The following is a 576716-nucleotide window of genomic DNA, read 5'->3' as shown; positions in this document are numbered from 1 at the left end:
AAAAAAATGGTGGGAAATTAAGTGTCACACTTGTAAATGTTGTGACTGAGTTTTTTATTACGTGTTCCATGTGGATTAAAATATTCAATGCTTTCTGTTTCAATGTTTATGACAAATGAAATATTTTAAGTGATTTTCGTACTAGGTGATGGCTTGCAGTCGAAGAAGTAGTACTAATAAAATCCAGTTAATCGAGTTCAGTAATTTCTTTTCGGTATTCTCACTTTAATACTTTCAAATAAATACGCATTTTGTGCTTCATAATCACCTAAGGCCATAATGCAGCAAATATTTCTGATTCTTACACATTTCTACACTGTTGACATCTAGTTTTACAGTGACGTGGTTGACCTAAGTAAGGTGTGTTCTTTGTGTACGTTTTATTCTTGTCACTAGCGTAACGATATCCCTTATTTCGACTCACCTCTCTATTTTGTCTCATGGTCTTGGAAGAAGGTTTCTATTTCCCCTTACTTGGTGATATTTCTGCTTTTCGAGAAACAGAGGATTCAACCTGAAAACATAATAACGATTTTTCTTTTAATTCAGTATATATGGAAGGATAGAAAATTTTATGTTTGAAGGCCGTACAGTCCAGAATTATTACGCCAATCAGGCAAATCCGCCGTCATCATTGAGATACTCATCTCACCGCCGCAACAGGTTAAAGATACCAGTTTGTTAAAACACTGTGTCCTGCTGCTTCAAGTCCGTAACTACCTGCTGCACATTCTCGTCGGACAGGAATCGTTGGCCCCCCAATGCCTTTTTTAAGGGACCGAAGGCGTGGTAATTGCGTGGGGAGAGATCAGGAACATGGGACGGGTGTTCGAGTGTCTCCCACTTGATATTCCGTAGCTTCTGCCTTTCGACATTTGCGATATGGGGAAGTGTGTTATCATGAAGCAGCAGCACCCCTTGTCACGCCATTTAGATACGGTAGTTTTCGACAGACATGCTTCCCCATACACATTCTTCATTCTCCGACGGGTGTGTACTGGTCTTTGTGCTACGGCAGCCAAGAAAAGAGTAACATGGTCCTTCTTGGATGCATTTGGTAATAACGTCGCCATAATTCACGTTTCCACATTTACAGCACCCACGTCGGAAAGATACGAATGCCACACTAATCCCTTGTCGGTGCTTATATACTCGCATCGGAGTCGCGCTACGTTGTACGTACGTTGCAGTAACGCCCTCAAACGGGAACTTTCTGATCGCCCCTTATGGCGACCATGGTTTGGATATTCAGTATTTGCTAATCAAATGAATGTTTTGACATAACTTTCAGTAACAATATATGAAGCTATAGCAACCTACAGAAGACCGAACAACAATTTGCACAGAAAATTTACTATGTCGCTATTTATAATGAGCTTAAAATATTTACCAAACCATTATATCACAGTCTGTTAAATCCTCGTCATGTGAAAGCACATATTCTGAACCAGAATTCTCATATGATTTTTCACTGAAATCATCAACGTCAAAATTTCATTTTCTTTGAGCGCTAAAATTTACATGTGCGTATACAGTCTAGGCCATCTTTGAATAACTTTGCCATAGTAGTTTCATATTGAAATGTTTCCTTTAACACACAGTAATTAAGAAAATTCATTTGTGGATTACACTAACGTCCCGCGGTATATCTTTAAAATAAACGCACAAAAGCAGGAGACATCTAAATGACGCTGAAATAAATTAATATTTCGATTTTATCAAAAATGTGGCATAGCATGCTTTTGTCCCGAGGTCTCCATTAACATAGTAACGGTCCCGTAATGCTCTCTTGGAGCACTCCCAAAATCACCTTTACATCTGATAGTTTTATCCCCTTAAGAACTAAATGCTGAGTACTATATGCAAATAAGTCCTGGATCCAGTCAAAAATCTGGTCCGTTACTCAGTACGCCCGTATGTTATTCGGTAAATGGTCGTACAGAAATGTATCGAATGCCTTCCGAAAACAAACGAACACGGCAACAACCTGGGAGCTCTTGTCTCCGTCGCTTTGGATCTCACCGAAAAACAAAATGAGGCGAGTTTCACAAGACTTCTATTTGCAGAATCAATGTTGATTATTATATCTGTACTGATTTTTAAATATGAGATTTCCTGTTTAAAAAGAAACTTCATAATGTGTGAGCATAAAGCATGTTTCATAATTCTACAACAAACTGCCAGCGATGCGGGCCTGTCCACGACCCTTCTTGATAATGGCAATGAGCTAAGCGTTTTTCTAATTGCTCTGTCGTTGGTATCTCTTGTTGCTCCGGCGATGAACCATTAGTAGAAGGTGAGCAAATTCTTAAGCACAATCTATGTAGAATCTCACCTGTATCTCATCTGGTGGCGACGTCTATCCACTTTGATTGATTTCAGTTGATTTTCTATTCTGCGATCACTTATCTCAATCTCTGCCATTTCAGCGTTCGTGTGATGATTGATAGGGGGAACCCTATCACTATCATTCGCTGTTAAACAATTGCAACATACTGAATTCAATATTTTGGCCTCATCGCAGTCACCTTCAGTTTCTGTGTCAGTACAGTCACTGAGCGACTGAACACTTAATTTAGATCCGTTTACTGATTCTGTGTAATAATAAAACGTCTTGGCATTTTTATTCAGATCGATCGGCAAAATGTTACTTTCGACTTCACATTGCTCTCTTCACGCTCATTTTGGCTTTGTTCAGCTGCTGTTTATTAACTAGACATAAATCTTATCTCATTCTGGATCTGAAGAAAGAAAAGAGAAACAATAAACTTACGAAAAATTCTCAAATGTTTTCTATTCATGAAAAACTGAATCGAGTAAAAGAGGTATACAAAAAATTAATGAGCTACCGTTACTGTTGGAGAAGTGAAGCGATGAGCCTATTGTCTACAGATGTCGCTATAATGTTTAATGTATACTTATTTTCTTCAGTAATACCGACACAGTAGTCGTCGTCGTGTGAGCAGCTGCAAAATGTTTACCGATTTTCTTACATGGAATCTCCCAACATTCCAGCACTGATATTAACTGCGTAACTACAGCTGGCTCTCCTATTTGCGTGTAATTGTCTTTCTGTTGTCGAATGCATACTTATTTACTTCACGTAGATAGATGCTCTGGTTCTCTATGTGTGAGATGCTATTAAATATTTTCAAAGTTACTGTTTAATTAATCAGAGAAGGCAGCTAAAGATAATAGCGATGTGGCATACGCTACTATACCATCAAACAAATGTTTTACCCGTGTGTATTTTACAGGAGTACAAGCTAAACATTCTAGTAGTCACAGAACACGGGTTTAAAGAAAACCAGATGGCTGCGTAATACTTCAAAAATTGTGCCGATGTAGCTAGGTTTTGTAGAACATTAAAGTAGTGGAGCTCCCATTTTCTGTAGCTACGAAACAACTAAAGCCATCCAATACCGGTATGCTACAAAATATGCTGGAGAAGTGAACTTTGAAGCTACAGCAATGTTAATAAAAACTGCAGGGAAGACGCGCTACTGTGTATTAGAGCCGTATTGATCACCACATGGAGAAATAAAAACGTTTTTTGCATGTCTAGAAGGTACAATACAATAGCTTTCAAAATAAATAAACCCACAAGAGTAACTGAGAAAATGCAACTGCTATAATAACAATGCTACTGCGACACTCAGGTAATGAACTCTACACTAGAGATCATATTCCAATCATGATAGACATTAACATAGTCTGATTGAACTGAGCAAAAAATATTAGAGCAGAAAAGGAAGGTTAACTCACAAAATACAATTCTGTTAAAAGATATCTCAATGGCAGAAAAGTTGGAGGTGCAGACAGTGATGCGAGTACCAAATGGGACCATTTTTTCTTTATTTAATTATTGTAATGCTATATGTCCTGCAAACAAAAAGCTGGTAAACACGTACAAAAAATGAAAAACTGGTTGACTGAAGAGGTAAGCCGTCTAATAAATAAACTGAAAGTGTATTATGATCTTTCTAAGTATAAAAAAGTTTCATCAGATGCATTATTCATTACGACAGCTACAGATAAAGGAGAGCATTATTCAAAAGATTTACAGTCATTCATAAAAGAAGTGAGAGGAAAAATGGCAAAAAAGACAGAGGACATCTGCCCACTAAAGATGGTGAAGGTAATTTAGATCTTCTAACAATAGCAAAAATCTTCTACAGATATTTTGTAACTGTAGCACATGAATTGAAAAGCCAAAATCAAACAGATGAAGTAAGTACAATGCCAAAAACCCAAAACACAAATCATATAATTGCATTCATCTCAGCAGTTGAGACAGAAGTTTCAAATTTAGTGAAGCAACTGCAAGTCAAACATTCATCTGGCTTAGGTCACACTTCACAATGGAATTCACAGCAAATCTGCTAAGACCCTTATCATGTACATTGAATGCTGAAATAGGGGAAGTACTTTTCCAGGTTCTCTAAAATCAGATAGAGTATCTACTGTTTGATGGACGTTATTTTAGTCGTTGAATGTAGAGATTGTTTATTTCACAGCTGCAGTTTTGGCCTTAAGGCCATTATCAAATGGTACTGCAAACTTTAAGAATTACAAAACACAAAGCACAGAGTGTATATATGAAATTGCACAAGCATACCATGTACATAGTACTACAGTCCAAGAAGGCCAAAAAGAAGTACATCACTTACATGCTGCTTCAGCACGTGTCAAACTTTAAAATACTCCGACATGTATACATGTGTCCGCTATAACTGAGCTTTTTGACTTTAAATATGCAGCAACACTGAACGAGCACCAAGCTCCATATATCGTGAAATGATGTAAATTACATGAACTATTGCCAATCTTATCATTCTTAACACAAAACAACGTAAAATAATGTTTTTACACACTGCTTACATGTGAATAGAGTTGGTTGGCGCGAAAATACGTTCAAGTAGTCGTTTTCACTTCTCTCATGTCAGAGATAATAATTCCAGCAATAACAACTGTGAGCTTAATATTATAACATCATTTTAAATTCGTTGACAAAATACAGCTTTCTATGTGATGATATAGTCATAAAGTACAAAGGGACAAGGCAGGAAAATTTATTTATAACAGAGCAGCATAAAAATACATATGTTATTTGTGCTAAAGAACTTACAGTGACATGGGTGCTCATACAAAAACGGCAATAGTAATCTTACATATCACTTCATATGCATATACACTGCACATTCCGAATCTTCGACGACTCAAGCCCTACCTTCAAAGTCCGCTACTTCGCGGAATCCTCGTTTACCTTCTCAACAATGGAGACCTGATCTGCAAACATAAACACGCCTTTGAACCTTCTAAATCCCAACCTCAAATCTACTGCTGCGAAAGATGCCTCATGTATAACAACCACCTGACCTCTGACTGCAAAACACCTCCCACTCATTGAGGACCACTGTAAATCCAACAATTTGCTGAAGCAGTGTCCAAATCTCATCTGTCCTCTCACCTGTAACGCCTGTAACCTATCCTACCCAACCTATTCTTCAAATTGCAAAGCCCAACCAATACCTTCGAAACCAGAGCTGACAGTTCCCATAAAATCCGTTGACAATCGCCTCCGCCCCAACAACTCCCTCCATCTACCTCCCACAGCTGAAGACTTAATCTGTTTCGTGATCATAGTCCTTCAGAACATCCATCTTTTCCAAAGGCCTCACGGCCTACAACAAATTTCCGCTGCTGTTCATTCTGTCTTCCACCAGTTCCAACACAGTAGTTTAAACCCAACCCAGTCGTTCATCCACACTACTCCTTCTCTCCTCTAATCATCGTGTGACAGAAGTAGAATATGCTATTCCACAATAACCATCCCTCGTCAGCCAACAAAGCCCTCTTCATACACACCCTATCCTAACACCGAGCTGGCCCGTGTGGCACCAGCGGTTCTAGGCGGTTCCATCTGGAACCGCGCGATCGCTACAGTCGCAGGTTCGAATCCTGCCTCGGGCATGACTTTGTGTGATGTCTTTAGGTTGGTTAGGTTTCAGTAGTTCTACGTTCTAGGGGACTGATGACCTCAGATGTTAAGTCCCATAGTGCTCAGAGCCATTTGAACCATTTTATCCCAACACCACATCGATACTGTCATCCTATATGAGAGACCTTCCTCCAATCTCATCACGCTATTGGCTACCGCAAGAAAATCACTGTTTGGTCACAACCCCTCTACAATACTCCTGCCAGACTTCTCATCCACGCTCTCTTCACAAAATCATAACTCTTACCTGTGCCACTATCTGTATCCAAACACACAATCCCATCCCATATGACTTCTTCACCCACGTAAACGATACCTTCTGGATCTATATTATCATCACAGATCTTAACATCTTAACATCTATAGGCACTCCAGTGGTGGCATCTGTTTATTGTCTCTCCTCATGGTGATATCGCCATTCTCCCACAGCATATTCGCCCTCAAAGAAATTCTCTCTGGATATTATCGTCACACCTCCTAACCTGCTTGGGAGCATTATTGCAGAAGTCCTTGGCACAGTTGGAAGTGACCATATCATTATCAAACTCACAATCATCCCCTACACAACACATCTTACCAGTGCATCAAAACCTCCTGCCTTTCCCAAACATATCCACACCATCATGTACCAACTGCGATTCACACAGAGAATCAATTGCTACCAAATCAGAAGCCATCACTTACGCTTCCAACAATGCATCCATAAACATCTACACCAACACCTTCCCATTCCTGTCCATCAATATGTCTTCATTCCTAACCACTCTTCTGATGGCCAGGCCCTGTACCTTACTCATCTCCTGTCCTGCCAAATCTACAAACACAGATACATCATTTGAGTCTCCCTTGATCTCGAAAAAGCCAATAACCACATATGCCATTCTGTCGTCCTTTTTAAGTTCCAGATGTGTGCACTCCCAATAAATTACGTATCTCTTATCACATCCTAACTCTCCAACCTCTCATCTTTCTTATATTACCAGCTACAACACTAACTCACACATCTTCCATCCCACTACAGGTGACCTTTTACCCTCCACTCCTCTATGTCCTACATACCGCCAATATGCCAAAGTCGCTCCTCCTGCAAATCTACTCCAACGTGCTGATGACACCTCTTTCCTTGCCCTTTACCCTGTCTACTATAAATCACAACAATCCCTCCAGCTCCATCTCACTCAGTTCACGTACTGCTGCAACCAGTGACTTGCCAAAAACAGCCCAACCAAAACCCAGGCAATAATTATAGGCCAAACCAACCGCAGGTTCCACCTCCACAACTTTTACTTTACCATCTATGATCGTTTTACCCAATTTAGTAACACACTAAAAATACGTCGAACTAACACTTGATTGCCAACTAACATGGTAGTCTCATCCACTAACCATCTAACAGAAAGCCCACAGTAGACTAAAATTATTAAAACTGCTAATTGGCCAAGCATGGAAATAGAGGGTCAGTGAGAGAACGGCATCAAAAGTTGCGTTCCTGGTATTCTGACATGGCCATGACCTCACCATTTCCAGAATTCTGACATTATTTCATCTGGCTAGATGCACCAAGGCCCTGACATCATCACTCCTTGAATTATGTCATCATCACATTACTGCCTGTGAAGGCCAATCCCACCCCCTGCCTCAGCACCATCGTCCAAGCACCCATCGTGCCCTGTGCCCCACTCATCGCTAAATTAATTTGCATATGGTACTATTTTGCTGCATTGTAGAGAAGCTTTACGTTGGCGAAACCTCTGATTGTGACATTACACCTATTTTGCTTTAATATGTGTGGTATTTGAAAAACGCATAACACTGGAAGGAACACTGCCATTTCTTCACTGCTTGTACGCATATCTAGGTCTCATGTGTTCATATAGGTACGAAATGAGTGTTACTGTACATTCAGCTACCTAGTTTCGACTACTTTTCAAGGTCACCCAGCTACTCTCTTCCTATGCACTTACACTGAAGAGCCAAAGAAACTGGTACATCTGCCTAATATCGCGTAGAGCCCCTGCTAGCGCGCAGAAGTGCCGCAACACGAAGTGGCATGGACTCTACTAATGTCTGAAGTAGCGCTGGAGGGAACTGACACCATGAATCCTGCAGGGCTGTCCATAAATCCGTAAGAGTACGAGGGGGTGAAAATCTCTTTTGAACAGCACGTTGCAAGGCATCCTATATATGCTCAATAATGTTCGTGTATGGGGAGATTGGCGGCCAGTGGAAGTGTTTAAACTCAGAAACGTGCTTCTGAAGCCACTCTGTAACAATTCTGGACATGTGGAATATCGCATTGTCCTGCTGAAGTTGCACAAGTCCGTCGGAATGCACAATGGACATGAATGGATGCAGGTAATCAGACAGAATGCTCATGTGCGTGTCACTTGTCACAATCGTATCTAGACGTATCAGGGATCCCGTATCACTTCAACCGCATACTCCTCACACCATTACAGAGCCTCCACCAGCTTGAACGGTCCCGTGCTGACATGCAGGGTTCATGGATTCAGGAGGTTGTCTCCACACTCGTACACGTCCATGCGCTCGATACAATTTGAAGCGAGACTCGCCCGACCAGGCAACATGTTTCCAGTCATCAACAGTCCAACGTCGCTGTTGACGGGACCAGACGAGCCATAAAGCTTTGTGTCGTGCAGTCATCAAGGGTATACTAGTGGGCCTTTGGCTCCGAAAGCCCATATCGATGACGTTTCGTTGAATGGTACGCCCGCTGACAATCTTTGACAGCCCAGCATTGAAATCTGCAGTAGTTTGGGTAAGGGTTGCATTTTTGTCACGTTGAACGAGTCTCTTCAGTCGTCGTTGGTCCCATTCTTGCAGGATTTTTTTCCAGCCTCGGCGATGTCGGAGATGTGAAATTTACCTGAATGCTAATATTCATGGTACATTTTGTGAAGTGGTCAGATGGGAAAATCCCCACTTCGCCGTTACTTAGAGATGCTATGTCCCATTGCTTGTGAGCCGACTATAACATCACGTTCAGACTCACTTAAATCTTGCTAACCTGCTGTTGTAGCAGCAGTAACCCATCTAATAACTGCGACAGATACTTGTTGTCTTACACAGGCGTTGCCGACCGCAGCGCCGTATTCTGCCTGGTTACATATCTCTGTATTTGAATACATATGCCTATACCACTTCTTCAGTGTAGATCATTGTAAATAAGAACTTTTTTAGGGTGTTTGACAGGGTATAGGACATGAAAACTAATATTCTTGAAGAAAATCTGTATTAAATTCTATGTACACATTCACACATATAAAATAAAAATTTCCTTAATTTTACTTGGTATGGTTTTAGTAACTTTCAGCTTAATTTTTAACTTGTACACGCGTTATAACATCGAAGCAGCAATGCTGAATTGCTATGTGGTATTAACTAAGCAAGCAACCACACCACCAACGAATACAGGCAGACGAGTCGCGCCGCCTCGCTCTTCTAGCCTCAGTTAGGTGCCGCCACAGTATTCAGAGTCCAAATAAAGAATATCTTGCAAATCAGGCGACGCTAGTAATAAGACAACGCAAGGTAAGTGGACAAAGCGCATGTCTAAGAGATTTTTTTCTTCCTACATTCCTATGTATGGAAGTAACAGTTCAGCAAGGGAATGGGTGTCTAACAGTTTACGCCACAAAAGAATCTTACTGCAGGAAACAGAATTGATTATGTGTTTTGACCCTGTGCAAGACTGTTTACGTGTATTAGACACCAAATATTATGAAGTACTTCACTGTACTCTGTGCCATTCACTTCCATGTCGTATCAATTAATTGATAATGTACGGAACAGCTATTATATGGTGCTATCTCGACAAAGTGCTGCCAGCTTGTTTCCTTAGAGTACAAAAGGAGGCTTCACAGCCGCAACTGATCAGTGTTCTGTGGTAATGGAGTGTGTCATCACGGATTCTCCCAAACTGCTAAATATCCCTCAGCCTTTAGGGAGGAGACGAGGCCAAGTGACGAACGCTTTGGTTTGTGGTTATCACTGGAAACCCCCCAAAATGTTGTTACTAACATTGGCAACATAAATTACACCGAAAATCGTACAGTCCTTAGCAAGAAGAATTAAAATGTTGTTACACTCATTAGAAAACCATTTTGAGATAACATTACACTAGTTAAAATCTGTAATCAAGCAGACTGTCAGGAGCAATTAGAAAATGGAGGGTCTGTAACGTTAAAGAAGGAGGTGTGTGGTTCATTGAACCTGTATAGTAAATCTCCAAGTTCGTCACTGTGAGACACGGTGTCGAGGCAAAGAGGCCGTTTCTTCTACATGGGAATCACAGTGTGATGGACATAGGAATGTTGACAAAAATCGACATGAAGACAATGAAAATAATTATGGAGGAATATGGAAATCATCTGGAATACCATTTCAAGTGGAATTATACGACATTAAAATGGATGTTCTAATTGGAACTGATTCTTGTAGATGACTATTACCTAATGGATTCTGACGTAGCACAAGATTGTGATGGGATTTTTAATGTAATGGAAATGTGTAACTATCTAGTATCAAACCACGCCCTCTGCATGGAAGAAAATTGCCAGAGAAACAGCAATATGGTTGTGGAGAATGATAAGACTGTAAGTTTGGAGTGACTGTTTAACGTAGTTGATCTCCAGCTGTAGGGTAAAGATGTATAACAAATTTATATGTCATATCACAAACGCTAGAGTGAACAAAGTTATTGGTAATCACCTTATAGATTTTATAAAGTGCCATAACATGCGACAATGAGAAGCTGTTACGTCCTCTTGTCTAAGGAACATGGTATTACCAGCCTGAGGCTACACAATTCAGCAGTAGAATGGATCGTGTGTTTGACCCTGTCCAAGACTGTTTAAGTGTATTAAACACCAACAAACAGTATTTACAACATGCTCCACTCTACTCTTTGCTAATTGGTTCCACGTAGCTTCCGTTAACGGATAAGCTGCTGTGTTGTGTTTAACAACGTTCTGCAATTTGTCAGCTAGAGTAATAAGAATACACAAAGATTGGCTGATATTCTAGCAAGTCTTCCAAACACTCAAGAGTGATAAAAAGCTTAATAACAATCCTCTGTCTGCATATAGCTCTTAATTATCTGCCTGTAAAGTACGTGGAGCTTCTTAACACAGACACCAAGAAAGATGGTACCGGTATAAGTGTTACACAGAAATGCTGTATTAAGGCAGTAGGAACACATTTATCTCAGTCTGGGACATTGTTTTCCACAAGACCATCAAATATAAATATCCCCAAACTACGACTCGTTTTTACCAGCAATCCTATTTAACAAGTCTGTTTCTCACTTTGTGGGGGGAGGGGGGGGGGGGGAGGGGTGAAGTGCATATTAGTGTTTTCCTTTGTCTGGTAGTTCTGCTCTTTCTGTTTTTTCTGTGGGCTGGCAGTCGTATTCAAATGCCATAGGCTCCAATTTTAATTCATCGAGCTTTTATTTTAAAATAAAATTTTTAAACTTAAAGTTCTATATGATAATTGCACACAAATGTGCAGCAGAAGATTTGGTAGCACACACCCTGGAATATGTGGGTATTATAACAATAGTGTAATGCAGGAAATAAGGGGTAAAACTGAACTCACTGAATGTTCTCAGCGAGAAGATTTACAGGAAGAAACGAAACTAATTGTTAAAGCCATAAAACAGATATTTTACAAGAAAAAATATATTGATATTGGATTTCAAGAACATATCTCCTCTGTGCTTGCCAAATTACTAGCTGGAGAAATAACTGGAAGATTCCAAAGTAGATTTAAATTACAACTTAAAAATTAAATTGGATGTTATGAAAACTACGCCAAGCAAAAGTAAAGGAATGGATGTTTTCCACATTTAACTCTATATGTAGAATTTAATAAAGATTTTGTACAATAATATTTGTGTTTGTCTTCTCTACCCTGACAAAAATCCTAAAAATAGTCTACTATTTACGATGATCTACATGCATGGGAAGGAAGAAACTATTGCAAATTTACACGCAATGTTTACATATTCCTTTAAGCACAGGGAGATAGCATTTTACTGTAAACAGCAATGGCGAGTTGGCATACGTTGCGTATGTTTATAAAGTTCCACTCACATTTTTACCTGCTTAGGTTTCGTGCATCCAACAACACAAAAACGGTTTGCAGAGCTGAGAACCGATGGAATAATCGCTGTTAACGCTATTTCATTTGCAAAAGAAAAATGTTAATTTAAATGCTGTGTGGTTCATGGTGTGGGTTCCTGTAGTCATGTCCTAGTTCATGAACCACGGCCAACGCATGAGTGGCCAAGTAAATGGTCCCGACAGTCGGGATACCAGTTACTTTGGAATAAGGCTGGGCATCTCGGACATATTCTGAGTCGTGGTCACCTTTGTGCTCATACGGCAAAGACTACCAAATCCGCCGGTTAGTCCGTCAGCCGTTAGGGGTAAAACCCAATGGGACTCGGGGCAAGTAAGGCTAGCAACCTGCTTCCCTGGTACTTTAAATATGATGCTGGCAACAATCAGAGCAAAATGCCTCGGACCTTTGGAGGTGACGGAGTCCCACCTCTAACTGACAAACCACGGACTCCTAAGATACGGCTTGGCAAACAGATGGTAATGAGATGGGGAGCTATTAATATCAATGGGGGCTACTCGGGGAAGAAGGTAGAGCTGGCAGAGGCTGCAAGTAAGATGGGGCTGGACGTTTTAGCTGTTAGTGACATTCGGGTAAGGGGTGAGAAAGAAGGGGTGTAGGGCTTTGCATCAGGAAAGAAATGGAACCCAGCGTAGTTGCCATAAGGTATGTAAACGAACGACTGATGTGGATAGATCTGACAGTGTCTAGCAAGAAAATAGGATTGTGTCAGTATATTCGCATTGTGAAGGGACAGATCAAGATAAGGTGGATAGTTTTTATGAGGCACTCAGTGATGTAGTTGTTAGAATAAAGGACAAGGACAGTGTTCTGCTCATGGGTGATTTTAACGCCAGGATTGGAAATCGAACAGAAGGGTATGAAAAGGTTATGGGTAAATTTGGAGAGGATATGGAGGCCAACAGGAACGGGAAACAACTCTTGGATTTCTGTGCTAGTATGGGCTTAGTAATCACAAACTCCTTTTTTAAACATAAGAACATTCACCGGTATACTTGAGAAGGCAGGGGAACCAGATCTGTCATTGACTATATAATAACAGATCAGGAATTCAGGAAGGCTGTGAGGGACACACGTGTATTCAGGGGATTCTTTGATGACACTGATCATTATTTAATCTGCAGTGAAATTGGGATTGTGAGGCCGAAAGTGCAGGAGGTCAGGTCCATATGTAGGAGGATAAGAGTGGAGAAACTTCAGGATAAGGAAATCAGGCACAAGTACATAACAGCGATCTCAGAAAGGTACCAGTTAGTTGAATGTAGTCAATTACAGTCATTGGAAAAGGAATGGACAAGGTACAGGGACGCAGTACTAGAAGTGGCTAAAGAATGTCTTGGAACAGTAGTGTGTAAAAGTAGGATGAAGCAAACAGCTTGGTGGAATGACACAGTCAAGGCAGCCTGTAAAAGGAAAAAGAAGGCGTATCAAAAATGACTACATACTAGGACTCAGGTAGACAGAGAAAGTTATGTTGAAGAAAGAAACAAAGCTAAACAGATAATTGCAGCATCCAAGAAGAAATCTTGGGAAGACTTTGGAAACAGGTTGGAGACTATGGGTCAAGCTGCTGGAAAACCACTCTGGAGTGTAATTAGCAGTCTTCGAAAGGGAAGTAAGAAGGAAATGACAAGTATTTTGGACAGGTCAGGGAAACTGCTGGTGAATCCTGTGGATGCCTTGGGCAGATGGAGGGAATATTTTGAAGAGTTGCTCAATGTAGGTGAAAATACGATCAGCAATGTTTAAGATTTCGAGGTAGAATGGGATAGGAATGATGATGGAAATAGGATCACATTTGAGGAAGTGGAGAAAATGGTCAATAGATTGCAGTACAATAAAGCAGCTGGGGTGGATGATATTAAGTCGGAACTCATCAAATACAGTGGAATGTCAGGTCTTAAATGGCTACACAGGATAATTGAATTGGCCTGGGAGTCGGGACAGGTTCCATCAGACTGGACAAAAGCAGTAATCACACCAATCTTTAAACATGGTAACAGTAAAGATTGTAACAACTACAGAGGTATCTCTTTAATCAGTGTTGTGGGTAAAATCTTCTCAGGTATCGTTGAACGGAAAGTGCGGGTATTAGTTGAGGACCAATTGGATGAAAATCAGTGTGGGTTTAGGCCCCTTAGAGGTTGTCAGGACCAGATCTTTAGCTTACGGCAAATAATGGAGAAGTGTTATGAGTGGAACAGGGAATTGTATCTATGCTTTATAGATTTAGAACAGACAATAACTTCCTAGGAGGAAGTTATTGTCTGTTCTACGAGATTATGGAATAGAAGGCAAACTTTTGCAAGCAATTAAAGGTCTTTACATGGATAGTCAGGCAGCAGTTAGAGTTGATGGTAAATTGAGTTCATGGTTCAGAGTAGTTTCAGGGGTAATACAAGGCTGCAACCTGTCTCCACTGTTGTTCATATTATTTATGGATTATATGTTGAAAACAATAGACTGGCTGGGTGAGATTAAGATATGTGAACACAAAATAAGCAGTCTTGCATATGCAGATGACTTAGTTGTGATTGAAAGTTTGCAAAGTAATATTTCAGAGCTAGATCAGAAATGTAGGGACTATGGTATGAAGATTAGCATCTCCAAAACGAAAGTAATGTCGGTGGGAAAGAAATATAAACGGATTGAGTGCCAAATAGGAGGAACAAAGTTAGAACAGGTGGACGGTTTCAAGTACTTAGGATGCATATTCTCACAGGATGGCAACATAGTGAAAGAACTGGAAGCGAGATGTAGCAAAGCTAATGCCGTGAGCGCTCAGCTACGATCTACTCTCTTCTGCAAGAAGGAAGTCAGTACCAAGACTAAGTTATCTGTGCACCGTTCAATCTTTCGACCAACTTTGTTGTATGGGAGCGAAAGCTGGGTGGGCTCAGGTTACCTTATCAACAAGGTTGAGGTTACGGATATGAAAGTAGCTAGGATGATTGCAGGTACTAGTAGATGGGAACAATGACAGGAGGGTGTCCACAATGAGGAAATCAGAGAAAAACTGGGAATGAACTCTATAGATGTAGCAGTCAGGGCGAACAGGCTTAGATGGTGGGGTCATGTTACACGCATGGAAGAAGCAAGGTTACCCAAGAGGCTCATGGGTTCAACAGTAGTGGGTAGGAGGAGTCGGGGCAGATCAAGGAGAAGGTACCTGGATTCGGTTAAGAATGATTTTGAAATAATAGGTTTAACATCAGAAGAGGCACCAATGTTAGCACTGAATAGGGGATCATGGAGGAATTTTATAAGGGGGGCTATGCTCCAGACTGAACGCTGAAAGGCATAATCAGTCTTAAATGATTATGATGATGATGATGATAAATGCTGTGTGATGGAAGCAGAAGTCCTCCACAACAGCCTGTTGTCATATTCCAATGGGGAGCCTCTCTGCATACAGTAAAAATATCAATCTGTGGGCCTTGATTAACAGTGTTCTGCAGTTTGTCTGCTAGGCTAATAAGTCCACACTATCAAAGAAAACCGCTGGGTAGGTTGTATTTTTACCAGCCACAGTAGCAGCAAATACTCACACATTGGAGTACTCAGTGACTCCTTTAAGTATTTATATCTTCGTCAGCATGACAGTCAGGTCTCTTCTAGAGATGTACAGCTATTCTTTGTATTCATCTTCAAAGATTTTTTCCTTATTCTTAACACAAGCAAAAAAAAAAAAAAAAAAACCGCTGTCAAGATGGCGCTTTTGCCAGCCATGGTAAGCACAAAGAGACATTGGAGTACTTGTAGAAAATGTTGGAATGCAAACCGTTTACTGCATTAAAGGACACACGAAAAAGTGTCTGCGTTGAAAAGCTCCATTCACATTTGGATCTCCTTAAAAAAAGCACAGTTACATTGCGTGTAAATGTTGTGGGCTAGTTGTTTTCGTACGTCTAATTCTATACATAGCAAAGGAATAGATGCCTACCAGTTTACTTCTAAATAGAATCTTATAATTAGGAACAGAATGGATCGTGGGTTTGACCCTGTGCAAAGACCAAGAAACAGTATTTACAACTGTACTCTGTGCCCACTGAAAAGTCAGAATCGAGACCGCTAAATGCGTTAAGGGGGGTAGCACGTCAAACGGGCTGACTTGGAGCAGGAGAGGCACCACACGACATTACGACATTTTAATTTCCACTGTCTATACTTTTACAAATAAATTCATAAGACTTTGTCAACATGGCCAGGAGGGATTCGGAATTCACACTCTTAGCAATGTAAGTTCAAAAACATAACAAAATAAATTTTTTTACATGTGAAATTTCATCATTTTTTCACTTACTATTGGCTGCATTTGTTACTATACGTACACTTTTCTTCATAAGTAAGAGAGATTCTTCGATGAATTTTGCACAGCATACAAACCATATTTACACGCGTATGAAACTCTAGAATTTATTGAATTGATGAAAATATGAATGAGCTGTTACATTTAAACTTCATGTTTAGAAAAAACTCAAATTTTATGGTTAATTATCTCAATTTTTACCACAGTTTTTAATAGATTAGGAAAATTCTACTGAACGATCTCGATTTTGGCGTTTTCGAACAGATCTGCTACGAAGAATTTCTATGCATTACAGACTTAAATTCTCCAGCCAGTAACTTGGCACATAGAAAGAAGATATGTTATTTTATGTATTATCTCCTGTATGAGGCTGTTGTTAGAGAAACTCCACATCCAATTGGGTGTACGCCAACCACCTCTCTCAGTCTACATTCTTGTGGAATTTCCATATAGAACTTTAAGTTAACAATTTCTGCAAACGAATTACTGTTAAAATCTTTTATTCCGTCGGTTTAAAACTCTGCAAAAATGGTTGTTATGTTGCAATCGTGTGTATAGGGCAAAATACTGTAGTTATAAATCGAAGCTTGACACACAAAATTAATCAACCATCTGCTGCAAGACGTGATAAAACAGTGTCTCGATTTCCTCGTTAAATAATTAAAACTATAGACAGGTAGATAATAGCTTGCGTTTGGTACACTGTTTCCTTTTTTTTCTTAAGGCGTATAAAATAACATTGCTTGAGAGTAATGAGGCGAAAATTATGTTTCTCGAACCGCTGTAATATAACACTTGCTTAGTGGCATAGGCATTGGTTGACAATGAAATTTGATTCGAGTAGATGGAATGTTCGTCCTCAAAGTCTGGGGCTTGAGGAAGTACCTAGCCAATGTTGTTCGCGCAAACAAGGTTGACACTCGGCGCCGTGGCTGATGGGATCGACTGTAAATGGGAAATGCCTTAACGGTCGCTCCCATCAGCCTCAGCGCCGAGTGTCAACTTTGTTTGCGCGTGTAATACTTACGTAGCAGTTGCCGAATCGGTAGAAATGCATGAGTTTTTAGGATCAACAGAAATACGAACTGCCTAATAAAGATTTATTACTTTGAACTCCAAGGTACACGATTGCTATTGTATATTGATAGCACTCGAATATTTAACGTAAACCCGTTACACAGTCTCGATATTTGTCGAATGCGTACAGAAAATCTACAGTACATTGTTGCTAGATACAAAAGGCATTAATTATGCTAATATTGACTAGCACTTTTAAGATTAATCGCAGACATAAATCGCCTAGAGGAATAACATTTCTTGTAGATCTCACACACACTATAATGTCTAAGTCTCTTACATTAACACTTACCCACTGTCCCAGTAGTTTCTTCTTCTTTTTGTCCTATTGTTAAGAATAAGCACAAAATCTAGCAAGGTGATTGTAAAGAACATAGAGCACTCGTGTGTATGGCTATTTGCTGTTATTATGGCTGGTGATAGCACCATCTCCCGAGGAGTTTTCTGTGTTAGTGTGGGCTTCTTACCCCAGCAGAACGGATGGAGAACAGTATTAAACACCATACATACAGTGGTATTTTTAATGTACACAGGGAGGGTCCCCACTGGAATGTGACAGCAGGCTCCTGTGGAGCTCTTCCGATTCCAACGTCGCATAGTATTTAATTAACAACTCATTTTGCAAACTAATTATCTTTAAAAGCTGTTATTCTGTTGGTTTTAAACACTACAAACGGTTGTTACATTGTTAGATGTACAACATCTAAGCAGGTCCAGATGTGGGTGGAACATTATAAAGAGATCTTTTCGTGCATCCTTTAATACCATAAACGGTGTCAATTCCAACATTACCCACCAGAACTCCAATGTATGCCTACTCACCATTGATATTTGCAGTAAAATGCTTTTATCTTCCTGTATTTAAAGTAATATGTAAGCCTTGCTCGCGCATTTGCAATAGCTTATTCGCTTATTCCTTCCCATACACGTGGATCATAATAAATAGAAGACATTTCTTAGTATTTTTGGAGGGATAAAAGACGAAAGCAAATATTCTTGCACAATATCTTTATTAAATTCTACTATAGATTTACACACGGAAAACAGCTATTTCTTTATTTTTGCTCCGTGTGGTATTAGTAATATCGAGCTTAATTTTTGACTTATAATTTAAATCCGTATTCGAATCACCTAGTTATTTCTCTGGCCATTAATCTGACTAGTACAAAGACGGTATGTTCTCGAATTGTAATACATATCTAATTTTTTCCTTTGAAACATCTGTTTTGGGGTAAGGTAGGTACTGCCTAAAGGAAAATTAAAAAGACCTTTGGAGAAAAGAGAACCACTTACATGAATATCAAGAGCTCAGATAGAAACCCAGTTCTAAGCAAAAAAGGGAAAGCAGAAAGGTGGAAGGAGTATATAGAGGGTCTATACAAGGGTGATGTACTTGAGGACAATATTATGTAAATGGAAGAGGATGTAGATGAAGATGAAATGGGAGATACGATATTGCGTGAAGAGTTTGACAGAGCACTGAAAGACTTGAGTCGAAACAAGGCGCTGGGAGTAGACAACATTCCATTAGAACTACTGACGGCCTTGGGAGAGCCATTTATAACAAAACTCTACCATCTGGTGAGCAAGATGTATGAGACAGGCGTAATACCCTCAGACTTCAAGAAGAATATAATAATTCCAGTCCCAAAGAAAGCAGGTGTTGACAGATGTGAAAATTACCGAACTATCAGTTTAATAAGTCACAGCTGCAAAATCTCCCATCACACTCCCCTCAGATTTAGTTATAAGTTGGCACCGCGGATAGGCCTTGAAAACTGAACTCAGATCAATCAAGAGAACAGGAAGAATTTGTGTGGAACTATGAAAAAAAAATAAGCAAAATATACAAACTGAGTAGTCCATGCGCATGATAGGCAACATCAAGGATAATGTGAGCTCCGGAGCGCCGTGGTCCCGTGGTTAGCGTGAGCAGCTGCGGAATGAGAGGTCCCTGATTCAAGTCTTCCCTCGAATGAAAAGTTTAATTTTTTATTTTCAGACAGTTATTATCTGTCCGTCCGTCCGTCCGTCCGTCCGATGCGATCACTTTTTTGGGAGTGACGATCACATCCACAAGAAAACCTAAATCGGGCAAGGTAGGAGAATCTTTTTACCCATTCGCCAAGTGTACAAGTTAGGTGGGTCGACAACATATTCCTGTCATATAACGCACATGCCGTCACCAGTGTCGTATAGAATATATCAGACGTGTTTTCCTGTAGAGGAATCGGTTGACCTATGACCTTGCGATCATATGTTTTCGGTTCCCATTGGAGAGGCACGTCCTTTCGGCTACTAATCGCACGGTTTTGCGGTGCGCTCGCAAAACACAGACACTAAACTTATTACAGTGAACAGAGACGTCAATGGAAAAAAGGACAGATCATAACTTAGCGAAAATAAAGTAAGTAAACTTTTCACTCGAGGGAAGAGTTGAACCAAGGACCTCTCACTCCACAGCTGCTCACGCTAACCACGGGACCACGGCGATGCTGAGCTCATCCTGTCCATGATGTTGTGTATCTTGCACATGGACTACTCAGTTTATATATTTTGCTTATTTTTCCATAGTTCCACACAACTTCTTCCTGTTTTCTCGATTGATCTGTGTTCGGTTTTTCAAGGCCTATCCACTGTGCCAATTTATAACTAAATCTGAGGGGGGTGCGATGGGGAGGTTCCCTTGTTAGAAGATAGATTAAGGAAAGGCAAACCTACGTTTCTAGCATTTGTAGAGTTAGAGAAAGCTTTTTACAATGTTGACTGGAATACTCTCTTTCAAATTCTAAAGGTGGCAGGGGTAAAATACAGGGATCGAAAGGCTATTTAGAATTTGTACAGAAACCAGATGGCAGTTACAAGAGTCGAGGGGCATGAAAGGGAAGCAGTGGCTGGGAAGGGAGTGAGACAGGGTTATAGTCTCTCCCCGATGTTATTCAATCTGTATATTGAGCAAGCAGTAAAGGAAACAAAAGAAAAATTCGGAGTAGGTATTAAAATCCATGGAGAAGAAATAAAAACTTTGAGGTTCGCCGATGAGATTGTAGTTCTGTCAGAGACAGCAAAGAACTTGGAGGAGCAGTTGAACGGAATGGACAGTGTCTTGAAAGGAGGATATAAGATGAACATCAACAAAAGCAAAACGAGGATAATGGAATGTAGTCGAATTAAGTCGGGTGACGTTGAGGGTATTAGATTAGGAAATGAGACACTTAAAGTAGTAAAGGAGTTTTGCTATTTGGGGAGCAAAATAACTGATGATGGTCGAAGTAGAGAGGATATAAAATGTCGACTGGTAATGGCAAGGAAAGCGTTTCTGAAGAAGAGAAATTTGTTAACATAGAGTATAGATTTAAGTGTCAGGAAGTCGTTTCTGAAAGTATTTGTATGGAGTGTAGCCATGTATGGAAGTGAAACATGGACGATAAGCAGTTTGGACAAGAAGGGAATAGAAGCTTTCGAAATGTGGTGCTACAGAAGAATGCTGAAGATTAGATGGGTAGTTCACATGACTAATGAGGAGGCATTGAATAGAATTGGGGAGTAGAGGAGTTTGTGGCACAATTTGACAGGAAGAAGGGACCGGTTGGTAGGACATGTTCTGAGGCATCAAGGAATCAAAAATTTAGCATTGGAGAGCAGCGTGGAGGGTAAAAATCGTAGAGGGAGACCAACAGATGAATACACTAAGCAGATTCAGAAGGATGTAGGTTGCAGTAAGTACTGGGAGATGAAGCAGCTTGCACAGGATAGAGTAGCATGGAGAGCTGCATCAAACCAGTCTCAGGACTGAAGACCACGATGATGATGATCTGTTTTGCGACTTTAACAACTAGTTTCATTCCTTCCTGCAAGCAGGGAGCATTTGGAGAGTTTAAGTTTACCACTTACTTCCACCATAGAACTAGTGTCACAATATTCGACATCTTCTGTAGCACATTCATGTGGAATTTTCATACACAGGATTTTTAAGTTTACAGGTTTTGTAAACGAAATATCTTTGAAGGTAGTTTTATTGCTAAGTGCGAAACAACCAGTCCACTGTATGTAGACATAATGTAACGATCGTTTTTAACCAGTTTCACGTCGGAATGGAGTATTGCAAACAGATTTTTCGTACCTCCTTTAACGTATTAAATCTGCTGTAATCTGTCTTTTTTCGCCAAGGCTCCAGCACATGGTCACTTACTTGTGCTGCTTACAGTAAATGTTTGTATTTTGTAATCCCCAGTTGTAGCCAGATTTCTCCATAAGCTATGGTCAAAGCCACATGTAAATCTTGCTTGCACACTTCGATAGTGGCTCCTTTTTACAACTGCAATTTATATTCTTCCTTTATGGCAGTTGTTGCAGATGTATACTCCAGTTTTTGTTTTTTGAGTTCAATCGCTTCCATTTTTACTTTTCTTTTTCATGAGTGTAGCACATTATCTACACTGAAAGGTGTAACTTCTTTAATGGAGAACGGTTTAAGTCTGTGTGGTACATTTACTCTTTTTCTTAGGTATTCCGAAATAACATTGTTGGTAGCAACCAGTCCTAATCTGACAGTGTCCATATTTGATGATATTCTGAGGAAAATGTCCAAGATTGAAAACAGTATGTTTCCCTGCTTCAGTATAGCACTTCTGTGTAACACTAATATTACACAGGCCAACAATTGAAAAACTTTTTTGCTGGAAATACCTTTTCCTTATGTTTTTTAGGGTGGTAAATCCAAATATGATACTTAAAAAACTGTATCACCCACCATTTCATCACATTTTACAGTTAAATTTATTAAATTAAGTGATATTGTAAAGAATTTAACAGTTTTTATATAGTTAAAATAATTCAAAAGGGAGGTGTAATGAATGTAGATGATGTTGGTAGCACTGCTGAAAAACATTTGCTGGCAAAAATGGTCAGATCTACTTTTGTGTTAACAGATAGTGTTTTGTTTACTGTCAGCCTAACCTCACTTTCCCATTTCCTGTACATGTACTCAGTGCAATGTCTAATCGTGGTTGTAAGAACTCTGCTGACAGTTTTTGTTATGTTTGTGGTGAAATTGTGATTAAAAACACCAAAGAAACATTACAAACTTTGTGAAAAAAGTTTATCTGTCATGCTTTTGATCTAAACTTGGTGATCAAGATAAATTTTGGACACCGCATAAGTTATGTTATGCGGGTGTTGAAGATCTGAGAAAAAGATCCAAAAAGGAGAAAAAAGCCTCTAGATTTGTTGTTCCTATGATATGGAGGGATCCAAGAAATCATTCCAATGATTGCTACTTTTGCAGTGTTGATATTACTGGCCATAATTCGAAAAACAAGGTAATAAGCTGCCCTAACTTTCCGTCCGCCATCGGACCAGTAGGGCATGGTGTAGATTTGCCAGTTCCTGAGCCACCAGATGATATAAATTCTATTTTAACAGAAGTATTTTCTGATGTACAATGTGATTTAGATGAACCAGATGATGGTGAATTCCATCATTGTATTACAGAAAGTCTAGAGCCAAATTGTTTACTCAGACTGAGCTTAATGATTTGGTTAGGGATCTGGGCTTAACAAAAGAAAAAGCTGAATATCTTGGCTCTAGATTAAAAAAAAAAAGAAGTTATTGGTAGTTGGGACCAGCATATACACGTATAGAAAGAGATAGCAGCAATTTTCCAAGCTTTTTTTTTAACAAGAAGGTGATTTAGTGTACTGCTCAGACATTCCCAGTCTGATGAATGAGTTTGGTATTGAATACAAAAAGAAAAACTGGAGGCTGTTTATTGATTCATCCAAAACTATTTTAAAGGCTGTTTTATTACACAATGGTAACATGTATGCATCTATACCTGTTGGACATAGGGTACATATGAAAGACAGCGATGAAAACCTAGAAATAGTGCTAAAGAAAATAGGCTATTCTGCTCATTTCTGAATGATATGTGCCAATCAAAATACAACACGCATGCTCCTTTGTCAGCAAGGTGGCTTTACCAAATTTCCATGTTTCTTGTGTGAATGGGAGATTAGGGCTAGGGATCAACACTGGTGCAGAAAGAACTGGCCTGTGAGGGAGTCTTTAAAACCTGGTGAGAAGAACATTCTACGCAAAAACCTTGTAGATCCGAAAAACGTACTCCTACCACCTCTACATATAAAGTTAAGCCTAATTAAACAGTTTGTAAGGCTTTGCTTAAAGATGGACCATGTTTTAAGTATCTCTGCCAAAAGTTTCCACACCTTTCAGAAGCTAAACTAAAGTTAGGCGTCTTTGTCGGACCTGACATTAGAAAATTGATGTTTGATGTTAACTTTGAATTCTCAATTACCTTAAATGAGAAAGAAGCATGGGTATCATTCAAGCGAGTCGTTACAAAGTTCTTAGGACATGAAAAAGACCCAGAATATGTTTCTATTATAGCTACAATGTTAAAGAAGTTTAAAACTGTAGGATGTTTAATGAGCCTGATAGTTCACTTTTTGAACAGTCACCTAGATTACTTCCTGGGGAATATAGGAGATGTTAGTGAGCAGCAAGGAGAGCGTTTTCACCAGGACATTAAAGTTAAGGAAAAACGCTACCAAGGCCGCTGGAACACCAACATGATGGGGGACTGCTGTTGGTCACTTCACCGAGAAGTTCAGCAAGTGACTCATCGTAGAAAAAGTTACACAAGAAGCTTCAAAGAAAAAGAGAAAGAAAATGCAAACCAATTCCAGCTGACAAGTGAAACCTCTATTAACAAATATCATTGTTTTAAGTAGCTTACTGTAAATACGAACCATGCGTATGTTATAACAAAGTGTTTCATTAATTTCCCTATTTACCATATAGCATAGGATTTTTATACTATATAATAAAAAGCATATTACTCGAAAACTATGAGTGATACAAAAAAACTTAGGCTAGATTTCAATTCATCTTATAAAAATCTATAAAGATCTATAAAGATTTTCTCAAAAAAAAATTTCGTTTGCCTGTGTTAGCTTTGTTGCAGTCGATTTACAGGCATATAATTTAAATTGTATGCAGACAGAACATCGTTTATAAGCTTTTCTCGGTCTTTAGTGTCTGGAGACTTACTTGTACACCAGCCAATCTTCGTGTATTTCTAGGACCTGAGGAGACAAACTGTAGAATATTATTAAACACCACATAGCAGCTCTTCTGCAAGTTATTCGTTAACGGACGCCACATGGTTAGCACAGAGTAGAGTGGAACATATTGTAAATACTGTTTGTTGGTGTTTAATACACTTAAACAGTCTTGAACAGGGTGAAGCACATGGTCCATTCTATTGCTGTATTCTGTAGCCTCCAGCCTGGTTATAATGGTTCCTTAGACAAAAAAAACGTAAATGATTCTCATCGTCACATGTCTGGACACTTTGTAAAGTCTGTAAGGGTTACCAATAACTTTGTTCACTCTGGCGTTTGTGATTTGACATATAAATTCGCTATACATCTTTATTCTACAGCTGGACTTCAACTACATTAAACAGTCACTCCAATTTACAGTCTTATCATTGTCCACAATCATATTGCTGTTTCCCTGGCAATCTTTTTCCGTGCAGAGGGCGTGGTCTGATATTAAGTAGTTACACATCTCCATTACATTAAAAATCCCATCAAAATCTTGTGTTACGTCTGAATCCAGTAGGTAAGAGTCATATACAAAAATCAGCTCCAATATTGCTGGCAGATATTCCATTAGAACGTCCATTTAAATGTCGGATAATTCCACTTTAAATGGTATTGCCAGAGGATTTCCATATTCCTCCAAAATTATTTCCATTGCTTTCATGTCGATTTTTGTCAATATTCCTCTCTCCATCACATTGTAATTGAACTCATGAAACATAAGTCCCAATACTGGTATGAATTATCATGTTTGCCGTAGCAATAAGTATGGAACGACATTTCTCTTGCACCATACCATTTGCTTCTTCTTGCAGCATATGTTCGTCTAAAACAAGTTGCTGCATGTGTTTAGATTCAGCGACCGGATATCAATTTTTTGTTTCTCAGAATACAGTGTTGAGAAAGTATATTTGAACTCGTGCATGAAAGGAATTGGATGCAGACCTTGAGTCTGGTTGAACTCATGAAACTTGTGTGTACCAATACTGGTATCAAAAATCGAGTTTGACGTAGCATTTTGCATACCGCGACATTTCCCTTGTTACTTATTACTGATTTTTTACTATGAGCTCCTTATTGATTCTCAGATCTGCACATGATTAATATCGTCTCTGTACAAGATTATGTGACTTTAATGCTTCGCTATATTATCTGTGAGTTTTGACATACACACTATAATCCAATTTCCTGGACGCATGATAACTGACACAGGTTCAGATGAGGCAAACGATACAAGTGAACTTAAAGGTGCAGTCGATTTTCGATATGTCGATTCAGTAGTTAAAATATGAAACGGTTCACTAGGGGATAACAATAGGTCAGTCACACCACAGAAGTGGCATACCACAGTGCATTCGCACACATCAACACCAGAATCAATCACAGAGAGAAATAATCAGATGGACACCACACTAGAATTCTTAAAATAGGCACAAGAGAGAAGAAAGACAGAAACTAAGGCCTTAGAAGAGAGAAGGCGGAAGGAAACTAAGGAGTCAGAAAAGAGAAGGCAGAATGAAACTTAGGACTTAGAAAAGATGTTGAAATGATACCTGAACGAAATAAAAAAATAAATGATGAACGTTAGGATGAAGTCAACTAAGTCGAAACAAGTAGCGACTGAAGCTAAGAAGGATGTGCGAGAAGCTAGGATAGAGGCAACTGGAACCAATAAAGTAGTGCTAGCAACCAAGAAACATGAAAATGTAGCAAAGAATATAGCGAAGCGAAATAAGAAATTTCTAGGCACATTGCAGGCACAGGGTCAAAAGATAGAGGAAGAAATATCGGAGAATACGAATAGAATAGACAAGATACATACACAGCAAGGAGAAATATTCAACAACATGAAAGAAACGAGGATCGAGTAGAGTAGATGCAAGTTCAAGTTGGGAAAAAACAACCGCATAAAACATGTAAAACAGGGAACAAGAAAGGGAGGATAGGGACCTGACATGACAGAACCAGTGTGTACGATAGAGTCCCCGATAGGTCGATCTGTACATATGTGCCCCGCAGAAGTCAGAGTGCCACAAGCCATGAGTTGCGACATGGAGAGTGACCTATCACAGAATTATGTCCCACTTAGGAGATGTGATATGTAGTTTGGCTATGAAAACAATGCAGTGCAAAGTAATAGCAGCTTGCGTCATGAGGTTACACACCAAATGGACGGAATGAGAGTAGCTTAAATAGGAATAAGAACGAGCAGAAGAGAGGACATGACATTTGACTACAAACACTTCATGTCGATGCAGTACTTCCAAAATTATCGATATAGTGGGTATACACTACATCCCCAGACATGATTTGCTCAGTTGCATAGGTCAGTACCACCATCCAGGCCATTCAAATATAAATTAGTGTTTATTTGCCGACACATGGAGGGGTAGGTAGCCGAGAAAATCCGAGGTATTGCGGCCAGCTGCACATTATACAAGGGGTTCAGAGGAGCTTACCTCGGCATTTATTGGTTACGTGAGATGCAGGACCAGATTAAGCAGGAGATAGTGATGTGTAAAGATTTGGAATAATCAGAGTTCAGAAGCCCAGTTAAACTTTTTGAGTCAATAGTTCAGAAAAATTGGTTACTGGATGCGCCATGTAGTGCAAGCGAAACAATCAGGTTCTGCTACATGAAGCTACCCATTAACTATCAGCAGGTACTTGCAGGCCAATGTAGAGATAACGTGGAAGTTTCCAGAGTGTTCTCAACGAGCTATGATTCGCGTATCAGATTCATAACGCATGATGAGAATAGGAAAATTTATAAAGGAACTATCATGGGTCAACACACAGAAATAATGGGAGGAGGAATTATTGGGATAACAGAGTCATGACCGACCACAACCGAAGCTAAAAGGCAATTGTAACAACTTTACTAGAGGAAAGAACAGTCATTCGTCGATTTGAGCGTAACTGGCATGAACCTAAGAAGTATCATCAGCTAGTAGAAATTGTGGAGATTTGACCACCACATCCGACAAACAAGCACCATAACAGTAGTCCTTCCTGCAATTGACACAACATAGATGTGAGAAAGGCTTGTGATAACTAGCACAGCAGTAATCAGAATGAGCGGAATCGATATGCTGGACTATGAAGATAAAGCAGCTGTGCTACTAGAAGAGAAAGACGAAGTTATGTAGCAGGACCTGAAACCTGTCACATTAATCGCAGTAGGAAATGTCCAACTAAAAGGAATTTTGGACAACAGCGGCCACAATACCACCATATCAGAAATGGCATACCAAATGTGTACTGAAAAACGTTGTTGGCTGATTCTGTCTCTTAGCCGAGAATGAAGAGGCGTTTGTAGGCAAATATACAGAGGTAAACTTCCGGATTAGGTTAGAATTGGAAGCAAACTTTCGGGACGCACTGTTAATATGATGATTGGTATGGGCTTTCTGAATAAACAACAAGCAATACTTGACCTTGGGAGAGGCGAAGTCATATTACAGAAGGACACAGTCGTTCATATACACTTTGAAGAGCACACTACCCGAGTGCAGAGTCCACAGAGCTGTTTAAAGCTCTGTTGACAGTCGAGAGGAGGGCAAAGGCAGGTACTGATAGTGCAACCAGGAAACATGCAAACAAGACGGGACGCAAATGTGGAAATAAATAAATGATGTGATCAAAGAGGAGGTACATACCCTGCCGAATTTCGCCCAAACCTGGCACCATAAAGAACGTCCAGTACGAATTCAGAGTGCAGGAACACAAGAAATTCTTTGTATCATTGTACCCCAATCGACTCACATACAGGTTAAGGTGTTCCTCAGAATTCGTGGGATGTTAGACGACAGCGTAATTGGACCTACCAGTTCGACGTATATTAGCCCACTCAGAATGGTTGCAAAGAAGGATGGTTCCATTCATGTCGTCCTAGACTTATGGCAAATAATGCAGTGACAGATTTGGAAACAGCTACACCTCAGAAACTTGAGGAACGTTCATAAAATTTTCACGGGGTGACTACCTTTTCATCCATCGACTTACACTCCAGTCTCTGGCATACAGAACTGTGCACAGAATGCAGAAATGACACGACATTCATAGTGATGATTTGGTGGTAGAACCTCCACGATCTCTGCTGGTTGGTAGTTCTTCTCAGGTTCGGGCCAAAGATCGACGAATGTTGTTCGCCCATTAAAATTGTTCCATTTACTTCTGCACTCTGGTTGCGGTCGGTCACGACTGTGTCTTCCCAATGGCCAGTTTCTATGATTCCTCCACTCATTATCTCTGTGTGGCAGCTGACAATTGTCTCCTTCGTAATTTCTCCTCTTCTCTCTTACATTATACAGCTCATACACGAACTTTAACTCATGGAGAACGCTCTTGAAAGCTCCCGTATAATCCCCACATCACCCAGCAGGTTCTGCTGATAGTTAATAGGTAGCTTCATATCGCTACACAGTGCACCGAGGAATTGATTTTTTTAAACTTACGTGTCAAAGAGTTTCACTTTGCTTCAAAACCTGATAATTCCAAATCTTAATAATCATTATCTCTTGTTTGATTCGGTCCTGCGTCTCTCGTGACCAATAGTTGGCAGGGAATGCATCTTTGAACTTCATGTATGATGTGCAGGTGGCCACAATTCCCCATACTTTCTTCGCTACCAACCCTTCCATGCGTCCACAAAAAAAAAAAAAAAAAAAAAAAAAACTCTAATTGATATTGCAGTGGTCAGGCTGGTGGTATTGACCTATCAAACTGAGTAATCCAAGGCTTTGGCTGTATTTTATTTCCATTATCCCGATAGTTTTGGAAGTTATACACTAACATAAAGTGTTTGACGTCGAATGATATGTCTTTCCTTCTGCCTATTCATGTCTCTGTACTAGTCTTATTTCCCCCATATGGTGTGTAACCTCGTTATGTAAGTGGTTGCTAGTTTGTCCTGCGTTACTTTCGTAGTTAATGTGTGTATCGCCGGCCTCTGTGACCGAGCGGTTCTAGGCTCTTCAGTCCGGAACCACGCTGCTGCTACAGTCGCAGGTTCGAATCCTGCCTCGGGCATGGACGTGTGTGATGTCCTTAGGTTAGTTAGGATTAAGTAGTTCTAAGTCTAGGGGACTCATGACCTCAGATGTTAAGCCCCGTAGTGCTTCGAGCCATCTGAACCATTTGAATGTGTGTATCGAATGTCCTGAGGAGGGCACAACTGTCTGACAGGTAGCTATCTGTGTCGCAGCTTGTGGAGTGGTGACTTGTGTGTGACATGCATATACAGATTGGCCTCCTGGGGACTCTATCATACACAGCAGTTCTGTTATATCGGATTGCCACCCTCCCTTTTGTCATTTCCCGCTCGAATCGTATCAGACAGTTGCTGTTCTCTTTGAACGTTTTGCCAACTAGACTTTCCACCCGTTTTGCTCGGTCCCCCGTTTCTTTAATGTCGTCATGTACTTCTGTTTGCTCTGTATCTGTCCCATCTATTCTCTTTGTATTCCTTGATATTTTTTCCCTAATTTTCTCCACTATGTTTTGACCGTGAGCTTGCAGTGTAGCTAGAAATTTCACATTTGGACTCGCTACGTTCCCAGTCAGAGCTTCCTGCTTCTTGTCTACTAATACGGCTTTCATGGCTCTGATTGCACCCACCCTGGCTACTCGTGCATCGTTCGTAGTTTCTATCGCTACTTGTTTCGACTCAGCTGACCTCTCCCTAATGTCCGTCACCTCGTCTTTGATATCGTTCAGGTATCCTGTCAACCCATTTTCGAAGTCCTCAGTTTCTTTCTCCCTCCTCTAGTCGTATTCCTTAGCTTACTTCTGTCTCCTCCCTTCTAAGTCTTCATTTTCTTTCTGCCACCTCTTTCCTGTCTATTTTAGGAATTCTAGGAAGGTGTCCATCTGAGTATTTTCTGCTGTTGTAGTTTCTGGTGTCGAGGCTCGTGAATGCCCCGTGGAATGGCACTTTGTCGTCGTGACCAGCCTATCGTAATTCTCTACTGGAATTTTTCGTATTTTTACTACAACGCCAACACATCGAAAATCGACTGTATGTCCATCTCTACTTAATCGTTTGCTTCATATAATTCACTGTAATCAGATGCTCCTCTCTCCATATCGTGTATGCTCGTCTCCCTTCTGAGTGTGCTCCACGTCGTTAAAATGTTCACTCTTATCCTCCCATGGTACTTACCTCCATTTGCTTTAAGTTTTCGTTCCTGCAGCTATCTAACATATCAACACTTAAATAAAATCAGTTCCGAAACTTTGCCTAACACAACATATACATACATAATCAGCTTTACGTTTTCCGTGATTTCCCTAATTCGCTTCAGTCAAATGCCAGGATGGTTCCCTTGAAAGGGCACGGCCGACTTCCTTCCCTAATCCGATGGAACTGATTACCTCGCTGATGACCTGCTCAGTAAGCACATGAAGATGACGAGCAGCTATCTCGTGGAAATTATTGTGCAGCTTCCAGAACATTATCCGACGCGACGCCCGTGAACCACTGAAGCAGTTACTACATCCGGAAAGTCTTAAATGGCACAACAATCAAGTAGAAGTTATAAGACACCAGCAATCGTACTACAACTCTCGTAAATGTAAACGAAAATTGGAAAAAGTGCCAAAAGTTTTATCTGATTGCAAATCAGTCTGATATATTCCGATTACTGAACTATTTTTGTTTTGCTTCTCCTGACTTATACAAGACTATGCATCAGAATCTTTCTACAAAATCCAAATCTAAGGCAATTATGGCAATTTCTACAAGATTACAATTTATTTGATAATGTCGGAACTACTTTTGATTAATTTCTGCCTTGGAATGATTCTCAACACAGACCCACTCTCAAGAAACACTACTGACATCTATCCACAATGGACTATCTGAATGCTTATTAACGTTTTCTAGCGGTAGTAGTGAAACCTAATTTGGTAATTTGTGATAAAACAATAACTAACATGTAATGTCCCACAAGAAGAAATCAAAATTATTAAAAGATAAGGGCACATTCCCTCACGAAACAAGAAAGTTCAAAGTAAATAATACAGAAAGTAACCCCTACAAAATATTTGTAGATTTCAATTACCACAACAGTAACGCTTGGTTGACAAAGTTGCATGAAAGGATGGGATTCTCTATGCGACGCCTCCCTCCTTGTGTGACAATGATAATGTTGTGCGAGTGACTCTGTCTAGCATAACAGTGACTGTGAACCACAAAAGTGAAAACTGTACATCATGCATTAATTGATTAACTGCTGCTGTAAGTTCCCGCCACTGAGAGTGTAAAATAATATGGAAAATTCCCTACGTGGTGAAGCCACAAAGATGCTCAATGTAGACAGCTGCCTGTAATGGATGAATCCTGTGCTCAGCACTACAAAGAATCTGCAGAGCTCAGGCTCGAATGTTGGACTTCGCCTAGATACCACCAGTAGACCCCTGCCTGCGATGTGTACACAACACAATTTCTGAACGAACTTCTCTTCTCAGAGTTCTGGAACGAATCATCATGCTTAGCCCGAATCATCCTTAAATGAACTCTCCTCCTCCTGTGTTCTGAAAAAAAACCTCTCCCGATCTCCCTTTAAAAATTCCGACATCCAAAAATTTGTTACTCCACATGGAGCGCCTGTGAATCTGATCCTACCAGTAGCATGTGGCAAGATACCTCTACGCCAATTGCATTATCAAAAATAGCTGCGGTGCATCCCTCCAGGAGACGTGCAAGACACTCCCCCAATAGAAAGGCTTGCCGCCAAAAACGACTGACGCCACAGGTATATCCTTTATGTCACCACGTGATTCTCAATCATTGTATTTGTTTTTTAGTGCGCATGAGTAATCACTTAGCGTGATATCCCAATTTTCCAAAAATTACACAGGCTGCATCAGTGACGGACTTTTGGATTGGAGTGGGACCAACCCAGATTCACAGGAGAACGTTTTATCGTGTTAGCGGATATGCTTCTAGCAAAGAACAGATCCTCTACCATGTGACCTACAGATACCTGCAGATTCCAAAACAATTATTCTTCCGCCTGGGAACAATTTCGGTGGTGCTGGCCCAACATGGCAGAGGGCCTGAAAGTAAAAAAATCACTCCAGTGAGAACTGGGGACAGTACGCTGGGCTATGTTAGCAGCAGGCCACTGCTGGTCACTTGGTAACCCCCTGTGGTGTCTCCCCCAGCCCTTGCACAGACTCCCGCAACATGAAAACAGCCACAAACCTCCACATGTTCGCCACCATTCTATCTGTGGCTTTCCCGAATTCGATTTATTAAGGTGGCCCTCGGATAGGGCTCCAAGCGTCAAGTTTCTCTACATGTAACGGCTTAGTCAACACAAGGCTAGACCTAACACTTCTAATTACCCAGTGCAACTAGATGCCGAGACACGCAGTACGCAGTTACTGTTATTGTATCTCATTAAACGTCACAACAGTAACAAAAATGAAAAGGAGGCAAGCCCTCAGGATTTTCTGTCTTTGAAAAGAGTGCAAATGTTGTGATACTGACAAAATATTTGTTCCGGTTGTCTAAATTTGTGTCTGAGATGGTTCCAGAGACCAGGAGATCCTGTATTAAATGATAGCAGCATCCAGCATGGCCTTAAACCTTGTGTCCAACAGCAATGTGATTGTGTGAAAGACTGTGTAGGTATCCCTGAGAATCTTTGTGTGTTGGATGCTGATATACGATATCTTTCACATGTTGAAATTGGCGAAGATGGCCTCCAATTTTGACTGTTATCTAGAACAAAATGGGTATAAGATTTGTATTGCATTATTTATATAATTTTTGCTTGATCATACTATACAATTTAAGTGTGACATTCCCTACACAAAAATTTACTGTGAGTGAGGGGTAATGAAAGACAGCAAGTCTTGAGGGTTTGCATCATTTTCATTTTTATTTCCGTTATGACATTTAATGAGATGGGTTAAATGTGATCGCATACTGCATACCTTAGCCTCTAGTTGCACTGGGTAACTAAAGGTGATACATGATCTAGCTGTGCTGCCGTTACGTGACGAGAGTCACTCTGCTAAGAGTGGTACTGGAGTGCCAGCTTAATGAGCCAAATTCTTGGAAGGCGGAAGTGCCCGGTCTCAGTAGAATGGCAGACAGTACATGGGGGCCGGTGGCCACTTTCACGTCACGGAAGAAGTCTGAAGATGGACCGTGACGATGCCACGCCAAGCGAGCTGCAGTGTCCTGCTGCTAAGACAGTGTGGCATGTTGTCCCCAGTGCTACGTGGAATGCGTTTAACGATTTTCAGGCCCTCTTGTACGACGCGCCAGCACTCTCGAAATTGTTCCCTGTTGGGAGAAGAACGTTTTTGGAATCTGCAGGCCACATGGTTGAGGACTCTTCTTTCAGAGAACTGTACCTGCTAGCATTGTAAAACATGTCTTCTGTGAATCTGAGACAGTCCCACGCTGCTGGATGCCCGACATTTTGTTGCTGGTGCAGAGAGCGTATTTTTTTGGAAATTTGGCTTCCCATCCAAGTGACTTCCCAAACAAGCCAAAAAAAAAGCGTCACGATTGGGAATCAAACAGTGAAATCAGAGCTGTATCAGTGGCGTCAGTAACTTCTGGTGGCAAGTCATTCTATTGGGGATGTGACTTTTGACCATCTCCTGGAGGGAGACTGTGTGCTGATATTTGATTATGCATTTGTCGCGGAGGAATCTTGCCATGTGCAATATGTATTTTGAACTTAAGAATTTTTCCACGTGGAGTATTGCTTGGAAGATTTTTAGGGAGTTTGTATTGGGACTATGTGATATACCTATTGGAGAGTTGATCTGGAGACACAGAGTGAGGGTGGGAGGGGGGGGGGAAATTGTTCAGTGACGCTGAGCAAGGGAGATCGTCCATTGCCGGTAATCAAGGGGAAGTCCAGTGTGCAAGCCAGAGCACGGGCGCCCTGCTCGCGAATTTGAGATTTCTTGCAGTGCTGAGCATGGGTTTCATCTACGATGAGCAACCATCTATGCTGAGCATCTTTGCAGTGTCGGCATATAAGAAATTTTCCTTCTTGCTTTATAACCTCAGCAGCATGTCCTTTCGACTTGCAGCAACAGTTGTTTAATTAACACATGTTGCGCATCCCGTCAGGTTATTGGTTCACAGCCACTGCCAAATTAAGATAAAGTCAATCAGATAGCGTTATCGTTGACACACAAAAAGGGAGGCATTGTGCGGAGAAATCCATCCCTTCAAGAAAATTTGCCAACCGAGCGTTACTTTTGACATGATCGTGGTTTATACATGTTTTGTTATACCTGTTTTTCTATTTTCTTTAAGTAGCGTGTCATACTCAATGTATGTTTCTCATGCAGTAAAACAATCGTTTCAGTTAACAGCCTTTCTTATTTCAAGAGAGAATATATCTATTTCATTGATTAATTTTGGTTTTTTGTGAGATGTTTCACGTTAGTTATCGTTTTGTCACAAGTTGCCAACTTAGGGTCTACTACAAAAACCAGATAACGTCAATAAACGTTCATATAGTCTGTTGTGTACAGATTTCAGTAGTCTATCTTAAGGGTGGATCTGTGGTGGTCATTTTTGTGCAGAAATCAATCACAACTAATTCTCATTTACTATACAAACGTGGAATCTTGAAATATGTCTTGTCACATTGTAATGGAATCTGAAATACGTTGACCTTCCACAAACCGGATCATCTTTCACACTCCCCAATAATGCCCGTGTTTTATTGGGCAGGCAAAAGACAGTTTTTATTCTGTACTTTTCGGTATGCATCCGATTTTTCCCAACAGTACGCTGGTGTATGGTAAAGAGGCAGTGGATAACTCTTCCGCCCGATTTCTTTCGTGTCCACTGATTGCACTGTAGTGGTGAACCTAATCTGCCAGTCTTCAGAATACAGTTCTGAGATTTTCGAGTTCCTGGTACAACCCTACCGGCTACTACTAAATTAGCAATACTCCGATAATGTTACTGCTGTGAAAGGATACTTATTTGACCATGAACAAACATAATGGAAATGGATGAAACTAATTTTGCTTCTATAAAGATTTCTATAAAAAGGCAGCGGTAGAAGAACAAATGGAAATCGGACTAAAGTTGTATTAGTAATCAAATTAGCAGTAATTACATGAAGGACAATTAGACAAAGTTGTACCAAGTGGTTCATAAGGAAAGTTAACCATTGAGAGTGACTTGACATGATACTGAAATTCTGTTTTGCTGATACGACACAAGACAGTAGCGCAGTTTTGCAATTAATGTATCACTATTTGATATGAATTACTCAGGATGAGTATTAATACGTTTAGGCAACAACTGGCTCTCAATAACACTTGCTACCTTTACATCACAGTAGGAAGCTAGTGATCATTTTAGGTAAATGATTACTAATGGTGAATCACTACTGACTTGGACAAGGGTTTCTCCTGTCAGTTTAATTACAGGAAGTTGCTACCACTGAAACAGTTATAAAGTAATTTATCTTTTATACAGATTGTTTTTTTGTATTCTTAAGGAACATTTACTTCCTTCTACTATTTAGCTCAGACAGAACATGTGATACCTTAATCTAGTATAGTTTGAATAGTTGTAGCTATTTGCTTACTATAGTACACACAAGTTATAAGAATTAAAGTAGTACTTCTTGGGTACTGTTACTGTAATGTGAAATTTAAATCTGGCTCAACTATTAGCATGGGGACCCAGACACTAGTCTATCATTAATTTCAGATATAGGCTGGACATTTCAGTCACAACACAATATTAGAAATAGCAGAAACTATGTAGCGCATGAAATAATAAACGATGTTATTCCAATAAGTGTATCTTTATACTGAACACTTTAAACCTTATCTTAATATTTGTACTTCGATGAAACGTTAAGTATCCTTTTAATAAAATTACGTGGAGAATTTGAAAACTAATGTTCACTAAATAATTACGTTCTTTACAACTCCACAAAGTTTATTAACAATTGTTAAGGTAGATAACTGCTTTTCAGTTCAGTAAAATGGAATACTCAGAATTATCATGGCACTTAGGATATGACCCTGTCTGGGTAAATGGCTAAGTATAAAATATGATTGCTCAATACAAAGTTCACGGAATACGAACTTATTATTGAAAAGGAAACCATGTAACTGGCCCACTGAATTATGCAGTACTTAACTGAGAATTTGAGATGAAGGTGGTGACAAAGTCGATCTCCTGTGTTATTCAAGAAGGCAGAAAAAGTATCTATGGCTCTTCATGTGTAACAGGAACTAAAAATTCTCTTATTAGCGTCGGATTTTTGCAGTATGGTGCTAACCAAAGAATGCCATGAATATTAAGCCAAACAATATTCGCATATGAGCAATATTATACATCCTGGCAGTTCTTCTTGCTTCATTCAGTTCACAACATCCACACATTATACCTGCGAGCCACAAACTGACTCATGCCACCCAGGGCCGTCTCACACCATACAGCGGCCTCGCAATTCGATCTCCAGATCCATTTTTTCCATTGTGGAGATAGTTCCCTGCAAGTTTTAAATAATTACATACAAACCTACTTTCCCTATGCATGAACCAGCATTACAAGTAATGTTTTGACATTTTCAGTCTTTTAAAATATACTGCTTTTGAAATTACATCCATAGATTAATTACAATCACATAAATGATCATAAGTAAAGTTTAATACAAATACATGGATGTTACATCAAAGAGCATGGTTATACAGAAGTGATATTAAGCAAAAAACAGACAAAGAAGTTAGTAATATCGATAATAGCGTTATAAATGCCCCATGTTTCATTGATGTTTCCTTTAAGGAATACATCACTCAAAAATTGGTAACACCTCAAAGATTGTTGGGAAAATGAAAAAAATTTTTACAAACAGAAAATAACAGTATTCAATTTACATAATTAGCAATACAAAGAAAAAGAATATCACTTCACATTATCCACATAAGAACAATATTAGTTACATTTTACATAGTGTTTCATCATGGGGAAGAAATTCTGTGTTACATAAAACATTAGCTAGCAATGGATACACCAACATGAGAATGATATGAATATAAGACAGCACATAATACACAAACAACACATGAAAAATGGTACCAGCTTTTACATTAATATTATTTAAAATTTATTTGGGGTTCACTGTTGTTTATTAGAAACTTTATGCAGTTCATTTATTTTGCCTGAAAACAGATATTCACTTTTACATTTTTATCATTTCCAAAATATTGATGACGATTTTAATTTCAGTTCATGTACAAGAAAAACAAAAGAATAGTAGTAGATTAAATTTTCGGCTCCTAGCGAATTTTAATCAAAAGCATAATTTTTAAATTTTCGATACGAAACACTACTTTTAAAATTTCAGTCCTAATGCTGTAATACCAATGTGTTTAAATTAAGGGATAACAAACATTTAAAATTAATCAATTAAAAATTAATAAAACATATATATTACAGAACTAAAAATTAAAAAGAAAGATATGAAACAAAATTGTGAATGGTAAAAGATTAAATTAATTTTTTTATATTTTGATATATCCTATTCTTATATAAACTTCATGAAATTTTTAAAAAATCCAAACAATCTTTTAACTATTTAAAATTAATAAACTTTTTCTTTACAAACATAAAATCAAAATGACTTCTTCAGAAGATTTGCATAATTATTGTAAAGTAAATAAACTTAAAGATTAATCAAAATTAAGAAAAGTAGAGCTTATTTTATGTATTAATTATTAGAAAATGAAAGATTTCAAACATTTGACTACAAACAAACTTCGAAAAACTTGTAAATCAAAAACTTTAAAAACTATTGTAAGCTTTATAAAAGACAATTTATTTCTTTTATTGAAAATACATGTAATAAGGATAATAGTAGTAATATGGATAATGGATTGAAGAATGAAACTTTAAAATAACTTCAAAATATTAATAAATTAATAACATTAAAAACTATTCTAAACTTAATAAATGACAGTTAATCAGTTTTCCTGAAAATAATGATGCAAATAATAATAATAAAAATAATGTATTCGAGAATAAGACTTTAAAATATCTTGAAAAAAATTGTAGAAGAAGGGATTTAAGAGTATATTCTAAACTTAATAAAACAGTTAATTAATCTTATTTAAAATAATATTTTCAATAAATTACAACGAAATGTCTGATAATTATTTCAAAAGCTTCTAGTAGATAACTATAATGAAATTGAACAAAAGGCCTATCAGAAGAATTTTCAGTCCATAACTTTCTAAATTTCGACAATAACGATCCTGATGATTTCAAAGCAACTAGATGCATTACTAGAAAAGATACAGCTTTTAAAAATGGAATAACATCTTATAATACTTAATATGCAGACAATATTGTAGAACCACCAAATTTTTTAACTAAAAAAGAGTAATTACTAAATTGAAAAATAATTTTGATACAAACAAGAAAATTTATAGTTAACATTAAATTTCATTGTATTTTAAAGGCACATGAAAAAAATAAGACCTTAGTTTTAAAACAAACAACAAAGTTTTATTAAGAACAACAGACTTAAATGTTTATTTCCAATGACCAATGAATAAATTATTAACCAAAATGAAAGAAATGCAAAGACGCAAACCAAATTGAGCTTTATATTCTATAAATAATTTAAAATTATGTGTTAATGGACTCAATTCAAATTTGGTTCATCATATATCGATTTATTAAAATAAATTAACGTTAAAAACCCATAATTAATTTTAAAGTAACGACCAAAAATGTTTTTACACGCATTAAAATAAGTTTTGCAACACTCCAGTTGCCAGAACTCCTGAAGATAGATGTTGACTGTGGATATTGTATCACAGACACAGTCCCTTTGACTGTTCAGAGAGGTCACTAAACCTGACAAAGATGTAAACAACCATGCATGAGCAGCGCCTATTAGACAGTGGAGCTCCAACAGCAAACGAGTTCCAATCATTCCGCCAGCAAGGAGGTACACGGTTCGTGTTTTCTGTAGTTCAACCATGCCTAGAAGGTCAATACCGCGGTTCGATCGTGTTCGCATTGTTACTTTGTGCCAGGAAGGGCTCTCAACAAGGGAAGTGTCCAGGTGTGTCAGACTGAACTAAAGCGATGTTGTTTGGACATGGAGGAGATACAGAAAGACAGGAACTGTCGATGACATGCCTCGCTCAGGCCACCCAAGCGCTATTACTGCAGTGGGTAACCGCTACCTGCGGATTGTGGCTCGAAGGAACCCTGACAGCAAGGCCAACATGTTGAATAATGCTTTTCATGCAGCTACAGGATGTTGTGCTACGACTAAAAACTGTGCGCAATAGGTCGCATGATGCTCAAATTCACTCCTGACGTCTATGGCGAGGTCCATATTTGGAAGCACGACACCATACAGTGAGAGGTGCTCGTGGCTAGATGCTGATGCTGCCATCAGCTAAATATGAAATATATGCGAACTGCAGTCGACTCACGTTCCCACGAAAGTGCGAAAGCAGCGCTGCACTTTGTGCATCATTGGCTGCAGAGCGAAAATATTTGGGGTGAGGAGAGCTTCATGCAAACTCCAGGAGCACAATGACGAAAATGTCTACATTTTTAAATACTATAGTAGTTTGATTATTAAAACCAGTGTAAGAAAGCGAAAATAATCTGTCAGAAAACTCAATGTGTTTCCTAGTTTAAAGCACAGACCCATGCTTCTAAACCATGGAAAATTCAGGAAACCTATTACTTTACAAGAGTACCATCCAAAGATTCACCTCGCGTAGTTTTCTTTTACTGAGTAACGTGGACAAAACCTTGACGGGTAAATTGCTAGCATATTGTAAACCTTAATGAAGGGAAGAATGAATGAAAATTAATACGTGTAGAGCATAGTGTGCTATACGCTGTATATTTAGATTAGTTTTAAAAACAGTTGATAATTTCCGATAAACTAGTTGTTCTACTATGTTGTAATGGTAAAATTGAGTAAATTGGAATACATTTTGTAATAAACATTCCTTACCATCATCCATTTGCCTTTTTAAAAAAAGACAATATTAATAAATTGCCTTGAACTTTCTTCGCAGCAATTCTTTGGGCACATGCATTGACTACAGCTTTATTATCATACCAACATGGACGGTAAGTGATCATCACATGATGTTCGATTGTTTGCTGCCTGCCTCCTGGCCACCTCTTGTACAAAGTTACAGTAAAACCAAGCATATTCGATCTTTTCTAACCTGCACCTTCATCACTCATAGTCGTACGAACACAAGTCATTAAAACATGAAATATTGCCTTTTTAGTGAATAGTATAAATGGATGAGACTTACTGGCACATAATAAACCCTGCAAACCGTAAAATCTTACTGCGCAAGAGATTTTAATATGTGTAATTAGTGAAATTTGGATACTGAAATGAGTTAGGCTGTAGCCAGTCTCCTGTTTCACTCTCCTTTTACTCAACAACTTAATCCATCGATAAGGCAGGTCTAATTAATCAATAAATTCCGATATATATGCAAAACAGCGGTATTATTTGTGGGAGTGGGTGATGATTGTAGAGGACTTCCATTAACGTCTCTTAATTCTAAAGTGCATAGTTAATTCATTCTGGTAGTTAGCGGGGAATGAAACTGTGGCCCTAACTGTTTCCACTCGGATTGGCCTTTCTTCACCGGATGAGACGGCCGACTGGAAATGTGCTGAATGGTAGCGCCGGCCACCTACTATCGCTTTCCCCACGACAGAGGCCAGCGTGCGTCTTTGACAAAATTAGCCACGTTCGGAGGAAAGACTGTACTTGCGTGCTGAGCTTAGCGAACTCGCTCCTTTCTCGCCAGTTGCGAATATTAATAGAGGTTTCTCTGAATGGAAGACCACCCATGCAAATTACATGTCGGGTGCGATAACATCGCAATGTTGTGCAGTTGCCACGGGGAGCCTCAACAGGCAAGTCGTTTGCGTAGCGACAACAAGCTATTGATGCCTAGAGTGTAAACATTGGGAAGACAAAGTTACGGAAAGTTTTTCGTGGGATTCTGTTTGATAGATTGGAATGCAGAATCTCTGGGAACCTCCAAGTTTATGGATAGAGGAGTCAGGATAGGTCAGCTTTCGGAATCTTCCAAAGAATAGACGCTGAACCTCCCAGAAGAAAATTATTAGGATGTTTCTGATTATTGAAATAAAGTATGCGGTTTCAGATTGGACAAAATGGGAGTTTTGGTGGGCTCACACAGCGAAGGAATGGGAGAGAAAGGTATCAGAAACTTCTTCGCCAGGAGCCACAGAAAATGCTTCTTGGTCGAGATCCATAGTAGACACTTGATCGGCGAGAAGCAGAGGACACATGGTCACTGAAAGGTTAGGGAACAGAACTCTTCACCGCGACAGAAACATTCGATTTACAGAGCCGACGGACCACGCCACGCCAACATCCGTCCCTACCTGCAACCTCACTGCACCTCGTCTCTCGTAATTGATGTAAGTGTGTGTAAAAACGATGTATGAGATTCTGCGACGTAACGCGGTCTTTCGCAGTTCGACAGCTGCTCTGCAACATAAATTGTCCACCGACCTCGATACCGCTGCACACGTAACTCCTGACTGGAGCTACTTAAGAGATATCAGAAAAGAAGTGTTGAAGAAACTGAGATTTCATAACTATACGTTGCAGGCCGCTATAAGTACAAAAAGCTGAAAATAGCTTTGTGAACTCTAAAGAATAAATCGGAAATGGGTTGCTGTTCAAATTTCTAGGTTCAAAGATCCTTTTGAACTTGCATTAGGATTTTTTTATTGCTATTGAACAAGATCATCAACCCACATGTGTTCAAATCATTAAAGATCCTGTTCACAGTCCTCGTCACACTCAAACAGCCAGAACTTTTCCTATCCAATTCCGAAATCATTTACGAGAGTAACACAGTCTATAAACTGCTATTTACTTTTGCACTCGGCGTTCGGTGGTTGTCTTTAAATAAAGTTTTTTGCTCGCCATAAATACTCAGTAAAAAAAATTTACTTAGTACCGCCACGCTTTCAGTTCAAAGTTTACACATGCGATTTTCTGCAGAACAAAATATCTCTCGACTCTTAAAATTTCACAAATAGTTAATGGTAAATATCACTTCATTTTACACATAATGCCTTCGGACACTTTCAGCATGACCAGCTCCTTCGAAAGCTAGTCCACCACGCCTTCTTCTCTCTTTGCCTCGACAAGCACCTCTATCTCCTCCGTTAGGTGGCAAACCGTCTCACTTCTTACTGGCTGTACAGAATTATTGTCAACCAGAACTGACTTTCAGGGCGCGGCTCACGCCAAAATCTAGCAAGAACCAACCACTGCTCTCAGCTCATTGACGTCATTAAAATAAGCAACTCAAAACTCTCTTGTTAAACAAATAAAATGAAATAAACTTTAAGCTGTACTTTACGTTTGGAATTTAACTATATAGTCGCGAACGTTCTGGCTGTCTCTTACATATTCAAACATGCTTGGACATCCGTCATCCACTAGTAGGGGAACCACTGGTGGATTCATTTCCTCGATACAAAGCTGGAACACTTGCAAGTTCCTATAGAGAATTACAAACTGAAAATTTAATATTGGCGAATTTCCCACATACACTCACACACGTACTCTCTTTCACACTCACCCTAACACAAAACATAAATATCTAATTGAAATTCTTAAAGTTATTACTACAGCAAAATTACGAAAGGTGTACTAAAATGAGAACTTTCTAGATTTGAATCTAAACACCGAAGGTGTTATCATATCTTTTCAAATAGTCACAGTTGGTGAACTACTAACATATATATATATATATATATATATATATATATATATATATATATATATATATATAGTTTCTTAAGTGTCGGATAATTACGTTTTTTTACTGACTTTTTTTTTTTTGTAACTTCCAAATTATGACAGTTCTTGACTTCAGATTTTGACAGAATGTTCCTTTACACAACAGAAGGTTATTTACCTAATATGAAGTTCCTCAGGCTATTTCTAGATGAGTTATTAATTTTTATATTTCGAGAATGTAACTACTCTGTAAGCGCCTCTCCGTTACTTTCATACGCTGCAGTCACGCCATTTGGTCATGACGCACGTCTGCAGGACACAGCTCGCCCGTTGCAGATCGTATAAGATTCTGACTGCTTACACTGGAGCCCACATACATTCATACAAGAAAGCTTTAACAGACAAATTTTCGATCGCGGCCTCGCTGCGACGCCTCAATTAGTATGGGATGATAGGCGGGTCGGTTCAAATCAGTCTGCCAGTCACTGTATGGTGGCCTATCTCATGATTTTACTCTTTGGGATTCTGCTACTCTTTATCCACTACCTTCTGATGCAGTTATCACCAACACTTCATTTTCGCCATTAGTTAGCACGTTTTATTGTTTGTGAAACCTGGTAGTCAAGGAAGGCAGGATTCAGTTACGATTGTTGAGGGGGCGTAATCAGTTACTATTGGTTCCCTGTTACAATTACACACATTTATTTTAACACGGTAATTCCAGACTCAGCAATAAATCAAGATATCACACGTTATTAATGAAGGAGTGAACAACTGTATAATTCCAGGCTGTGGCTAAGCCATGTCTTCGCAATATCCTTTCTTCCAGGAGTGTTAATTCTGCAAGATTCGCAGGAGAGCTTCTATGAAGTTTGGAAGGTAGGAGACGAGGTACTGGCGGAATTAAAGCTGTGAAGGCGGAGCGTGAGTCGTGCTTGGGTAGCTCAGTTGGTAGAGCACTTGTCCGCGAAAAGCAAAGTTCCCGAGTTCGAGTCTCGGTCCGGCACACAGTTTTAATCTGCCAGGAAGTTTCTACGGTATAATTAATACTGCTTTCAGTGCCTTACAATACACCAAATGAGCATACAATACAGAAACAACAAATAATGTTTTAAAAACAAGCCAATACAATCCCAGTTAGAATTTTAAGGCAAGTAACCACAGTCTCGGCTGAAGGCCTATAACGCCAAGAACGGCAACTATAAAAAATATAACAAACATGCTCTAAAACAAAGACAGGCAACTGATCACCAGACTGGTGAGACAAAATAATGGTAACATGGTAGCATAATCATTTAAACCTGCTGTAACGGCAAGAATGGCAATTACATAAAACAATTTAGAAACATACAATAAAACAGCAAATACAATAATAAAATGCAAAGGCCAGTCACAGACGGTGCACCAGGAATTGGCCTCTGAATAGGTCCAGCAAAAAACACTTTGCGAGCGATGAGATAGGCAGCCAAGAGTTGCATTCACTTCACAAGATGGTAACTCAGACAAGTGGAAGTCTACCGAATGAGTAATGGTAATCTTGCTGAGGCTACCTCACGTCCAATAAACCTAATGCAAAGATGTAAAAATACGCCAAAGCCGGAACCGGTGGTTTGGACTCCGCCCACAGAATACTGTGCTTAGAGCGCCCGGAACGAGAAAGGAATCACTACCACCAGAGTAGAAGAATCGCCAACCAACCTACAATCAAGAAAGCTGTCAAACTACACTCCTCACCAGACTGCAGAGGCAAGGCGAGGAAATATACACTGCCGTTACATACACTAACCCCCAGGGCAGGTAACTGGGGCATTAGCGGCCACGATGCAGGAAAAATATCGCTGGTTGAGCTTAACAAATAGCAACAAACTGAACGCAATAAACAGTAATGAGAAGTCAAGGAAAGCTAATCAGGTCCCTCTTACCCAAGCACTCCACTCGCTGATCTTCACCTCGGCAACACTACGAGCAGCAATACAAACCCAGGTCACTGGAAAATCGCAAGATCTCGCAATGGTGGAGGTTTCTCTACTTGAACCCAAATGCACTCACCTTAAAGCTTGCAGGATCCGGTTTACAACGAGGTCGTGCACCCTCGTGTCCACAGGCCTTCGATCTGGCACTCCATGCGTGCCGCCAGTGGTCCCGGCATGATCTTGCACTGCACGGACCTGGCTCCTTCTAAGTCCCCAACTGAACTGCACACTGACACGACCTGGAAGAAGAAACGTCGCCCCAAAGATAGGGCCACACTTACTACATATCCATAACCACCGCTGCTGCCACTACCGGACAGGCAACGCTTGCGAAACCAATTGACGCCAGTCAACACGAGAAGAAGACAAACAACCGCAACCATGTCAGCTAAACGATATTGTCTGGCCTCCAACAGAGGACGGAAACCTACAAACAGCACCAACGCGAGCTGCAGCACGGCTCAGTTTGTTAGGTCTATTGTATGACAGATTTTCCAGTCCTTTCCCTCCAGTATATGCACTAGTAGTAGATCAATGGGGTACGAGCACATTTTGTTAGTGAGGGCTGCAGACATTTGGACAAACTTGGCTCATTTATGTCCCCGTCTGCTTGATCTATTTTTCTGCTAATTGATTTATGACCCCTTCGGATTGGTTTATGACCCTCTTTGGTAATCTATCCTTTTGAAAAATCCCCCATTCATCCTTCCCACTCCTCATCTCCCACCCATCTGGAAATCTCCAACCCCCAACCTTGCCGATACAAGCACATTTTCAGGCCTGAATCATTCGAATAGCCCCTTACCATCCTATCAGTCTGATTGACTAATTAATTAAATCAATAAATTAATTAATCCCTCCCCCTTTAATAAATCCCCCAGCCCTCTCCTACCCTCCTCCACCTGGAAATTGGCAGGTGTGTGCTGGAGAGGAAAAATGTCATGACAGAAAATTCAGTTACTCAGCGGAAGATACTCTGTTTACTTTCAAAAGTCATTGCGAAGATGCAGGTCTTGTAAAATACATCGAAAAGAAGTAATTAAATAGACCGCTTTTATTATTATGATTGCACAAGAGATAGTGTCAACATAACTCACGCCACATAATTACATTGTTAAAAATCTTTCGAGTGAGCAGCACACTCTGTCTGCCGTCTGCTGGGGTGCATCAAGCGCCAGCCACCTTGCGTGTTCCCACATGTGCAGGCCCAGCGACTGCTGTCAGCTGCCATACAACCAGCCAACTTTTGCAGTGCACAACAGGGAGTCACACTAATCCCCCGAACAAAAGCTTCTGGTAATATTTGATATCTGAGAAATTACTGTTGAAACACATGCTCTCCCCCCCCCCCCCTCTCTCTCTCTCTCTCTCTCTCTCTCTCTCAAGTGGCCACATCCTGTCATGTGTCACAGCTGTACCCACACATGCCGTCAGTTGCAGCCACACCAAACCACAAACAAAGCATTGTTTTCCTGGGAAACCCCCAAGCCTTCCCTTGTGGGATACTGTTGCACATGAGAACTCCTTCCAAGTGCCTGACTGGCACTCGATTCAGAAATATTGCTGAAGTTTATAAACGGACTAATTAATAATTTCCAGTCATGTGATAGTGATGTAGGGGATATAAGGTGGGCATGATAGCTCATCAGTCCCACCTGCAGTCAGTCTCTGGCTGAAGAAGAACCATGACTTGGATGCCACCAGGCACCGTACTCAGGAACCATCTGACAGAAAACAGCATCAGGGAGGTGCTGGAATTTCCACCCGGCAAACATTACTGCTGTAGAGAGATAATTACCATCGCTGTAGGGCAGTAGTGGGATAATGGCAGCATGAGAACACTTTTGATATCAAATTGATATGCAAATTAATCAAACTGACCAATTAATTACCCCACCCCTGGATGATAACATGTGTTTTTCCTAGCCAGCACATGGGTCCCTCCCTCCCAGTCTTCACCCCTCCCACTCTCACTCCCCCACCTACCCTATTGGTGGGTATTTCGATTTTTGGCGGGAGTTTCGAATTTTGGAGGGAATTTCTTCGTCCCAGGGCTGTTCTAACGTCCCACTCCACACCCTACCTGGGAACTGGCGGGAAATAAAATGATGGTGCCCTTTCTGGGACTCAAAGCCCCAGTCCTTCTGGATGGAGACCCCAAGTAAAAACCCCTAACACATAGAAACTCTGCAGATGCAGGAGAGGAAGATTACATGTCGTACTTCATTTATTTTTGCTTTGTTTGTTGGGAAACAGAGGTAAAGATCGGTTCTAATTACATAATTAATCATAAAAATCGGCTCTAATTACACGACTATCTGAACAGCGCTACGCAAGGAGCGCCTAAAATTGGAATACAGCTCAAAAATTGACGCCATACAACTGTTGTTGTCTTGCTGGGAAAAAATTTCACGGTACCACTCGAAACTAGTGACAGGTGTAATCAAACTTTACCCTCTACCTAAAAGCTGACAGAAAAACGCTAGCAGCCGGCCGAAGTGGCCGTGCGGTTAAAGGCGCTGCAGTCTGGAACCGCAAGACCGCTACGGTCGCAGGTTCGAATCCTGCCTCGGGCATGGATGTTTGTGATGTCCTTAGGTTAGTTAGGTTTAAGTAGTTCTAAGTTCTAGGGGACTAATGACCTCAGCAGTTGAGTCCCATAGTGCTCAGAGCCAAAAACGCTGGAGTGTAAGATACTACCTTTATTTTTGGCAGGAAATATGTTCAACTGACGAGATGCTGATGTCGGATAGAGAGGAGTTAAAGAAAAGTGTATAATTTGTAAGCATACAGATGAGTACTGCATCTATCGTTATTTTACATCACAGTTCGCTACAGGTGCCTCCCGCTGCATTGCTCATTGCTCGCCAATCACCCTGCAGCCTAGGTAATCGAAATTCAGGAAAGCCAATACATGCTACCTCAACTGATGGAAAATGCTTCACTGTTCTAATTACACATCTAAATTATTGTAAAAACACCAGCACTTGTAATCAACGGGTCATAATCCAATGCAGCCCTACAAGATTTCTCCAATGCATCGAAAACAAATACCATCCACGCGCTTACATCTGATATTTTTATTACATAACTTCCCTATGCCGACTTGCGTGTAATGTTTCTGTCATCCAGCAGACAATCATTCACTACAGCAGCAGGTTCCAGCAATGCAGTTTCATAAAAAATTTGATCATCACAGAACAGCCTGTTTCACACAGCATACTCATATGTTGGGAAAAATACTATCATTTCTAGATTCCACAACGAGCTATAATTCAAGTAGTGTCTTTTTTTAATTAGAGCTAATGAAGTATGAGATAACACTGGACTTGTGGTAACACCTGTTTTTAAATAAGCGATCGTGACAATAATAATGAAAACAGTTATGATTCCACAAGAATAGATACAGTCGATTTCTATTAGTTTTATAAGTAAAATCGGTGCACTTTTGGAGTATTCCACATGTTCAAATCCCAAATTGCCATACATTCATTTCAGACATACATAATACTTATACAGATCAGCATCTATACAGTCACTTAGTACGTTCAAGAGCACTCCTCATCTCTATTTTGTAACATCCAGAGTAGTTAAAAAAACTGTAAACTATCTGCATCTAAAGTTTAACCAGTTATACCACTCCTTCTAATAGAACCTCCTATAAGATTTTACCACATTCCTCTGTTCCGATATATCGAAAAACAAATACCGTCTGCATGTTGACATCAAGCATATTATTATGCGGACAGTATATGGCAGTTGGCCATGACTATAAACAAACTAGAACTTCAACTGCCCAATAGGCCATGAGTGGTGCAGGGGAAGAGACCTCTCCTCCTTCTCGAAGGGCTGTCATCCAACATCCACATTCTGTGCTTTGACGAAAGCAGATCTGACGTAATGGTCATAGGAATTGCTGATACCTTTTGTTGTGGTGAGAGACGTATTCGACTCCTTGTAAGTACCAGGATTAGTCTCACCACTCATTTCAAAATAAGAAGAAAAAGAAAACAAGCAATACACAAGACAAAGTAAATTGAAGTACACAAAGAATTTGATAGTGGCTACAGCGCAGTTGTTCACTGTGGTTAGCAATTGTTGTCCAGGCCCGACCTCCACCGGTACCTTATGCAAACATAGTTCAAAATTCCAGGCAGGGTCAGGGATTTTCACCTGCCTTGAGATGACTGTGTGCTTGTGTTGTCCTCATTATTTCATCATCATTCATGAAAGTGACGAGATTGGACTGAGCAAAGATTGGGAATTTGTACGGGCACTGATAGCCGCGCAGTTGAGCGCCCCACAAACCAAACATCATCATCATCATCATCATAGTTCAAAACACTCCCCACCTAAAACTGTGGTCGATGTTGCTTGCACAGACCTGTGTAAAGCTTTGTCACCTGTAATAAAGGAAGACTATATCCAACAGACTGTCAGTCACAAGAGAGGGCTCCTGTGTTGTTCTTTCACAAAAAGTTTAATACATTGTTTTTCAGCTGTAAAACATCCAAACAGTGTATGATTACAGCTTCGTACATAGCCATATACTTCGTTTATCTACCATGACTTCGAGGTCTGTGTCAGGTACTAAACAAACTTTAACATGTTTCAATCCATTGGCTCTCACAGAAAGCTGAACATCGCATAGTGTAAACTATGCTGTTCCCACAACAGTCAGAATGGTAGAAATAAAACACAGAGGCAATGTTTCTCATTGACAAAAATGTTGAAGGCATCACAACATACAGAAAATGGAAGAGTTTGTGACATTATAGAGTGTTTCCAAACAGCTATCCGAACGCGATGACCTGTACTGTTAATCTTCCACAGAGATGGGGTAACAATTGTCTCAGTATTCCATTTCAAAGAGCATAGTGTCCTCATTTTGAAGTCACATACACGATCACTGTTCCTTCGTTCACCATCGCCGGAAGGTGCTGTTCACAATATAGGTGGGGTAATAAGAATAAAAAGAGGAGCTGTTATCTTATTGGTAAAAAAAAAATGTGGAGGGAATCACAGCATATACAAATGGGACGAGTCTGCAACACAGAGGAACACCTCCAAACATCTGTCTGAAGATGCTGACCCCTACATGCTGCACAGTAGCAAATAGCAGATGTCCACTCTTCTGCCAAGGCTCTCTCCATCTCAAACAAGTGGTGTCAGTCAATCATTATGTGGGAATCAACAGCATAGCATTGGATGGATGGGATGGGAAAGACATCGTGGATATGGGGCGATGTGCTGTAATAAGCACCTCAGTTGATAGCGTGGTCAACTTTAGCAATTTTACCAGTTGTTCCATTCGCCACCCCACTACTTTACAAGTACCATATACAAGATTACGAAAGTAGATAGATGGCTGTGCAGTAAGTTTATTCGGTCATATACATCAAAGTACACTAGACAGCGGCCTATACCAATGCAGTTAGGTTATCTACATGTTTCTAGCACATCGATCATAGTGCAAAATTTACGATTATGACTGGCCATCTTTACCTGTATCAGTGGGAGTCACAGAGTATTCTAGCATTTGTACGATAAATTCGGAGACTGACAGATCCCCCGGCATTGTCCTTCGATCAGTTCTCCCTGCAACACTGTCAGGAATTTAATCTGCAACTGACCAGAAGTATGAAGCACTATACCCACTACATTCCGTGTCTCATGAAGGAACAGAGCGGGAGATCTTGTGCACTTTGATAGGTGCCACAGGTAAGATTGGTGCAGAACAGTGTTCACTGAACAGCAGTTATGAATACAGCTCATTCTGTTCCTTCATGAGACGTGGAATATAGTGGGTATAGTACCCTCATACTTCTGATCAGTTGCATATTAAATTGTGGACCGTGTTGCAGGGAGGATTGGTCGAGGACAATGCGGGGGAATCTGTCAATCCCCGAATTTATCCTATGAATGTGAGAAGACTCTGTGGCTGCCATCCACACAGGGAAAGATAGCCAGTCGTAATCGTAAAATCTGCACTATGATCGATGTGCTAGAAATGTGTAGATAACCTAACTGCATAGGTATAGGAAGCTCTCTAGTATAGTTTGGTGTATATGAGCGAATGGATGTACTGCACAGTCATCTGTCTGCATTCGCAGCCTAGTGTATGGTAGTGCAAAGTAGTGCGAAAACATTCTGTGGGCACCCACCTATATAGTGAGAAATGATCATTACGCTAAAATAAGAGAAATTAGGGCTCGCACAGAAAAATTTAGTGCTTTTTTTTCCGCGCGCCGTTCGAGAGTGGAACGGTAGAGACAGCTGGAAGGTGGTTCGTTGAACCCTCTGCCAGGCACTTTATTGTGAATAGCGGAGTAATCACGTAGATGTAGATGTAATCCATTAGACAGAATTTTAGGCTGATAAAGAGCACTCGGCATGTGTGAATTTCTCTATTAAAATCGTTGCTATTTCTCGTTTTGTAGTTGTGGACTTGAATGTTTAACACAGAATGTTCCAGGTGCCTTCAGAAAAAATTTACTTTCATAAATATACATACATGGTAGGGTCATGATTTTTCGCTCCCTGACAAATTTTTACATGATCTCTATGTGTCATCCCTTTTATTATTCTCATTGCTCTCTTTTGGAGCATAAATGTGTGTTTCGCCATACTCCTAAAATTTAGTAGGGCTTTCTCTGTCTTGCACTGCTCAAGTTCTACATCTACATCTACATGGTTACTCTGGAATTCACACTTAAGTGCCTGGCAGAGGGTTCATCGAACCATTTTCATACTACTTCTCCACCATTCCACTCTCGAATGGCGTGTGGGAAAAAGGAACACCTAAATCCTTCCGTTCGAGCTCTGATTTCTCTTATTTTATTATGATGATCATTTCTCCCTACGTAGGGGGGTGTCAACAAAACATTTACGCATTCGGAAGAGAAAGTTGGTGATTGAAATTTCGTAAATAGATCTCGCCGCAAGTTCTTATGTGTTCTTATGTGTGTGAAATCTTATGGGACTTAACTGCGAAGGTCATCAGTCCCTAAGCTTACACACTACTTAACCTAAATTATCCTAAGGACAAACACACACACCCATGCTCGAGGGAGGATTCGAACCTCCACCGGGACCAGCCGAACAGTCCATGACTGCTTCGCCACAAAGAAAACCGCCTTTGTTTCAGTGACTGCCACCCCAACTCGCGTATCATATCAGTGACACTCTCACCCCTATTGCTCGATCACACGAAACGGGCTGCCCTTCTTTGCACTTTTTCGATGTCCTCCGTCAATCCTATCTGGTAAGGATCCCATACCGCGCAGCAATATTCCAGCAGAGGACGGACAAGTGTAATGTAGGCTGTCTCTTTAGTAGGTTTGTCTCATCTTCTAAGTGTTCTGTCAACAAATCGCAGTCTTTGTTTCGTGTTCCCCACTGTTAGGTTAGTTGATAGTTTGTTTGTTATTGTCTGAAGTTTACCGAAACTTTTTTTTGTCATTCACAAACAATTTGTTATCCCTAAACCATATATTTGCTCCTTCTGGAGCTAATGTGAAACAGACTAGTGTTATCGGCAAACAATACTGTATTTGCTACTAATATATGACTTGGCATGTCATTTGTAAATATTAAGAACTGCAATGGTCCCAATACAGAGCTCTGTGGCACCGTATACCTGACTCTTTGATATGCTGATGAGTAAACTTTACCTGAATGTTGTATCTCTACCATTTGATACCTCTTAGAAAGATTGGATTTGAACCAGTCATATGCTACTCCACAAAAGCTACAGCAATATAGTTTCCTGAGCAATAAATTATGGTCATTGGCATCAAATGCCTTAGACAGATCCAAAAACCGGTAGCAGTTTAATTCATTTTTGTCTATGGAATCTATGATCAGTTTTAAAAAGTTAAAAATTGCTGTTCAATTGACCTGTTCTTCCTAAAACCGTTTTGTCCGTTAACTAATATTTCATTTTTATTAAGAGAAGGAGATAGTCTTTCATGCATTATTCTTTCAATTACTTTTGAAAATCCAGATAACAGTGATATGGGTTGGTAATTGATAACATCAGACTCGTCATCTTTCTTATAAACTGGCTTGACAACAGAATGTTTTAGTTTTTCTGGGAAGATTCGTGTGCTGAATAGTACACTAATTACGTCAACAAGTTGGGAATCTATGTATCTTCCATTGTACTTTATTACTTTGTCTGGAATTCCATCATTGTCACATGACTTTTTATTTTTTTAAATATTTACGGCATTTCGTACCTCTAAGGCAGTAACATGCTATAGAAACATGGTTTCATTATTAATGGGGACTTGCACTTTCGAGCTGAAATTATATTTACTCAGAATTAGTTTTGCTGCTATATTTGTGTAATGTTTGTGGAATATGTTGGTTATCTGCAGTAGGTCCTCAACATGCTTCCCTTAACTTTTAATTATAAAATTGTTGGTTTTTTTGTTTAGCTATATTTCTATTTATTACCTCCCAGGTTGCTTTTGCTTTGTCTTACCTTTACTGATATGTGAGTCATTATTAAGTTCCTCAGATGCTCAGATGCTATTGCAATGCTCTTATATAATTTCCTGTACATTTTCACACGTAGCTTTAATGCGGTAGTATTTCTGGTAGATTTGTTTAACTGCTGGTTTTTTCATTCCCTGGGTTACCTATGTCTTTGGTTTAGTTATAATTCTGACTCGCTTGATAGGAAATGAGACATCGTAATAACGCCTATAACTTGCAAGAAATGAGTCACACTTCTTATATACATCATAGGTTGATTCCACGTCCCAACTTACATTTTTTAACATGTGATTTAAAAGCCTTATGCTGTCTTCATTAATAAATCTCTTCTCTCTGTATTTATTGCAGACCACTGGATCCTTATTACATATATTATTTAAGGTCGACATGGGTGCCTTGTGATCCGTTAACCCAGTACCTATTACTTCAGTTGATATGCTCGCACTTGTTCTTATTGACAAATTCGTGATCAATTATTTTTTCATATCCATTCATGCATATAGTGTCTTCAAATACTGTTGCTGTCACATTATACGATAAGAACAAAATTAATATTAAAATCTCCAAGACAATTTCACTTTTTCGCTGATGTTTTAGTTCATTTGCCAGCCTTTCAAGAGTTTGCTGCATAAACGTCAAAGTCCTTTTCCATTCGTTTTACATTATTATATTTAATTTCCTTTGAATCTAGCCCTGTCCTAACATATATGCATGTACCGTCCGCCTCCGTAGCGTAGTGGTAGCGTTACTGCCTACCCGGGTTCGATTCCCGGCAGTGGACTGTGTGTTGTGTGTCCTTCATCATCATTAACTCGCAAGTCGCCGATGTGGCGTCAACTAAAGAGGACTTGCAATACGGCGGCCGAACTCCCCCGCTTGGGGCCTCCCGGCCAACAGTGCCATACGATCATTTCATTACGTGCGTGTACCGTCTCCTTTACTGTAAATTCTACAAAACTTCCTTATCATTTCAAACTCATGAACAACAGTAGTACATGTATGAATCTATTTTAGCCAATGTTCATTTATACATAAGACTGCAGTTTCTTTTAAATATTAATTCAAGAGGACTTTCGTTTCACCTAGGTTGCTGCCTAAACCCTGTGCATTTAGATAGAAAACAGTTAACATATTTTTGTTTACTGATTTTGGTGCACCATTTACCTTATTATCTGCGTGACACTGCCTACCAACAAAAATTTTTTGAAATGTATTGGTAGAGCTGTTTTTCTTCTGTGTCTATTTCTAACACTGCCTTCTGCCGTTGCTTCTACTGGTGGTGATGGTACGAATGCTGCTTTGTTTTCCTCCTGTGGTGGTTTTTGTCCTGCTGTTGCTGTTGTGGGAGAGGTATCCTTTTCTGTGAACTTTTCTGACATTAATGAAGGATCTGCAACAACATTAAGTAAGTCATCTTGGCTGTAGTACATAATTAAGACGATAATTTGTTTCCATGGTCCATTATCTTTTTGAGGAAGTTAATCTAGAAGAAGGTATTAGCGACCATAATGTTGTTGTGGCTTCTATGTCAGTGGAAGTTGCAAAAAAACCAAAGCAAGAGGGTAGAGTTTTCTTGTTTGTGAAAGCAAATAAAAGTGCGATTAATGAATATCTTCATAGTCAGCTCCAAGCATTCACTGCGGGACACAAAGATATTGAGCATCGGAATTTAAAGGTATTGCCCACCACGTGCTAGAGAAGTATGTGCCTAGCAAAAACATAGGGGAGCGAAAGGATCCACCTTGATACAACAAACATACTAGGAAGTTGCTGAGAAAGCATACAATTTTGCACAGTCGTTTTAAGCGTAGTCACTGCCCCGTTGACAAACAGAAATTATGCGAAATGAAAGCAGCTGTCAAAAGGTCAATGAGAGATTCTTTTAACGAATTTGAAAGCAATATTTTATCTGCAGATCCTAAAAATAACACCAAAAAATTTTGGTCGTACGTAAAATCTATGAACGCTACAAATAATTCAATTCCTTCTCTTGCTGACAGTACGGGTAATGTGACGGATGATGATAAACAGAAGGCCGAAATTCTAAACCTAGCTTTCATAAACTCGTTTACGGCAGAGGACTGCAGCACCATTCCCCCTTTCAATTATCGAACAAACTCAAGGATGGCTGACATAGTGGTTAGTGTATCTGGGATTGTAAAACAGTTAAGATCCTTAGATGCCAGGAAGGCATCTGACCCAGACGGTATCCCTGTAAGATTATATGTTGCCTATGCTACAAATATAGCACCATTCTCATCCATCATCTATCAGAGATCGTTCCACGGAACTGGAAGAAGGCCCAGGTCATAGCGATCTATAAAAAGGGCAGAAAATCGGATGGACATAATTACCGACAAATTTCACTGACGTCGATTTGTTGTAGAATCATGGAACATATTTTCTAGACTCTGAGAAGCTCATCTGCAGAAACCAGCACGGTTTTAAGAAACAGCGGTCATGCGAGACACAGCTGGCCCTCTTTGAGCATGATATACAACAGGCTCTAGATACCGGCTCCCAGGTTGACGCCATATTTCTCGACTTTCGAAAGGCGTTCGACTCAGTTCCGCACTGTCGCTTGCTCCAAAAAGTGAGCGCTTACGGTCTATCCGATGACATATGGGGTTGGATAGAAAGTTTTCTAACAGACAGAGAGCAGTATGTCGTCCTGAATGGGGTGACTTCAACAGACAAGCGTAACTTCAGGTGTGCCCCAGGACAGCGTAATAGGTCCGCTGCTCTTTACGATTTACATAAACGATCTGGTTGATGGTATTGACAGCGGCATTAGACTGTTTGCTGATGGTGCTGTAGTCTACAGGAAAGTAGTATCACACGAAAGTTGTGAACAAATCAATGAGGATTTGCAGAAAATAAATGCGTGGTGTAATGACTGGCAGTTATCTCTCAATATTAGTAAGTGTAACCCTACTGCGTAAAACAAGGAGAAAATCTCCATTGATGTGCGAGTACAAAATAAATGCCCAGTCTTTGGAAGCAGTATCATCCGTCAAGTATCTGGGTGTGACTATTTGAAATGATCTGAAATGGAATGATCAGATTACACAAGTAACGGGCAAGGCGAACTCTAGATTGCGATTTATTGGTAGAATCCTGAAGCGACGCAGTCCTTCAGCAAAGGAAATTGCTTACAGTACGTTAGTTCGTCCAGCCGTAAAGTATTGTTCGTCTGTATGGGACCCTTACCAGTTGGGTCTGATTCAAGAGATTGAGAAGGTCCAAAGAAGAGCGGCAAGATTCGCGGCTCGTACATTTAGCCATCGCGAGAGCGTTAAAAATCTCATTGAAAGTTTGAAGTGGGACACACTTGCAGATAGATGAAGCGCTAAACGGAAGGGGCTGCTCACTAAATTCCGAAATCGGATCTTCGCCGAGGACATTGAAGGGCTCTGAGCACTATGGGACTCAAATGCTGTGGTCATCAGTCCCCTAGAACTTAGAACTACTTAAACCTAACTAACCTAAGGACATCACACACACCCATGCCCGAGGCAGGATTCGAACCTGCGACCGTAGCAGCAGCGCGGCTCCGGACTGGAGCGCCTAGAAACGCACGGCCACTGCGGCCGGCCCCGAGGACGTTGAGTATATATTATTACCACCAATTTCCAAATCGCGCAATTATCACCATTCAAAGATAAGGGAAATTAGAGCTCGTACTGAGGCGTTCAGACAGTCGTTTCTCCCTCGCGCGATCCGCGAGTGGAACAGGGGGGGGAAGGGGGGGGGGGAGGAATATGACTTTGGCGCGAATTGTGCCCTCCGCCACACACCGCTTGGTGGCTAGCGGAGTATATATGGAGATGTAGATGTAAATGTCTACATTCTGCATATACCTCTTCCTAAGTGACTTGCCAATATCGTTATACAAAATGATCAATGATCAAGTTATGAATAAGATCATTATTAAAAACAAGAAGACAGAAAACACAATCAACAAAACCAGAATTAGCAGCAAATGCCTTCAGGGAAAAAGCTGCACTCTTCCTCCTACAAAGAGAAGAACATGGATTGGCACAAGAAAAGATTATGACAACAGACGTTCGACAGACTTCAAAAGTCGTACTAATGGTAGTCATGGATGACCATTAGGACCTGGCATTGCTAATACAGTAAACAGTTGGAGAAGACTTATAAAACGAAGACATTAAGTCCAAAAATTAAATCTGCTAACATGTTTGGCATTTCCTTCACAAATTTCCGTCTCGATTATATCTCTTCTCTTCATATACACACTGAAGTCGCCTTCTCTAACCATCTGTATGTGCATTCTAATCTCAGGAATTGCTGTAGGGATTTTGATGTGGTTTCGGCTAATAGATGCACTGATTAAGGAGCAAGGTTTTTGTATGTAATTTATAAATATCTCATAAAACTTGTCTGAATGATGATGAATTAAAAATAACTTATGAAAACGACGCCCTTGCCACCTAGCGAAATGTCGCCATACTTCGACAGAACAGCAGAGACGCGACTGTGCATCTGGTGTGGTGGTCTAGATGCAGTCAGCCTTTGGCTGTGGTGAGGTCTTCCTGTTTGCGTCCCGCCTGTTGTGCTGCTTGCGAGCGAGCGGGCGTTTGCTTACTTCCGCGTAGCGGCTTGTCTCGACCGCATGGTTGTTGATCATGGAGCTGTACCCACCTCTGCCTTTGTGCCATCTTGCCACATGTCGGACGATAGCCGCCCGCTATCTGACACGGAACAGAATGATAGGAAGCAACGGTCGCCAAGGAAATGGAAGAGACCATGCCATACTCCTTCTGATGACTGTATCCATCAGATGTGTGCATAGGATGATGACTCTGCTACTGATGGTGCACTGTCCTCCGATGCCCTGACACCTGACAATGTGATGTCCTTCCCTGCCTCCTTCTCCAGTTAGCATCCACCTCTGGACACCAACCTCCCCTGCCTCTGTCTGATGCGGTTGCCGACCTTTCTGTGCCTGACGCTACATGTGGGCGCGCACCTCTGATATTGTTCCACTGAACTGGCCCAGTGACACATCTGTGTTCCGAGTGGACGACGTCGATGCTGAGGATGGGCATTCTGGAGGTGTACTGAACGATGGACCCTCCTTGGTGGGGTTGGTTCCCTCCCCATCACAGTGATGTGCCCTTCTGCGGGGGTATAAGAGTGAGTTCCCAGTGCTTCTCCCATGTTTGAATCACCTGTCCTCCTGGCAATGGCAGCTTTCCAGACTTACAGCATAGCCACAGTCAATGTCAACAATATTCGCATACGCCACAAACTGGTCTTACTCCATGACGTGCTGTATGCCGCGGACATTGACGTAGCTTTCCTTCAGGTGGTGCATGTGCTCCCCATGGTTATACACCACATTCTGTCATGCTTCCCCTATTGGGGTGGCGATCCTCTTATGTGATGGTATCCTCGCTGATGCAGTTGCCTATCTCCCTGATGCCAGAGGTATGACTGTCACGTTTAGTGGCGTCAGGATCATCAATGTCTATGTGCCATCTGGTTTGGGTCATGGCCATGAACGTTCCACCTTCTTCTCAGAGACAGATACGCCTCTCTTCTTGGATCAGCGGGATGCATTGATCATGGGAGGTGATTTCAACTGCACCCAGGCACCCACAGACCATCTACCAGGTCACTCTCCATGCACAGTGCTAGTGGCAATTCTCCAGCACCTCAGCCTAGTGGATTCTTGGCAGCATGTTCATGGCGATTATCCAGGGTTTACACATCCACCTTACTTCACCCGACTGCCAGCAGTTTGTGAAGACCACGTGGGCAGCTTCTCATCATTGCCGTGATGCCTGTCAGTCTGCCCTGTCGTGGTGGATGGGTGGGTGCTGTGTGGAAAGTCCGCTCTCTACAAGGCCTTAATTGGTTACGGAAGGGAGGCTGCAGAGTTGCAGTGATGGACTCAGGAATTCTATTTCACCATTCTCTGGGAATGTACTATGATGCCGTATTCGCCAGAGTGCCAGGCTATGGCAGATCGTGAAAAGGCACAGCTCGCGTCCCTCTCTCGCCGCCACCTTGAAGCAGCTATGGTCAGGGCATGCACACACAATGGTTTAATGCAAGAGCATCCATCTATGCCTCATGTCATAGTGGAACGCCGCCACCGTTGGAGGAATTTGGTTAATGTTCTTACGACTGATGATGGGCTGCGTATTGATACCCAATGGGATATCGGGTCTGCCCTCCATGCACATTATGTCATGCTGTACTCTGAACAACATCACTGCCCTGAAAACATTGCAGCGGTCTCCAGACTCTCCTTTGGCTCAGTTCCCATAGATGCGATGATGGATATGATTGCTAATGTCATGGAGGATGAGGTCCATGATGCTATCCAAGCAGGTTCTGTGAACAGGTCGCCTGGCCCTGATGGCCTCCCACTGGAGTTTTATCGGACATTTTGCCTCCTTCTGGCGTCAGTGTGGACGGAAATTTGTCAGGACCTTATGTCTCCTTTCATTCCAAATCCTGACGGATTCCTCAATGGTTTCCTCATTCCCACCCACAAGCCTCAGGATACCTCACGTATATGCGATTACTGCCCCTTGACATTACTCAACAGCGATACAAAGATCTTTACCCAGCTGATAGCTGCATGGCTTAAACAGACAGCTCGGTATTTGGTTTCCCCCGATGAAACTTCTTTGGCAGGCATCAATAACATCCGCGCTGCCCTGTGCCACTATCAGGACATAATCACTCTTGCTCACACTTGTCATATGCCCAGACATTTACCAGCTCTTGACTTCAGCCAGGCGTTCAATTGCATTGATCATGACTTCCTGGAAGGGGTGCTGCACAATATGGGCTACCCTGATACTACCGTCGACGTCGTAATGCGTCTCCTTCGTGGAGCTACATCTCATGTACTCTATAATGGCCATCTTACTCCTCCCATCTCTATCCGTCGATCAGTGCGCCAAGGCTGCCTGTTCTCTGCAGTGTTGTATGCATTCGCCACAGAACCGCCGCTATGTGGCTTCCATCAATGCCTCTCTGGGATGTCTCTCAGTGACCATATATGCAGCTGCACTGCATATGCAGACGATCTCGTCATCGTTCTTCACAGCAGTGCGGAGGTCAGGGAGTCACTGGCATGGGTTACCACCTATGGCAAAGCTTCTGGTAGCTGCCTTAACGTCCGCAAATCGAGCGCTTTGGCTATAGGTGCGGGACTTCCTGCGGACAGTGCTGCTCCTTTGAGTGTAGCTGATACTCTCCGATGTTTAGGACTCGATTTGCGGCGGACAATTGCCTTAACTGCCAACGTATACTTTCCCCACTACGAGCTGGGGTCTTAGATGACCGTTTACGACCACTCTATCTTCTGCAACGTACACAATACGTAAATGTATATTTGGTGTCTCATATCCCCCATGTGGCACAGACACTTCCTATTCCGCCATCCATGGCCCGCCCCATGTTAGCAGCATTGGGTTCGTTTGTTTGCCACGGCTTGCTATTCAGGATAAGGTATGAAACCCTCACCTTCCCACAGTGCAGGGGCAGCTTAGGTCTGTATCATGTGCCTGATAGAGCCGTAGCCCTTTTCATTGGCTCTCACATGCCTTACCAGCTTATTGTTGGAAGCCCTTGCAGCACACTCTCTCTCAGCACCTGTCCAACTTTCGGCAATCCTGCCACCTTTTTTTTTTTACTCTCACCACTTTTTCCTTGAACTGAGCTACGTCGATACTGTGATACTGCCGGTGCAATTGACATCCACGAAGGCGATCTGTGGTTTCCTTCAGCAGCACAGGTCACCGAATGTGCTTGAGGGGAAGCTTCCCCATGTCGATTGGTGTGCCGTTTGGCGATAGGTGTGCCCTCCTTATCTTGACACTGATGTCCAGTCTGCATGGTACCTTACTGTCGATGGGAAGCAAGTATTCTGGTCACGCCTTCACAGGATACACCTCATAGTCACCCTGTTGTGTGTCCACTGTGATGCCATGGACTGTGTCGACTGTGATTTCATGGACACAGACGAGTATCACTTGGCGTGCAGATCGCCGAGAAGTGTCTCGTTCTTTGTGCGACAGATGTTGTCCCTAATTATCTGTAACACTCCTCATCAGATATCCACTCAACTGCTCCTCTTTCCGGACAGGGGATACTTCCCCCAAGCAAAGATGTACTCTCTGATGTGGATTTGTAGACACGCAACACATTACTTGTTTGCTGATGGCGAGAAAAGTATCCTTGACTTTTGCAGTTCCTTAATGAACGCCATTGTGCAGTTGTCTGTAATCCAAAATACAGACAATTTTTCTCCAATTTCCTCGCAGTATATTCCTTAACCCACCCAAAGCTGGGGTGTTCTTGTTGTGAAGAGTTGATCCCTGCCTCTTCCACACTTAGAACCGATATACACTCCTGGAAATTGAAATAAGAACACCGTGAATTCATTGTCCCAGGAAGGGGAAACTTTATTGACACATTCCTGGGGTCAGATACATCACATGATCACACTGACAGAACCACAGGCACATAGACACAGGCAACAGAGTATGCACAATGTCGGCACTAGTACAGTGTATATCCACCTTTCGCAGCAATGCAGGCTGCTATTCTCCCATGGAGACGATCGTAGAGATGCTGCATGTAGTCCTGTGGAACGGCTTGCCATGCCATTTCCACCTGGCGCTTCAGTTGGACCAGCGTTCGTGTTGGACGTGCAGACCGCGTGAGACGACGCTTCATCCAGTCCCAAACATGCTCAATGGGGGACAGATCCGGAGATCTTGCTGGCCAGGGTAGTTGACTTACACCTTCTAGAGCACGTTGGGTGGCACGGGATACATGCGGACGTGCATTGTCCTGTTGGAACAGCAAGTTCCCTTGCCGGTCTAGGAATGGTAGAACGATGGGTTCGATGACGGTTTGGATGTACCGTGCACTATTCAGTGTCCCCTCGACGATCACCAGTGGTGTACGGCCAGTGTAGGAGATCGCTCCCCACACCATGATGCCGGGTGTTGGCCCTGTGTGCCTCGGTCGTATGCAGTCCTGATTGTGGCGCTCACCTGCACGGCGCCAAACACGCATACGACCATCATTGGCAACAAGGCAGAAGCGACTCTCATCGCTGAAGACGACACGTCTCCATTCGTCCCTCCATTCACGCCTGTCGCGACACCACTGGAGGCGGGCTGCACGATGTTGGGGCGTGAGCGGAAGACAGCCTAACGGTGTGCGGCACCGTAGCCCAGCTTCATGGAGACGGTTGCGAATGGTCCTCGCCGATACCGCACGAGCAACAGTGTCCCTAATTTGCTGGGAAGTGGCGGTGCGGTCCCCTACGGCACTGTGTAGGATCCTACGGTCTTGACGTGCATCCGTGCTTCGCTGCGGTCCGGTCCCAGGTCGACGGGCACGTGCACCTTCCGCCGACCACTGGCGACAACATCGATGTACTGTGGAGACCTCACGCCCCACGTGTTGAGCAATTCGGCGGTACGTCCACCCGGCCTCCCGCATGCCCACTATACGCCCTCGCTCAAAGTCCGTCAACTGCACATACGGTTCACGTCCACGCTGTCGCGGCATGCTACCAGTGTTAAAGACTGCGATGGAGCTCCGTATGCCACGGCAAACTGGCTGACACTGACGGCGGCGGTGCACAAATGCTGCGCAGCTAGCGCCATTCGACGGCCAACACCGCGGTTCCTGGTGTGTCCGCTGTGCCGTACGTGTGATCATTGCTTGTACAGCCCTCTCGCAGTGTCCGGAGCAAGTATGGTGGGTCTGACACACCGGTGTCAATGTGTTCTTTTTTCCATTTCCAGGAGTGTATTCAGTGGTAATTATAACGTTCTTCTTAGTCTGACGTAATGCTGCATACTTCTCCTCGCGTGACGCCGGTTTCCTGGTAGTCTCAGTGGTGTTAATGACCAAAAAATAAAAATAAAATTAAAAAAATAAAAACGAAGAGAAAAATAAATAAGTAAATGAAGTTCATTGTAGCCCTACTCCACATTCCCTACGCTTTCCTTGGTTCCTGGAAGGTGATAACGGGACTTGGTGGCCAGGCCTCGGGTTGCGACCCCTGTTCACTTTGCCCCCACACCTCCCTTTGGGCGTCAAGCGGTAAAGCGATTAGCTAGGAAGCGAAAGATTGAGTCTTGGCTGATACGCGTATGCACGTATCAGTGACATGGAGATTCGCCAGAAACAGAACATGGCTCGGACTCCACGTTACCAGTACACTGTAACTGTCCATTTTCTGGATGGATAACTGGTCAGAAAGGTGCAAGTCGCCTAAGTGACATCCAATTGATTGCAGTCCAGTCGTTTCAGAACAACTGTGATTCCAAAACTTGTGCATCTTCATGGATATCGAGTGGCAAGTCATTAATATACAGGGTGATTCAAAAAGATACCACAACTTTAGGAATTTAAAACTCTGCAACGACAAAAGGCAGAGCTAAGCACTATCTGTCGGCGAATTAAGGGAGCTATAAAGTTTCATTTAGTTATACATTTGTTTGCCATTTCAGCCAATAAAGTTTTTGTTCCCTTTTTCTTCGAAGGTGCTACTGTAACTGCACTACAGTATCTGGAGATGTTAGAGAATTGGCTGTTCCCTCAGCTCGAACAAGAAGCACAACAATTCATATTTCAGCAGGATGGAGCGCCTCCACATTGGCACTTATCTGTCCGTAACTACCTGAACGTCAACTACCCGAGGCGATGGATCGGCCGCCAGGCAGCCCGTGACAGAGCACGTCATCACTGGCCTCCAAGAAGCCCTGATCTTACCCCCTGCGATTTTTTCTTATGGGGGTATGTTAAGGATATGGTGTTTCGGCCACCTCTCCCAGCCACCATTGATGATTTGAAACGAGAAATAACAGCAGCTATCCAAACTGTTACGCCTGATATGCTACAGAGAGTGTGGAACGAGTTGGAATATCGGGTTGATATTGCTCGTGTGTCTGGAGGGGGCCATATTGAACATTTCTGAACTTGGTTTTGAGTGAAAAAAAACCTTTTTAAATACTCTTTGTAATGATGTATAACAGAAGGTTATATTATGTTTCTTTCATTAAATACACATTTTTAAAGTTGTGGTATTCTTTTTGAATCACCCTGTATATTAAGAACAATCAGGGACCCAAGACTGAACCCTGTGGGACATCATTCTTGACACCTCCCCAGTTAGCGGATTCTGCTGATTTTCGCAGACTGTCTGTACTGTTAATTTAAACCGTCTGCATTATTCCTGTTAATTATGAACTACGCCATTTGTGCACTGTCCCACTCATGCCACAATACTTCAGCTTATCTAGAAGAATTTCATGATCCACACTGCCAAAAGCCTTTGATAGATTACAAAATATCCCAATGGGTGATGTTCAGTTATCCAATGCATTTAATATTTCATCAGTGAAAGCATATAAAGCATTTTCTGTTGAAAAGCCTTTCTGAAAACCAAACTAACATTTTGTTAGTACTTTATTTTTACAAATCTGTGATGCTACTCTTGAGTACATTACTTTTTCAAGAATTTTGGATCAAGCTGTCAGAAGTGAGATTGGGCGGTAGTTGTTAGCATCAGACCTATCCCATTTTTATGCAATGGTTTAACAATAGCATATTTCAGTCTATCTGGAAAAATGCCCTGTTTCAGTGAGCTACTGCATATGTGGCTTGGAATCCTACTTATCTGTTGGGAACAAGCTTTTAGTTTGGTATTCTGTTGTAAATGCCATCAATTCCATGTGAGCTTTTACTTTTGAGTGAATTTATTATTTTCCTAATTTCAGTAGGAGAGATGGGTTGAATTTCAATTTTATGAAACTGCATAGGTATTGCTTCTTCCATATACTGTCTTGCATTTTCTAATGAATAGCTGGATCCTATTTTCTCTACAACACTTAAAAATGATTACTAAATATGTTTTCTACTTCTGAATTCTTGTTAACAAACTTCTAATTGAGTTTGATGGAAATACAGTCTTCCTGTGCTACCTGTTCCCCCGTTTCCCCTTTTAATAATACTCCAAATTGTTTTCATTTTACTTTCAGATGCGCTAATCTCAGATGTAATGCACATCCTTCTGGACTATTTAATAACTTTTCTTAATACAGTACAGTAGTTTTTATAATGTTTCACTGTTTCTGTATCATTACTACTCCTAGCTATGAGATACATTTCCCTTTTCTGGTTACAAGATATTTTTATCCCTTTAGTAACCCACGGCTTTTTGGATGGTTTCTTACAATTATATTTCACTGCTTTCTTAGATATCATGAAATAGGTTAAATTTTAAATTAGCATCAGGTTTCCTGTTCACTTCATTCCAATCTAAGTGTTTCAAGCTTTCCCTAAAATTTTCAGTTGTTAAATCGTTAACTGAATGCATCGTTTTGGAGAACTGTTTTGCATTACTGAATGGGGCTATGTCATGTACTGTAACTAGCTATGCATCATGATCAGACAGGTAATTCTTAATAGGAAAAGTTTTTATTTGATTAAATTTATCTTGGTCTATAAAAACATTATCTATCAGTGTGCTGGTTTCTTTTACCACCCTAAGAGGAAAATCAATAACTGGTGTCAAATTGAAAGAACCACGTAATACTTCAAGGTCAAGCTACATATTGGACTCTTTTTCAGAAAATATACATTGAAATCCCCACAAACAATAATTTGCTGTGTCTGTCTGACAGATAGCACAACAAAGAATCCAAGTTTTTCAAAAATAGCTGAACATTTTCCAATGGGGACCTATACATGGCTGCAATTATAAAAGTACCATTATTTAGTTTAAGCTGATACACACATGCTTCTATATGTTACTCTACACCAAAATTTTAGTTTTAAAATTTTTCACATTATGACAGATTTTAATGTATATGGCAACTCCTCTTCTCTCCATAGAGGCTCTATTTACATGAGGTGAAAGCTTATATCCCCTACATTTACTATTTCCATACCTGTGGCTAGATGATGTTCAGACAGGCATAGTACATCTTATTCTAAATCTTCCAAACAAATATGAAGCTCATCTACTTTGTTTTTTATTCCTCTGATGTTCCGATGCAATATACTGTGATTTTATGAGAATTTTGTGATATTTTACCATATCTAGTACCTGCCTGTCTGAGCTTCTCATTATACTTAATTTCAATGAATGCCATCAACAGGAACCGATCCTATGCTTGACAAAGTAGTTGCCTGAAGCAGCTGATCCAGCTGCATATCGACCCTATATCATGACTGCAATATTTCTCTAGCCTTGCTGCACATATGTTGTGTTTTTTTCTGCAAATGTGGTGTCAGGCAACAGCTCTTTGAGATGTCACTGGTGTGCAATTTTGTGAAGACATTGAGATGATATCCATGGCATCATTGTTTTAGCAAGCAAGGTATTGCCTGGCATCACTTTTGCTCTCCATTCAGGCCTGTGATTGGCAGTGAGATGTAAGCTGGGAACCCCACATGCTTCCATGCAGTGTTTGCTCTGTATTAAAATTAAAATAAAAACAAATAAAAGAAAAAACAATGCTGTTATTATCACAATAACAAAACTGGTAACATATCTGTAGAATGACAGCTGAGCAGATTTTTATTTTCTCACAGTGATGTGTCTGGACTGGAAGCATATCACCTGCTGTCCACGTGATTGTGATTGAAACATTTCTCCAGCACAAGGATACTGTAATGACCTTTGTGTATACACGTCACAATTTTTTTCTGTGGACATAATATCAGGTGGCACCTCTTCTCAACTCGAGAGAGAGACGCCACTGGCACATGCCATGTCACTTGAATGCTCAATGGAGTGACATCTGACAGCAATGCTTATTCCTCTTCATGCTGTGTGTAGAAGCATTATCAATAGTTTGCCTCCATAAAAAGGTATAAAGGATCAAAAATTTATAGGAGAGCCTTGCATTCTGCCCTCCTGTCTTGGCATTCCCAATGTGTATACTCAAACACCACACACAATGGTGATGTGTAAGATACACAACCAAAAATTCAGGACCACTGTGAATCTTTGAATATTCTATACTACAGCATAGCAATATAAATTCACCATGAGAGTCATTCCAAAAGTAAATGCCTCCTATTTTTATTTATGGGAACTACAGGAGATACATAAATCACAACAGCACAGATTAATAGAGCAATATTTTAGCTGCAGAATGTTGTTTTCCCACATAATAACCACCACTATTGCCAATGATGAACCAGAGCCTGCATGCTGTGACTGTGAAAATCAGAACCAACTGAGACAAATCACTTCCTTACAGCTTTTGCAATGAGTTGCATAGTTACAGAACTGGTAAGGGGCCTGGTGTTATCATGTTGTAGGTGAAAGGTAGACTTCTTCTCTGGCCTTAACTTGGAAATTCGGGCTTTCAGCTTAGTCAGTCTCATCTTGTAGCATGCTGAATTGATAGCTTCTTCAAGCTCCATGACATCCAAAAGACCCACACCCTGGCTGTCTCAGAAGACTGTGCACACCACTTTGTCTGCAGATGGCTGTGTCTTGAACTTCTTCTTTCACAGAAAATTCACATGTTGCCATTCCATGGACTGTCTTTTGCATTCCGTCTCATAGCAGTGACACCATGTCTCATCTCCAGTGATGATGCTATTCAGAAAATTGTCATCTTCAGCTTCATATTGGTCCAGCAGGTCCTGGTGAATTTCCATTCAATGAGTTTTTTGTTCTTCTGTAAGCATCTGTGGGACCCATCTCACACAGACTTTGCAATATCAAAATGTTCCAACAATGTTTCCAAAGCAATACAACTAACATTCAGGTTTGCACATAATTCTGTGGGCATTATCTGCCGGATGAATTGATCAAGACACTCTTCATTATGAGGGATGACAGCTGTGCAGGGTCGACTGGGCCATGGCTTGTCATGGACACCCATTTCCCCACCTTGAAAATGCTGTACCCATTGCATCACATTGCTCATGTCTATTGTATTATCTCTATACACCTTTACCAAGTGTTGGTGGATTTCAGTTGGCCCAATTTCTTCAGGAGTGAGGAATTCAATCACACATCACTGTTTTATACATGTGTCCATATCAGACTCCATTTTGGAACACTCCTCTGTTAGCACCAACTACCACAGGACAACGGAACTGCCTTAAAATGAAAAAGGAAGGTTCAAGCATTAGCACTACACCAAAAACATCTGGCATGATCATCCAAAGACACCACCAAAAAATTGGTGGCATTACTTTCGGAATGACCCTCATATTAAAGTGGTGTCATTCAGGGTAATTTACAATTTGAATGGATGGCTCATCTTCTGATTGAAGGTTCAACATAGTGGTGATAACTGAGAGTGTAATGCTTTCATACAATGAATGGTGTGCAGTGTTCAATAGTCCAACACCTCCTGTCCTACTAGACTAGATGAAACAGTTAATGTAGCAACTGGGATACTGAGGAGTGCACTCACATTCAGGGATCAAACCTAGCCCAGCTACACAGAGTGCTGTGAGTGTGTGTATGGAATGTTTTTATGAAATATATGATATGCACTTACAGAACTAACTCACCACAACGTTTTTTGCAAAGCATTTTGATGTGTGTTCTGCCTATGCATTGATCCTCACTACCTGACATAGGTAAAGAGTTATAAGTACCTGAGGTAGAACACATTATGTAAATATACTGGTGGAATAATTTAATTATATTTTGACAACATAGCAGTTGTCACCCCCCATGAAGCTACTACAAACAGCATAGTGAACACATTATTGTGGCCAAGATACATATGAAGCCAATGCCTACCACAGTAGTACAAGTTTATATGCCAACTAGCTCTGCAGATGACGAAGAAATTGAAGAAATGTAGGATGAAATAAAAGAAATTATTCATATAGTGTAGGGTGACGAAAATTTAATAGTCATGGGTGACTGGAATTTGGTAGTAGGAAAAGGGAGAGAAGGAAATGTAGCAGGTGAATATGGATTGGGGCTAAGAAATGAAAGAGGAAGCCGCCTGGTAGAATTTTGCACAGAGCATAAGTTAATCATAGCTAACACTTGGTTCGAGAATCATAAAAGAAGGTTGTATACACGGAAGAATCCTGGAGATACTAAAAGGTATCAGATAGATTATATAATGGTAAGACAGAGATTTAGGAACCAGGTTTTAAATTGTAAGACATTTCCAGGAGCAGATGTGGACTCTGACCACAATCTATTGGTTATGATCTGTAGATTAAAACTGAAGAAACTGCAAAAAGGTGGGAATTTAAGGAGATGAGGCCTTAATAAACTGACTAAACCAAAGGTTGTACAGAGTTTCAGGGAGAGCATAAGGGAACAATTGACAGGAATGGGGGAAAGAAATACAGTAGAAGAAGAATGGGTAGCTCTGAGGGATGAAGTAGTGAAGGCAGCATAGGATCAAGTAAGTAAAAAGACGAGGGCTAGTAGAAATCCTTGGGTAACAGAAGATATATTGAATTTAATTGATGAAAGGAGAAAATATAAAAATGCAGTAAATGAAGCAGGCAAAAAGGAATACAAACGTCTCAAAAATGAGATCGACAAGAAGTGCAAAATTGCTAAGCAGGGATGGCTAGAGGTCAAATGTAAGGATGTAGAAGTGAGTATCACTAGGGGTAAGATACATACTGCCTACAGGAAAATTAAAGAGACCTTTGGAGATAAGAGAACCACTTGCATGAATATCAAGAGTTCAGATGGAAACCCAGTTCTAAGCAAAGAAGGGAAAGCAGAAAGATGGAAGGAGTATATAGAGGGTATATACAAGGGCGATGTATTTGAGGACAATATTATGGAAATGGAAGAGGATGTAGATGAAGATGAAATGGGAGATACGATACTGCGTGAAGAGTTTGACAGAGCACTGAAAGACCTGAGTCGAAACAAGGCCGTCAGAGTAGACAACATTACATTAGAACTACTGACAGCCTTGGGAGAGCCAGTCCTGGCAAAACTCTACCATCTGGTGAGCAAGATGTATGAAACAGGCGAAATACCCTCAGACTTCAAGAAGAATATAATAATTCCAATCTCAAAGAAAGCAGGTGTTGACAGATGTGAAAATTACTGAACTATCAGTTTAATAAGTCACAGCTGCAAAATACTAATGCGAATTCTTTACAGACAAATGGAAAAAGTAGTAGAAGCCGACCTCGGGGAAGATCAGTTTGGATTCCGTAGAAATGTTGGAACACGTGAGGCAATACTGACCCTATGACTTATCTTAGAAGCTAGATTAAGGAAGGGCAAACCTACGTTTCTAGCATTTGTAGACTTAGAGAAAGCTTTTGACAATGTTGACAGGGATACTCTCTTTCAAATTATGAAGGTGGCAGGGGTAAAATATACTGACCCTATGACTTATCTTAGAAGCTAGATTAAGGAAGGGCAAACCTACGTTTCTAGCATTTGTAGACTTAGAGAAAGCTTTTGACAGTGTTGACTGGAATACTCTCTTTCAAATTATGAAGGTGGCAGGGGTAAAATACAGGGAGCGAAAGGCTATTTACAATTTGTACAGAAACCAGATGGCAGTTATAAGGGTCGAGGGGTATGAAAAGGAAGCAGTGGTTGGGAAGGGAGTGACACAGGGTTGTAGTCTCTCCCTGATGTTATTCAATCTGTATATTGAGCAAGCAGTGAAGGAAACAAAAGAAAAATTCTGAATAGGTATTAAAATCCATGGAGAAGAAATAAAAACTTTGAGGTTCGCTGATGACATTGTAATTCTGTCAGAGACAGCAAAGGACTTGGAAGAGCAGTTGAACGGAATGGATAGTGTCTTGAAAGGAGGATATAAGATGAACATCAACAAAAGCAAAACGAGGATAATGGAATGTAGTCGAATAAAGTTGGGTGATGCTGAGGGAATTAGATTAGGAAATGAGACACTTAAAGTAGTAAAGGAGTTTTGCTATTTGGGGAGCAAAATAACTGATGATGGTAGGAGTAGAGAGGATATAAAATGTAGACTGGCAATGGCAAGGAAAGCGTTTCTGAAGGAGGGAAATTTGTTAACATCGAGTATAGATTTAGGCGTCAGGAAGTCATTTTTGAAAGTATTTGTATGGAGTGTAGTCATGTATGGAAGTGAAACATGGACGATAAATAGTTTGGACAAGAAGAGAATAGAAGCTTTTGAAATGTGGTGCTACAGAAGAATGCTGAAGATTAGATGGGTAGATCACATAACTAATGAGGAAGTATTGAATAGGATTGGGGAGAAGAGAAGTTTGTGGCACAACTTGACTAGAAGAAGGGATCGGTTGGTAGGACATGTTCTGAGGCATCAAGGGATCACCAATTTAGTATTGGAGGGCAGCGTGGAGGGTAAAAATTGTAGAGGGAGACCAAGAGATGAATACACTAAGCAGATTCAGAAAGATGTAGGTTTCTTTGCAGATATTGAATACTATAATTGCTGTTGTTGTAAAATGATGACACATGAGGGGAAGGTGCAGTGTATTTTGTGGAATCACAAGACAAAATGTAAGAGAAGAACCATTATTGTTATGTGGTTTGCATGATACATGAAGTTTAATGTTGAATTTTCTGAAAACAATGTGTCAGAGCTGTGCAACAGGCGACCTTGCAAATCTGCTTGACACACATCTCATTAATTAGGGACTCCTGTGACCATATTGCAAAGAATTCTACATATAAGTTCCAGATAATGGAACTTCTCAAGCAGCATTTTTGGCTGTGATATTGGCCCCAGCAGTGAGCATCTTTAATGATTTTTTTCTTTCTTTCAAATGAGATTACATTCCACATGTCAGGTAAAATTAAGAAGCACACTGTGAGGATATAGGGTTCAGAAAATCTATGTGTTGCCTTAGACTTTGTTCCTCCTAAAATGAATGTATGGTGCAGTTTAATGCTCAATTGAGTCATTGCTGTTGCTGGTGTTATGCAAGGAATGTGTTCAAACATATGGTGCATATGTTGAAATTTATTCTTTCATTTGTCAAAAACCAAAAATACATAAAACAAATAGGTATTGATAATTGTAGTTTATTCAGAGCAATATTTGCATCTGAATTGTGTAAATGTTAACACTTACCTAACAATCCATAATATCTTCATGTGATGTGTCTGTGGGACATCTCATCTACTGACAAAGCCACTCCACAGTCTTATAGCCTTGGTTAGGACGTCTAGTTCACGCAGTCAGTAACTGTCCCATCTTCCACCAGTGGCAGTGCAGTGAGTCAGAGAAAAAAATGTTTGAAGTAAACTGTCAAAGTACCTAAATTATTTGTTATAAATAATGCTTTGTGGTGGAGTGATTTATCTTTATTAAATAATAATATTCTCTCATAATTATTCATCATATTTACTTATGCTCCACTTGATGGGTGCGTGTCTGTGAAGCAACACATGCACACACCCTGACAGCACAATGTGACACCCAGTCCACATACTGAAGTGATAAGGCTGCTGCACTGCTCTTGTTCTACGTCATTATGCAAAAAGGAAAAAAAATTGTACCAGCAGACATCAATAAAAGAAAGCACTTATCTTCTACACAGGCTCTCCCTCTGCACTGAATAAACATATCTTTTAATATTACCTCCAGTGTCAAACAAAAGTATTTTACAAACAAGTGGCATATACAATTTTGTATATTGTAATATTAACTTAGTCAAAGCACACTGTAATACTGAGATCTATTGCTACAACTATTGTACATCACAGCACAAAACTGAATTACTGAATCTGCCACGTGCTGTTGGTGTATTTGCTCTTCACCCCTCAAGCATAGTACACTGCAGTATGGATAGGTTTCCAAAAAATCAAGTTGTTTAGCTACCTGCTACATCACAGTACTTTCACAGCAATGCATGGTTGCCTATGTGAAAACATTACCTCTCGTATCAAGCAACAGAAGCTGCAGCCAGTGGACTTCTCATGTTAAGAGATTGAGTCCTACTGCAATATGTAGAATGCCACAGTTCTTCGTCTTCTTCAGCTTTCATACTGTTTGCAACATAGGGTGCGTTCAAGAGAAAAAATAGCTACCTGTGGCAGCAAATAAACTCTATGGCATAAACTATATATGATCCGGACATTAATATGAGATCTGCCAGCAGAAAGTATTGCTTGGGCATTCAAACAGTTAATATGGTGGACGAGGACCATACATGTATAGGTAATGACCAACTATATGTATGTATCTACTCTCTCGATCATCCATGATTCTCCCAGTAATCAGATGTTACTTTTACAACATAGGTGTAAGCCACCCACCTACAATAATGAAGTTCATTCATATTCGATGGGCTTTTCTCTTGTATAAATTTCATAATGAATGAGTATATTACAGCAACCATCGCATACATATGTTTTGGTATTCCATGGAAGAAAGTCAACATAATTCCCATGACAATTCTACCATCAATGTTGTATATCTCTAAAAAAACACATCTAAGGTACAATACGCCACACACAGTGAGGTCTATGGCACTTGACACAATATTATGACAACCAATCTATGGAAGAAAGTCATACATCTAACTAAAAACCTCACTAGTTGCTCTATTACCTTTTTATATAGCTGAGGACTTATAATGAGACCAATGTCAAGGGTGGAACAGAGTGTGTGGATGCACAGGCACGCATGCCTCCCCCCCCCCCCCCCCACACACACACATGCACATATACACACATCAAAAAAGTTTTGCACCACCTCGGTTCCGAGAGTTCCGGAACTTGTACAGAAAATTGGAACAGAGATCAACATAAACATCATTTCCGCCCTTTGTATTGCTCATGAAAACCACACATTGCATGTTGTATCACCATACAGCAAGACCTTCTGAGGTGGTGGTCCAGACTGCTGTACACACAGGTACCTATAATACCCAGCGGCACGTTCTCTTGCATTGATGCATGCCTATATTCATTGTGGCATACTATCCACAAGTGCATCAAGGCACTGTTGGTCCAGATTGTCCCATTCCTCAATGGCAATTTGGCATAGATCCCTCAGAGTGGTTGGTGGGTCAAGTCATCCATAAACAGCCCTTTTCAATCTATCCCAGGCATCTCCCAATAGGGTTCATGTCTCGAGAACATGCTGGCCACTCTAGTTGAGCGATGTCATTATCCTGAAGGAATTCATTCACAAGATGTGCATGAAGGGGGCACAAATTGTCATCCATGAAGACAAATGCCTCACCAATATGCTGCTGATATGGTTGCACTGTTGGTCGGAGGATGGCATTCATGTATTGTACAGCCATTACAGCGCCTTCCATGACCACCAGCGGCATACGTCACCCCCACATAATGCCACCCCAAAACAGCAGGGAACCTTCATCTTGCTGCACTCGCTGGACAGTGTGTCCAAGGCATTCAGCCTGACTGGGTTGCCTCCAAACACGTCTCCAGTGATTGTGTGGTTGAAGGCATATGCGACACTCATCATTATGTCAATCCTGAGCAGTCCATTCGGTATATTGTTGGGCCCATCTCTACCATGCTGCATGATGTCATGGTTGCAAAGATGGACCTCGCCGTGGATGATGGGAGTGAAGTTGCACATCATGCAGCCTATTGCGCACAGTTTGAGTTGTAACATGATGTCCTGTGGCTGCCTATAAAGCATTATTCAACATGGTGGCATTGCTGTCAGGGTTCCTCCGAGCCATAATCCACAGGTAGCAATCATCAACTGCAGTAGTAGCCCTTGGACAGCCTGAGCGAGGCATATCATCGAGAGTTCCTGTCTCTCTGTATCTCCTCCATGTCTGAACAACATTACTTCGGCTCACTGCGAGACACCTGGACACTTCCCTTGTTGAGAGCCCTTCCTGGCACAAAGTAACAATGTGGATGTGATCGAACAGCGGTATTGACCATCTAGGCATGGTTGAACTACAGACAACATGAGCCGTGTACCTCCTTCCTCGTGGAATGACTGGAACTAATCAGCTGTCGGATCCCCTTCATCTAATAGATGTTGCTCATGCATGGTTGTTTACATCTTTGGGCAGGTTTAGTGACATCTCTGAACATTCAAAGGGACTGTGTCTGTGATACAGTATCCACAGTCAGCATCTATCTTCAGGAGTTCTGGGAACTGGCGTGATACAAAATTTTTTGATGTGTGTATCACTATCTCTGTACTGATGTGGAGTTATTACCCATATTACAATATTATTTTTCTATTTAGTTTCATATATAAAAAATCATTATTTTGGAGAACAACCCTAGGCTTTTTTCACATAGTAAAGTACCCTTTAGGTAAGTGTGAGAAGGTGACTGATAAACAACAGCAGCTCAGGTGGGGGTAGGGAGGGAGGGACTATATGCATACATATAAACCCACCAGTCTGCCTAGTCATTAGTGCAATGCTGCTATTCACAATAACTTTTTATTTGAGCAAGTATGGTTTGCAGAGCATCAGTGTCCACATCTCACCTGTCATTGAGTTATGGCAGGTGGTGGTTGAAATAGAGGATTTGATACATTGTAGGAGGGTTCAGCTCATGCAAATACAATAGTATAGCTTGTGTGATAGACTATTGTACACTGAGAGTCAATTAATCAACTAGATCTGGCCAGACAATGTCAACACTGCCATCAATGTTTTCACCATCAGTGACAGTATTAATGCCTCAGTGTTTAGATAATCTATTGGATTGTGTTATGACATATAGTTTATTATTAAAATTGTAAAGTGTTGCATCACATCTGGCTGTTATGTGATGCGATATGTTTCACAGCCGACAGATATATCGTTAAGTGACAATGTGAAGAAAGTGTTTGATGTCACTGTTGAGGTATTATATATTATAGCCTGTGTGCAGGCTCAAAGTTGGGTGATTTTATAGGAGCCCACAGTTGAGATTACATACATGGTGAATTTATTGTGCCTAAAATAATCATTTGGTAAATATTGTATATTGCAACTGGTTTTGATGTAGGAAAGACAAGCTGTATTTAAAAAAAGTCTACATGCATGAAAAAGTATAATAAATTAATATTGTTTGAGATGTGCAATACATGTAAAATTTCCACCACTAAAAAAAGATTATGGGTTTTAAACTCTGAGTTATAACTATGGAGTGGATTGTCCAAATTTGACTCTGAAGAGAATAGTCTAAATGTATTTGCATAGAGGATGAAGTTGTAATAAATAATTTTTTTTCTACATGCTGGAATATATGTTTATACAGATTATTATTAGTTTCCCTTGGAGTAGATGCATTTTTGTTTTCCACAATACATACAATAAACTGATGTTAATTGCTACAAGAATGGCTTACTGTAGCTGAAACAGATCTCTGGTGCACATCACACATTGAACTACACAGTGGTGCCGATTTAGGAGATGAATGTGGAGGTATTTCCATTCTGTACAGATCACATACACTTTCTCACAAGCATTTACTATGTTATTACATGCCCCGTAAGGGGCCTCCCGGCCAATGACGCCAAATGCTCATTTCCATTTCCATACACTTTAAAGATCCAAGATGATGACACATCCAGTCACATGATTATGGTGTCAAACATTCTTTTAGATGTAATCCAATTGTATTGCTCTACATTCTTAACATTTAACATACTTCACCATATCTCCAACTGATTCTCCAGTGCCTGTGACTGTGTGAGCACCGCCAGGACTTGATTAGTTGGCTGGAACAGCAGCAAACCCTGTTACTCACCTCGCTCTTCCATTGTTAGTTATTATTGGTTACTGGAGTCCTGAAGTACTTCATCCTCTATGTAGTAAAACAAGAAGATGTTTTTAATTAACTTAGGTCACAACTACACTAAACATGCAACTCTCTGTCTAGACAGTAGTGTTCTAGCTTAGCTTATTGCTACCCTAATGTACTTGTAAGTAGAAGAGAACAGTAGCTGATTATTTATCTATTTCTATTAGTGCTATTTACTTTTGTTGTAAGGAGTAGCAGATTTTTGATGGCTTCTGCTGAGTGAGTTTACTTTCTAGTGCAGTACACAGTTTGCATACATCATTTGTTTTGTTTGTATTTTTTGAGATATTATTAAGTTGTTATATGTGGATAGGGACTGTGCTTGTTGTGGGCAGACACAAGGAGCGTTGGCTGCTGCCCATAAACAGCTGAAATCTGTATTTGCCGTGGTCGGCTGTCTTCTGGTTACTACTCAGTGCTGCGGCAACATCAGGGTGCCAGTGATGAGACCTGCAGTACCTCTAGTGCCATTGGAATCCCTTGATGACATGCTTGTTGCTGCGTCTTCAGATATGCAACATCTGACTGGTCCATCTCCACTTGATAGTGAGATGCAGACAGTGGTGGGTTTGCACATAATTGGGTGGAAGGCAAAAGAGGGAATGGGCTGCACAGTTGACTCCTTATGCCTTATCACCAGGTATGGGGTGCTACCCCGTTTTGTTAATACTTCTGAGCCAGAATGGAATTGCCTTTCCTGCTGGGCCAGTGGCCAGTTTTCCTATCCAGCCAAGACAAGTGCAGAGGACAGCTATGCTAGTGATTGGGTGTTCCAACATTAGGTGGGTACTAGAGCCCCTCAGAGAACTAGCAGGCAGGATGGGAAAGAATGCCAGTGTGCACTCGGTACATTTGCTGGGGAAATCTTGTCTGAGACATGGAGGAGACCCTACTGGTGTCTATCAAGTGCACTGGGTGCAACTGGCTAGAAATAATGGCACATGTCAGCACAAATGACACCTTCTGCTTGGGATCTGAGGCCATTCCTGGCTCCTTTCAGTGGATGGCTGGTTTAGTGAAGGTAACTAGAATTGCATGCAGGCTGCAGGCTAAGCTGACTATTTGTAGCATTATATCCACAGTTGATCATGGTCCTATGGCTTGGAGTGGAGTGCAAGGTCTAAACCAGAGGCTCAGACATTTCTGCAATGGCATTGGATGCAAATTTCTTGATGTCCACTATCAGGTGGAGAATTGTAATTTTCCTCTTAACAGATCAGGAGTGCACTACATGCAGGAAGCATGTACTAGTGTAGTGGAGTACATGTGGCATGCACATGGTGGAATTTTAGGTCAAAGGAATCCTGCTCCACTTCAGATCAGAGAAGAACTGTCTGACAAAATGGAAGATATATCAGGCATAATGACCTCAGAGAATGCTCGTCCTCACAGATTGGATATAGAAAAGATTAATATGATACTGGTAAACTGTAGAAGCATCCAAGGAAAGGTCTCAGAATTAGTATCACTTATTGAAAGCCGTAATGGACAGATAGTGTTAGGAACAGCAAGTTGGGTGGAGTCTGAAATGAACAGCAAAGAAATTCTAAATTCAGGCTGAAATATTTACCGCAAGGTTAGGTTCGTCACTAGTGGTGATGATGTAGTTATTGCAATAAAGAATCCTATGATATCTAGCAAAGTCACCATCGATTCCAAATGTGCATTAATATGGGTGAAGTTAAGTGTCAAATGTGGATCAAAAATGATAATCAGATGCTTTTATGGACTGCCTGCGTCAGGAGATGTAGTGGTAGAGTGCTTCAGAGAGAACTTGCAGAGTATAGTTGATAACTTTCCTGATCTTTTTGCTGTGATAGGGGGAGACTGCAACTTGCCAAGAATATATTTGAAGGGTCATGCTATCAAAACTGATGCCAAAGATAGGGATTCATTTGACATTATTTTGAATGTCTTGTCCAAAAATTATTTCAATCAGATAATTAGCGAACCAAGTCTCGAAGGAAACTTCTTCGGTCTCCTAGCTGCAAACAGGCCTGAACTTATCAAATCAGTTAACATAGACAAAGGTATCAGTAATCATAAGGCTGCGATAGCATCTTTGACCATGGATATTAGAAGGAATGTTAAGAACGGTAGGAAAATATTTTTGCTTAGCAAAGATGTGAAGCACAAATGGAAAAAAAAATCAAAAGGATCATTCAGTATGCCTGAGCCAAGTATCTACCGAGCAAGATCCTGAAGAATGGGAAAGACCCACCATGATTTAATAATCATGTTAGAAAACTTCTGCGTAAACAAAGAGAACTTCATCACAGATTCAAGAAAACTGAAAACCTAGCTGACAAACAAAGGTTGAACAAAGTCCAAATGAGTGTAAGGAGAGCAATGAGGGAGGCATTCAACGACTTTGAAAGTAAAATTTTGTCAACCAGCCTGACTAAAAACGTCAAGAGATTTTGATTTTACATAAAATCAGTAACCAGTTCAAAATCATCTATACAGTCACTGAGTGACCATACAGTCACCTAAACGGAAAACAGAGAGAAGGCTAAAATACTGAATTCGGTCTTCCAAAAATGTTTCACCACAGAAAATGGTAATATTGTCCCTCCTTTCAATCATCATACAAATGTCAAAATGGCAGATATTGAGATAATTGATTGTGAAATACAAAATCAGCTACAATCTCTTAGTAGAGGAAAGGCATCAGAACCTTCAAGATTCTACAAAGATTGTGTGAAAGAATTTGCTCCCCTTCTGGCAGCAGTTTATCATAGTTTGCTGGAGCAACAAAAACTGCCTAGTGATTGGAAAAATGTGCATGTGATTTGCATTTTCAAGAACAGGCGTAGAACAGATGTACATAATTAAAGGCCTACATTGTCAGTGTCAATCAGTTGTAGAATTATGCAACATGTCTTATGTTCAAGAATTATGTTTTAGGAGAACAAAAATCTCTTCTATAAAAATCAACATGGATTCTTCAAACAAAGATGTTGCAAAACTCAGCTCACTCTGTTTCTCCAAGAGATCCATAATGCTGTAGACAACGGCGCTCAGGTTGATGCTGTGTTCTCTGATTTCAGGAAGCCATTTGACACCATCCCAGCAAAAAAATTATGAGCTTACCAAGTATAGACCAGATTTGTGATAAAACTCAACACATCACTCTTAATGGAACAAAATTGATGATGTAAAGGTAATTTTGGGGGTACCACAAGGAAGTTTGATAGAACCATTACTGTTTATAATGTATATAAATGATCTAGCAGATGTGTCGGAAGCTTTTTAAGGATGTTTGCAGATGATACAGTTGTCTACTACAAGGTAGCAATGCCAGAAGACAGCAATGATTGCAGAAAGACCTACAGAGGTTTGATGAATGATGCAGGGACTGGCAGATGCCCCTGAACATAAATAAATGTAGCATATTGCTCATTCATAGGAAAAAAAATCCACTACTGTACAACTACACTGTTGACCACAAATTGCTGGAAACAGTATATACCATAAAATATCTAGGAGTAACTATTCAGAGTGACCTTAAGTGGAATGATTAAATAAAACAAATCAGAGGAAAAGCAGATGCCAGACTGAGATTCATGAAAAGAATAGTAAGGAAATGTAACTCATCTACAAAAGATGTGGCTTACAAGGTGCTTTTTCTACCTATTCTTGAGTACTGTTCATCAACCTGGGACTTTTAAAAGGTAGGACTGATAGAAGGGAGAGAGAAGATCCAACAATGAGTGGTGCTTTTTGGTATGGGATTGTTTAGTTAGTGGGAGAGCGTTACAGAGGTACTCAACAAACTCCAGTGGCAAATGCTGAAAGGAGGCATTATGCATCATGGAGAGGTTTACTATTGAAATTTTGAGAGGGTACCGCCAGGGATGAGTTGGACAACATATTACTCCCTTTCACACACATCTTGTGAAATAACCATGATGAAAAATTTGAGGCATTAGAATTAATACAGAGGTTTGCTGACAATCATTCTTCCCATGCCTCACTTGTGGGTAGAGCAGGGAAGAAGCACCCTCCACCATATAACATCAGGTGGCTTTTGGAGTATTGATGTAGTCAACACAGAGCTATAAATCAGTTCTGTATGTTGAAAGAAGTATTGTAGGTGAGGCACAGTGAGTGAGAACGTATGATCTACTAGGTTGAACATGCTGTTTAAAATTGCCGTCATCACTATTAAATTGCTAACAATTCTTACAAGCAAAAACAGTTTATTCTTTTTCAATTGTTCCTTTTTTTAACATATTGTAGAAATGACTTATATCTCAATGTTTTCTAGATGGAGACTTGCATGTTTACTGCAGTTATGACCTAAGTGAATAAAAAACTTTTTTTTTTCTTTTTACTGCATGGGAGATGAAGTACCTCAGAACTCCTGTAGGCAATAATCAACTATAAATGGAACAGTGAAGTGGGTAAGAGGATTTTTGGATGTTCCAGCTGATTTACCAAGTCCTGGGGGTGCTCACATGATTACAGGTAGTGGAGAATCAGATGGCTGTATGGTGAAGTATGTTAATGGTAAAAATATATATAGCAACAGAATTGTATTATATCTGCAAAGACATCTGATGCCATAATCGTGTGACTAGATGTGTCATCATCTTGGATCTTCAAAGTATATAATAAGGTAGTGGATGCTAGTGAAAATGTATTTGTGACCAGTGCAGAATGGAAATACCTCCACATTTATCTCCTGAATCAGTGCCATAGTGTAGTTCAATGTGTGATGTGCACCAGAGATCTGTTTCAGCTGCAGTTAAGTCCATTCTTGTAGGAATTACCATGAGTTTATTTGCCATATTGTGGAAAACAAAAAATGCATCTATTCCCAGGGAAACTCATAATAATCTGTATAATGGAATTAAACTTGTATTACAACGTGCAGAAAAAATTTATTTATTACAAATTCATCTCGTATACACATACATTTAGACTACTTTCCTCAGAGTCAAACTTGGGCATTCCATCCATAGTTATAGATTACAGCTTAAAAGCCATAATCTTTTAATGACAGAAATTTTGCATGTGTTGTCAATCTTAAACGATATTAACTGATTACACTTTTTTCATGTATGTAGACTTTTTTAATACAGTTCTTCTTTCCTCCATCAAAGCTACTTTACATATGCAATCACTAAATAATTTTGTTATTCACACTAAATTCACCATGTAGGTATTCCCACCTGTGGACTCCTATGAAATCACCTGATTCAAAGCCATCACACAGCCGATGTTACATATACCTCACACAATGTCATCAAGTACATTCTTCACTTTTTCACTTAATGGCTATATCTGATTGGCAGCAAAATATATCACATTGAAATCAGCCAGATGTGATGTAACACGTTGTTGTTTTAATATACACTAATGTCGTCACACGATCCAATAGATTAAGCGCTTTGCTGCCAAAAACACTTACTATTGAGGCAATAAGATGGTCACTGCCAGTGAAAACATTGATGTTGCACAAGCAATCTCACTGTAGTTGAATGAGCTGAAACCTCCTACAACATACCACATCCTCTAATTCAACCACTTCCAGCCATAACTCAGTGTCAGGTGAGATGCGAACATTGACATACTGCAAACTGTAGTCACTCAAGTAAATTGGTTTTGTGAGCTGCAGCGAGCTGATGGCTTATATGTATGAAAGTAGCCCTCATACCCCCCCCCCCCCCCCCCCCTCCGAGCTGCCGTTATTTACCAATCACCTCCTCACACCTACCTGAAGGTTACACTACCGAAACACACATAAGGAACGGTTGTTGCAATTATTAATCTCTGATCACTTGGATAGTGCTAGCATTGTGGAATTTAAACAAGTGAAAAGCCCATCAAATGCAAACGAACTTCATTATTTTAGCTGGTTGGCTTACATCTACATTGTAAGACTAACATCTGATTGCTGGGAGTATCATGGATGATTGAGAGACAACATACATACATATAGGTGATCATTATTTATACATGTATGGTCCTCTTGTGCCATATTAAATGTTTGAATGCCCAAGCAACACTTTCTGTAGACAGATCTCATATCAATATCCAGATTATTATAGTTTATGCCCTAGGCTTCACATTCTCCCGTAGATAGCTATTCATTCTCTTGAACACATCCTATGTTGCAAATAGAGTGAAAGCAGAAGAAGATGAAGAACTGCAGCATTCTGCACACTGCAGTAGGAATCAATCTCTCAACATGAGAAGACTGCTGGGTGCAGTTTCTGTTGCTTGATATTAGAGGTAATATTTTCTCATAGGCAACTATGTGTCAGCATGAAAGTACGCTGATGTGGGGGACAGCTACACAACTTGAGTTTTGAAACCTATCCATACTGCTGTGCATCATGTTTGAGGAGTGAAGACTGTATTTCCCCCATTCAGTAATTCAGGTGTGCGCTGTGGTGTACAGTAGTTGTAGCAATAGTTCTAAATACAGCAGTGTGCTTTGACTGAGTTAACACCACTGCATTTGTTTGTAAAAAAAGAATTATTCAATGCTGGAGGCAATATTAAAAGATATGTTTAATCAGCAAGGAGGGAGAGCCTGTGTAGAAGACAAAAAAAAACCTTATTTTTATTAATGTCTGCCGGTACAATTTTTCCCAGTGTGCTGTATGACATGGAACAAGAGCAGAGCAGTGGCCTTATCACCCCAATGTGTGGGTTGGTTATCAGATTGTGGTTCCATGTGCCGTGCATGTGTCACCTCAGCAAGCTTGTGCAGAGCTTATATAAATATGATGAGCAATTGTGATAGCATATTGTTATTTACAAAAAATATCATGATGTAGCCCTTCCACTGTATGATATTTGAAACAAGTAACTCAGATGCTTTGAAAGTTATTTAGAATGATTCCCCCATGCCCCCATCACAAACACAAAATTTGTATGATGATATTATGGAGGTTTTAACAATTATATACACTCCTGGAAATGGAAAAAAGAACACATTGACACCGGTGTGTCAGACCCACCATACTTGCTCCGGACACTGCGAGAGGGCTGTACAAGCAATGATCACACGCACGGCACAGCGGACACACCAGGAACCGCGGTGTTGGCCGTCGAATGGCGCTAGCTGCGCAGCATTTGTGCACCGCCGCCGTCAGTGTCAGCCAGTTTGCCGTGGCATACGGAGCTCCATCGCAGTCTTTAACACTGGTAGCATGCCGCGACAGCGTGGACGTGAACCGTATGTGCAGTTGACGGACTTTAAGCGAGGGCGTATAGTGGGCATGCGGGAGGCCGGGTGGACGTACCGCCGAATTGCTCAACACGTGGGGCGTGAGGTCTCCACAGTACATCGATGTTGTCGCCAGTGGTCGGCGGAAGGTGCACGTGCCCGTCGACCTGGGACCGGACCGCAGCGAAGCACGGATGCACGCCAAGACCGTAGGATCCTACGCAGTGCCGTAGGGGACCGCACCGCCACTTCCCAGCAAATTAGGGACACTGTTGCTCCTGGGGTATCGGCGAGGACCATTCGCAACCGTCTCCATGAAGCTGGGCTACGGTCCTGCACACCGTTAGGCCGTCTTCCGCTCACGCCCCAGCATCGTGCAGCCCGCCTCCAGTGGTGTCGCGACAGGCGTGAATGGAGGGACGAATGGAGACGTGTCATCTTCAGCGATGAGAGTCGCTTCTGCCTTGGTGCCAATGATGGTCGTATGCGTGTTTGGCGCCGTGCAGGTGAGCGCCACAATCAGGACTGCATACGACCGAGGCACACAGGGTCAACACCCGGCATCATGGTGTGGGGAGCGATCTCCTACACTGGCCGTACACCACTGGTGATCGTCGAGGGGACACTGAATAGTGCACGGTACATCCAAACCGTCATCGAACCCATCGTTCTACCATTCCTAGACCGGCAAGGGAACTAGCTGTTCCAACAGGACAATGCACGTCCGCATGTATCCCGTGCCACCCAACGTGCTCTGGAAGGTGTAAGTCAACTACCCTGGCCAGCAAGATCTCCGGATCTGTCCCCCATGGAGCATGTTTGGGACTGGATGAAGCGTCGTCTCACGCGGTCTGCACGTCCAGCACGAACGCTGGTCCAACTGAGGCGCGATGTGGAAATGGCATGGCAAGCCGTTCCACAGGACTACATCCAGCATCTCTACGATCGTCTCCATGGGAGAATAGCAGCCTGCATTGCTGCGAAAGGTGGATATACACTGTACTAGTGCCGACATTGTGCATGCTCTGTTGCCTGTGTCTATGTGCCTGTGGTTCTGTCAGTGTGATCATGTGATGTATCTGACCCCAGGAATGTGTCAATAAAGTTTCCCCTTCCTGGGACAATGAATTCACGGTGTTCTTATTTCAGTTTCCAGGAGTGTAGTTCAGATGCAAATGTTGCTCCAATAAAACTAGAATTATTAGTATCTATTTTTTTTACAAACTTGTGGTTTGTGACAAATGAAAGAATAAATTTCAACATTTACACCATACACACACTTGATGACATTCCTTTTGTAACACCAGCAACAGCAATTGTGCATTAAACTGCACCATATAGTAACTTTAGGGAGGAATCCCTAATGCTGTCTAAGACAACATATGGACTTTCCAAATCCTATAGCCTCGCATTGTGGTTGTTAACTTTACCTGATATGTGGAATGTAGTCACATATGAAAGAAAGAAAGGAAAAAAGAAAATTCATTAAAATACTCATTGCTGATGCCAATATAGCAGTCAAAAAACTGCTCAAAAAGTTCCATCATTTGGATATTATATATAGAATTCTTTGCTCTGTGGTTCCAGGAAACCCTAATTAATGATTTATTAATCAAGTAGACTTCACGGAATGCATGTTGCTCAGCTCTGACACATTGTTTGCAGAAGATCCACTACACTTCTCTCCTGTTTATACTTCATGTACTAAGCAACAATACTGGTGCTTGTCTTCTGCATTGTCTCATGATACAACAGAACACATTCACCTTCTCCCCATGTCACATCATTTTGCAACAACAGTGATTGTAGTGCTCTTTACTGGCAGACAAACTTGGTGATTTATTCCAGCACTTGGGTAGCTCAGTCAGTAGAGCACTTGCTCACAAAAAGAAAAGGTCCCGAATTCGAGTCTTGGTCCAGCACACAGTTTTAATCTGCCAGTAAGTTTCATATAAGCGCACATTCCACTGCAGAGTGAAAATTTCATCCTGGAAATATCCCCCAGACTGTGGCAAAGCCGTGTCTCTCTCCCCAGAGTGCAAGTTCTGCAAATTTCACAGGAAAGCTTCTGTGAAGTTGGGAGGATACAAGATGAGGTGCTGGAGGAGCTAAAGCTGTGAGGACAGGTCGTAAGTTGTGCTTGGGTAGGTCAGTTTGCAGAACACTTGCCTGTGAAAGGCAAAGGTCCCAAGTTTGAGTCTCAGCCCGGCACACTGTTTTAATCTGCCAGTAAGTTTGGTGACTTATTCTTTCATATCACAAATTTGTAAAACAAATATTGATAATTGTACAAAGGCTTTAGGCCCAAAATTCAGTGACTTGACAACTGTTCTGTTAAGGAAATATAATTATGTTAGTTAAACAGTGTATTTGCACACTGGCTGTGTCAATGTGTTCTACTTCAAGTACATGTAATTCTCTACCTATGTCAGGTAGTGACTAGTGACTATATGCTATACATAGGCAGAAAACACATCAAAACTCTTAGCAAAAAAACGTTGTGGCAAGTGAGTTCTGTAAGTGTGTAGCATGTATTTCCTAGAAAGCCCATGCACATACTCACAGCACTCTGAATGGTTGGGCTAGGTTTGATTCCTGAATGTGAGCGCACTCCTCAGTGTCCCAGTTGCTATATATCTTAACTGTTTTTGGGTAGTCTAGTAGCAGAGGAGGTATCTGACTGTTAAACATTGCACACCATTCATTGTGTAAAAGCATTACATTCTCAGTCATCACAACTACATTGAACCCTCAATCTGAAGATGAACCTATGCATTTAGATTGTATGTTATACAGAGTAACGTCACCTTAATAGACGAAATATTTCATGGTGCTGATAACAAGAACAGTTGATGTATATCACTATGCTGCCATGTGGTTTAGTCTGAGATTCATAGTGGTGCTGCATTTTAAGTGGTGTATTTTACACATCTTTTGTTGGTGGCATCTTATCAATAATGCTTCTCATGTACAACGTGAAGAGGAATAAGCATAGCTGTCAGATGTCACTCCAGCAAGCACTTATATGACACTGTGTGCACCAATGGCATATCTCTCTCTCTCTCTCTCTCTCTCTCTCTCTCTCTCTCTCTCATGTTCAGGTGGGCTGCTGTGCGACACTATATCTGCAGAAAGAATTTGCAACATGTATACACAAAGGTCTCTGCAGTGTTCCGGTGCTGAAGAAATGTCTCAAACAATATCATGTGCACAGCAGGTAATATAAATCAAGTACAACACACTGTTATGTGAAAATAACACACTGCTTACCTTACATTCATACTGTTTCATAGTGTTTGTAAAATCACACACTGGCAGCATCTCAGAGAGCAACTGTGCAATGCTGTATTTCCTGAGAAAATTACATCTTCTCTGTGTGTTGCAAGGGCAGAAAATGTGTCATGATTCAACACAGGCCGCAGTGCTTAAAATAGGAGCAGAAAATGGGCACACAAATGTGGGGTGTGTGGAGGTCTTTCAGCACCATGATCAGCCCTGGGAAAACAGTGCTGTAAGGCATGGTAACACTGAACTGAACAGGATGCTCCAGACACCAGCAAAATCTCACGTAAGTGTTGTTCCAGATGATGCTAGTGGTAGGTGGGGATACAGTACACATGGCCTGCACCTAAATAGAAAGGGGAAAGGTAAGTTAGCTTCTCTATTAGCAGATACTGCAAGGGAAGCCACAGTCACACAAGGGATGATCCCTGTAGTTAATGTGACCAGGCAGACAGGTTCTTTAGGTTAAAGCCAAAAGTCCAGACAGACAACAATCAAGAAAAACAGAATAAAAGAAGCTTCATGTACGGTAAATAGGGATAAAGCTGGGGGTCATATCAGTTTACTTTATCAAGACATCAGAGAAATAAAAAACAAAGTAGATGAGCTGTTAGTGTGTTTAGATGATCTCAAAAACAAGAATGAGATTGATATACTGTGTCTGACTGGACACTATGTCGTTGTGGGGATGGAAAGTGTCAGTATAAATGGGTATAATTTAGCATCTTACACTTGCAGATCTAGCATGAAGAAAGGAGGAATTGCCATTTACACAAAACAAGGGTTAAATACAAAACTGTAGAAGTAAGCAGATTTTGTGTTGATCAGCACTTTGAAGTTTGGGCATGTGAACTCATCTGGATAACGTAGTGTTTATATTAGCAACAGTGTACGGGTCCCCATTAGGAGATTGGGAGCTATTCATAGAAAAGTTTGACTCCCTATTATGCTGCCTGTCAGACAAAAAGAAGAAGTTATTAATCTGTGGTGATTACAATGTAAACTTTCTAAGCAATTCTGATAGGAAAAGCAAACTCACAATCAGTAATCAATATCCCTACACATATAGCTCAAGACAGTAGCACTCTAATAGATAATGTATATTTACAGCAAGAGCCTGTAAAACTAACACATGCTTCCCCTGTGATAAATCGATTATCAGACCATGATGCACAACTGATTAACCTACAAATTAGGTGTACAGTTCAGAAACCATTAAGTAAAAGTGCAAGACTGCTCAACCTGATATCTACAGAGCAGTTCAGAGAAAGTTTAAGAAATGTTAATTGGGAAAATGTATATAATGAGCCAAATGCTAATGATAAATGCAACATATTTCTTGATAGATTTATATCCCTTTTCGAACATTGTTGCCCAAAAAATTACTAAATGTAACACCAAACCTTGGCTAACTACAGTTATTAAAGTGTCTTCAGAAAAAAAAGAAAATTGTATGAGACAGCAAGAATTAGTAAAGGCCCAGAAGTAATTTTCCACTATAAAAATTACTGTAATATACTGAGAAAAGTCGTCAGAAAATCAAGAAATATGTATATTAGTGTTGAAATTAACAACTCAGGCAGTAAAATCAAATCAATATGGAATGTGGTTAGAAGGGAGACAGGAAAAGTGACCACTGGGGTTGGTAGTATTACTATTAAAGAGAATGAGTCCATCTTAAAAAAATAGTAAACAAGTTGCTAATGTATTTAATAACAATTTCTTAAGTGTAGGTGAAAGAATTGGTGAGAATAGTTCAAAGGAAAAGCAAGCAGTACATGGAAGAGTCAGTTCTGAGAAATCTAGGTCACATTAATTTTCACCTAACATCATCTTGTGAAATAAGGAAAAATCATTAAATCTTTAAAAAATAAATGTTCTTTGGGGTAGATGACTGTTATAACCTTTAATCACTAATAAATTTCGTGGATATACAAAAGTAGAGACAATAGCGGGTTACATGCTATTAACTCCGTATCTGTCATTCGACTGCCGTGCTGTGACATGCGGCTGGCGCCGTTCATAGCCAGGTGGCGCTCCCGCGCTCGGCCGAGCTGCGGAGCGCCTCTATCGCCGTGTTTGCGTACTGACGTAGCGGCACTTTTAAATCTCGTGGCACTGTCACAACACTTTTCCCCCTTGAAAAAAAAACTCTCACTTCCTTGGAGACACAGACAGTGCGGAGACATCCATGGCCTCTTGGGAGGCCCCGAGAAGATCCCGCGGAGAAACATGAGAGTATGGTCGAAAATGTCCAGGACGGAAGCTTGGGCGTGGAACGCGCCTCCTGGTCGAGATGATGGGTGAAAACTCTGGAGCAGCATCCATAGGTGTCGTGGACCTGGCAGTGTGCCCCAGCGAGATGGGTCCCAGAGAAGGCGGCGTCGCGACTGGGGCTGGTTCCGGCGTACTCGGAAGCGGTAGCGACGTCGGCTGCAGCAACATGCCCAGAAGATCGGCAGCAGCGACAGGACTGGCTTCTCGGGCTGGTGGAGACGAAAGAAGGGGCACCGGCGTGGCCACCACTCGTGGGCGCATCTGGTCGTAATGGCGAACAACCATGCCATCGTCCGTATGTATTTCACAAAGCCGGCGGCCACGAAGAGCCTGGACCACACCTGGAATCCGTTTAGGGCGAGATCCATACCCTCGTGCCCACACGTCGGCGCCCACCAAGTATTTTCCTGGACTAGGGGACACAGTACAAGGCCTGACAGGGTGAAGCAGGTGCAGTAGAGTGCGCGGTTGGCGACCATGCAAGAGTTCAGCAGGGCTGCGATCACCCAGAGGCGTGAAGCGATAAGAACTCAGAAATTGCAACAGAGCGTCATCTGTGGAAAAATCAGTAAGGAATTTTTTCATCTGGCTTTTGAAAGTGCGGACAAGGTGCTCGACCTCCCCATTCGATTGCGGATGGAAGGGCGGTGCTGTAACATGATGAATCCCTTGTCCAGTACAAAAATCACGGAAGGCCTGCGAAGAGAACTGAGGGCCATTGTCCGTGACAATCATGGATGGAAGACCTTCTAGCGCAAAGATTTTGGACAAAGCCAGCGTCGTCGCCGCAGTGGTGGGCGACGGACATCGAACAACAAACGGAAACTTCGAGAAGGTGTCAATCAACAGTAGCCAATAAGTGCCGAGGAAGGGGCCGGCAAAGTCAGCATGCACCCGTTCCCACGGCTGCGCTGGATCAGGCCACGGAGAGGGCATAGTACGAGGTGCAGCCAGTTGTTGAGCACACTGACCACACGCAGCGACCATGTGGGCGATGTCCGAATCAATACCGCGCCAATAAACGTGCCTGCGGGCCAAGGACTTAGTCCGAGAAATCCCCCAATGGCCTTCATGCGATAGTTTGAGAACATCTTTGCGAAGAGAGGCTGGCACCACGACCCGTGGAGATGCGCCATCCACGGCCAGAAGAACAACACCCTCACGAACAGACAGACGAAGGCGCAAGGCATGGTAGTTGCGAGGGGGATCCGATGCCCGGCCCTTGGTCCTGTCCGGCCAACCCCGTTGAACAAAACCGATCACCTGACACAGGACCGGGTCCCGCGCAGTAGCCGATGCGACCTGCGAATCTGTAAGTGGAAAACCCTCGACCGCACGACGTTCTTCCTCATCAATGAGGAAACAGAGTAGTTCATCGCGATCGAAAACCGGGTCGGGGCCCATCGGCAAACGCGACAACGCATCAGCGTTGGTGTGCTGGGCCGTGGGGCGATAGTGAATCTCATAGTGAAAACGAGACAAGTATAAGGCCCAACGTTGCAGGCGGTGAGCTGCCTTATCTGGAAGCGACGCCGAGGGGCTGAACAGAGAGACCAGCGGCTTGTGGTCAGTGATGAGGTGAAACTTAGAACCATACAAAAAAACGCTGAACTTTTTTAGAGCATAAATGATAGCGAGTGCCTCCTTTTTGATTTGAGAGTAATGCCGTTGGGCATTGTTGAGGGTCTTGGAAGCGTAGGCGATGGGTCGTTCCGACCCATCCTCATACCGATGGGCGAGAACAGCCCCTAGGCCATACTGTGACGCGTCAGTCGCCAGAACCAAGTGCTGACCCAGACGGAATGTGGCAAGACAAGGCGCTGACTGCAAATGAGCCTTCGGGCGGACAAAAGCCTGCTCACACTCGTTGGATCAGCAGAAAGGAACGTTTCTGCGTAACAGCTGATGCAGAGGATGAGCCACCGCCGCTGCAGAGGGAATGAATTTGTGATAATAAACAATCTTGCCTAGAAACGCCTGAAGTTCTTTGACCGTAGACGGCCGGGGTAGAGCGGTAATGGCCGCAACGTGCTGTCGTAGAGGACGTACACCCTCACGGGGCAAGTGGAAACCAAGATAAACAATGGAGGGTTGGAAGAACTGTGACTTGTCCAGATTGCACTTCAACACAGCCGAATGCAGAACCCGAAACAGTGAACGCAAATTGCGAAGGTGCTCCTCAGCGGAGGCCCCCGTGACAACAATGTGATCCAGGTAGTTGATGCAGCTGGGAACGGAAGCCGTGAGCTGTTCCAAAAACCGCTGAAAAATGGCCGGCGCGCTAGCGACGCCAAATGGTAACCGCTGGTACTGATACAACCCAAAAAGAGTGTTGATGACGAGAAATTCCTTGGAAGACGCATCCAACGGCAACTGATGGTACGCCTCCAATAAGTCAAGTTTGGAAAAGAACTGGCCCCCAGCGAGCTTGGTAAATAACTCCTCAGATATGAGGTGCACATCATCAGCAATGGAGAACCCGAACAACTGGAAAGCATCATAACCGAACAGGTTTTCTGTGCCCGCATGATCCACCACATAAAACGTGAGGGGCCTAACAACAGACTTGTAGGCAGTGGAAGCATCAAACTGGCCAATGATAGGAATTTTCTGCTTATTATAAGTTCGCAGATTCTGCGTAACGGGAGACAAGGGAGGGGAGCCCAACTCCAAATACGTGCGAGAATCAATGAGAGTTACTGCAGAGCCAGTGTCCACTTGCATGCGAATGTCTTTATCCAGAACACGAACAGTAACAAACAACTTATTTGTTTGAGAAAGCACACAGTTAACATCCATGTCCGATGCCTCGTCCTCATCGACAGGAACTTTAGGGGACTGACACACAGAAGCAATGTGGCCTTTTTTCCTACATGAATTACACGTGGCCCAACGTTTTGGACACGCGGCCCTGTCATGCTGTACGAAACAACGTGGACAAGAAGGAAGTGCGGAACGAACCTGCTTCTGTGGTTGCTGTTTTCGCTGCAAGCGTGGTGGCCCAACGCGACGTTGTTGACGCGAGTGAACCGCCGCCACATCGTTGTTCCCCTGTGAAACAGGCAAATTGTCCGCGTCGAAAGTGGTCTGTACAGCACCCACATCACACCACGCGTCTATTTGTGCACCAGCAGCGTGAGACACTTCAAAAGATTGAGTGATGCTGAGAACTTCTGACAGCGACGGGTTTGGCAGTTGTAAGGCACGTTGCCGAACTTCCTTATCAGGAGCAAGCCGTAGAATAGCGTCCCGAACCATTGAATCAGCATAAGACTCATGATGAGTGTCCGTAACAAACTGACATTTCCTACTCAGACCGTGTAGTTCCACCGCCCAAGCCCGGTAAGATTGATGGGGCTGTTTACGACACCGGTAGAACGCCACACGGGCGGCAACGACGTGGGTGTTTTTTCGGTAATAGTTAGACAATAATTCACACATTTCTTGGAAGGACAGAGAGCCAGGTTCCCGCAGAGGGGCTAACTGAGATAGCAGCTGATAGATCCGTGGGGAAATCCAAGATAGAAATAACGACTTACACATAGGAGCGTCGACAACACCGAAAGCCAAGAAGTGTTGCCGCAAACGCTTCTCATAATCCTCCCAGTCTTCAGCGGCCTCGTCGTAAGGAGGGAACGGAGGCGGAGAAGAGGAAGACAGATGATGAGTAAGCGACGTCGACAACGCCTGAATTGCAGCCGTCAGCTGTGTTTGTTGTGCCTGAATAGCAGCCGTCAGCTGTGTTTGTTGTTCAATGAGCGCTTGCATAAGCTGTTCCATGTCTGCCCCGACACGAACACACAATTCCACAACGCAGGAAAAAAATATCCGACCTCGTCGCCAAAAAGTGTTATAACCTTTAAACACTAATAAATTTCGTGGATATACAAAAGTAGAGACAATAGCGGGTTACATGCTATTAACTCCGTATCTGTCATTCGACTGCCGTGCCGTGACATGCGGCCGGCGCCGTTCATAGCCAGGTGGCGCTCCCGTGCTCGGCCGAGCTGCGGAGCGCCTCTATCGCTGTGTTCGCGTACTGACGTAGCGGCACTTTTAAATCTCGTGGCACTGTCACAACAAGATATTAAAACAATTTGGAGCAGTTACAGCTGATGTTCTGCATCACATATTTAACGCATCACTAACACAAGGTATTTTCAAAAAAAAATGGTTCAAATGGCTCTGAGCACTATGGGACTCAACTGCTGAGGTTATTAGTCCCGTAGAACTTAGAACTAGTTAAACCTAACTAACCTAAGGACATCACAAACATCCATGCCCGAGGCAGGATTCGAACCTGCGACCGTAGCGGTCTTGCGGTTCCAGACTGCAGCGCCTTTAACCGCACGGCCACTTCGGCCGGCAAGGTATTTTCCCAGACAGGTTAAAATATGCCACTGTCAATCCTCTCTACAATCAAGGGGACACTACAGATGTCAACGATTACCGGCCAGTATCCTTGCTTATAGCATTTTCAAAAATCGCCAAGAAAGTAATGTACTCAGAAGTGGTTAGCCATCTCAACAGTAATGGGATACTTAGTAAATCATAGTTCGGATTTCAAAAATGCTGTTCCCCTGAGACAGCAACATACAGTTTCTCTGCCCACATAATAGAGCCTTTCAATAGCAAAATGTCACCAATAGGAATTTTCTGCAACTTATCCAAAGCATTTGATTGTGTGAACTATGACATTATGTCACAGAAATTATAATTCTATGGTATAAATGGAACAGCATATGAGTAGTTTAAAGTCATATCCACGGAACACAAAGCAAAAAGTTTCTTTATATGGTTTAAGTGATTTAAGGAAGTTTGTCACTTCATCTAACTGGGGTGAAATTACATTAGGTTTTCCACAGGGTTTGATCATGGGTCCCCTCCTGTTCTCGATATATGTGAATGACCTGCCTTCTATCTGAAACAGGAAGCTGAACTGACACTGTTTGTTGATGACACAAGCATCATTATTAACCCAGTAAAAGAAAATCCAATGGAAAATGATACAAATAATGTCTATGGAAAAGTTATTAATTCGTTTTCTGTGAATGGGCTTGCTCTGAGCTTTGAAAAAACACAGTACATCCAATTTTCTGCTACAAGGAGTACAGTTCCTCCAATAAATATAACACATCAACAGAAGTCAGTAGTCAGGGTAGAGAATTTTAAGTTTTTGGGTCTACATATCGATGAGAATTTTAATTGGAAAATTCATATTTTGGATCTCCTAAGCTGACTAGGTTCAGCAACATTTGTAATCAGGATAATTACCAATTTTGAGGATACAGAAATTAGTAAGCTAACATACTTTGCAGACTTTCACTCTATGATGTCATACGGAATAATATTTTGGGGTAACTCAACACAAAAAGTACTGTCTGCTCAAAAGAAAGTGGTTAGGATAATGCATGGGGCTCATAGTCACATATCTTGTAGGCATCTGTCTAAATGGTTAGGAACTTTTACAACAGCCTCACAGTACATTTATTCACTAATGAAATTTGTTCTCAACAACATGGACCAGTTTGAAAACAACAATGACATTCATGATTACAATACCAGAAGAAAGAAAGACTTACATTATCTTCTGCTAAACCTACCTTTGGCACAGGAAGGGGTAAAATATGCTGCTGTAAAACTTCTCGACAAGCTACCAGATACCAGCAGTAATACTTTCAAAAATAAATTAAAAGCATATCTCTTTGACAACTCCTTCCATACCACAGATGAATTCTTGAATATGAATGAATAAAACTATAGTTATATCATGTGCATTTTGTGCCATTTAAGGTGAAGGGGTAGGTAATAAAAATTTTAAGCTTCTTTTTTATTTTTTTAAAAAAATACCTTGATTCATGTGTGCATTTCTTATGCACTTGACATCTTCCACATCATAACAGTTCCCGTGAGATTGAGCAATGGAACACATAACTAACAATCTAACTAACTTGACACTGACATTGGTATGATGCCAGCTTTGCATAATTGGAATAATTTGTTACACCAATAAAAAATTGACCAAAGGGTCTCTTCACTGCAGAGCACAGAATTCTAATAACTCCTATTGGATGGGGAACAGAAGGAAGCTCGATTCCCATTGGAAGACCTCCCCCTCCTCTCTCCTGAGTGAACTTTCTGCATGTCAGCATCGACCTTCAATATGACATGCACAGATGTAATATGCTACCAGCCAAGAAGTGCTAACAGACGCTGTGTCAGCAATTTCAGCCAGTTCTCTCCCATTTTACCAGAATGCAGGCATAATACAGGATGTCCCACGAAAGGTGCCTATGAGGGATCCACAGGCTGTGTGGTACATTTCCCCGCTGTTGCTGCTGCATATCCCAGTTGTTGCTATGGATAGTTCTCAGACACCAGCACTTAGTGCATGCCCCCTACACTGTATGACTGAGTTTTTTTGTCGATTTTAATCACTTCTAATATTGTTGCTGGATGTCTTTATTGTAAATGCACCAAGTCTGGGGCTTTCCCTGCCCCTATGTCGATGAGCATAATCGTATGTGGAATGTCGGCTTGAATTCATATGAAAATTTCCCAGTGTGCATGTTCCCAATGATCTGACGATACACAGATTAGTGAAGAAATTTCAAGAAGCTGGAGCCATGTTACACAAACAAAAGCATAAAGAACCTAATGTTTTAACTGAAAGTAAACTAGCCAAGATAGGGTAGGCCTTGGTCAGAAGTCCAAGAAAATCTCTGTGCCATTTGGCACTTCAGACTGGTTTGTCAAGAGTATCTACGTACAGAGCTGTGCACAAACTGAAACTGAAATCATACAAAATAATGGTAGTGCATCAGCTGAGGAACACAGATACTGTTGCTCAACATCATTATTGCAACTGGATGTTACAGTCTGTGCATGGTGATGAAGTTGATCCTGAGATGCCATTCTTTTCTGATGAAGCATGCTGCATTTGTCAGGGTATGTACATTCTCAGAACATATGACACTGGAGTTTTGGAAATCCTCATGAATTCTATCAGCAAACTCTGCATGATGTGAAAGTAGGAGTGTGGTGTGCAATTAGTGCAAGACAAATTACTGGACCAGTCTTTTTCCACAAAACAACATGTTCTGACAGGTATGTGAATAATAAAACAATATAAAGCATCTAGCATCTTCCCCCTTCCCCCCCCCCCCCCCCCCGAGAACTAGCACCTAACAAAAAGATATATGGTTATTTCATGCAGGACGATACAAGACCACACATCACCAATGCTTCTATGACAGACAGAAATACAAAGTGTTTTTGATGATAGGATAGTTGACTGGTTTCCTCGTTCTCCAGATCTAAATCCATATGATTTTTATCTTTGGGGAATGTTAAAAGACATGGTGTGTGCAACCAATATGCACACATTCGAAGAGTAGGATGACAGGGCTCAACTAGTCACTTCCCAGATTTCAGCAGCTGAAATTCGTTGAGTGCTTGCTGATGTGTTCAGGATGTGTCAAGCTGCTCTTGCCACAGAGGGACATCATTTTGAGCAGCTACTATAGAAAAAGGTAAGCTTAAGTTAATCAGATGGCAATGTAGTTTATGCTTAACTTGGAGGAAGTGTGCACGAAGCCGACTACTGGCAGATTAGTGTCCGATAGTCGGTCGCGATGGCAATCAGAAGATACGGTGGTGGCTGCCGGTGGCTGTGACACGTGATCCATGGAACCCTCCCGGGAGTCTTTCATGAACCACACTGTATTTTCATTGGATGGAGTTCACAGACCGTGGGAGATTGGAGCTTCAAATTTGTGAAGCTACTTCATTAAGTTCAAGCAATGACAACTGGCCAAGGAAGAATAACAGAGAGGGTTGGCTGTACTGAATGATTTTCTGGGCAGATTTGCATCTGATGTGGAGAAAAGGCAGACCACACAACCCAGTGTGATCCTCCACTGTGGACTGCATGAAGAAGAAAGATGGCAAATGACATTTTTTCTCGGTTACTGGTGGCTGCACAAAATCTCCAAAAAAAATGAATGATAGTACCCACCAGCACAAATTGTATTCATCGTATTTCCTCAGTATGGATATTCAGAGTAGCTACTAGAAGATCTAATTTGATGAGGCTGACTGATAAATCATTGCTTTTGCAATATCTAATGGCCTTTATGAGTTTTAAGTTATGATGCTTGGTGTGTGCAGTGCTCCAGCAACCTTCAAATGCATGATGGACAACCTGATTCCACACCTTGAATGGACTAATCAATTTTGTTACCTGTATGACATTGTTGTTTTCTCAAAAACATAATGAGAGTATCTACACCACCTGACAACAATGCAGAAGGGTGTCAATGATACAAGTCTTCTCCTGAATCTGATAAGTTGCTGTTTTGTCACTTAAGGAATGGAAAAGGTTATACACTGCCAAAAGAAAAAAAAAGAAAAAGAAAAATAATACACCCTTTAGGAGATTTCAAATTCATTCAAGACTTATTACTGCAACAGTGAGCCCAGACATGTCAACACAAACTGTTGCAAACCAATTATTAGCACACACGCCTGTAGCCTGTCTTCCACTCATGCCACAGCATCAACATACATGGCTGGACTGGTGCCATCAGAGGATTGCTTGGCAAATGAAATGGCATGCCGAGGTCTTCAGTGATGAAAGCAGATTGTTTGCATGCAGAACACCATTGCACAACTGATGCAGCACACAATGGATCTTATAGCTACACATAGGCCAGACCTTATCGACGATGTTGATACAGAAATGGGGATTAGCGATCATGATGTCATTATAGCAACTATGATTGTGAAAGTTAATAAATCAGTCAAGAAGGCTAGAAGAGTGTTTCTACTAGGTACAGCAGATAAGCAGTTATAAGCATCTCACTTAGGCAGTGAACAGACATCACTTAGTTCCAGTAAGATGGATGTAGAGGCATTGTGGGCAAAGTTTAAGCAGATTGTAAACTGTGGTCTGGAAAGTTATGTGCCTTGTATGTGGATACATGAAAGAAAAGACTCATCATGGTTTAATAATGAAATATGGAGAATACTGAGGAATCAGAGGCTGTTGTACTCTCAGGTCAAAAGGAAACACACAAATGACTACAATTGAAGGTTAGCAGAGATTCATGCATCTGTGAAAAGATCTATGTGTGAAGCATACAACAGCTACCATCGTCACAGCTTAGCAAAAGATCTGGCAGAAAACTGAAGGCAGTTCTGGTCTTATATAATATTGCTACATGGGTCTAAGGCTTGCATTCAGTCCGTTCTTGACAACTATTGTGGGGCAGTTGAAGATAGCAAAATGAAAGTCAAAGTTTTAAATTTCACATTCAAGAAATTGTTCACACAGGTGAATCATACAAACATACTGTCATTTGACCATCAGACTGACTCCTGTAAGGACGACATAGTAATAAGCATCCCTGGTGTAGAGGAACAACTGAAAGATTTGAAAGCAAATAAATCACCAGGTCCGGATGGAATTCCAGATCGATTTTGTAAAGAGTACTCTACGGCATTGGCTCCTTACCTAGCTTACATTTATCATGAATCTCTCACCCAGCACAAAGTCCCAAGTAACTCCAAAAAGATGCAGGTGACTCCAATATACAAGAAAGGTAAAAGACTGGACCTGCAATATTACAGACCAAAATCTCTAACTTCTGTTTGGCGCAGAATCCTTGAACATATTCTCATTTCGAACATAATAAACTTTCTTGAGTCTAAGAAACTCATGTCCACGAATCAGCATGGTTTTAGAATGCATTGCTCATGTGAAACTCAGCTTGCCCTTTTCTCACGTAATATTCTGCAAACTACGGATGAAGGGCAACAGGCAGAGTGCCTATTCCTAGATTTCTGGAAAGCACTTGACATGGTGCCCCATTGCAGGCTGTTAACAAAGGTGGGAGCATATGGAATAAGTTCACAGATATGTGAGTGGTTCGAAGCCTTCTCAAGTAATAGAACTCAGTATGTATTCCTCGACGGCGAGTGTACATCAGAGATGAGGGTATCATTAGGAGTGCCCCAAGGAACTGTGATAAGACCGTTGTTGTTCTCTATATACACAAATTAGTTGGCCGACAGAGTGGGCAGAAATCTGCAGTTGTTTGCTGATTATGCTGTGGTGTATGGTAAGGTGTCAAAGTTGAGTGACTGTACTTAGATACAACACGACTTAGACAAAATTTCCAGTTGATGTTATGAATGGCAGCTATCCTTAAATGTGGAAAAATTTAAGTTAATGCAGATGAGTAGGAACACAGTCAAGTTGTTTAAATATGTGGGCATAATGCTGCAAAGGGCTTTGAGATGGAACAAGCATATGAGAACTGTGGTAGGGAAGGCAAATGGTTGATTTTTGTCTATTGGAAGAATTTTAGGAAAGAGTGGTACACCTGTAAAGGAGACCGCATAGAGGATGCTGGTGCAACCTACTCTTAAGTACTGCTTGAGTGTTTGGGATCCATACCAGATCATATTAAAGGAGGATGTCGAAGCAACTCTGAGGTGGGCTGCTAGATTTGTTATGGTAGGTTTGAACAACACGTAAGTGTTACAGAGATGCTTAGGGAACTCAAATGGAAATCCCTCGAGGGAAGGCAACATTCTTTTTGAGAAACACTGTTGAGAAAATTTACAGAACCAGCTTTTGAAGCTGACTGCTGAATGATTCTGCTGTTGCCAACACACATTGTGCGTAATGACCATGAAGACAAGATATGAGAAATTGGGGCCCATAAAGAGGCATATAGCTAGTCGTTTTTCTCTTGCTCTATTTGTGAGTGAAACAGGAAAGGAAATAGGTAGTTGTGGTACAGGGTACCCTCCACCACGTACCGTATGGTGGCTTGCAGAGTATCTATGTAGATGTGGCTCTTGTGTTGCAGTTCTCCAAAAGGGCCATCCCACCATTCAGAAGGCCACAGTTGGAGTCCTCTCAAACTTGCTCAGTTGGCTGTTGAAAGCATAAATGCATCTCTGTTGCATGGTTGCCGGCTTGTTTCACATCATTACCTATTAAAGGGTAGTCACAGACGGCGCTCTGGTAGCTATGCCACTATGCTACTCGTTCGTGGACGACACTGAAATCATTAACAGTACATCTACTATCCCCCAAGTGGAACATGTCATCATGGGATCAAAACTGATGTCATTTTCCAGGTGTACTATTCCCCCTCCCCTCTGGCATTGTATTTCCCAACTCCTTGGCACATTCATGATGTGATACGTTTCCTCAGAATTTGCTCCTACTACATAACCTTAATAAAGGATCACGGCATGTTTGAGAACATGTTATTTGGAATCATCCCTCTACACACACATATATCTTCTCACAAGTGATATCATTTAGCATCCCCTCCTAATCCCTCAATCATTAATACATATTTACCCTTGTTGGTTTTCACTTCTAATTATGATACAGCTTCTATAAAGATTTTGCACTTGCATGCCTCTGGTGCCCCTCTCAGCTTGGCACCCCAAGCAACCGCTTGTGTGGCTTGGGCCTTAAACTGGCCCTGCAAAGAATGTCAATTGAAAGACACTGCCACTACAAGAACTGCTGCAAGCAGATGAACAATTTCTTGGAGCGAGGAGAAAGAAGGACCTTTCTATATCTTTATGGGACACCTTTTACTGACAGTGCTACTGTTAGTCACACTGACCCAGTTTCTCAGTTCAACATCAGCATACATTACGAACATATCTGCCAATGTCTTATTCATACAGTTGTTGAGGCCAATCAACTGCAGATGTTAAACATAGTGCTCCATACTTTATGGAGCACTGGCAGTCGGTACAACACTGATGACAGTGTAGCAGGCTAAGTGGTCAGAGCACACTACTGTCCACTGGAACGCTGCCACTCCAGTTGCTCCATTTCACCTGATTAAAACTGAATTCTTGAAGAGGTTTCTGATGTGGACAAATGGGAATAGATGGATAACAGTGTGCACTGACTACTGAGACTGCTACATGGTCACCACTTCTGTACCAACTGCTAAAGCTTCACGAACCACCAGGTCTCTTGTAGAAGACATAGTTTTGAAGCATGGAGCACCACATTTAACATCTGCTGTTGAATAGCCTCAAGGTATGTGTGAATAAGACATTGGCATATTTTCTCAATGTGTGATGATGTTGAACAGAGAGACTGGGATATGATACTGCCTATTCAGACATTCGTGTACAATACAGCAAAGCAGGGCACTACTTATTTCATGCTGTTTTCCTCATCTGCACTCAAGAGGCTGAAACAACAATGGATACTTTTTTTCTGTTTCGGCTTAACAATTGTCAGGATAATTATGTCAAACATTTCATCAGCTGAACTGAAGAACCAAGACAACTGGTATGCATACGAAACTTGTGGATTAAGGATAAGTCTGCAAACACTAAACACCATCCTGTAAGTTACAATCCAGGCAACCTCGTATGTATTTTTACACCTGTGCAGAAGGAATTGCTGTAGGTAAAATTTTAGATAACATGGTTTGGAGATGACAGCAAACTATTACTAATTATCAGTTAATAAAACAGTTAAGATCACAATAATAATTTATTTAGAAATGACGACTGATTTCAGCCTTTATGCGGGGCATCTTCAGGTTTAATGCACCATATGATTGCTACTGGAGGTGCATGGAACACTTGCATGAACTCACGGGCATTGACTATGGAATTGTTCTGTGCACCACTGGATGCAGCCATATGTTTTGTTGGATCTGAAAATGGCCAGCATAAAGGCCAAAACCAGTCATCATTTTTAACCCTCTGCCAGGCATGCATTGCACGAGCAGTCGCACAGTGCATTTTGTGATCCACTTTCACTGCTCAGTTCTATAGTTATTTTCACACGCTATCACACTAGTATTGATATTAACTAGTTTATTGTTTTTAAGGGAAGATGTAGTATCACTCAAAATGATAATAATATCAAAATAACAAATTTTGTTATGCAATTAATACAAATAATTTATTATGGGCACAGTGGAAAATGCTAAGAAATAATGTTACATATCTAGCCAAGAAATGTCTATATGCCGTTGCTCACTTATAGTGGGAAAGAATTTTTCATGATTTAACATGGCTGTCAATTATGCTTTATTTAGAAAAGAAGATATACATCTAAACACATAAATGACATAATTCTAAAAAGATCTATATTTCACTATCAGCATTGAAAATTACTATATTCGTAGTGAATGCCTACAGAAACTGTATTATAGCAGATTACAGACAGGTCATGTTCATTACTTAATAATTAAGAGATGTCAAGATTCAGATCACTAGTCATCTGAGTCTGCAGGTGTAACTTGACACTTTTCACAGGTGTAACTAACACTCATATGCTTCCTGCTAACAAAACTATTACAAGAATCACACTTTATTGCTGTGTTAATATTCTTGGCCCTTCCACAAATAACACAGCATCGCCGTTTCTTAGCCAAATGCTTCTCAACTTGCTGAGATGTTTTCCGGTACCTTTGAAGGAACAGCAATAGTTCCCTGGGAATGTTCTGAATTTTGGCTCTTTCTATTAGATGCGGTTTCATGTAGTCATGAGCCAGGGTATTCAGAAATACTCTTCTCGTATCCTTTCGATTTTGTCCATTGGAGTAAAAAAGGATCTTGGCTTTGATACCTGCAATGTCTATCAGACTGAAAAACATTACCAAAGGCCACCTTCTTGTTAAGTGCGCCACACATCTTGTCGATTGTATCAATGCCACACTTAGTGGCATTGTAATGTAACACAATCTCTGGCTTTCGAGAATCTTCATCGATAATACCTGAATCGTGTATAGTTGACCATAACAAAGTCCCCTTTTTCTTCTTTGGTACATAAAAAACCAACAACAAATCGTTTTTATATCCAAAGAGGGATGAATCAGGTACTCGATTTTTCTTAGGCAGGAATTCCAAGGGAATTTCTTGTTTATTCTTTCAGAGTGTCCCAATACATGTAAGCCTTTTACCTAATAGCGACATAGCCAAGGGACAACTTGTATACCAATTGTCCATAGTTATATTCTGCTGGATCCCTCTATATGACTCACAGGTCTGTGAACTATTTCTGATGCTGAATTTGCACAATATACCTCAAGGTTGCTTGTAAAAAATGTTTTTGCATCACAAAGTGCAAATATCTCAATGCCATATTTGGCAGGTTTGTTGGGGATATATTGCACAAATCCACAATGATCATGAAAAGCTTGAAGTTTCTCATCAGTGGTTACAAACTCACCAATGCTGTATGTAGTTTTGCAATTGGTTGCAAACTCATCCAGAATCGAATGTATGGTGCCAAACTTATCAGCTCTTCTCCTCTCTTCTCTTGTGCTTTTATCGTCGAAACGAATGCAATGCTGCAAGAAGAAAAACTGCTTGTAGCTCATCACAGCTCTCCCAGTTTCAATTCCTGATCCATCAGTATTCCATAGTTCCATTGCATTTGTGTGGTTTGCTTTCTTCATTCCGAAGAAATAAAGTAACCCAAGGAGTGCCATTATTTCACTTCTCTTCATTTCTTTTTTGTCTCTTTCTCTCTGATAGTCAGACAGTTCTGGTTTGAGCTGAATATATTTGTTTGTACATTTCACAATAGTATCAATCATTTCCATGTTAATTATCTTGAGGAATCCAGAAATCTTGGTCGTTATATCCCTGGCAATAGCCTTGGGTCCAGGAAAAATATTTACAATATTTTTCCTTCTCGCTCTGCTTGTGACAGAGCTGGTACTTTTCCTCCATTTAGAAGTTTTGTCTCTTCCCACAAACCAATCATGAATAGAACCTGGTTGACAATTATTGCCTTCATTTTCATCTGACTCATACTTATATTGAACATGGGCCATTTTCATACAAGGGGCTGAAAGACATTTGATTTAGGATATCAGCACCATCATTGCATTGGTGCTAGGTCAACACTGTTTTTTTTATGTCTTTTTGCAGCACAGTATTCTTGGTACATATTAGTCTGAGCATTACGTAGTCTGCATTAAGTTGTTTTAGTCTGGTTTCTGTTGTACTCCTCCATCTCGGGGTTAGGGAACTCTTGCTATGTTAAATGTTACAGGATTCAAGTTAGCTTCTTACTTCGGTAGAGAAAATATGGAGAAAGGAGAAGTTGCCACATTTGTCTGAAACTGTTTTGATTTCAAGAGCATTGATATTAATAAATTTTGCTCAGAGCAGCACTTAGAAGCTTGTGCAACAGAAGTAGTATCTCATAACAAGTCCTTAATAATAGTAGATATATACAGATCACCTTCAGGAAATTTTAACCTCATTATAAAACATCTGGAAGCTCTGCTGTTCCATCTCTATGGTAAAAAAAAACAAGGAAATAGTGGTTGCTGGTGATTTTAATATGGATTTATTGAAAAGCTCTGTCAGTGAACAATTATTGCAGTCAGTAACACTATCATTCAATTTAGTTCCTACTGTGAACTTTGCTACTAGGATATGTAAATGCTCTGATACTGCTATTGATAATATCTTTGTTGACAAATCTAGGGAACAAAGTCATATCACAAACCCAATAGTAAATGTGCTATCTGATCATGACATGCACCATCTTGTGTTAAGTGTTGAAACTTATCAGAATAAAAAATCTATTAAATCTGAGAACAGGAGGGTAATAAACAAGTCCAAAATTGAAAAATTCAGGAAAATGCTCAAAGACATGAACTGGATAGATGTTTACAATACTTCTGACTCAAATGGAAAATACAAAGCATTCATTAATAAAGGTACCTCAACTTTTGAAAATTGTTTTCCCAGAAAGGTAACTCAAGTCACATAGAAGTCGAAAGATAAAACATGGATTACACAAGGAATAAAGACATCATGTGGGAAAAAAAGGAGACTGTATCTACTATCTAGGAACAGCTCTGATGTTAGAATCATAATGCATTACAAAGAATACAGCAAAATATTGAAGAAAGTAATCCAGAAATTGAACCAGCTTTATTGTGAGAAAAAGATAATTACATTAGGCAACAAAATAAAAACTGTATGGGATATAGTGAATACAGAAACAGGTGGGGCCAAAAAGAGAACAAGTACGTGTAGTGTTGCAAACCTCTTAAACAAGTACTTCATTTCTGTTACTGACAATTTGGAGTTATCATGTTTGGTGAACAGTGCAATGGAGCATCTGAGGTCAGTCTTTAAAAATAACTTCAGTAAAATGGAAATGACACTCACATCTCCCAAAGAAGTAGCATCCATCATAAAATCCTTAAAATCTAAGTTAATCAAAGAGTGCTCTTGCAATTCGAGTTCTATCTTAGATTATTTGTGTAATCAATCTCTTATCAGGGGAACATTTCCAGACTGGCTAAAATATGCTGAAGTTAAACCTCTTTATAAGAAGGGAGATGAAGAGATACTATCAAACTATCGACCAATTTCACTTTTGCCAGTTTTCTCAAAAATATTTGATAATGTTGTGTTCAAGCAACTCCTTAGGCATCTGACAGCAAATAATATACTGTCCAAGTCACAGTTTGGATTTCTTAAGGGTTCTGATATAGAGAAAGCTATTAACACTTACAGAGAGAATGTACTTAATTCATCAGATAATAAATTAGAGGCTACTAGCATTTTCTGTGACCTGCCCAAAGCCTTTGGCTGAGTGAACCACAGCATTCTCTTAAGTAAATTAGAATATTATGGTTTCACTGGCAATGCTGTGAAATGCAGTTCAGAACCTGTAAGAGATTACCTTCCAGCATGTGTATGAAGACATGCAGATCAAAGAGGTTGACAGTGTTACATTTCTGGGATTACAGCTCGATAATAAATTCAGTTGGGAAGGGCATACCACAAATTGCTTAAGTGCCTACACAAGTCTGTATTTCCAGTGAGAATGATGTCAGATGTAGGAGATATAAATATAAAAAAACTTGCATATTTTGGTTACTCTTGTTCTATTATGTCATATGGGATCATATTCTTGGGCGTATCATCAAACTGAACGAAAGTTTGTAGGGGGCAAAAGTGTGGGATAAGAATCATTTGTGGTGTAAATTCAAGAACATCATGTAGAAACCTGTTCAAGTAACTTTGTATTCTAACTACTGCTTCTCAGTATATTTATTCTTAAATTCTTAGTAAATTGTTGCAAGTAATACATCTCTATTTCTAACAATAGCTCAATACATAATATCAAAGACCTAAAATCACTTACCTCGGTCCAAAATTCAGGAACACACATTTTCAATAAATTTCCAACAACCAGTAAAAACTTGGTTTCAGATAAAGCACAGTTGAAACAGAGTTTGAAAGATTTTTTGATAGGCAACTTCTTCTGCTCCATAGATGAATATGTTAACAGACTGTTAAGCCAGCTTAAGTAAAAATGTGTTATATTTCATTTTTGACAGTACTTGGTCACAACAGTCAAGATTACATATTTTGTGTATGATAAATGTATTAATGTGCATAACAATGTTTCATTCTGACAGCATGTTAACTATGTAAATATTAACTGTTCCAGTTCACCACATTGTGTTCACGTATTTCGACAATCTCCTGACCAGTGAGCAGGGTAGTAAGTATTATATTCAAACATTTTATGTTTTTATGTTATACTTTCTGACATGTTCCACACCTACAAGAATCATCTAATTTTTTGGGTCTATGGAACGAGAACTGAACCTAATCTAATCTAATGAAGACTACCACTGCTTACTTTTCGGAGTGAGAGTGCCAGAGACAGTAGAAAACTTGCCATATGCTTAACAGAGGGTATTCTGCCACATGGCTACTTTTCAGCAGAAAGGTCACAAGTTCACAGCTAACTTCCATTTGCTAAACCAGAAGAGGAATCATTTCCACAGTATCACTTATTGAGTAGTAGTTTTCCACTGCTAGCAAGTGGTGAAAAAGAGGAAAAAAAGTGCAGAACCATTAGTACAAACAGCACAATAACAATAAACACGAAAGTGAAGTGTTTTGTGTAAATGTAACATACCAACGATACATTTCCAGAGCTGGGAGTAACGTACATACAATGATACATGGTAATACGACTGAAAGTACAATACAACTCAAACCATACAATTGTGTACGGCCCTAATGGTTAGACTAAAGTATACCTGGAGTACTATGTTACATAAAGACATAACAGCATTCTGCTGACTGAGTGTCAATGCAACGACTATGCTCATATCAACAACTGAATGTCTTTCAGCCTCTCATATATCAAGTACTCATCTCTCATTTTCTGCTCTGGATCTATGTTTCTGCTGGACTTGTTTTCATGAGTATCACTACCTCTCAAAATATGTGAAACTTTTTCAACTCCCTGTATATATGTCACACCATTCATCTATACAGGGTGGAGAAAAATTGTGTCACGAAATTTTAACCCTGGATAGCTGATGCCAGTAGGAACCAAAATTACTAATGTTGTGTAGATTGACAACGCACCATTTTTAAACTACAGATACTTGGCACCACACACTCCAATTGGCCGCAGGATTGCACTGTTGCCAGATGCTCTGGACAATGCATGACTGCAAATGGTTTGCCTGCCGCAGATCGTGATGTATCCAAGACGGCCCACACACTCGGTGGAAGCGCGCCAGCCTTCTGCTATGGTGGTGAACCCACCGGGGTCCCATCACATCCATTGTAGTTTCATGATAAGACGTACCAGGAACAAACATGTCAACAGCTGTTAGTTTGTGTACAGAAAATCTTTTTACAAATTGTGATGGCCCTGGAAGGTTTTTTTTTTTGTAGCTAGGGCATTGTTTACTTAAAGGAACCGCTCGAACTGACGACCCTCTGATGCGACACAAGCTTGGTAACGTTCAACGGTGTTTTGCCGAACTCTTTCTAAGATTACTGGCATTGCCCTGAAGTGATTGGTGGCATGTTGAATGTGATCCATTGATTCCTCTTGGTTTCTAGGTGGTTCATGTCTGGGTGGGTGAACTAGAACCTTGAAGAATCCCCACAGGAAAAAGTCAGGTGGCGTGAGGTCTGGTGATTGCGGGGACCATGTCCTATGAGGAACTCTGCCAATTACCCAGCCGTCGAAGAGTTCATTTAAATATCCGAGCGCAACAAGACTCTTATGTGTGGGTGCCACATCATGCTGCAACTACATGTGTAGCCTTCTGTCCAGGAGAACATCTTCCAGCAGGCTGGGTAGAGTTTCTTGCAAAAAGTGAAGGTAATTTGCCCCGGTACGTCGAGAAGGTAGATGGACCAGCCCAGTCAGATAGTCACCCACAATGCCTGCCCAAATGTTGAGCGAAAATCATTCCTGGTGTCTGTGGATGTACATGACATGAGAATTTCCCCTTGCCCAGTAATGAACGTTTTGAGTGTTGTAAAGACCATCCCGATGGAAGGTGCACTCATCGGTAAGCAACACAATGGCTGGGAAGTCAGGACCCTGTACAGCATGTCGCAGAAACCACCAGCAAAACCCTAGCCTGTGTTCATAGTCCGCCATAGGATTTAGATCTTGGACAGGGTGGAAACTAAATGGATGCTGGCTGTCATCCCTCAAAACCTCCCAGACAAACTGATTAGTGACCCCCATGTCGTGTCCAACCACTCTAGTACTTGTCATAGGTGCTTCCTTGAAGTGCTCGAGAACAGTCTCTCCAAATGCAGCATCCTGTAGTGTTTGAGGTCTTCCAGCATCGCCATGATATCCTGCTAACGAGCCTCTTTTGCCAAGTAAACATTTGTGGGTGTGAGTGGTGTCATGCTGGGTACCATTCCTCATACAACCGTCAAGGTTCACGCACATTACTGTAGGCTACTCCATAAACAAGAACCATAACTCATTCTTCTTCAAACGAATACTATGCCGCCATGCTTACTGCATAAATAAATCACAGGTGACGTATGTGTGCTCCGAAGTGAAGCTTACATGTGAACGCCTCTGACGTGAGGTACAGACAAACAGGAAGACCTATTCAACACATGTGCATATCACGTTGGGGCAGTGACAGGGTGAGGGACATTTGTATGTGTGAACCGACAACCATAGTGCTGCACGTGAACCGACAAATGGCAACAGGGTAATCCCACGGCCAATCGGAGCATGTGCGCCAAGTTTCTGTAGTTTAAAAATGGTGCATTGTCGACCTACATAACATTAGTAATTTTGGTTCCTAATGGCATCAGCTATCCAGGGTTAAAATTTCATGACACAAATTTTCTCCACCCTGTATAGTCATTTATTCCATCCCTCAGTGACCATAATTGTACCAAAAGATGACAGAGAGAAATCTGAAATACTGAATTTGGTCTTCTGAAACTGTTTGACGATGGAAGATAATAGTATGTTGTTTCATTTGAAGCACTGCATGAATGCTGAAATGGGAGATATTGAAATAAGTGATTGTGGTATAGAAAATCAACTAACACAGCTCAACAGCAGAAAACCAACTGCACTCAATGAGATAGCAGTCAGATACTACGGATTATGCGAAAGAACTTACTCACCTTCTAGTAGTAGTTTATCTTACATTCCTGGAGCAATTAAGGCTACCTAGTAATTTGGAAAAAAAAAAGTAGAAGTCATTGCCATTTTCACAAGGGTTCATTGTACAGATGCTTACATTGCTGACATCAATCTGTTGTAGAATGAAGGAACATGTTTTATGTTCAGCTGTTGTGATGTTTTTGGAGAACAAAACTCTCCTTTATAAAAATCAACATGTATTTCACAAACACATAGGTTGCAAGACTCGCATTCCTCTATTCTTTCAAGTTCCAGTAAAGAGCAGTGCATTTCATCATCAGATTGTTTACTTGGTGTGAGTGCATTTTGGAGAGGTTCAGAAAACTCCTGTGGCAGATGCCACAAGAGAGTCATGCATCACAGAGATTTAGTGTTGAAATTTCAAGTTTTAATGTAAACAAAACAGGAATGTCTCAGACAGACGACAGCCTGCTGGTATGATAAGGATGAACATCTAACCGTGCAGAAGAGCAGGAAAAAGGGAAAGTCACCATCTTTAGAACTTGCAGGTATCATCAACACATATACCTTCTACAGCATGCTGTGAATTCCAACCAACAGTTGTAGTTCACCCCAAATGGATACTAATATTGACAGTAATAATTATTACTACTGATTGTATACAGGGTGGTCCAGTGATCTTGACCAGGCCAGATATCTCTCAAAATAAGGGTCAAACAAAAAAACTACAAAGAACGAAACTTGTCTAGCTTGAAGGGGGAAACCAGATGGTGCTATGGTTGGCCTGTTAGATGGCGCTGCCATAGGTCAAACGGATATCAACAGTGCTTTTTTAAATAGGAACCCCCATTTTTTATTACATATTCGTGTAGTACGTAAAGAAATATGAATGTTTTAGTTGGACTACTTTTTTCACTTTGTGATGGATGGGACTGTAATAGTCACAAACATATGGTTCACAATTTTAGATGAACAGTTGGTAACAGGTAGGTTTTTTAAATTAAATTACAGAACGTAGGTACGTTTGAACATTTTATTTCGGTTGTTCCAATGTGATACATGTACCTTTTTGAACTTATCATTTCTGAGAACGCATGCTGTTACAACGTGATTACCTGTAAATACCACATTAATGGAACAAATGCTCAAAATGATGTCTGTCAGCCTTAATGCATTTGGTAATACGTGTAACGACATTCCTCTCAACAGCGAGTAGTTTGCCTTCCGTAATGTTCGCACATGCATTGACAATGTGCTGACACATGTTGTCAGGCACTGTCGGTGGATCACGATAGCAAATATCCTTCAACTTTCCCCACAGAAAGAAATCCGGGGGCGTCAGATCCGGTGAACGTGTGGGCCATGGTACGGTGCTTCGATGACCAATCCACCTGTCATGAAATATGCTATTCAATACCGCTTCAACCACACGCGAACTATGTGCCGGACATCCATCACGTTGGAAGTACATCGCCATTCTGTCACGCAGTGAAACATCTTGTAGTAACATCGGTAGAACATTACATAGGAAATCAGCATACATTGTTGCACCATTTATATTGCCACCGATAAAATGGGGGCCAATTATCCTTCCTCCCATAATGCCCCACCATACATTAACCCGCCAAGGTCGCTGATGTTCCATTTCTCGCAGCCATCGTGGATTTTCTGTTGCCCAATAGTGCATATTATGCCGGTTTATGTTACTGCTGTTGGTGAATGACGCTTTGTCACTAAATAGAACACGTGCAAAAAATCTGTCATCGTCCCATGATTTCTCTTGTGCCCAGTGGCAGAACTGTACACGACGTTCAAAGTCATCGCCATGCAATTCCTGGTGCAATCGATGTTGATGTAGCATTCTCAGCACCGACGTTTCTGAGATTCCTGATTCTCGCGCAATTTGTCTGCTACTGACGTGCAGATTAGCCGCGACAGCAGATAAAACACCTACTTGGGCATCATCACTTGTTGCAGGTCATGGTTGACATTTCACATGTGGCTGAACACTTCCTGTTTCCTTAAATAAAGTAACTATCCAGCGAACGGTCCGGACACCTGGATGATGTCATCCAGGATACCGAGCAGCATACGTAGCACACACCTGTTGGTCATTTTGATCACAATAGCCATACATCAACATGATATCGACCTTTTCCGCAATTGTTAAATGGTCCATTTTAACACAGGTAATTTATTATGAAGCAAATACTGTCCACACTGACGGAATGTTACGTGATACCACGTACTTATACATTTGTGACTATTACAGCGCCATCTATCACAAAGCGAAAAAAGTGGTCCAACTAAAACGTTCATATTTCTTTACGTACTACACGAATATGTAATAAAAAATGGTGATTCCTATTTAAAAAAACACAGTTGATATCCGTTTGACCTATGGCAGCACCATCTAGTGGGCCAACCATAGTGCCATCTGGTTTCCTCCTTCAAGCTATACGAGTTTCGTTCTTTGTAGTTTTTTCGTTTGATGCTTATTTCGTGAGATATTTGGCCCGGTCACTATCAATGGACCACCTTGTATAATCCAAATAAACAAAGTCATAATATTGACACCATTTATTAACTTTTAACCATAGAGTAATATTATTGTGAATATTTGCATGTATAACCACAGATAACTGCAATGCCATGGACTTTTACTTGCAAAGTAATTATTACTGTGGATAGCCAAACTTGAGCAAATCTCTGACCATCTTGGCTGCCAGAATGATCCCATGATCCCTACCCCATCCCAATCAATAACAGTTTCAGACTTACACTATTTTCACTTCTGCAGATTTTTTGGTTGTTTCAATTCTCTCAATCACCCTCTAGCTAATATGAATTCTGAATAGGGTAAGGTAGTTTGCATTCACAAAAATGATAATTTTCAACAAATACTGTTTATTAAATAACATGGTTCTTTTATTGGTCTATACAATTTTATTCTCTCCTCATTCCATTTTACCTTGCTGTATAACATGGTTAATGACAAGTCACAGTTCCTGTAGCTAACATGCATATAATGACAGCAATAATGAATGCAGGCACATACTATTAATCACAGAAAGAGAAAAGCAATATGCTGTGAGAAAATACCAGCTGAAATTTTAAAGGAAATAGAGCAATATCATGACTCACCACTCTTACCAACAGAACATATCATGAAGGCATCAAGTTCGAAAATGTATTTAAAGCTCTTCTACTCCCTTTACCAAAGAAATACAATGCCAAAGAATGCGAAGATTACAGGACAGTTAACTTCATATTGCACATTACAAAGGCTATGTGAACACATTCATTTAGAAAATCAGAAAGAAAAATTGAACAAAACATGGGAGAGGGTCAGATTGGACTTAGGAAATGAAAATTACGATGAGATACCATTGGATATGTGAGATGCCATTGGATATGATGATGATACAACAAAGAATTCTAAAAGTCAACAGGGATATGCATATCTGCTTTGTTGATTGAGAAAAGGTGTTTGAAGAGCAGACTGGGGTATCAACTTGAAGATCTTAAAAGAAACTAACATAAACTGAAAGGACAGAAGACTGACAAATAAATTCTATTCAAGACAGAGTATAGTGGCGCGGATTGGTGATAAAACAGATGAAATGATCGTCAGAGGAGGTGTAAGTCAAGGGCGTTGTTTGTTATCAACGTTTTTCAATATTTATACTGAGGAACTAATAGGCAATGGATTATAAAAGAAAAACAGAAGGAGAAGAAAGAATAAATACAATGAATATGCAGATGAGCAACACTGTTCACTGAATCAGAGAAAGATCTACAATTTCTGATTGAGAAGATAGTAAAAGTGGGAAAAAGAATATCAAATGTGGTGAATGTGGGAAAGACCAAAGTAATGAGACTCCGGAAACCTGTAGGCTCTGCCAACAGAAGACTGGTGTATATATATATATAAAAAAAAAAGGAATTTTGCTTCTGGACTATAGCAAGCTAAATCAATCCACAGCATATAATACTGTGGAAAGGGTATCAGAACATAAGACATTGAACAAACCTGAGTGAGACATATATTAAAATAGATTATACTGAATTACGGGAGGTATCAGAATTATTACAGTACCAGTTACTGAATTCTTACCAAAAATAGTGTGTACATGATCTGGAACCTTTAGGTATCCTTTTTAAAGTAAATTTGTAATATTTTCCAAAGCAGTGCCTCCTAAATGTTGTACTTTAAATAAGTTTTTATCTAAAAAGCTGGATGTAAGGGAGCCACATACACTATGTGATCAAAAGTATCTGGACACCTGGCTGAAAATGACTTACAAGTTCATGGTGCCCTCATAAAGGCTTCCACTCTTGCAGGCATACATTCAATCAGGTGCTGGAAGGTTTCTTGGGGAGTGCTGCACTGAGAGGAGGTATCGATGTCGGTCGGTGAGGCCTGGCACGAAGTCAGTGTTCCAAAACATCCCAAAGGTGTTCTGTAGGGTTAAGGTCAGGATTCTGTGCAGGCCAGTCCATGCACAGACCATGCATTATGAAAAAGTGCTTGATTGCGTTGAAAGATGCAATCGCCATTCCCGAATTGCTCTTCAATAGTGTAGACCTGTGCTGTGATAGTGCCATGCAAAACAACAAGGGGTGTGTCGTATCGGCTGCCGCACAGCAGCCATCAACTCGGCGCTGCATGCTACATCACATGCGGCACACAGCGAGTACCGCTGGCGCCGCACACGATGTCAACAACTGGTGCAAGTGAACGCGTCGTCGCAGGGTTAGCGGCATCATACACACCCCTATCAATACGGATTACCCTGGCAGCGCTGCCCTTGACACCAGAGTGAGCAACCGTATTAGGGCGCCATCTACCAACACTCTGATTGGCTGGACCTACGGATTTAAGCGAGCTCCCTGAGCCCGTTTAACCAGTTCAATCTTCGCCGATGACTGTGTTACTAACCGGCTGCTGGATTCATGACGACCGAACCGTACTGTGGCCTCCCTGGCTGGAAACTTGCGACGCATTGGTATCGACTGGTTGGCAGTGGTTTGGACTGGTATTCTCTACTAGTGACTCTGATTTCTCCTTGGCGCTACAGCCAGCGAAGTGTTGTGTAGTCAAACTTAAGTTTTGTTTTGAGTGACAGAAGGTCAAATAAATTTGGTTATCACAGAATATTTGTTGTGTTATAGTGCGGACATAACGCAACAGGGTGCAAGCCCCCTCCATGACAAACATGACCACACCATAGCACCACTGCATCTGAATTTTACTGTTGGCACTACCCATGCTGGCAGATGATGTTCACCGGGCATTCACCATACCAACACCCTGCCATCGGATCGCCACATTGTGTACCGTGATTTATCACTCCACACAACATAATTCCACTGTCATTTATGAGCAGCCGCTCGACCATAAAATCTAAGTTTTCTCAACTCCCACCTAACTGTCATAGTACTTTCAGTGGATCCTGGTGCAGTTTGGAATTCTGTGTGACGGTCTGGATAGATGTCTGCCTATTACACATTACGACCCTCTTCAACTGTCGACGGTCTCTGTCGGTACACAGACGAGGTCGGCCTGTACGCTTTTGTGCTGTACGTATCCCCTCATGTTTCCACTTCTCTATCACATTAGAAACAATGGACCTAGGGATGTTTAGGAGTGTGTAAATTTAATGTACAGACGTATGACACAAGTGACACCCACTCACCTGACCACATTCTAAGTCTGTGAGTTCTGCTGAGGGCCCCATTCTGCTCTCTCACAGTGTCTAGTGACTACTGAGGTTGCTGATATGGAGTACCTGGCAGTAGATGGCAGCACAATGTACCTAATATGAAAAACACATGGTTTTGGGGGTGATGAGATACTTTTGATCACATAGTGTATGTGCAATACTGATAGTTGTAATTAATCATACTGCAGTAGTGACTAACAAAATCATAACATCATCTCATTGAAAGGTTAAGCAGAATTATGAAGAAATGGTCTAAAGAGACTGCAGCTTCTGAAAAAGAGATGAACTTTTTTGATGTTTTCTACAGAATGTTCTGCATTTCTTTGCAGATAATCAACTGGAGGATTGGCAGAACACTTTCCCTGCTATTTAATCCAAATTTAAATTCAGTCATTTACAAGTTTCCTACATGATTTTGTGGGAAGTTAAGTTTATTTTTAGTTTATGAAACATTGCACTCCAAGCTCAGACTTTCCAGTCAGCTGAAATCTGCAATAAGAGAAATCAGTACGCTGCAAGTTTGTTAATAAGTCTCCATGGGGCTACAGTAACTGGGTCCTTGATGCAAAAATATTTTTTCACTCTCACTCAGAACACATTTCCATCATTTTTCATAAATCTTTTGATAACAAGATCCTCTTTATATGTTATTTAGCTTCACAACTGAACTGAGTGAAATTGCATAATCTTCAGCCAATGAATAAGCATTTATATGGAGAAGTGTTTAAATCCTTGCTCAACCTTCCCAGTTAATCTTATATGGTTTCCCTGTGGGATGTGAGGATTATGGTTTCAACAAAACCATGATCAGTTTGTTTCCTCATCCTTGTTCAAGTTAGATTTCTCAATGACCTTGGTCTCATAAGGCATTCAAAGGACATTATTCATGGAAACTGATACTCAAGCATAATGTATGCCTTTGTTGCAATGATTAAAAATTCAACTGTTAAAAAAGTAGTGCAAGAAAATGCATTTATTGCACAAGTTGAGTACATCACACATTGTCAGATATACGGGTCAAAAATATGTACAATACTTAGAAACACTACTATCATTCAGTGAGTACAACAACAATATGCAACAGGTACAAGGTGACACATATAGCAATGATGGAAAGTTAGCACACTTCATCATTATGTCATTTATCAACTAATATGATAGCTACATGATTGTTGTACACAATTATACATTACAATGAAATGCTGAGAGGTATATTCTGAGGAACAAGATATTTCACAGACACAAGTGTATTAATGAACTTTTCTATAAACTTTTCAGTTCGGGATGCAATTTGGAAGTTAGCAAACAGCCATTATATTAAACTAGATGATGACAAATAATATTTTATAGCACATAATTGAAATGCAATCGCTTTATAAGGTCTAAGAATTGATATATGGGCACTTTTACAAATTATGCTTTAGTCTGCAACATGAAATATATCAATATCACCAACACTTTAAAAAAAAAATCCATGGCAATAAAAATATATGTATGCATTTGTATATGTTGTATCATTCTCTTCTTGAGACTATGGCTTCTACTATGTGGTAACATATTTTCACATCATATTCCTTTCACAAATCTGCTATCACACTAATTGCATATTTTATTGAGACAGTGCCTCATTTTGTAATAAAAGGACAATGGGAGACAAAACAATAATTTCCATCAATATATTCTGGCCCCTTCACATTGTACATGAGATATTATAGTATGGAATAGCGCATATGTCAGTTTCTGAAATAGGAAAGTAAAGAGTAATGTGTGTAAAAGCAGTGTTGATAAATATTGTGTAATGAGTAACAGAATCATGGTAACATTCTTATGGAACTGTCTTACACCAATAAGCAAACTCAACCACTACTACCAACACATTTTTGTGTACGAACATTGTTTACAGTTTTAGATGGTGTAGCACAACTTGGATGCCCTTGTTTAAAAAATACATGTTATCATGGTATCACAAGAGGAACAAACAAATATGTATAATTATTACAAATAAATCTTTATATTATTGATATACATCATCTGAATTTCATTAATAAAAAAGCTGCATGAACATTATTTGTGAATTAGCTGCAATAATATTCATAATGAAAGACAATAACTAGGGCAACTATTTTTTGTTAACTCCATTGTACTTACATTCACATACATGATTTTATTATTTAAGAGGAAGTAAAAGTAATACGAATGCAAACAGTGCACAGTCGAATTTTTATATCCCACCTGACAAGAGACATTGACCCAAAGAAACTTTGCAACAAATTAAAACAGACCAGGACTCAAACTTGACACTTAACTTTTGTGGGCAATACTTTTCCTTTACTACTAAGACATTCTCAAAGTCAAATAATATGGTAGTGACTTAATCTGAATGAATAATCAGACTATGTCAATAAGTTTATTCTGTGCTAATGGAGATCATAAAACATTTTACACAACAATCCTGAAAGATACAGTTTTTCAAATAATCAGAACTACTTGCTCCACAGTTGTTCACTTAATAAATTACAGAGGAAAGAAGAATGAGATTATTGAAAGTGGCAATCCCGCCACATTTCTGCAACCCAGGACTTGTGAGATGGTTGTAATATTACTATTAAAGCAGTCTTCTGTGTTATTCATTAGTTTATGACAAAGGAAGAATAGTAATATTGAGTGCATCAGCTGATTTAACACACCAATCACAACTATTGCAAATTATACAATTTCTCAAATACTGTTGCTTTGCAGGGTATTCAGCCATTTAAAAAGGTACTGCATTTTCCATGTACACAGTATATGGTTCTCTGCAAATGGAGAACTTATCTCCACAGATAGGCAGTTCAGCACAGATTGCTGGTACTATTATGATTCTCATTGTAACTGCCTTCACTGCTCTATCAGATGAAATGGTTTAAATTTAAAATTAGCTCCAAACTACAACAATGCTGATAAAATTTATTACTACAGTTGCTTTGCTGTTTCCCAACACTTGTCAATATGTCTTGCATTTGCCTGATAAAATATTAAGACTTAAGGCAGACGTCTCAACATGTCTTGTAAATGTGGTTTTGTTTCTAGAAATTCAAATTCAGCTGTACCCTACAGCAATTATCATTTTTTTCCATTTTTTATTAGCTTCTTTCATTAACAGTCCATACATCCAAATGTGGAGTCAACTGTTGGAAATATCATGCAAAAGTAGAAACATTATGGTCAAACAGAGAGTTGCACTGGCACAGTGGCAGTTCATCAGACAGAACAAATAATTAAACATTCATACATATAAACATGTTGGGAACCACCATATCTCTGATTCACATTCCAAGGAGGATACTTTGTTTTCCCCATATGGATCCACTGACATGAATTGATGTACTCAAGGTTTCTCATTCAGCAGTGGCAGTATAAATTTTCTTCCTCACTTTCCTTACTCCACTATCCTCAAACTATATTTTTACCCAAACAATGGAAAGTCCAGGATGGAATAACAACAATATTATGAAAATGATAGATTTCTACTCATCACAGGTGTTCAGTCACAGACAGGCACAATGAAAAGACTGCTAAACATTAACATTTTCAGCCGCAAAGCCCTCTTGGACCCAATTTTTTATGCTGCCTACTGACTTAAAATGGATGGTTCTCACAAAGTACAAAACTACAGTCAGTCAAATAGTTCCTCATGTCAGGATATAATGCAAGCCTACATAAAAAGTAAACTATTTTACTTAATTTCAATTGGATATGATTCCCTGAAGAAGTTGTTAGTAGCAACTGAGAGCTGTTTTACTAACATACAATAACATATTTTTATAATTCCATCTGATATATATACATCACATATTCTTATTTTTGAAGGATTATTATAATTAAACTTTCTGTGAGATTGTACTTGCTTTGGAAGTCATAACCACAAGAAACTGCAAAAGACTTTTTGGTCTACTGTTTGACTGAAGAAGAAAGAATAGCACTGTTCCCCACAAAAATATTCATTTATGCTTACATACATGGTATTGACACGTGTCACAAGAATTGAGAACTCTATTCTCCCCCCCCCCCCCCCCTTCCCCCACACTCCAGTATACGAGAAATTTTTGTATGTATTGTGGACTAAAAAAATGGATTTGTGATAATAGCTAGCGTTCTTCTTGGTGGGTTCTTTTCCCAGTTTATTTATTTGTTGTTAGTGTTAATGATAACTAACACATGAAGCAGTGTAGGGTCTGTTTCGTGTAACACAGGGAAAGAAATAAGCTATAGCCTTGTTAAATAAATCAGACTAGCAATCACAGTATCTAGTATCCCAACTACATCACCACCTGACATGGGTCATGGTATACTGCTTTCAGTGAAAGTAAGATGGGTACTGTTCTTCAAGGCATTTCTGACTTTGATATTATAATCCTCTTCATTAACTAAGTGAAGATCTTCCAGGCAGCAAGGAACAGAACATGTTAACTCCTTATTCTGCAAATAATAATATGTTTGTATCTATGCTGTGTTTACATTGTCAATGAAAATGAAATAAAACTAAAATTGCTTGATGCCTCAGAACATGTATACTTTGTAATTTGTTGAATTCCAGAGTACACTTGCTTTGGCCCCTTAGTAGCCACATTTACTGTCACCAAGTGAGGAATGCAACAGAACTGCAGAGGAAGAATACTGGCATGGCTATCCTAACAAAGGGTTGCCTCATTTTCTGGTGAATGCCATAAAAGTTGTAACAAGGTCAGATAAATTTCTTATTAGTGTTTCCAAATTAGATACTGAGCTTGTGATTCTCTTCAACAACATTACTGACACTGGAATGACAAACACTGATGAATAAATACTTTCTATGAACATCTCTATTAGCCTGAAACCAAACTACATTAAAGGAAAACAGAATAACTATAGTTAAAAATTTTATAGTAACAGGCATCTAATAATACAATAATGACTGTTCTGTTTCAGGAGGCAGCGAGGGAAAGCCCACTTAAAATTTGCCCAAAAAATGGAAAATTTGATGGGAGGATGATAAATCACTCAGAATACTACATAAGCATGGTGGACAAGGTTAAAATCAATAATAGGAGTTTAAAAATGTATATAAAAGACAATGACAATCATTTCATTGATATATATACTGAGCCAATAATGGCTAACATAGTATTCCAATAAAGCAAATTATTTCGCAAATACAAATATTAGTAAAAAAAATCTTCTTGTGACTTTAATGTTGACACTTTCAATATAAAAACATCAATCAAAAGGAATGGAAATAGTTAACAAATACATTACTGGGACACATAAAGATGAGAATTCAATCAAATTACATAATGGTATTAATATAATAGAGGGAAACATTCCACGTGGGAAAAATATATCTAAAAACAAAGATGATGTGACTTACCAAACGAAAGCGCTGGCAGGTCGATAGACACACAAGCAAACACAAACATACACACAAAATTCAAGCTTTTGCAACAAACTGTTGCCTCATCAGGAAAGAGGGAAGGAGAGGGAAAGACGAAAGGATGTGGGTTTTAAGGGAGAGGGTAAGGAGTCATTCCAATCCCGGGAGCGGAAAGACTTACCTTAGGGGGAAAAATGGATGGGTATACACTCGCACATACACACATATCCATCCACACATATACAGACACAAGCAGACATATCTGCTTGTATCTGTATATGTGTGGATGGATATGTGTGTGTGTGTGCGTGCGAGTGTATACCCGTCCATTTTTCCCCCTAAGGTAAGTCTTTCTGCTCCCGGGATTGGAATGACTCCTTACCCTTTCCCTTAAAACCCACATCCTTTCGTCTTTCCCTCTCCTTCCCTCTTTCCTGATGAGGCAACAGTTTGTTGTGAAAGCTTGAATTTTGTGTGTATGTTTGTGTGTCTATCGACCTGCCAGCGCTTTCGTTTGGTAAGTGACATCATCTTTGTTTTTAGATATAAATTACATAATTGGTATTATGTGTGGTGGAGAACGATTAAGTAAAATGTCCAGATTTTGTTAATGTAATAAAAATGAGATTTTTTCCAATAATCATTAATTGCACCTCTCATTTCATTATAAATACAGCCTACTTTTATTTCCATTCAGGAATGATGAGGAAATAACACACTCAACAGTTTACTTAGTGTCAATTAACAGTTCAATTTTGATTTTGTAGAAGATATTGCTTCTGTGGAAGCTGAACAATCAGCTGAATAAAATATTGCATATTAATAATTATTTTCTTTTTTCATAAAAATGCACAGGCTCATAGTTCACGACAAAGACTGAAATTTTGAGGTCTTGACAATATTACCCTCTGAAACTAAATAAATACTACAAAAATACTTAACTGATTTTTTTCCCACTACAGTTCTTCACTACCCTGTCTGACTCTGGGTCTTAGAAATGGGAATGAGGATGCAATAGGCAGCAAAGTTAAATTTGAAAGTAGGCTGGGCTACTTTGACCCCACAGAAGAATTTTTATTGAAAATCATACAGTTCATACTGTGGGAAATAATTATATACTTGCTTCTGTTACATAAACTCATAAGAAATGGTTAGCATGCAGAAATGTTTAAAAATGAACTAATTTAATGGCCTGTAATCTGACTCGTTTCACATCATTAGTCTGGCCTGGTAGCACAGATTAAAAATCCAAAGGTATGGGTATGTTCAGCGGTTGGTCTTGGAATCACTTATTACCTCTTTTTTCTATGGCAATGAATTCTTAATGTGAAAAATGCCACATTGCATTATGCCTCATGGATCACACTAAACTGTAGGTCTCCCTACAACTGGCTGCACAAGTCAGTTAAGAGGTTGGAGGAAGGTAAAAGCATACCAACTATGCCTATTAAAGCATTTTTATATTCAAACTAACCTTCAGGTTGAGGACAGCTTTTTACCTTACAATATTTTAATGAAATGTAGATTATCTAAGAAACATAAGTTTTCCATACATACCCAACAACAAAGGATGACCGAGTTAAAAAATGGCAGCTAATGTGCATTATCAAAAGGATGACATTACCACCTAATAATAAAGGATGCTGGTTACAGTTTTGTATCCATTTGGGATTGGGGTCCACAGAGGTGTATTAAAAAGAAACACCCTAGTTGAAGGGGCACTGGTATGTGTCTGAAGTGATTTAGAGAACTCATGAAGAACCTGGATCTGGATGAGTGGTTGGAGATTTAAATGTCACTTCTCCAGAATGTGTCCAGCACATTACCCACTATACCCCCTACATTGGTCAAATTGCTTGGTACCATTTAATATTTTGAACTAAATGAGAAAGATGGCTGTAAAGCACTATAATTTTGAACACAAAACAACATCTGATTTCTAAAAACATAGTTCAAGCCCATTTCATCACTTCATTCCTATAAATAATAGAAAGAGATTCAGACATAGGGAAAGTTGAGGTTTGTAATTATAAGATATAAATTGCATGTGATGGGTGTAGTTCAAGGTATATTGGTCAAACCGGCAGAAATTTTGAGATACATTGTAAGGAGCACAATAAAAACCCACACTCCAAATCAGTGTAAGTATTCACCTACAGGAAATTGGGAATTCAATTACAGTTCTCTCCTCAAATCTTCAGATAATTCCTCGAGAAACAAAAGGCTATACATTTAATAGTTTGGAAGAATTGGAAATTTATTACTCCTGAAAAAAATTCCTGGTGAAATACTCAAAGCACATATGAATTTATGCCACAGAAACATTTCGGCGAGTTTTGACTGTTTAAATAAGTAGTTTATAGGTTACCAGAAGCATATTCTCTTCACATCACCTTTAGATGTCAGTATATGCATCCCCTGGCTCATTGGAGGATTAGTTTATTAAAATTATACAGCCGCTTTCCATCCTTCTCATTGGCACACACCACTCGGCCATTCTCTAACTTTGTGCATGCGCTATTTTCCGCACAGCCTCACAACAGCATTCTGCCAGTTTAGCTCAGTTTGATGCCATGCTACCTCCATAAGCAGTCCACATATAAGGTATGTGTTCAGCCTTGCTTCTTCCTTTCTGGTCCCTGTTTGAAGTTAAGCTATGTTTATTTGATTTTGTTTATTTGGATGTTCTTACGGCACCTATGGTTTTTCCAGTTTCTTTTTTTTCATATTTACTGAGATATGCGCTTCTTTTACAGGTTGCTTTTTGGGCCCAGTCATTTTAACTTCGACCACCGCTTTACAGTGAGCTACTTATTTTTATTGTTTTGATGGTGAATAATGGGACTTGCCTACATCTGTTTTTCCTGTACACTACAATGACTTAAAATAAAAGATAAGTATACTATTCATAGCAGCATTATGTGATTCTGATCACTTATTTTTATAAATTGGTTATTCTGAAAAGTAAATAGGTTATTCCCCCAATGTACAGATTACTTGAAGACGCATATTAAGAATGCAAAACTGGTCATGACCTTTCAGTAGAGGACTTTAACAGCCTGATCGTAAAACCGTTTATTCAGCATTATAATTTTCAACTGATCTGATACTGATTATTGTTAACTAGTTACTTACAAGTAAATTATTATAAATGAAAATGATGGTTTCACATTGCAGTTAATGTTTGCTGTTCTGGAACTTCCCAACAGGTAAGAATGGCTCATGAGGATTTCCGGCAAAAGATAAGGCTCCCAGCTGGAGTCCCAGTCAGCATACAGTTTTAATCCACAAGTAAATATCAAAGTGTAATGCTGATCGCTTATACAGTTTCAGAATTTTAAAAGTGCATAAACTAGAACTGAAACATACTTTTAAGAAAGTGCTTGAAGGGTAGTATGTGATGATGTATTAAATAATTGAAACAGTCTCCAATTACTTCAATAGAATGTAAAAGTTCAAAGTGATATCATTTTCACTTTCTGCTGAAATGGTGCCAATTACTATTTACAGAGCCATTTGTCGCAGTCATAAAGCAGCTGGTGGTAAGGACAGGCATTCATAATTCTACATACAGTGAAGTCATCTACCCCAAAAATGTTTTGTAAGGCACAATGGCATGTGTGGTTCATGAAGAACGTACTACATTTCACCAGAAGTAAAAATTACTGTACTGACTTTAACAACGTTCAATTTTATCACTTTCTAAGAGGTGCTATGGGAATTTTGAAGAAGCCCACAATTGAATCAACAGACTTATGGATACATAAGACTGAAGGGTGAGAAGTGTTGCAATAGCAAACACAAATAATGGAGTCACCTGCTGCATACATGTCAGTGATGATTAGTCTGTAAATGATTTCTCAGTTCTCTCATTCCCTGATGGGTATTAACTTGGGGTCATTCTCTTCTCTCCCACAAACAAAAATGGAAATTTTGTGAAAGCCAGTTTAACACACACACACTGCTGAAACATGTAGAAGCTGCTTTGTCAGAGAAATTTTCAAAATAACCTGAAAGAATATAAACTGAAAATTTCTAAACATAGAGATCCTTGAAAATATTTTTAAATTTTTGGTAAATAAAATGTCCCTAATGATGTTTGGTGACAAAAACTGTGTGTATTCTTGAATATTACTTTTTTGAGATATAATGTTGTTGCACAGAATGAAGCAGATTAAAATTAGAGCTGAAGTTTCAATCAAACTTTAAAAATCCAAGGGAGCAAATGTAGTAAATAAAATGGCTGAAAGCTGGTCAAAATATTGGTTCTTATTTAATTTCATTTCTAAACATCACACTGCACTATAGCCCATGAGGATTTCTTTTATGCTGACACTGGCTGCAGAAATGTGTTGAGTCTGATTTACAAATATTTATGCATTTCTGAATAATATTCCTAATTTAATGTTTGTGATACATAAGACTAATAACAAATGAGGCAAGCTGCCAAGGATAATTTCTGTTATCAGGAACTTCAACAACTTTTATGGAGCTATTCTTTAACAACAGTCTAGGTATTACAGGCTAACTGCTGGGTTGATCTTACAGATATGTGGAACTAACGTGTGTTGTCTACCAGCATTGAAGAATAAAACTGAATATTATAATCATAACAGTTACTGGTTTATGTCTGTATTGTTGCAACAAGCCTGTGAGTATGAAGAACAAGACATTGGTGGGCATATAGAATGAAAATCTTATTACAGTTATTTTGCATACTATAATTTTGATAACATAACATGAATTTTTGACATTTGATTGTTTAAAATTCTACCAATCTTGACTGGCTTGTACAGTGTTGTGTGTTTCAGTGACTATCTATGTCACTGTAAATATAAAATATGTTGAAACATCTATAACTGGTATTGTCAACACAACACATTATCACATACGTAATAAGATTATAACATTTTATAAACATTACAAAAGAAGAACAGCATCTGGTTATCATATATTGAAACAGTTGGTACAAGCCTGCTCCCCCCCCCCCCCCCCCCACACACACACACAGAGAGGAGAGAGATGTTAAATCTCTAGCTTTCAGAACTTTTCAAGCTGCTTGTCCATCAGTATAAAGTGACATACAGGGAACAGAAATAGGTAAAAGAGAGTTTTACAGATATCTGAAGGAAGAATATTTCACCTTTAATCCTAGAGGTGAGAGCTAAAATTTTACAGTTTCTCTTTATTTCAATTTTGTGTGTGCCTACTAATGCAGGAACTGTTCGAATAGCTTTGAAAGGTAAAGATTCAATACAAATTTCCCCATTTGTGCATGAACCAGTAGTGTTCTAATTTGAGCTGTTTCAACCACTGGTAAGTTCACACTTTTCTTCAGTCTTAAATAATGCTAACACTTACATTTAACTTTATATTTTTATATTTTTAATTTAAACACATGAAATGTTACTTTCTCACTCAATACAAAATCTTACTACTACAAAGGGTGAGTGCCAAAAGACACATATTTATGTTTTCATTCATTATTTCTGGAGTACATTATGGAGTCAGCAACTATAAATGAGACTTGTTCTTGAATCAAAACAGAAAAATCAATAATTCAGTACCACACTTACAGGTATGCTCAGGACCTTTTCCACATAGCACCTTCAACTGTCCATGAGTTCCTTCTGTTTTGTTTTCACATATATAAGCAAGCTGGGTAGTAAGCAGTAATGAAAAGTTTCTTTCGCTGGTTTCCTAGCTTAAGACTTTCACAGTAGGATGGTTGAGAGATTGAGAGAGCTCAGTATGAGCAGTAGCCTCAAGCCATTATATGGGGAACTATGAAAAGCATTCAACACACTACAGATGATTACTTCCATTCTCATTTAAATTTTCATTAGTGCTAAATGTTTTCATAATTAATTACTCATACAGTTACAATAAGAAAATTACTTTTTCATGGTTATGGTTACAAACCAATACTTTTCTGTGTATTTAGATAGAAAATGACAGCATTGCCCGCTTCTGTGGTGGAGGTCAACAAATTGTAGAGGACTCATGTAGTTCCTCTACCTTATGCTGACAGGGTGGCTCCATGGGAGAAATCATTTTCACTGGCATATTGGGTTTGCTGCACAGGAAAGGTAATGTTCCAAAGACAAATTGTTTAACTGTGTTCTAAGCCAAAGCAAAACTACCCAGCAATATCTTACCAAGTGAAGGTCAGTAGTAATTTCTTCACTCAACAGAAACATTAAATTAACCGGTGTTTTACTGATTTTAAGTTAATCCCATTTCCAACAATGCAAACACTATATTATGCTTAATGTACACACACAGCCATTGGTTTTTACAGTAACACATTAGGTACAAATAAACTTACGAACAATGCAGTTCTTCATGGCTATAGTCTTGGATAAATATTTCATGCATTTGTTGCCACTTCAATCTCTGAAACATTTACCCACACACATAAGAAGTTGTAAGCTGAGATTAAATAATGGCCTACAAGATGTCTAGTGCTACACGTGTAAGCAAACTGTGTATGTACAGCTACATGAAACGGCCTGAAAAGGGGAGCAAACATGATGATGAAGATTTCATCACTGAAATGTATGCTTTCATAATTTGAAAAACTATGCACATGAAAATAATAATTTTGTGTTATGTTATAACTCTACATATTTGCTGTTTAGTAGACACATTGTGGTAACTAATGATCAGTCAAATTCATTAACTGCTAGTGTAAGATAATCAACTGCCAATGGATCCATTAACTGTTCAATGAAGTAATACAACACAGTTAACTGTTCTGTTCCAATAACAACAATCAAATATGTCTCATTTGTATTTGCACTCCATTCCCTACGAATTAAATAATTTAATCATGGCCTAAGACTGAATTTGTCGACAGTCTGCGTATTACTGAAATTCTGTGTAGGTTGTCACCATTTGCTTGGAAATGTACTCTTACACCTATTCTTCAGAGCTACTTAGAATTATCAGTTCTTCTTTCTGTCTTCAGAATACACAAATACACTTCATGTGTGTTTTCACCACCCATACCCCTACAGTTTTTCTATTTCATGTATAACAATAAATCTAAGCAGAAGTACTAAGTAACAAACAGATTTGAATTAATTATATAATTGTACTTAAAAACTGCATCAGCATGTGTTCTATAGGTACACTAATTTAAATATAACACAAATAAGACCAGGACAGGTAATTTTTAAAAATGTCTTTGTTTTACAATCACTAGGACAGTGACAAAGGCGTACTACATTCATTAAAAAATTACTTAAGAGCTTTAAAACTTGTTTGGTGTAGTGAACATAGATGTTTCTGAAAATAAAATAACACATTTAATGCATGACAATATTTATCACAAACATGGGAGAAGTACTTTAGCCTATTATAATTTTCTATAAAGTAAGCTGTTTCACAACTGACATTTCAAATACTCTATCTTAATACTGTTGTTTTGTTTCCACTTTACCCTGTACAAGCCAAATTCTGATCACAGTTTACAGCCACATTTGCACATCCTGAAAGTAAAAACTCCAATGCGAAGAATGTGTCTGAAAAAATGTTACAAAACAGTATTGTATGTGCACATTAAAAGTACATCCATCCACACAAAACATATTAATTCTCTGTTTCACTCTTAACTTACAAAATAATTTTGTCAAGCAAATCTAGCCTCTCTCCTGTGAAGTGTGAACAGTTTAGTCACTGTAGTTTTAAGAAACACTGGACTTTGTAAGAAACAGAAGTGGGCCATCAGTCATCAGGCAGAATATTAGGTACAATGCTAGGGAAATGTTCCCCTAAGAACTTACGTAAACACGAACAAGTACACGTGGGCTCCCTCCCCCCCCTTTCTCTCCCCCCCCCCCCCCCCACACACACACACGAGAGAGAGAGAGAGAAAGAGAGAAAACAGCAAAAATTCAGTGAGATGAAACACATAAGCAAAACATTGACTGTAAGTGTACATTTTAAATGACCGAGTGTGGTAACAATGAAGAAATGCTCAAGGTTCAAGTTGCTGCCATGGCCAGGTTCTAGTAAATAGAATCTGTCACTGCTTTTTCTTTCAACTATGCTGTGTGTGTGTGTGTGTGTGTGTGTGTGTGTGTGAGCGTGCAAGTGCATACACGCACACAGGAAAGGGGAGGAGGGCACAAATGCATGCACCCCCCCTCCCCCCCCCCCCCCCCCACACACACACACACACAAGCACATTTGCTCATGATGCATGCGTATATATATCCAGGGTGTTCATAGTTAAAGTTCCAGTTACACGTTTCAGAACACTGTAGAAAAAGAACCACTGCTCAGAATGACGTCAAATTTGAACAGCATATTATTCGTGCAGAGGGAAACACCATGGAATAAAAAAGAAATTAACAAAAATTTGACTGATAGAGAGTGCTATAAGCATCAGAAGTTGTTCACCAATGGACGTCAAACACGCAGCTGTTCCTCAGTTTGCATCTGAGACGTCCAACATAACTGTCTCCATGAAGGATCGCACATTGCTGGTAAAGCCCTTTTACAAGAATGGTGACTGTGCGCCAGTAACCCTGCGGAAGTTCCAGATACTCAAGGATATGAAGAAGGTTCTGCAGAAAATGATTACAAAATTCAAAAAGACAGGTACTTTTGAAGTGCAATGTGGCAGAGGGAGGAAAGCAGTTGATCCTACATTTGTCGAAGATGTGGCCACAGCACTGCAGGAGGGGTCAGTAGTATCCAAATATGCATTGCATGGGGAACCGTTCAAACGTTGGACATGCCTGTGAGCATGTTGCATAAAATACTACAAAACATACCGAACTGTTAGCCATACAAAATCATATATGGTCAGGAATTGCTTCCTGCTGACCTGCCAGCAAGACAAATGTTCGCTCTGGAATTTCTTGCTTGCACGGAAATGGATAATCAATGGCCATGGAACATTCTGTGGACAGACACAGCCTGGTTCCACCTCCACAGACATGTCAACATGTAGAATTGCAGAATATAGTCAACAGAAAATGTGCACAGAAATCAACTGGTACCACTTCATTCTGCAAAGGTGACTGTGTCATGCAGGTTGACTGCATTATTTATCGTAGAGCTGCATTTTTTCGAGGAGATGAGTCCTGCGGATCCTGTTACTTGTACCATCACTGGTAAATGCTATGAGAATCTTGTACGCACCAACGTTATTCCATTCCTTCTGCAGCATGGATGCAAGAGTCGGATAATTTTTATGCAAAATGGCACTCCTCCACACATTGAACAACCAGTGAAGTGGCTGCTGCAGAGGCATTTTGCAAATGCTAGAATTATCAGTCACCGTTTCCTACAGCCTGGCCATCTATATCACCTGATCTTAATGCGTGTGACTTCTGGCTGTGTGGTTATCTGAAAGATGTTGTGTTCAGTGCTCCAATTATGAATGTAGCTGAAATGGAGGACCACATTTTGCACCACATTCTGAATGTAACTCCTGTCACACTCCAATCTGTTGTGGAACATGCTGTATTTCTATTTCAACTTGAGGCAGAAAAGAGTGGACAGCATATTGAACATGTCTTGTGCCAGTCTCACAACAATTATAAGTCACTGTCCTTTTACTCTTTATGTGGTTTCTGGTCCCAGGACAATTAAAAACTGATATAGTTTTGCTTTCTATGTGGTTTTTGGAATCAGGACAATAAAAAACTGATTTTTCCCATCAAATGTAGTACGACTTTGCCACGTTGGATGGGCTTACCTAACTAGCAGCGCCACAACTGTAGACTGCTGAGCTTGTACAGACATGCACACTGAACAGTACAGATGGTGTAATGTGCAACTCAAACTACAGCTGTCACTTTGCGATTCATCTGTCATTTTTACCTGACACCATTTATTGGTAAGATGGTGAAATTTTCATTAATCTCTCCGCCCGCCCCCCCCCCCCCCCCTGGTGATTCTTCCTGTGTCAATAACATGCTGTTCAAATTTAATGTCATTCTGAGCAGTGGCTCTCTTCCTATAGCACTTCGAAACAGGAAATTTAATTATTGTGAAGTTTATTAATTTGTTTGTAATGTCACACATAAATAGACAGACAGGATGATGAAATCTAAAAAGGAGAAAGAGCTTATTCCTCTTAAAAGGTACCAAAAGGATTTCTGAGTTTAAAATGCCAATTTATAGCTATCAAAAGTAACTTATAATCATCTTTTACTGAACTTTAAACATATAATTGGAGTTTAATTCAGGCCACTGGAAAAAATACAACAGTCAGCTATTATATACCAACATCTCTCTTTCTTTTACTGGACAATGTGTGCAGACATAAATTTCTTCCTGGATGAAGGGTATAGAACATAGAAAGGTGTCATCATAATTTGATGATTAAAAGTAGGTGTAGATTAGGTAAAAAAATATATTTAACAAGCAGAGTTTTTAGAGTGAAATTGTGTATGAAAAATTACTGAAAGGAGATGTTGACTGGCTATAACAATGAATTAACGGAACTAAGATGGACCACAGCTAGAATATACAAATTAAAAACTGGGAAAGAGTGAGACTTTTCACAGACTGCCAACCAAAGCCAAAGCAATTTATATTTTTATTCTTTTATATAAAGAATGCTTTCACTCCCCACTCCTCCCCCTTCCTCCCCCCCCCCCCCCACTCCAACTAATTTTCATTCTACTTAAAAAAGTTTTACATACACTAGTAACTTTGTCAAACTCCTCTTCAGTGTGTAGTAATGGGAACTTCACACAGGCATTAGTTCCTTTCCTCCTAGCTCCGCTTTGTGACAGGAGGACACACAATACAAATGTGCACAAAGGTTTATAATTACAATTATCTATTTCAACGAGTAATTATGAGCAATTCACAACAGTGTGATATAGACAACAAAACCAAGCTGCTTTTAATGAGGTGTGTGCTCTCTCTTTTAATATTAGTTCCAAATATGAAATCAGCATGTACTTCAATTTAGACCATCACTGCCAACACTTTGCTGTGGTGGAATTCCCACAAATACAAAAAGTACTAAATTTTCATTCTACTTGAAAAAGTTTTACATACACTAGTAACTTTGTCAAACTCCTCTTCAGTGTGTAGTAATGGGTACTTCACACAGGCATTAGTTCCTTTCCTCCTAGCTCCGCTTTGTGACAGGAGGACACACAATACAAATGTGCACAAAGGTTTATAATTACAATTATCTATTTCAACGAGTAATTATGAGCAATTCACAATAGTGTGATATAGACAACAAAACCAAGCTGCTTTAAATGAGGTGTGTGCTCTCTCTTTTAATATTAGTTCCAAATATGAAATCAGCATGTACTTCAATTTAGACCATCACTGCCAACGCTTTGCTGTGATGGAATTCCCACAAATACAACAAGTACTAAATTTTCATTCCACTTGAAAAAGTTTTACATACACTAGTAACTTTGTCAAACTCCTCTTCAGTATGTAGTAATGGGTACTTCACACAGGCATTAGTTCCTTTCCTCCTAGCTCCGCTTTGTGACAGGAGGACACACAATACAAATGTGCACAAAGGTTTATAATTACAATTATCTATTTCAACGAGTAATTATGAGCAATTCACAATAGTGTGATATAGACAACAAAACCAAGCTGCTTTTAATGAGGTGTGTGCTCTCTCTTTAAATATTAGTTCCAAATATGAAATCAGCATGTACTTCAATTTAGACCATCACTGCCAACACTTTGCTGTGATGGAATTCCCACAAATACAAAAAGTACTAGAGAATGGGTGATGTAGTTGTGTCACAAATAAGTACTTGCACTCACTTTTTTCAGTGCTGAAAACTCTTGAAAAAGGTGTTTACTTTATTAGTATATCATTTAAATAGATTTAGAACATCAGCAATCTTTTTTCATTTCTTGTGAGATGTTCAACATAATCTGTACTGTTATCTATCAGAAAATCTTTTATTTTGAAGATTATTTTAGATGATTGCACGAATATTACCAGTCAATAGCGATGGATTAGTTTTTTCCACAACATTCAAACAATAAAATTTACTTATGATTCTGTCACGATATAACTTTTTTAAAAAATCTACACTTTGTTTCTATGTAAAGGTTCTTCTTATTCAACTAAATACTCAATGAAATTAAGCAGAGTGCTAAACCACCATCCACTAAACCAAAAATGCAATGGTAACATACAGTTCTCCATATTGTGATAGCCGATTGATAAATGTCTGCTGTGAAAGAAAGTAATTAGAAATAAAGATGCTCTGGCCTCAATACTGTCTAGTCTCAATGCAGCACCACAAAATTATAAGAATAAGCAAATCAATAATCATAATTTAAACATGGAGTTCATGCAATCTGAAGAATTGTTTAGTATTGCTAAGTCCTGAGCAGAATGTTAAATAAATTTGAGAGTGAAGAGAACTGCTAGGCAATTTTCTATGACTGAAATCCTTATTGTTCCTAAACTAGCATGTCCAAAATAAGACAGAAAAATCTTATGAGATCTCTGTTTTAATAAGAGAACTGTGGCACTACTAGCCATGAATATTTGTTTACATCATCAATCAAGCATTATGATGAAAATAAGGACAGCTGTAAGTACAGGCTGTGATAATTAAAGCTGACGGGAACAAAACTTATTGAAATTAGCCCTCAAACACATAAAATTTGTTATTTTTGAAAATGCATGCAATATATGCATTAGGAGCACGGTAGTATAAATTCCACATAATGACGACACGAAAATGAAGTTATTCAAAATATACTAAAGATACATCTAGTCAAGAGAGGCAATTTTTTCCTAAATGGAGGCAACTGCGACCATAAATTATATATTACATTTTCTGCTCTAAGTGAGAGAGAGAAAAATGGCAAGTTTTGTCATGTTTTGTACTGAGAAAAAAGATGTGTGTTCAGATTAATTAGGATTAGTGCTCCTACAGCATATAAAAGAATACTTCAAACTGTATTCCGCAAAAACCCTTTTCTTGTGCGTACATTTATGTACACATAATTGAAGAGTGCAGTTTCATGGGAAAATGTTACATATATTTAACTACATTAACAAGCTAATGGTTTCAATTTTACATTAATTAATTATTCAGCCACCAGCTGAAATAAGACCCAGTACTTTATACACGGTGTGAAAATTGTAGTAAAATAGTGCATCGTAGATGCGAAAATGGAAAGAGAATAATTTGAAATGTACAGGAATGAAAGCACAAAAGTTAAGCTAATTCAGAATGAAGCGCACCTTTTTTTTCCTTTGCAAACATGTAAGATATGAATAGAAACACTTTCTCAAATAATTACTGGAAGAGGGACACGCCATACAAATTCTAAATCAGATCTATATTACCAGATAGAACCAGCTGAAATACAATCTAATTATTTGCCAAAGAGAGAGAGATTTAGTGATATACTTCTGACATTCAGCAATGAATCACATACAAAAATAATGTGCTGAATTGCAAACATACAATATGATAACTGCCCCTAACAGAGAGACAGATCAGTATTTAATTAATAGAAGGAGTATGAAGCTGTAAATTTACTGGATTTTGTAATGACACACATTAATGACCTTCTTAAATAGTTATCTGTCTATAACCAATTACAAGTATACATTAACTCATTGCTTTAATTAAATATTCTGGTAAATAGTATGTGAGTGGTACTTATGACATCTGCTCTAATGTACAGGCCACGAATAGTCTGCACTCCAGAACAGGTGCATACATCACCACTTGAAGAAACAATTAATCTAGCACTTTAGCTGTATGTTTCCTCAACCTCAATCGCATAAATCCACCCTAAACACAACAAATTTGTGATCTAATGAAACGGCTGCTAACTACAGTTAATTACATTCTTTATTTCAGGTAAGCATTTCTCTGTCTTGGTGTCCTGCATTTATCTGATGAATGAGGGTCCACTTCTATTTTCAAGGTTCTAAAGAACCAATTTACTTTTGAGACGATACTTGCAACACTTCCACTCTCTAGATGTTTTCACGAAGGTGTGAACTGACAATCTAAGTCAAAGGTACACTGAAATGCAACATAACAGTCATAAAAAACACAAACATTATGCATTTGTCACTTCTGCTTTCAAACTCTAGTAGTGTCCATTATTATAAATTGTTTTGACAATGAAGCTAAGATTTTAGTTTAATGGAAGATACTTCTCTGTTTTTCAACCATTACGTCATGACAGAGAAAAAAATGTAACAATGTTCAAAATTATAAAAATTACAATGAATGTACATATATATGCAACAACTGGGGAGAGACTCACAATGACAACTGGAATACCTGAAGAAAGGAAATGAAGAGGAAATAGGGTATTGTTTAATATATAAATGAAATTTAGAGCTCTGGTTTAACCAAGAACACTTGAAAAATACTGGTGATTCCACAAATGAGAAATACACATGAAGTGCCTGCAAAAAGGATTTACAGAAATGAGTTATTCAGTCAGGTACCACAGTTATCTGATCATCATCTCTTGCACTACTTAAGTTATTAGCTTTGTCAACTAGTTGAGCCTGTCTCAGATCAGGGTCAGTAGTCTCAACATTTTCAGGTGATTTTACAGGATTACACGACTCTTCGAAAGAAAATGGACTATGGCAATCACTGTCACTTTTTTCACCAGTTGTAGGAGATCCAGCTTCATTCACATGAAGTTTCATCACTGTCCGTGCATCATCAATCACACTCAAATTTCCACACTGAAAACCACAAGCACTTTGACTGAAATCTACATCAGCTGAATCCCACAATTTAATACCACTGCCACAGACTGATGTTACGGGACACCACATTCGGGTATCACAATCATCGTCATCATCATTATCACGATCATCCTCACCTGTAACAACTGGTAGGCAAGGTTTGGCTAGATTAAAATTTTCATCCTCATGATGCCTTATTCTCGGCTGGTTGCCTTTCTCATATGATACTGGTGAAATTTCCTTTTTATCATCACATTCACTAACCTTGGCTTCTCCAGTTTTATTGTTATTGATGAAATCTGGCACTGGAGATTGTGATGCTTGAACTTCGGGACCCTCTGGGATTAGCTTTCCAGATTTCTGAAGCATTGCATCTTTAACTGCATTAGCCAATGGCCCTGCAGTCAAAAGAAATGCTGCATCACTATTTGATGTAGGCTGTTGATTTATGATAGCAGCTGTTGCTTTGTACTGAGGCTGGGATTTGTTGAAGAAGCTGCCTGGTTGTTGAAACAATCCCATAAGTTTTTCTAAATTGGAAGTTGGTTTTTGGTCACTGAAATGGATGTCTGGTGGTGCAACCCATGAAATCTTTCTTTGTGGTTGAGGAACTGTGCTATGTCCAAACCTACTAACTAATTTCGAACTATTTGAATGAGTTTCATTTGTTGGATTAGAACTGACTGTAACTCCTCCATCTGAATGGGTTGTCACTTTTGGAACTGGAATTTCAAAATTTGTGCTCTGAAGAGAAGAATTACTTTGGATATCTGTTACAAGTTGATTATGCTTTTCAGTGAAACTTTCTGGATCCATAAGTCTCCTAACCTCCATGTCATCATTATCTTCAGAAGTGTCAGAAGCTAATGACAGTAAACTTGCACAACTGGACAAACTTTGCATTTGTTTTGCAATGTTCTGCGATATTTTGGATGTATCGATGAGTTGAGTCGGCATACCTGGAGAACTCTGGGTTGTATCGCCTGTAATTATTGATGACGATAATGATGAGCAAGACAATTCACTTGCTCTAAGACCAGCACTTTCATCCGTGAGGCCGCCTACAGATGGCTTTAAAGGTGTTTCTGATTTCTTAGATTCATCTGACGTTTCTAAATGGTTATTTGGAGATACATCATTGTCATTCAACTTGAAAGAAAAGCCAGGTGTGACAGTCCTCCCAATCCTTCTGTTTATATCTGGATTTAAAACACTTGGTTCAACAGAAGTCACCTGGAACCGGGATGATGATGCAGATGGTGATGCTGTTACTGGACATGATGATGGAGATGATGATACTTCGAAGAAAGTTGTCGGTGAAGACATCTCGGATACTCTTGATACCTATAGACACAGTTTATTTTATCAGAATTTAATGTAAAGTTTGTTGCATGATCACACATTTTAAAATGATTAAAAATATGTCATTTGTAAACTAACAATGGTAAATATTCCCCATCATACACTTAGTACTTGCATATTTCTCTTATGTGTATTTTATTCTCAGCCACATAATTAGTTTTGAAGATAATACAAGTATGTACAGAAAATGTTAAGCTACAGAAAAGATCTGTATTAATAATAATAATAATAATAATGCAGTAGATAGGTGGCACAATAGTACTAACATTTTAAAACTGGAAAAATGCATCATATGTACGCATCTATTAAACAGGAGCATGCATTGGAGAGATACTCATACTTATTCCACTGATAGTTCTGCTCATCAAGAAACAAAAACATCTGAACAACAAAACAGCTTTTCTAAAAAATGATAATATATTTACACTTTCAGAACATTTTTATGAAATATTTATGATGAACAATACTAATCTTTCTTTATTTTCATGACTTTAGCATTCTATTCACAGCGAAGGATTAAAACTGCTCCACAGTGTTTCATGGAATGAGAACATGTATCATTGTGGAAGGTGATTTGTTGATCAGATGGGGGTGTTACCTTCTGTGATCCCCTTGGTGCTATTCGAGAGGAGTACATTATGTGCAGGCACCCTTGGTTTCATCCTTTCTATTCCATTCCTCATCGTCAATGACGACGACAACAACAACAGATGCCAGAATGCTGGTGTCCTTATTTTGTCAACAAAATTGTGTATGGCATAATGATTTCTATTTTTATTTGCCAAATGTGTGCATACTTTGGTAGTTCATCAACAGGTGTAACACATACCTGTTAAGTGGCTGACCCCGTTTAATTTGTGCCGTTTGTGCTCAGTAACAAGTAAAGCATAAGCCTGAAAACTACATTCACAGGTGGCAGGCAAATCAGTACATTTAGTTGTTACAATACATAAGAAGGAGAACATATTTTTCAATTAAAGTAGAAAATATGCTAAACATGTGCACTGTTATTGACTGGGTGTCATGACTATCATATGAAATAAAACTTCCTGACAGATTAAAACTGTGTGTCAGATCACAAGTTGAACTTGGGGCCTTTGCCCTTTGCAGGCAAGTGCTCTACCATCGAGCTACCCAAACATGACTCATGACCCATCCTCGTAGCTTTACTTCTGCTAGTACCTCACTTCCTACCGCCTGAACTTCACAGAAGTTCTGCCTAACTTGTATGACTACCACTTCTGGAAGGAAGAATATTGCAGGGACTAGGCTTAGCCACAACCTGGGGTATTGTTTCCAGAATGAAATTTTCACTCTGCTGTGGAATGTGCGATGATGAGAAATTTCCTGATAAATTAAAACTGTGTGATGGACATGGACTCAAACTCAGGACCTTTACTTTTTACGGGCAAGTGCTCATCAATTAAGCTACCCAGGCATGACTGTCGTGCCGGTTAAGCAGGGGAACTGTGAAGTTTGGAAAGTAGGAAATGAGGTCCTGGCAGCAGTAAAGATGTGAGAATGGGTCATGAGTTATGCTTGGGTAGCTCAGTGGTAGGGCACTTGCAAGCAAAAAGCAAGGGTCCTTGGTTTGAGTCTCAGTCCAGCACCCATTTTAATCTGCCAAGAACTTTCACATCAGTACACATTCTGCTGCAGAGTGAAAATTTCATCCTGGAAACAATCCCCCAGGCTGTGGCTAAGCCATGTCTCTGTAAATCCTTTCTTGCAGAAGGCTAGTCCAGCAAGTTAGGCGGGAGAACTTCTGTTATGTTTGGAAGGTGGGAGATTAGGTACCGGCAGAAGTAAAACTTTGAGGGTGGTTCAGGAGACATGCTTGGGTAGGTCAGTGGTACAGCATTTGCCCACAAAAGGAAAAAGTCCTCAGCTTGAGTACCAGTCTGGCAACAAAGTGTTAATCCGCTAAGAAGTTTCATATCAGCACACACACACACACTGCTGCTCTGTTTAAATTTCATTCTGCAAGCACTTTAAGTGTACGAAAAATAATAAATCAGATTAAGTGGAGAAATTTTTAAATTTCTGAGACTTTGAGAACTACAGCATTTGATAGGTAATTAGCCCCTACTGGTATTACAAGCATTGATTTCTGAAAACTCACAAGTAGCCATTATCGAAGATAGTGGAACAAAATGAAAATGACTCTGCAAATGAACAAAGTTGTTCACTGATATAAAGCTCTGGTTGACAATCTTGATAACCTATTATGCTTGGAGCTGTGTCACAAATATGCCAGATAATGAAGGTTATTTATAAAAACCTGGTTTAAAAAAAGGGATATAAGTAAAACCTACAGTTTTAATGTACAAAAACAAGTGACTGTTATTTGTTTAATACAATAGGAGAGACTACAGTATAAAAAATTAAAGTATGTATTACTTTTCTATAAAAATAACACTGAATTAAAAGCCGAATACTGTAATGTTCTATTAAATCAATTTAAGGCTCGAAGTTTTAGAAAAGTTTAATATACACAATTTTTTTGTATGCCAGTTATGAAATACAATAGGCACCACTGGTTTGAAAGGATCAAGAACAAGCTAATTATAAAAACTGTTACCAAGGATTTGGTGCAGTTTAATTGGAATACTTTGGACTGATATTTAACCCCAGTGGTTAAGCTGAAAGTTTGTTCTGAGCTCTCCTGAACATTGCAGGAAATGCTAACTTGTTTCTTGGAATGAGCCCCCTTTTTTTTTTTTTTTGAAACATCATTTTGTATAATCTGCAAATTCATAACTTCAGAAGTACTGTATTGTTGGTTACTTTCAGTGACTTTCATAACAGTCCTTCTGAAGCCTAAGCCCAGGAGATATAAGTTTTAGCCATATCTTCTTTATCACTCTCAGTTTCTGACAGCTCCTGTGGGTTGAAAACTCTTTGTAACATCAGATCATCAGTCTGCTCTTCTTTGATTGCTAAATATCTATCAATGTCAATCCATTTGTCAACTTCTTTGGCTGAAAATGCACTCAGTTCATAAGTGGATGCAGAATTTATCACTTTTACAATTTCAGAGCGATCAGTTCTCGACTCCTAATTGTTTACATCACTTTCCATCTCGGATTCTTCAAGCAGTTTAGGCCATAGTTTTCTCCAGAACATGTGCAATGTTGCATTTTTCACACAGGTCCAAGCAACTGCAGCAGTTAAATAGCATCTTTGATGTTAACATTGCATTGGAACTTTTTGATGATGCAGTAGCTTAGCAGCTTGTGCACAAAAATTCCTCTGTACCAGCACCTGAAATTTTGTTTGTTCCCTCGGTCCATGGGTTGAATTAGAGCTGTAACACTGGCAGGAAGATACATGAAAAAAATTCTACACAAGACAAAGTCAGATTCTGGACGGTGACCTCAACAGGTGTCAGCATGAGAATCACCTTACAATTTGTAGATAGTCCAATTTTTTGAAAGCTTTCTTTCACAGCTGGACAAAATGGTGAAAGAATCAGTCTTTGAACAACTCGGCTTTCATCTAGGAATTAATCTGTGCACCATAAATATCTGGGACATGCGTTATATTTTTTTCAGGTTTAGGCTGTTGATGTTTCCCACTCAAAAACAAAGGAAGTTTATGATCATCTGACACATTTTCACACACTAAGACAGTTATTCTACCTTTATTCTTTTCCAAATGCTTTGCGATGGACCTCTCAGCTTCCAGTAAGGTTGAATTTGGCAAACATTGCTGTAACAGTTCAGTCTCATCAGTGTTGTAAATTTGATGTGGGAACAACTTATGCTCATCAACAAGCTTTTGAAACATTGTTTTGTACTCATCTGCAACACCCTCATTGGTTGATTTTATTTTATTATACCAGAAACATCTAGTTTACGGATGGCCTGACAGATTTTGAATTATGAAGCAACCCTTTCAATAATGGAAGAACTTCATGCGCGGGCATAACTAATTCCTTGTAAAAAAATTTGGCTTTTCAAATAACATATGCCTCATTGATGCATTTCCCTCTGCTCTCTTAGCAATGAAGTACTTATGCAAAAATTCATCTACAGTTCCTTACTTAGGTATTTTTAGAGTATGCCTCATGTCCGGGCTTTTAACCGAAGCAGATTGTGACACAAACTTCTCTAGCTGTTGTTTTTATTTTTTTAATATCATATATAGTTGTATATGTGATACTAAATTTACTCATAATATTGTCTCAGTTCTTGCCTTTTTCCAGGATTCATATGATGTCCAGTTTTTAGTGAATTGTTACATTTTTGCTCTGGAAAACGTATTCATTGTACATATTAACTTTTTACTGTGTTGTAATCTTTTGACTGAATATAGATACAGTACAATGATTTTATTAAATAACTACTACATAAAACCTCGCAGCACTGATTCAAATGTAAGTGCTGTAAATTTAGGTCTAGTGAACAAAGAATCACTGATACTAGCACAAAGCTAACAATGCAACTGGCTTATCTTGACAAGAATATAATCGCTCAGGGAGGCAGACAACTATTACGGATGAGACGCTGAACCAAACAGTTCCAATGTTTCTCAAAGGCATCCGAGTGTACTGCCAATTGAGCCAAGCTAAAAATATGAGAAAATTTCTGATGAACAAGGTGTGATCAAAAAGCAACAGGAATTATTTTATTAATTTTGCAGGCTTTCTACATTCATTTTTCAAATGTTTTAAAATCTTTTTGGTAGATGTGTTTCTGATGTATGTTTGCATTTTCAGCAGATCTGAATATTTAGTTTATTTTTGACAGTCAGAAATGTATAAGTGTTTTTGAGTACTTGGTGAATTTTTACTTTAAAAAAAGATGGATCAAATAATTTGTATTAAATTTTGCTTGAAAAATGGGATTAAGTGTAGAACCACATTCAAAATGTTGACTGTGGCTTTTGGTGAATCTGCTATGAGTAAGACCAGAACTTACAAGTGGTATAAACATTCCTAAGAGGTGTGAGAGGACGCTGAACATGACGACCATCCTGGATGCCCTAGCACATCAATTACTGACAATTGTGTGGAAGAAGTAACAAAAATGGTTCTGGAAAATCACCAGATCATCATCAGAGAGGTAGCTGATGATGTCGGCATATTCTTTGGATTATACCAAGCGATTTTTTCAGACGTTTTGGGCATGAAACATGGTGCAGCAAAGATTGTTTCGAACCTGTTGAATTTTGAGCAAAAAGGACATAATGTAGACATCACTCAGGAACTGCTGAATGAAGCTGACAGTAATTCAGAACTTCTCAGGAAAGATGGCAAAATGTGAGTATACGGATATGATGTCAAAACTGAGGCCCAATCATCCCAATCAAAGAATGAAGAGCCAAGACTGAAAAAAAATTTGACAATTTCGAACACATGCGAAGGGTGTTTCTCAATGGTTTCTTCCATTACAATGGGATAGTGCACCATGAGTTCCTGCCTTACACTTGTACGATCAGTAAGGAATACTAACTGGAAGTTATGCACTATGTGTGTGAATTAATCTGAAGAAAATGACCACAAATGTGACAAAACCACTTACGGAAATTGCATCATGATGATATCCCATTTACACCTCAATGCTTGCTCGGGGTATTTTGGCAAAAAACAAAACCATTATGTTGCCTCAGCCACCTTATTTCCAGGACATAGTCCCCTGCGACCTCTTTCTGTTTCCAAGACTGAAGTGGACCATGAAAGTATATCATTGTGCCACCCTTGATGAGATAAAAACAGAATCACTGAAGGAGCTGAACACCATAATGAAAAGTGAGTTCCAGAAGGACTTACAATATCAGAAAAAGCACTGGTGAAAGTGTATTATATCTGAGGGGGATTTCTTTGAAGGGAACAAAGTTGATGTTGACCAATAAATAAAAATTATTTAAGAAAAACAAACATTCCTGTTAGTTTTTGATCACACCTCATGTGCTGGACTATCGACACTGCCGGATTATTGAGTGCCAGATTGTCGCAGTCTTACTGTACATAAAACTGAAAACAGTGAGTTGATGTGCAGCAATGTGAGGAAAAGCGAGTAAAGACAAACATGTTAGGAAAGTTTAAAAATGCATAAATGAGAATCGAATAGTGCTCTTGAATAACTAGCACAATTTGCGAAGCAACTGAGAGTTTTATACTTCCTATATGGATTAGGAACGTCTCATCCTTAACTATTCTGGTGCAGCAGAAACATTGTTTTGTCATTCATTGTCAGACCTTAATGAAAATCAAAAATGAATTAAAAGAGCAAATGAGAATTTAAAAAAAGAGCCTGCAAAGAACTCTTTATCTTACACACATGTATCTCCATGTTAGATTATAGTCTGAATCACCGTCTGTGATGAGTAACGAGTCATTTCCGAAAAACACAAATTCATTCCCAAAATGTATTACTCTGAACAGGTATCTGTGTTGCATAAACCATAACTTATGACTTAATGTTTTTAAAAAGGAACTGTACCTGGAAGCGATTCCGAGATGGACTAGGGATAGGACTCGAGACAGGACTAGGGCTTGGAGATGGAGCAGGGCTGCGTAGACGACCACCACCTCCACGTGGTCGCGTTTCTGGCAAGAGGTGATGTGGCTGTGGCTGCTGGTGATTAGCTGTTTCCACATTCCGCATCAATGTTTCACAGGTTAACGAGATTTTTCGAGAAACAGATTTTGGAATACGTAGTCGACGCTCTGGCACTTCAGCTCCAACTGTGTCTTGATGTTCCGATGCTTGCTCTTGATTACGAGTGCAGAATCTACGCACTTCAGCCACCAGTTGTTCATATTGTTTATCGTCATCTTCCTGTACAACCATGAAGAAGTATTAAAAAATGAAACACTCTCACAAGTTCCAGCACAAAAAAACTTAACAGGTAATAGCATAAATTCATTTAGAAATTACACATTGGGGTATTTTGAAAGTCTATAGCACCGGGCATGGCCATTATAACTGCACCACATGCTGTTCTACGTACCACCCATCCACGGGTTCACAGTTCTAGCATCTGCCAGCAACTAACCACTACATTTCAATGCAGAATCCACCCACCATCCCTGCTCCCATATTGCTCCAGCCAGATATTCAGGTCTTTCCTTTCTTTTTCCTGTGTATGATTACAACTTATGCACGATCAAATGTCCTCATGCCACAAAACCATTCTATTGCTCCAACACCATTTTTTTTTTATCCTTTTCACTCCCCGAACTACCATTATATTATCTGATTCTTCTTATACCCACATAACACTTTCACTCACTCACTTCACACGTCACTGACTATCTCCTAACACCATCCCTACCCCAATGGATGCCAGCTCCATCTTTCTGCACCAGTTCAAAACAGTGTTTTTTCCCTGGCTAAAAACCAGTCCCAAATCCTGTTCCTTAAATGCTGTCTGGATCATGGTACCCCTGTCCATCAATGGCCTAACCATGGAAATCCCCTTCTCTGGATACTATCCATCCTTTCACAACAACCTTCACCTTTTCAGATTACACCAGTCTCCATCACTCACAAACCTAGTATTGTAGAAACATCTTTCCATGATACAGGCATCCCATAACCACCTCTACTCCCTCCACAAGATACTATTACTGTGCAATTCTTGGTACATAAACAAAATCTTCAAAACAGAAACCTGTGCACGTCAACACCTACAGCAGCATTCCAACCACCACCTCCATAAATTGTCAAACCTGTTGATATCATAGCACCCAGACCGTGCCTAGCTGACCTCTTCAGCTTACCACATCTTCTAAAACTCCCTCCCAACACCTAAAAAAAAAACCAGAACCTCTAATAAACCAAAGAAATTGTTTTTAACCTTTCCACCAAAAACCTCAGTCCCACAGAAGTTTCAGCCCTATGCAAAGGCCTCATTTCAGCCCTACACCCAATTTTAACCCATGTTGGGATTGTCAAAGACCTACTCTCCTTATCCCAATCCCTGCATTGGAAACACTTCTTTGCCACCAATCCCTTCAATCAAAGCCAATCTAATCCGAACACTCAACCAAGCCTCTCGCAGTTCATACCACCATCAAAATGTGACCCCCTCCAATCTTCCACCTTGTGCTCCCACTGAAAGAATTTCTGCTCTTGTTGACCAATACCTCAAGCAATTGCCAGAAACCTAGCCTCCCACATCAAAGATACCAACCACTTCCTTCACCAATTCTCCATCCTTTAACTCCTGGATCCCTTCTTGTCACTGTTGACTCAATTTCCCTGCACAACAACTAATCCCCTATGTCCATGGTCTTGCCACTATTGAAAACTCCCAACCCCCCTTCACGCTCCAAACCCACTACCTCATTCTTCATACACCTTTCTAACTTTATCTTGACATGCAACTACTTTTCCTTTGAAGTGGAGGTATAGAAATAAGTCCATGGCCCAGTCATGGCCACCTGCATAGCACCCTTCAATGCCAACCTGTGTATGAGATATCTAGAGGAATCCTTCTCAGCCTCTCAAAACTCCAACTCCTAGTCTGACTCTGGTTCACTGATGATATCTTCATGATCTGGACTCAGGACCAAGACATCCAACTCTCATTCCTTCACAACTTCAACAACTTCCTTCCCATTCACATCACTCTGTCCTCCTCAACCCAGCGTGCCAATTTCCTGGATGTTGTCCTCTTCCTCTCCGATGGCTCCATCCACACATCTGTCCACCTTAAACACCTCAACAACCACTGGTACTTGCATTTCAACAGCTGCCATTCCTCCCACACAGCATGGACACCTGGATATGGTGTATCTGCAGTGACAATAACTACCTTGTCCAGTATGCTGAAGGTCTCATAAAGGGCTTCACAAAGTCACTATTCCCCAGACGTAGTCCACAAATGGATTTCCTGTGCCATATCCCCACACAACCCCAATCCTCCCATCAGCCCCAAGAACCAGCTACAAAGGAGCAGCCCCTTTGTCACCTAGTACCATCCCAGGCTGGAACAAATGAACCACATCCTTTGTCAGGATTTTCATTATCTATCATTATGCCCTTAAATGAGGGACATCCGAGATCCTTCCCATCCCTCCTAAGTGGTGTTTCAGTGCCCACCCAACCTCCACAACATCCCAGTCCATCCCTCTGCCACTCCTAATCCCAACCCCATGCCACAGGGATCATATCCCACCTGTCCACCTGGATGAATGGCCACTGCCAAACTGTGGCTAAGAGCAAAGTGAGCCACTCTGTGGCACAACATGCAGTTGAATATACCATGCTTCATTTCGATGGCTGCTTCACAATGGCCGACTGGCTCCTCCCCTCCATCTTTTCTGAAATGTGCAGATGGAAGTTATCCCTACAACACAGTCTCCATTCACAAAATTATCCTGGCCTCAACCTATGGTAACCTACTATCCCCACACCCTCCACAACCATTTCTGCCCCGTCATATCATCTCCTCCCAATTCACATCCCGCCACCCTCATTGTGTGCCACTGTCTGCCAACACACCCTCCTGTCTTTGTCCCTTCTCTGCTCCCCATCCCCCCACCTCCACCCCAACCTTCCAACATTGCACTGCACGTGGCAGCCTTGTACTGCCACCATCTAGTCCCTGCATGCTCTGCCAGACAGTACTCTTCTCTTCCCCCACCCACAGCCTGCTATCCCTCTCCCTTTCCATCCCTAATTTGGAATACTGCTTTTGTTCAACATGACAATTGCATTCTGGCCAGAGCAACAGGAGATAGTGGTCATATGTGCATGAAGTGTATTTGCTTTTGTGAATACGTGTGTGTGTGTGTGTGTGTGTGTGTGTGTGTGTTTTGTGTGTTTTTCTGAATAAGGCTATGACTGACAGACAACAAAACGTAACTTTAAAAACAAAGTGAAATCATGTTTGTTCATATTCCCCACATACCACACAACAGTTCTAAATCATCATCAAATCGGCGATTGAGTACCCTGAAGATCATGCACCGAGCTCACAATGCTCTTCCATAGATGGCGATCTTGTGCCGTTTGGATCCAGTTGTCATGCACTCCAAGCTGGCAAAGATCTTTCTGTAGTTCATCCTCCCATCGCTTCCTGGGTCTTCCAATTGGATGGGTACCATCAGGTCTTCCCATAAGTATGGCTTTTAGCCAAGAGGTGTCTGGTCTTCTACCAATGTGGCCTGTCAAGCTTATTCTCCATGCTTTCAGTTTTTGAACGATGTTCAGTTGCCTCATCAGCTCATACAATTCTTGGTTTTTTTCTACGTCTCCACGAGCTCCCTTCCTGGACAGGTCTAAAGATTCTTCTCATACTTTTTCTTTTGAGGACCAACAAGTTTTCTTCATCCTTATTTTTGTGCTTAGGGTAGTTTTGAATGTATTGTGGTCATAAATTTGACCTGTTGCACTTCACAGCATGAGAGTAATTAATAGTATTCACCAAACATGCAAATAAATAAGGGTGGATATTAATGTTTCCTGGCTATCAGGTGTAACTAGTTAGTAATATTAACAATATAATTTTATGTTCATAGTCTCTGAATACTATTAATGTATACATTAATAAAAGTACTTACAGTAGGGTATGGCATGTTTCTTATATCCTTTCAATTTGCATCAGAGAAATTATATCACGTTATCTGTGACCATAGTGAACAAGTACCAGAAGAAGGTAGAAAGGGATATTTACACATTGCAATGACTGTCTGCTGTACTGTTTGTAGCTCTGTGTAAAATGTCTGTCAGCAGTTTCCACCTACTACTGCTACTACACTGGGGCACTTTCAACAGTTTCCTTTCTTCTCAATTATTTGAGATAGAAAGCACAATTGGTAAAAGAACCCCAATCAAATGGTAATTTCTTATGTAAAACCTACATTTAATAGACATTATGGTACCATCTGCACAGTTTCCTTACTTAACTGATATTTCATTATTTCTTTATAAACTCATAATATTCAGTATTTATGAAACCATTAACACACCTACTTTACATTTATTTATTCATGCAATACCATGCCAGATGTTCAAAAGAATGTAAGCTGTTTATCATATACAAAATTTAATTTGATGAATATTATATATAGACAAGTAACTGTAGTGATATATGAAAATAGTAGTATTTCATACCATCTTTTTCTTTGGTCTGTCATCCAGATCCACTTGCGTTACACTATGATTAACTTTCAAGGAGTGCGTAAGTGCTAAAAGGCCAGCTAGTTGGATGTTGTTATCTCTCAGATCAATCCGCTGTAAAATATTTGATAAAGAATCTCATATCACTGGATTTCAATGTAAAACTGTAGTTCTGCTACACACATTCAATAAGAAATCTATCAGGCAACCTACATATGCATTTTTTCTGTTACCAGTATTCAATTAATAAAGCTACAATTTCTTTGACTGAAACTAATGCTCTGTTTGTCACATACAAACAGAATGATAAGTGAAGCATGTACATAATGACAATTAAGGATACAACTTATTGTGCTCAGAGAGTTCTACCCATGTTACTGAATTCACATATAAGTCAAGAGGTAGTTCAGCTTTACCAATGCTGTACATATGCCACTGAATTCTATATCACTACAAGACACACTTTCTATTTACAGTACATACAATAATAGCACAGAGTACATAATTAAAAAACTGCTCTCTCTGAAAACTGTAAAAAATTGCAATATATTCACTTCTAGTCATCTAAATGCTATCCTGACAGTAAAAAAAGAATATTAAGTACCCACTAAGACAATTTATTATGTATTTTTGGACAGTATAAGTGTCACTGTTGAATTACATGTGGCACAAACAAGTAGACGTGCAACTGACAGTGCACCACATAGAAAGTAAAAACACTTTACTGAAATTTTAATACAATTTATATTACAATCAAATCTCAATATTCTTAATAATTATGTATTCCATTAATGATTCACTTACACAACAAGTGAAATATCTGGCAAGCTGTAAACCTTACCTAATGCCGTCACCAGTCTTATCATGGTACTTCATATTTAACACTTACACTAATTTACACACTACAACTGCATAAACAAAGATGTCCCTGGTGAGACATACAACTCTGTTTTCAGTTTATAGTGGTTTACATTGTTCTCCGGGAAAGAATATGCCTATGCTGCTGCACTACCAGCTGATAATCTGAGTTTAGGGTTATGATTGGACATTTATCATTTGCTTGTTGCATCAGACAAAATACTTAATACAGGTAGACATTCTAGCAGCCAACTGTCATATCTGAATGCTTCACACAAGACTGTAATCAAAATCTGTTAAGTTACAGGTGAGATAAATTTGAATATTTGTGGTTTGTATTCACTGCTGTACATGGTATGCAGAAGCTACTCTAAATCTGCCATATGTAAGGACTGCAAAATGAATTTATGTCTAGTGTAATGTTTCATTTAAAAGTGTTGACTTATCAAAACACTGTATAGATAAAATATCTGAAGACTGTGCAGGAGAGTTTCATTTCTCAAAGAAAAAACTTTTCACTACGGGCATCTGCAAATGACGCTGTTCAGACTAGAGTTCTTTTCTTCAGACCTGACCCTGCATTAGGTTTGCTTCTTAAGAAAAACATTAAGTTGATTTTGTATGAGGATTTCAATATAAACCTACAGACTGATTCTCCAGAAAAACAAATGCTGACTTACTTGAATCTTACAACTTAGTGTAGGCAGTATAGTTTCCTACTAAAATTCAGAGAAACAGTAATAAGTCACAAATCGTTCAGCACGAGAAAAATTAGTAATGGCTTGTCTGAGCCTGAAGCACAGGCAGTAATACTGACAGGAATAAAAGCAGAATCATATTTCGAAGCACTGAACAAAATATTTAGAGATACGAGTCCACTTGTAATGCAGACATTTAAAGCCAATCTCGAAGGGGAAACTTGGTAAGAAGTCTGAAATACAAACAACTTGAATGATAAATATATTTCTTAAAACTTGTATCTCATTCTTTGACAGATCTTTACTATCAAAAAATTGTAGCCAGTCACACAGTACTAATAAGTAACCGATTTGAACAAGTAATGGTATTATAATATCATGTAAGATTAAATGGGAGCTGTTTATTTATTTAGTCATATGGCTCACAAGCAGTATAAAAATACAGGTATATAACATCAGTATATGTATATAAAAAGAATACAGCAAGACAGAAACTATATGTAAAACTATCTAAAGGGCAATACATAAGTTTCTAATCCACATAAGATCTGTATCATGAGCTTTCATGAGGTCACTCCAGCTCCCTTGATAGGAACAAAAGGGGCATTCATCCCTAATAAGCTTGACTGACTGGTTCTGAGTCCCACAGTCACAAACTCGAGACTCTGTAGTGCCCCACTTGTGAAGTGAGTCTCTGCATTGACCATGGCCAGTGTGAGTTCTGTTCAATTTGACCCATAGTTTTCGGTCAAGTTCTGTGCCAGCAGTATCAAAGTTATACTTTCAGAACCACTCATGCTGTTCAGGATTTTCAATAAGTTTACAGTTCTGATTCCGCAGGACTCTCACCTTGATATTACTGTCATCTAGCTGTTCTGCTTGCCACAACAGTGGGTTTCTTGAATGAAGTCTATTTCATTGTAGACTTGGTATGTCTTCCTGTATGGGTAATTCCAGGTTCTCCTGTAGCTTGCGGTATTCCCTAAGCAAGGCCTCACTTTTATGGATTGCGGGTGGATAGATGTTGCTCAGCAGATGAAGCCAATAAATGGGAGTTGGTTGTATTGTTTATTATTAACTGCATGGTGTGGTTCAGCTAGACACTGATAAAGTTGGTGTGACAGCTGTGTAGCCACACTGAAGCATAATACTCAGCTGCTGAGAAGACCAGTGCAACGGATGATGTGAGCAAGGTATCTGCTGAAGCTCACCATGTCATTCCACACAATTTTTAAATAATATTGTTACGAGTTATCTTGAGAGCAGTATTTTCAAGATGTTTTTTATATGAAAGTGTGCGGTCAAGGGTGACACCAAGGTACTTAGAGTATTTGTTATGGCAAGAAGTGTTTTTATGACGATTCACTCTGAGCTCCTTGTTAGCTTGTTTGTTGTTCAGATGGCTGGGTTGTTTGGGGGAAGAGACCAAACAGCAAGGTCATCAGTCTCGTCGAATTAGGGAAGGATGGGGAAGGAAGTCGGCCGTGCCCTTTCAAAGGAATCATCCCGGCATTTGCCTGGAGCGATTTTAGGGAAATCATGGAAAACCTATTCAGCATGGCCCGACGCGGGATTGAACCATCGTCCTCCCGAATGTGAGTCCAGTGTGCTAACCACTGCACCACCTCGCTCGTTGTTGTTCAGATGGAATTTACATACATCAGTTTTACTTGTACTGGGTTTAAATCCCCACTTAAAACAGGATCTCATAATGGCTGGATATTCTGTGACAACTGCCTCCACTTGTACATGATCTTCGGTTTTACAAGCAATAGTGATATCATCCGTGTAGCAGAATTCTGTTGACCTGTTATTGGGGAGATTGGAGATATATAGGTTGAATAATAGGGGACTAAGACAGAGCTCCGGTAGACCATTACTTAATTTCCTCTCCTTGCTCACATTTTCTCCCAAGTAAATGTGGAAATACCTATTGTTTACCATGGTGTTGATGGAGGTTACAGTTGTTTGGTATCAGATTGTTTTTAGTAATTTGTATACCATTCCTTCTCTCCAGACTGGGTCATATTCTGTGGTTAGGTCTACAAATGTGACAAATATCTTCATGTTTTCTTGGAAACTAGTATCTATGAAAATTGTTAGGACCAATACCTGATCGCAGCAACTTCTCTGTGGCCTGAAACTTGCTTGTTTAGCGGGGATATTTTCCACAATGAATCCACTAATTCTATGAGTCTCTTGAAGAGTTTGTAAGAATAGCTAAAAAGGGAAATTGGCCTGAAACTTTGAGGTTGGTCAGCTGATTTACCTGGTTTCAAAACTGCCACTATTTTTGTTCCATTAGCTCATTGGGCAGTAGTCCATTATCTAGGATGTTGGAGAAGAAGCTGACCAGCCATTTTTTCCCACCATTACCCACGTTTATCAGAAATTCCAGGTGCACATTATCCAGACCAAGTACTTTAGCACGTTTAGTTTGTTTCAAGGCCTCATCCAATTTCATCAGTGTAAATGGTAAAGAGAAATTAGATTCTTTTGGGCACTGAGCTTTTACAGAGGTCAATTCTGATTTTATTTTAGAAGTATGTTGTTTGTCACAGGATGATCTAGATGTTTCTACTATATGGTTAGCGATTTGGTTACCTGAAATACCAGATTTCTGACTGGGTTTATTGGAGGCTCCGCCAAGCTTACACAGAAGGCACCATGCCTTTCAAGTTGAATGTTTTAAGTTTACATTTTCTACTGTCTTGCACCATCTTACTTTTCTAGCCATGTCAAGACTTCGGAGGAGGTCGTCTGCAATAACATTGTCACCAGTTTTGCTATATTCTTCATAAAATTGTTCGCAATGTTCATTCCTTGCTGGCATATATTCCTTTCTGTACCCACAGGGGATAAGTTTCTTAGCAGCAGTAAGAACAGCCCTGACAAATCGAGGGTAATGTTTGGTTGGGTTCTGGTGGAATAAAACAAATATATTTATCAATGTGGTTGGCAAAACACCGCCAATTAGCCCAGTGGAAATTCCATCTTGGTCGCGATAAAGGGACAGAGAGCCCCATATCGAGCATTACTGGCCTGTGATGGCTGTGTGGGAAATCATGTATGACTTCTCTGCATATAGGCAGTGGATGCCCTCTATAGTCCCAGTACACAAAGCAGAAATCTGGGTTGTAACCTCTTCGCCAAGCAGTCATCTGAATGTGGTCATATCGGTGGCATCATAAACCAGGTACAGATTTTCATGTTCAGCCCAATCACTGACTGTAATACCACATTCACTGTCATGTGCATAGTCTCAAATGACCATGGTGAATATTAAATTCTAGCATAAAACAGATGATGGGCAGTAATTGGTAGAACATCCAGTGGCTACAGCACATTTGGTGGCTTACAAATATTACTTATAATGATGTCCTCCATTTGTATCAAGACATACTGGATCTCATTTTCTGTGTTTGTTGAAATAAGGTGAGCATGCTCAATATTGCTCCTTGCACAGGTGGCACCACCATACACACTGTGATATGTAGCACCCACAAGATCGTAGCCATGGATTGTATCTCTTTTACGCAGGTCTTCTGAAGCTGGAGTGTGTGTTTCTGTATTAGAACTATTTAAATATCATTCTTTACAAGGAGTTTAGATAGGTACTAGCTTTTAGCTTGGCCAATGCCTTCTATGTTTAAATGGCATACTTGGATTGAAGGCCAAGTCTTTTAATCAACTGGTCCGGAGAAGGCCCATTTTTTAAAGCTTTTTGATTTTGATTTGTCTGCATGTTTGTAGCCAGGAAATCCAATATTTTTGACCTTGCTGCCGATTTGTTCAACATCATTTACTGTTACATGGGGTACACATATAGTATTCTACTATGGGTACAAAAATGGAGCTGTACTTCAAATTATGATATGGGAGCTGTATCATAATTCGAAGTACAGTCAAAGACGAATAACAAAATTTTGCTACAAACAATACTGCAAATTGTTGAGGATTACTATTAGACAGGGTAAAACAAAGAGAATGAATAGCTTTCAGTGCAAAATTGAAACTGTATGGTCAACTGTGAATGAAATATTGGGGCAGAATGTGGGTGTTCGACATATTACAACTCTCTCACATGAGAATAAACCAAAGTTGTGCTATATATTTAATAATCACCTCTAGTCAATAGTCGGAAACATACGAGGGCCGTTCAGAAAGTAACCTCCGGTTGATTTAAAAAAATACACCAAGTTAAATAAAAATATTTTAATATATACATCTTACAACTACATCTTTGCACTATTTTTCTACATAGTCTCCATAGCGATTGAGGCACTTATCGTATCTCTTCACAAGCTTTGAAATTCCTTCTGCATAAAAATCACCCGCTTGTGACTGGAGCCAGCCTGTGACCGCATCTTTGAGCTCTTCGTCGTCATCAAACCGCTGTGACCCGAGCCATTTCTTCAAATGCATGAAGAGGTGATAATCACTTGGCGCCAGGTCTGGGCTGTAAGGTGGATGGTTGATAACGTCCCACTTGAAGGACTCAAGAAGGGCCGTTGTTCTGCGAGCAGAGTGAGGACGGGCGTTATCGTGCAAAAAAACGATACCGGAAGTCAGCATACCACGGCGTTTGTTCTGTATAGCCCGTCGTAACTTTTTTATTGTTTCACAGTACACGTCTTGATTAATGGTCGTACCACGTTCCATGAATTCAACCAACAACACCCCTTTGGCATCCCAAAACACCGTTGCCATCAGTTTTCTGGCAGAAAAATCTTGCGAGGCTTTTCTTGGTTTGGTAGGCGAATTTGAATGTGCCCACATCTTTGATTGTTCTTTTGTCTCAGGGTTCACGTACTTAATCCAGGTTTTGTCACCGGTCACGATTCTCTTTAACAATGGTTCTCCTTCGTCCTCATAACGTGACAGAAAGTCTAATGCAGAGGCCTTTCTTTGAGTTTTGTGGTGGTCGGTAAGAATTTTGGGCACCCATCGTGCACAGAACTTACGGTAACCCAATCTTGCTGTCACTATCTCGTACAAGAGAGTCTTAGAAATCTGTGGGAAAACCAGTAGACAACTCCGACATTGAGAAACGTCGATTTTCACGAACTTTTGCATCAACTGTCTGAACGAGTTCGTCAGTCACCAATGATGGTCTACGACTCCTCTCTTCATCATGAACGTTTTCTCGTCCACTTTTAAATAAACGTACCCATTCACGGACAACTCCTTCACTCATAACTCTTGGTCCGTACACGGCACAAAGCTCACGATGAATAGCTGCTGCAGAATATCCTTTGGCTGTAAAAAACCTTATGACAGCACGCACTTCACATTTGGCGGGGTTTTCTATTGCAGCACACATTTCAAACTGCCACAAAAACTAAACTAGCGCAGGTACGACGTTCACTCGACCACGGCTTGATGCCGACTGACCTGTTGAGTGCGTGAACGCACAGATGGCGTCGCTACTCCCCCCACAACCCGCACTGTGACCAATCGGAGGTTACTTTCTGAACCGCCCTCGTATATTTTATTAGTAAGCCTACAATTAAATATGCAGAAATCTTAAAAAGCTGGTGTTACAACACTAATACATCACATGCATTCTACAGGAAACAAGCAAATATGAAAATGAATCAGTTATTATGCCATTAAAGAGTAAGAACTCCCATGTGTTTGATGCAATCTGAAGTGGGATTATGAATAAAAGTGCACCACACATCAGTTCTGTACTCAGTCAGCTGTTCAATGTCTTTCAGGTGTGGCCAATTTCCTCATGGACTGAAACACTCGTTAGTAAAACCACTTTATAAAAGGGTGAGTGAGAATATAAACAATCAGTGGCCAGTTTCACTGATATCAGTTTTTCCAAATTGTTGAGAAAGCAATGCATAGCAGAGTGGTAACATATCTCAGTACACATAATTTGCTGTCAGACTCACAATTTGGTTTCAGGAAGAGGTATACACAAAAACTGCAATTTATCCTTTCGTGTGTGAGGCACTGGCATGGCTAAACAACAGGTTGAGGACAGCAAGTATTTTCTCTAATTTAACAAAAGTATTTGATTGTGTGGGTCATACAATACTTCTGCATACATTAGAATGTTATGGGAATACGGAAAAAGCTCAACAACTCTTCACTTTATATCTGAAAAATAGGAACCAGAAGCAGTTTCCCAGTGTCAGTGTGATGGGGGTCATGTAAAGTGTGGGTTGTCATGGAATCTGTTCTGGGTCAATTGCTTTATCTTGAACTCTACCGACAAACTTTAGAGTTGGTAGTATAGACCAAAACAAGATAAAATGGGTAAACACGGGCTCTAAAATGCATACATTCAGAGCAATGAGCACTTGTTCAGTTGAAGAGAAGTGTTTCAGAGCAACAATGATGAGAAAGTGCTCATCGCTCGCAAGCTATGCACTTCAGACTTTTTTCTTGTTTTGGTCCACACTACCACCTTTCAAAATATAGAAAGCAAAGAGCTTTCAGTAAAGAAGATGCGTCTCACAGTAATAAAGTCAGTGGAGTTTTTGCTCATCCTGCATATCAATGACCTTCCACTAAACATGACAGATGACTCAAAAATATTTATATTTGCACATGACCCAAGTGTTATTGTCAAAGACATGGAATGTAATATAAATGATATAACTAATAGGGCAGCCAGTAACATCAGCATGTGGCTTTCAGGGAACAGATTAACTCTTAACAGCAACAAAACCAATGCATTCAGTTTCTAACACAGAACTCTTTAGCCAATTTTTATTGTCGCAAACTGGCCAAATGATCAATGAGGTCAAATACTTTAAATTATTAGGACTGAGGGTATATGGAAGGCTATCTTGGAAGTATCACGTTCAGGAGGTGCAGAAACTGAATGATTCTATCTTCACTTTAAGAATGATCTCCACTGTCACTGGCATTGAAATGCAAAGACTTGTTTACTTTGCTTACTTTCCTTCTCTTATCTTGTATTTTTGTGTATTTTGGAGCAACTCTTTGCACTCACCAAGAGTATTCGCAGTAAAAAAAAAAAAAAAAAAAAATAAAATAAAATTAAAAAAAATGGGGGGAGGGGGGGACGACAACGACAATTACACTGATCTGCAGTGTCAGTTTGTGAACTTCATGTAGGCTATTGTTTAGGTGTCTTGGAGTTCTAACTCTGTCATCCACGTACATATCCATCATGGGATTTTGCTAACTCATTCAGAAGAAACAGTAACATTCATTCAGTGACACTAGATGTAAAATGATGCGTACTAGGATAACACTTCCTTAAGCACTATGCAGAGAGGTGCGCACTATTCAGCAGGTTTCATTTTCAGTATGCTTCCAGCAGAACTGAAAAAAAAGCTAAGTGATAAACCCCAAGTATTAAAATTCACATTGAAAGGTTTGATTGTGGCATGCTGTTTCTATTCTGCACAGATATTCATAGCAGTAGTTTAGATTTTTTGTGTGTGATGTGTTATGCATTTGCATACTCTCTTGTAAGTTTTTATGTGGTTTAATATTTTGTTTACAATTTTTCTAATTAGCATTCTTTAAACTGTGTACTGATTTATTTTGCAACCAAGCAGCTGAATCTTGCATAGTGCCATGGACTCTGATAAATAAATAAAATTAAAAACTGTCTTACTAAGAAATAAAAGAATGACTGGTGGTGCTCAAAGTACTATGCAGATAGCTTTAAGAAGTTATTACCTTTGCAACTAATGTAATATCATCCTCTATTCCCCCTGGCCCATTCCAACTTTGTAATCTAAATAGTGATTATTGTGCACTACAATTCTTATGCTACCCAGACCAGGTAAATACCTAATCAGTTTAGATCAGTGTGTCTTAAAATGTCTCTCACACTGCCAAGGTTTATTCTATACATTCATTTTCTGTGCTGTTCCACTGAACATCTTTTTGTTCATTACACTATGTAACGGCTTTGAAATTTAAAAGTAATTAACTTTATATACAAGAAATATCAAACGTATTATCTGTCTTTTACCTGAATAACATTATTATCTGCGATGCATTCTGCCAAAGCTATGACACCCTCACATGAGAGGTGTGTTGACTGCATACCCAAACGTAACAAACTACGGTTCTGCTGAAGTGGCTCCTTTATAATATGCAGGCATTCACTGCTCAGTGTGTTATGGCCTACATTCAGTGTTTCCAATGTTTTACTGTGAGACTGTAAAAAAAGAACAATGTATGTAAATTCGCAACAAAGCAATTCACAACATGCTTCAAAGTGATAACAGAAATTTTGTGATAGCCATAATCTGAAGGCTGTAATTTTGTGACAGCCATAATCCTGAAGGCTGTTGATTAGTTATCATAGTGGGAAGACTTAAGTTAAATACATTACAAGGCATTCTTATTTCATCCAGTATCTTACTGTTGATACTAAAACAACGGTATACTTAATATATACTATTTTCAAAGATGAAGAGTTTTTAAAATATATAATAACAGCACTTTTAACAATTAAGCGCATATTACTGTGAAAAGGGTAAATTTGCAGAACAGAACATGGAAACTTATCATGTTAGCAGCCATCAGGTAGGCCCTCCTGTTACAGGTTACTACTTCCTCCACTCCTTCTGGAAGTACTACTGTAAAAGGGAAGCGTTAGTGTTGAGAGTTTACTGCAGCAAGTTGCAGTTTTGAACTGTGCTTTGTGTGCAGCTAAAAGATAGTCAAATAGACACCAGGAAATGTTTCTTCATTATATGTGCAGTGTTTTTCACTTCAAAAATACATTTTTTGTTGTTAAACAAACAAATATAATTTATCATTATGTGAGAAATGGACAAGCTACAAGTGCTGCACTGACCGCGGCATTTGTTCGATATAATTAACCACTCAAAGGGCAAGAACCAAGTCACCCACATGTATAGGATATGTGCACAGTAACAAACAATAAAAGTATAATATGGCACATATCAGTGCTGTGGACATAATGACAACTGACAAGCAGCACCAAATGACAATGAGGCGAAGAGTGTAGGGAATCTTTGAATAACATGATGGACAGCTCTAGCAAAAAGATGTGACTAAGGGTAGTGTCAAATCATGCATTAATGTATGACAGCACTGCACACACACACCACACACATTTGGGGAAGAAGTGGTGCTTCACACTTAACTAAACATGCAAGTGGGCTTTCAGTTGACTTTGTACACCTTCCTGGTGTAAAAAGTCTTGAAAGTCTCCTTCACTTTGCTGTGGGATCCTAACATCAACATGAATCAATATTTTGGTGATCTAACTGTCCACCATCTTCAGGAGAACACTGCTGGTCCTGAGTCCCACTGAAAACTGATGCCACGGCTGCAAATCATCATCCTACAAAGACCTACATACTGCACACAGTGCATGCTCAACCCATCACAGACATTATTGATGATAAATTGATGGGAACAGTACCTACTGTAAAATATACTCTCACATATGTCTTGCAAAATGACCCAAGACTGGGCTGGTGGCATCACCCTTAGTAGAGCACCGGCGGCAACAATACATCGCACTCAGTCAGGCTGGCCGCACCAGAGAACGTCCTTTTTTGATGTGGGATAGCACAGGATTCCATGTCCTGCCAAGTGGAAAACTGCTGTCTCTATTAATAAAACTGTCTGCCAATCTAATTTCAATTGCTTCTTTATAAACACTGTTCCAAAGACTGGAAGTGTTGCCAACCATTACAGTCTCATCAAATTTCATTCCATGTCTCTCGTTTAGGCAATGAGCTGCTACCGTCGATTTTTTGAGCTGTTGTAGCCTCGTGTGATGGCGATGTTCCACGCACCTGTCCTAAACTGTGCAAACTGAACAGCCGATGTAAGCCTTCGCACACTGACAAGGAATTTTATATATGCCAGGCTTTTTAAGCCCCAAATCATTCGTCACAGAGCCCAGTAGTGCCCTAATCATCATAGATGGGCAGAACACTCTCTTCATGTCAAAATTCCTTAAAATTATTCCAGTCTTAAATGATATGCCCTCAGCATAAGGAATAAAGGCCACAGACCTATGTTCCTTTTCATGCACCTCTGAGTATGGTCCAAACTCCACATCCAGACAAATCTGCTTCCCAGAGTATCTATATTCCTTAGAAACAGCCAGTGCAAGTTCTTGGGTTAAACTGTTTGCGTCGGAAAAGGCATATGCTCTGTGTACCAGAGTCCAAAGCATGCCTGGCATGGTGGATGGCAATTCTTAGTATGCAGATACTGTTCAGTGTGTGTTGGCTTTCAATGAATACTATGTCCCAGAGTACCATCTTGTTTTTGTAAACCATGATGTCCAAAAACAGAAGCCTCCCATCACTTTCAACCTCCATGGTAAATTTAATTAAGGGATGAAGACAGTTGAAATGATTAAAAAATCTGTTGACAGCATTACATCCATGATGCCAGATGAAACAGGTATCATGTATGTATATTTTGAAGCAGGCTGGTTACAAATCTGAAGTCTTCAGTGTCGTATCCTGACTATGGGAGTTGAACTGTAGCCACTCTGTCATTCTATTCTGCAATTCTGCCATTAGATGAAAAATACATGGACGTTGACACATGACAATAAAGCTTCTCCAAACAATTTCAAGGGCTTTCAACTGTCATGGAGGTGGGAAAGAGCAGCACCATAGTGGATGAGTGACTTGTGACAATGCATAAACAATGAGAGTGGTGCCTTACATATATGGGAGTGCAACAAACATATCAGACAAGCAGTGTGCAGGGGGCTGTAACAATAGTGGTTGTTATGCGATCTTATGTTTTCCCAGTGTCTTTCTAACTTGTAGAATTCTCTGGTGTCCGGCCAGGTCACATTGTAACTACTACACAATACTTCAGCAAACATATCTGTTGTCATCTTCAGGTGGTCCCAGACCACTTGAAGATGGTAAGTCTGTTGGAGTAATTACAATATGACCTAGCCCGGCACCTAAGAATTCTACAAAATAGTGGCTGTGTTTACAATAAGTATCGGCATGGATATTTTGGAAGCTGTTGGTGAGACTGAACAGCTGCAACCAGTAGTAGACAATCACCTGAAGATAATGTTTATGTCTGCAATCTATTCAGAAGTGGCCAAACCCCTGTAAAGATCAAAGGGAGAAGTATAGCATCTGGAAGGGATTTAAATGAAATCATTAAATGTATAGGCCGGACAAGTCTTGCTTCAATCTGTCCAACAGCAATTGCTGCCTATGTCTCAAAAACTATGATGGTGATAATAATATAGCAGCATGCATAGTTGTGCAGCACAGTAAACAGAAGCTAAGTTTGATGATCTGGAAAGCCACTGGATACAACATGTGATCTCAACTCCTATATGTTGATGGCGGCTTCATAGCCCAATGCACTGCTTCCATATCAGACAATTGCCATGCCAAACTGGTCGTGAACCTGACTTCTCTCCCAATCACCTACATCTCAGTATTTGAAAAGGTCTATTACTGCAGAAATCTTTCTTTTTCATCATTTACCAATCCAGTCTAGAACACAGTTAAGAAAAAAAGTGTTATGATTCATTATAAGCACACATAGCAACAAGAAGCAATTGGTTATAGTAATGGAGAAATTAAGCAGCAACATGTGCTCCTTACTACAGTACATGGTAGGCCACTAAAACTACAACACCATGAAGACAGCATGAAACAAATCTCAAAAGACAAGATGTGCACTACTTACTTCAACATGGAAACAATTAGCATTTTAACACAACTACACCAAGTAGGTAGGAATAATGCCATATACATTCTGCATATAAGTCAGCATCTATCAGCACGTGTTGGAATTCGACAGTGACAGAAGATCTATTGAGACTGCGGTTTTCTGTTCTGTCATACTGTTGCTTGCATTGGTCGAGAGCACACAATTGTTTGAATATGAAATTAACAGGTTCAGGAGGGCCATACTCAACACCATACAGGATCTCAATGGCCCCACATCTACATCAAAACTCTGCAAGCCACCTGACAGTGTGTGGCAGAAGGTACTTCTGGTACCATTACCTGATCCCCATTCCCTGTTCCATTCACATATGATGCATGGGAAGAATGATTGCCGGTAAGCCTCCGTATTAGCTCTAATTTATCAAATTTTCTCATTGTGGTGATTTTGCAAGACATATGTGAGGATATTTTACAGCAGATACTGTTCCCAGCAACTAGCCATTAATAATGTAGTAGTACAGTAATGGAATTTTTTCCTATGTATGCATAATAGATTATATTTATCTATGTTCAAGATCAGCTGCCAGTCCCTGTACATTCATCAATCCTCTGTAGGTCCTTTTGCAAATTGTTACTGTCTTCTGGTGCTACTGCCTTGTTATAGACAACTGCATCATCTGCAAACAGTCTTGAAGAGCTTCCGACACATGGTACTAGGCCATTTATAAACCGTGTAAACAGTAATGGTCCTATCACACTTCCTTGGGGTAACTCAGAAATTACCTTTAAATCTGTCAATTTTGTTCTGTTAAGAGCAACATGTTAAGTTCTATATGCCAGGAAGTCTTGAATTCAGTGGCAAATTTGTTGATTTTTATAGACAAGATTCTTGTTCTCCAAAAACATCATAATACATGAGCATAAAATATGTTCCATATTCTACAACAGACTGACATCATTGATATAGGCCTATAATTATGGGCATCTGTCCTACAACCCTTCTTGTAAGTGCGAATGACCTGCACTTTTTTCTGTTGCTAGGAATCCTTCCTTGTTCCAGCAACCTACAATAGTAATGTTAGAAGCGGAGCAAATACTTTCACATAATCTCTGTAGAATCTCACTGGTATCTCATCTGGTCCTGATGCCTTCCCACTACAAAGTGATTCCATTATCAGTTATCTCAATATCTGCCATTTTGATGTTCTTACAATTGTTGAAAGAGGGACCATATTGGCAGATATACTGTATGCTCAGTCATGCAGAATTGTACAGTCATGTCATATACCTAGAAGTAGGAAGTAGGCTTGTTTGCTGCATGGCACACAGTGCAACAATGGAGCACCACTGACTTTCAGCCACTATTATTACTTCACTTGTCACAGCAACAGAGAGAGACATGCTGACAGTGGTGCGACCAAAGACAACACTGTACACAGGACTGGCACTTTGTTGTCTTTTCAGGTGAGTCCCTGTTGTAACATACAGCCTTGCAACAAATATATATGTATGTCTCTGACCTCTGAGGAGAATGGTTGAAGATTGTATTTGTCACCACAATACAGGCCCAGCACCTGGTGTGATGGTTGGGAGTATTACTTGATACACAACACAACCATCTCTAGTTTGTTTAGCGGGTAATCTGGACAGCAGATGTTACATTTCTGACATGCTAGGGCTAGTGGCTATGCCCTACATTCCAAGTCTCCGTGATGTTATGAAGTTTTTAAACCTGGTCAGAAAACTGGTACCAAATGTAGACATGAAGTGGCTCAAAAAAAATCATTGCACCAGCATAAGCAAAGATCACCATCCACTAATGACACTGATGTTTTTGAAGCTTGCTTTACTGCTGATACTTCATTATCACCACCTGGAGAGCCACCACCAAAGCTTCAATGGACCAGCAAAATGGCTTCAGTGAGATACATAAACCACAAAGTTATGAAAGCCCAAGGCACCAATATTAAGGTAACTGCCACAGATGCTGTTGTGAGCCAAGTAGATATTGCTTAAATACAAATGGAAGAGTGCCAAAAATGTAAAGATATGGGCATCTTAACTTTAGATTAAGCTTCAAACTTCAAGCAATTCCGCAAGTGAAGTTCAAATTTAAGCCCTGAGCACAAACAGCTGGACTATTGGAAAAAAAACGGCTAAAGAACTCAATGTTTCAACTAAAATGGTGAAGAAGAGCTCAATGATGATGCAAAAGCTCAATGATAAAGTAAAATAAAATTTCCTCACTTTTTTTTGAAGGCAATGGGTTTTCTTGCTTATGCCCAGGGTGAAAAGATTCACTAGCAGAAATGCCTGCTCCTTTGTAACCTGAAAGAATGTTCATTCAGTATGTGTATGCGCAAGTCATCAAAATGTCAAATTAATGCTGGCTTCAGCAAACTTCCACCGAAGATGACTACAAGCATTTGATGAAAAAAACTGTATGCAGTTTGGAATCAAAATATTGTATGCTGCAATGTTGTGGGGAATGTAAAGGAAAAATACAACTAGAGGCCGTCCTCGAAGATGACCCTGAAGAGACAATGGAATACAAGTAATGGGCTCATACTGACAGACACATATTAGAGACATGTTAGAGAAGATTTCATGGAGGCACTGATTTTGGAAATTACCGGTTTAAGAAGCTGTCACTTTGTGTCAAAACACCAAAATTTTTACCTTAAGCAGCTAAAAAGAAATCTTGCAGAAAATGAATTAATTATATTCATGGATTTTGCTGAGCATTATTCATTTGTTGTTCAAGATGCTGTGCAAGGATTTCATTGGGAGAATAGTCTGGCCCCATTACATCCATTTGTTGTCTATTCTGGTGGCAACAAATGTCCGTGTATTACCATTTGTATGATCAGTGACTGTCTCTGTCATTATACCATTGGTGTCCACACCTTTCAAATAAAGTTAATAGCATATTTAAAGACAGTAATTGAAAACATTAAGAACATTTATCATCTTAGTGATGGTTCAGCTGCTCAGTATAAGAATTTAAAAAATTTCATCAATTTATGTTTGCATGAAAAGGATTCTGGCATCAATGCCGAATGGAATTTTTTTGGAACAAGCTATGGTAAATCACCTTGTGATGGTACTGGGGGAACAGCAAAAACACTAGCAGCCCATGCTAGTCTGAAAAGGCCCTTAGATGACCAAATACTGACTTCATATAATTTGTTCAAATTCTGTAATGATAGTATTCCAGACAAAGTTATTTTATGCACCAAGAGAAGAAATTGAAGAAATTCAGCCTGACCAAGAAACAAGGTGGGACATACAATGTCTGGAACAAGAGAAAATCATCAGTTTAAACTAATTAATTGTAATCAGCTCAAAGTAAGCAGAGTTTCCAATGATGCTACAGCATTCACAGATGCTGCCTTCAAAGCAGATGAATAAATTCCAGTAATCTCAATTGCAAGTTTATAACCAGGACAGTATTTGCATGTATGTATGACAGTTTTTGGCGGGTTGGAAAAGTGTGTGAAGTTTCACATGAACTACAAGGTTTCCTCCATCTTTTTTAAGCACCCACACGGTTCTGGTCTCCCTTCAACTCACCAACTCCTGAAGACACCTGATGGACTCCTAACCAACATATTTTCATGACTTCAGAAGCACCACCATCACCATCATCATCATCATCATCATCATCAAGAAGAAGACAATACAGTTATCCACAATCTGCCTTAACAAAATTGTTGAACTGTTTAACCAAAAATGGAACTGACTCTTTAGTATTTTTGTTTTGCAAACTTGCTGTGTTGTGTACTATGCTTGCTTTTATGGCCTGTGTTAAATTAATGTTTGAACAAATTTAATTATGGGAGTTAATGAGCAAAATATTTCACTTTTCAATCTCCTTGAAGTGCTAAAATAATAACTTTTGAAATGTATTTTTACTCATCAAAATGGAAGACCTAGAAATTAAACAATATAGCTTTTAAAGCTTAAAGGACGCTCTTTTCAGCTGTGGCAAGAAAAAAAGGGTTGAACAACACAAAGGTGAGATATTGCCCCCTAAAGATAACCTAAAATTTGCACACAGAAAATTTTGACCAACTTTGCAGATGCATATATTTTCATCTAGGCATCCAATGTTAATTAAATTTGTCCATATATAGACATCATAGGTAGGTATAACCCTCTAATGTCTTGTAGTTACTGGTTCAATTTTTTAGCCACTTTAGAGGCTTGTATCTACATTTACATGTGGCTTAACATCTTATTTTTCCCAGGTGTGGTTCAGTATAAAAAGTTTCCTCTGTATATTAAACAAATGACCAAATATCTGATAGAACTCTAAAAAAAGCATAGCAAATGTGGCACATTTCCACCTTCATATGTGATGCAAAGATGAGTAGCCTCTCTTTAAAAGCTCCTAAAAATTAAACCACTGAAGATATTGCACTGAAAATTGGTATATAACCATCAAAGACCACATAAAACCATCAAACCAAATTTCATTAGATTTGGAGATGGTTGAGTGGGGACCCCTGGTCCCCTTGACGTGGGGTTGGGTTGTTTGGGAGAGGAGACCAGACAGCGAGGTCATTGCTCTCATCGAATTAGGGAAGGACAGGGAAGGAAGTCGGACGTGCCCTTTCAAAGGAACCATCCTGGCATTTGACTGGAGCGATTTAGGGAAATCACGTAAAACCTTAATCAGAATGGCCAGACGCAGGGTTGAACCGTCGTCCTCCTGAATGTGAGTCCAGTGTGCTGGCCACTGCGCCACCTCACTCAGTTGACATGGAATGACCCTTTTGTAAGTTGAGGAAATCTGCTATCATGTGACACCAAAGTACAAAGACCTTCCTGATGGTAGACTCCAGTCGTAGAAGGTAGCCTGTTGTGATTTGGACCTTCAAAGTTTGCACTGAAATGGTGGAAGCAAACTTCTTGCTTCCAGACACCAACAAAGTCAGTGATCAATGGTCGATCACTCTTCTGGGAGTTCGCATGTGATCGCCATTAAAATGATTGGTCTATAGTTGTCTATATTGTGAGGTCTGTATAAGGTTTTGATATTGGTAGAATGATAATTCTTGTCCATTGGGTGGAAAAACTCCCTCTTGCCAAATCTTGTTATTAAACATCATGAGACTTTGTTTGCTATAGTCACTAAGGTGGTGAAACACCTGGTTGTGTATGGTATGTGAGCCTGGAGTGTTATCTTTTCATTGTACTAGTGCACCCTTTGAATTCCTAGCATGTACAAGGAGCATTATATGTCTCTACCTATCAGATGTTAAAAGAGAGCATGCTATATTGTGTTGAAATTCAATGTAGAGTAAAATCTGGGTGAAAATTTTTTGAAGTTGACATTTTGGCAGAATTGCCAGTAATTTGGCTATGTCAAAGTGCTTCTCAGTCTAAAATCCATGTATTTCAGCTGGAGCATACTTCACAGTTTTTCCCACACCTGGGCATGTGTTGCATGTGCAGTCACTGAAACAATGTATAGTTCGCAACAATCTCACTTCCATTGTTTTATTAAATAACGTGCTTCTGCTCTTAGCCATTAATATAAAATTAGATTATTAGTGAAGGGTTTCTCCTTAGTCACTATCAAGCTTTTTGTCCATTTGTGATGGCCTCGCCCATTTCTTGATACCAGCATGGTATAAAGATGTGTCAAGATGGTCCAGAATAATAGGTTTTGCATTATATGTTGCTAAGGTAATCACAGTCTTTGCTTCTTGCACTATCTTGTCAATGTTCCTTTCCTTGGGCTATCATGACACAGGCTTCAGACATCTAGGTATCCCAACTGGCTCTCTGTAGGGACGACCTTGGAATGACCAGAATAATAGGTTATCTATTGCATTACATGCAGTATAGGTAATCACATTTGTTGCTTCTTGCACTATCTTGTCTATGTTCTATGTGCAGAATAGTAAGTTATCACAATACTTACTGCATAGATAGTTACAATCATAGGTTCTTGTACTACCTTGTCTGTGTTCTTTTCTTGGGATATCATCATATAGGCTTCAGGGCACTAGGCAACATAACTAGCTTTCTATAGGGACCACTTTGGAACGTGGCATTGATAAAATGACGGGGCACTGATAGCTGTTGCAAAAATCACTGTGGACACACCATTCTATCATAGAGAGGACAGCAGAGTGATAAATCAATTGGGGAATAGGTGCCTAGACTGGCAGTAAAATGCATGTGGGTACCTGCATTAATTAGACAAAGATTACAATCCATGAGGAGCCATTCGATTAATTGACCTATGTTATTTGTATTCTCACTGCTAAACAGATAATTGTGGGCACCAAAATCATCCAGCTGGATAATAGGGAGGGTAACTATTGTAATAGTTCTTTCACCTCTTCATAAGATACACCCCTACTTGGCAGAATATATAAGTTGCAAATCGTTACCACAGTAGGCAGTTGGATTCTAATCACTACAGTCTCGAGTGTGGTGTTAAGAAGTACCTGTTCACTAAATGTGGATGATAGACCAATGTGCAAATGCCACCTGACGCCCTTATTATGAAACTTTGATTGTGCTCAGATAACTGAACTTGTTAAGACGACTGCTTGCAACAGGCGGGAAATCCAGGTTTGAGTCTCGGCCCAGCACAAATTTTCATGTATCTTCATACCTAATTTACCTAATGTCAGAAAGATTCCGCAACTGTGAATAAATTTTATATGTTACTAAAAACATGGTAGTTTCTGGTTAGTGAGTGGTAAACTACCAATAACTGTGATTCCTACAGTGCTACACATACAGTGGAGAAGAGGGACACTAACAGCTATTGTTCACCCATGTGACAGTAATAGCTGCAACAATTCCATTGTGTCATTGTTAAAAGAGGGGGTGTTAAGACGGCAAAAGTGAAAGGCAGTTTCTTTAAGTCGCTGTTCCTGTCTTTCTGTATGACTGGTATAATATCCATATTTACATGTAGTTCTTCTATAGGAAAGATTTAAGGCTGAGCAGTACCAACAAAGACGTTTTTTATTTACATTTTCTTTTCTTTTCTTTCTCTTTCTCTTTCTCTTTCTTACTTTCTTTACAAGATTTTAATTCTTATGACGGTATGTGGGATTGTACATCTGGTTTAATAATGAAATTCAGAAAATGCTGAAGCAAAGGCTGTTGCACTCTTGGTTCAAAAGAGGACACACAAATGATGACAGGCAAAGATTAGTAGAGATTAGTGCGTCTGTGAAAAGATCTATGCGCAAGCATACAATGCTACCACTGTTATACCTTGGCTAAAGATCTGGTGGAGAAGCTGAAAAAATTCTGGCCTTATGTAAAATCGCTAAATGGGCCTAAGGCTTCCATTCAGTCACTTGTTGACCAGCCTGGTTTGGCAGTAGAAGACAGCAAAAGGAAGGCTGAAGTTTTACATTCCTCGTCTACGAAATCATTCATGCAGGACTATCGTACAAATGTATGATTGTTCGACCATCATACAGAGACCTACATGGATGGATGGAGAAAAATGTAAGGCAATGTGGATGAGTAGGAAAAAAACCTGTAATGTTATGATACAGTATTACCAGTATCACACCTGACACAGTCACGCCATTTAAATACCTGGGCATAATGTTGCGAAGCGATATGAAATGGAACAATCATGTGAGAACTGTGGTAGGGAAGGTGAATGGTCAACTTGAGTTTCTTGGGAGCATTTTTGGAAAGAGTGGTTCACCTGTAAAGGAGACCACATATAGGTTGCTAGTGTGACCTGTTTTTGAGTACTGCTCATTTCTTTGGGATCCAAAACAGGTTGGATTGAAAGAAGACATCCAAGCAATTCAGAGGTGAACTGCTAGATTTGTAGGTTCGATCAGCATGCAAGTGTTACGGATATGCTTTGGGAGCTCAAGTGGGAGTCCCTGGAGGGAAGAAGACATTCAATTCAAAGAACACTACTGAGAAAGTTTAGAGAACCAGCAATTGAAGCTGACTGCAGAATGATCCTACAGCTGCCAACATATATTTTGCATAGGGGCCACAAAGATAAGATAGCAGAAATTAGGGCTCATATGTAGTTGTTTTTCCCTCACTCTATCTGTGAGAGGAACAGGAAAGAAAACGACTAGCTGTGGTACAGGTACTCTCTGCCATGCACCATACAGTGGCTTGTGGGGAATGTATGTGGATGCAGATGGGGAATAGGATGATGATCAGACCATTCTATGGTCTTCTTTAACCTTTCTCCCAGTGATTGTTATGTATAGGTGGGTCAGATAAAATACAGGATGAGGATGTCCCAGGGAGATGACCTTCTCTCTGGTGATGCCAAAGGAGGATGGAGAGCCTCTGGCTGCATCAGTTGAGGGGTAATGCATTGACAATGCATGGGTGGGGTTGAAGGTAGGTGATAACTTTTCCTTCAGAAGGTTTACAACTTTCTTCAGAGGAGGCGCTAGTTGTAACTTTTGCAAAATTTGTCATCATATCTACTCAATGAAGCCGTTCATATTTTTTTCATGCTTCAATGTATGACTTGTGATTGAGGTCTTAGTTTCCTCAGTTTTCTTTTACTTTCTAAAAATTGGGCAAAGTTATGACCAGAAATGGTGGTGGATCAAGCAGTTTGTGCAGAGAGGAGATGATTCACAAGGGTGACCACTGTGAGGAGTTCTACGACAATTTGCAGAGATAGGTTCTAAAGTACAGCAGGATGATATGTGATCAATACAGAAACACTAGAAGAACCTCATGAGTGGTGGGAAGTATTGTTTAACATCACATCTATATACAATTAGCTTTACTTTTACTGGTAAGATGTGTCCTTCAAATGCTAATATGACTGCACCTTTGTCAAATGGTTTTCCTTGGGCACTCTCTATACACATCATACAAAATGGATGCTGCAATGTTACACATTTTCTCTGAGTTCTTCATTAGATTAACGCATTAGACCTCTGCGAAAGATAATACTCTGAGACTTATTAAGGCTTTTGTGTGGGGTAATAGTGACAAGGATATCTCCTAGCTTGGTACAGGTTTGGAGCACTTGAGGTTCCTTCAGTCACTGCTTTAATTAATACAAATAAGAAGAAGAAAAAGAAGAAGAAGAAGAAAAGATACTGTTCACTGCCCAATAAAAGGAGTACAAAAATTTGAATCCCCTACACTAGCTATTAATTTTGTGGTTTTCAGTATTACTTATATTCTCTGTACCTTGTATAATGGCAATTTATTTCTACCATTTTATCTATGTATTATACCACAAATTTAAAAGTTGTAGATTTAATTGTTATCTAAAAAATGTACATGATACATTCTTATCATCTCTCACACCACTTTATTTATTATACAACTTGACAAGATATACATAATAGCGTGACTAAAACACAATTTTAATTTATTTATCCTCCAAATTTCCTACAATTCAAGTTATGGGTTAATTCACTACTGGATGTGAGTAAACTGAGTAAATGTGTGTGCTTCACATTCCCTAAATTTCAGGCTACGGGTCAATTCTCTAGTGCGTACTAGGAAGAGTGAGTGAGTGAGCATATGTGGTGTGTGGTGTGTGTGTGTGTGTGTGTGTGAGAGAGAGAGAGGGGGGGGTGGTTTTTTTTTTTTTTTTTTTTTTTTTTTGGGGGGGGGGGGGGGGGCGGAGCACATGCATGCGTCAGAGAGAATACAATTGCAGAGCACATACACTACCGGAAAAGTTGTTTAATTGAGAAGATCACATTCATCTTACAACACAAGAGGATCTTTATTCTGAGACTAAAAAGAAAAAAACCATGCAATTAAATTCTGGAATATTCAGTACTCTTTCATTTTTTCCCCCAATTTCTTCAAAAAGAAGAGAGTTCAAACTCCAAATAAATGAGATTTAGTGCCATGTATTCTTGTCTCTGGGATCATCCCAAACCCTTCGCCTTGTGGTGAATTGACATTAGATATGTATTTTAGTCTTTAAAATACGAGTAAAATGTAAAATGAAATTCTCATTTCAAAAGTTTGAAACACTGACTCATCAAGTTACGAAAATTCTATGCAGGTCAACATTCATGAAGTTTGGGGTATGAAATGAAATATTAAAAAAAAGAAAAAGACGCAAGATGGTGGGAACTCACTGGGAAGTGACAAGTAACAGATGTTTCCACACATCATGCAACTCCTGTAGTTTACAATGAAGTGGTTAGCGAGCTGACTGTATTAACATTCCAGAAGTGTCAAAACTGGACTGGTGTCTAGCAAAGGAACAAACAAAGTTTAGCACACTGTCAGTGATAACTTCATATGAGATTGAGGCTAATTCAAGTAAGGATTCAGGAAGGAGACAGCATAGGCTTTGCAGAAAACAACATCCTGGCGTTGAACTGAAATGTATTTAACAAAACTACGGAAAATCTAAATCAGGATATCAAGACAGATATTTGAATCCTACTCCTCCCAAACACGAATACAATGTCTCAATTACTGCATCACCTCCTTTGGTGATAGATGGTAGATTTGAGTGCTAGTGCACTGACTGGAATTCATTAACATGCTCCTTGAACCACTGTTATGCACAATTTTGGCATTGAATTATGGATGAATGACCAATTGCAATTCACTTTCTATTCACGTGTGGAGTACGAGAAGAATGATAGCTTAAATGCCACTGTGTGCATGGTAATTAATCTTGTCTTCACGGTCCCTTAGAGAGCAAAACATAAGGGGTTCTTTTATATTCCTAGATTCCTTGCTTAATACTTGTACTTCAAACTTTGTAAGTAGGTTTCCGTAGGATGGTTGCTATCTATCTTAAAAAATATGCGATTTTAGGTTTTTCAACATCTTTATGATGCTCTTCCATGGAATAAAGAAAACTATGATTATTCTTGCAGCTCTTCTTTGCATACATTCAGTATCCTCCATTAGTCCTATTTGGCACAGGCTTGAATAATAGTCTACGGTGAGTCACATGGGCATTTTGTAAGAAATCTCCTTGGTAGAGTTACTGCATTTCCCCAGTATTCTACCAAAGAATCAAAGACCACCACATGCTTTACCTATGAATGAGTCTATGTGATCATTCAATTTCATATCTCCACTAACTGCTACACTGTGGTATTTTTGTGAGTCAGCCGATTCCAATTGTAACTCAATGATGCTGCAGTCAAAGTATATAACATTTTGCATTTTGTGAGGGGCACAATTTTATAACATTTTGCATTTTGTGAAGCGCACAATTTTATGTTTCTGAACATTTACAGCAAGTTGCCACTCTTTGCATCAGTATGAAACCTTATGAGGATATGACTGAATATTTGTGGCTCTTTTTTTTTTTGCGATAGTACTTTACTGACAGCTGCATCAACTGAAAAAAGTCTGAGGTTATTATTGACACTGTCTGCCACATCATTAATATGCAACACTAAGTAGAAGGATTCCAACACAATTCCCTGGGGTACACTTGAAGTTGCTTCTACACATATCAAGGACTCTCCATCAGAGATAATATTCTGCGTCACTGCTACTGAAAACCTCAATCTAGTCACAAATTTTGTACAATACCCTATATGATTGGACTTCCTTTAATAAATGTTGGTGTAGCACTGAGTCAAATGCTTTCCAGAAACAAACAACTACTGCATTCATCTGACTGCACCAACCCATCATTTTCAGAATGTCATATGAGAAAAGCTCAAGGTAGGTCTTGCACAGTCGATGTTCCTGGAGAGTACAGAGGATACCATTCTAGTTGAGATACCTCATTATATTTAAGCTCAGAATATTTTCTAAGATTCTACAACAGATGTCTATGGTACTGGAGGATAGTTTTGAGGGTAATTTCTTCTACGTTCCTAGTGTCTGTGTGGCGTGAACTCAAGAAAATCCCTCAGAGATCTGTTCAGGGAACTAAGGATACTATTTCCCAATATATTTATTCGTTAATGAAATCTGCCATAAAATATTCCTTTTTATCAAACCAATAGCTCAATTAATGGAATCAATACTAAAAATAAGAATAATATTCATAAAGATTTGAAATCACTTATTTTATTCCACAGACTTATCATTTATTCAGGAATAGGCATTTTCAATAACTTGCCAGCAGCCATAAAAAGTTTGGTTACGAATAAAGTTCAGTTTCAGAGGAGCCTAAAAGATTTTTTGGGCACCAAATCCTTCTACTCTACTGATGAAGTTCATAGAAGAATCAGTTGATGTAAACATTATTATTGACATCAAATGTCATGACTGTTCATAAAATCAGACATCTTTACATCTTTGGTGCAATAACTTGATCAATCTAAATACGTGTTGCAAACTGAATTTTTTTTTGTTCGATGATGTGTGTCTGCAATAGCTTAAGAATCATCACATGCACCTCTGTGTATTATACCATTACATGTTCTGTGACTAGTTACCACTTAACTGAAAACATATTTAAGATTTTTTGATTTATTGCATATTCATGAGTACCATTTAACTTAGGAACTGAGGAAGGATATTGGTATCTCTCTTTTCTTGTAAATATGTATTATTATCTGTTCTTGTTTTATGACATGTTTTACATTCTTGAGGATCTCCTCACTGTGGATACATGGAACAAAAAGTTCATCTGATCTAATTTAAGTCATGAGCATCTAGGCATGAACTCCAGTGCTATGGACAGTGTTGGGTCATGTTAGATAACTCGTACAATTCTTGTGGTGAATCTTCTTGTGAGTGGGACAAATTACTACTACTACAAATAACTACTACCACAGGATTCAATTCTGGGAGCACTCTTGTTCTTGCTATATATAAATGATTTTCATATTCCATAGATAAAGCAGAAAGGGTCTCTTTGGTGATGATACACATATAGTAAATGAGCTCAACAGAGATGCAACAGAAGAAGGAATAAATGAAGATTAATTGATCCTCGATAAATGGCCTATCCATTAATGTTGAAAGTGATACGAAATGGATAAGCATGTGAGGTTGCTAGTAGGGAAGGGAAATGGTCAACTTCATTATTTTGGGAGAATTTTAGAAAAGTGTCAGTCATTTATGAAGTCAACCACATACAGAACACTAACGCAACCCACTTTGGAACACTGCTCAAGTGTTTCAAAACTGCACCACGTCAGACTACAGGAAGCCATTGAAGCAATTCAGATACATGCTGCTAGATTTGTTACTGCAATCAAAACACGGGTATTACAGAAATGTTCCATGATCTGAAATGAGAGTCCATGGAGGGAAGACATACTTTTTGTGAAACACTTTTGAGATAATTTAGAGAATAGGCAGTTGTGATTGACTGCAGAACGATTCTACAACTACCAATGTACATTTCGCATAAGGGCAGTGAGAACAAGACAAGACAAATTAAGGTTTGTATGGAGTCACACAGAGAGTTGCTTTTCCTTTGCTCCATTTATAAAGTGGAACAGGAAAGGGAATGACTAGTATTGGTGAAAAGTACCTTCCTCCATACATCATATGATGGCTTGCGGAGTATGTAAGTAGATGCAGATTTAGACTAGGAACTAATACTAACAATAACAATAATAATGTTAATCTGTACTACTATATAAAGACATAGTTTAAAACTGCTGTCAAAAATTTTGAAAGACTCTTGACTGATTTACTTCAGATTTTTACACAATACTTGGATAAAAGTTTGGACAGACATATAATACGCATTTTTTTATACATATCGTATATAAAATGTATACTACTATACAAAGGCAAATCATTGTTCACCATTGTTACCAAAAATCTCTCTACATTTTTTTAAAACAACACTGCACAGATTTCCTGTTACAACCGACTGTGAGAAAGTAAATGCTGTGCAATGCTCTGCTGATGAAGTGTGGTTTCATTTTCTTTCTTGCAGTCAGTTTTAATTACGATAGCAGCACATTTAAACATCAGACTAACTGTTTCTCCCATATATATTATTTCTCCTTTTATACATAATTTTAAACAAAATTTGTACGCACAACTATGTACTGTTTTGTTTTCTTTCTCACAATCTGTTTTAACAGAAAACAGGAAAGTTGTATTTATGGCTTATGATTATACTACTACTACTACTACTACTACTACTACTACTACTACAGAATCTGAATCCTCCTGCACTTTGTAATCCAACCTGTTTGCAAATTAAAACTGTGCAAAATACTGTCACTGAAGCCACTATCCTCACAGACCCAACAGTAGGAAAGGTCTCTCATACCCGATATACAAATGATCCCAACCAGCTCACCCATTCACTTTAAGCTACTTCAGATCCCAATCACAGTTTTGTTGGCGCGTCAAAGAGTGGGGGGGGGGAAATGGACAGAGAGAGGTTGTGGGGGGTGGGGGGAGGTGAATGGATACAGAAATAGAGGGGGGGAAGGAAGAGATGGACAGAAATAGGGTGGGGGAGGAGGAGATGGGGAGAGTTAGGGGGAGGAGGAAGAGATAGACAGAAATATGGGGGATAAGCTCCAGCTCTGGAATTTGGAAATGAGGAATGCCCAATTGGAAATCAGGGAACCTAGTTGTAAACGCAAAAATGCAGATTTCAGAAACAAGAGCATATATTGTTGTTTTAGAAAGTAGGTAATTAGCTGCCTTCAGAAGCTGGAGATGTGATTCAGTTCTCTGATAATGTGAGGGGGATACTTCCAAAGCAAGGTTCCTGCTACCAGGAAGAGTTATGGAAGCCTGCTGTGTGAAGGAGGGAGATGAGAGGATTGTGATCTGGTGGGTGTGCTGTTCCAATAACAGCGTTAAGGTCATGGAGAAATAAGAGGGACTGTATACACTGAGCAAACAGTAAAGTAGACAGACAGTATGGAAAACTGCACTTCTTCATATGTATCCAGGATAGTTGTGCATAATAAGGTGACAAAAGATCAAAATGATGAACATCACAGGTGTATTGTGTGCAGACATTTCATCACCAGCTCCAAGTCTCATCAGCTTTCCCGAGAAAAACATTGAAGCATAACACTGCAGTAAACAAGAATTCGAATCACAAACATTTGTACAAATTTCTTTTACAGGCCCAAATGGAAGAACATTTTATATTTTTGTAGGGGGTGGGAAGATACTGGTGTCTTCTTACAAGATGTTGCTCTGTGTTAAGAGCAATGTTTGTGGCATTTAGGATTCCTGAAATTTAGGGCTAACGAGCAAAGAGTAACCAACAAGGATAACTTCAGTTTTAGATGGATAGAACTTTAACCCCACTTTCTGTACTCATTTTGATGATGCATACATGTCAACAATGACATTCTCAATAAATGTTCTAAAGTTCATTGTTTTTGTACTTACATATAACTGGAGGTCATCACCATGCAAATTGTATTTACAATGGGACAGAACTGATGATATGTCATTGTTTGGATCATAAGTTATTTTTACTGCAGCAAACATTGTGTTTCAATATTTGTGGAAGCCTGATTCCTATTTTTAGTTAAGTAGTTGGTAAGCTGATTTTGTAAGGTCTTGGATAACAGCAGTAGAATACAAATAGTGCAGTAGTAATAGAGTGTTACAGCAGTGTCTTTCTTCTGTAGTGGTTTGGTAATCCTGTGTTCCAGGCCATTGTCAAAATGAAGGATGAGTGAAGATTTCTGTTATTGTGGTTAGTGGTGCGTTAATAATATGCTTCCTCATCAACCATCGTGTAAAGTAAATACTACATACACCAAGTGTGATGGATTTTTTGATATTATTATCAGTAACACAATTTTTTCTGTGTAACATCATCCACCCTCTTGAAATAATCAATAAATCCTATTTTTTATCTGCAGTTCAATAGTGGATGTCAATGAAGACAAGGCAGATTCATTCAGAGTACAGATGGCCTGTGTCTACTTGCAATTACAGTATGAGTGTGAATTATTTTGTGTTTATTATAGATCAGCTGTCTGTATGTGTCTCCCCTCTGGTTGTAAGCATAATGATTTTCTGAGGTTGAGTTTTGCTTGCACTTCCAATATGTAGCACCTGAGGCTCATAAGCTGTATTAGCTCATCTGTTGAACAAAACCCTGATTTTCTTCTCAGATTTTTTTGGATTTGGGGAAGCCTAGTTATCATACCTTAATGTCTGTTAAATCTATCAGTGAAACCACGCAGTTCATCATTTATGTCCTGGAAAGAGACAGTAATTGTTTCCCATATATATATATATATATATATATATATATATATATATATATATACATAAAACACAGATGATGTGACTTACCGAACGAAAGTGCTGGCAGGTCGATAGACACACAAACAAACACAAACATACACACGAAATTCAAGCTTTCGCAACAAACTGTTGCCTCATCAGGAAATATATATATATATATATATATATATATATATATATATATATATATATATATCCTGCTTGTAAATAAAGAAAAATTATGTCAATCCCCATTCAATGTTTTTATACTAAATGCTAATACTGAAATAAAATATTCTTCTTCATTCGTTTATTTTCTTAGTAATTATTAAATGTTCCATTTTTGTTGGGTACTGTACCTTATAACTGCAACTGCCTCCAAAAAACTCTGTTTACTAATTCTTTTACACATCTTACAATCCAAGAATCAGAATGACACAAAATAAAATGCATTTTGTTATAGCACTGTGATACATACCAGCAGCCTTGCAAGGTGCTTTGAAGCATTAGTTGTTAAATGGTTGTTCCATATCACAAGAATGCAGAGTCCCGCCCCAGATGGCTGTTCAGCTAGTCCATCAGCTATATGGCAAAGGCCGGCATCTTGAATGTTGTTGTTACTGTAGCAATGTATTCATTACAATGAATAAACAAATTTCACATCAAAAAAGACAGTCTGTATGTTCATTAATCATATCTCACCTAATGTCAAGTAGTTGAAGGGTTTCATTTGCACGAAGCAGGGCACCAATCTGTATAGCATCTGTTGGGCCAAGATTGTTGTCAGCCAAATACAATTCCTTCAGAGCACTGTTTAATTTCAGAGCAGAAGCTGAAACAGTCACAAATTTCAATAATAACATGAGCAATTTTGTATATACAAAAATAAAGCAGATTATTTCAGATGACCTTTTGATTTCTTTGGAAAGAGTTATAAAAGACAAATTTCCAGCTATACAACTAAGTTATTGACTATAGAGAAGTTACCAGTATTCTGGGTAAAAAATTACTGCTACTGACATATTATGATGTGTTTCCAGCCTGTGGAGGGCATAAAATTTGAGATGTGTCTAAACTGTGCAAGTGCCTGACTACAAATCCAGTGGCATGAAGTTTTTTTCCCAGTTGGCCTTCGATTTTTTCCTGTCCCTTCTTGCTTCTTTTACCTCTGGCAATGATTTGTTAATGTGGAAAATGCCAAGTTGCATCATGGTTGGGAGTCCAAATTAAACTGTGGGCTCCCCTTTAACTGGCTGGGTAAAGAAGGCAAGGGTATATAATCTCCAATAGAGCTACATTTAGTAAAGCTCTGTGGTGTTCAAACCAATCTCCAAGTTGAGGACAGTTATTACTTATGTCCAAAGGATGGAAAAAGAACTTTTTTTACACATTCACAGACATTCATAAAAGGTTATAAAAGTTGGAACACACATAATGAACTCTTAGAAAACAAACTGAGCACTTCTGTACTTGTCTGGTGGCTGTTATTCATCATGGAAACAGTGAAATATGGAAAATAGTACATCATAATTGTTTTGAATCTGTCAATAGGTATGGCACAGTTTTTTACGTCTTAAGGAAGCTCAAACAGTACATCATGGATACTAGAGCTGTACCCTCCCTTATCTTTATGAAATTATTATCTTTTTATACAACAATCTGACATTTTTTAATAAAATCATTCTGACTACATTTGCAACACATGAAAACAAAGAAAACTTTTTGTTTTCCACACAAAAACTAAAGTTATGAGATTAAGCACACACAAGCAATTATATGAGAGATAGCTGTGGTGTTGGAGAGAGGAGAACTAGGGTGGGAGGGGGGAAGGGGATAGGGGGGAGTGGGATGAGAGAGAGAGAGAGAGAGAGAGAGAGAGAGAGAGAGAGAGAGAGATCTTTGTGACGGTCAACTGCAGGATCCATCGTGCAGGTATGGACTTTAAATGAGTACCCATGTTAAGGGCGTAATGTGAGTATCAACAATCGGAGGAAACCATTGTTGTTAGGATCATCTGCCATGGGTCACAACGTACTGATGACATGGGCTACTAACACTTACTGCAAGAGGTGAACATGGAGTAAATCACTGTGTCAGATGACGAATGACAATGATGGTGACAACAACAATGACGACGACAACAACAACAACAACAACAACAACAACAACAACAACAACAACAATAATAATGATAATAACAACAAAAACTACCACCACCAGCAAGCAGCCATACTGTCCAAAGTGCTCATATCATTAAGGTTCAGTTGTACAATCATATTTTAAAGCATGGTTGGCAATATGTGGAACAGACTAACTACAACACAACTGTATCTATTGTACAATCTATTATATTCCCCATTTAATTATACCACAAACAGAATGCCATTCTGTTGGACTGACAATACAGATCAAGTTAATTTAATATGTTTGTGAGCTAAAGTTGTTATAGTCAATCAGTTTTGTTTTTGTATGAAGAAGTATTAAATGTAAACATAAATGAGAAGTATTTAACCCTCTCACACCCTCTGGCTTCAACTGTATACATTAACTTTCACTGTGACTTAGCTGCAACAGAAGTATTTTCCCCCAATGAAAACCTGAGGTACACAGATGTTGATGTTCGTCCTTTTCATCATGCACAAGTGCTGCCAACCATTGGGCACCACTATGAAAATATCAGTAAGTCAGTGTGCAGCAGCTTGTGACCACCAGAATACAAAGATGTGGTTGGTTCGCTATATTCCACTGTATAGTTGAATATTGTTATTTTTGATGGTAATTATTGAATGATCATTTTACTATTTATTACAATAGAAAATATTTCATAATTAGTTATCTTAATCCACAAAACGAGCCAAGTGTACAAAGTATGTTTTGAAAACAGGTACATATTTTTGTATAAATATTGCATCCAAAAATCATTAAAAAATCGCCTAAGAGCATTACCACGTAAATAGAAATGTTCTCTTCTCCAGAAAAAATTCACGTCTGAAAGAGTTAAACTGTCAGAATTACACTCTTGAGCATACACTACAACAAGTGGACACCAAAGTGTGCTCTAAGAATTTACTGGAAAAAAAAGTTACTGTATGCAGTCACAACTATTGAACAGTTAATGAAAAAGATTTTAATAGCCTTGAAAGTTACATGTCACAAAACACTGTATCTTGAAGCCAGTTAAAGGATTAGATATTAGTTGTTCAGCCATTACATGATGTGTCATGTAGTTCTAAACATCAGAATACATTTGTTTAGGTAACATACTTAAGTGATTAACATTGCAAGATCACAGGTTAACATAAGTGCAAGATAAGCCACTGCAAATGTGAAATGCTGGTTTATTAATAATCAGTGTAACTGCCAGAATGTTGAATGCAAGCATGCAAAAATGCACACATTGTGTTGTACAAGTGCTGAATGTCAGTTTGTAGGATGGAGTTCCATGCCCGTTGCATTTGGTCGGTCAATACATGGACGGTTAGTGCTGGTTGTGCATGTTGTTGGATTTGTCGTCCGATGATGTCCCACATGTGCTTGATTCGAGACAGATCTGATGTACAAGCAGGCCAAGGCAATATGCTGACACACTGTAGAGCACATTGGGTTACAACAGTGGTACATGGGCAAGCATTATTCTGTTGGAAAACACTCCCTTGAATGTTGCTCATGAATGGCAAAACAACAGGTCGAATCACCAAATTGACATACAAATTTGCAGTCAGGATGTATGGAATAGCCATGAGTGTGCCCCTGCTGTCACATGAAATTGCACCCCAAACCATAAATCCAGGTGTAGGTACAGTGTGTGTAACACACAGCAGGTTGGTTGCAAGCCTTCAACCGGCCTTCTAACCAACAAATGACCATCACTGGCATTGAGGCAGAACCATCTTCCATCAGAAAAACATAACAGATCTCCACCCTGCCCTCCAATTGGCTCTCGCTAGACACCACTGAACTCACAAATGGGCGGTGGTTTGGGGTCAGTAGAATGCATGCTACAGGATATCTGACTCGGATCTGTTCTTGAAGTAACTGATTTGTAATAGTTTGTTGTGTCACTGTAGTGCCAAATGCTGCTCAAACTGCTGCCTTGTCATCTTGCGACCATACATCTCGTGACCACCACTGCCAGCAAACATGTACAGTGGCTACATTTCTGCCAAGTCTTTCTGCAATATCACAGAAGGAATATCCAGCTTCTCACAGTCCTGATACATGACCTCATTAAAACTGACTGGGGTGCTGACAATGGCATCTTTGTCACCTCAAAGGCATTCTTGACTAACACCAATTCACCATATTTAAGACTGAAAGTAACTAATGCTCATGACTGTTGCAGCGTGTATTTAAAGCAAACCTGATTTGCACCCTCATAGTGGTGATACCAGTGCCACTGTTATGCGACTGCTGTGAAATTTTAATAGACATCATCTTTCAGATGTAGAAACACACCTACCAACTGCGATTTATGTCACACAACTTCTTCTTGGTGTTCTGATTTTTTTTTTTCTCTCAGTGTATATCATTGCTGCAATGTTGTATTTTATCTAGATTTTGGAAGAATAGTAACTGTGGCATACCTAACTTTTGCTTGTGTAATCACCTCTAACAGTTAAGGGGGCTGGCATGGGGTAGTGGGAGCATGAATATGCAAATCAACAGGTAAGAATCGCAAAAATTACTTCATAAATATTTAATAGATACTAGAAAGTCTTAAATCTGAATATTTTAAGCATTCTGGAACCTGTTCATTGTTATAGGACAACGACAGCAGATTTTCATATTATTCCTTATAATAAGAATCTCACATTGTATATGGTACTTTCTGATTAAGTGCACATATAATGAATCTACTTTATCATGTATACGGTTTTACAATTCACACAACTGTGCCAGTTCACCATCAAAATATCTGAAATTTTTTTAGCTGCATCGCATAATGAATGCAATATGTAACATAAAATGCTTTGCACTGTATGTATTGCAGATGAAAACACTGTGGCAACAAAATATTTATACAAATTACACACAGATTATTAATGGAGTCCTGATTATAGCTTCTTCGTGTTTCTTTGAGCAGTATGCATCAGATGAAACAAGAGAAATGTAAATTAACAGGTTACTATATATACTCATTTTCCCAGCACTGAAATTCTGTCTGTAATGAAATTAAAAAATGTGATTTCTTTTTAATTCATGGTCTTCATTCTGTTGAAACAGATGAATCAGTTTGTTATGCTTTAGTATGAATACTTTATTGAAAATATTATATTTATAATGGTGAGAGCACAAATAACGAGTAAACCATAGAATATATCTCAAAGTCAATGAACAAAAATGAAATCAAAGAACAAAGAGGATTCATTGGTATACAATGCAGCTCATAATGACATAGCATCTTTACCACTCTTCATCACTCTCCCCCACCCCAACCCCCAGACCTCTCTTTATTGTTTGATTTCATGACTGTTCATTGATTTTTATATTTATTCTTTGGTTTACTCGAGTCATTCATGTTATCACATGTATGTTATAAATGTTGTTGATAAAGTATTAATAGTAAACACAACATTTTTGTTGACCACTAACACTTCAAATTGTGCAGCACTGCATGCTAAATATGAGACAGTCACATGAATTGCACCATGTATTTTCCACGCACTGACTCTTAATTTAATTAGCTGACATAACCTCTGACAAGACCAAACACTGTTACATCATTGCTGCTCTTAACAAGGACACGGTCATGGAAAATCCAGGATTCTTGAACTCACCATCAAGTGCTGACAAATACACTTAAATTAAAAGTGCTCTGATCAGTCGCTTGTCTCGATTAGAAGCCAAATGACTGCAAATGTTACTCCACACAAAGGAATTGCGTGATTGCACTCCTTCTCAATTGCTGCATCATCTATGGACCATGGCAAGCAATTTTGTTAATGAAGACATTCTCAAAAGTATCTGGCTGTCACACTTACTGCCTGACACACAGGAGATACGCATTATATATACTGGCAACTTCAACCTCCTCCAAAATGGTGGACCATATTGCCAAAATGTATCTGTCCACATGTGTTGCAGCAGTATTTCCACAATCAGAGAATTGCCTGGTCTCATTACAAGCACAAATCACTTAGTTTACCAGACAGGTTGCTGCTTTTTAGACACAAGATGTCTGTCACCCATCGCAGTGCCAACGATCACCAAGCAAACACCACTGTTCGCCTTCAGCTGAAAAAGGTATGCTGGTAGCATACATGATTTGGTTCAAAAGCACAACAATGCCGTTTCCCATGCCTTTTGTAATGACAGCAACTGGCTGCCCAGATGGTAGCCACGGACTGTTTGTCACTGAGCACTATTCTAAATTACAGTAGCTAGTGGACACATGTCAGCACATATAGATGTACCTGTCATCTTGATTACATTACTGCTCTACGCAGCCAATGGTCCCACAATCAAGACATATGGTCACGTATCAGTTTCACGAGACTTCAGCCTTCATAGTGGTGGACGTAGTATACCCCATCCTTGAAGCAGATTTTTTTTATCATTTTACAGTCTGCTACTGGACTGTACCACAAGTGCCTTCTTGATACAACCACTAACTTTGACAGCCATGAGTTTTTAAGCCATGTGGACAATACTGCCATACACAAGATCACTGGTGATTCTCCAGATCCAGAACTCCTTGGACAGTTTCCACAGATCACTCAGTGGCTATCCACACTAGTTTCTGTGTAGCACCCAACAGAGCACTATATTCTAATGATGACAGGAATGTTGATTCACACTCAACATAGTCAGGTACTGCCCAAGAAATTGCAGGTAGTGAAGTGGGAATTTTCTTCTATGCTTGCCCAATGGATCTGTCATCCATCATACAACAACTGAGCCTTGCCTCCGCATGTTGCTCCAAAGAAGACTAATGGATGACATTCACATGATGATTACTGGCAATTTAATGCCAGAATGATTCCCGAGTGGTATCCTGCCTGGCACAATGAAGATTTCTCATTCAGTCTTCGCCACAAACACATAATCTCAACAACAGACTTGATATGTGTTTTTTATTAAATACCCATTGCTCCAGAAGAGACACCTGAGATCATTGTCTGTACTCCATTTGGCCCACTGGATTATGCAGTGCTATGCAAACCTTCAAGCACTTTATGAACAGAGTCACATGTGATGTCATTATCTGTCATGTCCATCCTGATGATGTTTTGGTGATGTCCAGCTTTGAAATGGAACATTTGGATCATTTACGACAAATCCTCACTTGCCTCTATTGATTCAGTTTAGTCATCAACCTATTGAAGTGTGTGCTTCGAGAAATGGAGAAACAGAAGTTTGAAGAACCAGGAATTCAGCTGCCACAGGAGAGAGTGGAAGCCATGAACAACATCCCACAGCCTGTGACTGTTGAAACTTTCTTGGTATTGCTAACTATTATTGCCACTTTGTGCACAGCCACATGCTTTTGGCCATCCACTAAACATCTTCTTACAAGGTTCGTCAAAACCACGTGACTAACTACAGTGGACTAGCAAGAGCGGAAACTATCTTCAACAATTTGAAGACTGCTACATCTGAGAACACATGTTTAGCGTACCTCATTCCACAAGCATCTCCCACCTTGATGATTGATATATCTCCAACTGCAGTAGGTGCTGCACTTTAACAACAAATAGACCAAATATTAGTAGCCATGTTCTTCAGTCATCACAACAGAGCTAGTCAACATATGACTGCAAATTACACGTAAAGAAAAAAAATTCTGCCAAATGCTTGAAGGCTGACAGTTTATGTTGGTAAAAGTTTAAATATCTTAGGAAAAGCTTTTCTAAGGGTGTTTTCATAATGACAATTCAATACGGTCAAAAGCAAATGATGCTTCCATCAAATCCTTTCAGATGTACAACACATTCAATTCATGATGTCAGTCTGATACTGTAATTTAAACAAATAAATAGCTATACAGCTATTTTCAGTTCTTATTCTGGGAAATCAATCTGATGTTTCAAACACAATGATGGTTCAAATAGCTGTGAAAGTGATAGTTCCAACTGGATTGATCACTGCCAAGACGTTTTTCTTTGACAGTTCATTCCTGATGATCATGATGCATTGTAGACACCTTGTGCACACACCTTTCTTGATTCCCTTAAATATCCCCATGTTGTGGTTGGTTCTTCTTGTTTCCAGTGATATTCCTTTGCTGCAATTCATCAATCAGATCATCATAATGAGTCACGACTTAATTTAAAAAAAAAAAAATTGTAACCACAAGAGGAAATCTTCAACTTGCAGGAAACCCTTCAGTTTCATAGCCTTGTTAACTGTCATGTAATCTTTAGTATCATTGTCAATATTTTTTGCCATGCACTCAACAATTTCCTTTTGGTACTTGTATATAGTGGTTACATTCCAAATTTGAAATTCCAACTGATGGAATGAGGACAAACAGGAACACATTTATTCTCTATCTCATCAAAAGTGGCTGTGCCTTTAGGAGACTGGGGAAAAAAGGGTATAAATTTCTGGCGAAGTTACTGAAAAAAATCTATAGCCGTTTACTGCCTGTCACACAATGTTCAACAGTTATATTTAACTGATTTGCATAGCTGTGAATAAAGTGAGTATTTTTGTACACATCTTTAATTCCAAACCTCTTTTGTGGTAACTCATAACAGTAGCACTGCTGTAACTCTGAGCTATCAGTTTTTCAGGTATTTCATTTACTTTCATTTTGTCTTGTTGATTGAGAGCAGCTACAGTTACATTATTTACAGTGTGAATTTTTGGTCGTACAAAGGAAACAAATCTTTATTTATTTCCCCCAGTAGCTCTTACTGAATTATTAAGACCAGCTGTGACAAATTTGCATACCGAATTATTACAACCAGCTGTGACAAATTTGCAGTCAGTCAGTGATTGCAGCTTCGATTACCAACAATTTTTTCTTTGACAGCTCATTCCTCATGGTATTGAGGAATACCTCATCAAGTGATTCTAGGAATTTATTTTGAAGAGTTTTGGGCATACGTAAGAAAATATGGTTTTCTGATTTCTCAATGTGCTGCTTCAATATGCATCCAAACTCTTACATTATACCAACTGAACTTTCAAAAATTCCGGGGTTCGTGCAATTTTCTGTTTCTTCATGGCCCCTTCAGGCAAGTTCGAATTTGCCACAAAATTTAACACCATCTATCAGTTTACTCAGTATACACCAATTCTTTGAACATTTCAAATGTGTCTTTATATTAAGGCAGTAAGCACTATCACAAGTTGGCACATAATGTCTGTTGTGGATTGGCAAGACAGCCAATCCACTATGAGAGGAAGCCGAAAGGCACGTGTTTTAGCTCACGCAGGCTGGCGTGAGGTCTGGAACAGGTCAAGGAAATGAGACTAACAAAAAAACGTATGTAGCTGCTGGAATACTTAACTTTAATCCATAATTGGTGAACATCGCTCTTGACGGTACATGTTTTACAGCATCAATAGTAACTGGTAATGGCGCCTTGCTAGGTCGTAGCAAATGACGTAGCTGAAGGCTATGCTAACTATCGTCTCGGCAAATGAGAGCGTATTTTGTCAGTGAACCATCGCTAGCAAAGTCGGCTGTACAACTGGAGCGAGTGCTAGGAAGTCTCTCTAGACCTGCCACGTGGCGGCGCTCGATCTGCAATCACTGATAGTGGCGACATGCGGGTCCGACGTATACTAACGGACCGCGGCTGATTTAAAGGCTACCACCTAGCAAGTGTGGTGTCTGGCGGTGACACCACAATGTCCACTTTTCTTAGCACTGAAATTTCACTAAATCATTTAATTACTTTTCATTGGAGTTATGTTTTTTCACTATTGCATGAAAATTTGTGGTACCATTCTCAGTCCATGTAACAAGACAGGTGAAACAGAAAATTCTATTTTACACATCACAACCAGTCAGCTGCATTGTAGATTGTTCTGTTGAAATTGTGTGTATAATGTTGACTGGATTTACACACTTTTTGTTCTTGATTAATGTTTACACTATGTCTGAGTAAATCAGATTCTTTCACTTTTTTTCTGAGCTCATGTTCCAAATTTTTGCCTAATAAATTGCACACTGATTTCATATTGTGCTGTTTCAGACCTGTGGTCTGCTGCAGATATTCACAATAAAATAAAACCCACTAGATCACAGGCACAATGCACTTGCACAAAGAGACTTTCTAATAATGCACTTTCTTCCACAAATGCCGTCAACTAGCTAGTACACTAAAGGTAATGGGACATATTTCATGTGCTTATTTCCTCTAATCATAAGTGAAACTCCCACTGGATGGTGACAGTTATATTACCATATTATGGTGCACTTCAATGATACGTTTGCGAACTTATTCCCATAGCAGATCAAACTGCCAATGCCAGAAACAAAAAACTATCTAAACTGTTGTTGTTGTTGTTGTTGTGGTCTTCAGTCTAAAGACTGGTTTGATGCAGCTCTCCATGCAACTCTATCCTGTGCAAGCTTCTTCATCTCCAAGTAACTACTGCAACCTACATCCTTCTGAATCTGCTTAGTGTATTTATCTCTTGGTCTCCCTCTATGATTTTTACCCTCCACACTTCCCTCCAGTATTAAATTGGTGATCCCTTCATGCTTCAGAATGTGTCCTACCAACCGATCTCTTCTTTTAGTCTAGTTGTGCCACAAATTCCTCTTCTCCCCAATTCTATTCAGTACCTCCTCATTAGTTACGTGATCTACCCATCGAATCTTCAGAATTCTTCTGTAGCACTACATTTCAAAAGCTTCTATTCTCTTCTTGTTTAAACTATTTATCATTCATGTTTCACTTCCATGGCTACACCACATAAAAATGCTTCCAGAAAAGCCTTTCTGATACTTAAGTCTATACTCGATGTTAACAAATTTCTCTTCTTCAGAAGGCCCTCTACATTTTATATCCTCTCTACTTCTACCATCATCAGTTATTTTGATCCCCAAATAGCAAAACTCATTTACTACTTTAAGTGTCTTATTTCCTAATCTAATTCCCTCCACATCATCTGATTTAATTTAACTGCATTTTATTATCCTCATTTTGCTTTTGTTAATGTTCATCTTATATCCTTCTTTCAAGACACTGTCTGTTTTGTTCAACTGCTCTTCCAGGTCCTTTGCAGTCACTGACAGAATTACAACGTCATCGGCAAAACTCAAAGTCTTTATTTCTTTTCCATGGATTTTAATTTCTTCTCTAAATTTTTCTTTTGTTTCCTTTACTGCTTGCTCAATATACAGACTGAATAACATCAGGGATAGGCTACAACCCTGTCTCACTCCATTCTCAACTACTGCTTCTTTTTCATGCCCCTCGACTCTTATAACTGACATCTGGTTTCTGCATAAATTGTACATAGCCTTTCTCTCCCTGTATTTTACCCCTGTCACTTTCAGAATTTGAATGAGAGTATTCCAGTCAACATTGTCAAAATCTTTCTCTAGGTCTACAAAAATGTAGGTTTGCCCACTATCACTATCAAAACTTTAATACTAAATATCAATCAATAGTGCATCAAAGCATATCAGGAATTTGACAGTGAAGTTTCAGCTGCTCTGATCACCCCTTTCTGATGTAAGCAGTGTAACATGAAAATAGTGTGGAGGCTGGCATGACACTTTTAGGCAGTATGATCAGAATCAAGCCATTGGGGCACCCATAAGAGCTGCACTGGGTATAAGAATCATGCCCCCAAACCTCTGCTACATAGAGCAAACTGGCCATTCACCTTGAGACCAGCTACTATCTGTTCGAAAAATGTCACTCCATATCAACAGCTCCATCTCACAGCATTTAAACTTCAAGCTGCGCCTGCACTGGGATGCTACTGGGCACCATTTCCCTGCCCACAAACCACCTGCCTGCAATTTACAGGAACTGCGTGACCTGTGAATAGACATCTAGTGCCACATACCGTTGAAAACCTATCACGGACCTGTCAAATCCACACCATGCAGAATACTGCTGTTCTGCATTCTAGATGTGACCCAACTCACTATTAGGCTGGTGGTCATAACATTTTGGTTAATCAGTATAAATATAAACTGTTAACTACTTTAAACAAAAAGTTCTTAGGTTTCCAGCTGGGTCAAGTAATTAAAATTGCACAAGCTTTCGGCCAAGTACTCCTTGGCCATTGTCAAACAGTATGACTACCTTTGGGATGCTGGTACACCCCTTATATACACTAGCTGCCTGCTGTGACGTCACTGGTGCCTGTGCCATCGCCGTATAGGGCATTTGCTGAGCTGAAGGCCACCACCTCTGTTTATGGCATTATTGGTGATTTTTATTTCAATAGCTTCTTTAATTCCACAATCTCAAACCTGTTTGTGTTTCATCAAATTTTATCCGGTGTCCATTTTCTAAAGCATGATCTGCTAAAGCAGATTCCTTGGGACGATGTAGGCAATACAGCCTCTGATGTTCCTTCCTGGATTGTTCCACAGTGCATACTCCTTGTCTGACATAAGACTGGCCACACTTGCAAGGTATCTTGTAGAACCCGGGTGTTCTGAGACCTGCTATGTCTTTCAATGGTCTCAGTAATTGACACATTTTCATCAGAGGCCTGAAGATTGATTTGATCTCATGTCATTTTGGCAGATGGCTCATCTTACCCAACCTGGAGCCAGAGCATGGCAAGATAGCAAATTTCTTTTCCTGCTCCTTGTCGGTGGTCTTGTTGCGAGTCTTAAATAAAATCATTTATTTGATGGATGTTGTAGCCATTGTTGCTGAAGACCTTGTGGGTGGCTCAGCTCATGCGGCAGGTTATCAGCATCTGATATCATTCTTGCATGATGCACCAATGTTTGTAAAACAGTGCACTTCTGTGCTGGGTGATGATGGTTGATGGCACGCAAGTACAGATCGGTGTAGGTAGTTTTTCTATAGACGCTGGGACAAAGGCATCAATTTCATTTGAGGTGGATGAGAATGTCAAGGAAGGGCAATGCGTCATATTTTTGTACCTCCATTTTAAACTGGATATTACTATTAGTGTCGTCGAGGTGTTCCATGAAATCGTCAAGTTTCTCACATCCATGAGGCCAAATGATGAATGTACCATCAATGTACTAAAAGAAACAACTAGGCTTTAAAGACGCCATGTCTAAGGCAATATCCTCAAAATTCTACATGAAGCTGGTACTAGTGCTAATGAGTTAATTGCAACACTGTCTGTCTGATTGTAATACTGGCTGTTGTACAGAAAATAGATGTCAGAGTGTGCTTAAATAGCTTGACCACTTCACTGACAAAGATAAGTCACATGCTGAAACAACACAAGATCAAATTGATGTTCAGGCCTCAAACAAAAGTCCATCACTGGGACCAGTTAAAGACACAGCAGGGCTACAAGACAGCTTCTGAGTCTGGCCAGTCTTATGTTGGACAAACAGTATACACCGTGGAAAACACAGGAAGGGGCATGATAAGTTTTATTGCCTACACCACCCTGAGAAATCTGCTTTAGCAGATCATGCTTTAGAAAACGGACATTGGATAAAATTTGATGAAACATCCATCGTGGTTTGCAGAAACAGCTTCTGGGGTTGTGTAATTAAAGAAGCCATTTAAATAAAAATCACCAATAACAGCCTGAACAGAGATGGTGGCCTGCAGCTCAGCACGGTGTGGGATCCAGTGATTGTGTGGTAAAAGCCGGCATATCAACGGTCAATAAAAAGGAATCATCTCATTAGGGAAACAATGGCAAGAGACTGCTATTTGTTGTTACTTACACTGCTGCTTTCTTTGATAATGATCAACAAGAACCAAATAATAGACTGGGTATGATAGAAGATGTTCTGAACGAGAGTTTAGCGAAAATTTTTCTCCGTTTGAAAATCGTTGCAGGTGCCTCTTTAGTACATTACATTCTACACAGAAATTAGAGTCATCTTAGATTTAAAAATCTAGGCAATTGCCGTGCTTCATTTCTGACTGTATCACTATTAGGCATAAGAATAATACGAATATAAACGTGACATGATATGTATATTCTTCCGCGTTTGCTCTTGTCTCACTCTAGTTTCGTAGTTTATTAGGCAGACAGGATTTAAATGAGATAGCAACAAACACGAACCAATACATGACAAAATGTTTACATTCATATTATTCTTATGGTTAAGAGAATACTGCAAGTGATTCACAATTCATAAAAGTTTCTTTTAGCAACAATCTCTTCTAACAGTCAGGAAAAAATTCAGAACGTAGAGTTGGCCATATTGACAAACATCCCAAACAGTCTTCCCAGTCGGATTTTCGTAGTACATTGAAATGCTGCTACATTCGAAGATGAACAATACGGAATTTGTATTTACTTCGTTGGATAATGTATGAAAATGCAGTGGTCGAAACTCGGGGCGGAGGAAGAAGCTCGTCTTCCACTTTTTTTTTTAAAATTTACTTACTGACGCAGAGGTTTTGTCGCCAGTATTTATCTTTGTGCCTGCAATGCATGCCTGTGTAGCGCTACATATATTCGACGGCAGAAGTTAATTGTGGTGGCACCTACCAACATTTTTCAGAACTTCTGTTTGCTTTGCAGTCAATTCTAAGCTGCAGGCGGTTTTTTGGATTACAAAAACCAGAAAAAAAGTGTGGCTTAGATTCGAGTAAATACGGTAAATGAGCCTACAACCTCAAATATAGAGATAAATAGCTCCCAGGGGAATACAGATAGAGACAAACTTCTTACTTTTACACAAATTAACACATGTTGAATTAGAAATAAGCTTTTGGAATTAGAATATTTGTGTAACATTCACAATGTAAATATTATATGTATATCTGAGCATTAGTTAACCCAAGCTCAAGTAAATCAAACAATGGAAAATCCAGGATGGAATGTGACAATAGAAGAAGAAGAAGAAGAAGAAGAAGAAAACTAGCATTTGCAGGAAAGTACTGAAATTAGTGTGTCATAAGCTACTTCTAATCAGTCATAAGGTACAAAATTAAATTTTGGGGGGTAGCTCGAGCCATATGACTCAAATATAAACTTCAAAAAACTATCATTAGAAATATGTGCAATATAAAGTGAAGAAATCCATGTCAACCCTCCTAAGAAATCTAAGTATATTAAGTGTTCTCTCATTTTACATCTGCGAGCTGATTATCTTCATACATAGTAACCCTGATTTATTCATAGCAAATCAATTTCAACAGGATTACAGTAACAAGAACCAAAATAATTTTATGCTACCTGTCAACTGCTTATAACTTTATGCTCAAACTCCATGGTATATGGGTATGAAAATTTACAACAAAGTAAAAGGAAAAGAATTGCTCGGTATTAATTCAGAAATGGTGAAAAAATCTTACATGACAGACTGGCACAGAAATGTTACTATTCAGATGAAGATTTTGTGGAGGACAACTTGAAAATTTGAGCAGGAGAGAACACGTACTTAGGATATTATAGTTTGTTATTTTTTGGAAAAATCATCAGTTTGTGTCAAATATGTGTTCAGTACAGTATATTAATGATATTTTAAGGAAAACTGCAAACAAATTTTTGTGCACTGACAGGTCTCATGTACATTAAGTCAATGACTTGAAACTGAATGTTATGAGACAATAAACTTCTATTCTATAAACCAAAGTCTGCCACTTGCTTTGTCCATGTCTGAGCGTATGTGATCATTCCATTTTATATCCCTTCAAAGCATTACACCCAGGTATTTGTATGAGTTGGCTGATTCTAACTGTAACTCAATGATATAATAGGACACTACAATTTTCTCATTTTGTGAAGAGCACAATTTTACATTTCTGAACATTTAAAATTATCAATCTTCGCACCACTTTGAAATCTTATCAAGATCTGACTGAATACTTATGCAGCTTCTTTCAGACAGTATTTCATTATAGATAACTGCATCATTTGTAAAATGTCTGAGGTTACTTTTAATATTGTCTGAAAGGTCATTAATACACAACATGAACAGCAATGATCCCAACACACTTCCACATCTGATGATGAATCTCCATCCAAATAACATATTGTGTCATTCCTATCAAAAATCCTCACTCCTGTCACAAATTTTGCCTTATACCTCATATGATCATACTTTTGAAAATAAGTGTAGATGTACTGAGTCAATGCTTTTCAGAAACCAAAAAATACTAAATCTACCTGACCACATTGATCCAAAGCTTTCAGTAAGTAGTCTTACATTTCTACATAGAATGGATCACTGATCTCAAACACATGACTAGGAATTGCAAATTTAAATGCTGTTGTGGAGCCTCATTTCAACATAAAATGCTTTGCGATGTCATTATTCAAAACCTTGCTAATAACAGAATATGGACTAAGTTCTAAAGCGCCACAGTCCTGGTCTAAATGACATGCTAAAAGTAACCGAAGCTCAAGAAATGCAAGACTTTGCCAAACTAAAATTTAATGTGTTTGTTGTTGCAATGCTGACTGCAGATTGCTCACAGCAGTCCCAGTTTTGCAGGGCACAGTACAATGGCCATCACAGACATAAATATAGTTTGATACACCCAGCCGCTTCCTTGGCTAATTTAAACCGTTAGAAGTCTTGTGTGGAAAGTTAAGTAACACATGACTGCTAGAACTGCCTTCTCCACTATGCGGAATGCCGTCAGTGCCACAAATCAGAACACACAGAGAAAGTGTGCATGCAAAAGAAACACTAAATAAGTTCTGTTCCACACAAATCCTGACCAGAGAAAATGGAAATAAATATTATCTCTCATTCTGAATCTGTACCCACTCATCCTGGCAATTGACACAGGAACTGTGGATGAATGCGACGAAATTACACGGCAAAACACACAGTAGAAAACTTATCACATTCTCACCAGCTCTTCTATGTTTTGTCAATAATAACTCAATAAAGACAGTCTTCCACAAGTCAGAAAAGACAGTCACATTCAGAGGACAAACCACAAAATGTTGATCTCCTGCAGATTTGCAATCAATTCAGTTAGTTACTGGTGCTTCACTTACACTGATTAATCAACATACTTATGAGCAATTGGGACACCCTCAATTACAAAAATCATGACTGTACCTTCTGGCCTATAATGGTGAAGTATCTCTGTTCTTGTAACATGTAATTTGCATGCAGAATGTAGAAATATGACATTAATGCCATTCACTGTAGTTTAGTCCCAATATTTTTGGCATTGATGCTTTTGATTTGTTTGTTTTAGATATTCAGGACAACATGCTTGCTATTGATACACAATTATCCCATGCCAGTATTCATCAGTTATGTGAAAAATATGGATATTTGTTCTATGCAACACTGAGACATGCCAAGAATTTTCACACACACATTATGCTCGAGGACAATACAAAAACTAAGTTTTACCACACTCACCTGGTACCCTACACCATTTGCGATGAAGTTGCTTCTGAACTCAACATATTAGAACAAACTGGAACTTTGAAACCAGTTTCTGCAAGTCAATGGCCACCTCCCTTTGTGATCACAAGAAACACAAGCAGGAAGGCTTGACTTTGTGCCTACTTTAAAGCTAGAGTAATACTCTCAAGTAATGAGTGAGTCCTTCCTGCTTCTACGCATTGACAAACTTATTGAGCACCTAGCAGGTCGACGATTCTTTTCAAACATTGACATTGATGGAATCACTAAAACTAAGCAGCTAGTGAACCAGCACAGGACATGACAGAGGTGTGATAAACAAATAGTAGATATGATGGCTCGCTGACACTCATGTGTGGATAATAGGCTGAGTTTTTCAATTGGCCTTTACCTAACAGTCCTTGGCAACATATTCATACTGCTTTTGCTGGTCCTTTTTGAACACGACATTTCATGATCGTCTACGCATACAGCAAATACCCTTTTGTCATTCCAATGCATCTGACTACTAGCACTATCGACACACTCACTTCTATCTTCTGCTTAGATGATTTGCCATAAACAATTGTTCTGGGTAATGGTCTGCAATTTTCTTCGTTAGAATGTCAACAATTTTGATAACAAAACTGAATTCAGCATTTTTGAATGACACCATTCTCTCCTCAATAAGTGATGAAGCTGAACATTTCATTTGCACTTTCAAGGCTCAGATATCCAAACTTCATGCTTCACACTCAAAGGAAAGTTCTTTGCTGTTCTCTCTGAGCGCCTATCGCTTTCAACCTGGCTCATGGCACTTTGCCAGTGGAAGTTTTACATGGTTGTCACCACCACACACTGCTGCATCTCTTTCACCCTTGTCACTCTTGTTTCTTCACCTAATTCTGGAGTGAAGTTCCGCACAAAAGATAAAACCTTTCTGTCATGTCTATAACAAGACTCAGAACTGGAAAAGTAGCATAGTCACTCAGACATTGGGCTGCGCTCTTTATACCATTCACATAGCATTGAGCACCCATCAACAGCACCAAAACCAAATAAGTTTCTGTGATAACTCTGGTTCCGCCGCAGATTTTCATTCTTCAGACATGTGGCCTGCAACCCAGCCTGCTGTACCCACGCAGCTCCTGCAGGTGCCTGACATCTGGCACATGGGTCTTCCAATGATTCTGCCATGGAGATAGACCCATGCCCGCCTACGAAGCAGCTGCGAACTACACAGTAACTATCACATCCTTTGCCATTCAAAGCAGTGAGGTCATTTAGCCAGAGATTGACCGTGCCAGTGCTGCATCCATCTGTGCCAGCAGATGAACATCCTATCTTCAAATTTTCTGCAGATGTTCCCAGTGGTTCATAAGACAAATATAGGGATGCACCCTCTGCCACTGCGCTACAACAAACCCCATCAGCAGCACCATTGTACAGACCTCCCCCTCGCCATGGCCTGCACCCATCCTATGTGATGATGGTGCACAATTTTGGGTAGAAGAAATGCTGTATCGACAGTGTCTTCATCGACTGCACCCAGCGCGACATGCACAGCTATGTACGAGATGGCACATTTAAACGTAGCCCTTTCACTGCTTGCTGTCTGCAATGCGTGTCGCAATACATACACCAGAGGATGCTAAATTCACATGATTTCACTACTTGCAACTCACTACCTGGGACTCTAATTAACCAGTGCAATCTTTTAAGCAGCCACACTCAGAGCTTCACCCCCAGATTCAGTGCATTTTCAGACTTGTATCAACCATAGTATGGAAGCCTGCAGTGAGAAAATACATTGGTGTAGAACAATGCTACTAAACATTACCATTAGTCAGAAACTATCTGACTGTATTAATATTCAAGACTATTTGTTTCTATCAAGAACATTACTCTCCTTGTGTAAAGCTCAGCACTGCAGGAGAACTCACAGCACTTCAAAGTTATGTGTACATATGGTAAATAAACTAATTAACATTACCTTTTGCACATTTCTGATTGTCTTTCTTGGCCACCTCAATTACCGACACATCAATGTCCTTCTTGTCATCCTATTTTGTTTTTTTTGTTGTTTGCTTTTTGTGTGTTGGATAGAGGTTCCACAACTCTAAGTAAAATGCAGAGGGTGTTACCCTTGAGGAGACATTGGGCAAGCTTTAGCAGTTCAATTAGCTCAGTTCAGAGCAGATAATGCATATACGTTTAATCAATTGAAGACTATAAAAGGGGACAGGGCTTCTTAGAATTTACCGGCTCCCACAATTACCATTGCCTAGTTAAACTTCTTGAGAATTTCATGGAGATGAGACATAAAAGAAATGAAAAGAGGTGAGTGCTGTGGCCACCCACTTCAAACATCGTAGGGCCTACCGCACTGGTATACCACTTCATGTCCAACCAACATGGGATGCCTGAATCACAGGGCGTATATTGACGAGGAAAACCTACGTCATCTGTGTTGTCAATACAAATACTTACTGGTGGCCACATCACAACACCAGGTCTCCACCAATGACTGCCAGGGAGCGCTACCTGTTCACAGAGCCTGCAGAACAGCTTCACCAGAGGTTGCAACTGTCCCAGGAACTACTCTGATATGCCAGGCATGTGATCGCAAATAGTTTCAGGAGATACACCCGCCAACGGGCTTTATAAGGCGGTACACTGCCGGCAAAAGGCAGTTTGATTCACCACTTGGAAGGATACTTTGCTGCTGCCCCAGCAGCCATAGCCAGATGCCTTTTCTAGCTGGCTGATCTCTTGTAGATGGATTTGGTATAGTCGACAAACCTCTTAACGTTCTACAATTTTTTATTGTGTTCGCTCCCCATGAAGAGCCAGGTCTTTTCTATTATTATTGTTTGTTATTTTGTATTTGTGTCAATCTGCAGTTGGGATTGAGTTGGTTGTTCTTTTGGAGATTGTATTATTGTTTCGTTTTGGCGAGTCCAATAAATTGTTTTCGGACTTGTGTTTTCCGCATTTCTATTCTGCTAGTGCAGTTACTTGTGTGAGCTAGACGCAGGGAGCATACTACTTTTTTGTTTTACTTTTGAATCGAGAAAAAGGAAAAGGACATGCTTTGGATGAATTATGTTAGGAAAGACATGATGGAGAATTAAATAAGTGCAATGCTTTTGTGGAAGTGGACAGTCAGGAAGAAGTAGTTAATATTCAGAGTTTAACTGATGCAGAAGGTGGTAAGATTGTGGAAGTTAAGGATAATAATATGAGATTATCAGTCCCAGCATCTTATGAGAATTCAGAATTTTAATCAGCTGTAGTGCCAGAAGATGTAAGTGTTTGCTGTAGAGACAAATGCATATATGAATGTTACTGATTTGGGTGCTGTGGTATCTACCACACTGGAGGCTATTGTGTCGTGCAGTGTGTCGCTGCAGCCTGTAATTTTGTTGTACATACTGCTCAGATACTGCTGTGCTCCTGGTAATTAATCTTATCTTGTCTTTGTGCTCCCTATGGAAGTGATTCGTAAGACACAGTAATATATTTCTGGTTTCTTGGCTAATACTGATTCTTGAAACTTTGTAAGTAGGTTCTCATTGGATTGTTGGTATCTGTTTCCATACATCTGCCAATTCAGGTTTGTCAGTATTTCTGTACAACTCTTTCATGGCTTAAACAAACCTGTCACCGTTTGTGGTGTCCATCTTTGTAAGTGGTCAGTATCTCCTGTTAGGCCTATTTGTTGTATGTCCCACATATTTGAGTAATATTCTAGGATGGCTCGCACAAGTGTTTTGTAAGCATTCTCCCTTGTAGACTGATGGCATTTTCCCAGATCCTACCAATGAGCAGAAGACTGTCACTTGCTTTAGCTACGATTAAGTCTGTGTGTTCATTCCATTTCACAACTCCACACATTGTTACACCCAAGTACTTAAATAAAGCTAATCGAGGAAGTAAGTATCATTTGGGAATTAAGAAAGAACAAAGATGATGTGACTTACCAAACGAAAGTGCTAGCAGGTCAATAGACACACAAACAAACACAAACATACACACAAAATTCAAGTTTTCGCAACAAACGGTTGCTTCGTCAGGAAAGAGGGAAGGAGAGGGAAAGATGAAAGGATGTGGGTTTTAAGGGAGACGGTAAGGAGTCATTCCAATCCCGGGAGCGGAAAGACTTACCTTAGGGGGAAAAAAGGACAGGTATACACTCGCACACGCACAAACACACATATCCATCCGCACATACACAGACACAAGCAGACATTTGTAAAGGCAAAGAGTTTGGGCAGAGATGTCAGTCGAGGCAGAAGTACAGAGTTAAAGATGTTGTTGAAAGACAGGTGAGGTATGAGTGGCAACAAATTGAAATTAGAAATTAGCGGAGATTGAGGCCTGGCGGATAACGAGAAGAGAGGATATACTGAAGGGCAAGTTCCCATCTCCGGAGTTCTACATCTACATCTACATCTACATTGATACTCCGCAAGCCACCCAACGGTGTGTGGCGGAGGGCACTTTATGTGCCACTGTCATTACCTCCCTTTCCTGTTCCAGTCGCGTATGGTTCGCGGGAAGAACGACTGTCTGAAAGCCTCCGTGCGTGCTCTAATCTCTCTAATTTTACATTCGTGATCTCCTCGGGAAGTATAAGTAGGGGGAAGCAATATATTCGATACCTCATCCAGAAACGCACCCTCTCGAAACCTGGCGAGCAAGCTACACCGCGATGCAGAGCGCCTCTCTTGCAGAGTCTGCCACTTGAGTTTATTAAACATCTCCGTAACGCTATCACGGTTACCAAATAACCCAGTGACGAAACGCGCCGCTCTTCTTTGGATCTTCTCTATCTCCTCCGTCAACCTGACCTGCTACGGATCCCACACTGATGAGCAATACTCAAGTATAGGTCGAACGAGTGTCTTGTAAGCCACCTCCCTTGTTGATGGACTACACTTTCTAAGCACTCTCCCAATGAATCTCAACCTGGTACCCGCCTTACCAACAATTAGTTTTATATGATCATTCCACTTCAAATCGTTCCGTACGCATACTCCCAGATATTTTACAGAAGTAACTGCTACCAGTGTTTGTTCCGCTATCATATAATCATACAATAAAGGATCCTTCTTTCTATGTATTCGCAATACATTACATTTGTCTATGTTAAGGGTCAGTTGCCACTCCCTGCACCAAGTGCCTATCCGCTGCAGATCTTCCTGTATTTCGCTACAATTTTCTAATGCAGCAACTTCTCTGTATACTACAGCATCATCCGCGAAAAGCCGCATGGAACTTCCGACACTATCTACTAAGTCATTTATATATATTGTGAAAAGCAATGGTCCCATAACACTCCCCTGTGGGACGCCAGAGGTTACTTTAACGTCTGTAGACGTCTCTCCATTGATAACAACATGCTGTGTTCTGTTTGCTAAAAACTCTTCAATCCAGCCACACAGCTGGTCTGATATTCCGTAGGCTCTTACTTTGTTTATCAGGCGACAGTGCGGAACTGTATCGAACGCCTTCCGGAAGTCAAGAAAAATAGCATCTACCTGGGAGCCTGTATCTAATATTTTCTGGGTCTCATGAACAAATAAGGCAAGTTGGGTCTCACACGATCGCTGTTTCCGGAATCCATGTTGATTCCTACATAGTAGATTCTGGGTTTCCAGAAATGACATGATACGCGAGCAAAAAACATGTTCTAAAATTCTACAAGAGATCGACGTAAGAGATATAGGTCTATAGTTTTGCGCATCTGCTCGACGACCCTTCTTGAAGACTGGGACTATCTGTGCTCTTTTCCAATCATTTGGAACCCTCCGTTCCTCTAGAGACTTGCGGTACACGGCTGTTAGAAGGGGGGCAAGTTCTTTCGCGTACTCTGTGTAGAATCGAATTGGTATCCCGTCAGGTCCAGTGGACTTTCCTCTATTGAGTGATTCCAGTTGCTTTTCTATTCCTTGGACACTTATTTCGATGTCAGCCATTTTTTCGTTTGTGCGAGGATTTAGAGAAGGAACTGCAGTGCGGTCTTCCTCTGTGAAACAGCTTTGGAAAAAGGTGTTTAGTATTTCAGCTTTACGCGTGTCATCCTCTGTTTCAATGCCATCATCATCCCGTAGTGTCTGGATATGCTGTTTCGAGCCACTTACTGATTTAACGTAAGACCAGAACTTCCTAGGATTTTCTGTCAAGTCGGTACATAGAATTTTACTTTCGAATTCAATGAACGCTTCACGCATAGCCCTCCTTACGCTAACTTTGACATCGTTTAGCTTCAGTTTGTCGGAGAGGTTTTGGCTGCGTTTAAACTTGGAGTGGAGCTCTCTTTGCTTTCGCAGTAGTTTCCTAACTTTGTTGTTGTACCACGGTGGGTTTTTCCCGTCCCTCACAGTTTTACTCGGCACGTACCTGTCTAAAACGCATTTTACGATTGCCTTGAACTTTTTCCATAAACACTCAACATTGTCAGTGTCGGAACAGAAATTTTCGTTTTGATCTGTTAGGTAGTCTGAAATCTGCCTTCTATTACTCTTGCTAAACAGATAAACCTTCCTCCCTTTTTTTATATTCCTATTAACTTCCATATTCAGGGATGCTGCAACGGCCTTATGATCACTGATTCCCTGTTCTGTACATACAGATTCGAAAAGTTCGGGTCTGTTTGTTATCAGTAGGTCCAAGATGTTATCTCCACGAGTCGGTTCTCTGTTTAATTGCTCGAGGTAATTTTCGGATAGTGCACTCAGTATAATGTCACTCGATGCTCCGTCCCTACCACCCGTCCTAAACATCTGAGTGTCCCAGTCTATATCTGGTAAATTGAAATCTCCACCTAAGACTATAACATGCTGAGAAAATTTATGTGAAATGTATTCCAAATTTTCTCTCAGTTGTTCTGCCACTAATGCTGCTGAGTCGGGAGGTCGGTAAAAGGAGCCAATTATTAACCTAGTTCGGTTGTTTAGTGTAACCTCCACCCATAATAATTCACAGGAACTATCCACTTCTACTTCACTACAGGATAAACTACTACTAACAGCGATGAACACTCCACCACCGGTTGCATGCAATCTATCCTTTCTAAACACCGTGTGTACCTTTGTAAAAATTTCGGCAGAATTTATCTCTGGCTTAAGCCAGCTTTCTGTACCTATAACGATTTCAGCTTCGGTGCTTTCTATCAGCGCTTGAAGTTCCGGTACTTTACCAACGCAGCTTCGACAGTTGACAATTACAATACCGATTGCTGCTTGGTCCCCGCATGTCCTGACTTTGCCCCGCACCCGTTGAGGCTGTTGCCCTTTCTGTACTTGCCCAAGGCCATCTAACCTAAAAAACCGCCCAGCCCACGCCACACAACCCCTGCTACCCGTGTAGCCACTTGTTGCGTGTAGTGGACTCCTGACCTATCCAGCGGAACCCGAAACCCCACCACCCTATGGCGCAAGTCAAGGAATCTGCAGCCCACACGGTCGCAGAACCGTCTCAGCCTCTGATTCAGACCCTCCACTCGGCTCTGTACCAAAGGTCCGCAGTCAGTCCTGTCGACGATGCTGCAGATGGTGAGCTCTGCTTTCATCCCGCTAGCGAGACTGGCAGTCTTCACCAAATCAGATAGCCGCCGGAAGCCAGAGAGGATTTCCTCCGATCCATAGCGACACACATCATTGGTGCCGACATGAGCGACCACCTGCAGATGGGTGCACCCTGTACCCTTCATGGCATCCGGAAGGACCCTTTCCACATCTGGAATGACTCCCCCCGGTATGCACACGGAGTGCACATTGGTTTTCTTCCCCTCTCTTGCTGCCATTTCCCTAAGGGGCCCCATTACGCGCCTGACGTTGGAGCTCCCAACTACCAGTAAGCCCACCCTCTGCGACTGCCCGGATCTTGCAGACTGAGGGGCAACCTCTGGAACAGGACAAGCAGCCATGTCAGGCCGAAGATCAGTATCAGCCTGAGACAGAGCCTGAAACCGGTTCGTCAGACAAACTGGAGAGGCTTTCCGTTCAGCCCTCCGGAATGTCTTTCGCCCCCTGCCACACCTTGAAACGACCTCCCACTCTACCACAGGTGAGGGATCAGCCTCAATGCGGGCAGTATCCCGGGCAACCACAGTCGTAGTCCGATCAGGGGATGGATGCGTGGGACGAGCTGGCCGTCCCAGACAAACCCCCATCCCGACCCCCACAGTGATGCCCATTGGCAACAGCCTCAAGCTGTGTGACCGAAGCCAACACTGCCTGAAGCTGGGAGCGAAGGGATGCCAACTCAGCCTGCATCCGAACACAGCAGTTGCAGTCCCTATCCATGCTAAAAACTGTTTTGCTAAGAACGTCTGAACTAATCTACAGAGAGCGCAAACAAATCGACAAAATTTAAACGGTTATTAAAATACAAGATTGCCTAGTAAATGCAGTAATGCTGCTACTTGCGCACTGCTGACACTGCTCGGCGGCGGAAGGAGACTAAGCGAAATTACACTATTCAGGTACTAAAACACGACGCTACACTCTCAAATACTATAATACGCCCAAAATTTATGAATTAAACAATGCAAGAACCAAAAACACGCAAAGAAATTAAGAGTTAAACTATGTAACAAATGAGTGAGCTAGGAGTATACGACTTGCTGCTCAGCTGCTTATCCAACGGCGGCAGGGAGCACACTGACTGCGACCAACCGACACTGGCCGTTCAAAACAAAACAGTAGACAAACGACTACGCGAATTTACACTATTCAGGTACTAAAACGCGATGCTACAACTCTCAAATACTATAATACGCTCGAAATTTATGAATTAAACAATGCAAGTACCAAAAACACGCAAAGAAATTAAGAATTAAACTATGTAACAAATGAGTGAGCTAGGAGTATACGACTTGCTGCTGCAGCTGCTTATCCAACGGCGGCAGGGAGCACACTAACTGCGACCAACCGACAGGTCTGACAGGTTGGTGTTAGTGGGAAGTATCCAGATAACCCGGACGGTGTAACACTGTGCCAAGATGTGCTGGCCGTGCACCAAGGCATGTTTAGCCACAGGGTGATCCTCATTACCAACAAACACTGTCTGCCTGTGTCCATTCATGCGAATGGACAGTTTGTTGCTGGTCATTCCCACATAGAAAGCTTCACAGTGTAGGCAGGTCAGTTGGTAAATCACGTGGGTGCTTTCACACGTGGCTCTGCCTTTGACCGTGTACACCTTCCGGGTTACAGGACTGGAGTAGGTGGTGGTGGGGGGGTGCATAGGACAGGTTTTACACCGGGGGCAGTTGCAAGGGTAGGAGCCAGAGGGTAGGGAAGGTGGTTTGGGGATTTCATAGGGATGAACTAAGAGGTTACGAAGGTTAGGTGGACGGCGGAAAGACACTCTTGGTGGAGTGGGGAGGATTTCATGTAGGATGGATCTCATTTCAGGGCAGGATTTGAGGAAGTCGTATCCCTGCTGGAGAGCCACATTCAGAGTCTGATCCAGTCCTGGAAAGTATCCTGTCACAAGTGGGGCACTTTTGGGGTTCTTCTGTGGGAGGTTCTGGGTTTGAGGAGATGAGGAAGTGGCTCTGGTTATTTGCTTCTGTACCAGGTCGGGAGGGTAGTTGCGGGATGCAAAAGCTGTTTTCAGGTTGTTGGTGTAATGGTTCAGGGATTCCGGACTGGAGCAGATTCGTTTGCCGCGAAGACCTAGGCTGTAGGGAAGGGACCGTTTCATGTGGAATGAGTGGCAGCTGTCATAATGGAGGTACTGTTGCTTGTTGGTGGGTTTGATGTGGATGGACGTGTGAAGCTGGCCATTGGACAGGTGGAGGTCAACGTCAAGGAAAGTGGCATGGGATTTGGAGTAGGACCAGGTGAATCTGATGGAACCAAAGGAGTTGAGGTTGGAGAGGAAATTCTGGAGTTCTTCTTCACTGTGAGTCCAGATCATGAAAATGTCATCAATAAATCTGTACCAAACTTTGGGTTGGCAGGCCTGGGTAACCAAGAAGGCTTCCTCTAAGCGACCCATGAATAGGTTGGCGTATGAGGGGGCCATCCTGGTACCCATGGCTGTTCCCTTAAATTGTTGGTATGTCTGGCCTTCGAAAGTGAAGAAGTTGTGGGTCAGGATGAAGCTGGCTAAGGTAATGAGGAAAGAGGTTTTAGGTAGGGTGGCAGGTGATCGGCGTGAAAGGAAGTGCTCCATCGCAGCGAGGCCCTGGACGTGCGGAATATTTGTGTATAAGGAAGTGGCATCAATGCTTACAAGGATGGTTTCTGGGGGTAACAGACTGGGTAAGGATTCAAGGCGTTCGAGAAAGTGGTTGGTGTCTTTGATGAAGGATGGGAGACTGCATGTAATGGGTTGAAGGTGTTGATCTACGTAGGCAGAGATACGTTCTGTGGGGGCTTGGTAACCAGCTACAATGGGACGGCCGGGATGATTGGGTTTGTGAATTTTAGGAAGAAGGTAGGGGTGCGGGGTGTTGGTGGGGTCAGGAGGTTGATGGAGTCAGGTGAAAGGTTTTGTAGGGGGCCTAAGGTTCTGAGGATTCCCTGAAGCTCCGCCTGGACATTAGGAATGGAATTACCTCGGCAAACTTTGTATGTAGTGTTGTCTGAAAGCTGACGCAGTCCCTCAGCCACATACTCCCGACGATCAAGTACCACGGTCGTGGAACCCTTGTCCGCTGGAAGAATCATTTGCGAAGTGTCAGCCAGCAAGAAATTTCTTAGAATGAGAAAAGAAACGGAAGTCAGATGGAGCTAGGTTGAGACTGTAAGGAGGGTGACAGAACTGTTCTCAGTGAAATGAATTGAGCAGCATCATTGTTCTGTGTGTGATATGTGTTATCAAACACAATACCACAACTCAAAACTTCACACCTTCTGTTCTGTATTGCACATCATAACTTCTTCAATGTCTCACAGTAAGCTATGTCACTGATTATTATGTCTTGTTCCATCCAGTCAACAAACAAAATTTCTCGACAGTCCAAAAACATGGTGCACATAATTCTTTTGAAGAAATTGGTTTTCAAGGAACCAGTATGCTCCCATTCCAGTTTTATTTCAGGTGTCTCGTAACAAATCCATCTCATTGCCTGTGGCAATCCATTTCAAAAAATCATTTCTTTCGGTTGCCTAATGCTACAAAAAGTCCAAGGCTGTTCCCATGTATTTCGGTTTTTGAATGTCAGTTGGTGTTTTCAGTACCCTTCGTGCCCACAATTTTTTGCAGTGCAAATGTTCAGACACAGTTTGTGTAATAAAGATCATGAAATGTTTTGAAAATGTATTGACAAATCAGAAATTGTTACACACCTATCGAAATGAACTTGTGTGTCAATCCAGTGCACCAATTCTTCAGTGATCAATGATGAGCATCCACTGTGCTCTTCATTGTGGATGTTTTCCCTTCCTTTGGTAAACATGCTGACCCACTTTCGCACCATACCTCCACTCATCATGTTCTCTCCATAACTTTCACTTATCTGATAATAAATAAAATAAATAATAATGTATTTCAACATGCACTCATTCTACAAAATATCCTGGCCCATCTTAATGGCATACCTAATTTCAACCATTTGGCACACAGACCACATCCCTAGTTCAAGACCTGTCCTATTCACCCACCCAGCACATCCCATTCCAATCCTGTCACAGGCATATTCTACCTTATCTGAGACAGGACCCCCTGTGAAAGCATTTACGTCATATACAAGCTCTATTGACTATGAACCAACTGTTCACCCAAATGAATGGCCTTGCTGGGAACTATCCTTACACAGTTATCCTTCCACCCCAGGTTTTGCATGGTTTCAGTGTCTCCTAGCTCCTACCACACACCCAGCTTCAGCTGTCTCATAGCCCCCACTTAACCTCCCCAATTCGCACTCAGATTTTTCTCGCTGTGGTCTCGTTCTTTCAATCCACTCCTCTGCATAATTGTGTGCCACATAAAATTCATCCTGCCTACACCCGGGTGACCTCACCGGTATCACATACCTATCTCATTCTCTTCCTGCCTCTCTCTCTCCCTCCTGCCCTCCCATATGTTGGTTGGGTATGGTGATAGTTCAGTTCCCCTCTGGAATAATTCACAATCACTGCTGCTTGGTCATGCTGTTTGTTGTTGATAGTTACGCAGTTATCAGCATTTTTGGTCTGGATGCCTTTTTGTTATTTGGATTCTCCATCAATGGCAAGGTACAGGTCGTTTCCGCCTCAGTTTCCTGCCACAAACTCGAACTTCGTAGCATTTTCGCACCTATATTTGAACCTGGCCTGGGGTGCACCACAGATTTCCAGACTTATACCTAATTGGATCCCAACACTGTGTGCCATTTCCGCCAGGTGCAACTTATTCCAGCCCCCTTACGGATGCCATTAAGCAAGAACTTGATTGCCTCCAGAAGGCTTAAATGACTGAACCTGTTAATGTCCTTAGTAGTAATCAAGAAATTCAATGGCTCCCTCCAGCTATGCGGAGACTTTAAACTGACAATCAATGCCCAGGCACAAGCGGAATTCTTGCCTATATCACATTCTGAAGGTCTTACAAAGTTTGTTGGAGGAGAATATTTTTCTAAGATAGACCTTGCTGCAGCATATTGGCAGATCTCACCATGTGAGGAGTGGCTAAGCATCACGGTTATCAACACTCCCTTCAGCTTATACAAATACAAGCACTTGCCTTTTGAGATCTCTTCAATTTCAGCAATCTTGCAGAGATATCTGGAAAATATCTGCTTGCACTATCTGTCTTGATGTCTTAACTGTCATGGGCACTATGCATCAAGACCACCTGCAAATCCTTTGCACCTTATTCACTATGTTGTGTGATGCAGGGCTAAAGTGCTGTTCAGATGAATGTTAGTTTTTTCATGAGCAAGTGGAATACCTTACCTTGGGCATTTGCTCAACAAAGAAGGACTGCAATGTCACAGCTATTGAGTCTCTAGCCCATCCCCAAAACTTACAGGAGCTGGATGCTTCTTTGAAACAGGTCAATTATTATTTTAAGTTCTGCCCACGAGTGGTCCACATCATGAATCCAGTTAACCAGTTGCAAAAGAAACTAATTTAGTGCAGATAGGTGGCTGCCTCTCACACAGCTGAAGTGCACAATGCACTCGGCATCCTGTCTTACGCACTTTTCACCATCATGTCCATGGGTTCTAGCCATGTAAGTCTCCCCATATGGCACTGGTGGAGTGCTGGTACACAAGAACGGTACTGCGCAACCGACTGCCTATGTGTCAAAGATCCTGACAAGTTCTCAAAACAACTACTAGCAGACAGAAAAAGAAGCTTTAGCAATTATTTTTGCAATTAAGGATTCCCTTGTTTACTCATTCAGGGCAAAATTTACACTCTTTGTGGACCACAAACCACTGTTAGCATTATTCAGGTCATTCTCCCATCTTCCATAATGGAGGGCACAACGGCTCCAGCAATGGGCACCATCCCTCAGCTCCTACAATTAAAGCATTGAATACAAGCTCACAGCACAACACGCAAATGCAGATGCTCTACCTTGTCTATCCACAGGACAAGACCCGACTTTTGACCAGCAGGAAATCTCATGTTTCCACAAAGACATGAAACGGTGACAAACTTTGGATGGGTTTCCATTGTGGCTGCTCAAATTGCTGCAGACATTTGTTGTGTCCTTACCTTACAGCATGTCACCCAATAAATACTCTATGGGCGGTCCACATACTATACAACGAATGCCAATCTGGAACTCCAAATTTTGGCTCACCTCTTCTGTCTTTCAGTTTCCGCTGATATTCTCCTGACTGACACTGAAGCAGATATTCACTGTTTCACCAAACTGACCTCCGTATAGTGTTGGTTTTTACAACTCCTCTATTGTGGGCACTGGGGAATGTCACGAATGGAGGCCCTCACTTGGCAACATGCCTACTGGCCAGGGCTAACCAAGAATGTGAAAGCCATGGGTGCACATCTGTTCGACTTGTTCCTGGTATCAGGCTGCTCCACCCCAATCTTTTGCCCCCTGATCCAAGCCCTGTCGCCACTGGAACCACAGTCATATGTTCTTTCCAGGCTCTGTGTGGCTCACTGTCATGGATGCTTACTTTAACTCCTCATATGTGGTTAACATGGTGTTCACAACAGACAGACACTACTATTAATGTCCTCAACTGCATTCTCATCATCATAGGGCTTCTCTGAACCGTCATACTGGACAATTGGCCCCAACTCATGGCAACCGCTTTCGAACAATTCTGCACCTCAAATGGCATCAAACACCTCTTTAATCCACTGTTTCAACCATCCTTCACTGGTGGAGCGGTGCACATTGTGTGTGCATTCAAACAGCAAATCTTAAAGGTGGCAGGGACCACCACCACCAACACCACCACAGCAATGCTACTGATGTTCCTGAGCACATACAGGACCACTCACTTTCGTCCATGACTGCAGCTTAGCGGAGCTCCTCCCTGGGACGCAACTGTGAACTCCCTCCACCTCCTAGCCCTGCAGTCCCGGACACAGCACGTCAGATGATATCCACAAGGCACAGCAGTATGAGCACGCTTGTATAGGGCGAAAGACACATGGATACCAGCTACAGTGGTTACCACCCATGGGCAGAGTCTTATGACTGTTAAAACTCCGAAAGATTGGAGTGCTGTCATATCAACGAACTTCGGCCCCACCTACTGACTGCACCGCGACCTGAGGTAAAACCTGACCTGGAAAGCCCACCTTTGTTGGTTCCACAAATGGACAGTTATAATTTGCGCTCCCAGAATATAAGCGGCAGTTTCCATGGCCACAGGCACAGAGGTGGAGGTCTTCATGCAAACTCCACAACTTTGGCCACTGTTGCCTACGCCGGTGCAACACAGTACATTGCCAGGTGCTCCCGATACCTCACATCAGCCAATGGGATAAAGTGCCAAGACACCAATCGCGCTGCTGGTTCACCTTACAAAGCATCATCCAGGATGCTTCCAGCCCTACAGCACTGTTTCAGGGGGGAGGAATCTGGCACCCCACCCTGGCAATCTAGAAAGCCGGATGGAAGGCATGGAACGCAATCTTGGCAAACAGACAGCAGTGTTATAGCTATGAGCACTTTTATCACTGCACACTGGTCTGGCCACGATGTGGTGCTAGACCAAGCCCATCTCACCAGGCAATTAATACTCATCACAGCATTATAAGTCATGCCGTGCTGCACGTCCATTTTCAGTTGTCAATCTGTGGCACTCTCCTATCATTCTCATTACACATAGTTGATTTTGGTCTTGTAGTTGCTACATCTTAGATTTTCACTCCATGGTATCTTGTTTGGACTTTTCTATTCTGCTATGCGATCTCCATCATCCATTTTCCTCTTGCTGTTTCCTTCCTGTTCACAGTCAGCGAACCACCGTTGATGAACCCTGGCCAGTCAGTCCAACCTGAGTGGGTTTCTTTGGTTGCTCCCAATTTTCTACGGAATCTTGGACACAATAATGTCTGCACTAGAAAGTCACTTTTATATCTGCCTCCTACAGGGTAACATTATCAAGTGTGGAGTGATAACTTCTGAATCCATGCTGGAAGTGACTTAGGATGACTTAAGATTTTAATGCCACTACTAGAAAATCAATGTCCACAAAACAAGTGAGGGAAAGACCTACTGTGGCTACTGAAGTCTTTCCCTAGTTTGAGGAGTGGGATTAAAATTACCTCCTTCCAAGAAATGGGAAATTGTAAGGTACACATGCTGTGCTGTGGTGTGATCGGTACAGTTGAAATTGAACACACTTCGCACACTGCGATTACAGTGCAGACACTTTTATTTTTCCAAGATGATTGGTTTCCACGCTCTTATGCTACCATCATCTCATCTAAGGAAAAAAACATAAAGGTGATAAAGAAGAGAAAGAGAGAGAGAGAGAGAGAGAGAGAGAGAGAGAGAGAGAGAGTGAGAGTGTGAGAGTGTGAGAGTGTGTGTGTGTGTGTGTGTGTGTGTGTGTGTGTGTGTGTGTGTGTGTGTGTGGAAGTGCGGAGTGAGACTAAAATTCATATCACAGATTATATAAAACATAAAAAAATCCATGTACTTGTTGTAAAAATCAGGCAGTAGCCACTGGCCGAGACAGATGCACCAAAAGGAAAGTTTTTTACACGCTCCTAACAAGGAGTGAATTGCATAACTTCATCTGTCTGCTTCGATAGTTTAGTTTCTTGAGTTTCTGCGTGTTAATTTAACATCTGATAGCCACAGTTCTCGCATTTTTGTTTGCGTCAGAAAGTAAACCAACTTTGTAAACATATTAAAAGTTCCTAATCAGGGGTGAATTATTTAGTTTCCACTGAGTGCTTCAGTAGGTAGTTTTTTGAATCTCTGCGTATTAATCTAATGTATTAGACATAGTTCCTGCATTTTCGTCAGCATCTACAGGAGAGTTCCACAGCACGTGCTGATGGTCCCTTACCTGGGTATTTTAGTTTTCCACGGTCTTTAGTGTGGATAGGGACTGTGATTGTTGTGTACAGATGTGATCCGAGTTGGTGACACTTCGCTTTCAGCTCCAGGCTGTGATGGCTTCATTTACACAGCTTGAGCTGCAGTGGATGGGCACCACTGCTGTGGGCCGGCCGTCGCGGTCCAACGGGCGTCCAGCATGTCTGAGTCCTCCGATTGGTCCTCACTGGTGGCCAGCCTAGTTACTGCTCGCACTGAGGTTGACCCATCACCTGCCGTCGAGTGGGAGGTCGGCCCGGGGCATAGCAGGCGGCAAAAGACTTCCAGGGAACTGCATGTAAGGCCTCCCCAGTTAGTCTGACAAACAGGTTCCAGGTGCTGTCTGTGGCTGACACTGTCACTCAGCCAGATGCCGTCACCTGTCCTGTTTCAGAGGAAGCCTCCCAGCCTGCAAGATCTGGGAAATCACAGAGGGTGGGATTATTGATAGTTGGGAGCTCAAACTTTAGGCGCATACCCTGTGGAGTCATTCCAGATGTGGAACGGGTCCTTCCAGATGCCATGAGGAGCACAGGGTGCAGTCAACTGCAGATGGTGACTCACATCGGTAACAATGACGTGTGACACTTTGGATTGGAAGAGGTTCTCTCTGGTTTTGAGCGGCTAACAGAAGTGGTAAAGGCTTCCAGTCTTGCTTGTAATATGAAAGCAGAGCTGACCGTTTGCAGCATAGTTGACAGGACCGATTGTGGACCTCTGGTACTGAGCTGAGTGGAGGGTCTCAATCAGAGGCTTAAACAGTTCTGCGACCATGTAGGCTGCAACTTCTTTGACTTGCGCCATAGGGTGGTTGGGTTTTGGGTTCTGCTGAAAAGGTCGGGAGTCCACTACATGCAGGAGGTGGCTACATGGGTAGCAAGGGCTGTGTGGCGTGGACTGGATGGTTTTTTAGATTAGAGGGTCTCAGGAAAACACAAAAAGGGCTTGAGTCACAAAGGGTGCAGGCCGAACACAGGAAGAACGTATATAAAATAGTTGTAAATTGTCATAGCTGTGTTCGGAAAGTACCAGAGCTTAAAGCACTAATAGAAAGCATTGATGCTCAACTTGTTATAGGCACTGAAAGATGGCTAAAGCTAGAGATAAGTTCAGCCGAAATTTTGAGAAGAACATAATGGTGTTCCAAAAGGATAGGCTACACACAGTTGGAGGTGGAATTTCTGTTGCTGTTAGTAGTAGTTTATTTTGTCGTGAAATTGAAGTAAATAGTTCCTGTAAGTTAGTATGGACAGAGGTCACCGTTGGCAATCAGATTAAAATAATAGTTAGATCCTTCTACCGCCCTCCCAGTTCAGATGATACAATTGCTGAACGATTCAAAGAAAACTTGAGTTTAATATCAAACATGTACGCGACTCATGCAAGTGTAGTTGGTGATGACTTTCATTTACCCTTGATATGTTAGCTAAAATACACGTCTAATTCCGGAGGTACGCATAAAAGCTCATCCGAAATTGTGCTAAATGCATTCTCTGAAAATGAAATTTCAAGCAGTTAGTTCATGAGTCCACACGAATAGAAAAACGGTTGTGAAAACACACTTGACCTCTTAGCAACAAATAATCCTGAGTTAAGAATGATCATCAAAACTGATACAGGGATTAGTGAACACAAAGTTGTCATAGCAATATTGAATATTGTAACCCCCAAATGCTCAAAAAATAAACAAAAAAATATACCAATTCAAATAAAGGAGATAAAAATTCAATTGATGCCTTCCTGAGAGACAATGTCAACTCCTTCCAAATTAACAATGTAAGTGCAGACCAGATGTGGCTTGAATTCAAAAAAATAATATTGGCAGCAATTGAGATATTTATACCAAATAAATTAACAAACAGCGGAGCTGGTCCTCCTTGGTACACACAACAGCTCAGAACACCGTAGCAGAAACAACGAAAAAAACATGCCAAATTTAAACAGACGCAAAATCTCCAACATTGGCAATCTTTTACAGATGTTCGAAATTTAGCACAGAATTCAGTGCGAGATGCTTATAATAGTTTCCACAACAAAACTTTTGTCTCAAAACCTGGCAGAAAATCCAAAAAAGATTCTGGTCATATGAGAAGTATGCTAGTGGCAAGACAAAAGACACAGTAATATTCCAGAATTTGAATCAAGAACAGCTGCGAACATGAGTAACATAGAGGTAGATATCCTTGGAGTAGTGAAGCAACTTAAATCACTTATAAAAGTAAGTCTTCTGGTCCAGACTGTATACCAGTTAGGTTCCTTTCTGAGTATGCTGATGCAATAGCTCCATACTTCACAATCATATACAACCGTTCGCTTGACGAAAGATCCATACCCAAAGAGTGAAGAGTTGCACAGGTCACACCAATATTCAAGACAGGTAGTAGGAGTAATCCACTAAATTACAAACCCATATCATTAATGTTGATATGCAGCAGGATTCTGGAACATATATTGTGTTCAAACATTATGAATTACCTCAAGGAAAATGGTCTATTGACACACAGTCGCCACAGATTTAGAAAACATCATTCTTGTGAAACAGAACCAGATCTTTACTCGCACAAAGTGGTGAGTGCTACCGACAAGTGATTTCAAATTGATTCCATATTTCTGGATTTCTGGAAGGCTTTTGACACTGTACCACACAAGCTGCTTGTATTGAAATTGCGTGCCTATGAAATATTGTCTCAGTTATGCGACTGGATTCGTGATTTCCTGTCAGAGAACTCACAGTTCATAGTAACTGATGGAAAGTCATTGAGTAAAGCAAGAAGTGATTTCTGGTGTTCCCCGAGGTAGTGTTATAGGCCCTTTGCTGTTCCTTATCTATATAAACGATTTGGGAGACAATCTGAGCAGCTGTCTTAGGTTGTTTGCAGATGACACTGTCGTTTATTGACACGTAAAGTCATCAGAGGATCAAAACAAATTGCAAAACAATTTAGAAAAGATATATCTATGGTGCAAAAATTGGCAATTGACTCTAAATAACAAAAGTGTGAAGTCATCCACATAAGTGCTAAAAGAAATCTGTTAAACTTTGGTTACATGATAAATCAGTCAAATCTAAAGGTCATAACTTCAACTAAATACCCAGGAATTACAATTACAAACAACTTAAATTGGAAGGAACGCATAGAAAATGTTGTGGGGAAGGCTAACCACAGACTGCGCTTTATTGGCAGGACACTTAGGTAATGTAACAGATCTGCCTACACTACACTTGACCATCCTTTTTTATAATACTACTGTGTAGTGTGGGATCCTTACAAGATAGGACTGACAGAGTTCAAAGAAGGTCAGCACGTATTGTATTATCACGAAATATGGGAGAGAGTGTCACTGAAATGATATGGGATTTGGGATTGACATCATTAAAACAAAGGCATTTTTCTTGCTGTGGAGGAGTCCACTCACGAAATTCCAATCACTAACTTTCTACTCCGAATGCAAAAATATTTTGTTGACACCGACCTAGAAAGGGAGAAACAATCACTATAATATAATAAGGCAAATCAGAGCTCATATGGAAAGATATGGGTGTGCGTTCTTTCCGTGCGCTATACGAGATTGAATTAGTAGAGAATTGTGAAGGTGGTTTGATGAACACTCTGCCAGGCACTTTAATGTGATTTGCACACTATCAATGTAGATGTAGAAAACTGCTGTGTTACATTACTTGAAGTCAAAGCATAAAAGGCACACCCCATATATACATGTCTTGATAAAAATACAATGCACACAGTTGATAAAATCCTCGTATCACCCAGGCATGTTGGTGGCGAACATGATTCTCACAAGCTTGCCACACGGCACTACGTTGCTGGAATAGTATTAAAATAGAGGTGGCAGACCTACTGCAAAGTTATCTACCTCGCTGCTGGATGGTTTGTGTAGTAAATGCTAAATGATCACATGCTGTGACTACAAGCAATGAATAGCGGTGCACCAGAAATAAAGATGGACTTTTCAAAGTGGCAGATATAACAGTTAGGAATGCCACCGGGCCACACACACAAAATTACCATGTGTTTATGCTCCATATAAAATCTGTAGTAATTATATGCTGTGTGTTTACTGACAGTGAGGAAACAACTGCAATAATAAAAAAAAATATAAAACATGTACCTTTAACTAATAAAGCAATCTGACATAAAAAGAAAACTGGACTGGTGTGAGTACAAATGCTAAACTGGCCAGACTTGGATGGGCCCTGCAAAGCATCATATAAAGGAAAAAAGGGAAGGGTGCTGAACTTACTTCAAAAGTCATCCAATCCTGATGCAGATACCAGCCTCACTAGATGTGAGGTGTCTACTACAGAATCAACTGAAATGATATATACTATAAAAAAACAATGTAGATGATTACAATAAAATTAAATATATAAATGGGTCATAAGAAGGCATATATGAATATGTTATATAGCATGTAGAGGGTGTCTGTAATCCATGCTGTGGTCAAGAACTATTGTAGATGGGGGTATATAAGCAAATAGCAATAACAAAAATCAAGTGGCTAAACTGAGTCCCAGGTACATAATGGGAAATTGTCCACTTTATATGGTATTATAAAGGTTGAGGGCTAGTAGAAATCCTTAGGTAACAGAAGAAATATTGAATTTAATTGATGAAAGGAGAAAATATAAAAATGCAGTAAAAGAAGCAGGCAAAAAGGAATACAAATGTCTCAAAAATGAGATCAACAGGAGGTGCAAAATGGCTAAGCAGGGATGGCTAGAGGTCAAATGTAAGGATGTAGAGGCTTATCTCACAAGGGTAAGATAGATACTGCTTATAGGAAAATTAAAGAGACCTTTGGAGAAAAGAGAGCCACTTGTATGAATATCAAGAGCTCAGATGGAAACCCAGTTCTAAGCAAAGAAGGGAAAGCAGAAAGGTGGAAGGAGTATATACAGGGTCTATACAAGGGCGATGTACTTGAGGACAATATTATGGAAATGGAAGAGGATGTAGATGAAGATGAAATGGGAGATACGATACTGCGTGAAGAGTTTGACAGAGCACTGAAAGACCTGAGTCGAAACAAGGCCCCGGGAGTAGACAACATTCCATTAGAACTACTGACAGCCTTGGGAGAGCCAGTCCTGACAAAACTCTACCATCTGGTGAGCAATATGTATGAGACAGGCGAAATACCCTCAGACTTCAAGAAGAATATAACAATTCCAATTCCAAAGAAAGCAGGTGTTGACAGATGTGAAAATTACCGAACTATTAGTTTAATAAGTCACAGCTGCAAAACACTAACTCGAATTCTTAACAGATGAATGGAAAAACTGGTAGAAGCCAACCTCGGGGAAGATCAGTTTAGATTCCGTAAAAATGTTGGAACACGTGAGGCAATACTGACCTTACGACTCATCTTAGAAGAAAGATTAAGGAAAGACAAACCTACGTTTCTAGCATTTGTAGACTTAGAGAAAGCTTTTGACAATGTTGACTGGAATACTCTTTTTCAAATTCTAAAGGTGGCAGGGGTAAAATACAGGGAGCGAAAGGCTATTTACAATTTGTACAGAAACCAGATGGCAGTTATAAGAGTCGAGGGGCATGAAAGGGAAGCAGTGGTTGGGGAGGGAGTGAGACAGGGTTGTAGCCTCTCCCCGAAGTTATTCAATCTGTATATTGAGCAAGCAGTCAAGGAAACAAAAGAAAAATTCAGAGTAGCTATTAAAATCCATGGAGAAGAAATAAAAACTTTGAGGTTCGCCGATGACATTGTAATTCTGTCAGAGATAGCAAAGGACTTGGAAGAGCAGTTGAACAGAATGGACAGTGTCTTGAAAGGAGGATATAAGATGAACACCAACAAAAGCAAAACGAGGATAAGGGAATGTAGTCGAATTAAGTCGGGTGATGCTGAGGGAATTAGCTTAGGAAATGAGACACATAAGTAGTAAAGGAATTTTGCTATTTGGGAAGCAAAATAACTGATGATGGATGAAGTAGAGAGGATATAAAATGTAGTTTGGTAATGGCAAGGAAAGCGTTTCTGAAGAAGAGAAGTTTGTTAATATCGAGTATAGATTTAAGTGTCAGGAAGTCGTTTCTGAAAGTATTTGTGTGGAGTGTAGCCATGTATGGAAGTGAAACATGGACGATAAATAGTTTGGACACGAAGAGAATAGTAGCTTTCGAAATGTGGTGCTACAGAAGAATGCTGAAGATGAGATGGGTAGATCACATAAATAATGAGGAGGTATTGAATAGAATTGGGAAGAAGAGGAATTTGTGGCACAACTTGACATGAAGAAGGGACTGGTTGGTAGACATGTTCTGAGGCATCAAGGGGTCACAAATTTAGCACTGGAGGGCAGCGTGGAGGGTAAAAATCGTAGAGGGAGACCAAGAGATGAATACACTAAGCACATTCAGAAGGATGTAGGTTGCAATAAGTACTGGGAGATGAAGAAGCTTGCACAGGATAAAGTAGCATGGAGAGCTGCATCAAACCAGTCTCAGGACTGAAGACCATAACAACAACATAAAGGTTGAGTTGGATTTTCTTGCCAGAACCTGTTGAGGCATGGTGTCTCATATCGCTCCTGTCTAGAGCCTGTGTATCGGGAGAATAACTCATGCATGCACAGTAACAGATGGTCTGAAGTGGGTACACTCAAGTACGTAGTTCTAATTTTCATCTGCTAGAGGACAGTAGTGCACAGTGACATTCAAGAAACAGGTCAAGATTTTTTTAAATTGTTCTGTTTATTTCTTGACAGCTTTTGTGTTTCTTTATGTTTGTACAGTTGTGTATATGCTTTAGTAGTGTGAATGATGCATGAATGTGGTCCAAAGTAAATATGTAGATCATTGTTCTACTGATGAATGCTGTATGAACTAGCGTGAGAAATTTTTAAGACAGTGTGAGTGCAGACGACGGGGAATTTTGTATCATAATATGTTAAGTAAGTTTATGGTAAAAGGAAAGCTAATTTGAGTGCAAATGAAAATAGTTAATGACAAAGTATAAACAAAATATCAGAATCTTAAATATTTATTTCGGGAAAAAGTACAGTTCAGAAGTGTGTTATTTGTTGATTGGTTTGTCATAGAAAGTCCGAACTAACGCAGGAGAGTAATATTTTTCTATTGGCCTTAAAGACAACTGATAAATCAGAATGGAGTATTCTTCGCGCGTATTTTCTCTTGGAGATAGAGAATGCTTACAGCAGCCTAAAGAAGTCGGAGCCCAGCCTTTCAATGGTACAGTCATGTGTAGTATGAGCTGTGAAGGAAGTTATAATTTGCCAATTTTAGTTGTGCTACATATTTCAAAACTGTTTTAAAGTGATGGCATATTCATTCCGGTGTGTTTTTTAGAAAGTACGTATTTTTTAAGTAATTTTGTGTATGAGAAAAGACAGTAATTCTGCATGGCATATTGAGCAGATCGGTGGCTAATAAGTTGAGTGCATTTGACATCGATAAACTTAACAGTACGGTGAGCATTTTCATTTAAGAACAATCCGTGCTTCATAGTTGTTCAGATTTTGGGAAATACATTACCATAAACTTGCGTGACTGTGTTATGATCAGCATGAGCTTGGCAGTGAACTTTTACATTATCAAGGTTCAGAATATACTGAAGTTTTCCCAGTATTTCCACCTTTCATTCAAAATTAAGACCTTTTCCCGATTCTTGGAATAGTCACGTTGTGCGAGTTGCAGTACAGTAGGTTTCTGCTTGACTTTCCTACCGGCGATCTGCTGCAATGAGTTCACAGGTAGATCCAGGTACAGGATGAAAGGAAACACGCCACCGCACTGTTAAGTGTTGTAACATGCCGTAAGTACTTTACCATAAAAAGCCTTTGCAATATTACCAGCCTGTTCCTCACTACAGAGTGACATTCCTCATTCCAACAAACTGCAGGCTATGTCTTGTGCTAATGTGAGACCCTAAGAATGGATGACATTTGAAATGTGATAAATCCATGATGCTGACTTTATTAGTGTTTAAAATCAGTCATTTCTCTGTACACTTCACAGTTTGCCATGGCAAATACCCATTTCAGCTGTGTTCTGTCTGACATGTAAACCCAAATGGAAAAGTGTTAACTCACATGGAGGTCATCCTTAACTTCCCACTGAACCATGTCTACAACAGCAGAAAAGTAGAATGAGAGCTTTTTGCTTCTGGAGAACATTGCAACAAATGTTGAAATATGACTCAGATCTTGTATTCAGATGAAATGCGTTTCCTCACCTTATAAAATTTGCTATTACTTGATTCCTTGGCCTAGTGATGGCTCATGGCCGATAATGACCAATGAAGTATTCTAGAAGGAGGAATGGATTAATTAGATGACTTTGTCTTGCATTCAACAAGTTCATTTGGCTAGAGAAACATGGAGCATACTATGACTCTCCTATGGACATTTTCTATCACAGCATTTACTTTTGTGGACAGATCAGAGCCAAAGGCAGGGGGATTGGTATGTTTTACAAATGAACATTGCTATTCTGTCTTCGTCCTTTCTCTCCCTACACATGTCCTAAAGCATGCACATTCCACAGTAGAATATGTACATTTCTATCGGTGAGGTTTCAAGTTCTCTTGTTATTCTGCATAAGTGGGTAGTCTGACATAAATATATTATGTGTTTGATGGACTAACTGACCCATTCAGATATTGTTGTCTCTATCTTTTGTGACAAAATATTCATCGCCAGGCACTACCCTGGTTCTAACTTGCAGTTTAGTGAGTGTGTTTTCAAGTCTGTTATTATTTTTCTTTGTACTTTCTTATACTTTTGGTGTCAAATTTAGATACTTCACAAAGTAGCATTTGCAAGTACATCTATCATTTAGTGCAGCAGTAAGCAGTGTCTGCATATGTACACCTGCTCTTTTACTTACGTATTCAGGGCTTAAGAAAATTATGTAAATACTTGAGCTGTAGTGATTTATACATTATCTGCACCTATACTTTGAGAAGTAATAGGCACTCCATGCTTGATACTGTGTACATTTCTAAACAGATCACAAATACTTGTGGAGCTGAGTATGCTGCACCCTTTGTTGTATTTTGCAGGGCAGTGTGGTGTGTTGACATTGTCACTTACAGTACCTCTAGGGTTTAGAATATAAAGCCACACTTTAAAAAAAGTCGAGTGTGCCCAACATTAACATATTTAAGTAGTACTGCTGAGTTGAACATTCATGTAGAAGCAGTAGTTATTTTTTGAATTTTTTGTTAACAATTTTTATTGAGTTTTGAAGATTACAGTGTCACTAATTCTTCCATTTCTCCTGAAAATCTGTTGTACTGACATTTAAGTTTTCTGCACATCACAACACCCTTGCTACAACAACTATGCAGCTCTTATGTAACGAGATACTTTCTTCCCATTAGGTTGTTTGGTTAACTGGAAACAGCAGCATCCACAAAGAATTCTCCATTGCAAAGATGCCTTCAGGATACATAGCCCTAGCTTTTAAAGTATACAGAAGGAGAGATATTCTTAAATGTGCTTTTTATCTACATACATATCTATCAGTCACAACAGAGGTATTTTTTCACAAAAGATGAGCCCTGTTAATTTTTTAACTGAAATTTAATCATCTTTCTATATAGCTTTGGTGTCAGAGCTCCGCAAATACCCACTAAAACAGCCAGTAGACTTGTTATTTTGGTTGTTAGATTCAGGTTGGTCCTATAAGACAAAAGAGTAATTGCAGTCAAGCCAAACAGAACCCAACCTACTTCGGCAAGCTTAATGCAACTGAGGTGCTCAAGATGCTCCAGTTATAAAAAAACTAATGTCCATTATAATTCAACAGCCACTCACCTCCCTTACACACAGCTCACCTCAAGGCTGAAAACTATATTACACAAAATTCAGTCTGCATCATAGCCAAGAGCCCAGTTCCCTGCAATATCTAACATTCTACCATTAGACAAAATGGAGGTCACTGGTGTATTTTCTGTCTGCCATGACTGGTGACAGTAAACAGGTTCATGAAGTATTGCAAATAAAGCATAAAAATGGAAAGACACACTGTGTTATCATTTGTGGCCTTGTTGCTGATTAACAAATAATGAAATTTGATCAACAGATGGGTGGTTAACATTATGGTAGGTGAGTAATTTTGGCACAAATGAAACATAATGTAAAATATGCACTTTGAGGAATTATCAGAAGATAGTGAGCTGTAGTTCAGCAGCCATGATATAGACTGGACGTCAAATCGCACAGCTCTTAGCCATCTGATTTTCAAACTGTTATTTTATTTGGCTACCAGTTTATCTGACTACAGTGGCAGATTTTGGTTGAAGTAATCACTGTATCAAGCAGAAACATACAGACACCAGTATTTGAATGCTGGTCCCTATTTTGACCAGAACCGAGGTTGGAATCTGCCTACAAGTTGGTCAGAGGGTCTGAAGATGGCATAGCAAATCGCCAAAACTGGTAGCCAAATAAAATAACAGTTTGGAAATTAGATGGCTGAAAGGAGTATCATTTGACATCCTTTACTGAACAGCCAAGTCCTGCAACCATCTTTGAAAAGATGGACATACAGAGGCATGATATAGATTAGTTATATGTTATACTAAATGAAAAAGCACACCTGGGAGAAAACAGTTAAAGCACAGTGCCTTAAACTGAGAAAAATTGCACATATTACACTTTGTTACTATCCGTGTTACAAGTGAAAAACAGGGTTTTAAATCAAATAAATACATTTTTCTACAAAAATATACAAAAATATTTGTCTATGGAATAGAGGAAGTTGTCCACAAAAAATGATTTCAGCTTAGATTAAAAAAATTGTTTAGACACCTTCCGACATTTTATGTTATTTGGCAAATTATCAAAGATGCCTTATCTTAAAAGTAACAACTGACAGGCTCATTTCTTCAAAGTGAATAGTGTCTTTGACCTTAAAGTATGATTGCCTTGTTGAACACACTGTGCATCCGCAACCTACCCAACACTGTACAAAAGCTTTGAAGAACAGGAGCCAGCAAGCTCCACCTGCTCGTTATCTGTAGTATAGCCAACTGACGAAACTGGAAGCCTGAGGCATTTGATCATCAACTCATTTGAGCAGAATGGATAACTTAAGTGTCTGATCTACAGTAGTAGTCACAAATCACTCAAAATCTTTAAAAACCACTAAATTTTGAAACACTCAGAATTTGTTGAGGATAGTTAAAACTGTCAAACATCATTTGAAGCTGAAGATATCTGCCTACAACCACAATCAGTCAGATGCTAGGAAGCATATTATACCATAACTGATTTTCCTAGACACACCTCCAGATGTTCATAAATTCAAATCTTACATTTGTGGAGGCAAGGGAAGGCACATTACAGTATCCTCATGCTCAACAAATCATTATTCGACATCTCCATCTTGAAAGGTGTAATACACTGCAATGAACAATGCCTCTTCAAGGGAAAGTGCACTGTCATCTAAAAAAAATTCATATACATTACAATTTACCATTCCTTGGAGTGCGATCACAGACCAGACTAAAAGTCACAACATGACTGCCCAAACTATTGTAGAACTTTCATTTTAACAGTTAAAAGAAAATAGCTTGGATTGTATACTTGCATTGTGTTTTGAACACTTAAAAATATCCTGTGGTAAGAAATAGAAAAAAAGTAGACTACTTAGATCACAGTAAATGGCTGTTAGTCATGGAACTACTCTTCTTTGCATTCATCTGGTTCACATGAGGTCTGGTGTTAATGTTTACCACAGTTTTTTTGTTTATGCACTTCCTTCATGATGTTTATTTTTCCACAGTGTTCTGCAGATACATATTCACCTGTTGAACCCATTTGTAACTGAGGTCTTAGTGACAGTAATACAGTAACAATGCCCTTTCATGCCCTCATTTCTGTGTAAGTGAATTAACTTTTCATCCACTGTTGTATGGAGCAACTGATTTTTACCCATAACTTTTTATGCTGTTATGATACTAGAGACAATAGCTCTAGATATTCCTAGTGGCTTCGGGGTTGTTTTCTCAAATGTTCATACTAAATCTGCACTAACAACTCACCACAGTTGCAAAATTGTAAGAGTAGAATACCTTACCTATCACAGACATATATGGAAACTCTCACAATGTTTCATATGATATAATGGGAAAAGTAAAAATAATGACAAATTTCTTATAGGTGAGGAGGACAAAAGAAAGAAGGGGGAAATAATGAAAATGAAGTGTTTGTTGCAAACAGTCCATATTATTTAGTCCAGTTGCCACATTTTGAACCTACTTTCAGCATTAGGCTAATTATAAATGTCATCCCATTCAACATATTGAAACCTGTTCCAAAGTCTTATATTGCCATTTCGTCAACTAGTCTCATTGTTTTTCAGTGACTGAATCTGAACTGTGAATGCAATTAAGATATTTGTTTATGAGATGTGAATGCAGTTAAGTTATGTAATGTGACTTTTTATTAAGGGTGGAGAAAAACAACCTGATAATAAGGTCAGAGCAGGGTATGAGATATCAAATTCAGCAAAATTTCATAGACAGTAGTGGTGCTACAATCATAAAAGGCAGCTAATCAGTTATGAGTACATGGAAATTTGTACAGTAAACGAACAAGTTTGAATGTGCCCAGAGGTGTGGTTTTTCAGTTGCTACTACGTTATGCTGTGGTGGTTGTCACTTGAGAGAAATGGGAATGTTTACACCCAACAAGGCTGAATAAAAGATGTCACGCAACAGTGGGCAGACTGGAATTGAACTCTTTCATTTTGCAACAATGCCTCCAACCAGTGTCACAGCAAGAGCTCACAAACTCGGTGTTAGTGATAGGTTTGTTTGGAATGTCACAAAGGAAAACAGTTTACATCTTTAGCATTCATAAAGAGCCAAGCTTTAAGAGCAGAGGATTATTATCCTATGTGAGAACTTATTTTTCTGTCTGTGCATTAAGGCAGTGCTAATATGCCTTATCCTGTTTACAGATAAGGCAATTTTCATTAGGGAAGCAGTATTTAATGTCCAGAGCTGTCACCAGTGGGCGCATTAAAATTTCTGTTACATTTATGAACAATACAATTATTCACAATTTTTGCAAGTGGAATTGCACATACTGTCAGAAGTTGTTCCACGGCAAAAATGCCTAAGGATGTTGGTCCAATTGGGTGGTGCTCTGCTGCATTCCACTATAGTACCGTATTTACTCGAATCTAAGCCGCACTCGAATCTAAGCCGCACCTGAAAAATGAGATTCGAAATAAAGGAAAATAAAAAAAAAAATAATTCCGGAATCTAAGCCGCACCTGAAATTTGAGACTCGAAATTCAAGGGGAGAGAAAAGTTTTAGGCCTCACCTCCAAATCGAAACAAAGTCGGTCCATTGTAATATGAGACACAATTTAGGTCGAATGAATGACGATACAGCTACAGTAGTTTGGTTCGAGTCGTAAGCTTAACAGTTAAGCTTTACCAGGTAGCCATTGCTATGCGTCAGGCGCTCCGTCCGTATTTATACGGGTACACTTCCTTTTCCACGTGCTTCGTCTGGTTTGAATCGATTGCTTATTTTGCTTTGATCTGATAAGTGACGTTTTCTTTGTTATACGTGTTTACGTCACTCTAAGCTGAAAATGCATTACTGTACTGTGTCATGCATTGTTTGTCGCATTCTGATAGTGCATGTTTACGGCCTGTTGCCGCTCGCGGCATGGCTTGCTTTTGTGCGCGCTACCGCCGCATACAATTAAAAAAAAAAAGAGAGAGAGGAATCGTCTCATTAGCGAAACAATGGCAAGAGACTGCTATTTGTTGTTACTTACACTGCTGCTTTCTTTGATAATGATCAACAAGAACCAAATAATAGACTGCGTATGACAGAACATGTGCTGAACGAGAGTTAGGCGAAAATTTTTCTCAGTTTGAAAATCTTTGCGGCCACTTCTTTAGTACATCAAATTCTGCACAGAAATTAGAGTCATCTTAGATTTAAAAATCTAGTCAGTTGCCGTGCTTAATTTCTGACTGTATCACTATTAGGCATAAGAATAAAATGAATATAAACATGACACGATACGTATATTCTTCCGCATTTACTGTTGTGTCACTCTAGTTTCGTAGTTTGTCAGACAGGATTTAAATGAGATAGCAGCAAACACGAAAGAATACATGGCAAAATGTTTATATTCGCATTATTCTTATGGTGAAGAGAATACTGCATGTGATTCACATTTCATCAGGTTCCTATTAGCAACCATCTCTTCTCACAGTCAGGAAAAAATTCAGAACGTAAAGTTGGCCATATTGAGAAACATCCCAAACAGTCCTGTCAGTCGGATTTTCGTAGTATATTGAAATTCTGCTACATTCGAAGATGAACAATATGGAATTCGTATTTACTTCGTTGGATAATGTATGAAAATGCAGTGGTTGAAACTCGGGGCGGAGAAAAAAAAGCTCGTCTTCCACCTTTTTTTTAAATTTATCTACTGACGCAGAGGTTTTGGCGCCAGTATTTATCTTTGTGCCTACAAAGCATGCCTGTGTAGCGGGACATATATTCAACGGCAGAAGTTAGTTGTGGCGGCACCTACCAACATTTTTCAGAACTTCCGCTTGCTTTGCACTCGATTCTAAGCCGCAGGTGGTTTTTTGGATTGCAAAAACCGGAAAAAAGTGCGGCTTAGATTCGAGTAAATACGGTAGTCAGATGACATTAAAATTAAGTGCTCAAGCACGTGCTGGCTGGGCACAGTGGTCTCTGAGAATGGCCTCCCAGATTGGCCAGTTTAACACCACTTGACTTTTTGTGTGGGATTTTATGAAAGGCAGTATCTACAAGACACCAGTCAAGAGCTGGATGCAAGAATTTTTGAGGCCACAACAATCATTCACAACATGACACAAATTTTTGAGCAGTTCCCCAATCATTTCTTCAACGATAACAATTTTGTAGCAATGTTCAAGACAGGGATCTCTAACATTTTCCAAAAAAAGTGTGATATGATAAAAAAGTCTTTAAAATTTAATTTCTGTTTTCTTTTTGCCCACTATCTCAGTTCACACTTACTTATCTGTTGAACATGATTCTAAAATTCATTCACACCCTCTGTTCATTAAAACATGTGGCCTTTAGATTTCATTCTTTAATAACACTGTGCCTTACTCTACCACATGTCGAATATCTTACTGCAATGTTCTTTCTGCAGCACAGCTTATTATCTAACAAAATTAATGTCATTATTACACTTTTAGAGCAGTTGATTTAGCAGTCAAGCCATAGCATAACAGAAAATTTGCATCTATCATAACCAGCCATGGATAGGAATTGGAAGTATGCCCAGCTTTGAGCATTCAGCTAAAACCATTATTTATCTTCAAATAATTTAAGTAATAGCTTTGCACTTCAGCATAACAGGTATTAGCTTGGGCAAGTCAGTTTAAATGCATACACTTCCACAAAGCTCATCACTGGCTGGTTGTCATTTCATGGCCATAGTTTCATAATCATGCAGTTCCAACTTATCGATATTTGGAAAATTTTGTTCAATTTACTCTTATCTTACTATAGGATTGTATTTCTCCATCCTGTATGACGTAAGCTGATTAACCATTTGCTACAGGATTGGCAAGTCTTCATTTTCCTTCAAATTTTTATATTCAAAAATTACTTATCGCAATATTATTACCTTCAGCTTTTTGATTACGGAAATTAAAGACTGTTGCTAACTCGTAAGTGTCTAAAAGCCATTTTTGGCCCCTTTTTCTGTCAAAATGTTTTTATTCTTCTGTTTCTACGAGAGAACCTGTAATTTTCAACCACTTTTCAGTATTAACTAATGAGTGTAGACAGCAGTATGTTGTCTGTAGGAATGAAAAGTCACGTGGAAACAAATTCTCTCAGGAATGCTACAGGGGTCTGTCCCGTACCCACTCTTGGTCTCCTTACATATCAACGACATGTCATTGGTTCTGTCTTTCAGAAGATATCATTTCTATGTTGATAAACTGCACCTTTACTTAAGTTTTGGATCCAATGATATCAGTACAAAACCATCATCCAAATTAATTACAATCTACCTTCTGAGTACAGATGGGTGAAAAACTGTGCCTATGCTTAGATGTGACGAAGTCTCAAGTAATTTCAGTATCTCAGAATATAATTAGTCCTGACTTATGCAATTATTGCTACCAATACTTCATGATGGCAGCCCACTATTGCATCAGAATGTGTGAAGAACATGGGTTTAGCATTAGATTAACATATCAACTACATAGAAAATACTGCCACCACACGTAGGAAGACTTCTGCTTGTCTCTATGCACTCCAGAAATTTTGGAACATACTCCAACATGATATGAAATGAAAACTTGATTATCATTCACCCCTATGTCTACCTCCCTGACACATCATTAAGCACCCCTCCCAGTACCACATCACCATCTCATCATAATTGCAATGCAAGGTCTCACATATCTAGTGTGCTAGCTGTATCTATCCATAACATTAAAACACTGTCAAATTACTTCTCAATTTAGCTATCAGCCTCTGGGACACTCAACCTTGCACTCTATGCTCAATTACAAATAATGTAGCATTTAAGATAAAGTCAGAGCACTTCCTTTTCTCATACTCCTCATTTTCTCTATTAGATTAACATTGCTCTCCATCAAACAGTAAAGCAAACACTCACTTCTTCTCCCAGTCACATTTCTTTCTCTTTTTATTTTTCAGTCAACACCTCCATTTTTCTCCTTTCTTCAGTGGTACAGTCATAGCTTGCTTTCTCTCCTCTCTTGTCCATTGCTATCATGGCCCATAGTCTAAAACTTACCTGTAAATTGATTTTATTATTCCACTCTTCACAAAAACATAAACTATGTTTTTTTTCTGCAACAGCTATTACAGTTTTTATTATTTGTTTCATAAATATTTATAAGTATTCATATTAAATCTAAGACCCTTAAAACAAGTGGCATAATGAATGTAACATAAAATAAGCAGAATTCCTACTTATATATAATGCTTTCCTAAACACATTTCTCATGCTTTTTGAGAGTTGCTTTCCGTTAGAATGTTCTAGCAATAAAAGATAGCCCGGGTGGCTGACTAGTGGGATAAGGGTATCATGTAGAACAAAGCGAGAATTATATCAAAATGATACAAGTAGTTAAAATCAAGCTACAGTAGCCCAATGCACATTCACAAATGTGAGGCAGCATGTGAAGGTTGCTGTGTGTGGACAGGTTACTCCTGTAACCGAAATTGCAGATCTGAAGATGGTTCTAGAGGAACCGAAAATAGTCATGTGAATAAACATTCTTGCAATCAAGACAGATTATGAGTAACATTATCTGGTCAGCAGCACAAGGTCGACGATATAAAGTCAGTTCATAGTAAAAATATTTCTGTTACTGATAAATCAGATATTTGTACAGTATTTAACAACCATTTTCTGAGCATTGCTGGTGACTTAAATAAAAATTTAGTTTCTACATGGAATCATATAACTCTCTTGGCAAATGCCTTTCAGAGACTGATGTCTGAAATACTTCTCTGTGATACTGACAAGGGGAAGATTGAGTCAATAACTAAATCACTGAAGACTAAGGACTCTCATGGATATGATGGAGTGCCTAGCAGAATATTAAAGTACTGTGCTGTATATGTTAGTCATATTTGTAATTTTTCCTTTAGGAACGGTCAGTTTCCTGAACGATTAAAATACTCAGTAGTAAGGCCACTTTATAAAAAGGGAGAAAAGGGTAATGTAGACGATTTTAGACCTATTTCTATGCCATCAGTGTTTGATAAAGTTATTGAAAAGGCTGTGTATGTAAGGATAATTGATCATTTTATATCACATAATTTGCTATCAAATGTACAGTTTAGCTTTAGAAGTCATTTAACAACTTTTTTCTCTGTAAGGTACTGGATGGGTTAAACAAAAGGTTTCGAACACTACCCATATATTTTGATTTAAGTAAGGTGTTTGATTGTGTTGATCACAAAATATTGCTCCAGAAGTTGGGCCATTATGGAGTATTGGGAGTAGCTCACAATTTGTTCACCTCTTATATTAACAACAGCCAGCAAAAGGTCCATTATTCGCAGTGTTGAGAATGGCTGTGATATGGGGTCTGAGTGTGATACGGTCAAATGGGGGGTGCCCCAGGGATCAGTGTTGGAGCCACTCCTCTTCTTTATTTATTTAAATGATATGCCCTCTAGTATTATGGGTAATTCTAAAATATTTCTGTTTGCTGATGACACTAGCTTGGTAGTAAAGGATGTTGTGTGTAACATTGCTTGGTTTCACATAGTACAGTTTATGACATAAGTTCATGACTTGTAGAAAATAAACTAATGCTAAATCACAATAAGACTCAGTTTCTACAGATTCTAAGACACAATTCAACAAAACCCGACGTTTTAATTTCACTGTATATGATTAATGAACTGAACAGTTCAAATTTCTACATGTTCAGATAGACAGTAAACTGTCGTGGAAAGCCCATGTTCAGGATCTTGTTTAAAGACTTAATGCTGCCATTTTTACCATTTGAACGGTATCTGAAGTAAGTGATCGTCCAACACGAAAATTAGTTTACTTTGCTTATTTTCATTCACTCATATAATATGGTATTATATTTTGGGGCAACTCTTCCCATTCTAAAAGGATATTTTTGGTTCAGAAACGGGCAGTTTGAGCAATAAGTGGTGTAAGTTCGTGAACCTCTTGTCAACCCCTGTTCACTAGACTGGGTATTTTGAGATTGGCATCTCAATATATGCATTCTTTACTGCCGTTTCTTGTTAACAATGTCAGGTTATCCCCAAGAATAAGCAGCTTTCACTCAGTGAATACTCAGCAGAAATCCAACCTGCATTAGGATCAAACTTCCTTAACTCTTGTGCAGAAAGGTGTGCAGTATACTGCTGCATCCATTTTCAATAAGCTACCACAATAATTCAAAACTCTTATCAGTAATCCATGCACTTTCAAATCGAAACTGAAGAGTTTCCTCGTGGGTCAGTCCTTCTATTCTGTTGAGGAGTTCCTTGAAAAAGTAAGCTGATTCTTATATTATATTGTTAACTGTGTTTACTGAAACTTATAGTTTGACTTTTTTGGGTTCATAAACATCTTATTTTTATCTGTTATTACTTTTATGTTGTAATTTCATGTACTGACATGTTCCATGACCTTGGAGACTTGTTCCTCAATTTGATCCTACAGAACTTTATGCGTAAATAAAATAAAATAAAAGGCCTAATGGTCATAATCTTTCCACGGTAAAAAAATTAAGATATTTGTACTGACCAACAAAGAATGGACTTATTTCTACATTTTTCAATTTATGCTCATTTCTCATGAATACAATCACATAATATTTAACCATATTTGAGCTACACTCATACAAAAATAGTTTATAACCACCAAATTCAGATTTCAATCCTAATAGTGTTCGGAGACTCAGATGACATCAATTTGCTTCCACATCTCAAGATCTTCTAAGCAATCAATCATTTCTTTGATTTTTAATATATAATGAACGTAAATGTTACTTATCTTTTAACTCTTTAAATAATGATGTATTTCAACTCACTAAGAATAACAGTGGGTCGTCCTGCAAGACCACAGTTTTCCAGCTTCAGCACCTGCAACTGAGTGCCAATTCGTAGGGCTCGGCTAAGTATAGGCATGAACTGTTCATTTAATGTTAAGTTCCTTGCCTCAAGCTGCTCTAGGCACAGGGTCTGAAAGAAAAATATGATATAAGAATATTGTTTCATTTAAAAACACTGCTTTAGTAGAATTTTGTTTTCATGTTATTTTGAGATTAAAATTCATGTAATTTTGAGCTATACCTATTTATAAAACAAAAACATGTACCAATGCTGCTTTTAAAACTGGGGAAGGAAACTATTTTTTCCTAGAGTGTGGAGTACAAACTCTGTAGTAGAAAATGTCCACAGGATGTGCTCTAAGAAATCTCACAGGTACTGATTACACAATGAAGAATCTTGAATACAATTTTATTTGCTCCTTTATGATTACATTGTGTACTGTAAATGTATATGTAATATAGAACACATCAAAAATAGAAACCATTCATTATCACTTGCTTTCTAAGAAGTGACCATTTTGATTACACTCTCTAACATCACTTATAAAGAACAATGTACAAAAATTTGATTTAATAGGTGATCTTTAACACTCTAAAATTCTTTGAGTTTCTTTGTCAAGTTACTGCCATGTATACTATCATACAGGTTTTAGGATAAGTTCTTAGTAACCTGATATCAGAGTACAGAGGTCCTTTATGAAGTAGTGTCAATTGGTTGGCTATGCTTTGTACATCATTCTTCCACAGCGCTTTGCGGGTGTGTGCACTAGCATTTCAAATTGACTTTGACCTCTCTTTCATGATGTATATTATTGTTTTATATAAGTACAAAGGTGTACAAGTTAAATGCCTAGATTTCTGAAGCAGTTTCTGCATGTTTCAGAAGTTCTTCTGAAAATGATTCTAATTGCCAGTTTGTTGTTGTTGTTGTTGTTGTTGTAATGTCAATGGTCTCTTTGTTTCCCCACACTGTCACAGTATAACCCAGGCACAGTTCAAAGAATCCATGGTACACTGTACATAGAAGCTATTTGCATACTGCAATAGCTGTTTCAACGTAAATATGATGGATCTGAGTTTCTTACAGACAAAATTAATATGCTGTTTCCATTTCAACTCCATTATCCACAGAATCTAGTGGATTCTACTTCTTCCAAGTTTCTATCACCAACCTCGAAATCCATTTGTACATAGTTCTCTTGGTTGATGAACACTGTATATATAATCTGTTTTGGGTTATATCACTGTATTTTCCATGAGCCATTGAGCTGCAGTGTTTCAGAAATATATGCTCTTCTCTCCAGAGGTTGCACATTTTGGTCACTGTTCCTTATTGTCAAGTCATATGCATACAACATTTTCTTCTCATTCTCTTCAGCACCTGTATCAGGCTGTTCCTGCTCGCTGACACACCTGCCTGCCTTCCTTCCTTCAAGCAGCAGGGCAGGCACAGGCACAAGTGAGCAGCAGAGGACAAATGGCTGACACACAGGCAGTCTCACAGCTGGGCCATAAATGTATAGAATCGTGCTACAATGGCAGAGCGCAGGCCAAGCAGGTCGCACATGTGCAGCACATATGTAATCAGGCTGTCTTGCAGGTAGCCTGCACTACTTGTGCCTGCATGTGGGCAAGCTAACGAGCGCTAGTGATGGCCCATGCCCTTTGGCCCTGCATTAGAAGAGTCTGACCTATATCATTTACAAACAGATTAAATAGTAATGGCCCCATTACTGAACCCCATGGAACTCTATACTTGGTGGCTTTGATTTTTTACTGGTAGGAGCTGTATATTGATATATACTGTTTCCTGTTGCATTGGTATGATTGCATCCATTCTTGTGCTTGCAGCCATATGGTTTATGGTTCTATAAACCAGCTTTCATTATTTGCTTTGAATGCACAAATTTTTCCAAGGGTTTTAAAGAGAATATTTATAAAATTCAGTCAATATTAAATCATATTTTTGTAAGTTACTACCAAAATATTGCAATAAGCATCATTATTATCCTCCATAAAATATTGAAAACTTAATACCTTCTATTTCTTGTAAACCCATAGCGAAAATGAAGCACTGAATCTATTTCATTTGAGCTCAAATAGAAAAGTCAGTACAAAGGTAAGCACAATCACATTTAAACAAACCAAGAGTCTCATAGTAAAAGATTCACTGCTTGGGGTGAATCCAGTTCACTAGAAAATCCATAGCCATTTGACAATCACATAACTTATGTTACCCAATCAGCACAGTGACACATTTCCATCAGATGAACATGATGCCAGCAAATAACTATCAGTGCATTCCTATCAGATGAATATGATGTCAGAAATCTCTTCATTTTAGTGCTAATGATCAAAACTGCACAAGAATGTTTTACTAATAACCACTAATGAGGCTGTAAAATGTATGCAAGAATGAGTTGTTAAATCATACAAAATATGATATTAAATTCTTGAAATACATATTTTCGGTAAGCAATTTATCTATCCATGTCATGAATGAATATCTAACACTACCATTCATGAATGTGTGTAGTTTAGTAACTGTAACAGACACTCAGTGTTCGTTGTTCACTGACTGTACCAATGAGGAGGAGAACTGTGTCATGTTAACAAGGTACTGCAGTCTGTTAACACCCTGGGCTTTCACATGTCACTGCGGCTTTACTGAATCTTGTTAGATAGTAATCACTCATCTCATCCCAGCTTGCCACTAAAATTAACGCACTGTAGAATCAGGGGTTTACAAACATAATGCTACAAAATACATCTTTTGAGATGAAGACAAAAGAAATTTTGTAATAGTAGAAACACTTATCATTGCCACCACCAAATTTACATTGCTGATAACTGTGATGCCTTATGGTTCTTAGAGTACGTTTACATTCATTCAACAATTGCCAGCTTTAACATTAAGACAGTGGAGAAGTAGATACATCAAAATGGCTACTTTTGTAGATATGTTGTTATGACTCTAAACCCTCGAAATGTTCATGTGATTAACTATGGTCATCTATTGGGATTGGGAGAAATCTGTTTTGGAAAGAAAATACCCATCAGGTGGTCAGTTACAGAACACATGGAAGTTTGTTTTGCTGGTACTGAGATTTTCTTGTGGCCTGTCATATACTCTCAGCAGTGGTGTTTTTGTTTGAGACAACAAACCTTGTTATATTCTCCACGTACTGCAGGAACTTTTGCTTTTATTCCACTATGGAGTTTAGTAAATAGTTTTCCATCAGTTATTTTACACTGTCATGATTGTATGTATAATGGTCCTAGATATTCCTAACAAATTAGAAATTGTTGTTCAAGAAGTTTGAACCACAAACACATTGACAACAATTGCTTATTACAAGACCTGAGGTTTGTTATGATTGAGGATCACCCTAGACCACAACAATCTAAGACATTCTGGTGACTAGGAACACTTTCAGAAATGTCATAACACAATTGTAAACCACATAATGTCAAAAGATTAGAGACAAATCACTTAAACAAGTTCCACAAACAACATATTTACAAAAGGTGGCCATATTATTTGGTACAACCTGTGTAGGAGTGTTTATTACTCTTGTTTCAACATGTGCAGGAACTAGAATAAAGAAAAAATATGGTTATGTATGTTCTATTGTATCTTCTTCTAGCAGTGACAAAGATGCAGTAAGTCTGATCCACCACTTGGTAAGGATGTCAATATCACTGGCACAGTGCAAACTGCTGGGAGTCATGACCTGACAGAGGTTATACATTATTCTGTAGACAGGTGTAGATGCTAAGAGCACTGGGAAATTCCGTCAACAAGCAACTTATCTAGTCTCCCACCATGTAGACCAAAGCAGATCACTTTGCTTCAAACAACTGCTCGGAACATGCCACATTAGGCCAGTTTCACCAACGACTGCAGGTGGTCCGGACAGGCAGTCTTGTAAAGTACTTTTGATTACTTTTCTGAAAGCCGTCTTCAGCAGCTAGTCTAACAGTACAGCCAAGATGCAATGGAAATATTTTAGACCTTGTAGCTTCAAATAGGCTGGACCTTATTGATGACGTCAGTATAATGACAGGGATTACTGACCATAATGTCATCAAAACGGCAATGGTAATTGAAGTTAATAAATCCATCAAGAAGGCTTGGAGATTATTTCTGATAGAAAGAGTAGATAAGCAGTTGTTAGCATCCCACTTAGAAAATGAATGGACACTGTTTAGCTCCAGTATGATGGACGTAGAGGAATTATGTGCAAAGTTTAAATGGATTGTAATTCATGCGCTGGAGACGTATAGACTAAGTGGCTAAATGATGGAAAAGACCCACTGGGGTTTAATGACAAAATTCAGAAGTTACTCAGGAAGTAGAAAATGTTGCATTCTAGGAATACAAATGACGACAGGTAACTGTTAATAGAAATTCACGTGTCTGTAAAAAGATCAGTTTGCAAAGCGTACAATAACTACCCCTGCCATACCTTAGCAAAAGATCTTGAAGAGAACCTGAGAAAATTCTGGTCTTATTTAAAATCACTAAGGGGGTTGAAGGCTTTTATCTAGTTACTCACTGATTATTCTGGTGTGGCAATAGAAGACAGCAAAAGGTAAGCTGACATTTTAAATCTCCAATTTAAGAAAGCATTCACGAATGGGGATTGTACAAACATATTATTCTTTGACCATTGTACAGCCTCCTGTATGGAGGACATAGTCACAGGGTTCCCCAGCATGCGGAAGCGATTGAAAGAGTTGAAAACAAATACGTTACCAGGTCTTGATGGAATTCCAATTTGGTTTTACAGGGAGTACCCGACAGCACTGACCCTTTACTTACATTGCATTTATTGAAAATCTTTCGTCTAGCGCAAATTCCCAAGCAATTGAAAAAAAGTGCAGTTGGATACTGTATATAAGAAGGGTAAGTAATATCACCAGTGACAGTTACATTTTCAGCAAGTACACCAAGTCCTTTCATCCATACATGTATTTTTTCATATTACTAACTTTTCTACAGGAGCATGTATACAATGTAAATGGCATATTACTATACACATAGCTAGGTCTACTCTGGGTCTTCGGGTCAATACCACAATGCCACGTCTTGTAGGCGATGACATCTCGGTCGGCGAAAGATCCAAGTCCAGGAAGGGAGGCGTTTTCACAACGAACTATGGCTAGTGTAGACCAACCACTACCAGAATTTGCAGTAGTGATGTCCAGAGTAAAATTAACCTTGCAGCCACAAAAGAATATAGGTCCATTCAATATGACAGCTTGCACAGTTCCATTTCCTCCAAGTTTATTCTTGAGGCGGTGGCAGCGTTGACGAGACAGATGTTGACGAGGCATAGTGCTTCAATGCTGTTGCAGATAGAGCTCACAGTGGAATGGTTCCGCTGGCGTGCACTGCCCGCTTATATAGGAGAAGAGTGACCTAGGTTACGTAACGCACTAATAACGGACTTAGACTCTGCAGGCACTGGCAGGGGGGCGTTATCCCGTACACATGCTGTAGTCTCTCTAGCAGCACTTGCGCCCTGGTGCGCCAGCCTGGCGCCGAGCCTAGTTGGGAGGGTTGCGTCACCAACTCACTAGGCGCTTAGCGGTCAGTGCGGCACTATGCTTTCGTATAATCACTATGTGGACAATGTGGCCTATTCTACACCTCATTTTAGATCTGTGAGACGATGCTGTGCTGATTATATTTATATGTTTTGACAATGCCATTATGGCCTTATCACTTTAGGACATTGTGTAAAAAAGATCTGAGGATGGTCATTACGCACTGAAACCGGTCATCGTCTAAAAAATTGATACTGTGATCAGAGACTGGAATAAAAAACATTTGACAGTATTGGATCATTGTTTATATACGTGATTATGTCGCAGTTGGTGAAAAAAGGGTAAAAGAATGGATCCACAAAAATATAGACCAATATTCTTAATATCTATTGGCTGCAGTATTCTTGAACATATTCTCAGTTCGAATATAATAAATGTCCTTGAGATGGAAGAGCTTCTACCCACAAATCAGCAAGGATTTAGAAACCATTGCTTGTGTGAAACTCTGGTTGCCTCTTTCTCACATGGTATCCTGTGAACCATTCGTGAAGGGCAACAGGCACATTCCATATTCCCATATTCTTGGAAAATGTTTTACACGTTGCTTCACTACAGACCATTAATGAAAGTATGAGTAAATGGGATAGGTTCCCAGATATGTGAATGGCTTGAAGGCTTCTTAATAGAATCTGGTATGTTGTCGTCAATGGCGAGTGTTCATCAAGACAAGGTTATTGTCAGGTGTGCCCAAGGGAAGAGTGATAGGGTCGCTCTTATTCTATATATACATAAATCATCTGACAGACTGGGTGAGCAGCAATCTGTGGCTGTTTGCTGATGATGTGGTGTATGGGAAGGGTTCATCATTGAGAATGTAGTAGGATTCAAAACGACTTAGAAAAAAAATTTCTGGTTGACGTGATGAATGGCAGCTTGCTTTAAATGTAGAAAAATGTAAGTAAATTCAGATGAGGAGGAAAAACAATCCTATAATGTTCAAATACAACATGAGTAATGTACTGCTTGAGACACTCACAGAAATTAAATGGAGATAAATGGAATGAGCATGTAAGGGCTGTAGTAGGGAAGGTGAATGACTGACTTAGCTTTATTGGGAGAATTTTTGGAAAGAGTGGTTCACCTGAAAAGGAGACTGCATATAGAACACTATTGTGATCCATTCTTCAGTACTGTTCGAGTGTCTGGGATTTCCATGAGGTCACATTAAAGGGAAACATCGAAACAATTTAGAGGCAGGCTGCTAGATTTGTTACTGGTACGTTTGATCAATATGAAAGTATTACGAAGTTGATTTGTGAACTCAAGTGGGAATCCCTGGAGGGAAGACAATGTTCTTTTCGTAAAACACTATTGAGAAAATTTACAGAACTGGCATTTGAAGCTGACATGTACTTTGATGCTGTAGCTAAGATGCATAACTCCCTAAATATATATCAGCTAACAAAAAAAGTTAATCATCTAGAAGGGGAAGGAGGTCACTATGAAGATAAGACACATCAGAGCTCACAGGGAAGCATAGAGACAGTCATTTTTTCCACGCTCTATTTCAGAGTGGAACAGGAAAGGAAATTACTAACAGTGGAATTACTAACAGTGGTACAAGGTACCCTCCCTCCTGCACCAAACTGTGGCTTGCGGAGTATGTATGTAAATGTAGACACAGAGTTATACTCTTGAGTAATCCTCCTCTTAGAAAGAAGGATCTAGTTTTATAGAAGAAGGAAAGACAAATGATTAACTTATAGACAAATACACTGTCTGACAAAAAATGTGAAGCACTCAGAAGACATAGTCTGATGTCAATGTAACTTTCTACAGGTACACACCACTGGCAGGTTTGAAAATGATTATGGTTGCAATTCTCTGACTAGTATGATGACCACCATAGTGCAGAAGTGTTATTCACATTTAGTATTTTTACCCAGACTGGTAAGGTATATTAAGAGCATGGAGAGTATCAGGTGCTGAGTTATCACTAAAAACGACACAGAGCTGCCACCTACTCATGTGAGACAGCATTACAAGCACCTGGCAGAGATTGAATGAGGCCTCTTTGTGGATACCCATTTGGCTGGCTGGTCAAGTTGTGCAATATCCAGATTAATGGGGCATTCGGATGTGACAGTGGCCCACTGTTGGACTTCACGAGAATGATAGGGCAGGTGTAGTCATTGTCAAGATTCCAGTCGACCATATCTGACTACCACAAGGGAGGAACACCGTATCACTCAGCCATTCGAGAACAAGTAATGAACTTCCTGAAACATTCTGTGCCATCACGCTCCAGTGGCTGGAGATTAACAGCAGCCCGACAAGGCAGTTACTGTCCGATGCATATACTGCCATTAATTGCAATAACAGAAACAGCTGCATTTGGAGTGGTAGTAAGACCGAGAAGTATGGACTGTTGATGAATGACTTCACATTGTGTTCAGTGATCAATCACAGTTCTGCACTACCCCAGATGACCATTGCCCACGAGTATGGTGGAGACATAGAAAGTGTCCCAGTCTTTCAATGTTTTGGAGTGGTATCATAGTGTGAGGAACCATCAGGTATGACTTGAGGTCACAGATGGTAGTGATTGAGGGAACTCTGACAGTACAATGATACATCACGTCCGGCGTCCTCATATGTTATCTGTCACATGAGGTATTGTGATGCCATTTTTCAATAGGACAATGCTTGTGTACACAGGATACAATTCTCTATGAAGTCTCTATGTGAGGTTTTGGAGCTCCAATGGTCAGCAAGATCTCCTGATCTGTCCCCAATAGAATGTGTGGGACCAGCCTGGATGCCAAGTCTGTCACAGTGCCAGTATCCAGGACATCAAGAACCAATTACTGAGTTGTGGGCCAGCTTGCCACAGGAGAGTATAAAATGGCTTTATGACATCCTTCCCAACTGAATCAGAGCATGCATCCAGTCTACAGGAGTGCAACATTATACTGACAAGTGGATTCATACTGCCAAATTCTTTGTAAATGTTACTCAATTTTGTCAATGTTATGAAAAGGATAGATTGCTACTCATCATATAGAGAAGACATTGAGTAGCAGACAGGCACCAGAAAAGACTGCTGAACTTAATACTGTCATTATTTCAGCCTGAATTTACTCAATTTTATAATCACTGAAATAACTAGTCTAGCATTAAGAATTTTAGGTTCCTTCCAAGGGGAGGAAAGGAGGATAGCTTGGGGAAGTTTAAAAAGGAAGGGCAGCTCACTCAGACTCCTTTTGTAAGGATAAGAGCCCATTGCAAGTAAACTATTAAAAGTTCAGAAGGAATAATGATTTACATAATTAAAATACCAGAAGTAACATTGACTTTTGTTACTGTTCATAAAAACTGACTTTAGTTTGTAAAAAGGTGAATAATGCTGCGACCAAAAACTATGACCATTTACCTAATGATATAAATCATGTGACAGATGAAAAACGCAATTTTGAAAGTAAGTTACAAGTACTCCTTCCTGGCAATTATTCCTCTTACACTGAATATTGCTGTCTAGAGACTTTTAGCATATATAAAGTAAAAAAAAAAAAAAAAAAAAAAAAAAATTATATACTTACTTCTGTTATTAAGCTGTATTTTCTCTTGTATGAAATAATTTGTAAATGGACAGGAATGAACAACATTTGCACAAAAATTACACCAATTTTTAAAGACTCGTATACTGATGGAACAAATGCTCGGACAATTGTAACCGTGACTCCTGAATTAGCTTTTTCTCCCAGAGGGGGGTTCTTATCATACTTTCTGAATCACACTCATATAAAATTCTGGTAATTTCAGCATTTTTGAGTGCAGATTAAATGTATTTCTACTCTAAAACTCCTTTTGCACTGTAGAGGCATTCTTGAATATAAATAGGCTGTCAATTAAAAACTTATAAATGCTCACCAGGTAGCCACAAAACTATTTGTGTATGTAATGTATGCAATGTTTATTCAATAGAATGGTCCCTATCATAAACTCAATCAAAAATGATCAATGGAATACATTACTAACAAGAAAGTTATGCTGTGATTTCCTTTATACCCAGAGATTCAATGACATTTTGACTTGTGGCATTAGGCAGCTGAGAATAGATTACAAACAATGCTTACCTTCTAATGTAGTGTTCAGCTCTGCAGATTAACTGAATGCAATAAGATACCAACAAACCTCAAACCAGTTGTGCAGTTGTAACTACTGAACCTTGTGTGGTGAGCCAACGTGAGCCGGTGAATCTTATTTGAATAATTTAATGAACACAGCAGTGAGAAAGATGACCCAAGAATGACTAATGAAACTTTTCTTCGACAGGGTAATTACATCATACAGTAGTATCATACATGATACACTATGTCTGGGCCATTTTGATGAAGGTTTCACATTTATTCTTTGACCCCACAGAGCAAAGGAGTCCTAAATACTGACCAAATACTATCATCACAATTACTAACAAAGTAATGGTAAGATAAACAGGTCAAGAATTATATTTGTAACCAGTCAAGATATTTCCAAACACCTTACCCCCTTATCACTCATCACTCTTACGGTGGGTAGAACTTCTTAACAGAGGAGTGTTAAAGGGTTCTCTGAGATGTGGTGCCTTCAATAATTGACGGAGGCTTTATAAGACTGTCCATTTGTCTCTGTCAGAAACCAAGACATATCACAGTGGTATCATTAAATTCTAGTTACAGTCACATAACACCAGTGTTGTCACACATAGTGGTTTGCCATTTGTTTTCTAAGTTACTTTTTCTACAGATTTACCTGCTTGTGTGAGGGCTGGTGGTGGGTGCTGTGTCTCTCCTACAAGACAGCAACCTGCAACACAACTGCATTCCATGGGTGGCCACCCTTCACGCGCTATCTCCCACAACAGTCACAAGTGCATCTTGCCAAATACTGATCTGTCCTCGCCTTGTATTTTGGTAAAGGTTCCAGACAACAAGACAATGATGTTGTTCACAAAGTCTCTGGCAGTCACCACGAGAGGCAACTGGTCTGCTGGCAGCAGAGTGCACTTCCATAACCATGGTGCTGTGACCACAGGCACTATTTTTCTACACAATGTGCCACATTCCTGCACAGCAACAGTATTTAGGCCAACGCACAACCATGAAATGTCAGTTCGCTTATAGCTATCAAACTGACTACTCCTTTGTGTTCTCTGACCTGGATGCTGACCACAGTAGTCACCCACCAATCAATGCTCTCGCTAAGGAATATCGTCAGACAGTCTTCATGGTGTGTTTAACTTTTAATCCCTATTGAGCTTAGGACAGTGACTTTACTTCCTCAGAATTTGGCCTTACGCCATCTAAGTGCACATTGTCTCCCCTTGTCAAGATGAAGATTCATTGTGTTATTAACTTCAGAACAGTCGAAGGGAATCTGGACTTAAAACATTTTTGCTATTCACTTTGGCCTTCCAACACTTAGTCTTTATTTACATTCTTTGTTGGCATTCAACTAACCAATTGCACTTTCATTTGTATGAAACATTAACTCCATGAATGAGACTTGTGTTTATGAATGTGTAATAAACTTTTCCTGCATTGTTTACCAAGGCTGTATTCTCGCTGCACCTCAACTGGCCCACAACATATGAATTGGCAATGAGAACTTTTCCTGACTCCAGTGCAACCCCCCCCCCCCTTCCTTCCTCCATGTTTTGTCCTATATCAGTTGGCAACAAGGATTTTTTTGGGCCCCAGCCCCCCCCCCCCCCCACCCCCAACCTTCCTAGCTTCGTCCTGGAACATTTGGCAACAAGGTATTTTCTTTTGGACTCGAGTTGCTCATCCATCAAAGGTCAATAGCATTTTCTTTAGGCCCCAGAGCTTCACCATTTTTGTTCCACCACTGGCGATGGCTTCTATGTTTCGTCCCACCATTTGGTGATGGTGATAAAACATTTTCGTCAGTTTCAGTGACACCGTTGTCTCCAGTGCTACCACTCAATGTTTTTGTTCCATCATCTGGCAACAAGGTGGGAAATTTTCATCAGCTCCAGTACCATCAATGGCTCCTGTGCCACCTCCCACCATTTTGTCCTATCAACTGGCAATGAGTATGTTAATTCTATCTTTCTTGCACAACTTGCAGCAGATTCACAGACATCTTTTGGAGAAATTAGCCAGCATCATTACAACATTGGAGGTACCCAGATTCAGCCCCGATGCACCTTCAGGGTGAACCACCTCCGGATAGTTCTATCACAGCTTCCTGCTTCTGACGCTGCACCAGAACCCTCAACTCAATACTTCCTCAAGCATGGACCTTATGGTGACTCCCACCAGCAAACCTTAGTGGTTGAGCCCATTCCCTTTCTCCTGGCTGAGCCCATGACTACTTCCGCACCCAATTCCTGATCCTCTTTTCTGTGCCTTATCTATGCACACGTTTTATGAATGTCCTACATGTGCATAATACAAGCACTCATTTCCCTGTTTCTCCAGTACTCCTGCATCCAACTATGCCCTCTGTGCACAATAATTTTACATCTCAAGTGCTCCTGCACTCATCCATATGCTTCAGACATGATCATTTTGCATCCCTAGTGTTTCTGCCCTATGGGCACAACAATTTACTTCCCAAGTGCTCCTGGACCCATTTATACCCTCCGGGCATTCTCAATTTTTAAAAATTGAGATTTTTGTAGTTACAAATAAACAAGCGTGTTGCCCTGCCCCCCTGTTGAAATAGTATGGTCAGAATCCCATTGCTGTTATTACAAGGTGTTGAAAACTATGAGTTTTTGCAACATTCGATATTTTTCTCAGCCAGTTAAAGTAAAAGTCAATAAATTCAACCTGCGCTTCGTTTCTGGGACACATGAAGGGAGAATAACAAGTAGGGCATCAATAACAATGTCTTTGTCAATGATAATGTGAGAGAGTTTTTTGCAAAGCAATGAACATAAACTGTAGGTTAGCAATTGTCACCAGAAGCAACAATACACATTATTAGTTTACATAACAACTTTGACTCCTGATTATCATAATTTCAAGCCAGTTTTGTCAGTGAGAAGTTTGCAGTAAAATATTTGGCTGTTGAACTATAAAACTGAGGTTAATACAAGCGATTCAGAAAACGGTATACATGTAATTGAGAGTAAAGGTGGCACGAAAACCAGGTCGAGAGTGAAAACATCCAAGAAGTACAACAAGAACAAGGAAATGCCATCTACTGTCTGTTCACATAGGCTACTGGACACACTAGTGAATCCAAAAGCGCCAAGAAGAAAAGAATGCAGAGCAGCTGAGTGCACTTATGATGATATCAAAAAAATTTTTTGTCATGTGAATAGCTTAAACAAAATGCACCTTGATAAATTTTTACAAAAATACATGAGAGTAACTGAAATGCAGGAACATAACAAAACAAGCAAAAAGGTAAAATGGTGTTTCAATACAGTACAGCTCAAGGATAAAAGATGGCCAGACAGTACCTGTATGTGAGGCAACATTTCAAGCAACATCAGGGATGTCCAAAGACAAACTCTTAGATTTGGCCAATAAAGTCCTGGTAACAGTGAAGTTACTGGCCAAAAACTGAAAGGGAGTCCACAGCACTACAAAAGATAAGGAAGTTGCACAAGCTTTATGGAATGATATCAAAACATATAGCTGCAGAGAGAGCTGCTATTCGAGGAAAAAGTCTGAAAGAGGATATTTACCATCTGAGCTGAACATAATCAAAATGTGGAAATATTCCTATAAAAAAAGGGAATCATCAGGCCTTCCTACTTGCTCTTTATCAAAGTACAAACATATTTCTATCACTACTTTAATCTTCCATTTAAAACTCCCCATAAAAATACATGCTCAACATGCAAACTTGGTTTACTGAAACTAAGAAAGGAAGAAGGTCTGGAAAAAAGAATCAATTAGCAACAAACCACAGGTTGTTCAAAAAAGTACTATGCAATAATGGAGGAGGAAAATCCAAATGTGGTTAAAGTATTTTTCATATACAACAGAATCATTCAATACCAAAGCTCTCCTTAGGTGAAGTCTTCTATTCAAGACATGCCTGACTATACACTTTCTGCATTATGATTAATTCCTGAGAACAGACAAAGAAAAGGACTATATCGACCTGCCAGCGCTTTCGTTTGGTAAGTCACATCATCTTTGTTTTAATTTTAGAAAAGTCAAGCAGACAAAAGCACTGTAAATGTTAAAGTCTCTCATTTACAAAATTAGTATTTTGGTTTAGTATTTAAAAAATACATTTCCTTAAAAACATACTTTTATGCATTTATCGACTGTTCCTCAATTTTATTTCTCAGATGCTTCTGCACCCACATACACCTTCCAGGCAACAGTCAGTTTGTATAGCAACAGACTACAGCTAAGACTTGTCATCATGTGGTCATGCAATATAAGGACTTGGTTTTGGTCCATGCATAATTTTGTGTATAGACTATGTCAAATGTCGCCATAAATAGAATAGTAATTTGATTTACATGCCATCTCAAATATGATAAACCATATGATTATCCACACGTGCCTGAAAATGACCTAAACGTCAAAATTGGGCAATCAGACAATTAGTAAAGAATATTACAGTCAACTAGAAACACGTTTTCCATTACAAAACATTATTATGCACTAGTTTTAGAAATAGGAATAAAACTGAAAAATAAACATATATGGCATATGAAAGAAAGTGGTATATAATTCTTTCCACTTCAAAGACAGTTTGGAGCAGTGCAGAAACCTTACTCTCATATCAGAACCAACAGCCCATATCACTCTCATTCTGAAAAAGAAGTAGAGTGTAATAAGCAGCTGCTTCAAATTACTTGGCGACCTACGAAATATTTTCTTTTATTTAACTTTATTCAGCTGGACATATGAAATAAGATCACAAAACAGAACTTCTCTACAGAAAGAAAACAGACTTATAAAACACTGAACACTGAATTGTCAAATGTAAAATAACAATGTCAACACCACTACTGCTGCTTGGAGGGGGGGTGGGTGGTGGTGGTGGGGGGGGGGGGGGGGGAGGCAAAAAAACACCAACAACAACCACCACTAACAACAACAAGAAAACAAAAATCATGTATTAGAGAACATTGTAAGACACAGAATTACTTAAAAGAAAACCAAATTATAAAAATGTCTGATTCTTCTTAACATGATCAGCATTTCTCAATTTTTCAATTAACTTTGCTGTTTCATAATTACAATAACATGTTCAAACACACCAAGTACTCACATTAAAGTAGCACTATCTATTCTTTGACTCATTTCAGTGAATTATACAATCATAATCCAATTAAGAAAATGTCAAGTATTCCAGTATTCCTGTGGGAAATAGGGACATGCAAAGAAAAAAAAAGTCTTCAACTTGTATTTGGAAACCTACGGCTTGTCACTAGAATTGTGACATTATCATCATTTTGCCTATTCTACACATCATATGCAGCACAATAGCCCTCCTTGTACTTTGATTTCAAAGGAAAGAGCCAGAAGTACAAATTATGTACCCACAGAAGCAGGCTCCAGTGTTGCCAGTTGTCATGAGAGAACTGCTGGAGCAGGTGGTACGGTACAGAGAAAGAGCAAACTGAAAAATACTGTGAACTAGTCCCCAAATCCATCTATGTAGAACTCAGCACATTCTATGTATAATACACCACATTCTTGTCTTCTTAAAGTATACCACCCTAACAGCCTTAACCTCTTGTTAAAGCATGCTAATACATGTTGCAGGGTACTACACACTTTTTTTAGTAATATTTAACAATGTGTTCACACATTACAAACATTATTAATCTGCCTTGTTTTCACTGAATGCCTGCTGCTGTTGCCTACATACAACATCAATTCTGTGAACCATGACTCTCATACGTGAGTAGATGTACTGTGATATTTGTAATTGCCTGACAAAAAACTAAAGCACCCAGAAAGGGAGGAGGAAATGAAATAAAACTTCATGGGTTGACAGGTTATGCAATGTTAATTCAGTGATTATAAAATCAAGTCAAATTTACAAAGAACTTCACAGTATGATCCCACTTATCAGCATGACATTGCATCTCCGTCTCCTTCACAGTGATCACTCAACATCGGTCGCTGTCCATGCCCCTTGTATATCCTGACAGGCTTGGTAAAAACACTAAACATGAAAAATACTAACACATTCTCGGGACCAATCTACCTGCCACAGAAATTTGCAACTCTAATCACTTACATATCTACCAATGGTGTGCACATGTATAAAGTTACATTGACATCTGACCATGTCATCTGGGTGCTTCATATTTTTTTGTCAGGTAATGTATAACATATTATACAAGTACATGGAATACAATTTATCAACATATAACCCCAAAATTAGAATTTAATTTTTTAACTTTGTAAAGGGACACCCTCCTCTAGCATTACTTTTCTTCAACAGGAGTTATCGATACCAAAAATGCTTTCTACCTTTTAAACAGGTTAATATTATCTCAGCTGTTTAACTAGAAAAATTTCATATGATTTTGTATATAATGTATATTTCAGGCTAAAATGCATAAAAAGAAATTATTTTTGTTGTTACAATCAATACCTCCTAACTCTGTATGTACAGTTAAAATTACTTTTCTTTTAGAAACCTCTGAAATTACGAAATATATGGTACACTTAAAATTCTTATCATTAATTACGCAATCTGGTGTTAATTATTAAATTTATTTCTGGATTCATTTACAAAATAATGGTATAAATTAATAGAAAGTCATTTTTCAAGGAAGTTTGTAAACTCTTTGGAATATTGTTAGTGCTGCAGAATGGGTGAGTAGTAGTGGGCATGCCTCTGATGTAATCAGACATGTTTTTATGTTTGGCAATAACAACATAATTATCAGTTTTGAAGTGTAAATTGTAAAGACAATACGATATAGAAAAATGTGAAAGAATAAAAATCAAAATAAAACGGGCAATTCTTCAGAAATTATTACATCAATCGGAACCATGAGAACCTAAAATGTCAAAAATTTCAGCTTCAAGAATCAATCCCTAGACATGAAGAACTGGAGCCAACTACGAGAAAAGAATATACATAAAAAAAGTTTATAGTAAATCCTACTCCTCTTGAAGCTTATTAAAAGAGTTTACTTTGAAGTCAGTGACAATCAATAAAAGATGTGAGGGAGGGGCAGATAATAACTTGCTCAAATGATCAGATAATCACTGAAAAATTCCTCAGCTGGGTAATAACATTTCTGCTTAGGAGCGCTACTTAATTTCCTTTTCATCAACTCAGTTTCAACTTTTCAAAAATTTGTGTCTTTTAGCTTCTGGTATATTTTCATTCGCATACACTGTCTGTGTGAAAAGATGAGATCTATGTACAGTAAGCACGAAACTTTCTTTGTCCCTTGTTTCATACCTGTGCTCAAAGTTATTTAGAAGGAACAGAGTCAGGATCATTATTTCATGTAAGTACAATGAGTGAACACTCAGGATCTTTAGGTCTCATAATAGTGGTCAACAAGATTCTCTTGGCCTTGCATTCACATGTTTCTGATAATTTTTTCTGCAAGCATTATATTCTTGTCATGTATTAGAGAACATTGTAACACACAGAATTACTTAAAAGAAAACCAAATTATAAAAATGGAATAATGAAATTCTATAATGAAGAGAACACTGAAAAACCATCAACAACAACACTAAACAAACATGTAGTATAAGAACATATATCATTTTACACATCTTGGTAAAGGGCATGGAAATTGGAAAATGTACTGTAGGCCATGACCTGTTACTAGGAATATTTCAGAATCCAACTGGAATGATTTTATAAAACCACAATTGATGAAATGAGGATTGCTGGATCAGGTAAAGATGTTGGTAACCCCAGTTACTAAACTTCCCAATGCATTCTAGACACAGAAATATAACAACATACCTAAGATTACTTCAAGTACTCATATATGAAAAATGTTGTTCCATTATTCCACTCATTTCACTGAATTACATACTTATCAGCCAGTTAACTGAACTCAGAACATTCCTCCACACAGTAATAGTTTACCAGGAGTAGAGCCTTTATCTTGTGTTTGTAAACCTGCAGTTTACCACTAACAGTCAGTTAGTTTGGATGTCTATTGAAAATGTCTGTTAGAGACACTGTATACTTTTTGGTCACTAGTTAAAGATGTACTTGGAACATACAGATCATTCCTCCATCTTATGTTTGTCGAGTAGACTGAGTTCCATTAAACCAACATGAAATTGTGGAAACAATAACTCTCACACGTGGAAAGGTGTACTGTGATGACATGTAAGAATTTTCCAGCTCCTTAAACACAAGCCTACATGAGCTACATGAATTAACACCATGTATGTTCTTCAAGGTCACTTTTTTTGCTAAATACATTCATTGTGCATGAACTGGTTTGTGGAAAATGTATCTTCTCAAGACATCAATGAATGAAAGTATATACAATAGACAAATTTCAGTGTATCACTTGAGCTGATTGGAGTGCATCAATCACAAAAGTAATAAAAAGTAGAATTTGTCCACTCATCCTTTGTAAGTGATTGAGAACATGAGTGTCCCATGAGAGCATCTCATTTATTCCCAGTCTCAGATCTATGAGGTCTTCCGTTACACTGATTGTGCCACCATTGTAAGAGAACTATTGCCACCATGGACAGAATAGTGTGTAATATATTTGATGTACTGTGTTTTATTGCAATTAACATTTCACTTGCTAGATGTGAAACAAGAGTTGCTTCTCTACAGAACATGATTTCATATATTGAGTAGTTCCTGACTGGATCAGTAAAATTATGTTAGTACCACTCCAGACAAAACAGCTTCAAAGCTATCTACTAAAGCTGAAGGTAAGTAATAAATGTTTGTCACAAAAAGAAACAGTTCTAGTGTGGAACCCTGTGAAACAATTCATTTTACAACATTTCCTGTAATGTAATACACTAATTTCTTTAGCAATAAATATACCATAGTTTACATTCTCAGAAGCCTGCAATAAGTCACAAATGTATCAAAGTGCTGTTATTTTTTTATCAATGCTGTTATTTTTTATCAATATTTCCGAATATTTTGTGCAATGTCAACTGAAGAGGTGGTTCGAAGATCGGGTTGCGAATCAAGTAGTACTGTATCGATAAATAATTTTTCATAGAGCAATATGAAGTTAATCAAATGGATGCTTACCCAGTTGTAAAGGAATTGTGAGATCATGATGCACAATTAGTCACGAAAAACAACATGCTTGCGTACAGATCTGAGAACAGAATATTACAGCAAAAGCTTAAAAAACTGTTGTCTGGAATCAGTTTTATAAAGAGCCAAATGCTTATTTTAAATTTAATCAATTTCTTGATACATTTGTATCCAACTTTCAAAACAATTATCTCAAAGAATTAAGTAAGAGTTATTTTTAAATTTCATTGAAGAATCCATGAACCACTGAAGGAACTGAACAGGGTAAGTCTCAGGAATATTTTCATATAATAAGTAAAAAACAGTTATATGGTTAGAAGAATCAACATGCATAGTGTCAGAAAAGACTATTTGAATATAAGATAAAAACACTATGGAATAAAATAAAATGAGAATTAACTACAGATAATTTTCCTTGATTGTGATACCATTAAAGATAATAGTAAATAAAATTTATTTTTAATAATCTTTTTATAAACGGGCATTATAAATTTAGCTCAAATAGTTTGGCAGGAAAGCAACATTGTACATCAAAGAAGCAGTGCTGAATGAATTACTCTACTGAACTTAGGATAACTAAAAACTCTCTATAAATATGAAAAGTCTAACAACACTGATAATATTCTCCACACACAATTAAAAAGTTTCTGTCCACTTGTAATCTATGTTACCATTCACACATATAACTCTCTAGATAAACTAAGTTTCTGATATAAGAGTAATAGCACAATAAGTCCACATGAAGAGTCATGGGCATTTGTAACAGCCTTGCAGTACATACAAGTTTTTGAGAAAGCAATGCACAGCAGAGTAGTGCCACATCTCAGAACAAATAATTTGCCATCAGACTCACAGTTTGGTTTTAAGAAAGGGGAATACACAGTAAACAGAATTTATTCTTTTGCGTGTGAAGCACTAGCAGGGCTAAAACAATGGGTTAAGGACAGTATGTATTTTCTCTGATTTAACAAAACCATTTGATTGGTTGGCCATACAATGCTTCTGCATAAGTTGTGACATTTTGGGTTTAGGGAAAAAGCTCAACAACAGTTCACTTCATATCTGGAAAGCGGGAAGCAGAGGGCTGTCTTCCAATGTCACCAAACATGGAAGAGGTTTGAATGTGACAGTAGTCATGTAAAGTGAGGACTGCCATGGTGCATGGTGTCAGTTCTGGGTCATTTGCTTTTTATTGCTATACTGGGTGAACCCAAACTCCATCAACAAACTTTCAGAGGTAGTAGAATGGACCAAAAATAAGAAAAAAATATGTAGTAAACATGGGCTCTAAAATGCATAGCTTGAGGGTTACGTGCACTTGTTCAACTGAAGAGAAATGTTTCACGGTAGCGAAGATGAAGTAGCACTCATAACTCTTACGGTATGCACTTTAGAGCCCATGTTTACTGGACATTTTTTCTTGTTTTCGTCCATAATACCACATCTCAAAATATGGAAAGCAGATATTTTGCAGTACAAGAGATTCGTTTCATAGTATCAAATATGAAGAAGTGCTTATAGCTCTAAATGTATGCGTTTTAGATCATTGTACTTTCAACTGTATGCATTTACACGATTAATTACAATACACCCTGAATATCTTGATGTAGTTTATAATTAATAGTTCCTTACTATCTGAAATGTACAGTAACATTCAGCAATATAATGTTAGATGGACAATGAATCACATTATTGATCAACCTGTGATTTGCTTAAATATGCAAGAATTGCACAAATTGGAGAGCTTGGGTTGAAGTCCAAGTTCAGCACACAGTTTTAATCTGTCTATAAGATTCAAGCAGGTTGTATGGAGAAGAAAAGAACATGCTTCACCTATTTTTTCTAATATTAAACTTTGAAATAAATTTGCAATTTCTGCTTGTGCCTCAGTTATTAAGGAGACACTCTCAGCCCAAACTGCAGTAAGACCCAGTTCGCAGGATGTTCTCTCTCTGTCTTGGATATGTCATGTTGACATGGACTTTTGTTTTTCTAAACATCTTAATTGTATTTTCTTTGTCTACTTCTTCGCAAATTAGTTTTTCTATTATCATAATTCACTGAATTCATTATTCTTCACTGAGGAGACATCATAAAGTCAGTATACAGTCAATGCTTCACTAATCTTTCGATTGCTCAGGAAATGTTAACAAATGCCACTGCTACTGTCCCTGCGTGCCCTCAACACGTTTACACGCACCTTTGATGCTTCCATCATGTGCTCTAGATGTGTGTGTGTGTGTGTGTGTGTGTGTGTGTGTGTGTGTGTGTGTGTGTGTGCACAGCCACTTGCCTTTGTTTTTTACTAAGAAAATGACATGCTGTTGTGGTTGTACAGAGGATGAAATCATGAAGATAGTGACAGGCAATTATACCTTGTATTTGGCATTGCAGGATAAAAAAAAACTGAAGTAGGTTTTCAGGCACCTCCAGATAAAGACCATTTCACCAGTGATGCTGGAGAGACTAGTTGGCAAGTGGATTTCACTAAATGTAGCTATAAAGTGTTTAAAGACTGTAAATACACAAAAGTCTTGATGGAAACTGAAATAATTAAAACACCTTCTGACGTAACAACAAACAGGCTTCCATTACGGTGGAGTAGCTCATATGGCATACCATAAATACTAGTGTGTGTGATGTCACATTATTCTTTTTTATGAGATATTAAATGAAGTACAGTGTTCCATCGCGGGGGCGGGGAGGGGGGGAGGGGGTACTGTAACTACTTCCATGTCTCGATCACTTAATATGCACCTCTTTGAATTCTGCCATTTGCAAGAAACCTTATTTCAATATCTTGAAACTGTTTATGAAACAGATGGTTGTTACGATTACATGATTCACGTTGTGCATGGACACATTGCGCACAACCCTCCCAAAGATATAAAAGCCAAAGTTTCAAGAACGGTAATTGATGTCAAATGGTTCAAATGGCTCTGAGCACTATGGGACTCAACTGCTGAGGTCATTAGTCCCCTAGAACTTAGAACTAGTTAAACCTAACTAACCTAAGGACATCACAAACATCCATGCCCGAGGCAGGATTCGAACCTGCGACCGCAGCGGTCTTGCGGTTCCAGACTGCAGCGCCTTTAACCGCACGGCCACTTTGGCCGGCAATTGATATCACTCTGCTCTCAGCTGTAAATACATGTTCACTATGTCAGCTATATTTCATACATAGCAATGAATGACCTAAATTAACAATACACCATATGTTTTTACCTCTGCAAAATCCTTAAAATTTGATGCAGTGATTCACTTAATTTCATGCCGCAAACTAACTACAATGAATAATGAAAATAAATTCAGTCCTCTACTGAGTGAAGATGTCTCGTAAGATGTAAAAGTATCACACTTTTTCACTACATAGCTTTTTTAAAATCGGACGATAAGTATTTCATAGTGGATGGCATGTCTCTTTAAGCACGTCGCTGATAGGTTGTCTGATGCAGTTGTGCTGCACACACGGAACAGAGTACCGTAATCACATCACACCACTTCCTGTTAATTGTTTGGCAATCTGTCCTCCTGTGACAAACTGTTCATGTCTGCTATCGTATATGAAACAGGTCATTCATGAAATTATGGAAGACGTCTCATGAAACGGGAGCAACAAACCTGGATGGCTCTAAGCACTATGGGACTTAACGTCTGTGGTCATCAGTCCCCCAACAAACCTGGAGCAAAAGAAGTTATTCCTACAGTTCCCAATGACTGCCGGTGTTTCAGACGGATATCACAGGATAGATTCACACCTTCCTTCAGTTATTACAGTTATGAATATTTGAAAGACAGCAGCTAGTATGGAAGAGTAACTATGTAAGAACACTAAGTTACTAAGGTGAATCCAAAGTGACATGTTGCTTTCTTCATTGGCTTCTAAAATCCTACTAAAAACTCCAGGAAACCTATGTGTTTGTCTATGCAGTAATTCATTTCTAGAGCAGTTTTAAAGTGAAAAACTTAAGTTGTCAGAGTAACTGCATTTATTTTGTATTGGGAATGGCAAACCCAAGGCAGCAGACGAAGTCGTCAAATCCACTGCTACAGCAATATTCAGTACAGGTGAGCCAGACCATGTGGCAAAAGAAGTACACAGGTAACGGCCTAAATACAGTGTCTCAGCATAGGTAGCAGTATAAGGCAACAACAAAAGTTTCGGCATAGGTAGCAGTATAAGACAACAACAAAGCCACACTCACCATGGAATGCAGCGAGCAAATTTGTAGCAGTCAAAGGGGTAAAGACACCTACATTAAGCGTGTTTATTACTCAGTTACTAATGTGAACTGTTTTACATTAACGTGGAGGGATGTACTATTAACAAAAGCTTGACTGAGTATGAGCACTGTATATGGCTTAGGCATGACAAAGCAAGACAGCCAAACAGAAAAACAAGCATGACAAATGAATACAATTTAGACAAGCCCACATACCTGATCAGTAGACCATCACCAAAGAGAACTATGGAATAAAGGCAAAAATTGTACTAAAAAAATTAAAAGAAAGGGCTAAAAATAAAGGGAGAGAGTTACTGTAGGGCAAGGGGCACAAAAATCAGCAAGAAAGACGAGTACCTCAATCTCAAATAGGCATTACAGTTTAATATTCCAGGCAGAAACTTAAAACAGATACTGTAACATCTGGAGATTCAACGCAGAGCACAATCATCTTCCTCATGTGAACAACATCAGCCACCACACTCCTCTCATCACCCTAGTACATTTTCCCCTCACACACTGGAACTTTAACCAATGTCTGATTTTTGCATGCATTGCTTACTTTGATAGCAAATAGACAAATCAAATGTTAACATCAATTTTGTAACTACACATGTACGAGGTACCTTAAAATACACTGCTCTGTAAAACTTATTGACGACCTAGATAAAGTAACATAAAATATTAACAACTTGGTGGAAATGAATGAAGGGGCAGAAGCATGTTGTCAGGGGTCTCCCAGTTGTGCACAGGAAGTTGCATGTCACCTAGCGTGAGGTCAGTGGGACTATAGCGCCAAATGGGATTCACCATGCAACACATGACAGTTGAAGGAATGGGAAGAGACAGTGTATATCAATCAGTAAGCAGTTTGGTGCCCTGTGGTGATGTTTTTCATTACAACATGGCCCAAAGGCAACATTTGGATGGCTTCACACAGGGAAGAATCATCAGGGAACCGGAAGAAGGATAAAGTGTGGCTAGTGAAGCACAGGAGTATGGTATTTTTCGCAGTATTGTTTCGTTAGCATGGGGAGCAATCCAAACCAAAGGTACTGCTGCTTGAAGGTGAGGGGGTGGTCAACAATGGTCAACTACAGCAGCAGATGTCGGCTACGTCGTGCAACAGGCACAAAAAGTTCCCATGTCAAACAATGGGTGCAACTGCAATCACATTTAATAGGACGGCATGGTACACAATATCATGCTGCTCAGTGACGTGGCAAATGAATGGAGGTTGTCCCTTTGCCCGATGACCAGTATGTTGTGTTCCACCTACACTCCCACATTAGTGGCACAGTTTGTGATGGTGCCAAGAGCTTATGGATTGGACCAATGAGGAGTGGGGTCACATGCTCTTCTTGAGTGAGAGCAGATTCAGTCTGGGTAGTTATTCTGGAGACACCTTCACAGGGTGGAGGTGGGAACACACAATGCACCCTGGAGCATTGTTGAACATGATCGTTTTGGTGGTCATAGTTTTGTTGTGTAGGGAGAGACAATGTCGCATGGGTGTACTGACCTTCAAATCTTTGTACACAGTACACTCACTAGTCAATGCTATTGTTACCCTGTACTCCTTCCCTGTGCTCTTTTTAAGTGCACATTTAGCTCTGATTCCAGTTTTATGGTTGACAATGCACAATGTGCGACCACACTAAACAGTGCAGGTGGAGGAGCTCTTGGAATGAGGGGGTATTCAATGAATGGACTGGCCTGCCCATTCCCCCCACTTACATTCCATCAAGCCCGTGTAGGATGTATTGCAGCACATTCACATACTCCAAACAACCAACCGGCAGTTATCAATCGTACTGGTGGAGGAATGGAATGCCCCACCACAAGATCTCCTTACCAACTTTGTGGACAGTACGGCAACATGTTGCAGAATGTGCACTGCTGTCTGTGATTATCACATGCCCAATTAAGAACCATACCCAACCTTTTGAAATGTTCAAGGAATCATAATAAACCATGGTAACTACAGTGTAATCATTGTCTCTGAATAAAAAGTGTCATTTATGTTTATCTCAGGTTTCTTTCAGTTACCTTCTGTGCCATACTTTTAACAGTTCTTTCTATGTATGGTCACATTTCATTGAGCTATGTTACTTGATAGCGACACATCATGCGGAAGTTATTTTCGTTCTTAAGTTTTGTGCACAAGTGTACATATGCAAGTTATACCACAAGACTATGAATGACAAAAAACATGTGCTTTGCTCTTTTTATGCGTGAGAACAACTTAATCATTGATTATTTTGCTAAATTTTCAATGAACTGTGACTCTGAAGTCAATGATATGTGGGAAACTAAAAACCAAAATGGAGAAGCCGTGTAGAAATTTTGAATGAATTGTCTCTGCTAGTTTTTCTTAATGATTGTAGCATACAACTAATTAAACATTATAGATATTTCCCAAGGAGTAGTTTTGACAGGTTTACAAGCTGATGTCAATGTTTTTATGTATGTTAGAATTTACTTACCTTTTAGAGAGATTACTTCCAATTCTGGGGCTCATTACAGTTTGTTACTGTGCCTCACAGTCTGCCATTCAATATGACCATTGGGGTTTACGTTTGTGGAGGCTCTCTCTCCAAAAATTGAAGAAGTAAATGGAAAAAAAGGAACTGAAAACTGAATCAATAAATAACGTCACATGTATCATGTTCCGTCATGTGACTGTTGTTCATATGCATAAACTGATTTATTTTGGTTACTGGTCATATATCAAAAAGGGAAGAACCATATGCTGAATATGTGCTCAACCTACAATATGGTCTTAGTTTAATCACTTGGTTGTGGAAGGGTGTCCACTACTGATGGAACTCTTGTGTTTTTAATGCTTGTATTATTAATAAGTTACTTTTGAGCGCACTTAATGCTTATATTAATAATAAATTACTATACAAAATTATTATCACAATGAGTAAAAGATTATAAAACCTTCTGCACAGCAACTTAAATGTATTACTAAACTTGAAAATACAGTTTATCATACAGCAAATTTCATTCCCACAAGCACATCCCACAATTTTTATCCAACAAACTTACAGTATGGTACTGAAGAAATAGGTATGGTTAAACAGTGTTCTGCAGGCGCAAATACTGCACCTGCACTCTTACCCAGCATGCCAAAGATAGAGGGGAGTTGGACAGATGGGTGTAAAGGAAAAGGAAGATTTCAGCCAAAATCTATTACACCAGCATAGTCTCCATATCAATCTGAGAAATATACCTACCTTCCTGACAGGTCACATGTCCACAATATTGCTCACAACACGAGTTGTGTTATGTAAGATTTATGATTTGCATTTGATATAATATATTGTCTATGCACTAGTCTTGAAAGTGAACACACAGAGAAGCCAAATTTTTCATTGAAAATTGGGATTTGCTTTATTTTTAGATATAATTTGAAAGATCATGCAAAATGTTTTATTATGGTGCTATTCTGTTATATGTTGGAAACAAACACTCATAGGAATTCCATTACAATACCAACTACAAGGACAACATTATGCACTTGTCTTCTGGGAGGACTGTAACATTCCTAGAGACAGTGGAAAAGAGGGCAAGTGTCTGTCAGTGGACTGCGGGCCACATTTATACATTTGGTGTCATTAATTATTTCAGTTCCTTAAATCTCTCAATGTAAGAAATGAAGCATATGGTCACTGATATGCTCGTGATTTGGGGCATTTCTCATAACTCAAGACAATCAGCTATGAAGCAACAATTCAAAACTTGAAACAAAGTATGAATAGTTTTCAAACAATTTGCAACACTTTATCCAATTCAAGACTCATTTTGTTTTATTTATCGGACCATACAGTTTTCAGCTTGAGCCAGTAAACCTATGGTGAAACACATGGCTCAAGGGCCTGTTTGCTCAATTCCACAATTTAGAAGATTTCTTGAAAATATTAGCTCCTCTTGTGTGATATGTACAATTAGATGTAGAAATGTTACAGGCAGTTTATTTCAGAGTTAATTTACTTAGGATTATTTTTTTCAGTTATTGCAAATTTTGACCAATACTGTTTCATATTTTTGAGTTCTAAAATCCCATGCACCTCATTTCTGTCAACCCAAGGAGTTCCACAGTTAAGTTGCTGGAGCAAAAAATCTGGCATAAAATTTCTGATGATATAAGGATGGGACTCTACATTATGGTTATTAATACTCTTGTCACAAGATTTCTGGAACTATATGATAATAAAAACAATATTGAAACACTGGTACACAGAATCATTAAATAAAAACCAATCTCCCCCATTACAGCTCAACTCACTCACTCATTTATACCACTCCATAATATGATCAAATTTTGTACATAGCTATGTTTGAAAATGTATTATTAAAACATAATAACAGGACACAACAGAACTAATGAATCAACAAACTGTAGCTGGCTGATCACTTTAAAAAATGACTATCTATTAACAATGAAAATCTATCAACTTTAGACGTTATTTCAGGTAAATACACAAAATTTTAAAACACTTACAATATTACTCTCCCTGTCACTTAAAATAGAAGGCAGATCATCCAGAAAACAGAAACTGGTCTGTTGTCATGACATGAAATACATTTAACTCAAAATCTGTATGCAACAAGAATTGAACAAAGGTGGCTCCAACCTCCAAAGCAGGAATCCAGGTTTCATACGGTTGTACCCTATATTGATGTACGTTCAAACTACCTTATCTTACAAGAGTAATTAGATACAGCTACAGCTGGATGGCGTATACTACCAACCACAGCTAACTGACCCTTGCTCCACCCATCCTTGCTCCCATGGAGACATGATCCTTTATCTCTAAATCAAGATACCAGCATGCAAGAGGGATCTGTATATACATTGTACCACTGTGTCACCCACAGTGGCACACTTAAAGCTATGACTGCACACATTTTCTTGATTTCTCAGTTCTTTGGTACCCAGTAGAACATCATCTCCTTCCCCAGCTGTTGCAGAGAGACAAAGAGATTTCAGTATATTTTTCACTAGTTTATCCACTGGGTACAAGCACTGCATAGCGCTCTTTATGTCACACATGAATCTACATCAAAAACTAACTTGATTTGGGAACTGAATTTTGAAGATACTTCATGGCAATTAATTAAAATATCATATGACAAATTTTTAAAAATCAAACTTTGCAATTGTTTCTAAGCTGAAATAAATCTATGTCAAGCAGAGAGAGGGGGGGGAGACAGACAGACAGACAGAGAGAGAGAGAGAGAGAGAGAGAGAGCAGATTCCACGTATAGTTGAGGACAGTGATATTGTCTGCACCAAGTGCCATCACCTGAGCAGCATTATGGAATGGTGGTAATTGCAGGACAGACAACACTCTTCATACATGACATACTGCAAGGATCTGTCACTGAGTGGCAAGTATTAGCTAACCTGGCTCAGCATAGAAGTTGAATATAGGGCTGGTTTTTGAAGCACCAATCTCCATCCTAAAATCCTCATGATGCACAGTGTTTAACATTTTGAAGCATGTAGACCTCAGTGAACCATGAAGTATGCATTCATAATGAAGCTGGGATTACTCAAAGGAGTAGTAGAATTTGATCAATGTGATCTGTCTGCTACCCCAGATCTATAACTAATGCACTTCAGGATATTCAATGGTTTAAGGTATTTGACCATTAAAATATTTATATGCTACAACTATGTCAACTTTTCCACCAAAAGTGAAGCTCAAAAACATTAATGCATTTTTTTTAAAACGAGAACAGTGTCCTCCATTTTACACATACAAAATTCTCTAAGAAAAATAAGGCTGACCGCATACTCTTTGTTCCTTGATATGCAGCTAGCAAGGGCACAAGGCAGGTGATGGATCTGAGAAGAAGAACAAAGGTAGCCTATCCCCACAAGCTGACACAGTTCCACCAGTCAAATTATATTACAGGAAGAAGGAAGGAGGGGGGTTTGATGTCCTGTTGATGATTAGGTCATTGGGCACGAAATATACGCTGGGAATGGGGGAAGGAAATCGACTGTGTCCTTTCAAAGGAACTGCCCCCTCACATTTGTCTTGAGCAGTTTAGGGAAACCACAGAGAACCTAAATCTGGATGGATGGATGAGTACATAAATGCCATTTTCCTAAGTCCAATGTGGTAATCACTGTACCACCTGACTTGGCCCAAATTTACAAAATATAGGTAAGACAAGTTTTAGTTTTGGTCTTATTTACTACCTGCCATAACATGTTACATCAAACTCAGTCACTTCCAGCAGCATTTTCATAAGCCTTAGATAACAGGGAATCCAGGTCCCAGATGAAGAGTGGACGATTACTGTCTTCACTGTTGTTGTTGGGACTATCCCTATCCTTACCCCTGTCACCTTTTTTCATTAATGTATGGTGGTGATTAAAAGCTGGAACCTGGTTTACAGTAATGGTAGCAGAGGAAACATTCCAATATTGCCTGGTCAATGTCTTTGGCTGCTGTTTGTAGACATCTTTGCTACAGAACAGCAATTAACCGTGGGCAGCCATCGTGACAGAAATCATCCTGATGGGCTCTCACCCATTTGCTGAGACAATGGTGTAATGAATCCTATCCAGTAACACACACTCTCACTCTCTCTATCAGATATTTCTTTTGATTCTTGACTCTGGTGATCTGAATGCTCCTAAGGTTAACAACAGTAATACACTGAACAATCTGCCCCAAATATGACCCTGATTGCATAGCAACACTTATTCTACAGAGGGAAAGGCTACCTTTTAAGCAGTCATGAGAACTTTGGTATAGATGTGTCAGTAGCGCGGTTAAAGACTATTTACAACACATTCGCCGGTTGAAGAGTCACATGGTTGATAATATTGGAAATGTGATCCACCCAGTTCTGAACTTTGTCTGTGTTAAAAACAGCTAACAGCTGATCATTTTGAATATTTTCTGATAAGCTTTCATTGCAGTGCCCTCTTTCCATTCGAGGATTGCTTTGTCTGAAAGGTGGTCACTTAAGTGGAAGTCATCAACTTCTTTTCATTCATCAGTATTTAAAAAGACAGGGGAGGAGAACTGAAGATCAATGACAAAGAATGACACCATCGCAGTACTGAAATACCTATTATCACCCATATTGACAAAACACAGAAGGTTAAGTTCTGCAGATACTCTTAACTTGACTCCTGCATCAGGTGCATACAGAATGCCATACCACATTGTGCTCTCTCTCTCTCTCTCTCTCTCTCTCTCTCTCTCTCTCTCTCTCTCTCTCTCTTTCTTGTGAAAGTTGTAAAATCAGATTAGTGAGAGCCCCTTGCTTGTACACTTGTCAAGTATCACACAGGTGACAAGTGATATGTATTGTTGGCATGACAGGTACTTGACCTTTGGTTCAGTTGGAAGCTGAACCCCCTTTGAATACGGGTATCAGTAGATTTATACTGTCCCCCCTGTAGATGTAAGCAGCAGGGTCTTTACTGTGTTAAAAGTTGTTCAATTGGGAAATGGGAGCCATTTTAGCTGTTAGGCTCCCTCTGTCCATTAACACTTGCTTCACTTGGTGATCTTATAATGATTGATGGCTTATACTAGGGGATTGTATATTGCCTCAGGTTGACCTCAATGTCCATATTCCATTTACCAGTTGGTCAATATTTGACACATTGGACAGGACTAATTTGGTATGGACTGACAGATTTGGCCATTTTCTTTTTTCTTTTTTTTATGAAAGATCTGTTACTTTCCCCTGAAAGTTGTTCCTCCGGGACTAGATGTGATAACTTAACAGCCTGGAAGACACTAGATACATTTTCTTTGCTTGCTTGTCGGCCCAAAACCGCTGGATTAGATATACTGTTATATCCTGTGTTTTGTGTTTTTGGCAACTTGAAAGAGAGAGCAGACTTTACGGCAACCTCATCATTAGAGGAGGAGGAGGTGGGGGGGAGTGAGTGAGTGAGTGAGTGAGTGTGTTTTGACTTTATGGGCACTCAATGATGAGATTATCGGCACTCTGACATATATTAAAAGAAACAAATGTGGACAAAATCGCTAAAATTGTTCCAAACAATGTGGATGAGACCTACAAAACGATACTCCTGCACCCATACTCACCTCGCATTGACCCACACAATCATTCAATCTCACATGCATTAAGTCAACAGAGAATTGATAAAAGGTGCTATTCCAGGGTTAAAACACAGGTGGAAAGGCAGAGGAGGTAAGACAATGGCACAGGCAAATGTGACTGGCTGACCACTTTCAAAAAATGTGGGTGAGCCCATCACCTGGTTAACACATTAAGAATCTTAGGAAACACACTGGGCGATTCACAAAACTTTAAAACTTTAACCACATTCGTTTGAAAGTCGCTTAAATAGAGGGCAGGTCTGTCGGCAAATCTGATGCCACCCTCTGATCTGAAAATAAAACACAGTCTTATAAAATATGGCATGCAGTGAACTGTACACTACAAGCACCACACACTGGAGGGTCCTCTCACCGGAGCAAGAAGCCACGCGTTATAGGGCCGTGGCCTGTATGAAGACAAGTAAGGAAGACTTTGTCCTATCTATGTGGCTGGAAGGAGGTACACCACGGCCATGTTGTGGATTTTACTAGATGGAGCTTATTATCTGTCACTTCCGGCCACTCAACCTCCTATTGACTCATGACTCTGAATCTCAACAGTGAGGAGATGACACATCGAACTAACTGATGATTCTGACATGGATCATTGGCTGCTACATCTGTGCTTTCATTCCCCATAACACCTATGTGCCCTGGCACCCAGCAGAAAGACACCTCCCTGCCCAGTCATTGTAATTGGAGGAGGGCATCCGGGATATTATGGACTACTTTATCTCCTGGGTACAAGCACTGTAGAAAGTAAAGGACACTCAGAGAATCAGAACAGACAAGGAATTTTGTACTTGAAGCACATCTCATGAGCTCCAGTGCCTGCAAGATCACATATACTTCCATGGCAAAAACAGTAAAGTCTTAGGGTAGTCGGATGCTGAGCACATGATCAGAGAAAACATCAGAGCAACCAACAGCGTCCCTGTGTTTCCATCCATCTGTAAAGAAAGCTGTAGAGTTGTGGTCCTCAGTCAAAGGATCACTAAATAATGTATTAATAACATATGTAGGAGTGCAACCTCTCCTTTACTGCACTAAATCTAAAGTTAGTCTGGGCCTCTGCGGTAACCATGTTGGCAGGCATTTAAAACACTGGATTAGAGGTTATACTTGCTCCACACCAAGTGATTACAGTACACACCTCCCACGGATCCCAGACAGCCTTGTTGCTCATGGACAATTGGAGAAAATGCATTCCAGAGGTGGAAAAGCAACAGTATGGTATACAGGTGAATCCGGAGCCATGAGGAACTTATATGCCTGATACACAACAAGGAGCTGCCACCAGAGGGAGAGTGTCGGTTCCCCCCAGCTTCAGCATAGGAACTAGGTATGGGGCGGATCCCTCAAGCACCTATGGCCAGCCTAATCCCCTCTTGGTGGGCAGCGTCAGGAAGGCCTCACTGATTTATACATTGTGCACTCGTAGTCTAGCCACGTACACACAAAATCCTATAAAACTGGAGCAGATGCACCCTGTCTGCTCACCAAGTCTTGTGACTAAGGCACTTTATGACATTCAGTGCCTGCTGGGTTCTGGCTTTCTGTCTCTTATGTGTGGCAATCATGGCAATTTAGAGTAAAAAATGAGGCCCAGAAACTTCACTGAGTCTTTTAAGTTTAGAACGGTACCCCTCATATGCAAGTTGGGTAAATTAAAAATACGACGAGAACAATTAAAGTCAACATAAACACACTTATATGCAGAAAACTGAAAAACACATCTTTGCAGCCCACTCCTCTAACCTCTGCACTGTAAATTGCAACTGACAAGTCACTGTAGCAACACTGGAGGAGGATCAGAAATCTGCAAAATCATCTGCAAATAAGGAGCATTGTAAGGCACCCCTTACTGAGGACATGATACTGTGTATGGCTATGGCAAAGAGGATAACAAATCACTGCTCTGAGGGACACCACTCTCCTGCTCAAAACAATGTGACAGTGTGTCACCAATTTGGACTTGAAAAACCATTTAGACAGGAAAGACCATATGAAGATGGGGAGGTGGTCACTAAAGCCCCACTGATTAAGTTGCTCTAGAATTCTGTGTCTCCAAGCAGTGTCAAATGCCTTACTGAAGTCAAAGTACATACCAATACAGTGATGTTTCTATAGGGAAGCCTGCTGAATAGCCACATCTAGAAGGGTCAGGTTATTGACAGTGGACTGAAATCTCCAGAGCCTACACTGAGAGTGCCTAAGGTACTGAAAACCTCTAATTTTAAGGCATGGTTTGCATGACATTCATGATTTGATGTGGAAAAAATCCATTTTTTGTGATATTTCCTTTAAGCTGTCAATTTCAAACACTATGTTACATATTTATGTGTGCCACTAAATTAACTGCCCAATTAAAACAAGAACAGAAACAGGGCATACAGTATACTTATCTTAACCTTGCTCTCATGATGCTTTGCTGGTTGTATCCATACAACTATCTTCTACAGTGACGTCAATATCTTCCTCAGCTGTCTCTGTTGATTTGTAATCTGCTGTTACAGATGCAGACAACAATGATGACGAGGTTTACATCGTCACATGTATAAACTACATTTGAATATTGACTGACACATTCCTTTGACAATACTCCTTTTCATTTAGCAAACATTTATTCAAGTGTAATTTATATGAATCAATGTTTCATCTAAATAAACCACAAGCCACCTCAATTCAAGTGTTTCATATTCTTTTAAAAGTCTAATGTCATCTCATTTGCAGATGATAGATTATGACTTGTTTGTCCTGACACCTTTTGAAACCAAAATACTACAGACAACAGTTTTTTCTTCACGAAATAAATCTCGGGTGAACAGCCTGGTGTGAGTGTGTACAAAGGACACAATATTTTGGCATTCAACCTTGTTGCCATCATCAGGTGTGCTGATGTACACCATTTTGTCATGAAATACGCTTGGAGATATTGAAGAATCACTTTTTTCTTAGTTTCCTTGCTACCCTTGAAATTCAGGTAGTGTGATAAAAGCTGTGAAGTTTATGCATACTTGATATTTCCTTGTGTCATTCATAAGCTCATGGAAATCATTGAGTAATCCCACATTCGTCCACTTGTCAATGAAATCTTAATTGTGTGCACTTTGCTTCTTTTTCTCTGGAATAGGTACTTGAGCCCCACTCCACCTGACATTGTGACCCTCCTTCCATAATTTCCACACCATCAAATTAATCAACTTTTGCTTTTGTTAAAGCATACTGTTGCCTTTTATGTAGGTTCTAGGATAGCTATTGAAGGTTTCGCTTGTTTGAGCATGTTTCGATTGAAAAGAAAGTATTTCACAAAGGCCGGTAGTCGTTAGTTTTGTTTACATTTTAGGCATAAATTTTGTGTGAGTGTAGATCTTTATTTTTGACTAGACCTAGCAGTTCAAAGTTAAATTAATTCATGCCTGTCACGTAGTGTCAATTAATACTTTCAAAAGTACGTTTAAAAGTTTGTTGACATTAGTGTTTAGTTGTGTATTAGTACAGGTTACTAAAACTTCTGTGTTCTTGTGCCAAGTAATTCTCTGCTTCTGTGTAATTTTTCCTATCAAACCATGTGCGAAAAATGTGGCAGCTGCTGTAGAAATCTGAAGGAGGGGCTGTTCTGTGAAGACTATAGGTTATGGTTTCATTGAGGCAAATGTGGCAGCGAGGAAATGGTGGTAGATAATGAGGTTCTTCCATGGCAATGTAGGTAATGTAGAAAGAACAGAAAAATTGCTCAACAGAAGGCAAAAATTTGTGCCCTTAAGGTTGAACTAGAAAATGAAAAGAAACTTCCTGGCAGATTAAAACTGTGTGCCCGACCGAGACTCGAACTCGGGACCTTTGCCTTTCGCGGGCAAGTGCTCTACCATCTGAACTACCGAAGCACGACTCACGCCCGGTACTCACAGCTTTACTTCTGCCAGTATCTCGTCTCCTACCTCCGCAGGAGAGCTTCTGTAAAGTTCGGAAGGTAGGAGATGAGGTACTGGCAGAAGTAAAGCTGTGAGTACCGGGCGTGAGTTGTGCTTCGGTAGCTCAGATGGTAGAGCACTTGCCCGCGAAAGGCAAAGGTCCCGAGTTCGAGTCTCGGTCGGGCACACAGTTTTAATCTGCCAGGAAGTTTCATATCAGTGCACACTCCGCTGCAGAGTGAAAATCTCATTCAGAAAATGAAAAGGTGGAATTATGTAGGCTAAAGGAGGAAAAAGAGATGGGGTGCTGGGAAAAAGTAACAAGCAAAAGGCAAAAAAGGGAAACTGTTGAAAAAACTTCCGAAATTCATTAGTAAATCAGTTTGGCTTGCTATCTGAAGCAGTGGAGGAAGGACCTAATCCAGATGTAGTTGAATATACACTACATGATCAAAAGTATCTGGACAACCCCAAAAACATACGTTTTTCCTATTAGGTGCATTGTGTCGCCATTTACTGCCAGGTACTCCATATCAGCAACCTCAGTAGTCATTATACATCATGAGAAAGCAGAATGGGGTGATCCGCGGAACTCACGAATTTTGAACGTGGTCAGGTGGTTGGGTGTCAGGTGTGTCATATGTCTGCACGCAACATTTCCACGCCCCTAAACATCCCTAGGTCTGCTGTTTCCAATGTGATAGTGAAGTGGAAACATGAAGCGGCACATACAGCACAAAAGCATACAGGCCACCCTCATCTGTTGACTGACAGAGACTGCCGACATTTGAAGAGGGTTGTAATGTGTAATAGGCAGACATCTATCCAGACCATCACACAGGAATTCCAAACTGGATCAGGACCCACTGCAAGTACTGTGACAGTTAGGCAGGAGGTGAGAAGACTTGGATTTCACAGTCGAGCGGCTGCTCATAAACCACACATCATGCAAGTAAATGCCAAACAACGCCTCACTTGGTGTAAGGAACATAAACATTGGATGACTCAACACTGGAAAAACGTTGTGTGGAGTTAAGAGTCACAGTAATGTGGCGATCCAATGGCAGGGTGTAGGTACGGTGAATGCCCGGTAAACATCGCCATTGTGTGTAGTGCCAGCAGTAAAATTCAGAGGCGATGGTGTTATGGTGTGGTCACGTTTTTCATGGAGGGGGTTTACACCCCTTGTTGTTTTGCATGGCACTATCACAGCACAGGTCTACGTTGATGTTCTAAGCACCTTCTTGCTTCTCACGGTTGAAGAGCAATTCGAGGATGGTGATTGCATCTTTCAACACGATCGAGCACCTGTTCATAATGCATGACAATAACATCCCTGTAATGGACTGGCCTGCACAGAGTCCTGATGTGAATCCTATAGAACACCGTTGGGATGTTTCGGAATGCCGACTATGCACCAGGCCTCACCAACCGACATCAATACCTCTCCTCAGTGCAGCACTCCATGAAGAATGGACTGCTGTTCCACAAGAAACCTTCCAGCACCTGATTAAACATATGCCTGCGAGAGTGGAAGTTGTCATCAAGGCTAAGAGTGGGCCACCACCATACTGAATTCCAGGATGACCAATGGAGTGCACCACTAACTTGAAAGTCATTTTCATCTAGGTGCCTGGATGCTTTTGATCACACAGTTTGGGTTGAAGCAGAATATTAGCTCAAAGAAAAATGACAGGTTGGGATCAAATCAGAAAAGGAAAAGAGGAATTCTGCTTATAAGTAGCACACATGGGAGGGGTGTAGGCTAGCAGATTCAGGAGAAATTAGATGCCGGGTACCAGGTCACAAGTTTTGTGAAACCAAGTGCTAGCATTAGCCAGGTGACAGAAAACCTGGGTCAGCTAAGCAGGGACTTTGAGAAGGAAAATCAGGTAATTATAGTTGGGGGAGCACGAAACAGCCTGACTATGAATCCAAGATATAGTATTAGGAGTGACCTGGATAAAATACGAGCAGAAATTCTGCACACAAATGTGGGGTTTGTGGAGGACTTTCAACACTATGACCAGCCCTGGGTAAACAGTACTGTAAGGCATGTTAACATTGAGCTGAACAGGATGCTCCAAACACCAGCAAAATCTCACATAAGTGTTGTTCCAGTTGATGCTATTGGCAGGTGGGGATACACTATACATGACCTGCAACTAAATAGGAAGGGGAAAGATAACTTAGCTTGTCTATTAGCAGATACTGTAAGGGGAACCACAGGTGCACAAGGGATGATCCATGTGGTTAATGGCACCAGGCAGGCAAGTATTTTAGTTTAAAGCCAAAGTCCAGTCAGACAACAATCAAAACAAATACACACATCAAAAAAAGTTTTGCATCACTTCGATTCCGAGTTACAGAATCTGTGCAGAAAGTTGGAACAGAGATAAACATAAACATCATTTCCGCCCTTTTTATTGCTCATGAAAACCACACACTGCATGTTGTATCACCATGCAGCGAGACCTTCAGTGGTGGTGGTCCAGACTGTTGTACACATCGGTACCTTTAATACCCACATGTTGTTGGGCCCATCTGTACCGCACTGCATGGTGTCATGGTTGCAAAGATGGACCTTGCATTGGAAGTCGGGAGTGAAGTTGCACATCATGCAGCCTATTGCGCACAGTTTGAGTCGTAACACCATGTTTTGTGGCTGCACGAAAAGCATTATTCAACATGGTGGCGTTGCTGTCAGGGTTCCTCCAAGCCATAATCCGTAGGTAGTGCTCATCCACCGCAGTAGTGGGAGGCCTGTGCAAGGAATGTCATCGACAGTTCCTGTCTCTCTGTATCTCCACTATGTCCGAACATCACTTCAGCTTACTCCAAGACACCTGGACACTTCCCTTGTTGAGAGCCCTTCCTGGCACAAAGTAACAATGCGGACGCAATCGAACTGTAGTACTGACTGTGTAGGCATGGTTGAACTACAGACAACACGAACCGTGTATGTAGCTGCTTCCTAGTGGAAAGACTGGAACTGATCGGCTGATGGACCCCCTCTGTCTAATAGGCACTGCTCATGCATGATTGTTTACATCTTTGGGTGGGTTTAGTGACATCTCTGAACAGTCAAAGGGATGGCGTCTGTGATACAATATCCACTGTCAATGTCTATCTTCAGGAGTTCTAGGAACTGGGGTGAAACAAAACTTTTTTTGGTGTGTGTAGAATAAAAGAAGCTTCATGTACAGTAAACAGGGACAAAGCTACGGGTAGTACCAATTTACTTTATCAAAATATCAGGTGAATACGAAATAACGTAGATGAGCTGTTAGTGTGTTTAGATGATCTCAAAAATAAGAATGAGACTGATATACTTTGTGTGACTGAACACCATGTAACTGTGGAGATGGAAAGTGTCAGTATAAATGGGTATAATTTAGCATCTTACACTTGCAGATCGAGCATGAACAAAGGAGGAGTTGCCATTTACACAAAACAAGGGTATAAATACAAAACTCAGAAGTAATCAAATTTTGTGTCCATCAGCAATTTGATGTTTGTGCATGTGAACTACAGTGTTTATATTGGCAGCAGTGTACAGGTCCCCATTCGGAGATTGGATGCTATTCATAAAAAAGTTTGACTCCCTATTATGCTGTCTGTCAGACAAAAAGAAGAAGTTATTAATCTGTGGTGATTACAATATAAACTATCTAAGCAATTCTAATAGGAAAAGTGAACTAGAAGTGTTATTAATGACATACAACTTACAATCAGTAATCAATTTCCCTACACGTATAGCTCAAGACAGCAGCACTCTAATAGATAATGTATGTCAAACTAACACATGCTTTCCCTATGATAAATCGATTATCAGACCATGATGCACAATTGATTAACTTACAAAACCTAGCAGGGTGTACAGTTCACAAACCATTAAGTAAAAGTGTAAGATTGCTCAACCTGATATCTACAGAACAGTTCAGAGAAAGTTTAAGAAATGTTAATTGGGAAGATGTGTATAATGAGCTAAATACTAATGATAAATGAAACATATTTCTTGATAAATTTATATCCCTTTTTGAACATTGTTACCCAAAAAATTACTAAATGTAACACCTGACAGATTCCAAAGGAACCTTAGGTTACAACAGGTTATTAAAGTGTCTTCAGCAAGAAAAAGGAAATTGTATGAGACAGCAAGAATTAGTAAGTAGTAATTTTACATTACAAAAATTGTTGTAACATACTGAGAAAAGTTGTTAGAAAATCAAGAAATATGTATGTTAGAGATTAAATTAACAACTCGAGCAATAAAATCAAATCAATATGGAATGTCAAAAGATGGGAGACGGGAAAAGTAACAACTGTGTGGTATGAAGTATAACTATTAATGAGAATGAGACCATCTTACCCAACAGTACATAAGTAGCTAACATATTTAACAACCATTTCTTAAGTGCAAGCGAAAAAACTGGTGTGAATAGTTCAAATGAAAAAACCAAGCAGTACATGGAAGAGTCAGTTTTGAAAAATCTCATTAATTTTCACCTAACAACCTCTTGTGAAATAAGGAAAATCATTAAATCTTGAAAACATAAATGTTCTGTTGGAGTAGATGACATCTCTGACAAGATATTAAAACAATGTGGAGCAGTTACAGCTGATGTTGTGTGTCACATACGTAATGCATCACTAACGCAAGGTATTTTCCCAGGCAGGTTAAAATATGCCATTGTCAAACCTCTCAACACAAAAGGGGACTCACAGACACCAACTGGCCAGTATCCCTGCTTACAGTATCTTCAAAACTCATCGAGAAAATAATATCCTCAAGAGTGGTTAGTCATCTCAACAGTAATGGGATACTTACCAAATCACAGTTCGGATTTCAAAAATTCTGTTCCACTGACAGAGCAATATACAATTTTACTGCCCACATGATAGTCGTTAAATGGTAAAATGTCACCAATAGGAATTTTTTGTGACTTATCCAAAGCATTTGATTGTGTGAACCATGACATAATGTTAAAGAAATTACAATTCAATGGTATAAATGGAACAGCATATGAGTGATTTACATCATATCTACAGAACAGGAAGCAAAAAGTTTCTTTATACAGTTTAAGTGATTTAAGGAAGTTTGTCACTTCATCAAACTGGGGTGAAATTACATTAGGTGTTCCAAAGGGTTTGATCGTGAGTCCCCTTCTGTTCTTGATATATGTAATGACCTCCCTTCTTACCTGCAACAGGAAGCTAAACTGACACTGTTTGCTGATGACACAAGCATCATTATTAATCCAATAAAAGAAACTCCAATAGAAAATGATACAAATAATGTCTTTGGAAAAGTTATAAATTCGTTTTCTGCGAATGGGCTCTCTCTGAACTTTGAAAAAACACATTACATCCAATCTGCAAAGAGTACAGTTCCTTCAATAAATATAAAACATCAACAGAAGTCAGTAGCCAGGGTAGAGCATGTTAAGTTTTTGGGTGTACTTATAGATGAGAATCTTAATTGGAAAATTTGTATTTTGTATCTCCTAAACTGACTAGGTTCAACAACTTTTGTAATCAGAATAATTGCCAATTTTGAGGATACAGAAATTATAAATTAACATACTTTCACTCTCTGATGTCATACGGAATAATATTTTGGGGTACCTCAACAATTAGGCAAAAAGTATTCACTGCTCAAAAGACAGTGGTTAGAATAATGCGTAGGGCTCACAGTCGCACATCTTGTAGGTATCTGTTTAAAAGGTTAGAAACTCCTACAACAGCCTCACAGTACATTTACTCACTAATGAAATTTGTTCTCAACAATGTGGACCAGTTTAAAAACAACATTGACATTCATGATTATAACACCAGAAGAAAGAAAGACTTACACTATCCTCTACTTAACCAAACTTGGGCACAAAATGTGGTAAAATATGCTGCTGTAAAACTTCTCTACAAATTACCAGATGAAATAAAATGTATGATAGACAGCAGTAATAGTTCCAAAAATAAATTGAAATCATATCTCCCTGACAATTTCTTCTATACTATAGATGAATTCTTGAAGAGAAACAAATGAATCTATAGGTATAATATATACATTTTGTGCCATTTAAGGGAATGGGGTGAGTAATAAGAATTTTAAACTAAAAAAAAACACACACACACACACACCTTGATTCATGTGTGCATTTCTTATGCACTTGACACTTTGCACATCATAATGGTTAACGTGAGATTGATCAAGGGAACACGTAGCTAACCAACTAAATAACTAACTAACTAACTAACTAGGCAGTATCAAACCTTTGTCCTTCTTCTGTCAATAAACTTAATGATGTTAAAAGGAAGTAGTTGTGTCTGCCAGTGAAGAAATTTTCCTGGTAACTTTCTGTTCTTCTACAGCAAGGTATCATCACATACTACTTCAAACTGAAAAATGGTTCAGCTTATTCACATGACCAATGTAGTTCCCACTACAGTCGAGTCTGCAGTTTGCTTTGGCGAGCAATACTCTATTTGCAGCAGGGCAGATTACAGAAACAATTTGACTTCATTTTTCAAACTGTCACTGAATAGTCAAAATGTTTCACATAAATCAGCTGTGTGATTAAGCAGCTTCTTGGAAATGGTAGTTAAATGGACTCACTTTTCTAAGACCTGTACTTGCAGAAAAGATACCAGTGAAAAGATTTACTGTATTGATAAACATTTTATGTAGTAATTATTTCAAAACAAATAACAGTTGCCTTGCAAACCATGCTGCAGGTAATAGGTAGTTACACTTCCCCAATGAATGCAGATTTATGTGTAATGGTGTGTCTTTTCTAGCTCTTCTTGCTTTTTAATTTTGCTTTCTATGCCGAGTGAGGTTACAGTTGTATATTTTGGCAGTATATTACATATGGCTATATCATTTAAATCTGCATCTTTTACATAGTATTGATAAGGTCAAACCTTTATGTTTTACACAGTTAAGGTAATAATGTTGAGCAGTTTTTACAGTTTTTATTCCATCTTTTTTATCTACAGTTGTGACATTATTAATGTGAAATGTATGTTATCTGATGATTTAGACATTTGTAACAAAATTTTATACTAGAAATCACATCAGCATGACCGGCTGGCATCATGGCATTGTGTCAACACATCACTAGAAGTAGTCTAAAGTCTCCAATCAGGTAGGCCTCAATGGAATATCATTGTTAAGTTGTTTCTCTAATTTAGGTGTTCCACTAACAAAGAGCCTTTTACCTTTTCATATAAAAACTTCATTCCATGACATAAGGTACAGATTTAGTGCACAACTTTTCAACGGTTATTCTTTTGATTGGGTGGGTGCTATAACTCCCAGACGACAGATCCATCCTGTGGGCAACACTATTCGGTAACTTATGGAGTATGTAGATACAGACAACTTTTAATTTGTGAGAGAGAAACCACTGCGTTCTCATGAAGAGCTAGAGAAACATGTGTCAACTCAGGCGGGACCCATATACCCAATCCATTCTCACACAACTGTTATGAAGCAGTGCCCCAGAGGTCTGCTATTGACTGTTTTACCTAAACTTGCACCCGCTACTCCACTCCATTTGTCAGAAGCTCGCCTTGAGGTTGACACTCTTCATTCCTCCACCCTTTCCCTACCCTTTCCCTCGATGTCTCTACCTTCCTTGCGATGCAGACAACTAAATAACAAAATCTCATCCCTCTGCAACACACACTCCGCAACTGTGATGAATGGTGGTTACTTAAGCATGTCCAAAGCTTACTGTAATGGTGTACAACAGTTTGAGAAATCCAGATCTCTGCTGTCTGAGCTTGGAACTGTTTCCATTTAACACCAACCAAAGAGCACATGTAACTTATGAGTGATACGGTCACAGTACGCATGACCCTCTTTTTAAAACAAATTCAAGATCTGGTCAAAGTGAATTCTTAAGACTGGCTAAATTTGCTCAGTGCGACAAATTAGAAAAATTAATGTGATAATACAATGTCTGGATGGCGAATGAAGGAAAAAAAAATTAAAAATTAAAGACAGGAAAAAGGGTACAGGAAAACAGAATTGGAAGGAGGGCACTCCAGAATGATGAAATACAAATTAAAATGTATATGAATAGTAACAGTTTCATTGTTGGTTTCTCTACCACTGTCTACACGAAGTGTGGCTATATAATAATGGGACTGATGCTGTTACAGAGTAAGTATGCATGAGCCAAAGATGAATGACCAATCCCTGTGAAGGGTGAAGTCTCCACAGCTGAATGCAGTATCTCTGGTGTCTGCAGACACATTAGTGTGGCTGTGGCCTTAATTTGTGTAATAGCGGTTTTTTGTTTTCCAGAAAAAAAGTGTAATAATAAAGCAACAAATTGTCATGAACTTTCACACGAAATTTAAAAAAAACTGCTAGTGAAAACTATATTTTGCTAAATGAAGGAAATGGCAAAGACTGCTTATCACATACAAGAGTTCTTGTGTGTTTCAATCATTTCCAAGATGGCTGAGATGACAAACTCCCTGGACATCCTTCATCAGAAAAAGATAAAAATATCAAAAAAGTAGGTAATCTGATAGTCAGCTGAGTATTTCATTGACTGCTGAAACTGCAGGATTTGACAAAGAATGCTTAAGGCAAATTTTACATAACCAATTTAACATGAGAAAAATGTGTGTGAAAATTCTCACAATTGTGGAAAGTGTGATAACATGTGACAAATCTTGGTTTTTCATTTATGATTCAGAAACTAAGAGCCAATCCCTGCACTGAGAGGGCCCAACTTCATCAAGAGTGAAAAAAAGCTCGAATGAGCACATCAAGATTCAAGATTCAAAGCTTCAGATTCTTGATCAACTCCATAGGCAGTGGGAGGGGGGGGGGGGGGGGGGGGGGTTAGCCAGAGTTCGACAACACTCAGGCTCAAACTGCATTGTCTGTTATTCACCTGACCAAGCAACATGTAACTTTTACATATTCTCCAAGGTCAAATCGGCATTTCAGTTTCTTGAAGCAGTGACAGAAATAGCACCACATGTCATCAAGGAGCTCACCGAGGAAGACTTCCAGCTCTGTTTCCACCAATGGAAAATTCACTTGGAGTGTAGTAAGGATAGAGGATGGAAATATATTGAGGGTGGAAATAACTAAATACGTATGTCTTTGAAACAAAATGCTTTACAGCAACAGTCCCGTTATTTTATAGCCACACCTCGTATATGCATACAAGTTTATCTGCATTGTTTTCTTCTTCTGCAAATGCTCACTCCCCCTTTTACTGGCTTCAGACCTCATTCCCTCCCTCATTCTTATGCACATTATGCCCACTCCTTTCTCTTTGCTCTCTGGAAAAAGAAACCTATGCTTCCAGAACTTGAGTCAGTTTTGGTGTTTGTCAACCTAACAAAGAGTTCTTGCCCTTTGGACCACTACTGTTACACCAGTCAATTTTTGTCTTGAAAATTTTCATTTTTGCTTTTTTGTTTTGACTGCTGTGATGTCTGTTCAAAAATAAACAAACTTTTTCATGCAGTAATGTGCTATTGTAAGCACTGTGTCTGTTACAGCCCCCCCCCCCAAATAATTTGATTGTTTCAACACTGAACATATTTCATTTAGAATCCAAGGTATTAATATTTGAGAGAAGGGCAGAACAGTGTTCATGGCAATTTTTACAATATCTAATTTATGTAAGAATACAGTGTGAAATTTTGCATGAATGTGGAGAAACATTTACAGAAACATACAAATTTCATAAATAAGCTTATGAAAATGATTCTCCAGGTCAAACACAGTGTTATGAATGGTTCTCCCACTCACAAATGAGCATTAACCAACTGAAGATTATACTCACCAAGGAAGGAGTCTGACATCAACTGATGGCACTCACAAGGTTCCAGTGCAGCCAATAATTTTCTAATTGTCAGAGAACTCATAGTAGAAGTTGGAATGTCATTCAGTTGTTTAGTGTCATGAGATTTTAACTGAAAAACTGAGTGTGCGTCATGCTGTAGCAAAGTTTGGTTCTTCTCAGCAAAATGACAATAATGAAACATTCATGCAGAGGAACACTATAGGAGACAAGTGGTGGGTCTACTGCTGCAACATTGACATGGGAGGTCAGTCACCACAATGGGTTTGCAAAGGCTCTAGTGGCAGGAAACGATACGAAACTCTCAATACAATGCCAAAGGGAGGTTCACAGTATTTTTCCCCTTATGTCCAGGGAATTCAGCATTTTGAATTTTTGGCTGAAGGTCAAACAATCATCACTCCCATAAAATCATTATAAAAAGAAGAATGTACAAGTCAATCTGCAAAAAGACACTACAGTTGTGGCAAAACAGCCCATGGTTCTTTCACAATGACGACAGAACTGTGCACTCATCTTTGTCAATTCAAGAGTTCTGTGCCATAGAAGGAAATGCTTGTTCTTCCAGACCTCACTACTTGTTACTCATCTTGTTTCCAGAGTTAAAAAACCAGTGTTGGAATAATGCCACTTCAACTTAACTGATGCGATAATGGAGACTTCATCATGAACACTGAAGGAGAGTCTGAAAGAAGCCTTCCCCAACTCACAGTGAAATGGGAACAGTACTAGGACAAAAGAGGTCATATTTGTGGCAAGACAGCTCATCATTTTCTAGACACGACAAAACCTAAAATATTACAATAAAACAAAAATGAAAATTCGTCACCCATTACGCCACAGAAATTTCTGATCATTACATTAGTCACATCTGTTTTTTTTTTTTTTTTTATCAATTTTTAAAAATAGTGTGAATCAAAGATTGGAAAATTTTTAGATTATTATTTTCACATAAGATGCTGAACTCTTAATATCTCATATAAATCATAGTTATTATTTCACCACAGAAGTTTAATATTTAGCACTGAGAATGATTTGGAATGATAAACTCGATAAATATTACCGGCTTCAGTGACAATTTTACTATGTATACACTAAAAATGAACTACACGGCCAATAAGGACTGAAAGCAAACAAAATGTGAACAATACTAATTAAAAAATTACAACATTCTAGATGCTAAACAAACAGTTTGTGTGAAAATGTATCAAATAGTACTGTGGAATCTATATTAATCGAGATATGGTGCTTGAAAAAAAAAAAAAAAAAAAAAAAAGGGTAAAATATGACAATCAGCAGTCAGAATGGAAATGACAGTGTGCAGTGGTAAGATGAAAACTTTCTTGCACTGTACTTACACTGACAAATTATGTAGAAATAAAAAACAAGTTAACCCCTCAACCCTTTCCCATCCCCACCCCCTGGGCTAGGATAGTACTTGTAAAAGACGTTCCTGAGACTGAAACAAATAACAAAAATCTTGTAAACTATGATGAAACATGACAAGTGTGTTACATGTTTTCAGTATACACTAGTAAGTCCATAGTTATAACCTTGTCTGAATAACTTCTTACACCAATGTTTAAAAGTTAAGCAAGTCAAAAACTGCCTGTACATTTCCTTAATAGGATTTTGGAACTGCTACAGAAAAAATTAAGGTTAATCACAAGACATTTAACACACAACAGTATCAACAATATGTAGTTAGAAAAATATTAAAACTGAAAATACACAGAAAAACGTTATGACCTCAGTAAAACTCTTCCACCAAAACTAAAACAATCAGTAGAGGATACGATTATCACATTCTGTGAGGTGATTCATGAGCTCTGCTGGCAGACAGTCTCATTGAGAGAAAACTGTGTCAGTCTGGAAATATCCTTGGTTGCTGCTGGTGGGGCGCAATTCATCTCCACAACTCATCCCAGACATACCTTATAGCATTTCTATCTGAAAACCTTGTCAGTCAGACTATGTGGTGGATATACTGACCACGGTAAAACCCATACACCACACCACATGTTTTTGCTTTGTTCATGAAGATGGATCCATTTCAAATGAACAGGTGCAACTCAAAAGTAGAAATTTTCTAGATAGTGTCAGGCCCCCACTTTCGTTAACGTAACAGAGAAATGGCTTCATCTTCCATATGACTACTGGATATGTCATTTTCCTCATCTGTTAATGCCAATTGTACTTATGTTTCTTCTTTGTTGTAATGTAAATGTATTTCTGGTGGTTATGATGCTCACAATTTTTAAGATATGTTATATGCTGACAAAAAAAGAAATAACAACACCAAAAATTAGTTAATGTAGAGTACTGAAATTTTGGGAATACATTTGTCTGAGTAAAATATATAAGTGATGAAAATTGCAAGATCACAGTTTAATGTAAGTGCGAGACAAGCCCCTGCAAAAGTGAAATGCTGGTACGTTAATAACCGATGTAACCATCAGAATGTTGAATGCAAACACACAAACATGAATACAAACACACAAACATGTATGCATTGTTTTGTACGAGTGCCAGATGTCAGGTTGTGTGATGGAGTTCCATGCCTGTTGTACTTGGTTGGTCAATGCTGTTGCAGATGATGTGGGAATTGTTGTCCAATAACGTCCCATATGTGCTCAAATGGAGACAGATCTGGTGATCAAGCAAGTCAAGGCAGCATGTCAACACTCTGAAGAGTACGTTGGGTTACAACAGTGGTATATGGGTGAGCATTATCCTGTTTGAAAACACCCGTGGAGTGCTGTTCACAGATGACAGCAGAACAGGTCGAATCACCATACTGACATACAAATTCGAAGTCAGGGTGCATTGGGTAACCAGGAGGGTGCTCCTACTGTCATACGGAATCACACCCAAGACCATAACTCAAAGTGTACATCCAGTGTGTCTAGCACACAGACAGGTTTGTTACAGGCCCTCATCTGGTCTCCTTCTAACAAACACACGGCCATCATGGGCACCAAGGTAGAACCAGCTTTCATTAGAAAACACAACAGACCTCCACCCTGCCCTCCAATCATCTCTGACTTGACACAACTGAAATCACAAATGGCACTGGTTTGAGGTCAGTGGACTGCACACTACAGGGCACCTGGCTCCAAGCTGTCCTTGAAGTAACCAATTTGTAACAGTTCATTCTGTCACTGTGGTGTCAAGTAGTGTTCAAATTGCTGCAGCAGATGCAGTACAATGCACCAGAGCCATACGCCCAAACACTATGGTTTTCCCTCTTGGTAGAGCCACATGGCCATCGGAGCATAGTCTTCTTGTGACCGTACATTCTCATGACCACCACTGCCAAGAATCACGTGCAGTGGCTACATTTCTGCCAAGTCTCTCTACAATATTGCAGAAGAAACATCCAGCTTCTCGTAGCCCCATTACACTACCTCATTCAAACTCAGTGAGGAGCTAATAATGGTGTCTTTGTTGTGTTAAGGCATTCTTGAATAACATCAACTCACCTCATTCAATCTCAAAGATAACTAACGCTCACGAATGTTACATCAGGTACTCAAAATAAATCTGATATGCATCCTCTTGGTGGCGCTACTAGCACCACTCTTATGTGACTGATGTGAAATTTGAATAGAAACATGCCTTCCAACTTTTGTTTGTCGCATTATTCCTTTTTGGTGTTGCAATTCTTTTTGTCAGTACATCTAACAGTTATACACGTTTTACCACCTCCCACAACCTGTCTCTCTTCATCCCCCTTTCCTTCATTCCCTCCCCTCCCTCTACCTCCCAGTCTCCCCCTACTCCCTCTTCCAACCTGTCTTCCACCTGGTCTTTTTGCTATTGTTTTCTATTTGCACTATCTCACAGTTTACATAATTGGTTTTTACCACAATGACCTTTTATGGAGGGTAATTATTATTTGTTGCAATTTTATTAGTTTAAAATATGTACACAGCTAATGGGTTTTAATGTCAAAATTTTAATTTTAACATTTTAAGCACGTTTAGCACAACAGTGTTCATTCACTATCGCGCACCCTTCTCGCACATACTACTGGTGCCATCCCTTGCCAGAAGTTTTTCTTAGCCCAAGTGCTATGTACGCAACACTTGTGCACCAACTGTACATTGGTGAGGTGATGCCAATTGACAACAACAATGTTGTGCATGTTTTAAATTATTTTGGAGGTGAAATTTTATATTTGACTGATGCCTTTCGGCTATATTTTAACATACCTTCACTGCAACATGTAACCCAGTAAGTCCGAATATTTTTTTTATATTCGTAAAGAGATAGTATACACACAGGGGTTTAAATAAACCTTCCATTTTGCAACTGATTGGCTGTCCATTACTTCTACAAGAAGCTTTCATCCTATGGTTGCTGCTCCCAATATTTACAAAATTTTAAACAACCATGCATTATTGTTGATGATGGGGAAGATAGGGTCAACAGGAATAGCTACATCTCTGAAAAGTCGCAAATGTGGTTGCAGTACCACATGCATGTACTTCTTGCTGTTAATTGCATTCTTCCAAACACAAATTAAGATATGGAGCCACCTCCATCACTCTAAAATAAGCCTGGCCACACCAAGACCCAACCACAAGCAAACTATTCTCTTTCCACAATGTACTTGTGTCTGTACCAACTACCAAATTCCCTCCTGCACTAAGATTTTCTTCATTAATTTGTGGACCAATTTCTATGTTGATGACTTCATAATGAGCAGCCATGTCTCTGCTTTGCGGTGAAATGGTTTCTGAAAGTCTGGCATAGAGACCAAAGGACCAATTGGTCTGGACTTCCCATATGGAGCTTGGAAATGGCTGAGAACTGCAGGAGACAAGTGTGTTGCCAAAATTATTTGTTTTTGTAATGCAGATAACTCTTGAAAATTGGTTGATCTTGTACTGATATGAATGTGATGAATCACATTCCTATTTGAAGAGTTTCATGTAGAGAGCACACAACCATGGTTCTGTGGAAAAGAGAAAGTCATTTAGAGTGAGTGATGACCTTGTCTTTATATTTTCCTCTTTCTTTCTATATTTAACTTCTGTATTGTTGTAGTATTCTCTTGAGTGATTTCAAGAAAGAAGGAAAAGCCTACATGACACTGTCAGCACATGATTTAAACTATTATCCTACTGCTAGTTTTGTGTTTTATTGTCATGACAGCTTAGTACATCATAACAGAGAAGAGAAATGTTTAAGAGTCTGTAAAGATACAGTCTCACTGTGTTGTCATAATAATTCGGTTTTTCATCAATAAAAAAGAACAAACATTTTGTAATTAGTGTATACATAATGTTCAGCAATAAATCAGGTTATCAAGTTCTTCTACCACTCCATTCTGACACAGTGACATTAACTTTACATACATCATTTCTGTTCCCATGCATAACACACTAATGATGAGACGTTTCTTACCTTCTTGATCATACGTGAACATGCCTGCCATCCTCGAACACCAATATTGGGGTTGGAAGATATGTTCAAATGAACAGCTGCCTCATAATATTCTACCATGTCAAATAACGCAACTGACCCCTGAAATAAGAAAACAACAATGAATAGCTGAGGTGATTATATTCTTTGCCAACTTATCATGGTTTACAATCTAATATTATCCAGAAATAATTGAAAATGACTATGGAACATAGCTAAGACTTAATTTTAGTATGCAGTAACTGACAGCAGACGCCCAAGAATGGATTGATAATAAACCTTAAAATGCAGTTACTAAAACAGACAAAATATGACAGATTGGACAAATGTCTTATAATAATAGTTCTCATAGCTAAAGATGTCAAACAGCAGTCTCAGCGTTTTCTCTGCAAAGAGACTGTAAAAGGAAAAATAGTTTGGGTTGAATGTTCTGCCAATTATGAGGTCACTTGAGGTTAAGCACAAGCTCATATAGGGCCAAGATATCCTTTTCAAAAGGAAACATCATGGCATTCACTTATAATAATTCACGGACGCCATGGAACACTATACCGAATGGCCAAGTAGGAGTTTTAATCCCATTTCTCTCCACGTCCAGTGCCTTATCCAGTACCACAACTCAGTATGGAAACTATAATGAGCATTGCAATAATAATAATAATTATTATAATTAACATCATCATTTCAATATTATGTGTAACTATTTTACCACCAAAACTCCTGATTATTGTTTCCAGTGACATGGCAAGCACATAATAAGTTAAATGGAAATTTACTTCCCATTAACACAAAACCCAAAGCAATCACTGCCTTGCAAGGACAGCACAAATGAGGGAAAGAGTGACCCACTCATCCTGGTGTCTGAATGACCATTCCTATTTCCTCCATGAGGAAGAAGCTAACAGTACTGAAAGGCAGGATTAGTGTTTTCAGATTTATCTATCTCCATCGACAGCACTTGAATTTTGGACCCTAAGGTAAGTACTGGCCAATCACTCTGTCTCTTCATAATTAATGTTTTTATTAAGATTTATGTGTCCTGTAATGACAATTGTTCAAGATAATTGCAATCAGTATACCTATTTTTTACATTTTTTGAGTAACTTCCTCTTTGCTAAGTTCATCGGAACCATTGAAACTCACCCGAACATTATGTTGGCAGGACACCTACAGCAACTGTCCATTTCTAGTATTAGAATCATTGCAAGGAATATAGCAACACTTAAAAATACTGGCAGTTAAACTCATTTTAACATTTATTCATTTGTTAAAAATTCAATTACCACATTTTTTCAAGTCAAATGGACAGTTAACAAATCTTCAAGCACTACTTAACGGATAATTAAAAATAAGTTTTGTGATCCTCAGAAATCTTCAACTAAATGATTACAATTTATTTTCCCCACATAGGGACGATACCCGATAGGCAAAGTAATTTGGTAAAGCTATATATAACAGATCAGAATAATTCAATCATTTCTTTTAAATCCAAAGAACTGTAACTTCTCAAATACATTACCGTCAAATTTTCTTTCTAAGGAGCTTACACCAAAGTAGAGAAATTTGTAGTCTGAATTAGCTGTTACAAAGGAAATGATAGAAATAAGTTCTTGTAATTCAAGAACAGAGAACCTGTCTTGCTAAATTTATTAATCACCATATGCTTCCAATCTAGTGTCCACAACAATTTATAAGTATGTTCTTCAAGCAAATTACAATATTTTAGCCGCTTTTCTGTGGAAAATATTAAGATCCATTCTTAAAGCAAAGAATCCCACAGAAATATGGACAATTTATCACAATATTTTGCACAGTGTTAAACAGAGTACCACAGACAACAGCACAGAACCACAGAGGAGAGTTCAGTACCATTTTGATACTAAATAAGGATTTTTAAACACCACCTTCTGCAAAACACAATCTTTCTCCATTACCCAACTATGTTTTGACGCATATGTCATGTTTCAATCTCATTTCATTTCTATAAAATATAACACTTTTTTTATTTATTGAAAGTTGTGCAACATATACCTGTTCATTTTACAGTGATTCCTCACCTGAAACTACATTTGTTTTTACAGATGGGATTGTACATTGACATGAACATTATGTATATCTGTGGCCTGCTGCATACAAAAATGTTCAATAACAAAGTAATAAACATTCATCATTTTGACATTTACATCAAGTGAGAGTTATGTGACTCTATTGCTTCAGACTGTGTGAAAATGCTGTTTTATTTTTAAGTGAAATTATATAAATAATGAAATCATTACTACAAATAAGAGTTGTGGTACTTGTTTTACAGCTCACGCAGGGTTAATTAAGTTGGGTACTGAAATGTTCTTTTATATTTTACTGTGTATTTATAGTTAATGAAGTTCACCTGCAAACAGAAAAAAATTAATAGCACAATAGATTTTCAGACGAAAATTACATTTTGAACATTGTTTTCCCTACTACCACAATTTCTTTGCAAAAGATCAGATTTTGTAGGCCCCTAAGTATTTGTATAGATTACAAGCTATGAGTTTTACTTAGCATAGTTAGTTGCATGTTCCATGGATCACAATTGCAATTTGTCATGATGTAGAGTGAATCACTTTTATAATACACTTTCTCTGTGAATAATATCGCAACACGTTGATCATTTACATGAGTGTCTTAAACTATGTTTGTTTACATAACAGTGAATTATACTCAGCTACTCAGCTACTCTCTCTCTCTCTCTCTCTCTCTCTCTCTCTCTCACACACACACACACACACACACACACACACACACACACACACACACACACACAATATTTTTACACGATAAAATAATATTCTATGGAATAGGAATGGTTGTCAACCAGGTGTAATTTCAGTTTGTGCTTGAGGTTCATTATATTATCTATTAATGTCTTTACATCACTGAATAGGTGATCAAAGATTGTTACAGCTGAACACCTCACTACTTTCTGTGCCATAATAAAACTGAGTGAAGAATACTGGAAGCCATTCCCCATCTAGCTTTATTTTTAAGACTGTTACTGTTGTTTTCAAACTATGATTGATTGTTGACAACAAACTACATAAGGGACTAAATGTACTATTAGACTGTTGTTAGTACGTTCAACAGTTTATAGAGCTGTATACGTGAGAGGTCCGGTATTATCCTTATTACACAATTCTTTGTAACCAACATTTTCTTCCTATATTATGAGTTAATTCACAATATGACAGCATAAAACATTAGTGGATGAATACAGGAAAAGTAAACCATCTTTTTGATATTTTCATCTCCAAAATCTGATACTACCCATAATACAAAACTTGTAAAGCTTAGACATCTAACAAGACCTGTAATGTATAATTTCCAGTTCACTTTCTTTTCAACATAAGCAGCTAACAATTTAGAATATTCTCTTTCATTTACCAATTTACCCTAACATACTATTTCTAATGGTGTGGTCAGGCACTGTGCAGCACTGAACTGCATGCACTGAGTTTTATCTAAATTTGGCGACATTCTGTTTGCAGAGAACTAGTTATTAATTTTCAAGAAAATTTTATTTACATTTTTTAACTGTTGAAGTTTCCTCATTAGGATTGCTTACAATACTTACAGTGTCAACAAAAAGAAATATTTCTTCTTCTTGAACATATGATGGAAGATTATTTCTATACAACAAGACAAGAGCAAGCCCAATATCAGCCACTATGGTAGGTCTGTAGTGAATAATCCCTATTCTGAGAATGCTGCTTTGCTGCATACACTCCTTGAATTTCTTAATGTGACACACTGCATCCCTTTGGTTACCACTAAGATTTCTGATAGTGTAATATTTGAGCTTCTCTAGGAAAATACTGGCTATGCTTTGTGGAAAGACGCTTCTGAAATTCAAGTTGCGACACGGCATCTTATTTTGAAAGCAATATGTTATGGGTTTTGTGCAAATAATCTTTCCTAGTACCATTGAGACCTTTGAAGAGGTGGTAAATATTGAGACAGGTCAATATACACACATCAAAAAAAGTTTTGCAGCACTTCACTTCCGAGAGTTCTGGAACCTGTACAGAAAGTTGGAATAGAGATCAACATAAATATCATTTCCGTCCTTTTTATTGCTCATGAAAACCACACATTGCATGTCGTACCACCATACAGCGAGACCTTCATAAGTGGTGGTCCAGATTGTTGTACACACTGGTACCTCTAACACCCAGTAGCATGTCCTCTTGCATTGATGCATACCTGCATTCATCGTGGCATACTATCCACAAGTTCATCAAGGCACTGTTGATCCAGATTGTCCCACTCCTCAACGGCGATTCGGCGTAGATCCCTCAGAGTGGTTGGTGGGTCACGTTCTCCATAAACAGCTCTTTTCAATCCGTCCCAGGCACGTTCGGTAGGGTAGATGTCTGGAGAACATGCTGGCCACTCTAGTCGAGTGATGTCGTTATCCTGAAGCAAGTCATTCATAAGATGTGCACGATGAAGAAGAATGCCTCGCCAATATGCTGCCGATACGGTTGCACTATAGTCAGAGGATGGCATTCATGTATCATACAGCCATTACGGCACCTTCCATGACCACCAGTGGCGTACATCGGCCCCACATAATGACACCCCAAAATAGCAAGGAACCTCCACCTTGCTGCACTTGCTGGGCAGTGTGTCTAAGGCATTCAGCCTGACCGGGTTGCCTTCAAACACGTCTCCAACGACTGTCTGGTTGAAGTCATACGCAACCCTCATCGGTGAAGAGAAAGTGGTGCCAATTCTGAGTAGTCCATTTGGCATATTGTTGGGCCCATCTGTACTGCGCTGCATGGTGTCGTGGTTGCAAAGCTAGACATTGCATTGGCCATCGGGAGTGAAGTTGCACATCACGCAGCCTACTGCACACAGTTTGAGTTGTAACATAATGTCCTGTGGCTGCACGAAAAGCATTATTCAACATGGTGACATTGCTGCCAGGGTTCCTCCAAGCCATAATCCATAAATAGCGGCCATCCACTGCAACAGCAGCCCTTGGGCGACCTGAGCGAGGCATGTCATCGACAGTTCCTGTCTCTCTGTATCTCCACCATGTCCGAACAACATCACTTTGGTTCACTCTGAGATGCCTGGACACTTCCCTTGTTGAGAGCCCTTCATGGGGCAAAGTAACAATGCGAACGTGATCAAACCACGGAGCATCTACGCATGGTTAAACTACAGGCAACATGAGCTGTGTACCTCCTTCCTGGTGGAATGAATGGAACTGATTGGCTGCCGGACACCCTCCGTCTAATAGGCACTGCACATGCATGGTTGTTTACATCTTTGGGCGGGTTTAGTGACATCTCTGAACAATCAAAGTGGCTGTGTCTGTGATACAATATCCACAGTCAATGTCTATCTTCAGGAGTTCTAGGAACCGGAGTGATGCAAAACTTTTTTTGATGTGTGTATATTGACATCTGTCTTACTACCTTTCTTGTAAATGGGTGTGATAATGGCAGGTTTCAGTCTGTCTGGAAATATCCAATGTGATGATTATGTATTGCATATGTAACTGTTATGCAGTGCACATGTGTGTATAACCGGGTACTAGTTCTAGTACAATACCTGATAAATTGTTAACTCCATGAGGGTTTTTGGATCTGATGGAGTTAATTACATTCTTATTTTCTCTGGTAAAGTGTGGAGTAATTGTAATTTGCCTTTTTATGTGACACTGTTTCTTGCATGTACACTCATGATCCAAAACATTATGATCATCTGCTTAATAACTTGTTTGTTTGTCTTTGGAACAGAATACATCACTGATTCTGCAATCAGGGGTCTAACAGTTTGTTCGTAGGTTTGTGGAGGTAAGCAACATTACACATCTACGCATAGGTCATGTAATTCACATAAATAATGGGCCACTGATAAGCATACACTGTGATGGCACCTGATAGCGACCCACATGGGTTTCATAGGATTTACGTCAGGTGAATTTGGTTGCCAAGACATGAACATGAGTTCACTATAATACTCCTCAAACCACTGTAGCACAGTTCTGGCTCCGAGACGTGCACAATTATGCTCCTGAAAGAGATCATCATCATTGGTGAAGACATCAAGCATGAAAGGATGCAGGTGCTTTGGAGCTGTCAGCGTGTCCTCAATTATGATCACAGGTCTCACACGAGCACAGCAGAATATCTCCCATGACATAACACTGATCCCACCATCCTGCATTCATGGCATGCTGCATGTTTCGAGCTACCTTTCACCTCAATGATGGCATTTGTGGAGATGCCCATCTACCTAGCGTAGCAAAAATGCAATTCACCTGAAGAGCTGACATATTTCCATTGGTCGACAGTTGAATCCCGATGGTCCCATACCCACTGCAATCGTAACTGACAATGACACTTAATCCCAGGAACACGTAGGGGTGATCTGCTGCAGAGCTTCATGTTCAACAATTTACGATGAATGCTGTGCTCCAAAACACTTGTGCATGCACCAGCACTGTGCTCTTTTGGCAGAGACGCCACAGATCACCATATATCCTACTTTACAGAGCAGACAAGTCTATGAACTGCATGTTCTGTGAAGAGTCATGGACATCCAACCATTTAGTGCCTAGTAGTAGTTTCAATTTCGTCCTGCCTCTTTCCATAGATGGTTATGATAGTAGTACCCGAACATTTGACCAGCTTTGCTGCTTTTGAGATATTCGTTCACAGGTTCTGTGTAATAATAATCTGCCCTTTGCCAAAGTCACTTATCTCAATGGATTTTCCCATTTATAGCCCACATCTTCACTAGGGTGATCCCCCACCATGTCTGCAGTGCTTAAATACTTTTGTTACTGTGTCATGTGCCTGCAACACCATCAGGTAGTATCCAATGTCATGGTGGGCCGTGGTCATAATGTTTTGACTTATCAGTTCATTCTACTACTTTAACCCTTTAACTGTCAACGCTAATATTCCGAGCTACGTCCAGGACGTGGTTATTAAACATGTAGGGTAATCAACTACTATAATGTATTATTTGGCAGATTTCTTTAATGATGAAGTCCTCGCATTCCTTAACTGATTTCCTTATTTCTCTCATAACTATTGCCCACAAAAGATTAAATTTACTATCCGATTTATTAATTTAAGACATTATATAGAGGTTTGTTTTTTATTTAAATCACTTTCCTTAGGACAGCATAGTACATGAAACTAGTCCATTTCTCTGGTTATACTAACCATTTAAAACAATTTCCTTTGCTTTGTACATTATATTTTGATTACTTCTGTAAACCAATGCTTTTTCTGATTTATCAATGCCATAATTTATTGTTTTCTTTGGAAATCTGCTATTAAAGCTTGACAGAAATCCACCCATAAATGCATCAAATTTAGAATTGACAGCTATCACATTATACACATCTCTCCAATCAACTTCCTGTAATGTTGTCTTTAAATTTTGTTGTATGTCTCTACCAACTGAGCTAGCCAAGCATGTTGGTAGAGCACTTGACCGCAAAATGCAAAGGTTCCAAGTTCGAGTCTCGGTCTGGCACACAGTTTTAATCTTCCAGAAAGTTTCATATCAGGGCACATTCCGCTGCAGAGTGAAAATTTCATTGTGGCAACATCCACCAGGCTGTGGCTACACCATTTGTCTGTAATATCCATTCTTCCACGGGTCTAGTCCTGCAAGTTTCGTAGGAGAACTTCTGTGAAGTTTGAAGGTAGTAGACAGGGTACTGGTGAAAGTAAAGCTGTGTGCATGGGTCATCAGTTATGGTTGGGTAGCTCAGCTGGTAGAGCACTTGCCCATGAAAGGCAATGGTCTCGAGTTCAAGTCTCGGTCTGGCATACAGTTTTAATCTGTCAGTTATCATTGATTAAGCATTCACATACATATATGTTGTCTTTTAGCTTAGTGTTTTTCTACGTAATTCTAGTGGAAAAATTAACAACAGAACTAAGGTTTATTTGACATTTCCCAAGAGTTTCTTTTATATGAATCTTTCAGAAAATTAATATTAAAATCTAATAGTGGCATAGCAATGACTCACATTTTTCTAAGAATTTTATCATTTCTCAATGGAGCTCTACGTATTGTCATATTTACAAATGACTTCGCCAGTAGCACAAATTTCCAAGGGCAAGCTACCCATTACTAATCTAAGTAGAACCTCCTGGATTCAATAGTTTTTTTATGTTTAACATATGGGTCCCTGTACTTACATTGTGTACAGACAGATGTAATACATCAATCTTCCTTTAGAGATTCTCTGTTTTGTAAACAGGTAAGAAGTTTATTAACTTTCAATAAATGATGCATACAACCAATAAGTTGCATAAAGTTTATTGTAATAAGCCTTGGCCAGGTTTCAATACCAACAGGGGTGTCTAGAGGTACTGAAATCTGGTGAAGGTTTATTAAAACAAATTTTACACAACTGATTAGCTGTAAATATGATTTATTGAAAGTTTATTTATGGTTGCTGCTTTCAGCCATGATTAAAATTGTTTATTAACTTAGTTTTTACATGCTCTGACATTCTGATACTCCACACGCGCGTACATGCATGCATGTTATTACTTCATTTGTTTGGACCTCTTTTTAAGCAGTTTGTCTGAATAAGATATTTAACTTCTTGCACCTATAATCAGCATACAGAATATGTTTCCAGGTATGTGAGTGGCTCCAAGTCTTCGTAAGTAACAGAAACCACACTTGTTGTACTCGATGGCAAGTGTTCAGCAGAGGCAATGGTACTGACAGGAGTGCCTGAGGAAAATGTGATACGACTGGTGTTATTTTCTATATACATAAATGATCTGGTGGGTAGGGTAAGCAGCAGTCTGTGGCTGTTTGCTGACAATGCTCTGGTGTACGGGAAGGTGTAGTCATTGAGTAACTGTAGTAGGATTCAAGATGGTCTACACAAAGTTTCTAGTTGGCGTGATGAATGGCAGCTAGCTTTAAATGTAAAAAAATGTGTGATAATGCAGATGAGAAGGAAAAACCAACCCATAATGTTCGAATACGGTATTAGTAGTGTGCTGCTTGTCACAGTCACATGGATTAAGTATCTTGGCATAATGTCGAAAAGCGATATTAAACGTAATGAGCATGTAAGGGCTATAGCACAGAAGGTGAATAATTGACTTTGCCTTATTGGGAGAATTGTAGCAAAGTGTGACTTATCTGTAAAGGAGGCTGCATATAGCACACTAGTGTAAACCATTGTTGAGTACTGTTTGAGTGCTTTGGATCTTCACCAGGTTGGATTAAAGGAAGACGCCGAAGCTAATAAGAGGCGGTCTGCTAGATTTGTTACTGGTAGGTTTGAAAAACACACAAGTAGTACGGATATGCTTCAGAAACTAAAATGGGAATCACTGAAGGGAAGGTGACATTCTTTTTGAGGAGCACAACTGAGAAAATTTAGAGAACTGGAATACTGGCATTTAAGGCTGACTACAGAACAGTTCTACCGTTGTCAATGCACAGGACCATAAAGATAAGATTAGATTATGGCTCATGGAGGGATATAGACAATTGTTTCCCCTTTGCTCTCTTAGCTAGTGGAACAGAAAAGGAAATGAATAGTAGTGGTACAGGATACCCTCTGCCACACATCATAGGGCTGCTTTTGGAGTATGTACACTCATGTTCAGAAAAAACAGAGCACCCTGAACAACTGGAGACCACGATGTTTATATTCACAGGACAAGTACACTAGTATGTTCTGCTGAAACGACTAGCATTTGAATCATGTTGGCCTGCGGGTTCAAGGTCAACATCGATATCGCGATGCAACACCACCTACTGGTGAAATGTAGCCTGTGGCTCTTGTTGTCACTATAAACTGAAGGTAATGGATCAGTGTGACCTGTGTAGAAACACAGGAAGCCTCGCAGATGTACGCACGAACTGCACCATCAAGTGAGTGAGTTTGAAAGAGGGCACATTATTGGCATTAGAGAATGTAAAGCATCCCTCCGGGAAATTGCTGCTCAAGTGAGATGAAGTGTTTTGGCAGTGCAGAGGCAACAGCGTAACAGATTGTAAACTATCAGGGGTGATAGTCTGTTGCCGTTTATTACAGTATGGGTTATGTGCATGTCGTCCACTTCTCTGCCTACATTTGACGAATATGTAGAAACATGCTAGAGGGCAATGGTGTCTGGAATGACATCACTGGGAACAGGAATGGCATCAGATAGTGTTTTCGGATGAATCCAGGTTCTGTCCATTTGCAAATGATGGCTGCATTTTGGTTCGCCTCACACAGAGGGAGTGGCACCACAGTGACTGCACTACGTAAGACATACAACACCAACTCAAGGCATTATGGTGTGGGATGCTATTGAATATAACCACAAATCACAGTTGATGTGTGTACTGTGCACTGTGACCAGTGTGATCTACATGAATGACGTCATGCAACCCACAGCCATACCCTTACTGTACACCACCACAGATGCCATTTTTCAGCAAGACACTGCACAACCACATTTTGCTGCATGAACACGTCTTCTTGGTGTCAGAGGATGTCAGAGTTTTGCCCCAGCCTGCCAGATCACCTGACTTGTCGTCACTCAAAAACGTGTGGGATATGGTGAAATGACAAGTGCAGCGCTGTGGCCCAATGCCAAACCCCACAGATGAACCAGGTGAATACATCACGGATGGTTATACTACAGGACACCATTCGCACCTTATACATGTCAATGCTGTCGTCCATGGAACAAGTTATCAGGACCCATGGCAGACCTTGTGCCTACTACGCAACAGGACACATGTTGAACTGAGTTGACTGAAATGCTAATCATTTCTGCAGAACATATTAATGAACATTTTCGGTGAATATGAACATTCTGTCTCTAGTCTTTTCAAGGTGTTCTGTTTTACTGAACATGAGTGGATGTAGATGTAGATGTAGATCAGAGGAACTCTACCACTGGATCATTTGTGGTGGTTCAAATCGCTCTGAGCACTGCTGGGTCATCAGTCCCCTAGAACTTAGAACTACTTAAACCTAACTAACCTAAGGACATCACACACATCCATGCCCGAGGCAGGATTCGAACCTGCGACCGTAGCGGTCGCACGGTTCCACACTGTAGAGCCTAGAACTGCTCGGCCACACCAGCCGGCTTGTGGTGGTGCACCTCCTCTTCTATATATTTTCAACTATCAGTTCAGCATATCAATCTTCTCCCCTCCTATATATTCATAACACTGCTAACAACCATTTGAACAGAAAAGGGACTTCAAAAATCGAAGTAACAATATATTAGCATTAAATACAACAAACTAGAGTTAATTAAATATCCCATACTGGGTTGGTACAATTAACTTGCAGCTACTCACAAATAAGTACGGTAATTATCGCATGGCAGTGAAATTTGGTAGATACACTAATGCATTAATGCGAACCAATTTTCGCTGGAAGAAAGAAGTTCCAATTTTGGTCGCCATGTGAAAATCTCGTGTCTTGAACAACACAAGCAAGATGTATACATGTGTTTCCATATGTAATGGATTAGGAATGGACGTGGGCAGAAAAGGTGAAACATGTGAGAAAGGTATAATGTTGATTCTATTATTAACCACCACTTGCACAATATGTTCAATACGAGCACCAGAGATATCAACAAGAAGCTGTATCCATAAAGTGACTTGGTCAACAGTTGCTCGCAGCAGTTGCAGTGGAATCTGAGCAATTTGTTCCTGTATACTGGCCTTCAGATCATCTAAAGACCAAACCCATCCCTAGAAAATGCATTCTTTTAGATATCCCCAGAGCCAAGAGTCATTTGGATTCAGATCAGGTGATCTTACAGACCATACATCTGGAAAACCTGTGAAGATAACACATTCATGGAAGGTTGCATTAAGCAGCTCTTTCACTGGGCAAGCAACAGGATGTGTTGCCCCATCTTCCACAAAAAGAGTGGTTTCCACACAGTTGTGCTCATCCATAGCAGGAATCACATGCTGTACAGGGAGTTCTTAATAATGTGCAGAGGTCACAGTACACATCACAGGCCCTTTGGGTGTTCTCTTCAAAGAAGAATTGACTGACAATGAAGGTGCTTGTGAATCCGCACCACACAGTCACATATGGTAAGTGCAATGGCTCTTTGTGTACAGCACAAGGTTTAACAGTAGCCCAAATTTGGCACTTCTGTGTATTCACTGCACCCTGTAGTGTAAAATGTGCCTTGTCACTCCACAGAATATTGTCTGGTCACACGTCATCAACTTGAATCCATGCCAGAAACCTTAGAGCAAATTCAGAATGTTGCTGCTGATCATGAAGTTTCAGTTGCTGCACCACCTGGATCTTGTATGGATACCAGTGTAAAGTAGACCACAACACTTTCCGTACTGTTCACCGTGGGAAGGACAATTGTTGTGATACTGCACGAGCACTAGCACTTTCCAGGAGACACGCTAAATGGTCAGTTACAGGAACAGCTACCTTGTCAATAATTTCCACCGGGATAGGACACCTTCCTCTTCCAAGTGCCACACCCAGTTCAACCATGTTTTAAAATTTTGTTATCATCTAATTTAAAACATTTAATGACATTGGGCCTCTCCTCAGACCATTCAGTCAGTGGTACTCTCTCAATGCAACACTTTAATTGCTGCTGTTCACATAAAACAAGTTCACTGCAATGTGCAGTGCCAGATTTGCACCTGATGGCCAAAACTGGAACTAATTTTTTCCCAGCATAAATTGTTTTCGCATTAACATATCTACCAAATTTCACCGCCATTCAATAATTACAGCCCACACTGGACCTCCATAAGCAGTTGCACATTCCAGAATGAGATTTTCACTCTGCAGCGGAGTGTGCGCTAATATGAAACTTCCTGGCAGATTAAAACTGTGTGCCCGACCGAGACTCGAACTCGGGACCTATGCCTTTCGCGGGCAAGTGCTCTACCATCTGAGCTACCGAAGCACGACTCACGCCCGGTACTCACAGCTTCACTTCTGCCAGTACCTTGTCTCCTGCCTTCCAAACTTTACAGAAGCTCTCCTGCGAACCTTGCAGAACTAGCACTCCTGAAAGAAAGGATATTGCGGAGACATGGCTTAGCCACAGCCTGGGGGATGATCCAGAATGAGATTTTCACTCTGCAGCGGAGGTACTGGCAGAAGTAAAGCTGTGAGTACCGGGCGTGAGTCATGCTTCGGTAGCTCAGATGGTAGAGCACTTGCCCACGAAAGGCAAAGGTCCCGAGTTCGAGTCTCGGTCGGGCACACAGTTTTAATCTGCCAGGAAGTTTCATATCAGCGCACACTCTGCTGCAGAGTGAAAATCTCATTCTGGAAACATCCCCCAGGCTGTGGCTAAGCCATGTCTCCGCAATATCCTTTCTTTCAGGAGTGCTAGTTCTGCAAGGTTCGCAGGAGAGCTTCTGTAAAGTTTGGAAGGTAGGAGACGAGGTACTGGCAGAAGTAAAGCTGTGAGTACTGGGCGTGAGTCGTGCTTCGGTAGCTCATATGGTAGAGCACTTGCCCACGAAAGGCAAAGGTCCCGAGTTCGACTCTCGGTCGGGCACACAGTTTTAATCTGCCAGGAAGTTTCATATCAGCGCACACTCCACTGCAGAATGAAAATCTCATTCTGGAAACATCCCCCAGGCTGTGGCTAAGCCATGTCTCCGCAATATCCTTTCTTTCAGGAGCGCTAGTTCTGCAAGGTTCGCAGGAGAGCTTCTGTAAAGTTTGGAAGGTAGGAGACGAGGTACTGGCACAAGTAAAGCTGTGAGTACCGGGCGTGAGTCGCACTTCGGTAGCTCAGATGGTAGAGCACTTGCCCGCGAAAGGCAAAGGTCCCGAGTTCGAGTCTCGGTCGGGCACACAGTTCTAATCTGCCAGGAAGTTTCAGTTGCACATTAATTATAACCATCCAGTATTACTTGTGTCATTGTGGATGGGTTTTACAGACTCAATTACTGTTGTGTCTATGTGATTTACTCTAATGATGATGCCTCTTTTTAATGAGAAAACAGGGAATGAGAATGGGCAATGCTCCATCTACTTAAAAATGAGACTAATGACTAACAAACTTATTACACATATTAACTCTGAAATTTCCTCTTCAGTGGAAATACTATACTTGCAGGCTTGAAATAAGTTCAAACTGAGCAGCAGTATTAGCCACATCTTACACAGGATGTCACATCTTCAGCTGACCAAAAACTTTCGCACTGTATTAGCCAGTATTGATAATATCCTGGTACTTCATCTAGTGTACCATTTTTGTGTTACCACTTTTTCTCTCTTTTAATTTAACACCATGGGCATTGCTGGTCATATTTCACCACTGTATATCTTGAGCACATCTTTTTTAGTTTAACAGTGTTGAAACCCTCTTTATTCTGTTACGGTGTAAAGTCAGCATTGGCACACCCTTTGGGAATGATAGAGAAGAGATGGCTGTGAGACAAGGTCAGCCAACTGTACGCTGGTTGACCTCCCTCCAAGATGACAATGCGACAGCAGCAGCCCTAGATGAAGAGGACATAAGTGCTGCGACCGACTGGTGGCACCCACTTCATCAACGTTTGCCACTTTATTAGGACACTCTATGTAGCACAGACTCGTGTTTGTCTATTCTGACAAAGACTGATTATTTTGTATGTCACCCTTCGCTTGCGACACATCTATCAAAGTTAAGTATTTTAAACTGTCTTATTGTAATGAAACTCATTAATAAGAGATGTCAGCCGGAGTGGCCGAGCAGTTCTAGGCGCTACAGTCTCGAACCGCGCGACCACTGCGGTTGCAGGTTCAAATCCTGCCTCGGGCATGGATGTGTGTGATGGCCTTAGGTTGGTTAGGTTTAAGTAGTTCTAAGTTCTAGGAGACTGATGACCTCAGAAGTTAAGTCCCACAGTGCTCAGAGCCATTTGAACCATTTTTAATAAGAGATGTCTGATTGTTCGTCTAGCTAACCAAGTATGCAGGATTCCTAGACGCAACATATTCACTGTGTTATTCTGTATACATGTCTTCATTCAACTTTTAATACTAGGCAGTATCATTAAAGCTCAACAATAACTGCATGAAACACTTCACATTCAACATAAAAGTTCATGAATAAACATGTTCTTTCGTGCCTTTGCTGCGGGGTAACAGAGGATCTTAGACAAGATCCCAAAATCAGGTTGTCCATTGTACTGACATTCAGGCTGTTTTGAGGCCTTGGCAATGGTGTACGGAGGTCTTGTCACCCGTCAGACCCAGTCGTTTAACAACAGTTTACTCAGCTTTCCACTGATACTCAGGGTTGGAATATAATTATATCATCTATTCCAACAATGGTTACTTCTGGATATGTCCACTCATCAATCATGTGAAGGTAAGTGTACTGATTGTAAGAGTCATAAAACACATAGGTGGACCAGGTAGATGGCTGGATGGCACCCCTGCCCAAAATCCACATGCAATAGAATGCTTTAGATTGTTTCATTACCATGATTATTGCTTTTGACCAGAAAAAATTATGATTCCACGAGCTGCAATAAGTCACACACTTAACACAGGTTGCAATATTATTTTGGTGATTTTTATGAGGGAAGTGTGATGGTATCAACTCAAGAGCATGCACACACACCTCTGTATCACAATCCTTCATTTAGTATCTGAGGAACAACATGGAAAGGTAGTCTTTCTGTGTGTGGTCTCTCATATTTGATCATGAGAAACTTGAGCCATGGTTATTTATCACTTGTAACTGCAGGCTAGTGTTAAGAGACTTTGCACATTTTTCTTTTTTTTTTATTTTATTTTATTTTTTTTTTTTATTTAGTAGGTACCTTTTTAGTGTGGTTAATTACAAACAGAATGTATGTATACTCTCTACAGAAATAAGAATGTTCACAATTACAATACTATAATAAAAAAGATCACATATTCTTCAGTCGGCTGAAAAAGAGGTAAATTCTTTTGATAAGAATTTTATCACTTATCCAATGATATAAAACGCTGAACAGATATCAAAATTAACTTTACAAACAAATTAAAAATGTTCTTCTACACAACTAATTCATATATGAGTTTTTCTTTACAGACTTGCAGCAACAGAGTGTAAATGCGTAGAGCGTAAATGCATAACACATTTACTAATATTAACATGCTGACTGCCGCACGCTTTGTGATGGATGTTGCACTGGCAGGCCAGGCACATGGCGTTAGGCATGAGAATCAGTTAAAGTAACATATTTTCATTTTGGTACAGACTTATCTGAAAATAAGTACCATGGACTCACATACAGAAATAAATTTTAAATTCCTGTAAACTGACTCAATGTACAACACTTTGATAAGGTATGTTAATGACTGACAGGATTTTTAATTACATAGCACTCCGGCCGGAGAATGTATGTTACACTATAGGAAACATTATTTTCATTCAATACCAAAATGATGAACTAAAGCAATATTGTTAAAAGGCAGGTAACAAGACAGCACATACTGCCTCATGTTATAAAAGACGTATCACATTTATTGCACCACCCCAGTATTTTTACTCAGACAGAAGAGTTAAAAAAAAAAAGATGAATTTGATTGTTGTATACCCATATAGCTTGTACAATAATGTGCTAAAGAAGTTGCTGATATTTCACTACAAAAGGAAATAAGAGAGACACGACATGGCGGGGTTTTGAAAAGACATAACTATGACAAAACTGGAATTTGAAAGGTTAGATAGAGTGCGAATAGCTAAGTTGTGATGATCACTTTTTAAATGCAAGTCATATGCAACTATCTTCATACAATCAGTTTGGCCTCTAATCACCTATTATGAACAACAGTACTTGGTTCAAATGGCTCTGAGCACTATGGGACTTAACATCTGAGGTCATCAGTCCCCTAGAACTTAGAACTACTTAAACCTAACTAACCTAAGGACATCACACACATCCATGCCCGAGGTAGGATTCGAACCTGCGACCCTAGCGGTCGCGCGGTTCCAGATTGAAGCACCTAGAACCGCTCGGCCACACCGGCCGGCGAGCAACAGTACTGTACAAGCAATAAATTTTATAGTATCTAACTCTGCATGGAAATATTCTACAAAAATGGGAACAGGTATGCAACAATGCAGCATGGAATGGAAAGCTGTATGTTTGTGTGAAGATCGGTTTTGAGTGCAAGAAGGTATTACTGTGTCTCGTGCAGTTTTTTTGGTAGATTTTGAAACAATGTGTTTGTGTACTAACGCCTAAGTCAAGATCTGGAAACTTTATAGATTTTACATCAATCTTCATTGTGAGCAGAATGTTTCAGTGTTGACTGTTTGTGTAACCACAGAATGTGTTGCATTGTCGTCTGGTCACCAACTTTTTCCTCAGAATGAGAAAGTATTTTGTTGGTGCCCACCTACATGGTGAGAAGTGATAGGAGAAATCAGAGCTCTCATGAAGAGAGATCAGTGTGCTTTTTTCCTGCATGCTGCTCAAAAGTGAAAGAGTAATAGCTAGAAGGTGTTTCGTTGAACCCTCTGCCAGTCAATTAAGTGCAAATTGCAAAGTGATCATGTAGATGTAGTGCCTGTCCACACATACATAACATCATCTACATACCTGATACAGTATTCAATATTTGCGCTAAAGACATTCTTTATTAAATAAAGGTGTTTCAAAGTGGCCCATATACATTTCTGCCAGAAGTTGACACAGATATGACCACAAAGTTAATCAACATAAGTGCTCGCACCGAGTTCCCTGGAACTGGAACTAGTGTTGTGCTATGCATGCCTGAGTTAAAGTCTCTATTTACTTTCACCAGGCTGACACTAGATCTGTGTAGCAGCTCTGTCTGACTAGCAACACATTCTCCTACTGGTATGTTGAAATTAAACTACAGGCATCAAGGGATAACAACTTAGCACTGTGTGGGATTGGTAAGGCTTTTGTTTTATTTGCAAGGTCCAATGAGATTGAAATAGCATACTGCAGTTTGCACATTCTCTTACCTTTAACAGGTTTGATATATTTTACGTACTTTCATTCGGTAATGTCATAGGGAATAATTTTCTGGGGTAGCTCAGCTTTAAGAAAGAAAGTCTTCACTTCTCAAAAACATACTGTAAGAATAATATTGGTGTTCATCCACAATAATCTTGTAGGCATCTGTTTAAGAAATTAGGCACTTTGACTTTACTTCACAGTATACTTATTCCCTCAGGAAGTTTGTTGTAAATAATTCACTGCAGTTCAAAAGGAATAATGATGTACATAATTACAAAACCAGAACAAAAAATGACATTCATTACTCCACATTAAGGTTGTCTTTAGCACAAAAACCAATGCACAATGCTGCCACCAAAATTTTTAATCACCTACCCAATGATACAAAACTCTGCAAGACAGCAAAGTTTAAAAAAAAAAAAAAACCTCTATAAAAACTCCTATTCCACAGAAGAAATTCTATTTTCCTAAGTGTAAAACGTGGCGAGTGGGAGTACTAACTCATATCTGTATTTAATACCTTTCTAAATGGTCAGCAAGTAGCCACATTTACATAATATGAATGTGTAATGTGAAAGTAAAAGTCATTCAAATGGTCCAATCAATCCACCAACCAACCAAAGTGTCCAGTTTTCTTTACAGCTTGTAGGCTGGAGCTGTGAATGTGGATGCAACGGGATATTATTCAAATAAAGTGTGAAAGTTAAATATATTTGAAGGTCAGGAGATCAACAAGCATCTGGCACACAACCCTCACTTCACCCCTCGATCATGCTTGATGAACCGAGTTCAGCCTGCCTCTTAGTGCTGCGCTGCGCTGCGCGCTCGACAAACAACAGTGCTTGGGCCTGCAGTTGGTAAAATTTGAGGGGCTTTACAAAGTGTATTTACAGTTTTACACAAGCTGCAGGCGTCCACTTGGTATTTTCACATTCGTTTTTGATGATAGGTTTTTAACAATAATAATTAATGAGAGAAACAAATATGTTGAACAGTTTGTAAATTCACATGTGGATACATAGAAATGATTGCATGTGCACAGATGGGTGCCAATCAGCAATTGAGATTTCTATTCTTTGTTCACAATGTTATTTCTTCAAGGCATAGTTCAGAAACCAGATTTTGAAATGTATTACTCAGGAAATAAATTCTTAAAACATCTATATTCTTAAAACATCTATTTTCTGAAAAGTATTGTGTATGCATATGCATTTGCTCCTCCCACAAAAACCTTCATGGGATTGTCAAAATAAATCAACTGTAACGAGCTTATTTTCACAGCACACATTCCTGATGCCAAAAGCCTTGAATTGTTGACAACTTACAATTGCAGGAACCACATGATTTGAGAAAAATGCATCAAAATGTGTCAGACAATGCCGGGCTGCAAGAAAGCACCACAAAGTATGGGAATAATTACACAAGAGGGAATAGATAATGGTGCAAGGAACAGCCCAGTGTAGAGGTTAATATTAAATTATCAAAATCATTTTAGTATGTCTTCACAGACGACCCTCATTTCTACATTTCATTCAATTTGTTAACACTGCCTTATATTTATTTAATTGTGATTGTCAATGTAGTCCAAATTACATATATATAGTTTTATGACATAGGTACATCTTCTCTACTATAAAGTGTAATATTTCCTATTACTAATGTAATGGTTAGCTTATCTATTTCCAGTGTGTTACAACTGTCAAAGATAACTTTTACACTGTTTTTGCATCACATCTTCCATATATAACACTTTTTTTAAGTTAATCTCCAGTATTCTGGTGCATACATCTTGCATTTATGTTATTTTGATTGTCAATGTAACTTAAATTTTGTTGTTTTACTATATGTAGAACTTCTCTTTAGCTAAACGCACTCTTTCTTACATGAATCTGCCACTTACGTAGTACTTACAGCAGTTACAAACTTATATTTAGGTGCAGGATGATTTTTTTATTGTTTGTATCCTCACCACCCTTTTTCCATGTTCACACAATCACAGCTTTTTCACTGTTTGGCCTAAATATTTTCTGGGAAGTTCCTTTCAGTTTTATATACCGATTGGTTTATGTATTGTTAGTGCTATAACAACTGTTCTGTCAAATGTCACATTTACACTGTTTTTGCATCATAACCATCATATGTAATGCACTGGTGAGCAAAACTTAAAGGATGACAGTAACTTCTACATGGTGTGTCACTGTCAAGTAACACAGTTTGATGAAACTTGGAGCATACATAGAAAAAACTGCTACAGTACAGATGGCAACTGAAAGAAATACACAATAAGGTAAACACTGTTATTCAAGGGCTATAATTACCCTGAGCAGTAGTTACTCAGAGATGAAGAGGCTTGCACAGGATAGAGTACCATGGGCAGCTGCATCAAACCAGTCTTTGGACTGAAGACAACAAAAACAACAATTACCCTGAAGTCACCACAATTTGTTATGGTCCCCTGGACATTTCAAAACATGGAACATGGTTCTTAATAGGGTACGTAATCACCACAGATGATACTGCATGGTTTGCAACACGCTTCTATGCTGGCGAGAAGGTTGGTAAGGTGTTCGTGTGGCGGGGTGTCCCAATTTATGCACCAGTGCAGCTGACAACTGCTGGATGGTCATTGGCACATGTGGATGCGCTGCAATACATCTCCCATACCCTCCCACACATGCTCAATGGGATTTAAGTTGGGGAAACAGGCAGGCCAATCCATTTTCTGAATATCATCTCATTCAAAGAGCTCCCCCACCTTCGCAGTTTGATGTGGCTGCACATTGACATAAATGAAAATGAAGTCAGGGCTGAATGCACCCCTGAAAAAACGCATATGAAGAATAAGTACAGTGTCCGAATAATGTTGACTGGTGAGTGTACCCTGTTAAAAGATCTGAAAGTCAGTATGTCCATGCGTTTTTATGCCTTCCTACATCATAACACCCAGACCACCAAAACAATCATGCTCGAAAATGCCCTGGGTGCGTTACGTACCCTCATACGATGAGGGGTGGAAAGATGTAAAGGAGCCCAAAACATTGTTGGACTTGATAGTTTCGGTTATCCAGGTGTTGTAGTGTGAGGCAGAATAATGCTCCATGGGCATACTGACCTCCAAATTTTCGAACATGGTGCACTCACCGCTGAACATTATGACACTGTACTCTTTCACCAAGAGCACCTTTTCAGAGGTGCATTTGGCCCTGACTTCATTTTTATGGATGACAATGTGCAATTGCATCAAACAGCACAGGTGGTGGAGCTCTTGAGAGGAGGATGTTCGAAAAACTGAATGGCCTGCCAGTTCCCCTGACTTACATCTCATCAAGCACTACAAATGATGTATTGGGGAGATGTGTTGCAGCACATCTAAGTGTACAACAACTATCCAGCAGTTGTCATCATGAAAGTGGAGGGATCAAACATGCTAGTGCACACCAATCATGAGGCCAGCATGGTCACCACATTGCAGGGCATGCATTGTCGTCCGGTGATCACACACCCCATTGAGAACAATGTCCTGCCTTTTGGAATGTCCAGGGGACCATAATAAATTACGAATATGGTCAAAAACTTTGAAAAAGAAACACTGACGTGCAAAACTTAAGGACGAAAGTAACTTTCACATGATGCGTCACGGCCAAATAACATAGCTTGGTGAAACTTGAACCATGCATAAAAAGAACTTCTACAGTATAGTACAAAAGGTAACTGAAAGAAATACGCAATGAGGCAAACATGACACTTTCATTCAAAGACAATAATTTATTGCCTCACGAGTATTTGCAAGTATTATTTGGCAACATGACTGTGGTGAATGTCAATAATTTTGTGATTTTGATATGAAGTTTACATCCCAGACAGAATCACAGTTTCAACCTTCAACAAATTGTTAGCAGCTGTGAAATCCAGTGTAAAGAAAACAATTCACAATATACTGTTACTGTTAGAAACATTCCCTGAGCAGCACAGTAGTGTGGCTGTTTCAAATGACCACATTTTCTACATGGTCCACTCACACTAATGTGACTATCACCTATGATCAATGCCAATGTGCAATAACCACTCACGGACAGCAGATGGCAGCATTAGCAGTGGAGGGTATATAAAGCATGTTGCATTTAGCCATCGTAATGTAGAAATGGACCAATTTATTTGACATTCAAAAGAGCATGATCATTGGCTTTTAGGCCAAGGGTGGAAGCGTTTCCAAAATGGCTAAGTTTGTAAACAGTTTGTGTGCCACTGTGGCTAAAGTATATCATGCATGGCAAAATGGTGCTATCCAAATCTAGTGCTGAGGCAGCTGTGGTGCACCACATGGGCCATAGATGAAAGGGGAAATGATGGGTGCAGAAATATGTACGGGCAAACAGATGTGCAACTGCTGAGCAACTGACCACCCATATGAACCCAGGGGCTACCAATAGTGTCTCCTCACTGATCATTCAGAAAATGTTTGCAGCTGGCACCTGGTTCACGCACCCATGCTAACTGTTGTTCACGGACGATGGAGGCTGCAATTTGCATGCCAATACCACAATTGAATGTCCACTGAGTGGCGATAGGTGGCCTTTTTGGATGGATCACGTTTTATGCTCTACTGGACGGGTGGCCGTTGGCATGTACAGTCCCACAACATTCGTCTGAAGGGTCCAGGCTGGAGCAGGGAGTGTTATGATCTGGGAAATATTTTCGTGGCATTCTCTGGGTGATCTGGTCATTCAGAATGGTATAATGGATCATCAGAAGTATGCATCTATCCTTGTGGACTATGTCCATCCCCACATGCAGTTTGTTGTTCCTTGGCACAATGGGATCTACCCGCAGGACAATGCAATGTGTCACACAGTTCGTAGTGTACACGCATGGTTCGAAGAGAACAAGGACGAGTTTACCATACTCTCTCCTGGCCACCAAACTCCCTCGATTTAAATCCCACAGAGAATCGGTGGGACTAACTTGATCAAGCTGTACACACCATGGCTCCTCAACTGAGAAACCTAGCACAACCGGTCACAGCAATGAAGTTGACATGGCACCATATTCCCGTTGGTACTTTCTAGAACATAAGTTGACATGGCACCATATTCCTGTTGGTACTTTCTAGAACCTCACTAACACTCTTCCCACAAATTTCGCAACAGTTAGCGCTGCAAAAGGCTTTTGGCAGGTGGTCACATTAATGTGACTGGACAGTGTATTCATGTCTAGTATGACACATACTAAACACTGGTTACAACTATTTATTTAAAAAAAAATGACCTGGATCACTTCCAGTGTATATGATCTTCAGAAACAAACAACATATTATTCTCACTGAATAAAGTTTTGTTTTGCTCTTCAACTGAATTATTCTGTCTACTCAGAAACTTTCGTTCATAATTATAATCATTTGGTTAGTAAAAAGAAGAACAGTACATAGTTTATACTGCAAATGTGGCTCTTTAATGTAAATAGATATCTACATTACCATTTGAAATTTTTTCTGTAAATGGAGACTAAATGGGAATTAACTTAACATTTTATTTTATTTCATTTCATTTTCTGTAGTACATTCAAATACACACAATTTCCTATTGGAAAACATCACTGTGCAATAAAAATCATGTATTTAGTAAAATATATATAAATGTTGGGTGGGTCCAAAACTGGTGTTTTTGTGTCTAGCATCTCTTTAAAGGATTGCATGCCAGTTTTTCCACTTATTTTCTCTACCTGCTTTGAATTTGGTTTCACTATATACCAGGTGGATCCCATTCCAGACCTTCCCAAGATGGAAAGGTGTAAAGCTGTGACCAAGGATTGAATATTAGATTTTCAAACGAGTAACCTGCAATGTATATGGAGTCACTCACTAACCTATACAAATCTTTCCAACTCATGTCAGTGGAATGGTCAAACTCACAAAAATGACAAACTCTTCCTTTTCACTGTATGTTGTTTTAAACCTAATAGCTTGCACATATATTGTGTATAGAAGGCAGAATCCTTACTTGTGACTCAGACTATAGCTCCTTTTTACGTCAAATACATGTGAATTCTCCTTGATACCTCAAGGATATTTAATATAAAATAATATGAGAGACTAAATGAGCTTTTTTGCTATTTATTTCATCTGACAATAATACAATACAATATCGTAAGTTAATATACCATCAAGCAGAGCCTTAAGGAGAAAGCGAAGTCATCTTCCCAGCTTTGTTTTATGGTATGTAGACCCAGTCTGCTTTGAGTGTAGCAACTGCCTAAATCAGTTAGAAAAATCACCTAATCATATTCCATTTTGGCTATTTTTATTATCAATACACGAAACAAAATTATCAATTTTTCATTCATGTACTAGTTCAGCCATCGTCTTATGGTTCAGGACAAATATCACATTTATGAGCCAGGAAAAAATATCAAAACTTAATGTGTATTCTTTGTATTGTATTCTTATGTAATACTCACAAACTACACAGTACGTGACACTGATACTGGCTACACATATCATATATCAATAACAACACTATTATACTGATCAAGCAAGCAAAGAATGATGGGGTATATGGGATATTCAAATCTCATAATCAAAAATACCATTTTACTGCTTTACCATTGAGTTTTCCCCTGTGACACTCAAACTGCAATCAATAGCAAGGTAATTATAAAATTCAAAAGCTGTTCAGTTCACATAAAGATTGGAGGAGGAAATGATCATGACTTTTATCACCAAATGATTACAGCAATCATCTCTTAAGATATTGGGAAATAAGTTAGAGCTCTATCAGAATAATTCTTTTTGTAGCGTAATGCTCCATTTACTAAAAGTTGACATCTGCAACTTCTCACTTTGTGAAAACAAGATAAAATATGCAACAAAAGAAAATTTGCATCTGTTGAAGTCCTGAAGAACATAAGTGTGTTGAATGACTTCATCCAAAATGAGAGTAATGTCATGCTAATTGCACACCACCTTGTATGTTAATGATCACATCAAATTTACTTTTTATGCACACAAAGATAATTCCAAGATGTCTGGTGCATAAGCTGAATACCAGCAGTGGACAGAACATTTACTTTTTTTTTTCTTTATTCACATTGCTGCCCATGTAATGACTGATTAAACCACATGGGAAATAGATATTTAAGGAAAATTAAAACTCCATGTAACAATCATGGAAACATGTGGAATTTCAGGATAATGATATTAACAACACTACAGGGAGAAAGCTTTGTAAACTGGTTGGTTGAACAATAAAAGTGTACACAGAAAATTTCTTTTAAATATTTACTATAAAATAGAAACCATCATACATTTTTTGATATGCAAATCTTGGAGAATGTTATACACAACAAACTTAGTTTCAATAACACAGCTGATTAAAGGAAACAGAAATTTCTGCTGGGCTCTACAACAAACAACTGAAATTATTCATAAAATTGAATAGGTATAACAGCAAAAACACACACATGGACAAAATTTTAAAAGAAGATTTTTCAATCAAATGCTATATAACTCACAAGTCATATAATCTAATCAACTGTCAACAGTAAGAATACTAAAACTGCCTTGGAAAAACATTTCTCTATACCTAGGAAAATTAAATGAATGTAAATAGTCAGAATACAGATTTTGATTTCTTACTTCCCTAGTTTTTTTAATACATAATATAATTTGCATACAATCTGTTATTACAGGATAGCTGTAGCTTTTTAATGTGACATACACATTTTGAACAACAGTTTTCTGCTTTCCTTATTCTGACCACAGTCAGCTGCCTCCAATAAAATCCGATTCAATCCACAGTTAATTTTATACTCTATATGACAAGATTAATACTGTGTGTTCATTAGAAAAAAAGCAATGAAAGTATGGTTATATCATACTGTTTATTGGCAAAAGACCCAATGATCAAGTTCAGCCATTCAAATAAGTACAGAAAATAAGACCTGCAACTGGCACATAGCCTACTACTCTTCAGAGAAGGATCTGACAAATCTGAAGTCTCCACCCAACAAAACAAGCACCATCAACACTTTCTTATTTCCTCACACAGTATGCAGATGTGATTTTTAGAATTTGTTTAAGGGCACTTCCAAATAATCTGGTGGCCAAAAACTACTGTACACAATCTCTACTTCTTCCTTTGTTGGCTAAACCTTCTGATGAAATGTTTTCCACCAGCAGGATTCAAACTGTCTACTTCTGGGTTGAGTAACACTACGTTGCAACACAGATAGCAACTTAGCCATGGGGGTGAGTGTGATATTGAAACTTAACACTTTCTGAAACTCAAAGATTACTTTTATTTCAAATTTTTTAAGAAATGTGAAGTCTGATAACAGATTCCTGAAATAAGTATACTTTGCTAGTGATTAAAATTTCATGAAGGGTCACATGACAAGCTAGCATAATTATCGCAAAAGAATACGATTATATCTTTTTGAAGCCAGGAATGTTTCCCTTAAATCTTCAATTAGTTTTTATATGTTTGCGCACCTGCCTCAGTTTATGAATACACTGTGTACCGACACTAATAGTGGTTTGTAGTATTAGTAATGAAAACATCATGTATCATTCCAATAAAAATGAGAAAATGAAATCTACTTTGAAATGCCTCTTCAACAAGACACACTGTCCATATAGGACACATGCATGAGTACACTTGGCTTCCAGACAGCAACTCTATGGCTATAGGAACGTGTTTACCAGTTACATACCTGTCCTTCACAAAGATGTAACCAGTATCTTTTTCACCACAAAATGTACTTCATCTCCAAATAGACAATGTTGTATACTGTCTATAGTGATGCAAGCATTCTTTTGTTGCGATGACAATAGCACACTTTCCAAATTACCACAATAACAGTGAGATACTGACGATGACTGATAAGAACCAACTGCCAACCTTCTAAGAATATTCATGTGGCCTATATCATTTTACAATGCCAGTAAGGAGTTTGTTTAATTTACATATTTCTTTTGTGACAGAAAAACTCTATCACACAAAAAGCAAAATTAAACAATATGTTGGTCACAAGATTTCAATAATGAAATACTAAGGCCACATTTATACAGACTGACCCAAAGGTCTGTTATCATTTTAAATTCATCAATTCATGGAATAATGTAGGTAGAGAAATAAAACTTGGCACACATGCCTGAAATGGCATGGAGTTTAACTGAAACCAAAAGTGAGGGCAAAAACCAGCCAACAGATAGCACAGTCACAAGTCAGTGATGCCACATGAGGGTGTGAGGCACACCGATATGTTACAGAATCACATCATCCCTACCTCGCTGATAAATACCTGCAGGATGGCACTCAATGCCATACTGGTGTACTCTTCAAAGATTTCTCGCGCACATTGTTTCGTGAGGACTGCATTCTGAATTGTTGCTTCCATCAAGCTTGGCCTCTCAGGTCCCCAGACCTCAATCCATTAGTTTGTTGATTGTGGGCTTAATTGAAATTGCAATTCTACTGCGATCATCCTACATCATAAAAGAGGCTAAAAGACAACATCCAACAGCAATTTGTTACCATATCTACTGATATGCTGTACAGTGCTGTTCACATTGTCCCTTGACTACATGTATTGTTGATGAATGATGGCTGACATACTGGGCATTTGTTATAAAGAACATCGCCTTTGCTAAAAATCAACTGTTATGGTGATTATTGCCTTTGTATCATATAAACTTCTATCTGTTGGTCATTTTGTGTTCTTACTTTGGTTTCAATAAAACCCCCATGTCATTTCAAGCAGATGTAGCAATTTTTGCCTGTCTGCCTACATTATTCTGTGAAGTACTGAATTTCCAAGTGTTAATGGACTTTTCCATGAATTACAGTTTGTAGCTGCATACATTCATGTTGCTCCTATGTTCTGTAATGTCGTCCACCGACGTTGATATTGGTTTGTTTTCTTGGTCTTTTCTAATCTCTTTCTGCCCACTTACATTTTATTTTAATTTTCAATATAGTCACAACTATGTCTCCCATTTCTTGGTACCTTGATTCGTTCATTTGTTTTCCTGTTTCTTAGTAATGCCCAATACGCACTTCTCCACTGCTTGCCGAGCAACCCACAGTTTATAAAAGGTTCTCCCATTCAAAACACTCATGTCTCACTGTCATATGTCACAACTAGTAATACACAATGAAGCGGTATACAATCATATGCTCTTTGTTATTCAGCAACAGGCTATGCACGTTTCGCTTGGGTAGGGTATCATCAGGTTCTCCCTCAAATGTTGGTGACAACAGTCATAGCAGCACAGAACAAGATCACACACACAAGCTGCAAATATAGCCCTAGACCAGAACAGCACTGGAGGCCCATCCGCTTTCAGCATATGATATTAGATTTCTTCACTAAGTATGACAACAAAGCGGTTGTTAGTACATCAGATTAGATTTATATCAATTATCTGATCAGCCCGAGTTACTGTGTATTTGTGAAAGACGCTTCTTCCTTTTATATATTATGTCAATCCTCAACAGCTCTATATTATATAAAAAGAAGACAGACGTAAACAAATACCAAGCTGACTTTCAGCTATGGTGAAAACAAACTAGCTAAAAAAGAGAGAGAGAGAGAGAGAGAGAGAGAGAGAGAGAGAGAGAGAGAGAAGAATAATATTCTACTCTACCAACAAATACTGACAGAACATTTGCATTTCACTGGTTATAGAAAATGTTGCATCTACTGCAAACAGACAAAATAAAATTCAATAATGCAAAGTCAAAGTCTGTTCAAATTCAGGGAAGAACAAACATGTAATGACATAAGAAGCAAAAGCATTTGGTGTAAGGAATACAATGTCAGCCTTCATATACCACAGTGTTACCAAGATTAACAAAAAATAAATTAGTTTTGAGTTGTTTGAAAAAATAAATGTGTCTTCTATGCTGCTTTTATAATTTTTAAGGCAACTGATCAAATAAGTTAATGAGCTGAACTAAAGAGAAATAATACTGTCTATCTTTAAAATTTGTATTGTTTTTTCTCTCGCATTACACACTATATTTTCTCTTTTAAATTCTGTAAGGAACATATTCCTGTGTCTTTCTCTTAGTTTTGTAATTCTGTTAAATTACAAATCCAAACTACGCCACTTTCATTTGTGAACATTGAGGTACGGAAATTTAACTCAATAATTAATGTAACTATTTTGAAGCTTCCTGGCTGATTAAAACCGTGTGCCTGACCAGAATCACACCTGGGTTGGTAGAGCACTTGACCTTGAAAGCACAGGTCCTGTGTTCAAGTCCCGATCTGGTACACAGTTTTAATTTCCCAGGGAGTTTCATATCAGTGCATAATCCCCTGCAGAGTAAAAAATTCACTCTAGCTGTAACTATATTTTATTCAGCAAACAGTTACATTTTTTATGACATGTAAGGTCAGAAATCCATTGAACGTAAATATAAGTGAGAGAGAGGTGGAGGTCCTGTGTCAGGTGAGAGATTCACATTACTGCTCTTGTGAAGATAAGTTATTTAGATTGTAATAACAGTTACTTTAGAACAGGTTACTCATTAAACATGTGCATTACTGTGATTTTGAAGCCTACTGTTAAAAGTTTCACTTTTCTGTATGCATTAATCCAGAATATGTGAGCAGCTTGAAGAGTCTGGTTGTAGTTGTTTACATTTTGATGCAGTAAACTTAGAAAATCACATTTAATTGCTCTGTTTTTCTTTCCAGCAATTTTAGTAGAACACATCCATTCATTATCAAGTTAATATTTCTGGAAAGTAGCATAACTCTTAAGACACAAAGGAATTACAGACATTTGCTGCAATTAGGCCAACTAGGCAGATGCTCTGACCATTGAGCCATCCAGACACAGTGATGATTGTAACTGCACGGACTGCCCTAGCAAGCCTCCTGTCAAATCCAAATTCTAAACTTTCCTCACATACAACAAATGAGTGCTCCTTGCATGTTGGAAAGAACAGACACCACACATAAAAATCTTAAGTTTCCCGAGTTCGAGTCTCGGTCGGGCACACAGTTTTAATCTGCCAGGAAGTTTCAAATCTTAAGTTGTTTGATATAGAAACTTTTGCACAAGTAGTTTATTTACATAGAGTTTGTGTACATTAAAGTTACATTTCATGGTGAAAAAGTTAACAGACCCCTGCCCAATTTGTGTCCCCACATCAGCTAATTGTGTGCTGTTATCTCACGCCCTAGTGTATGAAATTGTGTGCCCAGTCAACTGTCACTTGCCCATCTATTTGCACCCCTAACTAGACCACAGACAGCTCCCCACTCTCCCATGATCCGTCAGGCACTTCCCTCCAACCCCTCCCTGCCTCCCACCTCTCTCAATCCCACACGCCCCCCCCCCCCCCCACCCACCTCCATCTTATCCCAGTACACTCACCGTGGACCACTAAAGAGCTGGCAGTCGATGGAGCACAATATAGGGAGATAGGTGTGCACATGTGAGTGAGCGTGTGTGTGCATATTTTTCCTACAGCTACAAAAAGGAAATGCATTCCAAAAGCTAGCCAGGCTCTGTATCTTTTGTTTGTATACCTATCAATGATGCAGTGCTTCTGCCTTTCAGTGAGTTTTCTCCTTGATTCCTAAATAATTCATAATTTTCAACCACAACTTTCCTGCCTCTCAGTGGCCTGTGATATGGGAGTAGTTATGTCATCAAGAGCTAACCAATTACTGCCGTCGTCATTATTGATATGTTTTTCCATTCTTTCCTTATGTTTTTCTCTTCTTCCTTCTACCCTTACCGCACTTTTTTTTCTTTCTTCATTTTCTCCTTCAAGCCTTTGAAACTTTTTTCTTTTACTCTGAACCTTTCTCTCATTTCTTCCTTCATTATTTCCAATTATCTGAGGTTTACTTTAACTTCTTTGACTCATGTCATTGATGTTTTTGGGTTTTTGTCAAAAACTTATAAATTCTTTTTTATTATCCTCTTTTCATCTAGCTGTTTTAGGTGTCCACTGAATTCAACTCTTCTCTTCCTCATTGCGCCTGATATTGGTTCTATTTTTTATAAATTTCTTTATTACTTCTTAACTTCTGTTTCCCATTCTCATATTTTGGTCCCCAGACTTTCCTGATTATTTTTCTTTCCTTCTTTTGAAGCTGACCTAATTGCTTAGCTGTACTTAATGAAAGGTGCTCTGAAGTACAAAGGCATTCTGATTTAATGACAGCATTGTAGCACCAGTTTTCCTATTATGAGATAGATTTCTTGTTATACAGGTCGTTTGTTAGTCGAAAAGCCATCTCATTTTACTTGTTCTTGCTAAGTTACCTTTTTTGGTCCAAAGCATTTGGTTGTATTATTTCATCTAGATATTTAAATTTTGCAGACACGTTTTTATTCTTAGATAATCAGTGTCCACATATTCTGAGTCCTCTCCCACATCTGTCATATACTCTGTTTTTTTCACAAGATGCTGATTTTCTAGTATACAATTGAACATCAGATGGGACACAATACATCTGCTTGTTTTACCCCAGTTTTGATCTCAAACAGCAAGGCGGTCTTGCCTAAAAATTTAATGTTGCGTTTCGTATTTGTTAATGTGTCTTTTGTGACTCCCATCGATTCGTTGTCAGCTCCAAACTCTTTTAAGGTGTCGAATAATGTTTTCCTGTAAACTGAATCATATGCTTTTTTGAAGTCTACAAATGTTGTATAAATGCTTTGGATCTCATTTTTCTATACCTGATTATAAATTTTGGATTTAAAATTTGTTTCACAGATGATCGTGCTTTTCTAAAACCTCTTCAGTACTCTCCTAAACACTGAATGAGCTTGCTTTCCAGCCTGTTTCCTACAGTTTTTGAATAAACAACTATAGTTGTTGGGGGCAGTTTTACTTCCTTTTTTGTGGACTGGATGAATTAATACTGTTTTCCAATCTTCCTGTATAGCTTCCATTTCCCAGACTTTTTGAAAGAAGAATTTTTGAAAGACGCCATATAGCTTCTTGGCTGTTCTAGCATACTCCATTTTCTGTTTTCCATTATTATTATTATTATTATTATTATTATTATTGTTGTTGTTGTTGTTGTTGTTGTTGTAATGCTCAAACTTGATTTATGGTAATTCTTTTGGATAAAAACCAGTAAAATTAGGTATTATATAGGTGGCAATAAAAACACACACAAAGAGGTCCAGATTTTTTTGTTAAAAACTTGTTGAGAGTGCCATATTTTATTATATACAGTACTAATAAACCCATGTGCTTTTTACATTGCATAATTTTGGAAGTGGGAGATTTTTCAATACCTTCACATAACAGTGCTAATTGCAAATAATCCAGATCCCATGCCAAATGAATGCTGTTGTAACAAGAAAATCAGAGTAACACACAATTCCTTCTCTGAAGCACTTCCAAGACAGTTAAGCCAGAATACAACAGTAATTTTTACAATCATTGACAGAATTGACCAGGTTTTGACAGAATATGCAACATAAACCTGATCTATTTCAAAATAATTGCACAAAATAGCCTATTGTTATTTTTTTCCCTTTGTGGTTGAGTTCATTAATGTTTGCAGACAGGCATCTAAATACATACAATCGCAACTTATAAAAATGAATAAGAATCTAGTTCAACTATAACTCAACAAGTGAATCCTGCAATGTGAGAGACATAATTACTTCATAGTTGGTAGCTCAGTGGATCAAGGTTACGGAAGTCTTAGGATCATCAATTCAAACTGCACTGAGTGCGAGGCTTTTTTTTTTCTGGCCCCTAAATAACTTCACATTCAGCAACACTTCATGTAAGCACAACATGTCATGTCACACTCAAGTTTACAGCTGCACTCTTGCCAGTGTATGAAATAAACTCCACAAAATTGGGGTGCATCAGATCCTTGGACGAATGCACTGATAGCTCTCACTGGAATATGAAATAATCAATAAGCAGAAGAATTGCACACTGTATACCAATGGACTTCCTTGACCCATATGTTATGACCTCATTTCTCCAGATTGCAAAATATTCCCATAGCCTGCTCCACCTGCTGTAGGACCAGAAGTGAATCTGTATATTTTAGTCCATTTTCGCTGCTGGGTACATTTGCTGTAACATGTTTGGAGCACTAAGGGAATAAGAGCAGATGACAAATTTCATCCCCTGATGACAGTTCATCTATCCCATATAGCTTGGTGACAACCACTGCAAATTCATTTGGAAGCCTTAATGTGAAGATATGATCGCAGGGAAACTATCAAAATGTCAAGGAAGATGTCTTGCCTGAGCCATCAGTATATACTACCTCAACACAAAACAAAAAAGACTACAGACCTATATATTGTAGTATATTAGTGAGTGACTGTTTCCCAATTCTAGACTGTGTTCTCATGATCTGTTAAGTTTTGTCAAAATTGATCAATTGAGCGGCACTGGACGAGCAGTTTACTAAAGATACTGCATTCCATCAGAAAATGCCCTTTGTGAAATTTGACATAAAAGTAAAAGTATTTATGTACTTACCAAATATGTTCAAGCAGTGGGTGTTGGCTTCAATGTAGGACCCACTTTAGTCTGTACACATCTGCGCATGTCCATTCCACAATTCCTAACATTTCTGCACATCATTTTTTGTGTGGCTGTATGGAAACTCCAACATTTCTACCTTCTGGTAGTGCACAAGAAAATATTTGCAGTGAACTATTCACCTGCTGTGCCATAGTAGATCAGTTTTGATAAAACTTGTCACAACATATAGACACAGTTCAACATTGAAAAGCAGTTGTTCACCGATATGCTACGCCAAATAGTTCGATATGCTATGCCAAATAGTCTCACAGATGTCATCAGTCTCATTTGTTTTGCATCAAGGTACTACTACGTAAAAATCATGGTACATATTATATATCCAGGGTATCCCTAAAAACACTGACATATGTTGTGTGGGAAGGCACATTGATCAGTTTTCAAGAAAGAACCCATATCTGGAAACACACAGTTTTGGTAATGGAGAGTGTCAAAGTCTGAGATGAGTGTGTGTTCCACATTACGTCCATAAACACAACATGAGTAGCACATCAAGCTTTGTACATTACAAACAGGATTTAAACTGCATACCTCCAATGTTGATGCAGGGTCTACATCAACAATGCTGAGCCTCATACACATGAGCCAATACATGTGGTTGTCTTTTTCAGTTTTTCAATCACTCTGTGGACTTGACCACAATATGGTCCTCTGCTGACGTTACAAGTGTGTCATACAGCATACTCTTCATACTACCCCACACGAAAGGTGTCCAATCTGGCTACCATGCTGGCCATAGAACTGTTTCACCTCTACCATTCCATCGATTGTGATATACGATGGTGTGGTGATTCTGCACATCGAGATCAAAACATGCTGGAGCTCTGTTGTGTTGCAGCCACCTGAACACTTAGTGGCACTACATCAATAGGGTAGGCAAATCATCCTTAACAAATGTGAGGAACATTGCTACTGTTAGTCTGTTTGGCACTAGATATGGCTCAACGATACAGTTACCAATTACCCTGGTCCAGATGTTAAAACCAATCCGGTGTTGGTGATTTTGAATCACCTGCACACGTGGGTTTTTGCCCACCCAAGCATGCATATTGAGCAAGTTCAATATGCCATCTCTAGTAAACGGGCATTCATCCATGAAGAGCACCAAGCTCAAGAACTGTGGCTGGAGTATGCATTGTTGTAAATATCACTGCACAAATTCTACCCCGTCCTCCTCCTGTAATGCCTTGACTTTCTGCAGATGGTACGGATGGTGCTGGTGTTCCTGGACAACACATCATTTGATACTTTTGCCCATGTGCAGCACCTGTGCCACCTGCCAAGTACTGGTGGCTGGATCCTCTTCAAACATTGTCAGTACTTTATCCAACAACTGTAGCATTCTAGCCAAGTGTGGATGACCCGCATCACATTTCGGCACCTACCAGGGGCCAAACAGTAGACTGGGGATAGTATTCGCAAGTACCAAGAATGAAGTGCAACTACTTTACTGTACAATGGATACACCTCAGACAGAAAAACGTGCAACTTTCGAGCTTCTATGAGGCGTCCCTCAATGGCTGCGAATGTGGAATGATGTGGGGTACGTCAGTTTGGAAAATATTCCGCATACAGTCTTACAGCAGCTCTCCCATTGCAATCTACTTTGCCACATGCAAGTCACATGTTGATCATTTCCGCAGCTGTGTACTGGTACATGTCATACTGCTGTCAACAACGTTACTGCACTGTCAGATGAGACAAGGTCTGCAATAGGATGTGCACGAGGGCTTTGTGGAGGAATGTAGAGCATGTGCAGGAATGTTATTACGCTCCAGTCATCCATCCAAAGTACACAGATGGCTAAAGGTTTGTCTATCTTCCATATTCAGACACCAAAGTGAATCAGAGCAAACCATCACAATTGTTCATTCTCAGACTTCAATGCTCTGCAGCACACAAGCCATGCATTTCCAGATACGGGTTTCTTTCTGAAAACCAATCAGTTTGCCTCCCCATATAACATAATAAGCGTTGTCAGTGTTTTTTTCCCCATACCCTGTATATATATATGCAGGGTATGGGGAAAAAAACACTGACAACGCTTATCCATGGGCCCAATAATAGGGAATTATGAAACAATTTAGCAGCAGAACTGTAAACACTGTATTTAAAATAGGTATATACTATTTAAAGAAGAAATTTTCAAAAAAAGAAAATACTGTATGGAATTATGGTAACTAACATTGAGTTCAGAGTAGAAAGACGGGGTGCAGCATGTCCAAAATTCAGGATGGAGATGCCAAACATTTACTATTATTATCCACACACACAGGATAACTCAGTAGAAAAAAAAGATTGGTACACCAACAAAGGATTTCAGTAGTTCAATGGCTTTCTTCTTGCCTTGTTACCAAGCAAACACATTTGTCACATTCTCAAAGTCCAGATTCACAGTCTCATAATTTTCTACTGCTAGTACAGCCAGATGATTCAAATGTCCCTAGTCTGAGAAGCAAGCAAATAGTTCTTAACCCTTCCAAGAATGGAAAAGTATCATTCAGAAGAGCAATTTGTTGCTAATGTTTTCAAATAAATTTTAAGAGCAATTCTGATGTTTGAACAAATATCAAATATATATTTCTCTCTTGGCATTTTATTTAAGACAGTCAAAGGAGGATTATTCACATATCCAGAACTCAAAAGGAAGCTTTTGAAATGGACATATTCTGTTCCAAAGACGCCTCTATATCCTCTGAATAAACATGCTGCAGTTGTATTGCAATATTATAGACTTCATCAGAGTCCGTTTTCATCAACCTGGATAAGAACAAGAACTTTTCAGAAAACTCTTTCTAGACTCCCAAGATGCTTATTCAGTTCTGTGGATAGTATAATTACGTAACTGGTCTTCAATAAGTCACCATCAGATTTTCAAACCTCAGTTTCATTTTCTGACTCAAGAGTCTGAGTCATCAAAGAACTTTTATTCATTTCATGACATGATTTTCTTTAGTTTCATAGACTCGCTCAAGCTGTTGTTTAGTCTCCAGTTTTCTCTCCCCCGACATTTTGTACACTTCAAAAGACCCCGTCATCTCATCTATGAAAGAAGTTAAGCATAATTATTGACTGCATCTCAATTAGCATTTATGCTTTTGAAAGGCTGACTGTCTTGTAATGCACAGAGACTTTAAACATAAGTTTCCATCTTCAAAAACCGACTGCAGAATTTTACAGTATCCTACAGATGCTGAAAAAAATATTGTAAATTGTTTGTAGCACGTCAAAAAATGTTGTAGCCACTTTACAACTTGTGGCTGCACTTGATCCAACCAGATTAAGGGAAGGTGTGGAACCAGGGATCAAAACTGCCAAGGAATTGAAGAACTTGATTCCGGTTTGTTAGGCCCGAGTAGATTCCTGCAATATTTGCAGCATTATCATAACTTTGGCCGTGGCAGTTGCTTATCTCTAATACACGGGAGTTGAGGAACTTACATACTGCATCTGTCAATTCTTTCCTGGTAGGCCGAGCATTTCTCATAAACTCTACGAACAACTCTTGTGGTACACCATTTTTATTCACATTTTGTGTAATGGAACTTCATTGATCACAGTTTGATACATTAAGGTTAGAACCCACAACTATTGAGAAATACCTTGCATGAATTATCTCTTTTATGATCTGTTCTGTGACACTCCTTCCCCATAATATTTACCATTTCTCCATAAGTGGTAAACTGTAAATATGAGGTATTTCCTTTACCTTGGTTTCCATATTTAGCTATATGACCTTCTAAGAAAGGATCAAAGTCAGCTGTCAGCTCTAAACACATCATAAAAATAGCATTCCTAAGGAAACCAAACTGTTCTTAATTGCTACAAAATGGCAATCTCTTTGCAAGAAGTTTTTCCACTATAGCCACTATCCCCGTTAGTATATTTCTCCAATACTTTACTACTTTTAACTGAGTAACAAATTGTTTATCAACTTTACAGTTGTTTATCAACTCCCCTTTCTTTGAAATTCACAACACAATCGCAACGTGCAATGGAATTTTCATGTTCAGTTAACCTTTAATCAGCATGTTTCCTATCACTAAAGCCACTTGCAATGAACTAATATATACCTCCAACAGTTTACATGGTACACAGCAAAGTGACCCCTGACTGGAAGAGTAAATCAAGTAATCGTGTTACACAATGTTTTGATTCAACAATTTCCTTCCAAACAGATCTTTGGAAATATATCTTCATTTATCAGGTTATGCTCACTCTGACTTTACAAAATCACAGTTTCAACTCTGATTAATTCAGTTTTGTAAGAAAGGACCTTCATCAATTGTGAAATATGACTACACTGCCCCTAGGCCTAACTCTGGTTCATCTGTGGAATTGTTTGTGTGATGGTCATCAATTTCAGATTCACTAACATCAAGCTTTTCACCACAACTGCTGCTCCACTTCGACTCAGTTGTAGGTTTCTCAGGTGACAAGGAACTTGCAGCTACAGAATCTAGTCTTCTGGTAATGAAAAACGTGAGTAACTTTGGCATCTGATCTAATATCCCCCCCCCCCCCCCCTCCTCATTTTTTTGTTCAACAAATTTTTTGTAGTTTGCACAACTGAGGTATTTCCTACTGTCAATATTGATGTTTGCTTTATAACAGAACCTCAGCACATCAATAAAACAAGGAGAAATACAAATACAAAAATAAAAGCACCAAGCTGATACCACACTACATCAGACGTTCTGATTCTACATCTGACGCATCTCTATCTAGCCATACAAAACATCGGAGAGGCAGTGTTGCCATTTGCATGATGCATCCATCTCGATCCGTCTACCTACAATTTCCCTTTAACTAATAAGAATTCTACCCCCCCCCTTCTCCCCCCCCCCCCACACACACCCTCCTTTTGCCCACGAAACAGTTTTTGCTCATACCCTCAACACAATTTACCACCATGAGCCAGAGCCCATGCATAATTATGGGGCTGTGTGTGTGTGTGTGTGTGTGTGTGTGTGTGTGTGTGTGTGTGTGTGTCATACATAGACAATGATGGGAAAAAATGGCAGCACCAAGAAGGAGTTGAGTAGACAAAGTTAGTAGGCATGTTTCTACATCTGGAAGATGATGTCTAGTCAAATTTTGTACCAGTTGCATAACAGTGGTACTAGTAGTGCCACTGTAAGGATGAAAATCAGGTTTGCTTTAAATACAGGCTGTAATAGCCATGTGCATTACTTACCTTTGAGGTTGGACGTGGTGAGTTGATGGTACTCAAGAACACCCTTAAGGTGACAAAGATACCATTATCAACACCTCACTGAGTTTGAACGAGGTCGTGTACTATGGCTATGAGAAGCTGGATGTTCCTTCTGTGATATTGCAGAAAGAATTGGCAGGAATGTAGCCAACATACACGATTACTGGCAGCGGTGGTCACTGCGAATGTATGGTCACAAGAAGACCAGGTTCTGGATGGCTACGTGGCACTAGAGAGAGGGAAGACTAAGGCTCTGGCGCATTGTACTGCATCTGCAGCAGCAATCTGAGCAGCAGCTGGCACCACAGTGACACAACAAATTGTTACTTCAAGGATAGCATGGAGCCAAATGCCCTGTAGTGTGCATTTCGCTGAACCCTAACCACCGCCATTTACTTCTTCGGTCGTGTCAAGTGAGAGTTAATTGAAGGGCAGGGTGGATGTCTGCTGTGTTTTCTAATGGAAGCTGGTTCTGCCTCAGTGCCTGTGATGGCCGCATGTTGGTTAGAAAGAGGCCAGTTGAGGGCCTGCAGCCACCTTGTCTGCCTGCAAGATGCGTACATACACATGGGGTTATGATCTTTGGTGCACTTTCATATAACAGCAGGAGCACTATCACTGTTACTCCATGCACCTCGAATGCAAATTTGTACATCAATCTGGTGATTTGACCTGTTCTGCTGTCACACATGAACAGCATTCCTGGGGGTGTTTTCCAACAGGATAATGCTCACCCACATACCATTGTTGTAACCCAACATTATCTACAGAGTGTCAACATGTTGCCTTGGCCTGCTCGATCACTAGATCTGTCTCCAATTGAGCAAATATGGGACATCATCAGACGACAACTCCAGTGTCATCCACAAACAGCATTAACCATCCCTATATTGACCACCCAGTGCAACACACACGGAACTCAATCCCACAAACTGACATCTGGCACCTGCACAACATAATTCATGCACATTTGCATGCTTGCACTCAACATTCTGGCAATTACACTGTTTATTAATGTATCAATATTTCACACTTCCAATGGCCTATTTCATGCTTACATTAACCTGCAATCTTTCAATGTTAACCACTTAAATGCATTTCCATTCCCATAATGTCATCACTCCATCACTCTCTCTCTCTTTTTTTTTTTTTTTTTTTTTTTTTGCTGATGACACAAACTTTACCAAGCTGTTGCACACAACATCCTTTACTACCAAGCTAGTGTCATCAGCAAACAGAAATATTTCAAAGTTATCCATAATACTAGAAGGCATATCATGTATAGAAAAAAAGGAACAGGAGTGGCCCTAACAGTGATCCCTGGGGCACCCCCCATTTGACTGTACTCCACTCAGACTCTGCATCACAGCCATTCTCTACATTGTGAATAATGACCTTTTGCTGTCTGTTGTTGAAGTAAGAGGTGAACCAATTGTGAGCTACTCCCAGTATTCCGTAATGGTCCAACATCTCGAGCAATATTTTGCGATCAACACAATCAAACGTCTTAGTTAAATCAAAAAATATGTGTAGCTTTCGAAATGTGTTTAACCCAAAGACTTCTAAAGCTAAACTGTACATTTGATAGCAAATTGTGTGATATAAAATGATCAATTATCCTTACATACATAGCCTTTTCAATAACTTTAGCAAACACTGATGGTATAGAAATAGGTCTAAAATTGTCTACCTTATCCCTTTCTCCCTTTTTATAAAGCGGCTTTACTACTGAGTATTTTAATCATTCAGGAAACTGCCCATTCTTAAAGGAAAAATTACAAATATGACAAACATGTGCAGCACAGTACTTTAATATTCTGCTAGGCACTCTATCATACCCATGAGAGTCCTTAGTTTTCAGTGATTTAATTATTGACTCAATCTCTCTCTTGTATGTATCACAGAGAAGTATTTCAGACATCAGTCTCAGAAAGGCATTTTCTAAGAGAGTTATATGATTCCCTGTAGAAACTAAATTTTTATTTAATTCACTAGCAATGCTCAGAAAATGATTTTTAAATATTGTACAAAGATCTGATTTATCAGTAATAGAATAAAGGATGTTGTGTGCAACACTGGCTCCGTTTCAAATGACCTAAGTTTATGGATTGTAGAAAATAAACTAATGCTAAAAACCACTGTAAGATTCATTTTTTTACAGTTTCTAACATAATTCAACAAAACCTTATATTTTAACTTCACAGGATAGGCATATGATTAGTGAAACTAAACAGTTCAAATTTCTAGGTGTTCAGATAGATAGTAAACTGTTGTGGAAAGGATCTTGTTCAAAGACTTAATGCTGTCATTTTTACTATTCGAACGGTATCTGAAGTTAGTGATCGTTCGACATGAAAATTAGTCTACTTTGCTTATTTTCATTCACTTATGTTCTATGATATTATATTTTGGGGTAACTCTTCCCATTCTAAAAGGAAATTTTTGGTTCAGAAACGAGTAGTTCGGGCAATAAGTGGTGTAAATTCGCGAACCTCTTGTCAACCCCAGTTCACTAGTCTGGGTATTTTGACATTGGCCTCTCAATACATATATTCTTTACTGTTGTTTCTCATTAACAATATCAGTTTATTCCCAAGAATAAGCAGCTTTCACTCAGTGAATACTCAGCAGAAATCCAACCTGCATTTGGATCAGACTTCCTTAACTCTTGTGCAGAAAGGTGTGCAGTATACTGCTGCATCCATTTTCAATAAGCTACCACAATAATTCAAAACTCTTAGCAGTAATCCATGCACTTTCAATCGAAACTGAAGAGTTTCCTCGTGGGTCACTCCTCCTATTCTGTTGAGGAGTTCCTTGAAAAAGTAAGCTGATTCTTACATTATATTGTTGACTGTGTTTACTGAAACTTATGGTTTGACTTTTTTTTGGGTTCATAAACATTTTATTTTTATCTGTTATTACTTTTATGTTGTAATTTCATGTACTGACACGTTCCACGACCTTGGAGATTTGCTCCTCAATTTGGTCCTACAGAACTTGACATCTAAATAAATTTTTAAAAAACCTTGAGATAATGTATATTTTTTCTCACTCAGCATCAGTGGGAATTAAAATCCTTCCCTCCTCTCACTCTTAAAGGGTGGCATTTTAAGCTGCATACCTTTTAGCATCACCATGGAGTATATATAGCTTGGGAATGATATGGATAAGTAAATATTACACTGCTTACTCCTATTATGGGTAGGTTTATATCCATACTACATTTGCAATCATCATCATTGCTCTCACTCACCAAAATGTAACTGACAAAAAATGTTAGCAAAAAATAAATGTACTATGAAACTGAAGGTAGCCTTGCTAGTTGCGACATAATGACAATTACTTTCTCTTGCACAGTGAATAGTTGTTTAAGTGAAGAGAAACACAGAATCATTATCCCATAGGACATTAGTGAATGAAACTCAGTAAAACGTGTTAATTTACAACTGCAGAACTTAGTTAGCAAATTCCTCATTACCGTGTTTTCCTGCATAGTATGTTCATTCTTGGAAGTCCCAGTCACAATTGTATTAAATAAATGTTAAACTGACTCATTTGTGCATTCTCCCTGCCTGGTTTGTGCATTCAAATTTTGCACTATCGGTACTGTTTGTCACAACTTTTGCCACAGTGAGTTGTGAGAGTGGCGGGAGTAGGAAGTTCACGGCCATGTGGTGTGGAAATTTGCATGGGGCCAGTGCTGTTCAGTGTCAGCAACTCTGCAAGTCTCATGGATCATTGTCTATGGCAGAAATGACATGTGGCAGTAGTTTGTACAGGTTGGCAATAGCTTCAATGACATCCAGTTTCGGTTGCGGACAAACAAACTGAGTAGCGTGTAATTGAGTCACTGGTCTCCTTTGCTCGTGTTCAATGTTTGATAAACTTTCAGTTCATGCTTTTTTTCTCTCTTTTTTCTTCTTTTCTTTTGTACAATAGTCAACAAATGAAAAATAATTGAAGCAGCATGCTTGGAAGGAAGCAATGGCAAATGAAAATTACTGCACAACTGTCAGTTTCCAGAGCTGGTAAATGTGCTCCTGAAGCGGATAACACTAGTTCGTCCTTCTAACATTTCAACTGATGGTGCAGTGGTTCATGCTAAAGCAATATATTTGGCACAGAAGTTGGGACTTGCACATTACAAGGCATCCAATGGTTGGATCAAAAGGTTTAAGAATCAACATAATTTAGTGTATGTGTTCAAGTTGAGGTTGGAAATGTGAATTCACACTGTTCAGTCATACTCTGTCATCAATCATAGAAGAATACAGTCCAAATGAGGTTTTTAATGCAGATGGAACTGGCTAATTTTCTCACTTTCTGTCTGACAAAATTGTTGAGGTCAGAGGAGAAAAATACCATGATGGAAAATTTAGTAAAGAGAGGCTAACTGTTTTATTATGTTGTAATGAAAGTGGAACAGAAAAGTTGGTACCACTAATAACTGGAAAGGTGAAGATTTAATAATGCTCCAAAAATGTCCACTCATTTCCATGTCGGTACACATCTAATGCAAATGCATGGATAAAAACACTTATACTTGAACAATTCTTGAGAGACTAGGATGCAACATTGGATGTTAGAAACAGGAAAAATCATCCTGTTTATTGACCAGTGTGCAGTGCATCTGCAAGATAAATCATACCTACGTAATATAAATGTAATATTTTTCCCTTCCAATTGTAGAAGCCACCTTCAGTCACTTGACCGAGGCATTATAAAAATGCCTGAAACAAAGATACAGTAAGATTTTGCAGAGAAGAGGCTGGCTTGTAACCATTCTACAATGAGGTTACAATCTTGGGTGCTATGCATTTTGTAACAAGAGCCTGGGATTCCGTGCAAGAAAGCATGATCTCAGACGCCTTCAAGAAGGCTGGCTTTCATTGGATACTTTACAGAAGACATCATACCAGGAAACAAAGTAGCTGGAGCTGAACAATGGCAGCAAATAATTGGGCAAGGAGAAAACACAGACTACCTTAGCTTCGATGAATATCCTGATAGTGATGAAAGTGTTGACATCTGTAAATCCAGGACAATTGATGAAGTGTTGTAGGAACATATGGCAGAGAAACAAGAGGAAAGTGAAGAACAGGATGAATGGGACATTCATCGGTTTCTACAACATCAACGGCTATTGAGGCACTGGACACAGTTAAGTTTTAGGTTTTGAGTGTTGAAGTCAACAAAGATGTGATGAACATGTTAACTAAGATGGACAATACAGCATTAAAATTAAGACAAAATAAAGAGTCCACTATAGAGAAGTTTTTCAAACCTTTGCGAAGACAGGATTACACACTGTATGTTACCACGATGTAATGTAGTTTGGCTAATAAGATGTACAAAATACCAATAGTCTGTTGAAATGACAACCCCTAGTTAGTAAAAGCCAATGATTCACTAATGGTGAGACACTAAATAAATGACATTCATTCGTTTTTAGCAGTGTACTAAAAACTGAAATTTTAGCATATTTTTAATTTTTAATTTTCACATGCCAGGTATGTATTTTGGATGTTACAGGTTGTGCTCTCCTGTCGCGTGACTTTCTTGCATTCCAGTTGGATGATGGTAGAAGTGTACACAACTGATTATTACATTTCACACATTTTTGCTTCTTTTATACTAACATGTAATTCTGAGAATTTCTTGGTTTGATATTCCGAATATCATCTCGATAAGGTACATTTTGAATTATAATTTATTTATTGAAGTAGCGTGTCCAGAAGTGTGGTACTGTGAGATCCGCTATTACCCCAAATATGGTACCCATATTTACGCATTTTGATAGACAAAAAAAATCTAATCACTATCAAATCAGATATTTTTCAGTAGAACATTTTTCCACTTGTGATTTCAAAATTTGTGGTTCTTTCAAAAACACGCTCGCTAATGGGAGACCACTGTAATTGCTATGCCTCCAAGGCAGAAGTAGCTGAACCTATGTTTTTATCAAGTTCACTGTAAATTTTTTCCCTTAGTTTAATATCATCATCAATATATACAATGTGGCCAGCAAAAGTCTGAAAAGCTTGTAAGGGCGTTGCAGGGCAGGTTGTGGTGAGAAATAACTGTTACGAAAAAAATTCATACATTGTGCCATTTCCCAGTTAATTGCATTGAAGTTAGCAAATCAGGTCATAGCGCACATAAAAACAAGAAGCCCGCCAGAGACAGTGTCACCAAAAATGTTCTCTGTTTGGTTTCCTAAACAAAAACAAGAGAGCGATACGAAAGTTGGACAAGGGACTGTAGTAAGGATTGAACCCAAACCAAAGGCTTAGCAATCTCTTGCACTATCATCCATGTTATAAGAACAACTTACACTAATTCTACCTGGCGGGCTGTTTGAATTTGAACACGTAATGCCTGATATGTTACCTTCAATGCTAATTAACTCGGAAATGGTACAATGTTATTAACTTTCACAAATGCATGATTTATTATTCTCTCTCTTGCACCTTACAACAATATCTGGTCCCATTAAGAAAGAACTAATTACCCATGCAAGTTTAAAGGTGATGGTACATAGTCTTGTCAACTACAGCAACAGAGGTCCTATGATTGAACCTTCTGGAATAATGCCTTTTGTAATTTTTCACTACGTAGGTGTTTCAGTATAAATTAGTTAAACCACCTAGTGTAACTGGAGTCATCATATGCCTTAAGCAGGAAATAACCACTCATGCTACGCCATGCAATTCATATAAAAGTAAGTTCTCTGGCACTGTGTTATGATCGATACAATCAAATGCTTTTGAAAATTCATAGAACATATATTTTACCACTTAAAAATTTTCTTAAATTTTTGCTAAATATCAGTCACTAGGAAATAAGAAAAGTGAGCTTATCTTTCCGATTTATCTGCGATTCATAACATTTTCAGTATTTATATCTGCATCTACATACACTCCACAAGCCGCTATGCAGTGTAGTTAAAATAGTTGGTAAACAAAGAAAGAATATTAAAATATTTTGGCAAAATAGCACTCCAAAGATACATGCTTTGAACAGATGATGATATCTGCCTACAATATGTCATCATTTGCACAATGGGAAGGGCAGTTGAAACAAGATGGTAACTTCTTCAGTTGTGTTTGCCACAACTGGATAGTTTTAAGATTTTTGTCTTCAGTGAGAAGATTGAACAAGTCAGAGGAAGTGAATAGATGCATGTCTGTCAGTTGTTGAGGACATTTGCTCTGATTGTCTGAGCACAGCCATTTCTGGTGAGAATGTTGGACATACTGAGAGAATCCGTGTACTTTTTAAAAACTTTTCCCATGGAACTTGAACGTTAGTGTCATATATACTCACACCATTGTTAAGGAGGTTCTCAGGTTCTTCAAATTGTGTGCCCAGTAGATGCATTTCGTACTTGATGACAAAAACAAGATCCATGCAAAATTTCCATATCCTTTTAGTATTACATATTTCTGTAAGAGACAGAGTGTTGACACACACTGTCACAAAGGAAAAAATCTGGAAGCATCATTACATACCAAAAAGCAGAAAGAAGTCTTTGATGGGCAGCACATATGTTCTCCAACTAAGTCCAAACTATGTGCCACTACAGTATTTTTCACACTTTTCTGGGATATGAATTGGCCAATGCTCAAACACTAACAGGAGAGGGGTGAAGAAATGAATGCTTCCTGGTGTAGCACAATGTTGGAAAGGAGTTAAATCTATTACCATAAAGCCATCACAAAGGACTTCTGCCAAGAGACATTAACCTCCTTCACAACAACAGTGAGGGCAATGGTGTAAAATAAGTTAAATTGGAATAATCAAAGAGTGTTATTCACTTTATTATTATTACAGCAGTTTGAAAATGCTGAAGGCATATAGTAATAGTTATGTCAAATATAAATGTCTACTTCAGTTATATACACCGAGGTGGTGAAAGTCATGGGATACTTCCTAATATCGTATTGGACTTCCTTTTGCCCAGCGCAGTACAGTAGCTCAATGTGGCATGGACTCAAGTCGTAAGAAGTCCCCTGCAGAAATACTGAGCCATGTTCCCTCTTAGCCATCCATAATTGCAAAAGTGTTTCTGGTGAAGGGTTTTGTGTATGAACTGACCTCTCAATCATGTCTCGTAAATGTTCGATGGGATTCATGTCAGGCAGTCTGGATGGCCAAATCATTAGCTTGAACTGTCCGGGATGTTCTTCAAACCAAACGTGAACCACTGCGGCCCGGAGACATGGTGCATTGTCATTCATAAAATTTCACTGTTGTTTGGGAACATGAAATCCATGAATGGCTGCACATAGTCTCGAAGCAGCTGAACATAACCATTACCAGTCAATGATTGATTCAGTTGGACCACAGGATCCAGACTATTCTGTGTCAACACAGCCCACACTATTATGGAGCTCAAAGTTTGATACATAATACATCCACAACTCAGAGGCATGATAATTAATTTAGAGAGATTCGCTTCAGTTGCACTAATATTTATTTAAACCGCAAGCAGCTCTGAGATTTTAAAATCCCATCTTCAGGTGTATGAAAATTATAGTATTTGGTAATAGATAACATGCAGTCAGGCCAGTCAGCGCAAGATTTCCAATCACTTTATGTTGGCAGAAACTGTCTGCCAGTGGGCAGTCACATGGTAGGAACACCAACCACTACTGTGTGGAGGGTCACACCAGAGGTCTCCACCACGCCAGGGGTGATCTCTAAAACTGTCCTATTAGCAGACCATACAAGCAGAATTGTACCATATTAATACCAGGAAGTGAATAATGCAACAAATAATTTTCTGGAGAGCATCAACACTTAGTTCACAGCTAACGAACCAAGTCTTAATTGCAATAGCACACAGTACATCTAAGATTCTTACACACATTTCTGATCACACTGCTATTCAAGTCTTACAATGATTAGGAGAAAACAAGCAGAGTTATGGAACTGAGCATACGTGACAAGCTGTCGCTGAATGTTTCTATTCACAATGTCCAATGGAAGATAAATGTTGCTACCTCTATGATTAGTACATTTTTTACTGTCAGCACCAGTGGTACACTGAAATGTATTAACTATATATACTTGCTGCCCATGATGATATATATGATAAGGTATAGGACCAACTGCATTCAGGCATTCCAAAAGTGAGTAATCAAAACCATATATGCTGTTAATTCACAAAAATTTATGTAAACCTCTGTTTAATTAGCTGGAGATTCTTATACTTGCACAGTGGTAAGACTACACACTTCCACAGGTTGGAGAAAAAAGGGAAACACTCCAAGAAATGCACGCTTGAACATAAATGCAGATGCTAGTCAAGCCTGCAGGTTGTGCTGTTGTATTTGACCATGAACGACACCTGTGCAATATCCTCAACACGTCACAGATGTCAGTCGTGATCAGGACAGTGCTCCGTGAAGTTGTGAGTGACTTATGTTGGAGTTAAGTGAATTTGAACATAGGCAAACTGCTGGTGCTCGTAGGGTGGGTTCTTTCATTACCAAGGGAGCTGAAGCGTTTCTTGTTACAAGAGGCACTGCATCAAAGATGTGTACAGCATACAGGGAAAGCAGAAAAAACATCATTCAAAATCACAGTGTGGACAAAAGTGTGTGTTGAGTGATCATGACACACTGTCATTGAAGAGAACTGTGATGAAAAATAAGAGGATTACAACCACAAAACACACTGCAGAACTGAATGTCGCACTCACAAACACTGTCGGCACAAAAGTGAGATGAAGGGAGATTCGTAAGTTGGGAATAGTATGGTGAGCTGGAATTCCAAAACCACACATCAGTGATGCAAATTCCCTTAATAGGTAAATGTGGTGCCGAAGCCGTGATACTGGACTATGAAATAATACAAGAATGCCATTCTGTTAGATGAGTCTTGTTTCACACTGTTTCCAACTCCTGATTGAGTTTACACCCCAAACGTGAATCACTGCGGGATTTGGTGATGATTCGGGCAGCCGTATCTCAATATCTCATGGATCCCACGGTTACTCTGCAAGGCTGCATAATATCAAGGCTAATGTGACCATTTTGGCTAATTAGGTCTGTCCCATGGTCCAATGGTTGTTTCCAAATAGCGATGCTTTGTTCCAATGTGATGGCCCCCGTTCACACAGCTCGCATCAACCAGAACTGGTTTTGTAAGCACAAGGATGAACTGTCACATTCACCCTGGCCATAACAGTCACCAGATCTCAATATTACGTGTTGTATTTTTGGTTGTTTCCCTGTTTTTTGTTCAACTCCTGTACAAGGTTAATGTCTGACAACATAAAGGTGTCTGAACGGAATAACAACATTAATTAAGCAAACACAACCAATGAACAATATTTATATTCTCAACTATTGCTTGAGAAATTGTGCCACACACTGCAATATATATTTCAAACACATTTCCACACAACTCTGAGGCTGTTCCTAACAAGCTGCAGGTTTTCAAATCCAAGTTGAAGGGTTTCCTCCTGTTCCTACCACTCCCTGTAGGTATACTTCAGGTTCACCAAACTGTGTTACGAAATTTTAATTCAATGAAGTTCATCTATTAATACAAACTGCTGTTCGTATAAGAGTGCTTAATGTCTATTTTATTGTGCTTTTATAATTATTTGGTTTCTCACACAGCTTTCCGAAATCATTAAAGGTGGTCAACAAGTAGTTCATACTTACATGCCATGACTTTTCTATTACTAAGCTTTGTCAAGTAAGTTAATTATTACACCGTACATTTATTATAATTCTTGTTTTAAGTGTTATCTCAGTCTCAGATTTTGGGAGTTAATTTTCCTTTTCCTCCCTAAGTTCTACGTGTGTTATGGTGTGTTCTATGGTATTGTATCATGGATAAAAATTAAATATTTTTTATCACTTTACATTGACCATGGTTAAGGGTTTTCCATGAATGTTCTGTCTGATCTGAAGCATCAACGTAACTCAAGAACTTTACACAAATAGGTTGACTTCCGACTTCATTACCATCCAGAACTGCAACTGTGATTTAAACTGGTGTTTATTTGGTAATAAATATGCAAGCAGTTGCTTTTTATGATTTATTCAACCACAAAACATGTTTTCAAGCCACTGCAGGCTCATCTCCAGATGGAGGTGTTACAGAAACATTATCTTGTGGACCAAGTGTAGCTAGATGCAGTGCTGGTGTTGCTGGCGGAAATGAGGGAAATTTAGTAAGCGGTGACGAAACATTTACGAATCCGAAAGTTTTTTATATTTTAGGTACTTACAGTGCTCTGCCTTCTGGTATTCACATCAGATTGCTTCTTATAATGTGCATTATTACACTATGTACACAAATAAACACAGTATGTTGGTACACTTGGTTTTACACTGGCTCAAAGTATGTAAACATTTGATGTTTTTGCAAAGAATACGGATATGACAGATACTGCACTTTTACTACATAATAGTATTTGTGTGGTTTTGCCAAAGACTATTATGTAGTAAAAGTGCAGTGTGTTTATGTCAAAGACTATTATGCAGTAAAAGTGCAGTATCTGTCATATCTGTATTCTTTGTAAAAACATCGAATGTTTACATCACGTGAGCCAGTGTAAAAATAAGTGTAGCTACACACTGTGTTTATTTGTGTACATAGAGTAATAATGCACGTTATAAGAAGCAATGTGATGTGAATACCAGAAGGCAGAGCACTGTAAGTACCTAAAATATTAAAAAGCTTTCAGGTTCATAAATGTTTTGTCACCGATTACTAAATTTCTGTCATTTCTGCCAGAAACACCAGCACTGCATATAGCTACACTTGGGTCCACAAGATAATGTTTCTGTAACACCTCCATCTGAAGTGGCTCAAAAACACATTCATGGTTGAATAAATCATAAAAAAGTGACTGGCTCCATATTTATTACCAAATAAATGCCAATCCAGATTAACGTCATTGCAGCTATAGAACACAATGTTAGTCAGCTACATCATCAAAATAACAATAATGAAACAGAATTTCATGGGGGAAATGCCAAGGACTTATAAATAATATCACTACATGACAGCATGTTTCAGAATATTGAATTTCAATAAATTAATACAGTAAATGGAAGATTCAGTTTCATTCCAGACATACTGGAAAAATGAGTAGAAACTGAAATGGGAGTTATTTGTAATAACTGCTTGAATGGAACAACTGCACTATAAGAATTACAAAAGAACACCACCAACCTCATCATCAAGAGATGTTGCTTCCAAGTTAATATGCTTGAATTGGACACGCTTTAGGACTTCCTCCAAGCTTTCACAGTGGCCCCAAACTAATTGCTCACCTGCTAAGTCAAGAATTTCATTGCGACCAATATCCAAATCAATTTCCTGTAAACAGAGGGAACACATAAGCACACAATCACATGATCTAACAATATTTTCAATGAGTGAAAACAAAATCCCCTTCAACTTAATTCTGCACAGCACACTAAGAATAATTATACAACAATTACACAGATCCCAACTGCAGACTGTTCTCTTTTAAATACATGCTTTCTGCTTATTTATTTTGAAGAACTGAAATGCATACATAATGGGTTCCTATCCATTGCACTTTGATGAAAAAAACACAACAATTGTATTCAATACAATTTATTTTTTTCTATTTTCAACAACAATGAATTATTATCTAAATGTTAATGCATTCACCATTTGACTTATTTCCTTCAGGATACATTATTGCAGCTTCAGGTTTGAAGCAATTTTGAAGCAATTCTGGAATTCACACACACATTTCCACATTAGCACAGTACTTAGTTCACAGCTAACAGGCCAAGTCTTAAGCTTCTCACACACATTTCTGATCACAGTGCCAATCAAGCCTTACACTTACTAGCAGAAGACAAACAGATTTCTAGAACTGACGATAGATGAGAAGCTTTCATAGAATGTTCATGTTGATACCTTCCTGTGCAGTATATTATTACACCACTATAATGGCAACAAGTCATTTCTGAAAGTATTCGTATGGAGTGTAGCCATGTATGGAAGTGAAACATGGACGGTAAATAGTTTGGACAAGAAGAGAATAGAAGCTTTCGAAATGTGGTGCTACAGAAGAATGCTGAAGATTAGATGGGTAGATCACGTAACTAATGAGGAAGTATTGAATAGGATTGGGGAGAAGAGAAGTTTGTGGCACAACTTGACCAGAAGAAGGGATCGGTTGGTAGGACATGTTCTGAGGCATCAAGGGATCACCAATTTAGTACTGGAGGGCAGCGTGGAGGGTAAAAATCGTAGAGGGAGACCAAGAGACGAATACACTAAGCAGATTCAGAAGGATGTAGGTTGCAGTAGGTACTGGGAGATGAAAAAGCTTGCACAGGATAGAGTAGCATGGAGAGCTGCATCAAACCAGTCTCAGGACTGAAGACCACAACAACAACAATGGCAACAAATCCAAAACTGCAGTAGTTTATTCAGAAGAAAACAGTGTAACAATCAAATGGCAAAAGAATTATCATTTGACAGTTCTACATGACTGACTCCTAGTAATACGAAAATAATCAAACTATTAGAAGCAATGGATGATTGATGCAGTATCATTTATACGTAATGTGATTCTTCAGTTTCTCCGGCGTATTTCTTGCTCGAACAGTCCACAGGTGTACTGCCGGTCCACAGTTTCCAACGGGCACAATATTTCAGTGATCAGACATGTCACCATCGTCTGGTGCACTGACAAACTGAGCTCCTGAGGGTGGGCGGCCGTCTTAAATCCCCTCCCCTCGCGAGGCACTCTCCTATGGTCTGCGCCCATGCGTCAGCGGTCGGTGAGACACTGGCGTCGGCGTCTGTTGTGGTGTCGGTGTAATTGCCTCGTCCGCCCTAGTTACACATTCGTTTCCTTTGCTGAGCATCTTTTCAATTAGACTCAATGCTGGTTCCCACACCCTGCTGAGGTTGTAGCCGTAATCCCGGTTGGTGAGTCAGCCCCAGACTTTATGGACTCCCTAAAGTCCACAAAGAAGGGGTGCCATTATGCCCAATTATCAGCAACGTTAGGGCACCTACATATTTGCTGGCCAAATACCCGGCAGAATTACTAAGCCCTTATGTGGGTAAATGTCCTCATCACGTTCTGTGGATTTCGTAAAATGCTTTGACAACTTCTAGGACATTTTGGATCACCTAGAGGAAGGATAATTCTTCTCAAGAACTGATCTTGCAGAAGCCTATCTTCAATTACCATTGGACAAAGAGACAATGAAAATTTTTTATGAATACTCACATCAGCTTGTTTGAATACCAACACTTACCTTTCAGAAGTGCTTCTGCACCTGCGTTGTTTCAAAAACTTCTCAAGAAAGTAACATCCAAAGTGTCTTGTTGTTTTAATTACAGTGGTGACATAATAGACTGGACACGAACACCATAACACCACCTTCAAAATTTGGACTATCTTTTCCAAACTTTAACTGAGGTGGGCCTCAACTGTAACTTGCAGAAATGTTCTTTCTTCAACACAATGACTGTATACCTACACCATATCATCGACACCAATGGTGCTTGTCCTTTGACAAAACATTTGCAGCAATTTCCGTCTCCTAATATTTATGTTAACTGCGAGCTATTCGCAGAAAATTGACTTACTACATAAAGTTCATTCCTCATGCAGCACAAATTGCCATGCCTCTGAACTGCCTCAGATGTAAAAAAGTTCCGTTCCATTAGACAAAAAGATTGTGACCAAGCCATTCAAAGACTGAAAAATGCATTGCTTCACCAACTTTCCTTATGCACTATGATCCACTGAAACCATTTGCGCTTGCAGTCAATACCTCATCCATGGCATTGGCCAGTTTTGTTCCACAAAATTGGCCGAACAGAATGTCCAATCACATTTTCTTCCAGAAGTTTGAACAGTGATCAGATTAATTACAGTCAGCTGGAGAAGGAAGCCCTGGCTATAATGTATGATATCACCAAATTTCATCATTACCTGTATGGCAGAAAATTTTTGCTGGTCACAGACCATAAGCCTCTTACTCTACTGTTTCATCCGTCAAAATAAGTTCCCGGTCACACGGCACAGAAACTTCAATGTTGGTCGCTATTATTATCAAATTACCAATATGAACTTCTGTCTTGCTCAATGGTGCAACATGCATATGCCAACACATCGTCTTGTTTCTCTGTCTGCACAGATGCAGTATTCGACACATTGGAAGCGTCTTGTTGACATATTGATTCTTCTGATTCACAAGCACTGGAGTCTTTTCCTATTGGTTCACAGCAGATCACTCAAGCCACAGAGCATGACCAACCTCTATGATTGCTACAAAGTTTCATTCACAAAGGTTGGCCGCACCCTCAGAAATGTATCCCCGATCCCTTGATGTGAAGATACTCTGTGCACTGCAACAGTTTCTCTCTTCTGAATGGTGTGATTCTGTTTCACACGACCAATGAACAGAGCAGAGAGTTAACCCCTGTCTCGTTGCAACAGCAAGTGTCTTCTACACAGAAGTCATTGGGAAACAGTTTGCAGCAGGCAGCTGGTGTGCAAACATTGTGCATGGCTTGGTTTAGATAACCATATAGAACATGTGATTGCACAGTGTTGTGCTTGCGTGGGCAATCAGGCTGCTCCGCACCAGGAATTTTTCTCCTGGCTACATTCTGATACTCCCTGGCAACGTCTCCATATCGACTTTGCTGGACACTTCTGGCACACACATTGGCTGAGTATCGTTGGTGCCTACAGTAAATACCATTTACTTATTCCAATGCTTTCGATGAATGCCAAAAGCACTATCAAGGGGCTTGCTTCTATATTTTCTCTGAGGTTTACCACAAACAACTGTTTCTGAGAATGGACCTCCATCTTCTTCCAAGGAATTTGCACAATTTTGCAAACACAATGGAATCCAGCATGTCAGGACAGCACCATTCTCACCATGGTCTAACGGCAAGGTCAAACATTCTGTTCAAACGTCCAAGATGATAATGTCAAAACTTCGAGCTTCATATTCATGTGTTGATGACTTACTGAAATTTCTGCAACACTTTTGCATGTGTAGCATCATCAGATCTTGCTGCATTTGCTTTGTCTGTACAGCCCTGCTTCAGCTTCAGACTTTACTATGAAGTTTCACCCAAACATCAGACTTCAATATCGAGTGTACAACAAGCCACGCTTATCAGAATCCGGTGTTGTTCTCAGATCAGCTAGTAGAGCGCAGTATACTATTCGTGCCCGCACAAGCACGCATCAGCACCCCCAAAATCAGCTACAGCTACATGAATCCAGTGATCCTGCCATGGATAAAACTGTTTCAGATTTCTTCACTGCACGGCATCTGGCCACCGTGATGCAGCCACATCCATCCACCACAACAAAGCCTCCTATGTAGTTTACCAAGTGAGTGCCTCCACCCGCAGTTATCTCACCAATAGAAGTCTCTGCCTGCCCACCTGTGACACCATTGCCGCTAACACCGCAGATCAGCTGTCCCACAAACATTGATGCTGTGACCATTGTCTCGTCGCCGGCACCCTCTGCAGTACCCTCCATGTTCCTACTTGTGCCATTGGTTGCATCCTGCACCTGGTTTTCCCTGGTGCTCACAAGATGCACTGTCAGGGTGCAGGTTGGTCTGTTCTGCCCCAGCTACGCAACCACTATCCACGGCACAGGCTTGTGGGAAGAGGTGCGGTATTGGCCACTATCTAGTCAGCTGTATTTTCAAATATGCACGCCACCAGTTAGGATGCCACATTTTCTTTGCCACCACTGCAGCACGAGGGCACTACGACGCACGATTACAATGCTGCTGATGAGGTGTGAGCATCCCCTCTCCAGAGCTCCTGTGGCAGGTCTACTTAAGTTCGAACATTCATGGGTTGAGCCCATTTTGTGCGCCTGCCAGTTGAACAACATTTACAGATTTTCATAGCAGCCAGGGATCAGCATCTCCTCAATAACATTGTATTGAAGAGTGAAAGATTTATAAATCTTTTGTATCTGTGTATATTTCTACATTCAAATCTACTGTTAGCAACTGACACTGCATCTACAGCAACAAAGCGGTCACCCCCCTCCACTACACCTCGGGTGGCTGCGGTGGACCAGCGGCATACGCGTGGTGGTGGGGATGGCGGTCGACGATGACGGGCGCACTCCCAACGGATTGCAGCTATTGCAGGGTTCCATGCTGCGCTGAGTTGGTATCCCTCATCTCTGTTGACCAGATTGTCATGAATCCTTATATCTATGGATTCTTTGATAACGCTTTCCCATAAGCCAGATGCTCGGCACACTACCTTCGTGTTTTCGAAGTTGAAGGCGTGTTCTTCACTTATGCTGTGTTCTGCTATGGCTGATTTTTCTGTGTGACCTAGTCGCACACATCTGCTATGTTCTTCGCAGCATTTAGATATACAGTGCTGTGTTTGCCCAATGTATTGTTTTCTGCATTCGCATGGTATGCTGTATACTCCTGGCGTGTTAAGGTTCAGCGCATCTTTGGCAGAACCTAGGAGCTCCCTCGTCTTCGGTGGTGGTCGGAGAATGGTTTTGGTATTGTGTTTGCCCAGAAGTCGTGCAATTTTGGCCAAGAGCGGACCCAAGTATGGAAGGAACGCGAGTAGTTTGTCTTCTTCTTCCTCTTCTTCTTCTTCTTCTTCATCATCATCTTCTCCTGAGGTTCTCACTGCTTGCTGCTTCTTTTAAAGTGCCCTGTTGATCTGCATTTCACTGTAGGCATTTTGGTGGAAGACTTTCCTCAGGTGTTGCAGCTTGGATGGTAGGCTGTCTTTGTCGCAGATTGCGCGTGCCCTATGTACCAAGGTGGTCAGTACTGTTTGTCTTTGTGCTGGATGGTGGCAGCCTGTTGTATGAAGGTATAGGTCTGTGTGTGTCTTCTTTCTATGTACTGCATTGCCTAGTGAACCATCTGGATTCCTCTTAATTAAAATATCAAGGAAGGGGAGGCATCCTTTTTCCTCCATTTCCACTGTAAATTTGATGGATGCTGTTGAGGTGTTCCAGAAACGCACCTAGCACCTGTTTGCCATGTCTCCACACGACAAAAGTGAATTCTCTGTTCATGAACAGCATCTGTTTCTCGCTCCTGCATCCATTTAAGAACAACACAGCGAGCAAAGGAAGTCATAAAAACTATGATGCCAACAGAAAACTCGTGTCACTTAAGTCAATTAATGGCAACTTTCTAAAATATTTTTGTTTCTGGAACTAATACTGCTCCATAAGAAGATAACTTGATCAACATTGGTCCTGTGCTAGACAGCTTAAACCTTTATAAAATTGTTAATTTGTCTCATACAGTCACACAGATGTAACTCGCCATTACATCAGATGTTTTACAGTACAAGTTAATTTCCCGCTCTGAACTCAGCGTTGCAAAGTCAAAAGTCAAACACACTGTACTCTCTCTCTTTTCAAGTGCTGTGAGATTGTATTGAATTTGTAATTTTGTAAGATCTAATAACTGACTTTTCAAAGAGTATAATCTTCCACAATTCTTGTCTTTCCATTTAATATTCAGCTGCTTTTTCATCCTTATTTGCATATAAAGAGAGGAAAATTTCACTAAGGTGGTGGTTGTTGGATGTTTAAGGGGGACTAAACAGCGAAGGTCATCAGTCCCCCATTCCAAAATCAGGCGAGCCGAAAATCGACGTAGCAGATAAAAACCAAAGGGGGAGGAGACGTCCCCCCAGGCGCTAAAAGCACACAAATGCAGCAACAAACACTACAGACAAGAACAGGACAGAGGAACACCAGACAGAAAGAAACAGAAGAAAGGAAGATGGCCGGAGACTGGCTGACTGACCACGAGATCAAAAATGGGAAAGAGTCAACCATCTCACGGCACACCAGAACAGCAACAGACACAAGGACAATAGACACAGAAAGGGAAAGGCGCAGGACCTCCCTAAATCGAACCATAAAACGGACTACCACGGATAAAATTTAAAACGGTATCAGCCATGGAGGCATCGTCGGATAAAACCAAAGCCAAAGTGCCCGGGAGATGAAAAGATTGCCGGAGTGTGCGCAGTCGAGGACACTCCAGCAAAATGTGGCCGACCGTCAGCCGGGACCCACACCGACACAAGGGGGGATCCTCCTGACGCAACAGATGGCCGTGCGTCAGGTAGGTATGGCCGATGCGCAGCCGACATAGGACTACGGAGTCCCTGCGAGAAGCCCGCAGGGAGGAACGCCACACATCGGTCGTCCCCTTGACAGCCCGTAGTTTATTCGGGGCTGTCATGCCACGCCACTCAGCAGCCCACATCCCAAGTACCTTACGGCGCAACACCAGCTGCTGGTCGCGAGCCGTAAGGCCGATATCCAAAGCTGGGGCGTCTATCGCCCCTTTGGCAAGCCTGTCTACACGTTCGTTCCCTGGGATGCCAACATGACCGGGCGTCCAAACCAGGACCACTGAACCACCAGAACGGGCAATGGCGGAAACAGCCTCCTGAATGGAGAACACCAGAGGAGAGGAGGGATAGCAGCGGTCGATGGCCTGAAGGCTGCTCAGGGAGTCACTGCAGATGACAACGGACCTACCTGAGCAGAAACGCATGTGCTCAAGAGCGCGCAAGATGGCCACCAGCTCTGCAGTAAAAATACTGCAGCCAGCCGGCAAGGAGCGTTGCTCAATATGGTCAGAGTGAGCAAAGGCGTAGGCAGTGCGACCATCAACCAGGGAACCATCAGTGTAGACAGGCTCACAGCCCGGAAATGATTCGAGGAGCGCAAGAAAACGGCGACGGAGGGCCACAGGCGGAACCGAGTCCTTAGGGCCCTGTGCCAAATCCAGACGGACAGACGGCCGGGACAAACACCAGGGAGGCGTAGGTGTATGGACCCGGAAGGGAGGCAGAAGAGGGAATGACCCCAGTTCTGACAGCAGGGACTGGACACGGACAGCTACGGAAAGCCCAGACCTAGGTCGCCGTTCGGGCAGATGGAGGACCAAGGCAGGGAAAAGCAGGCGACGATTGGGATGGCCTGGCGAGCAATGCACGTGGACAGCATAGTCGGCGAGCAGTCGATGGCGGCGAAACCGCAGCGGGGGAACCCCGGCCTCCACCAGTAAACTATCCACGGGGCTCGTACGAAAAGCGCCAGTTGCAAGCCGGACCCCACAGTGGTGTATGGGGTCTAACAACTTCAACACTGAGGGTGACGCAGACCCATAGGCCAGGCTCCCATAATCAAGCCGGGACTGCACAAGGGCTCTGTACAATTGCAGTAGCGTGCAGCGATCTGCACCCCAAGACGTGTGGCTAAGGCAGCGGAGGGCGTTGAGATGCCGCCAGCATTTTTGCTTCAGCTGAGTAACATGAGGAACCCATGTGAGCCGGGCATCAAACACGAGTCCCAAGAAGCGGCAAGTGTCCACCACGTCAAGCAGGTGGCCGTCGAGGTAAAGTTCAGGATGAGGGTGGACCGTCCGACGCCTGCAGAAGTGCATAACCCGAGTCTTGGCAGCAGAGAACTGAAAACCATGAGCCAGAGCCCATGATGCTGCCTTGCGAACGGCGACTTGCAACCTGCGTTCGGCGACTCCCGTAGTCGTGGAGCTAAATGAGATGCAGAAGTCGTCGGCATACAAAGAAGGAGACACCGACGACCCCACTGCTGCAGCCAGACCATTAATGGCCACTAGAAATAACGAGACGCTCAACACCGAGCCCTGCGGGACCCCATTTTCCTGTATATAAGAGGAACTAGAGGTGGCACCGACTTGCACCCGGAAAGAGCGGCGCAATAAAAAGCTTTGAAGAAAAGCCGGGAGCCGACCACGAAGACCCCACCCATGCAACGTGGCGAGGATGTGATGCCTCCATGTGGTGTCATACGCCTTCCGCAGATCGAAAAATACAGCAACAAGGTGCTGACGTCGGGCAAAAGCCGTACGGACAGCAGATTCCAGCCGCACCAAATTGTCCACTGCAGACCGGCCCCGACGGAAGCCACCCTGGGATGGAGCGAGGAGACCGCGCGACTCAAGGACCCAACACAAACGCCGCCCCACCATACGTTCGAGCAATTTGCACAAAACGTTGGTGAGGGTAATGGGACGATAGCTGTCCACCGCCAGTGGGTCCGCACCGGGCTTCACGATGGGGACAATAAGACCCTCTCGCCATTGCGACGGGAACACGCCCTCGTTCCAAATGCGGTTAAAGATGGCGAGGATGTGTCTCTGGCAGTCCCTGGAGAGATGCTTCAGCATCTGCGCATGGATGCAGTCCGGTCCTGGTGCTGTATCAGGGCAATCGGCGAGGGCAGCGAGGAGTTCCCTCTCGCTGAAAGGAGCATTGTATGTTTCATAATGACGCGTGTGGAATGAGAACGGCGGCCGCTCGGCTCGCTCCTTTAGAGAGCGAAAGGCGGGGGGATAGGATGCAGTCGCAGAGCTCTGAGCAAAGTGCGCGGCTAGCAGTTCAGCAATGGCGGCAGCGTCCGTGCAGACAGCGCCGTCCAAGGAGAGCCCAGGGACACCCACAGGGGTCGGGGAGCCATAAATCCGCCGGATACGGGACCACACGTGCGAGGACGAGACACGGGAGCCCAGGGAGGAGACGTACCTCTCCCAGCACTCCTGCTTACGCCGTGCAATAAGGCGACGGGCGAAGGCACGGAGCCTCTTAAAGGCGATGAGGGTCTCCAGAGACGGGTGCCGCCTATGACGCTGGAGAGCCCGCCTACGGTCGCGAATAGCCTCAGCAATCTCCGGCGACCACCAGGGGACAGCCTTCCGCCGAGGGAGGCCAGAGGAACGGGGGATGGTAGCCTCGGCCGCTGAAACGATGGACGTGGTTAAAACACGGACCACCTCGTCAATGTCACCCTGTGGGGGAGACGCAATGGTGACAGCGGAAGTAAAAGCTGGCCAGTCAGCCCTGTGGAAAGCCCAGCGGGGCAAGCGCCCAGAAGAATGACACTGTGGCAGTGACAAATAGAGGGGAAAATGGTCACTACCACACAGGTCAGGATGCACTCTCCAGTGGAGGGATGGGACAAGTCCAGGGCTGCAAATAGAGAGATCGATGGCCGAGAACGAGCCATGGGCCACACTGAAATGCGTGGGAGCACCGGTGTTCAAGAGGCTAAGGTCGAGCTGAGCCAACACATGCTCCACGGCCCGACCACGATCATCGGAGACAGTCCCACCCCATAGAGGGTTGTGGGCATTGAAATCGCCCAGCAGCAAAAAAGGGGGCGGCAGTTGTGCTATCAGAGCAGCCAGGACATGCTGCGCGACAGTACCATCAGGTGGGAGGTAAATACTGCAGACGGTGATAGCCTGTGGCGTCCACACCCGAACAGCGACAGCCTCTAAAGCTGTTTGTAGAGGTACAAACTCGCTGTGAAGAGAGTTCAGGACATATATGCAGACGCCACCAGACACCCTTTCGTAAGTTGCCCGGTTCTTAAAATAACCCCGATAGCCACGGAGGGCGGGGGTTCGCATTGCTGGAAACCAAGTTTCCTGCAGAGCAATGCAAAGGAAAGGATGACGGCTGATAAGGTGGCGGAGCTCAGCTAAACGGTGGAAGAAACCGCTGCAGTTCCACTGGAGGATGGTACTGGCCATTGCTGGGAAAGGCGTGACGGGACGGGGAAGGCAGATTACGCCACTGGGTCACCTGCTGCCTCCAAGTGAGCACCTGTGCCAGTGCTGTCCATGGCGTCGGAGGGACTGGCGAGATCGAGGTCCTCAGCGGACGCCAGGATCTCCACCTCGTCCTCAGACGCAGAGGTTGAAGGTTGCGGTGGGACAGGTGCCACCGCAATGTCAGGATGCTTGGGAGCCTTTTTCTTCAACGGCTTCGCACGCTGTGCCTTGGGAGGGTCTGGCTGGGAGGGCCCCACTGGGTCAGTCTCAGGGACGGACGACGACCGTGAAGCCCTATGACCAGCGACCGGTTGTTGCTTCAAAACTTTGCGGGTATCCGCTTTGACACTGGGCAAAGCCTGGGAAGGGAGGGCCCCAAGGGACCCCTTCCTGGGTAGAGTAGCCGAAGAAGCCCTACGCTTCTCCAGCTGGGAAGGGGGGACGAATGTCCCCGATGGTTGGGGTGGTGTCGCTCCTGGAGTAGATGGAGCAACAGAGGGCGAAGTGCTCCCCACAACCAAGGGGGCCGGGTCATTTTGACATAGCTGAGAGGCAACAGTACGTGACGACACGGGAGAGGATCGGACCGCTGTTGCAGCAGCGGCATAGGTGGATGTCATGGGCACAGGATGGAGCCGCTCATATTTCCGCCGTGCCTCTGTGTAGGTCAGGCGGTCCAGGGTCTTATATTCCATTATCTTCCTTTCCTTCTGGAAGATCCGACAGTCCGGTGAGCAGGGGGAATGGTGTTCTCCACAGTTAACACAGACGGGAGGCGGAGCACATGGAGTATCAGGATGCGAAGGACGTCCGCAATCCCGACACGTGATGCTGGAAGTACAGCGAGATGACATGTGCCCGAACTTCCAGCATTTAAAACACCGCATCGGAGGAGGGATATATGGTTTCACATCACAACGGTAAACCATCACCTTAACCTTTTCGGGTAAGACATCACCCTCAAAGGCCAAGATGAAGGCACCGGTGGCTACCTGATTATCCCTCGGACCCCGATGGACGCGCCGGACGAAGTGAACACCTCGTCGTTCGAGGTTGGCGCGTAATTCATCGTCGGACTGCAGAAGAAGATCCCTATGGAATATAATACCCTGGACCATGTTGAGACTCTTATGCGGCGTGATGGTAACTGAAACATTCCCCAACTTGTCACAATTGAGCAACCTCCGTGACTGGGCAGAGGATGCCGTTTTGATGAGCACAGAGCCAGAGCGCATCTTGGACAAGCCCTCCACCTCCCCGAACTTGTCCTCTAAATGCTCCACAAAAAACTGGGGCTTTGTTGACACGAACGATTCTCCATCAACCCGCGTACACACAAGGTACCGGGGTGAATATTCGCCACTGCCTTCTTTAGCAAGACGTTCCTCCCATGGAGTAGCTAGGGAGGGAAACGATCTGTGATCCAATTTCTTCCCGTTGAGGTTAGACCTCGATCGCTTAGAGACTGCTGGTGGAGGCCCACCAGCGATAGATGATGTACCACGCTTCATTGCGGGTCATCCGCCCTGATGCCACCTACTCCGACCAAGGGCCCTCCCCACGGGCGCCACCCAGCCACAGCAAAGGCCACCTGGCAGGATGGCCGTTGCCGGGAGTCCCGATGCCCCAGGGAGATGGGCATCTACTCCTTGGCATACGTGGGGAGTGAACGGCGCAGGCATCAGTAGAGCGATCCCTGTGTTGTCAGGGGGCTACAACCAAGAGGGTACATGGCGACCCCACCACAACGGACTGGCTACCGTGCTGGATCTTAGGTGCAAAAATGGCCAAGGTCGTCGTCACAGTTAAAAGAAACACTGCAGAGTGCAGCGTGGTAATCGCCCAAGAGATCGAAAACGAGCGGGACACCATTGCAACGACGAGAAAGACTGCTATAGGTCGAATTGCACGAAGGATACAGTGCACCATGTAAGGTGCCCTTCCCCAATTGGCTCGCTCTTCGGAATAATTTAGATAGATGGAGGTCAAACCCGAGAGGGGACCATCACATAAGGCCGAAACGTTTGAGACTCCTTTTAGTCGCCTCTTACGACAGGCAGGAATACCGCGGGCCGATTCTTACCCCGGACCCGCAGGGGGGAAAATTTCACTAAGAGCTTACAGACATGGCAAAGTCCTTTGTGAAGGAGCAGTACAGCAAAGGTTTGTATGTGTGTACGTGCTTGCATGTGCGTGTTAAGTTATAGATTATGTCAAAGGCATCAACCAGTGTAGCAAAACAAAGTACTCTTTCCTCAACCTGAAGGTTGGTTTAAGCACTGAAAATAAACTCAGTGTAAAATCTGGCTCAATCGCTCAACTGCCAGCAAACTGCAGTCTATACTCTCTAGAGGTTAAGAATGGCTGTCTTTATGGACACACAAACATATAGCTACAATACTACATTGCTGGCCATTAAAACTGCAACACCACATGCAAATTATTATTGTTTCAGTGCAATTGCATAAAGTCTGTTGGAGTAATACCAGCTATATTCTGTATACAAGGAAAGATTACACACATTATGTTTCTCATTTAGAAATCTGATCTGAGTGTTGGTTGTTTGTGAGATGATGTTATGCCTAGGGCTGGTAAATTTCATGTTCCATGGATTGTCTGCATGAGTAATCATAATGGTGAAAAACAAGTCACTGTACATTCAAATTATACATTCATACTTAAAGGGGTTAAGACATCAAGAAGTAAAAAAAAAAAAAAAAGAAAAAAATCGATTTTTCAAAAATATGCTTATTTTGTAATGCACGTCTTCCTGAATAATTTTATGTATAAAACATATATATTTGAGGAGTTATAAGGTACGCAGTTTGGTCTTAAGTGTATGAAGGTGCAGTGCTACACCCCTCTGCACAGCATTCTTCTGTCATACCTAAGTGTATTTCGCTCTGTAGAATTCGAATGTAATATTTGTGCCAAAGATAGTCATACGTGAAACAAAGGACTATCGATATTGATACTTTCTCTGCTGCTATCGACATGCATTGTTTTGATTGCTGGTTTTGTTTGTTCTATGTTTTGAAAGGCGTGCAGTGTGGTGCTGTGATCTTCAACACAATTTTTATTTTGCTGTGTTGTTTTGTGTTCGTTTGTGGCACAGGATGCCTAGAATTTGTTGCTTCAACCGTAAACAATGTCACCACGGCAACAGGTACACAGTAAAGGGTGTTACAACAAATGTTACACCAGTGGCTCAAGACTGCAACCTCTCAGAGCCAGTAAACAATCCACCACCGAGTGCTTCTAGAAGGAAACTCGTTTTTGGTGCTAATGAAAATAGAGGCTGTGAATCCAAAGGTTCATGTAATATTATCGTTGATGTTAACATACTGTCACAATTAATATTGGACAATGTTATGTGCAAGCATTGCTTTGGTGTTCAGTGTGTTTCTTTGGTGGAAGATAAGAGTGCCAGGAAAGGCCTTGCTACGAACTTATCTGTGATATGCAGCAAATGCAACGTTGGTGTGTCTTGCATGACATCTAAAATCGAAAACAAAGGTTATGATGTGAATTTGAGGGTAGCATATGGCATGCGCTGTATTGGTAGGGGACTCTGTGCAGTGATGAATCTTCCTCCTCCTCCACCAAAGTTTGAGAGGTATTATGGCTTACTGATTAAGGCTGTAAAAGAAGTAGCAGAATCTTCAATGAAAAGTGCTGCAGAAGAATCTATTGTTGAAAATGATGGTGACAGGGATATAGTGGCTGCTTTTGATGGTACCTGGCAAAAAAGAGGGCACACTTCATTGAACGGTGTTGTAACAGCAACATCTGTTGACACTGGTAAGGTACTAGATGTTGAAGTGCTGACTAAATTTTGTCATAGTTGTGTGAAAGGGATTGCAGATCATGTATGTAACATGAACTATAAAGGCTCAAGTGGAGGTATGGAAGTGCAGGGAGTTTTAAGTTTGTTTACCAGGTCTGTTGCCTCTCGTGACCTGTGTTATGTGAAGTGACAGTAAAGCTTTCCTTGAGGTTCAAAAGTGTGCACCATATGGAGCTGACACTATTGTGCAGAAGTTAGAATGTGTGGGACATGTACAGAAAAGACTTGGCACTAGACTTGATTTGCCAGGAAAAAAAATATATATATATATATAATGGGAAGGGAATAAAAGGGAGAGGGCGACTGACGGATGCATGAATTGACAAACTACAGACATATTATGGTTTGGCAATAAGAAGGAACACAGGGGACTTGAAAAATATGAAGCAAGCAGTTTGGGCCTTATACTTCCACAAAATGTCCACAGACAATAACCCTATCCACAACTTATGGCCAAAAGGAAGTGAATCATGGTGTGGCTACCAAAGGTCAAGTGCTGGTGGTGAAGAATATCATCATAGGAATTCTCTACCAACTGCTGTAATGGAAGCCATCAAACCTATATTTAGGGACCTTGCAAATGAAAACTTACTGAAGAAATGCCTTCATGGTGGTACCCAAAACCCAAATGAAAGTTTTAACCAATGTGTAGGGGAAAGATTGCCAAAAACCGTTTTTGTGGGAAGAAATGCACTTGCTATTGGTGTTTATGATGCAGTTTCATGTTTTAATGACGGTGTGCAAAGCAGGAAATATGTATTAGAGAAAACGGGAATCAAGCCCGGAGTGAACTGTATGCGATAGACAGAGAGCGTGTAGTGAAAGCAGATAAATCATTTTTGGAGGTCATAAAATCAAGAAGAGTGCATCATAGAAATGTGAAGAGGAAGGAAACTGATACTGAAAACGAAAAAGAACCTGCTTATGGTGCTGGACAGTTCTAAAAGTATGCCAAATACAAACAGAAACTTTAATGGCCACTTTCCGCAAAACACAATTTTCTGTACTTAGGTACATGTAACATCCAAAATAAATATCCTATTACTGTCAAACTCTAGAATTTTCCAAATCTATTAAAAATTGTGGTAGAAATTGGGATAATTAACTATAAAATTTGAGTTTTTTCTAAACATGAAGTTTAAAATGTAATAACTCAGTCATTTTTTCATAAATTAAATAAACTCTAGAGTTTCGTACTCCTTTAAGTATGACTTGTATGCTGTGGAAAATTCAATGAAGAATCTCTCTTACTTATGAAGAAAAATGTACCTAAAGCAATTAATGCAGCCAATGGTAACAGAAAAAAATGGTCGAATTTCACATATAAAACAAATTGCTTTTGTTATGTTTTTCAATGTCCACTGCTATCAGTGTGAATCCTGAATACTTCTTGGTCATGCTGACAAATTTTTATGAATTTATTTGTTAAAGTATAGACAGTGGAAATTAAAATGTCCTGTGGTGCCTCTCCTGCTATAAGTCGGCCCGTTTGACGTCCTACCCCCCCCCTTAAATATGTTTTTATGTTGACCATATATTAAACGGATGTGAATTAGTAATTCCTATGCACAACTTTTTATATATTGGGCCTACACAAACAGAAATTATTCTAGTGAATGGAAAAAATTGTCAAGGAGAAAATTTTTCAGTTTGTTTTCAAATTTAACTTTGTCATCTGTTACGACATTTTAACTCAGTGGGCAAGTGACCAAACATTTTGTTGTGCCACAGTAATGAACGTCACTTTTTTCTTCCAGTGTTTGCTATTATGTACATAATTGTTTACTTTGAACTATATTGGGTTATTGACAACAAATTTTATGAGGGAATAAATATACTGTGAACCAATAAATGCTTAAAACCTTAAACAGATGTAAGAAAGAGAAAAATCTATGAGCATTTGTCTGAATTAAACAGCAGCACGATCACGACCTATCAAGAGTGCGATTTATCTTTACAAGATTTGCTGCTCGTGTTGGTCAGAATCCAACACTCGTCACGAGAATATGAAAGGAGGGCCATACTAAATGTCATGCAGGAACCAAACAGCCCCACATGACCGCATATTGTTCGCTCAGCTGCACAGGATTGTAAAGCCATTTCACATGTCTTGAAAGAAGGAAGGAAGATTCGGTTTAATGTCCTGCCAACATCGAGGTCATTAGAGGTGGAGTGCAAGCTTGGATCGTGCCCAGGATGGGGAAGTAAATAGGTCCTGCCCTTTCAAAGGAACCACCCCAGCATTTGCCTGGAGCAATTTAGGGAAATCACAGGAAACCTAAATCTAGATGTCCGGATGCGGGTTTGAACTGTCGCTCTCCTGAATGGCATACCTCAAGTCAGGAAATGGGTTTCTTTGGGGTAAAGCAGTGTGACATCTGGAGCACCACAGACATCACCACAGCAACCACTGTTGCAGTTTCCCTTGACACAGCAGCAGTGTGAAGTGCGCTCAGAGTGATGCACCCAACACCAACAAAAACGACGACAACAACACTGGACGCATTAAGTGGCACCACACTATGTCTTCAAATGAGTCCCAATTCTGTTACAGTATCACAATGGACTTATCTGCGTGTCGAGGCTCCAAGAAGAACCAACACTGCCAGACTGCATTCATCATCTTTGTATGGGCCCAGCACCTGGTGTGATGGTATGGGGTGTCATTTGGTATGTAGCACGATCATCTATGATTCGTACAGCCAATAATTTGGATAGCAGACATTGTGTTTCTGATGCTTAAGGTCGGTGACTGTGCTCTATCTTTGAAATCTTTGTGATTATATCTTTCAATACGATATTGTAAGACTGCATGTTGTCCTTGCTGTCCTGACCTCCTTCAATGCAGAGGGTGTTCTGTTCAACTGTTACCCTGGATAGAACATTTTCCAGATCTCTTGACACACTGAATACATTTGATCATAGGTTGCCGAGACAGTTGCACACCACCACTAACCATCCACTATGACAAAAACTGGAACTGGGTTGAAGCAGGATGGATTGGCATACCCATTTTGGTCTTCTAAATTCAGTAACAATTACTGCTACTAAAGGTGGTAGCTCTGTTTACTAAATTTCACATGCTGTATACCCCCAAAGTGCCAACAAATTTAATCACATATTCTTCCTACTATATTAGATATGCACAACAATAAAAAAAAAAAAAACAACCCACTATTTGCTACCCTTCCCGGAGCTGCAATTTTAATGGGTAGCAGTGTACATATTGAAAAGAAATGCCCCAAATTCAGCACAGTAACATATTTTTATACCAAATAGAAGTAATATATCAAAAGAGATTTCCTAATTATATTTCATAAAGCTATAATAGTCAGCGATATATTTATTAATTGAGATAGTGAAAAACATTCGGATGAGAAACAACTATTGTACACGAATCACATGCATTCATTCATAGAATACAGATGCTGGTCACTTGCAATAACTAATGTTCACAAATTCATTTACAGAATAGAGGTGGTGTCATGGAGAAACAATTTTATGACATTTTATTTCTACAATAGATTATATTTCAGAGTCCAAGTCAGCCTACTTGGCATTTAGCACAGATTACTTTTTCCTATAACTATACTTGTTGTGAACATCACTGTTATTCTTCAACTAGACTGCTGAGGATACATTCCATTCCATACAAAATGTACAGCAAAGCTGTTCTTAATATTTTCAACTGCTTGAAGAGATATTGATTAGAGGCATGTGAGTGGATAATTCTAATTACTATCTTCAGTGCAAGGGATACTTTTGAAATGCAGTTTCTCTAAGGAAATCTCATCCCAGGCCAGGTAATGAATGCAGCTTACTACTCGAGCATTCTCCCACTGACATTTACTAAAAAAAGGATATATTTTCATGAAATTACAGATTTGATACTATGAATCTAATTTTTTTCAGCCTACTAAAGTCACCATTTCACAACCTCTTTCACAAACATTACAGTAATGTTAGTGCAGATTAGTCATAAATCATAATAAGTTATCACTTATCAATGTCCTAACCACCATTTTTGCAATTCACAGCAGTGCCACAGGTCTTATGTTATTAAAAAAGGTTACTAACCCTACTTCTAAAAAGCCATTGCATTCCTACAAATCATTTAAGTATCAGAGAAATCCCAAATAAGAACAATGAAAAACCAAAATGTCTTACCTAATCCACATTAAGTGAAGTACTGTTGTACAACCAGAATTCAGAATTACAGTTAAGAGGATGCAAAATTGGATGGCAGCTATATTAATATTGTAAATAGTCTTCACGGTTTTGCCGCCGGATCACGTTGTGCAAATTCCACAATATTTCCTCGGAGCAACTGTCAGACATCTTCAGGTGGTTCAACCTTGCTCATGGCTAGGTACGACAGACGGTATCCGCACACCGACGCCCCATTTTTAGAACATGCACGCGAAGAATGCACAGCCGCGGAAATCCCTCATGCACAGTGATTTGCCCTATTCAAACTCCCTCTGCGGCAAACCCGTGAAGGCTATTTACAACACATCCATCGGGAAAGCTTGAAGAGTCATATATTAATATTAATTACTAAAATGTGCCACACCACACAAAAATGGGAAAACTAGTAACATATGAAAGTTGGTTCTCCAGAGCTGATCACATATTTTCTGAATCAACTACCCATACTTACAATTTCAAAATGATTTTGCTGAAGAACCAAAAGAAAATAATTCACCTTTAAACCACTAAGTGAAGTAGTGTGTTATACATATGCATGCATGATGTAGATATACATGTTGACATACCTCCAAAACCTTTAGAACGGCAGGTAATGGCTGAACACCATGCTTACAACAAGATAGCTTGTATGCGTCGACAACATCCTTACGAGTTATATTCTCAGCTGCAAGTAAACACAGAACATTAATTTACAAATAAACAAGTTTCTCTATCACTCAGAGGAGGATTGTTTAAGACAAAACTGGTAGCAAAATATAAAGTAAAAGATTTGTGCTTCAAGTATGACTCTCTTTAAAAAGATTCCCATTCATTCACAAGTTGTAATGATGATAATGACATGAAACTTGTTAACTTATCTAGAAAAAGAATTCTTGTAGATTGTTCTTTTTTTTCAGGCTGCTGCCTCTCTCAACAACCTCAAAGTTGCGAAACTGTAATTGACTGACAAAGTGTTGTCATGCTGTGTGTGAAAGGATGATTAATCAATTAATGACAGTAAAGAGTACCTACATCTAAATGAAATGTGCAATATGAGGCACAATCACAAATTTTTATTCACTGTTTCGGTCATTTTTGTTCTACGCATTGCATTGCATGAGAACAATCTTACTTTTCTACTTCTACAAATATGTACCAAATTTCGAAATGGCAGTCTCTATTGTGTGCATGCACGAATTCATGTAATTTACTGATGTTCACACTGTAGTAGCTGGTTGGTAGAAGTAATACACATCCATAAGTTGTCTGTACTGGAAGACAAACAATAAAACATCTCCCTATTTCAGATCCTCTAACCTGACAGTGACCGCACTACTTACCCCTCTGCCCCTGACATAAGCAGCCAACTTTACTTAGCTCAAAGCCGAATTCACCAACATCAATTAAAATTAAGCACATCTTAAGTGTTCATTTGTCACTGAGGTTTGTTGATTTGGTTGTTAGTTGCTACATGCCTACTGTTATACAATGCAGCTGAGAACTGTGGGCCGCACGAATACTTGGTTCTAGCTGCATGCGGCCCACAGGCTGCAGTTTCACAGCCCTTGCTCCATATTGTGAGAGATCATTTCTAGCAATGACCACTCATGTACATAATCCTAACTCCTCAATACACCTATTCTTATAGTACAGTAAAACCTGCTTCAACATTCATTTTTGACAGCTATTGGTTCCAATGATTTTGTTTTCCTTTAGTTTACCTTCAACTCAGTTGTTTCTTCAACTGAAATTCTCCAGTTGTCAAGTTGTAATTTTAACCATATAACAGGTTTTGATTCAGTTATGAATCATTTTCAAGCATGTGAAGTGGTTATGCCAAAACTACAGTCACATAATATAGTATACATAATTGGACGACGAGTGTAATCAGCTCAAGGCGCTATTGAAATGTGGTGTATTATGAAAACGTACATGGAAGATGAGTTGAGATCACTTCATCTCATCTGAGTCAGAAGGAAGCGATACACCACGGCCAGACAGCTAGTTTCACCAACAATAGCTTTTGTTTCTAGACTCCCACTGCTCCTGCTATTAACACACAACCAGTTCAACAATAAGACAATGGTCTGTAAGAGCTTTAATACTTAACTCTTAATTTGGTAGTACTATGATGTGTGCACGGTGTGTGTAGATGCAGGAGCAGCTGGCTGCAGTTCACAAACAGCTGACGACACTTTTAGCGACTGTCAGCCTTCTTCCGACTGTTGCCTTTGAGTAAAATGGTGGCAGAGAATCTGGCACACCATATGCAATACCTTAGGTGTTGCTTGTTTACAGCTCGGGCTCTGCAGCCAAGGCACCTTGCAGCATACCTGATGCGGACAATTAGCCCTCATTGCAGGGTGATGTACCCTTGCATAGGATACAGCAAGCATATGAGAACTTAAAAGAGGGTTCAGGTCAGTCTGCAATTTCTGAGTGGTTAGGAGTAAATGCAGAAAAACAAAATCCAGTGATGGCAGCCAAAAACTGTCACACAGCACCTGTGATAGATGCGGATTTTGGAACTCGATAAGGGTACTTGAAGGGGATCAAGGTCTGAATAAGACATTTCATATAGTGGAGATGCTGAGCCTACCCTGAGACAGCTGCTTAATGCATCTGCCAGTTTGTCTGCACCTCCCACAACAGATTACTTCCTGTAATCTAAATGTTACCACTTGCGACTGCTCTCTGATTTTGTCTCTGGTTTCCTGCCTTAAAGTGGCTTACCTGGCTTCCTATAGACTCACGCTTAACAATGCGTAAGTCAGTTAGTCATCAATATATGATAATGAGTAGCAGGTTGTAAGGAGTTCGTGTCCCTCGAGGTAGAGTGTCAGTGTGGCGGCTGGACGTCTGGCCTTTCCCTCTCACCCTTTGAGTGGACAGGTGACCACTCCGTCAGTAAGGTCTGAGCAGGCACATGGAAAGAGGGGGGGGGGGGGGGGGTTGTGCATTGGTAGTTATCGGGAGCTCCAATGTTAAGAGCTTTAAGAAAAAATGTCCAGTGCTTGAAAGAAGTACCATATGCACTCAGTACGTCTGCCGATGGTCCACACCTGAGATGTGGAGGAGGTCCTGTCTGCAGTTATCAAGGGTGGAAGGTGCAGTAGTCTGCAAGCTGTGGCTAACGTTGGCGCCAGTAACGCTTGTTGCTTGTATTCTGAGGCCATCCTCAGTTCATACAGGATACTGGCGGAAGTGGTGAATATTGCTTGCCTCGCTGATGGGATACAAGCAGAGTTCACAATTTGCAGCATTGTACCCAGAGCTGATCAGTGTTCTTTGGTTTGGAGCAGAGTTTAGACTCTGTGACAGTAATGGCTGAAGATTTCTGAACCTGCATTATTAGGTGGAGAATTGTAGGAGTTCCCTTGATATCTCAGGGGTGCAGAACACACAGGAAGCAGCTACTCAGATAGCAGCATACTTGTGGAGTGCACATGGTGGTTTTTTAGGCTAGGCAGTAATTTGAGGTCCTATGATGAACGCTTATGTCAATACACACCAGGGGTATGAGATCACGAACAAAGTAAAGACACTGTGACTCAAAATATTAACACAAAATATCTGATCAGGCAAATATCTGTAACTGAAGAACATATTGATAGAATCTTTAGGTGCTGCCAAATAATTATGGAAACATAAAGAGTGGCAGGCAAACCAGTCAGTCATGAGGGGTCACATCCATGCGAAAGATGGTTGTCTGGCGTCAAGGAGGGTGCCCCGGCTGCTGGTCCTACACTCACATGAATCTACTTGGTTCAAATTAATTATCGCATGTTTGTACCGGCTACCTGATTTCACCATGACAGTTGCAGAATCATTTGAAGAAAACCAGTGCTCAGTAGCATGGAAACACCCAGATCCTGCACTATTTGTTGGAGTTTATGGGTTGGTTGGTTGACTGGGGGAATGGGGGGTAGTGGGGGTGGGGAGGAGTTCAAAAATGGTTCAAATGGCTCTGAGCACTATGTGACTCAACTTCTGAGGTCATCAGTCCCCTAGAACTTAGAACTACTTAAACCTAACTAACCTAAGGACATCACACACATCCATGCCCGAGGCAGGATTCGAACCTGCAACCGTAGCGGTCGCGCGGTTCCAGACTGTAGCACCTAGAACCACTCGGCCAACGGTGGGGAGGGGGCAATGTCGAGGTCATTGGTCTCACGATCTAAAGAACAACACAAACAGCAGAGTCCAGTTAATGCAAAAGAAAAACAGGCAAACAAAGAGACAAAAAGAACACCAGGGTGGCAGTAAGAGTACAAAACTGAAGGGGGAGGGCGATGGAAGGGGGAGGGAGGGTGAGAGCATGGGGCACCCCAAAGAGAATATGGGGAATGGGACAAAGAGGGAAGATGGAAATTGCAGTGGAGAGAAGTGAAGTGGAGCCCAATCAATAAATCCATCCAAGGGTGGACAGCATATAAGCAACATCCCGAAGCTGTGAAAAGAATAGAATAGGACAGGTAAGTAGGGAATGAGCTGGTAGCGGTGGCATAGGAAACCAGGAGCTGGGACTTCCAAACCAAAATGGATATTTTTTTTTTTTTTTGGGGGTGGGGGGGGGGGGGGGGGGGGGGGGGAGGACCCCCAGTATCAACCAGAAGACTACCGATAGAGCTAGTGCGAAATGCACCAGTGGCCACACAAATACCTCGATGGTGGACTGGATCCAAGAGGAGCAGTATGGAAGGGGCAACTGACCCATAAACTTGACAACCACAGTCCAGGCAAAGCCCGATACAGGCGGAGAAGAGTCTAACAATATGTGCCCAAGAAGTTTTGGCAAAGAAGTGAAGGACACTTAGTTTACAGAAACAGCCAATCTTCAGAAAGCAGATAAAGGGCAACCAAATACACTTGCTGTAAAAAAAAAAGACCTAAGAAATGTAACTGGGGGACCATGGTCAGGCGTTGGGTGTCAAAGTAGAGCTCCGGATCAGAATGGACCATAGTATAGCAAAAGAAATGAAGGGGGGGGGTTATTGAAAACCACGTGAATGCGTCCAGAAGCACGCCAAATGGTACCCTGGAGTTGCCATTCTGCAGAGGCTAATGGGTGGGAACTAGCCCAGATACAGAATTCATCCATATACAGAGCAGGTTGGTTGGATGGTTGGTTGGTTGGTTGGTTGGTTTAAAAGGGGGGGAAAGAGGTCATCGGTCACTTGTTCCCAGTAGAACAATTACCCAAGGGAAAGAAGAAAACAAAGACGATGTATGGCACAATAACAGGAGAAAGGAAGAATCAGAAGAATGTCAGAAGGACAACAAACACCACAATGAACAAAACAGGACAAGAAAACCAAAGAGAGGCGCAAGAAACAGGGAGAAGAGATTAAAAACAAGAAAGCAGATCACCATGGCTGGCTGACCATGAGAATAAAAAAGGAGAAACCAGCCACTCTGCAACACATTAAAACCTCCACCCTAAAAGCCCTAGGGTGGAAGGCACAGACGGACAAAGGACATGTGCTAAAACTTAGATCAAATGATAAAACTCACCCTCACAAATAAAACGTAAAACGAAATCAGCCAATGAAGCGTTGTCAGATAAAATGAGCGGCAATGAGTCTGGTAACCCAAGATTTTGTCGTTGGGCAGTCAAAGTGGGACAGTGCACCAGAATATGGACCACTGTCAACCAGGTGCCGCACCAACACTGAGGTGGGTCTTCACAGTGCAGGAGGTAACCGTGGGTCATCCAAGCATGGCCAATGCCTAGCCAGCAGAGGACAACTGATTCCCTGTGAGGGGCCCACGTGGAAGACTTCCATACATTCGTAGTCTCCTTAATGACACACAGTTTGTTGTGCGTACTGTTATGCCATTCCATCTCCCAAAGCCGAAAAACCCTGCAGCATAAGTCAGAACACAGGTCAGGTTCAGAGATGCCCATCTCCAGAAGCGGTATCCGCGTAGCGTGCTTGGCCAGCCTGTCGGTAAGTTTGTTGCCAGGGGTCCACACGAACACCACTGATCGACGGGACCGGTCCAGGGCATAGATGGACTCCTGGATGGACGCCACCGAAGGATGGCAAGGGAAGCACTGGTTGATAGCTTGTAGGCTGCTCAAGGGGTCAGTACACAGAAGAAACGATTCCTCGGGGCATGAACGGATATACTGGAGTGCGCGAGATATGGCCACCAGCTCTGCAGTGAATACACTGCAGCCATCGGGCAAGGAGTGCTGTTCAATATGGCCTCTGTGGACAAAGGAGTAGAAAAAATTACCATCAGCCATCAAGCCGTCAGTGTAAACCACTTCAGAGCCCCAGAACACTTCAAGAATCGAGAGGAAGTGACAGCGGAGAGCTGCAGAGTTTGAAGAATGAGGTCCCTATGAAAAATGACTCTCTGAAGCATAATCGAAGACTGGTGAGGAGTAATGGACACTGGGATATTGCCAAGATGGTCACTTGCATGAAGATTGGGCAGCAGAAGCAGTTTTGAACAACAGTGAACCTGACCGCATCTTTGTCAAACTTGTCTTTGATTGTTTTCACAAAAAATAATGGCTTGGTGGCACTGAAAGTGCCCCGTCAGTCCTGGTGCAGATCAGGTAGCTGGGAAAGGGTTTCACCCCATGCTGGCGAGCCTGGCCTTCCTCCTGGGGTGTAGCCAGAAAAGGGCAGGCCACAAGATTATAAGAAACAGCATTAAAAGATACATTGCCAACTAAAGAGCCAGCTATAGAAGAATGGTGAGGTTTTTGAAGCTTAGTGCGTTTCATTTGCAAAGCATACAACCTGACACCACCCACATCAATCAGAGGCTCTCCCCAGAGGCATCACCCAGCCACAGCAAGGGCTATCTGGCACAGTGGCCATTTCTGGGAGTTCCGATGCTCCAGAATGACAAGCAACCACTTCTAGCCATATGCAGGGAAGCAACAACTCGGGTATCAGAAGTATGATCCCTGTGTTGTCGGGGGCTCAGCCAAGACAGTACACAACAACCCCACCACACGTGTTGGCTACATAGTGTCGGAAGTTCCATGCGGCTTTTCGCGGATGATGCTGTAGTATACAGAGAAGTTGCAGCATTAGAAAATTGTAGCGAAATGCAGGAAGATCTGCAGCGGATAGGCACTTGGTGCAGGGAGTGGCAACTGACCCTTAACATAGACAAATGTAATGTATTGTGAATACATAGAAAGAAGGATCCTTTATTGTATGATTATATGATAGCGGAACAAACACTGGTAGCAGTTACTTCTGTAAAATATCTGGGAGTATGCGTGCGGAACGATTTGAAGTGGAATGATCATATAAAATTAATTGTTGGTAAGGCGGGGTACCAGGTTGAGATTCATTGGGAGAGTACTTAGAAAATGTAGTCCATCAACAAAGGAGGTGGCTTACAAAACACTCGTTCGACCTATACTTGAGTATTGCTCATCAGTGTGGGATCCGTACCAGATCGGTCTGACGGAGGAGATAGAGAAGATCCAAAGAAGAGCGGCGCGTTTCGTCACAGGGTTATTTGGTAACCGTGATAGCGTTACGGAGATGTTTAATAAACTCAAGTGGCAGACTCTGCAAGAGAGGCGCTCTGCATCGCGGTGTAGCTTGCTCGTCAGGTTTCGAGAGGGTGCGTTTCTGGATGAGGTATCGAATATATTGCTTCCCCCTACTTATACCTCCCAAGGAGATCACGAATGTAAAATTAGAGCGCGCACGGAGGCTTTCAGACAGTTGTTCTTCCCGCGAACCATACGCGACTGGAACAGGAAAGGGAGGTAATGACAGTGGCACCTAAAGTGCCCTCCGCCACACACCGTTGGGTGGCTTGCGGAGTATCAATGTAGATGTAGATAGCATTAAAGGACAATGGCATCAAGGAAAACATGGAAGAGGCAGTAAGGCTACAGGCTGGAGACACCATGTAAGGTGTTCTTCCCCAGTAAGCTCACACTACGGAGAGAAAATTTAGAAAGCGAGGTCAAACCCCAAAAGTGGACCAAAGAGGAAAGGTGAAAAAGAAAGGCAAGAGGAACAAAAACCGTAAGAAAGGATAGCCGGACTGATGTAAGCAAGGACAACCAAGAGAGGAGAAGGAGAGGGAGAGGTGAAGGGTCGAGAACAGAGAGGCAGGGGCACAGGGAAGGGAATGCAGCCTCAAAAGGAAGAAAGAGCTGCAATAGCTCAGGGCCCTGTGTGTGCCATGCATGAAATCACAAATGAACTGTGAGCCCCCTGGGGGGAGCTGGAATCAACTTTAACCTACCAAGTATAAACTGGGACATCATGGATTCATTGCAGGTGATACAGACAGAAGTGTTAAGTAATTTTAAACACTTTTCTGCAAACTGTCTTGAAAGCTAGTTCCACAGCCCCAATGGAAATATTTTAGACCTTACTGACAATATCAGTAGAGAAGTATCACAGCAATAATGATTATTGAAGTTAATAAATCCATTAAGAGGGCTAGGAGAGCATTTTTGCTAGAAAGAGCTGAGAAGCAGTTGTTAACATCCCATTTAGACAATAAATGGACATCATTTACATCCAGTGTGATGAACTTAAGAGAAGTACGATCTGAGTACAAGGATTAAGGATGGAAAAGACCCACCACAGGGTAATAACGAAATCTGGAAAATACTGAGTTAGCAGAGACTGTTGCATTTTCAATTAAAAAAATAATAATTCATGCTTCTATAAAAAGGGTGATGAGAAGCCTACAACTTCCATCATATCTTAGCAAAAGAGAAATTCTGGTCCAATGTGAAATCCCTAAGTGGGTCAAAGGTTTCTATCCAGTCACTCATTGACCAGTTTGGTGCAGAAATAGAAGACAGCATAAAGAAAGCTGAAGTTTTAAATTTAGTATTTAATAGATGATTCATGCAGAAGGTTTGTACAAACAGACCATTGTTGGACTGTCACTTAAGACTCCCAGATGGAGGACATACATTCTTAAATGATGCACCATGAAAGAATTATCCAAATGGAATGGAAATCCGTAGACGTGACACGCATGCACAGAAAAACAAATGATTACAATTTCAGAAAAAACTGGACAATTTATTTAAGAGAAAGAGCCTCACAAATTGAGCAAGTCAATAATGCATTAGTGCACCTCTGGCCCTTGTTTAAGCAATTACTTGGCTTGTCATTCATTGATAGAGTTGTTAGATGTCCTACTGAGTGACAGCATGCCAGATTTCATTTGGCATGTTAGGTAGTCAAAATACCAAGCTGGTTCGAGAGCCCTGCCCACAATGCTCCAAATTTTCTCAATTGGGGAGAGATCTGGCAACCTTGCTGACCAAGAAAGGGTTTGGCAAGCACAAAGGTATGTAGTAGAAATTCTCACCGTGCGCAAGTGGGTGGTATATTTCTGAAATGTAACCCCAAGATGGCTTGGCATGAAGGGCAACACACACGGGGTGTAGAACATCATCGACACACAGCTGTACTATAAGGGCTTATTCTCTACATACATAGATGATCTGATGGACATGATAAGCAGTAATCTGTGACTATTTGTTGTTGATGATGATGATGATGATGATGATGATGATGATGTGGTATATGGGATGGTGTTGAGTCACTGTAGCAAGGTACATGAGAACTTGTAAAAAGTTTCTAGTTGATGTGATGAATAGCAACTTGCTCTCAATGTTGAAAAATGTACGTTAATGTGGATAAGTACGAAAAACTACCCGGTAATGTTTGAATACAGTATTAGAGGTGTAGTGCTTGACACAGTCACATCAATTAGATATCTAGGTGTAATGCTGCAAAGCAATACGACATATAAAGAGCATGTTATGATGGTAGTAAGGAAGGCGAACTATTGACTTCGGTTCATTGGGAAAACTTTCGGAATGAGTGGTTCATCTGTAAAGGGGATCACATACAGAACAATGTGACCCATTCCTGAGTACTGTTTGAGTGTTCGGGAGGCTCACCAGTTCCAATTAAAGGAAGACATTGAAGCAATTCAGAGATGGGTTCCTAGATTTGTTACCAGTAGGTTTGATCAACACGCAAGTATTACAGACATGCTTCGTGAACTCACATGAGACTCCCTGGAGAGAAGGCAACATTCTTTTCACCAAACACTATTGAGAAAATTTGGAGATCAACATTTAAAGTGAATTACAGAATGATTCCACTGCCGCCAATAAGAGAAATTAGGGCTCATTTGCAGGCATAGAGACAGTCTTTTTCCCTTTCTCTATTTGCAAGTGGAACAGGAAAGGAAATTAATGACTAGTGGTGGCCATACACCATATGGTGGCTGGTAGAGTATGTATGGAAATGTACGTGTAGATGTAGATGTGTCAACTTGATCACTGCTTTTGATCCACTGTGTCCTTGTACCCAAAACGAATGATCAACACACCGTGTGTTTGGCATTTTAGCAAGAGATAAACACACTAGAAGATTTGCAGCATTTTTCTGCTGCACTACTCATTCAATCACATCACTTTCTCAGATTGCACACAATTTTTGAAATTAATACTGTAACTTAACATCTGTATTTAAACATCAAGGCACGATCATGGTAAACGACTGAATAATAAAAGGTGGCCCCAGCTTACAGCAACCTGCTACATGGTAAAATTGTGACATGTGTAAAAAATAGTTACATCTACAAAAATACTCCACATGCCTGTACCACTACTAGTCATTTCCTTTCCTGCTCCATTGAAAAATAGAGAGAGGGAAAAACAACTATCTATATGTCTCCATACAAGTCCTAATTTCTCTTACGTTCATGGTCCTTAAACAACATACGTTGGTGGCAGTAGAATCTTTCTGTAGTCAGCTTAAAATGCTGGTTCTCTAAATTTTTTCAATAGCATTCCTTGGAAAGAACTTGCATTTTCATCTGGGGATTCCCATTAGAGCTCCCAAAGCACTTCTGTAATGCTTTCATGCCATTCAGACCTACTCATAATGTCTTCCTTTAATCCGACCTGATGGAGATCCCAAACATTTGGGGAGTACTCAAGAACGGGTTGCACTACTGCCCTATTTGCAGTCTCCTTTACAGATGAACCACACCTCTCTAAAATTCTTGCAATAAATGGAAGTTGACTGTTTGCCTTCCCCACTACAATCCTTACATGCTCGTTCTATTTCATGTATCGCTTTGCAGTGTTACACCTAGATATTTAACTGACATGACTTTGTCAAGCACCACACTACTAATGTGGTTTTCAAACATTATGGGTTTGTTTTTCCCACTAATCTGCATTAACTTACATTTTCCTACATTTAGTGCTATCTGCCAATCATCACAGCAACTAGAAATTTTGTCTAAGTCATATTGTGTCCTCCTACAATCACTCAATGACAATACGTTTCTGCAGAGAGTGCACAGAATAACGTGGAGGGTACATGCGCAATTGACAGGGCACTCTTGGGGAGAGGGGTAGTGGTGGGGTTTGCAGCAGGAGCTGCAGGCGAAATACAGAGTGCTGGAGGGGAAGTGCCATTCTAAACTGAAACCTAAGCCCACATTTTTTGTAAATGTTAAGTGGGGCCCCTCCATGCCCGTACGTGCATGGTGAACATTCAAAAAGATCTACTGTCACCTCTGCTTTGGTTAGTATCTAGAAAGAATTCCACTGAAAATACAACAAAAACACCGATTTATTTTCACCTGATTTTTTTGACCATTTGTAACTTTCAGAGAAGCATCATGGATGGCAAATTTTGAGTATAACCTTCATTTCTCTTGTCGCTGTGTTAAAATTTGCTTCTTTTGCCAAAACGCAATGGAATTTACACAATGTCACCTCACTAACATGTGCAGACAACTGCAAGAAGATGTGGTTTATTAAGTGAGGAACTGGGAAGAATTAAGGTCAATAGCTTATGAAAAAGCACATTCTCAGTAAAAAAACTAAATACGTAATGTCTTCATTTACGCTGTTCCAAAATCCCGTAACCTTTCTCATTTCACCAGCTATCGATGGCCCTTAGAAATTACATTTTTTCATCAAAAAATGTCTGTAAGTACTGGAATAACATAGTAGATAATGAAGTTTTGCATGATAACCATAGGGCAAAATATTCTCCTATTTGTGTGCTATCATCTGACAAACTCTCATTCCAACATCTCAAACCATTTATGAAATATAAGGAATTTTGTGGATATTTCATTCAGACTTTATCGATGGTGCATGTGATTGCAAATGAGTGTGCTTCATCAAATCAATTTTATTGAGACTGTTTACACAAATACCTCTACCCAAGCCCAAAGGAAAAACCAGTATCCCAGCTAAATTTCACATGCAGCAAAAGCAAAATCATAGCAACCCCTACTTTTCACTGCAAAGTTTTTAGAAACTGATGCAGTGTCTTTCTTAGACTACCAGCTGGAATATTATGACCGCCTACCTAATAGCCAGTACATCCAGCTTTGGCATGTATAACAGTGACGACACATCATGGCATGGAAGCGGTGAGGCCTTGGTAGATCACTTGAGGCAGTTGGCACCACATCTGCACACGAGTCACCTGACTCCTGTAAATTCTGTGGAGGAGGGTGATGAGCTCTTGACACCACGTTCAATCACATCCCAGATGTGTTCGATCAGGTTCAGATCTGACAAGTGGGAGAGCCAGTACATCATGGCCACCACATCAGTTGCAACTCACCACTTTGTTCCTCAAAACATTCCATCACACTCCTGGCTGATGACAAGGTGCATTATCTTGCTGAAAAATGCCACTGCTGACAGGAAACATGATCGTCATGAAGGTGTGTACATGGTCTGCAACCACTGTCCGAGATACTCCTGGCCGCTGTGGTGCCCTGCATGAGCTCCACTGGACCTACGGATAACCACGTGAATGTTCCCCATAGCATAATGGGGCCACCACCAGCTTGTCTCCGCCCGCAGTACAGGTGTCAAGGAGCTGTTTCCCAGGAAGATGGCAGATTCACACCCTCCCATTGACATGATGAGGAAGTTATAGGGTTTCCCCAATCTATGCAATGCTCTACCAATGCACCAATGTTCAGTGCCGATAGTCACGAGTCGATTTCAGTGGTAGTTGCTGATGATGTGGTGTTAACATCGGCACATGCACGGGTTGTCGGCTGCAGAGGCCCATAGTTACGACTGATCATTGCACTGCGTGTTCACACACACTTGCATTCTGTCCAACATTAAAGTCAGATGTTAGTTCCACCACAGTTCACCGCCTCTCCTGTTTCACCAGTCAGCCCAACCTACAACATCCAACATCTGTAATGAGGGGTGGCTGCCCAAGCCCACGAAGTCTGGACATGGTTTCACCTTGGTTTCGCCATGTGTTGAAGACATTCACCAAAGCACTCCTTGAACACTTAAGAAGTTGTGCAGTTTCCGAAATATTCATGCTGAGCTCTGGGCCATCACAACCGGCCCTCAGTCAAACTCAGATAGATCACACACCTTCCCCATTCTACACACACAGACAGTACGCTAACTGATACTACATGCATTGTGTGTGTGTGTGTGTGTGTGTGTGTGTGAGAGAGAGAGAGAGAGAGAGAGAGAGAGAGAGAGAGAGAGAGAGAGAGATAAGGCTAGAAGTAGCACAATTTTTTTTACCGAATAGTTTCTGTAAAATTGTTTGAGAAAGACTGCAGGGCATGCGCCTCAATTTTGCCTCACAGCACATCACTGACCAGCCAAAACAAGGCAAACAGTGTCGAGCTCCCCTTATAAACGAACGAGAGAACTCGCAAAGCGCTTTGTACAAAAATTAGTCACCGCACACTGGCCACCTAATCCTGTGCAGAACCTACACCACAGCATCATAGCACACAGCCACGGATTGCTGCTCACCCAGTCTGCCAGATAGTTTATGTATATAGAAAATAAGAGCACTCCTACCACATTTCCCTGGGGTACCCCTGGCGATGTCCTTGGGTCTGATGAACACTTCCCACTAAGGACAACATACTGAGTTGCTTAAGAAGTCTTCAAGCCACTCACCTATCTGGGAAGCTATTCCATATGCTCCAACCTTCATTAACTCTCTGCAGTGGGCACAGTGTACAATGCTTTTTGGAACTCTAGAAATATGATATCTACATGTTGCCTTTCATCCATTGTCCACAGGATATTGTGTGAGAAAAGGAGAAGCAAGAGTCATGCTTTCTAAAACAGTGCTGATTCATTGAAACAAACTTTTCCATCTCAAGGAAATTTATTATATTCGAACTAAGAATATGTTCAAGGAGTCTGCAGCAAACAGATGTTAAGGATATTGGTCTGTAATTTTGTGGGTCCATTCTTTTACCCTCCTTATATACAGGAGTCAGCTGTGCTTTTTTCCAGTCACTTGGAACTTTGCGCTGGGTGAAACATTCGCGATAAATGCAAGTTAGATAAGTAACCAATGCTTTAGAGCACTCTTTGTAAAACCAAACTGGGTTTGAAATTCGGGTCTAGCGACATACCTGTTTTCAACTCTTTCAGTTGTTTCTCTACAGTAAGGATGCCTATTACTACAACATCCATACAGAAGTCTGTGCAATGGTCAAATGACGATATGTCTGTACGATTCTCCTGTGTGAACAATTTCTTACAATCAAAATTTAAAACTTCAGCTTTCCTTTTACTACCATTTACTATCACACCAGACTGGTCAACGAGTGACTGGATAGAAGCCTTATATCTGCTTAGCGATTTTATATACGACCAGAATTTTCTCATGTTCTCGGCAATATCTTTTGCTACCATATCACAATGGTAGTAGCTTTATGCTTTGTACATCAATCTTCCTACAGACATGCGAATTTCTACTAACTTTTGCCTGGCATCATTTGTGCGTTCTTTTTTGAACCATAGTACAGTAGTATTCGCTTCCTCAGCATTTTCTGAATTTTGGTGTTAAATCATGGTATGTCTTAATCCACTTATTCAGCAATACTTCTCCAGAGCACGATATACAATTCGTTTAAACATTGCCCATAATTCCTCTACTTCCATCATACTAGAACTAAATGATACCCCATTCACTAAGTGGGTGCTAACAACTTCTTATCTGCTTTTTCTAGCATAAATACCCTTCTAACCTTCTTAATGAAGTTAATTTTAGTAACCATCACTGCTATAATGACATCATGACCACCAATCCCAGTTCTACACTGGCTCCATTGATAAGGTCAGGCCTATGTGTAGCTACAAGGCCTAAAATATTTACACTGTGTGAGGGCTGCAAAACTAGCAGCTCAAGACTGTTTTTGGAAAATGTGTTTTAAAGTACTTTGCAAGTCTGACTGTCCATACATATGACACACAACACACACACACCCCTCGCTTAACGAGCATCCCCCATAACATGCAATTTTGCATAATGAGCAAAACAAATTGTAAACAAACGACTCACATAATGAGCGATGTTTCGCATAACGAGTGACAACAATTTAGTGGTGTGATTAGATTAGATTAGATTTACTTTCATTCCAATTGATCCGTAGTGAGGAGGTCATCCAGGATGTGGAACATGTCAGAAAAACAACAATACATGACAAATATTTACAACTAAAACAAATAAGCTAATGTACTATTCCACAGGTCCCAAGTGGAATGATCGTCATTTTTTAATGAACACTAAGAGTCATTTTACAAATACTAATGCACTGAATTTAAAATAAAGTTTCTTATTTATTTATAAGGTAATAAACATGTAATACAACTACTGTAATACTCATTTACAATGAACACATTACTGCACTGAAATGGTGCAGAAGTTAGATTATACTTACACACACACACACACACACACACACACACACACACACATATTTTCAATGAACACATTACTGCACTGAAATTGTGCAGAAGTTATGTTGTACTTATATACAAATCAGTTGGTTTTACTAAGAAATTCATCAATGGAGTAGAAGGAGTTGGTCACCAATAAATCCTTTAGGCTTCTCTTAAACTGAATTTCATTGGTTGTTAAGCTTTTTATGGCTGCTGGCAAGTTATTGAAAATGTGTGTTCCTGAATAATGCACACCTTTTTGTACAAGACTAAGTGACTTTAAATCCTTGTGAAGATTATTCTTATTTCTAGTATTGATTCCATGAATTGAGCTGTTGGTTTGAAAAAGTGATATATTTTTAATGACAAATTTCATTAAGGAATAAATATATTGGGAAGCAGTAGTTAGTATCCCTAGTTCCCTAAACAGGCTTCTGCAGTATGTTCTTGAGTTCACACCACATATAGCTCTTACTGCACGTTTTTGTGCCCGGGAAACTTTAGCTTGGCTTGATGAATTACCCCAAAAAATAATCCCATATGACATTATGGAATGAAAGTAAGCATAGTATGCCAGCTTTTTCATTTTTATATCCCCTACGTCTGACAAAATTCGCATTGCAAACAGAGATTTGTTATGACGCTTCAGCAGTTCTGTGGTGTGCTCCTCCCAGTTGAATTTATTATCAAGCTGTAATCCCAAGAACTTAACACTGTCCACTTCTTCTATCTTCTTGTCATCGTATGTTAGACATATACTCTTGGGACACCCCTTACAAGTTCTGAACTGCATGTAGTGTGTTTTTTCAAAGTTTAGTGACAAAGAATTGGCTAGGAACCAGTGATTAATGTCCACAAATATTTTATTGGCTGATCTTTCTAAGACTACACTTGATTTGCTATTTATTGCAATGTTTGTATCATTGGCAAACAAAACAAACTTAGGCATCTGGTAATGTTACTGATGAAAGGTCATCGATATACACAAGAAAAAGTAAGGGCCCAAAATGGAACCTTGTGGGACCCCACATCCATCCATCCATCCATCCATCCATCCATCCATCCATCCATCTAACTAACTAATTAATTAATTCCCAGTTGGATGATGCCTGATAGCTTGATACATGTCTCTTTCCTAATAACACCCTTTGTTTCCTGCCAGAGATATAAGATTTGAACCATTTTGCAGCATTTCCTGTTACACTATAATATTCTAGTTTACTTACAAGGATATTGTGATTTACACAGTCAAATGCCTTTGACAGATCACAAAATATACCAGTTGCCTACAATTTTTTGTCTAATGAATTAAGCACATTTTCACTGTAAGTGTAGATAGCCTTCTCAATATCAGAACCTTTTAGAGATCCGAACTGTGACTTTGACAGTATGTTATTTGAGATAAGATGGTTATAAAGACGACTGTACATTACTTTTTCGAAAATTTTTGTGAATGCTGGCAATAGTGAAATTGGACGGAAATTTGATGCTATTTCTTTATCTCCCTTCTTAAACAGTGGCTTAACTTCAGCATATTTCAGCCATTCAGGAAATATTCCACTGATAAACGACTGGTTACACAGATAGCGTAATATGTTACTTAGCTCAGAGTCACATTCTTTAATTAACTTTGTTGATATTTCATCATACCCACTAGATGTTTTTGATTTTAAAGATTTTATGATGGACATTATTTCTGTTGGGGTAGTGAGGGTCAAATTCATATTATGGAAGTTACTTGAAATGTCTGGTCTAAGGTAATCCATAGCAGCATCTACCGAACCTGACAACCCCATCTTTTCAGTAACAGTTATAAAATGTTTGTTAAAAAGTTCTGCAACACTATACACACCTGTCACCAATGTATCATTTACTCTTAATGCTATTTGTTCCTCTTCATGTCTGGTTCTACCAGCCTCCTCCTTCACTATATCCCATATTGTCTTTATTTTGTTATCTGATATGACTATCTTTTCCTTGTAATATATTTGCTTTGACATTCGTATTACAGTCTTTAATATTTTGCAGTATTTCTTATAATGTGCTATAGCATCAACATTGGAAATGTTTCGGATTGACAGATACAGTTTTCTTTTTGTTTTACAAGATACCCCTATTCCTCGAGTAATCCATGGCTTCTTTGTAGACTTTGCTCTAACCTTGGTAAGTTTTGAGGGAAAGCAGTGTTCGAATAAGGTAAGCACTTTATTAGCAAAAATGTTATATTTTTCATTCATGCCATGAGCACTGTAAAAATCAGTCCAGTGAATGTCTCTGAGGAGTGTCCTAAAATAATCAATTTTTGGCTTACTGATTACCCTCTTGAGCTCAGATTTAACAGATTTTATATCCTGTTCAGTATTAACATTTAACAGAAGGAACTTCATGTCATGGTCTGAGAGGCAATTGACTATTGGTTTTGTAATATAATGTTGTTCATTGGACTTTTCTATAAAGATATTATCAATGGCTGTTTGTGAGCAAGTGGCTATCCTAGTGGGGAACTTTACAGTGGGAATTAAGTTGAATGATAGTGTTACTAACTCAAATAATTTCTTATTGGGAGAGTCTTTAAGGAAATTTACATTGAAATCACCAGCAACCACTATTTCTTTGTTTTTGGTTGTTAAATGGGCCAGTACAGCTTCAAGGTGGTTTACAAACAGATTAAAGTTACCTGCAGGTGCTCGATATACACTTAATATTATGCAGGATTTTTTGTGAAATTCTAATTCTGTTGCACATGCTTCCATATGCTGTTCTAGGCAAAATTTATGAATGTCTATGTTCTTAAATTTATGACAGTTCCTGATCAATGTGGCAACTCCTCCTTTCTCCATTTCCGATTTACAAAAGTGAGATGCTAACCTAAACCCTGTAACACTTAAAAATTCTATACCAGTGGTCACATGATGTTCAGAGAGGCAGATTATGTCAGCTGGGTTTGAAGACTCTAATTCATCTATGCAGATAGTTAATTCATTAATTTTATTTCTCAGTCCTCAAATATTTTGATGCAATAAAGATAACTGACATTTCACATTGACTGAGTTAAAATTGGGTGGAGTTAAAATATCTGCTGACAGTTGAAAATTCTTAACCAATGGCTGTTTATGCTGATGTAATAAGCTGGAATTATGTTTTTTTGATTTCTTTCTCAAACTGAAGGTTTGTCTCAGTTCTAACCTCTCTTAAAATTTGCTTTCTTTCTGTCCTCCCTACCCTAAAAAAGGTCTTTTCTGAATCCTATAACCACTGGTATTTTACCACTCATGACAGTGCCTCCCCCCTTTAACTTTCCTGCTATTTCCCCAGCCAATTTACCCTTCCCCTTCCTGTTGAGGCGAAGGCCATGCCTAGTATAATCCCACCTACTGAGAGAATCAACATGAACCACACCAATGTGTGACCCCACACCCGACAGGAGCAGCCGTTCCAGCTCCAAATTAACTGTCATAACACGTCACTGGCCATTCACACATGGCAGGGGAACATTTAACAATATGAACACCTTTCACTGTCAGCAGCAGCTTATGAACAATGTCTTTAGTACATACTGCAGTCTGGGTTTGGCGCTATTTCTGCTACCATCTTAGCGCAACTTGAGATCACACATTTTTCTGACCTTATGTTCACACAGTGTTTTAATAACCTTTGTAGAAGTGTCCCTGAAAGATAAAGCCGCAATAAGACGACCATAAGATAAAGAAAATGACCTCAGAAAGGAAACATAAAATCATTGGAAAACACGAATAAGGTACAAGCATTGCTGATTTAGTGTGCACATACAATCAGTCTACATCAACTATTTGCACTATCCTAGAAAAAAAAAAGACAAAATTAAGGAGATAGACAGCGTAAAGTGACTGACAAGAGTATCTAAACAATAGTTCCATATTCTGGATGATGCTAAAATATTGCTCCTTATATGGACAAATGAAAAGCAATTGCAAGGCGACACTACTATCGAGGTCATTTGTGAGAAGCTGAGAACGATTTTCGCCAGCCTCTTTAAGAAGAAGCCAGGATCAGCAACAGCCAAGAAAGTGTTTCAGGGAAGCCATGGGTGGTTCAAGAAAGAGAAGAACCGGCACCCACAGCGTGTGACACGGCAAAGCAGCCACCTCTGATACAAAGGCAGCACAGAATTTCATCAGCAACTTCAAGATGTTCACAGATTCTGTGGGTTATCTGCTACAACAGGTTTTTAATTGTGATGAGATGGGTCTATTCTGGAAAATACGCCGAAGTGTATTCTTATAACAGCAGAGGAGAATATATTGCCTGGTCACAAGCCAATGAAAGATGTCTCACACTGCTATTCTGCACCAATGCAAGTGACGATTTGAAAATTAAACCACTTCTTGTTTACCATTCACTAACCCCACGAACCTTCAAGAAGTTTTAAGTCCAGCAGAGCAGGTTAAATGTGATGTGGAGGTCCAACACCAAGGCTTGGGTGACACATTATCTTTTTTGTGATTGGATCAATGAAGTGTTTGGTCCTTTGGTGAAAAAATATTTGCTCGAGATTGATCTGCCACTCCATTTCTTGCTTGTTATGGACAATGCTCCTGTCCATTCTCCAGGCCAACAAGACTACCTCCTTGAAGAATTTCAATTCGTCATGATCCAATTTCTGCCTCCCAACACCACTCAGTTACTCCAGTTTACGGACCAGCAGATTATTCTTAACTTTAAGAAGCTCTACACTAAAGCATTCTTAGGGTATTGCTTTGAGTTGACTGAAGCTACCAGTCTTACTCTCAGAAAGTTTTGGAAACATCACTTCAACATTGTTGCCTGCATCAAGATGACCGAAAAGACATGGGAAGGGGTAACCAAGAGAACTCTCGCTTCTGCCTGGAAGAAACTTTGGTCGAAATGCATCATCAAACGTTACTCTGAGGCATTTGAGTCAGTACCTATGCAGCCTGTAGTCAATGAGATTCTGTCTCTGGCCAAGCCCAAGCAACAGACATTGTCAGTGATAGCGTGAGCCCCAACTTGTAGACAACTGCACCCTGCATGCTTGATAGCCGCATGCAAGGCCTCTGGCACACATACCGAGTTTACATTGGCTTCCTTTCTGGCCCTGAATACTAGGTCAACTAAGACGCTCCACAATACACCTAATGCTGGAGCTCCTGATAACTAGCAAAGCCCTGCTCCCATGTGCCTGCTTGGACTCTGCTGAAGGAACAGCCACCTGTCCACTCAAGATTAACAAGCAAGGCGAGATGGCCAGTCTCCACATTGACTCTCCACCTCGAGAGAGGCAAACACGTTAAAGCCCACCATTCACTGTGCCGTGAGTTCCCATACATACATACATACATACATACATCAGGTACACTAGGAGGTGCCTCAGTAGCAGAGCCAGGGGGTGAAACAAGTGACACCTGAGATGTCCCACGTGATTCGCATATTCTCCACCACGATTACATCCTGAGGCAGCATCCTGAAGATGGTTGACCACTGACCAAAGTATCTTCAGCTGTTCACAAACTGCAGCCAGCTGCTTCTGCGTCTGTACACACCATTACAAACAGAAACCTAGATATGCAACCCGACTGATGTGTCACCAACGGAGGCTGATGTCTTAATGGGCTGTGTCACTAGTTGTTCAGAAGAAATGACAACTGTGCTACAGACTGCCTTACTCTACACTCTACCAAGCGAGCTGACACAGTGGTTAGCACACTGGAGCTGCATTCGGAAAGATGACAGTTCAAACCTGTGTCCCAATTTAGGTTTTCCGAGATTTCCCTAAATCACTTCAAGGTAAATGCCAGGATGGTTCCTTTGAAAGGGCACAAGTGACTTCCTTCCCCATCCTTCCCTGTTTGGTCCCCTCCGCCAAATCAACCAAACTATTCTACACTTAACAGTTACTAAAAGATGAGATTATGCCTTTCTAATACTAAAACACGCATGAAATTTAAGAAATAAACTACTGAGAAAACACAGAAAAAACTAAATACATAAAATATCATACAATGAAAACATAAAAACTAGAACAACAATAGCTACAGATTATTATGATCAAATTTAATTCTGGGTACTGTCAAACACTGGAGTGATGACTTACTCGCACCTAATCACCTCGTAACATAAATTTCTTTCAGAAGCTTGTAGATCAGAGAGATGAAGTCAGATTGCTAGGTGAACATTGTAGTATAAATTATTCACCACTCTCTACTGAAAAATGTTCACAAAGGCAGGTAGACTCTTCCTTCTGTGTGACACGATTTTTCTAGAAAAACGAGTTCCCAAGAACTCTACCACAATGTAACCCTTCATGTATAATTATTGACAATGCCCTGCACGGAATACAAAGAAGCACAGCATGTGTGTGTGTTTGGGAAGGTATACTACTGATGTGTGCTTAACTGTAAGTTAAAAATTGCCTTCTGCTAGTGCATGAGATATTTATTTAAACATCTTTCCTTCTCCATTGTTATTTAGTTTTTAATGAGTCATGAATAGTAGTACACAGACTGGATGCAGCATATTTTTAACATGTTAGATCTGTGGAGTGACCTTGCCCAAGAACAATCATGAGCAATTGGATATGCAATTTAATCATTAAGTTAACACTTTAAATTGCCTATGAACAAACATGCCTGAACTGCTTGATTCAGTAGGCACATACAAAGGAATCAGTGAACACAATGTTATTCCAGCACCCATTGTTACTGATGTTCCAGAACTTAAAAGAAACTTTACAAAAATTCACCATGTAGCCATACTTAAAAATTAAGTTGTGACGCATATGTAAAATGATTTGTTCCACATCATTATGATTTTTCATGCATACGATACATGGAACATGAAACTAACTATGCTTACTTGCTACACCAATTAACAGACTGCTAATCACTTAAATAGCTAAATAACTAGCAACAAATAATGAAGTGTTTAGGATTAAAATGAAGAGGACTGGTAGCATAAAATGAGGTTTAATTTACGCTGGGTATTAGGTGATTCATTAAGTATTTATTTTACTTCTTCACAGTCGTGATATTAGGGCCTTCAGACCTTCTTTTACATTGTGCCACACATCTTGCAGTTTAGGAAGTTGACAAACACGTTTTTACATGACAAAGATTATATGAGAGTGTATAAATAGTTTATGTGGTAATAACTACCTTACTACACAATATCTATCTTACTACTAATAACACACAAACAAATGAAAAGCAAAAGAAATACAGAAGAAGAAGAAGAAAGAGGAAAAGGTGGTGGTTCCAAATAACAGTACTGACTGCAGATTAAGGTGTATATGAACCCGACAATAAATAAAGGGAGCGCTTCAAGACATAACCCACTTGTTTATTTTTTGTAACTGGGAAACCTAGACATTTCTATGATGTAATGGGACAGGCTACTCCACTACTGAGAGCTTGTAATACAGGTTTTGTTATAAACACCTGTGATAAGAGGAGAAACTCTAAGTAATTTAAAATAAAAGAGTCACGCATCCCTTGATTGTTGCTGATGGGGGAAGGGGAATATTATATTTGAGGATGAATTTGGCCTCATTTATGAGGGACTCTCTACAGTAAACAAAATGTGTGGTAGCCCCATCTTTACACTGTCTGTAACCAGGACTGTTTTCTGTAGTTAGCAGTAATGTGGTCATACAGTAGGGTGTCAGTATTGTATCTTACACAAGAATTTAGGGCAAGATCTAGGCACTGGTAGCTGTCGATATTTAGACTATGTAAAACATCACAATAATCTAAGAACGGTAAAACTAACCCCTGAACCATTTTCCTTTTAATATTTCTGGAAAAAAAAAAAGACTTTTTTGCACTTTGTCAAACATGAAGTGACATACATGTCTTCCAGCACACAGATACATTATTTTCATTCCAACTGAAAAGCTCACCCAATATTACATCATAATCTTTAACTGAAGAGCTAAAATGTCAACAATGTAGGAAAAGATAGATTTGTACTTACCGTAAAGATGACACGTTAAGTGGCAAACAGGCACAATTAGATGACACTTACATATAAGTTTTCAGCCACAGCCTTTGTCAGACAAAGAAAGAGAAGCACACAACATTCATTCACACAAGCAAGCACACCTAATGCACACGGCTGCCAACTCCGGCTGCCCCAACCGTGGAAAGGAAGCAGTCCACATCTCATGCACACATGGCCGCCAGCTCTGGGAGCTCAGCATTCTGGTCCAAGCTGCCAGAGTTGGTGGTCATGTGTGTGTGAGTTGGTGTGTGTTTCTTTTTCTGACAAAGGCTGTGGCCATAAGCTTTATGTGTAAGTGTCTTCCAATTGTGCCTGTCTGCAAGTCTGCAACTTTATGTGTCATTTTTATGGTAAGTAGCAATCTATCTTTTCCTACGTTATTGATATTTCAACCTGGACTTTCCATTATTTGAGGAACTGAAATAGATTTCTGTATAATTTAGAACAACAGGTGGGAAGGATTTATCCCCAGATATGAATTGATGAGTAGTTGTTGCACTATTTACACTGCTTTCAATTTAGTGTGGTTCAACTTCACTCCTACATTGTTCACCAGTCATAAGAAGCTTGGGGATCTTCATTAACAGAGTATATAGCTGTCATCAGATTTTTTTACTAAAGATTGTCCAGGTACAGAGAGTAATCAGAGCCTGGGATTAAAGAAGAAATACAATTAACACACAGGGCTGTCTGATAGCAGTTAAGTTCTTGTATTGTGCCTTTCTGCCATTCAGCACTGCTGAGAACCTGTAGGACAGGAATCACACCATATCTGAGCTGTGACATAATTATGACAAAGTACTTGGTAAGTAATTATTATTACATGTTTCAATTTGCTGTAAACATGCTTTATAAATTTTATGAAGTAAACCCACTTCCCTACTTTACAAATCACCATTACTGTTGAACCAGTGTGTGGTTACAAAATTTTACTAACAGAGGTACAAAAGTGGGTGGTAGGTGGAAAAGGTTGGCTACATTTGATCTAAGAAAATACCCACAACAACCAAATGACATACTTGTCAAGAATGTGAAAAATGTAGAAATGAAAACATCACTAACACCAACTACATAACATACATCATCACACTTCCATACACTGATAGCAATTGTTGTTCACTAGAACCAAAACTTAAATGAGGCTCTGTACGATTCATGACAAGCTTGTTAATTTCAAACATGTACATCACATGAATGTTCAACAATCATTCAGAGACAGTAGGGCCTATGGTTAAGACATTGTGCATCACTTTAACACTTACTTTCAAATTTCTAACTGCAGACAATCCAACTCAAGAAAAGAAAGCAATCCCTCCTTTCCCCTTGACATACATCCCAGCAGTTGCTTCAACCAGACTTCATACACCATAAGTGACAATTCCTTACATTGTATAGTGGTCTTCAGTCTAAGGACTAGTTCAATGCAGCTGTTCATGGGTGTCAAACCTGTGCGAGCCTCTTCATAGCTACTGTATCCAACATCCATTTGGACTTGCTTACTGTGTTCAAAGTTGTTTGGAATTTTCTATTTTCACCTGTTATACATCCTTTCATTATCAAATCTATTATTCCTTGATGCTTCAAGACATTTCCAATCAACCAGGCTTTTTTATTATTATTTTTTTTATTTTTTATTTTTTTATTAGTGAAGTTGTATTATAAATTTCTGTTCTACCCAATTTGATTCAGTACTTCTTTATTAGTTATCTTACCTGCCCCTCTACTCTTCAGCATTCATGTGTAACATCACATTTCCAAAGTTGCTGTTATTCTCTTGACTGTCCTGTCTATTGCCCATGTTTCACTTCCACATAAGGATACTCTCCGCACAAATACTATCAGGAGTGAATTTTAAGCATTTTAATTTACCAGTTTGGTGTGGGATCGAACCCACAACATTTACTTAACTGTTTAACATAGTCAACTAATGGCCGTCAAAAAGTTTTGCCTTAACAGAGATTTTGAACAGTTTTCCTTTTCAAGCATACATCACAAATACAAACAGACATAAATACAACAGCTACTTCTAACGAGTATGAATGGTGACCAGGTCACTCAATGATCTCATACCAGTACATACAAAACCATGCCAAAACCAAAATTGTAACTTGTGTTATCCCACTTGGCAGCTGGTTTACAAAATTCACACTAACAAAAATATTAGGAAGATGACAATTTGTGTGTGTGTGTGTGTGTGTGTGTGTGTGTGTGTGTGAGTGTGTGAGAGAATGAATTCACAAACGTAAGGCCAGGTATACCGACTCTGAAATCCAGTGAACTTATCCTACTTTTAACTCCTTAACTAGACCTGTCATTGCAATTCATCACCTTATTACATTAAATTCCAGGGGTATATAACTTGTGACAGACTCCTAAGGAGGAAAAGAACTGCATAGCTTAATGTCCCATCAATCATTTGATCATTAGAGATGGAGGGCACGATGAGAATCATGAAGAAATATACCAAAAGAAATTGGCCACATCCTTTTCACATGAACCATCCCAGCACATGCATTAAATTATTTAATGATTTAGGAAACAAAAGAAAACCGGCACCTGGATGCCTAGATGGAGATTTTAAATTCCATCCCTCTAAATGGGAGTCCAGTGTCTTACCATTGTGTCAGCCCCCATGGAAACACCCCATTGATAATGAAGTAATTACAGAGGCAACAAAAGCTTTGATTGTACAAGGAGGCAGAGGGAGGTTGGTCATAGCCTTTCACAGGAACATGCCAGCATTTATCATTCGCGATTTATAGAACCACAGAAATTTGGAGTCAGACAAGCCTTTGAAGTCAGTACCTCCCAAATGAGAGTTCAGTCCCTTAAGCAGTGCCACTGCAATGTGTGATACGCTTTAACATCTTCACTGACACTGTCAACCAAAGTTTGAGGTACCACCCACTTGCTTTGACCTGAGACTTAACTGTGTTGTGTGACATGAAAGTGACGGTTGTAATGGATAGTGTGGGCAGAGGGCATGTTGGAGTATATGCTGGCACTCACGTGTGAGATGTTTGTTTCTAAATTGTTTGTGAGCTGTGATAGTGATTCAATGGACTTCTTGAGTGCTATTTGTGAGAATAATATTGAAAGTATTTGTGGCACTTTATTAGTGAGTTATTTTGATGTTGCCAGTTGTTTTCGGATTTGGCATTACTATATTTGTGTGCTGTGTCTTTTTATGGTTGGAGATTTAATTCTGTGTTTCATTTTTTGCCATTTATGACTATGACATCCAAGTTCATCATGGGGGATGACATGCTGACCACGATTACATTCTTACAGTAACTAAGTTTTGTAAAGTATATGAAGTATAACATTTGCAGAGAAGGGACAAAATTGTCCAAAGTTGCTGTAGTATCTCAGACTAGGGACCAGTACATGCAGCATTGTCTGTGAGAACATATGGTGCTATATCTGGAGGGGTTCCTGGTTTAAGGAGTCTAGACTGGCCATTCGAGGATGTTGTTGACAACATACTATTTTTGCAGCCACTAGATTTATGCATCAGATAACTTTGATTGGCAAGCTGTTTTATTTTTGTATTATAGTACGTGTGGCACGGGTGTTAATGTGAATAATTGTGTGTTTCTTGTATACCGAAATTGGTGCTAATGCAATTTTTTAATAAATTTTTGGGTTGTGTTGATAGCTGTTGGTAATTACGTTGGATTACTATAGGTAGGTATCATGAAGTTTATTTTATCTACAGTGGTGAGGTTACATTTTTGATATTAGTTAGATGGGTGAGTTCTGGTTTTGGGGCACTGCACACTTCATTACAGATATACAGATCAAGTGGAATTTCCAGTACCTATCTTAGGTATCTTTGTGCAGATTCACGATATCATGGACTTCATTTGAGCTACATAGGTCAAATGCGATGTCCGGCACCAATTCTTTTCAGGTTTCTTTTTATTGTGGTTTTGTTGAGTGCAGAGAATTTGGTATGCTTGATTTTTGCATTAGTATTTGTTTTGGCATGTATTAATTAGTATGACTGTCACTCATTCAGTTTGTCCTCTCCCAAAACTCCTTAATCCCTGCAGTTGTCCCATTAGTTTCGGGTTATTTCTTCAATTAAATACTTTTCAGACTATGCGAGTCTGTCTGCATATACAGTGAGTAAGACCATGGTTGCCATGTTTGAAATACGGGTGTCTGCCATCTTGATGACATCAAGGGTCGTACGGCAATCTTCGGCTTTGCCCACTGACTCCCATTAGTGTTAAATCTAGCGTTTTGTGTCTAGTATTATAAACTGCCACTGCTTTCCTAAAACAACACTGCTGTAAAGCCTTTTTAAATATATAACAAGTGGTATCTTAAGCATGCGTCTCTCTCAGTTATCAATTGGCAATCCCGTTTTGTATCCGTTTGTGAACTGCTGAGCCGTCATCTACAAATATCAAAAATTCACTGATAGTGACTATCTTCTTACTTATATTTCCTGGATAAGTGTTTGCAGTGCTCACCATAAGGTCTTTTGGAAAGGCAAGATGTGACATAACTGGTTTTAAATGTGGTCACCAAGATAATAGAAGAGACAAAATGTGTTTCAATGCGATCAAATTAAACTAATTTCTCACATCATGAACTACCAACAACCTCAGCGGAATAATATATTTAAAACAAACAAAAGAGTGGTGATAACTTGCAATGGTTAATCTAGCTCTTCACTCATCCTCAGAAGTCAACCTAACCATAACCTTAGGTTACACTATATATTCCAAGAAGTGGCTGAGAGCAACAAAATAAACTCTGAAGAATACAAAATGCACTTAATGTTGTTGCTAAAAACAAACCATCCATTTTCTCACCTTACAGTTGTCACCTGAAACTATCAAACCAAAAGAATGCTGAAAGTTTTACTTAGTAATTCAACCAATACAGTCCAAGGACATTATTCTGACTGGGGTGAAATCATGTATAGGGTTCCCCAAGGTTCAATCTTAGGACCACCATTGTTACTCATATATGTAAATGATATTCTGCCTTATACACAACAAGCAAAATTGGCATTTTTGCAGACAACATAAGTATTTTAATCAATCCCAGCACACATACAGAAACAGAGGAAATGGCAAAAATTGTTCATAAAAGTACCAGTGAAAGTTTTGCTGTGAATAGTCTCATCCTCAGTTTTAAAAATACACAACATATTCAGTTCTGCACCAATGATAAGGGTAATACATTGTGGGGAAATAATAAATACGGTGGGAGCTTCAAAATTCTTAGTGTCAATATTGATCGGAATTTAAACTAGAAAAAGCACATTTTGGAGCTCCTAAATCAACATATTTCAGCTAAACTTGCCCTTAGAATCATTGCAAATTGTGAGGAAAGAGAAATTAGTAAGCTGACATATTTTGCATATTTTCCTCCAATAATGTCATATGGAATAATGTTCTATGGAAACTCATCTTTAAGAACGGAACTCTTCAGTGCTCAAAACCGTGCTGTGAGAATAATATGTGGTGCTAAACCATGATCATCTTTTAGACATCTGGTTAAAGAATTTGGTATTATGACTACTGCTTCACAGTATATTTATTCACTCAGGAAGTTTGTTCTAAATAATCCACTGCAGTTCAAAAGTAACAATGATGTACATAATTACAATACCAGGAAGAAAAATTATAATTCATTACTCCACATTAATGTTTTCTTCAGCACAAAAAGGAGTGCACAATGTTGCAACTAAAATATCTGTTAACTTACCCTGTGATGTAAAATGTCTGACAGACAGCAAAGTAAAATTAAAATTGAATAAGTTTCTCACTGACAAAACTATTGAATCATACAACATTTTCTATTACTGTAATGTGTAAAAGGTTTCTTCTCCCCACATTCTTTGGCTTCACCAACTGACAATAAATCTGTGAATATATGCACCAGAAGGTGACGTGACAGCTGCCATTAACATTACGTCACTGGTCAAGGCTGACCCAGAATTATTAACTCTGATATGTATTTTTAAAAAAAGCTTATAAATGTTCAGCATTTAGCCATATTTACAAATTAATTTGTGACGTGAAGATAAAATGACTTCTTCCACATCATTACAATTTATTGTGCAAATGGTCCATTGACCAAGAAACTCACTCCTAGCACTGGCTATGCAAAACACTCATTACGAGCATAAATATAGTAGAAGTAAAGCATTCGTTCTTACAGTGGCTCTATTTGCCACTTCAGACTATCTCCATAGGCCCTCAATCATATTACACCATGTAAGTAGCTGTATCCCTTGAATAGCACACATGTGACCTATCCATAGGAACACTACAAACCACCACTTGCACACATCAGATTCCATTCTAAACGTCTACAACACTGTCTTCTGTCAGCTTTGTGGCAGCCTAGAGTTCTAAATGGGATCACAGTTCTAATAGAAAATGAGAATTATGTTTTACTAACTAAAATTCACTTTCAATGACAAATGCTGCACCAAACTTAATAATGATAGGCAGATTTTTAACCAGTTTGACAAGTAATTTCTACAGTGAAAAACAACCAAGAGAAGTAGTGTTGCCAGTGACAGAGAAATTGTTCCCAAAATGGTTTGTATACAATAGTTCTGTAATTAAGGAACAGTGCAGAAAGTTTCCTCAAGTCGCTACGGAGAATGCTGTAATGGTTCCACTAATAAGACCATGGCTGATTTCCAGCTCTATCCTCATATATTCCTAACCTACTTTGTAGTTGTTTTAAGTACAGTGCACATGCACATATTATTGTGTGTTTGACATGTGCTATACTGTTCTGTCAAATGGTCAAACAATAAATAAATAAATAAAAAGTGTTTTACATACTGTTAGTTGCAGTGTGGACTTTCACCCCCCTTGCATTAACTTTCTTACAGTGGTGAGAGAGCAAGAAAGTACTCCAACAGATAGGAAAGGCTAAAGAAGGTCCTGTGATCTTCCAAAATCAACTTTCAAAAGATTTTCCGAAAGTAACAAAGGAATCACAAAATTTCATCTACAGGTCACAAAACACATCATATACATGCAATTGCTTTCCACAAATTAAGTTTATGATCAGATGAATAGTGTTAAATTTGTGTAATGATATTGCAACACCACTGAAGAAAGTTTCAAAGTGAAGACAAATCATAGGTTCATTATAAGATTCACCTACATAGCAATAATAAGCCAACTTTTGCAGGGGTATACATTACAGTTACTGTATGTCAATCATTGTCTGCTTTGAAGACGTGTGGCCACCTATGCAAAAATTAGTAGTCTTCCAGCTTACAGACATTGTACTTTATGACATACCTAATTTTTATACAACAAAGTACAGTAACACCAATTAACGGATGTCATAAGGCCATACTTTGAAATAATCCTATTGAAACCAACTTTTTTTAAATGTAGCTGCATCCGAGTTAGTAGATATAGTATGAATATTTTTGGTTATAAGAACAGTTTGTTGCACAGTTCATGAAGGAACATTGCACTAATAACAATATTACAAACTAAAATCTTAAAGTTGGCCCCAACATGCAGGAATACAATAGAAAGCTGAAGTTTACAGTGGTATATCACGAAACAGGCAACGTATCAACTGATAAATGGAACAAAGTACAATGGAGCATCTCATAATCTGAATCTGGCTCAATTCTTCCCTCACTAGTATAGGGTGATTTTGCATCAGATGCCATTTAATTTTAGTGGTATCTGTCCCTGTCTTATCTTCCCCCCTCCGCGTAGACACAAACACAAATGTATACATACAAGCATTCCGAACGGGAATAATATATCAAATAAGACACAAAAAAAAAAAAAAAAAAATTTAAACGCAATTACACATTTCGATGAAACAATGAAAGCATACCATTAAGGCACAACCTCGTTAAAACTGCTCTTATATATTCACTAAAAAAAAAAAAAAAACCGGCAAAAATATTTTCATAATAAACAGAGCATTATTAAAAACATTTAAAACTATAGAGTATGGAACCAGTGATTACAAACTGTGTAACACAATAAATGTTGGTGACAACGGGCCTGAGTGGGCGGCAGGATCACATGGCACAGTAACAAAAGACAACAAGCATGAAGGTAAAGATACCGACACAGAAAACATTACGGATAAAGTTACGACACTACGAGAAAACTATCTGATTCGAATATATATAATGTCTGGCTGATACTGATAAAGAAGCGATAAATAAAGCAACTAAATAAAGTTATCTTAATTGGTTGCTTTACTACAGTGAGAGGCTAAGACAAGCAGCACAACACATACCGATTTTACGGAAAACATTTATTCATTGTTAACAAAGAGAAATATTATTCTGTGAATCCACAATCACTGACCCTCACACAATGTTACAGTTTTTATTTCCATTTTCTTCTGACGCTGGTAAACTAAATATCTATTTCAGACGCAAATCGACGTATGCAACAAGTACTGGCAAGACTATTTACCTGATGTACGGATAGAATTAATAAGCATTACGCTTACCATATTGCCATGGATTTGGCGGTTCTAAATAACCGGTGATCAGCTGGTTTCCCTCAGCCGGGAAAGACACTGAAAATGAATATCTACGACCGCTCTTTGAATTTCGAACGCATGAAGTTGTTCTCTCGGCAGCTTCTTGCTGATCTTCTTTTGAAGGATCACTCATGTTAAATTGCAGACTTACATCCGTATACGTGCGGTTTCGGATGTAATCAGGAACCAAACTTGTCAAAAACGCAAGCCACTAAACTCAAATCACAACACTGCCGCCATATTGTCCAAAACTCATGTTAAAAACATAAATAGTAATATCCAGCGATACATAAACAAATAACGAACTGACGCCAAAGTTTTGTATCGAAAACGAAGATTTTCTACTATTTCAGAAACATGGAGCGTTTCAGCTATTAAAAACGCCGGATTTTTTCCTATCCACTGTGATCTGTCGATGCTACTATACTGCGCAAGCTAAAAGTGATTCTTTTTTTTAATTTCTATTTTAAGTAAATACAGTTTCCCTGCAGCATCACATCAAGCCCGAATAACTTGGCAGTTCACAGCTTGGACGCGTTTTCATCAAGTCTGACGCTTGAAGCCCACTTCTGCTGATCATTTTAGATATTTTTTTTTTCCAAAATGGCTCTACTACAACGCTTAGAGGCTTAACTTTTAATGAGGTCAACATCAACTACGGGGATTATAAGTAACGCCACGGCGTCCTGAAATAGCTGGAGAAGGACCTGATGAAGACCAATGACTACTGACTCCTTTTTCTGTGCGAGATTGAACATGAGTAGAAGAACTGTTTGAGAAGTTAAGTATTTATGAAATAAGTAGTTCGACAAATGTCTGATTTAGTTCTTATTTAATAAGCAAAATGTAGCCTCCAGCAAGTTCGTAAAATATTTCAAGTGGTTCACCAAAATTCTTTATCATAATGACCGGTTTCTAGGGTTGGCCTATCACTGTTTCCTTTGATTCTGTGGCATTGTTATAATAATTATTATTATTAGAATGAAATTTTCACTCTACAGCGGAATGTGCGCTGATACGAAAGTTCCTGGCAGAGTAAAACTGTGTGCCGGACCGAGACTCGAACTCGGGACCTTTGCCTTTCGCGGGCAAGTGCAAGAGCACTTCAGAGTTCGAGTCTCGGTCCGGCACAAAGTTTTAATCTGCCAGGAAGTTTCATAATAATTATTAGTATTCATATTATTATTATTACAAAATAATATAAACCCTATAATGCCCCATGTTACATATGTGTAACATTGGGTGTTCATGGCATTATTTTAACAAATAAGTTAATATTTACGGCGAATGCCAGAATTACAGTTATGTAATAACGTAAGGAATGCTTTTGATGTACCTACAATGGAAATTTAGTCATCTAATTTCTTCTTGTTCTAACAATACTAACAACATTACCGCCACCCCACTAAGGAAAGGAACGGCTACATGCTGGTCAGGCCTTTGATTTTCAACAATAGCCTACTTCTTCTTTCCTTGTGACAAATGCAGTAATTTGTCAGTTGTGTATCAGAATCGTTTCCATTCACATTAAAATGAATAACCGGTTGAAAAGTGGAAGTTTGAAAGTGAAATAGGGTAAAAAAATCGCTTGATCGTTAGTGTTGTTTCAACAGGTCATTCAGTTTCTAGTGACATGTGTGTGTCAATCCAACAAAAGGGAACCGTCTGTAAAGAAAATAAAGTACAATGATTATTACATTGAGTTTGGATTTTCATATATAGGACTGTCCAAGACTACAGTCTGTGGTTTTTGGCGACATTCTTGATAACAGTTCTCTGACACCTTCTCTGCTTAAATGCCATTTAGAAACTAAGCACTCCATCCACACAAACAAATCTGCTGATTTTTTTACACGAAAAGCTAACGAGTGAAAAAATTATTTAACTACCGCACTTTTGTATCCGGTGTAAACAACGACAATGAGAATGCTCTTGAAGCGTCTTATCACTTTAACTACAGAACTGCTAAAACGCAAAACCTCATTGAATAGATGAAGATTTAGTGCGTCCATGTAGCCTACATATGATGTAGTGCAACGCATGATTGGAGAATCTTTCACAAAAAAAAGTCAATATGGTACCATTGTCCGACACTACGATCAACTGACAGATCAAAGACACGTAAAATTACGTCGAAAATGAAATTTTTGAAAGAGTTCGTGCCAGTCCTTCTTTTGCGATTCAACTTGACAACTCGACTGATGTTGTCAGTTTTGGCGTTTTGTTACTTTTCGTTCGTAGCAGACGAACTACTAGTCTGCAGACCCATAAAAGAGGAGGAGATATATTCATTAAATTAACCGAAGAATACTTTCTTGTGTAGGAATTTGTTCAGATGGTGCGAAGTCTATGACAGGGTGTGATGCTGGATTTTTTGTCAAAGTGAAATCGGTAGCGCCCAGCGCTACTTGGACATATTGTTGCATTTGTACACAGGCTCTTGTTTCTAAGCGCATGCCCGATGGATTGGAATCTGTGCTGGACGATGCAGTGAAAATAATCCACGTTATTAATTCTCATTCAACAAATTCTCTCACCTCAGTGCTTTGTGGGGAAATGGGACGCATTTATATCTGTTTATTGCCTCAAAATTCAGTTAGGTGGCTATCTTGCGGTAGAACTATTTCCAGACTGTATGAGCTTAAACACGAAGTTACGTTTTTCTCAACAGCGATGCCTTTCATAAAGCAAATTGCATGGGAGCTTATTTGGTAGACATTTTCTCAAAAATTAACACTTTAAACTTATGTCTCTTGGGGTCAAATATAAATGCCTATATTGTCCAAGACAGTATCGAATCATTAATTGAAAAAAAGCTTAATTTTTGGGAAAGTGGTTTAAGTAGGTATCATACCTAGTGCCTTGATACCCTTCAGGACTTCCTGGCGGAAAATCATCTTTCTTTGGACGAAAATGTCAAGAAGATTATTAAAGACCGTTTGAAGAGACTTGGAGAAACCTTCACAAAATATTTCCCCGCTATGTCCAATAATAATAATTAGATTCGCAATCCTCTCGAAGAGTCAACAATTTTAGAATTCATATTAACGATAAATGAAAAAGAGCAGCTTCTTGAAACTTCCACTGATCTTCAGTTACTGAAACTCTACTATCTAGAAACAGCTCTGATGTCAGCATTTTAATGCATTACAAAGAATACAGCAAAATATTGAAGCAAATAATCCAGAAAGCTAAGCAGCTTTATTATGAGAAAAGGATAATTACATCAGGCAACAAAATAAAAACTATATGGGATATGGTGAAGACAGAGACATGTGGGGCCAGAAAGGAAGAGGTATATATAGCTCTAAAAATAAATGAGATAATGGTGACAAGTGCATGTAGTATTTAAATGTCTTTAACAAATACTTTATTTCCGTTACTGACAGCTTAGTGTTATCAGGTTCTGTAAACAGATAAATGGATTATCTGATATCAGTCTCTACAAATAATTTCAACTAAATCGAAATGACACTCACTTCACCCAAAGATACAGCAGCCATCGCAAAGTCCTTACAATGAAAGTATTCTAGTGGCTATAATAACATATCAACAAAGTTAATCAAAAAATGTTCATGTGAGTTAAGTTCTATTTTTAGTGGTTTGTGTAATTAATCTCTTATGAGCATAACATTTCCAGAATGGCTAAAATATGCAGAAGTTAAGCCTCTTTGCAAGGACAAGGATAAAGAGATACTGTCAAGCTATCGACTAGTTTCAATTTTGCTGGCTTTTCAAAAATATTTAAAAAGGTTGTGTTCAAGCATCTTCTTAAACAACTGACTGCAAATAACATACTGTCTGAGTCACAGTTTGGGTATCTTAAGTGCTCCAATATAGTGAAGGCTACTTACATATTCAGGAAGAATGTACTTAATTCATTAGATAACAAAGTAGAGGTTACTAGCATTTTCTGTGACCTGTCTAAAGCCTTTGACTGTGTGACTCAAGGCATTCTCTTAAGTAAATTATAATATTATGGCGTCACTGGCAGTGCAGAAAAATGGTTTGAGTCTTACCTAACTAACAGGTAATGAAGGGTGTCATTGTGAAATACCTGTGGAGTAAGCAATCAGTCTTCATCTGACTGGGAATTAATTACATGTGGTGTTCCTCAAGGTTCTATCTTCGGTCCATTGCTTTTTCTTGTGTACATTAATGACCTCTCATCTGTTACATTGCCAGATCTAAGTTTGTTTTGTTCACAGATGATAAAAACATTGCAATAAGTTGCAAGTCAAGTACAGACTTAGAAATAGCTGCTAATCAAGTTTTCATTGACAAGTGGTTTAAAGCTAACTCGTTAAACTTTGAGAAGACCCACTATATGCAGTTCTGAACCTGTAAGAGATTTCCTTCCAGCATGTGTATAGCACATGAAGACATGCCGATAGAAGAGGGTGACATGGGTAAATTTCTGAGGTTACAACTTGTTAATAAATTCAGGTGGGAAGGGCACACCAGAGAATTACTGAAGCGCCTAAACAAGTCTGTATTCGCAGTGAGAATAGTGTCAGATGTAGGAGATGTAAATATAAAAATACTTGCATACTTTGCTTACTTTCACTCTATTATTTCATATGGGACCATATTGTGGGGTGCATAATGTAAATTCAAGAATAACATGTAGAAACCTGATCAAGGAACTGGGTATTCTTACCACTGCTTCTCAGTATATTTATTCCTTAATGGAATTTGTTTCAGATAATATGTCTTTTTCCAACCAATAGCTCAATATGTAGTATCAATCCCAGGAATAAGAACAATTTAATAAAGACCTAAAATGACTTACCTTGGTCCAAAAAGGGGGTCCAATATTCAGGATCTCTCATTTTCAATAAATTTACAGCAACATTAAAAACTTGGTTTCAGATAAAGCAAAGTTCAAACAGAGTTTGAAAGACTTTTTGGTAAGTGTCGTCTTCTACTCTGCAGATGAATATTTTAACTGGGTCTATTAAACCAGCTTTACTAAAAATGTCTGTCAGATTTCAGTTTTTACAGTACTTGGTCACAACAGTCAAGATTAGGCATTTTGTGTATGATCAAGTTATTAAAAGTGCATAACTATTCATTCTGCAAATATTAGTAGTTCCAGTTTACTGTAATGTATTCACATATCTTGACAATCTCCTGAAAAACGACCAGGGAAGTGGATATTATATTCAAATTTTCTATGTTTTTTATGTTACACTTTCTGTCATATTCCACACCCACGAAAATCATCTCATTTTTGGGTCTATTGCATGAAAACTGCATCTAATCTAATCTACAAATCTTTGTCATTAACTGGTTTTTGTTAATTTTAAAGGAGTTCCCAGTGTTAGCGAATAAAGCCATAACGACTTGATTATCCTTTTCTTCTACATATTTGTGCAAAAGGTCGATTTCTTCATATGTCTATTAAAAAAATAAACACAGAAACAGTCATTATGCTGAAAGTGATTTGAGACTTAATTGAACTTTTGTGGTTCCTGACTTTAGAGCACTGTACCATGGAAAGCAAGCACAACGTACTCATTCAATTCCAAGAAATAGATGCGTAATTACAATGAAAACCCGTATTTATTATTACATCTAGGCCTATGTGTTGTTTAACTTTTAAGCCTTAACTAGAGTAACTTTAAGTTTTAACCTATAACGATTAAGTTAATTTAAGATTGTTAAACCTTTTGCTTAGAATAAAATTCTATTCATGTCTGTTGTATGTATATTTAAATGTCAGTGGTTCACCCTACTCAGACCATTGCAGAAGCGGTTCACAAATTGAAAAAGTTTGGGAACCACTGCCTTAGGGTGTTCGAGTAGTACAAAAAGGGATGCTTCATCATCTGAATGGGGAGAAATTACAATTGGAGTCCACAGGGGTCGACCATTGGACCACTACCGTTATTACTTTATGTTAACACTAGAAGGACCAGGAATTATGGTCTACCTAGAAGAACCAACCTGTCATTTTGATGGATGAAGTTTTATTTGCCTTTTTTGATAAAGTAAACAGATTTGCATATATACCAATTTATTTTGTACTATTTATACAGTTTACTAGAATATAATTTTACTCTTTTCTGAAGAGTTAAATCCTACATTAAACATTTTATACCTAATAATTAATCCAAATATATATATGATAAGAAATTGTGAAAGTGATAACTTCCCTCAGCCAAAACATAAAATTCTGAATAGCACAATATGTATTAGAGAAAATATTTATAACTCTGATTTTGCTGAATCAAAGCCACCTACTGCATTGTATCACTCAGTACTGTGTATTCAGTGTTGCCTAAACATGGTCCACAAACATACTTGTCGCATTTCGTACGTAAATGCTTTCTGTTATTCTTCCCTCTACATCTCTCAGTTTGACAAGTCTTATGAATGTTGCTAAGCTGCAGTACTATATTGGAAAGTATATTTTGTACCCCTGTGGCCTTATATGCTCAAGGTGACTCTTCTACCAACTTGTATATAAAGTAACATGTGCTTTCTTTTTCACTTTTTACTTCGCTACAGAGTACCCATGCCTTAGTGGCTGCCAAGTCCACAATACACCGAAAAAAAATGTTCATGGGCCATGTGCGACTTCCATAGTTCACAGTATTAAGTCAAGCCATCTGGTCGATGATGTCAACACCATAACTGGTGTTGATTTAGTACACCATTCATTCTGGTAGCTTTTGAGAATGTCAATCATTGATAGTAATTGCGTCACACATTTAACTCAAAAGAAGAACATTTTTGTTGTTTTTCCCTTAATAGCATGTTAGAGTCATGAGACCTGACTTATAAAGTACAATTGTGTGCAAAGTTGCTGCAGCAGATTTTGCTGGTTGAAGGACTCCCTTTCAGGGTTTCTTCACTTTGCCTGCATGCTTGCACTCTTACGTCTCAAACTTAATGCCACCACATCTAGTTGTGAAAAAATTGTCACATATAATACTTCTTCCTGCGGAAACATAGGCTGGGAATGGAACCCAATCGCACAGGCCTTTACTTAAATGTGAAATATCACATCACTGTGACGATTAACCTAATGATGGGCACTTCACCATGATGCTGACATATGCTATAAGCAATGCAAAAAAAAAAAAATCGTTTGAGATAGACTGCCCATCGCACACCTCGATTTTGTCTGCCCAGTGCATCGTTGACTGGCAAGCAGACGCTAGCAAACAGTGTCTCATACATTTTGGCTCACTGGCAGGGCCATTTCCTCATCAGTTGGCACTACCACCCGGCCACCTGTCTGTGCTGTCTCATTATATAGCAGCTGTTATTCTTCACACAGGTTCAAGCTGCCTCGTGGTGGCCTCTGCTATGTGGGCAACCCGCTTCCTTTGTGTGCACACCTCAAGGCTGTTCCGAGTTGATAGCTACTGTTTATATATCCACTCAGCTATGGAGGCAGACATAATGGAATGTAGTAGAATTGAATGAAACAATGCACAAGGAATTAGATTCGGAAATGAGACACTAAAAGTAGAAGATGAGTTTTGATATGTGTGCAGCGAAACGACAGACCGTGGTCGATGTAAAAGGATCTACAATGCAGGCTGGCAATATCAAGAAAAAAGTTTCTGAAAACGAGAGATTTCTGAACATTCAGTATAAATTCAGTGTTAGGAAATCTTGTCTGAAGGTACTATTTCGGAGTGTAGTCTTGTATGGAAGTGATATGTAGACATTAAATAGTTCACACAAGAAGAGAATAGAAGCTCTTGAGATGTAGCACTACAGAAGAGTGTTGAAGGTTAGATGGGGAGATCGAATAACTATTTAAGATGGAGTGAATAGAACTGCGGAAAAAAGAAATTTTTTGCATAACTTGACTAAAAGATGGGATCATTGATAGGAGATGTTTCCAGAAATTCTGAATTTCATAATGGAGGCAAACATGGAGGATAAAAATCGTGGAGAATACAGTGTGTTGTCCTCGACGACGAATATTCATCAGAGACAAGGGCATCAACAGGAGTACCCCAGAGAAATGTGGTAGGGCACATGTATTTCTATATATACATAAATGATTTGGCGGACAGGGTGGTTGCTAATGAGGCCATGGTGTACGTAAGGTGTCGAAGGTGAGTGACTGTAGGAAGATACAAAACGACTTAGACAAATTTTTCCAGTTGATGCGATGAATGGCAGCTAGCCCTAAACGTGGAGAAATGTAAGCTGATGCAGATGAGTAGGAAGAAGAAACCTGTGATGTTCGGATGCAGTATTACTAGTGTCCTGCTTGACGCAGTCAGGTAGTTTAAATATCTGGGCGTAACGTTGCAAACCGGCCGCGGTGGTCTAGCGGTTCTAGGCGCGCAGTCCGGAACTGCGCGACTGCTACGGTCGCAGGTTCGAATCCTGCCTCGGGCATGGATGTGTGTGATGTCCTTAGGTTAGTTAGGTTTAAGTAGTTCTAAGTCCTAGGGGACTGATGACCTCAGAAGTTAAGTCCCATAGTGCTCAGAGCCATTTGAACCATTTTAACCAATCGTAACGTTGCAAAGCAATATGAAATGGAATGAGCACGTTAGGATAGTGGTAGGGAAGGTGAATAGTCGACTTTGGTTTATTGGGAGAATTTTACGAAAGAGTGGTTCACCTGCAAAGGAGACCGCGTAGCCGGCTCAGAGCCATTTGAACCATTTGAATTTGAGACCGCGTATAGTACTCTAGTGCGACCTGTTGTTGAGTACTGCTCGACTGTTTGGGATCCATACCAGGTCGGATTGAAGGAAGAAGTCGAAGCAGTTCAGAGGCGGGCTTCTAGATTAGTTACCGGTAGGTTTGGCTCAAATGGCTCTGAGCACTATAGGACTTAACTTTTGAGGTAATCAGTCCCCTAGAACGTAGAACTACTTAAACCTAACTATCCTAAGGACATCACACACATCCATGCCCGAGGCAGGATTCGAACCTGCGACCGTAGCGGTCTCGCGGTTCCAGACTGTAGCGCCTAGAACCGCTCGGCTACTCCGGCCGGCCCGGTAGGTTTTAACAACACGTAAATCTTACGGAGATGTTTTGGGAACCCAAATGGGAATCCCTGGAGGGAACCTAACGTTTTTTCGTGAAACACTATTGAGGAAATTTAGAGAATCGGCATTTGCAGCTGACTGCCCAACGATTCTGCTGCTGCCAACATACATTGTGCGTAAGGACCGCGGAGATAAGAGTCAAGAAACTGGGGCTCATACAGAGGTGTACAGACAGTAGTTTTTCCCTCGATCTATTTGCTAGTGGAACGGGACGAGAAATGACAAGTAATGGTACCGAGTACCCTCCGCCACGCACCGTACATGGCTTGTCGAATATCTATGTAGATGTAGATGTAAAGCTTCAGTACAGCAAGCAGGTTCAAATGAATTTTAGTAGCAGTAGTTGTGCAGTGATGAGGAGGCTTGCATAGAACATACTAGTGTGGAGTGCTGCATCAAACCAGTCATCGAACTGAAGACCACACCACAACATCTCAGAGTACAACACCGAGGAAAATGTAAGAAAGAGAGAACGTCTATTATCAATATTACGCAATAAAATGACTGAAACATTTATTTAGAGACGTGTAAGTCTAGACAGTTCAGTCAGTTAATAGACAAATTCAGTTACTTCCAGGATGAAGTCAGCCCATGAGACATCGCTTTAATAATGTGTAACACCGCCTCTTCACTTGATAACGCCATCAATTTGACGAGGAAGAAAGTACACAAGATTCTTCAGGTATGTCATATCCGGCTGTAGTCTGTCAGTGATGATTACATCCCTTATATCTCCTGTACCAAACTGCTGGTATGTGAGTTGCTAAGTTTCACCTGTTGTTCCAAATAGTTACATACATTTCCGTGTGGTTAAAATCGAGTGATTTAGAGGACCAATTGAGGTATTATAGGGTACTTGAGAGTCTGTCAAACCCAATAGATATCTGCGCAGCTCTGTGAAGACAGCTGTTATCAGTCTGGAAGACAGAAGTGTCCGCAACAGACTCATTGTGACGCTATCGAAGGAAAGCTACACTTTTTAAATAAAAATGTTGAAATGACAGTCCTGGTTTATGTCCAGTGTAACCTGAATGAATGGGTCCAACTCATACCACGATCCCCCCCAAATATCATAGAACCACCTCCTGCCTCAAGTGCATCCTCTACGCACTATGAATTAAAAGCCTCACTGGGTCGTCTTTGCACTGCAGTCTAGTGCGCCCCATCCTGGAATATTCCTGCCCTGTATGGGGCTACACTGCAAAAACCCACATCAAAAGAGTGCAAGCAATCCAAAACAAAGCTCTGGAAAGAGGAATACACATAGAAAGCCGTTTTCACACTGCAGAGTTGCATGATGCCGTGAATTTACAACCACGAAAAACAAGGTTCAAAAATCTCGCCGAAGCGTTCTACGAAAGAACCAGGCTATCACCGAACTCACTAATAAGTTCCCTTGGGAACTACAATCCAAGAGATTTCAGGATCAAAACTCCCAAATCGCTAATCGACAATTAGCTACATGACAACATTCAAACCCACAATCCCAGTCTCTGATTAACCCAGGAAACCCACATACTTCACTCATAAACGACAGGACCTTTCAAAAAAGTCGGGACTATTGACACTCCCCACCAAAAGGGCAGAAGTAAATTTCGTAAAGACAAAACACTTCATCAAAATCAGCCTACGAAACATGGCTATCAGTATGATATAGAGAGGGTAATAGAAAGGGCTGTCCATGCAATTGACGCCTTGCAACATAGAAGAGAGGTAACATCGGGACTCGTCTGACCATACTACTTTCCTCCTGTCAGCTGCTGTCCATTTCCTGTGTTGTTTGGATCACTGAAGTCGTGCAGCTGCAAGTGTTCAAAATGTTCAAACGTGTGTGAATTCTTAAGGGACCAAACTGATTAGGTCATCGGTCCCTGGACTTACACACTACTTAATCTAACTTAAACTAACCTATGCTAAGAACAACACACACACCCATGCCCGAGGGAGGACTCGAGCCTCCTGCGGGAGGGTCTGCGCAGTCCGTAACATGACGCCTCAAACAGCACGGCCACTCCGCGCGGTAGCTGCAAGTGCAGGTGTCAACGGTCTTTTGTGAGGTACTCGAACGCAAATATCTATTACATGTATTTGTCTTCGCAATATTCGTTTGAAAACTGCTTGTGATGGTCCTGCATTCATTGTAGCACCCACGCCTGTCGGATATGAAACCTATTGCTATCGAAAAAGTGTAACACTCGCCTCCGATCTCTGTCAGTTAGCATCTTTTTACAATAATCCTTCTTACACTATGTTAGATGGCAGTGAGTAGTACACCATCCTTTGTAGATACATTGGATACTTCTCAGCTGGCCAGTGTGGCCGAGCGGTTCTGGTGCTTCAGTCTGGAACCGCGCAACCGCTACAGTCGCTGGTTCGAATCCTGCCTGGGGCATGGATGTGTGTAATATCCTTAGGTTAGTTAGGTTTAAGCATTTCTAAGTTCTAGGGTAGTGATGACCTCAGATGTTAAGTCCCATAGTGCTCAGAGCCATTTGAACCATTTTTGATATGTCTCATTATTCACCAACAAATCGTGCAGCTTAATTCACGGTGTCATCACGGGCACGTCCACATGCGATAGCTCCTTTCTGCCATTCTGTAACGTTGACCCCTCTTGCTGCGTTGGATTCGTACAACCAACTAGCAAATACATACCGCTTCACTGCCATCAGTGGTGGATGGTCATCTGACTACCTGGTATAAGCGATCCAAAGCGACCAATGTGTTCTTCTAACGGGGTAACTAATATTTTGCTCAGAGAGCTTACTTAGCAGTTAATCGCATGAAAAAGAAATCATAATGCCTTTCTGTGCCAAACGTAGGTTCATCATAGTGTAATGCAAATAATTTTTCCTTCTAATGTTGTACTTGTGGATATCTCTGTTATTCTCAAACTTATAAGGAAACATCACCAACCTGATATCACATTTTGAGGAGAATAAAGCACACTTGCACGGTATCAGCATCAGCATACCATCCTGTGCGAAAATTTAGGCCACAATTATGAAAGTATGCAGTTATGACCTTCTGAAACAAGCTTGGCCGTATGTCACTCACTCTGCCCCACTGCAGATGCTTAATACCCTGGTTCAATGTAACGTACAATCGAATGAGTAAGAGGTTTGTGAAATACTATTTTGATATTGGTAACATACTTTTTTCGTCAAATATAACTCCACATTGGGTTCGGGACTATTGGACAGTGGTTGGTCGATGAAATATAATAATACTGTACCAACAACCGTTATTTTGATTGTTTTATTAGCAATCAGTTTCGACGTTCCAAACACGTCATCTTCAGGCCTGGCGCGTGAATGACGCCAAGTACCACACATGCATGTACAGGGTGTTTCAAAAATGACCGGTATATTTGAAACGGCAATAAAAACTAAACGAGCAGCGATAGAAATACACCGTTTGTTGAAATATGCTTGGGACAAAAGTACATTTTCAGGCAGACAAACTTTCGAAATTACAGTAGCTACAATTTTCAACAACAGATGGCGCTGCGGTCTGGGAAACTCTATAGTACGATATTTTCCACATTGCCACCATGCGTAGCAATAATATGGCGTTGTCTCTGAATGAAATTACCCGAAACCTTTGACAACGTGTCTGGCGGAATGGCTTCACATGCAGATGAGATGTACTGCTTCAGCTGTTCAATTGTTTCTGGATTCTGGCGGTACACCTGGTCTTTCAAGTGTCCCCACAGAAAGAAGTCACAGGGGTTCATGTCTGGCGAATAGGGAGGCCAATCCACGCCGCCTCCTGTATGTTTCGGATAGCCCAAAGCAATCACACGATCATCGAAATATTCATTCAGGAAATTAAAGACGTCGGCCGTGCGATGTGGCCGGGCACCATCTTGCATAAACCACGAGGTGTTCGCAGTATCGTCTAGGGCAGTTTGTACTGCCACAAATTCACGAAGAATGTCCAGATAGCGTGATGCAGTAATCGTTTCGGATCTGAAAAATGGGCCAATGATTCCTTTGGAAGAAATGGCGGCCCAGACCAGTACTTTTTGAGGATGCAGGGACGATGGGACTGCAACATGGGGCTTTTCGGTTCCCCATATGCGCCAGTTCTGTTTATTGACGAAGCCGTCCAGGTAAAAATAAGCTTCATCAGTAAACCAAATGCTGCCCACGTGCATATCGCCGTCATCAATCCTGTGCACTATATCGTTAGCGAATGTCTCTCGTGCAGCAATGGTAGCGGCGCTGAGGGGTTGCCGCGTTTGAATTTTGTATGGATAGAGGTGTAAACTCTGGCGCATGAGACGATACGTGGACGTTGGCGTCATTTGGACCGCAGCTGCAACACGGCAAACGGAAACCCGGGGCCGCTGTTGGATCACCTGCTGCACTAGCTGCGCGTTGCCCTCTGTGGTTGCCGTACGCGGTTGCCCTACCTTTCCAGCACGTTCATCCGTCACGTTCCCAGTCCGTTGAAATTTTTCAAACAGATCCTTTATTGTATCGCTTTTCGGTCCTTTGGTTACATTAAACCTCCATTGAAAACTTCGTCTTGTTGCAACAACACTGTGTTCTAGGCGGTGGAATTCCAACACCAGAAAAATCCTCTGTTCTGAGGAATAAACCATGTTGTCTACAGCACACCTGCACGTTGTGAACAGCACACGCTTACAGCAGAAAGACGACGTACAGAATGGCGCACCCACAGACTGCGTTGTCTTCTATATCTTTCACATCACTTGCAGCGCCATCTGTTGTTGAAAATTGTAACTACTGTAATTTCGAAAGTTTGTCCGCCTGAAAATGTACTGTTGTCCCAAGCATATTGCAACAAACGGTGTATTTCTATCGCTGCTCGTTTAGTTTTTATTGCTGTTTCAAATATACCGGTCATTTTTGAAACACCCTGTATAACACAAGGCACAAATAATCCTATCTCGTTCCATAGATATTCAACCTTCATGAACATTTGTGCCCTTCATACACGTGTGGTACTTGCGATCCACAAATGCAGTATAAATTAATAAAACGAATGAATGTGTCCTTAAAGATGATTGTCAACCTTACTTTTGTGCGTTATTTTCTTTGGATTTTAAAGTTGACACTGTTAAAGCAGAATACATTTGCAGGAGATGCCGTATTCTACAACATGATTGGCATGATTAAGTTGTTGATTTGATGGAATTACACTTTCCTAGAGACATATCAGTCTCAACTTTATCTTCGATAAGGACAGAAGATGAAGTAATACGTGAGGAATTTGTGCCAAGGCTGGGATTTGAACACAGGTCTCCTACTGATTTTAGAAGGAGAAAGTGTTCTGAAGGTGTGAATTGCGGTTTGTGTTAGGGAGGCCACTGAACAAGGGTAGGCCATGGAGCTGTCTGAGCCATAGTGTCACGATGGTGTAGTGTGTAGCACATCTGCCTAGTAAGCAGGAAATTGGGTTCGTTAGGGAATTCAATATTCCGAGACCCACAGTGTCAAGAGTGTGCCGAGAATACCAAATTTCAGGCGTTACCTCTCACCGCGGACTGCAGTGGCCGACGGATTTCACTTAACGAGAGAGAGCAGCGGCGTTTGTGTAGATGGTTCAAATGGCACTGAGCACTATTGGACTTAACATCTATGGTCACCAGTCCCCTAGAACTTAGAACTACTTAAATTTAACTAACCTAAGGACAGTACACAACACCCAGTCATCACGAGGCAGAGAAAATCCCTGACCCCGCCGGGAATCGAACCTTTTTTTTTTTAACCATATATATTTATTTAAATATATTAACAACGATACATTTAAAAAAAGACATTTTATTCTATTAATCTATTATATTCGTAGTGTTGGTTAATATTACTGTCATTTTATATGTTTTCGTTTTTATATTTTCGTTTTTCTCTTATTGTTGTTCCTTAAACCCTTTCACGTGGCCTTTTTTTTTTTTTTTTTTTTTTGAGGAGGTAGACATTGCAGGACAGGCATAACAGTTTATATTTGGCATCGATGCATTGACTTTGAGTTTATGTTTCTGTATGTGATGCACCTGTGATGCCACAGGCACACTGTGTATTCTGGTTTGATCTCTTCCTCTAGTTACACTGTTAAGTGGGACAGTATGAGGGAAACGTCACCATGATAGGTGGAGCAGAAGTGGAAGAAACTTTTCCTTTTACATATACTACAGAATATACCTAAATTGAAGAAGAGAGAAAATTTTGTCATATTACATAAGAGAAGCAGAAAGGATAGTGTGAGTAATCAGTAGAATTTTATAGGCACAAAGTAAAGGAAATCATTTTAAAAAAAATCTAATAATAATAATAAGTAGTTGGCACTTTCCACTAAGTAATGCTTGTTTCCTATTCAGTATAGTACAAACAATGGAAGAAAAGTTAATTTAAAAAAAACTGGTAGTACTACTGTGCATACTTTTGACACTGTTTCGGCTGCGAGCATGACAGATGTTTGGTGAGAAGCACTTTGTATCACTGATTTCACTAAGAAGAAACACTTTATACTACTATACTTCACTATTTGATGCGAGAAGAGAAAGCACTTTATCTTTTGTGTTGCACTTGTTCGCTATCACTGCACACGTTATTCTTGTGGTGAGTGTGGCCGCGGTGGTCTAGCGGTTCTAGGCGGTCAGTCCGGAGCCGCGCGACTGCTACGGTCGCAGGTTCGAATCCTGCCTCGGGCATGGATGTGTGTGATGTCCTTAGGTTGGTTAGGTTTAAGTAGTTCTAAGTTCTAGGGGACTGATGACCATAGATGTTAAGTCACATAGTGCTCAGAGCCATTTGAACCATTTTCTTGTGGTGAGTGTGGTGAGATGGCTGGTGGCGGTGCTGAGGGTCACAGGCTGGGAAGGACTCTGGCGATTGCTGTCTGCAGTGGAATCTGCGGGAAGTTTTTGAAGTTCTCGTGGTATCGCCTGTGCTGCTGGGTCGTCTTTTTCTCCTCCCAGAGGTCCATCACGAAGGCCAGCTGGTCGGTCTGCCTCCTCGCCACGATGGCGTGTGCCGTTATGGCGAGGATCCAGAGATTCGCCAGTCGCTTGGGCCGTGGAAATGGGTTGCAGTCTGGGGCGGTGAACCCGGGAACCCGGGCGCGGGAAGCGAGAACGCTACCGCACGACCACGAGCTGCGGACCAGGTTTGTGTTGAGTTATCAGTACTGACAAACAGGCAACACTGCATGTAATAAACGTAGAAATCAATGCGGGAAATACAAAAAACGTATCCATTACGACATAGCGGAAAAATTTGGCGTTAATGGGCTATGGCAGCAGGCAACCCACGCGAGTGCCTTTGCTAACAGCACGACATCACCTGCGGCGCCCCTCCTGGCCTGGACAATATCAGTTGGACTCTAGGCAACTGGAAAGTCGTGGCGTGGTCAGATGAGCTCTGGTTTCAGTTGGTAAGAGCTGATGGTAGCATTCGAGTGTGGTGCAGACGCCAAGAAGACATGGACCCAAGTTTTCAACAAGTCACTGTGCAAGCTCGTGGTGGCTCTATAATGGTGTTGACATTAGCATGACAAAGTGGGTTCTAGCACAGTCTGACAGTGCCTACATTCATGGGCAAACCTACTGTTCTCTTTTCATTGACAGGTCCTTAACCTATTGTTCTGCTAAGTGGATTACTATTGAAAGACAGGTCTGTAACCTACTGTTCCCCCACCCCTCCCCCTCCCCCTCCTCATCCCCTCCTTCACCACCACCTCTCCATTCCTCTCAAAGACACCTCGCTGATACAAGCACACTTTTGATCTCAATTTAATTATTTAATAAATTAAATCAATAAATTAATTAAACCCTTCCTTTTGGAAACCTCATAGCTCTCCCCCTCCCCTCCTTCACATCGAAATTGGCAGGGAAAAGACTCGGTTATTGGCCATTTGGCGGAAAATCGATAGCAGTTATGGAATATTGTTTAAACAATTTAGACAATGAAACTTCCTGGCAGAATAAAACTGTGTGCCCGACCGAGACTCGAACTGGGGACCTTTGCCTTTCGCGGGCAAGTGCTCTACCAACTGAGCTACCGAAGCACGACTCACGCCCGGTACCCACAGCTTTACTTCTGCCAGTATCTCGTCTCCTACCTTCCAAACTTTACAGAAGCTCTCCTGTGAACCTTGCAGAACTAGCACTCCTGAAAGAAAGGATATTGCGGAGACATGGTTATTGGCCATTTGGCGGAAAATCGATAACAGTTATGGAATATTGTTTAAACAATTTAGACAATGAAACTTCCCGGCAGATTAAAACTGTGTGCCCGACCGAGACTCGAACTCGGGACCTTTGCCTTTCGCGGGCAAGTGCTCTACCAACCTTTTTTTTTTTTTTTTTTTTTTTTTTTTTTTTTTGTATCCAATGTCAGGCTTACCACCTTTGCTGACATACATGTTGTTGTACTATCGCATAAATAGTGTCTACAAAGTCCATATGTTGACAAATAGTGGCTAATTAGAAACTTAATTAATTAAGGAAATGAATAAAACTGAAAATGCTCAGATGAAAGACATGAAGACAATTGCGGATAGTACAAATACAAAAGAAACATGCTCCTGTAGCAATGAAATGAAATTCGTGTCGGGGGCGACACCTGCTCACGACCCGACGTTTGATAGAGCAAGAGAGCCATCTATCGACTCGTTCTCCAGACGTTGGTGTAAGACTGGGTCGTCTTCTCGAAATTAACTAAGGGTCCGTAAGTGTGATCGATGTCTATCTCGGCTCCTTCGTCTATCTCATCTCTCACCCGTCACACCCCATCTGGCCGGCGGGTCGGTAAATGTAAGTCGCAAGTAATTAGCGAAGTCTTGCCTATATTTCTTATGCTGTTGCAGCTTCGTGTGTCCATCCAGGAGAAAATGCCAGAAATCAATTTTGTCCTTTTCCGATTCGTTATACACGTAGCCCACCGCCATTCCCCGCACCCATGTCACTGCATTGGTTTTCTGGACCGGGAAATAAGATTCTTGGGGGAAAAAAAGTGTGTCTGATGAAATTGTGTGAGGGGCGGAGCGTAACAGGAACGCCAATATCTGTTGTGCCAAGTGCCACACTGGAGCCGTCCCACTACATGCTAAACGATGTTCATCAGTGTCCACTGTTGCGCAGCCTAAACATAGTGGAGTGTCTGCCAAATGAATCGCGTGCCGCCGTTGATTCGTTGCGAACTTCCTATTTATCACCACATACCAGGTTGAGCGTACCGACGTTGGGAGGTAAACGTTCCGTATAACGCGCCATATCTGTCGCCAGTTCTTGTCTGGGTACTTCTTTACCAGGGTATTCCTGGGGCACCGGCGCAGTAAGAGTTGGTATACGTCTCGCGTCGTCGGTAGTCGTGTTGTTGGGAAGGAATCTCTGACATAGCTAAGCTCCAAAAAAAAAAGACTTGAAATGTGACAGATTCGATGAAATATGGCCCACATCGACTGGGGGCAGCATTGAAGTGGGCGCTAGTACATCGGCCAACGCACCCGAGATATTGCGAAATTGACCGCGCCACTGTCGGAAAATCGTACTGACGAATAACGCCCGTGCCTTTTCATATACGTTCACTAGACTAAGTCCACCCTCTCCAGGTGGTAGCGTAAGCGTTGTGTATCGGATCTTAAACAGGTGTCCCACACTCACGTAGGTTCCGAAAGTTGCTTGTATCCGTGATGCCATTGTGCGCGTTAAAGGCAGGAGATGCGCTACGTGAGTGAGTCTCGGTGCTAGGTATACGTTAACATAGGTCACCCTCTGAATCATATCCAACGCTCTTAATTTCTGTAACAGCACCATTGTCCGCATCAGCTTCAATATGCGTCGGTAGTTATCCGCTGCTGTCCGCTGCACATCCGTGTGGAACGTAATACCTAGGCATTTTATGGTCTTAACTAAGATGAGCGGGCCTTCCTCCCCCGGTTGTAATCCTCGACCGACATTCATGCAGCGTGATTTTTGTAGATTAAGCACGCTTCCTGCCGCCATCCCGTATCGCTGTATCCATGCCAACGCCGTACGTACTTCTTCGCCTGTCCGTGCCACCAGCATCACATCGTCAGCATAAGCACGGCAATGAAAGGTCAGTTGTGGCAACGGCACTCCCTCCAACCGTCTTCGGAGACCATATAGACAGGGTTCCAAAGCCATTGCATACAAAAATATCGAAAGGGGGCAACCTTGACGAACTGACCTTGAAATAACAATGTAGTCAGTGCCCCGCCCATTCACCGAGACCTTTGATCGTACGCCGTGTAACAGTCGCATGATCACTAGGATGAAGGCCTGTGGGATTCTCAATCTGCCCATCACCGCATGCAAAAAGGTATGATCCACTTTGTCGAATGCATGATCGAAGTCAATAGCGACGAGTGCCCCACGCACTCGGCATGCCGCTGCTAATGCGATGATATCTCGGTAGTCACTGAGCGCCGTATGTACGTTGCTCTTACCGCCGAGGCAAGTTTGATCTATGAGGAGTCTATCAGAAAGTGAAGACCGCAGGCGAGCCCCAAGGATGCGCGCGAAAATCTTATAGTCGCAGTTCAAGAGAGTGAGTGGTCTATAAGCTCCTGGATTTCTGCCACCGCGTGGTTTGGGTATTGGGATGATGATACCCTCCGTGAATTCGGCAGGTATCTCAGTCTGCGGTAACAGGAGTTCGTTGTACATCTGAATCCAGGTCCTTCCCATGAGGTATGCAAAGGCGCGGTAAAATTCAATTGGGAAGCCGTCCTGTCCTGGGGACTTGTTCGGAGCCCCCCTGGCAATTGCGTCTGTCAGCTCGTCCTCTGTTATCGCTGTGATGAAAGTCTCTGCATCCAGTGGTGGTCCTCTATCTGGCATTTCCGAGATGACATCATGTAGTGTCTCGTGGTTCACATGTACAGGTCCATATAACTGGCGGAAATAGTCGGTAAACACATGCGCAATATCACGCTGGTGCACAACTTGCTGGCCAATTTCAGAGATTAGTTCCCTGATCAATGTCCTGCGTCGTCGTTGGCGTTCACGTACCACGTGGTGCATGGAGGGGGTTTCGGCAGCAACTGTGTCCGCCAATCTCGCCCGGACCATTATACCTTCCATTCTTAGTCTCGTCAGCTGTAATAACTTGGCTTTTATCCTGCGCATGGCCGTGTGCCTTTCCGGCGATGGTTGTTTGGTCATCAGCTCCCTCAGGGCTGTAAAATAAAAATCAGCCGTTGTGCGGTTCCACTGCGATTTGTCCTGCCCGTATCGTATCAACGTTCTCCGTAACGTTGGTTTTGCGCATTTAATCCACCACTGGAGAACCGAGGTGTATGCTCGTTGGCGGCGAACGCAGGTCTCCCAGGCCGCCTCTATCGACCGGTGACATTCAGTGTCACGTAAAAGTGCACAATTCATTTTCCAGTGACCTTTACTCCGCCATATCTTCTGACGCGTTAGTGAAATCGTACAGACGTACGCCATATGATCCGTAAAAGCCGCTGGCCAGATTTCGGCATCCAGTATCGTCGTCCGTAGAGCTCGTGTCACGTACACTCTATCAAGTCTACTCGCCGAGTGTCCCGTGACAAGCCTATAACCCGGTCTGTCACCATGCTGCAGTTCCCAGGTATCCAGAAGCGCCATTTCTGTAATCAACGCACGCAGTTCCATGCATGGCACATAATGAGGTACTTGGTCCTTTTTGTCGACGACACAATTAAAGTCGCCGCCCACTATATAGTTATCAAAGCGTCCAGCGAACAACGGTGCTATCTCTTCGGTGTAAAAAGTCGCCCTTTCTCTTCGTTTTGTGGAGCCAGATGGTGCGTATAAATTGATGAAACGAACGCCGTCGACAGTGATCGCTATGCCGCGTGCCGAAGGGAGAGACCTGACGTCCTCCACTCCTATTCCTTCCCTGGTGAGAATCGCCACACCGCATCCACTTTCATCGTGCACTGAATAATGTGCCTCGTAACCGTAGAACTCCGGCGGCGATGTGAAACACACTGCTTCTAGGAGTACAATATCCACGTCCGCAGCGCGTAACATATCTTTCAGCATTTGAATTTTAAGCGGTGTCCGTATGCCATTAATGTTTATCGTGGCAATGCGGTACGCCTGGCTTGTGTTCATCAGTTGTAGAGTGGTGTCATTAAGCGTCCATCTGCACCCCCGGCGCTCCTCAACACACCTAAGTTGGTCAACATTTCCCGACCCCTCCCGACCTCTGGCCAGGACTGTCCTCAATCGTCGCGTTCGTATTTTCACCCTGTTCCTGTTGGTCCATTTCTTGCGCCCAGTCCCCCAGCATATTTCCGGAACTGGTCGAAGGATGGGAGGTAACGTTGTCATCGCTCTGATGTTGGACAGTTGTCATCTCCACTTCCGCCTTCCGGTCACCAGAAGGAGAGTTGAAGTTATCGTCGCTGTGTAGTTCCTGCATCGTCATCTCGGTATCTGTTGAATCCACTGGTCTCAGGTCGATACTGTCGTTGTCGTCCACTGTCCCCTCGGGACTATGGCTATCGTCAGCAGAAGTCAGTCGACGCTTCTTTCTTCTCTTCGGCGAACGCTGTTTCCGTTGCTTTGCTTCCGCATCGGCTGTTGGGGTTGCGTATCCTCCGTCTTGGGCCTGGCCTATCACGCTCTCGGTGGAAGCACTGGCAGCCACCACGGATGAGCCTGGAGCGGCCGTCAGCTGCATCTCTTCTGTGGTGTCCTGTGTCTGCTGTGGTGGAACCGGTGGTCGGAGTTCCAGTCCGTTGGTGTCCATGTTCTCTATAGGGGGCAGCTGCTGGTGCCCATCGGAAGTCTCCCTCACGTCGCCTCTCAGGGCTTCCACAAAGGTCAACGGTAAGACAGTCGTTGGTTGTGGCGACTGAACGTCATCCCGTGGAGTTTGCACTAAACGTCGCTGGAGGCATTCCGAGCGGACGTGACCTTCTTTCCCGCACCCCGAGCAAGTGCGAGGTTGCCCATCATAGATTATAATCGCTCGACAACCTCCTATGTACAAATAAGAGGGGACGTGCTTGCGCAGTTCTATCCGTATTTGTCTCACCCCATTTACAACGGGGTACGTGGTAAAACTCGTCCATTTTTCGGCCACATGGGATAGAACTGTACCGTATGGTCGAAAGGCGTCGGTAACAAGTTCAGACGGGACCTCAAACGGAAGTTCAAAGACTCGTATAGTGCGGATCCCCATTCCCGCGTGATCGACTGTAACCGCACCAACATTCCCGTCGGCATGACAGAAACGATACCCGTTCGGTGATCGTTGTAGAAGTCTTTCGCAAGCAGCCTCGTCAACAGGCTTGACATAGACGACGCTTGAAACGAGCGATAAATTGATTCCCACGATTTCCTGTGGATCGATTTTTACCTCTTCTCTGAAGAAACGTTCAATCTCGTGTGCCTTTGGTCGTATATAGTCGTTCGCAAAACTGAACTTCAAAGTCGTTTTTCTGTACGAGTGTGCCATCTCGTTCTAGACTCACAACACCGCACACGCGAAGCTGCTCCGGCGTAAACAAACAGGCGCGCGCACCACAGCGCGGCCGGCAGGCAACACGGTCCGCACTGTGTCACTGCCGAAGGCAGACTCGCCCAACTGAGCTACCGAAGCACGACTCACGCCCGGTACCCACAGCTTTACTCCTGCCAGTATCTCGTCTCCTACCTTCCAAACTTTACAGAAGCTCTCCTGTGAACCTTGCAGAACTAGCACTCCTGAAAGAAAGGATATTGCGGAGACATGGCTTAGCCACAGCCTGGGGGATGTTTTCAGAATGAGATTTTCACTCTGCAGCGGAGTGTGCGCTGATATGAAACTTCCTGGCAGATTAAAACTGTGTGCCCGACCGAGACTCGAACTCGGGACCTTTGCCAGGAAGTTTCATATCAGCGCACACTCCACTACAGAGTGAAAATCTCATTCTGGAATTTAGACAATGTGTGGAATATTGTTTATTTAAACAATTTATGGGATAGAAGGCGATTTTTGTAATATAGTTTAAATATTTAGTTGAAGACTTTCCTGGGAAATCGACTGCACTTTATGGAATACTGTTTATTTAAACAGTTTGTGGGTAACAAGTCTCTATGGAATATTTGAACAATGGCGGCGTTTTTTTCGTTCTGATCGCGCATGGGCTTAGTTTATATTTACTACTAGAGTCAGGGATGTTAAGCCTCACTTTCTGAAGCTCTCTAGTGCCTAAGTACAGATGAGAAGGTCAGAACAAATATGTATCTAAAGGTTCACGACATATTTTGAAACCCACTGTCGCTTTCTGCAGACAGACAAATTAGCAAAATTTCAGCGCCGAATAACATACATCAAAAAAAGTTTTGCATCACCTCAGTTCTGAGAGTTCCGGAACCTACACAGAAAACTGGAATAGAGATCAACATAAACATCATTTCCACCCTTTTTATTGCTCATGAAAACCACATATTGCGTGTTGTAGCACCATACAGCGAGACCTTCAGATGTGGTGGTCCAGATTGCTGTACACACCAGTACCTCTAATACGCAGTAGTACATCCTCTTGCATTGAAGCATGCTTGTATTCGTTGTGTCATACTATCCACAAGTTCGTCAAGGCACTCTTGGTCCAGATTCTCCCACTCCTCAACAGCGATTCGGCGTAGATCCTTCAGAGTGGTTGGTGGGTCACATCGTCCATAAACAGCCCTTTTCAATCTATTCCACACATGTTCGATAAGGTTCATGTCTGGAGAACATGCTGGCCACTCTATTTGACTGATGTCGTTATCCTGAAGGAGGTCATTCACAGGATGTGTATGATGGGGACGAATACCCCGCCAATATGCTGCTGATATGGTTGCACTATCGGTCGGAGGATGGCATTCACGTGTTGTACAGCCATTATGTCGCCTTCCATGACCACCAGCAGTGTACATCGGCACCACATAATGACACCCCAAAATAGCAGGGAACCTCCACCTTGCTGCACTCGCTGGACAGTGTGTCTAAGGCGTTCAGCCTGACCAGGTTGCCTCCAAACACGTGTCTGAAGAATGTCTGGTTGAAGTCATATGCAACACACATTGGTGAAGAGAGAACGTGATGCCAGTCCTGAGCAGTCCATTCGGCATGTTGTTGGGCCCATCTGTACCGCATTGCATGGTGTCGTGGTTGCAGAGATGGACCTAGCCATGGAAGTTGGGAGTGAAGTTGCGCATCATGCAGCCTATTGTGCACAGTTTGAGTCGTAACATGATGTCCTGTGTCTGCACGAATCGCGTTATTCAACATGGTGGCGTTGCTGTCAGTGTTCCTCCGAGCCATAATCCGTAGGTAGCGGTCATCCACTGCAGTAGTAGGCCTTGGGCGGCCTGAGTGAGGCATGTCATCGACAGTTCCTGTCTCTCTATATCCCCTCCATGTCCGAACAACATCGCTTTGGTTCACTCCTGAGACGCCGAGACACTTCCCTTGTTGAAAGCCCTTCCTGGCACAAAGTAACAATGCGGCCGCGATCGAACCTTGGTAATGACCGTCTAAGCATGGTTGAACGACAGACAACACGAGCTGTGTACCTCCTTCCTGGTGGAATGACTGGAACTGATCGGCTGTCTGACACCCTCCGTCTAATAGGCGCTGCTCATGCGTGGTTGTTTACATCTTTGGGCGGGTTTAGTGACATCTCTGAACAGTCACAGGGGCTGTGTCTGTGATACAATATCCACAGTCAACGTCTATCTTCAGGAATTCTGGGAACTGGGATGATGCAAAACTTTTTTGATGTGTGTATTTTGTAAAGATTAAGAAATATAGATACATATTGCACTGACACTTAAATCCTTGAAAAGAGATCTACAGATCACGAATGAAATGAACTGCGGTAGAGCAGCCACTGTTTGAGACCTCCTGTGTGTGTGTCTATCGTCATGGCATCGCAATGAAGGTCAAAACACCCCATGTCCTAATTACAGATCACGTTACCAAATACCACCGATCACAGACCGGAGATTGGCCTTCTTTGATCTCGCACCCCTTCAAGCAAAGTATCAAGTGGCTGCATTCTGTTGATCGCCGAATTGCAGACTCACTGTCTCTGACGCTCTCAAGACACCACTCCTTGTTTGTCTGTGAGAACCAACGTCTCCAAACATTAAGATGAAGGTTTTCATCTCTCCACAGAACACTGTGTTCCCATTGGCTAATGCTGGAGACAAACGGAAAGTTGACGCAATTTCGACATAAAAAATAGAGTGAAATAATCCATTTGCACTCCCTGTCCAACTAGCTGTCTAACAATTAACAGGAGTCAAACATATGGTTTGAAACATTCACTTCCATCTTATGATTATCCTTCTTCATAATGAAACAGATTTTCAACGTTTGAGTATCACACACAAACATTATACAAAGCATGTAATGAAATTTCCGCCACAAATACACTCCTGGAATTGGAAAAAAGAACACATTGACACCGGTGTGTCAGACCCACCATACTTGCTCCGGACACTGCGAGAGGGCTGTACAAGCAATGATCACACGCACGGCACAGCGGACACACCAGGAACCGCGGTGTTGGCCGTCGAATGGCGCTAGCTGCGCAGCATTTGTGTACCGCCGCCGTCAGTGTCAGCCAGTTTGCCGTGGCATACGGAGCTCCATCGCAGTCTTTAACACTGGTAGCATGCCGCGACAGCGTGGACGTGAACCGTATGTGCAGTTGACGGACTTTGAGCGAGGGCGTATAGTGGGCATGCGGGAGGCCGGGTGGACGTACCGCCGAATTGCTCAACACGTGGGGCGTGAGGTCTCCACAGTACATCGATGTTGTCGCCAGTGGTCGGCGGAAGGTGCACGTGCCCGTCGACCTGGGACCGGACCGCAGCGACGCACGGATGCACGCCAAGACCGTAGGATCCTACGCAGTGCCGTAGGGGACCGCACCGCCACTTCCCAGCAAATGAGGGACACTGTTGCTCCTGGGGTATCGGCGAGGACCATTCGCTACCGTCTCCATGAAGCTGGGCTACGGTCCCGCACACCGTTAGGCCGTCTTCCGCTCACGCCCCAACATCGTGCAGTCCGCCTCCAGTGGTGTCGCGACAGGCGTGAATGGAGGGACGAATGGAGACGTGTCGTCTTCAGCGATGAGAGTCGCTTCTGCCTTGGTGCCAATGATGGTCGTATGCGTGTTTGGCGCCGTGCAGGTGAGCGCCACAATCAGGACTGCATACGACCGAGGCACACAGGGCCAACACCCAAAAAAAAAAAAAAAAAAAAAAAAAAAGTACAGAAAGCTGGCTTAAGCCAGAGATAAATTCTGCCGAAATTTTTACAAAGGTACAGACGGTGTTTAGAAAGGATAGATTGCATGCAACCGGTGGTGGAGTGTTCATCGCTGTTAGTAGTAGTTTATCCTGTAGTGAAGTAGAAGTGGATAGTTCCTGTGAATTATTATGGGTGGAGGTTACACTAAACAACCGAACTAGGTTAATAATTGGCTCCTTTTACCGACCTCCCGACTCAGCAGCATTAGTGGCTGAACAACTGAGAGAAAACTTGGAATACATTTCACATAAATTTCCTCAGCATGTTATAGTCTTAGGTGGAGATTTCAATTTACCAGATATAGACTGGGACACTCAGATGTTTAGGACGGGTGGTAGGGACAGAGCATCGAGTGACATTATACTGAGTGCACTATCCGAAAATTACCTCGAGCAATTAAACAGAGAACCGACTCGTGGAGATAACATATTGGACCTACTGATAACAAACAGACCCGAACTTTTCGAATCTGTATGTACAGAGCAGGGAATCAGTGATCATAAGGCCGTTGCAGCATCCCTGAATATGGAAGTTAATAGGAATATAAAAAAAAGGGAGGAAGGTTTATCTGTTTAGCAAGAGTAATAGAAGGCAGATTTCAGACTACCTAACAGATCAAAACGAAAATTTCTTTTCCGACACTGACAATGTTGAGTGTTTATGGAAAAAGTTCAAGGCAATCGTAAAATGCGTTTTAGACAGGTACGTGCCGAGTAAAACTGTGAGGGACGGGAAAAACCCACCGTGGTACAACAACAAAGTTAGGAAACTACTGCGAAAGCAAAGAGAGCTCCACTCCAAGTTTAAACGCAGGCAAAACCTCTCAGACAAACAGAAGCTAAACGATGTCAAAGTTAGGGTAAGGAGGGCTATGCGTGAAGCGTTCATTGAATTCGAAAGTAAAATTCTATGTACCGACTTGACAGAAAATCCTAGGAAGTTCTGGTCTTACGTTAAATCAGTAAGTGGCTCGAAACAGCATATCCAGACACTACGGGATGATGATGGCATTGAAACAGAGGATGACTCGCGTAAAGCTGAAATACTAAACACCTTTTTCCAAAGCTGTTTCACAGAGGAAGACCGCACTGCAGTTCCTTCTCTAAATCCTCGCACAAACGAAAAAATGGCTGACATCGAAATAAGTGTCCAAGGAATAGAAAAGCAACTGGAATCACTCAATAGAGGAAAGTCCACTGGACCTGACGGGATACCAATTCGATTCTACACAGAGTACGCGAAAGAACTTGCCCCCCTTCTAACAGCCGTGTACCGCAAGTCTCTAGAGGAACGGAGGGTTCCAAATGATTGGAAAAGAGCACAGATAGTCCCAGTCTTCAAGAAGGGTCGTCGAGCAGATGCGCAAAACTATAGACCTATATCTCTTACGTCGATCTCTTGTAGAATTTTAGAACATGTTTTTTGCTCGCGTATCATGTCATTTCTGGAAACCCAGAATCTACTATGTAGGAATCAACATGGATTCCGGAAACGGCGATCGTGTGAGACCCAACTCGCCTTATTTGTTCATGAGACCCAGAAAATATTAGATACAGGCTCCCAGGTAGATGCTATTTTTCTTGACTTCCGGAAGGCGTTCGATACAGTTCCGCACTGTCGCCTGATAAACAAAGTAAGAGCCTACGGAATATCAGACCAGCTGTGTGGCTGGATTGAAGAGTTTTTAGCAAACAGAACACAGCATGTTGTTATCAATGGAGAGACGTCTACCGACGTTAAAGTAACCTCTGGCGTGCCACAGGGGAGTGTTATGGGACCATTGCTTTTCACAATATATATAAATGACTTAGTAGATAGTGTCGGAAGTTCCATGCGGCTTTTCGCGGATGATGCTGTAGTATACAGAGAAGTTGCTGCATTAGAAAATTGTAGCGAAATACAGGAAGATCTGCAGCGGATAGGCACTTGGTGCAGGCAGTAGCAACTGACCCTTAACATAGACAAATGTAATGTATTGCGAATACATAGAAAGAAGGATCCTTTATTGTATGATTATATGATAGCGGAACAAACACTGGTAGCAGTTACTTCTGTAAAATATCTGGGAGTATGCGTACGGAACGATTTGAAGTGGAATGATCATATAAAACTAATTGTTGGTAAGGCGGGTACCAGGTTGAGATTCATTGGGAGAGTGCTTAGAAAATGTAGTCCATCAACAAAGGAGGTGGCTTACAAAACACTCGTTCGACCTATACTTGAGTATTGCTCATCAGTGTGGGATCCGTACCAGGTCGGGTTGACGGAGGAGATAGAGAAGATCCAAAGAAGAGCGGCGCGTTTCGTCACTGGGTTATTTGGTAACCGTGATAGCGTTACGGAGATGTTTAACAAACTCAAGTGGCAGACTCTGCAAGAGAGGCGCTCTGCATCGCGGTGTAGCTTGCTCGCCAGGTTTCGAGAGGGTGCGTTTCTGGATGAGGTATCGAATATATTGCTTCCCCCTACTTATACTTCCCGAGGAGATCACGAATGTAAAATTAGAGAGATTAGAGCGCGCACGGAGGCTTTCAGACAGTCGTTCTTCCCGCGAACCATACGCGACTGGAACAGGAAAGGGAGGTAATGACAGTGGCACGTAAAGTGCCCTCCGCCACACACCGTTGGGTGGCTTGCGGAGTATCAATGTAGATGTAGATGTAGATCATGGTGTGGGGAGCGATCTCCTACACTGGCCGTACACCACTGGTGATCGTCGAGGGGACACTGAATAGTGCACGGTACATCCAAACCGTCATCGAACCCATCGTTCTACCATTCCTAGACCGGCAAGGGAACTTGCTGTTCCAACAGGACAATGCACGTCCGCATGTATCCCGTGCCACCCAACGTGCTCTAGAAGGTGTAAGTCAACTACCCTGGCCAGCAAGATCTCCGGATCTGTCCCCCATTGAGCATGTTTGGGACTGGATGAAGCGTCGTCTCACGCGGTCTGCACGTCCAGCACGAACGCTGGTCCAACTGAGGCGCCAGGTGGAAATGGCATGGCAAGCCGTTCCACAGGACTACATCCAGCATCTCTACGATCGTCTCCATGGGAGAATAGCAGCCTGCATTGCTGCGAAAGGTGGATATACACTGTACTAGTGCCGACATTGTGCATGCTCTGTTGCCTGTGTCTATGTGCCTGTGGTTCTGTCAGTGTGATCATGTGATGTATCTGACCCCAGGAATGTGTCAATAAAGTTTCCCCTTCCTGGGACAATGAATTCACGGTGTTCTTATTTCAATTTCCAGGAGTGTAGATCGTAGCGATAAATATATCACACGTCTTGTATGAGCCCTCCTCCATCACAACGTTTCCACTAAACATATTTAGTGAGAGAAAACAAAAAATACTGACGATCACACAAGCTCGCGATCACGAAGCTAGCGCCACTTATTGCCGGGAGCGGCTCTTGTTCGCCACGGCCCGCTGGCTATGTCCGCCCGTACCAAACGCATGCGTGCTACACAATACAACTCTCGGAAAGTAATCGATAAATCGGATATTTAACATCGCGGTTGTGTTTTTAAAAGTGCCATCTACATCTACATCCATACTCCGCAAGCCACCTGACGGTGTGTGGCGGAGGGTACCTTGAGTACCTCTATCGGTTCTCCCTTCTATTCCAGTCTCGTATTGTTCGTGGAAAGAAGGATTATCGGTATGCCTCTGAGTGGGCTCTAATCTCTCTGATTTTATCCTCATGGTCTCTTCGTGAGATATACGTAGGAAGGAGCAATATACTGCTTGACTCCTCGGCGAAGGTATGTTCTCGAAACCTCAACAAAAGCCCGTACCGAGCTACTGAGCGTCTCTCCTGCAGAGTCTTCCACTGGAGTTTATATATCATCTCCGTAACGCTTTTGCGATTACTAAAAATAATGATCCTGTAACGAAGCGCGCTGCTCTCCGTTGGATCTTCTCTATCTCTTCTGTCAACCCCATCTGGTACGGATCCCACACCACTGAGCAGTATTCGAACAGTGGGCGAACAAGCGTACTATAACCTACTTCCTTTGTTTTCGGGTTGCATTTCCTTAGGATTCTTCCAATGAATCTCAGTCTGGCATCTGCTTTACCGACAATCAACTTTATATGATCATTCCATTTTAAATCACTCCTAATGCGTACTCCCAGATGATTTATGGAATTAACTGCTTCCAGTTGCTGACTTGCTATGTTATATGATCGTTCCATTTTAAATCACTCCTAATGCGTACTCCCAGATGATTTGTGGAATTAGCTGCTTCCAGTTGCTGACCTGCTATATTGTAGCTAAATGATAAGGGATCTTTCTTTCTATGTATTCACCGCACATTGCACTTGTCTACATTGAGATTCAATTGCCATTCCCTGCACCATGCGTCAATTCGCTGCAGATCCTCCTGCATTTCAGTACAATTTTCCATTGGTACAACCTCTCGATATACCACAGCATCATCCGCAAAAAGCCTCAGTGAATTTCCGATGTCATCCACAAGGTCATTTATGTATATTGTGAATAGCAACTGTCCTACGACACTCCCCTGCGGCACACCTGAAATCACTCTTACTTCGGAAGACTTCTCTCCATTGAGAATGACATGTTGCGTTCTGTTATCTAGGAACTCTTCAATCCAATCACACAATTGGTCTAATAGTCCATATGCTCTTACTTTGTCCATTAAACGACTGTGGGGAACTGTATCGAACGCCTTGCGGAAGTCAAGAAACACGGCATCTACCTGGGAACCTGTGTCTATGGCCCTCAGTGTCTCGTGGACGAATAGCGCGAGCTGGGTTTCACACGATCGTATTTTTCGAAACCCATGCTGATTCCTACAGAGTAAATTTCTAGTCTCCAGAAAAGTCATTATACTAGAACGTAACACGTGTTCCAAAATTCTACAACTGATCGACGTTAGAGACTTCCTGAATTGGTTCTCTCCGCTTCGTTCGGAAGAAGGGGGGAAGGTTCTACTGCGTGGTAGAATAGAGACAACAGCAAATACCAGTGCTCGACAGAATCCACTGCGATGTATTGAGAAGCACTAAACATGACACATTGAAATGACGATGCAGTCCGTAGCAGTAAGCTGTCGTGGCTAGATGTCAGAGACAGCTAAGAACACTCGCACATCCCGCGCGCTCCTGTCCTGAGGTCCTCACTCAACGTGCCGGTCCCCCTGTACACCGCCAGTGCCGACGTAAAGAGGACAATGAAAATTTCCGCTGCGGCCGCAGCCGCAGTCGTGGACCCGCGTATATGTCACAGTGCACAACCCGCGGCCATGGAGGCCATCCAGGGATGATTGAAGTGGCAGGAATTCGGATATTATCAATATCTTCAACGCAAACGTGAAATATTTTGAATCTTCTGTTGCGCTCACCCAGCACCCTGGTCATTGGTCACTTCGCCAGCCCTCGCTGCCGCAGGCAAGATCAGGCAGTTAAGCCCATTGCTTGTACACGTCAAAGGCTGAGCTAATCCGTTACTTCCGGTTGCCAACCCCCCGTGACCGCCCTTGCAGGCAGCCGCAGTGCACTGCAAAACAAGAAGCTGCAGCTTGCACGTATACACTAATTGTAAACCATTCTGCCCCGATATAGATCCACCAGTTTAAAAAATCAACTATACCCAGTCCGAGGCAACGATGTTGTTGACCATACACCTCGAATTTCTCACGCGATATCTCGATTTCTCCCGTTTATACGAGTTATTTTCGAAGATAAAAGAAATCGGATAATACACGTATTTTCTCGTCGCTGAAGTATCGTTACTTGCGAAAATCCAGTACAGGACTACGGCACCGGCTATATTCCCTCTAAGTTTTCTTTCATCAGCTAGAAAAATATCCTTCTTTATATGTCACGTCATGCATCATAAGATTAGAATATTAAATTCATTTTTGGCTCATGACAGAGTGCTAAGATCTACCACTGTCGCAGGACGCCACCTCACTTTCGAACTCTCTCTTACGGTACGTTTACACTGGGATACATGTATCGCGACATGTATGAGCGACATGTCAATTTGACATGTCGCGATACATCACCTCATACAAAAATTCACGGAACTTGTATGCGGACCCTCGAGCTCATACATGTCGCGTATACATTTTGTATATCGCTTTTTGGCCATATACGCGACATGTATGAGCGACATTTGAACTCGCGCATGCGCAGTACTATCATTTCCTGTCGTCTTGTCGCCTGACGCTTATTTTGACGATTAGCGCATGCGTAGTACCAGGCTCTTTGGCGGCTGTTTGAGTTTTGGAGGTGCCGACTATCGTTTCGACGTTAATGTATCTGCATAGAACATCAAAAAGTGCCATATGCAACATTATTCTTCGTGTTTGCGAGGCCATTGTGCAAGTTTTATTCCAAGAAGTGAAGGTAAAAGTTTTATATATATCAGAGTATGTAATACATTCTATAATGTTTTCATGCATCTGGCACGTATATCAATTTTTTGCTATTATTCCGGCGGCCTCGCGTGATAATGTTGACAACGGATGCCGACAATCGTGTGTGAGACGTTGGCATTAGCAATCGCGCGACAATGCAAATGTTTTGCAATGAAATCTTCGTTTCAAGAGGAATCCCCAGTGGCCAAAAAACGGAGTGTTACTGCCAACTGATCCTCTGATGGAATCGCTTCCCGAAAGTTTGTGTTGGTTTTGGACACAAGAGGAGCCACAAGTGATAACAATCCGCGGAAATCCTCCATACTCATCCTAACATAATTTCTAAAATATGCGCCATCCTTTAGCGTTAATTCGCGAGACACTCTCTCTGCCACCATCTACGCTTCCTCCGCCTTTTCTTCCTATCATCTTCCAAAAGAGCAAGTGTTCCAGCACATAAAAATGTGAAATCTTCCAAATCGTCGTCGAAAGCTATCACACAGTGATACATATCAACCAGTGTAAACGTACGCTCATACATGTATGAGGTTTATACTTGTCAACTCATACAAGTCGCGATACATGTCGCAAAGTCGCATATACATGTATCTCATACATGTGCCGATACAAATGGCAGTGTAAACGCACCTTTACAGTAACAAAAATGTCTCGCCACATACGAAGTCTCTTGATGGAACAGCACAGAGAAGTCGTAAATACAAGTTCTGTACTATATGTATCAGTTTATGAATTTGGTAACACATCTGATTTTATTACCATGTTTGTCTCTCCCTGTCTAGGTGGACGATTGAAATACAGTTAAAAGATATCGCCGCAACAAGAAATAAACGCCAGGTGAAGAATCATATCTGTGGGACCCTAGCCATTGCCTACATAGGCCAGGAGGTATGTCAGTATATCAAGTTCATAGGCTAATTAATTAAACTGATAATGAGAGAGTCACTTTGATTGACGAATAATTTTTCTTTTTCAGTAGTCGGATTACATTCACCAAGTAGTTCAAATGGGAATCTCTGGAGGTAAGACTATCGAGAACCGACATTTGAAGCTGACCACAGAAGGATACTACTGCTGGCAACATACATTACGCATAAGGACCGCCTTATCACAAACACGATGATAATGACTATATTACTGTCACCCTGCATAAAATGGTTCAAATGGCTCTGAGCACTATGGGACTCAACTGCTGAGGTCATTAGTCCCCTAGAACTTAGAACTAGTTAAACCTAACTAACCTAAGGACATCACACACATCAATGCCCGAGGCAGGATTCGAACCTGCGACCGTAGCGGTCTCGCGGTTCCAGACTGCAGCGCCAGAACCGCGCGGCCACTTCGGCCGGCCACCCTGCATAAAAAAAACGGTTATGGTTCTACAGGTACACACAAGAGTCGCTGATAGTGTTACGCTTGCTGGTAGAAATGCTGTATGCAATTTGGTATCAAGTTTTCCATTCAGCCATATACCAGAGTTGGATCCTATGGAGATGTCTTTTAATTATTACAGACACTGATGAATAATATTCGTGCCACTCTCATATCCGAAAACTACACTCCTGGAAATGGAAAAAAGAACACATTGACACCGGTGTGTCAGACCCACCATACTTGCTCCGGACACTGCGAGAGGGCTGTACAAGCAATGATCACACGCACGGCACAGCGGACACACCAGGAACCGCGGTGTTGGCCGTCGAATGGCGCTAGCTGCGCAGCATTTGTGCACCGCCGCCGTCAGTGTCAGCCAGTTTGCCGTGGCATACGGAGCTCCATCGCAGTCTTTAACACTGGTAGCATGCCGCGACAGCGTGGACGTGAACCGTATGTGCAGTTGACGGACTGAGCGAGGGCGTATAGTGGGCATGCGGGAGGCCGGGTGGACGTACCGCCGAATTGCTCAACACGTGGGGCGTGAGGTCTCCACAGTACATCGATGTTGTCGCCAGTGGTCGGCGGAAGGTGCACGTGCCCGTCGACCTGGGACCGGACCGCAGCGAAGCACGGATGCACGCCAAGACCGTAGGATCCTACGCAGTGCCGTAGGGGACCGCACCGCCACTTCCCAGCAAATGAGGGACACTGTTGCTCCTGGGGTATCGGCGAGGACCATTCGCAACCGTCTCCATGAAGCTGGACTACGGTCCCGCACACCGTTAGGCCGTCTTCCGCTCACGCCCCAACATCGTGCAGCCCGCCTCCAGTGGTGTCGCGACAGGCGTGAATGGAGGGACGAATGGAGACGTGTCGTCTTCAGCGATGAGAGTCGCTTCTGCCTTGGTGCCAATGATGGTCGTATGCGTGTTTGGCGCCGTGCAGGTGAGCGCCACAATCAGGACTGCATACGACCGAGGCACACAGGGCCAACACCCGGCATCATGGTGTGGGGAGCGATCTCCTACACTGGCCGTACACCACTGGTGATCGTCGAGGGGACACTGAATAGTGCACGGTACATCCAAACCGTCATCGAACCCATCGTTCTACCATTCCTAGACCGGCAAGGGAACTTGCTGTTCCAACAGGACAATGCACGTCCGCATGTATCCCGTGCCACCCAACGTGCTCTAGAAGGTGTAAGTCAACTACCCTGGCCAGCAAGATCTCCGGATCTGTCCCCCATTGAGCATGTTTGGGACTGGATGAAGCGTCGTCTCACGCGGTCTGCACGTCCAGCACGAACGCTGGTCCAACTGAGGCGCCAGGTGGAAATGGCATGGCAAGCCGTTCCACAGGACTACATCCAGCATCTCTACGATCGTCTCCATGGGAGAATAGCAGCCTGCATTGCTGCGAAAGGTGGATATACACTGTACTAGTGCCGACATTGTGCATGCTCTGTTGCCTGTGTCTATGTGCCTGTGGTTCTGTCAGTGTGATCATGTGATGTATCTGACCCCAGGAATGTGTCAATAAAGTTTCCCCTTCCTGGGACAATGAATTCACGGTGTTCTTATTTCAATTTCCAGGAGTGTATTAATCTTATAAGTGACATGCACTTAAGTGGTGTTTATGAAATGAGTGGAGCCCTGAGCTATATCCTGATGGCTAAAAGAGCCACATGCAAATGGAAACACTATTTGACATTAAACTCAAAGTAAAAGACTGGGTCGCCACCAACTCTAGCCACACGACAAATAAGAGGTTCGACTTAGTTGGAAAATTAATTAATTTGGTCATCAGAAAAAACTCATAAAAGAACAATCATTGTAATGTCATTCATAAAAAAATGGGATGTAATTATTAATATGTTCCAGGGATTGTTCACATGAATCAAATATTAAAATAAAGTAATATGTGTGTGAACACTGTGAATAAGAGCAGCCTGCAGCATCATTCCTGAAAACAAGATCTATTCTAGAGAAATTTTTAAATAAAAAGGAAACACTAATTATTGGACCTGCGCGTATGGAAAAGCTGGATGGGATAACATGGAAACTACAAGGTAAATAGCGTAGGTAAAGTCGACATAACATCAGTACACTGGATAAGACTTGAAACTTAATTATTTGTTTCTTAAGACATTGATATAACACATCTAATAACTGCTGTTGCCTGGTAACTACGTACGATTGCTGCTGAAACGCTATACGTTTCACAACAGAATCTCTTAATTTAGAATTGCGGTCGTAATTAGAGGGGGGCGGGAAAGGTTTAATACTCGCATTCAGACCCACATTCGCTCTGAGAACAGCAAGGACAGCCCCAACACCAACATGCAACGAAGCAAGGAGGTTTGTTCCGCTGTGTTGAGAAATGATTAAATAAAAGAGTAAATCTGAATATCACGGTTGAACCTCGGCTTGGAGAAACCACCTCAACGAGGGACACGCATATACTCTTACGCGCTTAACATGAAATCAAAAACCAACATCAGAGCAATAAGTAAACTCTAGGACAGAGACAGGGGGCCATAGAAAGTTTGGCTCACAGTTAACTCGTGTGACCATGTGGTTCGCGGAGACAGAATTTATACATAACGTGGCCAAATTTTAGCAACATTAAACCATGCAGCCGTGAACAATTAACATTTTACAGAGGACACATTTGAGTAAATAAAGGGTAATGGCAGAGGACCAACAAACTCTGCTATTAACCTACGTGGATAGTTTCCAATGGACATACAGTAATGAAACAAAAAAATTCACAAAGAGGTACAAATTATCAAGATTCGGAAAAGATTAGAATGTATTCACATGCAGTCGCAGGCACACAGACATTCACACTGATCCGAGGGCGCACTTCCTACGTGAGATCGCTTCAACATATGCAACACCTTTGAGCTACGTTCTTCTTACAGACCAAAGTCTGCATTAGGAATCAAACTCAAAGTCTGCAGAAACCGTGCATTCCTTGCTGCAATACAGAAAAACAGTTTTTATGACACAGAACGTGAGGCCAAAAGCCGTACAAGGTGCAAGTTCAGTGAGATTGAAGCACAGAAGGTTCCCCTCTCGCTATGAGACAAAGCGCCACACGGTTAAATTAACTCACCCTTCTTCGGAGAGACCTCGGCTGCAGACCCTCGGAGAGCTGGAAGCAGTAAAATTTCTCCCACACATCCCCGTGGCCAGTAAAACCTAGAGATGAGGCTTCCGCCACCAACCTAACACCGGTTACTTTCACACAAAGGGAACAACCCTCTCTGCCTACCTGAAAACTACAAGGGTTGGCCATTCTGTAAGACTACCGCTGATTCTCTGCAGCAGCCTAAACCACCATACAGCAATATGAACCACACCCACATTCATTCACTCATGCATGCCAGAGAGGTTTGGTATAGGAGAACAAGGGATAAACATCTTATGGAATCATAGTCGTGAGTTGGGTTACATATAAGAACCTGGAAGACTTATAATGGCGTTGTAAACGCATTTGCAAGTCTGAAAAGAACCAACATAACAGCCACATGATCCTTGCAAATCGTAGAGAGAAATAGGCTACAGCTAGATTGAATCGTATTTCAGTCTTCTCTGGTATGAAATTTAGCAACGAAAACACCCGAATTGTTCTGTAGGATGCAAAGTGGACTGGAAAGCAAGTAAAATGTTAGTGAAAGGGGACTATATTACACTTTCATCAACCCAAACGTCCCGGAGAAGACTGTGCCGTGAATTTTCTAGCGATGCTAGGAGATTCGCCAACAGTCTTCGAAACAGTTATCGCAACAGGCAAACAGTAGCTCAAAAGAAACGACTAGTCTATAATATTTAAATTAATTTTGGATGACTTTAGTCACTAGTTGTGACCTCATGTGGTCCGCAAAGCAAACAGTTGGTTTACCATTAAATAATTAAAGATAAATGAAATGTATGACATTGGAAGTTGACATCATATCATCCAACTCACTGCAATAACAAACCTGAGATATCATCTTAAATATTGATTTAAACAGTTATAAAAGTGATTATTATAAGGTGATCTGTACTTAAGTCCTGATCATCCAGCTCAATGCAAGAGCCAAATTAAAAGCATTTCAAGAAAGATTTTAAAGAGAAAGCATGAAATGTATGTGACAAAACAGACAGCCATCGCTCATCAAAGTAAACATTTGAAATTAAGTCGTTAATCATATCTAACACTAAATCAAAGTGGCTGTCACTTGTGTGATCCACTGTTTTGCTCAAAGCAAGAGCCAAATTATAAGCATTCCCAACAAAGTTTTAGAGAAAACATGACGTGTATGTGACAAAACTGATCTCAGTTGGCCATCATAGCAAACATTTGAAATTAAATTGGTTAACGATATTCAACACAAAATCATAATTAACACAGAAACATACGTAAAAGGTACACAAAGTATAGAGGTTTACAGATAAAACACAATACTACAAGATTAAACTCGTGAGCGCACGGTTAGACAAAACAATATTATGTCGGTGGTTTGTAAGCATGACGTCGCAATTTTCGTTGACACATATCTAGTTTCACGCCATAAAACACTAAAGACATACGTGCGTCTATAGATTATCTCAAGACAATCACAGATCCATATTATGCGGTGAACAACACAAAAAAAAACACTTGCACTTCACTGACCGTGTGGTGACATAACCCCCGAATCCACTAGAGCGCACGCCATAGTCCCACAGAATGAAGGATCTCATTGATGGAATGCCTACCACCGGCATAGCTGTCAGCATGGATCACTGTCGATGCACAACAGCTACTCGGCAGTTCACAATGTCGTGGATGTACTTTGACGTGGCCTTTCATGTGTAATTCTGAACGGGCCATGTGCTCACATAGCACTTTGGCAATCCCTTCTTGTTGCCTAGTTATCTCACACTGCCCGTGTTGAAATTTCATTAGCGGCCGCATTTCGTCTGTGTCTGCTAATGACAATGTATTCTTCTCCTTATTACCGTCAGAGTTACCTGCTATTGTGTTCGAGATTTTGGTTATCTCCTCCCGCATACTTCGGTGGGCCGTATCCTGCTGTAATTGCATTCGCCCAGATCTCGCTTGAGGACCATTAGCGCCTGGCCATGGGCTTCTACCTGGGTTCTGATGTTGTCAGGGCACTTAACGGCTGTGTCTTCCATTTGGGACAAAAGAGCTATGTGGTCACTCTGGTATTGTTCCTCTAACGCGCTGAGATTCCCAGCGACCCTTTCTTTGTGCTCCACAACATGCGTGCTAATAACCAGGTGAACACACTGGATGGAGCTACTGCCTCAAATTGTTTAAATAAACATTGCATGGAAAATAAAAATTTATCTCCATCCTATCCAGCACAGACTGAGTCCTTTCCCCGCCAATTCCTTGGAAGAGATGGCAGTCGGATGACTTAGGTTAACGGAGATAGCCCACGTGACCTATTTTCCCACCAATTCTTAAGTTAGTGGAGGTAGCTGAGGTGTGTTGCATTGTCCTGCTAGAATTTGAACTTCCTGCAATTTTCTGGGGGAGAGGAGGGGGGAGGAGAGGGGGTTAGGTTAGTGGAGGTAGCCCAATTGACCTATCTTCCTGCCAAAATCTGAACTTCCCTGCATGATGTCACTGTGACGTTGCCATATCTTTCGCCGCCATCTTGGATCCACCATCTTGAAAAAAATTGGCAACAATGGAGAGTGGGGTGACGTCCTTGTTGCTTCACTACTAACAGTCATTTCTTTTTCGTCGAGGCAACATTCTGCTGTATGTCTGTTGAGGTAATAGTGGTACGCGTGAGTTGACTGCTGTCTTTGATGCTTTTCTGGAAAAAAGAGAACCATCTGCCTCTAAACTGACTTGCATATGCGTTAAAGGATGATAGATAGTGGATGGAGTGATCAGTTGAGATGGAGTAGTATCTTGGCGTGATTTAATGATGGACTAATGAAACATTCTGGCGAGAGAGGGAGATGTTACTACAGTTCATTTGACCATTCTTTCCATTGTTCTTTCAGGATGCATCAGTTGTGTGACATAACCAGCATGCGACTCGTATACAACTGTGTGTTCTGTGTATGACTTAGAGCATAGTCTATTTGCGATCATGAACAGCAAATCTCTCAGTCATCAGAAGACTTCAATCTCATGTGTAATGAAACATGTTCATCCTGTTTCGACACGATCCTCTAAACGAAAGAAGATTTATGCGATGTACTCCACTCCCCTCCTGCATCTTGGGCATGAAGCAGAGTCTTCAGTTACATAACTACGGTAATTCTAAGCTGGCGACCATGTTTGTGAGGTACTGCAATCACCGGGTATACAGCTACTTGACAGATGTCCCGTTTATGCAGTTAGTGGCGGCGTGACTGCAATTTTACACATCAAACATCGCTGCTATGCGTTTGTCTCTTTCTGTGTAAGAGGCATTCTCCGTTACTAACGATCATTTCATATAGGACTGATGCGAGCATAGTATAATTTCTGCACCGTGAATGGATATGAACAGTGGCCGCTGTACACCTCTGGAAAGCTATGTTGTAATTTATGACAAAGATTCGATGTTTTAAGGATGTAGTTTTTCATTTTAGAGTTTGACAGCATAGTTTATCGTAGAGAAACCTGCAAGAAGAATGTATGTCATACACTGTAAATATATTTCTTACGTTGGGATAGTAACAGCGGTGCATTCCAAACGACTATTAGGTCGGAAACCGCAACGATCTAACATTATAGCGTGTTTTAAGTGCAGAACTGTGTAGCCTTCGGAGTGCATATGTTTACGTTCTCTCTTGCCAATATCTTCTTTGTACTGACCTCAGAACTAATATAGACATTATAGCGCAGTTAATTTATGCAAATTGCTTAAAACTCCGTCTGTCTGGCGTTCCATCACTCAGAAAAACCACCCGTTTCTTGTTCTTAATTGTCTATTACATCATAACAAGACTTTCATACCTACTTTACACCGATAAGGGGTGCTAATCTCCTTGACATTCGAAAATCAGTAAGATCTTGTGCACTTGGATGGGTGCGGGATAGGAGTTATGGTCTCGGTTCGTTCTGTTCCTTCACGAAACGTGGAATGTAGCGGTCTACTTCTGGTCAGATGCAGATTAAATCGGTGACAGTGTTGCAGGGAAAGTTGGTTAAGGAAAGTGTGAGGAGAACTTTCAGTCTCTAACTTTATCCTAAAAATGTGAGAATGCTCTGTGACTCCAGTCTGCATAGGGGAAGATGGGCAAGCGTAATCGTAAATTACGTACTATGATCCATGTGTTAGAAATATGTAGATCGCTGACTGGCATGCTTTGGTGTATATATTCGAGAATAAACAATGAATGGATATACTGTACACTCATTTATCTAGTTGGCAATGGTACTAGCAAAGTAGAGGAGGGGCGATTTAGCGATGTACAGTAATTGGGAAACGTGCTGCCATTTCAATGGTCGGCGTTGTAAAAAAACTGGTAAAATTGCTAAAATTTATCGCACTGGCAACTGTTATGCTTGTTACAGTACATCGGTGGTGTCTTTGCCATCCTATCCGTCCACTGGTTTACTGTTGATTACCACGTAATGATTAACTGACACCGCTTATTTGAAAAGGAGAAAGAGTCGTGGTGGAGGGGCAACACCTTCCAGGGACGGCTAGCACTGAAACAGTGACTGCGTATGCAGTATGACGAATCGAACGAAACGGAACAACAATCCATCAGCTACCCTGTCATTGCGAAAGCTAATTTTAAATGTAGAAGTAGTCAGTCACCTTCGGAGAGCAGTTTGGAAACGCTCCACACTGCTGCAAAATTCGTCCAGTTTTCGTATGTTGTGAACGTCTTTTATTTCAATCATATAGTGTGTGTGTTGTGGGAGCAGCAGCATAATCATTTACACCCTATGATGTCCAGTTTTCCGTGAGAGCCAATGGATCCAAACTTGTTAATGTCAGGTTAGAACCTGACACAAATCTGCACGTCGCGGCGGAAAAAAAAAACGTATGGCGGTGCACAAAACGTGTTAAAGCAGAAAACAAAGAGAGAGATGAAGTAAAAATCTTATCGGATTCTCTGTTGGATGTGGTTAGCGAAGTTTTTATAGTTCATAGTTTTTCTCTGTTGGATGGTACAAAATAATGATGATAGAATGTTTGGGTAACAGACGTGAATGCACCCTGAGGGATGCAGATCTCCTTCGGACTGTAGTACCTGTATGGAGTTTGGAAACACATCGCAATGTAGTAGCAAAATTCTCGTCCTGCTTCCAGTTCCTGTATCATGTCGAGTAATCCTAATTTTCCTGATAAGAAACATTACCATAACTGTTCATACTGTCTTTTATACTACCTCGTGATGCAGGAGAAAGTATCGTTTTTGGCGCTGACCTAAGGCCGTGTCCTACGTGAGCGACAGATGCTACCGACATCAAGCGACTTCTGGATACGCGACACTCCAGCGACAAGCAGCAGCATCGGGCGAAAAGCTCGGGTGTCCTGCTTGCGAGCGACCATGTCGCGCTACAAGATGGCTGCTTAGAGCCAACCAGCTGTTTCTATAAAACGGCCTCCTTAACCTGTAGAATACTGAAGCTGGAGAGTAAGGCTACAGAATTAGGTTTACTTAAGAAAATAAAGCGAAAAGGAATGCTGTGCATAAAATTTACAAAGGGAGGAATCTCCATGGAGAATTTCATAAATATCATCGACTATGAAGATCACCAGACAAATTCTTTGAATACACATGAATGAGCAGAGGAGCTGTGGTGTGCGTACTGTAAGACCTTCGGTACACACACAATCAGATTATTTGAATTGTCGCTCTAACGAAGTAGGCGAGTGTCAACAATATGTCTCGTGGTCTTATCGTGGCGTGTTTATCTTCTGCCATTAGGTCAGACGATAGAAATACCACTTGCACGCTTAGAGTAGCAGATTGACGGTGACCAACTTTAAACAGAACTTGATTAATTTTCACACACATTTATTAAAATAGTAACAAGCATAAACCTTACATAACTTGATTCTGGATGCTATTTACAATTGACAATCTGAAGTTCCTTTGGTCTTGGTACGTTAATCTTATTCTCACATATCTCTGATACTTGACAAAGTGTCTATACATTTCTCTTCATGGCTATTTACAGGAATATGATAATCTTATTAGGCGCAGACTGAAACTTGACTATAGACTGGTACAGACAAATGCAGGCTGGTACAGACTAATGCAGACTGACTAATCGGAGGTCTGTACACTCGTTATAATACCTCATGCATTCATGTCTCACTGCGTGAGTGTGATCAACGAGGAGAGAAGGTTCTACATTGGCAGCGATCTGATCGGCTGCGTTACATATTAATAGGCGGATCGGCGGAAGCAGAATTTGGTCCGTCTCTAAGGCAGCGCCATCTCGTAGTGCGGAGATGGACGGGCGCTGCGCCTGTGCTGTTGTGCTTAGCAGGGCGCGCTCTAGTGGGAAAGTTGTGTATGCGCTGACTATGTGGAACTATGTACACAACAGGAGCATTCGACCATCTCTTCAATAAATTAAAGATGAATGTTTCTTTTATGTGATGAAGAACTTTTAACAGTCAATAAAAGTGGAAGAATGACTGACTACCCTAAATAGCCACATACATAGGTTGGCTTCAGCGTACAAGAGATATCTGTGGTGTAGCGGTAGTATTACAGATTATAATAGAGGCTGTGCAAATGCCCTGGGTTCGATCTCCTGTATTTTCTACATTTTAACTGACTCAGTTACAATTCTGTATACTAAATTTTATGTATACCATTTACACTGCATCGCTAAGTTATTTTTAAGGTCTTGCCAATGAACTTGATCTTTAAGTGTATACACACCTATTCCAGTATATCATACACCTTAAATTCCTAATAAATTACAATGAACCATGAAATTTTACAGATATTTGATGTTGCGAATGTAATTCATCAGCAGTCAGTGTTAAGGCCAAGCGTTTCAATTAATCTAAATAGGCTGTAAAAGTAAAGCATACAAAATTTTTGAAAAGGAAGTCAAACGTTTTTTGAATGATTTGTCTAAAAGCATGAAATAAAAAATATCAGGGAAACGTTTGGTGCACCTCATTTTCAATTCATGATTTCGAGCATCATTCAAAGGTGCATAGAAACTTTCTCTGATATACTTAATTCTTTTAGACAAATCATTTCATAAAATATTTGACCGATTTATTTCATTTTTTATTTTCAAATCTTATTCAGAAAGCATGATCTCACTGACTCCTCGTTTGCCTTCCTAACGTTTTCTGGTCTCGAAAATCCTGACTTTGGTACTTGATTCGAAGGAAGCCTTTTTGACATTTAAATAATGCACCAATGTATCTTTTTTGTGCAAAATAGCTAGGCCTTAAACAGATGAAATTTTTGACACTTCATTTACATAGATTGGCGGCAGGTTATCGTGAAATATTTCAGTTTTTCCTCAACTCATTAATTAAGTTTTCTTTAATTACTTCCATCACTTTCAAGCATTTAAATATTTACATGCAAAACTAGACCTCACGGTGGTCACTTGTATACCCCGTTTACCTGTTTCTCTCTCTTTGTTTGGCCATCAAAATTCGGACAAAACCTCATGGTTTAATTAATTGGGAGTCTTGTTTTCGCTCTGCTCACTGGTTTATAAAAACGTATCGAGTGTTAACCATACGATAAAATAGTCTTTTCTGCGTGTTGTCATTTCAAAAAATCGTCCTTTCGATATCTTGAACCGTTTATGAGATACAACGCGAACCTTCAGTGGATATAACAACCATTTTCTCAAGAATGAAAAGAAATATCATTCGGTCTCAACTTTAAATACAATTTAGATATATTGGTTACATTTCATATGCAATAATGTATGGCCTTAAATAAACTATACGGAAGGTCTACGCAATGTGCTTTTTCCTCTGCAAATTATTAAAAATTTCGTTCAGCCATGTACTCAATTTCGTGCAGACAGTAACACTGACGAATAACGAAAATAAATTCAGACCTTTATCGAGCAAAGATATCAAGCTATAAGATGTGTTAGAATCAAATTTTTTCACCAAATACTTGTCTTAAAAACGGATGATAAGTATTTCATAGCTGCCGTCACGTCCGCTGCATTGCTTTGCCGAGAAGACACGTGGCTGTCGCTCTCTGTCGCACGTGCTGGATCGACAAGATTCAAAGACGTTTGAATTCAAACGTCGTCAGTTGCAGCGGAAGAAGGGCAGTGTCACAGATGTCGCTCACGTAGGACACTTCCGTAACTATATTTATTTATTTATTTATTGTTCCGTGGGACCACATTAAGGAGAAGTCTCCATGGTCATGTAACGAGTCAATACATGAAATTATAACACGATTGTAGAAACAGATAAAATGAAATATAAGAAACATATTCAGGCGACACGTCGTTAGGTTAGATAAAGAAAATCAAGAATGTAACACTGGAATTTGAATTGAATGGCAGTCCATTTCCTTATTTACTAAAAAAAACACACAATAATATTCAGAAAATTACTATACATATTTGCTGCCTATTATTCAGATTTGGGCAGTCCATTTCACATCATTTTATCACATCTCCTGTACCACACTTACAATTCTCCTTTGACTATTTATCTGCCCTCTTTGGTTTTTGGCAGTCCTTTATATTATGACTCATATACTGCCCACTTTGGTTTTCGGCAGTCCCATCTTTTATTTGGCTTGCAGCATTTGCTATTTCTTTTCAGCACTTTTCTCCATACATCTTTACATTTACAGTACATTTGGTAATCTGAAACTCACATAAGTACATTAGCACACTGATATTGGTCTACATATATTTGCAAAGATTTGTTACATTTGGAATAAAATAGTTTCAGCATAATATACAACACATTTACTGCAAATTGCTTTCTGATTGTACTTAGGTCACTCACTTCTAGGAACATACAGTTTCAGGTCCACAACATTTCTTACACCTAAAGGTCTTTTGGACTTAGGGTAGATCAGGTAGTAAGCATTATCATGTGGAATGTTCTGCATTATATACGGTCCATTATAAATATATTTAAATTTGGAAATTTCAAGGTTCAGTTCACTAGACTTTTCGTGGGTTTTTAAAAGAACATAATCCCCAATTTTAAATTTTGAAACTTTCAGATTTTTATCGTGTCTTTTAGATCTAGATTCAGCTTTTTGCTTTGCCCTTTTTCTGACTAATTCTTTCTTTTGACTCAACCCCACGCTTGTACAAGGTGGAAACTCTAGTTTTTCCTCAATTAAACTTTTACTTCTGCTGCCTAACAAAATTTCTTCCGGTGGGAACCCAGTAGATTCATGATGTAGGGTGTTCATGACATTCTCAAAATCCGATATAAATCTACCCCAGGCTCTATGGTTATGACTGCAGTACGTTCTACACAATCCCCCGATTTCTCGCATGTATCTTTCAACCGGGTTGCTAGCAGGATGGTAAGCTGAGACATATTTAACCTCCACACCATTTTGCTCCATCCCTTCTTTCCAAATTTTGGATATGAACTGGGGTCCATTGTCAGATAGTACTGCCTTGGGTTTCCCGATGGTTCAGAAGTATTCGACCATCCTACTAAATACAGCTTTTGCTGTTGCTCTTTTCAAGAGGTATAATTTCACAAACTTTGAGAATACTTCCAAAATTACTAAAATATATGCACAATTTCCCGAAGTCTTTGGGAGTGGACCATACAAATCTACTGATAATAATTCTAGGGTGTCTTCAGGTAATGTACTTTGCATTGGACCTCTACTAGTTCTGTTCAGTACTTTGGCCTTTTGACAGACATCACACGACTTAATTCGTTCCTTTACCTTCTTACTGACACTACCAGCAATCATTACTACATTATTCAATTTATCCAAACATTTCTTTGGCCCACTATGCCCCAATACTAAATGAAAATAGTCTATGACATCAGTATCAAACTGGTGTGGCCAACATACTCTCCATTCCTCAATGACTAAATCTTTCCCCCTATATAAAATGCCTTTAAAGATTTTGTAATATTTCTTAATTTGAGGATACTGCACACTGTCAAAATTTACCTTTAAAGATTTCCATATCGGATCCTCATTCTGATGGTATCTCATATTTTTACATATTTGCTCAATTTTCCTTTTTCCTGAAACCTCTTTCATATACCTTATCTGAAAAGTACCCTCTTCACCATTTTCATCGGGCACTTCACTCATACCATTAGGCAATCGAGATAAAGCATCTGCCACATAATTCTCAGTACCCTTAACATAGCAAATCTCGTATTCAAATTGTTGCAGGTACAAAGCCCAACGAGTTAGCCTGCCGTTAAGTAAACGACAATCTTTAAGATAAGTTAAAGCTTTGTGGTCAGTATGTATGAAGAGCTTATGGCCCCACAGATAATTTCTGAATTTCTTTAACCCCCATATAATGGCTAAAGCTTCCTTTTCTGATATAGTGTAGTTTCTCTCGTATTTTGTTAGAGTTCTACTTGCAAACGCGATAGTCCTGTGTTCGATTTCTTTGCCATCACAGATTTCTTGGAAAACTTCTATACCAATTCCATAAGCACTGCTGTCAGTACTCATGTGGAAAGGTTTTGACTGTATGGGGTGATGCAAAATATTGTCATTCAAAAGTTCACTTTTTAAATTTTCAAAATCTCTCATGCACCCTTCAGTCCACACAAAAGCACTATTTTTCTTAAGTAGATTATTCAAATGAGGACTATTAAAAACTTGCCCCTTGACGAATTTTCTATAGAACCCACATAAACCTAAAAAGGCTTTCAACTGTTTTCTATTTCTAGGAGCTGGACACCCTGCTATTGTACTTAACTTTTCCGGGTCCTTGCCAATACCAGTCATAGTAATAATGTGCCCCAGAAACTTTATTTCCGACTTCACAAATTCATATTTCTTCCACTTAAGTGTCATGCCCCCTGCTTGTAGAGCAACAAAAACTTTCTGCAATAATTCACAATGTTCTTGCCATTCTTCTGTAGCAATCAGTAAATCATCTACATAAATGGTTAGTCGGGAACTCAATCCTCTCCCTAATACAAAGTCCAGTGCCCTAATAAATACTGCCACAGAAGTGCTAAGCCCAAATGGCACTACTTTATACTGATAGCATTTCCCGGCAAATGAAAAAGCGGTATATTTACGGGATTCTTTGCTCAATGGAATTTGCCAGTATCCGGCGGTCATGTCCAGACTGGATAAATACTTCACGTTATAAAATTTTTGGAGCATTTCGTCCAGATTTTCAGGTCCGTCTATTTCCTTCTTTACAATTTTGTTCAAAGTCCTGGCGTCAATAACTACTCTTACTCCCCCATCCCTTTTGTTCACGATGATAAGGGGACTATTATATTCGCTGCTACTCCGTTCGATTACCCCCCATTCTATTATTTTATCTATTTCCACTTGCACAGCCTGCCTCTTTGATATGGGTACCGAAAACGGTCTTACAAAGAAAGGTTTATGCTCTATTGTCTCAATCTGGTATTCGAAGTTCTTAACGAGGCCAGGTTTGTCCGAAAATACGGTGCTATTACTTTCTAAAATATCAAGCAATTCTGTTTTCTGATCAGGAGATATCTCCTTCAAATTTTCCACAACTTCTTTAAAATTATGCCCCTGCTTGTCACTCTCATTTATTAACCTCTGGACATGGTACACCTCATACATGTTTGTCAAACCATCATTCCCTTGGTCGATCTCCAACAATAAAGAATCAATTTCTGAATCGAACACCTTCCCATTTTCCTCAAATTTTATTTCCAAATTCGTAGATGCATTATTAATTTTAATCACTTCCTGGCTACAATCAATAATCACTTTTTCTTCATCTAACCAATCTATTCCCAGAATCATTTCAGTACTCAAGTCTGGCACAACCAAAAAATCGTGTTCAAATTTTTGTCCTTTTATACTAAATTCAACCAAAATCTGGTTCTTTACCGGCTTGCTAGTCTTGCCCGTAGCACCAACAATTTTTACACCCGTCACTGACATAAATACTAGTCCAGGCTTATCACAAATGTGTTCGAAAAACGACTGGGAGATTGCACTTATCTGAGATCCAGTATCAAGAAGTATTTGCAATTTCACATTATAAATTTCAACTGGTATTACAGTTTGTTTAACCGTCGAATGCTTTTCATTGTTGTGGTCTTCCCTAAGCAAATCCGGGTCGACGATAACATCGTCCCAAGATATGCTTTTAACATTCACATCTCCTATATCTGGCGGTTTCTTTGGTTCCGGGAGTTCAAAGTCATTAATTACTTGAACTCTTTGTAAAATAGACCCTGAGTCGCCAGGTGGCTCTTTCTTTCTTTGTTCAGTCTCAACATCTGGATTTTGTTTTGAAACTTCGTCATCATTAGGTGCAATATCGCAATTAGCTGTATCCCCATTATTTTCACTAGTACCGAAATATTCGTCATCTGAACTATCGTCCGAATCCGACCATTCTGGATCGCTTTCAGGTTCTAACATAAAAGCTTTTCTGAGACAGGCACTAAGTTCTTCCTCTGCATTTTCATCAGGCTTTGATTTTAACTCAGCATCTTCTTTTGGCAAAACGGCCTCATTATCAGCTTTACTCACATCCACTGTTACTTCATATTTAGTGCAAACCTCGTGGACTTCAATTACTTTCAGGTAATTACCTGCCCCTTCCCCACGGTGCCTTTCGGTAGCAGCTTGTACTGTTGGCGGATCATTAACAGAAGTCACTTCCTCGTCAATGGTTAGGATATCATCCTCCAATTCCTTCCTATCTTTAACCTTCGTCCTATCGGCAGCACGCGTACTTTGCGCGGCGCTATTTACTCTCTCCTCTTTAAACTCTGGCCACGTCACCTTATCGACGTCCCTACTATCTCCTTTTTCACTAATTAACCTCCTTGCCTCATATTCCTTCTTAAAATCCTCCCACTCACATTGCTTGAGGCCCTTGTACAGATCGTCGATCTGCACACGCCAATTACTTACTTAATTCATTCTCGCCATTTACTTGATTGCTAACACTGCTAACCGCACCTCTCTGTGTATCCACAGTTTCATTTATTATTTCCTTCGCCAAGGAATTACCACTCGTAATGTATTCACCAGCTCTTACGGCAAGGCAATGTTCGTACCTAATGCTGCCGCATTGCTAGCGGCTTCTCTCTGAACAGCTGTTCTGCTAGGCTGGGCCGTTGCCCTCTGATGCTCCACTCGCCTGTTAACATGTAGCACTCTGCGCAGCGAAGATGATTCATCTGTGTGCGCACCTGACGCTTGTTCCGCAACGACACGTTGCGTCGTTCCACGCCTGTCTCTAACCTGTCTCATAATTTTACTGTCAGTCCCGTAACATTTCTTAAATCGGGGTCGGTATGTACTGTCCGCTTCCGTTTGGACCGCAACGTTCGCGGAAATCAGTTTCCCGCGTCGTTATTATTTTTGGCGGTGTTCCCTCTACTGCGCCCTGGATAACTCCCTCTTCCTCTTCCTCTGCCTCTACCTCTCTGTATCATATTGACGCGAAACCCATCGCCGTCATTTCTCTCGTCATTATTACGATTATTTCTGTTACCAAAATTCTGATAATTGGCACGACTTTCGCGCCAGTGGTCTTCGTCTTCGACCCTTTCGAGAAATGCTTGGAAGCTGCGATGATTGCTTCCCACGTATCTCTTTGAATCTTCTGGAAGCTTTTTATGTAGCTCCCAGATGATTTCTGAATCGGATCTTCTTCCTCTTAAATGCGTCAACTTCCGGTACCAATATTCGCAGAAATCTTTCAAAGAATTCCTGCCCCTGTTATCATGAAGTTTGGCCATGATAAACTCGCGCCACAAATGATATTGTTTTTGTTCGGATCAATATTCTTCTGTAAACTTTTGCTTAAATTCTTCGAACGTCATTCGTTCGGTATTCATATTAATTCCCCAGCGCTTAGCGTCACCTGCTAAGGCGCTAATTACTACGTTTATCTTTTCCTGATCAGACAAGTGTTCAGGAAATATCCTCTCGCAATTTTTGATGAAATCTAACGGATGCCATCCGTTATGTTTCTTGGCGGGATCGAAGCATTCCTCACCTTCCAATAGCTTCGTAAGTGGTGTGCCATTATAGACAACACTAGGCCTATCTTTAATTTTACTCTCAAGATCGAAAATTTTGCCTTGAATTTTTGAAGTATTTTGTTGACACTTTTGTACACATCCGGTCACTTTTTCGCCTAAATCTCTTTCAGTGTCCGAAACTGCCTTTTTCAACTGTGATATTCCGTGTTGACATTCGTTTACGATCTCAGTTTTAAGACCGAAAACTTTTTCGTCTACTTTTATTTCAACCAGAGGCTCCACTTTTTCTTGGATGTTGAGAATTTCAACATCAAACCTACTGTTAATGTTGTCAATTTCCCCCTGCATAGTATCCATATTTTTATTAATTGTGTCAATTTCAAACTTCATAGTATTTACTACAGAGCTTAAACTACCCACTTTTTGTTCTACCTGTTCTATTTGTTTACTAATTTTAATTCCTTGCTCTTCGACCTGTGCTTTAACCTGACCAACTTGTGTTTTAAGCTGCATGTCAACGTGTGTTTTAAGCTGATTACTTTGTGTTTTAAGCTGCTCATCAACGTGTGTTTTAAGCTGACTAACCTGATTACTGACTTGTTTCTGAAGCTGATTATTCTGTGTTTTGAGCTGCTCACTCTGTCCTGCAATTTGTTTGGTTAATTGTTCAAATAAATCGTTCATGCTTAAAATTTTCACACTGTTTTGTCCTACGGAATCGGTGTGTTCCGATCCTACCTCAAAATTTTCTTTCGATTCTTTCTTTATCTGTGGAGAATCAAACATGTCAGTGGATTCGTTCACGTACCCACTATCATCTACAAAGTCATCCTCTACTTCTTGTTTTATCCCTTGCTGTGTTCGAGGCCATCTCGACATTTCAATCTGTTCGTTAACATGTTCGTGATATTTTATATACGCCAATTGTCTTCCGCTAACGCCATCTGTTATCTGGCCGCGTAAACTCCTGCTATTGCCATGCGCATTCTCCATTACGCTCGGCACATCTACTGTTTCTATGTTCTTGTCCATACTGAATGCAAATTACACCTCTCCACTGTACTTGACGTTCACTGCTATTTACTTTACTGAATATTATTACAATTCGTGCCACTGAACATCCACTGTTCGGTATTCACATTAATTTGTGACCTACAACAACGGGATGTCCTGTCACCGGGAGCCACTTGTAACACTACGCTCGGGCGCGCGATACTCCGGAAAGGCTCAAAATCATGAAAAGTTCAATTTTTACTTTTTTGCGTTTTCTGAATCTGCAGACTATTACCTTTTAATAGATATATAATTTATTCGATTCCGAAGACTACAACTATTTTTAAATTTTTTTTGAAATGTGTTCTACATGGGCGTGACCCACTGTGGCGCTGTTAAACTGCTGTCAAATGGTGTTATTATTAACGACCGTGTTCATCAGGTACATTTTAGTGATGTGAGATAAAGTATGTGTTGTGGCTAACCTGTGATGGTTCAATATATATCGCTGGTGTGATTGTCGATTGTTTCATGTTTATTTACTCTGTCGTTATCTCGAAAATATTCGTAATTATTTCTGTTTCTTGAGTCTCTGTTTTGTTGAAGTATAATAATGAGTAAAAGTAAAGTTATTAGAAATCCTCTGAAGGCTTTTAATAAAAGGAGAAATGTTGGAAAGCCAAAGGTATGTGTTATTACTGTAAACAATAAAGACGATAACCAAGTAAGTGAACCTAACCTCTCAAGTTCACCTGCCCATAGCAGTCAAAGTGGGAAAGAAAATACTTCAGAGAAGAAGCTTGGTTCAATGAGTGAAAACTATGAATGTTTTACGGGCGAATCGGATGTGAATGAAATATTTGATATGTCAGTTCTCAAAGGAATTTTTTCAAACTGTGTAAGATGTATTCATTGTAGTGAAGTTGGTCTGGAACTCTCCATAATAAAGCACGTAGGACTTGCTAGTGGAATACAACTGAAATGTGATAAGTGTTCATACATGACCACCTTTTGGAACAGTGTTGCAGTAACTGCAACTGAAGAAAATGGTAGCAAAATCTACGAACACAACATTAGATTTGTTTATTCCTTGCGTTCAGTTGGTAAGGGTGCTACTGCAGGTGCAATTTTCTGTGGCATCATGAATCTTCCAAATCCCCCAACCACGTTTACGACCTATAATAAATTAATAGGGTCTAAAGTAGAAGATGTCTGTATAGAATCTATGAAGAACGCTGTGGAAGAGGCAGTAATGGAAAATAATGGTAACAGAGATTTGACTGTAGCGTTCGATGGTACCTGGCATAAACGAGGACACACATCTCTTCATGGTGTAGTATCTGCCACCAGTATGTATACAGGGAAAGTTTTAGATGTAGCAGTAATATCAAAGTATTGTAGATGTCCACAAAAATATAAAGGTACACATGAAAATAATTGCAAAGCTAACTATAGTGGCAGTAGTGGAGGAATGGAAGTGGCTGGTGTTGCCAGTATATTCCAGCGTTCTGGGGCGTGTGATAAAGTGCGATATGTTAATTACCTTGGTGACAGTGATTCTAAAAGTTTCAAACATGTTCAAGGACTGAAGCCCTATGGTGATGATGTTGTAGTGCAGAAATTTGAGTGTATTGGACACGTACAGAAGCGAATGGGAACAAGACTTCGGCGACTGAAAGCTTCGTACAAAAAACAAAAACTCAGTGATGGTAAAGGGGTGGATGGGAAGGGAAGGTTAACTGACAGTGTAATTAACAAAATACAGAACTATTATGCAATGGCTATTAGGCAAAATACACAAAGTGTCGACGAAATGAAGAAGGCTGTTTGGGCTCTTTTTTTTTTTTTACTTCTTCAACCGATGAAAATCCTCAACATAGCTTGTGTCCCAAAGACGAAGACAGTTGGTGTAAATATAACAAAGGATTGCTAACTGGTGAAGTGTACACTCATAAGCATAGTCTGCCTCATGCAATAATGGAGGTGATAAAACCTATTTTCAGAGACTTAGCAGCACCTGAACTGTTGAAAAAGTGTATTCACGGAAAAACTCAAAACCCCAATGAAAGTGTAAATAGTGTTATATCGTCGAGAATCCCCAAGACTGTATTTGTTGGAATAGAAACATTTCACTTTGGTGTGTATGATGCTGTTGCGACTTTCAATGATGGCAACATTGTAAGGTGCAAGGTATTTAGAAATATGGGAATGAAGATAGGTTCTAACATGGTACGAGCGATGCTTGCTTTAGACAAGGAACGCCTTCGGGCTGCAGACAGGTCTGTATAGAGTCTAGAAATACAAGCAAGAGTAAACAGGAGGAGGAACAAGAGGAAGCTGGCGGAGGAGTTTGCAGAGGATGAAGATAATCCATCCTATGGACCTGGAATGCACTAAAAAGTTAATCCAATCTTTGTCGCTCGATTCCCAAAACTTTTATTTTCTCATACTAATTACATGTTTTCTAAGGATCTTCCAAACATATTTGTTTCAAACTTTCAGTAAATGTTACACAGTACCTTCTGCATAATTTAACACAGCCTTTTTCCAAAAGCTGTATATTTTTGAATATATAAATAAAAAATTGCAAAAAAATGTTGTGAATTTTCATTACAATTGAAAAAAAATCATCTTTAATAACTGAACTAAAATTTTGTAAAATCCCTGTGTTAAGTTATAGCCCATATTCCAATAAATAATCTGTAAAAAGTTCAACTTCCTACCTCAAATACTTTGTGAGGAAAGTTGTAATTTATAAGCGTTATTTTAACATTGCAAGTACAGGGCGTTCCAGAGCCCCTTAAAGCCTGTACTATGGTAAGTTGACGGGCTTCACCTTAAGAGAAAGGATTTTTGTATAGATTTTGATCGCGTGTACCTGAATGGAGGCAAATCAGACATACACCCACTCAGTAATAACAATGATACGTCAAGCAATTCCGGAGTGCAACCACACATTAGGACGGACAAGAAACAACACAGCAGATGCTACCAAATTGTTAATAATACAGTCGCCAGCCTAATTAGGCATTAACTGAGTTTCTTCCCTGTACAAGTTGATGTACGTTCATACAAAACAACACGTAATAATACTGCATAATATGGTAAATTTTAGAACCAGAAAATCTACTGAACTAATAATTTCACTTTCTGTACCAATATGGATAAACCATAAATACATAACATTACACTATAATGTTTACTACAAACTTCGTACTGTCTATTGATCTGATTAAAATCGGGGATAGGTTACCCTAGAAATAGCACTTTCGAAACACTCATACAATGTCAATTTTGAAAAAGGTAAAACACTGATAAATTTTGGTTTTGTATTGACTTTAACATTGCTGGTCAAATCAGTTCAGTACACTTCAGAATTCAAATGAGTAGAAAAGGGGGGGGGGGGACCCTGAAACTGTTATGATCACTGTATTGAAAATTTTGATTATTGAAATCATTAAGCACTCAAGATTTCCAATATATGAGTTACTACTCTTTTTGTCTTATTTCCTGCTCATTTAACTACCACTATTTTTGTCTCAAATTAATTAAACTTCATTACTAAACCAATTTCAACATTATCTTCCAACTTTGTCAGACCTATATTATTTACCTATATATTCATTAACAACAAAGTTCTTTAAACATCATTCTAACATAGCTAGGTCTGCAGGTAATTATTATTAACATAAACTTTAAATCTTCATTTCGGGACACTCGGATTGCACAACTTGTGGGAAGGACCCTGTCTAGGTTAGTTGTGAGGATAAATAACTGATAGGACAGTTCTGTTAAATTTTAAGTTGTTATTGAACAGTATGGAATAAAAGTAACACTGGTCCATACGAATACGGTACTAAAAAGTTCAACCTGTTCGTATCGATGCGGCGGTTGGCAGGCGGCGAGATGGCGAGGCACTGAGCACACATACAATCACAGCAATGGCTCTTGATGTATCGGCACATTGCTTCTTCTTAGCGTCGCAATACTTTTCCGTTTAGTGCCTAATGGAATATTGCCATGCTGTATAGGCGTCGGAAACGGCACATCCGAGGCTCAACGAAATCATGTTTTCCAGGAGAGCCTCCTCGATCCAGAACGTGTTTCTCAGACCGATGCCCAACTCCGACTACTACTGCTGAGCCCGTTATGCCATGCCGCGCCCGTGTGCATTTTCCCGCGCTCGCCTACCATCCACCTTTTACCGCTCCCCTACAGACAGGGTATTCACCGAGGTTTTGCATTCTACATATCCTAATACATTGCCTACGTATGGACCAGGCGCACAATTACAACTTTTAACATCTTACAACAGTTTCAACATTTCTTACATTTCAATTTTGTTATAATATTGCTTGCAATTTGACATAAACATTAATATTCACATCGAAAATTGTTTACATTTTCTTTAACATAATGGCATGAAACAAAAAAGAAATGAAATCAGAACATCGATTACACTAATTTATCGAAAATCAGAAGAAAAAATTATTATATGTACAATAGTATAGCGTTGGTGTTATTACAAGTCTTCCCTCCAGGGAATCCCATTTGAACTACCTGGTGAGTGTAATACGAATAATGAAAAATAAAAATTACTCGCCATGCAGAGTGACTCTCTCGTGATCAATTTAATTAATTAGCCTATCAATTTGATATCACTGACATACCTCCTAGCAGGTGTAGGCAGTGGCTAGGGGCCCACAGATATGACTCTTCACTTGGCGTTTTATTCGTTGCGGCGATGTCTTTTAACGATATTTCAATCGTGCACTACGCAGGGGAAGACAACCACGATAATAAAATTAGATATGCAACAGAATTTATAAAGTGATACATAGTATAAAATGTAGCCCGCCCGATTGGCCGTGCGGTCTAACGCACGGCTTTCCGGGTGGGAAGGAGCGCCTGGTCCCTGGCACGAATCCGCCCGGCGGATTTGTGTCGAGGTCCGGTGAACCGGCCAGTCTGTGGATGGTTTTTAGGCGGTTGTCCATCTGCCTCGGCGAATACGGGCTGGCTCCCCTTATTCCATCTCAGTTACACTATGTCGGCGATCGCTGCACAAACAAGTTCTCCACGCACGCGTACGCCACCATTAGTCTAGCACGCAAACATAGGGGTTACACTCGACTGGTGTGAAACGTTCCCTGGGGGGGAAGGGTCCACCGGGGGCCGAACCGCACAATAACCCTGGGTTCGGTAAGGGGTGGTGGAGGAGTGAAGTGGACTGCGGTAGTCGTCGTGGGGTTGTGGACCACTGCGGCTGAGTGGGGACGGAGCCTCTCCGTCGTTTCTAGGTCCCCGGTTAAGATACAATACAATACAATAAAACTTATATTTACGACTACTCTGAGCTGTTACCTTAACAGGCTTCGTATGTAGTGAGACGTTTGGTCACCTTAAGAGAGAGTTCGAAAGTGAGGAGGGGTCCTGCGACAGTGGTGGATCTTAGCACTCCGTCATGAGCCGAAAATGAATTTAATATCCTAATCTTGTGATGCATGACGTGACAGATAAGGAAAGATATTTTTCTACCTGATGAAAGTTTACTTAGAAGGAATACAGCATATGCCATAGTACTGTACAGGATTTTCACAACATGTAACGATGCTTTAGCGACGTGAAAATGCGTGTATTATCCCATTTCCTTTATCTCAGAAAATAGCTCGTATAAACAGGAGAAATCTAGATTTCGCGTGAGAAATTCGAGGTGCATGGCCAACAACATCGTTGCCTCGGATTGGCTAAAGTAGATTTTTTAAGTTGGTAGATCTATTTCGGGGTGGAATTCTTTAGAAGTTCTGTATACGTCCAAGCTGCAGCTGCTTGTTTTGCAGTGCACTGCGGCTGCCTGCAAGGGCGGTCACGAGTGGTTGGCAACCGGAAGTAATGGATTAGCTCAGCCTTTGACGTGTACAAACAATGCGCCTACCTGCCCGATCTTGCCTGCGGCAGCGAGGGCTGACGAAGTGACCAATGACCAGCGTGTTGGGTGAGCTCAACAGAAGATTCAAAATATTTCACGTTTGCGTTGGGGATATTGATAATATCCGAATTCCTGCCACTTCAATCATCCCGGGATGACCTCCATGGCCACGGGTGGTGCACTGTGACATACACGCGCGTCCACGACTTCGGTTGCGGCAGCGGCGGAAATTTTCACCGACGACTTTATGTCGGCACTGGCGGTGTACACGGGGACCTCGGGACAGGAGCGCGCCGAGATGTGCAGTGAATCATAGTTGGCGCGCCGAAAAAAACTGACTGTCCTCTACGGCGACTCTTCACCAATTTGCTGAGTGTACACCATGCCTCAGCCGAACTTCACAGACGGTGAACATCCGCCAAATGCCACGAAAATCTCTCCTCTCTTGCCTCCTCGACACCAAATCCACGTAGAGTCACCTCCAATGGCCAAATCACCCTCAAAAACTGCGCCAGAACTCCCGTCTAGACTCAGCATAGCGACATTCCTCTAACGAGAAAGTTTGCCGCCATATCTATGTTATCTCCCGCTAAACTTGGCTCCAAAGAAAAGTGCGTGTATTCCACACCTGCAGCGGACAACGCTCTCCTTCCCTGAGCAGTCATAAAGCTGTGCGCCCGTCTGTCGGTCACACACCCCAGGTGCACGATAGCCTCCAGAATGAAGGCCACTTGCCATTGTCCTGCCGAAGACCGGGCCGCCCTCCAGTTGGGCCGACTTCATGGCGAGAGGCCACTGCCTGCTCTTACGAGCAAAGCGGTCACACTTTTGTAGAAGCCCGAATGCTTTCCAGGAAAGCCTTCGGCTGTTTCTTTGACTTCTGCCATCCTGCGTCTCCCTACCGTCCACGCCAACACAGAAAAAAATCTAGTTCCACAAATATTGTTAATAACAAGCACTCTCTGTCCTTCCCTGCCACACCTACAATTACTCATACTGATGGCTCGTTATGTAGCTGAGATGAGTAGAACGTCTCTCAGGAACTTCGTAATTGACATGGGGTGAAAGGTGGTATCCCCAAAGGGTCGCAACCTTTCACAGCTTGTCACTGGCAGACAGTTTTTTCGCTTAGGAAGTGTCACACTGAGACAACAGTAGTGTGACATGGGAAAGGGAAAACATTAAATTGCATAAAATCATTCTTGTTCGTTTTAACTAAAAAAAGGGAAAATGTGGAGAATGCTTTGCCAATCATCTAATTCTACCAATATCTAAATATCACCCAACACAAATACATATTCAAGGAGATCAATCCACTCATCACTTTCATACTTATTCTCTGAACACGTTTTCTGAAGGCCATGTAGGAATCTGAAATGAAGTAATTCATCGACCTTCTGGTCACAGTAAGTACTTGTAACAAACATTTTTGTGTTGACAGTCACAATTAACATAGGTACACAAATTTGTCCAGTTAGGTAACACTCACTCACTTAATGAGGTCAGTGTTATAATTATTGCAGTACTGTTGGATGTACTATGTTTACAAAAATACTGAATCGCTTTGACAATGATCTTCCTGAAAAATCCAAATCAGTAAAAAATTTGTCATTGACTGAAGGTCCTTTCATATCCAATATTTTACACAAAGGCACTATTGAAACTCTATTGACCCCACACTCGTCCACATACAAATAACTCGCAATAAAATAGCGAAGAATAGGTTACCAAACAGAGCAAAGAATAGTTAATATTACATGTGAACATCATCTGTCACTGTGTTGCATGTGAGAAGGTAGATGCAATAGATAAAGAACAAGATTTACATAAGAGACAACGTAGTTACATCGTAATTAATACAAACTATCCGAAAGGTTGACAGTCGTCGATCGTTGTCATATCAGTGCCCTAGGTATGGAGATAAATTTTACATACACACGAAGTTTTCGTCACTCATTCACACGACACCTTTCTTTTTTTTTTTTATCTCACCTACTTCCAACTGCCAAAAAAGTTGCGCCTGAATGCAGTGTCAAAGGGAGGGTGCAGATTTCACGGACAGAGGCAGGATTATCTGCAGTTGTACCACAGAATGTGATACATTCGTAAGCGATGTCGGACACCCTTCCTTCAGCCGTGGAAATGGCACTACTGGACCGTGTGGCTCTCGGCAGAGGCTGGGCTGCACATGACGTCAGCAAGCAGCGACGCCGATGATTTGTGAGGCGGCACAGAAGGCTCAGCGTATGGACTCTTTGGTGATGGTGTGACTAAGGGCTTGTTATTTCATGGTGATGTCACTGACCTGGTCTGGGAGATTGGTGTTACTTTCAACTGCAAGATGACAGTGAGACGAAATGTCTCTTGTACAAGCAGATAGACAGTGGGTGGCTAGAATAGTTCTTGAGGTGTCAGGATACTACCATACAACTTGATAGACGTGTTGAAAGTGGTGATAAAAAAGAACATCATTATGGCTCATAGCAAGGCATTGTTCCTCCAAGGAGACGATTGGATATTACGGGACTTTTACTCCTAGCACAGATTTGTGTAACAGCCACAGATTGGCTGAATGATCACTAGGATACACTCTCGGTGAAAGGATGTAATTTTGCCGGTCTGGGTGGCCGAGCGGTTCTAGGCGCTACAGTCTGGAACCGCGCGACCGCTACTGTCGCAGGTTCGAATCCTGCCTCGGGCATAGATGTGTGTGCTGTCCTTAGGTTGGTTAGGTTTAAGTAGTTCTACGTTCTAGGGGACTGATGACCTTAGAAGTTGAGTCCCATAGTGCTCAGAGCCATTTGAACCATTTTTTGATGAAATGTTTTGTCTCCCTTCACCTCAGTCTAGCTGCTGTTCCTACAGTGGGCCTTTAGTGGAGAAGTGGGTCTACAATAGAAGCCTGCCTTGTCACTGCCCTCGCTTGCTCTCATGGTGAAAGGGGTCACGTGTGTCTCACCACCCTCGGATGTGTCAGTCCATCTCCCCTCGTCATAGCCACAGTCAAGGATCTTCCGGTGAGCCGGTTTGGCATGTGGCTGTGGACATCCCTCAGTAGGCCGGCCAGGAGGCCCTGGGGCCATTCGCCCTACAGTGGGGCCGCTTGTTGCTGGGGCCTCTGCGTGCCACCGTGCCCGCACCCTTTGGGACGTCTGCCTCACTCTGCTCTCGAGGAAACAGGCCGATTAAAAGTCGAATACTGACAAATAGATTCTTTAAGGGAAAATCAAATACATACTTCCATGATTTAACTTATTCTTAGTTATACGCTATGGTATGAAACTGGTGCACAAGTAAAAGCCTTATGTGATGCAAGCAACATTAAAAGTAAAATGTAATGTAGAAGTAACTGTGTGTGGTGTCAGAGTCCAATATTCAGTTAGTCCTAACTACACTCTCTGCTAGCCCAATATGGATCAAAATGATCCCAGTCTCACGTGCGAGCAATAGCCTATCTATCACCATCGAAGCATTACTGCCTTCACCATGAATAAAAAAAAAATGTAGTTCCTGTAACCATGGAGCATGAAAACGTAGCCTAAATGCACAAAATACACTACTGGCCATTAAAATTGCTACACCAAGAAGAAATGCAGATGATAAACGGGTATTCATTGGATAAGTATACTACACTAGAACTGACATGTGATTACATTTTCACGCAATTTGGGTGCACAGAACCTGAGAAATTAGTACCCAGAACAACGACCTCTGGCCCTAATAACGGCCTTGATACGCCTGGGCTTTGAGTCAAACAGGGCTTGGATGGCGTGTACAGGTACAACTGTCCATGCAGCTTTAGCGCAATACCACAGTTCATCAAGAGTACTGAGTGGCGTATTGTGGCGAGACAGTTGCTCGGCCACCATTGATCAGACATTTTCAGTTGGTGAGAGATCTGGAGAATGTGCTGGCCAGGGCAGCCGTCGAACATTTTCTGTATCCAGATAGGTCCGTACAGGGCCTGCAACATGCGGTCGTGAATTATCCTGCTGAAATGTAGGGTTTCACAGGGATCGAATGAAGGGTAGAGCCACGGGTCGTAACACATCTGAAATGTAAGATCCACTGTTCAAAGTGCCGTCAATGCGAACAAGAGGTGACCGAGACGTGTAACCAATGGCACCCCATACCATCACGCCGGGTGATACGCCAGTATGGCGAGGACGAATACACGCTTCCAATGTGCGTTCAGCGCGATGTCGCCAAACACGGATGCGACCATCATGATGCTGTAAACAGAACCTGGATTCATCCGAAAAAATGACGTTTTGCCATTCGTGCACCCAGGTTCGTCGTTGAGTACACTATCGCAGGCGCTCATGTCTGTGATGCAGTGTCAAGGGTAACCGCAGCCATGGTCTCCGAGCTGATAGTCCATGCTGCTGCAAACGTCGTCGAACTGTTCGTGCACATGTTTGTTGTCTTGCAAACGTCCCCACCTGTTGACTCAGGGATCTAGACGTGGCTACACGATCCGTTACAGCCATGCGGATTATATGCCTGTCATCTCGACTGCTAGTAATACGAGGCCGTTGGGATCCAGCACGGCGTTCCGTATTACGCTCCTGAACCCACCGATTCCATATTCTGCTACCAGTAATTGGATCCCGACCAACTCGAGCAGCATTGTCGCGATACGATAAACCGTAATCGCGATAGGCTACAATCCGACCTTTATCAAATTCGGAAACGTGATGGTACGCATTTCTCCTCCTTACACGAGGCATCACAACAACGTTTCACCGGGAAACGCCGGTCAACTGCTGTTTGTGTATGAGAAATCGGTTGGAAACTTTCCTCATGTCAGCACTTTGTAGGTGTCGCCACCGGCGCCAACCTTGTGTGAATGCTCTGAAAAGCTAATCATTTGCATATCACAGCATCTTCTTCCTGTCGGTTAAATTTCGCGTCTGTAGCACATCAGCTTCGTGGTGTAGCAATTTTAATGGCCAGTAGTGTAAGTAAATGTAATAATAGCTAGGATCCCCATTGCGCACGTTTCCCCTCTGTTCACCAAGATACCTTTGTATTCCTTGGGTCAGCCCAGATGATGGCCTTGGTCCCTCTGCAAACAAGATAGAGCACACACACACACACACACACACACACACACACACACACACACACACACACAAAGCGCACAAAATTGTAAATCTTCGTGTCATAATTCACCACGAAGGGTCTGGTCAACATTCTACCCCTACCTCTTATCCTTCAGTGCATTGTTACCGACTGAGATGGATGTATCACGTGCCTTGCGTTGACTGTCTTGTGGCTACAGCATTGAAGTGCCCATTTGCATATAAATTGATGATTTCCTCATAACGGCTGCCTCCTTTTTTGCTTCTGAAACTCACAAAGTTACGTTAAATAAATGCTACTCATTTCTAATTCAATAACGTAAAATATAGTGATGAGTCATTACTTGCATAATGGTGTTCATTTGTGCAATACAGTAAACGCTTCTCCTTCCGTGGGACCGAAACTGTCGTATTCCTCCTCTTGGTCGACGCATTTTTCCGTCCTTCGTTTCGTGTAGTCAGAACTAATGGCGCCGTGCACTTGGTGTGCGATGAACGACGTCTATACCGAGAGAGAGAAAGACAACGACAATGCGATCACCTTCCACACGTACTGATACTTGGGGCGTTCATCGCGCACATCAGCAAAATCGAAGTCGGACCGCTATCCTTGCGAGGACTGAGCGTTTTAGGCCCACCTCGAATAATACGCACTCCCATGGCGTTGACACATCAAAACAGCCACGAAAAACAAAAGAAAAGGAGGCATGGCGCCTTAGTGGCGTGGTCGAACACATTGCCACAAAGCGGAATACCAACCACGCTATCATGACGAAGTCTAGCCCTTTGGTCTTCTCTCGAATAATAAGCGCATCATTGGCTCAGACGCAAGCGAAGACACCCATGAAAACCTAAAGCACAATGCCTCAGTGGTGTGGCCTAACGCAACGACACGAAAGGAACACAACGCTGTCTCTCAGCGGAAAAACGACCGAGTCACAGAACCTAAACAGTTTGGAACACGGAATGTGGATCAGAGCAACAAATTCTTTCATGTAAAACGCAATGTGAGTAGAGTGTAATGGTCCAACTCACTTTTCTGAATCATCTCTCCAGAAAAGTAACAATAATGACGTCTTATTCGGATTTCTGCAACCTAACTCTTTCTTTTCTCTATACACAGTGGACAACGTAGTTAGGCACAGTTCTCAGTTACCGTGCTGAAATTAGCGCATTGAACAAATACACAATTTATTAATGACACATTTACACACTGTTATCCATAATGCTCTAATGGGAAACCTCAATTCTTTTTTATCCCATACTAGCTTGTTAAAGAAAATCTACACTACAACATATCTTAAAACTATTCAGTATACCATAAAAGCACAAAAATCTCAACGTTCACCTTCTCCCTTATTCTATGAAATGTTTTATGTGGCTGACAAGGCGGACGTCGATCACCTTTCTAGATTTTGATGTTTCAAATTCAACAGCATTTTGGTGGGCGTTTCTTTTGATGTGTACTAGTCCAGTGCAGACAGTAAAGAATCTGTGACACAGCTGCTTCTGTTTGTTGGAGAGACGAAACGCTTTAAGCAAAACTTTTTGTCCAATGAAAAATCCTTGCTTTTGGGCTTTGCTGTCTGAGCGTTCCTTCCTTCTCCTTCCTGCAATTTGTATCTTGCACAATGCATCCTCTTTTACCTTCTTGTGCTGTTCTTGGGTTCTTGGAGGGAAGACAACGATTTCTCGTATCAGGTCCTTAGGCTGGAGATTGTTAAGTACAATAACAGATACATCATTGTTTTCCATGGCATGCCTCATTCATAACATCTTGAAATCCTTTCAGGAAGATATCCCACATCGTGAGCAGTTTTGCGCAATATATCCGACGTTGGATGCTCAATTTCTTTATCCAGGCTTCGGGATGTAGCGTGGTTCCACTTTCCCGATAGTTTCGAAACTTTTGTAGAGATATGCAGTGTTTGTGGTCCAAACCGAGGTCTTCATTTGCGTGCACCCTCATTCCCATTTCTGGGACTCTTATGCGTTCGATATTATGCGAAACATCGTCCTGTCGACTATTATGGCACTGCACCTCAAGCTCCTGTCACAGATCTGCGCATTGAACCTTTTAATCGACTCGCATTTATGCGACTACTGTGGCGAGGCCCGCCGCTAGAGTTACGAACGCTCGTGGTGGGCAATCATCAGAGTAACAAACTACATTTCAGCACATTTTGTTAGTGCGGGTTGCCTGCATCAGGGGCAGATATGCACACAGGGGCCAACATATTGTTCTCCTTTGATTGACAGGTACTTAACCTATTGTTCTGCTAAAAGGATCCTTCCTTTTGATTGACAGGCACTTAACCTATTGCTTCCCCGCCCCCCCCCCCCCCACCTCTCAGGAATCCTGCCTCCTCACTGCTACAAGTACACTTTCAAGTCTGAGTTATTAGAATAGTCCTTCTCACTCTTATCAATTTGATCGAGTACTTAATTAACTTGATCAATTAATTAACCTCTCCCCTCCTCGTAAACGCCCTCCCTTCCCACCCACCCTCTCGGAAATTTGCGGGAAAAAGACTTAGTTGATTGGTCATTTGGAGGGAATTCGATTGTAGTGTATGGGATATTGCTTACACAATTTGTACACTGTATATAATATTGTTTAGTTATTTATGGCAGTGTCTGGGATATAGTTTATTTATTTAGTTAAAGAATTTGCCCAGAAATCGATTGCTGTGTATGGAATGTCGTTTAACCAATTTTAGACAATGTGCGATATATTCTTTATTTAAACAATTTAGTGGATTCAAGGCAGTGTATGGAATATAGCTTATTTATTTAATTAAAGAATTTTTCAGGAAATCGATCACCACCCCCATCACCCCATCCCCGCCCCCCTCCCCCCCCCCTCTTCCCCTCCACTCCTCTACCTGGAAATTGGCTGCTCTGCGGTGGAGAGGAATTATCTCACGAAGGGAAATTCATGGGTATATTGTTCTTTTATATATAAAAAAAAAGAATCAGTTTGCGGGGCTTGGACTTCACTTGTCATCATTCTCTGCTGATTGGAAATATGCAGGTCTTGTGAGAAGTAATTACAGTGGTCGCATTTCTCTTTTCATTCCAATTGCGCAAGTAATACCGTCAGGAAACGCATATCACACGTAATTACACACAGTTAAAAATCTTTCGATGCCGAAGCACGCACCGCCTGCCGTCCCCCGTCCACTGGACCGCACAGGACGCTACCGCACACGCTCCTAGGAGTTGGGATGAACCGGCGGCCCCCGCGAAGTGACGACGCAGCAGTCAGCTGCTGAACGACGTGCAGGTGTCAGTTTGGGTCCCACAAGCATGAGGCGGTGGCATCCCTTTGATACATGACACCTGAGAAATACACTACTGGCCATTAAAATTGCTACACCAAGAAGAATTGCAGATGATAAACGGATTTTCATTGGACAAATATATTATACTAGAACTGACATGTGATTAAATTTTCACGCAATTTGGGTGCATAGGTCCTGAGAAATCAGTACCCAGAACAACCACATCTGGCCGTAATAACGGCCTTGATACGCCTGGGCGTTGAGTCAAACAGAGCTTGGATGGCGTGTACAGGTACAGCTGCCCATGCAGCTTCAACACGATACCACAGCTCATCAAGAGTAGTGACTGGCGTATTGTGACGAGTCACATACTCGGCCACCATTGACGAGACGTTTTCAATTGGTAGGAGATCTGGAATATGTGCTGGCCAGGGCAGCCGTCGAACAATTTCTGTGTCCAGAAAGACCCGTACAGGACCTGCAACATGCGGTCGTGCAATATCCTGCTGAAATGTAGGGTTCCGCAGGGATCGGATGAAGGGTAGAGGCACTGGTCGTAACACATCTGAAATGTAACATCCACTGTTCAAAGTGCCGTCAATGCGAACAAGAGGTGACAGGGACGTGTAACCAATGGCACCCCATACCATCACGCCGGGTGATACGCCAGTATGGCGAGGACGAATACACGCTTCCAATGTGCTTTCACCGCGATTTCGCCAAACACGGATGCGACCAGCGTCAAGGGTAACCGCAGCCATGGTCTCCGAGCTGATAGTCCATGCTGCTGCAAACGTCGTCGAACTGTTCGTGCACATGGTTGTTGTCTTGCAAACGTCCCCACCTGTTGACTCAGGGATCTAGACGTGGCTGCACGATCCGTTACAGCCATGCGGATAAGATGCCTGTCATCTCGACTGCTAGTAATATGAGGCCGTTGGGATCCAGCATGGCGATCCGTATTACGCTCCTGAACCCACCGATTCCATATTCTGCTAACAGTAATTGGATCTCGACCAACGCGAGCAGCAATGTCGCGATACGATAGACCATAATCGCGATAAGCTACAATCCGACGTTTATCAAAGTCGGAAACGTGATGGTACGCATTTCTCCCCCTTACACGAGGCATCACAGCAACGTTTCACCAGGCAACGCCGGTCAACTGTTGTTTGTGTACGAGAAATCGGTTGGAAACTTTCCTCATGTCAGCACTTTGTAGGTGTCGCCACCGGCGCCAACCTTGTGTGAATGCTCTGAAAAGCTAATCATTTGCATATCACAGCATCTTCTTCCTGTCGGTGAAACTTCGCGTCTGTAGCACGTCATCTTCGTGGTGTAGCAATTTTAATGGCCAGTAGAGTAGCTGTCGAAACACGCGTTCACCCTGGCACCGTTGCTGGCGGGATGATGCAGAGCTTCGGGTCCAGCACTGAGAGAGATGTAACGGGACAGCCCGTCCATTACTTATCAGTCCCTTCCCGGAATTCGTAAAGTGCAGAAGAAATAGTTAACCGTCGCTTTTGTAGGAACTTTCGTGATGTCTCAGCTTATCTGCATGGAAATCCTTGCCCTAACAGGGCCTGTTTACGAAAATCGCCCAGACTAACACCGAATGCATTCTTCCTTACGGTCTTAACGAGACAACACGCGTTCCCTTCCTGGAAATCGTGACGTCCTGCTTTCAACACAAGTCTCAGAAACAATAAACGTTCTCACCGCTAAAAGCTCTCATCATGTCTGTGCACTCTCGCGAAAACACCGTAATTCATAAAAGCTTTCTTGTTGTTTGGAAAGATAGCACTGTCTTATCACAGACGGCAAAATCGGAAAAATTACGCAAGCAGGATTCGAAGCACTGTCCTACAGAAGAGAAAAATGGCTGGAATTTTCAGTCTCCTACAGCTACTAGTCTGGAGATGTCCTAATGCCACAGTGGCGGATGAGTGACGGCATCCCCGTCAGAGATGGATGGTCTGCTCCAACTTGTCTCTGAACACTTCCTTTCTCAGAACTCTTTGTGTAGTGCTATGCATATAGTTGTGTAATTAGGCTTGATCTTTGTGATTAATTACGTAATTAATACCGATCTTTACCTCAGTTTCCCAAACAAAATAAATAAAATAAGCTAATTTAACCTTCCTCTCCTGCATCTGGACAGTTTTCATGTGTTGGGGGTGCACATGGGCGTTCCATCCAGAAGGACCAACGTTTGAGTCCCAGAAAGGACACTGCCATTTTTAATTTCCCACCTATTCCAAGCGCCTCTGGTGGTATAATTATGTTAGGGGGTGCACTAGGGCTTTCTGTCCCGAAGAACCAGTGTTCGAGTCCCAGAAAGGGTACCACCATTTTTAATTGCCCGCCACTTCCTGGTTGGGGGGTGGGATGGGACGTCAGCACAGCCCTGGGACAAATTTCCATCAACATTAGAAATTCCCGCGAAAATCCGAAATTCCCACCAAAATTCAAAATTCCCGCCAGTAGGGAAGATGGGGCAGAAGTGGGTGGAGGGGAGGGGGAGTATGGAGAGGGGGAGGGGCCTGGGGCCACGTACAGATTGAGAAAAACCCGTGATGTGACGTCTTATGGGGATGGGGGTGGGCATGGTCATAGGGGAGGGGAATATCAATTTCATATCAAAATTGCACCGAGCATCCCATTACCCAACTACTGAAATATGACACCATTCATGCCTGTGCATCAATAGTAGACAATACCATATTACATAAGTAGGACTTATTAAACCATTTAATATGGCAGAAGAGGCCGGTTGTGTTACTTAATTTTCCAATACAGAATACAATACTCAAGCTCATATCAGAAAATATGCATTTGTGTAATTGTTTCCATCAGTAGCAGAAAGTACCAGATGACCAGATGTTCAAATATACTTTATTATCCCTTGTTTTACGAATACATACGGTAGAAGAACTATTTATTTAATTACATTACTTTATTTAGAATATGAAAAGTTAAGTTATGAAACAAACTTAAACTAATGAAACTATTACTACTTCATAGAAAAGAAGATTAGACAATAGCATTTTGAATCTGATCCTGGGCCACAGAAACAAACAGAAGTAATGCCGAAGAAGCCAGCCGCCCCCGCACTGCCAATTGGGTGAAGACTACGTGGCAGCAGTTTGGTTGCGAAACGCGGCAACATTCTCCATAGTCTGGATCTCTCACCACATGAGTTTCACATCTGTTCAGAATGGTTCAAATGGCTCTAAGCACTATGGGACTTAACATCTGAGGTCATCAGTCCCCTAGACTTAGAACTACTTAAACCTAACTAACCTAAGGACATCACACACATCGATGCCCAAGGCAGGATTCGAACCTGCGACCGTAGTAGCAGCGTGGTTCCGCACTGAAGCGCCTAGAACCGCTTAGCTACAGCAGACGGCCTTCACATCTGTGATGACCTGAAGAGGGACATGCGTGGACATTTGTTTCAGTCGGATGAGGAAATGCAAGAGTGTGTGCGGTAGTGGACTGATGATACTATTAGGTATCAGGAGGAAACTTAGGTGGAAAGTTAATAAATAGATTTCAAGATAACGAACGCTTGAAGTCAAAGCTAACTGCTGAACCTCAGTAGAAACGAAGTTAATGTAATGAGCACATATCTCTGTTAATAAATCGTAAAAGATAGTCAAATAGGACACTTTTTAACGATATTCGTCGAAAAATATTGAGAAGGAATGAGCTGACAAATAAAATATCGAAAAAAACAACCGCCAGGCAATGTCACAAAAAATTTAAAAATGGCGCAATAAGTCAATAACTTAGAGCATAATATAGTTAAAAGTATATCCAGTTCATTAAAAGAAGGAACTGAGATCATGAAGAAAGAGATTTGACAAGTACTAAGCAGTGTCCTTACAAAATGAACTATGAAATTCGGGCCCACAAAGAAAAAAAAAAAAAAACACGTAATGCTGGTGGCAACAATAATCATAATAAACTACAGCTTGTAAATACTATCGACTTATAAATTGTTTACACAGGATGATCCACTTCACAACAACTCATTTGTGATATAAAATACCACGCTTCAACTGGTTAAATAATGGTGTTCATGGAAGATTATTTTATTTTAGTCTTCGAATTTTCTTGAATTACATTCCTTCTTTAGAAACTCGGTTATGTGCATTAATTTTGGATCTCACATTGGGTGAAAGGAATCGCAAAAGACATGTACCAAGCTCTTCTGGCAAAGGAGGTCACAGCAACAGTTGAATTCGCCAAGTGCTGCCAGAGCATCGAGGAAATGAAGAAATTTAGCAGAAAAAAAAGTCAGATGAAAAAAGTATGACTGACTCCCGAATGCGTTCCATATGGTAGTTGTGGAAGACCACCCCGAACTTACCTCTCTCATATGCTAGGTAATAAGAGAAGAGATAAGACAATTTTTATGGCAGCAAAAATGTCAGACCAAGTAAGCAACAATGAGTGCTATGCCCATATACACTATGTGATCAAAAGTATTAGGACACCTGGCTGAAAATGACTTACAAGTTCGCGGAGCCCTCCATTGGTAATGCTGGAATTCAGTATGGCATTGGCGCACCCTTAGCCTTGATGACAGCTTCCACTCTCACAGGCATACGTTCAATCACGTGCTGGAAGGTTTCTTGGGGAATGGCAGCCCATTCTTCGCGATTTCGGTTGGTGAGGCCTGGCACGAAGTCTGCGTTCCAAAACACCCCAAAGGTGTTCTAAAGGATTCACGTCAGGACTCTGTGCAGGCCAGTCCATTGTTGTTGTTGCGGTCTTCAGTCCTAAGACTGGTTTGATGCAGCTCTCCCTGCTACTCTATCCTGTGCAAGCCTCTTCATCTCCCAGTACCTACTGTAGCCTACATCCTTCTGAATCTGATTAGTGTATTCATCTCTTGGTCTCCCTCTACGATTTTTACCCTCCATGCTGCCCTCCAGTACTAAATTGGTGATCCCTTGATGGCTCAGAACATGTCCTACCAACCGATTCCTTCTTCTAGTCAAGTTGTGCCACAAACTTCTCTTCTCCCCAATTCTATTCAATACCTCCTCATTAGTTATGTGATCTACCCATCTAATCTTCAGCATTCTTCTGTAGTACCACATTTCGGAAGCTTCTATTCTCTTCTTGTCCAAACTATTTATCGTCCATGTTTCACTTCCATACATGGCTACACTCCATACAAATACTTTCAGAAACGACTTCCTGACACTTAAATCTATACTCGATGTTAACAAATTTCTCTTCTTGAGAAACGCTTTCCTTGCCATTGCCAGTCTACATTTTATATCGTCTATACTTCGACCATCATCAGTTATTTTGCTCCCCAAATAGCAAAACTCCTTTATTACTTTAAGTGTCTCATTTCCTAATCTAATTCCCTCAGCATCACCCGACTTAATTCGACTACATTCCATTATCCTCATTTTGCTTTTGTTGATGTTCATCTTATACCCTCCTTTCAAGACACTGTCCATTCCGTTCAACTGCTCTTCCAAATCCTTTGCTGTCTCTGACAGAATTACAATGTCATCGGCGAACCTCAAAGTTTTTATTTCTTCTCCATGGATTTTAATACCTACTCCGAACTTTTCTTTCGTTTCCTTTACTGCTTGCTCAATATACAGATTGAATAGCATTGGGGAGAGGCTACAACCCTGTCTCACTCCCTTCCCAACCACTGCTTCCCTTTCATGTCCCTCGACTCTTATAACTGCCATCTGCTTTCTGTATAAATTGTAAACAGCCTTTCGCTCCCTGTATTTTACCCCTGCCACCTTTAGAATTTGAAAGAGAATATTCCAGTCAACATTGTCAAAAGCTTTCTCTAAGTCTACAAATGCTAGAAACGTAAGTTTACCTTCCCTTAATCTTTCTTCTAAGATAAGTCGTAGGCTCAGTATTTCCTTACGTGTTCCAACATTTCTACAGAATCCAAACTGATCTTCCCCGAGGTCGGCTTCTACCAGTTTTTCCATTCGTCTGTAAAGAATTCGAGTTAGTATTTTGCAGCTGTGAGTTATTAAACTGATAGTTCTGTAATTTTCACATCTGTCAACACCTGCTTTCTTTGGGATTGGAATTATTATATTCTTCTTGAAGTCTGAGGGAATTTCGCCTGTCTTATACATCTTGCTCACCAGATGGTAGAGTTTTGTCAGGACTGGCTCTCCCAAGGCCGTCAGTAGTTCTAGTGGAATGTTGTCTACTCACAGGGCCTTGTTTCGACTCCGGTCTTTCAGTGCTCTGTCAAACTCTTCACACAGTATCATATCTCCCATTTCATCTTCATCTACATCCTCTTCCATTTCCATAATATTGCCCTTGTATAGACCCTCTATATACTCCTTCCACCTTTCTGCTTTCCCCTCTTTGCTTAGAACTGGGTTTCCATCTGAGCTCTTGATATTCATGCAAGTGGTTCTCTTTTTCCAAAGGTCTCTTTAATTTTCCTGTAGGCAGTATCTATCTTACCCCTCGAGAGATAAGTCTCTACTTCCTTACATTTGTCCTCTAGCCATGCCTGCTTAGCCATTTTGCATTTCCTGTCGACCTCATTTTTGAGACGTTTGTATTCCTTTTTGCCTGCTTCACTTACTGAATTTTTATATTTTCTCCTTTCATCAATTAAATTCAATATTTCTTCTGTTACCCAAGGATTTCTACTAGCCTTTGTCTTTTTACCTACTTGATCCTCTGCTGCCTTCACTACTTCATCTCTCTAAGCTACCCATAGATTGTGGTCAGAGTCCACATCTGCCGCTGGAAATGTCTTACAATTTAAAACCTGGTTCCTAAATCTCTGTCTGCCCATTATATAATCTATCTGATACCTTTTAGTATCTCCAGGGTTCTTCCATGTATACAACCTTCTTTCATGATTCTTAAACCAAGTGTTAGCTATAATTAAGTTACGCTCTGTACAAAATTCTACCAGGCGGCTTCCTCTTTCATTTCTTACCCCCATCCATATTCACCTACTATGTTTCCTTCTCCCCCATTTCCTACTCTTGAATTCCAGTCACCCATGACTATTAAATTTTCGTCTACCTTCACTACCAGAATAATTTCTTTTATCTCATCATACATTTCATCAATTTCTTCATCATCTGCAGAGCTAGTTGGCATATAAACTTGTACTACTGTAGTAGGCGTGGGCTTCGTGTCTATCTTGGCCACAATAATGCGTTCACTATGCTGTTTGTAGTAGCTTATCCGTACTCCTATTTTTTTATTCATTATTAAACCTACTCCTGCATTACCCCTATTTAATTTTGTATTTATAACGCTGTATTCACCTGACCAAAAGTCTTGTTCCTCCTGCCTTCACTAATTCCTACTTATCTAACTTTAACCTATCCATTTCCCTTTTTTAATTTTCTAACCCACCTGCCCGATTAAGGGATCTGACATTCCACGCTCCGATCCGTAGAACGCCAGTTTTCTTTCTCCTGATAACGATGTCCTCTTGAGTAGTCCCCGCCCGGAGATCCAAATGGGGGACTATTTTACCTCCGGAATATTTTACCCAAGAGGACGCCATCGTCATTTAATAATACAGTAAAACTGCATGCCCTCGGGAAAAATTACGGCTGTAGTTTCCCCTTGCTTTCAGCCGTTCGCAGTACCAAAACAGCAAGACCGTTTTGGTTAGTGTTACAGGGCCAGATCAGTCAATCATCCAGACTGTTGCCCCTGCAACTACTGAAAAGGCTGCTGCCCCTCTTCAGGAACCACATGTTTGTCTGGCCTCTCAACATATACCCCTGTTGTGGTTGCACCTACGGTACAGCTATCTGTATCGTTGAGGCACGCAAGCCTCCCCACCAATGGCAAGGTCCATGGTTCATGGGGGGGCAGTCCATTACAGGGATGTTATTGTCGTGCATTATGATCAGGTGTTCGATCGTGTTGAAAGATGCAATCACCATTCTCGTATTGCTCTTCAACAGTGGGAAGCAAAAAGGTGCTTAAAATATCAATGTAGGCCTGTGCTGTGATAGTGCCACGCAAAACAACAAGGGGTGCCAGCCCCCTCCATGAAAAACGCGACCACACCATAACACCACCGCCTTCGAATTTTACTGTTGGCACTACACAGTCTGGCAGATGACATTCACCGGTCATTCGCCAAACACACACCCTGACATCGCATCGCCACATTGTGTACCGTGATTCGTCACTCCACACAACGTTTTTCCACTGTTCGGTCGGCCAATGTATAGGCTCCTTACACCAAGCGAGGCATCCTTTGGTATTACCAGCGTGATGTGTGGCTTATGAGCAGCCGCTCGACCATGAAATCCAAGTTTTCTCACCTCTCATCTAATTGTCGTAGCACTTTCAGTGCGCCCTGATGCAGTTTGGGATTCCTGTGTGATGGACCGGATAGATGTCTGCCTATTACACTTTACGACCCTCTTCAACTGTTGGCGTTCTCTGTCAGTCAATAGACGAGGTCGGTCTGTACGTTTATGTGATGTACGTTTCTCTTCACGTTTCCACTCACTATCACATCGGAAACAGTGTACCTAGGGATGTTTAGGAGTGTGGAAATCTCGCCTAAAGACGTATGACACATTCGAAGTCCATGAGTTCCGCGGAGCTCCCAGTTCTGCTCTCTCACGGTGTCTCCTGACTACTGACCTCGCTGATATGGAGTACCTGGCGGTAAGTGGCAACACAATGCACCTAACATGAAGAAGTATGTTTTTGGGGGTGTCCGGATACTTTTTATCACATAGTGTATCAGGAGGTGATAGGGAACGTTGAAGAAGAGATGCATCGATCTTTAGCACGAATCTCTGGCACCACAGTTTGGCCTGGGCGCTAGTCATGTCATGGGCTTCTTCTGCACTCTATGAAGAATGGACTCGACTAACGCTGACTTTTGCCACATACATCAAACGCTAAAATAGCATCCGACCAACACAGGCACAACAGACTCCATTTCCAAGTGTAATGTCCAGCAAAAGAACAGATATCTGGAGGGTGGAGGACACTACACCGTTGTATTTCCACTGTGGATGCCCTGGACACGTAATCGCTACTGCAGCAGAAAGAAGACGAGTGTTCCACGACTATTACGCCGCACGACATCAACCAGTTCTATTCACACCAGTCAAATGCAGACGATTATAGTCGACCAGCGGGACAAAACCCATCTCTGTACACTGGACGAAGGTTGCTTCCAACACGCTGCAGCTATTCTCCATTGCCATAAAGAGGTACCAGCCTCATGTCTAGCCAATACAGAAGAACTAGGCTAGGCTACCTTCTATGCAGTTAAGGTCGCCAAAGACGAAACTCCCGCATGAAGACTATTACCAAGGTGGCAGGAAATCTATGGCCAACTTGCCTGGGCGCTAGTCGAGTCATGGGCTTCTTCTACATCTACGTCTACATTTATACTCCGCAAGCCACCCAACGACGTGTGGCGGAGGGCACTTTACGTGCCACTGTCATTATCTCCCTTTTCTGTTCCAGTCGCGTATGGTTCGCGGGAAGGACGACTGTCTGAAAGCCTCCGTGCGCGCTCGAATCTCTCTAATTTTACATTCGTGATCTCCTCGGGAGGTATAAGTAGGGGGAAGCAATATATTCGATACCTCATCCAAAACGCACCCTCTCGAAACCTGGCGAGCAAGCTACACCGCGATGCAGAGCGCCTCTCTTGCAGAGTCTGCCACTTGAGTTTGCTGAACATCTCCGTAACGCTATCACGGTTACCAAATAACCCTGTGACGAAACGCGCCGCTCTTCTTTGGATCTTCTCTATCTCCTCCGTCAACCCGATCTGGTACGGATCCCACACTGATGAGCAATACTCAAGTATAGGTCGAACGAGTGTTTTGTAAGCCACCTCCTTTGCTGATGGACTACGTTTTCTAAGCACTCTCCCAATGAATCTCAACCTGGCACCCGCCTTACCGATAATTAATTTTATATGATCATTCCACTTCAAATCGTTCCGCACGCATACTCCCAGATATTTTACAGAAGTAACTGCTACCAGTGTTTGTTCCGCTATCATATAATCATACAATAAAGGGTCCTTCTTTCTATGTATTCGCAATACATTTCATTTGTCTATGTTAAGGGTCAGTTGCCACTCCCTGCACCAAATGCCTATCCGCTGCAGATTTTCCTGCATTTCGCTACAATTTTCTAATGCTGCAACTTCTCTGTATACTACAGCATCATCCGCGAAAAGCCGCATGGAACTTCCGACACTATCTACTAGGTCATTTATATATATTGTGAAAAGCAATGGTCCCATAACTCTCCCCTGTGGCACGCCAGAGGTTACTTTAACGTCTGTAGACGTCTCTCCATTGATAACAACATGCTGTGTTCTGTTTGCTTAAAACTCTTCAATCCAGCCACACAGCTGGTCTGATATTCCGTAGGCTCTTACTTTGCTTATCAGGCGACAGTGCGGAACTGTATCGAACGCCTTCCGGAAGTCAAGATGGCAAAAGTTTGCCACCGTACATGAATAATTTTGATAATTAATATTTCTTTTACTTATTATGGGATCAGATTTTTCAGGTGGAGTTTCGAATTATTGATCATTTGTTGATTGATATTGGGTAACTTCACACTAACATTTCTGGAGAGCTGTATACTTGGAGTGTAATTTCGCGTTGGCTCTGACAGCAGGCCCAATGTTAGCCTTCACGGTCACCGTGATCGACACAGAACAAGGGCTGCAGGGAGGACAGTTTTGTGGCTCTGAAAAGAGAATGCCTCAGACCATCACTCTGTCGAGAGGCCGGTAGAAAGGGACTTCTCGTGACGGACTTGTGGTCTCTGAGGAGACGGAGGCGAGACAGTGCTGAACACGTAAGATCATAGAGACAGCATCTTACAAGCGCCGCGACCAACCTTTTTTAACACGAGGAATGCATGTAGAATGTCTGCCGCAGATGCGGGCTACCGGTCACAAAGTTCTAAAGCCCTACACCAAGACGTATTCCTGTCAAAAGACCAAAAAATGTATCTAGTTGGTTGAATTGTAGACGGAGGAGTGGTCACAAGTCGTTCTAGAAGCTTATACCAAAGTGAATATGAGCTGAAGGCGGTTGGGTGACAGTTTCCCGACGCGTAGAGTGAGAGTTATACAGGGTGTCCGAAAAGTCTTTCCCTGATTACATAAATTGATAACTCAGACTAGAAGTAAGATACAAATATGAAACTGGTGTCTAATTGTTTACAAACTATCAAAGTTCTTTTCACACATCAGTAAACTTCCACTTCCATTGTTGCCCAAGGACAGTACACTTCGATATGACTTTGCGGTCGAAATGCTATCACGTATTGAGGACGATGATGGTTATCTCAGACGAATTTCCTTTTCCGACGAAGTGATCTTTTTTGTCAGTGGAGTAGTGAATCGCCATAATTTGCGCATTTGGGGTTCACAACCCCCTGGTGAGGTCATGGAGTGCACCAGAGGCAGTCCAAAGATGAACGTTTGGTGCGCGCTATTGCACGACCGAATTATCGGGCCATTCTTCTTCGCTGAGGCTACCATCACATCTGCAGTGTATCTGGACATGTTGCAACTGTATGCTGTTCCTCAGCTGATTCAGTATCACCCCGATGTCTTGTTTTAGCAAGACGGTGCACCACCTCATTGGAGTTTGAACGTCCGTGCCAATCTCGATATGACCTTTCCTGGGCGATGGATTGGTCGTGATGGGCCAACGGTTTGGCCTCCACGCTCTCCTGACATAACCCCATTAGAATTCTTTTTATGGGGTTATGTCAAGGACGATGTCTACCGAACACGTGTACCAGATCTTGGAACCCTGCGGCAACGGATAACCACAGTCGTTGAATCGATCCCTCCAGTGATGTTGGCTAATGTGTGGACGGAAATTGAATATCGCCTAGATGTGCTACGTGCTACCACGAGTGCTCATGTGGAAGTTTACTGATGTGTGAAAAAAACTTTGATAGTTTGTAAACAATTAGACACCAGTTTCATATTTGTATCTTACTTCTAGCCTGAGTTATCAATTTATGTAATCAAGGAAAGACTTTTCGGACACCCTGTACTATTTGTAATGATTCGTTGCAAGAATTCACGCTAACGAGGTGACGTTTGCTCTAAACTGGGCTCTTCGCAGTGAGATCACTCACGGTAGTACACACTTACCTAGATAGAGATTCTGGGAGTCTGGCGGTTATCGGTAGGACACATTTGGCTAGATGGCTGTTTGAGTCATTGCTGACTAGGCGTCAGTGAACAATCTCGTCATTAGATTCGAAAGTTCTGATTTGATCACTAGGAGCGGCATCATTCACCTGTCAGTGAACGGAAACACGAAACTGTGCTACTTAGTGGAGACTGAGGCATTACGAAGTGCTTCTTTACGACCACACACTTGAGGCAAGTCTCTCCTCCTGGCATATGAGTTTTAGAATTCTTGTTTCGTATCCGGCACTGCACGGAAGTAGCTTCGACCCTAGGAGTTTGCGGACGCAGTTTCACGTCCTGTGTACTCAGAATTTTCAACAATGCAACGCATTTCGTCAGCACGACCGCCGGCAACAGTGAGCATATCATCGCAGCAGAATTGCTCTTCACTGCACGGAATTCGGTGATATAGACCTACACACCACGGTTCAGTACTTAGGGAATCTTTAACGGTAAATGTATAAAATTCCTTTTATATGATCGTAGAGCTCTTTGCTGTTAGTGCCAGTCAGGGCAGGCTTTCGATGTTAATCAATATCAACCACTTAGTGTTTCCGTCGGATAAACGAGGGCACCATTTTAAATGATCTCATAGACTTTTGCCAATCTAAAATTTAAGTTAATGAGTAGGAGTTAACGTTCTATGTTTACACTTGTTCACTTTGTATATGTTTCTTGGAGAGTTGTTTTTATAATAAACATATTATCAGTACCCAGTTGCTCTACGCTTCCTAGGATTAGACTCCAAATACCGATCCTGATCAAGTTAGAGTGGAGTATCGTCACAACTTGGGAAATTAACCTATACGTCATTCCCGGTTGCAGGTTGTCAATGGCAGGGCTAATTCAGTTCACTTTTTAGGAGTGACTACACCATTGAGAACACGACATTGACAGCCATCCCACATATACACACGCAATCAGAGGTGGTATTGTTGGAAACAGCGATCCTGTCAGTACCTTGCAAAAGTAGGAACTTTTGAGAATAGGCGGACGGGATACTATCAGCACATTTTTGTTGTAGGTTTGGTTTATAGGAGTGCTGGCAGTAACTGGCTCAGGGAATTTAAAGTTAAATTATGTAGAACTTTAATTAGTTTGCTGAGCTTTGGAATTTATTTATTTGTTTATTTACACGTCAAGTTCCGTAGGACCAAATTGAGGAGCAACTCTCCAAGGACATGGAACGTGTTAATTAGTGTGTTCTGACCCCAGGAATATTGTTATTTTTTCATCGTTGTGTCTCGTTGTTTTGTTGTATCTGTGATTATGTACGTGTCAAGGACAGAATTTTGTACGGAATGTTAGGGTCGTGTAATATGTGGGAAACGATGGACACAATCCGATACAAGTCAAATTCAGTTAGTGTATAAGAATTTGCATATGATTTGTGTAATGATTTTCCAGTTAGAATAGATTTCGTTGTTCATGTTAACACGTAGCAAATCCCGTAAGGCGAATTATTGTAACGAAATGGCAGAAAGGTATGAGGTACGCGACAATATCTTGGATGACACGGATAGCATCATTATAACTGGACAATCAAATTCAGACAATGTATTATCTTATTTTGATTGATACTAGCTATGATAAGAGGATGGGAGATACGTCACATAACAAAGAACAGATGAGTAGGCACGTAGAGTCTGCAGTATCGCTTCGAAACTCTCAGGAAGCGAATCAGGTAGTCCCAAAGAACAGGGAAGACATTTTAACGGACCGCCGACGTGTGCATCCGAACGAGGTAGTCATATGGCACGTAGAGAAATGTTGCGTAGGAAACGAGCAGAATCACGTGAAGAGAGACTGTCGTCCGTCAGTGTGGATGGGGAGAGAAAAATCTGAGGCAGAAAGAATAATGAGGTATTGTGCATACTCTATTACCTGACAGAATTATAAACACAAGTACAGGGAGCGATAAAAGATAGATAAGACACGGAAACAGGTACATAAAGAAGAAGAGAAAAGAAAACAACTGAACAGCTGCAGAACAAAATGTTATTCCGTGAGGAACTGAAATATTTCAGATGTGAAGAAATTAGCGAAAGAGGCGAGAATAAACGTATTGCACAGGAAACACAGGCGGAAACATGCAGTACCACGAAAGCGAGAAAAACTGATTTAAGTCTGATTCACTGTAGAGTAAAGAAGCTAGAACAGGAGAAAGTGCAACATTCAGACTATTTAACGGCTGAAGAGCACGATGCAAAATTCAAAGGAACGGAAAAACGTCTAGAGCAGAGCCTCCCACAACTTTTTGGAAAAGAGAGTCCTTTGTCGATTCACTCTCGAAGGCGCAGAAACGTACACGAGATGCCGCGGTGTCACGATTACAGAGACGAGTTTAACCTGGCGACAGAGCGAAGTTCGACAAAAGGGGTACACGACGTACAGCGATGCATGATTACAGCACTGTTCGGCCATCAGCGACACAGTACTGGCCTGGGCCAAGTACACAGAGAGCAGCTCCAGTTCACTGTGTCAGCAAGAAACGAAACCGGCGCGTGAAATCAGCGAAACCAGGAATCGCAGCAGCACAATAACTGCGTTCCGTTAAGGAGAAGCGACAAGCATATCGTGAATGTGAACATGTCACATCAATCAATGGAGGCAGCAAGACTGGAAAGCACGCTTTCGTGTGAAGGAAATACACTACTGGCCATTAAAATTGCTACACCACGAAGATGACGTGTTACAGACGAGAAATTTAACCGACAGGAAGAATATGCTGTGATATGCAAATAATTAGCTTTTCAGAGCATTCACACAAGGTTGGCGCTGATGGCGACACCTACAACGTGCTGACATGAGGAAAGTATCCAACCGATTTCTCATACACAAACAGCAGTTGATCGGCATTGCCTGGTTAAACGTTGTTGTGATGCCTCGTGTACGGATGAGATATGCGTACCATCACGTTTCCGACTTTTACAAAGGTCGGATTGTAGCCTATCGCGATTGCGGTTTATCGTATCGCGACATTGCTGCTCGCGTTGGTCGAGATCCAATGACTGTTAGCAGAATATGGAATCTGTGGGTTCAGGAGGGTAATATGGAACGCCGTGCTGGATACCAACGGCCTCGTATCACTGGCAGTCGAGATGACAGGCATCTTATCTGCATGGCTGTAACGGATCGTGCAGCCACGTCTCGATCCCTGAGTCAACAGATGGGGACGTTTGCAAGACAACAACCATCTGCACGAACAATTCGACGACGTTTGCAGCAGCATGGACTATCAGCTTGGAGACCATGGCTGGGGCTACCCTTGACGCCGCATCACAGACAGGAGCACCTGCGATGGTGTACTCAACGACGAACCTAGATGCACGAATGGCAAAACGTCATTTATGAATCCAGGTTCTGTTTACAGCATCATGATGGTCGCATCCGTGTTTGGCGAAATCGCGGTGAACGCACATTGGAAGCGTGTATTCGTCAACGCCATACTGACATATCACCCGGCATGATAGTATGAGGTGCCATTGGTTACACGTCCCCATCACCTCTTTTTCGCATTGACGGCACTTTGAACAGTGGGCGTTACATTTCAGATGTGTTACGACCCGTGGCTCTAACCTTCATTCGTTCCCTGTGAAACCCTACATTTCAGCAGGATAATGCACGATCGCATGTTGCAGGTCCTGTACGGGCCTTTCTGGATACAGAAAATGTTCGACGGCTGCCCTGGCCAGCACATTCTCCAGATCTCTCACCAATTGAAAACGTCTCGTCAATGGTGGCCGAGCAACTGGCTCGTCACAATACGCCAGTCACTACTCTTGATGAACAGTGGTATCGTGTTGAAGCTGCATGGGCAACTGTACCTGTACACGCCATCCAAGCTATGTTTGACTCAATGCCCGGGCGTATCAAGGCCGTTATTACGGCCAGAGGTGGTTGTTCTGGGTACTGATTTCTCAGGATCTATGCACCCAAATTACGTGAAAATATAATCACATGTCAGTTCTAGTATAATATATTTGTCCAATAATACCCGTTTATCATCTGCATTTCTTCTTGGTGTAGCAATTTTAATGGCCATTAGTGTATCAAGATGGATCGCAACAGAAGAGAATCGGAAGTGGAATTTGATCCTGAATGGTATCTGTCCATCAGCCAATCCCAACGTTATAAAGAGGACGAGTACACGTAACATTCCCGTAATTTTATCGAACAATTTTTAGAGGCAATATCTCCGTAATGACCAGACCACAAGAAGACTGATTATGTTTGTGCACATCTTGGAGTTGTAGTAGCAGAAACAAGGCATAGGATGACCATATCTTTCAGGACGTACGACGAATTTAAAAACTAGTTCCTGAGTCGTTACTGGTCGCAGGCCACGAAAGACGGAATAAAACATGAATTAACCATGTACAGAGATATGGAGTCGCTTGGTTTTAAAAGTCCGGCGAAATTCTTTTACAAGATGACCAAGAAAAATCAATACCTCGACATACCATAAAGCGACAGTGAAATACTTCGCATTTATTTTACGAAGCTGCCGCTGTCGTATCTACAGGTGCTGATAGGCTGGTGCGGAGATGATATTGAGATATTCCGAGGCACCTTGCGGGAAGTAAAGTTTGTAATGAATGAAGACCAGGTGAGAAACAAGAGACGTCAACGTAAGGCAAATTCTGAGCAGCCCCATTTGTAACAATAATGTTGTTGTTGTGGTCTTCAGTCCTGAGACTGGTTTGATGCAGCTCTCCATGCTACTATATCCTGTGCAAGTTTCTTCGTCTCCCAGTACCTACTGCAACCTACATCCTTCTGAATCTGATTAGTGTATTCATCTCTTGGTCTCCCTCTACGTTTTTTACCCTCCGCGCTGCCCTCCAATACTAAATTGGTGATCTCTTGATGCCTCAGAACATGTTCTACCAACCGATCCCTTCTTCTAGTCACGTTGTGCCACAAACTTCTCTTCTCCCCAGCCCTATTCAATACCTCCTCATTAGTTATGTGATCTACCCATCTAATCTTCAGCATTCTTGTGTAGCACCACATTTCGAAAGCTTCTATTCTCTTCTTGTCCAAACTATTTATCGTCCACGTTTCACTTCCATACATGGCTACACTCCATACAAATACTTTCAGAAACGACTTCCTGACACTTAAATCTATACTCGATGTTAACAAATTTGTCTTCTTCAGAAACGCTTACCTTGCCATTGCTAGTCTACATTTGATATCCTCTCTACTTCGACCATCATCAGTTATTTTGCTAACCAAATAGCAAAACTCCTTTATTACTTTAAGTGTCTCATTTCCTAATCTAATTCCCTCAGCATCACCCGACTTCGTTCGACTACGTTCCATTATCATCATTTTGCTTTTGTTGTGTTCATCTTATACCCTCCTTTCAAGACACTGTCCATTCCGTTCAACCGCTCCTCCAAGTCCTTTGCTGGCTCTGACAGAATTACAATGTCATCGGCAGACCTCAAAGTTTTTATTTCTTCTCCATGGATTTTAATACCTACTCCGAACTTTTCTTTTGTTTCCTTCACTGCTTGCTCAATATACAGATTGAATAACATCGGGGAGGGGCTATAACCCTGTCTCACTCCCTTCCCAACCACTGCTTCCCTTTCATATCCCTCGACTCTTATAACTGCCATCTAGTTTCTGTACAAATTGTAAATAGCCTTTCGCTCCCTGTATTTTACCCCTGCCACCTTAAGAATTTGAAAGAGAGTATTCCACTCAACATTGTCAAAAGCTTTCTCTAAGTCTACAAATGCTAGAAACGTAGGTTTGCCCTTCCTTAATCTAGCTTCTAAGATAAGTCGTAGGGTCACTATTTCCTCACGTGTTCCAATATTTCTACGGAATCCAAACTGATCTTCCCCGAGGTCGGCTTCTACCAGTTTTTCCATTCGTCTGTAAAGAATTCGTATTATTATTTTGCAGACGTGGCTTATTAAACTGATAGTTCAGTAATTTTCACATCTGTGAACACCTGCTTTCTTTGGGATTGAAATTATTATATTCTTCTTGAAGCCTGAGGGTATTTCGCCTGTTTCATACATCTTGCTCACCAGATAGTAGAGTTTTGTCAACACTGCCTATCCCAAGGCTATTAGTAGTTCTAATGGAATGTTGTCTACTCCCGGGGCCTTAATAATAATGAAGGGGATTCCAAGAAGTCCGATAATCGGAATGGTAATGGAACCAGGCCACAGAATAACGATCAGCATTTTCGAAACAATGGGAGAAAATGGGACGGGGACCGTAGGAATAGAGGATCACATTTTCAGCGGAATGTAAACGTGCCAAACAAAGGTGAACCGGGGGTTGTGCTTCTGGGGATCCGTTCACCGAACCAAGGCCGAGTGAAGGAGGAGGAAGGCGTACAAAATTGACTTGCACCCGAAGCGGGAAAGACTGCGAAGAAACCCGCAACTGGAATCGGAAGCAGTCATGTGAGATTATTGGATTGCGATAACAAACTGCTATTTAAGAACTGAGAGCGTAGTATTTAGATTGTGTAAATAAACGTGAGGTACAACAGATCGTAGAAATTAAGTAATTTGAAAGATTGTAACCAACTCGAAGCAAGAGAAAATAGCTACATTTTCCAACAAGGTATTCATCTGAAGCGCCAGAAGCTCTCGAAAAATATGCCGGAACACCGCAAAGGCGCAACCCAAACACTGGCACGAGGCTGTTTTTCCTTTGATAATTTTGAAAAGTCAGAACTGACACTGCCAGCAAAAATTTCAGTGGTCTGAAATGTTGATAGTTTGAACGGTGAATTCTAGGTAGGAAGCTGCGAAGCAGCATGTCATGTCGAAGTCAAAGAACTGTAAGGTACCTTCGGTGCGACGAGAACTTCATCAGGGGTCGGGACGCACAAAGATCCTGAGTATTTTGTTGGACAACAGAAGAAAATGATTTTCCACTGAAGGATGACTAAAAGGCGTTTGGTGTTTCCTGATAAAGTCGGTGTGACTTGACTCCCTGTCAAATCCATATTGAAAGCCATTTATTGTGAGCTTTTGTGGGCTCCTCGCCGGTGCGTTAATTGTGGTTGTGAGGAGCTTGACGCAAAGTGCGCGAGCGGAGTTATGTATAGGAACACAGGATGATAGTCAAAATAAATATGAGAATATTGTAATGATGTTACAAACCAGAATCGAATGATACACTGCACGCAGTGGTGAAAGAAGAAAGGAACTGCTGTAAATTGTTTTATTTAAGGAGTTTCCTACCATTAATTATTATTCGATGTTCAACAGATAATCAATGACACGCACAAAGCAGAAAGTTACTCACTCATAATGGGAAATGACAAGGAAGGTAAAAAAGGTGGTATCTACCAAAGAGGACAAAACGAGCGAGACCCCTCGCTTTTTCGTTATGCTGATCCGCACGGCTTTAAAGTCCGCTACACAGCATAACAGGCAAGGTGACGAAGTGCTACCAACATACTATGCACAGGCGTGAAATTGACAAACTATCTGAACTTTTTTAGACTGTTTTCAATAATTTGTAAGACTATATTAATGCTGATTAGTGTGTTAAATACAACACGTAAATATAAAACAGAACTGAAAGAAGAAACGCTCATTGGTATGAAACGGACCAATAAAAATGAATTTCAACTTATCCAGATAACATAACTGTTTCAGTAAGACAAAGAACCCCAGACCGTTACGAATTAGCAAAATATTATTCGCATTCGGCCGCGAAACGGTCTGTGTCAACGTTCAGACCAGTCATACTGGATTACCGCTGCTGACCTACCATGAAAGTGAGCAAATTTAGCAATGCGTGAAGATTCATAACGAAATTCACTTAAAAATCATTCAGTGCCACACTTACGTCAATTCCATTATTGACAGAAGCGGAAAAAGGAGGCAGTAACATGTATGAAATTCTACAAGAGTGTCATATTGACATCCACAGGGCGCCAGTACAGAGTAAAGGTAGCGATAAAACGTATTGGGGGGGCGAGAATTTCTTAAAATTGCTTTACTGATGTTCTACCTGCCTCCATCGAGATTAGAACCGAAAACAAAACAGGCCTCCCTTTCACTACGCTAGCAGACAACCCAGGCAAACAGCCCTCTATTATTACCCCAGACATGAACAAGCCGACAATTTCGCAATGAAAATCTGCAGTTTCTGTTGCATAGAGCTTTCTGGACTGAAAAACATGAATTTTCTTCTTTTATGTCACCGCTTATGTGACAATCATTCGGGATGTTTATCGAAATAAAAAAATCTGTTATTAGAGAGTAAATTTTGTAGGATAGTTCCGCACCACCCCAGGAAATAAACGGCTACATAGCTGCCAAACGTATTCTACACTGTTTCGAATTCTCCACTAGACTCGCCACAGCCAGAAAACGTTCATTAGCCGAAGTGTTTCTTAAGCTAGCTAGCAATGGGAATGTTCGCACTTCTAAAACGCGGTGGCATTAGTACTGGGATGTGAATTACCACGTGTATAGGCAAATGGATTCCATTTGCATTCCTGTAAACGTGATTTGGATCGAAAGCGTAGCTGCGATTAATATGCTGATGTATCGACTGCAACTAGAACATTTCGAATAAAGAGTAGCGGGTGTTATTTATGCGGCCCTCATCTTCAGTAGCTGTCCCCTACTAGTCTCACGTTCTTGACCGTCTATCGGTCTACCCAACCCTTAAAACCCGTTTACCTCCAGAACGGGTGGACATAATAAGCGGAAATGTATCGCATTTCTTGCGGTAACCGGTCCCTTGGTGGTGTAAAAAAGTTAGCTTCTATGTCAACGCAATCTAAAGATACGACCGTTTATGTAAAGAAAATTTACGCGAAAGGTCAAAAAATGGCTTCAAGAACTATGCGACCTAACTGCTTAGGTCATCAGCCCCTAGACCTAGAACTACTTAAACCTAGCTAGCCTAAGGGCATCACAGACATCTATGCCCGAGGTAGGATTCCAACCTGCGACTGAAGCAGCCGTGCGGTTCGTGACTGAAGCGCCTGGAACCGCTCGGCCACCGCACCCGGCGAAACCCTATTCACCTCATGTATAATGACAATATATACCGTCTAGTGAGGATAAACTGCATTCGCCAGCAACTCAGATCGTTTGATCAAGAAACTTTTACGAAGCTACATTCATACTTTGTTCGAATTCGTCTGCAATATCCATTTATAAACACCCTAGGAACGTCATATGCGATATCCACTTCTGAAGACGCTGGCAGATACTGCAGTACTATAACAAGTAGGTAAGAATTTATAGTTATTGGTCCATGCATGACACTTTATTTCAATATCAATTTAACGCGCCTAGGTGTTGGTATATGGCTGAAATTAATGAACAAAAAGTAAATAAACAGCAAACAACTTCGATGTTCAAATCAAATGAAAGTCACATGTCGTAATTACAACATAATTTCGTTGTTACATCTACATGACTACATCAACAGGATTTCTTTGCAATCCGGTCTTACATGCCTGGCAGAAGGTTCGGATTATTTCTCTACCGTCCCACTCATTAACAGTGTGCGGGAAAAAGGACCACTTAAATCTTTCAGACTAAGAACAGCCGACCAGTTGCAAAGGATAAAGTAATCTTTACCTAGGTTTCAATAGATATAAATCTATCTTCTTCAGAAGACGGCCTGGGGACAATGAACATCGTAATATATATTAAGGTATGAAACATGAGTCAAGTTTTTTTTTTTTTTTTTACTTTATTGTTATTTTAAAACCTGTACAACTCAGGTAGGCTGGCAGCGGCACACTACGCCGCTCTTCAGCCATAGCGTTTTACAAGAGTATAAAACATGGTGAATGACAATGAACAAAGTGACGGGCAAAAGAGAGAGGGCACAGAGACATAAAAAACACGGAGTCGTTCACATGTGACGATAACAACACTGAAAACACGTTGGCACGGCGCACAAAACACTGATGAGTCCGACGGCACAAGTGAACGTAGGAGTGGGACGGCGGACACCAAAAACACTATACGACGTCACACACACGAGACACAAAAGGCGACGATCTCCGGCGCGCGAATGTTCACTATACGTCTGCGAGTCCGGGGACCTGCCAAGAGAGGAGGAGGAGGAAGGGGAGTGGGAGAGCGAGAGGGGAGAGCAGAGATGCCACGGGCAGGGGAGATAGGGGGGAGGGAGGAAGGGGGAGAGGAAGCCCGGGGGAAGAGGGGGAAGGGAGGGGACAGGGAGATGGAAAAAGAAGGGAAGAGAAGAGAAGGGAGGGAGGGTGCCGAAAGGAAAGGACACGGGAAGTGGGGGGCGGGGCAGGGTCAAAGTTGATAGGAGGGGTAGATGGAGGGGACGAGGACATCATCAGGGAGAGGGAGCTGGCGGAAGCCACCTTGGGAGAGGGTATGGAGGGTGGAGAGATGGAGACCGGGTGGGACGTGGGAATACAGGCGCGGCAGCAGGCGGGGGTGGGAGAGGATCGGGGAAATGAGCGGGTGAGGAGGATCAAGTTTACGTGAGGTGTACAGGATACGTATCCTTTCAAGGAAAAGGAGGAGGTGGGGGAAGGGGATGAGATCATACAGGATCCGCGTGGGGGAGGGGAGACGGATGCGATAGGCAAGGCGGAGAGCATGGCGTTCAAGGATTTGGAGGGATTTATAGAAGGTAGGGGGGGCGGAGATCCAGGCTGGATGGGCGTAACAAAGGATAGGGCGGATGAGGGATTTATAGGTGTGGAGGATTGTGGAGGGGTCCAGACCCCACGTGCGGCCGGAAAGGAGCTTGAGGAGACGGAGTCGGGAACGTGCCTTGGCTTGGATTGTCTGGAGATGGGGAGTCCAGGAGAGGCGACGGTCGAGGGTGACGCCAAGGTACTTAAGGGTGGGGGTGAGGGCGATAGGACGGCCATAGACGGTGAGATAGAAATCAAGGAGGCGGAAGGAAGGGGTGGTTTTGCCTACAATGATCGCCTGGGTTTTGGAGGGATTGACCTTGAGCAACCACTGGTTGCACCAAGCGGTGAACCGGTCAAGATGGGATTGGAGAAGGCGTTGGGAGCGTTGCAGGGTGGGGGCAAGGGCGAGGAAGGCAGTGTCATCGGCAAACTGGAGGAGGTGGACGGGGGGCGACGGCGGCGGCATGTCCGCCGTGTACAAAAGGTACAGAAGGGGGGAGAGGACGGAGCCTTGGGGCACACCAGCGGAGGGGAAAAAGGTGTAGGAATCGGTGTTATGGATGGTGACATAGGAAGGACGGCGGGAGAGAAAGAAACCGATCAGACGGACACAGTTAATGGGAAGGGCAAAGGTTTGGAGCTTGAAGAGGAGACCGGAATGCCAGACGCGGTCATAAGCGCGTTCGAGGTCAAGTGAGAGGAAGATGGCGGAGCGACGGGAATTAAGCTGTTCGGAAAGGAGATGAGTGAGGTGAAGGAGAAGATCATCGGAAGAGAAGGATGGCCGAAAGCCACACTGGGTGACGGGAAGGAGGCGGTGCTGGCGGAGATGCTGGTGGATGCGGCGGGTGAGGATAGATTTTAGGACCTTGCTGAAGACCAAGGTAAGGCTGATGGGACGGTAGGAGGAGACGGCGGACGGCGGACGGCGGTTTGCCAGGTTTAAGGAACATGAGGATACGGGAGGTTTTCCACAGGTCGGGGTAGTAACCGGTGGACAGGACTACATTGTAGAGCCTGGCCAGGGTGGAGAGGAAAGAGACAGGAGCTTCACGAAGGTGACGGTAGGTGGCACTCGGAGAGGTAGGAGGCAAAGTGATTGGCCTTACTAAGGGAGTCAGGGAAAGGGTGATCATCATGGAGAAGAGGATAATAGGGGGAGGGTTTAGTTCCGGTAAGGCGACGGAAGGCCGACCAGAACTTGGACGAGTTGATTGGTAGGGTTGCATTTAAACGGGTGCATGTCTGTCGCCAGTCCCGGCGTTTCTTAGCCGCGAGCAAATTACGAACGTGTCGCTGGAGTTGCCGGTGGCGTCGTAGTGTGTCCGGGTCACGCGTGCGGAGGAAGGCACGGTAGAGACGACGGGATTCACGGAGGAGGAGAACGGCCTGTGGGGGTAAGGTAGGACGGTGGGGGTGGATGGCGACAGTAGGAACGTGGGCCTCCACGGCCTCAGACAAGGTCCGCTGGAGAAAGGAGGCGGCATGGGTGACATCGTCAGGGTGGTGGTAGGTGAGAGGGTGGCTATCGACCGGGGTGGTAAGGGTATCCCGGTAGGCATTCCAGTCGGCTCGGGAATAGTCGTGGACATACTTAGGGGGAGGGTCAGTACGAGGGTCGGGGCGAGGGCGACGACCGTCTGAAACGGTGAGGAGGACAGGGAGATGGTCGCTACCAATAGGCTCCAGGACATCCACCGTTAGGCGGCCAAGGAGGTTGGGGGAGGAGAGGATAACATCAGGAGTGGAGTTGGATTCAGGACGGGTATGCCGGGGGATGGGGACGAGGTCACCTTGAAGGGTGGAGAGGAACCGATGCCATCTCCGTAACTGGGCAGCGGAACGACTATGGATGTTGAGGTCGGCGGCGATCACGTAGGAGGAAAAGGTACGATCGACGTGGGAGAGGAAGTCGAAGGGAATAGGAGCGTTGGGGCGGACATAGATGGTGGCGCAGGTAACGGTAAGGCCGGGGAAGAAGAGACTAAGGATCAGGTGTTCGGTGGGGTCGGGAAGGAGAGCCGAACGGGGATCTGGCGGTGGTGACCAATGGCAACTCCGCCACGCGCAATCCGGAGGGGATTATCGGAGCGGTGGAGGAGGTAGGGCGAAGTGTGAATGGTGTGGTGGGGTTGGAGGAAGGTTTCATTAAGGAGGAAGGCATCCACGCGGTGGGTGGCAAGGGTGTGCAGGAAGAGGTTCCTGTTGGCGGGTAGGGAGCGGATGTTGTTGAAAAGGATACGTTGCTGTCGCGCCATGATAGGGATTTAGACGAGGGTGTCGAGGCGGGAGAAGGTGAAATGGGCCTGGTTGTTGGAGTAGGTGGCGTACATCTTGAGTTGGAATATGGAACGGGCGGCGAGGGAGATCTGTTGGAGGGTGTGTGGGCGCTGAAAGGGATGAACATTCTGGAGGACGATGGTAAGGAACCTGATGATGTCCTCAGCGGTGGGGGGGGGGGGGGGACGAAGGGAATTGCCAGGAGGGGTGGGGGCGTCCAGGGGACGGACAGGGACGGTGAGTTCAGGAGTGGTTGGAGGGGGTCGGGCTTTACACTTTTGGGAGTAGGTGGGATGGGGGAGATTGCAGGTATTGCAGGAAGGAGGGGATTGGAGGTTGGGGCACTGCCTGAGGAAGTGCGCTTGCCGACAATGCGGGCAGGTGGGGGCCTCGCGGCACTCAGCTGTGGGGTGCGCGTTATAGCGTAGACACCTCTGGCAGCGCAGGGATTGAGGAGGGGAGCGGGAGGGGTCGACCTTGTACCGCTGGTTAAAAAGGAGGGCACCCTCCTGCAGGAGACGGTCAATGGAGGGGGCGTGCTCAGAAAAAACCCGCATAAGGCGGGTGGGGCCGGCAGCGTTATGTATGCGGCGAACCGCACGCACCTCCAAATGGGGATGCGCCTGGAGCTCCGCCAACACCTCCTCCTCCGTGATCACCGGACTAAGCCGAGTGATCACGGCGGTGAGAGTTGGCGGGCGACGCGGAGGTTGGGGTTGGCGGGAGGGAGGTGGTGAAGGAGCAGGGGTGAGAGAGGCATGAGGGCCAAAGCGGGTGACAGGGATGCGGGAAAGGAGGTAGGTGTGGAGGGTTGGGCTGGGGGAGGAGATGAGGACCGAATCTCGGCGAGGAGTGAGGAGGGAGATGGGGGCACCAGGACAATGCTGGCGAAGGAAGAGGGTGAGGTTCTGGGCTTCAAGGAGAGAGGGATCAGGACGGGAGAGGAGGTAGCGGTAGGAGGAAGGGGGAGAGGAGGAGGATGAGGGGGCAGGGACAGGCGGGGAAACTTCCATGGCATCATGGGTGGGGGAAGGAGGACGAGGCGCAGCCTTTTTGGAAGCAGAGGAAGCAGGAGTGCCACTGGGGCGCTTGACGGCGGTGGAGGAGGTGTGGGGGATGGGAACAACGGGAATGTGGCGGGGAGGGGCAGGTCCCGGGGCCGGAGTTGGCGCCGGAGATGGTGACGGTGACGGTGAAGGCAAAGGCGACGGCGACGATGACGATGACGGTGGCAGTGGCGGCGGTGATGGCGAAGGTGACGGGGAGAGCTGGGCGTGGGCAGTGGCCCGACGGGCCACCACCCGAGCCGGAGCTGCAGTGACAGGCTGGGGGAGTGGGGGGAAGGGATCAGAACGAGAGGAGCGGGAGGAAGAAGCGGGAGAGGGGGCGACAAAGATAGAGGGTGAAGGGAGAGTGAGGAGAGGTGGAATGGAAGGAGGGGGGTGGGACTGGGCACACCAAGTTATAGTGATGGAGGCGGCGGAAGGGGAGGTATAGACAATGGCGGTGGTGGTAGTAGTGACAGTGGTGGTGGGGGCGGACATGACGGGAGAGAGAAACAAGAACGAACAGAACGAAGAGGAGAGGACAGAAACTGGGGACAGACAAAGACGAAGACGGATGAAGACGAAGACGGCCGTAGACCAGGGTCAGGACGGCGGCGATGGCGGCGACCAGGCGGCACCGGATGGCGGCGGCGGCGGGCACCGGCGGCGGCGGCGGCGGCGGCGGCGAGCACCGGCAGGCGGCGACCAGGCGGGGGCGGCGAGCCCCGGCAGGCGGCGACTGCGGCGGCGGCGGCGGCGGCGAGGACCGGAAGGCGGCGACCAAGCGGCGGCGGCGGCAAGCAGACGACACGGCAGGAATCTTCCACGTCGAAGGCGCACCCTGAGAGTAGCCCAGGCAGTGAAACTCTTCGATGAAGAAGAGAGGGAATCCAACCCTCGAATGTTCTATGGGCTTCACTAATATGGTAATATAACTTTATATTTTGGCTATATAGACCACTGCATGTAACTCACGGCGGAAGCGCCACCCGTCTTTTTGATGTATGTATCTACGTTATTGTTCCTATACCTCCCACAATGTCATAACGGGAGTGTTAAATGCTTGCCAAATTTATTTATTATCACTCTATTTAAGAACGCAATTAATATTGATGTCTCAAATATTGCTTCAGTACGCCTATCGGCACATAGTTCGCGACATGAGCGCCACCTGCCCTGGCCGCTGTGCTACTACGCTGGCCGATTTTACTCAGTCGCTTAGGCGCTCTGCAACTTCTATGTACCTATTTTATTTGTTTGACAAACCCTGTTGTCAGGGCTATATTTTATATGATTAATGTAACTATGCAGATGTTTGCCTAAACGATAAGGACATATCACTTCATGTTGTTATAATACTGTAAGTACCAAGAATCTTTCTCACATCTTGTAATACAATATTTTCCTAACATATGTTAAACTTTATTCTTGACTCATGTTTCATACCTTAATATATATTACGATGTTCATTGTCCCCAGGCCGTCTTCTGAAGAAGATAGATTTATATCTATTGAAACCTAGGTAAAGATTACTTTATCCTTTGCAACTGGTCGGCTGTTCTTAGTCTGATTTACGTGGAACCATTGCTGTAGCGCAGCTATGTTTAAAGTACTTAAATCTTTTCTTGCGAGCCTTGAATTACATTATTACTATGGTTTCTTCCTGTGTAAGTTCCCTAGGAAATAATGTTTTGGCATTCAGAACAATTGGTGGTGATTGAAATTTCGTGAAAAGATCCCGAAGCAACGAAAAACACTTATGTTTTCATGAATGTTACCCCAACTCGACTATCAAATCTGGGATCCTCTCTCCCCTGTTTCGTGACATTACAAATCGTGCTACCGTTCCTTGGACGTTTTTGCGTGGACAGTCAATCACGTCTGTCAAGGATATTATAGCAGTGGACGGACAAACGTAGTGTAGGCAGTGTTTTCAGTTGGCCTGTTGCGTATTCTTAGTGTGCGGCAAATAAAACGCAGTCATTCGTTTGCCTTCCCCACAAAAGTATGTTTTCGATCGTTCCAGTTTAAGTTTTACTGGGTACTTAGATGAACTGACAATGCTTCGACTTGTGTTTTGTCATGTAACCGAAAGTTAATTATTGTTATTGGACGCAGCTTTCGTGTTTAATGTATTCCTCATTCTACAGAGTACACTCCTCGTACACCACACATAACTGTTCCAAAGTATTAAATTGTTACTGATCTTACCAAGTTGCAGTGGTCATCTTAACTTGCCGTTTTGAAACAAAGGAAAATATTTTCGCGAAATGTAGCAACTAAGAAGCGGAGTATCGAAACAAACAAACATTTCCGGTTTAAGTAGTTGCAGTAGGTCTACTACACAGTAACGTAAATTAGGAGCAAAGTCCATTAGTAGATCGTTATCAGGAAAACCAGCCCTCATAATGCAAAGTGCCACTACAAGAAAGAAAGTTTCCAAACATGTCAATGAGTAGTTGAGGAAAGTGGACGCATTCTGTCTACTGAATCCCAACGCACGCCACTTACGAGGGGACACGCCAAGTGTCACAACCCGATCTTGGTGAAAATTCGCTCAATGAAAGAGGGGACAAAATAAGTGAACACGTGTCTCGGCTTATCTGCTTACACTCTACCGCTTCTGAGAAAACGACGGTCAAAGTTTTCAATGCGCTGTTGCTATAGTGTAGATACCTCTTAGCGGGTAAGCATTCAACTGAAGCGGTGGCTCTGCGGCTACCATAGCGACTTCGGAACTTTGCGCTGCGTGTTCGAAACCCAGTTTTTCCTTTTTGTCCCCCTCACTCTCTGAATTATCTACGAATGTTTATTCCAATTTATGTTGAAACACTGTTGTCATTATTCGTCAGTTAATTTACTGTGTAAAGAAAAAAGTTAAAAAGGGAACACACAGTGCGTAGTGGGGCGATCACTCTGTTGTAGAAATAATTCAGAAGCCAAGATCGCTTAAATACTGTCTACTGGATAACCGGTTTCAACACACTAAAGGTGCCATTATCGGATCTGAATGTAGATTAACATTTATAAACCATTTGGATATAACGATACATGAGGCTGACCAGATGATTTTAGATCAGCTTTTCTCATTCGTTTATTATTTTTTTAATTCATTAATTACACATAAAGTTAATTGGCGAATAATGACAACATTATTTCAACATAAATTAGAAAAAAAACATTCGTAGATAATTCTGATAGAGAGGAAAAAAAATAATAAAAACACCCCATATGGTCTCGAACACGGGAATCAAAGTTAAGAAGGAACGACGGTAGCCACTGAGCCACCGCTTCAATTGCGTTCTCAGCTGCAGAAGGTATCTACAATAGAGGAACAGCGCGTTGATAACTTTGACTGTCGTTTCTCGGAAACGGTCGAGTGTCTGCAGAAAAGCCGAAACACATGTTTGCTTATTTTGTCCTCTCCTTCACTGAGCAAAATTTTCGGACAATCAGCCTATGACACTTGGCGAGTTCCCCTCGTTAGTCGAGTCGCTTCTTACGCCCGGCGAGAATTATGTATGCCTCAGAGTAAACTGCGCCACTTGGAAACACGGCGAGCAGGGGTTAAACACGTTTTCCTTCTTATAAGGCAACCTTTTACAGCTAAAATTCACGAAGTGTTTTTCAGGTTGCCTCAGGTATTTCAGAAATGTTTCTTGCGTTAGGCCTGCCGCATATGCAAAACGTAAACATTTCATTTCATGTAACATTTATCGGGATAAGACATGACAAGAGCGGACCAGTCCCTTCTGAGAAAAATTACAGATTCTAAGTTGCTCCACTGTGTAATGACACGGGTACGGGCTTGCGATCTCTCGTTTATGACATCGCTTTCCGTGTTACACATAGTTGGCCGTTGTGTTGTGGCTGCAGTCGTGGAGGAGGCAGTCTGTTTCCTGCCAGCGCTGTTTCCGCAGCCGATATTAACCGCGACGCATCATTTAGTCAACGCTAAATGGCCCATCTGGCTGAGGAAGACAAGGGCGCTATAATAGAACTCCATGCAGAGGGATCTTCAAATGCCGACACAGCGAGAACTATGGGTCTTCACAAGTCGACGGTAGCCAGGTGGATCAGACGAAAGGACGAGAGTGGTAACCTGAATGGGAGGCCTCATAGCCGTCGCTGCAAAACAGCAGCAGCTCAGGATCAGCAGATACGCCGTTTCAGTGAGAACCACCCATTTGTCAACGCACGACAAATTCAGCAAACTTTGGGTCTCAATGTTAGCAGTAAGACCGTCACTCGTCGTGTAAGGGAAGGTGGACTGAGAGCAAGAAGCGCTGCTGTGAAAGAGACATTGACTGTTTCCCAAAGAGAAGCTTGCCTTGATTTTGCTACTGAAAATGGCGACAAACCTCTCCAGTTTTGGAAGCGAGTGATTTTCACGCAGGAAAAAGTTTTCTCTACGGCATCAACCGGAAAAGTACTTGTTTACCGGCCTAAAGGTGCTAGGTATAATCGAAAATATATTTACAGTTGCCGAAGGAGTGGCAGGTAGTCGGTAACGGTATGGGCATGGATATCGGCCGAAGGGTGTGGGCTCCTGTGGGAAGTGGAAGGAAGATTCGATGCGCGCAATTACATATCAGTTCTAGAGAACGTGATGTCTGGTTCTGTGGCAGCAAGATTTGGCGATGACCAGGTCATGTTCCAACAAGATCGCTCGCCTATTCAGATGGCACGTGTGGTTAAGAGGTGGTTCGACGACCATAGTAATATTACTGTAATGGAATGGCCACCTAAAGGAGCTGACATGAATCCCATTGAGACTATTTGGGCAGAAATGGTCAGAGTAATAGAAGAAAAGGGGGCAGTCACCGTCGACTCGCCGACAGCTTTTTGATGTGATTCATGTCGCTTGGAATGTGTTACTTGAATCTCCTAGTTATGGCACTGCGACTGAAAGGTGTCTCAGTTGTTGGCAACAAATTCCAGCTGTGTTGCACACACCCTGGGGGCAGAATTCGTAGCCCAAAACACACTTTTGGATTTATCATATGTAAGATATTATGTTCACACTACTCTTTCCTCGAGTTTACGTCTTTTGGTGGGGCTCAACCTTTCATTTCTTCTTAGGTAGTTAACGATAAAGGCATCATCACACGTCACCAGTAACAGTACTGCATAGGAATGCTCGATGAGTGACCTGATGACGTTCAATAATAGTCACTCCGTTGATTTTTATTGTTTCGAATTAGAGCATGCAGTACTCCTGCACCAGACTTCTGAACATTGCCTGTTGAATGCAAATTCAAGTGGTTAATAATTATGTTAGTAAATTCACTCGATATTTTTATGTCCTTTAAATTACATTTGCTACATGATTCGCATTGAAGACGTAGGAAGTGTATGTTATTTGGTCCAGGAAGCACGTTCCAACAGAAATTTATGCTTACATTGACATTTATGTTGCGAATTAGTCGTCTTATCCATCACATGGATAACGAGGATGCTTCGTTTTGCTACAGTTGTTTCATAGCTAACAAGGGAACCTCCCCATCGCACCCTCCTCAGATTTAGTTGTAAGTTGGCACAGTGGATAGGCCTTGAAAAACTGAACACATATCAATCGAGAAAACAGGAAGAAGTTGTGGGGACCTATGAAAAAAAATAATCAAACTAAACAAACTGAGTAGTCCATGCGCATGATAAGCAACATCAAGGATAGTTTGAGCTCGGGAGCGCCGTGGTCGCGTGGTTAGAGTGAACAGCTGCCGAACGAGAGGTCCTTGGTTCAAGTCTTCCCTCGAGTGAGTAGTTTGATTTTTTATTTTCAGACAATCATCACCACACGTACTGTTTATCAACAAATGTAGGAAACAATCATACAAATGTTCGACAATCGTTCGATCCCTTAAGGAATTTTCCGATGCTTTACAGTTCGGAAAATACTCATTGACATTGTTACTGAAGGCGCGAGCTATATTTGCTGGATTCATATTGCGCACGCAATGCATCTCACGTATTTAATGCACTCTCGTCCAAAGTAGCGAACAGTCAACTGCCAGCCAGGGAGCCTCGTTAGCAGGAATACTCTCTCTGTAGTCGACTGACGTCATGTGTTTAGATGTTTGCTTAGGTGTAGCGTCATCATACTACGGCGCAGTTACCTCGCATCGGACGGACGGACGGACAGATAATAATTGTCTGAAAATAAAAATTAAACTTTTCACTCGAGGGAAAATTTGAAGGAAGGACCTCTCGTTCCACAGCTGCTTACGCTAACCACGGGATCACGGCGCTCCTGAGCTCACCCTATCCTTCATGTTGCCTATCTTGCGCATGGACTACTCTGTTTGTATATTTTGCTTATTTTTTTCATAGTTCCACACAACTTCTTCCTGTTTTCTCGATTGATCTGTGTTTAGTTTTCAAGGCCTATCCACTGTGCCAACTTATAACTAAATCTGAGGGCGGTGCGATGGGGATGTTCCCTTGTTAGTGGTATTGTGTGTTGGTGGCGTTGCCAGATTACATACTGTGCATGTAACTCACAATAAATGCGTTGGATGCCTCCTGTGATCAGTTTACTTGAAAAACGTTTGTTGTCATCGTAATTTATGTAACTGGCTCTCCGACTTCCAAATTGACAATTTGTGGAAAAATTGTTTACCTTGTTGATTCCCGTGTTCGAGACCATATTGGGTTTTTTTTTATTTTTTTTCCTGCCTCTCTATCAGAATTATCTGCGAATGTTTTTTTCTAATTTATGTTGAAATAATGTTGTCATTATTCGCCAATTAACTTTATGTGTAATTAATGAATTAAAATAATAATAAACGAATGAGAAAAGCTGATCTAAAATCATCTGCTAAGCCTCATGTATCGTTATATCCAAATGGTTTATAAATGTTAATCTACATTCAGATCCGATGATGGCACCTTTAGTGTGTTGAAATCGGTTATCCAGTAGACAGTATTTAAGCGATCTTGGCTTCTGAATTATTTCTACAACAGAATGATCGCCCCACTACGCACTATGTGTTCCCGTTTTAACTTTTTTTTTTTACATAGTAAATTAACTGACGACTAACGACAACAGTGTTTCAACATAAATTGGAATAAACATTCGTAGATAATTCAGAGAGTGAGGGGGACAAAAAGGAAAAACCGGGTTTCGAACTCGCAGCGCAAAGTTCCGAAGTCGCTATGGTAGCCGCAGAGCCACCGCTTCAGTTGAATGCTTACCCGCTAAGAGGTATCTACACTATAGCAACAGCGCATTGAAACCTTTGACCGTCGTTTCCTCAGAAGCGGTAGAGTGTAAGCACGTAAGCCGAGACACGTGTTCGCTTATTTTGTCCCCTCTTTCACTGAGCGAAGTTTCACCAAGATCAGGGTATTTCCTCGGGAACTTACACAGGAAGAAACCATAGTAATAATGTAATTCAAGGCTCGCAAGAAAAGATTTAAGTGGTCCTTTTCCCGCATACTGTTAATGAGTGGGACGGTAGAGAAATAACCCGAACCTTCTGCCAGGCACGTAAGGCCGGATTGCAAAGAAATCCTGTTGATGTAGTCATGTAGATGTAACAACGAAATTATATTGTAATTACGACATGTGACTTTCATTTGATTTGAACATCGAAGTTGTTTGCTGTTTATTTACTTTTTGTTCATTAATTTCAGCCATATACCAACACCTAGGCGCGTTAAATTGATATTGAAATAAAGTGTCATGCATGGACCAATAACAATAAATTCTTACCTACTTGTTTTACTACTGCAGTATCTGCCAGCGTCTTCAGAAGTGGATATCGCATATGACGTTCCTAGGGTGTTTATAAATGGATATTGCAGACGAATTCGAACAAAGTATGAATGTAGCTTCGTAGTAGTTCCGTGATCAAACGATCTGAGTTGCTGGCGAATACAGTTTATCCTCACTAGACAGTATATATTATCATTATACATGAGGTGAATAGGGTTTCGCCGGGTGCGGTGGCCGAGCGGTTCCAGGCGCTTCAGTCACGAACCGCACGGCTGCTTCAGTCGCAGGTTGGAATCCTACCTCGGGCATAGATGTCTGTGATGCCCTTAGGCTAGCTAGGTTTAAGTAGTTCTAGGTCTAGGGGCTGATGACCTAAGCAGTTAGGTCGCATAGTTCTTGAAGCCATTTTTTGACCTTTCGCGTAAATTTTCTTTACATAAACGGTCGTATCTTTAGATTGCGTTGACATAGAAGCTAACTTTTTTACACCACCAAGGGACCGGTTACCGCAAGAAGTGCGATACATTTCCGCTTATTATGTCCACCCGTTCTGGAGGTAAACGGGTTTTAAGGGTTGGGTAGACCGATAGACGGTCAAGAACGTGAGACTAGTAGGGTTCCGTTTTTACCGGTTTCGGTGACGAAATCCTAACAACGAAAACAGCTACGACAGCTACTGAAGATGAGGGCCGCATAAATAACACCCGCTACTCTTTATTCGAAATGTTCCAGTTGCAGTCGATACATCAGCATATCAATCGCAGCTACGCTTTCGATCCAAATCACGTTTACAGGAATGCAAATGGAATCCATTTGCCTATACACGTGGTAATTCACATCCCAGTATTAGTGCCACCGGGTTTTAGAAGTGCGAACATTCCCATTGCTAGCTAGCTTAAGAAACACTTCGGCTAATGAACGTTTTCTGGCTGTGGCGAGTCTAGTGGAGAATTCGAAACAGTGTAGAATACGTTTGGCAGCTATGTAACCGTTTATTTCCTGGGGTGGTGCAGAATTATCCTACAAAATTTACTCTCTAATAACAGTATTTTGTTATTTCGATAAACATCCCGAATGATTGTCACATAAGCGGTGACATAAAGGAAGAAAATTCATGTTTTTCAGTCCAGAAAGCTCTATGCAACAGAAACTGCAGATTTTCATTGCGAAATTGCCGGCTTGTTCATGTCTGGGGTAATAATAGAGGGCTGTTTGCCTGGGTTGTCTGCTAGCGTAGTGACAGGAAGGTCTGACTTGTTTTCGATTCTAATCTCGATGGAGGCAAGTAGAACATCAGTAAAGCAATTTTAAGAAATTCTCGCCCCCCCCCCCCCCCAATACATTTTATCGCTACCTTTATTCTGTACTGGCGCCCTGTGGATGTCAATATGACATTCTTGTAGAATTTCATACATGTTACTGCCTACTTTTTCCGCTTCTGTCAATAATGGAACTGACTTAAGTGTGGCACTGAATGATTTTTAAGTGAATTTCGTTATGAATCTTCACGCATTGCTAAATTTGCACACTTTCATTGTAGGTCAGCAACGGTAATCCAGTATGACTAGTCTGAACGTTGACACAGACGGTTTCGCTGCCGAATGAGGATAATATTTTGCTAGTTCGTAACGATCTGGGGTTCTTTGTCTTACTGAAACAGTTATGTTATCTCGGTAAGTTGATGGTTCAAATGGCTCTGAGCACTATGGGACTCAATTGCTGAGGTTATTAGTCCCCTAGAACTTAGAACTAGTTAAACCTAACTAACCTATGGACATCACAAACATCCATGCCCGAGGCAGGATTCGAACCTGCGCCCGTAGCGGTCTTGCGGTTCCAGACTGCAGCGCCTTTAACCGCACGGCCACTTCGGCCGGCTCGGTAAGTTGAAATTCATTTTTATTGGTCCAGTTCATACGAATGAGCGTTTCTTCTTTCAGTTCTGTCTTATATTTACGTGTTGTATTTAACACACTAATCAGCATTAATATAGTCTTACAAATTATTGAAAACAGTCTAAAAAAGTTCAGATAGTTTGTCAATTTCACGCCTGTGCATATTATGTTGGTAGCACTTCGTCGCCTTGCCTGTTATGCTGTGTAGCAGACTTTCAAGCCGTGCGGATCAGCATAACGAAGAGGCGAGGGGTCTCGCTCGTTCTGTCCACGACTGGACGTTACTCTTTTGCATCATTAATTACTAACATCCGATATTTAAGGACAGTGAAGATTAAGTCTTATCTGGGTCATAAACATCTCTATGCGGATCCGCACATAGTGACATGCTCTCAGATGTTGATCATAGCCTGTCTGCAAGATCAGGTGCAGCCATGTCTCCGAGATGGGCAACGGGCTACAACAAATTTACAGGAAGGTATAAAACATTTTAACTAAACTTAGCGGAGTCGTTCTAAGTAAAACTGTTCGCTACTAACTGGGATAGAAAGAACGCTAAGTTAATAACAAACTAAACTTAGCCGTGGCATAGTAAAATTGTTCAGTACTAACTTTGGTAGAAAGAGTACGAACGTACTAACAGCATGTTTGACTAACTAAGCACTATCCTTCTCTGAAGCTAAGTCCTTCAAAGATAACTTACGGATTCATAACAAGCTTTGAAGTATAAAGGGATATTAGAGTCCTTCGGACAATATTCTGAATTAACTCATGTTTAATTTGATTTCAGTCAATATTTTATTCAGCTTACGTTTAATCAATAGTAATTTAAAAAGGAAATTTGGAAATTCTTCGGCCGGCCGAGGTGGCCGAGTAGTTCTAAGCGCTAAAGTCTGGAACCGCGCGACCGCTACGTTCGAAGGTTCGAATCCTGCCTCGGGCATGGATGTGTGTTATGTCCTTAGGTTAGTTAGGTTTAAGTAGTTCTGAGTTCTAGGGGACTGATGACCTCAGATGTTAAGTCCCATAGTGCTTAGAGGCATTTGAACCATTTTTTTTTTAATTCTTCAGACGATATTTGAACGAATGTAAAGAAACAGGTAAACAGGGCAAAATCATATTTACACATTGTAGTTAGTCATACGCAGTAGGGCTAAGATGTTTTTGTGCAGAAAATTGTCGGGTGCACGTAGCACTACGGAGAGCAGGTGACTGAACCGAGACGAGACGGAAGCGGGCGCAGCACTGGCTTGTTGCTTCGGGGGCCAACGGCTAATAGGGGCTGGGCACGGACGAGAGAGAAAGTGGCGGGGCAGACTCACAGCATGCCTGCCTCCAGAGTTCCTGTGGGCCTGCGAACAACCAGCCGCAGTGTTGGCGCTTTAAAAGCGGGTATGCAGCGGTGGACATCAAAGCGGCCAGGGGGAAAGCTTCGCCACGTGAAGGGCCAGCAGAGGTTCGCTGGGGGTGGGGGGGGGGGGGGGGGGGGGGGAGGGGGGTTTGAACACGAGGAGCACTATTTATGTCACTTACTATCCTCGGAAGCAAAATTATGTAGTTCTAGTCACTTTTCAAGACGTGACAGTGGAACTCTTCTACTCTATCTCTTGTCGCCACACGTCGACACATGATTCTTAAAAAAAACATTTGTACTTGGGGTGTGATAATCTGCTCCAACTGTCAGATAGGAGTAGCACCACCAGATAATCAGTTTTGGGGCCTGCCAAACAATATCAGAAGACAAACGAAAAGTACAAGTAAAAAGGTTTCATAAGAAAGAAAACTTGTGTTTGATTTCAAAAATGTACCCTACTCATACACTGACTTAAATTTATCCTCGATATATTAACGAAAATTCATGCTTAATTCTGGGGGTACGCATAAAACATCATCCGAAATTGTGCTGAATGCATTCTCTGAAAATTATTTCGAGCATTTAGTTCATGAGCCCACGTGTATAGGAAACTGTTGTGAAAACACACTTGACATCTTAGTAACAAATAATCCTGAGCTAATAACGAGCATCAGAACGGATACAGGGATTAGTGAACACAGGGTTGTCGTTAGCGTTCCTTAAAAAATAAACGAAAAATATACCTATTAAAAAAAGCAGATAAAAATTCACTTGACGCATTCCTGAGAGACGATCTCCACTCCTTCCAACTCAACAATGTAAGTATAGATCAGATGTGGCTTGAATTAAAAGAAATAGTACCGGCAGTAATTGAGAGATTTATACCAAATAAATTAACAAAAGGCGGAGCCGATCCTCCTTTGTACACAAAACGGGTCACGACACTGTTGCAGAAAGAACGAAAGCATGCCAAATTTAAACGGACGCGAAATCTCCAAAATTGGCAGTCTTTTACAGAAGCTCGAAATTTAGCGCAGACTTCAACGAGAGATGTTTATAATAATTTCCACAAAGAAACTTTGTCTTGAAACCTGGCAAAAAATACAAAGAGATTCTAGTCGTATGTAAAGTATGCTTGGGGAATGATACAATCAATGCCTTCTCTGCGCGATAGCAATGGAAGTACTATGGACGACAGTGCTGCCAAAGCTACTAAACACAGCCTTCCGAAATTCCTTCACCAAAGAAGACGAAGTAAATATTCCAGAATTCGAATGAAGAACAGCTGCCACCATGAGTAAAGTAGAAGTAGATATCCTCGGAGCAATGAAGCAACTTAAATCACTTAACAAAAGCAAGTCTTCTGATCCAGTGAGGCCCCTTTCAGAGTATGCTGATGCAATAACTCCATACGTAACAATCATGTACAACCGTTCGCTAGACGAAGGATCCGTATCCAAAGACTGGAAAGTTGCACAGGTCACGTCAATATTCAAGAAAGGTAATAGGAGTAATCCACTAAATTATAGGCCCATATCATTAACATCGATATGCAACAGGATTTTGGAACATATATTGTGTTCGAACATTATGAATTACCCATTGACTCACTGTCAATACAGATTTAGAAAACGCCTCTCTTGTGAACCAGAACTAGCTCTTTACTCACACGAAGTGTTGAGTGCTATTGACAAGGGATTTCAGACTGATTACGTATTTCTGAATTTCCGGAAGGCTTTTGACACTGTACAACACAAGCGGCTTGTAGTGAAATTGCGTGCTAATGGAATATCATCGCAGTTACGTGACTGGATTCCTTATTTCCTGCCAGAGAGGTCACAGTTCGTAGTAACTGACAGGAAACCATCGTGTAAAATAGAAGTGATTTCTGGTGTTCCCCAAGGTAGTGTTATAAGCTCTTCTCTGCTCCTTACCTATATAAGCGATTTAGGAGACAATCTCAGCAGGTCTTGTTTGCAGATGACGCTGTCGTTTATCGACTAGTCAAGTCATCGGAAGATCAAAACAAATTGCAAAACTATTTAGAAAACATGTCTATATGGTGGGAAAATTGGAAATTGATCCTAAATAACGAATAGTGTGAGCTCATCCACATGAGTGCTAAAAGTAATCCGTTAAACTTCGGTTACACAATAAACCAGTCGAATGAAAAGTCCGTAAATTCAACTAAATACCTAGGAATTACAATTACGAACAACTTAAATTGGAAGGAACACATAGAAAATGTAGTGGGCAAGGCTAGCCAAAAACTGCGTTTTATTAGCAGAATACTTAGAAAATGTAACAGATCTACTAAAGAGACTGCCTACACTACGCTTGTCCGTCCTCTTTTAGAATACTGGAGGGCAGTGTGGCTTACCAGATAGGATTGGCAGAGTACATCGAGAAAGTTCAAAGAAGGGCAGCATGTTTTGTATTATTGCGAAATATGGGAGAGAGGGTCACTGAAATGATACAGGATTTGGGCTGGACATCATTAAAACAAAGGCGTTTTTCACTGCGGCGGAATCTTCTCACGAAATTTCAATCACGAGCTTTCTCCTCCGAAGCGAAAATATTTTGTTGACGCCGACCTAGATAGGGAGAAACGATCACCAGAATAAAACAAGGGAAATGAGAGCTCGCACAGAAAGATACAGGTGTTCGTTTTTTCCGTGCCTTGTACGAGATTGGAATGATAGAGAATTATCGTGAAGGTTGTTCGATGAACCCTCTGCCAGGCACTTAAATATGATTCGCAGAGTATCCATGTAGATGTAGATGAAGACACAAGAATCAAAGGGATTCGGGACAGAAGCCTTAAGGCACAAGATGAGTAGAGTACAAGAAAAAAGAAGACATCTAGCTGTAGAAGAAACAGGTCCCTTCTTTTTTGTCAAAATTGACTGTTTGACATAAGAAAGAGTTCAGAAAAACAAGACAATCAGATGAAAACTATTGAATGCATACATATTCACGTTATGCTTCATTCTCTGACATAGTCTCCAACTTCAGAAGCGCTAGTCTCATATCTCCTCCTGACACAGTGCCCTGGGCATCACTTACTTGTCTTCCGCATCAGCCCACTGACGAGAGCAATAGCTACGAGAACCCCACGTATTTGTAGCAGACAGTATGCCAGCTCCATGTACTCTTGAGCAACCACCAATCCTGAACTATCGGAATGCAGCAAGCACTCGAACGCTAGTTCATTAACTACTCTAGGAGTCGAGCGAGAGCACAGACAAAAACGCTGGAGCAATCTGCGTAGTGACGTAATGTCACATTAGAATTCATTCCATTGCCACCGTGTCAAAAAATCGTTTTCCTCCTTTTAAAATTTAGTGTTCCCATGTCACAAAAACGAAGCAGTTTAGTCCTCGTGCAACAGAAAAGTAGAGCCTACACACACATTAGTCTGCACAAACTAGAACACCATTTATGTCTTAATTTTTTATGTTAGTTCTTGTTCAATTGTCATACATAAACTTATTACAGATGATTTTACTTACTTGGTTTGAATGTTTTGTTTATGATATTTTCTATGTAAGTAGTAGAGGGATGGCGGCATGAGGTCACTTTTGATATCAAATTGATATGCAAATTAATTAAATTCATCAATTAATTTCCCCCCTTTCCCTGACTGCACTCACCCCACCGCCAACCACTCCCCCCTGGATAATGTCATGTATTTTTCTCAACCTGCACATGAACCCCAGTTCCACCCCCTCTCCCTCCCTCCCTACCCACCCTATTGGCTGGAATTTCGAATTTTGGCGGGAAATCCGAATTTTAGTGGAAATTTATTTGTTCCTGGGCTGTGATGCCGTTCCACCTGAACTCCCTCGCACAGAAACTGGCGGTAAATGAAAATCTGAGTTGGATTTTTTTTTTCTTGAATCACGTGACCAAAATTGGTGGGATACATTCAGCCTATGTTGAGCTGTCATTGTGGAAGCATCGTGATGTCTTCAATCAACGAGACGAATGTGAAGGATAGAGCAGCTTTTAATAGCTGTATTACATGTACATATTCGAAGAAGGACTTAAGCCACAGTTCACTACATGGGGAATGAAAGACTGTGATAATGGAAGAGTGTATGAGAAAGAATCAGAAGAATTCAGTTCAGCAGACTGCGGCAATGCAGAGGGATGGAGCCAAGATGCATGTTGTAACCGATACACGCTAATGCGCTTGTGCAAACTGTCTAGATATTCCACATGAAGTATTCACTCTTCCAAATGGAAGATACAGGCAGTTGATGCTAATTTGCTTCAGTGGAAGCATATTCGTATAAGTGATATATACCGTTGAAGAGCTTCAGTTGCTCACACTTATCCATTTTCCCCTCCACCAACCCATCCTCGCAGCAGTGTGAAATGTGTTCTGTCAAAGAGCTTTTGATGTCTGACCGGAAGGAGTTTAATAGCCATGTTGCCTGTAAACAAATAGCCGAGGACTGCCTCCTACATGCAGAAATGGAAAGGAGTTACATTGATTGAGTGGCTGAAGAAGAAGAGGAACACTGTTCAGCAGATAATGGCTATGCAGCAGAATGGTATCAAGATGCATTCTATAAGTCAAGTGGACCAGTGCTGTTTTTACAACTGCCAGCAATTTTTGAAATACACAGTTAGTTTTCCACCTCAAGATAGACGTCTGCCTCCGATCCAGACGACCAAACAACTCGTCTAGTTCACAGTTAGACCATCAGGGCATCGGAAGTTGGCATTAGCCAATAGGAACGCAGCATCCGATCAGAAAAGGGATATAAGGTGAGCCCAGCAACTCTGCAGCCTTAGTTACACAAGGGATATAAGGTGAGCCCAGCAACTCTGCTGCCTTAGTTGCAGTCAGTCAATCAGTCAGTCACTCAGAATGAAGTGCCAGACGAGATCGTTCAGCGCCACCCATCCACAGCAGCAGCAGCAGAATAGGAAGAAGCCGCAGAAGGGTAAGTATCCCCTGCTTAATGTCTGTGTTTACTGCCGTGTGAGGGTCTTTGTGCTTCTATCATCGCTTGTAATGGTTATTCTTCTTTGCTCATCAGCAGATGCGACGTCCTCCAGCCTGTCGGGGTCTGCAGCAGCGACATGTCCCAGGCGTCAGGACCCACAGTTGTGGCAGCATCCAGGTATCCTATCGTGCACCCGGTCAGCTTGATGGAGCAGGACAATCAGCTGTTATTGTCGGTTGAAGACACCCAGTCAGCCCTTGACTCACTGAAGTGCACCGGGGGTCCTAATCAGCATGACGCAGGTCGGTACTGGCCTCCACCGTATGCTCCATCACAGAATATTCCAGTAATACTGCATGGGCAAAGTGAGGGTGTAGTGGGTGAGAAGATACCAATTAAATCCTGTGCACCACTACTCTTCTCTTCAGTGTATAATTTAACCGTTAGTGACTCGAAACGTTTACATATTGGTATAGAAGCAACCACAGACAGAGAGTGGCGCATTGTGATAGAAATCGAGAATGCATCCAAAAGCATTAAAGTGCGGTTTACGGAGGTGGAAGGGGATGAACTGTTTCATGCAAAAACGTACATCAAGCAGCAGTTGACTGCCGAGCATCACCCGAGCCGTCCTCCTCCGGACATTTACTGTTATGTTCTAACTCTATCCATTACAACACTGTACAGTGAATCAGGCGGCACATCCATTTATCTACAGCACTCCACCGTTAAAAACTTTTTCGATCTACATATGGTGCTATCCATTGTGTTGGAAAGACTGAACAGATGGCTGTCTTGTGTTAAAGCTGTGTATAGAGACATTGCAGCGTATCTTGGTATGAGCAGTGTGCATGTAGACAACTTCAAACAGTGGGTCAGTATGCTGCCAGCGGAAACTAATGTACTCGCACCAAGTTTGAGAGAAATACATGCTGAATCCTGTGCTTACAAGAAGGCTTTGTTTTCTATATTCTGTACTGGCATTAAGATAACGAAAGAATCAGTTGATGTTGTGCATCCTGTGTATGATTACTGAATGAAATATATATATATATATATATATATATATATATATATATATATATATATATATATATATACTCCTGGAAATGGAAAAAAGAACACATTGACACCGGTGTGTCAGACCCACCATACTTGCTCCGGACACTGCGAGAGGGCTGTACAAGCAATGATCACACGCACGGCACAGCGGACACACCAGGAACCGCGGTGTTGGCCGTCGAATGGCGCTAGCTGCGCAGCATTTGTGCACCGCCGCCTTCAGTGTCAGCCAGTTTGCCGTGGCATACGGAGCTCCATCGCAGTCTTTAACACTGGTAGCATGCCGCGACAGCGTGGACGTGAACCGTATGTGCAGTTGACGGACTTTGAGCGAGGGTGTATAGTGGGCATGCGGGAGGCCGGGTGGACGTACCGCCGAATTGCTCAACACGTGGGGCGTGAGGTCTCCACAGTACATCGATGTTGTCGCCAGTGGTCGGCGGAAGGTGCACGTGCCCGTCGACCTGGGACCGGACCGCAGCGACGCACGGATGCACGCCAAGACCGTAGGATCCTACGCAGTGCCGTAGGGGATCGCACCGCCACTTCCCAGCAAATTAGGGACACTGTTGCTCCTGGGATATCGGCGAGGACCATTCGCAACCGTCTCCATGAAGCTGGGCTACGGTCCCGCACACCGTTAGGCCGTCTTCCGCTCACGCCCCAACATCGTGCAGCCCGCCTCCAGTGGTGTCGCGACAGGCATGAATGGAGGGACGAATGGAGACGTGTCGTCTTCAGCGATGAGAGTCGCTTCTGCCTTGGTGCCAATGATGGTCGTATGCGTGTTTGGCGCCGTGCAGGTGAGCGCCACAATCAGGACTGCATACGACCGAGGCACACAGGGCCAACACGCGGCATCATGGTGTGGGGAGCGATCTCCTACACTGGCTGTACACCACTGGTGATCGTCGAGGGGACACTGAATAGTGCACGGTACATCCAAACCGTCATCGAACCCATCGTTCTACCATTCCTAGACCGGCAAGGGAACTTGCTGTTCCAACAGGACAATGCACGTCCGCATGTATCCCGTGCCACCCAACGTGCTCTAGAAGGTGTAAGTCAACTACCCTGGCCAGCAAGATCTCCGGATCTGTCCCCCATTGAGCATGTTTGGGACTGGATGAAGCGTCGTCTCACGCGGTCTGCACGTCCAGCACGAACGCTGGTCCATCTGAGGCGCCAGGTGGAAATGGCATGGCAAGCCGTTCCACAGGACTACATCCAGCATCTCTACGATCGTCTCCATGGGAGAATAGCAGCCTGCATTGCTGCGAAAGGTGGATATACACTGTACTAGTGCCGACATTGTGCATGCTCTGTTGCCTGTGTCTATGTGCCTGTGGTTCTGTCAGTGTGCTCATGTGATGTATCTGACCCCAGGAATGTGTCAATAAAGTTTCCCCTTCCTGGGACAATGAATTCACGGTGTTCTTATTTCAGTTTCCAGGAGTGTATGTGTGTGTGTGTGTGTGTGTGTTTTTCATTTCTTACGTCTTATTATATTGCAAGTACTAAAGCTATTGCCCCAGTATTTTAACTGCAAACATGCAACAACAGAAATTATGTCATTCGGTATCATGGAAGGGCATAGTGTTCATTATTTTTTATAAAAACCCATTGCCCACCAGTACTTAACGTAGTAGCTATCATGGCAGGGTGGATGAAGCGTCAAGACTTTGTTGTAAGCGACTGGAGCTGTGAAGGTGTGCAAGAAGACCGGAAGAAGAATGGCGTACTCCTTCCCGACAACATGAGCGCAATAATTGTAGGTCCATCCAACTGCAGCGAGACAAATGTTCTCATGCCGCTGCTAACACATCTGCATGGAGTCCACTTTGAGCATGTATGTGCATTTTCAAAAACACTGTTTCAGCCCAAATACCAACTATTACATGATATACTGCAGGGTGCAGATGGTGTGATATACAGGACATTCTGTGAGAGCAGTGATATCCTTCCACCAGAAAATGTAAAGCCAAACACATTGTTCATATTTGACGATGTTGCTGTGGAAAACCAAGATCAAGTTAGGCGATATTTCTGTTTCGGTAGCCATATGGTTGTTGATGTCTTTTATCTGAGTCAGACATATCCAGAATCCCAAAACAGCTGGTGAGGGATAATGCAAACCTAATTATAGCGTTCAAACAGGACAATCTGAATTTAAAACACATTTATCAGGCTCATGTAGGAACCAACATGTCGTTCAATGATTTTGTAAAGATATGTGCAATCTCTGGAATCAATCACTTAGAACTACTTAGACCTAACTAACCTAAGGACATCACACACATCCATGGCCGAGGCAGTAACAGTCGCGCGGTTCCGGACTGAAGCGCCTAGAACCGCTCAGCCACGGAGATCGGCGGATGGGTGTGCACAGAAAAAACATTCGCTTGTATATCGACGCGAAAATTCATACTCTCGAACATAAAGTTGGAGGCGTACGCAAGGAACTAGAGACGTATTGTCAAACCATTCTGAGACTGAACAATACACTGAATGATCGGGTTAATGCAATCGAAAAGAAAGTGAACGGCTAAACTGAAAGGGGAATAGCTGTTATTGAGAACGGGACATTGTACGAATGGGTTAACGCATTGAAAAGAAAATAGGTGACTTAACTGAAAGAAAAGTAGCTGCTACCGAAAAGGGGGAGCAGCATTAGAAGAAGAAGAGCGGATATATAAAACCTCAAAAAATGGTTCATATGGCTCTGAGCACGATGGGACTTAACATCTGCGATCATCAGTCCCCTAGAACTTAGAACTACTTAAACCTAAATAACCTAAGGACATCGCACACATCCATGCCCGAGGCAGGATTCGAACCTGCAACCGTAACGGTCGCGCGGTTCCAGACTAAAGCGCCTAGAACCGCTCGGTCACAGCGGCCGGCTATATAACCTCACGCTGCGCACAAATCCGATTAGTATACACCGAGATGTCGACTAAGCATAAAGTCATCGAGGCATGGAAGGCCGTTCGCGAGAAGTTACGGTTACTAAGGTTAGGGCATTTGAAGCGGGAGCAGACACTGTGAGAAAACTTTAAACCATCTACTGAATCTCTCGATGAACTCTCAGCGAAATTCCGCAACGACGATGAGGATGCTATTGCTGATTGACACAGCGACGCTAGGATAGACGAAGTATTCGGTGTCAGTGGTGAGAAACCATGCTTTTTGCTCACACAGCCTATAAATTTAAATGAAAGAAAAATACAGATCGGCGATAAACAGATTCAAAGAATACCCTGTCTACTGAACCTTATTTTCCTAAGAGCCACAGAAACTGTAAATTATTCGCTTAAACATCTGGAAATGTGTCGTGAAATATTGCTTTAAACTGATCTGCATAAGAATGCAAAAAGCCGAAGCAATGTCAAATACAAATCCGCTATAAAACATATTTTGGATGGTGAAAAAAATAGCAGTGGTGATGGTATTGACATTCAGCATAAAAGCGTGAGCAATCGACTCCCACAGTATATACACACAGCCAAAAAAAGTTTTGCATCACCCTGGTTCCCAGAGCTTGCAGTGTGAACGTCGTTGCCGACATTCAAGGTTTATATGATGATGAGTATAGACAATTAACATTTAAAGATGTTGGACTCATAGGATTCACAGAAGATACAGGTATAATAGAGACAATCTCAGCGAGAATTGCATCACCGAGGCCTTTCAAGGTTGTGAACTGTGCTAAAACATGGAGGAGTGCAAAGTGGCTAATACATTTCTTTCGTGGACTCCACTGGTACGATCCTAGTATACCTTGTAAAGAAATAATGACGTCACTCCGAATACTCGATCATCGTGAGACCATCATCGACGTCAAAGGCGAGGAGGAGATCACATGGATGCAGCGAATCTACAAGTTTGCATCTATTCAAGACCTGGAATTCTATGGGTGCCCTACTATTCATAAGCCCAAGAAGAAGAGGATGTGTGAATGTAGTGTTGTGTCTGCTTATGGAAATGTAAAATTACTTTTAAGTTGGATTAATGAAAATAAATGAATTTTTTACCTCACAGTCTGTATTTTTCGTTCTTTCTACCTAGCTCCTATTTACCATTACAAGCTTTTCAGAGTGTTGCTGACCCCCCTGTGATTATGAAAAGTAATGTAGCTACACTATGTGATCAAAAGTATCAGGACACTTGGCTGAAAATAACTTACAAGTTCGCGGCGTCCTCCATCGGTAATGCTCAAATTCATTATGGCGTTGGCCCACCCTTAGCCTTGATGACAACTTCCACTCTCGCAGGCATACGGTCAATCAGGTACTGGAAGGTGTCTTGGGGAATGGTAGCCCATTCTTCAGGGAGTGCTGCACTGAGGAGAGGTATGTATGTCGCCCGTTGAGGCCTGGCACAAATTCGGCGTTCCAAAACATCCCAAAGGTGTTCTATAGGATTCAGGTCAGGACGCTGTGCAGGCCAGTCCATTACAGGGATGTTACTGTCGTGTAACCACTCCCCCACAGGCCGTGCATTATGAACAGGTGCCCGATCGTGTTGAAAGATGCAATCGCCATCCCCGAATTGTTCTTCAACAGTGGGATGCAAGAAGGTGCTTAAAACATCAATGTATGCCTGTGCTGTGATAGTGCCACGCAAAACAACAAGGGGTGCAAGCCCCCTCCATGAAGAACACGACCACACCATAACACCACCGCCTCCGAATTTTACTGTTGGCACTACACACGCCGGCAGATGACGTTCATCGGGCATTCGCCATACCCACACCCTGCCATCGGATCGCCACATTGTGTACCATTATCCGTCACTCCACACAACGTTTTTCCGCTGTTCAATCATCCAATGTTTACGCTTTTTACACCAATCGAGGCGTCGTTTGGCGTTTACCGGCATGATGTGTGGCTTATGAGCAGCCGCTCGATCATGGTATCCAAGTTTTCTCGCCTCCCGCCTAACTGTCATAGTACTTTCAGTGGATCCTGATGCAGTTTGGAATTCCTGTGTGATGTAGTGGATAGACACATTACGACCCTCTTCAACTGTGGGCGGTCTCTGTCAGTCAACAGACGAGGTCGGTCTGCAAGCTTTTGTGGTGTACGTGTCCCTTCACGTTTCCACTTCACTATCATAGCGGAAACAGTGTACCTAGGGATGTTTAGGAGTTTGGAATTCTCGCGTACAGACGTATGACACAAGTGACACCCAATCACCTGACCACGTTCGACGTCCGTGAGTTCTGCGGAGCGCCCCATTCTGCTATTTCGCGATGTCTAATTACTGCTGAGGTCGCTGATATGGAGTACGTGGCAGTAAGTGGCAGCACAATGCACCTAATATGAAAAACGTATGTTTTTGTGGGTGTCCGGATACTTTTGATCACATAGTGTATGTAGCTTTGCCCAGTTCCTATATCTGTGGCTTTGTTCAAGTGCAGGAGATATAATTTCAGTCATGTTTGATATATGTCTTTGGAAGTGGATACGATCACGCACCGTCTGTTCCCAAAAACCTACCCATGCAGCACGATAGGCGAAATCCCATGCAATCATTACATGTATTTTATTTTCCTCTATTCTAAAAGTTACTTCCCTCAGGCCTTACATTAATATCTTGTGCATTTTGCACAGCCTTTATATACGTTTGTAAGGGTAGGGTTTTGTGAAATAACAACAAAGACGTATGGTAACGAATAACGATTTTTTAATCAGACATAAATACTCACAATGGTAATACAGTTTTACGTCCACAAATCTTGTTTTTTTTCCCAATACACGAAGTAATACTGCTTTTAATTTCACAGTTCTTTTTACTGTTTGAAATATTTTTATTTACAGTTCTTTGGTTTAAAAAATTATAGTACTGATAGAAAAAAAATGTACTCTACACTGCAGTACCGTTTACAGCTATTGCATAGGTGTAGTTTCTCTTGCACTAATACTATTACTAGTGAAATTCCACCCAAACAGAAAACTTAATCTAAACTTTGAACTGGATGGCACTAATCATTTTCCACCTCAAGCAGCTGAAATAATTTAATAATACAATGAAGCACGTGGCCCTAAAATGTCCATCCCAAACAGCTGCACTAAAATGAACTGGGTGGAACTCACACTTAAAACTAGTATGACTTGGATAGCTAACGGTAGGTGAAAGTTAAAAACTAATCTATTTACACATGCACTCATACAGTCATACATGCACGTGAAGTGCAAAAGCGAGAAACATGGAAAACCACTTTTTTCCCTTCATTTAAAATTTTTTAACAGTTTCGATGATTTTGGTTCAATTTTTTAAATCTTTTTCGTATATATATTGCACATTTTTATCGTTTTAAATACTTTTTATAACTTTTTCCAGCACATACTGCTTATATATTCGTGCCTTGATATTATGCTACTTGTTTAGAAAAAAAAAAATGAATATACGAGGATTGGAACTTAAATATTGGCAACTATTTATTCACAACCGATACAAAAGAGTTACATGTTTGCACCTGTTACTGTCCTTCAAAGTAGTCACCTGTGTTGCGTAGAACCCGTTGCCAGCGATGTGGAAGGCATAGTATACCGTTAGCAGAGACTGTTCTGTTGATGGTGCGAATGGAGCAGTCTACTGCCTGTCGAATCTCTGGAACAATTCTGAAGCGAATACCACGAAGTGGTTCCTTCATCTTCGGAATCAAATCAAAGTCTCAAGGAATTAAGTCCGGGGAGTATGGTGGATGGTACAGTACTTCCTAGTCCCATCGACTGAACAGAGTAGCCACAGCTTGCGCTGTATGCGCCCGCGCATTGTCGTGCAAAATGATGGGTGGGTTGCGCAGAAAGTGTCGCCGTTTCTTTCGCAAAGTTGGTCGTAGATGATGCTCCAGAAACGAACAGTAATACGGTGCATTCACGCTCTGCCGTGGAGGAACGTAATGCGCTAGGATAACACCATCACAGTCGTACACGAAAATCGCCATAACTTTCACCATACTCGGGAGTTTGACGCACTTTCAACTTTCGCGACGACCTGTAATGACGCCGTTCGTTGGATTGGTGTTTCAGTTTTGGCTCGTACTGTGTGGCTCATGTCTCATCCAGTATAAGATACTGTGTAAGAAAGCCTCTCCTACGCGCTCATAGGCTCCAAGTGCGTCTGAGCAGCGTCGTAACGCATCCATTCCTGCATTTCCGTCAAGTCGTGCGGAACCCATTGTAATGCAATTTTTCACATGCTCAGGCGTTCCTCCAGTATGCGAAGCACAGTCTTATGCGCTAATCTGGTTTCGTGGGCGAGCTCACGAATCGTATGGCGTCGATCACTGTCCACTAACGCGGCATCAGCATGCACTTCTTCTTCAGAGACGCTAGGACGGCCTGCCCGATGCACTTCTGCCACAGTTGTGCTGTACGACCTCTGGCACTTCACTCTTGGTCCAACTCCGTTGTTCCTGTTTCGAGAACATAGTGACACCGTTACATCAGACCACTCGCTCACAAGTGACTGTGTTTCCCTCGATTGTGCGCATGCCGGTGACATGGGACGGAGTCCATTTTCTCGAAGGTAAGGTAGGTATGTCAACAACGTGTCCTATCAGCGACAATATTAGATTCGATTGCACAGTGTCTCCACAGCAGTGTTGCCACTATTTAAGTTCCAACCTACGTATTTACACACAGGCATACATATTTAGTCCGCAGCTCGTGGTCGTGCGGTAGCGTTCTCGCTTCCCACGCCCGGGTTCCCGGGTTCGATTCCCAGCGGGGTCAGGGATTTTCTCTGCCTCGTGATGACTGGGTGTTGTGTGCTGTCCTTAGGTTAGTTAGGTTTAAGTAGTTCTAAGTTCTAGGGGACTGATGACCATAGATGTTAAGTCCCATAGTGCTCAGAGCCATTTCAACCATTTGAACCATACATATTTACACAGACATCCACACTGAAACACACTCGCAAGCGTATACACAGACACTCATAAGCACTTACACATGCAGGCACACCATACATCACGCATACAATATTTAAACTATGATAAAAGAGCCATACTATTAGATACAAGCTCTCATTCAGCCAGTCACTCACTCACTCTCTTTCTTTCACACTGTCGGTGTCCCACATCCCCTTCCACTCTTCAAGTAAATAGTGTGAGTATGGGAGGGTTCCGATCCCGTCATCACAAATGGCTCTTTTATCGTCTTTAGGTGACAATCCGACTTTAGACTGCAGCACAATGTACACCTCATGACCTCGCGATCGAATACGAGTTTGCTGTACCTAAAGCCGTCGGCACACGGACCATGCATCCGAACGTTGAGCGTTGAGCGTGCCCAGTTTCTGACGTCATAGCGTGGAATAGCACGTTCGGGAGTCTTTCCGAACGTGCAGAGCAATATCTAGCATGTCAGATATTCTGAGCGTGCGTCTGAGCGTTGACCAATGAGATGGCACAACGCCACCTACGTCACAGGCACGCCGTCTCCCTTCAGCACAGAGTTGTGAGGCGCCATATTGGCATTCATTTCAAGTCTACACATGTATATGCCGTTTCTGAGCACCAGCGAAGTGAGAATCACTGGAAACCCCGTTGTTAACTGTGTGATTCGTTCCAATAAAATACTGAGAAACATCATAGTCGTGGGAAAAGAATTATTGTAACGAGCGTATTATGAGAGTAGGCCATTTGAAGGCAGCGACTCACTGAAGATCCATCCAAAGCGCATTGTTCTTCGTACAATTTGTTATAATTAAATATCAATTAGTAACATAATTATCTACTATTAACGTTTTTAGCAAGGGGTAATACAATATATTTAAGAAATCAGATAGTGATGTATGTTTAGCGTAACGAGTAGCATCTCTGTATATTAATGAATTTTTGTTGGGGTGGTGGTTCGCGTCTGAACAGTTCCAAATTTTGTTTCCCAACATTCGCGTTTTTATTAGGTTCTGGTACTTTATTATTAGTTTAATATAAGAATATGCTACAATATTTGATGTTATGTAAATATAAGGTCACCTTTTTATGAGGGGTGACTGTTGGATTGGCTTAATCTACAGGACAGCTTGCGCTACTTGTATAAAGATATTTTGCTCCTTTTTCTTTTACGCTTCGTAATTCACATGTCGCAGAGATTCTGCTGCTGGGTAGGAACAGTGATCAAGTAAGACTGACCTTGGGGTTTTACTAAAATGTGGGAATGATGAAATAATGTTTATCTTATTCGGAGAAGTATTCTAAATTTGTACCGCACTGTTTGTGATGGAACTTTTACAACCCTGTGTACTTATTAATTGGACATGGCACTTTCCTTTTCGTGGACGATAGAGGAAATGTGCGTTTTAATAGAGCTCACGTGGGAATTTTACGCGCGCCCGTTGAGTAAACAGTGTGGTTTACGAACTAGAAACATCCCTCAAACTGCCACTGGAGTGCGTTGCGATCGCGTATACCACGTTGGGGCCCACGTACCGTATGCACAAGTCGCATCGTTCCTAAGCGTTCAGCAGCACGTTGAACTTGGCACGCCCAACGTTAACGTTCGACAGCACGGTCCGTGTGCCGACGGCTTAACGCGGAAGTTGCGGCGGAGAACCGTGAACGCCACAGTACAGCCACTGCAAGTAGTCTTCGAGCGTGAGGACATCGCACACCCTTAGCCCGCCTCCGGATGGATCCATCTATTGTTCGATATGCATACATTTTGGGTCTTACAAGGGGAGGCCGCCAATTGTGAAATTCAGATTCGATTCATACTGCGCATAATAAAAGCTCATGGCCAGAGGTGTAATGTGGCAAAGCACCAAGATGCACTTCTCAGCCGTTGTCGAGAAAATCGACAGTTAAAAGAAACCGTTGCGGTGAAATACTCTCTACGATTAATGATTTTCTACAGCGTCGTGGCGCAGCGGTAAGCGCTCGGGTTCGTAATCCAAAGGTCGCCGGATCGAATCTCTTGCCATGCATTTTTTTTATTATTAGTTTTTTGTAATTCAAATATATATATATATTAACGAATTGCTTATGCATGTTGGTGAATGCGGATCGCTCTCCAATTGTTCCGCCTCCATTTTTCCGTTGTTTTTTAACAGGGTGTACCAAAGCTCTCCCGTCCGCACTGACTTTCGACGATGTCATAAGTTGCGCTAGGGACCGCATCTACCTTCTTTCGAAGTTAGCAGGCAACTACGCTGTTATGCGGCGGTTCGTTTCGGCCCATTCAACATCTGTCCTCCAAGTGTAACGAGCGAGTAACGGAGTTTATATTTCATAGCTGCCCCAGCAAATTTGTGTTCGTGGGGTCTCTATTCTAATTCGAACGTTTGACTTACGCTATACGTATTCGTTTCGGAATATCGTTTCTACGTCTTCCGTTAACTATACGTAGTTAACATTATGAAGACAATTAATAACATTTGTGAAAAAAAAAAAAATATATATATATATATATATATATATATATATATATATATATATATATATATATACAGGGTGTTTCAAAAATGACCGGTATATTTGAAACGGCAATAAAAACTAAACGAGCAGCGATCGAAATACACCGTTTGTTGCAATATGCTTGGGACAACAGTACATTTTCAGGCGGACAAACTTTCGAAATTACAGTAGTTACCATTTTCAACAACAGATGGCGCTGCAAGTGATGTGAAAGATATAGAAGACAACGCAGTCTGTGGGTGCGCCATTCTGTACATCGTCTTTCTGCTGTAAGCGTGTGCTGTTCACAACGTGCAAGTGTGCTGTAGACAACATGGTTTATTCCTTAGAACAGAGGATTTTTCTGGTGTTGGAATTCCACCGCCTAGAACACAGTGTTGTTGCAACAAGACGAAGTTTTCAATGGAGGTTTAATGTATCCAAAGGACCGAAAAGCGATACAATAAAGGATCTGTTTGAAAAATTTCAACGGACTGGGAACGTGACGGATGAACGTGCTGGAAAGGTAGGGCGACCGCGTACGGCAACCACAGAGGGCAACGCGCAGCTAGTGCAGCAGGTGATCCAACAGCGGCTTCGGGTTTCCGTTCGCCATGTTGCAGCTGCGGTCCAAATGACGCCAACGTCCACGTATCGTCTCATGCGCCAGAGTTTACACCTCTATCCATACAAAATTCAAATGCGGCAACCCCTCAGTGCCGCTACCGTTGCTGCACGAGAGACATTCGCTAACGATATAGTGCACAGGATTGATGACGGCGATATGCATGTGGGCAGCATTTGGTTTACTGACGAAGCTTATTTTTACCTGGACGGCTTCGTCAATAAACAGAACTGGCGCATATGGTGAACCGAAAAGCCCCATGTTGCAGTCCCATCGTCCCTGCATCCTCAAAAAGTACTTGTCTGGGCCGCCATTTCTTCCAAAGGAATCATTGGCCCATTTTTCAGATCCGAAACGATTACTGCATCACGCTATCTGGACATTCTTCGTGAATTTGTGGCGGTACAAACTGCCTTAGACGACACTGCGAACACCTCGTGGTTTATGCAAGATGGTGCCCGGCCACATCGCACGGCCGACGTCTTTAATTTCCTGAATGAATATTTCGATGATCGTGTGATTGCTTTGGGCTATCCGAAACATACAGGAGGCGGCGTGGATTGGCCTCCCTATTCGCCAGACATGAACTCCTGTGACTTCTTTCTGTGGGGACACTTGAAAGACCAGGTGTACCGCGAGAATCCAGAAACAATTGAACAGCTGAAGCAGTACATCTCATCTGCATGTGAAGCCATTCCGCCAGACACGTTGTCAAAGGTTTCGGGTAATTTCATTCAGAGACTATGCCATATTATTGCTACGCATGGTGGATATGTGGAAAATATCGTACTATAGAGTTTACCAGACCGCAGCGCCATCTGTTGTTGAAAATTGTAACTACTGTAATTTCGAAAGTTTGTCTGCCTGAAAATGTACTGTTGTCCCAAGCATATTGCAACAAACGGTGTATTTCTATCGCAGCTCGTTTAGTTTTTATTGCCGTTTCAAATATACCGGTCATTTTTGAAACACCCTGTATATCCATTTGAAGTACAAAAAACAAATGCAAAAAAAAAGAAGGTTGTATGGCGCGAGATTCGATCCGGCGACCTTCGGATTAGGAACCCGAGCGCTTACCGCTGCGCCACGACGCTGTAGAAAATTTTTATCGTAGAGAGTATTTCACCGCAACGGTTTCTTTTAACTCGATTTTCTCGACAACGGCTGAGAAGTGCATCTTGGTGCTTTGCCACATTACACCTCTGGCCTTGGGCTTTTATTATGCGCAGTATGAATCGAATCTGAGTTTCACAATTGGCGGCCTCCCCTTGTTAGACCCACAAACTTCACAATCGGCAGTCCATCCGCCTCGTCTTTCTTTAAGCCGATAACGTTTTTGTTCTGAGGAACAATACCATATGGATTATCAGCTGCATATTCTGATGTGTCGAATTCATTACTGTGGCAGCTAATTACTTCATACGGATCGCAGTTCTTCACCCAACAGATGAAGCCATCTGTATCATAAAAGGTAACTTTGGTTCTACGAAATAAGTTTTAGCAACCTCATAGTGGAAGCGGTTCATGTAGAGTTTGATTTCCAGTATACACACACCCAAATAGATTGGTTTCGTAAACTCTACTGAAACCTTCGAAATCTCCACAGCGGCAAAGTTCTCATTGAAACTAGTGACACGCTTAAAATTTGGTCTGGCGATGCACTTTCTTACGCCCCACAGCCTATCCCATTTGGTCCTAATAAAAATATCAAGTTCATTTCTCACATTCTGCATGGTTTTAGCGCAAATGGAATTATTTATCAACTTGTAAAAATCTTTTTCGAATTCCCTAATCGCAACTGCCCTCTTTTCGGTATTTGATTCAATATACTCACTCAACCAGGGGGACTGATTGAAGGAGATAACCCGGGTAATTCTATCCCTAAGCTGAGACACTGCTGGAGATTACGATAATTAATTACATACCTCTGCTTGTGTACAACAATGATCATCAGTTTAGGGACCGTGCTTCCTTATGGAACTTGTTGCTCTGGACATAACGGCAAGTCGTTTGTCATCTCATGCAAACTAACAGGGCATACCCTACATCAGAATCTGCCGCCAGACCCATTATTTTTCCACCTAATACCTGTAATTCGTTTTTGGGCACCCATTGAAACCCACCAACCAGCACTGACTGCATCATGGCGTGCCCGTATAAGTTGTTCACATCCAAATATAGAATATAACTTGAATCGAGAGATGCATTGAACCCTGCACCCATACGTGGATTATTTGCCTTTGCGTGTCTATGGACACACTGTCAAAGTCCTCTGCGGATCCCGCACTCAAAGAAAAGAAGCATATCGGTATCAGTCAAAAGTTCGATGCTGCGCCTCGTTTTCTTGAGTGTTGTGTCCCAGGACAACCCAGGTGCTGTGTAATAAAAGGCAGAGTCCACAGAGTATATGGCCATACATACACTCTGGAACTTTTCAAAAACATCCACAAGCAAGAGCACGTCGATGTCCATGTACAGTCTTGCGGATTCACTCAAATTTGGAATGTTGAATTCCCGTCAGACATTCACGGCATGCTCATAATCTGCAATAGTTATGGCATCGCCTGTGAGAGTACTGGTAAAAGCAGAAACGTCGGGTAGCCTGGTTTCATCGAGTTTCGCCTTACTATCCAGATACTCATAAGGGAAAACTCCTATCCTAGAGACAAGGTGAAATTTTTCCTCCTCGGGGTTGACAGATCGGGTGATACGCATATCCTCCCAAAGTAGAGTTTCAACGAGTTTCTGGAGAGGCGCCTGCATAAAACATAGCGTGTCAAGGTAGTGGAGCGTAATTTTTGGTGTCATTCATTTGTAGAATGAAATATACTTCTCAACGCTCTCAGGTAGAACACTACTGACCTGAATTTTCTCCCAACCGAAATTAACCAATTGCTCAACTAGAAAGAGAGCGTCGTATCCACTTAAATTATGGAAGAAAACGGGTGTGTGTGGTGGTAACTGATAATTCAAATTGCATGCGTTGTGAACTGCACCGCGGAACTTCCCCTTAAGACGACAATGATCTCCACAGGGAGCTTCAGCTTTTCTATCTAACGACAGTCCACAAATATGACAGTTAATCTCATCATTGTATAATTTTTTATCCTCCTCCGATTCATTCAACATCCCATGAGAATTTTTCAAGCTCAGTGAGCAACCATACCGCATTATCAAATGGTTCAAATGGCTCTGAGCACTATGCGACTTAACTTCTGAGGCCATCAGTCGCCTAGAACTTAGAACTAATTAAACCTAACTAACCTAAGGACATCACACACATCCATGCCCGAGGCAAGATTCGAACCTGCGACCGTAGCGGTCACGCGGTTCCAGACTGAAGCGCCTTTAACCGCACGGCCACACCGCATTATCATCCCCGACATAAGGGCCATAGCGCTTAAGACTTGAATCATATGAACATGCAAGTTGGTTTGCTGCCGCATGCGATACGTATTTTTTCGTGAAGGTAGTATGTGAGGCTAAGTGGTTCCCTTTACAATGGGTGATAGAGGCAAGGAGACATTCGAAGTCTGTGTGTACAACAAATGGACATCGTACCTGGAGGTGAGCGTTCTTGAATTTAATAAACTTGTTTTCTTCTGTAGGCATAACAACACGTACTGGTTCCTTGGATTCACAGTCCTCCAGATGCGTTTTTAAATACTTTTCTTCTGAAAAGGTATTTAGACGTCTGAAGCAAATGTGTTTTTTATGTTCGTGTTTACACAATTGGCTGTAAAGGAGTGGAATATGTCTTTGATCCATACATAATGCTGATTATCACCTTCAGAGGGGAGCAGCATGTTTACATGAAGATCACGCTCACCTGCATATTTCGAAAAATGGAGTGGTCCAACTATAGTATGCTTGTCCTGCTCATCTGGATTGCTTTTCTGCTTCTTCTTCAGGCTATAAACGTGAACCGATATTCCAGGATTTTGTGCCTCAAATTTTGGTATGTCCTGAATTTTTATGGGGAACTCGATACCGTCAAAGTTATCATATCCACTAATGTTAAGTCCTATTCAGTATTGAGATGTGCACTCTGTATGCTGTTTAATTTTTCTTTCACAAGTCAGGATTGACTATGCAAAACAAACATTATCCTTTTCATTTTGAACGTTAATACAGGCCTGCTTGTTATTAATATCCTCAGGGAGTTTGATATAACTGTACCCTCCATTTAACAGATCGTAGACATGAATATGGATGTTGAGGTGTGGTATTTGGCCGAGTGCTTTAGGTGATCCTCTTACCTCCATCTCAGAAAACTAGGGCAGTATAGCACCCAAGGCGGATTCACGATACCACTCGGCGATTGATGGACTCTGAGATATAACGCCATTATCACCACAGATGTAGTGTAAGGTTTTCTCCTCAGCAGCACCATGCTGTTTGGGTGGGTGAGTCAACTCACTGCATTAAATTTAGTGGCATTATATATTGAATCACCTAGGGCTTTGAGGAACTCTGCTTCCAGCAACGGGAGGCATGCTTCTAGAAACATAACTGGGTCATGATACCCCTCCCAGTCAGATTCTCAATTCTAGTAAATGAACTACACCCCTCAAAGGCCCTAGCAACCGCTGAGTATTCTAGAGGGGTCATGACGCTTCTAATCTGATGTCCTTCACTATCAGGACGGGATAGAGCACTACCGCTAGCCACAGGTTCATTGTCATTAATACTACAGCTAGGAGACGACTGCATCTACCCAGTGGATGAGGGCACTGGGGAGAAGGCGCCCTTTTTTTTGGGGTTGGGGGGGGGGAGGGTATGCGACGGGGTGGGGTATGCGCTGAGGCACACATACATTCCGTTGACAGTGAGGGCGAGCTGCCGGAGCCTGAGCAGGAGGGGGTGGTGAAGGTGAGCTGCTGTGGGAGTACCCATGCTGCAGCGAGGGCGCTTCTTGATGCTACGGCATATTGGAGCCTACACCATCGCCAGTCTGTGGGGTGGGAGATTGTTGCTCTGACTGAACCACCCATGGAAGTCAGAGGGTATTCAGTGGTTTGGGGACAGGCATTGCAGCAGCCACGGCCCTCTCTCGCACAGCAACGAGTGGCGCTTTGCACCGTAATGCATGCCGGTCGGGTTTGTGTTGATACCCTCCCCACAACCACCGTTCTAGGTGCACCTGCCACAGCAAGCATTTGTGATGACAGTGTTGGTGACACTTCTGTTAACATACGAATGACGGAAAAAAATTAAACACAATGCTCAAGATTTTTTAAAATATATGCTGTAAACAAACAATGACAGTTAAGTACATCAGCATTCCTGAATAATAATTATATGCTGTATTGATGACGGTCACATTATAATCACCTTTTACACTCTAGGTCCCCAGATTGAGCGGTTGAGTCGATCTTTCTGGTAGTTCTCCCATCCAGTCAAATATCTCCATCTCCTGCTCCACCAGCCACCATCTCACGCTCCCACTCAAGCATCTCACCCTCGCCAGAATTGTTGTTGTTGTGGAGCCATTGATCCATCTCACGGAAGTCGTCTACAACAAGATATTGATTCTAGGAAATAACAACAAAAAATTTGTACTGAATTTGACTACTGCGAGGTACTGATTATACATAACTACGAAAAAATTAAATAAGTAAGTAAAAAGTACATACCAGATGGAAGTGATGACTTATGGTCATCATTCTCGACGCATACCATGGCCAGAATCTCATTTTCCTCTTGATCCGTAGCAAAATAAAAAAAAAAAGTTCAAATGTGTGTGAAATCTTATGGGACTTAACTGCTAAGGTCATCAGTCCCTAAGCTTACACACTACTTAACCTAAATTATCCTAAGGACAAACACACACACCCATACTGAGGGAGGACTCGAACATCCGCCAGGACCAGCCGCACTGTAGCAACATCTACAACAATGAATAATATATACCTCACACAACTATGTATAATAAAAAAAAGTCTAATGGCAATATATTAAAACTGTACTTACTTTCTTGCTGCATTTCAGACTCCAGCAGGAGCTCAATGTCCCTCAGGTGGTGCTCTAATGCTGCAACAGCGAGATCAAAAGTTTTATGAACACTTGTTACGATATGAATACATCAAGAGCTGTTTTCTGAACATGTAAACTATCATACAGAATTGGGAGATGTACTTACATGATGGTAGCACAAGCTCTCCCACTTGATGGGGACTTTCAGCTTCCAGCTGCTGCTGCTCTAATACTGGAACAACAGCAGAAATGTTATAAGCATCTGTTACGATTTGAATATTTTAAGAGATGCCTTCTGAACATGTAAACTATCACACACAGAATTTTGAGATGTACTTACATGAAGGTAGCACAACCTCTTTCGCTTGCTGAAGACTTTCAGCTTTCAGCTGGTGTTCTAGTTCTATCAACATATCGGGAATGAATACTGTAATAACCAGAAAAAAGAAGTTTTATAACTACTTGTTACGAAAATGTATTACAATCTCAAAAAATTTGAATACTTTGCTATGAAATTTTGTAACTTTCGCAATTTGAACTTATAATTTTTTTATGAACACTTATGTGGTAATTCACCCAAGTTTGGCCATTTCCCATCACCAGTACTGCTGGCATCACTGTTGGCTGACCGTTTCATATTTCAGGAATCACACTGGCACAACTAGGCACTCTCAAAGACTGATGATGATTGTGGTGGGGGTTGGGCTTTATATAGCTTCAGACTTTACCCTCTATTTTACAGAGGACCAATAGGAACTCAGAGTGCCATACTAGCAAGTTATAACTTGCCTTCTTTTTTCTTCAAGCAGGATTGGTGCAGCTGTTTGAGGAAAATGTTACATCTGTGGGGAGACATCCTGTGTTTGCTGGCAAGTGACTGGATTATTGGACGCAGCTGCTAGCTTTAGAAAAACACTCTTTGTTCATTCTTAAGGAAACAGATAGCTTGATATTTCTGACGTCAGCTGCACCCTTCAAAATACATGTTGTTGTTAGTCAGGGTATAGGTGTGGTGTGAGGATGCTAACCTCGGTTTCTTTTTCTTCTTCAAGCAGGCGTGGTGCAAGCAATTACTGTGGAAGTCAAAAAATTCTGTGAAACAAGTAGGGCCCCATTCTGAAAAAATCGTTTGTTTGCTGGCAAGTGAATGGAAAATTTTACACATCTGCTATCTTTAGAAAAACAGCCTCTGTTCATCCTGAGATAGATTGATAGTATGGCACGCCCAATTTCAGGTGTATCCCTCGAAATATATGATGCTATTTTCCTTAGGACAGAGCTTGGGAGAAGATGGTAACCTCTGAAAACAAACCTGTTGGTCGTGGTAGATGACCAACAAGGCGCTCCTTGAGAGCGGAATTGTACATTATAATCTTCTGCTGTTTTCCAGCTACTGGCTGCTGCCCCCCTGTGGTGTGGAAGCCGAAGGCTGGAGGACTGTTAAGGAGGCAGACAAGTGGTCATCAGAAGACCCCTGGACACGTAGTCAAGCGGTGCATGTGCTACGGTTGTGTTATTAGGTCGCCTGAGAGTTAAGAGCTCACGTGGTGCAGTGCCTTTCATGTCAAAAGGCCCACAGCAGACGAAGTGGCGGATCCGGGCTTGGGAGGGCCCATGCTGGAGATTAGGCGACGGCTGCTACCTGATGCGAGGTGGAGGGATGTAGGGCTGGCGACGCGGAGGCAGCTAGCTACATCAGTATTGCATGAGCCTGACAGCGCAACGTGGAGCGTCTTAACGACTATACGAAGCCGTGAAGCGATTGGAAGTTAAACAAGAGTATCCCTGCACTGCAAAATGAAAATTATGTCTTTCTCAGAGCATAATTATCGGATTTCCCCGTCCTCTGAATTTTTCTTTCCAATTTCTACCACCTATTTCCGTTTTATAAACAGTTTACATCAACAATTTCCGTTAATATTACGTCCTCTGAACTGACAATTGATTTGTTCAGCGAAAATTCGGAACTGCCATCAAAATTTGAAATTAACGCCAAAATTTGAAATTCCAGCCAATAGGGTGGGTGGGGGAGGGGAAGGGGAGAGGGGGCCCTGGGGTTCACATGCAGGCTGAGAAAAACACATGATGTGGAGGTGGGCATGGTTGAGGGTGGGCGTGGTCGGAGGAGGGGGGAATTAATTGATCAATTTAATTAATTTGCATATCAATTTGACATCAAAAGTGTCCTCATGCCCCAATCTCACTACTACTTATGTAAAGCGTCTAAGTATGAATATGTTGTAATTTTTTGTTTGATTAAGGAGATAATAGTTATGATAACTGTCCAAACTAACAATTTTAGAGTTATTTTAAAGTAAAAGTAATGCAGACCACCAGTAACTCACTATTATTTACGTAGAGTGGGTGATCATGCATGCTTTGAGGATTTCCTTTTCGTTTTTAGCTAAATATTTTAATTATAAATGTAGATCACTATTAACTTTATTTGTGAACACTGGGGACATACTGGCAGTTGTCCGTAGAACACGCTTCGTGGATAGCATTTTGAGAAAGTGCTGCCAAGGCGTCAGTGAATACTCTCACCATTAAATTAAGCTCTGATTTCGACACTAAGAATGGCATAATTCGTCTCTCTGTGAGCAGACACACGAACCTGTGCTACTTTCTGGAGATTGAGGCATTACAAAGTACTTCTTTACAACCGCACACTTGAGTCAAGTCTCTGTTCCTGGCTTATGAGCAAGCAGAATTCTGGATTCGTGTCTGGTATTGTACAGATGTAGTTTCGAGTCTAGGGACTTGTGGACACAGTTACACGTCCTCTGTGTTGTCAGAATTTTGGGAATCTTTAACGGTAAATGTATTAAATTCCATTTATTTTATCGCAGAGCACTTTACTGTTAGTCAGGGTGGAGGCTTTCTTAACTTTGATGTTAATCAATATCGACCACTTAGTGCTTCCATCGTATAATCAAGGACACGATTTTGAGTGATTTCATAGTCTTTTGCCAATTTCAAATTTAGACTAATGAGCAGGAATTAACGTTCTATGTCTATACTTGTTCACTTTGCATATGTTTCTTGGAGAGTTGTTTTTATAATAAACATATTATCAGTACCCAGTTGTTCTACTCTTGGTATGATTAGATTCCAAGTACTGATTCTGATGAAGTATTGTCACAACTTGGGAAATTAACCCACACTTATACCAGGTTGCAGGGTTTCAATAACAGGACTACTTTAATTCCGTTTTTAGGCGTGACCTATGAACCATGGACGTTGCTGTGAGTGGGGTGGCTTATGTGCCTCAGCAATATGGATAGCCGTACTGCAGGAGGAGCATGCATTGAGAGGCCAACAAATGTGTTTGTTGTCTCTGGAGAGAGGCAGAAGCCTTTTCAATAGTTGCAGGTACAACAGTCTGAATGATTGACTGATCTGGCCATGTAACATCAACCAAAATGACCTTGCTTTGCTGGTACTGCTACCAGTTGGAAGCAAGGGGAAACTACAGCCCTAATTTTTCCCGGGGACATGCAGCTCTACCGTATGGTTAACTGACGTTGGCGTCCGCTTGGGTAAAATATTTTGGAGGAAAAATAGTCTCCCTTCCAGGTCTCTGGGCAGGAACTACTTAAGAGGATGTCGTCATCAGAAGAAACAATACAGGTATTCAATGGAACAGAGCGTGGAATGTTAGATCCCTTAATCTGGCAGGTAGGTTAGAAAATTTAAAAAGAGAAATGGATAGGCTAGAGTTAGATATAGTGGGAATTAGTGAAGTTCGGTGGCAGGAGGAACAGGACTTCTGGTAAGGTGAATACAGAGCTATAAATACAGACTCAAATAGGGGTAATGCTGGAGTGGGTTTAATAATGAATAAGAAAATAGGAATCTGGGTAAGCTACTGTGAACAGCATAGTGAACGCATTAATGTAGCTAAGATAGACATGAAGCCCATGTCTACCACAGTAGTACAAGTTTACATGCCAACTAGGAGTGCAGATGATGACGATATTGAAGAAATGTATGATGATATAGAAGAAATTATTTAGATAGGTATAGGAGACGAAAATTGAATTGAGATTGAGAACTGGAATTTGATAGTAGGAAATGGAAGAGAAAGAAAAATAGTAGGTGAATATGGACTGGGGGAAGGGAATGAAACAGGAAACCACCAGATATAATTTTGCACAGAGCGCAATTTTATCATCGTTAACGCTTGGTTTAAGGAACATAAAAGAAGGTTGTATACATGGAAGAGACCAGGAGACATTGGAAGGTTTCAGACTGATTATGTAATGGTTAGATAGAGATTATGGAACTGGATTCTAAATTGTAAGACATTTCCAGGAGCAGACCACAATTCATTGGTTGTGAACTGCAAATTAAAACTTAAGAAACTGAAAAAAGGTAGGAAATAAAGGAGATGGGACCAGGATAAACTGAAAGAACCAGATGTTGTTGAGAGTCTCAGAAGAAGCATTAGGCAATGGATGACTATAACAAAGGAAAGGAGAGTAGGGGCAAAAGGCTAGCATTGATGCAGTTTGTTTGTGTGGGTTGCCTACATCAGGGGCAAGTATACACTCAGGGGCAAACCTATCATTCTCTTTTGATTGTCAGGTCATTAACCTATTGTTCTGCTAAGTGGATCATGACCTCCTGGGGATAATCCCCACTTTAATTGACAGGTCTGTAACGTACTGTTCCCCTACTGCTCCCCCTCCCCCTCCTCCTCCCAACCCCTCAGGAAACCTAGAACCCTCTCCCAGGCCTCGCTGATACAGGTACACTTTCAGACCTGAGTTATTCAAATGGCTACCGCTTATCAATCTGATTGACTGCCTAATTAAACTGTTCACTTAATTAACTCATCCTCTTCTGGTAAACCTCCAAGCCCCCCTCTCTCCCTCCTCTGCTTGGAAATTGGCGGTTCTGTGGTGGAGAGGAAGGATCTCATCACAGGAAATTCAGGGGAATATTGTTTATTTATGAAAAATTCTGTTTGGAGGCGTTCGATTTCTCTTGCTCATCATTCTCTGCTGTTTGCGAAGATGCAGGTCTTGTAAGAAGTAATTAAATCGATCGCTTTTTTTTTTCATTCTGGTCACGTAAGGAATACCGTTACCAAACACCAATCATATGTAACTACACCGTTAAAAATCTTTCAATAGCGAAGAATGCACTGTCCGCCGTCCCCTGTCGACGGGACAGCAGAGAAAACCACTGCACATGCTGCCAGAAGTCGGGTTCCACTGATGAGAGCATCAGAAGTGGCCGCCACACGTAGGTTACCCGCTCGCACCCCCACGACTGACAGACTAGATGTGACACTAAACCTCTAACAAAAGTATCAGGTGGTGGCATCCTTTTCATAATTGACACCTTAGAAATTCCTGTCGAAACAATTGCTCTTTTTCTGTTTCTCCTCGTGTCCTGCCGCGCCTGCACATGCCGTCGGTCGCGGTTGGGCCAAAGTGCAAACACAAAGCAGTGTATAACTGGTAAACCCCATATGGAATACTGACGCATGTGAGACGTCTTCCATCCAAGGCAAACTCCTGACAGAATGGATTACGCCATGGGCTCTAATCTGTCGTCTGTATTGGAGAGAAAGGATCCAACAACAAAAAAATCAATTATATAGGATAGGATATACCGTTTATTTATAAAATTCAACTCGCAGGGGCTGGATCTCACTTTTATGTGGTGCAAAAAGCTCACATCCAGCAACTAAATGTCCTAATTACGTAATTACATTGCAGCAGATTAAAGTTGTCGTCTTATTTGAAAATTTTCCTGTGTGCACTCAGCTTGACATGCAGGGATCGACTGAGCTAGTGCACAGTGTCACCACCAGAGGAAATTCCACCCTCCCTACCGATCCCCCGCCCCCCTCCCTAAACACCCTTCCAGAACAAACTGTCAGGAAAAAGACTCACTCTGCGCTGGAGAAGAATGATTTCACGACCCGAAATTCTAATCAAAGCCAATAATATACTAAGGCATATTCTTTATTTAATCACTTTGTAGGAGACGGAGTTCCCCCACTTGGGCAGACATCGTGACTGACTGCAAACCTCCCCCCCCCCCCCCCCCCGCATCCTTGTTCCCCATAACATAATAACTTCAATCACAAAGCAATGGTACGAAGTGCAACATAGTAGCCACCGTTTGGGCCCTCCGGTGTGTCTGTCTATCGTCAGGGCGCCACCACGAAGGTCAAAACAGACTAATGTCCTAATTACAGATCACGTTACTAAATACTACCGACCACAGGCCGGATATCGGCCTCCTTTGACCTTGTGGCCCTCAAACAAAGCATCAAGTGGCTGCACTCTCTTGACTGCCAAATTTCTGATTCGCTTCCTGTCTCTGTTGTTCCCAAGAAGCCACTCTCTGCTTGCCTTTGTGAACCGTCTCCAAACACGAAGATGGAGGTAGGTTTTCATCTCTCCTCAGAATACTGTATTCCTATTGGCTAATGCTGGCGACAAACGGAAAACCGACGAAATTTTGATATCAAAAATAGAGTGAAATAATTCATTACCCTCTCAAATTAATTGTTTAACAATTTACAGAAGTCAAATAGATCACTTAAAACACTCACTTCCAATTTACGATGATCCTTCTTCGTAATAAAATATATTTTCAAAGTTTGAGTATCATGCACAAACATTATGCAAATAAAGTAATGAAATAGATCGTAACGCTAAATATATCTGAGGTCTCTATGCGCCTTCCTGCACCACAACGTTTCCTCTAAACATATCAGGTGAAAAAAAATCCTGACGATCACACAAATACGCGATCACGATGCACATGCCACTTGCTGTCGGGCGTCGCTCTTGTTTGCCGTGGCGCGCCGGCCATGCCTCGCCACACCGAACGAATGAGTGCACGCAATACAACTGTTGTTGTGGTCTTCAGTCCGGAGACTGGTTTGATGCAGCTCTCCATGCTACTCTATCCTGTGCAAGCTTCTTCATCTCCCAGTACTTACTGCAACCTACATCCTTCTGAATCTGCTTAGTGTATTCATCTCTTGGTCTCCCTCTACGATTTTTACCCTCCACGTTGCCCTCCAATGTTAAATTTGTGATCCCTTGATGCCTCAGAACATGTCCTACCAACCGGTCCCTTCTTCTTGTCAAGTTGTGCCACAAATTCCTCTTCTCCACAATTCTGTTCAATACCTCCTCATTATTTATGTGATCTACCCATCTAATCTTCAGCATTCTTCTGTAGCACCACATTTCGAAAGCTTCTATTCTCTTCATGTCCAAGCTATTTATCGTCCACGTTTCACTTCCATACATGGCTACATTCCATACAAATACTTTCAGAAACTACTTCCTGACACTTAAATCTATACTCGATGTTAACAAATTTCTCTTCTTCAGAAACGGTTTCCTTGCCATTGCCAGTCTACATTTTATATCCTCTCTACTTCGACCATCATCAGTTATTTTGCTCCCCAAATAGCAAAACTCCTTTATTACTTTAAGTGTCTCATTTCCTAATCTAATTCCCTCAGCATCACCCGACTTCATTCGACTACATTCCATTATCCTCGTTTTGCTTTTGCTGTGTTCATCTTATACCCTCCTTTCAAGAGACTGTCCATTCCGTTCAACTGCTCCTCCAAGTCCTTTGCTGTCTCGGACAGAATTACAATGTCATCGGCAAACCTCAAAGTTTTTATTTTTTCTCTATGGATTTTAATACCTACTCCGAACTTTTCTTTTGTTTCCTTTACTACTTGCTCAATATACAGATTGAGTAACATCGGGAAGAGGCTACAACCCTGTCTCACTCCCTTCCGAACCACTGCTTCCTTTTCATGTCCCTCGACTCTTATAACTGCCATCTGGTTTCTGTACAAATTGTAAATAGCCTTTCGCTCCCTGTATTTTACCCCTGCCACCTTAAGAATTTGAAAGAGAGTGTTCGAATCAACATTGTCAAAAGCTTTCTCTAAGTCTACAAATGCTAGAAACGTAGGTTTGCCTTTCCTTAATCTTTTTTCTAACTACTACTGGAAACAATAAACTGATCTATCGGGAATTTAACCTCGCGATTCGATTTTTAAAAGTAATATAGAATTCTTAATTTTTTTCTATCAGCTACATTCGGAAGGAGGGAGAAAGATTCTACAGTGTGACAGGATAGAGACAACAGCAAATACTACTGCAAGACCGAGTCCACTGTGATGTATTGAGAAGCACTAAACACGACACACTTAAACCACGATCCTGTCCTTGGCAGTAAGCTGTCATGGCTAGATGTCGGAGACAACTAGAAACATTCTTACGTCCCTTGAACTGCTGTCCCTAGGTCCACATGCAACGTGCCCATCCCCATGTACACCGCCAGCGCCGACGTAAAGATGTCGGTGAAAAGTTCCGCCGCGGCCGCAGTCGTGGACGTGCGTGTATGCCAGAGTGCACCACCCCGGCCATGGAAGGCATCCGGGGACGATTGGAGTGGTAGAAATTTGGATGTTATCAATACATCCAGCACAAACGTCCATAGTTTTGAATGTTCTCTCACGCAACACACACGTCCGCTTCTGCCGTGTTCACCCACCACACTGGTACACTACTGGCCATTAAAATTGCTACACCAAGAAGAATTGCAGATGATAAACGGGTATTCATTGGACAAACATATTATACTAGAACTGACATGTGATTACATTTTCACGCAATTTGGGTGCATAGATCCTGAGAAATCAGTACCCAGAACAACCACCTCTGGCCGTAATAACGGCCTTGATACGCATAGGCATTGAGTCAAACAGAGCTTGGATAGCGTGTACAGGTACAGCTGCCCATGCAGCTTCAACACGATACCACAGTTCATCAACAGTAGTGACTGGCGTATTGTGACGAGCCAGTTGCTCGGCCACCATTGACCAGACGTTTTCAGTTGGTGAGAGATCTGGAGAATGTGCTGGCCAGGGCAGCAGTCGAACATTTTCTGTATCCAGAAAGGCCCGTACAGGACCTGCAACATGCGGTCGTGAATTATCCTGCTGAATTGTAGGGTTTCGCAGGGATCGAATGAAGGGTAGAGCCACGGGTCGTAACACATCTGAAATGTAACGTCCACTGTTCAAAGTGCCGTCAATGCGAACAAGAGGTGACCGAGATGTCTTACCAGTGGCACCCCATACCATCACGCCGGGTGATACGCCAGTATGGCGATGACGAATACACGCTTCCAATGTGCGTTCACAGCGATGTCGCCAAACACGGATGCGACCATCATGATGCTGTAAACAGAACCTGGATTCATCCGAAAAAATGACGTTTTGCCATTCGTGCATCCAGGTTCGTCGTTGAGTACACCATCGCAGGCGCTCCTGTCTGTGATGCAGCGTCAAGGGTAACCGCAGCCATGGTCTCCGAGCTGATAGTCCATGCTGCTGCAAACGTCGTCGAACAGTTTCGTGCAGATGGTTGTTGTCTTGCAAACGTCCCCATCTGTTGCCTCTGGGATCGAGACGTGTCTGCACGATCCGTTACAGCCGTGAGGATAAGAAGCCTGTCGTATCGACTGCTAGTGATACGAGGCCGTTGGGATCCAGCACGGCGTTCCGTATTACCCTCCTGAACCCACCGATTCCATATTCTGCTAACAGTCATTGGATCTCGACCAACGCGAGCAGCAATGTCGCGATAAGATAAACCGTAATCGTGATAGGCTACAATCCGACGTTTATCAAAGTCCGAAACGTGATGGTATGCATTTCTCCTCCTTCAACGAGGCATCACAACAACGTTTCACCAGGCAACGCCGGTCAACTGCTGTTAGTGTATGAGAAATCGGTTGGAAGCTTCCCTCATGTCAGCACGTTGTAGGTGTCGCCGCCGTCGCCAACCTTGTGTGAATGCTCTGAAAAGCTAATCATTTGCATATCGCAGCATCTTCTTCCTGTAGGTTAAATTTCGTGTCTATAGCACGTCATCTTCGTGGTGTATTAATTTTAATGGCCAGTAGTGTGCTTTGTCAGCCCTCGCTGCCGCCGGCAAGATCAGGCAGGTGGCGCATTCTTTGTACACGTCAAAGGCTGAGCTACTCCGTTACTTCCAGTGGCCGACTCATCGTGACCACCCTTGCAGGCAGCAGCGGTGCACTGCAAGACAGGCTGCTGCTAAATGGTTCAAATGGCTCTGAGCACTATGGGACTTAACGTCTGAGGTCATCAGTCCCCTAGAACCTAGAACTTCTTAAACCTAACTAACCTAAGGACATCACACATATCCATGCCCGAGGCAGGATTCGAACCTGCGACCGTTGCGGTCGCGCGGTTCCAGACTGTAGCGCCAAGAACCGCTGGGCCACCGCGGCCGGCCAGGCAGCTGCTGCTTGGACATATACAGTAGTTCTAAAAAATTCCACCCCTACGTAGACCAGCCAGTTTAAAAAAATTTCTTTTAGCCAATTCGAGGCAGTGATGTTGCTGACCATACACCTAGAATATCTCGAGCGAAATATAGATTCCTACAGTTAATGCGAGTTATTTTCTAAGAGAGAAGAAATCGAACAATGCACGCGTATTCACGTCGCTAAAGTATCGTTATTTGTCGTGAAAATATGAGACTATTTCCCTCTACGTAATACTTAATCAAGTAGATAAATATCTTTCATTATTTGTCACGTCGTGCATCACAGGACTAGAATATTAAACTCATTTTTGGTTCATGACCGAGTGCTAAGATCTACCAGTGTCACAGAGTGCCTCCTCACATTCGAACTCTCTCTTAAGGTAACCAAATGTCTCTCCACATACGAAGTCTCTTGAGGTAACAGCACAGAGAAGTTGTAGATGTAAGTTTAATACTATGTATGATGTCACGAATTCGGTAACACACATAATTTTATTACGATGGTTCTCTCTCCCTGTATAAGTGGGTGATTGAAATATCATTAAAAGATACTGCCACAATGAAAAAACACCAAGTGAAGAATCATATCCATGGTGCCCTAGCAATCACTTACACCCACCAGGCGGCATTTCACTGATATTAGTGGAACAAAGGAGCGCCGCCTCACATTGCATTGTTGCCAGATTTATTCAAGATGGCCGATCCAAGATGGTGGCCATACATGTGGCAACGTTGCAATGATGTCATGGAAGGAAGTTCAAATTTTGATGGGAAAATAGGTCAATTGGGCTACCTCCACTAACCTAACCCCTCACCTCCCCCCTTTCCTCCTCCCCCCCCCCCCATCTAAAAGTTGGTAGGAAAAGGACTCAGTCATTGCCGAGTTGCCAGATAAGACAGCTGTAAGACTTTACTTTGTATGCATTGCTCCACACCCCTCTCCCGTCAGGGAATTGGTGAGAAAAGGACTCAGTCTGTGCTGGGCTGCTGTATAGGATGGATGTAAGTCTTTATTTTGCATGCATTGTTTATTTAAACAGTTTGAGTTTTCATAGACGCTAGCTTCGTCCAATATGTTCACCATGAGGCACAGAGTCCAACTGACCTCTTTCACAACACCATCACCAGGGGGCACTGTCGTCCTTCCCCCTCTCACCTCCCATGACGTAATCCAAAATGGCGGTCTGGGGAAAAACGGCAGAAAAAGGACTCAGACTGTGTCCAGCTGCTGAACTGGGAGGACAGACGTAATTGTTTACTGTGTACAGTGGACGAGATGTCTGTGCTGGAGGAGTAGTATATTATCTGAGGACTATATTGCTAGCATTGATATTTGATGAAGAAGAGTAGGGGCTAAGTTATGCTTCGCAACTCATGCTGATAAATGTGTGTGCTGTAAATGTAGATCATTCAATAAAAGTTCAGCTGAAGCACAAGAGGCAAGACGTTGCCCCATGCTGGCACGGCCTCTACCAATGGGCCCCGACCAGGCTCCCTGCGAGCACGTCGGCTTGTGGCAGGAGGATGCTAAGTTCACCCAACCTGGATATGATGTGACGTCATTATGACGTATATACGCTTTAGTCGATTAACACACCTATCGACTTTTACGAACGTTCGAGATTCTAAACTGTCGTCAGCTAGTGGTTTGTTTTGACACGTGCGATTCTGATAACAGCTCAGTGTGGCAGCGCATATGTATTTCGCCAAAATAAAAGTAAAAGTGCTGGATATTAATAGAAATATTCCTGACCGTGGCCTTGAAAACACCACGGACAACACGTTTCGTAAAAAAGTGAAGTCTTCTTATGTCCCGACCAGATTAGATTGTGTGATTGTTGTATTGAACGCTTACGCCGAAAATAATATTTATTTATTATCAATATTTTTGTATGCTTTCCTACAATTGGTCTTGTCAGTACATATTAGATTGTAGCAGCATACTCTTGCTGACTTTTTTTTCTTAATTTATATAGCTGAAAGAGAACTCGTGCAAGTTTGTTAGCTAAGTAATTTATATGTCCATCCCAAGATAGTCTTTTATCAACCATAATTCCAAGTAATTTTACACTCGGACCGCAAGACAGGTACCTTAGTGTCCAGTAATGGCTGGTGTGTAGAATGATTGAATTTCGAACTTAAAAAGAAAAATATGAGGCATTGTTGAAGAAAAATCGTTGACCGGAGTACGAATAACCGACACACTTCAGCTGGGTCAGAAGTACATCAATTTCTGCTTGAGATTCACAATAACCACGCAATTGCCCGTCGTCATCGATGCTGAACTCTTTCAGCTTTTCTCTCATTAGTCTCTCGAATGCTGAACGCATAATTAGAGACGAGTAAATGAAAAACAACGCACAGGACACAAACACAGTACAATACACGATTTAAACGCAAGGAACGCAAAACACATTTAAACGAACGGCGCAGAGCACAGCGCTACCCTGTCACAATCTTTCGAAAGTTCACAGAAGTCGAATAGTCGATATACGGTTTCTATCGTTATCGATGTAGCGTGTATACGTCATAATGACGACACATCGTATCCAAGTCCGGTGAACTTACCATCCTCCCTTATGGCATGGTCACGTGGTTGCCCCTAAGCACTTCCTGTCACATTGGAAATACCCGTGGTCTCCCTCTCTTCCCATCCCCGGATACCTTTTGTCGTTGAACATGAACTGCTTCAGGGATTACTACAGCCAATTGAATATGTATGTAAATACACTTCCAAAAAGATCGATGCACAGTAGTTTCCTTTAATTTTGCGATGTATACTGCCACACTTGAAAACATACTCTAAAACCGATCGCTGCCCTCTTGTGAAACCGTCCCTGAGACGCTTCAGACGCTTTTGTAGGAAACAGATCACGCGTAATTAATCTTGTCAAACTTCCACAGAGAACACATGCAATCATGAAGGCTGCCCAACAAATATTGAGTATTAGTTCGCTATCCAGCCGTCTGGAGGGCGATAGGGTTAGGTCAGCTACATTCCTGTACCCCAGCTGACTTTTCCAGTCCGGACGGCTCCCGCCGGAAACGTCAATCATTCCGCCGACAAACCACTGCCGCCACGCGCAATGCATCCCCAGACAGAATCGTCCTAGGAAACCAGCCTCATATATTTTATCACTGTACTTACAATTAAATATTACGATTCAGCACGGCTGAATATTTCTACAGGGGACTTCCAGCGACTTTTTGAGTCCATGCCACATCGAGCTGTTGCTCTACACCGACAGAAAGCAGGTCCAACACGATACTGGGAGGTATCCCATGGCTTTTGTCATCTCAGTCTACATACAAGTTCCTGAATTTTCACGTCAATTTTACCGTGAAATCAAATAATGTATCGAATTCGATGCTGGTAAGCCACAAATCTTGTAATTCTGTCATAAACTAGCACCATCCATTGAATTATCATGTTCAGGTATTCGCATTTCTACCGCAGTCCCGAAACCACACAACCTGGAAGCTGAACGTTCCATACATATTTCTGACGAGCAGAGCAATTTTTGAACCAGACGACCATTTTTTTGTCTTTCTTTAGAATTGGACCTATGCACCCAAGGTGGTGGAGCAGAACACGCATAATTCGAAAATGCTGATGGTGATGTAACATCATTCACCAGCCCTTAAACATACACAAGTGGCCATTAAAATTGCTACACCAAGTAGGAATGCAGATGATAAACGGGTATTCATTGGGCAAACATATTATACTAGAACTGACATGTGATTAAATTTTCACGCAATTTGGGTGCATAGATTCTGAGAAATCAGTACCCAGAACAACCACCTCTGGCCGTAATAACGGCCTTGATACCCATGGGCATTGAGTCAAATAGAGCTCGGAGGGCGTGCACATACACAGCTGCCCATGCAGCTTCAACACGATACCACAGTTCATCAAGAGTAGTGACTGGCGTATTGTGACGAGCCAGTTGCTCGGCCACCATTGACCAGACGTTTTCAATTGGTGAGAGATCTGGAGAATGTACTGGCCAGGGCAGCAGTCGAATATTTTCTGTATGCAGAGAGGCCCGTACAGGGCCTGCAACATGCGGTCGTGCATGTATGGTTTCGCAGGGATCGAATGAAGGGTAGAGCCACGGGTCGCAACACATCTGAAATGTAACGTCCACTGTTCAAAGTGCCGTCAATGCGAACAAGAGGTGACCGAGACGTGTAACCAATGGCACCCCATACCATCACGCCGGGTGATACGCCAGTATGGCGATGACGAATACACGCTTCCAGTGTGCGTTCACCGCGATGTCGCCAAACACGGAAGCGACCATCATGATGCTATAAACAGAACCTGGATTCATCAGAAAAAAATGACGTTTTGCCATTCGTGCACCCAGGTTCGTCATTGAGTACACCATCGCAAGCGCTCCTGTCTGTGATGCAGCGTCAAGGGTAACTGCAGCCATGATCTCCGAGCTGATAGTCCATGCTGTTGCAAACGTCGTCGAACTGTTCGTGCAGATGGTTGTTCTCTTGCAAACGTCCCCATCTGTTGACTCTGGGATCGAGACGTGGCTGCATGATCCGTTACGACCTTGCGGATAAGATGCCTGGCATCTCGACTGCTAGTGATTCGAGGCCGTTGGGATCCAGCACGGCGTTCCGTATTACCCTCCTGAACCCACCGATTCCATATTCTGCTAACAGTCATTGGATCTCGACCAACGCGAGCAGTAATGTCGCGATACGATAAACCGCAATCGCGATAGGCTACAATCCGACCTTTATCAAAGTCGGAAACGTGATGGTACGCACTTCTCGTCCTTACACGAGGCATCAAAAATGGCTCTGAGCACTATAGGACTTAACTTATGTGGTCATCAGTCCCCTAAGACTCAGAACTACTTAAACCTAACTAACCTAAGGACATCACACACATCCATGCCCGAGGCAGGATTCGAACCTGCGACCGTAGCAGTCCCGCGGTTCCGGACTGCGCGCCTAGAACCACTAGACCACCGCGGCCGGCACACGATGCATCACAACAACGTTTCACCAGGAAACGCCGGTCAACTGCTGTTTGTGTATGAGAAATCGGTTGGAAACCTTCCTCATGTCAGCACGTTATAGGCGTCGCCACCGTCGCCAACCTTGTGTGAATGCTCTGAAAAGCTAATCATTTGCATATCACAGCATCTTCTTCCTGTCGGTTAAATTTCGCGTCTGTAGCACGTCATCTTAATGATGTAGCAATTTTAATTGCCAGTAGTGTATATCCAGCTAGCAAATTCCACAAACTACAATCACAAACTTTAAGAAGGTGAAACTGCTACCTTGGACACACAATACAACATTGATTCTGTCTAAGACAATCCTTTTACAGGTTCCAGAAGGTGTATAACAGCAACCGTTTACGAAATTATTATCCAATTACAGTTTGGGAATTGTGGTATGTTTACATAATTCGTTATATAATGATGGTCAGCGATGGTATACGTATGTGACGAAATAGCGAGGCCTTGCGAGAGTAATAGTCTGTTCTCTTCTTATGCATGACTTTTTAACACGAAATACAGTCATCAGGCTACAGTACACCATGTATTTAACAATGACCTGAAGTCAGGAATACAAACTTTGCGTTGCAAGAAATACCTGATAACATATCGAAGAACATTTAAGTTATGTCCATTGTAGGTAGTCTCCCCATACCGATCCAAATTGCAGAACACATGTCACACAGGCTGCACGCAATAGAATGGTTAAAGTTACTTGACAGAGACACAATTCCTTCTGCAGTTGCTACATGGGCATGGGGAATAGCAAAAGGAGTTGACTTGAAGCGAGACTCCAAGACTTGAGGATAATGGCTCTGGCTCTATGAAGTCACAATCCAGCTCACACTTGTTGGGCTGTTTATAACAGCGTAGAATTCTGGCATACTGACCCAGACTTGAGATACTTGGATGGGTTCTATGACGTCAGAATCCAAAGTCTGGAGTACTGAGACCGCACAGGAAAAAGTGTTATAATAGTTCATATTTCAACGTAATCGAAGAGCAGTTACAATGTGTCCACCATAGATAGTCTCTTCATAGCGATCCACGTCGTAGATTAAAAGTCCCACAGGTTCACCACAATTGGACGCTTACAGTTAACTGTCAGTGGTGCGTATGCATTCTCCCATTCCTCCATATGCAAGTAGAATAGAAAGGTGGACCGACTAGCACTGATACAAAATACTCTCCACACTGTGTTGTATGCAGACTTACTCCCTATCAAGAATATACTGGAACAAGACAGCATCAAAGTCTTTAACACCACACACAACACGCGCCAGAAACCACACATCGCACCTCTCACTTCAGATGAATTTTAAGCGCGTTTGTACAGGAAATTTGTTGTAATAGTTCATACAGGTGTGTGGGTCAGTTGGTATAGTACCATGCTAGCATTTGCAGTAGCAGATTCAAGAGATTCAAACAGCAGACCCAATGACAGATTCAGATTACAATAGATCCCCAACTAACTGTAAGATTCTCAGCCAGCTGCACCATAGCAGATGGGTGTCAGCATATTTTTTTTAAAATTAATACTGATTTTCGCTGTACACATGCCTCAATGTGATGGGAATTTGATATCGATGCCGAAGGAATGCTGAAAGCCAAACATCCTTTCTATGAACATAATGTGATTTAACGTCCAGCCAACACTGCATTTTTAACTGATTTCTCAGACAAATTATAAGTGTTTTACGTTGTAGATAAAACGTCTAAGATTTCCAGCAGATTTCTACCCACTATTCACCTTTAGCGTCCAGACTTACCACTCATGAAGAATGAAGTCTCTACTACGAACTTCTAACATGTTATTTGTATCTGACTTTCCAACACAGTAAACCAATGAGCAGGGTAACGGTATTTCGATGACGTCACCCTGGAGGTACTAACCTGCATGCTTGTAAGTTTTAATCCACGAAGTCGTCGATGACGTCAGAATGTGGCAGACTTGAAGATATGAACGCAGTCCAAACTAGTTATTCCAACTCCTAATGTAATCTGGAACAATCGTGCATGTGGGCTACGAGAAATTCCTCAACGCTGTGCAAGTACACCGCATGTGACAGAGAAAGGGTATATTTCACACACACACATTCGTTTCCTCATTTGGCGTATTATTACTTTGCTGCATACTAGATCGACAGAGATAAGTGCCCTAAGTTTGCGAGCAGAGAAGACACTCAGATCGGAGACACATACCCATCGAGATGCATATGTCTCTTGGAAACGCCAGAGAGAGCAACGATGCATGAAGTCAGAAAGCAAAGACATCCCATACTAGTGCAAGTGGCTCATGAAGACGTCTCTGAAAGATGTACCCACATTGTAGACATGGGAACGATTGTCGTACACACCAACAGAACTTGAATCTTAAGCTGGTAAAAATTACATAGGGCTGAAACGAACTTTCGGCGTGATCTATAGCACCTAATTCCTTTCGTGCAGCGGACGGAAGGAGCTGGAGGCATTCTGAACCATCCTATTCGGAACACTGAGCTTTTGCTCGAAGGTCATTTAACTAATAGAATACGGCAGGCATCGATTTCGTTCCAGCTCCATGGTGAACCTGAAATTGTCGAGTATGCAGTTAAGGTGACACAGAAATTCTTGTGAAGAGGTTGAAAAAATTAGCCAACCAGTTGCAAAACAAAGATTTCTTAGCCCTTGACCTGTGTTTTGATATTCCTAAAAATATCTTCTTCAGAAGGAGAGGGCCTTGTTACATCACATGATAGTACATTAGATTAACTGAAGCCGACCGGCTCTTGTCATATATCAAATTGACAACAACAAGAATTATCACAACCCATGGCTTAAGATCGGAGCCAGATTATATTTAGCGTACTTCAGAATGAATGCCCACTGCTAAATACCCACTCTCAACCTCTTCAGATTTATACAGTTGCTAGTTCGCAGCCATGTTTAAGATTTGGAAATTCTTTAGTTTTTCTTCACCTTGTGGTCAAACCACGAATGTGTCGTCCTCGTATCTGTAGCACGCCTTTGGATTCAGACGCAAGATTTCGAGGGCTGTTTCCACGAAGTGTTCCCTATGCAGGTCAGCGATGCCTGGCGATAGCAGGAAAGCGTGCGAGCTTCCTTCGTCCAGAAGCCTTCCACTCGCTGACATTACATGCGCACACAGTTACTCTCTTGCTCTAGCGTTTTCTCTCGGCTTGCTACTGGCTTTGCTTATACACTATTGACGATTCTTCATTTTGGATTAGTCTCGATTTGTCCTTCGGATTTGTGTACGCCTTTTGCCGGCGACCATTCGGTCTTGTCGGCCTCTCGCCGTTTTCTCAGAAAGCGACTCTCCGCATTCGCACCGGGAGCCTCCATGTTGCACAATGCTCCAAGATACACAAACTGTGAATGAATGCGACAATTGTATATCATTTCATTATTGTAACTGTGATTATTAGCTGTGCAATTAATGGAATGTAGGGTCCATCATATTATTTATACGGTGAGCCATAAACTTCACGCAGTAAATAAATAATAAAAAATAGGATAATAATATCTCAAAATACTCAGTTCAGTATCCTCTGTTGTCTTCTCTGAATGTTTGGGACATTTTGTGTGTCTGGTTTGTTAGTGACAAATGGACTTAGGCTTTTGAGGATGTCCACATACAGAGGGCGATAGGACGGAATCTCTGACAGAGCTGTAACAATAATGACCTCATAGTTACAAAGTGCGACAAAACTACACATAGTTATTTGAATTCTCAAATAGGTGGTTCTGTTATATATCAGACAGAAGCTACATAACTTTAATTTAGGCAAGAGATACGTGAATTAACTGTCTCTAAAGATTAAGCGAGTAATTGATCAGACTTTATGAACATGTGTACTAAGCAGAATAGATAAAATGATATGCGAACGTCACGAAGAGACTACAGCACATATGACGCAATAACTAATTTATTGTGTTTCAATGACTGCCACGGGCAGAAATAATTACTGCAAGTCCTGCCACTCTTGTAAAAATTTGTGCTTTAACATTTTCTTGACACGGTAACCGAAATAGAAAAAAGCAACATTCATTCAACTTAGGCACCATTTCAGAGTTAATGATACACCCAGTGACCTTAAAGTGACAACAAAATGAAAAGGCAGGTCCTTAATTATTGCCTTTAGCTCGCCGTTTTTTTCATATAAAACACGTGCGTTTCCTTTTAAGAATAAATAATTCACGGACTATTTCCTGATATGCTACTCGTAGTTGTTTAAATGGATTGCTGTCTGTCGTTTTTCGTACTGTATGTGACAAGAAGCTGATCAAAGGAAGGAAAATAAGGGTTCTATTTCTACAGCTACATCTATACTCCGCAAGTCACCTTATGGAGTGTCGAATGGGCCACGGGAAGAATGACTTTTGATAAGCCTCCGTATGGGCTCTAATCTCTCTAACGGCTGTCAAACCACGGCGGGTCTTTGCCATCCCTCACAACTTTGTACATAGCTTTCCCAGGAGTATTGTAACATACTCTTGAACTTAACTCATTTTTGCTTTATATTTTCAGTTCTGGAGGTCAATGTTTCATACTGACTGAAACATGTTTTTGTCGCACTTCCTAGATAAACATCTTCCTGTCGTTCTCTACACTCCTATTTACAGCTGTATTCAGTGATGCTGTAACGGCCTTTTGACCACTAATTCCCTATTCTACGTTAACTGACTCGAAAAGCCTGTTCATGACCTGGAGATTTAAAATATTACCTTCACAAGTCGGTCCTCTGGTTATTTCAACAACGTCGTTATGGAGATAACACATGCTCGAAATGAAGAAAAATGAGTCAGAAAATCATTCAAGGCCACTTCAAAGAAATTGTCCCGGCGTTTCCTAAAGTGAGTAGCATAAGGCAGGGAAACTTAAATCTGGATGCCTGACGGGGATTTGAACCCACTGCTCCCGAGCGCAAACCAGTGCCATGACCACCGCACTAACTTGTTCGGTTACCGCACCTAACGTTTTTCATTCGAATTAAACGTTTTGGAAAGGTGAGTGTGTGATCTTTGCGAGAAAACTCTCGTTTACTCAAGCAATGTAAAAGTGGAGTTGAGAGCTCCTTTTAGTGCGGGTTAACATGCGGAAACGTTCTAACATCTTGCTGCGCAAAGAAAGTACCACGAAACTGCTTGTAGACACAGGCTGTTTGGGAGTACATGCAAGAAGTGGGAAAACATCTTTTGAAGCCATGAATGAGGTCGAACACGAGGCTGACACGCAAGCGGCAGCTTCCGCTCGCTGCGAATGGAGCTCACGCACCATTCAAGACAACCAGAACCTTTTTACAAGTCTTTATCGTGACTACTTATGTGTATTCCAAGAGGCCTCTTCCCAGGATTCTATAGTTACAGGTGGTGAAAATCAACAATAACGCGAGACACCAAAAGAACTCGGCAAGAATTGTCGTGTTACGGTTTATATTTTAAAAAATAGAAAAATGAATATGCTAACTCCCTGTTGAACGTCCTGTGGACGCAGGTGATATATATCTTATTTAATACATTTATAAGTTCAAAAATGGTTCAAATGGCTCTGAGCACTATGGGACTTAACTTCGAGGTCATCAGTCCCCTATAACTTAGAACTACTTAAACCTAACTAACCTAAGGACATCACACACATCCATGCCCGAGGCAGGATTCGAACCTGCGACCGTAGCGGTCACGCGGCTCCAGACTGAAGCGCCTAGAACCGCACGTCCACACCGGCCGGCCATTTATAAGTGCTTACAGCTACTGATTATAGCAAACAGAGACTTGATACTGTATTATGATTATCTCTGCATCTTCCGGTGTGACAATATGGTGTGGATTCACTGCCTTCAACTGTTGATCTCTTGAAGAAGACCTCAATGGTATTTTCAAGGCTGTTTCTATAGAAGGTTATAGCTACGCAATGTTTTTAAGAAACAACTTGTTTCTCCTTTGTAAGAGAGACAAGTGCATGACACCGTAACATTAATACATGCAGGAAACCCAGCAAACATCGCACGTGGTGTTCAGTGATTGTTAGGATCGATATATCGTGATTACCGCGTGTTTGTTCTTTCCGTACCCTGTTTTTAGGATCTCCGGACATCGGTCATTGTGACGTTTGATTATTATGCAGCTTAAATGAACCAAGAATAGGAATGAACGACATTCCTATCGAGCTGTAGAGATAATTTAATCATCCGGTCTATATCAGTCGAAACCGGTTATTTCGTTAGAAATAATTAGGTTGTTCTAGAAGTAGACGCAATTACAGTCTGAGCACTTGTTCTGATTGGACAAGTACTTAGGAAGAAATCTGCTGTGGTTATCTGTATGAACCGTCCTGGTATCTGTCTGAAATTATTTAAGGAAACCACAGCAGAAATAAATCACAATGAAGGAAGGGGGATATGACTGTAGCCCCCCCCCCAGAATACGAGTCTACAATCTTCATTGTGTGCCACACTAAGTCAAGGTGTACAGAGGACGGCAAGACCCAGTTCGCTATGTTCAAAGTTCTGTTTCATGTTCTAAAAACAGTAAATTAAGTTCTGTTTATCATTCAAGTTTCAATGACGTACAAGGCTACAATCGCCACAAATACATTCATGAAAAACATCTAAAATCAAACTCCGTCCGAACATGCCTCGGAAGCCGCAACGGTACCGCCTGACCGCCGACTCATCCTCAGCTGTTAGGCGTCACTGGATGCGGATATGGAGGGCCATCAGGTCATCACACCGCTCTCCCAGCTTCTCAGTCAAGCAGCTCCTCAATTGGCATGACAAGTGTGGGTGCAACCCCCCTGCCAGCAGCGCTCACCAGACCTGGACAGTCACCCATCGAAGTGCTACGCAGACACCACAATGCTTAACATAGTTGATCTGACAGAGACTGGGGTTACCACTGTGGCATGGCCGTTGGCCCGTAGAAGAAACCCTAAAACTTAAATTTGTATTTGATGTTAACAAAATTGTCTTTCTCCATGCACAATTTTCTTGTTAGTGCCAATCTCCATTTTATTTCCTCTCTACTTCTGCCATCACCAGTTTTTTGTTTCCAGAGTAGTGAAACTCATATGCTACTTTGTATGTAATCTCCTAATCTAATACTTTCAGCATCGTATGATTTAATTCGAATACAGCCCATTACCATTGTTTTCCTTTTGTTGATGTTCATTTTGTAATCTCTTCTCAAGACATTGTCCCTTCCGTTAAAATGCTCCTGTGTTGTCTCTGACGTAACTACAATGTCATTACTCAAAGGTTTTAGTTCTCATTACAGTACTTTAATACTCTTTCCAAATTTCTCCTTGGTTTCGTTTACTGTTTTTCCCATGTATTGGCTTAATGGGCTTACGTGTTTCTCTATCGAAATTAGTATAGATTTCACAGCTATCTATTGTGTCTCTCCCAATATTAGGCAGATACAGGTGATTACAAGTAGTGGCTGTCAGGTGAATGTGTTTGGTAAGCGCTGCCATTCAAAGTATTTATAAATGTAATGACCAAGCAGAGAATACCCCTAAGGCGCATGCACAAAGAAATGGCGCAGCGTGTAGGTGAAGCGAGTAGTAGGATAATGGTGGTTCTGGCACACTATTTATATCAAATTGATATGCAAATTAATTAAATTGTGGCAGCTCATTGATTTATAACATTAACCTATTGTTCTGCTTAGGGGTTTTTCACGTAAATCTTCCCTCTGCTCCTCCCCTTAACCTCTTGTTATGCTAATTGACTTATGACACCCTGAGGATAATCCATCCTTCTGAGAAACTCCCCATACCCTCCCCCTAACCATCCCCTTAACCTGCTGTTATGCTAATTGATTTATGGCCCCCTGGGGATAGTATGTCCTTCTGACAAACCCCCAATCCCTCTCTCACCACCTTCCCCACCCCTCTGGGAAATGCCCAACCCCTCCCCCTGCCCATCATCGATGCAAGCACACTTTTTATATGAAGTTAATTGACTAATTAATTAAATTGATAAATTAAGTATCTCCTCCCCTCTGGGAAAACCCCAGCCCTTCCCACCCCTCCCCCACTTCCCCCTCCCCACCTCCATCTGGAAGTTGGTGGGAAAAGACTGTTTGTGCTGGAGAGGAAGGATCTTATGCCACGAAAAATTGAAGTCAATGTCAGTTACATAGCAGAGGATATACTGCTTATTTATAAAATTCAGTTTTCAGGGGTTGGATCTCTTTGTTTGGTGGGAAAAGTTCATATCCAGCAACCATTTGTGTTAATTACGTAATTACACTGCTGCAGGTTAGAGGTGTTTTCTTGTTGGAAAATTTTCATGTCTGTTCTCACCTTGAAGTGTAGGGATCGACTGAGCTAGTGCACAATGCCACCACCAGAGGATGTCTCACCTCCACACCTCAACCCCCTCTGTCGCCACATCAGGCAGAAAAAATTGGTGAAACAAAACTCAGCCTGTGCTGGTGAGGAAGGATCTCACTACAGGAAATTCAAATCAATGTCAGTAATATATTAGTGCTTATTCTTTATTTAATCAGCTCTACTCACTTAGGCAAAGGTTATGTCTGCTCACCCCATCCCTCTTGCCATGCTGTAATTACTGTAAGCACCAAGGAATGGAATGGAGTGTGATATAGTAAGTAGTGGGACAACCTTCGTGTCAGTGCACTCTGCATTGTTGCCAAATTTATTCAAGGTGGCGGCGATGACGTCACCCAAGATGGCGGCATGTAGACTTGGCAGCATCCCATGACGTCATCCAAGATGGCGGATTTTGCAGGGAAAATAGGCCAATTGTGCTATGTCCACTCACCTAACCTCAAGAAAAAATGGCGGGAATTTTGAATTTTGGCGGGAAAATAGCCCAATTGTGCTACATCCACTAATCCAAGCCTCCAGAAGAAAAAATGGCGGGAAGTTTGAATTCCAACAGGATAATGCATGCAAAATCGTACTTGTCTTTATTATTATTCATTATCATTTATTATCATTCATTATCATTTATTATTATTTAAATAGACCAATTGGGCTACATCCACAAACCTAACCTCCAAAAAAAATGGCGAGCAGTTTGAATTTTGTCGGGAAAATAGACCAATTGTGCTACGTCCACTAACTTAAGCCTCCAGAAGAAAAAAATGGCGGGAAGTTCGAATTCCAAGAGGATAATGCATGCAAAAACCGTACTTGTCTTTATTATTATTTTTCATTATTATTGATTATCATTTTTAACATTCATTATCATTTATTATTATTTATTATTATTGACCTGCCTCCACTAGAAAATTCCCTCCAAATTCAAATTCCAACACGGTAATGGCTGCAAAACCTTACTTTTGTTTATTATTATTCATTATTATTCATTATCATTTATTAACATTCATTACCATTCATTATCATTTATTATCATTCATTACCATTTATTATTATTATTATTGTTATTTATTGTTATAGGCCTACCTCCACTAGAAAATTGCGTCAAATTCAAATTCCGACACGATAATGTGTCGAAAGCTGTACTTCTATTTATTATTAATATTTATTATTTATTCAAGATGTCCGATTTTCTCGGCGAGAAAGCCATTTTCCTTACATTCATAACAAAAATCTACCACAAGTTCAAATCCCGACACCATAATTGATCACACGTACGAACGTTCTCCGTCACTTATGTTTTTTCACTGGTAGCCTATCATAATCGCGTCAAATAATAAACTGCACTTATAGTAACGTAAGTCACGTCCTTTGATTTTGGAGGGGGGAAGGGACTGAAGACTTTATTTCAAGCAGTACGGTCATCACTTGTTCTCCAACACAGTCAGCACACACATCTTTGATATCGCAGTGCAGTCGCCACAACGTCCGCGCTCCAACTGAATTAGTTCACAACCTCGCCACCCCCTGGACAGCGCGCGGAGACACTGCCGACGACTGTCACGTGAGGCGGCCGGCCACTCGCGGTGTACTGCCGGTACGCTGGGGGCGAGCCCAGCAATCGCCCCCACGTCGTAAACATGTTTTCGCTGGACACGCTGGAACTTGCCGAGTTTGACGTGACAGCAGTCCCTTGTCTGCTCACCACGTGTATTCGTCGCCTCCGCACGTTTCCCGCCAAAATTGTTTGCCTTGGAGCTGAAACACACAACGGTCGGCCGTTCCCTGCCACACTTTTGGCGCCAAAGTTGTTATCCTGGGCACGTTCAAACCTGTCGATGTCGACCGCTCACCGTCCACCATGTGTCCTTATGCAAGCGAGAACGCAGTGCTAAACTTTTGGCAGCAAAGTTTGCTCGACAGTGGAATCCGCCATGACTGTATAACAGCACGTTTGGTCCGCACTAGAACGCTTGCTAATTGACTCTCTCTCACGTGCGCATAATAACTGTACAATCGCTCGCTACGGTCGCAGGTTCGAATCCTGCCTCGGGCATGGATGTGTGTGATGTCCTTAGGTTAGTTAGGTTTAAGTAGTTCTAAGTTCTAGGGGACTTATGACCACAGCAGTTGAGTCCCATAGTGCTCAGAGCCATTTTTTGTACAATCGCTGCGCCGCCGCCCCGCTTACATCACACACCCTCCATACACGCGATGGACATAGTCTTCAGTAAATACCGAAGTAACTTAATTCCATTTCGTTTTTAATCATAATAAATAATTCAACTTACAATTTCATATACGTATGCAAAGGTGTTCAACTACCTAATCTTAAACTATCCAAATAAAGCACAGCACAGTGCACAGACACTGCTCGCAGAATAGTGCAACAGACGCGCCCAAACACCCCCAGTTGCCAAACCGACCAAAAGTCTCTGCTCGGTCCCCCCCAAACATGACCAGAAAATAGTCGCATACGCGCCTAACACCGGAGAAATTGATATCGCATATGCACCTTAGATTACGCTCCAAGGCAGGCGGGAGAGAGGGTTCCAGAGCCTCCACCCAATTTGCTTCCGCGCTCGCTCGTGACAGCCGCCTAGAAAGGGCAATTCACGCGCCATAACCTCTGGAAAACCGTACTTCTATTTATTATTATTATAATTTACTATTATTTATTAGCATTTACTATGATTTATTATTATTTATTCAAGATGATCAATTTTTGCGGCAAGAAAGTCAATTCCCTTACATCCGTAACAAAAAATCTCTCACAAATTCAAATTCAAACACGATAATTTGTCACACCTACGAAAAAAAAAAAAAGAGATCAATTGGAGCCATGTGCACTAACCTAAGTTCACCTCATCGTACGAAGTCTGAATTTTTCGCCCTCACTTATTTTTTCACTCCTAAGCTATGAAAATCGCGTCAAATAGTAATAAAGTGCACTTTTACTAACGTAAGTCACCTCCTGTGAATTCGTGGGAAAAGGACTGAAGTCTTTATTTCAAATAGTACCGTCATCACTTGTTCTCCAATAGAGTTAGTACACATCTTAGATCGCAGTCCAACCGCCACGAGGCCCCCTGTCCAACTGAATTAGTTCATGTGGTCGCCACCGACCCGCGCGCCACCGGCAAGCCAGCGGTGGCCTCACGTGACGGCCGTCAGCTGCGTCCGCGCCCGCTGCCCGTCCAGCGGCCCGCCCACGTCACAGCCTACTGCCACCGACTCGCGTCACAGGACTGCGCTGGTCCAGCGATGTAAACATGTTTTCGTGGACAGTGGAGTCCACCCCCACCGACCAGTTGGCGCCAAAGTTGTTCGCTGTACAGGTTGGAACCTGCCGATTTCATAACGGTCGGTCGGGTGATCCAGCACCTGGTTGACAAAGAATGCCCTGCCGCACGATTGACGCCAAAGTTTGCTCGAGAGTGGAATCCGCCATGACGTCACACAGGTGGTCCAGCACATGAGCTCGCCACGACGTCCCTCGCTAAGTTAATTGATCAACCGACTCTCATTATTCAATCCACATTCTGCACTTACCTAATCGAAGATCGTCACGAAAACACACGCCCGTACACGTGAGTCTTCGCGCGCGCCGAGCTTAGTACCTCCGCAAGTGAATGTAACAAAGTTCCCATGACTACTTAATTAAATTGATCAATTAATTAACCTTTCTGATGCGGAAAACTGCCACGTCCACCTAGACCGGGAATCAATTTTCCACCAGTGCCACGCCCACCTGCACTCGGAATGAAATAAAGTCCGTAACGACCACCACGGCCCCTTACCGACCCATGTTCGTCGGCTAACATGTACTAATGTGTACTGCTGTTTCCTAACGTGCACCAACCTACATTAACGTACATCACATTTTTTCTATACAAATAAGCCAAGTTTGAATTCTGATGGTCAGTTCGTGTTTCGCTACCGACACAAGAAAATTGTGGCAAACGAAGCCACTAACCTAAGTTACCTGTGATGATTCAAAATCGTCTGCTTTACCTCTCTCACACACCACGAGCGCGAGACCGCCCACGTCACAGCCTGGACCTTTATACTCGCGTCGGACATACTCCTCTGTTAATATTCTAGCTAAACTATGACCCGAATACTGTTGTTCAATCCACACGGTCTAGGACATAGCCAGAGCACACCCCCAGTACCTAAGCCGAGAACATCGCTCGCCCCACCTGTAGTTAACCGCTGAGAGACGGAGATATGCTGCAATCACATCCCTCGCGCTCTCGTAGCTACTTGCCTCAGCAATTCGATCTAACAAAACCTCCAAGCAGAAAAAATAATAACCAACTCTCTCATATTCTATATCGTCCCACAAATACTTAACCTACATTTTAACCAGGCATCAAGTATATCTATCACTCTCAAACAAAAAACACTCGCCCTAACGGACCTGGTGTCATGTTGCACAATCGGCAGACACGCAAACAACACCTAATTTCAGTGCACAATATCAAACTGCTCCTACATAATGCAATACAAAAAATGGTTCAAATGGCTCTGAGCACTATGGGACTCAACTTCTGAGGTCATTAGTCCCCTATAACTTAGAACTAGTTAAACCTAACTAACCTAAGGACATCACAAACATCCATGCCCGAGGCAGGATTCGAACCTGCGACCGTAGCAGTCTTGCGGTTCCAGACTGCAGCGCCTTTAACCGCACGGCCACTTCGGCCGGCCATAATGCAGTACACATAACAGTAAACATCATCACTACTCGTAATCTGCCCCAATAACGCATAGCAAAATAACTCAACAGACGCGCGCATTGAACCTGTCCCACACTAAGTCACACGTCCGACAGCTCTCAATTCACTCAAAGGTCTCTGTTCGAACCCTCAAACATGACTTGATGACAGCCACATTCACACCTAACACCTGAGAAGTTCATATCACCTAGATGCCGAACATGACTATCCAAGCCAGGCCGCGCGCGTCGTCTGTCACCGTCCTAACTCAGTGCGGTCCATCACACATGTTAAGGCCGCATTCCATTGCTTGCCGGCCTATTTGCGACACATCTCCACCTTCACGTCTGTTATCAGAATAGCCGAGAGCGAGTTCACACACACACACACACACACACACACACACACACACACACACACACACACACACACCGTCCACACACATCCCAGTGCTGCATTCCCGCCGGCCGCGGTGGTCTCGCGGTTAAGGCGCTCAGTCCGGAACCACGCGACTGCTACGGTCGCAGGTTCGAATCCTGCCTCGGGCATGGATGTGTGTGATGTCCTTAGGTTAGTTAGGTTTAAGTAGTTCTAAGTTCTAGGGGACTGATGACCACAGAAGTTACCATAGTGCTCAGAGCCATTTGAACCATTTTTTTTTTTTTTTGCTGCATTCCCCTCACAATCTAAAACGATGTAACTTTTTTTACTTCCATTCTCTTTATTATTTCGTCATTTCTTATTTTCTCTTTTCTAGAAATCTTCGCTGATCTTCTCCAGAAGACCATTTCTACTGCTTGCAGTTTTTTTTATGTGCTTCAGATTAGTAGTCTGTCTCATCTCTATACGTAACTATGCTCTCTAGTATCAATTTATATATGATTCTTTTTGTTCAGTTTATTACATTTCTGCTCCATGTGATTGAGTTGAGCGTCCCAACGACCTTCATTCCACTGCAAATTCTTTTATTAATTTCTTCCTCTGATTTTCCCTCCATCTCTAGAACGAATCCCAAATAACAGAAAGTATTGACCTTCTTCATTCCCTCTCCCCTCTATGTACAAGTCATCTGTATAATTATGAGACATTCTGTTTTCTGATAACTTCAGTGCCCAGGTTCTATATTCCATTGCTAATTGATTACAAATATAATTTGCATCCTCCTCGTCTTTGTGCTGCAACTACTTGGTCACCAGCAAATAGTAAGTGATGTAAATAAACTTCATCTTTAATTTCTAGCCCACTCCCATTACATTTATGTCGCCATGTCTTAAGACTTATGTCTATGTAAATTTTAAAAATGTTGGTGACATGGGGCACCCTTGTAAAAGACCCTTACTTGTTCTAAATTTCTGTGAAAGTGTAGTACTAATTTTCACTTGACATTATCTTTATATACTTCTTGTACTATTTTAATTAAAGGACCCTTCATGGTCGCCATATGTAATGCTGTCCAAAGTAGTTTTCTCCGGACAGTATCATATGCTTTTTCTAAATCTATGAAAATTAATCCTATGCTTTTGATTTTTCCCTATGTCATAATGTGAAAATATTGTCTATGCATGAACTACCAGCTGTGAAGCCACATGGTCCTTCCTCGGTTATAAACTTTATTTCTAGCTTATTTTTATTTATTTTCCCAAAACTTCACATTAATGTGTTTATAACATAGATTCCTTGATAATTCAAGCAGCCTTTGTGATCCCCCTCCTTAAATATGGTATTAATATACACCAGCTTAATTTCCTTGGGTAATGAATCTCCATGTAACATTTTATTGAATACCTATGTCGTCAGTTTCACAATGTTGTCACCACCACGTTTTGAGAACTGCAGATTGATACTGCCTGATCCCGGTGATTTACCATTCTTATCTGTTCTTAATACCTTACCCACCTCAATTTATAAAATTTGTATCTCCTTTCCTTCCTGTTCCGTTCCTTACATTGTTCCTTCCTCCAGATACTCTTCTCGATACACATTTAATAATTTCGAGAAATATTCTTCCCATTCCTTTGGTGTTATCAGTTGAAGATTGGTTTAGACTTTCATCTCTTGTATTTGAATACTCATGCCTATACCAGTCTCTCTGGCGCTTCAGTGTATATTCAGTTTTGTTGAGCAGCACCAAAATGATACACACATCAAAAAAAGTTTGGCATCATATCAGTTCCGAGAGTTCCAGAACCTGTACAGAAAACTAGAATAGAGATCAATATAAACATCATTTCCGTCCTTTTTCTTGCTCATAAAAACCACACATTGCATGCTGTACCACCATACAGCGAGACCTTCAGAGGTGGTGGTCCAGATTGCTATACACACCAGTACATCTAATGCCCAGTAGCACGTCCTATTGCATAGATACATGCCTGTATTCGTCATGGCATACTACCCAAAAGTTCATCAAGCACTGTTGGTCCAGATTGTTCCACTCCTCAACAGCGATTCGGCGTAGATCCCTCAGAGTGGTTGGTGGGTCACGTTGTCCATAAACAGCCCCTTACAGTCTATCCCAGGCTTGTTTGAAAGGGCTCATGTGTGGAAAACATGCTGGCAACTCTAGTCGAGCGATGTCGTTATCCTGAAGGAAGTCATTCATAAGAAGTGCACGTTGGGGGCGCGAATTGTCGTCCATGAAGACGAATGCTTCCCCAATATGCTGCCGATATGGTTGCACTTTCGGTTGGAGGATGGAAGTCACGTATCGTACAGCCATTATGGTGCCTTCCATGACCACCAGTGGTGTACGTCGGCCCCACATAATGCCACGGAAACCTCCACCTTGCTGCACTCGCTGGACTGTCTGTCTAAAGTGTTCCGCCTGACCAAGCTGCCTCCAAACACATCTCTGACGATTGTCCTATTGAAGGCATATGCAACACTCATCGGTGAAAAGAACGTGATACCAATCCTGAGTGGTGCATTCAGCATGATGTTGCGCCCATCTGTAACCCGGTGCATGGTGTCGTGGTTGCAAAGATAGACCTCGCAATTTACGTCGGGAGTGAAGTTGCACATCATGCAGCCTATTGCGCACAGTTTGAGTCGTAACAAGATGTCCTGTGGCTGCAAAAAACGCATTATTCAACATGGTGGCGTTGCTGTCAGGGTTCCTCCGAGCCATAACCCATAGGCAGCGCTCCTCCACTGCAGTAGTAGCCCTTGGGCGGTCTGAGCGAGGCATGACATGGACAGTTCCTGTCTCTCTGTATCTCCTCCATCTCCGAAGAACATCGCTTTGGTTCACTCTGTGACGCCTGGACACTTCCCTTGTTGAGAGCCCTTCCTGGCACAAAGTAACAATGCGGACACTCTCGAACCTCGTTATTGACCGTCTAGGCGTGGTTGAACTATAGACAACATGAGCTATGTACCTCCTTTCTGGAACTGATCGGCTGTCAGACCCCTCCGTCTAATAGGCGCTGCTCATGCGTGGTTGTTTACATGTTTGGGTGGGTTTAGCGACATCTCTGAACAGTCAAAGGGACTGTGTCTGTGATGCAATATCCACAGTCAACGTCTATTTTCGGGAGTTCTGAGAACCAGGGTGATGCATAGCTTTTTTTGATGTGTGTATTTTTCCTTTTTCTTCGGCAATTCGTCGCCTAAGATTCCAGTTTTTCTGGGGCATGTTATTAGGTTATTTAGCATTTTAATTTTTTAAGGTGCTGACCAGTTGTACAACCTCTAACCTGGGGTATCAGATAATTTTTTCTCAAGGCTTTCTTCCTTTAGCCTTTGATAAGCCAATATCATGCTACAAAGCAGCAGCCCCTAGTTTTGGCCCATCCTAGGTATTTTATTTTCCCAGAAGCCACCATGTATGGCGGGCATTCTCCTGTACACCATCTGTGGAGGCACCTGATGGGAGACTAGCAACTCCACACAAGCTCTATCAAATTAATTGTTTAACAATTTACATGAGCCAAATAGAACAGTTAAAACACTCACCACCACCTTACGATGATTCTTCTTTGTAATGTAACATATATAAACATTCGCGAATCACACACAAACATTTTTCAAATCAGGTAATTAAATTTCCGACACAAATATATCGTAGTACCAAATATGTCTGAGGTCTTGCATGAACCGGCGTTTGACACCACAGGCAGCCTCCTCCACCACAACATCTCCGTTAAAGGTATCTGGTGAAGAAATCCTACTGATCACACATACTCGCGATCGTGAAGAGCGCACCGTCCACCGACTCTCGGGAGCCACGGCCTGCCTCATTGTTATATCGCGTCACATCGCGTCACATCGCGTTGTGTCATGGCGCCATGTGGGGGCTGGTTGGGAGAGACTTTCACACATATTGGTCACAGCGGCAGCTGTACGGCCATCCCCTGGCATCCACACGCCGACCCCGCCAAACATTTACAAGTTATAGAGACTTTCACCAAGCAGTCAGCCAATCAATTTACGTGGTTGGAATAATCGTCCAGCACGAACACCCGCCATATTGAATCTTCTTCGCTAGTTAAGTCATCCAGAGAGCGCCACCTCTGGGACCTGTCGCAGCAGCCGAGGGCAAGAGCCGACGGGCTGGAGCATTCTTTGTAGCGAACTGTCCGTCAAAGCCTAAGCTAAGCAGCGACTTCCGAAGCTTCATGTCAACTCGTGCCGACATCTGTGGCACACTGCGAGACAAAAAGACATGGCTTGGGTGTATATAGTTCTAATTGCAATTCCACCCTGGTATATACTTCCCCCAGTTTAAGAAATCCACTTTACCCAATCAGAGACAGGGATGTTGTTGACCAATACCTCGAATTTCTCACGCAAAATGTATAGTTTTTTAATATCTCTTACATCCTGCATCACAGAACTAGAATTTTAAACTCATTTTTGGCCTATGACGAAAGTAGTTGAGCTAAGTTTGTGTCACCCCAAGTACTGTTATCCAAGATGGCGGCGATGACGTCATCCAAGATGGCGGCCGTGACGTCATCCAAGATGGCGGATTTTGGTGAGGAGATAGGTCAATTGGGCTACGTCCACTAACCTAACCCCCCTCCCCTCATCACCCCCAGAAAAAGGCGGGAAGTTCAAATTCCAACAGTATAATGCATCATACCATGGTTATCTCTACTAACCTAAGAAAATCGCGGGAAGATAGGGCAGTTGGGCTACCTCCACTAACCTAACACCCCTCCTCTCCCCACCACCAGAAAAATGGGGTTTAAGTCCAAATTCCAACAGGATCATGCATCACAACTCTACTAACCTAAGAAAATTGCGGGAAAAAAAGGTCACTTGTGTTACCTCCACTAACCTAAGTCATCTGCCCGCCATCTCTTCATAGGAATTGCCGGGAAAAGGACTCAGCCTGTGCTGGGCTGCTGGAGAGAGGAAGGAGGGTACCTTATTTATTTTGGAACAATTTATTTAGGGATGGAGTATATTTGTTACTCTGATACAAAACACACGCTCTGACATGCTTGGGGTCACATCACACAGCCTACAGACATGTGAACCACTAAAAGACTCTGCAAACATGCTTGCTGATCGTCAACTGTCGAAATCATGCATCAGTATTTAAACAATTTGAGCCATTACCGCAATTCAGTGTGTTCGCCATGAGGTCCAGAGCCCAACTGACCTATCACACAGTACCACCACCAGTGGGCACTGTCGTCTGTTCTGTGACCACACAGGGGGTTAGCGGCAGCCGCCACGAAGTGACCGTCAGCTGTCAAATCACACACAGACGCCCGTTAAGGGCCTGTACGCTTGAGGTGGCACCATCCCTTTCACACATGACACCTGAGAAATTCCTCTCGAAATACGTGTTCATCTAGGTACCATTGCTGACGTGACCAGGCGGGGGCGCAGATGCTCCAGGGGCACGTGACTCGTCACAGCCACGAGCCACCACTGCGCACAGGTGAAAGTTGTTCCTATTTTCGAGTATACAGTCAATGTTATAGTGACATTACAGAACTCCAAGGCACGCTCACACCAGTATCATATGCGAGACACCTCTGGGCAGCACATGCCTTTACGGACACATTGTTCCTAGCGTGACATGAAAGATGCATCTAACCCTGCTTAAGTGCCCAGCGTGACTGACGCAACAACACGAAGTGCGTGTGTGTAGCTACAAACCTTCACAAGTGCATCTAACAAGGTTCTCAATCTTATGCTGCTGTCACATGACTATGTAAAAAAAAAAAAAAAGAACCGAGTCGGCCTCGCGGAAATTGTATAATGTCCCAGAAATAGTTAACGCTTGCTTCCTTGATGTCTCAGCTTGTATGCACGAAAATTCTTGCCCTAACAGAACCTGTTTACGAAAATAACTCAGAATAATGTCGAATGTAGTCTTTGTCGCAGACCTAATGTGCTACCCAGTCCATCATGTGTTACCCTTCCTGATTTCAACACACGCAAACGTTCCCTCCGCTATGTAGAGGCTCCTGTATCCCAACACAAAGGATGTGAATGAATCGAGCATTATGATTGGCTCTTATCGAATTTACCGCCTTTTTTCCTTCTGCAGACGAGACTTTCAGCAGTTATTTTACACAGCCTCCATATTGCACTGGCAATTAAATCTTACAAACTAAGATACATATCGTCAAATACAGAAAGACTCTTACTCATTTACATTGCTCTCCCACCAAGGACAGGAGCCTGAATATTAGTGTGAGGAACCGATCTCCAACCCGGCAATATATCACTGTGTACCGTGTTGATGTACTAAACATACAATTCGTATCCTGTGCCAAACAAAAACGTCCCTTTTACATCATTCGTACATATATGATGAAGACGGACAGTACTGTATATACTCCTCACAGCACTAGATATTTTCCAGCATCCGACGATCACAAGTCATCCACTCCGAACATGCGACCAGAGCACCCTCAGTGGACTGAAGTCGCACTCAGAACTGTTCTAAAAATTCGAGCTCGTTTCCACTTGGCACAAACACGTTACTGTTTCTGCTCTGAACCTGCTTCCTTTCTTGCTCGCTTTTCTACACTCGTCTCCAGACTCAGGGATTACAAAACACGTGTATTTTCGCATGGTTCACCATAATATGATACCATTTTCGCGGTACATCTCGATATCAAGCACTAGGCAGCATCCTGCTAATCGCTAGTGCAACATAATTCTCAAGATATAGACTCGAAATTATTTCTCTACAAACTCGAAACTTTAGTAATGTGGGGTGTGCTGCAAACCACTGATTAACTAGAATTTTCACGTCTGCAAAGACATTTACTTGGCAACTCGAAACAAATAAAGGAAACTGATATTTTCACTGTCGAATCCCGATGTCGGTGATTTAGTAGATTCCAAATCATCCCTATAATTTACAAGGTCAACTAAAGTGTTTCTCATGGCTAGAGAACTGGCAAACGTGTCTTCCACAGGCTAGGTGCACACACCACAATCGATCTTCCCTCAACTACATAAAGGTGCGGAATGCGCAAAAGCAGTCAACCGAACAATTTACAAATGGTTCAAATGGCTCTGAGCACTATGGGACTTAACTGCTGTGGTCATCAGTCCCCTAGAACTTAGAACTACTTAAACCTAACTAACCTAAGGACATCACACACATCCATGCCCGAGGCAGGATTCGAACCTGCGACCGTAGCGGTCACGTGGTTCCAGACCGAAGCGCCTTTAACCGCATGGCCACACCGGCCGGTGAACAATTTACATGGGAGGGAATAACGATCCAGCACAAACGCACCTCCATATTCAATCTTCTCAAATTTCCATGCAATCACGAAAGCTATCTAACACATACTAAGCTATTTGGTCGTCTAGAGGACAACATGGTTAATTCATCTACATTCCTACACTGCAACAGGCATCTCTAGTCTGACAGCTCCTACCATTAACAGGAAACCTGAATCACCCCCACACTGGTCACCAGCGCTGTAGGCCGAGCACGCACATGTAGAATGTTTATCCTAAGAAATCAGTCACATATGTATTCTATCCCTGTTCAAATGTTCAAATGTGTGTGAAATCTTATGGGACTTAACTGCTAAGGCCATCAGTCCCTAAGCTTACACACTACTTAACCTAAATTATCCAAAGGACAAAGACACACCCATACCCGATGGAGGACTCGAACCTCCGCCGGGATCAGCCTCACAGTCCATGATTGCAGCTTTAGACCGCTCAGCTAATCCCGCGCGGCTTTATCCCTGTACTTACAACTAAATGTATTGATCGCAGTCTCAGTTGAACGACATTCGACAATGAGCGAAGTATCGGAAATACACTCTGTAGACGTCTGTGGCTCTGGAAATAGAAATATTAGTACCATTCTTATGACGTGACATACTCTTCCCATGCTATCACGGTACTCCACGTGAAATTCATGGATTCTTTATGACTGGACATAGTCATTTCCTTTGCACATGTCGGAAAACAAACTCATGCTTTATAAGCCTGATGCTCAACGCGAACATATCACGCAGCCCTTACTACTAACAAGGGAACATCCCCATCGCACCCCCCTCAGATTTAGTTATAAGTTGGCACAGTGGATAGGCCTTGAAAAACTGAACACAAATCAATCGAGAAAACAGGAAGAAGTTGTGTGGAACTATGAAAAAATAAGCAAAATATGCAATCTGGGTCGTCCATGTGTAACATAGGCAATATTAAGGGCAATGTGAGGCGAGGAGCGCCGTGGTCCCGTGGTTACCGTGAACAGCTGCGGAACGAGAGGTCCTAGGTTCAAATCTGCCCTCGACTGAAAATTTTGCTTTCTTTATTTCCGCAAAGTAATGATCTGTCCGTTCGTTCATTGACGTCTCTGTTCACTGTAATAAGTTTAGTGTCTGTGTTTTGCGACCGCACCGCAAAACCGTGTGATTAGTTACGAAAGGAAGTGCCTCTCCAATGGGAACCGAAAACATTTGATCGCAAGGTCATAGGTCAACCGATTCCTCTACAGGAAAACACGTCTGATATTTTGTATACGACACTGGTGACAGCATGTGCGTCACATGACAGGAATATGTTGTCAACCCACCTAACTAGTACACTTGGCGTATGGGTGAAAAGATTCTTCTACCTTGCCCGATTTAGGTTTTGTTGTGGATGTAATAATCACTCCAAAAAAAGTGATGAAAACACTTTGGCCTCCACGATCGCCTGACCTAACATCACCTGACTTTTTATTCTGGGGTGCAGCGAAAGCAACTGTTTGTAAAATCCGTCCAAAATGCATCGATGAATTGAAAACTACAATATTCACTTTCAGTGCTTCTGTTACAGAAGCAATGTTACAGCTTGTGTTTGGAAACACGATTAGACAAATTGAATTAAGTATTCAACAACAGGGGGGACACTTTCAACATTTAATGTGAAAATTTGTAAGTAAAAATGAATATTCAATAAATCAATAACTTGTATTTCACTGAGTTTCATTTTGGCATATTCACAGCAGCATATGGGACACGCAGCTAACAATCGTATGGCACTACGAAGAGACTTTTTAACACCCCGTATTAATAAGTGTAATACTTTGACTATAATGAGAGAGGTATGAAATAAACTGGCAACGGCCTTGCTACAATGGATGCACCAGTTCCGTCAGATCACCAAAGTTAAGCACTGTTGGGTGTTGCCGGCACTTGGATGTGTGACCATCTGGGCTGCCATGCGCTGTTGCCATTTTTCTGGATGCACTCAGCCTCGTGATGCCAAATGAGGAGCTACTCGACCGAACAGTAGCGGCTGTGGTCTAAGAAAACCATCATAACGACCAGGAGAGCAATGTGTTCACCACACGCCCCTCCTATCTGCATCCTCATCTGAGGATGACGAGGCGGTCGGATGGTCCCGATGGGCTACTTGTGGCCTGAAGACAGATTGCATGAAATAAAACACAAATACAGTTTGAAATTATATATATATATATGTATATATATATATATATGTATATATATATATATATATATAATTTATTTAAATATCACACATCTGATGCAGTATTTCAAAAAAATCATGAGACTCTTTCTTCATCCTCTTCTTTGGACCTGTACAGTATTTCCCGAAAAAAGCTTTTTTATATGCTATAAATTCAAATTATATCTCCTACAATGAAATGGATACCTCACTATACTTGGGTTTTTCACACACACATTTAACCTGTTTTTGTTTTGGTTCTGGATCCATGTGCAAACAAAGGTACTGCTCCAAATCATCAAGATGTACACAACCCACATGTGGAAAGCTTACAATATCACTGTACAACCAATGACTCAGTCTGTCCAATGCAAGGCATAGCGCAGTATTCACATTGTATAAGTTCATAACTGAGGCCTGCAGTGGATAAACACACTTGTCACCCGATTTCACAGATAATGCAGAGTCGTCATACGCTATTGTAAAAGTGTCTATTGTAAAATTTAAAGGGAATGTCTGGGGAGTACGAGTTGGATAATGCTCTGTAGTCATCTGCTGATTGATGTGGCGCTCTGCACGACGTATTTCATACCAGTCGAACTCAGAAATAGGCACTTTAACACCCTTTGATGCATTTTCAATTTCTAGTCACACATACAAGCCCCAATTATGATGTGATTATATACCCACATTTACACATATTTCCACATGGAGCAAAATTGTATGTAGAACTGAAAAGCATGGGTACGCTTGATACCTTCTTATCCACAGCATCTGCACTCTGCGCCTGTAACAGCACAAGGATGATCTGCTGGGGTGGGTCATATGTAGGTGACCAATGCTGTTCTCCAGCTCGATATTGTTTAGGACCACCAGCAGCGTTTGGTATGTTGGGAGCAGACCACGTGTCCTCATCACATATATCGGTGAGTGGGACAGACAGTAACAGTTATGTATCCTGCTCCAGCAAGTGGGCTATGTGAGCTACAGGATCCTACGCTGCTGATACAGGTTCAGACATCCTGGAGGTTTTTGCTGCCATAGGTCCAGAGGTCGGTGCAGGTCTTGACATGATAGCAGCTGAGGTTGCTACAGGTCTGGACGCGGCGGAGGTCGACAGGTTGGCGCTCGCCCCAAAAGGCTTGGACGTGTCAAAGGATTTTTCTGATTAAAGAGGAGGAAGCATTACATATGGACCAAGTAGCAAAAACAACCAATAACAATACTGATGCTAACTACAGACAAGGATATGATATGGGATACTTACTTTTCCATTTATTCTTGTTCTTCAGGACTGTACTGGACCGTTGGTGCTGTTGACACTTTATGGTTCTTCTTCTTCCTCTCCTTCTTTTGCTACTGCTGGCTGATTGAGCGAGTCTGAGGTCACAGAGCTGCCCATACCACCTCTGATGATCAGATACTGCCATTCTACTGGCTGAAGCCTAACATGTGACTGGATTTAGGGTTCCTATTGGTTCCCACCCTTTTTTTCTGGACCGCCATCTTGGACTACGTCATGGGAGAGGGAGTGTTGTGGGGCCATCAGCACACTCTGGTGGCAGTGTTGCGAATTAGACCAGTTCGCCTCCAACACTTAAGGTGAACACCTATGGTTCATGTCAAATAGGGCGGAGTTCATGTGGGGAGTTAGGCAATTTTAAAAAAAGGTAGGCAGTTCCAGCACAAGCATCTATTTCCACGAGTACTGAAATGTATATTCACGCCGTCCTGCTGCATTTCCATTATTTGTCAAAAAACATTCACCACACACTCATACATTATCTTTTCTTTCCACTCATTGTGTAGGAGGCTATGGTTATAGTCCCTGGCTGTGTCCTTGCATGTAGTACACGTAATAAATTCATCTCTTCTCCTCACCAGGATTTCCTCAAGTCTACAAATGGATGACTGCCCTGGAATTCGTGAAGGTCTTGCCTCTTGCACTTACGAAGACTCACTGACTGGACTTTTATCAAATGATCTACATTTACAGCACACACATTAATCAGTATGAGTTGCAAAGCACATTCATTATTGCATAAAGCGTATTCGTCTTCAACAAATATCAATGCTATCGACACAGTCCTCAGATGCTAATATACTCCTCCTCCTGAGACATCTCATCTGTAAACAATTACATCCATCCTCCCAGTCCAGCAGTTAGACACAGACTGAGTCCTTTTCCCGCCATTTTTTCCTAGACCGCCATCTTGGATTATGTCAGGGGAAGGACGAGACAGAGGGATGACAGCGCCCTCTGGTGGCAGTGTTGTGTACTAGGTCAGCTGATCTCTGAACCTCATGGTGAACACACTGGGTGGAGCAATTGTCTATGACAACTCAAATTGTTTAAATGAACAATGCATACCTGGGTTAGGGGAAGAGAGAGGGGCATCACACACAAAATAAAAACTTACATCCATCTTATCCAACAGCTCAGCACAGACTGTGTCCTTTTCCTACCAATTTCCAGATGGGAGAGGGGAGGAGAGAGGGGGAGAGGAGGAGATGAGGGGAGACATACAGCATTATCAAGACACTTTTTCTGGTACACTAATTATTAAAGATGTAGTCAAGACAATGCAATTTATCTTTCATCTATTTCCACAAGACAAACACAAATTTTACACCACAATATGTAATCCAGAACTGATATAAGATGGCTACTGCCACAGGTGGTTATATAACTCACAAAAACTACAAAAACTTCCTATGTATGGTTTGTACTGTGTATAATTAAACTTGCACTGAAATTTATCTGCTTCCATAAAAGCAATTAGAGAATTTAGTTTGATAAATGATGGCAACAGGTTTGATATAATTTGTATTGTAGAATAAATTGGTTTTTACATCGAAATTTTTGGAGTTTGCAGCACATTTCTTCCCTAAATCAATTAGATTTGTATATTATTCACCTAATTTATTCATAAGCTAAGTTTCCATGGAGATAGGAAGTGTAAGACAATTCAATAGAATGTTCAGGATGTATGTAACTACATGTAAAGCCCATGTAAATTGTTCTGCAATCTCTGCAATGCATGGCATCATTCTGTTTGTTTTATACAGTTCCATTCTCCATTCTGTTACATTACATACCACCTCCATCCCACAACCCCCCCCCCTCCCCCCTATAACAGGTGACACATATGTAAGCATCCTGTCTGATCATCTGCATCCATTCACGTCCATTCTGCATTCCGCCGGACTTGCGCAATTCCAGCAGGACAATGCGACAACCCTCAAGTCGAAAATAGCTACAGAGTGGCTCCAGGAACATACTTCTGAGTTTAAACACTTCCACTGGTCACCAAACTCCCCAGACATTAACATTATTGAACATATCTGGGAAGACTTGCACATGCTATTGAGAAGAGGTCTCCACCCCCTTGTGCTCTTACAGGCTTACGAACAGCTCTGCAGGATTCATGGTGTCACTTTCCTCCAGCACTACTTCAAATTTTAGTCGAGTCCATGCCATGTCATGTTGCAAGACTTCTACATGCTCGCAGGGGCCCTAAACGATACTGGGCAGGTGTATCAGTTTCTTTCGATCTTCAATGTATTTTGTTAAAAGTCTCGAATCTTATACAAGTCTTACGTCTCCATTTCTTTTACATACCACTACGACTGGATTATTGTATTGCTACAACTCCTTTCTGTAAGTCACCAGCTTTCCATCTTTTGTACTTCCCTGTCTACAGCCTTCCTTCTTGAGAGAGGTTTAACATCAGACTTACTAAAAAATAATTCATGAGATCTTAGCTTATGATTCCATTGATAGTTCTTTATCTCCCTGATTTCTCATTAAATATACGACGATAATACCCTACAGATTTCCTGAATGCTCTTTTCGACTGTGGTTAAGTTGAAAGACGATTACTGTTAATTAAGTAAAAGATCCACGCAGTGGACACCAAATGAAAAAGCTACTCCTTACGTTTCTGATCTAAACTGCCATAAAATTGCGAGGGAACTGTTAATCAGAACTCAGGGAGAAGTTGTAGTCCAATTCACAATCGACTTATTGATCTTAAACAAGACAAGACAACAAAATTATTAAAGAAACATCATACAAAAAATATTTATTTAACAAAAGCCTTACTAAAATGGTATCTATGGTGGACAAAGTGATCTGCTGGGGATCGACACACGACACTAACCAGAACACTACTCGCTGTATCTCACTTCATACACTTGAATCCAGGTTATGGCATCAAACTACGCCACCACCAAGCATCTACATTCTACCATACAAAAAAAAAAAAAAGGAAAAATATGGTTCGAAAGAACAGGGTGCTGAGAAATAGATATTATAGCCCTGCGTTGCAGCAGCGAATACGTTACCATCCAACTGCTCAAGGCGGCACACTACGATGCGTTCGGCGACTGAAGTCATGGACGGCGGAAATCTGTTATTAAATACGCGTTCCCGAAAAATGCAAGTAAGCGGTCTCGCATTCGGTTAATTCAGAACGCAGGTACTTCCCTAGGAGCCTCTGAAACCCCGACGGATTCCAGTGTTCAGGTGGACCCGTTTGCTGGTCTGCCAAACCAATTTGACTCCGTGCCACGACTGTGCGTGTCGGAATACGTCAAATGTTTAGATGGCAGACTCAAGACAAATAAGTACACCCACGCATCACTCGTTGTGACCATGATGATATAAGCAATACCTCTGATGGTTCAGAAGGTGACTGGCACAGGCTCTAAGTCACACCCTAGCAAAGGACACAAGTCTCACCGTTTAGGTAGAGACCTGCAGTTCTTTACTAGCGAAGCGCCAGTACAAGACATTTGTACAGGAGAGTCGATCTCCCTTTCTCTGAGTTGCCTCCTCAGCTTGGTTCCAAAAGCACATTTCTCTTTTTTTGACTTCCCCCAATTTCCCACAAGCCAATCACGAGCTGGAGCCCTGCATTCTGAGCTCGGTGAATGGTCTTTGCACTGCAAATCGATTTGACCAATCAGAGACTTAAAGTTAATTGGCAGAAAACGGAAAAAAACTTCAGTTTCACAGCCTCTTTCCCACATGTTTGCCGTGTCTTTTGCTACCACAATACAGGGTGGAAGCACAGCCCTCCATAAACAGTTTGTTATCTCCCCTGTTGCGTCAATTTCAAAGTTTGCAGGGAACGGCCATAAAATCGCATTGACAAAACATGTTTTGAAACAGAGACTGCACGTCTGGGCGCCAGTTTTCCTATCCCACGGACATTTGCTGAACGTTTACATTTCTTTTGGCGGCTTGCTCGCTAACAAGGCCTACAATGCGCTGTCAGCGACTTTTCGGCACTAGGCCGTATACCTGGATGTCTGCCCCTGTCCGTGGCGCCAAGATTAATGTGTTCCTGCACAATACGACCGTGGCACGGGGCCGTCTGGAAATGTCTCTTCATCGTTCTCCAGAAAAATACGCGCTTTGTCGCTCCACCAGTGCCATGCTTTTACTGCAGTCGTTTAAGTCGGCACCCTGTTCCTTTGAACACAGGTAAAGTTTACCGTATTTCTTTCCCTAGAGCATGCAAACAAGACCATAAACTGCTGCCCACCATTTCATCACAATGTAAGAAGTCAAATCCCCATAGATCGTATTCCCTACACCAAATCATAAGTGAGAGTGCCCTGCAATCTCTCAAAGTCTCACAGCACCCTCTACTTCGACTTCAGCTGAACTGTTATAATATTCTAAATCTTCCATCTCTCTGAGATAATCCTCCTCTTCCTTAAGCAGTCCTCTGCCATGTACACAGTCCATCCCCTGACCTGATAAGTGTTCTTTATGCTATTTACATTTATCAGTTTTGTTTGAGAAGAAATTCCTTTTCTTGGTTCAGTAAAACTTACTCCTTTATTTGTTCAACAGAATCTTACTTTAGCTTTTACAATCGAATCTCTGCCCAAAATAGTGTCCTTGCTTAACTCGGGAATCACAAAGCAACCATGAACTATTGGTATGTTGTTAATTCTAAATGAAAGCAATATATTTTTTTGTTAATTTTACTATGTCTTCCAATAGTTCCTTTAATCTTAATCTCTATTATTGGTAACATAACAAAATCTGGATGTGTTTAATTCTATCCTTTAATTTTTCATATACTCCACAAATTTGACTTCCTGTGTTAGACAGTTACATTCCCAGCTATCAGTTTCAGTATTAATATATGTCTTTCCCTGCATGTCACAATCATCTTTGTTTCTTATTTCTTACAAAAGACTTTTCTCAGTTTCTTTGGAAAACATTTTTTATCTCATATCAGTTTATATGTGATTATACTTTCGGTTGCACACCATCACAGGCATATCAATCTCTTCTTAGTTCTCTAAAGCATCCCTTGTCTCTTCCTACCACTCTGGAAGCAATCTTTCACATACAACCTCTGGCCTCATTATTAGACGAGCCCGATTTTTTAAATAGTTAATTTATTTCTGGAGTTTGGTTTTATAAAATGGTTCATCTATCAATACTTAATAGGTTGAAGCTATTATTGAATGAAATGAGCTCATTTATTGTGTTGTTCTTGTGAGAGCTGACTGCAGATGAACAGTCGCCACTTACGGTTTTGAGAACAGTAAGACCTGATGGTTTTGAAGTGTGAGTGCATTATTAACATCTAGTATTGTTGGTTTCCTGGTCTATTTCACAACTGTAGCCTCTACTTGTAAAACTAGCTGATTAATGAGTAATTTTAAGTACAGTGCAATACAAAAACAGTAGAAAAATATGTGATTCGATGCATCAGAAGATTGTGGAGATAAAAGCACTGACTGGCACCAATATACACTCCTGGAAATCGAAATAAGAACACCATGAATTCATTGTCCCAGAAAGGGGAAACTTTATTGACACATTCCTGGGGTCAGATACATCACATGATCACACTGACAGAACCACAGGCACATAGACACAGGCAACAGAGCATGCACAATGTCGGCACTAGTACAGTGTATATCCACCTTTCGCAGCAATGCAGGCTGCTATTCTCCCATGGAGACGATCGTAGAGATGCTGGATGTAGTCCTGTGGAACGGCTTGCCATGCCATTTCCACCTGGCGCCTCAGTTGGACCAGCGTTCGTGCTGGACGTGCAGAGCGCGTGAGACGACGCTTCATCCAGTCCCAAACATGCTCGATGGGGGACAGATCCGGAGATCTTGCTGGCCAGGGTAGTTGACTTACACCTTCTAGAGCACGTTGGGTGGCACGGGATACATGCGGACGTGCATTGTCCTGTTGGAACAGCAAGTTCCCTTGCCGGTCTAGGAATGGTAGAACGATGGGTTCGATGACGGTTTGGATGTACCGTGCACTATTCAGTGTCCCCTCGACGATCACCAGTGGTGTGCGGCCAGTGTAGGAGATCGCTCCCCACACCACGATGCCGGGTGTTGGCCCTGTGTGCCTCGGTCGTATGCAGTCCTGATTGTGGCGCTCACCTGCACGGCGCCAAACACGCATACGACCATCATTGGCACCAAGGCAGAAACGACTCTCATCGCTGAAGACGACACGTCTCCATTCGTCCCTCCATTCACGCCTGTCGTGACACCACTGGAGGCGGGCTGCACGATGTTGGGGCGTGAGCGGAAGACGGCCTAACGGTGTGCGGGACCGTAGCCCAGCTTCATGGAGACGGTTGCGAATGGTCCTCGCCGATACCCCAGGAGCAACAGTGTCCCTAATTTGCTGGGAAGTGGCGGTGCGGTCCCCTACGGCACTGCGTAGAATCCTACGGTCTTGGCGTGCATCCGTGCGTCGCTGCGGTCCGGTCCCAGGTCGACGGGCACGTGCACCTTCCGCCGACCACTGGCGACAACATCGATGTACTGTGGAGACCTCACGCCCCACGTGTTGAGCAATTCGGCGGTACGTCCACCCGGCCTCCCGCATACTCACTATACGCCCTCGCTCAAAGTCCGTCAACTGCACATACGGTTCACGTCCACGTTGTCGCGGCATGCTACCAGTGTTAAAGACTGCGATGGAGCTCCGTATGCCACGGCAAACTGGCTGACACTGACGGCGGCGGTGCACAAATGCTGCGCAGCTAGCGCCATTCGACGGCCAACACCGCGATTCCTGGTGTGTCCGCTGTGCCGTGCGTGTGATCATTGCTTGTACAGCCCTCTCGCAGTGTCCGGAGCAAGTATGGTGGGTCTGACACACCGGTGTCAATGTGTTCTTTTTTCCATTTCCAGGAGTGTATATTTTAAGCAGGAGATTTCTCGAAGATTGGGAAAATCATAATCATATCTAAGGCATGCAAATAAGAACAAAATTTTGGTGAGGAATTTGTCCCTCAAGGGCAGAACAACACTCCTTGAAAAAGATGTGCTGTGAGAAATGGTTTCTTTAAAAAAAATTAAAATTGAACTGGAATTGAATTGGGTTATTGCATTTGACAGAACTGTAGGACACAAACTTTCACAGAAGAACTTATGGCTATTAGGCCTGCTTCAAAACCGAAGTTAACTGCTTCTATGGTGTCAAACTATCTCACATGGGCCAGGTAGCACAAGCATTGAGATTTAGATTTACCCAAATTTGAAATTTTGGTAAATAAACCTGAATTTGTACAAAGGCGCCATGGTGAAAAGTATCATCCCATCTGTATTACACAAACTGTGAAAGATTACACCAAAGTCATGATATTATCTGTTGTCAGTGGCAAAGGCACTGGGCGACTGTACTTGGTTGACAGAACAGTTTGGTAAGATCAGTACAAGGAAGTGTTAAGGAGGGGGCTACTACCTCATATAAAAGAATGGTTCCCTAAAGAAGAACCCTTTGTATTTATGCAGGACGGAGCTCTGTACCTCACAGTATGATAAGCAGCAAGCAAACATTCCTTTGTTACCTTGGCCAGGAAATTTGCCCAATATGGACCCAGCTGCACATACTTTATTTTTAACCTCCACATAAATCATACCATGTAATTGTTCATAAAAGTCAATCTGATTTACTGTCTTCTCTTTATTATCTTTCCTGATAGTCTTCACTATTGTCACTACTATTGAGTTTCACTATTCTCACTACTAGTGATGGTCACATCTTCTTCACTAATTTCCCTTCAATTATCTAAGACACCTTCTTCACTCTTCTTGCGACTACTTTACGACATAACCTCTTCACCCCTAGGTACATCAATGACAAGTTCGGCAGCTTAAACATTAGAAACAGAAAATTCACCTTTTCCACCTGCAACATCACTCATGTAACCCACATTCACCAAAAATTTTATTAGGCCTTCCTAAAACTTCGTTACTTGATACACTGTAACAATTTATTAATGATTCTGCATCCATTTTCACTTCCACATAGCGAGTAGCTGTTTCCTACTTTTCTCCAGACATATCAGTGTTCATTGCCTCCCAAAATCTACTGTCAAACCATAATCTATTCATTTTATATCTGTGTCTACTACCTTGCCTGTAGGATCCAAAGTTTCTCTTTATGAGAGAAAAAGAAGCTTTATTATATATAATACACATAAAATTATTACAAAAAAGATTGTGAGAGGATGCTTTTTGTGATAATTAGCCTGATTTTGTCTTTTTTTTTCTTGCACCTAACTGACAGGCTCCCAATAGGTTGATCCCTCATTACCCCTATTCTCATATCTATTGTTGTTCAATGGTCTGTTATTTCCTTTCATTGATCTACTCTTATTTTCAGATTCTTGGGATTCCTATTTCTGCCATTCCATTGTGATTCTCTCCTATCACATCTTCCCTGATATCCGTTTCTATAATTTCCTCCTTTTCTCCTTTACTATGTTATTATAGTTTTGATTTTACCTGCATACTGAATCCTACCATGTCCATTTTTTAAAACAAAAATGTGCATTTCATTTCTCTTCAGTGCTATGTGTAGTTTATTTACATATTTCAAAAATTATTCATAATAACCATCTAGCCCATTGCATTTTATCTGGTAATCACCTCTTTAACATATATGCTTGTGTAAGTCAGCAAATGAATTGTATAAGCAGATCAATCGTCTCAGTTGTTTCTCACATACACTTTCATACTGCCATTTCCTTCTCTGTGATGTGATCCATTTAAGAATTTGCTTTTGATCCTAGCTTGTTCAGTTTCTGACCAGAATTAACCAACTAAAATTTTATTAAAAATTACAGTAAGTCAAGTCTGCAATGGCATACTTATTAGCCCAGGAGAGTGATTCCCCAATCAAAACGTTTCTACAAACTTTATCATAAGCAAATCAGTTATACCATTAATAAAATTATCATGACAGTGTTGTAGAAAATCACCTGGATGAAGTTCATTATCTCCTGGAAAAATCTGATCCACATTCCACTACAGTTAGTACTGAAACTTTGAGTAGATTTTTTTTTTAATTCTGCTTATTTTCTACAAAATGTTACCTGCATTACTGTTACATGCATCCACATAGCTACTTCTACTTTTACTTCGACAATTTTACTATTAATCAATGAAATTTGATTATCTGTTTTAGTCTCTAAATTATTGAACTTGTAATCAAGGTTTTTTGGTTATGCTGACTCTTTTGGATCTTAATACATGACTCTCTTGCTTTAACACTGTGTATTATTTAAAAACTATTACTGATTTTCTCAACTGTATCAGTGAAACTTGATTTAAATTCAGTTACTTCCCTTACCATTGTACCACCCTGTACATCAATTTGTTCAAGTTAATTAGTATTTACTGAAACCTCCCTTATTTAAGTTACTTGAACATTAGTATTTAAAATTTCGTTTTTCACCTCTTTCAATTAGTTATTTCTGGCATCAGTCCTGCTACCCAGTGACTGCTCCAAAATGTTCCTTGGCTCACTTTTGCCACCCCAATTCCACCGTTTTGGCTATTTCTTTAATCTGATTGCTAAATTTCTGTACAAAACATCGATATTGGGTCCTAAAAGTTCTCTGTTATTACGACCTCGAAATGGACTGCTGACACTTCTAACATTTCCACTGACTGCTCCCTCATCACCACTTTGATTAATTTCGACATTATAATTCAAAACTGTTAGTGCCGTGCTAAGACCTCTGTCAGGTTCCAGACTGCCATTTAAAATTGGTTGGTTTTTAACTACCTTTTTCCGATTTTCCATTTTTAAAATGTGCAAATTAAAACTGCTAAAAAATTGTTCATATGAAAACCACTGTTTTTCACTACCGTACTGAAAAATATGAAAATCATAGTACTACTCTTTCTTCATGTACACTGTGACGAACTGCCATTTGATAATTCCAGGCATTCACTTCGTTTTGATTTCTTGTACATCACATTCACCATGTTTACATGGGGCTCCAAAAACTGGAGTTCATAAAACAATTTCCAAATACCGCTTCTGGGTGGTCATGTGATCACTTCAAAATCGATTCTGGTAATCTGCTTCTAGTTGCCGGTTTTCGAGTTCCACAATCGGTTTTCACTCTCATTTAAACGCAACTGGTTTTAAAACGTGCTTGGACTCTGTGGTTTCGTCTTGTTTTTAAAAATTTTCAGCTGTAATGGACGGATTGACTTTTTGTACAGTGAAGAACAAGTAGAAATATTAGACTGGAGCCGTTTATGACTCATCTAATTGATGAGAAATAGTGATTGTGCTCACTAAATCAAAAACTGTAACAGCTGTTTTCCAGGCGCCATATTTAACTGGGCTAGCAAAATCGCTCCAGACCTTAAAATGTAAACACGACAGTGAAAAACGGTTTTCGTGTGTCGGAAGATGTGTCGCATCTAAATGCAGTAATTCTAGGCCAGTAATGCAGCTGTTGTGTCCAAATCGTTCCATAAAACTTTGTTTTTGATCTGCTTGTCAAAAGATGTATTTGTTTTTTCAGCGTAGACCTGGAACAGAGAAATTTATTAGTTTGACAGTCTTGATGTTTCTGGGACATCCCACCTCGACTACACCGTATTATAATGTTTCAACGCGTCTGAGAATAGTCTTACACACTCAAATTTCGTATATGCGTTTCGATAAATACGTGGGAAAGTTCTTCAATAAATAAATATCCTTTCAGTTTTGAAATATGCCATGTAGGCACATACAGCATTATCTAGACACTTCTTGTGGTAGGGGCCACAGTGATTATTAAATTACTTAGTCCACACATTGAATTTATCTTTCATCTACTTATTTCTACAAGACAAACACAAATTTCTCATCACTCAATGTCATCCAGAACCGACATAATATGGCTACTGCCATAGATGATTCTTGCAACAACTACAAAAACTTTCTCGGTATTGTTTGCACTGTACATTATTAAACTTACTATTGAAATCCATCCACTTTCACATGACTGATTACAGACTTTAGTTTAAAGAATGATAGCAAATAGTTTTATATAATAAGTATGTCGAAATAAATTGGTTGTTACATCTAAATTTCATAAAATATTCACTGATAACAACAGATTGACTACATCCTTTAATTATGTTCCCAATTACACCATGACTTTTGATGCTAACATGATTTCAGAGTCTTTACATTGAGTTCTGTCATTATTAGAACTGTTTTATTGAACTTTATTTTTCCAAATAGTATTCGCAGTACATATTTTTACATTTGGTCTAATATTTTTTGAGTTTGCAGTACAAACCATTCATAAATCAATTATAGATTATTCACCTAATTTGATCATAAGATAATTAGTTTTCACAGATACAGTTAGTGTAAGACAATACAACTGAAAGTTTAGCATGCATATGACTTCATGTAAACAGTGAGTAATGGTATCACAGTCTCCTAAATGCATGATATCATGCTGTTCATTGTATACTCTCCCATTCTGCTACATTACAATATCTATATAAAATGGGTGATAAAATGGAAGTAACTAACTACTATACAAGTTCCTTCCTATTCTGTGTCTCAAAAATTGTAGGAGAACTTGTTTCTGGAAGGCTAGTTAGCCACATTAACAGCTACAACTTCATGACCATAAACCGTTGTAGCTTCCAATAACATGTATCAGGTGAACTGGATTTTTACTCATTTACCAACAAAATCTTAAAATTAGATAACAGAACTTCAGCCTTTGGAAAGTTTTGTGATATACCTAAAGTCTTTTTAAGGAAGGGTACAGGTTTATGGGTTTTAACTGGGCCAGCCAGGAAATGGATTAAAATCACCCAAATGACAGAAAACTGAAGGTTTTTTAAAAAAAATTGCACAGATGTATCATCTATACTCTATATCATCCAAGGGGGGGCATGGCTATGTACTTGGTTCACCTTCTTTCTTCGTCTATATTAACAGCCCTCCAGTGTCTACCAACTATGAGATGTAGTTTACACTTTTTTTTGATGATACAAACAGCTATGAATAATCTTGAGGATACTGCAAACACTGTATTTGCTGAAGAGTTTGAAGACATTAGATTTAAATAGATTGTGTCTAAATGCAGACAAAATACAGTTCATCCGTTTCCATGCAGGTAAAAAATTTCAGGGTGAGGTTAACATCAGTATCTAATGAGTGACGAATCTTTTAAGTCCATCAGTGCACTTATTGGTAAGGAAGTTAAATGGGTTGATCGTATTCTTCAGCTTCAAAAAAGCTTAGCTCAGTTTCATAGACTGACCATATTATTACTTCTATTTGTAATGTTGATGCTTACAAAGCTGCATACCTTAACCACTTCTACTCACTACTACTTTATGCCATTATATTATGGAGAAACAGCCATAGGCAACAAAAATTTTTAGCACTTAAGAGAGAGTAATTACAGTCACATGTAGTGCCCACCCTAGACATTAATGTAGAAACCTGTTTCTAAAATTTGAAATGCTGACAAAAGTATATCTTTGTCTCTGTTCCCACCTACACACACACACACACACACACACACACACACACACACACACACACATATATATATATATATATATATATATATATATATATATATATATATATATATCAAGAGGTCCAAAACGAATAATACGGTCTGCTGCCATCAACTCTCATAAGCACATAATGATTTCCCTCTTGCACGTTTTACGTGTCTACGTACACAATATGAACCAGTACCGGTCGGTGTACACCCATCAGGTTGTCTTATTTATCCTGCACACCCAAAATAAGGTTTATCTAATGCGTTATATGACCCATTGTGCCTCTCGCGCAGGACCTGGCTCTACCTAGTCAAGTGTCCAACGTAGTTCCCACTACTGCCACAGCTACCACTTCGCCTTGTTTATGATTTGCGAGCCCATGCAAACTCCTGTACTCCTCCACCCTCCGAGCATCCCATTTGTTGTTGCTTTGGCGTGTAGTAGACCGCTTGCCAGTTTAGTCGTGCATCAGAGTAATCTAGTGACGGCACGGAGGTAGTACACATCTGTTGATCTATGGAGAATGTACGTTGACGGGAAATACTTTATGAGATTGCTTGTTTGTTGATAGTATTGTTAGCGAACGTCATGATTATTAAGTTAATATGTCTGTTTTCTACCCTACTCTACATACCTGTACTGTACCCTGTTGTAGGTGGACGAAATGCTGTTCAGGCAGAACGACTGTACAGAGGACGATTCCCTGACAAGCCATCGCCTTCGCGCCGGATGTTTGATCGTCTCACATCTCGTCTATGTGAAACGGGAAGCTTAAATCCAAGACCTCGACATCGTCCTAGAACACGCACAGATGAAAATGCTGAAGTTGCTGTGTTCGCTACCATAGCTGTGAATCCTCAAATCAGCACACGTCAAATTGAACGTGAAGTTGGTGTGTCGAAATCAAGTGCACAGCGTATTCTTAAACGTCATAAATTTCATCCTTACGATGTTCATTTACACCCAGATCTTCATGGAAATGACTTCCGCAATAGGGTAACATTTTGTCGGTGGGCTCAGCAAAAACTTCTGACTAATCCAAATTTTTTTGCAGATGTTCTCATTACCGACGAGGCATCATTCTGCAACAAAGGAATTGTCAATATGAGGAATATGCATTATTGGTCCGCAGACAATCCAAAATGACTCCATCAGGTAGAGCATCAGCGTCCGCGGAAAGTTAATGTTTGGTGTGGGATTATTATCGGACCTTTCTTTCTAATGGCATCCAAAATGGCAGACAATACTCCAGATTTATACGACACAATCTTCCTGTACTCTTGGACACCGTACCTCTGAACCGAAGAATGGTCATGTGGTATCAGCATGATGGATGCCCTACACATAACGCCTTACGAGCACGACGACTTCTGAACCGTAAGTTCCCTGGTAGGTGGATTGGACGAGGTGGCCCAGTTAGGTGGCCTGCCCGATCTCCGGACCTTACACCGCTGGATTATTTTCTTTGGGGAGCAGTGAAGGATGCTGTTTACCAACATGAACCAACAACACCAGAGGACATGAAGCAACGCATTATTGATGTTTGTACAGCCATCAAAGAGGAAACAGTAGCACAAAGTAGGGCATCCTTCATCCGCAGAGTGACCCTATGTATGCAAGCCAATGGGCATTACTTTGAGCATGAGATGTGGACGCTATGTTTAGTATGTAGTGCTGGTATCACAGTGGAAGTTTCTACAAAGGGCCATTTTACCCAGTGATGTTAAGAAACATTTGTTTGCAACAATTTGTCATTTAATGCATTAGGTAAACATAACATTGATAATTATGTGATAATGAAACTAATTGGTTAAAGATGTTTACATTCATCTTCTATGTCCTACCTGAACTTCCCAAATCAAAACATATTTACCTAAACAACGGTAAAACTTTTAGTTCACTTGCTCGTTTCACTAAAACCATCAACATGAATTTTACTATCATGAGTGAATGATTAACTGTCACTTGCGCTAGATCTACAGTAAAGTAAAGTTTTAATGTTGAACGGCATTACCTTTTTAGTAACGGAATAACGATAAGCGAAGTTAACTTTGTGACTAACGTTGCTGTACACAGATATGTTACAGAACCGCATCACCCCTAGACTATGGGATAAATACCTGCTGGAATGTACGACGTTAATGCAGGATGGCAGCAGACCGTATTATTCGTTCGGACCTCTTGATAAGTATGGAAGTGTGATTACGCATGTCAATCACATCGCGATTACGGGCAGCGTGGGGTTCACGCCTGAGCCTCAGGACGTGCGCTAGCAGCGCATGTCAGGTGTTTCAAGCGTCAACTTCGCGTCTTAAATCTCGGGATGTAATGGGGATATTGCGATGCAATCAACGCCATTGTGTATGTGCTTTGTCATGCTATGGATTGCTGAAGAAAAAATATAGGAGGTCCATTTAAAAAAAACATAAGTTTGTGTTAAAAAATACATATGCTTTCGTTTTAGAATGTTTCCAAATATGTACATTCATGGGCCCCAGCCCTACATTGATACCGGTGAAAGTCGTTTTCCAATAGCTGTTATTGTTCCAGAGATATTTTGGGTGGACAAGATAGCTGGGACACCCTGTATATTGACTGACTGATGTGTTTTATTTGTGGGAACCAGTTTCTGTGGATATCAAACAGACCAATTAACAACTACATACAATACAAAATACAAAACAAGTAAAGAGTGCTAGCACAAAAGTGTTCAATGCTCTCTCTACTCAAATTAAATCTGCCATTAATGAACTGTCGAAATTTTGTCATCTTCATACGCAGCTCCTAATAAAAAAATCCATAAATACTGTAAATGAATATCTAAACCAACAGGGATAATTTGTATGAATTGTTAAACCTACAGCTCTGCACCGTTTGCAGTAGTATAATCCTTGTGGACTCTGTTCTCTGGCTTGGGAGAGTTAAGTGGTAACTTCCTTAGGCAAGCACGGTTTTGTCTGTTACCCACATAGGTATTTAATGCAACATAATCTAATGCTATTAAGTAGAACATTTTACAATTGGATTTTCCTGCCTTTGGATTGTTCTTTATTTCTACAAAGCCTCTATTTTATTTTACATGTCTGTTAACCTGTCTTATTTGTTCATGTTGAATTCATTTTTTAACTAGCTTTGTGTTAATTATCTTTTGTATAGTTGTTGACTGAACAGTTCTTGACACTGTATCTCTTAAATTCCATGTCTCTTGCAATACTATTTAAAATAATCTTTGTAAAAAGTATTTGTTGACAAGTACTACTCACAACAAAATTACTTGCTAATGAAATACATAAATAAAAGACTGTTAGAAGGAGGTGCAGAAAACACTGATAAATCAGATGAAGAGTAGCATGTGAAGACTGCTTGTGATGACACTGGCAATGTAGGTGACAGATGATATGATGGCGGTGGTGGCTAATAAGAGGACAACAATGACAGTGACATGGACAAGTAATGATGATGGTGAAGGTGGTCACCGCTGCCTTGAACTGGGTAATTCAATTCTCAAGAAGTGGAGAATCACAAATCCTTGGATATCACCACTGATAAACATTTCACAAAGAACATACTCAAAAATAAGCCCTAGTATATTCATAATGAAGAGACAATGTACATACAGACACACTGTTAACAATGTACAATGGCCTAGTTTATCCCCACTTATCATCCTACAAAACAGACTGCAGAAATGCACGACGTATGTATACACACAGGTTACTGACGTTTCAGGAGAAGGCTGTTAGATGCATTGCAAATCTGACCCCAAGACAAACCTACAGGAATAAATTCAGACAACTGAATATCATAACTGCATGACTGTCTCTCCAGTATATACAAGGGCCAGTCAAATGAAAACGAGACAAACTATATAATGAGCATGCCAAGGACGTTTGTAATGCAGGTAGATGTGTGTATGGAAATGCCCTCTATTGGGTGTCAAGAAGGAACAGCTTGAACTTCCACCAATGTGCCACTTGTCTGTTACACATGCTTCATGTGCAGTCAGCTGGGTGTGTGTGCATCCAGCTTAACTATGCAGGTTGAAAAAGGGGAACAGCGAGGTGTAGTGCGGTTTTTGACTAAGGAAGGAATGTCAAGAAAAGAAATTCATGGCATAATGTCTGCTGCATTTCACAAACACAGTGTCAAGTGCATGACATACTGCATGAGGAGATCGCATGTCATTTAAAGCTAGCAGACAGCCAGGACAGGCTCATCATGTCATTACCTCCTCTGTCATTGCTGCAATGGATTCTGCCATCAGAAATGACTGACAGCGGATGCTGAAAGACATTCAGCTCACGTTGGGCATTTGTCACAATATCGTTCCTGCCATCATGACACACCACCTGAAATTCTAGAAAATCTGTGTGCAGTGGGTCTCCTGTAGCCTGATGGATGAACAGAAGGAGATCAGAATATTGACGCCTCTGCAACACCTGGAATGAAAAATATCGTTTCTTGTCCTATATTGTAGTGGGAGATGAAACATAGTGGCATCATTTTCAGCTGGAGAGGAAATGCCTGAGCCAACAACTGAAGTACAAGGATTCATTCCCACAGAAAAAAATTCAGATCTGTGCACACCAGCACTTGGAAAACCATGATGACCTTTTCGTTGCTTGCATAGGCTCCTGCTCATTTACTTTCTGAAATACAGCGCCACAATTAACACACAGCAATACATGGACACTCTGCAAAAACTGAAGTGCACCATCGAGCTCAAATGCCTACGAATGTTGACGAAAAACATCTATCTGCTGCAAAAAATGGTTCAAATGGCTCTGAGCACTATGGGACTTAACATCTATGGTCATCAGTACCCTAGAACATAGAACTACTTAAACCTAACTAACCTAAGGACATCACACAACACCCAGTCATCACGAGGCAGAGTATCTGCTGCATGATAATAATAACTCACATGGTATCAAGTTCGATTTGAATATACTGTAGACGTTCCACAGGAAGCCCTTACAGGCCCCATACAGTCTCGATCTCTCCATATGAGATTTCTCTATTTTTGTAACCCTGAAGAAGGACATTCGTGAGTTTGCTTCCAATGAAGAGTTACATGCTTGGACATGATCGTGGATTTGTAGTGTAATAAATCAAGCCCTGCCGTAGTTTGTCCAGCCTAATACAAATCTGTGATGCCTCCTGGTTTTTGGCTGTGTTTGAACTTCATTTTATTTATAAAGTATTTAATTCATCATTTTGTATATTTGTAAAGTGTTCTAGTACGTGGATAAAACTTTTCCTCACACGGATTTTTTCCGTTTATGTATCGATAGCTCAGATGGTAGAGCACTTGCCTGCAAAAGGCAAAGGTCCCGAGTTCGAGTCTTGGTCCGGCACACAATTTTTATCTGCCGGGAAGTTTCATGCTACAATATTATACCACGAAAATTAGTTTTCCAATAAATAGTAGTAACAGCTTGTAAAACAAAATATTATCACTTATTAGCATTTTACAAAATTGTTTTCATAGGGTTCAAGAAACTTGTTCTATTTATATTTTTATTAATTTAACAATTGATGTCAGATCAAATTTATAATTAAACATAAAGTCAGTAAGTATAGAAATATTCACCTTATTCTGATATTCCTATCAATCTTTGTCATTATCATTGTTATCTAAAATAACTTACATTTCTGATTTACAGCTATTAAGTTGAAACTGTCTCAATAACAAAAAGTCGAAGTTACCTAGATAGCACTTTGACCTATGGATCTTTCTGGAAGCTTCCAGAACAATATTGTCTTTCTTAGTGCCACTGGCTTTCTCACTCCATGACTTATTCTGCATCTGAGAGAGTGAACATGATGTTGAAGGTTTTTGATTTTTATGGTTAAAAAGACAGTCGATTGCTTCTTATCTTTTATGTGCATTCTGAGTTTATATTTTCCTTGTGATTTTGGAGAGTTATGGTGACTGTGAAATGAATAATGTTAAATGGTATCAGATCCAGAAAAGAAGTGGTTATGCTTTATGTTTGTCATTTACGAATCCCAGGACCCATTGAAATACATTTATGCTATACAGTTATGAAGACCCCCGCTGGACACTGAAGGCATCTGCCAGTTAAGAAATAATTAAAAATATATGTGAAGGCTCCTCTCTTGAACTTTAGTAAAAATCATTGTTACCAAAGTGATTATCACTCACATGCAATGACATCAACTTTTAATAATTCCAGTATAAGTAGTAAAAGGAGGATCTTTACAGTAATTAACAGTAAAAATTTTTCCTTGAAAGCGCTGATCACTTGTCTCTCAGTGGGATAAATGTATTAACAATTATAGCTATTTCTTTTGAAATAAGTAACAATATAGTTATTTTTCCATCTGCCTCGTTTTCATCCAACTGCCCCTTACATATCTGCAATGAAGCAAATACTACTGCTTAGTTAAACAAAGATATACACTATTGCAAAAGAAAAGATACGGACCATTGTTGTCTACATACAAAGTGTGTCAATTTAACTGAAGGAGATCCTATAACTGTTCAGTACATTTTGTACAATAAATTAATACTCAAAATAAAATCCATTGAAAAGAAAATTGTATTCAGAAATAAATCAAGAGGTTATTTAGTCTCTTCATCTACATATAACCTATAAGAATACCAAGACGTTGTACAGTAGCGAGGATAGCCTCCAAACAGGCAATTATTAAGATATCTTTGTGTCTATAAACCAGAAATTATAAATATGTTATGTACGCACTTCCTCATTACTCAACAATGATCCTGGTACTGCTTGTTCCTTTTTCATTCGTTCCAGGTGCCTTGTACAGACACATTGTTACAAAGCAAGGCTGCCATAGTGTAAGCTAGTGAAGATTTGTGAGTGAATGTTGCCCATTGAAAAAGTGAAATAGTGGAAGTATGTAACAGTGAAAATGTAAAGATGAATTTCTGAATTCATGTGCATATCAAAGTATGATAAATCATGTTTTTGTCTTTTCCAGTTTATGTTATAGAAATCTTGTGTTTGTGCTGGGTATCCATGTAATGGAGATTAAATTAATTTTTGACTAAATTAAAACAAGTCAATGTCATGTTATATGTATAAATATAATTGAAATTGTATATATCCTGACTGGATCTTCATAATGGAAACAGTCTACAGGTTAGTGAATGAATGAATTAATGAGTGACAACAGCAACAGTGATGACACAAATGATGAGTGATAAAGGTGACTGAAACAGTAACTTTTAAATACTTATTACATTTAAGGACCACTATATTTTATACCAGGTTGTTATTTTGGTCTTTGACGACCGTCTTCAGACCTGAGTAACAGCAATTTTCCAAACAAATCAAGCCGACATATGAAAAAGGAACTATGTGTTTGGGAAACTGTTAGTACTCAGGTCTGAAGATGGTCATCATAGACTAAAATTAATAACCAGGTATAGGATATTTTGTTCTGCGATTAGAATAAATATAGAGGTATTTTCTTGGATCACTATAAATTTTTGCTGTGACTATGTCACAATTCACGAAATGGTAACAATGAAAAACACAATTCCATTGATAATTTAAATGATGCAATTGAGGAAGCTTTATATAAATATGGAAATGTTTCTGAGAGTAGCCAGGTTAAGGCCATTTCACACTGGCTGTCACGGCACCAGCAGATCATGGCACCCTCACATCACAGTGAGAGGCACCCACATGCCTTGCTCATACTGTGGCATCAAGCAGTCAGGCCTGCAAGATGAGTGGTCTGCCAAGCGAGTGGATTCATTCTTATTTATCGAGTAACATGAACTCTGGTACTCACAATTAAGTTACAAATTATCCTCCTGTATGAATAATACGCAACAGAAACGCACATCTAACAATCTGGAATTTACAGAACTCTGACTGTTCACTACGCACTGGCAATACCACATTTTCTTTCATTTTTTTTTATTTAACTGCTTTTATCAACATGTGGCCATCGCACTGAATATGAGTGGCGCACACATTATAAATTCTGGATATCATGACAACATACAATTCAAAGGAAAAGGCCACCAATCTTTTTCTTTTCACTGTCTTATTTATTCCGATAAATTCTATAACCTAAACTCACAAATTCTATAACCTACAACAATAACACATGAGAAATTCTGCCCAGTGGGCATGGCTTTACATTGGTGATTCTCTACCTTATGGTCTCGTAATTATTTAACGCTACAGTGCACTTTCTGGATAGGATGGTGGATCTTTTATTATACCTCACACTTCGACTCTCACAATCATCATCACGAAACTTTTCTCCAGACCGAGCGGTACCGAAGGAACAAGCATAACCCACTAATCTTTTGAAACTACCTTGCTACTCTCCCATGCAAACCACACATACCCCAAATTACATGACATACACCACACTAAAACATGGAATACAATACAATAAATACTCACAACACTATCACTTTCAGCTTTCCCACTTCAATTAGTATTTATCCCAGTTTCACACGATACTGCCCCACTTCGTAATTCTTCTTTCCTGCTATGAACTCTGGAGATATATGCACGTCTTCCTGAGCAATGTAAGCCAAGTGGCGTTGCTGGATAGACGGCTGACTCACCTTGTTTCTCTCTCAGAGTGGTATAGTTTGAATCAAGCGTCACACGGAAACATATCTCGCAAAGTAATATTAAGAACATATTCATCACACACACGAGTCCTCAACTGATACCATGGATGAGTACTTCTCTTTATCCTTTGTCTCATACACAGATTGAGACTCACACAGTACTCAACACGTGGAAGTACTCGCCTCTAATTTCAAGTCCTGCACACGCTATTTCTTAAATATTTCAACTTATAGTACACACGCTAGTAATTCAGCTTAACTTAAGCACACAGAAGTATTTCAACTTATTGCTACACGTGGTTTCATTGTGACCGTTGGTCACTTCCGAAGATTACTATGATCCCATTAATATTACCTGCCTGACATTTAATTCTCCCCACAAAAGTTCCTGAAATAGAGAAATTATTATTTCAAACTACTCTTAAATATTCCACATGCATACCATGTCTCCACTCTTTTGTCTTTATGGAGCACAACTATGACAGGTCTTAACAGCACAAGATCCAGCGGCAGAGTGCTGAAACATGGCCGTTCTTCAGGTCATCTCGCACCTTTGTCGAGGTGGGGGGAGACCATGCTACCGTATTGGTCAGCCACATTTCAGGCGCTAAAAGCTCCGGTAAGTTTCATCTCTTTGGTTCCACCAAAGGTGGCCAAAGGATCATCTCAAAGATGATCATATATTCACATTCACTATCTGCGGTTAGCAGACGACCATACATTCATTCATTTCACAGATCTCACCAAACTGGATGTAGGGATTTATTTTGTGGGAGTGCACATGTGATCAATTAAATAAATAAATTGTCATTCTTTCCCACACTGGTATCCGGCTTCGCTGTATTAATTGAAATTGAGTTATTGTTAGAAAAAATATGTTGTTCAGACAAGAACAATGAAGTATGTTGTACCTATTTTCAATGTCGGGCGGTACTGTACCCTTTCACCAGCACTATCACGTCAAGGTGTCTGTCACATAATGGTACGTCTAGTCAATTCAAGTCATTTAATTTCAATTCGTATGGCTGTTCTCAAACGGTTTTTTCGTGCGAATTTGGATTTTGCAAGATTATTCTCAACTGTTTTTAAGTCTGAAGTGCACATACATAATGGATAAAGTGCTGGATTCCACATTTGTACGAGAATGACATTTATTGAACTTAAATGGTTTGCAGCTTGCAGGCGTAGCTTGTATGTTAGAGAAGAAACACAGAAGCGCAAGAAAAAAGAGTGTGAGTTAGAAAAATGTCATTACGTGGTCGACAAGGCAAATTTAACACACTGTACAAGAAGCTCAAGGAAGAGGAATCTGCATTTTATATCTTAGAAAGTCGAAGCACCCGTTTTTTCATCTATTACGACATACTGCACCCAGAATTACTAAAAGGAACACAGCATTATGAACTGCCATCACATCCCTTGAAAAACTGGTTTGTTTAAGGTTAAGTTAAGTTACCAGTCCACAGACAATTTTGTGCAATAGTCATATCTCCCTCAATAACTTTCCCTTCAGTATTTATAGGTTTTCTTTACATCTTGCATTTGTCTTTTAATAGTTCAAGTGTCGTATTTGTACTGAGGTTAGTTAAGAAACCACACAATATTGACCACTGATGCATGCAAAACTGTTTTACACACAATCCCGAGAACTATTCAACAATGAATAAGACCATCATAAACACATACTTAAACAAACTACTCTAATGCATTATTTTATGTATGCTTCACAAAAAAAGCATTTTGCCACTGTTGTAGTGTCTGACGGTTTCAGTTCATTTCTTTATGAAACACTACAAACAGTAGATGGATTCTGTCAGCCATCAAAACTCTTTTCCCAAGAAACGTTGATGGTGCTATGACATGACGTGACGTTATGTGACAGTCTGCGTGCATGCCGTCGTTTGAAATGCATTGCAGAATGTTTTCACATGATGTGACATGATATGACAGGCAGTGAGAATTTGCCTTTAGTCATTCCTTGAGTGAATGAGGCAGTCCCACCCTGGGTGGAGTCTGCAGTTCAGTGAGATGATTATACTATTGAGGTTAGTTTGAAGATTACTTCATCTGCACTCAACAAGCACAATGAGGCAAATCACAAACTTGACACCACATGGCAAGGGATTCAGTCAGTAAATGTGACCCATCAAAAATATCTGAGAGTCACTTTGGATTATAGTCTGATCTACAAACAGCGCCAGCCGTGGTGGCTGAGCGGTTCTAGGCGTTCAGTCCGGAAACATGCAACTGCTATGGTCGCAGGTTCGAATCCTGCCTCGGGCATGGATGTGTGTGATGTTTTTAGGTTAGTTAGGTTTAAGTAGTTCTAAGTTCTAGGGGACTGATGACCACAGATGTTAAATACCATTGTGCTCAGAGCCATTTGAACCATTTTTGTACAAACAGCATTGAGAGAATACAAGAGTGAAGGTGGTAGCAAGAAATAATACCTGTCTCTAGATCACTGGTAGCATGTGGGGCTCGTGGGGCTCTCGACCATGAACCCTGAGAATGATAGCACTAACAACATGTTACAGTGCTACAGAGTATGCATATCTGGTCTTGTACAAAGCTACACTTGCAAACACAGTGGACAAGGCACTAAATGAAACATGAAGAAATATTAAAGGTTAAAGAATTTTCAACATCGTACAGCCCCATCAGCAACTGTGATAATTAAACATATATCATGTCAGCCTCAGTTGCAAATAGAGAGCAATCTTTACCTAGGTTTCAACCAAAATAATTTGGCCTTCTTCAGAAGCTATTGCCACTAAACTACTGCATGCCAAAGTTTGGCTACGTCAAGTATAAAACTATAGCACCTTAGTACCCACTCATAAATCTATTTTACTTAGCTGAAGAGAAACAGCAGGCCCCACTGTGTGGATGAGGTCAGTAGGCTGGGAGAGCTGCCTCGGAACTAATTGCAGCGAGGAGCTATGTACCGAGAACCGCCGGTACATAGTTGTAATGACTGCCCAAGTTATTACATCGGCCAGACAGGGAGAACCCTCTCAGCTAGATATGAAGAACATATACCCACGAAAAGTGGTGATGGCACGTGTGGCTCGACTTTTGCCGAGCACGTTGTTCAATTGGCCCATGCTCCCAACCCACCAAATAACACAGAGCTATTAAATTTTGAGGTTAAAGACACTAGGCTTGACATCCTTGAGGAGTTGCAAATATTTAAACACCTGTTGCTTGATGAAGAAAACCTATTTAATGACAAGCTACAATTGAGAATTAAGAACTTTTTCTAAGGTTTTGAACCTTTGCTTCACCGGCCCTGATGTTACGGTGCCTTTGTAGTCGCCGGCGCCTGACTCCACTTCCTTTAGTCGAATAGTAATGTATTCAAAATTGAGGAATAATTTTGCCGAGTAATAGCTAGTCCTTCTTACAGGCTCCGAATCCGTTTATAGGGTTCTCGTTCTCCTCAGAAGTAAGTTCGGTTATAGATTACGCCATTAAGAGTTTTAATGGTTATATTCATCCAATTCCTAACGTAAAGGTAGCTACTGTTTATGCATCTATATTTCCAAGTGTGCATGTGCGTGACCATCGGCGGTGCTCGGTACATAGCCGCTTGCTGCGATTAGTTCCAGAGCAGCTCTCGCGGCCTACCGACCTCGTCCAAACAGTGGGGCCTGCTGTTTCTCTTCAGGTAAGTAATGTAGATTTATGACTATGTACTACAGTGCTATAGTTTTATACTTGACGTGGACAAACTTTGGCATGCAATATTTTAGTGTCAATAGCTTCTGAAGAAGGTCAAATTATTTTGGCTGAAACGTAGGTAAAGACTGGTTTCTATTTGCAAACTGAGGCTGACGTTATATATGTGTATATTAAAGGATGTTTGAAACAGACGCCACTTGTAAAACTCTACCAACTCGATGCCATAGCGCCTCCAGATATTCGTCATGAGGGAGCTGCCAATGTGTAGAGAACAAATTGGCGTCTTTAGGAAAACCATCCACTGAATGGGCGCATTCCATCAGCCCAAAGGCTGAAGTCCTCAAGACGTTTCCCCACAAACCCCTGCAGCTACATCAAGAAAACAACTGTGGCTATTTCAACAAAGAGAATTAGTCTACCTGCCTCTCCCTTCAGAAACCTTCCGACTTCGTCATGAATAGAATGGGACTGTTTGGAGATAACTCAATCGTCCTCATTCTGGAGTCGGAAGACTGAGGAGGAACATCCAAAAATGGCACTGCCACGAACTATGACTGAGAAACACAGCCCTGCATTTTACACAGAAGATCTAATACTTGTGACACTGAGTGCAGTTGAGGTTTCAAGGTTTTGGTCAACAGCAGTGCAGCCTGATAATTATTTCTTTCATTTATTTGTAATGGTAATTATCATGTGTTGTATACGTTTCTGACTTGAATAAAAAATAGTGTGTTCTTGTGTTAGAGTGAACTGAAGTAAATGTTATGACAAGACAATAAATGTCCCTTGGATCACAGCATACTGGTAGTGTAAGCCTTTTCACTTGTTGCTATATAGTTTTCATGCTAATGTTCCTGCTTATTTCCTCATTTTTCCTTGCTTTAAATGTTCAAAAATGTAGAACTGTGCTCTTCACAAATCTCAAAAATTTAGTATAATATGATTAGGCCTACTACGAGTTACAGTTGGACTCAGTCAAATCATGAAAAGTACGTGCGTGTAACGGTTTGTGGTAATATTAAATGGAATTAAAACAAAGGCTCAGCTGTAGGTAAAGCAGGTGCCAAACTTCGGTTCATTGGTAAAATACTGGGAAACTGTAGTCAAATCTACAAAGGAATTTGCTTACATACTACATCTGCGATCCATTGGAGAATACTGCGCAAATGTATGAGATCCATAACAAATACATCTGACAGGGACTCTTTAAAGTGTACAAAGTAGGTCAACATGAATGGTCACAAATTTATTTGATCCAGTGGAGAACATCATAAAAATCTTGAGAAACTAGAATTGCTTGAAGAACGACTGCAGTTATCCTGTGCAAACCTGTAATGAAATTTTAAGAACTAGTGTTAAGTGAGGAATCTAAGAATATACTATAGTTCCCAATTGTATTGCTCCTGTAGGAACCGTGACGACAAGAGACTAATTACAATGCGCACAGAAGCATTTAAGCTGTAACGGTTTCCGCGCTCTATACGTGAATGGAGCGGGACATCAATATATTGAATAACAGAAAGTACGCACTACCATGCACTCCATAATGGCTTGCGGAGTATGTCTGTAGATCACAGCATAGACACTCTCGACACCTACGCTGAGGAAAGGAGTAGAACCCTCCTTCTGTAATTCCAAAGCCTCCTCCACGGTTGGCTGTGGTATTTCCGTATATCTT

General features: G+C 40.9%; 1 protein-coding gene across 1 annotated transcript; it reads right to left on the bottom strand.

Annotated features, from left to right (window-relative positions):
• Positions 1–136381: 136381 nt before the first annotated feature.
• On the bottom strand, positions 136382–384146 carry LOC124556804 (protein phosphatase 1 regulatory subunit 37). Its single transcript, XM_047130824.1, has 11 exons — positions 383879–384146; positions 352251–352348; positions 333202–333348; positions 282238–282357; positions 231944–232094; positions 179161–179290; positions 178937–179078; positions 158667–158855; positions 149136–149255; positions 144513–144851; positions 136382–138048 (listed from the first exon to the last, which is right to left on the bottom strand). Exons 1-11 carry the CDS (start codon positions 384042–384044, stop codon positions 136441–136443), a joined length of 3210 nt encoding a protein of 1069 aa, XP_046986780.1. The 5' UTR covers positions 384045–384146; the 3' UTR covers positions 136382–136440.
• Between the last annotated feature and the right edge of the window lie 192570 nt (positions 384147–576716).

Source organism: Schistocerca americana, chromosome X, assembly GCF_021461395.2.
Source record: "Schistocerca americana isolate TAMUIC-IGC-003095 chromosome X, iqSchAmer2.1, whole genome shotgun sequence".
Lineage (NCBI taxonomy): Eukaryota > Metazoa > Arthropoda > Insecta > Orthoptera > Acrididae > Schistocerca > Schistocerca americana.
Note: the sequence above shows the minus strand (reverse complement) of the source record. Positions and strands in the feature narration are given on the sequence as shown.

Bases quoted from the DNA above. Each gene is read 5' to 3' on its own strand.
- LOC124556804 (XM_047130824.1), bottom strand. From the start codon at position 384,044: ATGAGTGATCCTTCAAAAGAAGATCAGCAAGAAGCTGCCGAGAGAACA. The intron at 282,358-333,201 runs GTTGGTGGTGTT...TTCTTATTTCAG, and splicing joins CAACATCTCTTGATGATGAG to GGGTCAGTTGCGTTATTTGA. The intron at 144,852-149,135 runs GTATGAAATACT...ATGGTTGTACAG, and splicing joins ACAGACCAAAGAAAAAGATG to GAAGATGACGATAAACAATA.